General features: G+C 46.5%; 16 protein-coding genes and 2 long non-coding RNA genes across 37 annotated transcripts in view; 7 read left to right on the top strand and 11 right to left on the bottom strand.

Moving 5' to 3' along the window:
- Nucleotides 1-10,851: 10,851 nt before the first annotated feature.
- Nucleotides 10,852-13,457, bottom strand: CAMK2N1 (calcium/calmodulin dependent protein kinase II inhibitor 1). Its single transcript, XM_052793383.1, has 2 exons — nt 13,172-13,457; nt 10,852-12,283 (listed from the first exon to the last, which is right to left on the bottom strand). The coding sequence occupies exons 1-2, from the start codon at nt 13,329-13,331 to the stop codon at nt 12,213-12,215; spliced, it is 231 nt and encodes a 76-aa protein (XP_052649343.1). The 5' UTR covers nt 13,332-13,457; the 3' UTR covers nt 10,852-12,212.
- A 3,123-nt stretch (nt 13,458-16,580) lies between these two features.
- MUL1 (mitochondrial E3 ubiquitin protein ligase 1) lies at nt 16,581-19,444 on the bottom strand. The gene is made up of 4 exons (XM_052793380.1): nt 19,296-19,444; nt 19,092-19,179; nt 18,729-18,849; nt 16,581-17,925 (listed from the first exon to the last, which is right to left on the bottom strand). Exons 1-4 carry the CDS (start codon nt 19,413-19,415, stop codon nt 17,196-17,198), a joined length of 1,059 nt encoding a protein of 352 aa, XP_052649340.1. The 5' UTR covers nt 19,416-19,444; the 3' UTR covers nt 16,581-17,195.
- Nucleotides 19,445-20,740: 1,296 nt separating this feature from the next.
- FAM43B (family with sequence similarity 43 member B) lies at nt 20,741-22,390 on the bottom strand. Its single transcript, XM_052793312.1, has one exon. The coding sequence runs from the start codon at nt 21,880-21,882 to the stop codon at nt 20,983-20,985; it is 900 nt and encodes a 299-aa protein (XP_052649272.1). The 5' UTR covers nt 21,883-22,390; the 3' UTR covers nt 20,741-20,982.
- A 2,393-nt stretch (nt 22,391-24,783) lies between these two features.
- CDA (cytidine deaminase) lies at nt 24,784-27,350 on the top strand. The gene is made up of 4 exons (XM_052793313.1): nt 24,784-25,052; nt 25,402-25,513; nt 25,781-25,838; nt 26,508-27,350. Exons 1-4 carry the CDS (start codon nt 24,878-24,880, stop codon nt 26,619-26,621), a joined length of 459 nt encoding a protein of 152 aa, XP_052649273.1. The 5' UTR covers nt 24,784-24,877; the 3' UTR covers nt 26,622-27,350.
- Nucleotides 27,351-27,989: 639 nt separating this feature from the next.
- On the top strand, nt 27,990-38,887 carry PINK1 (PTEN induced kinase 1). Its single transcript, XM_052791102.1, has 8 exons — nt 27,990-28,325; nt 29,791-30,102; nt 31,095-31,198; nt 33,213-33,395; nt 34,303-34,466; nt 35,725-35,852; nt 36,966-37,202; nt 37,618-38,887. Exons 1-8 carry the CDS (start codon nt 28,020-28,022, stop codon nt 37,876-37,878), a joined length of 1,695 nt encoding a protein of 564 aa, XP_052647062.1. The 5' UTR covers nt 27,990-28,019; the 3' UTR covers nt 37,879-38,887.
- Nucleotides 38,888-40,532: 1,645 nt separating this feature from the next.
- AGMAT (agmatinase) lies at nt 40,533-43,717 on the top strand. The gene is made up of 7 exons (XM_052791104.1): nt 40,533-40,988; nt 41,136-41,338; nt 42,130-42,178; nt 42,315-42,510; nt 42,857-43,036; nt 43,301-43,385; nt 43,510-43,717. Exons 1-7 carry the CDS (start codon nt 40,627-40,629, stop codon nt 43,581-43,583), a joined length of 1,149 nt encoding a protein of 382 aa, XP_052647064.1. The 5' UTR covers nt 40,533-40,626; the 3' UTR covers nt 43,584-43,717.
- Nucleotides 43,718-44,131: 414 nt separating this feature from the next.
- DNAJC16 (DnaJ heat shock protein family (Hsp40) member C16) lies at nt 44,132-57,341 on the bottom strand. Its single transcript, XM_052791101.1, has 14 exons — nt 57,049-57,341; nt 56,034-56,100; nt 54,741-55,071; nt 53,656-53,840; nt 52,193-52,297; nt 51,432-51,590; nt 50,921-51,051; nt 50,373-50,556; nt 50,008-50,190; nt 49,682-49,758; nt 49,117-49,197; nt 48,918-49,013; nt 48,279-48,446; nt 44,132-47,845 (listed from the first exon to the last, which is right to left on the bottom strand). Exons 1-14 carry the CDS (start codon nt 57,216-57,218, stop codon nt 47,449-47,451), a joined length of 2,334 nt encoding a protein of 777 aa, XP_052647061.1. The 5' UTR covers nt 57,219-57,341; the 3' UTR covers nt 44,132-47,448.
- Nucleotides 57,342-57,390: 49 nt separating this feature from the next.
- CASP9 (caspase 9) lies at nt 57,391-65,144 on the top strand. Its single transcript, XM_052791103.1, has 10 exons — nt 57,391-57,549; nt 58,429-58,648; nt 59,184-59,264; nt 59,477-59,508; nt 60,473-60,649; nt 61,417-61,506; nt 62,237-62,384; nt 62,926-63,105; nt 63,300-63,409; nt 64,565-65,144. Exons 1-10 carry the CDS (start codon nt 57,418-57,420, stop codon nt 64,655-64,657), a joined length of 1,263 nt encoding a protein of 420 aa, XP_052647063.1. The 5' UTR covers nt 57,391-57,417; the 3' UTR covers nt 64,658-65,144.
- Nucleotides 65,145-92,451: 27,307 nt separating this feature from the next.
- CTRC (chymotrypsin C) lies at nt 92,452-94,807 on the bottom strand. The gene is made up of 8 exons (XM_052793087.1): nt 94,042-94,807; nt 93,831-93,922; nt 93,660-93,757; nt 93,439-93,564; nt 93,193-93,329; nt 92,970-93,115; nt 92,635-92,784; nt 92,452-92,528 (listed from the first exon to the last, which is right to left on the bottom strand). The coding sequence occupies exons 1-8, from the start codon at nt 94,199-94,201 to the stop codon at nt 92,511-92,513; spliced, it is 927 nt and encodes a 308-aa protein (XP_052649047.1). The 5' UTR covers nt 94,202-94,807; the 3' UTR covers nt 92,452-92,510.
- A 54-nt stretch (nt 94,808-94,861) lies between these two features.
- EFHD2 (EF-hand domain family member D2) lies at nt 94,862-99,785 on the bottom strand. The gene is made up of 4 exons (XM_052793088.1): nt 99,579-99,785; nt 96,353-96,500; nt 96,087-96,221; nt 94,862-95,907 (listed from the first exon to the last, which is right to left on the bottom strand). The coding sequence occupies exons 1-4, from the start codon at nt 99,773-99,775 to the stop codon at nt 95,773-95,775; spliced, it is 615 nt and encodes a 204-aa protein (XP_052649048.1). The 5' UTR covers nt 99,776-99,785; the 3' UTR covers nt 94,862-95,772.
- Nucleotides 99,786-101,149: 1,364 nt separating this feature from the next.
- Nucleotides 101,150-121,764, bottom strand: FHAD1 (forkhead associated phosphopeptide binding domain 1). The gene is made up of 24 exons (XM_052793085.1): nt 121,541-121,764; nt 119,952-120,075; nt 118,983-119,113; nt 117,459-117,524; nt 116,955-117,059; nt 116,389-116,496; nt 115,036-115,122; nt 114,510-114,662; nt 113,927-114,122; nt 112,415-112,485; nt 111,952-112,089; nt 110,937-111,044; nt 110,617-110,706; nt 110,153-110,378; nt 109,553-109,634; nt 109,023-109,138; nt 108,211-108,370; nt 107,764-107,872; nt 106,287-106,422; nt 105,261-105,388; nt 104,796-104,891; nt 103,762-103,982; nt 102,585-102,750; nt 101,150-101,479 (listed from the first exon to the last, which is right to left on the bottom strand). Exons 1-24 carry the CDS (start codon nt 121,658-121,660, stop codon nt 101,396-101,398), a joined length of 3,021 nt encoding a protein of 1,006 aa, XP_052649045.1. The 5' UTR covers nt 121,661-121,764; the 3' UTR covers nt 101,150-101,395.
- A 7,533-nt stretch (nt 121,765-129,297) lies between these two features.
- Nucleotides 129,298-144,301, bottom strand: TMEM51 (transmembrane protein 51). 4 transcript variants are annotated; one of them, XM_052793284.1, is made up of 4 exons: nt 143,724-144,301; nt 143,473-143,567; nt 131,897-132,354; nt 129,298-130,534 (listed from the first exon to the last, which is right to left on the bottom strand). In XM_052793284.1, exons 3-4 carry the CDS (start codon nt 132,235-132,237, stop codon nt 130,123-130,125), a joined length of 753 nt encoding a protein of 250 aa, XP_052649244.1. In that variant the 5' UTR covers nt 132,238-132,354; nt 143,473-143,567; nt 143,724-144,301; the 3' UTR covers nt 129,298-130,122. The 4 variants fall into 4 exon arrangements, with proteins under 4 accessions (XP_052649244.1, XP_052649247.1, XP_052649248.1 ...); XM_052793287.1 differs by lacking the exons at nt 143,473-143,567; nt 143,724-144,301 and adding an exon at nt 141,535-141,594; XM_052793288.1 differs by lacking the exons at nt 143,473-143,567; nt 143,724-144,301 and adding an exon at nt 141,531-141,575 and having other exon boundaries at nt 131,897-132,352.
- A 5,195-nt stretch (nt 144,302-149,496) lies between these two features.
- KAZN (kazrin, periplakin interacting protein) lies at nt 149,497-380,456 on the bottom strand. 4 transcript variants are annotated; one of them, XM_052792731.1, is made up of 10 exons: nt 379,677-380,456; nt 321,067-321,224; nt 242,563-242,740; nt 162,422-162,613; nt 154,058-154,194; nt 153,458-153,628; nt 152,876-153,065; nt 152,552-152,682; nt 152,208-152,258; nt 149,497-151,599 (listed from the first exon to the last, which is right to left on the bottom strand). In XM_052792731.1, the coding sequence occupies exons 1-10, from the start codon at nt 379,795-379,797 to the stop codon at nt 151,432-151,434; spliced, it is 1,497 nt and encodes a 498-aa protein (XP_052648691.1). In that variant the 5' UTR covers nt 379,798-380,456; the 3' UTR covers nt 149,497-151,431. The 4 variants fall into 4 exon arrangements, with proteins under 4 accessions (XP_052648691.1, XP_052648692.1, XP_052648694.1 ...); XM_052792732.1 differs by lacking the exons at nt 321,067-321,224; nt 379,677-380,456 and adding an exon at nt 243,051-243,156; XM_052792734.1 differs by lacking the exons at nt 242,563-242,740; nt 379,677-380,456 and having other exon boundaries at nt 321,067-321,143.
- Nucleotides 250,890-254,019, top strand: LOC128144236 (uncharacterized). Its single transcript, XR_008236012.1, has 3 exons — nt 250,890-252,032; nt 252,751-252,870; nt 253,394-254,019. It is a non-coding gene; the product is annotated as an uncharacterized LOC128144236 (long non-coding RNA).
- Nucleotides 380,457-388,797: 8,341 nt separating the features above from the next.
- PRDM2 (PR/SET domain 2) lies at nt 388,798-463,463 on the bottom strand. Of its 6 annotated transcripts, XM_052791475.1 has the most exons (11): nt 463,187-463,306; nt 455,383-455,456; nt 453,506-453,548; nt 446,392-446,509; nt 445,011-445,114; nt 441,308-441,460; nt 434,957-435,083; nt 412,767-412,877; nt 406,961-411,335; nt 393,418-393,553; nt 388,798-392,198 (listed from the first exon to the last, which is right to left on the bottom strand). In XM_052791475.1, the coding sequence occupies exons 5-10, from the start codon at nt 445,017-445,019 to the stop codon at nt 393,445-393,447; spliced, it is 4,884 nt and encodes a 1,627-aa protein (XP_052647435.1). In that variant the 5' UTR covers nt 445,020-445,114; nt 446,392-446,509; nt 453,506-453,548; nt 455,383-455,456; nt 463,187-463,306; the 3' UTR covers nt 388,798-392,198; nt 393,418-393,444. The 6 variants fall into 6 exon arrangements, with proteins under 6 accessions (XP_052647435.1, XP_052647432.1, XP_052647431.1 ...); XM_052791472.1 differs by lacking the exons at nt 453,506-453,548; nt 463,187-463,306 and adding an exon at nt 463,445-463,463; XM_052791471.1 differs by lacking the exon at nt 453,506-453,548.
- LOC128143798 (uncharacterized) lies at nt 463,397-501,869 on the top strand. The gene is made up of 4 exons (XR_008235877.1): nt 463,397-463,520; nt 465,765-465,825; nt 470,392-470,486; nt 500,114-501,869. It is a non-coding gene; the product is annotated as an uncharacterized LOC128143798 (long non-coding RNA).
- Nucleotides 478,330-496,240, bottom strand: PDPN (podoplanin). Of its 6 annotated transcripts, none has more exons than XM_052791494.1 (6): nt 495,898-496,240; nt 483,548-483,633; nt 482,786-482,879; nt 480,627-480,662; nt 480,130-480,241; nt 478,330-479,518 (listed from the first exon to the last, which is right to left on the bottom strand). In XM_052791494.1, the coding sequence occupies exons 1-6, from the start codon at nt 495,965-495,967 to the stop codon at nt 479,512-479,514; spliced, it is 405 nt and encodes a 134-aa protein (XP_052647454.1). In that variant the 5' UTR covers nt 495,968-496,240; the 3' UTR covers nt 478,330-479,511. The 6 variants fall into 6 exon arrangements, with proteins under 6 accessions (XP_052647454.1, XP_052647450.1, XP_052647449.1 ...); XM_052791490.1 differs by having other exon boundaries at nt 480,140-480,241; nt 482,786-482,918; nt 495,898-496,236; XM_052791489.1 differs by having other exon boundaries at nt 482,786-482,918; nt 495,898-496,233.
- A 14,299-nt stretch (nt 501,870-516,168) lies between the features above and the next one.
- LRRC38 (leucine rich repeat containing 38) overlaps nt 516,169-525,103 on the top strand; it is a 20,625-nt gene continuing 11,690 nt past the window's right edge. For 3 of the 4 annotated variants that reach the window (XR_008235875.1, XR_008235874.1, XM_052791488.1), the window contains exon 1: nt 516,169-516,974. Coding sequence is in view for 2 of the 4 variants with exons in the window: in XM_052791488.1 (XP_052647448.1) it covers nt 516,347-516,974 (628 nt within the window). In the remaining 2 variants the exon portion in view is untranslated. The remainder of the gene's footprint in view (nt 516,975-525,103) is intronic. The other variant, XM_052791487.1, reaches the window with a different exon arrangement.

Raw genomic sequence — 525,103 nt, 5'->3', positions numbered from 1 at the left:
TTGGCAAAGCCGCGTAGATGGAAAACGCTTCTTTCCCCATCATCTCGCCCCGGACTGAGCCCAGGGATCAGCTGTGTGCTAAAAAAGTGCCCAGCCATGCTTGCCCGCTGTGCTGCAGCAACCCTTGATTTATTAGCTGGCCTTCGGTTGGCTAATTGGGCCACTAATGAGAGCAGGGCTGGCTTCTGGGAGAGGCTGGGAACTGCCATATTCTCTGGGGATGGAGCAGGTCTCCCCAGGGGTGGGGACGGGTGTCTTCGGCCACAGCGTCTCCGGAGGGTCCCCCTCAGCATCCCCCTTTGCATCCAAGGGGATTTTCACCCCATTAAGTCATCCTCTTAAGGAAGGGTGCTCCGATGCTGTTGCCAGGGTGACTGCAAGTGCCTCATTAAGAGAAATTAGTTTGGATACAGTTGTCAGCCGTAGCTTAATAAATAAGCCCCTTTACACTGCGTAAATAAATATTTGCATGCAGCATCCACGCGGGGAGGGAGGAAAAGGCTTCCCAGCCCCGAGCGGCATCGTGCTGCCATCAGTGCCAAGGGGTGTTTTGGGGAGAGAACCGGCCAAATTGGGGCAGCCCTGGTGCAAAACTTCACCCCTGGGGCTGCCGGTGGGGGTCCCAAGGAGTTACGGCAGATGGTGGGGTCCCACAGAGACCCCTCCGTGTCCCCCCTGCCCCGACACGTGCCGCGGTGGGGAGATTTTGCTGCCAAACATCCCTGCCTGCCAGGGCCATGGCTTTTCCTCCGCAGGGGCTCGTTAGCCGGCAACCGAAGGAGCCTTTCCTTGCTTTGAAGGGTTATGAAACCTGCGGGAGAGGGGGAGGACAGGAGAGCTTAAAAAAGAGCCGTGGTGTTGTGTGTCCCCCCCCCGCAACCCAGCCATCGCCTGCCGAAAAGGGCTGGCAATGTGCCGGCAGCCATTCAAGCACAGATTGCGCCTCTGCCCCCGTCCGCCTGCCAACCCGCCGCCGACGGGCGATGCCGCGGGGTGGAGAACTTTGCTGGAAAATGAGCTTTTTAACAGCATTTGCTGTGCTTTGTGTGTGTCTGTGTCCCACTGGGGCTGAGAAGAGCAGGGCGCAGAGGCTGTGCTGCAGCCGCAGCCCCCCGAGAGCATCCACAAAGTGGTCCAGGGCTGCTCCGGATGCTTTCTGCTCCTGATCTCTCCAAATAAATGTAGCAGAGCAACATCTACCTGCGATGCCGGCGAGGGGGTCAGCAGCCACCCAAACAAGCCCTCACCCCCAAAACCTGGGCCAGGGAGGAGTGTGGGGTTGTCTTACATTAAGTACAAAATTGTTTTGCTTTGGGGGCTGTTTGTCCCTTTGATTCTCCCCATCCCAGGGCCCCGGCACATCGGCGGGGGATGCAGCCGGTTGGTGCCGTGGGCTTCATCGCTCCCGAAATAGAGCTCAGGGGCAGCTTTTGGGTGTCAGAGGCATCTGAGCGAAGTCATGTGGATGTTATGCAAGACTTGATGATAGGTTGTAAACAGCTATTAAAGTGATTGACAGGCTCAGGACGAAGTTTTAAGGGGGGGAAGAAGGGGAAAGATGAGTAATAATGATTAAAATAATTAGCAAATCGAGACGTTCCATAAATTACGGGAGAGCTTTGTGAGGACGGAGGAAGGTGCGGTGAAGAAATCGTGTTCAAGCACTCCCCCGAGCAGGGGGCTGGGTGGACAGGGAGGATGCTCGGGCAGATAAAGTTTGGAAAAGGGGTTTTTTCCAAGCCTCCGGGAGCCAGGAGGGCTTTGCTCCCTCAAAAACAACTAAAAAGTAATTCCAGCTGAAATTTGGCAGATTTGGGTTCACCGAGCGCTGCTGGGTCCCAGCACCCCCAAAACCCAGGGGCTGAGAAGCCTGATGAGAGCAGCCCCGAGTTAATTAGGAGAAACAAGAAGATTATGGGGAAGACAGCTTCTATTTATATATAAATACTCCCGTAATCAGCAGCGAAGGGCAAGGGAAATCCAATAGAAATATGTGGCTGTTTAAGAAGCTTTTTGAGCAAAATGTTACACAATCGGTTGCATTCGCTTGGCTCTATCTCCAAGCCCAGAAACTGAGGAAAAAAAGACTGACCCTGAGCACAAGGAAGGAGAAGGGATTTCCAGAGGCTTCTGCCCATCGGATAAGGGGAAATGAGGAGTCCCGGGAGTCCCTAAATGCAGACCCCACGGCTGCAGCCCAGGACCTGCCAGCAGCTCGCTTGGACCCCAAAGTCCCAAGCTTTGCACCCCAAATCAGCTCCACGCCTTGCAATCCCGCCGAGCACACTGCAGGGATAACGTAGAAATACATACAAATACACGTGGATTTCATATATAAAAATAGGCCTATAGCTTTGTCGTGTTCTCAGGGGCGCTCACGCCGATGCGTCGTAGAAGCAAACAGCGGCTGCTGTCAGTGGGTGCTGACATGGCGCAGAAATAGCTGCCGGCCGCCCCGCGTTTTCGCACGCCGCCTTCTCTGCCTCCCGCGGCTCTGTTTTGCCCTGGCCCTGCTCCTCTTTGCAGGAAAATGGAGGGTTCGGTGGGGTTTCGGGGGCCCCGCACATGCACTTTGCTGGGCATCACCTTAATAATGTTATTTTAGTGGCCATCATCTGGTCCAGTGCTCACCTTGGGGCTGGGTGCTCTTTAAGCACCTGGGGTTTGGGCCCTGTTGGGTTGGTTTTTCTCCCCCTGCGCTCACACCCAGGACAGCTGCACCGAGTTTTTGTAATTTATTTATCATGAAGGCAACAGAAGGCCTGAGGCTGAGGTTTGGGGGGGCTTCAGAGGAGGGATGTGTGCATGCCTAGGGCTCTGGGGAGCCTGATCTTGCCAGCAAGCTATGGTTGTCCCTGTCTCAGGGCTCTGCTTTTGGGGTGGCTGCTGTCCCCACAGTGCCGTTCCCCAGCCTACGTGAGGAAGGAGGATGGAAATTTGTTCCCTTGTGCTGCAAGGGGCTGGCATCGCTGCCCGAGGGCCACTGGTAAGCGTTTATTTGGGGGCTGGGGATGCCTATGGCTTTGCAGCGTTGGTTTTGGGGGTTGCATTTAAATCAGGAGAACTGGTCCCCCTGTGCAATGGCCTTTTCTGGTTTTCTGTTGTTCATACCACCTGTGAAGTCACCTTTGCCAGGGGAAGCGTGCACTGGGCTGGGGTGTCACACGTGAGTGTGGGTCCTGCAAGCGCTTGTCTCCTCTGTGCGCAGCCTCTCAGGAGGTCCCTTTAATTGTTAAAATCATTAAGTCTCCTGAACCCACAGATACTATATTGCAGAGGTTCAAAAAGCTAAGCTAGAGGTCTGTGAGCTTCCCCTCCCTCCCTGCTGTTAAATTAGGGCCTTTCTTGGGTCTTTTGTTGTTGCTGTTAACCCTTTCTGTGTACAAGGCAGGAAAGCAAGGGATGCAGGTAGCGTGGCGAGGTTACGTGGGTTTGCGGGGTGGGAAGGTGTTGGGGTAAAAATGCACATCACCCGCGATGCGGGGGGCCACAGCCCCTGGAAAGTGTGATCACCTGGGCTGTGGGGTGTAAATCCTTTGGAAGAGGTGGTCTGGTTGGGGTTGCAGGTCCTTACAACCTTCTCTTGCCATGGGCTTGTGCAAGCCGATGAGATGAGCCGATGCCAAAGCGCCACGACGGGTAGAAACAACATATTTTGATGCAAAAAGAGGGTGAGCCTCCCTGTGCAAAATTACCGGGGCTTTTAGCCAAATGCATCCCTGGGTTGGCGATGTTACGCTGGTTTAAAGGCCGTGCTTATTCCTCCTGGGGTGAGGACTGGGAGCCGAAAGCAGATGCCCGCCCACAAGCGTGCTGCTCTGTAAAGGCTCCCCGGGAGCGGCTGATGCTGCTCCCAGCCTGCCCGAGCCCTGCAAAGTGTTTCCCCGTCACACACCCCTTTCTGCTTGGTTAAAAGTCTTTAAAAAATGGTCTTCCCTTGGGGATACCCCTAGTCCCAGGGCTGGAAGCGGAGGCAAGTGAGTGTTGGGTGCTGTAGGGCTGCTGTGCGTGCTGCTCTCTGGCTTTGGGCTTTTTGGCAGCCTTTCTCCTGGGCTTGAGCTGTGGCGAGTTGAATTCCTTCTTTTTTTGGGGGGGGGGATTTCTCCAGCAAGGATGGTGAAGGGATGGGGTCGGTCACGCTGCAGGGGGTCACGCCACTGCATTTAGGGATGGCTCCGGCTGCGTGATGTCCTTGCCGTGAGACCCACGGGGACACACCCCCCCACGGGAGATGGGCTCAGGCCAGGGGTCCCATCCCACGGCACAGCTTCGGGGCCGTGGTCCCTCCTCGCTTTTCCTCTCTTCTTGGGGCTGCGCACACCGCTGCGGCTTATGCAAGCGCCGGGAGCCTTGTGTAACAGTGCCGCAGCCGGCGGGCACCGCCGTGGGGGTGGGCGGCTGCGGGGGCCCGCAGGCATCCGTGCACCCGGCAGCATCCGTGCACCTGCCTAGGCTCTCCCTCCTGCCTGCACCTTCTCTGGATGCATTTTGTTTTTTTTTTTTTTCTGGCGTTCAGGGCTGTAAAATTAGTGCTTTGGTGTCTTGTGGCTGTTTGCTCCTGGCTAGAGCCAGGAAAGGCTATAGCAGGGCTCCGGACTTCCCAGTCAGGCTGTGAATTAAACTGGGAAGGCTGATACACCTGAAATGGGCTGAGGGGGATCTGTGCTGAGCAGCGGTCACTTGCAGGGGTGATGGGATGGGGGGCAGCTCCCCAAAACCCCCCAACGGGCCTGGCCTGGGGGGGATTTGCATTTGGGTCACAGCCCCGACAGCCCGACCTCAGCCTCCCCTCACACCTGCTCCCGGTGCACCGAGGTGCAAAATGATTTTTTTTTTTTCTTATTAAACACTGCTGTTTTGGTGTGCTAGGTGTCCTCCTGAGCCCCCTCCTTGCCCCTGCTTCCCCGGCACCCGTGGCCAATTTGGGGCCGAACCCGTTGCTGTGGCAACCCGTTGAGGATGCTGAGGATGCTGCCGGGGTCTCATCCTGCTCCTGGTGCGGGGCGACTTGCCTTCTGCCTTTCCTTAACCTGTGGCATGGGGACGGTGCATTAACTTGGGCAACGAGGCTGGGGGTCAACCCGGCTGGGAGAATCCCGGGAGGTTAAATCCACCGCCAGGCTCGGCTTTGCACCGCACTGGGTCCTGCATGCTGCTCGACCTAGCACGCATTTTTTTGCTGTAAGGGTTTTCCCCCTCCATGTATTTGTCCAGGTCAGGTGAAAATAACCCCAGGGCAGCTTTCCAAAGCACCTCCTCCAAAATAAACCCTGACTCTTGCTGGTTTCCATCCCGCTGGGGATGTTATAGGATGCTGTGGCTTGGGAAGGGCTGGGACTGGATTGCACACAGCTGGGAGCTGAGCCTCATCCCAGCTCCACCAGCACCCACCACCCCTCGCAGTGTGGGTGTCCCAGGTGTGGAGTTTCATCCCATCATCTCAGCCGGCCCTGGGCAGGGTCTGTGCTCTGAATCTGCTTCCTCTGCTCATGACTGAGGGGAATTAGTTGGTGCTTCAGGTTTAAAATGATGCTAAGCAAGGAAATGCTCATTAATTAGAGCTCGTTGGAAAATCCTAAGTGCTTCCTTGCAGTGGCATCTGAGAACCTCCTCTGTGTGTGTGTGTGCCCTCCAAAAATATAATTTTTTTTTTTTTAAAGCCCCTTTAAATACTTCAACAATTCCCAGGCCTGGCTTTTGCAAGATGCTGGTGTGTCTGGCCCTGTTGTTGTGGGGATCACCATCGGGGATTTGGGGAGCCTGGAGGGGGGGCTAAGATGGGGTGCTGCGGGTTAAGCCCCACTGTGTGCCTCTGAGTCACGGCCTATTTGTTTGTATTTGTGTGGGTTTGGAGCAAAAATGGGAAACGGGGAGCTGCAGGGGGTGGGGGTGGGTGGGGGGGCAAACACAGCCCGCCGGGCTGACTCAGAGCTGGATCAGCCCCATCTCAGCACCCAGCACCGTGACTCACCGCCGGGTATTCTGGAGTGTTACATCACATGGCCTGCTTGGGGGTTTATTTTTGTGGTTTGGTTATTTTCCTTTATTTTCTTTTAGCCCCCACCCCAGGAAGGGGCTGATACTCCAAGCCGTGCACACAAAGCTCCGGGCACCCCAGGAGATGCTCCCGGCAGCCGCTTTGCTCCCTTTTTTCCCCTGTGCTTGCTCATCAACAGCAACTCCATGGGAAAGGGCGAGCGGGGTGGGAGATGCCTAAAAGCCACCGGGAGGACCGAAGCCTGCAAAGCAAAGGGCTCATATGGGTGTCACGCATGCACCTCTGCAAAAATAATATATATTAATATTTGCAATGCCGTGGAGGGGAGTCCTAATTCCTCTGGTTTCCTTCATATCCCCCCTGCTGCATCCCTGGCAGGAGGTTGGGCGATCGCTATCGCGGGCACATCCCGCCGAAACCCACGGGAGAAACCGGTGTGGAAGATCTCCGGTAGGAAATCTTCTGCTGAGGCCAATGAGGCTGGGAACTGGGGCAGGCCCAAGAAGGCAGTGGTGATCCTCGTCTGCCCGCGGAGAGTGTGAAAATGCTCCTGGGTTGCACAAATGCGAGGCTGTGCAGGCATCTCCACCCACCCTCCCCCCAAAAAATCCCCCCCAAACCTTGAATATTTAACTGGGAAAACATTGGGAGGGTTGCAGAGCCTGGTGCTTTGCTCGGGCTTGGGTTTTATTTCAGCATCTGCTTCTGCATTTAGCTCCGAGTGAAACTTTTCTCATTTTTTGGTGAGGTGTCTTCCGCTTGTTATTGTAATGCAACAGTTTGACACCTTGAGCAACATATAAATTAAGATGTCTGATGTTTCTCTTAGTTCTCATTAGTGGGAACAGCTGTTTATAATATCCTAGAAAATTTAACTCCAGGCAAAAAGAAACGAAAATAAGGAGCCTGGGGAGGCAGGCAGCTCTGCTTTCAGGCTCCCCGAGGCAGGCATCCGGAGGCATTTGGGAGTTTTTTTGCAGGATATTCCCAAGGGGTGGGAAATACCATGTCCTGGGAGCAGCTGCCTGACCCCTCCAAAAAATTCCTGGTGCGCCCGGCACCTCCGAGTGCTGGCCTGGGAGGGAAGCCACACGTGGGGCAGCATTTCCCTGTCCTCTGGAGATGTTTAGCTTGGGGAGGAGCAGGGGAATGCCCGGAAAATCCTGGTAGGGGCTCAGTGTGGGCCTGGGCAGCTGAGTGGCTTGTCCAGATTTGGGGTGAGAAAAGTGCTTTCCCCGTCACCTGTGGGGTCCCGGGGAGGGGGTGCCCCTGGGGGATACCGAGGGAGCTTGGGGATGAGCCCTTCTCTGCCCTGTTTTCCCCAAATTTTGCTGCCTCCGTGCGTTCCCCCTCCCCCCCCCCCCCCCCCCCCCAGTTTCAGCCTTTTGAGTGCTAATGTCAGCATCTGAATGTCCCACTCGAATAAATCAGGCGGGATGACAGAGCCTCAGTGGCCTCTAGTGGCTGTGGGACAAAGAGCCCAGGGATGGGGGACCCGCATCCCCCCCAAATCCCCCAAACAAGCAATGGTTTGGGTCCACACCACGAGAAGCCCTTCTCCCAGGGTGAAACCCAAAGGCACAGGGGAAACTAAGCACAAAAAAAAAAAAAAAAAAAAGCCCCAAGGCCACATTTGAGGGGGGGAGCACCCAGCAGGAGGGTGCTGCACCCAAAATCACCCTTGGCCAGCCCCATTGCCCGTGGTTCCATCGGCTGGTAGGGATGGGCCAAGAGATCTCAAGCGTGGGAGTGGGCAGCCACTGGGTTTTTCTCCTTCCTGTGTTAAAAAGCAGGGAGGGGAAAAAATAATGGAGTTTTTCTGCAGGGCAAAATTTCCTTCATGTTTTTATCCATTTTCCGTTTTGCTAAAGGATGTTTTATGTTGGTAATGCCGCAATATAAAACATTAATCACACGCAGTTGAAAACAGTAGCGGTCTCGAGCGAATGGATCAAAAGGGGTTTGATAACATTAAAATGACCAGTTTCATATCTTCCCCGCTGAAGGTCACTAAAACTGCCCCCTTCTGAGTAATTGTGATTTTTCAACAAGAAAAGAGGAAAAAACTGACCCTATTTTCTTCCCTGAAACCACGGCGTTTGGAGCAGGATGGAGCATCCCTGCCCTGGACATGCTGTTCTGCAGCCCCCAGTCCCACGTTGTCCCTCCTCGCTCCCCCCATGATAAATAAATCATTTTGCAGGGGGAGTGCTGGCCTAGTTTAACATGCCCTAGTTCTGGTGGAGAGGAGGGAAAAAAAAAAAAAAAAAAGAAGACTATTTATTTTGGGTGGTTGCTACATGGGCGTCCTTTCGGGGGAATTGTTTTAGGGGGTTCACCTGCTCCCCCCCCCACCCCGTGCTCTGCTTTGCCCCGACTGCAGCCCACTGTCCTCAATTTTTGGGATGTTTTTCTGTGGGTTATTGCAAACTGCTCTGGTGATGTGGGAAATGAGTGGTGGGGGGCACTGATGCAGCCCCAAAATGCCCTGGGACCCCCAGGGCTGGTATCATCCCCCGGGGGGGGGGTGGGTGGGTTGCGCGGTGCAAAGAGCTGATGCTGCAATCACCGCAGGGATTTCAAGCCTGCGGAAAATGAGCAGCTTTAGAGATGGATAAAAATACCCCACCCCCAGCTCCTGGGCGTAAGGGGTTGGGGCTGGATTTGCTGGGGGAGCAAGTATTTTAGCACCTTCCCCCAGTGCCGAAATCCCTGGGGAAATGGGATTAAAGCACCTCTGGGAGCGGGATTTTGCAAGTGCTCTGGGTGCTGCCGGGACCTTTGCACCTCGCTCATCCCTCCAGCACCCTGCTCCTTCCAAAGGTGCCGAGTTTCCTTTGGTAAATAAACCTGCAAATGGCTCTTCTATATTTATTTTTATTTTTTTTCCCCCACCACTGCCAAAACAAGCAGCCCATATGGGCCAGGGTTGGGTGGGTTTTTTTGCAGTTTCCATGGGGATTTGGCGCTGGAGCTGCTGGGTGCTGGCTCCCGGCGGGGGGGGGGATTGGTTTTTTGTTTTCTTTTTTCCTCCGGTCCCCGTAACCGGAGCCCAGCGGTGGCACCAGGCTCCCTGCCCAGCCTGGCATCTCCCGGCCAAGGTCACCGGGGAGACCGTAGGCAGCCGGCCGCCTGCGTTGGGCCATCTGTTAAATAATGTATGCAATAAACTCCTGCCCCGTGGTCAGCTTAATCCTTAAATCCTCCTTCAGAATATCATCTCCCGGCAATGCACGGCCAGGGGATCCCCGGCTCGGCCTCTTGGGCACATCTTTCCCCGCCATCCATCCCGCAACCCTCTCTTCTCGCCCCTCCATCCCGCATCCTCCCCGTAAGCGAGCTTGCCGGCGTGCCGGGCTCTCCTGCTACATTATTTATGCGCCACGCATATAAAAGAGCGGTTTATAATTTAGCAGAATCTCCTCTTCTTTCAGCCTCCCTTCCCCCTCGGGCTTCAGGTTTTCTCCGGTTCATCCCCGGCTTCTCTCGGGTGTCGAGGGGTTTTGGGGGGGCTCCTGGGGCTGTGCATGGACCCCATCCCCAGAGGACCCGGTCTGGTGCATCTGGGTTTCAGGGGGTTTTGGGTGCTCGGAGGGTTTTTTTGGTGCATGGGAGAAAGTGGGCAATTGGGTCTGGACCCATAGATGAGGTTTTCAAGTAAAACGGGTGCTTTTTGGTAAACTTAATTAACCAAGTGTCAATGGCCGCATCCAGCCCATGGTTATGTGTCTTATGAGCTGCCCAGCGCTGCCTCGTCTGCTCTCCCCAAAGCCATGGGCTTGCACCCAGATGCTGGTTGAGGCAAAACCCATTAGACTGGGGGGGGGACACCCCAAACCCAAACAACCTTCCATGGGCCCATCCTGTCCTTTGCAGATGCATCGGGTCACCCGGAATAGAAAATCCCGGGGCCAAAGGGTTGGTGGTGTCCACTGAGTCCAACCCATATGGCTGCGACCTCAGAGCTGAACCCGCTGGGGAAAAAATTAAAATAATTGGGGATTTTTTTTTCAAGGGAGCACTTTAGCAAATCTCCCCATCCCATCCTGGACCCTTGAGAGGCTGCAGGGGGGGGTTAAAAATGGAGAAATAAATAGCAAAGCTGGTGGAGAGGGGGAGCGCAGCGCTGCGCAGATTCTTGTGGCCTTAGCACCCCAAAAATGGGGGTGTTTGGGCAGCACCGGCACCCTGTCACACCTCAAATTAATCGGGTTGTCCCCCTACCCCCCCTGACCCCCCCGGCCATCACCATACAAAGCAGCGCCAGCCCTGCTCGGCGGCATGCTGCTTTTATTGCAATATATTATTTTCTTTGCAATAAAACCCCGTCCTGGGGACCCATTTCCCCTGAAGCGATTGTATTTTTATTCCCCCTGCACAAAGGTTTGCTCGTGCCCTCGGTCGCGCAGGCAGGAGCGATAACGGCTCTTATTAATGCCGCCCCGCTCCTAGGCAATGATTAATGACAGCAGTCGCAGGGAATCGGCCAGGATTTGGGTTTGGGGGGGGGGGAAGCGACACTGGGATGAAAACCCCCATTTTCCACAGGCTTTCCCAGCAGCGAAGGGGACGGACGCCTTTTTGTTCCCTGTTCCCAGTAGCTGCTTTCAGGACCTCATGCTGAATTTTTTCCATGAAATTTGTGCCCCAGAGGAGTTTTCCCATCACACAAACAAACAAACAAAAATCCCATAAATAAATATTAATTATAATTAATTATTCAGGGCATGACCCCGGTCGCCAGGGGGGTCCATGCCAGAGAACAGCGAGGTTTTCCTTGGTTATTTTCGGCATTTTTTAGGTGGATGGGGAGGGATGCTCGCGGCGCTGGGCCCCGGCAGCACACGGGAAAGCACGGCAGATCCGCATTTATTATTATTTTTTTTTTCCATTTTGTTTCATTTTCCTTTTTATTTGGACATTGCAGAAATAGCCCTGTGTAGTGGATAAAAGTGCAACATACACAATATTTAAGAAAAGGAGGAAAGAAAACCTGCCTTGAGGTCTGTCAGTCAGAGGCGCAAACAGAAACAAGAAACCAAGCCCTCGCGCAAGAGGTGCTTTTTTTTTTTTCCCTTTTTTTTTCTATGCACGTCATGCAAAATAGTTAAAAAGAAAGATTAGAAAAGAGAAGTCAAAGAAAACCCCACGAGAGATTGACCGAGCCCTAGAAAGAGCGGAAAGCCCCGAGTGCCACTTGACTCGGGGAGGGAATTGCTGCCCTCCGGCATCTCCAAGTGTTTGGCACTCTTGTGATTACATTAGAGATTTTTTTTTTTTATATATATATTTTTAATACAGTCTATTAAAGAGAGGAAACTGCCACAATATAAGAAAAAAAAAAAAAAACAAGATCACCCACACTACAGACTGCATGGTAGTTAGAAAAGCCGAGCGTCCCCCCGCCCCCCTGTACATATAAAATCTGTCCCTTTGCTCACAGCAACCAAGAAGTACAAGCTTTAAAAAATAAACCAGCAATTCCTCCTCTAGGCCCTTCCTTTATAAAAGTTTTGGTTTTCCCCTCGAGAACCTTAAAACGTGACTAAAATGAAATATATATATATATATTTTATATCATTTTCCAACATCCAAAGACATCAACATAAAAAATCATAAGGAAGGGGATAGCGTGGTACATCCAAGTGCACGGATTCATTTTTGCAAGATTAAATAATGTAAACAAGGTGCCCACTGGGAACAACCCTGGCCGGGGGGAGACCCCGGGGGCCGGCCCCCCCCCCCCCCCAATCTTTTGCTGCCCCCTTTCCTCTTACCCCCCGATCTAGCGTGGTGCAAGGTTCATTGGACCGAGAAAAGAAATCACCAGTAATTCAGAGCCGCGGCGCGACGCCTCCGTTCATCCCTCGCGCCGGCGGGTTGGGGTGGGGGTTTTGGAGCAGGTGATTATTTTTCCAATTATTATTTTTTATTTATTTATTTTTAATTTTTTTTTTTTTTTTATTTGCCGTTGGGCTTTGTCTCGCTCGCCGCCCTCCCCTCTGCTTGTCTGTCGGAAGGCAGGATGTGCTGCTGTGCGGTGGGGATTGCAGGCTGGTGAGGACGGCTCTCCAAGTGCTTGCTCGGCGCGGTTGCTGCGGTCTTGGCGGCGGGGTGGGGGGGGGATTATTTTTTGCCGATAACCTGTGCCGTTGTAAACCGACCCCCCCGGTCCCCCCGCCTCCGGCTTCAGCCGAGCGTCCCCGGGGAGGCTTTAAACGCCAGGAGGGGCCTTTTCCGAGAGATTTTGCAGCACATCATCAATTCTATCATCTTCAATAACCACTGGAAAGCAGAAAAAAACATAACCGTGGTGAATACCCTGCCGCCGTGCTCCCCTCGCCCAAGGTCACCCCGGGGTGGTGGGCACCCTGGGCTGGCGTTGGGGAGGGGGGTCCCGCGTCCCTGGCGCGGCCGTCGGCAAAGGCGGCACGGCGCCCGGTGCCCGACACCCCGCGGGGTACCCGGTGCACCGTGCCCTGTCCCTGGGGAGGGTCCCCGGTACCCTGTACCCCGGCACGGTGCCTGGTGCCCCGTCCCTGGGGAAGGTACCTACGCCCGGGCAAAGGGCCTGGGGCACGGGGCCTTGTCCCCAAGGAAGGTCCCTTCACCTCTACGCCCTGGGGATGGTCCCCAGGGCACCATGCCCTGTCCCCAAGGAAGGTTCCCACTACCCAGCACCCCAGGGAAGGTCCCTGGGACGCGATGCCCGGCAGCCCGCAGGGAGCCTGGTCCATCGCGCCCTGTCCCTGGGGATGGTCCTCGGTGTCCTGCGGCCCAGGGGAAGGTCCCCGGGACGTGATGCCCGACAACCCCCAGGGTGCCCTGGGTCCTAGGGATGCTTCCCCGTGCCCTGCATCCCGGGAAGGCCCCGGTGCCCTGCATCTCGGGGATGCTTCCCACTGCCCTGCATCCCGGGAAGGTCTCGCTGCCCTGGGTCCTAGGGATGCTTCCCAGTGCCCTGCATCCCAGGGGTGCTTCCCGGTGTACCCTGGGTCCTAGGAACGCTTCCCAGTGCCCTGCATCCCGGGGATGCTTCCCGCTGCCCTGCGTCCTAGGGACGCCTCCCAGCGCCCTGCACCCCGGGAAGGTCCCGCTGCCCTGCGTCCCGGGCACGCTTCCCGGCGCCCGCCGCCGGCACCCACCCACCCACGCACCCACCCACGCACCTACCTCTCTTGCTGCGGCCGATCTGCCCCAGCTTGGGCGGCCGCTTGCCTTGCCCGCCGGCGAGGAGGCCGTCGGGGCCGCGGAGGCGGACGGGGAAGGGCAGCTGCCCCACGGCCGCGTCCCCCGCCAGCTGCCCCTCGCCGTAGGGCGGCCCCTCCGACATGGGGGCGGCGGGGGGGGGACCCGCCGCCGCCGCCGCCCCCCGACAGCCTCCCGGGGCGCGGGGCCCGCGGGCCCGGGGCAGCGGCGCAGCGGGGCGCGGGGCGGCCGCCCCGTCACATCCCGGCCCGGCCCGGCGCTGCTGGCGGCTCCGCGGCTGCGGCGGCGGCTCCGGCGGCGGCGGCGATAGAGGAGCGGGGGGCGGGACCGGGCGGGACGGGGCGGGAGCGGCACGGCCCCCCCCACCCCCACCCCCCCCGCCCCCCCGGGCCCCGCCGGCGGCACCGCCCCCGGCGGGCTGCCCCACGCGCCGCGGGGATCCCCGGGGCTGCCCCACCGGCGTGTGCCCCGGCTGCGTCCCCGGGGAGCCCGGAGCTGCCCCGCAGCGCTTCTGGGGAGCCTGGAGCCGCCCCGCAGCATCCCTGGGGGGCCCGGAGCTGCCCCGCAGCATCCCCTCGGCGAGCCTAGGCTGCCCCACAGCACTTCTGGGGAGCCCGGAGCTGCCCCGCAGCATCCCCAGAGTGCCCCAAGCCGCCCCGCAGCATCCCTGGGGGGCCCGGAGCTGCCCCGCAGCCTCCCTCGGCGAGCCTAGGCTGCCCCACAGCACTTCTGGGGAGCCCGGAGCTGCCCCGCAGCATCCCCAGAGTGCCCCAAGCTGCCCCGCAGCATCCCTGGGGAGCCCGGGGCTGCCCTATAGCAACCCCCGGGGAGCCCAGAGCTGCCCCACAGCACTTCTGGAGAGCCTGGAGCTGCCCTGCAGCCACCTCTGGGGAGCCCCAAGCTGCCCCAGAGCACCCCCAAGGAGCCCGGAGCTGCCCCACAGCATCTCTGGGGTGCCCTGCAGTATCCCTAGGGAGCCCAAAGCTGCCCCACAGCATCCCTGGGGAGCCCAGAGCTGCACCACAGCATCCCCGGGGAGCCCTGCAGTATCCCTGGGGAGCTCAGAGCTGCCCCACAGCATCCCTGTAGAGCCTGGAGCTGCCCCACGGCATCCCTGGGGAGCCTAGGCTGCCCCACAGCCACATCTGGGGAGCTCAGAGCTGCTCCGCAGCATTCCTGCTGAGCCTGGAGCTGCCCCACAGCATCCCTGGGAAGTCCAGGCTGCCCCACAGCAGCCCTGGAGAGCTCAGCGGCTGTCCCCAGGGAGCGTGGGCTCAGCCCCACGCCCGCCCTGCAGATCCCAGCAGGAATGAGCCGTCACGGGGCCTCTGGCACTTTGTGGGGGGCTGCAAGGCGGGGAGTCAGTCTGGGTGCGCTTGGCTGTTGGTGCCCAGGACGTGTCCCTGCACAAGCCTTTCCCCGGGGGACTGTGGGAGGGCTTTTGGGTCGCTGCGAGCTTTCCACTGGGTTTTCCCCACAGTGTTGCCGCAGTGGCGTGGGTCATCGGAGTTATTGCCTGGCAAAGGGAGCCAGCCCGGCCAAGGGGTGATGGGAAGGTTGGGGCTACCACTTCGGGGAAGACTGCAGCTATGTGGGCGGGTTCAGGCATCCCTGGTGCATCCCCTGCCAAGCAAAGTGGGGGGACAGTGGGGAACAGCAGCAAAAAAACCCATTTGTGCAAGGCTGGGTTACAACACCTGTGCCAGCGGATTTGTCCAGAAGCGGGAGCCCGGCTCGTTTTGGGGCCAAGCAGGACAGAGGCACGGGAAGGACAGGGTGCCCTGCGACAGCAGGGCCAGGGCACGCTGCCCCAGGGCTTCTCTTATCTCCAAAATCCCTCATTTGCTGAAATCCTCAGCTCCCGGAGCCGAGCGAGCCCCTCTCCCGCGCACCCCCGCACACCCCCGAGCTGTCAGCTCCTTACATAAGGTTGCGTCTACGCCCGAGATATCACGGGGGAAAGCTTGAAAACAGGAGGCGAAAGGTAACGGGGAAAGCTCAGCCCCCCCAAAAGTGTATTTTTAGGCTTCACGTGATGGCTTCGTTCCCCGGGCAAGACACCGAGGCTCAAGGCCGCATCCTGCACCTGGCTGCCCGAGGGGAGGTGACATCCCCGCTGTCCCCGTCAAGGGGACGAGGCTTTTTGGGGTGCTTGGTCCCCAGGAAACCGCAGCTGGGGAGGGAAAGGCAAAGCCTTGTTAGGGTACAGGGAGTGATGGGCAGTAACACCCCCCCCTCAAAAAAAGCCTCTAAATATGATTTTTACAGCAGAAGATTGCTTTTAAGGAAAGGAGTCGGGGTCTCAGCTGGTCCGGATCTTAAATCCACTCTTGGGAAGACGGCGGCGTTTGGTGTGGGATTTGGCAGCGCCGATCCCTTGGGGAAAGTCTTGGGGGTTTCTTGGGGTTTCTTTTTTTCCCCATGGTGCCGATAAAAGGAGATTTTACTTTCTGGCAGCAGCAGAAGGGCGTGAAGGGCAAGGCAGGGCGATAACGGCGGGGAGAGGAAGGACGCCTCTGCCAGCAAGCTGGATTCTGGCTTTTCCCGCTGGGATTCTGGCTTTTCCCGCTGGCAGGCAAGCAGGCAGGCTCCCTGCGGCAGGCAGCCACTGCCATCTACAGCCGGCGGGTGGGCTGGATGCGGCCCTTCCCGGCGCTGGGGCTGCCGAAGCCCCCGCTCCTGGGGCCAGCGGGGAAATTAAACCAGTGCCACACAACCAAAGCGGCCTTCGGACGCTGCCAGGCCCAGGCTAGTTAACGTTTAACGAGGAAACAACTGGTTTCCTTGTTAAATTCACCATTTTTCCTGGCAGTCGATGGAAAACTATTTCTTTTTAAATGTGCTGGGGCAGGGGGAGTTCTCGGAGGGGGGGACGCGAGCGGCTCTGCCTGCCCGCAGGCATTGGAGAGAGCACGGGGTCTTCCCCCATATCCCATTCCAGGCTCCCAAACCAGGGGCTCCCCCGCCCCACCCCTGTGTTTCTCTAATTGAAAACTCGATGCCCTCCACAGCAAACATTAATTGAAGTTCGTTAATTGGGTTCGTTAACCCTCTCGGGTGCAGTTACCGTACGTGATTTATGGCAAAACGGGGGAGGTGGGGAAGGGAATTTTCCTCTTCTGTGTGGAAGTTTGGGGGTTTGGTACCACTCTGCATTACAGAGGAGGGGACAGCAGTGTCTGTCCCGACTGGTGTCAGATTCAGTGCAGAGGGATGGGATCCCATCCCCCCCTTACGCCCCCCCTTGACCACCGCTCAGGGTGATTCACGTTCCTCCAGCGTTCACCAGCGCAGCATGTACGCCCCAGGGAGCGCAGAAGGGCAGCAGACCCCGTCACCCCCCTCAGGGTCACGTAACGATGCGAGACAAATGCACTTTTCAATCTATTTTATTACTTGATGTCCCATTTTCTATCCCAGCTCAAGCCAAGCGCAGAAATCGGCCGCAGCATTTTCACCTCCCTGTTTTCACGTCCTGGCGTGATACGGTCAAAAACTGATTTCACGGATAACCCCAAAATCAGGTGTGTTCACACAAACCCCCCTACAAGCTCTCTGAAAGCCCACCCTGCTCCGTCGGTCCCCAGAGCCAGGTGACAGCATCGTCTAAATCCTGCAGCCTCTGAGAAGCCGTAATCTTTTTTTTTCCCCCACAGCGTTTTATAAGCCGGGTATTTCAGTAAACCATGACACAAACCCCGAGAGTCCAACTCTTTACAGAAGAGCTTGAAACTGCGTGTCCCAGCTGAGCGCCACACCCTTTGCGAGGACTCCTCTCGTCTCCCACCCTGAAAACCTCCGGAATGCGACATGAGCCCTGATCAGCTGGACCGTCACCTTCTAAACCCGGCTCTGTGCCCCAGTCAAAGCACCCCGCTCACTCAAGCTCCCTCCCCTTCCCCCAAATCAACCACCCAAGCAGCGAGGTGAGAAAACCCCTTTGCGAGAGGCAGCTTTAACACCAAAAGCTCCCCCCGGCCACAGAAATTTAACTGTTGTATAAGGGAACCACCCTGGAGACGGCCTGCCTGCAGATCGGGCACCGTTTGGGCTCAGGGAGAGCCTGGTAGCACTCGCTGCAAGAGCAAACGTGCCCGCACTCCAGGAAGACGCAGGATTTGGTGTTGCTCAAGCAGACGACGCAGGCGTTTTTGAGCGTCTCTCCACCCTCCGCGTTCATTTCGTGCGCCAGGCGCTCCTGGGCCTGCCGGAATTCATCCTGCATTTGCTTGAGGTGCCGCCTCTCTCGGTGATGCCGGTATTGCTTCCGTAAGACAAAGAAGAGGACAGCGCAGGTGGCGAAGCCGAAAATGACGGTCAGGATTTTCCAAAACCGGACGTTCGATTCTTGTTTCTGCAGCAAGGTGTGGAAATCCACGCCGCTCAGGTAGTAGGGCATGCCTTGCTTGGGGGGCTGCAGCTTGATGGTGGTGTTATCCAGGACCAGCTCTCCCACCCCTGTCAGCGCCGTGCCCACCTTCAGCATCTGCTCCGTCTCCTGAATGCCTTTCGGGCGCTCTCCGCTGATGTAGTGGCCGATGACGTCGGTGAAGGACTGGACGGAGGGATGAAATTTTTCGTACACTGTCTCCAGGCTGAGCTCGGCAGCGTCCAGTGGCTTCATCACCCTGACGGTGACACCGGTGCCTTCCTCCTGAGGGACCAGGTCAAAGGGGGTGGTGTTGGTTCTCTGGTGGATGATCTTCTCATAGTCGTTCCTGGGGAAGGAGAAGGGGATAAAGCAAACGCAAGCGTTAGCGCTTCCCCCGAGGCTGGCAGGGAAACACCGCATGGGCTGATCTGCCGATTTTGGGGACTGCCAGATGTCCCCTGCCCTGAGCGAAGTTTATTTGGATGGGAATCTCTGGAGAGCGGCGCCTTTCCCCTCAGGGAGGCTCGCCGCCCTCATCTCAACGCTTCCGTAGTTCCCGCGGAAGTAGCGCGGGCTTCCACCGTCACCAGGAGAGCGCTTTGGCCCACCTAATTCCCCCTCCTCTCCCTGTGGTGTTCCCGGCTGCCAGAAACCGCCCTGCGAGGAGAAGCGCTGCCTGTCACACGTGCAAATTTGATAAGCGTTATCTGCTTAGGCGAGGCTCAAAGAGCGTCACCGTGTTCTTGTTTCAGCAGCTCTTGTGGGCCAGGCTGCTCTCGGGACCATCCTCAGGTCCCCTGGGTGTGGGTATCGCCCAAATCCAACTGAATTTCTGTTTTGAAGGTGTTGTTTTGCTCAGGAAGTATTGTCCCGTGGCCACCTCCATAGCAACAACGTGGGGCTGCTGATAAATGTTCTGCCCACCTTGGGTTACTCTATGTGCTCGTCCCCTACAGCCTCTATATGAACTCTGACAGGCTACGGCCCTGAAAAGAGCCAAACGTGCCCCGTTCCAGCAGCTGTAACGGGGCCACTGTGGGGTCTGCGTCTGGGGCATTTCTGGGCCTGAAGTCGTTTCGGCATCTCAGGGCCTCCAAGGGCACCTCAGCCGGTCTGAAAGCCGGACGTTCGTGCGCGCCGGGCACGTACCAGAGGTGGGTTGTTCGGTTCCACACCATTTTATGCTCCTGCAGCGTCAGCCTCTGAACAACGCCCTTGCAGTTCTCCACAAACTGGCTGCTCAGGGTCTCCTTAACGGACCGCACCACGCCTGAAAGACAAATCCGAAGCACGTGCGTGAGGTGCTCGTTAATTTTCTGCTCCATTTCTTATGGCGTACAGCGGGTACGGGCAGTATCTGAACGAGATGGGGGGCTGAAGAGGCTGCCTGACAGGGAGGAGATGAGCTGCTGGGAGCAGAACCGCGGGGCTGGGGATGAAACCCAGCCGGCGAGGGGGCAGCCGGGGTGAGGATACACCCCCACCGCCCCGGCTTTTAGGCCTTGCCCCTACCTTCGATGACCGCGTAGGGGACGCAGCGTCCCGGCGCCTCCAGCAGCACCGCCCGCAGGTCTCCATCCAGCCGGACCCTCCTGGCGCCCTGTGGGGAAGAAACGGAGGCCGCGGTTCAACCGACGGCACCAGGCCGCGGTGCGAGCCGGGGCCCCTGCGCGACACCCACACCCCCTCCCTGCCCCGGGGGCCCGTCGCACCCACCTCGAGGCCGCGGGCGACGCGGGCCTTCTGCCGGTAGACGGAGTAGACCAGGGCGGTGAGGGCGGTGCTGGCGGCCAGCAGCACGGCCTGCGCGGCCGAGGGCCGCCCGCCGCCCTCCATCGCCGCCGCGTCGTTACCGCGGCAACCGCCCGCCGGCGCCGAGTGATGACGTAACCCGCGACGCTCTGGCAGCCGGCACCGCCGTACCATAGAGACGCGGTCCGCCAGGGCCGCCGCTCCGGGAAGGGGCGGGGGGGGCCAACGAGGGACGAGGGGCGCAGAGGCCCCCCCCACACCCCCGAGGCTTTGCTGGGGGGGGCGGGGGAGCCCAAATCCAGCCCCACAGGGCCTGGGAGCGGGGAGGTGGGTCAGATCCCGGCTCCACGGGGCCTTAGCGAGGGTAAATTCCAGCCCCGGGGCTTTGGGGGGGGGCAGGACAGATCCCAGGCCCCCCCCGCCCCGGGTCTTGGAGGGGAGACTAAGCTCCAGCCCCACAAGGCCTTTGGGGGGGGGATTAGCCCAAATCCTCCTCAGGATCTTGGTAGCGGGGCCCAGATCCTAATACCCCCAGTGCCCTCCCTTCTTCCCAAGGGCCTTGGGGGGGGGGGGGGGAGGAGGGGGGGCGGCAGCCCAAATCCCAGCCCCCTGCAGAGCTTGGGGATGCCAAGCCAAAGCCTATCCCCCCTAGGCCTTGGGGGGGGGGGTATCTGCCCAAACCCCAGCCCTATAGCAGCTGGGGGGAAGGTGTTTGCACCCCCTCACGGCGGTGGGGGGCAGCAGCACCCCACGGCCCCGAAGGGCCCCCCCCCGCCACTGCGAGGACACGGCTCAGCACCGGGCCTGCGGGGACGCAGCCCCCAGCCCCGTTTTGTTGGGTCTTTCTCCCACACCCCATACAGGGCCACGGCCCAGGCTGGCAGGTCCCTGTGCTGGGGGGTGACACACAAGACCCTGCCCCCCCCCCCCCCCCCCCCAGCTTATCCCCTTGCTGTTGTTTATTCTGGGAAAGCAGCAAAAGTGGAGGGGAAAAAATAGTAATTTTTTGATAATTAGTGATCTTCAGGGCCTTGGCGCTGCTTATGGGGTGGGTAGTGGGGGCTGCAGGCAAAAGCCCCGCTCTTTGCTGGGGGGCTGAGGGACCAAACCCCCATCACAGCCTCCCTGGCGCAGGCGGCCTTGTGCCACCCCCCCCAGCTCTATATTTAAAAAACCAAGTTGCCATGACTACACAGAGCGGCTCTCGCCAGCCCTTGGTGCCGCAGGGAGGGTGCAGAAAGCGCAGGGGACCCCGCAGCCCCCCTCCGCCGCCCCCCCCCCCTCCCCCCGGTTTGGCTTCCCTTGCGAGGGGTAAATTTGGTATAAATCCCCCCAAACTGCCTCGGTGCTGAGCTTAACTCTTCCTCTCCCATTTGCCAGGGCTCGGTCCAGGTGAGACACACGCACCGTTACACCGCAGAAAACACACATTAACTTTATTATGGCTGCCGCGGAGGAGGCACGAGAACAGGTTCAGGGGTGGGGGCCGGGGCGGGGGGGGTCCCCGGGGTGCAAACCCACCCCCCCAGGGGTCTTCCTTGCAAACGAAGCCACTGTCTTGTCCAGATTTGTCCCCGAGGCGGGTCCGACTTCGGCTAGGGGCACGGGGAGGGCACCTCGTCCCCAAAACGGGGTGACCCACCGCTGCCGCTCAGCACGCCGGGGGCCGGGGGCCGCGCAGGCTGCATCCCCGCATCTCCCTGGCCAGCCGCAGCACGGCGGCTCGCTCGCCGGGGCCGCCGTCCCCTCGGGGTGCCCCGGTGCCGAAGGCCTCCTCCTCCTCCTCCTCCAGGATGGAGCTGAGTCGGGGGGCACAGCGGGCCCTCTCGGCGGGCGGGCGGTAGGGACACTTGGCGTTGAGCAGCCGGCGGAGGGGCACCAAGGGGACGATGGCGTCGCCCAGGAGCTGCTGCTGGACGTGGCGGAAATCGTTCTGCCTTTTGAGGCGCTTGAACTCGTTGAAGGCGGAGGCAGAGGTCTGGTAGAGGAGCAGGGCCATGGCGCGAGCCTTGTCGGCTTTGGAGACCAGGACGGCGTGGCAGCGCAGCACCACCGCCTTGTTCTTCACCTGGTGCCGGTAAACCCAGGCGAAGACTTTGGGGTGCCGGCGGTCGGCGGCGCAGTAAGTGATGCGGTGCAGGAGGTACGCGTGGCCCGGCCGGCGGGCTCCCTTCTCGCAGGGGGTCATACGGATGCCTTGGGGTCCCAACGTCAGCTTCATCTTGGCCCCGCCGGCCCCCGCGTCGCTCTTAGCCCAGATCTTGCCCACCGCCTCCTCCGTGCAGCCCTCGCCCTTGGCGTGCAGGGTGACGGCGTTGCCCAGGTACCGCACCGTGTACGTCGGGTCCTCCTTATTCAGCTCCACTTTCTGGCGTTTGCCGCGGAAGACGCTGCCCAGCCGTTCGAGCGGGCAGTCGGGCAGGAGGTCCGGGCAGGAGCGCAGGAAGCCGGCCAGCAACGCGGCGTAGCTCAGCCCCGGCCCCAGGCTCTTGCCTTTGCACTTACGTTCATTTTCCACCAGCACGAACTTGCTCCGGCGCCAGGGCAGCATCTCCACTCTGCCGAGGGGCCCCCCGGGCCACCCCGCACGCCTCCGCTAATCCCAGCCCTGCCGCGACGGTTCCCCACCGACCCACTTGCGAGCAGAAAGACACCCCCCCACCACCACCACCACCTACACCACCAACCCCCGGACCCCAAAGCTAGCTGGGGGGTGTCCCCACACCCCCCCACCCGGGGGGGGGTGGTGGGGAGGGAAAAGCCCCTACCCCAGCACAGCGGGATGCAGCTGCCGTACGCGACGCCGTCTGCCCGGGGAGGATGCGGAACCGCTTGGCCGAGGAGCCGCCGTGCTCCGGCTGCCGCTTGCGCTTGCTGCGGGAACGGTGGCTGCGGGGATGCAGCTAGCTCTCCGTGGGCTGCTCCACCTCCCCGCGACGCCGCGTCGCCCCGGCCTCGAGCACGCGGGGAGCCGCCGGCGGACACCCCCCGCCGCCGTGCACGCCGCCGGATGCGCGTTCGCTTCGTGCTCGGGCAGGGAAAGAAAGATGCTGGGAAAATCAAGGATTCCTCCCCCCCACACCCCCCCCCATCACCACCAGCCATGCAGCGACCAGATCCACCGCCCCACCCCAGGACCAAAGCCCACCTGCGTGGCGGGAAATTAGGGCAGGATGCAGGGGGGATGATTTTTGGGAGGGTCGGATGTTGGCTCCTGACTCTGGCATGAGAAAAATGGGGGGGGTCCCCCCAAACCTGAGTGTTGCATGAGGGAGTGCACCGGGGTTCGCAGATCCTGCGGGTTTGCTGGTGGTTTTTGCTCCAGAAACCCTATTTTTTCCCCATTATTTCCAAGCCAGCCAGACCTCCCTGCTGCTCCCCTTGGGCTGAGCTTTTGGCTTTTAACCTGTTGCTTTTAGCTCCGGCCAAGGCCCCGGGCTGGCTTCTTTCCAGGGAAAATGAAATGGGGGGGACTTTTGGGCAGCATGCGGGATCCCTGTGAGATTTCAGCTTCACAGTGGAGTCTGAGCTTGTTCAGGATTCAGTTCCTTTGGCTCAAACCCTAATTTCCACCTTTTTTTTTATCACCTGGGGCTTCTTGCGGATGCAGCAGAGGGACCCCCCGGGCTCAGGGACCCACAAAGATGCTCCCGCTGCCTTGGGATTGAAAAATGGGGAGGAAAAAGGGGTAAAATAACAGCACGTGCCCCCAGTTTTAGTCCATTTGGGGAGGAAAACGTGAGCGTGGTGTTGCAGGGAGTGGGAAGCCATTTCCCAGCAGCTTCCCAGCTTTTCTACGGTTTGAGCAAAGCAACTGCAACCTTAAAATAGCTGCTTCGCAGGCAGGCAGCACCGTCCCCGCTCCTCTCGCTGCCATGGCCTCGGCAGCCTCGTAGGTTTTTGCAGCCAAAATAATAAAAAATGCATGAGTTTGTGTGGTTTTCGGCTTTTCTGCTGCAGCTTGGGGTGTGTGGTTTGCTCCCGGTGCAAGAATGGTTTCGGGGAGGTGGCAATTAATGAATTAGTGCAAATGCGGAAGGTTTCTATCCACGCCAGCCTCTGTCTGTCATTATTTCTGTCCTCACCCTCATCGGCAGAGGTAAGGACTCTATTTAATTGCTTGCTGTTCATATTGATGAGGCAGGTTTAAACCCTCCTTGAAAGCTCATTTATTTATAGATCCCACATTATTTAGGAGGGGGGTCCCCTTGCTCTGGTCTGCTCCCGCGGTGCCTCCCACCAGCTGCCCTGGGGCTGGTTTTCCTTTTCTCTCCCAGGTTTTGGGGGGATCGTGCCACGTAACAGGGTGGGGGCCACAGGAGCATCTGCGGCTCATTTTAGATGGGAAAATAACCGGGGTTTGCGCTTTGAAAGCTGAACAAAGGGCTCTGAGCTGATTCAGTGCTGCTATTCCTTCCTCCAGCTGCTTGTTGCCTTGACTGACTGCCCTTGCATGTAGCTGTCATCATTAGGTTCCAGGGTGAACGAACACCCGCCCAGTGCAAAGAAGGTGGGTTGCCCAGTTATCCCCTGGGACAATACTGATCTCAGTGTCCCGGCTTTGATTTCTTGGGGTGCCTGTGGTCCTCTCGCTGCCCCACGCTCCATTCTCAGCTCCAGGCATTTACACCACACATTGGCTGCTGCCAATTCGGGTGCTGCGTCCCAGCCTGTCGTGGCTTGTCAGCAGCGACCCAGTGGCAAGATTTGCTGGCAAGACCGGTGGGTAAGGTCAAAATCCTCCCAAAATCCAGCAAACTGGGCAAAAAATCCCAGTGATAAATCAATGGGGGCCGTGACGCCCATCCTTGCAGCCATTAAATGGGGCATTAAGCTCTTCCAGCGAGGGGAGAAAAAGAGATATCTTTAATTCAAGAGCAATTTGCTGATCAGCCTGGCATCCTGGGAGCCCTTTACCCCACGTGGGCTGATTCCCATGGAATCACCAGCTGAACTGAATTTGGGCTCGGGTGGCACGAGGGCATCCCAAAATGGGCTTTTACCGCTTCTGACTTCAACCAGCTTTCCTGGCTGCTTGGCAGCTGGTAGTTAGACAGCCTGGGAAAATGTGAGATAGAGAAAGAGAGAGATATATGTATATATATTATTTTTTCTGTTTTCAATCAAATTAATTTATTTCTTTTGATCTCACTGATCAGGAGCTGTTGTTCCCCGCCTCCCCCCCTGCCCCCCGCCAGGAGTGATTTAATGACATTTTCCTGTGGAGCCGCGCAACCAGTTTTCAACCGGGGAGGAAAAAAACCACCGAGGCGGTGGCGGAAAAACGCTCTGCCGGGACAGAAAAAGGAGGAGGTAAAAGAAAACAATCAAAAAAAAGGAGAAATTGGAAAAAATGAGACAGCAGGCAGGGAGGGGATGCGGGCCCCCTGAGCCCCATGCTTTGGGGGTCAGGGCTGTCCCCCAGGGATGCTTCCTGGCATTCGGCTGCACGCCAGGGCGTTATCCCGGCGGGGCCGGCCAGCCTATTTTCCAGGCGAGGAAATATTTAACTGCAGCGTCAGCAAGCAGGGCAGGCGGGTGCAGGCATGGAGGGCAACGGCCAGCACCCGGCCCCCACTGCCCCCCCAGACCGACCCCACGGCGAGCGCCTGCAGCTCCTGCTGCGCCGCAGCCGGGAGGCCAAAAACTGTGCCTATTGCCCCTACAGCCGCTTCCCAGTGGGCGCCGCGCTGCTCACCGCCGGCGGGGAGATCTTCTCTGGTAAGCTGGGGCCGTGCGACCCCCCTCTTGGGTTTTGGGCGTCCCCCCTGCAACCCTTTGGCCATGCATGGGGGTGCAGCGGGGTCAGCATGGGGTGCTGGGGTCCCCCTCGTCCCCTCCCAGCTGCTTCTTGGCAGCCGTCACCCCTGAGTGAGCCAAAGATCGCGGCGGATGGGAAAATACGGGAAATAAATAGGAGAAGCGGGGAACGCGTCGGTGAGAGCCTGGGATCAGGCGGTGCACACCGAAAAATGGCTTTTCTTTGCAAATCACCTAAAAAAAAATATCGCCTGGAGGGAAGCCGGCGGGGTTCGGGGTGGCTGAGCGGGTGCCGGGGTCTTCCCCGCAGGGTGCAACGTGGAGAATGCCTGCTACAGCCTGGGGGTGTGCGCTGAGCGCACGGCCATCCAGAAGGCCATCTCGGAGGGACACACCAGCTTCAGGGCCATGGCCATTGCCAGGTAAGGGTACGCTGAGAGCCGGCCTGGCGAGGGATGGGCAGAGGGGGGGGCAGTGGGAAAACCCTTGGTGCGCCCAAGGGGCAGCTTCTGCTGCAGCAGCCCGAGTGTTTTTTGGGGGGGAGGCAGGTTTTTGCATGTTTTTTTGGAGGAAATGGGGGGAAAATCTGCCATGGCTCCGTATTTATTGGTGCGTGAAGGTCTTCTGCAGATGTTCCCCCCCTCTCCTCTGACCGCAAGACTGAACTCTGTGCCCTTCTCCTTTGGCAGTGACATGGGGGACCACTTCATCACGCCCTGCGGCGCCTGCAGACAAGTGATGAGAGAGGTGATGGCTCGCGCGGGGGCCCCGCGTCTCCTGACCCCAGGCATCTCCCCCTGAAACACCCAGAGGTGCAAAGAGGGGTGGGGGGGTTGCAGCCTCCTGACCCCAGCCCCAGGGCTGGCTCCGGGTTCCTCAAATTGCACTATCTGCTGGGAAAGGGGTATCACTCCCTGTCCCATGAAAGCTGGTGCCCGGTGGTAATCCATTAACTCGCCCTCCCCAGGGGGTTTTATTCCTCCCGGGAGCTGCTGGGTGCAGAGTTTGGCCCCAGGACCGCCGCCACAGCTCTGGCAAGCCTGAAAACGGGGGTTTTTCCTGCAAAATCCAAGCTCTGTGCAGAGCCCATCCCGTTCTCACTTCCCTCCTCCCCACAGGCACCCTGGCACCCGCAGCCCATTTTTGGGTGGTTAATATTTAACAGGTCGCGGGACTCGGCTTGAAGGTTGGATTCGGCAGGTTCGGAGGTACCAGGGCTCACCCTGGGGGGGCAAAACCACAGGATCTGAGCCCAAAATCCCCGCTGGGGGAGGTGATGCTGAAAAGCCGCCCCAAAATACATGTAATAGAGGGGGATGCTCCCCATGAACCCGGGCAAAAAAAGGACTATTTGAGTAATTTGAGGAAGAAGCACAGGTTTTGCATCGGGCACTTCTCCCCCCTCTTCTCCTCCAGTTCGGCACGGACTGGGACATCTACCTGACAAAAGCAGATGGCACCTATATCGTCAAGAGGCTGGAGGAGCTGCTGCCGCTCTCCTTCGGACCTGAGGACCTGAAGAAGGTGTGAGCAGCGTGGCCGCCGCCGGCCTTTGCCCTTTGGCAGCAGGGGAGAGGACGGTTTTCCCCAATTTTCCCAGCGTGTAAGCGGCTTTTTGGGGACGATGCAATGGGAAATGTGTTTATAGTGTTAAGTTACCCACTCCTCTCGCTCATCTTCTGATTCAGCGCTTATTTGCAGATGCTGGCCCCACCTTACCCCAGGGAAATGGAGAAATTAAATCACAGAAATTCCTTCTTACTAGAAAAAAAGTGTCCAGATATCGCTGTAGGCGAGAGGGGACTTCACAGATGAAGGGTTTGATGCACGGCTCAAGCTCAGGCTTGTTGGTACAGAAACCACTCTGGAATAATGCAAAATTATTGCTTGGGAAAATGCTGAATTCTTCAGCTCTAAATCTGAAGCAAAAAGGAAAGGCTCCATCAACCCCAGCAGCTATTTATAAGCCAATTCAGATTAGGCGATTTACTGGAACTGGACAGTTATCACGCTGAGCGTGTCCTTTGCTCGTTTCTCTCTGGCTTGTTTTCTTTGCTTTTATTCCGTTTATGGGGATGAAGAGGGAGAGGAGTTTTTGAGGGTTTCTGGAGAGTTTTCCGTCTCCAGAGTAGTGCCGTTTGCTGATTGTAATATTAATTTAATGATGCACAATGAAAAACAACTGCGCTCCATTTCCCAACCGGCGCTGGGTTGGGCATTACTGCCTATGCCCAAGCAAAATAAAAGCAGTCCTGGTTTCTTTCCTGTAGGTGCAGCAAATGATGAATCACAGGGAACGGGAAGCGGGGCCCTAGGGCTGCCCTGCTGCCAGGTACGGCAGGAGGGTGCTGGCCGTGCAGGCAGACCACGACCAGGATGCTGCGTGGCCCACGGCGTGGCCGGGCAGTGCTGCCCGCGCAGCCAGCACCCTCCTGCCCCGCCTGACCCTGCAGAGGCCGCATCCAGCTGCGTCCCGGGCTGTCCCCTGCGTTGCACTGGGCTGTGCCCTGCTCCGTGCCCTGCGGTGCGCTGGGCCGTGCACAAGCCATGCCCAGGGCAGGGCTCTGCTCCACGTCGTGCCGTGCACCGGGCTGTGCCCCGGCTGCACGCAAGCCATGCCCAGGGCAGTGCCCCGCTCCGCGCTGTGCTATGCACTGGCTATGCCCCACCGTGCACCCGTTCGTTGCCCTGCCGCGCCCTGGCCGTGCCCAAGCCGTGCTCCGCGTTGTACCGGGCCGTGCTTTTTGCTCCCCGCCCGCCTCGCGCCCTGCCCGCCGCGCGCCACCGGCAGGGACGGAGCCGGGGCGGCGGGGCGGGGGAGGGGGGGCGGGCAGAGAGAGGGGGCGTGGCGTCCCGCCGCGCGCCGGTGACGCCGCGCCGCGCGGCCCCGCCCCCGGAGCCCGTTGCGCTGAGGAGAAGGCGGCCGCCATGGCGGTGCGGCTGCTGCTGGCCCGGGCCCTGCGCCTGCTGCCGCGTTGCCGCCTGCCCCGCGCCCCCCGGCCCGAGCCCCGGCCCGAGCCTCGGCCCGAGCCGCCGCCCTCGCCACGGCGGCCCTGGCTCTCCTGGCTGCCGGCCGCCCGCCGCCTCCTCTTGCGCGGGCCGGCCGGCGGGCTGGCGACCGTGGCGCGGCGGGGCCGCGGCGGGGTCTGCCTGGCGCTGGCCGTGGCGCTGGGGCTGGTGGAGCCGCGCCTGGAGGAGCAGCGACGGGCCGAGGCGGCGTGCCGCCACATCCAGGTGCGGCGTCCCCTCGGGGCCGGGAGGCTGCTGCGGGACCCCCTCTGGGGAGCCCCTCGGGCACCCTCCGTGAAGGGGAGGGGGGGGGCCCCTTGCTGTGGGGGGCCCATCAAGACACCTTCCGTAAAGGGGAAAGGGGGGCCCTTGCTGTGGGGAGCCCCTCAGACAGCCCCCAGAATGGCACAGGGGGTTCTTGCTGTGGGGAGCCCCTCAGGTGCACCTCCCCATCTGCCCCCAAGGAAGGTTGAGCAGCCCCACAGACACCTCTTCCTCCCCAAAAATAGGTACTGGGAAAGCCTCTCGGTCGGCAGCCCCTCACCACCTTAAAGCAGGTACCGGGGGGTGTCCTCACTGTGGGGAGGCCCCCGCTCCCTGTCCCCACACAAAGGGAGGGGTCACGGCCCTGGTGATGGGGATCTTGTGTCCCAGGAGGCTGGTGTTGAGCCCCCGGGTCTGTCCCCTCTCCCCAAGGCAGATGGGGGCCCGTGAGGCTGGGCCAGGCCACCCTGGCAGGGCACTGGGGATGGACGGTGCTGAACATATCTCGTGGGTAAAAATAGACCTTTGGTGTTCAGAGCCAGCTGCCACCTGTCCCGCTAACCGGCAGACAAACACGTTCCCACGGAGGTTCTGCCTTTCCCTGAAGTTTCTCAGGATGCTTTCTGTCCCCTGCCCTGGCTGGGTAGTTAAATTTGCTGTCTTCCCCCTTCCACCATCCCTGAATCAGTGTCCCTTTGCCATGGGGCACATCCCTTGGGGGGCCACTGGCACGTTGGGGTTGTAGCTCACGGAGAAGTGCACTTGGTTGTATTGGTCCAGGTGACAGCTGTGGCACCACCAGACCTGCAGGATCGTGAGCGCTGTGGTTAAACTCCAGAACAATTCTCCTGTGCTTTGTTTTCTCTTGTCTCTTTTGATTTCCTCCCCCAGCTTTCTTCCATCACCTGTTCACTCCTCCTCGAACTAACCAACCCTCGTACTCGGCTGCCACAAAAGCTCAGGGCCTTGTTTTTCCATCTATTGTTGCTCTTAATTGGATTTTCTTTTAAATGCTATTTGCCTGATTTATTTGTGGACGGGGAGAAAAGTGTAATAGTGCATCTCTTTCTAGAAGTATTTAGTTAGACTTGTCTTTACAAAACATATTTATGTTCTAGATTAGCGAATGACTCCCCCCTCCCCATTCCTCTTCTTCCTGTGCATCTACAGCGCCCTCGGAAAGGACACCTTTAGTAAAGACTGTTTTAGGGGCAATTTGTTTCAGACAAAAAGATATGGTATGCAAATTATTTTCCCTATGCTTACAGTGATTTGAGCCTAATGGTTAGAGCCCGATTGTGGCTTTCAGGTTGGACCAACCCAATGGGATGCGTAATACCGCTTAAACAGTAAGGGAGTTCTCCATTGGGAAGTCTTGAATAACTGAGTGGGTTTTTTTATCTTTGTCTTTTCTTACTCCTTTCAGACAGTGTTTGCTGGAAAGAACAAGCCGCAGAAAGATCCCCTGAGTTCCTTCCGCTGGCAGGGCTTCAAGCTGGAAGAATATCTCATTGGCCAACCCATCGGGAAGGGCTGCAGTGCTGCTGTGTACGAAGCAGCTATTCCTTTCTCTCGCGATCGTCAGGGTCGTGCGGAGAGCAACCGTTTCGCAGGGCAGGGGCCAGCCGTGCAGCGGGATTGTGGCTCGCCTTCACAGGTGGCTGAAGAGGAGCCTGTAGAGGAACACCAACCGAAAGAGGCTTTTCCGTTAGCTATCAAAATGATGTGGAACATTTCGGTAAGGAGTCGGCTCTTGATCTCCTTGTCTGTCACTGGGAAAGTCCGTCTGAAATGTTTAACGCTTAAGTGTTGAAAGCGCTAATTATGTAGCACATGATAAGCGTGTCAAAACAAAGCTGTTGATATGTGACATTGGAGATGTTGATTGTTAGCGAACAGTCCCAGAGCAAGGTAATTAGCATTCATCATTCTTCCAGAATCAGCATTGAGAGCTGCTGGTGGTGGTGGAGTTGTTGGTTTTGGAGGTGATGCTTTTGGAAGACAAGCTTTTCTGAAGCTGGCTGTAATGCTAAGGTATAAGAATGGGAAAGCCACTGCTGCCAGTGCTTTAGGAATGGGTGTCCTTGTCCGTGTCAGGACAGAGATAGATTTTCTTCTGCAAAGTGCGGCCGAGGTGCGAGTCAGTGGTCACAGGGGGTGGGGCAGTAACCTGCATGCTGGGTCCCCTTGCCGTGAAGTGAACGTGCGAGATCTGCGGTCGTGTTTCCCAGCCCAGGTGACTCTCTGATGATCCAAGCCCTCAATGTGGCTATTCCACACTTAAAAAAATCCACGTGGCTTTTGACATTGAAGAGGTTTTGTGGCACTTGATGCAACAAGTGGGTGTTCTAAGAGAGTCTTCCAAAACGCTAACATCTGAAATCCCTTGGGCTCCCGAAACACTCTGGTGTTCAGCTGTGGGCTTTGCCAGTCCAGGTTTTAAGGTTGAAAATGAGTGTTAACATACAGCTCAGCGTGCTAGCAGTTGAGGGTGCATTTGAAGAGAAAAACGGATTTCTTTCTGCAAGCAAAGGCCTTGCCACGTCCCTTGGTAAATTCTTTAAGTAGTTAATTGCCTTCCCCGATTTTGAAAGGAGAGAAGGGAGTCCCTTCAATCTAGTCTCAGTTGATCTAACTCCAGATACAGTGCCAGCGTCAGGATTATCTGCTTTCGGTCTGTATTGAGGCTGGATGATCTTAAACCAACGTGGTATGTAATTGCTGTTGCAGGCTGGTTCATCAAGTGAAGCCATCCTCGATGCTATGGGCCGAGAGCTCGTTCCAGCCACGGGGCTTGCCTTAGCCGGAGAATATGGAGCTGTCTCTGGCCGCAGGTACGGTCGCCATGGAAATGGCGGCAGTTCTCAAATGGTGACGCGCTAATTTTATCCATCAATTAATTTTGCAGCAGATCTGTACTGTTAAGAAGATGGCCAGAGGTTTCTATAATAGATCCTGAAAGTAGATAAAAACAAATCCTTGGGATTATTAATGGCTCAGGAAGCGTGTGCGTATGTTTTGTCTAAATGACAGTGCCTTCGGAAGTGCTGCATGCCTTGAATGTCACGCAGGGATGGGCTGCTGGCTGCCTTGGGGATTTTTCTCCAGCATGCTTTTCTCCGGCACAGTTAGGAAACCGCGTAGCGATACCGCTGTTCAAATAGCGATTTAACACAGTCTTGTTTACTCTGAGGAGCAGATTGTGGCGTGGCTTGTTGGCGTGCAGGGAATACCTACAGCTAAACCATAGTGGTTTGGATGGCATAGTCAGAAGGGTGTCGGAAGGGTACGCCAATAACTGGGGACCAGTTGGGGTCCTGCCAGCGGTCTGATGGGTGACTGTGGCCAGGCACTTCCGTGCCCCATGCCTTAGTTTCCCCATGTGTAAAATGTGTTGATAACTGCAGAGTTGAAGGCTGGAAGGAGCTACTTCTGAGTAAACATCATTTAAATGTGCATCGTGGTGCTTTTTAATTACAGAAATACATGCCTACAATCGGTAACAGTTTGACCGTATTAAACATCAAACAATTTGACTGTAATACAGTTTGACTGTACTATTTTAGAACTGGTTTGGTTGTAAAGTGGGTGCGGGGCAGGGAGGTGGAAAGTGTTCTTTCTGGTGCAGGGAAACTGGCAAGAAAGAAAATGGAAAAGGGTTCGGTTCCCACTCTTTCACCCGAGTGAGAAGTGAGCAAACAGCATAAAGGTGGAAAATCGCACGGAAACTTTTAAATGATCTCGAGTTAGCTATCTTTTTGTTAAAAAATAAAAGACTCTTTTTGTTCGATTTGAAACAATGGAGTCTGCAGTCCAGATTGTCAGATTTAAATTTCAAATACATCTCAGCTGCTAATACAAATGAATAATGAATGCTGTGTGGTACTTCTAGCTGAGAATGCAACAGAGCAGCCAAAGGGGTATTTGACATTCAGGGGATGAGAGGGGAGAGATCTGTTTTGCAGATAGAGATTGGTAATGTGCCTTTCATTGTAGTGAGTGCTTCCTGCTCGTGCCATAAAAGAGAGGGTCTAAACTGATATGCCTAGTGTGAAGTTGACCTTTATTTTATGTCTAACAAAGTAGCTGTGCATTTTTTTTTTTCTCTAAAGCTGTTGCAGTCCTTTGCGAACCAAGAAGCAGCCTGTGACTAGTTCTGCCTTTGTTAGCAGCATGGAAGGGCTAGCAGGGTTTGAATAAACTGAAAGGCTGCATGTTACATGTAAGGGTTTGCAGCAAAGCTTCGTTTGCAGCGCAGGTCAAGTGCCTGTATTTTGTGTTTGGCTATCGTGTGTAGGGAAATCCAGTTACAACAGAGTCCTTCTGACAGCCACAGATGAAGTCTTGGTCTGTGTAGCCTCTGCTGGTGTGTCAGCAGCCGGCACTGCCTTGATGACGGTTCACTTTGCTGCGGGAAGCCCCAGAGTAGATTCTGAACTCTGGAGAAAGTGCTGGGACCTGCCCGCTGCTGTGGTGGACCCGCTCAGGCTGTGGGTGCTCTGCATCAATGTGGGAAACGCCAGGCTGAGGCGTGGGTTCAGAAATTGGCCGTGAGGGCGGGGAGGTTGCTGTCGGTGTTCTTTCTAACCAAATGGTTTCCAGGATGTGAACATTTGAATATTTGCTTAATGTGGAGTCCTGTAATCTGTACTGGGTGGCCTCAATGCTGTCTCGAATAAGGTTTTCACTGCAGAATAAACGTGTTTGCACACTGCTTTGGAACCCTTTGGTGGGGAGGACGGGCCATATTCATGAGAAGTAATTCCAGAAATGAGAGAGATGTGTCTGTGATGAATCAGACCTGACCAGGAGACTGCTGTAATCTGTGTTACCTATACTTTTGCACAGAAAACCTGTCCTTGGGAGGAAGAAGTTGCAGCCTCATCCGAATATAATCCAGGTGATCCGAGCATTCACGTCCTCTGTCCCTTTGCTGCCCGGAGCCTTCACAGACTATCCCGATGTTCTTCCATTAAGCCTGAATCCCAGAGGGATCGGTCACAGCCGCACACTCTTCTTGGTGATGAAGAAGTAGGTAGAGAAAAGCTTATTATGCGACTCGGGCTTTTTGTGACACTGCCCGGTGGGGCTGCATATTCTGCTGCGACACAGGTCCTTTCAAGGATTTGGCCTCAGCTGCTGCCAAAAAGCAGAGTATGCTTTTGGAAACGCCTCCTAAGACCCGTTCCAAGTCCTTGAGATTTTACCTCTTGTTTGACAATGAAGACAAGCTGTTCTTTTTAGTAATTACCCCAAATTAAAGTAAGAAATGTGGAGCTTGTCCCCATTTGTCTGCCCTTCTAAGGCTGAACTTCAACCCTAGTCTGAACGCACTGCTACAGACAGAGTAGAATCGGTAACAAGATTTATTAGTGCTCGGCATCTCTGGCTTTCTCAGTTGGGTTTTGGTTTTGAATGGGTATTGCTGTGGCACTGACATAAAAGCACCTTCTGTTTCCCAACCTTTTGTTCTGCCTGCATCTGGAGAAGTGCTCTGTCCTCTCTGTATTTCAAGAATATGTTCTTTCTCCTGATGAGCACATCTCCTCATTTTGCTCGTACAATCTGCATTATTAATCTGCTTCCTCTTTCATGCAAAATACAACACTGGTACCTAAAACCACGGAAGAATGACCGCTGTATAGCTGGAGCCCCTCGCCGTGCTGTTTAAGAGGCTCAATTTATTTGCAGTTGTTGAACTCGGGCGAGGGCGCCGAAAATTCGGTGGTGGGTGTTGTTGCAAAACGGAGGATTTGAGAACAGCAGACAGGGGAGCGGTGTCAGGTTGAGGTTGGGAGGTGGGAAGGCATTGCGGAGGTCAGGAAGAATTTGGTACATACAAGTGTGCCAAACATCCCCAGCCAGCCAGCGCTGAGGTTGAACAGCGAGCAATAAGCTTCCAGGATGCTAATTCAGAGGTTTTCCTTGTTCTGACTAGTTATCCATGCACGCTGCGCCAGTATCTGAGGGAGAGCAGTCCAGATGTTTGTCTCTCCACGATGATGATTTTACAGCTCTTGGAAGGCGTGGACCATCTTGTTCGACATGGAATAGCGCACAGAGACCTGAAGTCTGACAACATACTGGTTGAATTTGATTCTGGTATGTAGATCGCTGAGTATAAATGCCAATTAAGTGACACACAGAAGTGTGGGGAAGTCCTACCCAGGCGTGCGTTTGGGGGAGAAACGAGCATTGAACCCTTTGAAGAATCTCAGGTTTAGTTTTTAGGTTATCGCTTGCTGTCACTGCAGCACCGGGGAAGCAATTTATCCTGTCTGTGCCTCAGGTTGTGGATCATTAAAATGGACTCGAAAGGAGCATTGTGCTGTAATCAGATGGAGAGGCGCAGCATATTGCTAACGTGATGCATTGCACAAGCACAGCAAACGTTGGCTGGAGCAGATGGGCGTAGATTAACGCCACATTTGTGATGCTGGAGGTGCCTTTGCTTTAGGCTCTTGGGTCTTGTTGTCTCTCAGTAGCCAAATAGCATGGGGCGGTTCTTAAAATCCCACCTCTTGGTCAGGTTAATAGTGGGATTAGCACCCTGGGATGATGAAGCATTGGCTGGAAGGCAAGGGAACCAACAGTGTTAAAGCCAAAAGCAGCGTTTTCGTTGGCTTGTTCTCCTGTCAGCCTCTCTAACTGAGATTTTAATTACCTGGGTTCTTTTTTGGCGTGATTGCGATTCAAATGGGCAGGAAACAATAGCAGGCAGCCAGATCTGTGTAATTAAAGGTCTTGGTACAGCAGCCAAGGAAGGTTTTCAGCAATACTAATGCCATCCTTTTTTTCTTGAAGGAAAAGCTTCTCTGGAGTTATCCTGAATGCAGTTAGGAATGATCTTAAGCATTGATTTTTCTGTATCAGAGTCTGGAGAAGTAATGATTCTAGTTTGCAACACTTGACTTGTCATCAGGACAAGGACTGTTAACTAATGCAAAGTTTCTCCAGCCTTTTGCTATAGCTAAGTATATATCTGTATGTCGACAGCTTTTGCTAAAGGTAAAAACAAAGGGGAAAAAAATGAATATATTCCTTCACTGTGGATGAGTCCCTAACCTTAAGTGTCCTCATTTTTACGGTATCTGTGACATTTTGTCAGACGCACGTCCCATGGGGAGAAGTAACGTCCTCTAAAGAGGAAATAGAAGAATGAGTTTTGCTTTAATAAAACTGGTATTTCACCTAAGAATACAGAGGCAAAGCAGGAAAACAGCGTGCAGTTGTGCTGATTCCTGGGGGGTATTGAGATTGATCCAGAAGACTGTCTCTGGTGTTCATGTGATGTGGTGGCTAACAGAGCCAGCTCCTCTTGAACTGAACGCTAACTCTCCTAGCCCCGTGTTGTTTGCAGCTGGCTGCCCCTGGTTGGTGATCACGGACTTCGGTTGCTGTTTGGCAGATGAAAACATCGGCTTGAGGCTGCCTTTGACCAGCTCTTACGTGGATCGGGGCGGCAACGGCTGTCTTATGGCACCCGAGGTAAATCCCCCTGTAGTAATGGTTTGTGTTGCTGGCTGGCTGCTTGTCCTGCTGTCAGGACTAAAAAGTTTCAGCCCCAGCTGTGGTGCACGCTATGATAGGAACTTGAAAAAGAGTGGGATTAGGTCTAGAAGCAGTGGAGGGCATGCGTGCACGTCACTTTGCTGTCATTCAGCGCTGAACCTTCCCCCATGTGCACACGCCAATACTTGCTTATGTGGTCTCTGCTGGTGTGTGTACACAGTAATACCTGCTGAAAGCCTCTGCAATCAGATTGATCATTTTCTACCTCTTTCCGCTCATTGACGTAACTCGGTCGTGCGAGACAGTAACCGTAGCTGATTAGTGCCTAACTAATCTCGGCCTATGCTCCGTCCTGGAGACCTGTGTCCCGTAAAGCGGCGTCAGAGGTCCGTGTCCTAACTTGAGTTACGCTTGCTAAACATCTCTGCGTTAATACAAAAAGTCCTCTTTGGACCTGTGCTGAGCACTTGTCAAGCAGACACCTTGAGCTCTCAAAAGTGAAATGTAATCAGTCAGTGTTATGAGGCAGAATTGACCTTTCCTGCAAAAAGTTTGCTCTTCAGTCTTTTTTCAGGCCCCTTTCTGTGTAGCTATTAAAGAAGTTTACGCAGCAGTCCTTGTGTTGCGACAGTAGTTTTTGGATGAAGTTCAGGGTGGTTGTGAAGTTATTGACAGTTCCTTTCTATTTCTCTGATGATAACCATAATAAAAGCAAAGACACCCTTAACTGTCTGCTTGACCTGGAGCACCTTGCCTTGCATTGCTTAAGTGCCGGTGCAGCATTGGTTGTTCATCCGCCTGTCTCCTGCCTGTCTAAAATCCCAGTGTGAAATCTGTGAATGCTGGTTGGGGCAACGACTAAAGCCTAGGCGCAATGACCGGACTCCTCCCAGTGTCCTGGTGAGCTGAGCAGTGTCTAGAGCATGCCAATAGGGAATATTTACACCAGAGGTTTAGATGAAACCTAGCTTTGGTTTCAGCCTCTCTCCATTTATGATGGCGGAAATGCTGACTTGACCCCTGAAAATGAGTTTTAGCACAGAGCCCACGCTAGAGGTGTTTATTTGAACATCCCCGTCTCTGTGACAGGTGATCACAGCGTCGCCTGGTCCGGGCATGGTGATCAATTACAGCAAAGCCGATGCTTGGGCTGTTGGAGCGATCGCCTATGAAATCCTTGGCTTGGCCAATCCTTTCTATGGCCACGGGGAGTCGACTTTGGAAAGCAGAAGTTACCGGGAAGACCAGCTGCCAAGCCTGCCCGATCATGTGCCCCTTGAGGTGAAGCAGGTGATAAAGATGCTACTTCAGAGGGATCCCGACAAGGTAAGAAACTGTTGACTTGAAGAAGTCATCTGACCGGTCTTTGGGAGTATTGTTTATAGATCATTTTGCCCTGGAGGGCTACGGGTGCAGGACTGTAATCCAGATACCACTGCAGTCTAGATAACGGTCAAAGACAACCAAGAAGTCTTTGCTGAAGTACAGTGCTGCCTCTCACATGCAGCACTGAATAGTTTCAGGGATTTCAGTGGATGTTTGTGTCGAGGACTGGACCTTGAATTGGGAGGGGTTGCGTGCAGTTGCCTGGTGTTAATTGTCACAAAGAGCTTTTTAATTCATGGGGACTGTGCGGTGCCTTAGAGGAGGCCTGGGGGACTTTTGGCAGCATAGATGCTACATGCTAGTGATGTGATCCGAGTGCAGCAGGATCGGCTAATCTCTCTCCTTCCTTTTGCAGAGATTGTCTGCTAGAGTTGCTGCTAACGTGCTTCACCTAAGCCTCTGGGGTGAAAGTGTTCTGGTGTCCAAGACCCTGAAACCCGACCAGATGATCGCCTGGCTTCTCTGCCAGTCTGCGGCTGCTTTGCTTACGGAGAGACTGGTGGATAAAAGCCGCGTAGAAACCAAAATGAAGATGTGCTTTTTGGCCAACCTTGAGTATGAAGACCTCTGGGCAGCAATATTCCTGTTGCTGGCCTGGAGGAGCCGGTCTGGGTGAAAAGCACCATCATTTGGGACACGACCGTGCGATAGATAAATGGCACTTTCTAAAGGCACATAGGAATCTGTCTTTCTGCCTGCAGTCCTGTAGTGCTTTAGGGAACAAACCTCCAGGCCTGTGTTTAAGAGGTTGAGTTTATCTCTAGCAAGCGTTAGTACACACTGCTTTTGTCTCTCTGCTAGAGGAAATGCCCTTGCTTCATTAGTCTCTTGGTGTGAGGGTGCGCGGACCTTGCAGGTGTCCTGAGGTACGTGCTTGGTTTTGTTCACATTTGGGAATGCTTAATCGACTTCTAAGTCGTGTGTTGAATGAAGCAAGTTCCCTTTCAGAAGAGGGTGTGTGTGGGAGGAGGCACTGTCTAGCTGCTCTTTACGCGGAAGTGTCATGAATTCAAACAATATGCTGAGAAAGCCGAGCTGACGAAGGGACGGGCGATCTTTCTTTTCTTAGGGGAAAAAAACCAGCAGTGGTCTTAAGATGATATCCTCTGCAGCCACAGACAGATCTTGCTATAAAATGACAGCATAAAAGCCTCCTAGTGAGGTGCTGCCTGGTAACGTGAGCGTCAGGAGCTGCTTGCTTCTTACGATAATGCACCGTTAAATGCCTCACTAGTTGTACGCAAAATAGCGGAAGTGCAGTCAGCTCGAAACCTGCTTATGTTTGTTTCTTGACTGTAGTAGTTGTGCAGTGACTGCTGCCATGGGGTCCGAGGCAGAGTCAAACTGCGTCCGGTTAGGGATAATACTGCAAAAGAAATAGGGCTGAGCAGCAGTGCCCGCTTAAAGAGTTTGGTGTGATGCTCTTCTGTTTTACCTACCTGTTTTCTCCGTTGAACAATGAAGTAATATCCTTTGGTCGGGGAGGATAGGAGACATCGATGTTTGCACAGCAACAGTCGTGTTTATGAAAACATCATATGATTTCTTGTCTGTAATTGTGTTTAGAGGAACTTGGGGAGAAAGTTGTTTATGCCTGTTGCACAATAAATTGAAGATTAAGCTCTGCTGCTGAGTGGGTTCTCTCAATCTAGTTCATCGCTGTTTGTCAGATCCAGGCTTTAGGCTGTGGAGGCCTAGGCGGCAACGTAGCCCTGGTTCGGTGGCGTCTTAAAAGATCATTCGGCTCTTTCCAGAGCCGTCTGAGGAACGCGTTATTTTATTCCACCAAGTGGAGTTTCCCGAAGAGGAGTGGACCTTGCCTCATGAATGTCCCCGTTTTCGTACTCTCCTGAACGGTAAATTGCTGGCTGCTCCTGCAGTTTCCAGGTCGATGACATCATGTGTCAACTGGCTGATATCCCTAATTGTCACGCAGTAACGTGTCATCAAGGTCTTGTGGGCTGAAACAGCGTCTAGTTCAGCAACGGTGCAAGACTACCTACAAGGGGATGGCCCTGCTTGTTTTGCCTGTGAACACAGGACACTGCTGGGGCTGTAAAGAAGGCTCAGCCAAGAGCACAGAGCCTGGGAAATCACGGAAAATGAGCTCTTTGGGGAAAAAGTTGCAGAAAAAGAACTTTTTAATATTGACCTGACCCTGACCAAAGCTGCTGCTGCTTTTTCTTAGATACTGAGTTCTTGCAGCACATTTTTAGCTGGGATGGCTGCCTTGGGTTTGTGCATGCGCTCTCGTGTGAGCTCTGTGCCCGTGTCTAGCAGCAAGGCCTGTTCCCCGGACTCTGTCTCTGGAGCTTTTTGAAGAGTAAATACTGTCGCTTTTCTGATAGATCTCTGCTCCGACCTCTCTTGCTGCTGTTCTGCTGTTTCTCTGAGCCAGCAAGAGCTGGTTAGGTCAGCAAGGTGCAGCTCGGCTTATTGACGTGCCGAGACTTACCTTGTCCCTGCGGTACCGGGTGTGGAATACGCACATATTCCTTATCCAAACCAACTGTGTGGAGTAGGCTTTCTGCTGTGAACATACTCTGGTTTTTTTTCCCCTTGATTTTCCTCCCAGGTCCAATTGCTACATGAGTAGGAAGCAGAATTAGGAGCCGGAGCCATCGGATTTCACGTGCGGTGTTATTAGGCCAAGCAGGGTTTGATCTGTGCTGGTTAACTCCAGACATTTGAAATTTGCTTCCCCTTGAAATCATCTAATTTCATCTCTCTGTCCTTAAAAATGGCCTAAAATGCTTGTCCCGCAGCACTGCCTCTGGTTCTTAAATCCCTACTATCGCTTCTCCTTTGCTTGCATTTTGTCTGTCTACGGTTCTGCTGAGGGTAGACTTTTTTTTGTTCTCTCTCACTGCCTGCCTTTCGTTAATGAAGCATTTTTATGATTCTTCAGCATTCCGGGTGCTTTTGTAAAGTGCAGTTTAAAAGTATAACACAAGAAATGCTGCCTTACTTTCTGCTAACGCCCGAGGGGAGCGAAACTGGAACATTTCCCAGCGTGTCCCTCTTGCCCTGTTGTGCTAATCCCTAGGCAGGGTCTTGTTGGAGACGCTCGAGCCAAAGCCCCTTGCTGCCGCGTTTGTTCCCGGTGTTTGCCGGGAAGCAGACTGTGCCGTGGGGAAAGGGGGTGGCCGGGAGGGGGAACGCGAGGCCTGAGCTGAATCTCTGCCCTTTTCTGAGCAGCGGGGTGTCCGGCCGCACTTTGAACCCTGGGGAGGGCAGAGGGGAGGGATGGTGGAGGCAGCTGGCTCTCTGCCTGGCTGCGGCACTCCAGCCGAGACGGAACATTCTCCGCAGCACCCCTCGCTCCACTCCGTGTGGGGTGGAGGGTCGGAGCCCGTGGGGCAGGATGAGGCGCCTGCTCTGGGCTGGCTGCAGCCAGCTGCTGTCCTGGGAAGCCGGGCTCTGTGCTCGCAAGCTGTCTGCGGCTGCTGCGGCGGCCACCCCATGCTGCAGCCCATGGTCCCCGGCTGCCTCTGGCTCCTCACCCGGTGCATCCATGGGGCTCCTCTGGCCGCCGGCCCTGGGGCACGGGGCCCCTTGCCGCTGGGGCTCACAGTTCAACGTGCCCCCCAGTGCCCAGTTCGTGGCCCGGCCCGTGGGGGTCTGCTCCATGATGAAGCTGCCCATTCAGGCATCGGCAGAGGGACTCGATGCAGCTTTCGTTGGCGTCCCTCTAGACACGGGCACGTCCAACCGGCCGGGAGCCAGGTAAGGGCTAACTGTGGTGCCAGGGAAGCCGGTGCTTTGCTCCGGCCGGCCACCATGGCTCTCCTCCCACGAGAGGAGCGCTGGCTGCGCGGTGCTGGCATCAGGAACTCTGCCCAGCAGCTTTTCCCGGCTGTGCTGTCTCCCCAGGTTCGGTCCGCGCCAGATCCGGGCCGAGTCGGTGATGGTGAGGAGGTACAACGCCAGCACCGGGGCAGCGCCTTTCGACTCCCTGCAGGTGGCTGACATCGGGGATGTGAACGTGAACCTCTATAACCTGCCCGACAGCTGCCGCCTCATCCGAGAGTCCTACCAGAAGATAGTGGCCTCTGGCTGTGTGCCCCTCACCTTGGGTAAGGACCCCACATCTCCCTGCCGTGCCACCGCCTCCCCACTCATCCAAACTCCCTCTCCTCCAGCCCTCGTTCAGTCTGAACATGGTGGAAGGTGAGCAATGAATCTCTCCCCTGCAGGGGGTGTTCTGCTAAATCATGGGCTAGATGGGTAAATAGTGGGTAAATTTACACGCTCTCTGTTGAAATTACTGCCATCCATGATGCCTCTTGTGTCAAAAATGTCGAGAATGGGTCAGCCGAGAGACTGTTCCAGTGCACAGCCTGAAGCTCAACCGCAAATCCAGTCAGTGGCATGCTTTCAGTGTCCTGTTGAGCAGGACCTGAAGCAAGAGCAGTTTGTGTCCCTCTGAAAAGCTTCAAGCTTGAGCGAGTGCCTAGCAGCACGCTGCTTTGCATGAGGCATGATTTGGATGCGTATTCAAGTGTCCAGCTGTCGCAGCTTGGCATCGCTAAATGAAGCGAGTGTATATAGTAGCATGGGGCAAATTATCAGTTACAACGTCCTCGGAAGTGAATCAAGCACCTATTTATAAACCCGGTCAAGGGTCCTGCTCCAGGGGCTGCCCCTGCAAGCAGTTGTGCATCTCTGGTCCTCCCGAGGAGGGAAGAGGAGAGAGGAAGAAACCTGCACCTGGGAGCCTCAGGTTTTCCTTTGGGAATGAAGCCCTGGGCTGTATAAACAAAGGCAGGATAAATGCAAGGAGGGGAAAAAATCACCTGGGAACAAACATAGTGAGCGGTGAGCACCTCTTGCAGTGTGTTACACCCTCTTCCCTGGCCTTTTGCAGGTGGAGATCACACCATAACATACCCCATCCTGCAGGCGGTGGCAGAAAAGTAAGTTTCTGACCTGGAGATGTAGAATAAGGACCTGGGAAGGAGCCTTGGGAAGGGTCCTGCTTTGCCGTCCCCGGTGTAGGCAGGGCCATCGCGCACGGGACGGCGACTAATGTGGCTGCCCTGTCTCTGCTAGGCACGGTCCTGTGGGACTTGTGCACGTGGATGCTCACACTGACACCGGAGACAGAGCCCTGGGGGAGAAGATCTACCACGGGACTCCGTTCCGGCGCTGCGTGGAGGAAGGGCTGCTGGACTGCAGCCGTGTGGTCCAGATCGGCATCCGAGGCTCCTCCTATGACCCCGATCCTTACAAGTACTGTTGGGACCAGGTAAGCTCAGCTGCAGGCATGCACAGAGCGCCGCTTTCTTTCCCTGCCATTAATATTGCCAGGTTGTTAATACTCCCTTAGCTTCAGCAGGAAAAGAAATGTCTCTTTTGCATCTTGTCCCACACCGGTGGCTTGGCCCGCAGGACAAACGCTCCCGGTGCACTGAGCCATTAGCTGAGGGGAGAATAAGACAGTGGGGGTGAGCGGAGGGTGCTTCGAGGTGCACCTCTGCATCTTGGCCATGGGATGAGGATTTATCCCGGCAGAAATCCCTGGTGGGGCAGGAGGATGCTCCGCTTTGCCCGCCTTTCACTGAGTGGGCGCCTGCGTGTCTGTGTGCCCGCAGGGTTTCCGGGTGGTCCCGGCTGAAGAGTGCTGGAGGAAGTCCCTGGTGCCGCTGATGGGGGAGGTGAGGACGCAGATGGGGGACAAGCCGGTGTACATCAGTTTCGATATTGACGGACTAGACCCCGCGTATGCGCCAGGCACTGGGACACCGGAGATAGCCGGGCTCACGCCTGTGCAGGTAAGGGGGATGCAGCTTTGTTTCCCAGTGGGAAGGGGACATTTTTGCTCCCGTTAAAGGAGGCCGTGCTGCCAGGGCAGCAAAGGGAAGGGTGAGGTTGGCCAGGGAGCATTTCGCAGTGGTAATGAGGAAAGGAAATGTTGAACTGATGTGATTTGGCCTGCGTAGGTTGGGTTTCCTTAGCTGCATGTGGGGAAAGCAGAGCCCCGACCAGTCCGCTAGGTCAGATGTGTTTCTTGATCCCAAATCTGTTTTTTTTCCTAGGCTTTGGAGATCATTCGTGGCTGCAAAGGACTGAACATAGTGGGATGTGACCTTGTAGAAGTTGCACCGATGTACGACCTCTCTGGTGAGTCTAAAGATGGTTGAGAGTAAGAAAGATGTGTGTGCCTGGCAGAGGCGGCTGACTGCTGTGGGCAAAAGCAGTTGGGCATTCATGGCTTGGTTGTTTCCCCCTTTTTGTCTTGTCTTAGGTAACACAGCCCTCCTGGGGGCAAACCTGCTGTTCGAGATGCTCTGCATTCTCCCCGGAGTGAAGACAAGATGAGGGCAGCTCCCACCTGCCCCGGCGGCAACGCAGCCCTGACCTCAGCCCAGGCTTTCCCTGTCCTGTTCCCCTCCACCGGTCACAGTGAACACAGGCTTTGCAGTGAGAAATAAATGCTGTTTACCGCTAGAAAAGGTAATTTTTAAGCTGATAAACTGTAGGTAGCAGATGGGTTGGAACAGCCCATTTGACTGGTGTCTGTAGCTTTTGAGTTTGCCTGGGAAAGGAAAAGATGAGGCTAATGGCGTTTTGCCTCTGCTTTCCCAGCTGGAATTACTCAACCCGGCTTGTAGGGGCTCCTGGCAAAACTGTCACTGGCGAAAGGTTTCTCCCGTTAAGGCGCAGCAGCAGGACAATGAATACAGAGGAAGGGAGGGCAGCCAAAGGTGGCCTGGGTCCTGTTCTGAGAGTAGGGGCATATGTGACTACATTGCCTGCTGGGGATAACCAGGCATCTCCTACAGCAGGAGCAGTTTAATCGCTCCTGGAATTTCTGAGCCGACATGGAGATGAGGGTAGTTTGTACATGGAAACACAGAGCCACCTCATCACACATTAAAATAGTTTATTTTGGTTGCGAATCTGTAATCATCTTAGAACAAAATGACATCAGTGCCTGTTCACAAATACAAAAAAAAAACCAAAACAAAACCGAAAATAAAAAAGACAAGTTTGCCAAATAAGTTAATTCCCGCCCCCCCTGCCCAGTATCAAAAGTGCAAAATAGGTACCTAGTTTTCAGTCCTACTTCTCAGGCTGCGCTAGTGTACTAGTTCCTGGCAGGCTTTCGGTGAATGGCAGAGCGGAGGCTGGCAGCCGCAGACGGCCGCTGCCCACTGCACTCGGTCCAGGGAGGAGTTTTGGTACAACCTTTAGACTGGGGGCCTGTATCCCTTTGCTTCAGCTTCTGAGCGGCGTGCGATCGCTCAGAGTTCACTAGAATAGTGCGCTAGGACTGACTTTTCTCAATCTTTGGATTACCAACCACCACGTGCATAACAATCGCAAGTGCGTTTCGCTGATGATACGTTACGATATGGGTTGAGCGCCACTGGAAGGCGGCAGGTTAGGAAATGATCTGGGGGTGAGGGCTCACAACTGCTGGGAGAGGGCAGACAGACCTCCGGCGTAAGCAGCCTCTGACCATGCTCTTCTACGAGAAAGCGAGCGCCCAGCGCTCCACGAAGGACACCAAAGCTAACTAAACGAGGGGTTCAGCACAGTTTGGTGTTTGCTTTGGCCCATGAAAGAAGATTTTCCATAGAACAGCGACACAAGCCGAGTTCGTCTGACCTGGTTAAAAGCGGTGAAGGGCAGAGTTACAGCTAAACAGGAGCTGTGCTCCCATCCAGCCACAGCTGGCAAGGGTGGACTGCTGCAAGTGCTCCTTAAGCAAAACTCAGCCTAAAAGGGGAGGTTACTGGTGGTAAAAAGAAAATTAAAAAAAGGATTTCCGCAGGTGTGTAGCACGTGAACTGTATTTATTTTGAAGGCCAGAAGGCCTTCTCGTCTCACTTGGGGCAGGGCTGAATTCCCTTGCTGTAGCACAACTAGGCACTTTTTTTCATGTGTCAAGGGTTTTCTCCTGGTTTCTGACTAGCTGAAGAGACAGCAGAGACCCAGAGAGTATTTTTTTGCTTTTGCAACTGTTTAAAAAGTTATGCGGAGCCTTCCGCTGGGCTAAAGCCCATTCTGGCCACATCCTGCAGAGCAAGCTGCAGGAGAAGCATGAGTGCACTACAGCAATTGAAAACAAAGTCTAGCAGCGTCAGGCCAGCATTTCGTTTCCCCTCCCGCTCTATTTCAGCAGTACGTGTGTGCCTTGGAGATCTTTGGCGGGGAGAAGACTTCGCCTTCCTTCCTTCCTTCCCTCTACTTGAGTGCCTCATCCGTGCAGCAACGCAAGCTGTGGCCCAGAGTCCGCTGAGCTAAAATTAAGTAACCTCACATAGGGTCGGTTGGTAGCATCGTAGCCTTTATTTGGAAGTACATTATACACGGCCTTTGAGATACCTGTGGTGGTCGAAGCATGCCAATCTACTCCCAGGGCAGGGAGGAATGCAGCAAGCCAAGGGTTTGTGAGCAACTGGGTCACGTAGGCAGTGAAACGACTTGAGCATTCCCGGATTTCATATGGGATCGGCAGCTAGCTCAGAGATTGGCATGGTTATTCCTACACGCTGGCTGCTCCGCTAAGATGGTAGCTAAGGTGGCAAGGGCCGAGCAAGCTTTGCATTAACACCACATGCTCGACCAAGCGCTCTACCGTCAGAGCCCTGCAGCAAAGGCCACCCCGTTCGGATCCCTGTGCTTTGGCAGTGCCATAGCCTAACGGCGACTTGGGACCGCGGGGGCCTGGGTCCTGTGCAGAGCGGCCAGAAGAGGCACGGCACGGACCAGCCCGGGCGACAGTGTCTGCCCCGGTGCAGTGAAAAGGAAGAACCAGCCCCACAGGATTTCAGTCCTGGCTGTGAAGAGAAACCCTGCTGCTTTGCTTTATCACTTGAGGAGTGGGAAGCGGCCACGAGTCTGCTTGCCTTCCCTCTGCCTTACAAAGGGCCACCCTTTCCCCCCATGGTGTTGAAAATGGCTGTTGGAGCACTGCTAGAGCAAAGCGTAAACCAAACCTGCGCTTTACGACTGCTCTAGCTTCACGCAGACCTATGAGTTCAAAAAGACAAAAAAAACCCCAAACCCCAACGCAAACAAACAAAAAAACCAAGGCAGCAGCCTGCACATTGAGAAACAAAGGTTTGCAGCAAGAAGGTAATGGGCGAGAGGCTGAAACTGAGCATCCTGAACCCATGCCTAAACCAAAAAGGAATTTCACACATAAGCGATGGTCTGATGATACAGCACTTCTGGGGCAACGTTTCAAGAATACAATCATCAGAGAATTGGGTTCCTTGATACAAAGAAAGGTTGGTTTGTACTACAGATGTAAGGGTGTTTGAAAGGAGCCCACACCGACTCCCTAGCAGCTAGGTAGAGTTTCTTTTACACATCTACTGGCTCATAGCAGCTCACGCCTACAATCTGAGGACACAGTTAAAGTTATGGCTCTAGGATAGATCGTCTAAAAATTGACAGAAGCAGAAAGGCATCTGAAAAATCAATGTAACATTTAGATGGCTCAACACCTTTACAGTATTTACGGCCGTGCAAAACCCCTTCCCTCCATGGTTATGGTTTGGCCGGTGAAGCTGCGCGTGGAACTATGACACGAGGAGCATGAAACATGCAGATCGCCTACTAGCCCCCACCACAGGCGAGTCCCAGCTACAGGTTTGCTACGAGGGAGATGTTCCCGACCATACTCTAGATCACTTACCACAGGGAAAGCCAATAAAGTACGACTGCCTGGTGGGAGGAGGCCTTTCAGAAGGGCAGGGCCTGGGAGGTCTGCAGGGTCTTGCCGGTGTTACACCATGCACCACAGGCTAAGCGCACAGGGAATGGGAGAGAGAACCACGACCCCACCCGCATCGCCGGCTGCCTTCGGTCCGGACCGAGTCACCGCGGCAGAGAAGTCACGGGTTTTTCTTCAACCGAGGTAAAATGAGAGACGGAACAGGGGCGACTCGGGAAGCACATGTGGCAGGACAAGAAAGGAAAAACGGACTTCTCGGCTCTTCAGCAGTACAGCATCCAAACGCACGACGAGTCAGTGGAGGGGATTTTGGTGCGCTTGGCTGCACTCCTGGGCTCCGGACGTGGGGAGATATTTTCTATCTGGTCGCCGGCCCTAGGAGAGTTCATCTAAAACCTAAGGTCCATTCGTCACGCTTGTTTGCGTATTCCTGGAAAGAGCTGTCCCTTGTCATCTTCATAAAAAGTTTGTCCGTTAGAATCTCTTTAAAATCCCTCAGTCTAGCGCAGGCCACGAGGGGATATAGAACCTCTGTAAGGAACCCTCTAGGAGGCGTTCCATCCAAAAGGACAATTTGTGTAATTTGTTTTTAATGGATCTAGATCCTGGGCTGCAGGAGGATTTCCCTCTGGCTTCCGCGTGTAGCGAGGAATCGTAATCCTCGCAGGATCCCGGGGTTCCCCCCTCATCCCCTGATCTGTGAGGCTTAAAGAGGCAGAAGTATTTCTTGTGGCCGTTCAGAGCCAGGACGTAGCCCGTGTAGTCACGCTCCAGGAAATGCTTGTCGTACTGGTTTGGGATGGGGGCCGCGTCCTGCGCGAACTCTAACAGGTACTCCAGCCATTCTCGGTGCTTGTCCAGGCTGAGGAAGGAGAAATGAAGAGAGCTACTCCTGGGGGAAGAGCAGAGGAGAAGCGGGATTAGCATGTCTTCCGAGTCAGGCCGGATTCCTACCAGACAGGTAAGTGTTTGTAAACAAGGGCAGGTGCAGAGCTGTGTTGCCACAGCTCCTTTTTTAAGCCAGTTCGGCACAGGAGACAATTACCTAGCGCGCCGTACTGTCGTGCTCTCTGTTTGTCAAAATGTGGGTATGGCCAAAGCAGTGGCACCGCCAGACCCGCCTGGCCACCTTCACCGAGTACGGCCAGGAAAGGCTGCTCGGTTTTTGGTGGCTCATTGCCACTGACGAGCACAGAGGCCGCTTGGCTTGCCCGAAGCGTTCCCTCCTGGCAATCGAGCCGATACCGCTCCTAACTTGTCGTCAGAGCAGCATTACACAAGCTGTTAAAACAGTAACAGAAACCCGGCAGAAGGCCCCAGCCTACCCTGTGAACGTGTAGACTTCCAGGGCAAACTTCTGGAGGAGTATGGTTTTGGTCGAGTTGGACAGGATCAAGACCACATTCATGTGACCCGGCCTCAGGCGTACCAAGTTACTGTTGTAGTTGATGTCTGTTAGCTCAGTCACCTCGACAAAGCCCTTTTTGGGAATCCTGTGGCAACAAAACGGTGACCGAGTGAAAGGGGAATGAGGGGCCGGGCGCGACCAAGGACGGAGAACCCGTGCACTTGTTCCCCGCCCCCTTACACTGAGCTGTCCCTGTGCCCTCTAGCTAAAGTCGGTTTAACTGGTGCAGTGGCCAGACTTGGATCTTTCTTCCTCGACAGGTCAGGCAGACCTTTACCTTTCCTCCAGGGATGTTGTCTGGGGCAAACGCAGTGGGACTCACTTAATAGCTCTGTTTGTGCACCCCTGTCCTTGCTGATCTGGGTCCTGGCTGAACGCTATTCCTACCTGCCTCGCTGTGCCCACACTGCCCCGTGCGATGACTGTGCTATGTCCGCACGGCTCTAGCACGTCTCTGCTGTCCACCTAATGCTCTCTACGTGCTCTCTCTGCACAGAGGCTCCCCAAGCAATGCTTTGGCAGAAAACATTTCTGGAGAAATTATTAGAGAGGGAACCTGTTGCTCTCTTTGCCGAAGCTCGCGTCGTTCTTAGTCTTTGCGGTGGTCTCTTCCTTCTCGGAGGGAGGAGAGTCCCTGGGATCACTCGAATCACTGCAAAGGAAGATTATCTTGTGTGCGTTTAAGGCACCAGACTGGACTGAGGTGCTAACGGCTGGCCCGTAAGATCCCCTAGGACGTTTTGGTGTGCACTCACCTGAAAGCCTGAACAATGACGGTGCCAAAGAGAATGAAGAGCGCAGAGAAGAGCAAGGACAGCAGTGGCATCATTTCTCGCCTGAGGGGAAGATTTGCAAAGAGCAATCAGGTCTGCGAGCTGTGCTGTTTCTGCTCGAATTGCAGTTCCTGCCTGCCTTGTGTAATACCATGTGGTTTCCCCAGAAACTTGGCTTGTTTCCTGGGGTCTTAAAGACGATCAAGATTTTGAGCACTGTCCCGCTCCCACCCAAAGGGAGGAGGATAAAAACAGATCCTTTTTAAAATAAGGTGACAGGGAAGTGGCAAAAACCAACAGTGGATGTGTGTTTTCAGGAGCGTAATGTCCACGCTCAGCCTCAAGGCCAAAGTACCCAGTACTTGAGGCAGAAGCTGACGTCACTGTGGTGTCAGCGCTCTTTGCCTCAATCTCGAGAGAGTACAGGCACCTATGTGTGTCAATACAGTCTCAATTCCTGGTAATGAGAACCTGGTTCTGCTATGCCTCTGAACCAGAAAACAGCAATCCTGCTCCCTATTGCGACTTGTCAACACCCAATCCGTACCAGTTACTGTGAAACAAACTGTCCCAGCAGTCTGAGATATAGTCCAGCGTGGAGTAGAGCCATCGGATAAGGAACATCTGTTAAAAAAGAAAAAAGCAAATGACTGACCCGCTACCCAGAGCCCCGATAGGACTCCCACCACTTAAACAGAACCCTGGGCTGAATCGGCTTCGGAGCATGCCATGAGCTTCCTTCCACAAGTGAGAAGACTTCTAAGAGTCTTGCCTTGGTGTTTTAAAATATAAATAATGCCCGTGAATCACCCTAATGGGACTGTCCTAAAAGGTAACGCGGTTGTTAGGCAGCTGGAAAGGCCGTGCGCTTACAGGAGCGAGTTCGTCATTCAAGTCTGCCAGGACAGTCTCTGAAGAGAGAAGGCTGGGGTCTGTCCTCAGCTGGTCCAGAAGATCCAGGAGGATGAAGTTGTCCTCTTTGCTGCCTTGCCAGGGCTCCTTCAAGGTTTTATAGGTGATCTTCCCCGCGTTATTGTGTCTCTCCAAAATGACCACCTGGATGAGCCAATAACATCGCAGATGTCAGAGAGGAAGGTACTCTTTACTACGGGGATGTTACGCTTCAAATCACCCCCCAGATTTAGGTGTCAGATCGAGTTACGGCACCCTACGACACGAGGTAGAATGACAGATGAAAAGGAGGAAGGGGGGAAAAAAAAAAAAAAGGAAACCCTCACAGCCGATTTTCCCCGATACTTCTCCTCATCCATCAGCAAGGCGTCCGCAAACTCCGGCTGCCGATCACGATAGATGTGCACAAACTTCAGCGTGTCTTTTGTGTTGGCCGCAGCAAAAGTCAAAAACGCCTCATAAGCCTCAGCAAACTTATCGCCTTCTCCGGTAAGTAAGACCACACAGTGCCTAGGCAACACAACGAGATGGACGATTAAGAGCCAGTCTGGACGCGAGAGGAAACAGCCATCCCCTTTCTGCTGGCTAGAATGATCCTGAAGAGCCAGAAACGCAATTTGTTGCTTCCAGGCAGCCCACTCCCGCCTTCCATGTACTTGGCTCTCCAGCCTGTCACCCTGTTCCTCCTCCCTTCCACCTGCACTCTGTCCCAGGATATGCCTAGTAAAGGCAGGAAAACTATCAAATGGTGCAGATACCCAGCACGATCCAATGCAGTCATTTCCCTTCTCCCTCGGAATCAAACAAAAGGCGGCTTTAGGAGCAGCCTCCGGGAACAAAAAGAGGGGAGGACACATCACCCATGGAGCCGTACTTTCGCTGACGGTGAGACTTCTTCACGGGACACAGCTCCTGGAACAGCTTCTGGTTGGTGAGTCTGGCCACCATGAGGAACTTATTCTGGGAAAGGAAGTCGTCAATGAGCTGCTTCTTCATATCTCGTGCCTGGTGAGGACAAAGAAAGCAGAGGTCAGAACTCGGCAGGATGAGGAGAGTCAAGCTGCCATGACGTCCTTGTCGGAAGCCTGGGGATGGCTGCCAGCCATCAATCACAGTCCTTGCTAAAATTGCCCGAGATGTTTTGAGGCCCCAAGACTGAGAAGCTACCTGCAGCCACCCTCCTCCAAAGGTCACACACCATAGCTGAAGCCTGCTGAGCTCCCTCCCAATGGTCACGCTCTGCCTCTGCTGGAGCCCGAGTTTAGGCCGAGAATGAATGCTCTTTACTCTGAAATCCTCCACCAACTGACCCCTCATCACAAGCTCGGTCGGAAAACCTCAGCATCCGTTTCACGTGAGCTCTTGGACAGGGCTCTGAGCAATACCTGCACAACATCAGCAGGCCTGTCGACATGCTCCTTGAAGATCATCATGGTGGGAGTGTAGACGTTGATGTTGTACTGACTGGACAACTCTTCGGTGCCTCGGAGTCCGACGTACACATAACCAAAGGACAAGTAATCGCGGTATGCAAAGGCAGTCAGCTGGACGGGAAGAAAGCACCAGCACATGTTTATGTTAGAGAGTAAACAACATTTTCTGCCCCGAGTGCCTGTGGTGACTTTGCTTCGAGAACACCTCCTGCTGTTTCAATGTTGTTGGGCGTGCGCTGCAAGAGGTAAAAGCCCTTCCTCTCCCTTGCCGAACTGCAGTTCTCATTCTCTTTAGTCATCGTACAGGGAGCCTCAATGGATCCATAGCTTTATTCTACAAACTGATGTTTTGCGCGGTAGCAGGGGTTTCTTAGGAAATGGGCTTTCTGGCAACCCAAATTAGATGTGCCGCAAAAATCTCGTTACCAATAAAGGTTAGTACGTGCCTCTGTTGCCGCTACCTCCAAAACCCACCCGCACCTTCGCATCCACCAAGGGTACATCTGCGGCAGGGCAGAGAAGCAATCTCCCAATGAAGTCGCTCACCTGGCTGTGCCGTTGTCAGCCGACGCAAATCAGCTTGCTCTCCCCTAGAGCCCGTCAATAGTATTTAGAGGCATTGGTCCGCCTCTGCTCACAGCCGTATCGCACTTTGTTTTGGAATGGCTGGATTTATTAGCAAGTCAACAATGCAGTGATAGAAATCACATTACCTTGTATAATAATGGCACAACTGGCATGTGATCAAATAGAAGGACGTGGGGCTTGTTTTCTTTCTTCCAGTTGGAGAGAAAGCGGATGTAGTTTTTATCTGTAATCTTGAAACAGAATCAGCATGTTAGTTTAACCTCTGAGCCGTCAGACACATGCAATGCTGTACGATTAGGTGTCTGAATGAGAACTGAGTCTGGAAAAGCTGTCCCGGTGTTACAGGAAGCAGACCGTGGGTTTGTCTTTCCAACAGGTATGCCTGATCTGGGCTTGTTTGATACAGCAAATGAATTAAAACTATCAGTCTCAACCCCCCACCAATGCTCCAAGTTATTGCCCCCTCTTGTCGATGCCGTCTCAAGTCAGTGCTGATGCTGCTTTCTTTCTCGTAACTGTTCACTGGGGCCATATGCTTTATATATATAGTGGGAAGCCAAGGGTTAACAGGCACCTGTGAGCTCCATCAAACCTGCTCCCTTTCAGCTGCGGTACCTCTTTGACCTAGAGGAAGGAGATAAAAGGGAGGTCACAGCTCATTTAGGGGCCCATGGGGAGAGGAGTGGACTGCCGGCTCTGTTTTTGATGAGTGCCTGGCTGCGGGAGGTGAAATGGCTGCTTTAGCTGTGCAAGAGGGCAGCAGGCCCTGCTTCTGGGGTGAAAACTCAAATACCCGGAGGACAGCAGGTCAAGGGTCTGTTGGGAAGGGTGGCCTTTACTGAAGACCCCAAGGGAAAACAAGGTGAGGTGAACAAGACTCCAGGCAGAGGACAGGCAGGTGAGAGCACTACGGGGCCTGAGCCAGCTATGTTGCACTGAAAGGGGGTGGGGGGTGCTTAGGACTCTGCCCAAAAACAACCGAGCAAGGCTGAAATGCAGGAATTTTTTATCTAGTTGGAGGTTTTACCTATAACTCGGAAAGGGCTCTCACTGCCGGCTCCAGTTTCAGAGGTCTGAATCAAAACTGGACGAAATAAACAATGGGTCTCTGTGCGGGTGAGTTTTAGCAGATGGTGCCTACGAGTTAGCGAGCAGTCCTTAATTTGCTGGATGAAACTCCGAAAAAAGGAGAAGGGAAGTGAAATCCAGCAGGCAGGTAGAGCCCAATCACAGATTCCTAACCTGGGGGTAGCTTTTGTAGAGCTCTGGCAGCCATAGGGTATTACAACTCGGGGGACAGCAGGCACACAAAGTTGCTGGCGTAACCACATAGTAGAGGGATTGGCCCTGTCGCAAGAAGCATTACGGAGCCACCTTGCGCGATCGCTTCTGACAGCTCTGGGCTTTGTAGCTGTAATTACAGCTCTCAAAACGCCTCATTTCACCAGCCTCGGTCGGATTGTCTCGCGTTCGTGACACGGTGCAGTTCGTGGGCTGAATTAACAGATTAGCCACTGAAACAGCTAAGGAGAGGTGAATATCCAGACAGACGCAAGAAGCAGCAAGTGACGTTCTCACTAGAGCATACCCTTTCTACGAGATTCCCCGGCAGAAGGTTCTCCACGAACTGCCGCAGGTTTTCTCGAACAACAGCGTTGTGGAAGAAGGTTATTTTCCCATTAATGAGCCCTAGTAGAGACGGCGTGCTGTGTGCACCTAGGTGATGGGCGAGGCGCCTTTCGTACCCGGCGTGAACGACTCCTATTCCCACTCCTGAAAAAGGAGAGCAGGCTCAAGTGAAACGTCATCAATGTTCCAAAAGGCATAGTACAAAACTGAGGTTGAAGACCCGTTGCCTTGCCCAGCGCCCTGCGTAACTTGGGATTTATTTGTGGGACTGTCCCTCCCAACTCTGTACTTTCCTCCTCTTGCAATCCTTGAACATTCTATTTAAAACTCCTAGCTTTATCTGGCAGGGGGAGATGGGGAGAGAGAGAGAGAGAGAGAGAGAGAGAGAGAACGTGCTGTCCTCTTTTGTTCTGTCCACTGGTATTTCATGTGCTACATTAAAACCTCAAGCAGAAGAATCTTAGTAAGGGGGAGCTATGCTGCCTGTGTCTCCAGCTGCCTGTTGAGTTTGTGTTTTTCTGGAAGCGTGAGCAGACAACATCTGCAGGGAAAATGAGGAAGCTGGGGGCGGAGGGGCAAGTACAAAATACCTCCTTGTCATCCAAACATGTTCACTAAGTCTCAAAACTTCACTGTATGGTAGCGGCCCTAAAGTTGAGGACGTATTCTGCAGGGATCTTTGCTTATCAAAGGCAGCCAAGCACAGGACAAAGAGCAATGCGGCATTTATGCTGGCGGCCTAAAATCGCAGTGGTGTGATCGGTTCTCAGCCGCGCCATTGTTTATTATCATCAGCGTCCGACTAAGCCGCTTGCTGTGCGGACAGGAGAAGAGGCATCTTGCCCTTGTGATCTACAGAACTAGTTTTTCCTCATTTCTAACGTATAGCCTCATCCATTATGAGGTTAGTAACATTCGGGAAAGCGTTAGGATAAATCCCTGAGGAAATCTACAGGTTAAACTCAGTGCTCTGAAGCTGAAGGTGACCGCCACAGCCTCGCTGGGCGAGCAACACGTGCCCAGCCTAAACGGCCTCGTCCTTACCCAGTGCCTCCAATTCCTGAGCGACTTCCTTCCACACGGGCTCGATGTGGATGCAGCTGAAACACCAGTCCGAGGTTATTTTAATGAGGTAAGGTTTCTTGAAACTATCTGGCACGATTTCGTTGATGTAGTGGGAAAAATGGAGCAAATACTTCTCGTCGGAGGTGTCGCGCCTCTCCGAATTAAAGGGAAAATGGAAGAAGGACTCGTCAAAATAGAAGCCTTCGTGGAAGTGGTGGAACTGGCGATGCTGGTGCTGAGAGTAGCCCTGGCTTTCCCCGGCATCTCCGTAGCGATCAAAGTTTGCCCTCTTTTCCTCATTGGAGAGAATCTGGGAAGCAGATGATAGAAGGGACGGTTGCCTGAAACCGTGAGGGGGAACCGCCCTGATGATAATCCCTTAGCAAATAACTGCAGCGGCATAAGGACGCGCTACGAGGGAACGTGCAGCCTTTGCTGCGCATCGGAGGGATAAATATTCCAGAAAAGGGAACTATCGTGTAGCCTCCGGGCTCGCTGCAGTAAATAAGGGTAAAAAAAGCCAAAGCCCAAAGAAAAGGAGCCTGTGAATCAAGACCGCCGTACCCATTTCTGACGCCAGTCGCTCCTCAAGCCTGAGCGTCGCACTGTCCGAACATTAACGCTCTTTGCTGGAGCGGCTTTTGCCTGGCGTCTGCTTGAACATTTGAGGGTTTTCTCAGGGCATCAGAAAGTGCCAAAAGTTTTACCGAGCAGCCAGAAGCCCCCCCAGACAAACTGCATTTTTCGGCTGGGAGCTGACGATCCACTTTCATTTCTGTGGGCTCAGCTCGCTTGCCATGGAAGCGTCGGGTCAGCCGCTGCAAACTGGGGCAGCCGATTTTGAGAGCCGCACGGGAGCAATGTGCAAATAACTACTTACGCAAAGAATAATTTGAAGTGACTAAAGCCCTGTGGTGATTAACATTGCTTACGTCACCCCCAAAATGCTTATATGTACATGTGACGTGGGCAAGACGGCCGCCCAGCTGCATGGGGCTCGGTGTGTACCCGTTCCTCCCTCGTTTGAGGCTTTTTAGCGAGAATGGGGCAGAGCTGTAGCAAAATATTTGCAACAGAGGCCACGCTGGTGACATCCAGCGGCGCTCTGTTGAGAAAGTAGAGGAAACTTCTCGGGTCAGTAGCGTCCGCCTCCACGGGGTCGAGCACCTTTCCCGTGTAGACGTATGCAGAAAAAGCGCAGAGCCCCAGATGGAAAAATAAGGTCGCTTAACTTTTAACAACAGCAGGAGTTTAGCAAGAAGAGCGTGTTACCTCGTAGGCCTTGCTGATCTGGATGAATTTGTCTTCTGCTCCCGGGTCCTTGTTTTTGTCAGGATGCCTACGAGGCGGAATCGGAGGAAAAAGGGGTCAGCACTTCCCCGGTGGGGGCGCAGGGAGCTGTCGGCCTCTGTTCAGAGGTGAGCGGGACGTGGACAGTTAGGGTGTGCGGCGGCGTCCCCCGAGGCCGAGATCAGATTTTATACCCAGCACGCGCTCTCCCTACCCAAACCCCATCCCAAAATGCCGCACCGGGATGCTGGCCATGCACCTGCAGACCTGTCCCTCCACCTGATGCGTTGCCGACGGCCTGAGCCCAGGACGAGGGAGCGCGTATCTTTCCTGCCCACTACAGCAATGCATCCCTCAGCTCCTGCCCTACATATCCACTGAGTTCTTCCTGTAAAACACCTCCTGCCGCAGCCCTTGGGGATGTCTTGGGCAAAACGACGCAGGCTCTAAAAGCTCTGGGTGAGGCTATTTTCCAAGGCAATGCCTCGCGCCTGCTCCTCCGTGCATGCCATCGAAGCGAGGAGCACAACATTTGTGGGGCCAACCCCTTCCACGGCATGGGGGTTGAGTTGCCCTCGGACACCGAGGTATCAAACCGGGACTTAGACCCTGGCGTATTAAACGTTCCCGGTTGAGTCGAGGAGAAGTTTTTTCCCCACAGCCAGACTCCAGGGGGGTTTTACAGTACGGATCTCTAGGGTGAAGGTGTCCGCTTGGTTTCAGGATGACTCTCGGCCTGCGAGGAAGACCCGGGGCTCGCCTCTGACCGCCTGCCCGGCCTCGTCTGGCGCGGACAGCCAGGTAAGGTGGCTAATGCCACCCCCCAGCAGCGTTACCCGCCGCTCAAAGCGCAGCTGCCTAGCTCTCTCGAGCGAGAGGACGCGAAACGACACCGTGTGTCCGTCCCCGTGTCCGTCTGTCCGTCCCGCCGGGGTGCTGCGGCGGGGGGAGCGGTTGGGAGCCCGGGGGCAGGCCGGGGCGGAGGGGAGGTACGTACCATTCCCGGGCGAGCCGCTTGTAGGCCTTCTTGATGTCGGCCTGGCTGGAGCTCCGGCCGACTCCCAGGACGCGGTACGGGTCGAAATCCGCCGCCGCCGCGGCCTGCGCTCCCAGGGCCGCCAGCAGCAGGGCGGCGGCCCAGGCCAGGCCCGCCCGCCCCAGCTCCATGGCTCCGGCGGGCGGAGGGTCGGCGGGGCCGGTGGCCGGAGGACGGACACCGGCGCTGAGGGAACCGGCGACCGGCGAGGGCCGCGGACGGGCCGCCCTCACCCACCCTGCGCCGCCGCTTCCGGCGCGCCCGCCCCGCCGTCACCATAGAGACGGGCGCCGCTTCCGGTCACCGAGGCGAAACGGCCAGAGCGGCGCCATGGAGGAGGCGCAGCGGCGGGCCCTGCGGCGCGGGCGGGCGCGGCTGGTGGCGGCGCTGCGGGTGGCGCCGCTCTGGGACCCGCTGGAGGACCGCGGCCTCTTCACCCGGCCCATGGTCGAGGAGCTGCAGGTGGGCCCGGGGGAGGGCCCCGCGTCCCCTCAGGACCGGGGACGGGCCCGGGGGAGGGCCCCTCACCCCGGCGACGGGCCTGAGGGAGGGCCCCCTGTCCCCTCAGCCCTGGTGACAGGCCGGTGCGGGTGGCCCCTGCGTCCTCTTAGGCCCGGTGACAGGCCCAGGGAGATGGCCCCCGTGTCCCCTCACCCCGGTGACGGGCCCAGGGGGCTGGAACCGTGTCCTCTCGGGCCCGAGGGAGGCCCCTGTGTCCCCTCGCCCCGGAGACAGGCCTGTGGGGGCTGGCCCCCGTGTCCAGTCACCCCGGTGACAGGCCTAGGGGTTGGCCCTTGTGCCTCCCCACCATGGACCCTGCAGGTGTGAGATGTAAGACCCACCCCCATCTTGTCTCTTCTTGTTCTGTGCCCCAGCCGGTGCCAGGCGTAGGGGTTTCTCCTCGGGTCCCCATTCCAAGCTGGTGACAGGCTTAAGGGGCTCTTGTTTCCCTTCTCTGTTACTGGTGACAGAGCCTGGGGGTGTCTTACCTCATCCTGCGCACTGGTGACAGGCAGGGGGGTGCCTGTTCATCCTCTGGGGATGAGCTGGGGGTGCTGCCTCCTCCCTCTCCCTCCAGGCCCTGCGGTGGGCTGCAGCTGCGTGTCCCAGCGGAGGCAGCAGGGCTTGGTGGTTGAAGGGGGATCGGGGCTGGGGTTCGGGTGGCTGCTGGGGGTCTCTGTGACTGCGTCTGCTAGGTCTTGGTGTCCTTCGGCCCGCATAGATGCGCTCGGTGTGGATCCCTACATTTCCCCTATCTGGGTGCCAGTTGGAGGGGCTGGCCGGCCGGTGCGCCTCGGCTTGGGGTGAAGGTGTGTTGTCCTGAGCTTTCCTCCTCTGCAGAGCGCCGGCAGCCGAGGAGAGCAAGCCCGGCAGCTGGTCATCGACCTGGAGACTCGAGGGAAACGGGCTTTTCCTGTGTTCCTCTCCATCCTGCGGGACACCGGGCAGGGCGACCTCGCGGACATGCTGATCGAGGAGTGCGAATGCCCACCGGCACCACCGCAGCTGGTAGACCCAAGGCCTGTCGAGCTGGACTTATGTGGGGAAAAGCATCGTAAAAGTAAGTATTGAGGGCGCAGTTGTTTTCTGGGCAAATGGCAGCATGGGGGTGGTGGCGGCTGGGATCCCTCTCGCCATGGGTAAGAGTCTGTGACGTCCTGATTTTTATTATCCTGGAGCATGGTTTGTGGAGGCGAGTACGCAGACTTGAGCTGTTGGGAGAACGTTGCGCTTTCCAGTAGCGGAAGCTTTTAAGCTCAGGCTATGTGCTTGTGGCGTTAGGAGCTTCCTTCTCTGTATTTTTGCCGACAACCTCTGCGGTACCTTGGTGAAAATGGATATTGCCGCGTCCTTGCCATCTTGTGCGCTGTTGAATCTACCTGCAGATCCAGCTTGTGCGGTTGTAAGCAGAAACTTTGGTCTGTTGAACCCTGAAAAGGGGAAAATGGACGCGATGTCGTATCGCAGCCTCGCAGCCGGGTCGCTGCGAGAAGTGGCTGTTGGCTCGGGTACTTCCAGGCACCCTGGATTGGTTACTTGTAGCGTGAACTCGGAAGGGGGAGAAGGTGAGACCCGGCTGTCCTGTCTCATTACAGATGTGAGCTTTCCTGAACGTTTGTCTATCCCAGTCCAAGCCGAGAGTGAAAGACCTCAAACGCCTCCCGCGCCAGCCCGGGGTAAGCCACGTCCCAGGCTCTTTCAGAGAGATGGCGTGCCAAACGTTTGCTTCTGGCGCGTGGCGGGGCGGGAAGGGGGAACTCGTACGTGTCGCCGATGCGTTGCGGGTGATGGGGAAGGATCGACATGAATTCTAGGAGAAAGGTGTATAACCAACATCTTGTTTTGGAGCGCGGAGAGCTAAATACCGTGTCTCTGTTGTGTGTTGTAGGTTTGGCTGTTGACAAGAGGAACCGCGATCTGGTTGGTATTTGGTTAGGCTGAAAGTGTTCCCTGTTAAGTCAAAGCTACGTGCCTTGCAGGTGGCTACCAGAAGATAGCCCCGGGACAGCCGATTCTTGCTTTGCGTTACTGGAGCGATCGCTCTGAGGCTGCTGCTGCTGTAACGGGGCCGATCGGCTCAAAGCGGGTCAATTGTTAGCCAGCTCCTCCTTGAGATTACCGCATCTCTAATGTAAATAACGTAACATAGAGCTAAAGCTTGCCCTGAAATGGTTCCCATCAGGGCAGCTGGTAATTTTGGAAGGCACTGAGCGGTGTGTCATCTGCAAAGCAGTGTTTAGACTTTGTAATCCTAGCATGAAGAGGCAGACGCCAGGAAAACAACAGTGCACACGTGCAGGATGCTCTGGCACGTTGGGAAACGGGCAGGGAAGCAGTGAGTATTGCGGATACGTCTGGAGTGGCCTTCTGATAGCCTGCAGCCTATGGGTATCTGTCTTATCCGGAGCGAATAGTTTGGCTGTGTATGTGCCAGGCTTGCAGCCATATTGGTGCAGGTGTTTGGGTAGCCCTCGTAAAACTCTGTGGTGCTGTTCATCAATGGTAAAGCTGAGTCTCCGGGAGGTTTTACCTGCCCGTTTCCTTGGCTCCTTGCATGGGCTCTCGTGGCAAGGTTTGACAATGATGCCTAAAAAAACTCCCAGAAACTTCACCTTGCCATCAGAGACGCTGCAGCTAAAGAAGTGGCCGGTTTTCCGCAAAAGTGGTCCCTGGTTTGGCAGGTGGTTTTGTGTTCCCTGGCTGCTGATAACAACACTCGTGCGGAGAACCGATACTCTTATCTGTTCCTAGGCCTGGAGAAATGAAAAAGCTGTGAAATGTGCTCCTTTAAGGAATCCAGTTCCTCACTGGTGTTGCGTCCCGCTGGGTTAGCCAGCAAGCACTCCGAGTAAGAGGGTGTTTAATTGCCACGTGTGCCTGCCAGGTTTATGAGCTGAAAGCGGACCCGTGCGGACACTGCCTGATCATCAACAACGTCAACTTCCATAGAGACTCGGATCTGTTGACTCGAGGCGGCTCCGATGTGGACTGCAGGAAGCTGGAGAAGCGCTTCAAGGCCTTGCGCTTCGATGTCCTGACTCGGCGGGATCTGGAAGCTAAGGTGAGGCCGGCTGTGTCCAGCTAGCGCAAGGGACGAGAGGCGAGCCCCCAGAAGCGATGGGAGCGCGTCACGGGACATACCCCCGTGTTGGCAGCATGCCGAAAGCCCCAGCCTGCGCTGCCCAAAGAAATAATCGACCGCTCGCATCCTCTTACTTTATCGTGTTGCCACGATTGCGGAAGGAGAAAGGACCTTGCACGTTTTCACCCTTCTGCCTGAACTTTGATTCCCGGTTGTGATTTGTAGGCAAATCGGTGAGGCTGTATTTCTGTGAGAGCTGACAGCCTCTGTGTCGTGTGCAGCCAGGGGTGTGATTTGCCCGTCTGTACGGTCCTCGGCTGTTACTTGAAGCGGCGCAGGGAGCTCAATCATCTGGAGCGGCCGCTGAAAGTAAAACGAGGTTCTTGGCTCGCCCACAGGCCCCTAATCAGAAGAAGTGCATTTCAGTGGATCGGTCGCCTGGAAGCGGGTTATGTTTTACGTTGCCGTGTCGTAAAGACCACGGCAAGGAGAGGAATCTGTGGTATTAAAGCAACCGACGTTAACAAAGGGCAGAACCACAGAAATACTTGCTCTCCGCTGCTGGCTTTTGCTGCCTGTAGGTGGGGTCTGTGTTATCCCACTTGTGCCGGACAGAAAGCGGCAGAGAGATCAACTGGATTCTTCTGAGTGGCACGCCCGTGATAGACTGATAAGAGCAGGGCCCAGCCATGATCTGTGGCTGAGGTACGGTTCGAAAAACTCTTACCGTGACGTTTTCCACATAGGCAATGGTTTCTGAGCTGCGGAAGCTGGCGCGGCAGGACCACAGGGCCTTGGACTGCTGCGTCGTGGTCATCCTTTCCCATGGTTGTCAGGTGGGTTCGTTGCATCTCTTCCTTTGTTCGTTAGGCAGGCTGCCTGCATGGGAAGGGGTTGATTCCCTGCGCCGTGGTCTCACGCAGGGTGGGAGGGAAACGGTCTGTCGTGACTGATCCGATGGCCATTCTGCCATCGCAAGATATTGCAAGGAGTTGCACTCTCCTATCTGGGTTAAAGAAAACGGGAGCTTCTCTGGCGTAGTCTGATCCAGTGTCGCCTGTGGACGAGCGTTCTCCATTTTGGATGTTGGGGCGTATAATTCGGAACTGAACGATGGCCAGAGAGCAATGGGAGGTAGCGCTAACCCGCATACCATGGTTGTTTAGTCCTTCCCATTCCTCCAGCTCTGGTGGGGGAGATGCCATTAGTAGTAAAGCCTATGTATTTATCACGAGTCTGGAGCCTCGAAGGACGAGGAGAGGAGAGCAACTGTTAGGAAAATGGTGTATGTTACGTGCCCGTTGTCCCAGAGGATGAAGCACCCCTTCTCCGGAGGAGGTGGGAGAGGAGTTGGACAGTAGGAGGAGTTGAATTGCTGGGTTTTAGCGTGTTTTGAATGACCCCCGGGCGCCCTCTCACCCTGATGTGGTGCTCGCGTTTGCATGGGCATGAGGTAGTGGGATTTGTTCCAGTCGCTTTAGGCTACGGAGCACCCGATGGGAAATGGGCTCCCTCAGAACCGGCCTCACCTTCCGCGTTACTAGCTCCTGGATTTTCCTCTTGCAGATGAGCCATATTCAGTTTCCCGGAGGCATTTATGGCACAGATGGAAAACCCGTTCCAGTGGAGGAGATTGTGAACTATTTCAATGGGTCCAATTGCCCGAGTTTGAGAGGAAAACCCAAACTCTTCTTCATCCAGGCCTGTGGTGGAGGTGAATCTTTGTTTTGGCTCCTGAAGCGAATCGGCTGTCGGGCGTAAGCAGGCTTTGGAGATGTGGTTAGGTTTTGGCTTCTTGTTCCTTTTGGGTTCATCGCCCGTTTCTCCGGCTGTCTTCTCTCGCTCTCGGCCACGCATTCTTACCGCTAGCGCGGGCTGAGCATAAGGGCACAGGCACGAGCCTCTTGTCAGAGGGCAGTATCGATTTGTGCGCGCTGGCACGGTTTTACTGCACTGTAGGGAGATGCGGGATGGAACGAGGGGAGCGATCGCAGCACACGGCCAGGCAGCGCACGCTGAGTGGCTGCGCCGGGTCTTCAGCTACAAGGTTAGAAAGGAAGCACGGACCGAGGGCTTTTGTGTGAATCGCCAACGGCTTCGACTTGGCCAGTGCAGCTGAAGGGCCCAAAAGCTTGGTTTTGTTGGAGGACCCTTATTTTTTATTTTTTCCATCTTTTCGTAATGGAGGGTGTACGATTGTCAGAACGCATGGGTGAGATGAACGTCAGGGACTGTCTCATTGCTGCTTCTTGCAGAACAAAGAGATCGAGGCTTTGTAGTGGATTGCGATTCGCCTGGAGACGATGCTCCCAGAGGTTCTCTGGAGTCGGACGCGACTCCTTTTCAAGCTCTGTCGGGTAATATGGATGAGCCGGACGCTGTAGCCAGTTTGCCCACGCCCAGCGACATCTTGGTCTCCTACTCGACTTTTCCAGGTGAGGTAGCCCGTGCCCATCCTTCGCTGGGAACGGGGGAATTGGCAAAAAAGTGGGAGCTTTGTGGCCAAAGGTGGGGGTGGGTAGGGGCAACCAGCTCCGTTGGAGGTGGTGCCCGGGGAGCGGCAGTCATTTGGCGAGGTGAGAACAGAAGACTGGCTTTAGCAGTCAACGTTCTTGTTCTTTCTCTGAAGGTTTTGTCTCCTGGAGGGAGACGTCGAGAGGCTCGTGGTATGTGGAAATGCTGGACAGCGTGCTGGAGCAATACGCCCATTCGGAACACCTGCTCAACATGTTACTGCGGGTAGGTGTCTTTTTTCCCTGCTTTTTGAAGTCACTATGAAGGAAACGGTTAGAGCTGCAATCGGTCAGGGCGTGGAGGCCTACCCTTAAAAAGGAATGACGATACTGAGCATTCAGTTTATGGATCAGCTGATTGGAGGTACTGTGGAGAGGTCTAATTATGAAGAAAGCGTCTGGCCTTGGTCTGCGACAAATCACCTCGAGGTTTCTCTCGTGAGAAGTAATCCCGAAAGTACGGGCGCTAATCTGTTCCATGGGAACTGCTAAAAAACTGTGTAGCTCGTCCCACCCTCAAAAGTCCAGGCCGATGGGACTCAGGGCACCATTGTAAGCGTGCAGCCACACGTCCGGGCAGATCACACCCTCGGGGAAGACCCGCTGGGTCTCTCGTGCCCAGAGATCTCCGTGGGCACGTGCTCTCTTGCTGGTGCTCCTGTGATGCTGTGGTAAGTCTCAAGAAGCATTTCACCCTCATGAAGGTGATGCCACACGCCTGTGTTGGCATGTCCTGGCAAGCGAGGAGCGCAGTGCGCAGGGAATGCAGAACCAGCATGGCTACTGCACGTTTTTCCTTTGCATGCCCTCTTGACTGGAGGAGGGTGCCACAGTTGGGGACGAGCATAGGGACTTCTAGACGCTTGTACTGTTCTCCGTGGGTAGGAGAAAAGTCTTACATGGAGGCAGCAGGGGAGGGAGGACCTGCTTTTTTGTTGTTTTCCTGACATCGTGGCGCTTTTCCAGCATGCGGTGGCTTGGCAGCCCTCGATTTCCAGGGAGTAGCGCGAGACCCTCTCTCTGCCGCTTGGCATTCGGTGCAAGGAAAGCGGCCTCAGGGAAATGACAGGCATGTCGGGAAGAAAATGGGCAGAAAGGGAATTTGCTTTTAAGCACCTGAAGGGAAAGAGGGAGCTGCGGCTCATGCTGAGATGCACCTGCTGAAGGCGGTGGTGGCTGCTACGGCCGGGGTTTCTCGAAAGGCCGTTTTCCCTCGAGTCCCCTTTGGTTGTGCTGGTGAAAATGTCTCATTTTAGGACACCTGCCGGCTCTCATGTCCCACAATGCTGTTCCCTGTCTTTGTCACTGTGCTTCCTGCGAGAGGTTGTGCCCCAACGCACAAGCTGGAAAAGCTCCTTGACTGCTCTCCTTCTGTTCTCAGGTGGCAGATGCCGTCTCTGCCAAGGGGCAGTACAAGCAGATGCCGGGCTGTTTCAACTTCCTCCGTAAAAAATTCTTCTTCGCCTGCAAATGACGTGCAGGCTCCAAGGTCCCCACCAAGCGCGAGAGTTACTTCACTGCTGCCAGACGACATCCGTGCCCGCCATGACTCGGCGCCGATGCTCCCAGTGGCCTTTGTCCATCTGTCTGTCGAGATGTTTGTCTTGAGAAACATAATCGGTGAATGCTTTCCTTGCTGTGCAATAGAGAGAAGTTGGAGACTGGTGCTGTGCTGATGGGAAATGTTAGGGACAGGTAAAGGAAGCCCCTTTGCTGGGGCATGTGCCAGCCTGAAGCCTCCGCACTCACTGAGCACGCCTCTAGCTCACTGCGACGTGGCTGCGCTCAGCCTCTGAGTGGCTTTTTTCGGTGATCACGATGTTTGTGTCCTTGGCTGCCTGGATAACTGATTGATGGAATCCAGGTCTGGCGCTTAAGTGGAATGGAATGATTTTTGCAATCGGTATTTCTCGTTTCCAATAAAATGCAATGAAAAAGGCAAAAAATCTTTTGTGTTGTATTCCCTTGTCCGTTCTGTCTCGTGAATGCCATTTCAGCATCTCCTGAAGGCTTCTCTGAAACGGGAAGAGCAAGAATAAACTTGCTCGAGTGATTTTTTTTTTTCTTTTTTTTTTTTTTTTAGCCTGCTGGTGTTACTGGTAGCGTTTCCGATGCGGCTGTGCCAGTGCAGCAGCTCTTGCATCCTTTTGAGGAGTTGATCAGACGCTAGATGGGAGTTACAGCAGGCAACCGATGAGGATTCCTTTGGATATCAGAGCTGAGTGAAAGCACTCGCCCTGAGGAGCTGCTGGAGGCAGTTGCGCTGACGGTTTTGGGTCAGAAACCCTGGATGTATGGGGGATTTTGAGGGGAAAGCATCCTCGGCAACGGAGGAGCAGCATTCGGGTACACAGGGAATGGAAGCGTCGGCGAGCTGCCGCGCTCGCTGCGCAGAGCTGGGACAGGGCCGAGAGCCGCACGAGCAGCTGCCTGGCCCGGCCCGTCTTCGGCATGCAGGGCTTTTTATGCTCTCGGGAAACCGTGCGAGGGCTTCGGCGCTGCCGAGGCAGATTGCGCCATGCCCCTTCGCCTCTCTGCTGCTGGGGGGGCAAGGGACACTTGCGAGTGGGCAGGGAACCTGTGGATCTCCAGTCTGCCTTTGTGGTCACTAGGAATTTCCATGCTCCTTTTTTTGGGAGCATTTCTGGTGCTTTGAGGCGGTTCAGCACTGCTGGCGGAGCGATTCTCAGCCTGGGGTTTGGGTTTAACTGTTTTTTGAAGAGTGCTGGGGCTTGAGAGATGGCAAAAGGAGCTGAAAACTGGAAAGAAGTAATTAAAAGTAGGTTGGGGGGGGGGGGGGGGGGCTCCTTCCCCCAGAGGGTGTTAACTCTCGCCTTCAGTTGCTTCCAGTCCCTACCGATCAGGGAGCTGCGTCCCGCAGGGGTGCACGCCTGGCCGTCCCCCACGTGCACCCGAAGCATCTGTGCTGGAAAGAAAAGCCCCTCAGTTACTCGATGAGCATGGGGTCCCTCTGGTCGTGCTTTGTCCCCATCGGCTCTAAAAGGTGAGCCGCACGAAGGGTGCCACCCTGTGCTGGGGGGGCCCGTTTTGCGCAGCCGTGGCTCTTGCCCCGGCGGGACACCCCCAAATCGGGCTCCCCGCTTTGCGAAAGGACCCACTGGGGCTGCTGTGAGGGTCAGGGGCTGGGTGGTGTGAAGCCAGATGGGGGGATGTTGCCAGGAGATCCTAAAGCCGTGCAGCCTCGAGGCAGGTTGTGCTTTGCCCCAGAAATGGGGAACGGGGATGAGCAGGACGTTCCCCAGCTGGTGCAGGGGACTGGGACGTGTGGCTCCCCTGCCTGTAAAATACGGGAGCTTGGGATCGGGGCGAAGGGATGGCTGGAAGCGAGGAGCAGTTGGCAGGGAGCAGGGCGGGGAGGGAACCACCCATCCCCAGGTGGGGGCAATTGGGAAGGGGCTCGGGTTGAGCCAATTAGGGCGGTGCTGGGGGCTGAAATGCCAGGGCCAGGGTCAGGGCCAGGGCTAGGGCCAGGGCTAGGGCGAGCAGGGCAGGATCTGGGGGGATCTGGTTTCCCCTCGGGGCTTGCAAATGCCCCTGAGTTGATGATAGTGCTGGAGCAGGAGCAGCAAATCCTTCCTGGTGAAGCTGGAAGGCTTGGCTGGGAGCTGCTGATGCCCATCACTGGCACTGCTGGGGTAAGTGAAGCTCTGGTTTTAGGTACCACTTGATAGCAGCGACCTGTACGAGATCTGTACCATTATGAGATCCTGCAATGGAAGGAGGAGAAAGCTGGGAAGAAAAGATGCGAGTTATGGGCTTTATTTAAAAACAAAAAAAGCAAGGTACTTGAAAACTGGTTTTTGAGATGACATGGTGGAAATGCAGCAAAGAGGAACAGAGGAACATGGAAACAAAATGGATCCTAGGTACCGTTGGACTCCATTCTCTCCTTGTCCCCGGAGCTGGTGCTTGGCCAGCAGAGGACCGTTCCCGAGGTCCTGTAGCCCCATCCGTCGCAGGTGGGTGAGGGTGGTACTTCATGTGTACGTCATCCCCATCCTTGTGCCCCCCCACTGTGGCACTGAGCTCTCTGTCCCCTGGCAGGAGGGCTTGTGGTGCCAGGAGCAGCCTAGGGCAGCTGCGGGTCCCTACTGGTGGGGGTCCACCTGGGGTGCCTGCCCTTGGTGCCATGGGGACCAGGGCCATGGCCACGGCATTCCTTCTGATGCCGGTGGTGCCTGCTGTACCCGGGAAAGCCTGGGTGCGTGGCTGTGGGGACTTTTTGCACCCCCCAAGTCTTCTTCCCCTTGCTTTTCCCTCTGCTCCCTGATTTGTGTCCTGCTCCCCCCTGCCCCCATTTGCCTACTCCCTGTTCTCCACTGTCTTCCTTCTCCTTCCCTTTTTCTTGGTGTCCCCCTGCTTTGTCTTTGTCCCCGTCTTCCTCTCTGTCTTCATCCCCCTCCCCCCCTCCTCTCTGTCATCGTCCTGCCTCCCCATCTTTCCCCCATCTTCCTTTTCTCTGTTCCCCTTTTTCCTTCTCTTCCTCATCCTTTCTTTTCTGCTGGCATCCCCCTGCACTGTCTTTGATCTGTCCCTGTCTTTCTCCTTCTCTTCTTTTTTTGTCTTCTAGCTCCCTTGTCATCCTTCTATCTCTCCCCATTTTCTTCTTCTTCCCCCAGCCTTGTTTCCTTTTTTCTCTGGTCTGTCTTTCCCTTTTTCTTGCTTCCCTCCCTTTTTATTGTTATCTCTGTTTCTCCTTCCTCCCCCCGTTTTAAATCCTCTCCCCCAGGGTTATGGGTTTGGGCTTTTTATTTTTTTACAAGTTTTCTCTCTCTCTCTGTCCCCCAGCCCATTTTCCCTGGCTGGGGTTGGTTAAAAAAATAAAAGGAAAGGGGGAGAAAAGTCACCGTGTGACCCTGTGGGCCCTGGTATTTTCTGGTTAATTCTCCCTGCCCCAACCCCCCATTTCCCCTCTGTCCTGGGGGTTTGGGATGTTGGGGCTCAGCCCAGGGAAGGGCCAGCGGGCACTGAGTGCCCCAGAACTCGCTGGATTGATGGGCTGGTGGGTGATTTAGGGGGCTGGTGGGTGGCTGGGTTGGGGTGCAGAGGGCTGGCAGGGGCACATGGGGGCAAGAGAGGCCCCGGTGCAGCAACTCACAGCCTGTCCCCTTCTCTCCTCCCGCTGGTGGCTGAGCATCATCCCGTCCTTTGCTTGGAGTGACCATCCCTTGCCTGGAGTGGCCCTTGCCTGGTGAGTGCCGGCCTGGGGGGTTTGTCCCTGTTTCCTGGGGTGTCCCTGAGCTCTCGTTCCCTGGGGAGGGTCCCCAGGTCCCTGGGGTGGGGGTGCTGGTCCCCAGCTGGGAGCAGGTCTCCGGTCCCTTGTCTGCTTTCGGCCACCTCCAGTGCTCGCTGTGCCTGGGTTAGCATGTGTGTGTGTTTTTGGGGTGTGAGTGGGGGGGTGTGCCTGGGGTTTGGGGGGGGTCTGTTGTTTTCTGTCAGGTGGTTGTTTTAGTTTGTTATGTTTATGGTTTGTTGCTGCAGCCGTTTTAATTTGGTTTTGGTTTTTTCTGTTGTGGTTGAGTGGAGCTCTCCTGGACACAGTGGGCGAGGGGCCGGGGGCTTGTCCCCATTTGCTGGGGATGGGGCATCCCCATGGCTGGGGCATAGTGGCCAGTCATGGCCAGCACCGTGCATGCCAGCGCCAGGTCTGGTCGTGGCCACGGCAGCCCCGCTTGCACCAAGGCAGGGGAACAAGAGCTCAGTGCCCTGCGGTGGGTGGCCCTTTGCCCCCTCCGTCCTGGGCATTTTCTCCTCCCTCCATGTGCCTTTCTCCTGTTGTTCCCCTCTGTGTCTTTGTCTTCCTCTTCCTCCTGATATTCCCCTTTGTTTTCCTCCTGCCTTCTTCCTTGCCCCCTCCTCCCTGCTTTTTTTCCCTGTATGTGTTGTCTTCCTCCTGCCTTCCCCCTTGTCTTCCTCCTCTTTTTTTCTTTTCTCCTAGTGTTCCCCTGCTTTGTCTTTGTCGTGTCCGTCATCTTCCTCCTCCTCTTTCTTTTTTTTCTTTATTAGCTCCCCTGTCTTTCTGCTTTCTCTGCCCATTTTCTTCCTCCTGCCCCCTGTCCTTGGTTCCTGGTTGCTCTGCTCTCTTTCCCTTTTTCTTGTCTTCCCCCTGTTTCCTCTTCCTTCCCCCTGGTGTTACTTACTCTCCTGCAAGGCTGATGGTTTTTGGTTCTGGGTTTGGTTTTTTGTTTTTTTTTTTTTTTATTTTCCCAAGTTCTCCCCCTCTGTGTTCCACAATCCATTTAAACCCAGTTGAGGTCTGGTAAAAAAAGTAAGAGAAAAGAGGTAGAAAACCGACGTGGTGGTCATGGGGGTCCAGGTATGTTTTGGGGAAATCTCACCCCACATTCCCCCCCCCTTTCCCCTCTGTTCCAGGGGTTTGGGGCGCTGGGGCTTGGCCCACAGAAGGGTCAGTGTGCACCGGGCGCCCTGGGGCTGACGGGAGGGTTTGGGGGCCGGTGGGGGTGTCGGTGCCGATGCCCCGGTGCAGTGACTCGGAGCCTGTCCCCTTCTTTCCTCCTGCTGGTGGCTGAGCATCTTCCTGTCCTGGAGCGTCGTCCTGTCTGTGGTGGAGTGGCCGTCCCTCACCCGGTGAGTGCTGGCCCCAGGACATTTGTCCCTATCACTCAGGGGCATCCCAGGGTCCCACAGGGAGGGGACCTCCGTGGCCTCGGGGCTCTGGGTTGCTCTCGGCCGCTTCCAGCGCCCACTGTGCCCAGGAAAGTAGGGTGCGAGTGTGGCGGTGTGCCTGGGCTTTGGGGGGTTTTGTTTTCTCGAAGGTAGTTGTTTTAGTTTGTTGCGTTCATGGTTTAGTGCTGCAGCCATTGTTTTTTGTTTGGTTTGGTTGAGTGGGGCTCTCCTGGGCACAGTGGGTGCTTGGGGGCATTAGCCAAGGTCCCACGGTCCAGGGGCAGGGGGTCCCCAGGTCTGGCCGCGGCCACAGCAGCCCCGCCTGCACCAAGGTGGGTGCGAGAGCTCGGTGCCCGTGTGGTGGGTGGCCCTTTGTCCCCATGTCCTGGGCATTTTCTCCTTCCTGTCAAGTGCCTTCCTCCTTCTTTGCCCCCCTTTCCTTCTTCTTTGCCCCCCTTCCCCCTTTCTTCTTTCCTGTCAACTGTCTTCCTCCTTTTTTTGACCCCCTCCTCTCCTTTTTTGTTTTTTGACACAATCCCCCCCCCCCCCCATTCTTGGTCCCTCTCTGTCTTTGACACCCCCCCCCCTTTTTTCACCCCTCCTTGGTGGTTGTTGTGTGTGTCCCCCCCCGCCTTGTTTGTCTTCCTGCCCCCTGTTGTCTTCTTTCTGCCCTGTGTCTTTGTCCCCTTCCCCCACTGTCCTTTTCCCTGTTCTTCTTTCTCCTCCTCCTGCTCATTGCTTTCCTCCTGGCATCCCCCTGCATGTCTTTGTCCTGTCCCCTGTCTTCCTCCTTTTCCTCTTCTTTTTTTTTTCTCTTTTAGCTGTCTTGTCATCCTTCTATGTCCCTCTGTCCTTGGTTGCTCTTGTGTCTGCTCTGTCTTTCCCTTTTTTTTTTTGCCTGCTCCCCCCTCCCTTTTTATACCTTTCATTCCTTTCTGTGGTTCTCCTTCCTTCCCACTGGTGTTACTTCCTCCCCCCCAGGTTGATGGTTTGGGGTTATTTTTCCCCAAGTTCTCCACCTCTCTGTCCCCCAACCCATTGTGGCCTGGTTGGGGTTGGGTAAAAAAAGAAAAGTGGAGGGGATGATAATACATAGACAACACAACTGCCTGTGTGGCCCTGGGGGTCCCAAGACTTTTTTTGGTGAATTCTCCCCCCTGCATCCCCCACCTTTCCCCTCTGTCCTGGGAGTTTGGGGTGTTAGGGCTCAGCCCAGGGAAGGATCTGGGGTTGCTTTGGGGCCAGCGGGTGTGGGTGGGTGCAGGGGGCCGGTGGGGGTGTTGGCACCCATGCCCTGGTGTGGGACTTACAGCCTGTCCCCTCCTCTCCTCCCGTCCCCCTTCTCTCCTCCCGTCCCCCTGCCAGTGGCTGAGCATTGTCCTGTCCTGGAGCATTGTTCCATCCTTTGCCTGGAGTGGTGAGTGCCGGCCGGGGGGGTTTGTCCCTGTTTCCCGGGGTGTCCCTGAGCTCTCGTTCCCTGGGGAGGGTCCCTGGGGTGGGGGTGCCGGTCCCCAGGTGGGAGCGGGACCCCGGTCCCTTGTCTGCTCTTGGCCGCCTTCAGCGCTCGCTGTGCCCGGGCCAGCCTGGGGCCAGTGTGTGTGTGTGGTTGGGGGTGTGTGTGTGTCTGAGTGAGGGGGTGTGCCTGGGATTTGGGGGGGGTCTCTTGTTGTCTGTGAGGTGGTTGTTTTAGTTTGTTGTGTTTATGGTTTGGTGCTGCAGCCGTTTTGTTTTTTCTGTTGTGGTTGAGAGGCGCTTTCCTGGGCACAGCGGGCGCCAGGGGGCAAGGGGCCGGGGGCTTGTCCCCGTTTGCCGGAGAGGGGGTGTCCCCATGGCTGGGGCGCAGTGGCCGGTCGTGGCCGGCACTGTGTGTGCCAGGTCTGGCCGCAGCCATGGCAGGCCTGAACATGCTGAGGTCAGGGACGAGAGCTCGGTGCCCTCTGGGGTGGGCGGCCCTTTGCCCTCCCTGCCCTGGGCGTTTTTTCCTCCCCTCCTAGTGTCTATTATTTCCTGCATTCTTTCCATGTTTATGTTGCTCTTCCCTCCTCTGGCTTCCTCCCGTCTGTTCCACTGTCTTCTTCCTCCTTCCCTTTTTCCTGCTGTCCCCCCATCTTATCCTGCTTTCTAGCTCTCTTTTTCTAAAAATTTTTTTCCTCCTAAGTCTCTTCCTCCTGCTTGTCCCCATCTTCTTCCTGGTGTCCCCCTGCTTTGTGGTTTTCCTCTTTCCCTTCTTTCTCCTTGTCTTCTGCCCATTTTCTCTTTTAGTTCCCTCTACCCCTCTCCATTCTCCTCCTGCCCCCTGGTCTTTTTCTTTTTCCTCTCTTTCCACCTTCCTCCCCCTTATGTAATTTTCCTCTTTCCCCTCTTTACTGCCACTGTCTTTTTGGTCTTTGTCTCCTTCCTTCCCTCTCCCCCTCGTTGTTGTTTGCTTCTTCCCTGCCTTGTGTCTTTTTGCTATTTCTGTATTCTCCTGCTTTGTCTTTTCTCTCCCCCTGCCATGGTGTTCATCCTTTGTCCCCTCAGGTTTTCTGTGTTCTCTGTTCTGTGTTTCCCTTTTTCATGCCCATCCCTAACCCTCCCCACCTTTTTTTATCTTTTTTTTCCCCCCTTTCCTTCCCCCAGCTTTACCTCCTTCCTATCTGCCTCACGGTGTGGGCCTGCACCCCCTGGTTTGATGGTTTTGGGTTACTTTTCCATGTTCTCCCCGCTCTCTGGACCCCAGGTCGTGGCTCCTCAGCTGGAGTTGGATGGACAGCAACAGGGAGAAGCGGGAGAAAATGGCATGGCCCTGGGTTGTTTGTTTGGTTTTTATTTTGTTGGTTTTTGATTCAATCTCCTCCTAGTGCCTCTGTAACCCCTGCATTGCCCCCCTGCTCCTTTCCTCTCTGTCTTGGGGGAGTGGGTGCAGGGACTTATGGCCCGTTCCCTTCTCTCCTCCTGTCGGCGGCCGAGAATTATCCAGTCCTGGAGCATCGGTCCGTCCCTTGCCTGGTGAGTGCTGGCCCTGGGGGTGTTTGTCCTTGTCGCCCAGGGTGGTCCCGAGCTCAGGGTCCTGCTGGGAGGAGACCCCGTGGCCTCAGGGCTGTGGGTCTTGCTCTCTCATCTGCCTGCAGTGCCAGCTGTGCCCAGGGAAGCAGGGTGTGCTGGGCTTTGGGTTTGGGGTCTTTTTTGTTTTCCTCTCAGGCTGTTGGTTTAGTGTGGTGTCTAAATGGTTTGGTGCTGCAGCGGCATAGTTGTTTGGGTGGTTTTTGGTTTTGTGCTGAGCGGGGCTCTCCTGGGCACAGCAGGCACTGACAGCTGAGCTGGGGGGGCAGGGGGAGGTCTGTGCCTGAGTGGGTTATGGCCGTGAGAGCCCTGGGGAGCTGTGGGGGCTCAGGGAGAGCTTGGTGACGCTGTGGCGTGGGTCCTGCCCCTCTGTTCTGGGGTGCTTGTTTATTGGGAGGGATGGAGAGGGGGGAGCATCCTTCGCTTGCCAGGGGTTCTTTCTTTGTCAGGTGGGCTGTGGCTCTGTGCTGACATTCCCCCATGTCCCTATCAGCCTGGACACCCAGCTCTGGTGCAGCTGTGGCTGGTGTTGGGGACAGGGTCCCTGCTCTGCTGCGTTGGCTGCTCGCCACCTGCTCCGGCCAGGGACGCTTTACCCATGTTGGGCAACGCACCGCAGGGCCGAGCCCTCAGCCCACCCCTGGGTTGTCTCTGGTGGCGTGAGCTGGGGCTTTGGGACTCCGCGAGCAATCCTGTGTTGGGGGGCAGGTTCTCTGGGGGCCCTGTTCAGGGGTGCCCCAGAGCCCCCCCTCTTCTTGTAAGCACCCCCCTTGTGCTTGAAGCTTGGTGCCCCTAGGGCGGCAGAGGGAGGAGAGGCTCTGCCGAGTGCTGTGGCCATCCCCGGCCATGCTGTGTGGTGTTGGGGAGGGGGTGGAGATGGCCGGTGGGGTTTTAAGGAGTGGGTTGTTTGTTTTGAGGCACAGCTCCTAATGTGTGTCTCTGTCTCTGCAGGTGGAGTGTGCAGACCCCCCCCCCGGGACCGGCAGACCCTGGAGCCAGGGTGACGGCAAGCGTCCTGGCTGAGATGGCATATGGGCTGGTGCCAGAGGACAGGCTCTGTCTTGTCCTCCTCAGCAGTCCCAGGAATGTCTGGTAAGACGGGGCCATGGGGGATGTCCCCTGGTCAGTGGTTTGCCGGTCACGCTGCATTGGAGGGCCGGAGCGCTGGTAGCAGGGGGGGCATCAACAGGAGGGCAGCGGTGCCACAGTGTGTGTCCTGGCCTCAGGTGGTGGCACCCCTTGTTGGCAGGGATGGAGAGCGTTCCGGGCTGTTGGCATTTTGGTGGCAGGGGTGCCCTGGGTTGCATGTCTGTGATTTGGAGGGTTGGGGGTGTGAGAGTGATGAAGAGGAGGATGATATTTGGGCTGGAGGTGGCGAGGTGAGGCGAGGCGATGGATCCCTACCTCCTGGGGCGGTTGCCTGGCCGTGCCCACGATTGCCTGGCCAGCGCCAGCGGGTCGGTGCAGGCAAGGGACAGTGTCCCCTGCGGTGCGTTCCCTGCAGTTCGGTTGGGGAACGCTCCCCAACCCTGTTCTGGAAAGCTGCACCCTGGCGATGCCTGCAGGAACCGGGCCACCGCTTTTTGGAGGTGGCAGTGGCTGCCTTCTGTCAGGCGGGGCTGGGCCAGGGAGATGCTAGTCCGTATCAGTGGTAACTCAGGGAAGGACATGTCTGGTGCCTGGAGCTGTCGGACAGGGCAGGAGCTGCGTGTCAGTGACATTGTAAAATGCAAGGTGGGTGGTTGTGGAGGAGGTGGGAATGGCTATTGTCAGCCTTTAAAAGTTTTTACGATGCTTAAACATTATTAATCAGAGGTAGATTGGAGGTGGATAAGATTTTAGAAGTCATTTTGCTGCAGAGAAAATAAATAAAAATTTTTTCATCTTTTTTTTTATTTTGCAGCATAAATAACAACAAAGAGCACTGTAGGTTTTATTTAAAAATTTTTTTAATAAGAAAAGAGAAGATTAGGCTTCAGAACCTGCCTTTTTTTTTTTCCTTAAATTTAAAAGGAGTTTTTTTTTTAAGAAGCCCAAAATTTATACTTCTTTTTTTTTATACTTCGATATCTGTCTATGTCTGCCTATGCCTAAGTTATATATAAGCTAGTAGTGTAATATGGAGTGAGTTGTCTTTACTTACAGTATAAGTTTATTTAAAAGAAAACTTTTTAGTATACTACTTTTAAACTTTAACTATAATTTCGGTAATAGGTATTTAAGTGTATCTTCTGTCTACCTTTATATGTAGTTTTCCTTTAAGTAAACTATTTATTAAGTACTATAAATATATTGTACATTATAATAGATATATATAGTTACTAAAAGTAAAAAGTATACTTTATGATACATGCTTTTTTTTCTAGAAAGTTTACTCTCCCTAGTTTATCTACACATAAACTAAGTTATATAGACCTAACTTAAAAATAAAAACTATATAAAAGAAAACTATACTTAAATTTTCATACTTGTGTATATATACACAAGTATGAAAAATTAAGTAAATAAAACTTTGATAGATTAAAAGTACTATAAGTACTAAGTTATTACTTAATTTACTGTATACAGTTTACTTCATCTAGACCCAAGTATGTAAAGTTTACAGTTTAGAAAATTTTCTAAACTAAAAATTTATAAGGTATAAGTATACAAAGTATATCTCTTACAGTTTTAATATTTTACAATATATCTATCAAATATACAGTATTAGTGTAGTAAGATGATCTGTAACATTTTATATCCTAAAGAAGTATCAGATAGTATAAACTTTACAGATTATATACTAAGCTGCTATTATATAACTTATATACTACTCTATCAATATCTTAGTATAGTATGCTACAAACTGTATAAACTTTAAAGTTAGAGTGTATCATAAGTCTATAGGATCATAGATTAGAGTATTAGGTAGAGTATACTATAATTTTAGTACACTAATATTAACTGTTAGTATAGTATAATTATCTAAGATAAGATATATATCATAAGGATATGGTAACATATCCTTAGTATTAGATTATAAAAGAAGATATATAAGTATACTTAAAAGGTAAAGTATACATTTTAAATATTTTATATCCTATACTATGATATAATCTATAGATAGATACCTTATACTCTTAGATAGATAGTGTATATATCGCTCATAGTAGATTATAAATCTAAGATAGATAAGAGTATGACTTAGAATTAGATTGTGTATATATCTGATAGTATTAGATTATATATATGTGATACTCTTATCTATCAGTTTATAAATCTATATATTTTCATAGAATCTATCAAATACTGTCAGATATACACACAATCTATCAAATGCTATCACATATATACACAATCAAATACTATCAGACATATACAATCTATCTAATATTAAGTTAGTCTTATACTTAGTAGATAGATAGATTTATAATCTGATATATTTTCATAGCATCTAACACTATCAGATATATATACACAATCTATCTAATACTGTCAGATATATGTACATAGTATCTAATACTGTCAGATGTACACACAATCTATCAAATACTATAAGATATATAATCGATCACATTAAGTTAGTCTTATACTTAGTGGATAGATTTATAACTTAAGATGGATATATTTTTGTAGAATCTATCTAATACTATCAGATATATACACAATCTATCTAATATTAAGTTAGTCTTATCTATCTTAGATTATAAATCTATCCACTAAGTATATATTTTCATAGAATCTATCTAATACTGTCAGCTATATACACACTCTATCAAATACTATCATCAGATATATACACAATCTATGTAATACTGTCAGCTATATACGCACAATCTATCTAATACTAAGTTACAGTCTTATCTATCTGTTGTGGGTTAACCCTGGCTGAATGCCAGGTCCCCACTAAAGCTGTTCTATCACTTCCCCATCCAACCCTCAGTGGGACAGGGGAGAGAAAATACAACAAAAGGCTCATAAGTCAAGCTAAAGACAGGGAGAGATCACTCAACCAATTACCACCACGGGGAAAACAGACTCAACTTGGGGAAAATTAACTTAATTTATTGCCAATCAACCAGAGTAGTATAATGAGGAATAAAAACAAATCTCAAAACACCTTCCCCTCTACCCCTCCCTTCTTCCCAGGCACAACTTCACTCCTGGATTCTCTACCTGGCCCCCCAGCAGCACGGGGGACAGGGATGGGGGTTATTGTCAATTCATCACATGTTGTCTCTGCCACTTCATCCTCTTCAGGGGCAGGACTCATCATGCTCTTTCCCTGCTCCAGCGTGGGGTCCTTCCCACGGGCTGCAGTTCTTCACAAACTGCTTCAGCATGGGTCCTTTCCACGGCGTGCAGTCCTTCAGGCACAGACTGCTCCAGCGTGGGTCCCCCATGGGGTCACAAGTCCTGCCAGAAAACCTGCTCTGTGGGCTCCTCTCTCCACAGATCCACAGGTCCTGCCAGGAGCCTGCTCCAGCATGGGCTTCCCACAGGGTCACAGCCTCCTTTGGGCACCCACCTGCTCCGGCGTGGGGTCCTCCATGGGCTGCAGGTGGAGATCTGCTCCACCGTGGACCTCCATGGGCCGCAGGGGGACAGCCTGCCTCACCATGGTCTTCCTCACGGGCTGCAGGGGAATCTCTGCTCCGGCGCCTGGAGCATCTCCTCCCCCTCCTTCTTCACTGACCTTGGTGTCTGCAGGGTTGTTTCTCTCACATGTTCTCACTCCTCTCTCTGGCTGCCTTTTCTGTGCCTGCTGCAACTTTTTTTCCTTCTTAAATCTGTTCTCCCAGAGGCGTTACCACTATCGCTGATGGGCTCGGCCTTGGCCGGCGGCGGGTCCATCTTAGAGCCGGCTGGCATTGGCTCTGTCGGACATGGGGGAAGCTTCCAGCAGCTTCTTACAGAAGCCGCCCCTGTAACTACCCCGCTACCAAAACCTTGCCACACAAAGCCAATAAACTGTCTTAGATTATAAATCTATCTACTAAGTATATTTTTTCGTAGAATCTAATACTATCAGATATATACCTTCTTATAAGTATATATCTATCTACTAATCTAATATCTATCTGACTATATAACTTGTACTTTTTTTAGATATATACTTATATAAATCTAAGAGTATACCTTAGATATCTAAGTACATATCTCTATATAAGTGATAGATTTATACTTTATACTCTTATATAATCTAAGGTATCTTACTTAATATCTTAGAGAGTATATAAAACTTTTAATAGATATCTAAGTTAGTTAGTAGTATATAAAAGATATACTCTTATCTAAAACTTTTATAATCTAAAATATACTATCTAATTAGATTCACTTTTATAATCTATCACTCTTATCTAAGTATTATAACTTTACAAGAGTATAATTTAAATTCTGATAGGTATATACTAACTTACTTTATACTAAGTATATACTAAGATAATCTAATTAGGTTGATATACTATCAGATATAATCAAAATTACATTATCTGATAGATTATCTAATACTTTGTATATAAGATCTACTAAGTTACACTAATTTTTATATATACACTTAATGTACATTAATAGTAGTATACAACTTTAATAGGTATATAACTATTAAGAAATTATACTTGTTTAATAATGTACTTATATACTACCAACTTATGATGATTTAGTAGTATATACTAACTTAAGTGTTAGTATAACTTAGGTATATACTAAAATAAAGATTTAGTATCTATCTATATATACTAAGATCTAAGTATATATACATTACTTATTAAACTTATAAGTTAGTATATACTAAAAGTACATTTTATAACATAGATACAAAGAACATTACTTAATAGATTAAACTTCTATCTTAGGTATATACTAGTTATGATATACACTAACTTTTAGTGTGTACTAAAAGGTCTTATGTTATATCTTTGTATAATGATATACTAACATACACCTAGATACATAGTAGTATATAAGTATATATACACTACTTATCATATCTAAGTATAACTTAGTAGGTATATACCTATCTAAGTTATAACTTGGACACTATATAACATAAGAATTTAGATATAAGTTCTTAGTATATTTTCATAAGAATGTTACTTAGTATAAACTAACTTAGATATGTACTTTACCTATCTTAGCTATATTACATAGATAGGTACAAGTATATTGTACTTATATAAGATAATAACTTATTATAAAGATATAAGATATATATATAAGATACAAGATATATGATAAGGTATACACTTAAGTGTATACCTTATCATATAAGATGTATATAAAGACTTATATCATCTTATATGATATCTTACTTGTAATAGATATCTATCATAGTAAGATAGTTGTAACTATCTTAAGTATACAAGTGTATACTTAGTAATAAAATATTAAATAATAAAAATAAAATATCATATAAAATGCATCTTTTAAATTATAATAAAAGATAATATCTTGTACCTATATATACTTATCTACTTATAAGCAGATATTATATTATTATGATACCTTATTTGTGTTAGGATATAAGATGATATATGATATATCCTGTTACATGTTATTATACACTATGTATAATCTTATCTTATAATAGTATATATACCCTAGGATATAAATACTAAGATGATATCTTTACTTATTAAGATTTCTTAATAAGATATGATGTACATTAGTTATAAATCATATCTTATATAAAGATTACTATATCTGATACTTAGTATGAAATAAGATACATAGATATATCATATTAATGTTATACTTTTATTGTTTACATACTTATACTCTGTTACTATAACAACAAAGATAAGATATAATACTTTATGCTATATAAGAAAAGATATATAATTAATAATAAGATATATCTTATGATATATACCTAATAAAATAAGATATTATGGTGACTGATATACTTATATAATATACTTATTAGTTATAAGATTATATATAGTTAATAAAATATAAGATTATAAGATACCATAAGTGTCTAACTTTATATATAAAGATTATATAGTTGAAACTCACATAATAAGAAGATATTAAGACAGTACATAAATATCTTTTATATAAATGTTATATAAAAGATATTATAAGGTAATATCTTATGATATATTGAGTTATAAGATATATACTTATATAAATATCTTTATATGATATAAAAGATAATATAACTTAAGAAGTTAAGATAGTACAAAAGATGTATAACATAATATTAAGATATCACATAAGATACACTTGAACAAGTATATGTAAAATATCTATATACTTAATATCTTATACTTAATATATAGTCTTATACTTTAATTATAGATATATTTTATATATCTATATATATAGATATATACTAAGATAAGATATACACTTACATACTTAAGTATAATGCTTCTTTAAATACTTTAGTTACTTGAAACTTAAGTTTAAAAAGTAGTTATATATAATATATACTTTACTGTAAAATTATAAAACTTATTATCAAATATACTTAAGTGCAGTACTGCACTTTATACTTAAAGTACTCAAAGTATGCAAAGTTATATAAATTTATAAACGTTAAAGTGTATAAGTATACTTATCTTACAAGTAATTTAAGGTTAAGTATATACTTAATTTGTATAAAGTATAACTTAATATATAAGTATTATATACTAATTTTAAGTGTATAATTATACACTTACACATTTTACTGTAAAGTGTATAAACTTGTATATACAAGTAATCTTTATTACTTATAATACTTTACACTTATACTTACTTACAAGTACTTTACACTTTAAAAATATTAATACTTTGTATATACATGAAATATATTTTTTACTAAAATACCTATATATTATTTATACAAGCACCGCATACTTTTAAAACTTAGATCTAAGTTTTAAGTATTATATACTAACTTAAAGTTCTTTATACACAAAGCATATACAGTGTAGTCTAGTATATGTAAAGTATTACACTTTTTAGTGTATATAATTTATATACACTAAAAAGTTTACTACAAAACTTTCTTTAATTTGAGGTGTTAAATTTATACATAAACAGTATTAGTTAAGTGTATAGTGTAAATATATGCTTTAAACTAAAAAGTAAGTTAAAGTGTAAATAAGAAGTCAGTTCCTTTATTATTAAAAAGTACTTTACAAGTGAAAGTTAAGCACTTGTTAGTTTCACCAAAAAAAAAATTTCCATTCCCTGAAGAAAGTTGAAGGTAAACTGGTACTAAGTGAAGCCTCAAAGATCTGAAGCTTCAAAGCTACAGCTCTCTACTCCTAAGGACCTTCTTAAAGAAGTTGTCAGAAGAATAGTAACAAGACTCAAATTGGTTGCTGCCTCCTTCCCCTTAAAAAAACACCCCTACGCCTTTTTTATGAAAAAAGTGTACCTTAAGGAGGAAGGAGGAAACCTTAAGCACTTTCAGTAGTGAAAGGTTCAAAACTAGTAAAAGGTTCTCTACCATTTTCAAGACCTTTTTTTCTTTCCAGTTTTTTTTCTTCAAAAAGCGGCAGCTGTTTCTGGGGTTTTTTTGAAGTTCCTTTACAACACAGTTTAAAACTTTGTGTTAAAGAACTGAGCCTACAGAAAAAGTTCAAGGTGCCTTAAGAACTTACTACTTAGACTACAGTAGTCTAAGTTCTTTGTTTAGAATTTAGAACATGAAAGTTTTCAACAAGTTAATAATGGATTTTAGGCCCCTTGTTAGGAAGCTTCTTACCTCAAGTACATTTTTTGTCTCCAACAGTTCTTGAAAAGTTCTTGTCATTATTCTTCTAAAAGGTTTTGAACTTTTTTCTTCTACCTCATCTTTAAGTTTTTTGAAGCAGTTTTCCCGCAAAAAGTTCTTCTTAACTGCAAGTAAGTTCTACCAAAAAGTTCTTCTGAAAAAAGATTAGTTTTTAAAAGTTTTTTAAAAAAAACGAATCTCTTTTCAGAAGAGCTTTTTGGTAGAACTTACTTGCAGTTACCCACAACACCTTTTCTTTTTGACAGACTTCTTAGGAGAGGGTAAGAAGTACTTTTTACTTTTCTAACTGTAAGTTTTCTTTACAGTAAAAGTTCCTTTAGTACCTTGAACTTCATTAGACAGTTTTCTTCTTTTTAAGATAAACCTTTTCTCCTAAAGCTTTGTCAGACTTTTTTTAAGTAAGAAGAAAAGTTACACAAAATACTTACACTTGAAAATGCCGAAAGGTTTAGTCTCTCTCTCAGCAAAACAGACACTTGAAAATATCGCAAAGTTTTTAAACCACTACATGAACTTGCATGACTTGAAACCTACCTTGAAAATTTACCTTGGCAAAATTTAATTCTCCTCTAAAACCCACTCCTGAAGAGGTGTGTTGTTCTTCTTTTCTGCTAAAAAACAAGCAGCAGAACAAACAAAAAATTTAGGTTTGAATTTTTTCTTTTCTACTAGAAAACAAGAAAGATCTTGTAAGAACTCAGGAAACTTTTTTTTTTAGTTTTTCTGCTTTCCTAAAATGTTACTGGGTTTATAAAAATTGGAAAACTCCAGTAGTTGAAAGGAAAAAAAAAAACAAACCACCCCACTTTTTTCTGGATTCTTTAACCCAGCACAGAGGTTCGTGAACCTCTAACAACTAACTTCTTCAATCAGGACTGAGGAAGTTCTTTAAAAAAAAAAAATTAAAACCAAACAAAAACCCCACACCTTGTTTCTGTTTTCTAAACTGTTTCTTTTACCATACCCAGTTCAAGGATTTAGGGTTTTTTCCTTCTAACACTGTACTGTTCTTAAAATCTTCCGAAGTTCATTAGCAGAGATCCTGTTTTTCTTAGGATAGTTTCTTCTTCGGGAGTTTGGAAGAACTGCTTAGACCTCCACAAAGACCTTTGGCCTTGTTCATTAGAAAACTGTGATGTATGTATCTTAGGTTAAACCTGAAAAGTTTCTGTTGAACTTCAAAAACAAGAACTTTGGTTTAGAAGGTTAACCTTCTAAACCAAAAAGGTTTTACCTGTAGGTCAAAGAACTTCTGTATAAAAAAAGTTTCAGGTTTTGCACCTGTTTAAGTTTCTGTGTGTCTTGTTACAACCAAGCTTAAAAGATCTCCTTTGCTTTAAGACATGTAACTGAAACAGAAACAGAATGGGGAAAAAAAAGTAAGAATTTTTGGTTTCTTTGAAAAAAGAAAGACCATGAAAAGTTACAAACTTCAAGACGTCCTGAACCTCTTCACTACAAATTTGACCGGTTCAGTAACTTCACCTTTGTACGCTTTGTAACGTCCTCTAAGGTGCTTTTAAGACCTTAGAAGCACCTGAGTTCGCATGTAGTTAGACCTAAACAAGGTCTATACAAGAGGTAAGTGCATAAGTTTGGTTTTATGCTCCAGACCTCACACTGTTTGGGTTTTTTTGTTTAAACAAAAAAACCAAAGACCCTATAACTCCCAAACCTAAGCTTTTTACCTCATTTGACTCTCAAAATCTAAACCTAAAACCACTTAAGGAACATAAAGCACCAGCTGTGTGTAACAAACCTTTTAGAGTCTCGTTAAGAACAGGTCTGGAAAACTTCAGAGTTTTCTTAGTTACAAGGTAAGACCTTTATTATAAAGACCTTAAAAACCCCACCTTTTTTTAATATACCTTTTTAAATAAAAGAAACCTTTATTATATAGTGTGGCCTGTAATGAACTTAAACACCTTACTAAGAAGTTAGTTCCCTTAGAAAGTCTGGAAGACAAGCTCTTTTACAAGTACTGCTTTTGATTATTAAAGCATAGGCCCTTGTGTTTGTGTTTAGGTTTTGGTTTTGTTGAACTTTCAAAGAAAAAAACAACTAAAACCCAATGGTTTTCATGCTCTCGAACGGTCTTTTGAACTTCCAAGACCTTGGTTTGACTGTAAACAAACTTTGGAAGGTCTCGAAGACCTTCAAAGGTTATGGTTTCTATTACCTTATTTTTTAAAAAGACCTTAAAGGTCTTAGTAAGTTCATTACAGTCTAACAAACAAAATGTAAAACACTGCACTTTATACACCAACAAAGCCAAAAACACTTCAACTGAAGTGGTTTCTGTTTTAGTTGGTGTATAAAGACCTTTAGCTTCTGTAAAACTACATTTAGGTTTTCTCAGGGTCTTTTTAAGAAGTGTATAGAGTTCTTTCTGAGTGTGGAAGACCTGTTAAAAAACCCCACTGGTTTTACACTTTAGTTAAAGACCCACACAAACAGGTCTTTACCCTTTTAACAGTAGTTTAACAACTGTACGCTAGGACGTAAAAAAGCTTTTTAAAGTGCAGTGCCTAGTTTCAGGTTTCTTTTTTACTCTCTAAGGTCTTCAGGCACCAATGTAAACTTACTTCTTCTAAGTAACTTACTTCTAAGGTCTTCCACGTGTTAAGGTCTTGTTAATTGCAATATTACAGGTAGTAACGCGCTGCTGTATATTACTCGAGTGGTGCAGGTGGTTTTTTTTAACCTTACCAATTACCAGGTCAGGGTGTAAGCTTACTTAAGAGTACACTCAAACCGACGGTACCCCTTTTATACCTTTACTGTTTGTATAACCAAAGGTATCTTAGTGCAAGTTCCAGTTCTGTAGAGCTTGCTAGTTTTTGTGTAACAATATACAAAAAAGAACTAAAGACCTCTTGACCATAACAAACTCCACAAAAGGTGCTTGTGATACTGCTGTAAAAAAAAATAAGAGACTTCCACACAAAAAAGGTCTTTGAGCTTTCACATGCTTTTTTTTTTTGTAGTGTAGTGTAGTGTTAGGAAAAAAGCATTACAAAAACCGCCTCTCACGCTTTGAAGGAATACCAAACTCAAAATGCTAAAAACCCAAACTGAGGTTTTGTAAATTCTTTCTTCGTTAAAGTAAAAAACTCATAAAAGTGACACCAGGAACTCTAACAGAACTGCAAAGGTACAAAAGGGCTGATATGGTTGTTGTTAGTCATAAAAAATGCCTTCAAAGAACTCCCCAAAAACTACACAGAGTTTAAGTAAGTGAGCGTAACATCTTCTCACCTTTGAGTGTACCTAGTGCATCTAACTCAAAGTTGTAAGGACACCGAGTTCTGTACTGTAGTATAGGACTCTTCCAAAAAACCACAAACTCTTAACAGTCTTAGCAGTTTTTAAGATCTGTGAGTATTAAGAACTCACCCGAAGAAACTCTTTTTTTTGTGTAACTAAACTCACCTAGCTTAACACAGAGTTCTTAATACTAATACCACACAAAAAAAAATTTAATAATTACAAATTTTATATTTTATCATCGACTACAAATGTAAAAATAGTACTGTAAATATCACCACCTCACCTACACTAAACCTTAGAGAGTTTCTAAAACTTGGTTAAGAATGTGGAACTCTCGGGATTTTTTTGAAGCTTAAAAATGAAGAGAGTTATAATTTTACCAAGAGAAAACTCTCTGAATTCTGTATTTCTTACCCAGCAAAGAACTACCTACCCCAAAAATGTTTTGAGAGGTCAAACAAACTATAGTGTGGGAGCAAATGAGCGAGTGAGTTGTTAGTTAGCAAACACTCTTGTTCAAAACCTCTTCATCACTGACTATCAAACTCCTAGTAAACTCTTGATTCTTTCCTCTCTCTGTAGTGGTATGGCAAGATTTTTTAACAGGAGTTTAAGATTCTAGGAAATCACTGTGAGTTCCTATAGTCTTAGGCATAGAAACTGTCAAAACCCTCCTCCAATAGGAGAGAGAGTTTTAATCGTACAGGGGTTTTTGGAGGGGTTTCTTGTATTTATGACAACTCTGAATCTGGAGAAGTTGTTTAAAAATCCTCTAAACTCTTCAGATCTAAACGCCTTTTAATGAGCTTCAACCATTTGAGAGTTGGAAAGAGTCAAAGCTCTTTAAAACTCTAGGCATAGACAGAGTTACAGTAGAGGTTTTTGGTTGGAGTTGGTTTTTTCTTCTTTTCTTTCTTTTTTTTTTTTTAGTTTAGAGGAGTTGTTTAACCTTAGGAGTTGTATATAAAAAAAAGGAAGAAAAAAACCAACCAAAAAAACTCCACAAACAAACAAAGTTTTGAGATAAAAGAATAAGGTGTTTGTTAATCATACAAGACAAACCTTTAAAAATAACTCTAGACTCTAGTTACATTTTTTTTGTTGTTGGAGTCACATAACTACAGAGTTTTTACATGCAGAGATTTTTATACAAGATTACTGTGTTTGTAGAGTTTTTAGTTGTTTATAAAACTCTCCTTAAAACTAAATGGTTGACCTGCAGCTTTATAAACTCTCCTAACAATTGACCAAAGCTGACCGGAGGTTCACAGAAAGCCTAAACTCCTGTAGAGTTTCCAGTTGAACTCTAGCATCTAAACTCTCGCCAAATCTAAACTCTCTCCCAGAAAACCTTTAACCTAATCAAGGTGGTGTGGTTTAAGCCCAGCCGGTAACAAAGCACCACAAAGCCGCTCGCTCACTCCTCCCCCTCCAACCCCGGCCCCAGTGGGGTGAGGAGGAGAAGATATAAAGAAAAGCTCGCGGGTCGAGACAAGGCCAGGGAGGGATCACTCACCGCTTGTGGTCACGGGCAAAAGACAGGCTCGACTTGGGGAAGAAACAAAATCCATTTATTTTACTCCCAATCCAATCAAACCAAGGATAACGAGAAGTAAAACCAAACCTCAGAACACCTTCCCCCCAACCCTCCCTCCTTCCCGGCACAACTCCACTCCCGGTTGTCTCTACCTCCTCCCCTGCAGCGGTGCAGGGGGATGTGGAATAGGGGTTGGGGTCCGTTCGTCATCACATGTTGTCTCTGCCGCTCCTTCCTCCTCAGGAGGAGGACTCCTCACACTCTTCCACTGCTCCACCGTGGCATCCCTCCCACGGGAGACAGTCATTCACGAACTTCTCCACCATGAGTCCTTTCTGCAGGCTGCAGTTCTTCACAAACTTCCCTGGCGTGGGTCCTTTCCGTGGGCTGCAGTCCTTCAGGCACAGGCTGCTCCAGCACGGGCTTTCCCATGGAGTCACAGGCATCCCCCTGCTCCGGCGTGGGCTCCTGTCTCCCCGGGCTGCAGGTGGGCATCTGCTCCCCCGCTCCCCTCCATGGGCTGGGGGGGGACAGCCTGCCGTCTCACCACGGGCTGCAGGGGCATCCCCCCCCCCACCTCTTTCTTCACTGACCTCGGTATCTGCAGAGGGGTTCCTCTCACATTCCAATCTGCTCCCCTGCTGCAGGTTTCCCCTCTTAAATCTGTTGTCCCAGAGGTGCTACCACCGTCGCTGATGGGCTCGGCCTTGGCCAGCGGCAGGTCCGACTTGGAGCCGGGGAAGTTTCGAGCAGCTTCTCACAGGAGCCACCCCTGCGGCCCCCTCCTCCGCTGCCAAAACCCCTGCCACGCAAACCCAGTACACAAGGTTATAAAAGCAGCAATTACTGTAATCTAATTTAAAGAGCTAGAGTAATCTAAACTTGAAGTTTTTAAATGGCTTTAGGCTTTTTTTTTTACCTTTGGAGGTTTTTAAAAAGAGTTTATACGAGTTTTTTAAAACTAAACTTAGAAACCTACTCTTTAAAGAGACACAGAGAGATTTGGTAGAGTGTTAAAAATTTCTCATTTCTAAAAAACTTTAAATGAAAGAAAGTTTTCTTTCCAATCCTTTAGGTTACTTAGGGTTGTAAACTAGGTTAAGGAAGTTGTAACATTTTTGTAAAGGTTAAAAACCTGTTACAACTTTCACTTCATAAAACTATTTTTATCAAGTAGGTGTATAACACACTATGAGGTTTTCTGTCAACGTGTTTACCAAGTGCTAGTTTTTAAGTTTTAAACGCTTCTTTAAAAAGAAAGAAAAATGTTTAGAAGTCTCAACTGAAAAAAGGGAAACTCCTCAAGTTTATTCACCTTTTTTAGGTAAAAGAGTTGTTGTTAGATGAAACAAAATTGCAGGCTATAAACTGTACAAATCCTTTTGGAAACTCAGACACTTAAAAAACACTTCTTCAACTTTTTTTAAGTAACACTGAAGTTTTGTAACCTTCAAAACATGTTTATAAACTACTTTCAACTATTCTAGAACCTTTGAAGTTACACTATGTTAACATAAACCCTGGCTTTGTAAGTTCAACCAAAACTATGTCTTGCTGAAGTCTACAACAATGACAATCTGCAGTTCAGTTTTAACCCTCTTACCCTTAAACTAAAGCTACCTTTGTACGTAGTTACAAAGTGTGTACATTAAAACAGATTAGATGTAGATGTAAATCTCCAGCGGTGAAAAAAATTCTTTACATTTACATCTATTCTAGATTAGATGACAAACCTCTACTGTTTGCTGGCTAAACCTGAAGTCTTCATAGGAATTACTTAGATACCTATAAAATCTCACTATTCTGGATAACTAAAGGTTAGATGTAGAACCATGCAATCCCAAACTTTTTACATAGATAGTGAAACCTAGTTTCAGATAGATAGATGTTGAAGTGACTTGACATAGGTCAAGTTGAACTACTGGAGATTATTCTTAGAAACTGATTACTAAAACTTTTCAGTTAAAAAAAAAATTAACAGCCAGATTTAGTTAAAACCTAACTGAGTGTAAGTTTAGTTTCTTAAGTCTAAACTAGATGAAAAACCCTTTCTGAGAAGTTTTCCATTTAATCTAAACGTTGGAGGTTTAAGGGTTTTGGTTACCTATAACAGTTATGTCAGTTAATGAGTAAGTTTGGTTACAGTTTTTTGGTTTTTTTGAAGGTTGGTTTATGTTTGTTTCTAGCTACGATTTAAAAAAACCTTTGGTAGATAAAACCTCTAGGTTCACTGTTAAAACAATTCTATTGTAATAGCTTTAAAAAACCACCAAATTATAAATGTATAAATTTAGGTTGGTGTGACCCACAATCTAAAAAACTTCCTTAAACAACTTTCTGGTATGTAAAAGAAACAAACAAGTTTGGAAACCACCTGATGCTGTTGTTTAAGAATTTTAAAAACAAAACAATAGTTACACCTGCTCTTGGTTTTAGTCCGTTCAAAGATCTGGTCCTACTAAGACCCAATACTCAAAACAGTGGTCCTGGAATCCGGTTGAACTAATAAGTAAGTAAGCGACACCCAAACCCCATGAGTTTATTCTTACCCGGTTGTATTTAAACTAACACAACAATGCTTTGCACATTTTTAAAACCTGACAAAAACCTGCTTATTAATACCTAACTAGTCTGACAGGCAATCATGACAAACAGGATATCAATAAGAAAGATTGCAACTTGTAGGAACCCTTTGGGAGGGAAAGAAAAAAATTACAAGCTCAGTTACTAAACAAGGAGGGCTCTTACGCCCTGAAGTTTCGGCCACTGCTTAACCTTGCGCAAGTCCAGTTGCGTCTCGAGCCATACTTACTCACCTACGCCATCCTAACAAACAAGGTCTAAGAGAAAAATGTTACAGCCCGACCTTTTTAGGCATCGCCGACCACCTTCAAACCCGGACCTTCGCACCACATTCGCACCTAACTAACAGTTTCCTTCCGCCCACACCCAGGATCGTGGTAGGGTTCACCGTAAGTTGCGCCCTAGCTACGCCCAAACGCCTACAGCCTCCCAACGGGGACTTCGAGGGGAGCGTCTTCCCAACCAAAAGAACTTCGCACTGTCATCAGTCAAGTGAAGGACGCCAGCCGAGACTCTACGTGCTCCCGCTTTCACCTTTGGCCCTACGCCCGGCTGTGGGAAGCTTGTAGGTCTACGGCACCTCTCCACAGCACTCCTGACAGTGCGGGGTTGACCCTAAGGACCCAAAAGACCTGTTACCGCTTACGTGCCCTGCCAGCCCTTAGGTGCTCCCCCATCATCTACACGGAAGCCCCAACGCCTCTACCCAACGTGTTTTACAGGGGGTCGCCTTCTGTCGGGAGGCTTCTCCTTGCTCCGACAGGACCAGTTCCACCTTCCACACCAGCACCAGCCTCCAACCCCTCGCACCCTGGCTGAGACCTCTCATGTCTTGGCCCCCACCAAGGGCGGCATCAAGAGGCAGGTAACAGAGCTACGCGTTTCCTAATAAACCCAGGTTTCCGATGCTGTGTGTCACCATTCCGCAGATTCCCCAACCAAACAGAAACCACGCAACAGAGCTCTAGCTACTGCAAGTTACAGGCTTCTTTACCAGTGTCCCTACAGACCACTCAGCCTATGCTGCGGCCTCGATGCCCGCCCTCGCTACACCACCCATCCTGCCCCCCCTCAGCCCCCGGCACTCACCTGCGCTCAGTACCCACCTGCCAGCTCCCGGCGTCCAGCTGTTTCCTCGCAGAGGGGACAAGAAACGACACTGAGACCATGGCACTGCCCATGCTGGGCTGCTTTATTCAACACCACTGTCTGCATTAAACCGGCTCCCACCCGATGCCCCCGCTCGGGTGTGCGCTGCTGCCGCAGGCCCCCCACATCGCCCCTGGCACCAGTACACCCCAGTGCCTGTGTACTGGGAGCCCCGCCGCAGCCCCCAGCCACAGCATCGCCCAGAGCTTGTACAGGCATCCCCGCGCTTACAGGTAGTTCCAGCACGTTACAGGCACATAGTCGCAACAGCAACACCACGGCGCTTTGCGTCCCCCTGATGCGGTACAGCCCCAGCACGCCCCGCTTGCCCCTCTGGTTTGCCAGACACTTGTACAGCCAACGCGGGGAATCGCGTGCCCCAAAGCTGTCCGCTCTCACCTGGGAACATCCCCCGTGGGGACCCACTCGGGTCACACGCCGACCTTGTGGCCGCATGCTGCTGCCCACCCACCGCTGTGGGGTCTCATGTGAGCCGCCACGAGGCAGACACGGTGTGACAGGCCACACAGTCGCCACCACACTGTGCCGGCACTAGCCGAGTCTTATGCAGGGACCATGACTCTCTGCCACATCCTCAGGGAGGGGACGTCTTTTTTTGGGGCAACACGCATCACAGGGGGTGGCAGTGCTGGCCATGGTCCCACTCCATCCTGACTGTCGCCAGCAGCGCAGGACACGGCCCGCTGGGTACCACCCCCCAGCGCCGAGGCTTGTGGCACACCGCGGCGATGCCCACGGCTCCCACACCCACCAAACCACCTTCCAGGAGGGGACACGGCGCATGGCTGGACGTGCACACACGATATGATGTCACATCGCAATATGACAGGCCGCGACACTGGCCTGCGCCTCCCACACAGTCGGGGTCCCGCTCCCCAGCCCCGAGAGCCACCCCCGCGGTACACACCACAGGGGAAGGGTGGCCCCCCCTGACAGCTCCAGTTCACATTCACAGCCTGTTGCTTCCCATCCCACGCGAGCACCCCGACTGCCCGGCCCCGCTCCTTCTTCGCATGCAGGCACTGCACACACGGCATCCCTCTCAACGCATCCTACAGACAAGCCTTTAATAGCCCGTGGGGTGACGTGTACAGTCCCTTTGCCGTAGCACCCGACAGCACGTTTCCCAAAAAATTTCCCACCCCGCGCCCCTCTTTGCCTACTAAAGCTCTGGCCGGGCTGCCAAGTGCTGCCCAGCCCCCAGAGACACCCACAACCCGGCCCCAGCCGAGCCACAGCCTGGGCACGCGGCTCGTGCCTGTGCTCCCGACGTCCACCGCCGTCCGGCACAGGTGTCGGCGTCATTCGCCACTCTGCCAACGGTGGCACTCGCCGGTCCGGTGGCAGCGTGACTCCTGAGCTGAGGACCATCTATTGCGTCCCACCGCTGAGCTCGAGGCGCTGCCGTCCATCTCTGCTCGTCCTCTTCTTGTCGCGAGGCTCCCCGCCAGGCTCCGGCAGCCACGATGAGATGACAGCATGGCACTGCCACGGCGGGCGGCTCTGCTCGGGGGGCTCAGGGCACGGCACCCACCCGCACCTCCCGGGCAGCCTCTTGACACCCACTCCCATCAACACGACCGCCTCTTTCCCCAGCAAACCCCACACCTCCCTGACATGGCAGCCCCGGCTCCTCCCGGGGACCCCCGCAGCCAGGATACATGCACCACCCCGCCAGCCCCCCCCCCTTCTTTCTCCTGCCCCCGTGGAACTAAACCCACGGTAAGACACATGGCTTCTGGACCACATTGCAGGTCCTGGAGCCGGCAATGCCATGCAGCTCCCAGGGGCTCCGGCTCCAACTGGGCTCCCTCGAGCTCCCCCAGGACCAGTCAGCCCCCCTCAAGGACCCCCCAGGACCAACCCAGTTCCCTCAAGACCCCCATTAACAACCAGCTGTCCTCGAGTAGGCCAGTGCCAGCAAGGTCCCCCCTGAGACCTCCCAGGGCCAGCCAAGTCCCCCCAAAACATCCTGGGACCTACTGAGTCTCCTAGAGCCCCCAAGGACCACCCAGCCAGCCCCTAGCCCCCAGCCCTTCTCCCCCCAAACCACCAGCCAAGCCTCAAGCCCCTCAGTGCCACGGGTGCGCCTCACCTCCCCGCTCCCCCCCCCCGCCAACTGGGGGCACCTCACAGGATGGCTGCCCACCTCAGCCTTCCCAGGACCCCAGCCAGCCCCGCTGCACAATGTGGGGGACCCTCCTGAGTGCACAGGCTGAACCCCGACATCGCCAGACACGGCCCCAGGTGCCCCCCCCCCCCCCCCCCCCCCCCCCCCCCCAAAAAAAAACCAGCAGGACACGTGAGGCCAGCTCAGCACTTTTGCCTTTATCGCACTTGAGGCTGGTTGCGCCATGTACCGCGTCCTCAGTTCGTGGTCATTTTCTGCCAACGACAAGACATGGGGGGGCTCACGGTGAGACCCTCGGCTGGTTGAGGTCAGGGACAGCGCGGTCAGCCCCTCCATGGGGGCAAAGGGAGGGGCACCCACCTCGTTGATCCAGTCGATGTAGGCAGACACCCGCGTGAAGACCGTCGGTTTCTTGGCCGTGTTGCAGCCCAGCCCGGAGCCGAAGCTGACGATGCCGTCCACCTCCCAGATCCCATTGCGCTGGCAGTTCAGAGGGCCGCCCGAATCCCCCTGCCCCGACGGACGGACGGACAGACAGACGCTCAGTACCCGCTCCCGGGCACCCACCGCCGCGGCTCCATCCCCTCTCCTCCCTCCCGTGTTTCCCATGGGGCCCCCGCTGCCGACCCACCCCCCTCCCCGCACCCCCCGCTTTTGGCCGGGGGCACCCACCGCCCCACGATGCCGGCACTCACGTTGCAGCCGGCGACGACGCCGTCACCGCCGGCGCACACCATGGTGGTCCGGACGGTGCTGCCCCACCAGTCTCTCTGGGAGCAGATCGCGTAGTCCACCACGGGCAGCAGCGCCTGCTGCAGCACGTTGGACACGGGCCCGTTCGCTGCAACGACAGCCGCACCTCGCACCCTGCGCCTGCGCCTGCGCCCCGCGCTCCTCCCCGAGGACCCCCCCGCTTACTCCAGAGGCGTCCCCAGCCGGTGATGTAGCAGGGGTAGTTGTTCTCCAGTATCAAGCCGGCGGGCGGCAGGCAGGCGGCCTGGATGGTCTCACTCTCCACCACGTCCTGCGCCAGCTTGATCAGGGCGATGTCATTGCTGCGAGGAGAGCCGAGCCATGGGGATGGGGGACCCCGAGCCGTGGGGGCAGGGGAGGACCCCGGCCACGATACCCCCCCGCCCACCCCCAATGCGTCCCGTCCCCTACACGATGAAGAAGGAGTTCCACTTCTCATGCACGATGATCTTCTCCACGCCTACGGCCAGCGAGCCCGGCTCGTTCTCCTCCGACAGGACCTGCTTGCCCAGCACCACGCGGTACGTCGTGCCAGAGCTGCCGGCGGGAAGAGCGGGGGTGTCAGTCTCCACAAACGTCTCGCCACCCCCGGTGCGGACCACCGCCACCCCCCCCAGCACCCCAGCACCCACCTGATGCAGTGGGCGGCCGTCAGCACCCAGTTGGGAGCGATGAGGGTCCCGCCGCACGTGTGGGACCAACCTCCGGAGCGGCTGCGCTGCAGCGAGATCTGCGAGGGCAGGGGCGCAGCATCAGAGCAGGGATGTCCCCCTCCCCGTCTCCCTTCTCCACATCCCCCTTACCTGCCACGGCCAGCTGTGGGCTCGAGCGTCTTCGCCGCCTACCACCCGGGTGCCCAGCACCGGCGCGATGGCCGGCTGACCGCATCCGTAGGCTGCACGACACCCGGCAAAGGGACCTCAGCAACCGCCTGCACCCCTAGGCCTGGGGCTACGGTGGATGCCGGGGTCCTGTCCCCCCCGTCCCCATCCCCTCCTTGCCGCCCGCACTCACCATAGCCCAGCAGCACGGCGAGACACACAGCCCCCAGCATGGTCGTGCAGTCCCAAGGTGCTGCGGTGGGGCCGCTCACCCTTCTTATAGCACCCGCCGCCGCCGGGGACCTTGGCATCGCCCCTCCTGCCGCCGACACGTGGTGACTGTCCCACGCCATGGGGGGGGCCAGGGGCCATCTTATCACCCTCACCCATCCCGCCTGGGAACGGCCACATCTGCCCACGGTGCGCCGGCACGGCTGCACCACGGCACGGCACAGCAGGGACGCCCGGCCCCAACCTGGGGACAGGCAGGGTCCCTCGCAGGGGTATGGCTGGCGGGCAGGACCTCCCAGCCGTGCCACTCTCCATGGGGTGCCAGCCAGCCCAACTGCACCCCAACCTCGAGCACCAGCTGCCCCAGGACATGGCCCCCCCAGCCCACTCCCCCACACGGCCAAGGTCCCCTTATCTCACCCTCCGTATGGCCAAGGCCAGCCAAAATCCCACAGGTGCCCACAGGGCTGCAGAGCGCGTCGGCGGGGGAAAGAAGGCCAGCTGCTGGGTGCACAGATGCCAGCAGGGATGCTGGAGACCTTCGACAACACCATATCCACACCCCTGGATCAGGCCCCCGCTGCTTCCCACGCTGATGTGCCGGCACCACCGCGGCTCGCCCCCATTCCCTGCCCAGGGGGGCCGGCTCCAGCAGCGGTGACTGGGTGCCCCATGGCTGGACCCCCCTCCCCGGCAGGCTCCTTCCCCACACCCGAGCCCCCGCCGCAGACACGGTCGCACCGTGGCGGCACCTCAGCCCCCTGCACAAGCACCCAGCGCGCTTACGAAATATAATATTTATTTGGGATTAAAATAAAAACCCAATACACCCCCCACCCCACCCCCGTACCACCGCGCAGGGGATGCCGCGGGATAGACGCGCCGCTTTGCAGCCACCCACAAACACGGGAGCCTCCGACGACCGACGGGAACCGCTCGCAGCTACAACACTCGCCCTCCTGGGCTGAATACAGCACGAAAAAACACGATACAGCTTTGCGAGCCAGCAGCTGCCTTTCCACCCGTCTTTCACCACATTTAAGAGAGAGCACAGGCAAGCGGGTGCGGTGCTGCTCAGCCCCCCGGGGGCTGCACGCCAGCGGGGTGGGCACCCACCCCCCAGCACCGCGCACACAGCCCCTCCGCCGGCACCTGGCCCTCGCCACGCTCCCCCGCAGCACACCCGGCTTTCGGCACAGGCGTCACGGCGTGCGTCGGCAGTGCCAACGGGCACCGAGCTGGCGCGGCTGCCGCGACAGCCACCCGGGCAAGCCCCCGTCCTGCGACCCTCGCAGTGCGTGCACGACACACGACAACCCCGGGGACAGGAGCTCCCCGGCATGGCTCCCCTGGGACTCAGCGGCAGCAACCCCTGGCACGGCTGCAGGCTGGGGACGGGGTGCTGCTGCCCATGGCGCTGCCCTTCGGGGCAGGAGCGGTTCGGCCGGGAGGGCACGCTGGGGACGCAGGGGAGCACGGACAACACCTACAGACACCACAGCAAAGGGGAGGGAGACGGGGCTCTGCCAGCAAGGCGGGCGCTGTGCCGAGCCCGGGCCAGCAGCCAGCCCGGCCTTCGGGGAGTCGTGGGCGGCACACGGCTTAGGCATCGCTCCCGGCACGGTCGGCACACGCAGCGTTTCCAGCCCGGGCACCACAGACCAGTCCTGCCTGGCCCCGCGCCGGCACCCCATCACTGCTTGAAGGTGGACTGCAGCTCCTTGAAGGCCGCCTTCCTCTGCTTCAGCTCCTCCGCCTGCTTCTTCTTCTCCTCCTGCTCCGCCTTGATCTCCTCCTCAAAGCGGCTGGCGTCGTGGATGGCTTGCACCTACGGACAGTGGCATGTCCGGCTGGGTCCCCCGAGCCCCCCCACCAAGGCCTGCCGCCCAGCCCAGCCTCTCCGCCTCCTGCCCCGAGCCCTCGCCAGCAGCCGAGCGCCAGCCCCGAACCACCCTCACGCATCGCCATCCTGCATTGGGACCTCTCGCGCCCCGGCGTTCGCCTTACCTTGGCCTCGAAGAAGCTCTTGGCACCCTTCACTCCCTCCGTGGAGACGTCGATCTCGGAGAGCCGGGCCAGGGCGTGCAGCCCGCTGTCCTCCTGCAGCTCACCCGCCGCTGCCTTGCGGAAAATCAGCAGGAACTGCGAGGGGAGACGTTGGCGTCAGCTTCCCCCCAGACCTCAAAGCTGCCACAACTCCCTCCCCACCTTCTTACCACCAGCCCAGCCCGGCACACCTCCCTGCCAGCGTGGCGGCCCCCCCGGCCCCCCACCTCCCGAAAGCTGAGCTTGCTGTCCAGGTCTTCATCCACTTCCTTGATCATGTTCTTCAGGCCCAAGTGCGTCTGTGGCGCACCCAGCTTCTCCATCATCAGCTTCAGCTCCATCAGGTCGATGAAGCCGTCCTTTCCTGCGTCGTACCTGTGGGACGGAGGCACGGTCCTGTCACATCGCCACGGGGCACGGAGTGGGCACAGCCCCCCCGCAGCGGTCCCTCTGCGTGCGCCCAACACGCGGTGCCTGCGCTGGCGGGGGAGCGAGGCGGCAGGCACGGGCAGGGAACAGCAAGGGCACGGGCACCAACGATCTCGGGCGCCTTGCCAGACCACGGGAAGCTGCCGGTGAACCGCTAACAGCCCCCCGGAGCATCATCCGGGATCGCTTCTGCTTCCGTGTGGCACTTGGCAGGACAACCCCCCGGGATGCTGCCAAACCTGCTGCTGGCTCCCTGGGCCAGGAGCCGGAGCACATGCTCCTCTTGGCCGCTACAAGGGCTAACGGGCCACGGCGCGAAGCCCACCGGGTGCTGCTCCCCCCGTCACCGCTCCCCTGGCCACGACCCACCTTCCTCTCAGCAGACTCAGCAGCTCGCCCAGCTCCCAGGGGTCTGGCACCCTGCAGGTGCTCCTGGCAGCCCCTGCCCATTGGGCTGAGGGGACCATGAGCCCACCTCATGCAGCCACTGCCACCTCCTCCTCCTCCTCCCTACAACACCTCCAAGTGATCGCTCCTGCCTGCCCAGAGCCCCTCAGCGTCCAAGCTCCAGCCCTGGCCAGACACCTAGGCTCGGCCCAGAGATCCGGGCACATCTCTCTTTGCCGAGCCTGCTTACGGACCCTGGCAGGGACACCCCGCCTCAGACCCCTGCCCACAACCACACCACCATCCCAACCGCCCTGCCTGCACGGAGCCGGCAGCTCGCCCTGTCTGCTGCCTGCTGCACCGTGGGCTGTGCCGGTGGCACACCGTCGTCTGCCCCAAAGCCTTTCGGCACAGCACAGTGGGCTCTCGCTGGGGAGCCGGCACGGCTCCGTGGCACGGGCAGCTGCTCTCCCCGCTGTGCCCCTGCAAGGCTCGCTGCTGTCACCTCACCCCACCGCCCTTCCTGGGCACGACCGCAGGCACAAGACCAAGGCCCTGCGGCACGTCCCGGCGCAATGCAGAAGTAGGCAAGCAGCTACCCGGCTGCACACATTGAGACCAGGCGGGTTTGGGTTTGGTGTTTGTTTTTTTTTTTTTTTTTTTGTGTGGCTTGTCTTTTCTGCGCCTGTAGGCACTGCAGCAGCCACGCAAAGCACCAGGCTCACCACGCTTGCCGCTCTGCTGCTGGTCCATGACTCATTTGTACCTTCTCTGCTGTGGTCTGCTCCATCCGTGTCGCAAGCAGTGCCTTCCTGCTCTCCCACGCCATCAGGGGCCCCAAAACAGGGCTGGCCCCGCTCACCTCTGCCTGCTGCCGCCACCGTCACCCCGGGAGCACAGACCCCACGCGCTTTCTGCTTCCGAAACCCCTCTCGGAGCATCACACCGTGAAGTTTCTCTGCAAGGGGCGCGCTGGCTAGCATGGCCCTGCTGCCTCGTCCCCTGCAAGCCATCCCCCACCTGCAGGGCACTTCCTCGCTCTCGCTCCCCTCCTCACTGATTTTCAGCAAAGCGAGCATCCCAGGGAAGCTCCCGAAGGGCAACATCTGCCCCGTAAAGAGCAAAAACCCTTCCATGCCTTGCTTTACCCCATACAGCCGGGTCGTCCCATTGTGAGGACGGCAGCGGTGGCGAGGGCAGCGTGGCAGGGCTTCGTTCAACAGCATCCTTTCCTCGGGGAGACCCCCGAGCGCCGCCTCGCCGGAGAGCGCACAGCCCCGGCGCTGCTCCTTTCGCTGCAGCGAGACGCTGCAGGTGTCAGAGCAAACACGTCTGCTTCGCACGCCCGGCTCCCTCGTCTGCGCAGTGCCGGCCAGACTCCCACCACACGCCGCTTCTCCCCCTCCTCCCCGCACCGCCATCTGCGCCGGTGCCGGGAGCAGCCGCTCCGGATGCGGTTCTGCCCCTGGGGACCCTGAGCCCGGTCCCCCCCCACCGCAAGTTCCCTTTTGCTGCAGTCCGAGAGACCGCTGGCAGCAATCTGCACGTCTCGCTTGCTGCCATGTCCAGGTGGCAGGGCGACAGCCCTCCGGGAAGAAGCGGGGAACGGGTGGGACTCCTCGCACTGCCAGGGATACTGGGAGGGCACGTTAGTACAGCCCCCTCCAACCAAACAGCCCCCCCAGCCTTGTGCTTGGGGGCTCGCTGCCTCCATCCCCTCCGCTTTCTCCAGCACTCGGCCGTGCCCGAGCAAGACCAGGCAGCACGCCGACGCAGATTTCCCCCCAGTGCTGGCCGGGGCGAGGGGCAGCAGCACACCGCAGCCATGCCTTCGCCTGTGCCATCTCCCCGCCGCCGCGGCTCCGTGGGGATGCTCTGGGCCGTCCCGCTCGCCCCTGGCGTGACTGCCGTCGGAGCTGCCCCGGTTTTTGTCTCCCCTTGGAAATTTCCAGGCCTCGGTGCTCGCTGCCAGCTTCCCCCCGCCCCGGGGCCGGGGGCCGAGCTCACAGAGTCACGCTCCACCGCGCGTGGTGGCACGCAGCACGGACAGGGATGCCGAGGACGTGCCGCCGCAGCCCCGGCGGCCACACCGCCGGCAGAGAAGTGGGGGTCCCTCGGCGCTGCCGCAGAGGGAATGCCGGGGGGGCCCTTGTGATATCCTCCAGCCCCCCCTTCCCGGGCCTCGGCACAAGGTGCCAGGGTCCCTCCTCCCAGGGTGGGGAGGCAGGGGGTCCCTTCTGCAACATTTTGGGGGAGGGTGCAGGACTCTTTCCCGCAAGGAGCTGGGGGGCAGGTGTCCCCGGTGTTCCTCCTGCAAAGTGCTGGGGGGGAAAGTCCCCGGAGTCCCTCCTGCAAGGAGCTGGGGGGGTCCCAGGCATCCCTCCTGCAAAGAGCTGGGAGGGGAGGGGGGGGTTCCTCCCGCAAGGAGCCGGGGGGGCCTGGGGGTCCCCTCCTGCGAGGAATGGGGGGGGGTTCCCTCCGGCAAGCACGGGGCAGGGGACGCTGGGGCATCTCTCCTGCCAGGAGCGGTCCCCCACCAGCAGGCGGGATGCCGGGGGTCCCCCGGCCGGGAGAGCCAGTGATCCCACCCGGGGGCGAGGGGGTCCCCTCCCGTCCCCCCCCCCCCCCAGCACTCACTGTCGGAAGAGCCGCTCCATGTCTCGCAGCTGCCGCCGGGAGAACTCGCGAAACTCCCCGGCGGGGCTGAAAACGCGACGACCTCCCCCCCCGGGCGAACCCTCTCCCCCTAGCCGCCCCACCGGGCTACCCGGTCCCGGTCCCGGCTCCGGTCCCCGGCCCCGCCGCCCCACCAGCTCCTCCGCCGCCGCCGCCATGGTGCCCGGATGGCCGCCCCGCCCCGCCCCGCTCCGCCCCACCGCCGGGGCCGGCCCCCCCCCCTCCCCGCTACTCTCCGGCTGCCACCGCCTCCCCGGTCTCCCCCCCCCGGAGACCACCCGGCTGGGGGTGGCTCTCACCGGCTCGGCGGTGGTCCCATCCACCGGCTTGGAGGGCGGGGAAGGGGCTTCTGCAGCCCCCCCGGGCGCACCTACAGGCACCTGCGCTCCTTCCAGCTCCATCCCTGAGCTCCCGGGTGGGATCGAGAGGACCGTAGCCCAGCCCGAACCCATGAGATTAACACCCCCCACCCCCCCCAGATGATGCCCGCAGCGTGGACGGCCAGCCTCGCAGCACAGCGTTCAACCCACGCAGGCACACGAGGTCACGCCTTGCCCCCAAATAAGCCCAGCCCAGCGCACGGATGGAAGAAGCCCACCGCACGTCCAGCGCGAAAAAACAGGCCCCGTCCATAACCAGAGCCCCGCGGCACTGCCTGCGCCAGAACTGAGGCATCGGGCCATCGCCTGGGTGCCCGGCAGCCCCGGGGGGGCTCTGCCTGACAGCACGCCCGCGGACGATGCGGTTCCTGCGTCGGCAAGCCGCAGCCCCTCCGGGCTGCTTTCAGACCTTTTGATCCTACTAAAAAAAAAAAAAAAAAAATTAAAAAAATTAAATAACCCAACCCACCAACAAAAAACCCCACGGGGCCGCGCTCGCGGCCAAATTAGCCTTTGCTGAAAAGATCTGCCGAGGACTCGGCCCAGGCTGCTCCGAGCAATGCAAAGGCGGAACCAGCTGCAGGGGCGGCGCGTGCTGGAGCTCCCCGTTCCCTGCAGAGACCCCTCTTCCCAAAACACCACTGCCCCCAAAAAACCAGGGCCTGCCCTCACCCTCGCTACCAGCCATAGCGGCAGCAGGACCACGTTCAATGGCAATAGCGGGCAGGCAAGCGAGCCCAGGTCCCTGCCCCATCCCAACCGACCAGGACTCGGCTCTCGTCTCCCCAGGCTCCTTCTCACACTGCTGCCATAACGCACCAGCGCAGCCAACGCGGCTCCTCTTCTTCCCTTTCCGTTACTGCGTGGCAGCTCACCGCAGCTCCGGTTGGCACTGTGCTCCAGCGTTCCTAGGGTGCTACGTTTCCATTCGGCATCATGCCTTAGGCTCCAACTCCCCCGTGACACCACGGGAACCGGAGGACACGGGACTCACAAGGGACAATTCCAGCCATGCAGGCTTCACATGCTCGAAGCCACTGCGGCAGGGACAGGACAGAGCCCACGCAATCGACTTCACCCACATACTGTATACACCGGGCCATATTCACGCACATATGCGTATATCTATACACACACACGCGTACGCTGGGCTGTAGCTACACAACCTCTTCTATTGCCGTACACCTCATCATGCGGTACAGGACACGCGCTGCAGAAAAATAAGGTCCTACGCATCGCACAGTCAGGCCGGCGTGCCTGGGAGATGCGGGATACCAACAGGGGCTCCTCGGAACGCACCCAGTGCCTCGTACCATGTCTGACATTACAGAGTCCGCAGGGTGATGACCCATTCCCACCGCGGACCTTCGCCTACCAAAGGCCCACGTGGTGCCTCTCCTACACGCTTCCCGTCGTGACAGCTTCTGCCGTGCTCTCTTTGGCCTTCAGCTTTCCCGAGCAGTGAGGCTTCTCGGCTCCAGGCTGCAGAACAGAGAGACATCGAACACCACGTTCATTCGTGTGAGCTCAGCAGGGCCTTTGCACTGCCTGCGGGATGTGCGCGACCTTCCCTTCTCCCTCACCCTGGGATGTGGCCCGACTCCATCGATACAGCTGCCTAGGCATGCATCACCCTCCAACTTGGGCGGTGGGGATGCTGCCGTGCAGCCCAGCCCGGCTGAGCAGCCAGGCCCTGGGACGCCCAGACAGACGGCAACCTCCCACGTCCCTGACAGATGGAGCTGGCTGTTGCATAAAGCACAGGAGCCGGGTATCGCACGGAGCTCCCAGCTCTTTGCCTGGCGTCTGCCCCGCTACTGCTGCAGAAGGGCACAGCCACCCTCGGTACCCGATGGCCAGAAAACCGCGCCAGGCCCGCCACATGTTCCCAACCAATTGCAAAAGCTAGGTAAGCGCATCAGACGGGGCTCGCGGCTTCTGCCGAGGCTCCGCGCTGGGCTGCTTCGCCTTTCTGGCTGCAGCAAGCATGCCACCGAGGCACCCCATGCGAGAGAAGCGTCCCCAGAGCTGACGACGCTCTTGCAACTTTCAGCCCACTGATACCCCAGGGGTCTCGCCCCACAACCCTCGCTCTTCATTTACCAAACGCCTCCTGAGTGGTCATCTCAGAGAGAGCAAAATCAGGTGTGTCTGCCCGTGCAAAGGGAGACGTTTCCTGCGGCGGCCGACAGCTTGCTCGCTCGCTCCTCCTCGCCTCCACCACATGCGACCAAGCAGCCGGAGGGCATCATGCCTTCCCAACTCTGCCGTCTGGAGAACGGCACAGCCTGGAGGCTCCTTCGCCTTGTCCTCTGCAAGCCTCTGGATAACACCAGGAGTCACCCTCTTTCTGCTTGCAGGACTTGCCTCAGGCATCTTACCGACAGCTGAGCATTCAGGCTGTGCCGCGCATCCCCGCTGCCTTCCGACATTGTCGGGACAGACGCAGCTTGAAGAACCTCGCTGACCTCCGAGGTGCCTGCTGACCACCGCGACCTGCCTTCGAACGCTCGGGGCACGAGGACCTTCGGCTCCTGGGGCTCCAGCTGTCCTCGTGGGCCTCGCTCGCCCGCTCCCGCGTGCTCACCTTGCGCAGTTTGGCTGCTCGCAGCCGCCTCTTCTCCTGGTTCAGCTGGAGCTGCGTCCTCTCCAGAGCCTCTTTCAGCAGAGCCTTCTCTTCTGCCTCCCTGGCGACTTCGTCTTCTAGTTTGGACATCTCCTCCTGGCACCTTCGCAGGGATGCTTGGCTCAGCCTGTGCAAAATGAGGGGGAAGGGGGGCTGGGGGAGCGGTGTGTGATGGTGGTGGTGGGGTGTCTGTCACCCACATTGATCCCCTGGCCCCCAGCTGGGCTCTGCCTGGGAGAGACGCCTTTCGAGCAAAACCATAACGCGCTCGCATCCCTCCTAGGACCTCCCACACCACGGGGTGACACTGAAGGGCATCAGAGCTGCTAACACCTCGTGAAGACCTGCACATGTTTTAGCAAGCGTTTTCCCTGCTCCGATTCCTTACACCCTGGAAAAACCCCTCTCCTCCCACTTTTGCCAAGACCGAGATGCCACCTCTTCAAGGCTTCCCCCCCTCCCTCCCCACCCCAACACGTGCCAATGGCTGCGATCCCTTCTGTTTGGCGTACGAGCTCACCGAGGGACTCTGGGTGGCTGCGTCAGCACTGCTGCCTCACAGATGGCTATCAGACCTCTTGCCTATTTTGAAAACATTGGTGCGTTTGCACCAGCCCAGAAATATCTTTCTACACCGCTTTTTCCGGCGCTGCGGGCCAAGCGACTTCTGCATTTGTGCAGCGAGCAGCAGCGAGGCTCGCACAAGCATGCCCACGGGTGCCTCCCGGCTCCCTAACACGTAAGCTTGTGCGGCAGCTCGTGGAGCGGGAGCGGCACCTTCCATCTGGATGGCCTTTCCCATCGGCTCCCACAGTCCCTCCAGCCCAGCTGATGCCACTGTCATCCCAGGGCCCGGCCACCCCGGACTAGGGAGGCTGCCAAGGTTTCCCCGACTCCGACACCGCTCAACCGCAGAGGACCCTGCAACGCACCGTTGCAGAGACCCAAGAGGCCGTTTCTGGGTTGCTCCTAACACTTCCTTTTTATACGGTGGCCACACCGTGACCGCTCCCAGGCAGGCGTATGGCCTGGCACGGGGCTGCACCCCTCCTTTCCCCGAGTTCCCCGTCACTTTGCATCCCAAGAGTTGGTCTCACTCGGACCCGTGGCCGGTAATGGCCACCTTGCCCTTCGGTACCTGAGCTGCTCCATGCTGGCCTCGTAATCTTTCAACATTTCTTCTTTTCTCTCCAGGCGACTCTTGAGGTTCCTGATCTGATTGTACAGCAGCTCCAGGTCCTTCTGCCTCTGCAGTCCCGCTTTTTCCCTCTCCTCCTGAGGCAGGTGCTTCAGAGGCTGCATTTCTGACAGCTCCTTCACCTTCATCAGGCTTCCCAGAGCACCAATTACGTCAAGGTACTGTGGCAAGAACAGGGAATGCATTATTTACTAGGCCTGCCAACTCCTCCGCCACATAACTTCCCACCACTCAGCCATCTGCTTCCACTCTGCTCTGCCGAGGAGAGCAAAACATCACAAGGGAACTGCTGCCTTCCCCTTCGTTTAATTTCCACGCGTGCTTTCCCTGGGCGAGCTTTTCTGAGCGCTCCTGACAATACGGCTGGCTCTGGCTCATCCGTGCCTTTGGGCTGCGTGCTCGGAGGCACTCGGAGAGGTGCCACACCGCACCGACGCACACCCGAGCTCCAGACCAGACCATGTCACACCTGGCATTCCGTTGCCAGCCGCACAACTCTTTGGGGTCAGATTTTTTACTTTTTCAAGATGACCCGTTTTCCCTGCCGGACAGTTTTCTGCCCTTGTCAGAGGGAGGAGACCCGCTTTCGCAACCTACCCGCTGCGCTACCAATGGACACCTCCTCTGGCAGCCACCTCCATCGCTCCCCGCAGCCTCTCTCACATCATTTAGCAGGCGTGGGAGTGGGCGAAGGTCTCTGTCCTCGCCAACCCGACCTCTCCACGAGGATCGGCCCCTGACTGCCCGAGGGAATGCCCCCAAAGACCTTAGGTGGGAAGGGGGGAAGGAGGCACCCCGTCGCACATTCTGGGGTCCCGAGGCCTCCCGGCAGATGCCCGGCACGCCCCACGTCCTGCAATACGCATGTTCCTGTGGAGCCTGGACACCAATCGCTTCCTTCTGAAATGCGCTTGAAAACAATCTACCCTCTACGAGGGCCAGGTACCGTTGTAACACATCTACCGCTGACGTACCATCTTCTCGCCGAGGTCTGTCGCGTCGGCCATCTCTGAGCTCACCACCCCACCAGTGGCCCCGTGCGAGACCCCGTTAGGAACCTGGCCGGGAACCTGCACAGACAGGGAAAGACCAACGAAGCCCACACACTGCCTGGCTTTGGGTCGAGCTGCCTCGAGCCTCCCTTCTGCCACACGGGAAAACCGCCCCGGCAACGCCGTGCTCCAAAGCCTGCCGCCCCGCTCAGCCTGCAGCATCCTGCCAATGGTGCCGGACAATATGCTGCTCCTGACAGGAGCTGCCACCCTCTCCGTGAGCACTGCTTTCCATTAGGCTGCATCTTACAGACCGCCAGATTTTATATCTCCCCCTCTGCCCCCTGCCTTCTTATTTGGCACACCCACGAGCCTAATTCTCCCTGCTGCAGGGAATACTTTTGCAACAGAGCCACAATCACCACCAACCACAAGCTGCCTTCTTACCTTGCCGGCCTTCCATTTTGTTCCCGTCGCAGGTGCAGGTTCCTTCTCAAGAACTGTTTTCTGGACTATTTTCTCCGGTAAGTCTTTCAGCAGGACCGCCAGCGTCTCCGAACCCTTCTTCGTGGCAGCTGGAGGCACACACACCCCCACCGAGTTGCGCCGCTCTCCATGCGACATGCTGTGCCTTTGTACCTCCGCCACTTGGAGGTTTGCCAGGCTTCCCCTTAGGGAGACCACGCACGGAGAGAAGCACAGGCTATGGAGCAAAGCCTGCACCAGCCTTCCCTGCAGACATCGTTATCCCAGCATTTGGGCATCGCTTCCCCTACCTAAGTAGGATGCAAACCTGTCGTTCAGGTGGCCGTTCAGACATCGCGCCACAAACTGCTACCCTACTTGTAGCTTCTCACAGAGACGGCGCTGCTTTTCCCTACTGCTCTCGCTACAGGGCTATACCCGATGGACAGGGACCGAAAGAACGAGTTAGGGCAAGTGGAAGACTCTCACAACATACAGTACTTGCAAGGCTCGGCAAGACCGCAACAGCCAAGGCTCAGTTCCTGGAGGCAACCGCTGCTCTCTCTCGCCTTGAGGAGAGCGGCACCCGAGTGTGGGGAGCGATCGTGCGCGGAGCCGGGCGCCTGCTCGCTCCTGGCTCCGACTGCATGGCAGCTACCACTGCAAAACCCTTCGCCAGCCGCCTCTCCTTGCTGACTCCTGCAAGTGCTACCTTCTCACGCGTATATGCTCGATGCCTGCAAATGACGCCAAGTGCCTTTCTAAAGCCTATAGCCGCACCGCACGTTCTTCAGACAGGTTTGCCTATCACCTGCGCGCATTAATGAGCGCGCACGGGAGAGCCGACTTGGCGAGGGAAAAGCCCGAGCCCATAGCGAGCAAAGAGCCTGAGCCCCTGGCACAGCCCATCACGCCTTCCCTGGCATTACATGCTCCACCGGCGCAGACCCCGGGGTCTGCCAGAGGCAAACGGACGCAGCTTCCCTTTATAGGGACGGCCACGCTTACCTGAGGACTGCCCCTTCTCCAGCAACTTTATTCTCTCCCGGAGCTCGGCCAAGCCTTCTTTTTGGCGCCGGATAGTTTCCTCATGCCTGAGGCCTCGGCATTTTGCGCCGAGGTCGGCCAAGTCCCACGCCGGCTCCTGGAAGAAGCAGCCGGTCTGGTTCTCGCCCAGACTGCAGCTGGCTCAACACGAGCTCAGCTTAAACCTGCCTTAACCACAGCCTTGCTGCCAGACCCCGGTCACTTGGCGTGCGCCGAGAGCAAAGCCCATGGAGCATCTCGCCCTACACCCTCCCCGTGGATTTGTGGGGTAGAAGAGCAGCATCAGAGACCCGTTTCGTGCTCCGCTGTGCCAGCCGCACCCCCGTGAGACCGTAAGCCCCGCAAACGCTCCAGAGAGCCAGGAGAGGGATGGTGCGCGGCTCTGAACGGCCACGTCCCCCTCTCGTGCTTGGTGCTGCCGCGGAGCACTTACCGTCTTCCGCGCACAAATACCGCTATGCTTTGTGGCCTGCGTTTATACATGACCTCACGCATTGCTCCCTTTTAAACTACGCCCGTGCACACAGATGCGTGCGTTTCCCTGTTCAAGCCCCATCCAGCCTGCTGCTGCATTAGGACGAACATCCAAAAATCTGGGACGGGACTGGCCCATCATCACACCTTGCACACGGCAAAGGACGGCAGCAAACCGCCCGCTTGGGTCTGGCCGCCGTCGCCCCACGGTGCTGCTCGGCGAGACACCGTTTGCTCCCGAAGCGGGGCGATGGCTGGGCTGCACCCTCCAGCGGTCTGCGCTCCCCCTCCGTCGCTACAGGACGGGCGATACCTCCTGCTCGTCAGCTGGCTGTGAGTCACCGCTCACCCCCCACACATCCAGCCTCGCGCACCGGCACGCTGTCTGCCACCGCTGCGGTACAAGACGTACGATTTCTACACTCCCTCCATCTGCTGCTGCAACCAGCTTTGAGTTCTTCCCATTTCTAGCGCCAGGGAAGTCAGGCGGGGGATTCGGCATGGGAGAAAAAAAAGCACTTTTCTTCCTGTCCTGTGCAACAAGCTCCCCCTGCTTCTGCACGTTCGACCCTGTAACTGCTTTTGTGTCACCAGTACAGCCAGCAAGGTTTTGCAGATCTTTCCGCTGCTCTACCCTCTAATTGGCAATTACTGCAGCCATTAGCACACACAACACTTTACGATTCCAAAGTGCGGTACAAACATCAGCTCGTTAGCCAGCAGCGATGCCTGCGCAGGAGCTCTACCAGCACGGCTACCCCAGCTCGCTGGCAGCACAGGCAGCAGCCCTCAGCTAGGAAAAAGGCAGCTGGCGATCCGGTGCTCCTGCCTTCAGCCAGCTCCCAAGCAGGCTCGAGGCTTGGCTGGCCACGGCCAGGTCACGCCACAATGCTGAGAAGCACCGTGTGTGTGTGATCGATACTCTTGGCAGACCTGGAGTTCGGCGGCCTCTGTGCGGACTTACCCTCTGGAAGGCTTCGCCCGCTTGCACTGGCGTCCCAGGAGCATCCTCCGACTTTTCCACCGTTTCTCTGCAGGCATCCTTCAGCTCCTGGCACTGGGCTCGGGCTTGCCTGCGGCAAGAGGCCAGACCGTTTTGGGACACCGTGACGGGTGAAGGCTGCCCAAACAGCTTGTGGAGAGCAGCACCCTGGGCACCCACCGGTGACTACGGCGGCGTGGGTGGGAACATTCCCTTCACGACAAGTGACTTAGCTACACATCTGCTGGCATGAGCTCTGCTAAACCCCCGTTTCAGTTCACGTGGCGTTTCCACAGAGACAACGTGGCCGAGCTCAATTCTGATGCTCTCACATATGCCTTTTGCTCCCAGGGAGATACCTACCTGCCACCAGCTGCTGGGAATCTACAGAGCAGCTTTTGCAAATCATCGGGTCATGGCAGCACATACCTTAACTCTTCAGCTGCTGCTTTCAGGGCTCGATCCTTCTTATCCACCAGGGTTGACATCTGGGAGAGCTTCTCTCTGAGCAGGTTCGCTTCCCGCTCTTGGCATTCCAGCCGGCTCAGGTTCTGCTCCAGTTCCACCTTCTGCTCCTCGCTCAGCTCTCCTAGGCACGCAACAGCTTCGTGGGTTTCTGGCCGTCTCAGCACCCAGACCCGGGGGAACGTGCAGTTCTCGGTGAAATGATGCTCACGGATGCGTCCCCCCTTCTCCCAGCGTGCCCTCGCAGGGGCTCTCAGCAACAACGGACCTTGTCCCCGCAGACCCTCGTCCTGCCCTCGACAGCAGCCCTCGGATCCTGGGCCGGGCCAGCAGACCTTGCTCTACTAAATCACAGTGCGAGGTCTGGCTCGCTTTCTGCCCACTCCACTGGGTACTCCCATAAAGCCTCCCCCAAAGCACAACCATGCCCACTGAGGAGTCCCAGGCAACGCTCTCCCTGCCTACTGGATTATGATCCCTTAGGCTCAAAGGAGCTCACCAGCGGGATTTGGAGAAAGACGGCCTCGGCTTTGTCCGCCCGTTCTCCACCTGGTTACCCTTGCTCATCATCACTGCTATCGCTTAGCCAAGGACAGGGAGGAATTCACCCATGCAAAGGGAACGGACTGCCTGCTTTGCCCCGAGCAGGGCAACAGCATCGCTTTAGGATGGTGACATCTATTTCCCATTACCTGCGTGGGCCCACTAGCACCTACCCTTGCTAATGTTTGGAAGAGGGATGGTAAGATGGAAACCACGCAGCACGTGTCACCCACCTCTCATGTCCGACATCCTGGCTCTGGTTTCTGCTAGCTCTTTGGTTAGTCTGGCAACGACGGCCTCCTTGGACAGAAGCATGCTCTGCGCCACTGCCAGCTCTTCCCTCAGTTTCCTGAGAAAGATAATTGCCAATCTCACCGTTCATTTGAAAGGCTCATTTCACGGAGCCTGCGCACACCTTCCTGACCTGCATCTCACAATTAATACACGCACGTTACTTTTTTTAACTGCCTTTCAGTCCCCTAGGTTCATGCCTGCGGCACTGGGACTTGCCAGCTCGCTCGCTCTTACCTGGAGCCGTCTGGATGGGACAGCACATTGTTCACATGCTGTTTGGCATCACTTTGACACTATAAGCCCTTACGGGCGTCTCAGCCTAACAAAAGGACCCTCTTCACTGTCACGGATAAGAAAGGTCTGGGGACCACTTGCAGTCAGCCCCTTGGTCTTACTTAAGCTCTCTTAGCGATAAGTGCTCTTCTCCAAGCCCCTCAGAACCAGACCACCATCAGCAAGCGCTGCTTACCTCAGACAACTGTGCGACCCTGTGGCAGGACAAACCTCCAGCCAAGCTCCCGCTGCTGGCTTGCGGCCATCACCCCGAAATCCTACAGGACACAACGACAAAGGCCAATTACTTCTTTGTAGTGCGTACCTGTTCAGCCTGCTTCCTTCCGCTACATATATCCTTTCCTTCATGACAGCTTTGCAGACCGAGGACCGTTTCTTGGGAAACCCGTGTCTCTTAGGGCCCATTTCCAACAGTGCTTAGACAGTTCCTTACATCCTTCCTCCCTCAGGATCACCTATGTGCCTGGGCACAGCCCAAAGTGCTCCAGTCCCGTCGCTTTAGAGGGCACAGAGCCCTTCTCCAGTGGGAAAGGCCTGTCTATGACTGTGGTGCATGACCAACAGTCCCCAAAGTCACACGGCAATATACTGCAATTCCCTGGGAAATGGCTTCTTTGGGCACTCATGGAGCTCGTCCTGCATGCAGGCAAACCTCAGACCAACATCTTACACAATGCTTTCCATCGCGGCCAATGCACCATTCCATCTCTAGATCCATTTCACATTAACCACGAAGGTTCCCGGTACAGACTCGACCCACGCAACCCTCAGCTACCTTCCATTTTTTCCAGGAGCGCTGCGTTTTCCTCCTCCAGTGTCTTCTGCTGCTGCTTGGCCTCCAGCAACCTGTCCTCTAAAGCCACAATTGTCAGAGAATGCTGCTTGCTTTGCTCTTTATATTCCACTATCGCTTCCTGCAGTTTCTGCCTCTCGAGCTCATTCTCCTCCTGAATGGCCTTGAGCTGTTCCTCTCCTGTGAGCGCCCGCTGCTGTAATGCCACCTAGGAAACAAGACGTACGGTCTCTGTCGGAAGCGTTGCACGTGTTTTCCTTCGGGCTCACGATCGGCATCATCTCTCCCGGCTAGCACTCAGAAGGACAGAGGGAAAGGATAGGTTTCAGGGAGGGGGGAGGCCGCAGTGCCCTGTCCCCTCATCAGCAGGGACCAGGAAAGCCACCTTCACCGAAACCACATCTACGCCGCGTCCTCTGCCTGCACACGAGGGTCGTTGGAACTACCTCTCGCATCGCGGCTTCCTCCAGCTTGTGCACAGCTTCTCTCAGCTTGCAGTCTGCAACCTCCTGCTCCTTTGACTTCCTCGCTATTGCCTACATGAGGAAATTTGCATTATTTGAGAAGTCAACAAGCTTGCGGGAATCCACCTTTCTCTCTGCAGATATGCATCTATGTGTATTTGGGGGGAAACACACGCCATACCCGCCTGCCCCAGTCCACTGATGACCCCTGACCAAACGGAGCACCATGCTACAGAGCGCTTTCAGGTTGATTTATTCCAAGCATGAGCAGTTCCGCTGTACCTCCCATGCGTGCAACTGACCTCAGTCATGCTTCTCAGCTGGCTCTCCAAGTCTCGGACCTTCTTCTGCTCTTCCGCCACAGCTTGCTTGCACTTCTCCTCCTCCTTGGCGACAGCGCTCTCCAGAGCCTGAGAATTGACAGCCCACGGTTTCAGTACAGAAAAAATCATCCTGTTTGGCAAAAGACCTCGGCTCCAACAAAGAAAGCAACCAGGAGGGTCACTGCTCTGGAGCAGGGGCACATTACGGGAGAAAAGCTTGGAAGAACACAAGGCGACTTGATGCGGGGGGGATGCGAGCGCCTGGGGAAAGGTACAGCCGAGAGACCGAGGAGGAGCCGCTTAGCTGCTCCTTGCCTGCCTCCTTCGAAAACGCAATGCCAGGCAACAACTGTTCCCGAAGCAACAGGCACAGAAGTGCACTACAAACTGTCTTACAAGACCACCATGCTATGCTGTCCCTGTCACAACATACAGACACAGCAAGACACCCATTCGCGCCTTGACTAACGCTACATCCTGCACCAGCGCCGTTGACTCGATGACTCGGGCTTCCCTGGGACTGAGGGCGACCCGGTGAGAACCCACTAGGCAGCCGACCCCCCTGCTCCACAGGGGATACGCTTTTGCAGCCAAAAGAGACCTCCAAGGAGTTCAGCATGGGGAAGGGTGAGAGCAAAAGGCTTGCAAGGAAGCCCACTTGCCCTTGCATTCCATTTACTACAGCCCACGCAATGTCTTATTAAGCTCGCCTATCTGGATAACGCTCCTTGCTTTCTGCTTTCTCCCAGGGATTGACCGGCAGCAGTGAGTGCTGCCATTGCCCAGAGACACTTTCCAGTTCCACCGTGGATACTTTGGGGAGGTAAAAATCACCCGCATCTATATAGGAGCATAGCCGATATCCGGGCTCTGGGGACTGCACCTAGGCGGTTCAGGGCTAGAGACTTCTTTCTCTTGCTAGGCAACACTATTATAGACACCTATTTTTCCTGCATAGCAGTTATTTTCCTAACAACCAACGACGCCACCGTACCTCTTTGTTCTCCTCGTCCTTTTCCAATATCGTTTGCTCAATTTTTATCTGTAGGTCTTGCTCGTGTTTCGCTTCCAGCTCCTTCACATGCTCCCGCAGCAACGCTGCCTGTGACTCCTGGACCCTCTCTAATTGGGCCTATGGGGAAATGGCAGATACCGAGGTGTTAAAGGAAGCGTGTCGGCAGCAGGGCAAGAAACAAACATCCTGCGTACATTCACTCACAGACAATTCAAAAAGAGATATACCCTCCACCCTTGCCACATTAGGGGTACGGCAACCGACACACACCGACAGCGGGCTCCGACTTCTCCGTTCCACTGCATTTACCGCAGACCCAGGGACCTCTGCAGCTGTACATTCCCAATTTGGGCCCCACACTGGCTCGCTTGGGACTACCGTCGTGTTTACCGATAGAAAGATCCCCAAGCAACTCACTTTCTGCACGTAGGCATTTCTGTACCTGTAGCAACTGATTCCTCTGTGCGGTTTCCTGATGGTTTTCCAACAAGCTCTCGAGAGCAGCCAACAGCCCTGCAAAAGCCAACCGAGTCTCGCTGTACGGGGGTGCTCGCACAGCCCACGTATACCAGCTGGAGCGTCCACGGGGCCCTGCGGACGCTGCTTGCCTCCTTGCAAAAACTCGCTTTGGCCACTGCTGACCCGCAGCCCTGGCCCTCACCCCCCTTGGGATTGGGGGTGGAGGGGGGGTGTCCCCCCCTTCCTCCATAGGCAGCAGGGAGGAGAAGGGACCACTGCTACCTTCCCACACGGTCGCCCTCCCGCGCTCATTGGGGTACCCAGAAAACCCACTCGCCGTGGGTTTCCCTCCCTGGCTGGGGCAGTGGATGCGCTAGTGTCAGCTGTTGGGGAAGGAGAGACCCATGGGCAACAGTTCTGCCTTGTGCCCAGAGACCCTCACGAGCCTGGAGACCCTCTCTAGCCTCTTGCTACGGGATTCAGGATCAGCGATCCCCTCGGGAAAGGCTCCTAGGGGCCAGCCGAGGGCTTCCCCTCCGCACTTAGTGGAAGCGCGGCACGTTCCCACCCCATGGAGATCGCGGCTATTTCCAAGACATCACTGGAAGGGAGCTTGACTGCACACGCAGCCCAGGTGCCCATTCCCGCCGGGAGACTGGTTTTCCTTGTCACGCACGGTCCCCCGTTTTTGCTGTGTCACCCTGTCTTCTCTAAGCCCAACATTTCTGCAAGAGCTGAGGATGGCTCGTTGCTGCCTGATGCTCCCAGTGCCATAACGACCACTCTGCTAACCCTGACAGCCTCGCAGCTCCTCCTGTGCCCTCACCGACACCGCTCCACCCCGCGGCATGTCCTGCACCCCTGCGCAGCGCTGCCGTGACAGCAACGCTCTCCTTCCCACGCCGCCGCCAGAGCCATTACTCCTTAGCAGTGACGCTCTGCAACACGCGATGCTTTGACACAGACCCGTGCTTCTATAGCTGCTGCCTTTCCCACGCACTGTTCACCTAAGCTTGTTTTCGGCAATTGCCCCTCCGCTCCACATCAGAGGTGGCATCGGAAAGGGAAGGCCAAGTAAACTCGTCACCTCGAGACGAGGGGTTCAGATCTCAGCCAGCACCGCTGCCGAGAAGCATTTCCCATAGGCCACCAAGGCAAAACCCACTTTGACTGAATAACCACGACGTCAGCATATCAGGTCCACCACGTGCAGACGTCACATCCCACAGATAACCCCCCACTCCCTGCCCCCCCCGAGTCCTACAGGTGGCACTGGCTACACAGCGTGACTGGGGCCACAGAGGTAGGGAATAAGAGCACGCACGCTGCCTGAGCCAGTTTCTCAGTTGCCCAAACTGCCCAAGATTTGCACCAGCATGGGTGCTTGGCATCCCCAAGCGGTGGCTCACGCTGGACTTTCTCCTTGACGGCTGGCTAGCTAGGACATCCCACCTGGAACAGGTTTGTTCCCAGGGACACCCAGTGGCACACAGACCTTTGCCGGAGGCGCACGGGTCCATGCCCACGCCGGCCAGGAGCCGCTCCGCACCCTCCAGCCAGGACAAGGGGACGTGCACCATTTCCACCACTGCTGCTGCCATGGCCGAGACGGAGGGATCCAGGCACGCCGCCTCCAGCCTCCCCAGCTCCCCTCGCAGGCTGTCGCTGCTGCAGGAGCTCCGCAGGCAAGCCTGGAAAAAATACAACCGGGGAACAAGCTAGCCTCCCCAGTCAATGGGCTTCTGCGTCTTGGCCAATAACACATCATCTCTGAAAAAGTCCTGGGTACAACTGCGTGAACGCTTTGGTACGACACTTCACTTTGTGGGTTGATATCTTTGGTGGGGACGGCTCCGGGCAGGCCCAGGGGAGGGCACGCTTCTGCAATACCTCCTATTTCTTTCCAGCCAACACTTTTTGGGGCCATGCTCACCTCTCACTGATCTGGAGAGCTGCGCGCTGGCTAGTGCCCAGGCCCAAGCGCATCTTTTCTTGGACCTATCCTCAGGCCAAAAAAATGCCCTCTGCTGCTCTTATCGACTGGCTGCCACTTAGTCATTGCTATTTAAAGGACTGACCTGGAGCTCCTGCAGGGATTTCCTGAACACCTCGACGTTGGCAGAAACCTCCTTTTCCTTCGAGAGCCTGGAGCTCAATTCCTCCTGCAGACACTTCTCTCTCTCTCGACTTTGTTGGTTCTCATCAGAGATCTGCCTGACCTTCTCTATCACCTGGCAAAAGCATGCGAAGGAAGATGAGAATAAGGCACTGTATTAATGTCGTTTTCCAACTGAGGGACAGTAGATTGTCTCAGCGAGCAACAGCTGAGACTTGCTGCAAACCGGTAGCCACGTCAGACTCCTGGGCAGCCCGTTGACTCCATCCAAGCTTTGGGGGACAAAAAGGATTGTGTCTCCTTCACATCACAGAGCGGTGCCATTAACCTGGGATAGCTACGGCACAACTCATGATCTGGAGAAGCTTGGATGCTACCAGCACTACCGTGCATGGAGCAGGCGCCGCGGCCATTCTGCTGCGGCCGACCTGAGCCACACCAGGCTTTGGAGGCACCGAGCATCAACGCGCGCTGGTATCCAAACTCACCTGCTGCTCCATTACAGCTTTCCCTGCAACACCCGCTGCTGCTGCTGGAGAACAGGCTCGCATCACTCGGGTTTTGAAGGACTCCAGCTACAGCAGAGATCGACGCAGGAAAACAAAAATCGCTGATAATTGCTATCAGCTCTGCTGCTCTGCTCTACCCAACCCCGCAGACATCAATGCACGGGACGTGCCGGTGCCTGCCCTCTCCGACACCGAGGCCCCGTGCACGCTCCTGCCGTCCCCTCAGGGCATTGCTTTAGCTCACGCACCTTCTTCATCGTGCAACTTGGCAAGGGTTCCCTCACACCCCTCCTTTGACCCTGCTGGCTCACGCCCCGACGGCAGCAAGGGGCTGCAGTTACTCACATTCGTTACTTTGCCCGCAAGGCGTAATCCTCGGTACCATGTGCAGGGGAGGCTGTCGGCTCCCCGCCACCAAGGACAACGTGACTCCTGAACACCTCCTGCTGCCCTCCTACTGCTGCGGCAGGATTATGCCGATGGAGGGCCAGTATAAATTGCAAAGCGCGGACCGCCTGAGCCAGGCGGTTGCTCTATGCCACGCACCAGTGGGGATTTCCCATGGCAGACTCCTATTTCCTCCTGCAAAAGAGCTGGGGCAGGCTGGGGACAGCCGGGGATGCCGTCCCCAGCCTCTCTGCAGATGATGACAACCCTTCCCACCAAGGTTAGTGCTTTACACTTCTGTATCACAGCTGCTGCTGGCTCCTCGTGGGGCTTCCGCAAATGGCTGTGCCTGTGCTAACCTACATGGCAGACCCAAACATCTCCAGCTGCCTTTAAAAGCTTCAGGTCGCCCTTTGGCTCCGCTCTGCACAAAACCCAGGGTTATGTTCCAAACCTGCGATCAAACAACTCGTAGCTTTTCCTGCCTCTCGTTGACTGGGCTACCTAACAAATTCACGCTAGCAAAATGCTGCCTTGCAGCTTAATGGGGGGGCACGACCTTCTTGGGCAAAGCACGGCTTTATCCTGGTGATGTAGCACGATGCTGTTCTGCAAAGGGCCGTCTCTGCCCAGAGCAGCATTACCTAGCCACGGAGGAGGCTTTGCATGGGTCCCGTGCAGCGTGACTATGATTACAGAGAGCATAGCGTGTTTCTGTATCCTATTAAACTCGCTGCACCTTCTACGACGCCTACACAAATCCTGTGGATAAGCCTATTACACTGCACCCGATGACAAGTTAAGCCCCGTGCCAGGCTTTGGCGCTCAGGCTTCTGCGTTCCCTTTCCTGCGCTCCAGCATGACGTCCTTCCCCACGGGAAAACCCGTACTTGTGCCGCCTACGGCCCAGCCGGCAGGATGCGCTCATCCCTGCCTCCTCCCTACCTGCTCCTTGGCCCGGCTCACGTCGGCTCTCAGCAGGCGTTCCCTGCGCCCCATCTCCTGCAGCTGCAGAGCTTGCCTGGCACAGCCTTCCTTCAGCTCCTCCTCAGCCTGCAACCACGAGAGCATTTGCATATCAAAGCAATACCCAAAAATCGTGCCGTAAGCACTTCTACCCCAACTATCCACACATCAGACAACTCTAAATATAGCTTCGAAATACCAGGAGACAGGCAGCAGTCTGTCCTTTTGCAGGGGTTGGCTTGGCAGCATCGGACCCTTAATGCTGCTTTTTTGCCTGGGTTTGGTCCCCAAGACATCATCCGCCCTTGACTTTCTAACACACCGCTCACACAGGGCGGTCTCTGCTGCACCAGTTACCTTCTTCCCTCGGGGTCCGTGGCAGAGTTCCGCATGTTTTGACCCCCTGCCCATACAGCCTGCGTGCCTGGGGCTTGCCGGCCCTTGTCCCACGCATCTGCCACCCCTGCTAGGCAGCCGAGGTACCTGCCATGCAGTCACCGGGGCACGCCTGCCCTCCGCCGCATACCCCACAGCCGGACGGTTACCTTGGCTTTCTCAGCCAGCTGTTTTCGGATGCTCTCCTGCTCGGCGCAGTACTTCTGGACTTCCCCCTGCAGCCCCTCCAGGTCACGCTCTAGCTGCCTGATGCGCTGCAAGAGTCCCAGGATGGCAGAGGTCTCACCAGAGGTGCTGGGCATCGCCCAGTCCCTGGAGGACTTTAACCAATAAGCAATACATTTTCCCCATCTATCCCATTTCATTTACCCCGGAATTTCCTTCTAGCCTATATTTACTGTGGTTAGATTGGCTTTCTAGTGGAATTTCAATCTTATTTCTGACAGCATTCTCCCGCATTGGAACGCAGTGTTACAATTTTCATAGGAGTTTACGCTTCTCTGGGTTATTATGCACATTAGGTGCCTTCCATTACAGGAGCCGGATTCAAAACAACTCCCCTAAAATGCCCCGTTATTTATTCTCTCGATGATGCATTCCTGCAGTCGCTGCTCTCCCCTGTGCTCCATCACCCCAAACGACTTGAGACTCACGTTTCGACACGCAGTTACTTCTCGCTCTCCGAGTTCATGCTTCAGTTCCTCTTTAATTCTAGAGCACTAAAATGAATGGCAACCAAGGAAAAATAACCATGAGGGCAGGCAGATAGCGTTGTCTTTGCAGCAAATGTCAACACATACTCCAGTGCTGCAGCCCAGCTAAAGTGCTCGGATACCTAATGGGCAGCGGAGTGCCCATGACGGGGCCATCAAGGCACTAAGAGCACGAGAGCATCCGCAACTGGAACTGCTCATATTAAAGCATCGCCTCGCTGAGTGAAGGACAAACATCCGCAGGGAGTACCCGACAGAGAGAAATTCCTCTGCCCTTAGAAACAGTATAACAGGGACAGGGGGAAAGACTGCAGGAAAACAAAGGCTTCTTCAAAGCATCCACACTAAGCTGACCATGACAGTAACAGCCATTCCCAGGCTAATCATCACCATATCGGACCGTGCTTTGCAGCATCACGTTCCAGGGTATCGGTGTTTCAGAGACCGACCCTGTTCTGCCTGCCCCGAGCGGCCGGGTGCCTGTCCCGTGAGCCTGTGTGCACCAGCTCCCGCCTCCCTCCGGGTCTTCCCGCATCCATGGAACGGGGCAAGCCGTAGAGGGATGTTCTGGGACGTGCTCTCTGCCTCCACACGAGCACTGTGGACCACTGAGTGCCACCAGGCACCCAGCAGGATGCTTCGCAGGGACACCCGGTCCCCCTCCCACACAAAGCAGGGCTTGAGCGCTCGTACATATCCCCTTTCCACCGTTTAAAGGGCTGATCCTCGGTTAAAGGGCTGATACTCGGCAAAGCGGGGCACGTCATTCACCTCCAGAGAGCTGCTCAAGGAGGATGCTCGGCCAGGTACAGGCCGGCGGGTGCGGTGGCCCCCGCCTGCACCCCAGGGGCCCCACACGTCTTTGCTGCTACTTTAAAATCATGGTCAATCACTGAAATCTCCTGGAAGAGGGCTTATTCAGCTGGCCAACACGCAGCGCCCACTGCTCTATCCTTATTATGCAGACGATGCAGCCCTGCCACTTGAGAAGGGAGCTGCAAATACAGAGAAGCAACCTGCTGCACAGGCCGCTTTCGTTAAGGAAAAAACCAGGCTGGGCTGCGGGGAGGCACATGAAGCCGGGGTCTCCACGGCTCCTCGGGAGCATCTTGGCACGAGCGCTTTGTGCGTACAAACAGCTACTGTGCTCACAGAAATCCAGGGCGCACAGTACCTGAATGCAGAACGAGGAGCAGGATTCAGCCGGGGAAGGCGACACGGCTCCGTGGGCATCGCACGGCACCGAGGCACCACTGCAGCCCTGTCCCAGCGGTACGGCTCCGCAACTTCTCTTTGCGTGCAGCCAGGACCCTTGCGTTACAACTGCCCCGATAAACAGCCACACAAATACAGCTGCTACACTCCTTAACAGAGAGGAGCACGACCCTTCTCATCCTAGTTTCCCATGCTAACCCGCCGTATGCGAGACCATAAATTACTGAGCCCCTTCTTAGGGATGTTAACCTTGGCAGAAACGACTGCTAGCTGATTGTCCTTTTCTCTGTTTTCCTTCTTCATTTTGTCAACATCTTCCTTGAGCTGCTGGATTTTCTGCTCCTTGCCAGCCACCTCCCTTTGCAGGCTGGTCACCAGACCTGGGAAAAACAGCTCTGGTGAGAGACTACCCAAGCACGTCCCTGCAAAAGCCCTCTAGCCGCTGAGCTGCCATCCTCCCTCTTTGGCAACCGTCAGCCTTGGAAAGCGGATTCAGCTTTTGGCATGCCGCGCTGGCTGTTGCTCCTCGACAGCACCACTAACAAAGTTCCTCGGGGCCTCGCAGCACATGCTCTCCGGAGGATGAGCGGCTCCTACGGTTGCAGTTTTGCTGCCTTGCTAGGTCGGATCCATGGCTCTGTGGGCTCTTTTCCCTGCAAAGCACCGGTACTGCTCCCTTATCTGGGGCAATGAAATCGAGCAGAACACTTCTGCTAATCTGAATGCATTACAAAGGCCAATATTTTGTGCACATGCTATGCTCCTCGGGCCCGATGAAGGCAGGGATAAAGGCCATTGGAAAAGGCTTGTGGTCTGAGGTGGCCCTTTGCAGCCAGGCGCAGCCCTGCCGCGGCTTGGAGGAGGCAGGTCTCCCCCCACGGGGTCCACGGCAGCCCGCTAAACAGCACCGCTTCCGAGCCGCTTGGATCCCACCCTGCAATTGGTGCTTGAGGCTTTTTTCCCCCCTACCAAAGTTATCCATCCCATCACTCCCCGCCTTCGGTGCCCACATTGTCCCTCACTCCAGGGGCACTCGTCATGTCAGACACTGCTGGCAACTCCCGCAGAGCTTCAGGACACAGAAACAGAGGTCAGACGATTTCTACCAGCCGCTACAAATCCTTTGTTGCGTGGCCGGTTTTGCCAACGCTCGCTCGTGATCAAGAGCCGGTCCCAAACCGCTTCGTGCCCCTACATGGAGCTCTGGGGATACGATACCTGCAGCCAAAGCGTGGTCCCTCTTCAACTTCTCGCTTTCTTTCCGCAGCCTTCCAATCTCCAGGTCTCTTTCGGAGAGGGAATGGCTGAAAACCTGGCTCGAGCCTTTCTGCAGGTGGCTGATCTGCAAAACACAGATTCACCCATGTTCCTGGCCGGATTGCTTACTAACTCTATTACAGCCCCCTTTGGAGAGGGAAATCTAGCGCTTCCAGGTCACAGTCTGATGGGGTTCCTCTTTGGCACTTTTGACTAACTCTCAGCAGTCATTGCTTCTGACAGCATCACCTTACATTCGTTTTGGCCGTTCACGCTGAAATCCTAGATAATATATGACTCCTATGTAATATAAAATGCACAGAGAAGCACTGCCTCCTGCTGCCTGCCATGCTGGGAATCCATGGCTGGGGCTGGGTGACACTGCTAATGTGGCAGCAGGCAGAAACACCTGCCGATTTATCGCCTGCTCAGGGCATACATATTTATTGCTCACAAACGCAGATCCAGAGCCGCTAATAACTCATGTTCGCTTTTCTGCTGCAAAGACACTTTTTACGGTCCCTGCAGGAAATCAGGAGTGGGGAATAGCCTGCGCTATCCACTTCAGCTCACATCGCTGCGCAGAAAGCGCAAACACGCTTCCCACGGCTCAAGCGACCAGTTTCACGAAGCAATTAACTGGAAGGTATAAAAGAGCGAATCCGCCGGTGGAGGAGGCTTTTGTCAGAGAAAGGAAAGCTGCCGGGAAGACAGGCACCACACATCGTCTCATCTCGGCACAGGAACAGCAGTGATGCTGACAGCACCCAAAACAACACTGCCTTTTCTCCACCGGGAACCTGCTTATCAAAAGCTCCTCTCCGTGACAGATGGGTGGGACGAGCACAAAGCATTTCACCACCTCCCTCAGAACCAGTATGATATGGGAGGGCAGGATGCGGCCGGAGGGGCTGGCAAAGATGCCCGGCTGCTGACCTACGTGTCTCACCTTGCACCAGCAACTTGGATTGACCCTTTTCCTGTGCTGGAGATACTCAGGATGACTTCGTGTCACTGTGTCTCCAAGACATTTTCTGAGGCCTCGAAAAGCAGGGGGGTGCGTGCTAATAACATATCCCTGGGGAAGACAACTACAAGCCCTCTCTTCTCTACCCAGCCACCTATTTTCACCAGGACGCCAAGGGGTTGCGCTGCCTTTGGGACGGGTATTCCTCCTGCAAACACGACCACGCAGTCCGCTCCTGGGGCGAGGGGGAAGCAAGGGGTCCGGCTGTCTGGCCCGAGGTGGTCGTGCGTGCCTTTCCCCGACCAAAGGCTGCTTAAGCTTCTGTTTTCCTCCCCTCCGCAGCATTACAGATCCTACCGCATACAGGGGAAATTTATTTACCAGCTTCTTCAAGGGAAACTTGCCTGGAAAGTAAGGAAAATGCGCAAACCAAAACAACTGGGAGAAAACCCCGCCCCGTCCCTTGTTTCCCTTGGTTTCAGACATGCGGCCTGCTCCTCCTAAAACCTGGGTGTTACACTAAAAATACATCTGTATCGGGGAGATATTTTCCCCGCTCGGTGGCTGGTGAAGTAGTGGGTACCTGTTCCCTCAAGGCTTTGATCTCCTCTGTTTTGGCTCCAAGCTCTCGGTCAAAGGTGAGCAGCTTCTGGGTCAGCTCTACCTCGTTCCTCGCCGCCGCCCGAGCCAGGGTCTTTGCCATCGCTGCAATCTCATCCTGCAGATCTCTTATGGCTGCATCTTTCTGCTTTGATTCTGTTTCCAAACCAGAGAGGCGACCGATTTCCTTCTCCAGTCGCAGAAGCTTTTCACCCTGCGGGCAGATTATGGGTGCTGTCAGTCACTCTCCAGCTACGGAGATGCCGGGCTGCCTGCTCCAGGGGGTACCAACCCGCGGCCATCGACCGCACGGACCCGCTCGCCCCGACTCCCACGTCCCACCGTGCCCCCAGCCGTCCCCATACATGGGAGCAGACCCCTTTGGTGACAGCCCCCCCCAGCCTGCTGGGACGCGCGGTCGCACCCCCAACCGTCTGGCAGGATTTGCCCGCTCTGCCCAGGAGCGGGACGGGGATGGCGTTCCACACGCCTTTCCCAGCGTCACCTTCTCCTGCGGGAGAAAATCCGCGTCATGAGTCCCCGGGGAAGGGGCTGCCCTCGCACCATCGCCTGAGATGCCGGTCGAGACTGGAAGAAAGCAAACGCGACAGCAGCAAATGTCAGCACGAGAACTGCTTGCAGGCAGCGGTAACCCTTCCTGTGGCATCCCTCTTGCTTGTCTCAAAACTACGCTAAGGCAGCGGCTACTTTACAGTCCACAAGCTCGGTTCGCAACCGGAAAAGAAATCCACGATTTGGCACTAAAAAGACACTTAACCGGTGCAAACAGCCTGCACAACAGAGCGGGCTAATACACCTCTGGGAACCAAGAGAGCCTCGAAGGCAGCAGAGGCACAGCAGAGACAGGCTCCTCTGATTTTTCAGCATTGCCCAGCCCCACAGAAAGAAGCTATGCTTCTGTGGCTTCCCGCATGCAAATAGCAGTGCTTGCTGCGATTAGTGCGTGCGGATCCTTTTGGCTCTATTTCCCCAAAATCAGATGAGCACGTGCTAACCTGGAGCTTGTGCTTCCCTCCCTTTACCTTCCCTGCAATTACAAATTGTGCCCGTTCACATGTCTTTATGCGATGCTGCTGGGACTGCATGGTACTGCCTCTGCTCTGGAGCACCAGCTGAACTTCGGCACTTTGCTATTGACTTATGACTGCTCAAACAACCCAACCCCGGACCAGGAAAACAACCCGATCGCGTATCAGGCCATAACAAGCTATATTCATGGCAAGGGTCTCGTTCTCCCGCCGTGCTATTCTCCCAAACCCCTGCCTCTGCTCCACCGCTATCGCGCACTGTATTTTCAGAAGCATATCAACTACAAACCTAGTTTAAAGTTCCAGCACTCAAGGCAGCCGGTAACTGTGCTTCAAAGGAGGAAAAAACATCCCTTCAAAGAGCAGATGGGAATAGGTGCCTGAGTCACCGGTGCAGATAAAGTTAGTCATCGCCCTTCCCCATCACACACAAGGAAAAACGAAGAGGAAACACCCCTCTCAGCTACAGGGGAAAGGGCATTCCCCTTTGTATGTCACAGCCTGTTTCTTTACTGAACCAAATGCCACCGAGGACAACACACGGTCTCCCATTAGCTCCACCGGACCAGGACTCGCAGCCAGTTGCTGGCAACGCTCGTCACTTAGCTCGTATCGAACTGCCTCTCCTCGGATCAACTCCACTCAACGCTACGTTGCTCAGAGAGGACGCCAGGCTACGAACCACCAGGTTGGGTCGGCATCGAGGAGTACCTGGCCTCACCACGGAGGTCCCGCTGAAAGCGTCCGGCGAGACGGCGGTGGCCACGCTCCTAGCCCTGGCACTCACGGGTCGCTTCCGCAGCGGCGGATGGGGCACGCGGCCGGCTCCTCCGGGAACCCAGCTGCCGGGAGAGCTGGGGGGCTGCTGCCACTGCAGCAAGGGGAGGTGGGGAGGACATGGAGGAGCTGAGGGTTTGGGCTCCGCAACCAGCTGCGGCGGCCCGGTCCACGCTGTGCGACGCTTCACAGGGGGATAGGACATCTGCGGTGGAAAAAGACCACGTCGGCAAGAGCGCAGGAAGGGTTTTAGCCCCCAATGCACGTGCGTTATGTCGTGCAAAACCCAGGCACAGATCTGAGCGGATGCAGAGTTTCAGTCCTTTCCCATTTCCATTGCCCAAGTTATCAGATTTCAGTCGGGAAGCCCAAGTATTTTGCTGGAATGGAAAGAAATTTTGGGGGCTTGCTGCTTTGCGAGCTCTTCCCTCTCTCTCTAGATCTGACCACCCTAATTCTGCACGTTGTGCAGAATTCACACCTCTCCTGGCTCAGGCACAAGCGGTCCTACCCTGTCACCACGCTGAACCAAAGCCTCTCATTGCACTCCTGGCTTGCCATCGCATTTACCGGACCTTACGCGGGGCCTGCCAGACATGTAATTAGGACACTATCTGCTCTTCTCCTAATGAGCAGAGCTTTCCGGTACGGTAGAGACAAGCCACCATTAAGGTCTCGTACGTCACCTTATGTGTAGCCCTCAATTACAAGGGCTGAACTAAACATCTGCCAGCGTGGCTTCGGACCCGGCCGGGCTGCAGACCTCCAACAGCCGGCTGTTATCCTGGCATCTTTCTGCAACAGAGCCAAAGACCCCAGCACACGCTCCCCACTACTCCAGCACCTTGTCTTCTCCCAGAGGACACCTAAGCCTTGTCGCTTTTGCTAATGATGCTACCCTGGGCGCTTGCTTGCGGCTGGATTCCACCATAGCATTATGCCGTCCCTTTCGGGGCACTTGGCCCGTGCCCTGAGGCACTGCAGGGATGTGACTCCTAGCTGGGTGTTGCTCCTCTTTACAACATGTTCCTTTAATACTACTGAAAATGAGAGAGACCTCCCTATATTAGACACCATAAACACTTCACAGGGCACAACGCAGAGGTGATTTACTCTCTGCAGTCAGCAGGGTCACGCTTCAAAGCTATTCCACCAAAGGAGGATCACAGAGCCCAGAGCAATGAAGAAGCGCCCGCAGGGCTTCCTCTGCGTCACGGTGAAAAACTGCTTTTCTGGGCACATCCTACACGGACGCTTTTGGAAATTAAAAAGCTCACTGCTCCAGCAGGAATTAGCTTTACCTAACCAGCACTGGCACCCCAGCTGCTCCGGCTTCATTGTGCAGCTGAGCATTTTTTAAATTTCTCTTGGGCAACGCTTTCGGGATGCCTTTGGATCCAGCAGGTCAGCTTGCTGCACCAGGGTTCTTGCCAAATACCTCCAAACCCGGTGTCTAGGTGCACAAACTGGCTGACTGCAATTCAGTTTTATTCATACACGGGCACTGCTAGACCAGGCTCTGTGACTCCTGCTACCAGGCCCGCAACACACACAGAGTTCTTTGGGTCTCGTGTCTCGGTATTTATTTTTTTGGATTCCCCAAGAGCCAAAATAATAAAAATAATACTGGAACTTATCGATCCTTAACTGTTTTATAACCCAAAGGCTCAATGACCTCCACAGACATCCCTAAACAGTTCTTTTCCTGGAGACAGGAGACTACCACTACGTTCAACCACCCTCTTCCCCAGTTTCCAGCTGCTTTGGCTTTCTCTCGCACTCCAAAGGCAGCTGCGATGCCCTGGCCCTGCTGTGCAGAACCCCTCGGTATCTCCAGCTACACACACCGCTGGCAAGCAAAGCACCGGTCGGGGTTGCACCTTTGAGCTTGCTCCAGGTTTGATCCAAACCCCAACTTCTCTGTTAGTAAGTAGCTTTTGAGGAAACGTAAAAAGCAAAGAGAGAAAAAGGACATTTTCCAGACCTACCTTCGCTCACATCCTGCACTTTTCCTTACTGACTGCCCAAGTTTCTTCAGCAGAGGGAGCTCAAGATTTTCACACCCCCCCCACTGCCCAACCTTGCCCGAGGATCACCCAGATGAGCCTGGGAGCCTGCTCCTGCTCCCGGGGCCTTCCCTGGGCACCAGCACCCCAACCTTACCTGGGCAGCCCCATCCACCACCAGCTCGAAGGATGCTCCCCCTGCGCCAAAGCGCAGGATATCCCCCGGACTCACTCTGACGGCCGCGTTTTGGACCTGGCAGTCATTGACGAAGGTGCCGTGGGGGGAGTTGAAGTCCTGAAGGACGAAGCTGTTGTCCGAGGCAGCAAATTCAAGGGCTGCGTGATGATCTGCTACACCTGCGGACTGGCAGCGGGCAATCAACAGGCAAGCAGGGAAACCTGCCGGAAAGCAGCTCAGGTTTTGTTACTGATTTGCCAATCCCCCCTCTCCTTGCTGTACATCTCAGCACAAGCAAGCCAGTAGCCCCTATGCTTTGCATGGAGGATCCCTGTGCATCCTACTCCATCCAAACCACCATCCGTTTTTATGACGATCGGCTTCCTCGCCCCTACCTGCAGGACGATGTCGGACGCTTCGTGCCTGCCTATCATCATGGTGTGCTGTTTCAGCTGAAAACACCCCTCCGAACTCTTCAAAAAGGCTCGCATCATCCACCCCCTTCACCTGCAAGGCTCGTGTTAAAAAAAAGAACAACAAAACCCACAACTACTCATTTAGCAATCCCCCATCCAACACACACAACTGAGCCAAGAACGTCTCGACCAACTCGTGTGTTAGAAATTGTACAAAATCAACCCAAAGGTGGCTCTGCCCTGGCCGGCAGTGCGGCCGCAGCCTGGCAGTAGCCTTGGAAACCCCGGCTCCGCCGGAGCCCGCTGCCGCCCTCCTGGGTGCATTTTTCTATTTGTTTTGTTTGGTTTTTTTTTTCTTCTCCTTTTTCCAAGCAACTGGCCCAGCAGCACAACACAGCTCCACACCCAGCCACAGCTCTCCTTGCCAGCTGGCGACAGGCGGGGACGTTTCCCCACGCACCAAGAAACTCACAGGGGGCCATGCAAGCTGCCAGTGAACACTTTTTCACCTTTATTACTTATATTTTATTTAAAACCCTGCACGCGTGCACAAACAGGTCTTGCAACCTCAGGCAAGTGGATAAACATTGCCACCTGGTGATGGGGATGCCGTCACCCATTGGCACGCTTCCCTGTCGACATGGGCTGCCATACACCCTTTTTCAGCAGAAAAAGGGAAAATAACACACCTGCCACCAACAACCCCCCCGGCAGCCTCTGGTTTGGCCTCACCTCTGCCAGCAATGCTTGAGCCTCTTTTCCCCCCAACCAAGCACCCGACCCCAACCTCCCACCCCGCTGCCATCCAAACCTGTCTCCCTTTTGCCGCTGGCAAATGGCACCCCAAACGGCAGCCCCTAATTAGCACTCTGCTCATTCCCATGCCTTTCCCACACTGCTTTCCAAATTTCGTTAGTGTGTCTTTCAAGCGTGATTGCGGTGCAATTCACTGGTTGGACGTGGGTAGGCGGGCGAGCTGGGTGCATCTCAAGGACACGTGCCCCCCCTCCATGGGTTTTGGGAAGGAGGGAAGCACGGCAGCCCTATATTGCCCCAAACAACAGCGTTTCCCTCAACCCCAGTGTTGGGCCATCCGCAACATGACTATCATCCATTTGATAAGCAGCCCAGGCCTGCTGGAAATGAGCCTAAACCTCGCATTTTTGTTAACAGCAAACCCGAAGATCGCCTTTTGGCCCAGTCCCGCTCCCGTGGGTGAGAAATTCCCACACCATCCGGCCAAAACGCACATGAAGTGGAGCACAAATTCACCCTTCGGCCAAACTCGCAAGCACACAGACAGCGGGAGCAGGCATCGTGCTGTGAGAGCGGCTATTGCCCCGTCGGGCTGCAAGTCAACAGCAAATCTGTCCGGATGCACGTACGCGAAACCACAGCGCTTCCCCCAGAAAAAAAATTGCCCATCTCCAAATATCCTGCAGACAAAGGTTTCCTGCTATTCCCAGGGCTGCTCCGATGCTTGGCAGGACCCCGACGCCAACCCCGGACAAAGGGGCTGCTCTGTTGACCGGGGGGTACGGTCAGCTGCGCCGTGGCCATTCGGCACCCCCGGCTCACCGGGCACCTGCAAACAACCCTGCGGGTTCTTACAAGAGAACGGCTAGCAAGTCCTGCAAGATTTTATCACGCTTAATTTTGAAGCAGAAGCAGCAGATTTGGCAAAGGAGCGCTCCTCCGCAAACCAGAACGCGGTCCTTCGGCACGGGCCCCAGTGCTGGCCCCCACTGCCAGCGTTTCTGTCCCTTCCTTTCCTTGCAAGGGCTTTACACTGGAACACGGTGGCTGAAGTTTTCCAGCCCCAATCCAGCACTGCGGTGACGTTTTTTAAAACCAACGACCACCAGGCTTCCTCGGTCACGTTAATACCTGCTCTGCACATCTCACGAGTTGCTGTTGAACACGAGTTACCTTCCAGAGACGCTGGGATACACGTGCAATCTTAAACACCGCGTGGGGAAACACATCCTCATTTCTCACCTACCAGCGTGTCTTACCCAGGCACAACAGCCTGAGGCCAGGGTTAGGTGCGTCTGCTGCAGGACGTGCGTGGAGGAGACTGCTGTGCTCTCTCCCCTTTCTTCTCCATCACGCTCGCCTTCACGAATAACTATTCCCTTGCCATATGTTACAGTGCCATGGGGACAAGCCACCCTAGGACAGCGATGGGCACAGCTTTGGGAGTACTCGCACATCTCAGCATCCCACGTCTCCCTCTGCTTTCCAAATACTCTCAAAGGATGAGTACGCAAGCAGCTGGAGATGCTCGCTAGCCATTCAGGCATTTTTGGCATAATTGCCACATTAGTCACGGCCTGTTTCACTGCAGCCACTGCACTTAACGTCATTTTTGCAGCTCTTCCTACGTGAGATATTGGGAAAGACGCTGCTTTTGCCATTAAATGTGACTTTCTGGCAAAGCAGCTGAATGAAACTTCAACTCCCAACTGCTCAGACAAGAAGCTTCACTTTATTAACCCACATTTTCTAAGACAACAGTTAGGGTTGTGTTTCTTCACCAGGGAGAGAGGACTTCATGCCTTGCCTCCTGCTGCAGGCAGGCTCTTAGTGGGACAGGCGTCCGGGAGACAACTTCCAAGGAGCTGCACCACCTTTCCAATCCCTCAACAACGACGAGAACCACATGGGAACCCCCGCCCCAAATCCCTCAATCTGGGGTATATTCTCCTACTATTTTCTTCCTTCTCTTCTATAAGGGAGTCCCTTATTTCACAATGTTGTTTTGCCCATCTGAGGTCGTGCCTTGGGGCACGGCAAAGTGAAATTCCTGTGCTACAACAGAAATTAAGAGCTGCAATATGAAATAATAACTAACAAGAGAAACTGTTGTATGGATTTGGACCAGCATCTCTTCTTTGCCTTTGTTTCGGTCACTTGCGCTCCTCTCACACCTTGTATCAACCACAGTGCCAAGCCAACCTCTGCTGAACGGTCCGTAACTACACCAGTATCAGCATCATACCAACAAAGCCACATCTGTACCGGCAGCCCAGAGGCAGAGGGCAGACTGGCCACGCTGACATCTGCTACAAATTCATGGGAGATTCTCCTCTCTACCCACACCTTCCAAAATCCGACCATCCAAGGGAGCCCGTGGCTGAATGTGCCGATGGCTTTGTCCTCGATGCCTTTGCTGGAAGCCCAGGAGGCGGCGCGTGGCCGGGATGCCCGTGGAGCAGCATCCGCCCTAAAACAGCCGACTGATTTCAGGGCGCTCTGCCTTGCAAATCTTGGGAAGGGCCAACTACGCACGAGTGCACACACACACACAAACACAATGTACAAAATATTTATTTAGAACTGCTCGCACAGCATGCTCAGCCGTCGTTTTACCCTGCACACCTCCTGGCAGCGGCGCACTCGGCTCCCAACCCCCTGGATTTATCCACTTGCCTCGAACGGACCGTTCCTTCTCATCGAAGCACAAAACACAACAGTGGAAGGCAACCGAGGCGAGAAATCCATCCTCTCCCCGAGGACCACGGGGCCCGTTTCGGCCCACTTCCCACCAGCAAGCACAGACCTTGGCAGGAGTCGGGGCTGGCCCTGGGCCACCATCCCAGCCCCAGCCGGGAGCCGGGGGAAAGCCGCAGCGCTACTCTGGCAACGCAGTTTCCCTTACTCGGAAAGAAAAGGCACTGAAAAAACAAGGAACGTTTCCCTTTTCCACTTGGAAAATCCTTGTTCAATATCAGTTTGGTGGCTTGGAAGAGTCTTGCTGGCAGCAAAGGGGAGAGGGGGTAAGAAGATGCATTGGTGGTCCTTATGCAAAACACCACTAACTACGCTTTTGGTACTTCCAGCCTTCATTTACTTCAGAGCAGCAGAGCTATAGGCATTCAGGTTTCTTTCCCCACAGTCTTTTGTAAAGCCCCGTCCCGGGAAAAGATTGTCCCGTCCCCATGCCGCAGCGCTACGCACCCATTGTGTCCTCTGCATGGCAGCTTCCAGGGAGCCCTGACCGCTTCTGCACCCACAGACCGAGCCCCACTTAGTGTGGTTATTTTAAAAGAAAAAAAAAACAAACCAAAAATACCCCAAAAAACAAACCCTCAGCAGCATCACAGATTCTTTTTTTTTTTTTTTTTTTTTTTTTTTTTTTAAGTCATTTGCTGGCTCTCTGGCACTTTCTCCTGGATCTCCTCGTACTTGGGCGGAGGAGTCAGCGGCTCTATCGTGATAGGAGCTGTGCTGTTCCCCTGCGCAAGGTTTAGCCTGATGTCCTTCAAGTGCAGCTTCTCTGACTTGATCCTCCGGACCTTCAGCGGCTTCAGCCGCTTGCTCAGGCGCGAGCTGTGCCGGCTGGGCTGCCGCTCCGTGCCGGGCTCCGCGCCGGCGGCTCCCGGCGGCTGGGTGCTTTCATCGAGCCCCGTCAGCGACTCGTAGGAGGGCAGGGAGACGCTGATCCTGTTGCTCCTGTCTGAGTCTCTCGGCTCAGAGTAGCCCGTGTTCATCACCTCCTCGTAGCTGGGGACGTAGTACTGGGAAGACACGTCTTCGTCCTCTTCTTGACTGGAGGGAAAAAAAAAAAAAATCAGGCTGTCAGTAGGGCATCATTTCAGCTTCACTGTGGGTAGGGGATGGAGAAGAGAGAATAAAACCACCCCCTGCCTCAAAATCTTAACAAATTATTTGCCCTTCTACATTATGTACCAGTTCCTTTTTGTTTGACAGAACAGATCACAACCCCACCTATATTCAGACTTGGTTTTACTTCCTTGTGACATAGGTCCGTCTTTGGTCATCGCTTTCTCTGCCCACAAAACCTCTTTTTCTATTGCGCAGCAGAGGTTTCTTCCCCCAGCAGAACGCTGATTTCTCTCCCCCCCCTCCTGATGATCAGTCAGAACACATTTGGAAGGGGCATCACCCCTCTGTCTTTACCATTTGGAGGTCTTTTGGGTTGGGTATCTACCTTGAGCGTTTCTGCAAAGATTCGGCTCTGCAATACATTACCATCTATGCCACAGATACCTGCGCACATGTACTTGGCACTGCTTCTGCATTACGAAGTTACCTTTACAATCTAATAAGGAAAAACAGTTTTCTGGGTGGATCTGCACACAGAGTAATTCTCTGCAGTCACTGATGGCAGCTCTCCCCCGCAGCATTCCCTAGGCAGCAGCCAGCAGAGCCATCGTCTCCTCCTGCCACCTCACACCCCAGGGTGTCCCAATGCCCCCCACCTCTCTCTGCACAGGCACAGCCCGCACCGGGCACCGTGCCGATTCCCCAGGCTGCCGAGATGGCCGGGGACTTCTCCCGCACCCTGGGTTTGTTCAGACCGTGCCTGCTGCGGCAGCAGCCTTTGCTCCGCTCGTTGCGAGTTCCCCGAGCGAACAGGAGAGCCCTGCAAACTTTCACCGGGTCTAAACTCCATTTGCTGCTGCAGCCGCAGCTGAAAGGCTGCTTGCCACCTCTGGCTGCACCCAGCCAGACAGCACGTCCTACATCTCCTGCTCCTCTCCCTCTGCAGCCCCTTCCTTGCCTGGCTCGCAGCAGCGAGCCCGCTATTCTGCGTTAACCATTAACCACCGCCCCCGGCGTTCCCTCGCAGCACGCTGACCGCAGACTGACGGAGCCAGGAGCGACACGTCTCGGCAGCGCTGGCTGGGCCACGGCTCCATCTCGACCCCGGTTTATACACAAACAACGCTCCCTTTCACCTACGGCACCATAAATACAGCTGGAGTCGTTCCTTCCTGATCTGGGAACGTATTCAAACCCTAAACCCCGAGACGCGCTTGCCTTTATTTTAGCACATGCTGCTATCAGCCTTACTCTTCTTGCTCCTGACCTCGCTGAGGAAGGGTAACAGCCCTCGGTTTCATTCCTACGCTCCTTCCCGCTCCCTTTCTCCCCCAAAAGGCTCACCTGTCCTCCTGGTGCGAGGGCTCTGCAGATGCTTGGTGCTGCACGTGAACGATATCTTCGTTTTGCCTCTTCTTGTCCCGGATATTCAAGCAGATGGAGAGCAGCAGCAGCAGCACGCCTGCCCCTACCAACACGTACGCCACCGAGAAGGTCTTGCTCTTCAAAATGCCCCCGGTGCCGCGGTCGGGCTTGCTGCTGTTCCCGGCGTGGGTGGCGGGTTTGTCGGCGGGGCCGAAGCCGGGGACGAGGTTCCAGACGGCCATGATGATGCCGAGGACGAGCATCCCCAGCCCTATCGCCGTCAGGGCGTAGTGCGAGCCGTTGGCCCGAGACTGGGCCATCGCTCCCGCTGCTGGCTGGCCGGCCGGGCTGCCCTCACCTTACAGCATGGCTCGGGTCGGGAGGGGTACAGGCCTGCTACCATGCGTGCGGTCCCCTCCCACGGCAGGCAGCGAGCTCTGGGAAGAGATGGAAAGTGATGGTTAGGGCACGGCGGGAGGCAAAGGCTACGCAGATACCATTTCGCTGGCCGCGATAACATCGTTTTATCCAACTCATGCTGGAAATCTAATTCCCCCGCGCGTCAGGACACAACACGGCAATTGGCAGCAGGATCGTTGCTGGCCGTTCTCATCGTGACCCTTTGCTACTTCCTCAGCCATAATATCCACCAAACTTAGGAAGGAACTGAATTACTAACGTTTGCTAAGGACTTACATTAACCATCCTAGGAGCAGGATAACTGACCTCTTCACAGCACCAGCAAAAATGCCACCCAAAAAAAGTTCACTGCTTATACAAATACTCCCTGCTTTATGGAGCTGCGCTGCCTTAGGCAAACAGCCGCTGACGATGCAAACTAACCAGAAACCGCTCAGAAACAAATCTCTAGCTGTGCAACTTCTCTTTTTTCCCCTGCCCGAGACAGAGCAGGGCTGCCTGCACTGCAATGCCTCCCTGCCTGGAGAAGAGAAAGCAAAACTGCCGCTCTCCCAGCCAAGCCAACCCTGTGCCTTCCCCCGACCGCTGCCGGGGCAAGGGCTGCTGCGAAAGCGAGCCTTCGGTACAGCCCCTGTCTCGCTTCTGGCCAGCGTTCGCCCACCCCGGAGTAACACACGCTGGCAGCGAGTCCCCTGGCTGTGTCCCGCTGACCGCAGCGGGCTCGGGTCCGTCCGAGCACCACCGTTCCCGACCAGCCGGGCCACAGATGGGAACTCCTCCTCTGCCGTCACCTCGAACGTCTGCGTTTTCTGAGTCGCCAGGACCACATGCGCTCGCTTTCCAAAAATAAACACGTGGAACTGCATCTCCTGGCCGCTCACCTCCCTGACCTCGGCTTGCGAAGATGGCAACTGCGAGTGCAACTCCTTCCTGCAAACCGTGGGTGAGTAACTCCGACCCCCGCAACAAAGATCCCCCATCTCCACCCGAACGAGCCTTGCAGCAGCCTCCCAGTTTTACGCATGTGCCAAAACCAGCATGCAGCTGCGCAAACGTGCCAGGGTTTTCTCCTTTCCTCCCCGGCTTCTCGACGTTTGTTTGTGCTAGAAATCGCCCTTGGGTACGCTGCTGCTGCGTGCTGTCTCCATACGCGTCCTCAGCCTTCAGCGCGGCCGTCCTGTTCGATGGTCCCAAGCTTCACAGTTGCTTGTTTAGCTCGAGCGCAAGCCTAGTTCACAGGGTCAAGGGCCAGAATAAACCAGCATTCCCAGAAAACAGACCAGCTCCAGCCGCTTACAGGAAAAGACACGCACGCAAGCCCGGAGAGGAGAGGAGAAAGCCGCAGAGCAACTTCTCCCTCGCAGCCCGCTCGCCGCCTGTGCCCCAGCACCACTTTGGAGGCTGAGGGATGTCCCAGCTCCGGCCCCGCATCGGGGTTGTCGGCATTCGCACGGATCCGGGCAGGGCAAAGTCTTCGCTTCCGCGGTCTGTCCAGGGTTATTGGGCAAACACAAGCTGCCGAGCCCTGCCCTACGGAAGCCGCTGGCAGGCAGGCAGGCAGGGGCAAGCCCGTCATGCCCAGCCCCGCTGGCAGAGCCAGCACCGTCTGCCCCTCGGGGAAGGCATCCCCTGCCCCGCTAACCTGCCCCCGGCTTTAATTCGGTCCTAGCAAGCAGCTGCCGAGGTTGCGGCAAACGCTACACCCAAAAGGTCCTCACCGACATCCCGAGAGCCATCACAGCGCGGCAGCACGTCCTACCCGAGCGCTTCTGAACCTGAGACTGCGGGTCCCAGCAGCGGCCTCTGCCCTCCTACACAAAGTCTTTGCTCCCTGCCTGCCCCTGAGCGCGCTGGGGCAAGCGATGCCTATGTGGAGCACCGTCTACATCCCACACTTCCCAAACAGCCCCCTCTGCTCCGGAGAGCACCTGCAATGCAAACTTGCCACACGCTCGCCACACTGCGTGAGCCCATAAAACCACGCACAAGGCAAACTGCACCATACGTCCTCGTCTTTCGTCCACCCTCTGCTGCATCGGGCCCCGCTCCCAGCCGCACCGGTGATGCCTGAGCCTGCGGCGAGGACCACTGAGGCTCTGATTTATCAGCACCCCCCCTGCTTCTCATTTTCAGTCTGCCAAGCTTTGCTGCATGGGCAGCTGTGGGGTTTTGTCCTTACCTATTTATTCAGATGAGCTCCCATCCCTATGCTATTTGGGAAGGCACTACACAATCGGACATCGGCCAGCCGAGATTTCCCTTGCAAACTGCTGCGACGGCTTTGGGGCAGAAAAATTGCACTGCACACACGGTGGCCACAGAAAACATGCAGGGCTGGTAACATTTACCTGTGGTGCCTAAACCTCCGTGCCTGTTCCCGATCTTTCTGGCTTCCCTTGGGCACCTTGTCCCTGGAAGCAGGCGGGATTTCAGCTGCTACATCATCTCTATGCCTGAAACTTTTACGCAGATCCCTCGCTGTGCTACCCTGCAGCCCTGGCAATCAGATTAAAGCAGGAGACTTGACATACAAGTCTGTCTCTCCATTGAATTAGCTCTTCTTTTGGCTTCCCAGAGCGCACTCCTATCGCTGCTTTAGCAATAACCCCGGTGTCCTGACGTCAGCGGCCAGAGAAGAGAGCTGCTGCTATCTCTGTCTCACATCCAGCATTCCTGGTGCTGTCTGGAGCAGCAGGGGCAGCCCCGGCGAGATGGCCACCGCTCAGCACGGCAAAAGGGTGCCGCAACTTGAGGGTTCAGGGAAGCCTCGAACCAACCACCGACTCGCTCCCAAAAATCTTGCTGTGGCCGGTATCTCCAAGGTGGCATCTGCTGCGGCTGTCCCGAGCGGACTGGTTGGAGCAGCGCACGTACAGCGCCGTACTCCCAGGTCCAGCAACGGAGGAATTCCCTGCTCTGTGGCTGTACCAGTTTAATAATCCTCAAGGGATTTTTCTGCCATGATTTCCCTGTTTACCATAACCGCTCCGCTGCGCTCTCCTACGGTGCAAAGCCCCGAGTGCCTGACCCTTACTCACAGTCCTTAAACCATGTCAGGCGACCCCGTTCTCTTCTTCCCCCCCAGCTTGCCAGCGCCACGGAGCCGCGGCTCCCGTTGGCAACCAAACCCCTCCATCAGGTGGGCGAGTGCTAGCCAAGCGCTCCAGCCCCGCTCCGGCCCCCGCCTGCCCACGTCCCCTTCCCTCCAGCCGCGGCATGGGGTCTTCCCTGCAGCCAGACCCACCTTCGTCCCCATCCCACGCACGCCTGCGGCCCTGCGCTGGCAATGATTTACACCAGGATCTCCGAATCATTAAACTCCACCGGCGCGGCTGCAAAGCCGGGGGGCACCCGCACCTCCTCCGCGCTCGGCCGGGCTTCTCGCACCTCTCACCGGCTCCCTGCAGGCTGCCGGAGCCAAGGGACGCTTTGCAACTTCTCTTAGGACGCTTCTGACTGTTAATTCGGCACGGGAGGGCTCGGGATAAGCCCTTTCTTGAGCACCGCACGCCAACACACCTGGCCGTGCCCCAAAAGCTTTTGGCACGGGGCACGCGGGCGGGCCGGCAGCAGAGAGCACCTTCTCCTCTGTGGGAGACACCAGCCCTCCGCAACAACGGTCCCACCGCGGGGACGCAGACCCCCCGACGGAGTCGGCCCCGGATCGCTCTCCACATCTCGGTACTCTTGGTGAAACGCCAAAACCCCGTCAGGGTGACTCATGAGGAAGCACGACACCCATCGCTGCCCACGGCAGCACCCACGCTCCTCTGCCCTCCGCGACCTTTGGATTTTTCCCGTTTCATGACATCACCTTCCCGCTCATGCTCCAGTGGCGATACCTTTGTCACAGGTTCACGAGAGATGAGTCTGCAGTTCGGGGAACGGGTCAAACCCTGGCACAGTCACAGGGCATGGGATGAGCTCGCTCATACTGAACTCCAGGGCTTCCTCGCTCCCAAGGAGGAGTTGGAGCACGATGCACAGCTCGCGACACGTCCCCTTGGAGCCTGCCTCCGAAAGCCAGTGTGCAACTCCGGCGCCAGTCCAAAAACATGAGACTAATTTTCTAGAAATGTTGGGGGTTTTTTTGGGGGGGGGGGGGGGGGGGGGAAATCTATTCTCCCAACATCCAAAGAGCCCACTGCACATTAGCTTACATCGGATGACCAGAGCCACAGCTCTCCCCCCTTCCCAAGCTGCTCCCAGGGCTGGCGGCGGTTCAGTGCCCACCTCTTCCCAAGTCACGGCCACGAGTTCCCCCGGCTCCTTTCAGCAGCAATCCTCAACACACCGGAGATCAGTTGCTCATGCGTGAGCGTTTCCAGAGAGCTTTATGCCTTCTGGAGGTGGGGGCTGGAAGTCCCAGAGGGTTTGGCCCCGGCCCCGGGTCAGGTGAGATGATCAGAGATGGGGGTAACACTGAACCAGGCTGGGCTTCACCTCCCTGCCGGCCCGAGCTCCAGGGGACAGCTACCTTCATCTTCATGCTTACGCCCAGCCAGCCTTCTCATTAACCACCCTCCCTGCTAATTAGCGACTGCAGCACATCCCCATGAGCTCATTCCCGCAGCGGCAGTAACCTTGCGCGGAGCCCTCGTTACGCAAGGGCTCAACCCAGCAGCAACACAGAACTCCACGTGGAGTCAGACAACCAACAGGTCAGGACTCAGGCAATATTTTCTCTGTTTCGCTGCCCACGTTATACCTGCCCCAGCAGCAGGGACGTTTCTGGCCAGATGCAGCCCAGGGGATGCAAGGAATTCCCCTGCCCCAGCAGGGAAAATGGGGAGAGAAATGCCCAGAGATATCCAGCTGAGCTGGGAAAAGCAGCACTGCTGCCCATCTGGCCAATTCCTGGTCATTCGGACAAATACCCAGCCCATTTTAGAGCATCTCACCAGGGAATACAGAGACCCGGAGGGACAGCCCCATGCAGACTACCAGGACTTTTCCACGTTTTGCTGCTTATGCTTCCTGCCAAGAGCGCACAGGAATGCACCCCACATTCATCACTCTTAGCATTCCCTACAGACATTTTAAGAGCTATTTCACCATCTTTTTTATTTTATTTTTATTTTTTAACACCTCCTCCTCACTCGCACTCTTACAGACAGCACCAGGCGAGCAGCAGCGTTTTCTTAAAACTCTACGCGAGGTGCTCCCCCCTCGTCCGGGTCCGGCGCCAGCCCACCCCAGAGGAGAGCCCAGGGCCCCCAGCCCCGGTGCCGCGGCTTCCTGCAAAACAAGGGCGTCCACGGGAAAGCAAAGGCTGCCCAGCCCACTCCCGGGCTTAGGATGCTGCAATCTGCCCGGCCGGCCGCCCGCCGCGGCCACCGCAACGCCGCTGACGGCTGCAGGACAACAGGGGACGGGGCTCGCAAAACGCCCCATTGGCACAACGCGGCGCCCGGCCCTTCTCCAGCTGATGGCATCTGCCGCCACCACTGCATCCTTTCGAACTCTGGACACAGGTGGGCAATCAAGTCGCCACCGGTTTAAAGAGCGGGCACAGATCACACAAGCCACAGCAACCGTATCCCCCGAGCCTTAACTGTCACTACGCGGCAGCCGGCCATTAGCTTGAACTTTGCCGTCCACATATGGGATACTGCCTTCCAGACTCTTCCTCTCCTCGTTATTTCATTACGGCCATCAGAGCAGTGCTTGCTGCAAACCACTAATGGACTCGGACAAAGAGTCCTTTTAAATTTATATTTAAGGGCATCGCCATTTATTCCCGGGGATAATGTTGCCACAGCTACCCGAGACCAGTGCCGGCACAAACTCACAGCAACGCCGGAGGTCGGCGAGCCCGCGCCGTGTCCCCAGCCCGCTGTGTGAGCAGCGTCCCGTGGCTTTTCCCGAGCCCGGCTCACACCTGTAGCTGGTGCCAGGCAAACACCTCCCGGCCAGGCTCTGCTGAGCCAGAGACGGGGCTTTGGGGCATTTGCCTCTCTTCGGGCTAGACAAGGGAGTCGAACTGCCAGCCCAACCCTGTGCGCCCAGGCCTGGGAAAGCACGCCAGCCTGGGAAAATCCCAGCGCTTTGACTTTGTCTCCTTCCTGCTTTCCTTCTGACTCCACTTTGCACGTTTGGGTTTTGTTTGGTTTGGTTTTGTTTTTCCCCCAGTTTTCCAAATCTGCTGTTTCCTGCCGGAGATAAAGCCGTTCCTCCCAGCAGCCTGCGCATGGTTTTTAGTCTGTGACCTCGCGCCGTCCCCCGTGCCGGAAAACGCACTCTCCTCCAGAGCCTTTCAGCGCTTGTAGACATTATCCTTCTGCCCTTCTGATGTCTTCCAAAGCCAAATCTGGCATTCCCACTGCCTCAGAGCACTTCCCAGCCCTCCCAGAGCACTCCAGGCAGCTCCTGTCACACCACGGGAGCCCCCGGAGCCTTATCTTCCCTCCCCAGTGCTCCCCCTCGCTACGAGCCACTAATCCAGCACACTGCACTGCCATCGGCCTCACCAGTGCCACCTTCCTCATCCTCAGCCTGGATTTTCAGCAACATCCTTCATGTCGCTGCCCCCCGACGCAGCATCGCCTCGCCCCCGCACTTTTCAAACACCTTTCTCCCACAAGCGAGACCCACAAACAAAACCCGCTGCAGACGGCAGAGAGGAGCCAACAGGGCAAAAAGGGAGAGACGGGCGATGCAGGGGGAGGGATGGAGCCAGCCAGGCACAAAGCAACAGTGTTCAGCGAGGCCGGCACAGGTATTTTGATAGGGATGGAGGTTTGCCGGGGGATTATGTCGCTGCACGCTACTTGCACAGCTCACGCAGGATAGTCAGCTGCTTCGGCAGAGCCTCGACAGCAGTTTCTGCCTAATAACTACATTGGGAACAAGAAACACATTGAGCGGCGTTCGGGAGACAGACACGTACCTGGGCTGCCGGAGGGATCCCTCCTCCTGGGCTCTGGCTGGGAGGCGGGCAGACAGCTCTGCCTGGCCCTGGCCTCCCAGGATCTCCACGGGAGCGCGGCTGTGGGCAGTGTGTTACGGCACCGCCGCGGCGCTGAGCGTCACCAACACTCGGCTATCTTCAGGGTACAGACGGCCAAACATTCCTCCTTCCCCAGGCGCTTCCCGAGAATTTTCCCACCCGTGTAATTACCCACAGATAAAATCAAAGGCATCTCACATAATTCCGTGTCATTTCGGTGGAGGGCTGGGTTCACCAGCCCCACACCCATGCATTCCTCATTGCCACCTGGGAGGTTGGTTTTCCCTTCTGGCTGTCATGCCAAGACATCCAGGGCCTTGGATGGCTGCAGGACGCTCAGCTACATCGTAGAGGGATGCAATGCTGCTGCATCCCACCAAGCAACGGCCAAGGTCTGCACCAGAGGAGCTTTTAAGGAGCACCAGTAGCTAAAGCCCATTAGCTGAAAGCACATGTCCTGGTGCAGCTTCATCTCACCCAGGCTCCCTCCACCACGCGAAGCCGAGCACAGTCCGTCTCACTCGGGACGTTGCTCACAGAACTGCTGATTTCTGCTCACACGGCCATGCTTCCCAACAAACCCAGCTACGCCGGGCTCAGAGACACTCGTCCCCACCCCATCACCTCCAAAAAGCAAACACCAATGTCTTTGCAGACAACTGCTTTGGGACACGCTGCTGACGGCCGGCGCTGCTCCCCCAGACCCAGGGAGCTTCCGCAGGGCACGGGCGACCCACGACACGGGGGTCCCTCGCACGCAACCTCCGCAGCAGCCGGGCACCTCAACCTACTTCTGTTGCACCCGGCGCTGGGTGCACTGCCATTCCTGAGACAGCCCGTTTTTTAAGTCAACAAGGGGAAGATGCACACTGGGATTGCACCCGACACACACACAAATGGGCAGAGCTGGCTTAGAGGAGAAAAAAACACCCAGGCAAAGCTGTCAGCAATAAAGTCAATAAACCTACCCCCCCCAGCAGTTACGAGTCCCGACACGGGGCTGTGACAGAGACCAAGCTTAGCACTGGTGGAGCGGGGCCGGCAGGCTTCGTTCCCTCCCAGCCGCCGGCACCGGGCTACCGAAACTCGCAGCCACTGAGAAACACCCACCTGACAGGCTTTCCTACCTGACCTTGCCTTCCAACCTAAGGATAATGCTGTCCTTCCCTTGCCCCTTAAGCTAACGCAGAAATTAATCATCGCAGCGAGCGGAGATAGGAGCTTCCTAAAATAATTGCGCCTGTCACAGGCCGTATCCCAAAACCACGGCGCAGGAGGGTGCGTGCCGACCCGGCACACACCTAGAGTGACTAACCGCACACGCCGGGGGCCACGGCCGCACCGGCTGCAAAATCCCCACTGCTGCTGCTTGACTTGCTTTCACGGTGGGATTTCTTTCTTAAACTAACACTTGGGAGACGTTTGCAGATTTGCCGGAGCCCTTCAAAGCCCCAAGCCGCTCTTTTTTTTTTGCGGTAACGGCACGATAAGAAAAACCAAAACCCCACTGACCGGCGTTCAGTTCACAAACCACCCGGCATGGACCTGCCTGGCACAGGTTTCCTTCTCTTTCTCTTTGTTTGCTTTCCAGACAGACTCGCCCACACGCCGTCCCTTGCACCTTTCTGGGGCCTGACCTCTTCGAGCAACGGGCTGGCGATACGCGACTCCCCCCGCCACGCTGCCATCCGTGGGAACCGGCCGCAAAGGCGCTGGTGGGTTTGGCGTGGGGCTCGTCTCGCGCCCTCCCCTCCTCCCCACGCTGATGTTGCTGCAGCTCATCCTTCCCCAAATGACAGCTACTCTTACGAAGGCCGCCCCGATACCCGCGGGGGCTGCCGAGGTGCCCCAAGCCCACGTGTCACCAACGGGTGACCCCCCCCCCCCCGACACCGCCACTCCCCAAACCCCTGACACCCCAACCCACTAGTGCCCGCTGGCCCACGCCCCGCTTTGGGGATGTTTCCCTCCCCACGGCTGCTTTCACCTTTATGAGCTCGCCCGGGGGGTCCCTGGCTCCCACGGGCCAGGCTCAGAGACCCCCGTGGGCCCCCCCACACCAGGCGGATCCCAGCCCTGACAAGCTGCCCCGGTGCTAGGGCGGGGGGGGGGGGGGTGCGAAAACCCCACCGGGGTCCCAACCCAGCCTGGTCCCGGGCCTGCCCCTTGTCCCGGGCACGGAGCCGGTCCCGGTCCCTTCCCGGGGCAGGGGGTCCGCCGCCCCCGGGCCCAGCCCGGCCCCACGTACCTCCTTCCCGGCTGCGGCGGGTCCCTGCCGGCCCGGCCCGGCCCGGCCCTGCCCTCCCGGGGCGGCGCTTGCAGCAGAGCCCGGCCCCGGCGGCGGGGCGGCCCGGCGGGGCAGCGCTGCCCGGCTCCGGCCCACCCGCAGCGGGAAGGGCCGCTGGAAAGCGGGAGGCTGGAGAGGGGCGGGAGCAAGGAGACGCCTCAAAACGGCCGAGAACCCCGGGCCGGGCAGGCAGGCAAGGCTCCGGGGTGCCGGCAGGCTCTCCTTCCCCTCCGCAAGCACTTCCAGCCGCACATCTGCCCCGGCTGCGGGCAATTAACAGAGCACACACCGCCGTGCAGCCCCCGACCCGAGAGGAGGCAGGGGGGGATTTGCTGTCCTGGAGGCTCTTGACATCGTGTTAAGCCTGGCTGGGCTGATCCTGACCATCACTGACACGCTCTCCTCCAGCCCTATTCCGGAGCTGTGGTTTCTTGTGGTATTTTCTAAAAGTTCTCAGAAAGCCTGGGCGGGGGAGGGGGTTAGGGGGGAACTGCACAGGCTGAGTTTGGTTCCCCTTCTCCAGAAGGTCTGCGCTTCCAGCAAGAACGAGCTCAGTCAGGAAAGGGATATGCTATGGTGGCAACCAAGTAAAATCTGTTCCTTTTCCCACCCTAGTTGTGCACCCAAGCGTGAAGGGGATGGAGTGCCAGCTTCCCGGGGGTCCCTGCAGCCCGGAGGCTGGTCCTGCAGCACCTATTTCCTGCAGTTCTACAGTCCATCACCCAATAGATAAAAATCATATGTTTTCCCACGCCTGGTCCCAGGCGGAATAGGGACCAGGCTGGGGCTGCGGGTTGTGTCACACCCACTCCAAGCAGGGTCCGCACAGTGCTCCAAGCATCACAGCCCCCACCTCTAGTTTAAAAACCAGCTTGTGAGGGAAAACCAGCTCGTACCGATGAGGAGAGCCTTTCCTCAAACGAGCGGTTCCGAGCACTGTTTGCAGAAAGCCCCGTTTTGAGGAACCACAACCGCTCGGGCTCATCGCTCCGTTCAACAAGGCAGAGCCAACATCCCCACAAAGCCAGGCTTGTGTTCACAACAAGCCCTGGAAAGCGCTTTTACCATGCTGCCCTCTGTAAACGCTCCCAGTTAACCATCCGCTCACCGGGAAGAGCCATTCCCGGGTATGGCCCTCAGCCAGGCTGCTGGCCACATGCCTTGGCCTCATAGCCAGACGGTCCCGTGGTTTCCAGGCTGAACCGCAGGGACCGACCCACCAGGCTCCTGCCCCCAATTTGGTAGGAGGTTACTAACGAACAATTAACAGCTGCAGTTACGCACGGGGTCATGGGCTGCTCCGGGGTGTGGAAGCGGGGAACCTCTGCATGTTGCTGTGCCTATCTATGAAGATGCGACTAAACAATCTTTCCGCGCAATATATATACAATAATTACAAAGTTTGGAGCATGCTCCCTAAGCAGTGGCACAGTGGGGGCAGCTAGAGGCTGGGCATCGGTTTTGGCAAACCCCATCACAATTAATGCCGTGTCCCACGACACCTCTCCCCGGCTGCCATCCCAGCGGCAACCGGGACGTGTTTGTCCAGGCCTTTCTCCCACCCAGCCTTAATACTAAACACCCCCAAAGACTCAAATTCTGTTGGAGACGACACTCAGGGTGGGTTTTTCCCAACCACGAGTGAAAAAGCAGCATTGCTACACTTGCTGGACCAGCCACTGTAGTTTTCTGTCCCTTAAGCCCTGCAAGTCCTTGCGAAGGGAAAAGCCATCACGAACCCAACATAGCTTGTCACGTCCCCTCTTGTGAATCAGCGTGCCGCAGCCCTGTCTCGGGGGCACTGGTGCTCAGGATGCCAGGTGGAACCCCCCATTTCCCTGCATCTCTCCATACCAGCACAATCCCGCACGGTGCCCGTGGTATTTTCCACTGACTCACCTGCGCCGGCTCCTCCTCCCAGTGCACAGCAGCGCTGCCCTTTCCCGCTCACGATAGCTTTCTTCTCTAATCAAAGGCCAATTTCGAGAGCCATACTATAAAAAAAAAAAAAATTATTAAATATATCTGCGTACGGATTTTTTTCCCTTGTACGGATTATTTAATGCATTTTCAGGCTTTGCCACCCTGCTGAGGCAAATTGCCCCCGCTCCCTCCCCTCCCCGCAGCACCTTCCTGCATCAAACACAAACCTGTCGTCGTCTCCAGCAGCTCTGGTAGTTGGTAGCTATAGCAGGGAATTGTTTTCTCTGCAGGTTAGCTGCGAGAAAGCAGGGGGAAAATGCACTTTACGCGGTGACTGTCACTGATCCTGCGCGGGGAGAGCCCAGCCCGAACCGGAGCCAGGTCACCCCCCCCGCAGAGGGGCCCTAGAGACCACGAGCACAGAGGGCACATTCATAAAGCGGCTCCTCGTGTTCCCACTGTCCCGCTCCGCAGAGCTGAGTATCGGCCAGAAACCGCCTTTTCTGTAGCAGCGGGGCCAGGCGAGCCGGAGGTGGCTGCACATGTCCGTGTTGGCACGCTCGAGCCATTTCAGCTCTTCCTTCGCTCAGTTGTTGCCTTTGGAGCAGATTTCTTTCTCCTCTCCCCTCGCGATGCTGACTCAGACTGGTTTGCCCATCCTTAAATTAAGGGGCCTTGCTCACATCCCTTGAAGGGCAGAGCCTGGATGGCTGCTAATGGGCCTGCCTTCTCTGCCGTGCCCTTTGCTGCGGGCTAATGCATTTGCATCCATTTCTTAGCGTCATTTGCCTTCCTAGCTGTAACAGCTGTCCTGGCGTGGGTATTTATCTACGGGCAGCTCAAATCCTCCCCTTGCAAACACTTGCTGCCCAATTTGGGGCAGGCTGGTACCTCTCTGGGGTGTTTATCCAGCCAAGTATGTGGGATAAAGCCTTTACTTGTACAGAACACCAAGGAGAAACAGAAACCCCAACGGGAGGCATCAGCAGGCAACAAAAGGGCCTTTCAGAGAGGCATTTGATGCTCTGGTACTTGCAGAGATGCCAGGGACTCATGTTACCCTACGTTAGTGGCAGAAATTGCTCACCAGCAGTTTTCCCCTGATTTTTTCCTGCTCAAAGGAAGCTGCTCAACACGTACGTTAAAATCGCCACTGCAATGCCCAGCCGCATGCCAGGATTCCTCCAAACCTTTCCAACAGCGAGCCAAAACCACTGCTCCGGGTGACACGCCATCCCCAGATACCTGCAGCCGGATGGCTTGTCCTGAAAGAGGAAAAGCCCAACCATTTGAGTCAAATCATCAGAACCACCAGACTGCATATCTATGAGAACAGAGAATTATTCTTTACAGTTAACTAACACCAGAAGTATAACACATCTGGGGCTGGGGAGGATGCTCAGGTTTCTACTCCCTCCATCTCCCTGCTCCTACAGCCCCCAAGCTGCCCCTTCCCTTGACAGCACAGCCTTTCAGGAGGGGGGAGGTTTGATTTCCCCCTCCCGGGCTGGGGGACAGTCTTGTCCCGGGCACTTGCACCCCCTCCAGGAGAGGCAGATCGCCAGCAGCTGGCAGCGGGGAAGGTGAATTTCTGCCCACGGCCCGCAAAGCTACACCAGCAACCAGCCCAGGAAAGCAAAATAGGAGATCCTGGGGCAGCCTGAGCACTAATTAAATGATCCTTCCCTGGCTGTGCTAATTAACCACTGCCCCATTGCCCAGCGCGGCAGCAAAAGCCCCCGATGTGCAGCACACAAACCTGCCCTCGGGAGCCGCATCCAGCCCCTTCCCCAGCACCGCCAACCAAAGCGCCCGGCTCCTCGCTCGCCACGGCTGCCAGCGCGTGGGGAAACATGAGCGCAATATTTGCCAGGCACACCATCTGCCTGGGGGAGCAGCCATGCCGCAGCCATCTGCACCGGCAAGCCGGCTTCGGCGGCCGTGCCGCGGCCACCCGCTCCCAGCCGGAGTCTGGTCCCGAATTCCTGGTCCCCTGCTCCAGCCTGGGCTAGTTTTCTCAACATTAACTGCAGGGATATGGAGCACGGCAGAGGCCTGGCTTTGCCCCTGGGATGAAAGTCCATCCCAGCCTGCTCCTTGATGGACTCCCTCAGATCCCAGTTCCCAGCCCACATGCACTGGTCTATAACTGGTATCTCTCTCCCCCGTGCTTTGGTATCTATACCCCGATTTAGAGAGCCCCTGCCAAGGCTGCGAGCTGGGAACCTGCCATGCAAGCGGAAAAACTGAGGAAAAGCAGCAGCCTGGGAGGCTTTTCCGCATGCTCCTTCTTGGCGCAATCCTCGGTGGCAGGATGCGACCTGCCGGCATCTCCCCGGCGAGGCGAGGAGCCTGCGCTGCCCTTCACGCCGGGACTGCGCTTCCGAGGCGGTGCGGGCAGCCGGTGTCCCCGGGGGCTGCCGGGACGTGGCGTAGAGGACGGCGGTTCCAGTACAACCAGTCTAACCGCCGCGCCACGTCGCTGTCTGCCATTTCAAGCACACGCACGTCTGCAACCTGGAAAACTGCATAAGTAAAGCTGCTGTTATTAATAATAAGTAACCTGCAGCTTCCTCCCGGCGCGGTTTGGGGGCTGCTGCATCTCACCGGTGATGCTCTGGCTTAGCCGTGCCTTGCCGAAGCGCAGCTTGGCTGGGCAGGAGAACCCCGCCGTCGCTGCCGGTGTGACATGATAGAGAGGGTTGAGGAAATTCTTCATTTTCCTTGGGGCTTCTGTGTCCTGGGTTGCACCATCGGGAAGCGAGTGGCTTGATCAGGACAAGGGAGGGCTTGGGAATATGAGATCCAGGGATTGAGGATAACAGGGCTGGAAGAGGAGAGCTATGGTGGTGTCGTGCGGCTAGATATTTAAAAGAGCTGAGCAGAGGTTGAACGTAGCTTTGCAGAATTAGGAACAGATGGCGAGTGATGGCTTGTGCTGAGAATGGGAAAATGCTGGGAAATCACTCACCAGCGGTGATAAAACTCCAAGGAAATCTTATTACCTGGATACGGAGCCCGATAGCAGCTCCAGTATCCCAGTCGGATGGAGCGGAGCAACTCAGTCTGTGCCGCTGCCAGTGCTTGTGGCTGCATCAGGTTGGGGCAGCGGGAAGCCGAGGACCGGGGCTGATGTGGGGGACAGTTGCAGGGACAACACTCGCTCGACAGAGCGGGATGTCCCAAAGGCCCCACGGGATGCCAGCAGCGAGGGATGCTTTCGGGCACTGCCACATCCCCTGGGCTGCGCAGGCGAGGACTCGGAAAGGCGTTTCCAACATTGGCTTCGTACACACAAAGCAGCAAAAGTAAAAGACACCTTCAAGGGAAACGCTGAAAATGGGTGCATAAACGACAGGGATGTTTCCAAATTTTCAGCGATCCCAAGCAATAAACCAGCAGCCTCCACGGCGGCCCTTGACACCAGCATTAGGGGAGATGCCACCATTCACGGCCCCCATCACCCACAGTCTGCAATCTACCATGTCTCAAAACCCACCACCCAACCCGATGATTTATTCAGCTATTTAGTGTATACAGGTTTAGCTCTTTAATGCAAAAAATACAGTCCAGGGAGGTGAGAGCACGCACCTAAAGCGATGGGGTGAGTCAGCACCCGAGCTGGAAACCTCCCCAGGACTCAGCCCTGCTTCCCTGCTGCAACCACTGAGACCCGCTCCCCATCTACAGGTTATTAGTGCACAGCTGCAGAGCGATGGGTAAACACGGCTTTGGTTGTAACGTCGCCCAAAACCAAAGCCGGGACGAGCACTGTTTGCTTACGTGCCGGTAAAGGCGTGCAGCAGTCCCTGCGTGCCCCCCCGCCTCTGCAGGGTACCCCGGCCGTCCCGGCACAACACCTCGTGCCCCGCCACGGAGCTGCGATATTTTCCTTTCTCGGTCTAAAGTCCTCGCCGCAGAAACGCGCTTGCGACTCCATCTGCACAACAACGTTGTCGGTGCAAAGTGCACCGACGCCGCGAGTCGGACCCAAAATAATACACGCCTCGGGCAAGGCCTAAAAACTACCTCGTGTTGCATTTGTTGGGCTGCTTTCTGCATCTCTGAGGCACGGATGAGTCCTATTTTCAGCCAGGAGCGCTGCGGGGGGGTGGTTCGTTGACTTTGGACATCAAAAGTCAACTGGCCACGCAAACCTTGGGCCATGCGGCAGCAGGGACGCAGCGCAGGCGTGGGGATTCGCGGCAGGCACAAGGGTCACGGAGGCGGCTGCCGCGTCCCCTGCGTTCCCCGTGGCGGCTGCAGCGCTCCCGGCCGGAGGCCTGGATGGATGCGGCTCGGGGACCGCTCACACGATGGCAGCATCGCAGCGTGCCGCAGCAGGGACGAAGCCGACGTGCAAGGGGGATGCAGCAGCCATGCAGCAGCCATGCAGCAGGGACAGGCTCCTGCAGCCCTGGCATGCCTGCCCTCCACGGCCAAGGAGATGCAGGTTGAGGGAGGGATGAAGCCACCAAGGAGACAGCCCTCGGCCCAGGACATCACCCACGGATTGCAGGGAACAAGCTCCCTCTGCTCGCTTTGGCCACAACTGGCTCTGGTGCAGACAATGACACCCGTTTTCCCCCCTCTCCAGGGCCAGGCGATGGCCCAGGACACCCGGCATGGTCCCCACGGCGCAGGGACAGGCGTCTGCTACAACCGGACAGCAGCAGAAATGACACCGGGACCCGTGTTGCACCCACAGCTCTGCCACGTTCCCAGCTGCCGATGGGCACCCGGAGCTTTTAAAACGATGGGTGGGGTGGGTGAGCACCTGCACCCCGTCCCTTGCACACTGCAAGCAAAAGACAAAACCAAATATTTGGAGGGAACCGCTCCAAGTGTGGCAAACCCTGCCACGGTCTGCGCCCGGCTCACCTCTGCCACTCTCAACAGTTACACTTTAATGCAATGTTTAATTCCCATTAATACCGTATTACAGCTTCAGGTGACAGAGCTGGAGAGCCAGCTGGCTTCTGGTTATTTTTTTCCTTCCCCCCCCCCCCCCCCCCCCTCATTCTCCCCATTTCAGACTGTGGTGGCTCTTACCTGCTCTGCAGCTGCTCTCAAACCCAGCAGGATGTTTCTGTTAAAAAAAAAAAAAAAAAAAAAAAAAAAAGAGGTACATCTCTTCATCTATACCCTCATTATGGTTTTAAAAAACACAAAATCATTGCAGGTCTTATCCAAAATGGTCGTCCCCCCGCCGGTCAATTGTAGCTAGAGTACCTCAAGCAGCTCCGACTGTGGAGCGTGGGTCTGGGGGACACCTTCCCTGCAGGACACCCTGACCCCCCGTACGACCTCCCTGGGCACACCACCACCATCAACCACAGCACCAGCCACGCAGCTCTGCTGCACCCGCAGCCCTCGCCTCCGACACGGCTGTCCTCTGCTTCACTCCAGCCTGCAAACACAGCCATCAACCCCAAAACACTGACAGGCCCCGCTGGAAGCGCTGGCACGACCCTACAAAGTGACCAACGCCATCTGCATATTAATAATTTATCCATGTGTAAATTAGTAGCAATAACTTATCCACTAACAAGCGTTACGAGCACAAAACCTCATTTCTCTGTCCCACCTGCTTTTCTTGGCCCTTAGCATTACACCTTCCATATCCGACGAGGACATCTCCTGGCTGTTCCACCACATTCCCAAATCTTTACTTACCTTAAATCCCCGTTTTATACAGATGCACCGACAGCCCCAGCCTCTCGCCAGCATCGCCGCATCCAGGTGCAAGCGCTCGGCCAGCAGCCGGTCCTGGGAAAGAGCGGGTCCAGGGATGCAGCCGCCTCCTGCATCCCCCCTGCATCCCCCATCGCCCCAGGGACCCCCCGATTCACACGGCAGCCAGGGCAGGGGGGACATCCACTCTGCCCAACACCCTCATGGCTTGGGCCCGGTGCCACGACGGAGATGCCCGCGTGCTGCCACCAGCGTCAGCCCAGGATCTCCATCTGACAAGCAATTAAATGACATGGAGTTCATCCGTACTTTAAAATAAGCTTTATTTAGATCTTTTATAATTTTATATTTGCATCCATGCCTTCAAGGATTCTCCCCCACTCACGTGGGGAAAAGTTAAATCTAATGTTACCCATAATTCATATGCTATTTATCGAAGTTCTCTTTTAAATAAATCATCCTCTTAGTAATTTTTAGAATTATTTCCTAATTTACAAAAAAGCTGAAATGCAAAGGAAACTACTCGATAACAAGGAGATTGCTCATCTGTTCCGGTGGTTTATAGTTTAAATTATAAAAACACAAGGAGGACAAAAAAAAAAAAACCACCCCACCCCCCCCCCAACCAACAAAACATATAAAAATGCTTCTCTGCAGAGAAAGATGCCACAGGGCAAACCCTGCCCTACCACCCCAGGCCCTCCCCTCGGCAGAGCCCGGGGGGGGGGGCCGGACCCTCTGCTCACCCCCCCCATGGCCTCTCCGCATCATCCCATTAGCAGGAATTACACCGCGTGAGGGCATCGGCGGTTTAGTTCGGTGATTTAAGACAAAATACCCCTTTTTCAATCAGGGCGTGCGTATCGGAATTAAGAAAAATAATACACTATGATAGCATCATTAAATAAATCTTAATACATTTTTTTTAAGAGCTTAAAATTATATCGTAAGCATTAAAGCATAAGGTACTTATCTTGGCATAAGCAGAGCGCGGTGCGTGTTAGTGGAGAAGGGGAGTCATCGCCGCGCCGGGGGGGTGGTTTTGGGGCATTTCCAGGGGATTTGGAAGCACAAGCTGCACCTGCGCTTAAAAATCACCCCGGCACCAGAAAAACCTCCCCCAGTGGGGACTCGTACCGATTTCCCCAGCCCCCGACAGCGAGGACGCCCCAAGTGGGAGTGGGGTGGCCAGCCCCGGCCGGGCGACGTCTCGGGATACGGGGATATCTCGGGATATCGCCTTTCCCCTCCTCCCAGCTCATGCCGGATCTCCCCAAACTTTACTCGAAGCAAAGGGCGAGCCCCCCAAATGTAGGGAAAAACAGCGGGCGAAGCTCCCACCAGCTTCCCCCCCCCCCCCCCCACTCCGCCCCGTCCGATTTCCCGGCATGTATTTTTAGGTTTGTGTTTTCCAAGGCGTTAAGTGCTCCTGGGGCATCTGCAGCCGTGGGGCCGAGGGAGCCCGGGGTGGGGGTCCACGGCTCTGGCCCCCCCACCACCGGCAGCAGCTTCCCAGGACAGTACAGTACAAACACACCCTTCTTCCTCCCCGCCCCATCCCAACCGACATGGAAAAATATAAAAATCCCCAAACTTCTGCAATAATTTAGTTAGAATAGCTCCTCTGGGTTTGTGCAAATAAATTAAAACAACTAAAAAGGAACGTTAAAACACTTATTTCCAGACTGGCAGGCGTTACAACCAGCCCGTGTCGCCTCCGCGGGGTTCGGCCAGGAAGACGTCACAGCAAATGAGATTTTTGTTTTTTTTTCCTCTGTGTGTGTGTGTGTGTGTTTTCTCTCTAAGGTCCCTCAGCTGGGCAGGTCCTTCGTCCCCGAGCGAGGACATCCCGCGGGCTGGGCTCCAGAAAACAGCGGGTTTCGGACAAGAGACGTCACAAGCACAAAGTGCACAATATTTCTGGTATTTACAGAGACACAGCAGTCCTTCAAGTTTCAAGTTTCGTCAAAAGAAGAAGGAAAAAACAACCAAAAAAAAAAAAACAACCAACAAAAAAAACCAACCCAAACCGACAAACTGAAGCGACAACAAAGGAGTCACCGGTATGGAAAAAAAAAAAACAAACCCACAAAAAAAGGGAAAAAACTGAAGTTACGACACAGCTGCATCGCTCCCAAGACAACAGGTAACACGTCCACAGGCGGGATTGGGCTGGGGGTATGTACATCGGCGATGGCGAGGCCAGGGAGAGGTTCCCGGCGCTCACCCGGCGCGGGGGGGTCACCAGTCCGCATCCTCCTCAATGTAGTAGTCGGGGGCTGTACCGTCGAAGAGGCCAGGGTCGAGGGACTTGCGTTGCTTCCCCCGGGCGAACACCCTGGAGATGGAGCCGAAGCCCATCTTCTCTTTCTTCTTTTTCCGTTTTTGGTCTTCAAGGTCCTCTAGAGACTGCAGGGGTGGGGAGAGAGGACACGGGTTTGGCCACCGAGCGTTTAATTTGCGCCCCCCCCCCCCCAATGCCTTGCATCAGGGATGACGGACCACAGGGTCCAGGTCCCCGAAAATATTCGGGTCCAGGTCAAAAGCAGTGTTAAGGTCCTGGACCAAAAAAAAAAAAATTCCTGAAATATGTGTGGTGGAATTGGCAGTGAAATTGGGCCCCCTCCCCACATTTCTGCGATTTTGGCTTCTTAATTCAACTGGTTCAGGAGTTCTGCTCCAGGAACCTATGGTCAGAGGCAAGGGTCTGTCCACGGCTTGCAAAAATACCCCAATGTTTTAGGGTCAAATACAGAAGAATAACCTGATCTAGGCTGTGCCTTACAGAAATCGAGACCATGATGGGCCCCGAGCACAGCAACAGCCTACGGCAGTACCTGGATTTTGGGGCAAATCACGGAAATCTGACACATGCCAGACTTATAATTCAGGACAGCTTCTTTTCTTTTTCTTAAAAACCCAAATTGGTGCCTCTGAGCACCACCCCCACCCCCGAGTACTGGCTAGCACGGGACTGGGTCTCACGAGCGGGATTTAAAGAGGGCTTTGTGCCCTACCTGTACAATTGGGTTGTGCAAGTTCTTCTGTACCGGTCCAGGACTGTCCCCCTGCAGCAGAAGGAGACAGATCCCATTGAATCAACCCCAACACAGCCACGGACCCCCCACCTCCGCAACAAAAACCGGCTTGTTCCGGCAGCCGAATTGCTGTGGGGCTGGGATAAACCCCCAGGAAAGCAACTCTAGGTCAGCAAACCTCCGACCCGTACCCCACCCCAAAACCAACATCATTTTGGGAAGCAGAGGACCTGCAGCATCCCCAGAGCCCGTCTCCCCAGCAAGACCCACACAGCAGGGAAGCAAGCCCCCACGTAGCACCCCCCCATCACGTAGCGCCTTACGTTGCAGAGCGAGTGCGTTCGATGCCGGGGCGAGTTGATGTCGCTCGGCGTGGACGACCGGTCGCCCTCGGCCGCGGAAGCGTCGGAGATGATGGACGGCTGCCGGGAATGACAGGGGCTCACTCTGACCGCTGGAAGGCGAGGGGGGGCAATCGGGGAGTTAACATCACGCCAGCAAACCTGACCCCACGCAAAGCCTCTGATACGCTTCCAAAAAACCTATTTTGGGGGGGTTTTGCCCTGGTTTTTTACCTCTATGGGGGAATAAGGCAGCTCCCCAAAATGGGTTTGGCCCCACACCCTGACCCGCGCAGGGGGGCTCACCTTGCCGGTCCGCCGAGTGCTGGGGGTGCGAGTGGTAGAGGGTCTGCTGGCTCTGCCGGATGGCGGCCGTCAGCGGGAGGTCGGCCTGCATCACCCACTCCTGGTTGCCGTTCAGCACCGTCTCGCCCGGCATGGCCAAGGAGTGACGCTTGGGGACGTCCTTGGTCAGGGTGGCGAGGGACTGCTTGGCCTGGGGAAGGACACCGAGGTGGTGGTGGTGGTGGTTGGAGGCGGGGGGGAACCATATGAACATCTCCCAGAGCAGCAGAACCAGCAGCAACACACTGCAGCAAACCCACCCTCCTCTTTGCAAGTAAATGCTCCCTGCACTGAGGATAATCCAGCTCCTTTTTAGCTATGGATTTTTTTTTTTTTTCTGCTAGTAGCGCAATAATGCGACAACAGCAGCAAACGCACGCATGCCGCCACGGCAGCAAACACTTAAATGCAATATTGCAATAAATATTTCACTTCAGCAAAACTCACTGGGGCGTTTCAAGCACTCGAGCTGCCGAGCCGAGCGCCCGCAGCAGCGGCGCAGGGCTGACCCTCGAGTCGTGCCCTCTGCGTTATCGAGCTCACCATGGCCAGCTCAGCCTCCAGCTCCTTCATGCGGTTGTCTTTCAGGTCGAGCTGGGAGCGGAGGGCGCTGGCGTGGTCCGTCGCCTCCTTGGCTTGCCGCCGCAGCTCCCACTTCTCCCGCTCCAGAAGGTCCTTCTCTTTTGCCAGGGCTTTCACTGCATCCTCGCTCTCCTGGCGGGGAACAAGAGGTGCCCATCAGGAAGGGGAAATCCATGCGCTACTACAAACCCCTCTCCCACCCTCTGCCACGACCCCCTCGGGGCCACCCAACTGATGACAGCCAAAGGTATCGCAAAAGAGCCCTGTGCCAGCAGGGATGGCAGCAGGCAGGAGCGGGGAGCTGCGGGATGTGGCCAGTCCCCTGAAGAGGGATGCCTGCCGTGCACCTGGCTAAAATTACATCGAATTTCCCAGGTCTGGCTTGGTGGCCCAGTTTTCTCCGGTTCTATTTATCCTTAGCCTGCTGCGAGTCTGCCTGCTCACAAGAGGCCGGCTGGAGCTTTGGTGGGTTTTTGCCCGATGGCAAACTGGGTTTCGCGGTCACGCTGCCACCAGCCCCCCCGTGCCACGAGACCACGGTGCTGGCCTCCCGCAACTCACTTTCCTGTGCTGCTCGTAGTTCCTGATGAAGTCGCGGAGCTGCTCCTCGCGGCTCTCCAGCGTGGCGTACAGCTGCTGCATCTGGCTCACCAGGTCCGTCTTCTCTGCCTTCAAGCGTTTGCGGTCGGCTTTCATGGCTGCAGGAGAGACAACGGCTCGAGCGTGGGGGGCACGGCAACCCCCTTGCCTCCATCTCTTTTATTTTTCGAGGAAAAAGTACCAAATTATGACCCCAAGGGCTGGGCTGGGAGCAGACGCCTAATTCACCCCTACTGCTGCACCCCCCACATGCACCCAGCAGCCCCCCAAAACGCCCATCACATTGCCGCTGTGGCTCCTAATCATCACCCACCCTCCAAGAGGCAGCTTGGCCCCTGGAAAAGGAGATCCGGGAGCAAAACCGCTGCCGCAGCCTCAGGGCCCAGCACAGGAAAACCTGCTGCTCCCTTTCCAGGATAAATAAACCACAACCGGTTTATTTTTAGCAGCAAGGCGGATTCCTGCAGCGCTCCCACGAGCCCTGGGCACGGCTCCCCGCAAGTCCCCTTCCAGCTCAACGATGCTGCAAGAGGACAGAGCGGGAGGCTGGGGGAGCGGGGACACCACGGGATGCGATGGGGGCATTTCGTCAGTCCCGAGATGAAACCAAGACCCACACGCCAGCGAGAGAGATGGTCGCTGACCACCGACACAGGGACAGCTTTTGCTGGAAGTCTGGTAAAACCAGGGAGAATTACAGAAATACCACATAGGACAAGGGACTTGAGTAATTTCTGCACATTAAGTGCTTTGCTCAGCCTTGAACCCGGTCCTTGGCAGCGCTGCAGAAATGCCCTGCGGCTCCCTGCTCCAGATACACCCCACCCACCAAAATAATACCCAATTTAGGAATCGGAATACAAATATTGCTTTTCATTATAGGCAAGACTTTGCATGCTTTTCCACCCTGAAGAAGTGCTGCTCTTGAGGCAGTGGGATGGTACAAAACACCCTCTGTCCCTCCAATGCTCCCTGCACTCACTGTGTTGCAAGGAGAGGAGCCTTGCAAGTCGTCCCTCTAAATTAAAAAAAATCCTAAACTCCCCAAAACCCACCAGAGAAAAACAACCCCGAAGCCACCAAGAGCTGTCTGTATTACAAAAGCCGCTAGAAGATGATAGCACCATCACGAGTGGGACCCATCTCCACGCACACGTCCAACCTGTCACTTCTTTTGGGGGCTTAAACTGCACCACGACGTGCCTTTGAGCTCCTCCTGGTGAGGCGCATGTGGGATAAAGACTGGACTGAGGAATACAAAAAAATCATTACTGTGGCACTCTTAAAAGGAAATACTAGTGCAATTAGCACCTTTGGTACCCTTGGCTTCATGTCTCTGCCTTCTCCCAGCACATGAAAGCTCATGCTGGGGAGCTCCGCTCCCACCTTCCTACAGCTGGGGACCCTCATCCCCCCCCAGCTGCTTTCTCTTAAATAATAAAAGCATTTCCACCTGCATATAAGCAGGGGCAGCACTGTTATTAGATATGCACTGCAGATATCAGGCAGAATAATCTAATAATGGGGTCTCTCCCAGCACCATATATAACGTGCCCCCGTAATGCGCTGCAATAGCCCCTAAATAAGAGCAGCAGCACCCTGCTCAGCCAGCTCTATGTAACACGTTTCAACTACCTCCCGCATCCCATCCAAGCTCATTACAACCGCCGGCTTGAGATTTACTCAGGTAGGAACTTATTTCTGAGTACAGGTATTACTGTTAAGTGTGTGCTGGGAAGATGCATAATAAAACAAGTGCTTGGGGTAGAGCCAGTAAAGAGGGGAGAGAGCCTGCAGGTTAGCAGAGAAAAAGGTGTGTGTGTGTGGGGGGAAATCAGACCAAATAGTGGAAGAAGAGGGAGATGTTTGGGACAACAGAGATTTTTATCTGTTAAAAACCAGGAGATTAAACTCTTCGGACCAACTACTCTGCCATTAAGCATCGGAGGTAAATCAAAACCCAGAAAACAACAAACCAGCTAAGAAATGCTGCAACAATTCGCACTGTCCCATGATAGGGAGCGCCTGGGATTCTTCCTTGCCCACTTCAATGACCATGACTCCTGCTGGGACAACTCAGCCCCTTCCAACACTGGGACTTTCCTTACTTTTTTTCCAGCTTGGGAAATAACTACAGAAACCCTCTAAAAATAATCACAACCAGACCACATCTAAGTTTTTAAAAAAGCACTTTCCTGCCGCCTGTGCGTATTTAACAACATCCTTGCCCCTGCCCAGTTATTTCACATGAACTAAAAACTTGCTGGAAAAGAAAAATTAATGATAAGTTGACTGAGCCATACTGGGGTGAGATCCAGACCCCACAGAAGCAGGTACCCAGAGTTACTGACCACTACTGGCCGTAACTCAAGGACACGTTAAGTGCTTTGGGCTCCAGAGGGGGAATTTCTGCTCTTCGTAACCCTTCCCGGGCAGGGTCGGTCTCAGCCCCATCCCCGTAGGATAACACACTGCTGAAAACCCCTCTATTTTCAAGCCCTTGAACACTTTGCGACACACACATACATATATATATTTATTTTTTTAAATTGCCTCGAGGATACCAAGAGGCTCTTATAAAAGTTTAAGTCACATTTGCACTCTCTGATGCTGGAGGCGACAAAGAACTCCTAAAGAATTTAATTAAATATTGGGTCCCCTATAGCACACAACCTGCTTTAATTAGTGGCAGCATTCAGGGTCCTTCAAGACTTATGGAAAACATTTTGTTGCTTGCCAGGAAAAAAAAAAAAACAACTTAGAAGTACAGGAGAAGAGTGCGTACCATCTCCCAAGGTTGAATATTTACTAATATTCACACCAACCAGTAACGCAAGGCGGTGATGGGGACTCGGGGTATTGCAAGAGCACATTTTTTCCTATTAACCTAACAGGACAATTTACCATTTGTTTCAGTTCGTATCTGAGAGATTTGGTAAAATTACTGTACTTTTTTTCCCCCTCTATTACCACCGCTCTCCCTCCTCCAAAACCGATTAGCTCCTAAGCTTAAAGAAGATTTATCAGTCATTTGAGAACTTCACTCCAAACCCAATTAATAGGAAATTAATTGAAAGAGGCAGGAGAAAAATAAAAAAGTTAGGCAGAAGTGAGCAGTTAGGGCTGCCAGCGGCTCCAGGACTGAGCACCGCTTGGTGCAGCAGCTTAATACGTTCTTAGCAAACAAGCCCTGCTAATTACTTGGCCGGGGAAAATGAGCCATTGCAATCCATGGCACGACAGCAGGGGCAGCCAAGGAGGAATAAAGCGGGTTTTCACTGGCCATCGGGGCCATCCAAGGAAGTGAAACGGCTTTTCTTTAATCTGATGACCCAGGGCCAGGTTTCTGTATCCCAGCCCCCACAGGAATATCTAAAGAAACTCTCCCACAGCCCGTCTGCACGGCAGGCTCTGGCAAAACCTCTGACCTGTTCATAAACCCAAGACAACAAGAGAAGCAAGAAATCCTAAACCCATCCCGTGAGCGGGAAGTGTTTCTCTCACGCAGCTTATTTGCATTATTTATTTCCCCCTCCCACCCAAAGCACGTGGCAGAAGTAGAGGGGGGGACCCACCAGCCCCCCCCTCCGGACTCGGCAGCTTGGCACCAGCCCCAGCAGCAAGCGATGGGAGAGATGGGTCGGGAACGGTGCTGTGAACCCCCCCAGCTCTCGCCACCGCCCCCCGCACCATTAATCCCGCGCGAGGTCAACCCGCGCTCCTGTTACCTGAGCTTCTGCCTCCTGCCACACGATCCGTCCCCCGAGCATCGCTCCTTTGGGAGGATGATGGATGCAGAGCAGTAACAGGACCTGCTCCGTGTTGGGGTCCTCCCGCAGCCAAAACAATTAAAAATACCCCCCCGTACCCCCCCAGTGCCTTCTGTTTCCAACTTTACCTACAAGCCGAAATCTAATTGCTCCGATACACCAACCTTGCCCGAGGCAGCAGCACAGCTCTAGCTGCCGTGATGCCACCACCAGAAGTGCCACCACCCCACGGCCCCTGTCCAGCTTCAACACCTAACAACTTCTGCATCGGAATTAGCTACTGCATGCTAAAACCAGGCATCTCCCTCTCTAAGATGGGGGCTGCTATAAACACCATTCCCCCACACTTCAAAATTAATAATAGCAAATTAAGGGAAAATGATGGGGTGGTGGTCACACCATCTAGCCCAGGTTTGCTTAGAGGACGTAATTAGTTTATTACTTATTACTATTAGTAATTAGTTACCTTGGTAATGTGGTATTAGATGAAAAACGACCAAGTTTGGACCGTAAGAACAGCATCTCTACCTGGCTTCCCACTCCCAGGATGAAGCAGCAGAGCCCAAACACAAGTCAGGGCACTGGCAGCCTATGCAGCCTGCCTCCGACCCTCCTGAAGGGCAGCTCCCTGTGACTCCCATCGGCTTCAGAGTACTTCTCTCACCCTGTGCAATGTGGATTTTCATACCAGGAATGGAACTGGAGCTGACTTATCACTTACTGAATCATACACTTATTTTCTAACACTGGGAACGGCGTCCTCAGGGGCCACCGCTCAAGCCTCGGCGATGCCCTGTGCAAGAGGAACGTGCAAATCCATCCTGTCCCATTAACATTCACTTAATTTCTCCTGTTTCTCCATCCCAACTATGAAATTCAATATTGTCACCATGACTAACCCATAAAATCGGCCAGCCCCGCGCAGGAATTGCAGCGCCGCTCCTCGCTTTGTAATTAAATCAGTGCACGCACTCCCCGGGTGCAGCCATCACCGTCTGCAGAGAACATCTTGCTGTTGAAGACGTCAATGTTACGCCGTGTTGGGCAGAGCCAGCGCTCGCTCCTGGGCATGCGGAGGTTCAGCACAGGCAGGAAATTCAAGTGCAACATCAAATTTCAGGAAAAGATTAGGTGAGACATTTGCCTTGGGGGAACTTACCTGGAAACACCCTGCTGTGAGGCCAAGGGCTTTTCAAACCCAACCCCCAAGGGTCAACAAGGTGGTCAATGACTTCTGCTGCAAACTTAAGGTGGGTCTTCAAAAGGAGAAGAATAGGTTTTCTGTACAGAGCCCCACGTCCTTTTGGTGGAGAGAGGCTTCCTCAGCTGGGTCCACGGCTGGGACACCCATCTGCCCATTCCTTTGCTATCCCCCCCTTGCTGTGGCCAGCCGGAGGTGCTGAGGGTTTCTGCAGGAGGCTTGCTCCAGCCCAAACGCCATCTCCTGAGGGGGTCACAGCTCCGAGTTGTGGGTTTGGGAGGGAGGGGACCGGACTACAACCCATTTGCAGAGCAGACGTGAAGTCAGTTCACGCCTTCCCGAGCAACGGGGAAAGCGAGCCCAAGGTCTCCACCTTGGCACTCGAAAAGGAAACAGAAACCAGGTTTGCTCTCTGCGTGATAATCCTGCAGGCGAGCTCCAGCATATTCGATAATCCTTCCCAGAAACGGGGTTTCTGCCATTAGCCCACACGCTCAGAGATGTCACCCGGCCAAGAGGCTCCTCAAGTCCTCCAGGCGCTCGGGCACGGTCCCTTCCCGCAGCAGGACCCAGCAGTAATAAAGCTGTCTGCAACTTTTCCCGTCGGAGATTTCCACTTCAGGAATCCAGACCACATCCATCCCTTCCCAGCCGGGGCCGGGGCAAAAAATAACTCTGTTAAAACTGTAAGCACGACACCGAGTCCCAGACCCAGCAAAGGATGAGAGGACGATAGGATGTAGCGCTGCAGGATTTTTATTTGGAAGTTAATTGATTAAAAAAAAAGTGCAAGAGATGGAACTAGCCCAGAAAAAGGAGCAATAAAGACGCATAAAGCACATGCTGCCAGGGATACAGAAACCTCTCGGGTTACTCCCGCAGAGCATCCTGTGCTGCTCCAGATCCCCGCTCCCTCCCTCCGCAGCAAAGGCTTGTTAGCACTGCACGGGGAAGACACTGCACAGGCTTATTGCCAGCGCTACCCTGTGCTAAATGCTGTCGGAAAGGGCTGGAAACGCATTGCCAAGGAGCAACGATGAACCCACCCTCCTCCATCCAGACCATCACAAACCAAACCCTGTGCAGCCGTGCAAAATGAAGGCTCTTAAAACTGCTGGAGCCCCTGAAAGCAAACCCCGCCAGCAAACCCTCTCCACTTCCCTCTGCGTTAAGGTCCCGGCGAGCCAGCATCTAGCTGAACCGGCTGCGTCGTACTTCCAGGCTCAGAGCCAACGACGACGACAGATTTCCATATAACTTATCTGCTAATGACATTACACACAACCCAACGTGGGTCGCGCATCACTGCAGGCACAGGGATGCTGCAGCCGATGCTGCCGGGCACGGGGCATCCTTCAGCAAAGACTGCGGGGTTTTGCGGTGATGCATGCTGTGAGGAGGGAGGTGCTCTTGGGAGATGCTCTTTGGCTGCAGGACACGACTGACACAAACCCCTGAGCTATGGGACAGCACAGCCAGGTTTCCCTAAGCTCCTTGCACTGCCTTATCCTGCAGCTCCTTACGCTAGAGCCATTACTTCCCCAAATACCTCTGTCAGCAGATAGATTTCTCCTTGGCAGAACCATTCACTAGGCACAGTTACTGCCATTTTTCCTCCCCTTTTGGCTACGGTTTCTCTGGACAATTTTTCACGGAAAAGAAAAAGGATGCCGCCCCCCCCCCCCCCGCCGCCCCTCCAGCTGCTGATCCTGTTTCCACATTACCCATCTCCGTTCCCGCCACCGTGCTAAGCCTGCTCTGCTGCCCAGCACCTCCAGCCCAGCTCACGGGGCCGGATCCAGCATGGCAAGCTTTTCCAAATTATGCAAAAGCTTTCCAATATTGCAGAGGGAGGGAAGGAGCATTGATTTAAAAAGGCTTCTTGTTACGGGCCTTTCCAAGTGCAAGCTGAGATTCCCTCTTCCAACCATCACACCTGCAGAGAAGTCCTGGAAAACCAATCCCAGCAGCTCATATGGCAGCCAATAAAAGCCCAATAAAAACCCAACATTATATTCCTTAAATACTCACGATTCTCAAGCCAAACTCACTTTTCCTCTGTACTATCCTCCACAGAAGTGCATATGACCTCACTGCAGCCTCTTAGATGACTTATTCTTTTTTTTTTTTTTTTTTTTGCAAATAGTCTTAAAATAGTTCTGCTTTTCTGTATTTTGCATTTATCAGCACTTCCTCCTCCCTGTCCGCACAGAGCAAATATTCTCTCTCTACTTAAGGTTTTTCTTCTCCAATTACGGTTTTATAAACCCAGAGCATTTCCTGCTGCCGGAGGCTGCACCAGTGGTGGGGAAGCAGGGGGGGCCCAAGATTTTGAAGATATTTTGGCTGTTACTAATTTATAGGGATGCTTTTGCAAATCAGAGAGTAATAAAATAAAATTTTCCCAACTTCCCCGCTGCCAAATCCAGACTCAGCCCAATTCCCTGCCCGCCCCGTGCATCTCAGCATCCCAGACCAGGGGAATGCAGCGGGCTGGGGCTCTCCCGCCCCATAGCTCCTCATGTGCCGCTCAACCTCTGAGCTTGAAAACTTTTGACAGCCTCTCTTCATAATCCGCAAACACAAGCTGACAAGTGGAAGTTATACTCGGCATGTTGGGGATTTGAGATGATATTTAGAGCCGCAGCGCCGCCAGGGTTTGACGCATGAGAGCTTTCCCCTGCTCAGGATCATCCCCCCGACTCTGGCTAACAAACCGTCCCGCCCGGACTTATTGTCAGCTTGGTTTTGGGGAGAAAAAGCTGCAATGTTGTGTTTTCCTTCTCCGAAGGAGGGAGAGCACGGCCCCGACCACTGCGGGAAAACACCCAAATCAATGCATGAAGAAAGGAGGAGACCCTGCATATCACCTGGAGACCCAGCCTCTGCTTTCCACAGCGCTCGAGAACTCCACGCAGGATAAGGAAAATTGCACTCACCAGGAAACTCGCTGCTTCCCTCCTAAAAAAGTCCGAGGGGCTCAAATCCAACCCGCCCCCACCTTGCAAACATCTCCAGCTGCATTTCAGCTGCTCTCTTGGCTCTACTCTACAGCTAGCCATGGAGGAATTACTTTGCAACGCCGCAAACACCCCCCCACATCCCATTTCCCAGCCCGTCACTGCACCCTGGTCCATCCCGGCTCCGCATCACCCCTCGCCGGGGCAGGACAGCAGGACGGTGGGTCCCGGGGAGCACTGCCCTGCAATTCAAACCCCCCGCCCATGCACACGGTGAACGCACGCTTCAGAGTCCAAATGGAAAGGACGGCTTTTCCTTTCCTTGTTAATGAACTTCTTGCAACTTTAGGGTCCCGGGGAGAGATGCCCGAGAAGAGGGACGCGCAGCCCTTACCCTGCAGAGCCTCCTTGGCCCGCGCCAGCTCCTGCTCCTTCTGCGCCAGCTGCACCTTCAGCTCGGTGGCCGAGAGCACCTCCGGCGACTTGCTGCCGTGCGTCTCCTCCAAGTCTTTTGTCAGCATTTCCTTCATTTGCCGGAGCAGGTGAACCTCCTCCTGCAGCTGGGCCACCTCCTCCCGCAGCAGCGCTGGAGGAAGAGGAGACACAATGCGAGGAAGTGACCGACAGCTCCCGGCACGGCCCCGCTGCAAACTCAAACCCCGGGGCAAATGCTGCTGGGGTGCCCACCCCACCCTGCGTGCAAACCCGCTTTGCCCAGCCCAAAACCCGCAGCGGTGCTCGCAGCACCCCGGGAATGGAGGAGGAAGAGGAGGAGGAGCAGAAGGCAGGAACGTGCTGGGGAGGGCCCTCCACTGGGTGTTAGTTTCTGGTTTTTGCATTAAGAAATTAAAAATAAATAATAATATATAATGATAATAATAAACCAAGAATCACCTCCCCACCCAAACCACTCGCCGACAGGGTGCTCATATGGCCAGTGTCCAACAGAGGCTGCTGAGCTCCACCGTGCCCCATATGAGATGCTTCAGCTCTGCCTCCAGCCGTTCATACGGGCATACCCAACAAAATTCAACAAAATCCCTGTGAGACTGGAAAGGGGAAGATGACGCTTTCACCTGCAGAGCTGAATCTTGAATTTTTCAGATTTACGCCCAGCAACCGCTATACCCCTCAAAGTGGCTAGGTCACAGGATCACCCCAGCACACCCCAGCCGGGGTCCCCTCTGCACCGGGGAAGCTCTGGAAACCTCATTTCCTATAGCTGTGCCCACTGCTTAGTGTAATAAAGTGCTTTTCTGCTATTTCCACATTGCACCCATCGCCCTCATCTCCCCTCGCTATCCTCTTCTTGCAAAACACTTCTCGGCCATGCATGCGCCGCTGCAACCCTGAATACGAGCCAGACATCGTGATCCAAAATGACTCACGCGAGCATGTGAACGGTTCGACTTGGCTTCCCACCCCCTTTGAGAACATGCGGGAGAAAACCCATTACTCATCCAAAGGTGCTTACTAATTTCCCAGGTCTGCACCATGCCCCTGGCCACGGGGAGAAAAAAAAAAAACACAAAACAACAAATCCCTCAGCATGCGTGTTACAGTTACTGGAAAAATAAAATAGAAATAAAATATAAATGCCCCCTCTCCAAGTTACCGTGGTGGGATCCCTTCCCCAGTGCCACCAAGTACCAGACAGCCTGGGGAACAGCAGCTGAGCAGGAAACATAGTGGCTTTTCCCTTTATTTTTGCTAAGGTCCCCCCGGCACACGCGCGGGGCCGTTTCCTTTCCGGCACCGTTTGCGAAGCGAGGAGGTGACGCCGGCGGCAGGACAGGGCGAGGGGAGAGGCGGCTCCCCCCGGCCCGGCCAGCAGCTGCGCCAGGAAGGCATAAAATCTGGTTTGCATACTTGAAATGCTTCCCGTATGAAAACTGGCAAGGCCCCATTCTGTAAATTATTTAGCAATAAAGTCACTAACGAGGAACAGTCGAGCTCCGGGCTGGGGATTTCGGTGCAGTCCAAAGTGCTTTCCTGAAATCCGTACGAAAAGCAGGAACCGAGAGGCGGCCAAGGCCAAAGTCATCTTCCCCAGGGACTGCAGAAATGCAGTGTTTCCCTTCCAGCCTCTGGGAACCCGGGGGGGGACAACACGAGGGACTCGTACCCAGTGTAACATTTACTGTGGAAAACCCACCCAGCACCTTCCCCGGCCACAGAAAGCCCTGTGCAACCCCCCAAAACACCAGTGGCTGCCACTAAGTGCTCACTTTTTTTTTTTTTTCCCCCACCAATAATTCACTTTCACCTTTCATTACAAACTGCTTTGCCCAGGAGATACAGCAGGCTATTCCCTGGCAAATGATTAACTGGCGGAGGAGGATTGAGGCAGGGCAGTCTGTGCAAGGGTGACCGATCCCGACAGATTTCTGCAAATTGCAGCATTTCGGTGGGAACCCAAAAAATCCCCACCCGGCGGGGACCCCTCCGGGGAGGGGAGAGGGGAAACAAGCCCGAGGAAGGGCAGCCCAGCGGGGATCACTGCAGCAGAGAATCCCGGAGAAGTCCTTTGGCAGGGCCCAAAAGCAGATTTGCAGCTGATTTTTACAAAGCTCCTTTCTATAAAGTGCTGCGCAACACAGCTTCCCCAAAACTGCGCTATGCCCCTCTGGTCCTGGTTAGAAAATGGTGAAAAAACTCAAAAGCATTCCTCCTCCTCCAAAGCATGCAGCAAGGCAATTTAATCCCCAACTTAGTACTCGGCTCCCAATACAGGCAGAAACTACTGAAAGATTAAAATCCAAGATGTATAAGAAGCTACAGGTGCAATCTGGAAAGGAGCGTGCAGCACCACGCTCCCCACACCACCGGCTGCTGGACGCGTAGCTTCGGCTGCAAGCCAAAGCCTACAGAGAAACCTGAATTATTGAACTCGGGATCAGCCAGATACTCAAGATACTTACTTTTACATATATATATAATTTAAGATATATATATATATACACACACAAAAAAAACGGATTGTGCTTTGCAGTATGTATTTATTTTTGCAATATATATCTCTTTTACAATAGATATGTATTGCAAAGCACAATCCATTTTTTGTATAGAGAGATAGATAAAGATAGATAGATATAAAAATTGCAAAGCACAATCCATGCGGCCAAGGTTTGAGGGGAACAACCCTACACCTCTTGCTAGGCTCAAACAGCGAAAGACACGCTGTCAGCTCTTGTAACACATCACAAAGCGTTGTAGTCCTTGCTCTCTTCCCGACTCCCTCCTGGGGCTGCTGCCGACGCTTTCGCTGTAGAAACCAGGAACGGGCTTCAAGGCAAGTCAAACCCTCCGCACTCTTCCCAGCAAGTTTTTAAAGGGTTTTCTGGGAAAGAAGCTGGCACTTCAGGAAAGCGATGGGGGCTACAGCATCTCCTGCTCTCCTCAGTTCTCTTTGGAAACCACTTAGTGCAATTATATATTACATTATATCAAGCTTCGTCATAGTACCTGCTGCCAGGAGAACTGACGCTGGACCGAAGCAGTGATCCCATATGCTGCCTTACACCTGTAATTACCCTCATTTGCATAGAGGATTTTCACCCTGCTCTGGTATTTCCCCAGCCCGTCAGCGCTCATCCACCAAAACCACACCAACACAATCATCCCCCCCCAAAAGCAGTTCCCCCAGCCCCAACACCCAGCATCTGCTCGCCATCGCTCTCCTCCAAGTTTCCATCCCGTCTTAACCGGCATCTCTGGCTCAAGAAGGTCCTAAGGAGAAAGCCCATTTTATCTCCATAAATTGCATTAAGAGAATGACTCGGCTTGAAAGGGAAATTTTCACTTCATTTTAAAACAGGGAGGGGTAAAAATCCCTGCTGCTATGCCAAGTTTAAGCACCTAAATAAACAACCCAAAAAGTGTGATTTACAGGCAGCTCTTCACAATTGTTACAGAAAAGTTCCAATAACCAGGAAAACAGGGCCAATTATTCAGACACCTCATTTCAGCCTCTATTTCTTCCACATACAGATGGCTCGGCAGGGATTCCCATACGCTTCCCTGCGAGCTGGCTGGGTCTGTGCCTCTATTTGAAGCCATGAAGGAGCTGTATGTGGCTTGAAGCAAGCATCAGCCCTCTAGAACGGGGACCCGGGCTCAGGGCCCCGCACGAGGGAGTCCACGTGCATTCAAAACACGATCCAGAGAACAGAATAATTTTTAAAAATTTTTTTTTTGCAGTTCAGCCTTGCAAGCATTGCTACATTGGGGCGCAAAGTTACATTTGCTATTCGGAATTGCCTCTGAAATGCAATAGCCCTGATGCAAAAAGCTTCCCCAGCACATTTTCCCCAGCATTTTTGCCCCTTTTTATTTTTACCTCCTCTTTTTAACCTTTTTGGGGGGGTGTTGTCCGTGCACTGTAACTCCTGACCCCCCAGGGGGAAGGAGGCATCGCCCCACGCGGACGAGCCCCATCGCACGCTGGCTCGCTCCAGCCCCTGCCGAATCTGCCGCAAGTGGGCAGTGATGAAATTAATGCAATTTAAACACTTCCCAGACTAATTGACGAAAACTACCATTCAACACCAAAATAATTGGCTCTTAATTATATTTCAGTTGATAGCATCAAAATTCCATGGCACTGTCAAATTCTGCATCCTTTATGCTTTAAGTACTGATTAGTGTTAACAGACAAAGTAAATAAGATTTTTTTTTTTTTTTTTTTAAATTGCGGTGAACACCTCCAGACAGCATTTGGGGCTGAAGTTTCCACTCCCGCTCCTGCAAATCCCATCTTGGACTCCCCTCAGCAGCAGATCCACCAGCCATGCAGCAGCAAAGCCTTTTACTGGTCTTGGAGCAGGCATCCATTTAAAAACATCCATTTAAAAGCCCTTTTTTTCCCATGTAACTCAGCTGACACAATTGCTGTACACGTGCTTCTGTCTTTGGAGGGTACATATTAAAAATGAATGCAGTATAAACGACAAGCTTTATGTTGGTGAAATTAGTATCTTAGGTGAAAGCTGCATTTTGTGCCGCTTTTGCAAGTTTACCGGCAAGATGGTTTTTGCTTTGCTGGGCACAAGGCGAGGTTTTTTTTTCATCCAGGACATCAGCAGGAAAATGGCCAGAAGACGCAAGCGTGCGTGCCCTGGGTCGGAGCAGCGGTGTATCAGCAACGGTGGCCAACAGTGTGGAGAGAGAAAAGCCTCGCTGGTGGACCAAGAGCTTAAAATCAGCAGTGGATCACCCCAAAGGGTGATGTCACAGGCCCTGCACAGAGATGCAAATGGGGGGAAAAAGGGGCAAAATGGGAAAATGCAAAATCTCTGTGCTAACGGCATCACCTAAGAGATCCTCAACCATCAAAAGCACGGTGCGACCCTTCGTCCCTCCTCCCTCCTGCAGAGCTTTGGCCCAGGATAGACAGACCAAAAGATATATACACACGCACATATAAATACACATATGTACATATACCTCTGTCCTGGGATGGGAAACAGAAGGGTCACAAGATAAAGACCATTACTAGAAGAAAATAATGATTCAAGCCCTAGGGATGAGTCAAGCTAGTATTTTAAAAAGCATCTCATCACCTTTGATCGTTAAGTAGCTCCCCAGCTTGGGACCCGAGTCTCTTGCAGCAAGGTTCAACCAAACACTCCCCCCCAAACAGCCCGCACGACGTACGGTTTTCCCCTCTCAGCACATCTTTGCAAGGAGTAATTTGGAGGAAAAGCACAAATCGCCGGGCACAAGGCTGGGTGACAGCCTGGGGCAGAGCAGGGAGAACCACCACTGCCACCCCCCCCCGGCGTGCAAACAGCCAGCTTCTCTGCGGAGCACGGGTCATGCTCAAGAAAGCATTTCGGTTAGCTCAAAATACACTTGGATTTGCAGAAAGACCCAGTTACTGCCACTGCCTGGGACCTGCTGGTGCAAAGCCAACACATTCAACCTCTCCCATTGCCACCTGGACACCCCGATGGACTTGCAACTGCTCCAAACCAAACCCCATCATCTCCTCAAGGGGATAAGCACAAGGGCCCGTAATTTCCCCATTGCACCCCTTCAGCTGAGTCCCACTGCTGCGCATCCCGGCTACATCCCCGGGCACAGCGTCTCCCGCAGCACCGCAGTGCTCCGTGACCTCGGAGGAGCTGTCGGCCACCACCGCTCCCTCCTGGGTGGGCACCGGGGTGCTCAGCCACGCGCTGCAGAGCCTCTCGGGCTAATAAAGTCAATTTTGGCTCCAGACATCCATCTTTTAAAGAAGAAAGCTTTAGATTTCATCCCTTGCTACTGCTGTGATGCTGCAAGCGAGTGAGCTGTCATGCCTGGACACAGGTACGGACACTCCTGAGCAAATTTGGGTTAAAGCTTTTACCCAACGTGCATAAATCCTTACAAACACCATTTTTGAGCGTTTCCCGAGTTAGACCCCAGCTCAGCCTTGGCACTTCCATATGGTCGCAGCCCCGGGACAGGACCCCCAGCCATACGCCCCGACCGCACACCATTAACCCGCACTCGCACCCGTCTCGCTCGCAGCCATCAGGTAGAGACCGCTTGCCTGCAAAGTTCCCCCTGTGTCCTGGCACCCCCCAACACCCAAAAAAAAAAAAAACCAAAGGACTGTCCCCAGCAAGCTGAAGCCCACTTGCTCGGCTGCCCTGGTCACACACTGGCGGGTGTCTCACAACGGATGTAAAGAAATAAAACCTGATCTAAACCTCCTGTGCACACTGGTCGGGGGGGGGAGGCAGAGGGATTCAAGGAGGCAGACTGGAGGTTGCAAAGGCTTTCAAAAGCACACAGGGTTTAAAAGCAGCCGGCCGGTGGGCTGCGACCTCCGTGCCGGCCCCCAAAGCCGGCCGCCGAGCCCTCCGCGAGCTCCCGGCGCGCTCCAACTTCTCCGCCAGACAAAATGGACTACGGGGCGCGGGGAGCCGCCCGCCCGCCCTCCCCACCGCCGCGGGGGAGCCGAAGCCCCTCGCCCCTGCCCTGAGCTTCGCCCTCGGCACGGGGTGGCGGGGGGGGACACGCAGCACAGCCACCCGCAGCCACCCTCCTGCGTGGCCCCGGCGAGCTTCGAGGCGCGCTCAGCCAGCTGCCCGGCGTTGTTTTGTTTCTCCCAGGAGGAAGCGAGCTACAACAGCACAAAGCGAGCAAGGGAAAAGAAATGCACGCCGGGCTGCGTTCCCTGCCAGTGCCGCCCTGCGAGGCGGCGGGACCCCCCCCCACCCCCGGGACCCCCTTACCTGCGTGGGCTACGCAGGGGCACAGCACCCTGCCGCGAGCCTCGTCCCCCGTCGCCCCTCGCCGTCCCCAAGGACCCGAACAATAGGCCGGGCGCGGAGGAAAGCCGTGCTCGCAGCGGCACGTCCCCGGCTTGCTCTCCTCCTGCTCCGACTTCATGGCGGGGGAACGGCAGCGTTGGGGGTCCCCGGGGTCGGGGGGTCCCCGGGTGGGCAGGCTCCTCCCCGGCACAGCACGGAAGTACGGCGGGTGTTACCTGCGCCGGGAATTTGACCTCTCGCCGGTCGCCGAGTTTCCCCTGGCCCGACGTGACGCCGGCAGAGGAGTGGCTTTGCCCGCCGCCGAGCCAAGGTGCGTGGGACAGGGGCCTGGAACGGGTGAGCGTTCTCCTCGCCGCCCCGGGAGCAAAGGGCTGCGCAGGAACCGGGAGCCCGGCCGGCGGCGGAAATGATTCCCGGCTCGCCGGCCATCGCTCCTGCCGCCACCCACCGAGCAGGCGGCAACGGATAACGCCCGCGACGTCCCAGCTGCACCGGCTCGGCCGCCGCTCCGTTCGCAATGTTCAGCCGTCGCCGGCAGCACGGCGGGGAAACTGAGGCGCGAGGAAGGTAGCGCGCCGTGAAGCGGCCCCGGCTCTGGCACGCAGCTCATGATAGCTGCTCCTTGCGAGGGGAACAGATGCAGTATTTTTTCTTGCAATGCAGTTGTTGTTTATTTTGTCCAGGCAGGTTGCAACTGCATGACAGCCGCGGCTGCGGGAGCACCGTGGCAGACCCCCTCCGCCGGCCCTGCAAACCACCGGGGCTGGACCCACAGCGAGGAAGGGCACAGAGGGGGAGCTGGTGGGATGCGGTAAGCAGGGACACGGCAAAACCCAGCGAGAAAGTAGGGGCCACTTGCTTTTCTATAATAAAAGCCGCATAAACGTACACCAGAAAAACCAAACTCTCTGAATCCCAAGCAGACTCGTGTTGCTTTTTTGCTCCCTATGGCACACGCTGCACCGTTACCTGCCTTCATCCAGCTGCCTGGGCCGCGTGTTTCCAAGCCCTCCACAGCAGCCCCGCTTTTAAAATTTCTTCACCCCACCAAAGAGATGAAGAACTGGGCAGAAGCACTTTGGGTTTACAAATTTGCACCTGTCTCTTTGCTGCTATCCTCACTAGATGAACACTGCCTGGCCATGCGTTGCTCAGGGCTGGGTGGCCACCGGCCCCGGGGATGCTTTGCAGGCAGCTCCCAGCACGCTGCCTGCACGCACCTCTCGCTCTGCCCCGGAGGGCAACACTTGCACAAACTTCAGAAAACACAGTCCACCACAGAAAATCACCATATTCTGCTTTCCAACAGCGCCCAGCATGCAAAGCCTCTGCCAGCCACCGCCAACCCAGCTCCCCCGCCCTACAGCAGCAGCATCTTAGGCATGGGGAAACTGAGGCACACCCTGCGTGCATGGGCTTTTTTGGGAAGTGGGTGACAGAGTGTAACCGTGGGAGGAGCGAGCCATCCCTGGCTAGGAAAAGATACAGCCACAGCCATCTCATACACCAAGCGAGCCTGGGTCAATAAACCAGGTCCTTACCCACCTTGTGACCCTCCCCGGCCCCAGGCCCCGCTGCCGGGCATTGCTCCCCTCCCTCCCCTGCCCTGCCGCTTCCTCGCCAGCGGCTTGGGAAGGGGGAGGGAGTTGGTTTTGTTTTGCAACAAGCCCTGGTTCTCATTGCAACAAACTCCGGTGCACGCAACGGGACGGCACTGACATGGCTCGCGCTGCCGGCAGCCTCGGTGCATGCCGTGGCACCGCCCGCAGCATCGCTGCCAGGGTGTGCGATGCCCCCGTTGCCCCAACTCCTGCCATCGCCAACCTCGGCTCCTTGAAGCCCACAAAAGCTCCGCTCTTGGCCGCCGCGCCACCTCCCATCGCTCCCTGTTTGCACAACTCCCCTCCCTGGGGATCAAGTCGGAGCGCGCCCGCCCGTGCCGACTCAGCTCCCGATGCGGTGGGGACGCCACGGCAGCCGGAGCAACCCCAACGCAAGCAAGGAAAACACCGCTGGGTTTAGGAGCACCTGCCCATCGAGTTCTGCTCTACAAACGAGCACGGCGCAGAAGTAACCGTGCACCTCTTGGCGTGATCTGCCACGGCACGGGAAGGTGCAGAGCAGCAACGTCCCCGAAGCAAAGCAAAGGGAGGAGGTTCTCTGCGTCACAGGCGTTGCACAAGCCCCAAGCTCCCCGAGAGCAGCTCCTCGGAGCCTCGTCCGACCCCGCTGCGCTCCTCCCTGGCAGAGGAAGCCGGCGAGGGAGCGGGAAGGCCAGGCTGGGTTCGTGTCTTTGCTCCTGCTGACTAATGGTGGACCAAGCAGCATTACTCACACCCACAGCACCCGTCCTCATCCCCATCGCACGCATGCGGCGGGAGTTGCGGCGACAGTGCAGCACCGCTGCTTTTAACCCAGCGATGCCGCCTGCAGGGAATTCCCCTGCCCCTTCCTACTTGATGAAAAAACCCTTTGGAAGGTGCACGGAAAAACGGGTGCTGGTTAATTAAAAGGCGGCGCGTGCCTTGGCTGGGTTTGCACGGTGCAGCCAGGCTGCGAGCACATCCCTGCGTCGCGCAGCAGGCGCGCTTTCGGCTGTGGTTAAATTGGGGTTGGGGTCTGGGTTTGCTTTCCCTGCTTTAGAGCACCCTGCTACTGCGTGCCGGTGGTGGCTGCTGCCAGGAGGGAGGTGACACGACAGGGAGCTTTGCTCGTGCAGCGTCCCCTCCGGAGACGGCATCGGCCCTAAGGAGAGCTGGCTTTCCCCAGGGTCACAGTGCACCTAATTGGGAGGCTGCGGAGGGAAGAGGTCAGTATTGGAGCCAGCACCTGAAATTTGGATTTCCATACAACCCCAAGATGATTTGTAACCTCTAGGGAAAAGTCATCGGCACAAAACCCAGCAAAATCTAGCTGTTTGAGCTCAGTTCTTCTTGGAGATGAGTTGCTTAAAGTTTAAGCTCAATGCTTGATTCAGGAGGACGACACGGCGGAGGCTGCGGTACACCCGAAGGGACGGCATCCCCCCGAAACGTCCTTCGGCGAGGCCTCTTGCGCCTCTGTGAGCCCCGCAGCTGGAAGCGCAAGGAGGAAATAAATAAAATAAAAACCCAAATCCAAAATATTGCCATCCTGCAACTGCAAAAATAAACGGCTACTGCAAAGATTTATTGCTGTCCATGGGTGTGGGCGTGGGGTGCTGCCATTTGGGGCTGAGTAAGGGTGGGAGCGGGGTGGGGAGGGGACACCAGCCAGGAGGAAGCCGAGACCGGGGGGGGGGAGACGTTTTTGTCCATCAAGTCCTCCTCCGGAGGACAAACCTGCATCTCCGGCTTCCCGGGCTCAGAGGTCCCACCAGGGTTACGGCTCTGGAGCAAGCCAGCTATGGGTGGTCACCACCAAAACCTCCTAACTCCTTCATGGCCGGGCTGAAAATCCCCAACCATCACCTGCAAGGGCAGGGTCCACCAGAGACTTGCACTGGAGAGTCAAGTTGGGGTTAAGAAGCACTTCGACTTCAGCATCGCCACTCAAAAACATACGGCTCTCACCGAAACACTTCATGGCAGTTGGTGGTTGATTAAATACAGTTTGACCATATGGATGTCGATGTATGTTATTGCGCTGAAGGCACAGACACCTGCAGTGATTGCTGAATAACCTAAGCCCTGTGAGAAGTATCTCAGCAGAAGGTCAGCGACACATTTATGCACTTCTGGACAGGAGCTGGTCCTTGCAGAGCTACATTTGACCCGGAGAACAGAGCTGTCCATAAAAACCACACACCCATTGACTGGAATAGAAAAATCAGGAGACCTTGTACGACGTCTCCTGCGCCAAAACGCCACCTACTTCCAGGAAAATTTGCTAAAGCATTTCCCCGCACCCATGGAAACTCCCTTCCCCATCCCCATCTCTCGCAGAAAAAAGATAATGAAGCAAGGAGATGCTTCGAAACAGAGCCAATTTCTTTTTTTCCCCCTGGTTTTTCTTTCAGGGAAAACTTTTCTCTAAAATGACACATTTTTGTCAAACATTTCACTTGTGACAAATTGGCATTGTCACCGAGGAGAGCGCTCGGCTGGGAATTTCAGAGGCACTTCAGGAAGCCTCCGTCTGCTTTTACAGAGTTAAAAATCGAAGGCGGCGAGGTTGCAAAATGTAACGTGTGAGGCGAAGGATTAATTAACATAGATCTGGCTCCAGAAACAGAGGCGGTAAGAGTAATTTTCATTCAGGAACTTGGCACCGCTTGGCACCTCCTCCTCCTCCAGCACTGCCGGAGTATTTTAAGCTCCCAACAATTGCACATGCATCGCCCAGAGTTTTTGCCGTGATTAAAGCAAGCCTCGACAGCGAGAAAAATCCAAAGTTTGGTTTTTTTATGTCCCTACCCTGGCCATAAAAAGTGACTTGCCCCTTCTTTAAAATAGCATTGCAAAAGCTGTTTGCAACACGAGGAGGCAAAAAAGTAACGAGTAAAGGGCAAACATCATGGTGCTGTTCCTGTGCTCCCAGTTGCAATCTCATTTGGTACAGCTTCCTGAACTCATCACAGTTATTTCTATTGTGTTTTTTATTTTATCATGAGAATGATGGTTATCATCACAGACATTTGATGCCTAACAACTTCTGGGTTCCTTATGATATTTTCATTCAAATGCTAAAAGGCTGCAAGGAGACTAAGATAATAGACCACAAAAATAAATGATACAGATCAGAATAGGAGGAATTTGGTTAAAAAAAAGAAAAAAAAATAGAAATTATCCATCCTAATTAGCATTCAAAGAGAGTAACTGGGGGAAAAAAAAAAAAAAAGTATTCTGGGGAGGGTTGTTTTACCTGGTACCTAAACCCCAAAAAGGCCTGCCCTGCTCCATCCCAGGCAATGAGCACCTCTGCTTCAGAGAGCGGTTAGAAGGGAAGGAAAGCCCCAAATCGTCATTTCCGAGCTCGTTGCCAGTTTAAATTCACATCACTTATGGGCCACGCACCCAAAACCTCAGCTGCGCCCTTTGGAGCTCCCTGCCCGGGGTGGCACCAGCTCCTGCCGCATCTGGATCCAGCAGCAAATGTCACCGACTCCTTCCTGCCCTCCCCAGCTTCGTCAGCGCTAACGAGTGCACGGGGAGGTGAGGGACGGCACCGACAGCCGGACATTTGTGGCCGCGGAGGGGACTGGGCACGGCCAGCCACTCGGCTTGGGTATTGATCAGCGAAACGTGGGCTCTCCAAGAGCTTTGAACCGCTGAAGCCCACAAGAATCAATATTTTCCTTTTTAAAATAACACTGGGGGGAAAAGCACATCTAATATAGATTCAGTGTTATTCTGGGTTTTACATTATTCATTGAACCTCATCCTATGTCACGCTGCAGCGAATATATTACCATATGTGATGACAAAGAAATTACACAACTCCTGCGAAACAGAGGATAAAGCGGCAGCCTGGGCTGCTAAAACAGCCCGCTCGATCGGCAGTCTCTCATTAGCAACATGTAATTAGGTTGCTATACATTGAGGTTGTGCCTGTGCCACCAGCTACTTTACGGTGAAAGAGGACAATAATAATAAACCAAAATAATAATAAATCAAACGGCAACAAAACCCAGAGCTGCATGGCAGGTCTCAAACTTTGGGAAACATTTTCTTGTCAAAGTTTGCGAAACCTCATCTCACCCGCTGCACAGCCAGAACGTCACCGCGAGGCCACCAAGGGCCACTGTGTCCCCAGAGCCATCCAGCTCAGCCCACCGGAGCAGGGACCATGGAGACACTGGCAGGGAATGGGCTGCATGCACAGAAATAACAGTGGGGAAAAAAAAAAAAAACCAAGCCAGCCTACCAGAAAAGGTTAATAATTTATCCATACGTAAAAATGTGCTCCCATTTCTAAAAATCACATGCATCCTCAATGACATGCATGATTTTAATGGGGTTGAAGTAGGCAACTCAACTCCAAATTTGGACACTATCTTTACTAACCAGATGTTACTGCCTTTTTATTATTTTTTTGAAGCTGCCCTTTAGCTTCCAGAGAGTTTCAAATAAGCAATTCTAATGATCCCTCTTCATTAACCACTGCAGCAATACATATATATGCATATTAGGGAGTTCGGTGTAGAAAACATCTTTTTACGACACCTGCTGCCAGCTAAGCTGCTGCCCACGCAACCTGCTGCATTTATCGATATGGACAGACCTTACCCAAACCCCGTTTCTTCACTCCCCAAACCTGCTGCTCCCTGAGCAAGAGGCACGGGAGCAGGCTTTGCACGGAGGGGAGGTCGAGCAGAGACCACCCAACACCCCGCTCGCCTCCCCAGCTGCACCTCCCGCAGCCCCAAAGCTGCAAGATAAAAGCGTTTCACCCGCTCACATTTTTGGGGCCAGGCGCAGCGGTCAGATACAGATTTGGGAGTGGATGTGATGCACCTATGGAATTGGAAACCTGCATCATGCCAGCACCTCCTTTCCCACTAGCGAACCTGGCAAAGCACAAAACCCACCTTAGCATGCCCTTGATTGTGCCCAGCGTCCCAATGGCTATTCAACTGGGACCACGAAAAGCAACAGGGCTCGTTCACGGGCACAGGCTCAAAGTGATGCTACAGCGCAATTTTGGGTTGCTTGCAGGAATTGAAAAAAAAAAAAAGGGAAAAAAAAAAAAAGGGAATAAAGCCTGGCTGAAATTGCTGGGCTTTGCACTGCAGGTTAGGAAAGCCCGGGGGGGGCTGTGTGGATCAATGACCCCATGTGCCCGGACACATTCCGTTCCCCTCCTGTCCGCTGCGTGTATCAACAGAATATTTATAAATCAATTGAAAGCAATTAATCAGCTAGAGGAAGATAAGGGATAATGAAGAAAAGAGATTAGCTGGCGATGCACAAACAGAGCTCCTCCAGGGAGGAACCACTGTGGTTGGAAGCCTCCTCTGCAAAGCCTATTAGCTCCACTTAAAAAAGAAATTTAAAAGAGGCAACCTGAATAATTAAAAGGAAGAGTTAATGGCTATGCTAACAGCTTCTAAAAACCTGCGGCAGTCGTGTTTGTTAACCAACACGGCCCACCGCCAAAAGGACCCGCAGAGGAAACATCGCCCCGTGCCGCGGAGGGATGCTCGGCCGGGGCCGGATCCCCGCATCCCCCGCTGCCACCCGGCGCGATGGAGCGATGGGGCTGGAGCCAGGGAGGTTTGCGCAGACACCGTGAGCTGGATGGGGCCGACGCTGCCGTCCTGCTGGGTTCATTTAAGTGAGCAACCCCTTCTAGCTGAGTTATAAATAATAACGGAGAAATAACTACAGGACTTGAGGGAAAGCCTCCAGGGATGCAAGTCCTAATATTACCCATCCGACGTATCCCACGGCAGCCTTCCAGTCGCCAACCCGCTCCTTGTCAGCAAAGCCAGTACTAAATACACTCTCATTTCGCTTGCCAACTGAAAAATTAACCTCTGGGCAGAGCAGCTGGCAGTCAAGCTTTCTGTATGTTTTCCTACGGACTTCTCCATCCTCATCCTTCCACACCAAGCTTTGGGAAGGAGAGTCTCAGGACAAGATCGGCAGCCGTATCACTGCCATTAGTTATGAATTTCACACCCACAGAAGATGCCAACACCAGGGCCAGGCTTAATCCAGCCTGCAGGACCAGCATCACCATGACAGTGCTACCAAGAACCAGGCACTTTTTGCCAAATTGCTGCTCCGAGGCGGGGTTACGAGCTGCCACCTCATTTTTGAGGAGAACCCAAAAATGCCACGTCCCCTGGCTGTGACCTGCATCCTACGGGACTGCTCTCGGGGATGCCTACAAGCAGCTTTCCCAAATTTGTGACTTAAAATCCCTGCACCGCCACCTCCGATCCCACCTGGGAGCTGACACCCAGGTGGGCACCTTAGTAAGAAAGGGCTCAGGAAGAGCTGCCAATGCAGAGGACTAAATGCAGCATTTCAGTACAATACTCACCTTTTTCAAGTAACACTCGACAAAATTGCCAGGTCAGGGCTGAAGCCCACGTGTTTTGCAGAGGGGAAGGAAAGAAAGCATCTCCTCGCCTTACTCACCAACTTGCAAGGCAGCAATTTAACCTTCAAGGAAGAGCTCAAATTCATTTAGTAACAGCCCTTATCTACAGGCTGGGGGCAGAATAATTCTACCGAGAACAATATATAATAGATAAAAATAACTGCACTGCAGCAAGGAGACGGATGGCACGGTGCAGGGCAGTACCGAGCAGCTTTCTCCCTGCTAAAACAGCCCATCAATTTAACGGCAAGTTAGGGGCTGACAGCAGGAAAACTGCCCCCAATTCTGACATTTAAAGGGGCTAGCATCGATTTAAAAGGCTAGTGCTCGTCTTGGCAAATTCGCAGGCTGAGCCCACACCATGCTTAACCGGGATGCTCCCCAGCAGCCCCACCGCATCTCTGCTCCTGCTCTGCAGCCCCTCTCTGTGAGTGACTCGGAGCCCTGTTCCCAAAAGCTTTCCCCCCTGCCCTTTTTTTTTAAATAAAAAACCCCCAAACCTGAAGGTCTTTCCAAGTGCCTAAGCAGCAAGGGAGATATATTTTATTTGTGTGTCACTTATTGAACTTCCAAACTATGTTTATTAAAACTTCTTTCGCAGCAAAGTTTGTCTTTCCCTGCCAGGAAGTGTAGAACAAAAATCAAGGGCCTGAAGGTTTTCAACCATTTTTTCACCAAAACTTTACCACCACACTAAACATCACGGCATACCTGCCTGCAATGAAACGAATATACCGCTGCCCCATAAAAAGACCAAACTGACCCCAAATTGGTACTGGCAGGCTGAACATGGGGAGGCAAACGCCAACCGCTACCAAAAATGTGCTTTCTTCTGAAATACCTGCAGTATTACTCGACGGGAGTGTTGCGATGGGTGGTGCAACGCTGCCCGCTGCGCATCTATTTTATACGCATGCACAAAGGCAGAAAAAGCCATTTAAAGCTTGGAGGGCTGCACTTGGTGCCTGCCTGGAATTAAATAATGCACTAGGTTGCAAAGTTAATAAAAGTGACAGCCTTTTATTAATCTTAGCTCGCACCGCAGTGCTCGGAGCCGGCAGGCAGCCGCCCTCACAAAGTTATCAGTGTGTCACACCAGGCAAACCTAGGGCTGAGAAAATAAAATAAAATCAAAATTTTAAAAAAGTAAAATTTAAAAAAATACTTTTAAAAACCCCAAAGGGAGCAGGAGAAGCCACAGAAGATGCATGCCAAAGCCAGTAGCAAAAGGCCAGGCTCTGGCACCATCAGGCTGAGGACACATGGGTTGGAGTCTGGGGCTGGACCCCCACGGAATGAGCTCAGCATCGGTACCACTGGGGAGGGTGGAAAACTGCACCCCAGGCACACGAGGAAGCGCAGCAACCCAGCTAAGCAGAGAAAAAAACCCTTGTATTTTTTTATTTCCAACCAGATGAAGCAAACTAGTGATGCTTTCTGGAAGAAGCCACGCTCTGAAATGTTTTATCTGGACATGCAGAAAGCCTGGGGAGGTCAAGCATTACAATTCCTCCAGCAACAAAGCGCCAGGTGAGCAGAGTGGCCGAGAACATCAAGCTCCAAGAAAACACAGCATTTACCCCTGGCTCCTGATGGACCCAAACTCTGCACAATGGCTGGAAACAGGCAGCTGAAGGATCAGTTTGATTTTTAAATTGCATTAAATGCCTTTCAAAGCTCCCCAGGAGGCATCCCAGTGCTTAGTTAAGGTTATAGGGTGAATGTGCAAAACCCTCGATACCCTTTCTATTTTAATGGGTCCTGCTGCCCTTGCATGGGATGGTGGTTGAGGACGGCGACACTGCCATGGGGAGGGATCCTGGCTCCGACGTGACATCCTTGATATTCCTGGCATCAGCGCTGGGGCACAGCATGCACCAGGGAAGGACAAGGGGCACCAGGGAAGAAAGGTGGAACAGGAGTTTATGCAGGGAGCAAAGAGGAAAAGAGGAGAGAGAGATTCTTGGAGCAAGATGTGCAGCAACCGGAGCTTCCAATTTTCACTACTTCGTCACAAGTCTCAATAGTATTTATTGGGTTTGGATTCTTCCTTTTCTCCCCCCCCCCCCCCCCCCCCCCCTTCAGTTTCTTAACTCAAATGAACTCATGAAAATCTCAGCTTTCAGCTTATAAATAAAAGTTCATGACCCTCCCCCAGTATAGAAGACTGCTGCATTTTTCCCCGTGTACTCCTCAGAAAGCAAAGCAAATAAAAGGAACCCTTATCTCTTCCAAATATACTTTATAACCTGAACCACGGTTTTAAAACAGCTAGAGTTAGAAAATGAAAATAGTAATAAATGATCCTAGGAGATAGGTACCCAAGAAGCAATCATATTAACTCAAAACTAAATGCGATCAAGAATAATAATTCAAGCATGGGTTTTCAAGGAGTTACTTGAGCAAGACAAAAAAAGATGTTCTTTCCTGCTATTTACTCACATAAAGGCTTCGATTTCATGCACCTTTTCTACCCTGCCCTCACAGGACCTCTCCTGAGCTGTGCCCGGCACCGGGCACTGCCCCAGAAAAAATATTTTTGAACTGAAAAGATCAGGCCAATAATAACAAAAACATAACCAAAGCAACTTGGGGATTTGGAGGGGAAAAATAAGCCATGAAGGAGCAAATGCAATACATCTAACTTTGTGTATGTGGGAAAAGGATGCCCGGCTCTGTCTGCAAGATGCCTTGGGCACAGGGTGTTTGGAAGGGGGGCACAAAATAAAGAGGCATTTTGGGGAAAGCCAGGCTGCGTGCAGTGACAGGCACCAAAGTCCAGAGTGACCGGCACAACTGCCTCCACAAGCGGGGATTCAACCTGGTTAGACCCAGGGATTTGGTCACCGTACCCTAAACCCTCGGCATGGTAAATAAAGAGTTTCTAAGGATGACTCAGAGCAGTCCTCTGGAGCCAGAGACATGCTTGCCACCCAGTAATGACCCTGGGATTAGGTTTAAAACTGGAAAAATTAAAGAAATAACTGGTCATTCACACACCAGACACGCAACACCCCACACAGAGTGCACTCAGAAAGACTCAAAATTGTTCAAAGCTATTTTTTCCTTTAGCAAGACAGGGAGGTTTTTAAAATTTCAGCTCTTTTGTGTCTTATGTGTGCTGGGACAGGATGCTAGCCAAGTCCTCTCTCCCTGGGGACCGCCTGCGAGAGCAGAAGAAAAAAAAAAAAAAAAATCTAAAAATCAGGCTGGCTGAAAGGGTCTCCATCTGACAGCTCAGTATTTCTAAATATAAAAGTCTCAGGCAATGCTTCAAATACCCAATTGAAGAGGCGTGAGGAGAGGCACCGCAGAGCACGGCCCCAACCTTCGCCAAGTTGAGCTGCGTTTGGTAACTGCTCTTTTCACCAATTTTCCCCCAGCTATGCTGCAGAAAGGATAAAAAAAATCCCTTTATTTTTTTGAGCGAGATTCACCCTCGCACTACAGTCCCCGCAGGATTACAAATATTTGATGCAATCGGAAAGAAAACAAAACCGTCCCAAAATGACAACTGAGAGGGAAACAATCTGGGAAGTTTTAACCTTCAAAATCTGTCTCTTAATTCCGGTTGTGATTTCTGCAGGCGAGGGAGGAGAAAAGCACAACCCAAGCAGTGTCTGCTTCTGCGTTACAAAGGCAACTTTAGACGGGATTTTAAAATAACATGACTATGCTATAGTTAATGCTATTAAAATTCAAAGTGCAAAGACAACTGATAATCCCAGCCGGTTCCTGGGACAAGAATCAAATCATGCAACACACAGCTATTCGGTGTCGCTCGCTGCTATCGATTTCCTTTTATTGGAGGGGAAAGAAAAAAAAAAAAAAAAAAAAAGAGCGAACAGTCAACAAGGAAACCAAAACCTCTTTAGTAACCCAGCCTGCCCACTTGCATTCAATACCAGCAGCTCAGCAAGCAACAAGGAAACCGCTGGCAAACTCTGCACTGAGTTTCCAAAGTTAAAAAAACAAACAAAAAAGAGATTTGGAAACAAAACCATCCCCTGGGCTGCCGAACCTGCCCAGGCACGAATACATCTGCCCAGGAGAGCTGCAGACCAGCAGCATGGCACATCCTGGAGCACAGCACGGACCGGGCTCATCCCAGGGGCTGGGGAGCAGTGATGCAGATGAAGAACAGCCCCAGAGCATCCGCAGCAAGACATGGCCTATAAATACAAAAATATCTCCCTCTAAAAAACGCACACCTGCAGCACTGCCCCAAGAGCAAACACTTTGGACACCTGAAGTCCCAAATTTGCATGCTTTCATATACCTCCAATTTGCTGCACCCACAAATCAGGCTCCACGTGTATAGGAGCTGCTGAGGGATCATTTAAGAGGAAACAAGCTGAAATACAGTCACTTGTATTTATACACAGACAGTAGTTGTGTTTTGTTGGTGGGTTGGTTTTTTTTTTTTTTTTCAAACACATGGTCAAATACAAGCTTGACCTTATACCAATTAATCCTATAGTCAGAGATTTTACTCTGTTCTTCACCCACTTGCAAAATCCTCCTGGAAGATTGCTGGGGGTTATACAGGGATTATATTGTTTAGTGAGCCAGTTATAATCCCTCTGATAAGAAAAGCTGATCCGAGCGGAGAGGCATTGGCTCAACGCTATTTGCAAATAAAAATTAAAACAGAGATAGCAGCAGGTTTGCTCAGCCTCCTGCCTTATCTCCAAAGCGTGGCAGAGAGACATTATTTGATCCAACTCCAGCCAGGGAGGGCTCCAGGAGAAGACAGTTTCTTCCAGGCGTTTACAGCCCTAAGCATTCTGAAGAAAATCAAAATACAGCAACAGAAATGCACAGCGGGACCTGCACACTGGCGGTTTTGGGAACAGACACCTGGAAATCGGGTGTCCTATGACTCTGGTTTCTTATACGGCAAAAAGCACCTATAAGCCGTACCAGACCAACACATGTGCAAAGTTAAAATGTCATAAAATCCCTTCCTTATTGCAAATAACTGAGCCAGCTGGCCAGAAAGCAGCCCGTCCCTGCTGGTAGCATCCCAGGGGTGGAGGCTGTGGTCCCAAGGAGGGCTGGAAACACAGGCTGCCCTCCCAGAAATCCCCAGAGAGCCCAGTTCAGCTTTACAGCATCACAAGCAGCATCTCCAGAGATAACCAGTCCAAAAGAAACTCTCCCCTGCCTTTGCAGCTATAAATAGGGTAGGACTGGATGTTATCTGCGATGCTTAACGCAGTTATTTCAGTTAAGTCGCCCTGGGAAATTGCAACCATGACTATTCTGCTGCTGGAAAATGATCTGCAATTGATAAAAGTTGGGGGGTTTTAAAAATATTTTTTTCTTTTTAGATCTAGGGTCAACAAATAAAGCTACCTGGAGCAACATGTCTCCTTAAGCCTGGCTGTGAAAGGACCAGTACCACACAAAGCACTCCTCAACTTTAAAAGAGATAAAGACCGGGTGCAGGAGAACGGGGTTTGCCCCAAAGCCAGCTTTTCCCTGGAAATCGCATCTGTTTGGGAGCAGGTTCCTTTCCGCCCTCTTTAGCAGCTGTTGTTACTTGGGCTCGATCAATGCCACCAGGTCCCAGTTATACCTTCGAGGGGATTTGTAAGCCTTCAATACCCCGTAACAGTAACACGAACAGATTTACACGCAGGAGTCTCTCTCCAAATGCCTGGAGGAATTGTGTTTCAGGGAGGAAAAGGGGAGCCCTTGGGGGGATACCCATATTTTAAGGGCTGCCATGACTTAAGGACCAGACAACCAGCATTGGCTCCAGCCACTTCTCACGGTCTCTGCTCCATCACCGCTGCAGAGGAAGGGAGGAAAAACAGCTCAAGAGCCACCTGGGGAAAATCGTGAGTTTTGATTGTGCCAGCGGCACAAGGTACAATCCAGAGCAAACAAGGGCCAGAGAAATCCATAGGCAGTACAGGGGGGATATAACGCACGCTGTACAATTACACAGGTACCCGAGGCGATGCCGTGCACTGACCACGCTGGTGTCGTGCAGCCCCACGTTCACCGATGCAATGCTCCTGTTGGCACCCCCAGCCCCAGCTGAGACTCCTCTAGCCAAGGGAAGGGTTTTTCCTTGCACTTAGGCCGGCTTCACCTCTGCTCAGCTGCTGCCGGCAAGGTGCTCACTGGTTTATACCCATGGGAAGGAAAAGGGCACCCACTAATAAAGCGCTTGGAGGAGATCCTGCTACACCCCCTCCTGCAGAAAAAAAGCATCACAGCCCAGGCTGCAACCCTACCGGGTCACCAGCTCTGGGCTCGTCACCTCCTATTCATCCTACCTCCCTGCTCGCCTGCCGCAGGCTCGCATTTTGGGGCTGTCACCCGCAGAAGTGCACCCTGCCGTACAACCATTAAATGTACGGTCAGCAGCTAACAACCCTAACCCAGACCCTGCCCTGCAAAACCATGAAACCAGCTTAAAAAAAAAAAAATCACAAGAGTAAAAAAACCGCACACACTGAGTCTCTTTTACCTGCTACCTGACTTTTTAAGTACGCTGGGTTTTTCAGGAAAGATGCAGGGAAAACACAGAGGAACTGCAAACCTGTTGCAAACAGCAAAGGACCACATTCCCAGGCACTCACGGGCACGCACACACAACATGCTTTCAGAAAGAAAACAGCTTTTCAGCAGGGACTGCAACCATGCTTTGCAAGGATATTATCCCAACGCACACACAGTCCTCCTATTTTTTTGGTAAAAAAGGTAAGTACGTAATGATGCCATGGCCCTGAATATTCCAAACAGCCTCAGTGAATGGCAGGGGACATTGGCATGCAAATGTGAATTAAAAGCCTAGTTTTTAGACATCCAAAGGGTTTTTTTGGGAAACAAATAACAGTGCCTGCTCTGAAGAAGCAATAGTGGGGCATAAAGATAACCCAAACACTGAACCCTCAGCGCCCAGTACATCCACTTTGGCACAGGTATCGCTCCCAGTGAGCACACGATGCGGGATGAGGGGTGACGGAAGAAGCCAGCAGCAAACCCCATGAGGGGAAGCAGACCGGCTGAGATGGACAGCTCTGCAAGTCTTGCCAAAATATTTTACAAAGCAGCTGTGCGTTAACAAAAACGCAGAAAATCACCCCGGCTTCCAGCCTGAATCCCAACCATTCACGTACGGCATTTCCCTGGCTATGTAATTGCCACAAAGCCTATTATCTTCCACACCAGTTGTTGAAGCGTCATTAGGACAACTCAAATGAGAGGCTAAATTCTCCTATACACACTATGTTAATAATTACAGCCCTTTTATATTCAGCAATATACAACAAGGGAGGGACAAAAGGGAGGGTGCCAGGCTGATGAAGGGGATGCTTAGCCCCGCCAAGGGCTGCAAATTGATTGTTCCCCCCCCACCCCCACCCCGTCACCTTCTACAGAACAATTACTTCTTGCTCCTTTCACAGCTCCTTGAGCAGAACTTCACTCCATTCTGGGAAAAATACAGACAGCCGATACGATGGAGATATACACCTCCGCCACACTGGGGGGAATTTTATAAGCTGGCATAAACCACGTGTAGTATTGACTCAGTTGGGTAGGATTTTACAGCCTGCTTCAGGATGCACATCACTACCCCCAGCTCACACGTGCACGTTTCCAGCAGCTCCCGTGGATCCTGCGATGCCAGCGATGTACCACGGACGCTGCGCTTCCCAGGCCCTCTCCGTCTTCTGGAGGAGTTCCCAAGAATAATATAATGCAGCCTAATATACTCTTTTATACATGGAGGCCTTTTTAATTTGTTTAATTTGAAATCAAAAGCATGTTTTGAATTATCACCCAAAACAAGGCGGGGGAAGCAAGCATACTCCAAAAATACAATATTTGCAAGAGGTAATTCCACACATGAATATTCCCAATCATCTCCCCATCTTTCAGTTCTCCCTCTTATCTATCCCCAAAGCTGCGAACAGTAACTTCAAAGCCAAACCCTGTTTCCAACTGGAAACCCATGGACTGGTCCCCAGCGGATTCAAGGAGCTGCAGGGCACCCGGGATGCTCAGCTCCCTGGGGCTGGGCGAGTCCCCTCTCCGCTCAGGGATCACTAACCCCAAAATGACCACTACGCCTTACTACATCTATAAACCCATATATTGCCTTGACTGCACCTGGCCAAGGAAAATACCCAGGGCCAAAACCCACCCCCGGCCAGGCAGCATCGCTCCTCCTCGGCAAAAACTACGCAAGGACGGGGAATTTTGCGATCCTCAGTACAAGAAGACATGCGACACCCCAGAAACAACAAGCCCAAGAAGGATGCGGGGAGCCGGGGAACATGCCGTCTAACCAGATTAAGCTCCAAAATCATCTTTCAAGATGCAGCTAAGCAGCAGTTCTCCCCAGAGCGGCTGGGGCACTAAAGACGCAAGCACAGACCTCATCTCTATCCATGCAACAGACCCCTGGCATTTATCTTTGCTGCCTAAAGACCTGCTGAAGTCCAGAGGATCTCACCATGAATCAGCGTCAGCGAGGGCTTGGCTGACTCGGGTCCTCCTGCAGCACAGCAGCGTTAACTGCCCCCCCCCCCCCCGAAGACACGCACCAAAACGCAGACCAAGAAATGGCATTTCGGAAAAGCTGCGATCCTGTGCTTTTCAGCTCCAACATCTCACATGAAAGAGAGGAATTTCCCTCCCAGCGAATAGCGGTTTATACATTCTTTGGCAACCGCATTACCATTAGCAAACACAATCTGTATTTCTGCCTCGCTCATTTGTTTGCCAAGCGCATTTGAAAAGAATATTTTATCCGCCGCGAGATAAATCCCATAAGCAACCGTGCACAAAGTTTTGCTGCAGGTAAGAGGCTTGTTCCCGCAGAAGGCCACCTCAGTAAGCCTCACCTGAATAAATCCCATCTGCAAAGGGCGTCTGAACAGCTTAACACAAGGACGGGGGGGTCCCAGCCACCCCCTCTGCCGACAGCATCCCAGCCCCTCTTCCAATCTGGGATAAAACATGGTGGGAATAAGAAGGGGGAAATTGAGCTGCAACCAGGGCACGGATAAAAAGCACATGTTGGATCAGGGACAGAAAAGATAAAAAGCCCTCCAGCCCCAAACCCAGGGCTGCCACCTGCAAGGCTGCTTCAGCAAATGCCGGGCCCCCCGCCAGCAGTTTCCCCCATTTTTGCTTTTCTACAGATTTGGCCTAAGCTCAACCCTGCTTCCTGGAAGCAATACCACTGGGTTTAAACCAAGCCGTTTTCAGCTTATGGCCCAGTTCATTTGCCTAGGATATCATTTAAACAAAACCCCCTCAAAATGCCAAAACCAGGCATTTGTGGTTCCACAAGTGGTTTTTTTTCCTCCCCTTGGCGATCTGCATATCAAATACGCTTCCTTCATGAAACAAGAGAGAGGGGAAAGGGCTTGTTTGCCTTATTTTCTTTTTCCTCTGACCCAGCAAGCTCCTGCAGGCCAGCCAAGCCTTTCCAGCCTCACCAGCACAGTGGGAGCGGTGCTCCCAGCCCTCGGGCAGAGCAGCTCCCCGCTGCAGCCCGCCTGGGAATCACTGAAGGATTGTGGCACCCGCCTAAGAACCGGCTTATATTCTCCTCTTTGCTGGGTCTACGGGAGCCAAACAAATCAAGACCCATCCCTAACCTGAAAGCAGAGGCTGCTCTGAATACACACGGGAAGAGATCTGCTAGGAAAGGAGCAGCCGACTTGCAAAGCACTATCCCCTAGTCCCAGCACACTTACAAGGCCTCCCCCCTTGTAGATGTTTAATTGTAATTTTTTTTCCTGCTTCCTGGCTGTATTCTGCTCCTGCAGCTGAAACAGCATACGCTCCCATGCAAAAGCTCCTCCAAACCTGCATGAAGGACTATTGCTATGGGGAACAGCAGCTCCAGTGGAGTCCCAGCAAGGGAAAAAACACCCCCAAGGCAATGCTGACACCCAACATGAGCTCTCCAACCCCCTTTTTGGGAGAAACTCCCAAGCAGCCCCATACCCAGGGCTGGGGGGCCAGGTAGGAACCGCTGACCTGCACCTGGGAGGCTCCCAAATCCCACCGGCAATTCCCACAGCCATCCGGTCCCACCCTTCATTTCCAGCTCAACCTTTACCCTCTTTACTTAGCTTCCAAGTTCAGTTGAAGATATTACCCTAATTACAATTATCTCTGGCACCGCTCTGACGACCCGGAGCGCTTCGCTCACATCTCCCGCTCGCTCCCCCCGCATTCGGGCAATCCTGGTTTTGCAACTCGTCCCAAGAGTTCCTCCTTGTTTGGGGCTTTTTTGCAACAGCTCCACTTCAGCCAAAAAGCACGAGAAAGGGAGATGCTGTAGGGGACTGAGAAAAAAAAATGGAAAAAAACTGTGCCAAGGGTGGTAGGAGGGGAAAAAAAAAATCAATTTTTAAATTAAGAATCATTTGAAATTAAGAATATGTCTGCTTCCCCGGATGCTGTTTGAGCTAAGGACAGGGTGATTCAGGAAAAGGCTCATAGGCACGGAGCAGACGGCTCAGTTTTATTCCTTACTGGCAGCCTGGGGCTAATTTGGGGAGCAAGGAGGATTTCCCCCATTTGCACCCCCGCAAGCCATGCGCCTGGGGATGCCTGGAAGGCTGGGATCCCTCACTTCAGGGTACGTTTTCAGCAGCTATTTAAGAGCTTAGCAGGATTTTCAGAAGCACCTAAGCCGGTTAGGTGCCTAAATCCCACTGAAAGTCCCTTTGAATACTGCTACCTTCCTAAATCCCAGCCCGTGTTTATTAGTGTCATTAGATGCTTAAATACCTCCCTCCATCCACACGTCCTAATCCCGCGGCTGGGAAGCTGCTGACCACCACGAGCCACAGCTGCCACCTCACCAGCTCTGCAATATGGGGGCAGGGGACCCCCAGTTTGGGGCAGACCAGGCAGGCACCCGCTTGTGCCACCTCCCACCCCTCCCCTGCTGACCCAGGAACACAGTGTGGCGAAGGCTGTTTGGGTTTCTCTTTTTTTTTTTTTCCCCCCACCTTCTTGCTCTATCTCTGCGAGCATCGTGATGAAGGGAAGATCGCTATCTACAAAGTCTCTTTGAAACGGGCGTACAACAAAAACTATTATTTCCTCCTGCTTCGCACAGGCCCCCCACCCCGGTCCCAGTGTGGGATAAACCTTTAAAGCAAGGGGCAACCCGAGAGGGAGATGCAGTAGAGCTGACCGCTCGGCATGCCAGCGGCACTCCGGATGCACGGATGCAGCTGTGGTTTTTGGAAGCACCCGGTGCTCCAGCTGCAGGTGCTGCAAAATCCGACCCCGGCCACTGCACATCCGTCCCGGCAAATACACCACCGCTCCAAATCTGGGGTGATTTTTACCTTTCTGAGGTTGCAAGGACAGGGGAGGCAGCTGCAAGGTGTGCTTTGGTGGGTGCGGACCCTCCCAGCTCTCTTTCCCCCACCCTTGAGCCAATTTAATTCTCCTGCGAACCTCTCCGATAGCACAGGGAAAGAACATGCCCAAGCATGTTTGGCTCGTATCATGTTAAATACACTTTAATTGGTGATAATTTCTGCATGCCTGCTATATCCAAGCAAAAACAAAACGTATGCGCTCCTCTGCTTAGCACTCCTCAGCAAGTCGGTATTAAAAACAAGGGGCTGCAGCAATGGGAAGAAAACGATCAGCTTTTAAAGGGCAGCTCTTCCAAAAGCATCACGAGATGTTTCAAGTTAGCTACGACCTAGGAACAGGCAGCAAACTCCAATTTTAATAACTGTAAGGGATTTGGAGAGATTCTCCCTTTCCTCCACTAAATGGAGGAGAGATGCGTGGCATTCAGAGAGCATCCCGGGGGGGGGCACATTCCCCTTCCATTTTATGTACAGGCACAGCAGACCAGCCCCCCCGGACGCTTGATGTTCAGGGGAGGATTCACCGGCTCTCCATCATCACCACTCGGCTCTAATATTTTCATCAATAGCCTTATTCACATCCACGGGCAGATGACGGCACCTGCTGTTTGCTTCTCCATCCCTTCGATCGGGGGACAGAAACATGATAAGCCCAGGACAGACAGAGCCCCCACAGCAAATAAACGCCAACACGGACGGTTTGTGAATTATCCACTGGGCAAGGAATTATCGACCCGGGCTACATGATGAGCAGCCAACGCCAGCGCAGAAACCTGAATGGGGTCGTGATTAATTCACACACACACACAAAAAAAAGAGCTAAATTCACGGGATAATTTTATTTCCCGTGTTTAATTTGGCCAGCTCTAATTACACCATAAACCAGATTGATGCTCCGTGTCTGTCTGAGGTCTCTGCCTTCTCCCCCCAAGCTGGCTCTCACTATCATTCGGGCTTCTGCAAGGGACAATATGAGGCGGTTTCTGGTTTTGGGGGGCTCTAGGGCAGGGCAAGCTGTGGGACCATTCAGAACGCAAAAGGCATGCGATAAAACCGTGAAGCCACGGCAGCTCCTCCTGCACCAAGCAAGCGGGGGCAAATTTTAAGCAACATTTTGCACAGGTAGTCACCATCCTTGGGAAACAAGATTTCTAGCCCCCCACACCGTGTTTTCTCCGGCATGCTCAGCACTGGGGCCACCTTTGCAGGATCCTACCTCGCAGCCGTAATGGAGCTGGCAGGTGGGAACAGCAGCCACAGCGTAGTAATTCAAATATTCCTCGGGGAGCACCAGCAAGAAAAGCACAAATCTTTCCTTTGAGCCACATGTGAAAGGCAGTCTTTGTGCTCGGGAGCATCGCGTGCTTTTTGAATCCGTGCTGGAAATCTGAATCTAATCTGATTGGCACTTTCATTTTATTTTTTAAAAAACAAGCCCAACAACTCTATATAAACAAAATCTGCTGAAGCTCTTGTTTTCCCTCACCTGCCTGATTGTTTCTTTCTCCCTTGCTTTGCTGTATCAAAATAAACAAACACCATCTATTGATTCCAGCTGTTCTCAGAAGATTTGTGGCAGAAATCTGATGTTCACTGAGTTATTGCAGAGCGATAACTGCATGCCCACTGGTTGGAAAAGCTTCCTTGGAACAAAAAAAGGAGATAAAGCCGCTATATCATAGTGAGGGACATGCTTTGCTTTCTCAGACTGGAAGGAAATGTGAAGTATGACTTCTTTAACAATTCATTTTGACAGACCTCCATCCTTCCTGCCTTTTTTTTTTTTTTTTTAAATCCAGGCTACACTAGCAAAATCAATACAAGAAATACAGAGGTTTGCTTTTATTTTGGCTTCCAGAAAGCAGTGGAGCTCACAGACCCTGCATCTCCTTGGATCCAGCACACCCAACCATTTTCACCAACCATCCCTGCAAAAATACATTTTTCTGTTGCATCTACACAACAGCACCAAATTAGAGGCTTCGCACTCCCTGGTACCTTCTGCAACCCACAAAAATTCAAATTAACCTTTTGCTTTCAGAGTAATTAATGCTGCAACAACACTAACAACCTGGTTCAACCCCAATATACCAGAGAACTGCCACAACCTGGACTGGGATGCCCTTGCAGAAAGGCTGTCCGTACTCAAGGCAGAACTACAATCTTCTTAAAGAATGCTGTTTAGCACTGTAATTGCCTTACACTGTAAAATCCTGCAGAAAGAAACTTGCTCTGCAGCACATTTGATATGTGCTGGTCCTCAGCCAAGCTCTGCACAAGTCCAATGGACCCTCTTGGCTTTATTCCCCCTTAAATTTTACTTTTTTTGAGTTTTCTATATGGTTACCACTGTGGGATTTTGCATGTTTCATGAACAGGGACCAAAACCACCAGTGAAAACGGCAAGAGACCACAATATAGACTAAAAGTCACACAAAAGAAATCTAGATTAAATCAACTGCAATAGTTTAGATTGAGCTACCTTCACCCTAAAACCAGAATCCAGCCCAAACTAACACCAGTCTCAGATTTCTGAGGTTTACTCAACACCACATACCTCATCCCCATAACCCAGATTGATGGTCATGCTCCACAGGGTCACCACCCCTGCATTTCATTTACCTTCACTGGCAACTCTATTAAAAATCTCACGTGCTTCGCTCATAAAAGGACGGGATTTTGTCACAAACCTACCTTGAGGTGACTGCTGGCCATCAGTAACAGAGCATTTCTGCACCATGGCCAGCCCAGGGAGGTAAGGAGCACTCAACCAGCTCTGCTCGCCTCAATAGCTGTGGGCAGCATCCTCTGCCATCCAGGTCTTCCAAGACCCACCCTTCCTTTCAGATGTTCCCACTTTCTCTCTAACTTTCCTGCTAACGAACAAAGAGGAAAAGACCCAAAGGCAAGCATTCAAGGCAGGTGATAGAAATCAGGAGCTTCATCCAAGCCCAACCAGGGTAGATATCACCACCAGCTATGCAAATCCAGCCCACAGTTGGTTTATAAAGCAAGTCTCTTTATTCACAAAGCCCTGAAGTTCACCTGTGCGAAACTGCTGCCCCCCAAAACTGGGATTTGCCCAAAAGACCTAGGATTGTTGGTGGGGCACGACCACCCCCCAGGTGGTTCTCCTCCAGGAGAACTTCATGCCTGCAGCTGCATTGCCTGAGGCTGGAAACAAGCTCGCTGCTGCCTATCAGGCTGCTTGCTTTTTTCTATTTTAAAGACTCATGATCGCTGCTTTAAAGAGGGAATTAAACTGATGGATTGTGGATGATGCAAAACCTTGATGTTCTAGAAAGTCGCACAAATAAACGCTATCAGAGTAACTAAAAGGGGAGACAAGCTAATTTTGACACTAAGTGGTATTGAGAGGATCTGAATTTTCTCCATCTTCCCTAAATCACACATATTGCTGCTGCGCAGTCCTGGTATCGCCCACGTACAAAACCATCTGCAAATCAGTCACCCTGCAGGAAAGGTATTGATCAGAGCAACTTCGGCACAAAGAATTCACCTTGCGCTTCCGTCAAGAAGAGCTGTCGCAGACCAAGCAATGGTCGCCCACCTCCTGCTACCGCTGTCAGCCTCTGACCAGGAGGACCGAGACCAGAAGCAACCTCAGAACCCAAAAGGAAGGGTTTGGTTTTTTTTTTTTTTGCAGAAATGCAAAATTAGCACTAGTCACATTGTTGAGGTATCAGCTCACACTTGCTGCCAACAAATTAGGGCAGTTGTGCATCTGCAGTTGCTCATTTAGCCACTAACCCGCTTTAGCAATTACAGATAATTAAAACATCGCCCTGCAGTCATTACGATTCAAATCACTCCCCATAAGAGGAGTGCCATGAGGTCTGATTTCTGGTATGCCCATCTCCCACTGCTGCTCTGGACCTCAGCTGGAAGATGAAGGAAGGGGGAAACCTTCCACAGGTGTAAATCAATGCATTTACATCTATCCTCTGCAGCAGTGCGACAATTCACACCAACGGGAGAGGTGACCAGTGTCAGAAGGCAAGGAGGACCAAGACAACCCCCTCTGCTCTGTGCAGCGGTGCTATTTTCTGTTTACAGGCCAAAAATAACCCCAGTCAGATGCAAGAACGGAACACAGTGCCAAAGCCACCACATACCATGAGCCATGGAGAAGAGCTGGAACTTTGCTAACCACCACAGCAGACCAGATTAACAACCACCCCATTTCACTGCATGCCAGGGAGACCATTTCGATGCCCAGATGCCTGCAAGGACCATCGGAGCTTTGTTCCGCTCACACAAGTATACCGAAGCCAGCTCATTTTCCTCTTTCCAATGTCATTTCTTCTGTCCCTATGGTTTACAGGCTCAACACCTCTCTTGACTGCGTAGTTCACGATGGCTTCAGCAGGGCTGACCCGGACCGCACCGCTCTGCGATTTTACGCTAAACGGCCCCAAAGGAGAAGGGGGGAGCCAGCAAGAGGCAAGGCGGTGGGGAAGCTGGTGATGCCAAGGGAGCCGTGTCTGCAGGGAGCATCTTCAGAGAAGATACCAGAGCCTCCAACTCCTCTTCAACAGACGGGGCTCTGGGCAACCTGATCTAGCTGAAGATGTCCCTGCTCATTGCAGGGGGGGTTGGACTAGATGAGCTTTAAAGGTGCCTGCCAACCCAAACCGTTCTATGATTCAACCGAGCAAATACAGGTCTGGGGAAGGTCTCAATAGCCCCTTAAATACAGGGGCTTTGCTGAGCCCCCAGCTGAGGTGGTGCCACCCTGGTACTAGGAAGATGTGCAGGGGAAGGACACACATTTCTATCAAGTATTATTGAATACCAAGTATTATTTGAAGAGGGGTTTATTCTCCCCCACCCCAAACCTGTGCCGAGAATGCACGTGCAAGGGAACTGTGCATGCTGACTTCCAGTGCCAGATCCTGCTACAGGAAACTTTTTTAAGGGGGGGGGAAAAAAAAAAAAAAAAAAATCTAAAAAACTGTCAAGCTTTTGCTCCTAGGTGCATTTTGGGGATGTGCCCTCAAGGTTTACCTGCAGATCTGACCATGCCACCCAAAGCTCTTGCTCTCCTTTCTGAAGAGGCAGAGCCACTGCAACCCTGCCCACATGCACCATCCTCCTGTTTCAGGGATAAAAGGGGTGGAATAATTTCATGACTACGTGGCATGGGGGGAACTGCACGGGCAACAAGTTAAATGCAAGTATCTGTAACTTGTCTTTGATAAATGCCAGAAATTACACAGTACCATGTACAATGCACAGAAAAAATATGGAGAGAGACTTTTGAAGCGCTCTTAAAAACTTTGGGCACATTCCTCCCACTTACCTCAATCACGTTCCCTAGACACCACTTGTAAATGAGGCCTTTTTGCTTCCAAACCTGCATGCTCTTCCCTGGTTAGAGGATCCCTTGAACGACAGGAGGAAAATGCCCACTTGCAGTCCACATGTCCCCAGACTGCTGTCCGTCTGTCCCAACCAGACCGCTGTCACAGCACTACCCTGTGCAAGAGCAACCCACCTGCACACGGGTGCTAGATGGCTTTGCTGCTATGAGAAGACCTTATGCAAGGTACTAATTACAAAAAAGACATCAAATACCGTACGTGTGTACGTCAACAGAGGACCTTTGGGGATGGCCATGAGCCAGCTTCATCCAACGCATTCTTGTCATCTTAGTGTCCCTTTGTGTTTGAAATCAAAATAAAGTCCCTTTGCAGGCTTTGCTTCTGCAGGGATAGCGGCTGCGCAGCCTTGCAGCTCAAAATTAAAGAAATAATTAAATACCTGTAATTACTTAGCCAAAAGAGAGTTCTCTCAGTAAAAACAGGAGAGCGAACATCCTCGGGCTGGTAAAGGTTATCAAAATACCAGGGTTCGGAGGAAGGGGGCTGTTACAGCATCGCTCCCTAATAACAAACAGCAAAGCAATCCCTTCCAGAGAAGGAGATAAAGAATTTCTTCCTCCACGGGCAATAAATTAAAGGGCACTGTTCAGCTGATGGGAATTGATTTTTCTCCCTTCCTTTGCACTTAGAGCAAAGTGGGACCGCGGCAAGAGCCTCCAGATGCGACAGAGCCGAATCGATGGCAGGGAGGGGACACGGTGGGGAGGGGACATGGTGGGGACATTCGGCACCAGCACAAGGCACCCCCTTCCCTCCTGCAGCATCGCTTGGGGTGCGCGCCACACTCCCGCGCAACAGCGAGATTCAGTATAGCCCTTCCCAAAAGCAGAGGGCACGGGTGAACTTGGGGTTGGCAATGAATGAGATTTGATCAGAATAAAAATAGGGGGAATAAATTCCCATTAGCACAAGCGGAGCAAATGCCGTAAGGCGTGAGTCCGGTGCCGGAAAGGGACAGGGTGGAGGACAAACCCCACTGCACCCTCCTGCCCTCACAAACAATAATTAACAGCCGCCTGCCTGCCCAGCAAAACAAGGTGCAATCTTCCGCTGTGCCAGCTAAAGCACAGCTCCAGCGCTAATCCACTGTTAATTAAAAAGATTTTCACTATAGGCTCCCTCAAACCCAAACCTCTTTTGCTTTTTCATGTGCACAGAGAGAAAGGAGACAGAAAAAAAAAAAAAAAGCTGTCTGTAACACAGATCACCCAGAGATCGATCCCTCTCCCACTCGCCAAACTCTTTAGTGAGAGTCACTGAAATGCAACGATTTTTCCCCTTCTTTTGTATTAAGCATCACGCACTCGCATGGTGGGGGGAATGCTGGATTGATTCGGTTTCACTCTAAACCCCAATGACAGCCTAAGGCGTCCGTATGTATAAGCAGAGGCCTGATTTAACAGGTTATAAAGCTCCACTGTTTTCTCACTATTGACTTTTATTGCAGCGCATAAAATATTTAATGAGAAATAAATTGATAGAGATACATTACCACGGAGGAACCATGATCTGCTCATTTGTGAGCTATAATCTCAAAGACCACATTTTTGACATCCAGAGAGAAAAATGCACCCAAGGTGTATTTATGTCGCTATTCAGCTGGAATTGTCACTTAAAGTGCCACCTGGATGGTGATGGTCCCCTGCAACGGGACAGTGTGATGTTGGGCAAGACACTGGTGACAGGACCGACGCAGGCATCACCCAAAGGTTACACCCAGCAAGTGGCTTTGCATCTACTGACCTATGGTGCGTGCTGCCACGGAAAGCAGAGCCTGGAAAAGCTGGAAGGAGTTCAGCTACCCCAAACCATGGGGCTTCTCACCTTTTTCACCCACCCTTTGGTTTCCACCGTGACTCCGTGCCTTGGCAGCAGCCGAAGTGCATCCCATGGTGGAGATATCTCTGTGCTGTCAAGATTTTTATCAGCCAAACCCAGCAGGGAGCCCTTTATATATCACCTGCTGTGCCCCGAGAAAGACAAGGAGGGTAAAAAAATAGAAAATACACATATTCCAGCAAAGAGAACCAAAAAAAGAAAGAAAAATTGGAACAGTGGGGAAGCGCTGCCCTGTCCCAACCTGAGCATCATATCTTCATCCCCACGTCACCTTCTGCAAACCTCCTGTCCCATTCAACCACTGCTTCAGCACGGACTCTCCCACCTTTCCTCCAGCTCCACTGTGCTCAAGGCAGCTTTTCATTTGCTGTCCAAAATGCCAGGCCACACGTGCCAGGGTGACGGCCTCGGGAGGAGAACGATGGCAGAGCCCACGCAACCGCAAAGGGGACCTCGTGGCCACCCAACACGGGGGGGACCAGAGATGACCTCCATGCTCTGCATTAACCCCTGCCCCCAGATGTGCTGCCAGGGGAGATGGCCGCTGCACATCTGGATAAAACTCTTCCTTTTTTGCTCCCCTTATCGCGGGTGGCTTGTCAAAGCACATGCATTTCAAAAATGACATCCAGGAGTGCCCTTTCCACAGTCCTGCCACAGACAAAGACTGGATTTATTTCTCTTTCTCCCTCCCACGCTCCCATCCGTACGCACCAAGCGCTGGCATTCCTACATCCATGCACTGTCACTTTCCTATGCCAGAGATAAGTCTGTGCAGATTTACCTGGAAATTACTATTTCTAATACAGATTCAGATTTACGTGGATATTATTATTATTATTATTTTTAGTATGGAAAACAACTCCTTGCTTTTTGCCAGCTCCTACCTATTGCTTTGCAGCCAGGCTTGGATCAATGACTTTGTCATTTGTCCATCATCTTCCGTCGGAAATCTCCCCCCTCCAAGAGGGGCACACAAATTGCATGGGAAGAGCGTACCAGCGGTATGACGGGCTTGCACACAACAGCCTAAACCCAGCACAGCGAAGACAAACCCCTCATGTTTTCCCATGTCTGACAGCACCTCTCACCAAGGCAGAGGGGTACAGGTTCCTTCTGCAACACCCGACAGCGCGGTCCCCCACCACAGACCTCTGCCCCAAGCCATCGCCGAGTGATGATGGGCTGTCTTCTTCCAGATAGTGAAGTGGAGGGGTCCTTCAGTACAACATCAATTAACAAGTGCTGGAGCAAATCAATCCAAATCTCTTCTTCTGTCCCTTCTTCAGCTTTTGCATTGAAAATTAGGGGAGAAAAAAACCGGTTTAAACAGCTCTTCAGAGGTGATGCTTTGATATTCAGTGTGCTGGGAGAAATCCCAGTTTCTGCAGACAATATTCGAGCAACTGAGGACAAACGTGTATATCCTCTACATCCAAAGGACCAGCAGAGCACTTAAGCCATAGGAAAACATCTCTACCTAGTAATTATTGTGCTTGTAAAATAATAAAGATCGGTATCAGCTTCCAAGTTGCCACCGATAGTTAATAATAAGTATCCTAGTGCTGCTGGACAACAGTATCTGGAGAGCGGGGTGCTCTGTGCTGCAGCTTAGGGCTGGAGGAATCAGTGTGGTGGGCCAAGGGATGCAGCCCCATTCCTATCCGAAGGGCTTTAAAAACCCAAACAAAGCAAAACCCAGCGACTGACTTGACTTTGAAAGGTGTTTATTTTTGATCAGAGAAAAAGAAGGTTAAAAAAGGGTATTTTGCAGTAAAAAAAGCATCCAGGCTTCCCTCCGCTGTGGGGTAGAGGGGTTATGTGAGTACCTGCCTTTAGTTTGAATATAGCCCACAGCTGCCAAGTGCTCCCAAAACTAAAGTTAATGAGTTTGCAAATAATGGCTGGTACATTCCTCTACATTTTTTTTTCATTCTTGCTTTATTTTCCAAGCAAGCAAGAACCAGCTCCCTCCCCCTCAGCAGTCCTGGCACTTTGTACAACACAATTTCCTCACTAGGATTTCCAAGAAACATGCACAGCCGTTGGCTCAAGACACAGGAGTGGCTGCGAGATACTTCCAAAATTTTTATTCAAACAACATCAGTCTGCCAGGTGCTAACACGGAGCAGAGCACACGCGTAGCCACGGGAATACCTTTCCCATTACCCAGGCTGTGCTTTCAGCACGGCCCCAAACTCCAGTAGTGCCTGGCTGTTTACTTAGCTAATACCCTTGGTTTTTTTCCCTGGAAAGGACCCAAGGGCTGTGAGGCAAGCTGATATCTCAGGGAACAGAGTAAAACAGCTCGTCTTGTCTGGAAAAGGCACGCAACATACTGAAACTGGCATTTTTATAGCCTTTAAAAATGTTAACTTCTGAAACAGCATCTTATGAATGGAGAATAACCAAGAGAAATGGCTCAGCCATTGCAGGAGGGAAAAAAAACAACCAACCAACCACCACCAACAAAAAGGCTCAAAACCTCACTCTCCCTCCCCAAAGTACCCTGCCTTAGTCTTTAATAACTCATTATCGTATTACAAAGCAAAGGCTCACAGGATTATGGCATTTAGTAATATTATAATGGATGCGAGCCAGCCTTCCAGAACGCTTTTTGTATTCCTGCTTTAGTGACCTGGCCTTGGACCTGTGCTTTGCGTCCCAGCGTGCTATCGAAGACAAATACCCCTTGCTCAACATCAGTAAATACACACGCATTTACTAAAATGTATGCTTAGTTAATTTTATATATATATTAAAAATATATATGTATCTCTAACACAGGTAGGAGAGAATTTCAGACAATGATGTTCTCTGGCTGCTTCCACTCAGCCAAATAGATTATAAAATCCTTCAGCAGCAAAATAAACAGCTTAAAGCAAACAAGAGGCTTAGCGTGCTGGTACTTTATATTTTCTGGCTGGGGCTGGCCGTCACCGAGGCCACCGAGCCCTTCCCTGCGGTCCTCTCCTGCTCCTTCTGCACAGCCCAGAGACCTGCCCTGCTTTTAGTCCTTTGGATCGACCAGCACTGAGCGCAGACTGTATTTTGCTTTCTTTTGCTTCGGTGCTGCTCTGCCGGCTCTACGGACTTGGGCAGTTTCTTCTGGCACAGATCAAAGCAGAAAGGGGAAAGCTTCAGAGAATAAATGGGATGCTCCTATGCTCTATGATACGCTACAGAGCCATCCTCAGTTTCTACGATAAGTTTTAAGCACTCCCAGGTGTTACCCCCCGCCATCTCTCGGTACCCTTACTAATAGAAAACTAAATCCTGAGTGGAAAAATAAGAGTACGTACCCAAAGCTGTCAAATGCACAAGAAGGTATAACAAAAGAAAACATGTTTTCCTCCACCTTTTCTCAATTATAGTAGCAACTGAGTTTTCATGCCAGCAGAATTAGAACTAAGAGCAAAGGCATCATTTTAATGTGAAAATGAGATCCAGTTTGCGTGGTTTGGTTTGTTTTGCTTCAAGTAACTAGATGCATTTTTGCAATTCCTCTTCAATTTCAAACTTTTCTCTGGAGGCGTGGAGAGTCGCATCCCACCACACGCTGCCCAACCCAGCACAACATCAGGGCTGCATTGCTTCTTCCAAAGCCAGGAGGGGTGATTGCTGTCTCGTTAACACCCTCCTCTAGCTCTTCCCACCCCACTGCCACCAGCTCTCACTGATTTCATGGGACCCGAATCCTGCACGAGCCCCCAAGGCTACAGCCTACCTCCCCTAACACGGCATCGCTGGGGAACACCTGCGCCTTTGCTGCCTTTCCTAAGAGTTTGTCAGCATCACAGGAGCACTGAGACAAACGACTATCCACATTACTACTAAACAAAACACAAATTGTGAAATTCCAGCAAGTAATCCTGCGTAAGAGAGAAGGGGATATCGTAGCACAAGTGAGAGGAGGTTGCATTTTGGTCTTTTCTCCAGCATTTTCACACCAGCCCTCTCCCAGCCACGTTATTGAATTAGAAACGTCCAGCTTCATCAAGGCTTACTTTGTCTAAACAGGATTTGGGGTCTCTAAGGGCCACTGCAGAATATCATGTTTAAAGAGAGATGTTAAAGACATCAGGACAATAAGGGATGTGTTAATGCACTGAGAACCAAACTCCTGTGCTGCCACTCTCTTCTTTCACGACAAAATGACACAGATTTAAAAAACACATGAGAACTGGATTACCCCATTCTCTTGCCAAGTGATCAAATTAACTTCCTACAACCCATCCCAAATTCTTACATTTCACACTCACAAACTCTTGCCAGCAAACACAGGAAACTATTTCCTAGCTGGGAATGAAACAAAGTCCCAGCGGCCAAGGACTGAGCCCGTGGCCAATGCCAACACCTAACCCAGAGCACAGGATGGAGAAGAAGGAAGCAATACCATAAAATTCTCCATGCGGACAATTTATATGCTATGGAACTCCTCTCGTCTGTGGAAACGATCCTTTCACAGCTACAGCTTCAGCTTCCTCACAGACAGAAATAATTTTCCACCACAAAAAAGGACTTGCATGGGGTATGGGCAGATTTAAGAAAAACAAGTCCAGGAACAAGGAACTTTTGAGAAATTTGCACTGGAGGAAAACCCCTAAGATGAAACCCAGTGAGGAGGGGTCCGGCCCCACTTCCACATCTCATCACCCCTTGCAAGAGGGGATGGCACCTTCCCCAAAGACATGCTGCAAAGCCAGCAAGACACATCGCTGAGACACGTACTTCTTGTTGACCCCCTTGCCAGTCAGCAAGGAATATTTCAGGCTTCAACGAGGCTGCGAGATGCCTCTAGACCCCAGCCGCTCGCCTGCATGGTGTTTATATACTATAATGGTCCTCCCCTCTGCTTCAAGCCTCCTTATGCAGGAAAACCTCCAGTGAAAGCAGTGGGAGTCTCTTAATTGCCTCAGCTCCAATCTATACAAACAGTGCTCGGCAATGCCAACTGCCACAGCAAACGCTGACTCCCCAATGGCACGATTTCCACGTTTTTCTACCGTTTCCACTGCAAAAGAAAGCTTACAAGAAAGTGGGCTCTATGCAGGTAGGGGCAGGAGGTACCAGAGCTATCGCTTCTAGGATGAGTCCACCAAACCCTGTAGACCTCTGCCAAGGACTTAGTTCCAACCCTGGGTAAAGGTTTACATGGCACCAGCCAGGACATGAGCCATCAGCAACTGCTCTTCTAAAGGCTGGAGAGAGCTGACACCGATCTCTGTACATGCCCAGCTCTCCTCCTCATATTTTGAAGTACAAAAGCCCCCGAGTTCCGCTGCTAAGCGGGATGCAGAGGACGCAAGTCAGCCCTGCCCTTAAATGAACCACTGCCACTGACAAACGAGACCCGAAAGGACTGACCGCAAGTATTTTGATTTAATGCCATCTGCAAAACATCTAAACTTATACTCGGCGGGAGGCGCGGCAGCTGGGATTTCTGAAGATGCCAGGGGAATTTGAGCTCCTGGATCTTCTGGGTTCTTGGGATGTTTCAGAGTCAGCTTTAAGCCTGCTTAACTCAAACAAAGCACAAGAGTCTTCCCTCACGTTACAAAATCCTACTTCAAACCCTGAGAAACCACAGCAACACCAGAAATGTATCTGAAAAGGCCAGAGTTAACCAGTTCTTGAAGAAGCTACCACTGTTCATCTGAAGTGAGCACTAAATAGTCTTTAAAAATGTGTTAATTAACAGGGTTTTACCAAGTTTATTAAACAGTTGTCCTGGTCTCTTTTGCAGACAAGTCCTTAGCCCTGCAAGTTTCTAAAGGTCATCCATTCAGTAAATTACAGCCTCGCCTATGCTATTAGACAGCCTGTTATCCTCATTTGACTCTCCTGTTATAATTACTGAGGTCATTTTTAACAGGTAATTTGGCAGAGCTGTCATCGCTTCCGAGTTTCATATGCCTTCATTCACAAGTGCCACACACGTGCATTTCTCATCTAGTCCCAAGAGCAGCCCAGAGGACTGCGGCGGGGAGGATTTTCCAAAGCATCACAGGACCATGTGCAAGGTATCAGCATTACATGCCTGAGCGGGGCACTAGCAAGACAAACGGATGGCTTCTCTCCAAATGACTCGCAGTCTTCAGGATAAGGTGCAAGATGCCAGCTTAACACAGAGAGACGGGAGAGGAACAGGAGTAGACAAGGCAATTCTGGCCAGCACAGCAGTGGCAGCATATTAGACTTGCAACAGACCAATGAGCATATATATATATATATATATATATATATAAAACCACCACGTACATAGGGTGGGAGGCCAACCTTCATGATTCTGCTCACTCCATGCCAAAACCTTCGCATCAGCAAAAGCCACAAAACAAACCATAAGCCTCGGGGGAGGGAGCCGCTCACCAGCAGTGAAGGACAGCAGGGACCCACTGCTCCACGAGCAGAATGAGTCCCTGGATAACCCCACAAGAATTTTTACTCTGGGCAGTGCTGCTGCAGGATAACCACGAACCTTGGCAAGCTGGAACTCTGCCTGGGACCTCGTTCCCCAGCACTCCTCCTACCTGTGGCTTCAGTAAGTGCTTTGTGGTTTTCCTTCCAAACCAGGACCCTCAGCAAGCACTGCAAGAGGACATGGGATTTCAGCCAGGCTGAAAAGAGCACCAGACTCCTTAATTACTTCACGGCACTTCTTTCCCTTCATTATGTCCATTTGTGCACGACTCTCTCGTGAAGTTTGTCAGTGTTAACAATGTAGTCCCCTTCAGAGACCCGTTCACTCCACAGGGCTGCAAACGGCATTGGTAAGAAATTAATTTAGAGTGCAGCAATACATCAAAAAGGAGATGGAAATTATACAACAGCCCAGCCCTGCTGTAACGGGAATGTCGGCTGGCCAGGGCATGAGCAGCAAGACCAAGGTAACGATAAAAACCAGGGGACCTGCACCACAGTCATCTCTACAAACCACACCCCGGAACAGAAAAAACCCACTCCTGAACGGTAGTCATTGGGTTAAACTGGGATCTGAAGTTTAAAATGCTTCCTTATGATACATTTCTACAGTCTTTCTTCAGGTTATAAATGTATTCATTCTGTTTCCCATAAATCTGGGCTTTCTTTTTAGTCTCCTTATGGTATTGTAGGGAAAGGACTCTAATTTCATAGACAATAACTGATAAAACCCATTAGATTCCCATACAAAGACTTTAGAAGAGCCAATGAGGAGGAGATGCCACGAGCTGAGGAGGCGGAGGACTGCAGAAAAAGCTTTCCAATGCAGAGGAGGTTACACAGCTCACTAAGCCCCAACTTGCTTGAAAAGCAGTTTTCAGATGGGTACGAGAAAAATAACGTGTCCATAGTTAGCTTGGAAATTGCCTCTCATTATAAGCTTGAGAAAGGGGAGAAGAAAGGGAAAAAGAGCTGAGATCCAAACCAGCAGAACATGGGTCCTCCTGAAGGTACCTCCAAGATGTCCATCACTTAAGGGGTCCTGCCTGTTTTGGCAGGGAGTGAGCAGAAATCCCTCAGCCTTGCAGAGAAGCCGTGGAAGGTCCCGAGACAGCAAATCAGGAAGTACCTTTTTTTTGGGGGGGGGGGGGAGGGTGGGGGTGGTTTTTTTTTGTTTTCCAAGAAACTAGACTTTGTGACTGCTTAAAACCCAACCCAACTGTGGGTGCTGCTGAAAGCCACCCACATCAGTGCCAGCCCCCGGCAGCTACATAAACCAGCACAGATCCTGCACTACTTGTTCGTGCCTTCGGTCCTGGCATTTGCAAAGGAAAAAACCATAAACCTGTCCCAGTGATATACATCCCTGCTCTTCCTTCCCTACCCGGCGCACGAGGAACATCTGTAGGGTGTAGGTTGCTCCATCCAACAAGAGTGGAGGCTTGCGGGGGGGGGGGGACACACACACAAACAAAACTCTCTTCGTGTTTTCCAAGAGATGGTGGGTTCTTCTTTCAGAAAAGAAACTGAGAGCCATTCATGGCCGGCTGTGACTCTAAATGCTTGTGAGAAGGCTGCCATATGGGTTCAGATTTATCACTTGTGTTTCCTAACTTGCACATCTGTTTTCTATAAGTAGCTGTCCAAGTCAATGCATCTCCCCTTTCCTCACGAACCGCCCACGGAGCTTTTCAAGGACAAATCGTCATTGCTTTTGGTGTTTATCTGCTTAGTGGTCTCCACTATGTCATCTTAACAACCTAACGTACTATTTGCAAAAACCCAGAGCGGGCATTTTTAGGCACAGTCTCTCTCTCTGTGCTCTTGCAGGGCTGTAAATTTGCCTTTGGAGAACCATGCCAAGGTGCCTCCAAAAGCAGGGTAACACATGCGGCGATTACTGGGGGTGGGTTTAATCAGGCTGCTGAACAAGATGACAGCGGTCTGTTCCCATCAGCAACCCGGGAAAGTCCTGGTCAGCTCCTCTAATTCCATTAAAGTCACCAAAATTATTCCCATTGCCCTGTGCTAGGGCATGTTCTCCTAAACCAAAAGCTGAACACAGGAATCTGAGAGAAAAGGGGAATTCCTCTAAGGACAGAAGCATTGGGAAAATGGCAAAAAGCCAGAGGGATCATGAGGAACTAATGAGACTTCCCAGACCCCAGCTCATCCGGACACAAGGAATGCACGGCATGCAGAGGGCAAAAAGGGCCAACACAGATTCAAGAGAGTTTGGGTCCCTGTGGATGGCCACTGGGGCAACAAAACCTTATTGCTTTGAAATTTTAATGAAAAGCCAATAACTTCTCTTTCTTCCTGAAAAAAAAGGTGGCCCCAAACGTTTCTCTACCAATAATGTTGAGTACGATCCATTATGCCTTCTTTCTTCGGTGTTTATAAGAAACCTACCAACTTTGTACTGAAGTACTAGGATAAATGGAATAAAATAATAGAGAGGACAGACCAAGAAAGAAAACAGAAAGCACTTACTAGGAAATTCATGGTCTGAAAGTCAAAGACACAGCTCTGCATGGCCTACCAGCTTTCAGGGCAGTGGTGCCAGCAGGTTTGCAGTGCCGTGGGGATGGCTAGCGTAAACCACACATGCACACACAACATGGTCCCACTACAGTCACTCTGTCATCCTGACTTGGAAAGGGGTCCAAAGGCAATGGCTGATTTCACATCACTTCAGCAGCTCCAAAGGACTTGGAGAAGGGTAAATGCAAGATCAATGGAAAGAAGTATGAGAAGAGGGCACAGGGTGCCATCTCGCCTCTTCAGGCTGTGAGATGCTCTTGGACAGTACGCATTTTGCTTCAAGACAAGTGCAATTATGCAGTAAGACTGTTTTAAAATAAATTAATATGCTCAACTGCTAATGGTGCCCTTCAGCTGAAGTACGCAGCATGGGCCATTGCCATCCATGAGAGGAACCACAAGCAGACCCTCAAGGGTTAAAGAGCAGGGAAGCACTTGAGGCAACACGTAGATGCAAACTGGGGAGATTATAGGCGAGTGTATAAAAAGTGATAAGAGAATAAGCGGCAGCTGAAACAAAGATTGCAAAGGATATTAAAAAAGAAACGCTCCATCCACTGAAGAAATAAAAGGTCAGTGAAGGGAGACGGTGACTTCTCTAAGAAATTGCACAAGTGCTTTCCTGGCACAAATATTGACAGGAGAGACAGATACATAAAATTAATTCGGCTCCCTGCCCTGAGAGCACAGAGAGACATGGACCATCTGAACAGAGAGAATGCAGAAATGAAAAAAGCAGGGTACCTGAACAGGTAACCACAGCAAAGGGTCACTCAGGGCAGGCAGGAGTCACCTAAACAGAACACCTCTCGTCATTTATAATACATACACTAAAACCCTACCTCTTGCTTCCCCCACCAAAAAAACCAGCAAGGAAAGGGGAAGGGCAGAGAGCGAGAGCACCCAGACCTCAAATGTGTCTCTAAATTCACAAAACTGTACTGTAACAGCTTAAACCGCAACAGCACAGCCCAGAGAGGACAGACAAAATATTAAGCAGAATCAAGCCTTAAAGGTCCTTGGAGAAAAGTGAGCTTGATTTCTTTTATCCTTATGTTTAACAGCAACCTTAAAAAGCCTCCTCTTTAGATGATGCTCCACAGTGACTTCCACACTAGGCTTTTGGCAGCCACCCCCCCCCTTCTCTAACATATGTAATCTAAATCACAGTGATCACGAACGACTTTGCCATTGCGAGACCTTTATTTCAGAACACTGTCCACTGCAACAGTCGCAGAAGAAATTAAAGTCTGTCTTTGCCCCTGAAATTTAGATTTACAGGAAAAGCCATTTACTTTAATTCCAGACTAATGATTCTCTGTTCCCATCAATGCGTTTTTCTTCCTCGAAGAGCCGTTTCCAGAGCTATTTCACAAGACTTCCTCCTACTTCTTGGTTAATTATTACTGACAACACAGCAAAACTTGAAGCTCTCACTTCGCTTCTGAGATGCTGGGGAAGATGTCCCACTGCTGCCAGGACAGGTGAAGACAGATTTGGAGGCATCTGGAGGCACCAGCCAGTTTTTCCTGCAACACAACATGCTTCCCCCTGCATCATCTGCTGGGCTGCAGAATAGGGCAAACCCCCAACTTTTTAATTGAAAAAGAAAGGAAAAATTAATAAAGCAGCTTGTTTTCTCCTGCCGGACCTCAACCACCAAGGGAAAGCAGCCTCTCCGCTTTCTGCTATGTCTAGACATTTCTTTTTTCTAACATCCCAGCCCGACTTGCCCATCAATAGTCTTTAAATATTGAGAAGGGCTCCCGCTGCGATCACTGCTGCTCCTCTCAACCCACGTGCTGCTGCCGGGGACGGCCAAGGCCATCGGGCAGAGGAGGTGGCATCTGCTGGCTTGGGCGCAGTTGCTTAAGTGCACGACGGCAACCCCGGGGAAGCACATCCACACCCAGCTTGAGCCCTTAATTATTAATATTATTTAGATAGCACTGTCGGGGAGCAAAGCGCTTTTCAGAAATGCAAGAGAAAGGCTTTGCCCACCGCTGTGCACCACGTCCAGACTGGGTTTCGAGCGGCTCCCGCTGTTTGCATGATGTTCATGTCCAACAGCTACACCAGGCTGGGACCAAGGGATTAACTTTTTAGCATCAAAAGGCTATTAGAAACATCTCTTGCTTTGCTGATTTAGCTTGGAGGAGGTCAAACAGCTTGCAGGAAAACCTCAGGCAGCGCAAAACACACTGTTGGGGGAAATCGGCGCTGGGGTTTTGATTGCATCGTTTCACTGCAGGCTGAGCTGCAGAACTAAAAGCTGCAACAGGGATGCAAGCAAAGCCCCGCCAGACGGCCCGGCATCAGGCAACATGATTCCAGATCAGCAAACACAGACACACCGAGGGGAAATCCAGGTCTACGCCCTGTTTCTTTCCCTAACAGCCACCCAGGACAGTCTCAAAGGAATTGAGCAATATTCAACCCAAATTGCAGCCGAGCCTGGATGCGGCTCTTCCTTGGTCTTTAGCTGCTGCAGCACATGGCCGGGCACTGTTTGGAGCATTGCCGGATGAATCCAGCCACTATTACAACCATCAAATGAGGTTTTATTTACCACGTTGGGAGGTTTTTCTACCCCTTGAGTCCCAGCAGCTTTGCTGGCGGCTCTTGACTTTGCCTGGGGGATACCATCTCCTTTCCACTGCGATGCTCTTCCTTCCCCCCAGTTTCAGACCATTATCTTTCCTTTGTTCACAGGGGACAGCTTTGTTCTCTGCGTAAGAACAGGTGATTTAGCAGCTGTCATGTTCAGGGGCTGGAGGATTTGAAGGCAACCTCTGTCAAATAAAAATGTGCTCCTGGAGTCCCCCTGGCTGCCACATCCACCAGAGCCAGAAGACGACAGAAGAGAGCAAAACTCACTTTAATGGCAGAAAAGACTCCACTTGTCCACAGACTCGGTTTGCACCGTCGTGCTGCAGCCCTGAACTTGCACTCCCAGCCCTCCGCAGCAAGAGGCTCAGACCAAAGGATGCTTAAAACCACCTGAGCGCACGGTGCAGACTGACACACAGGTCTCAGCCGAGGCTGCCCAGTGCTCACTAACAGCCAATTATTCGGGCTGCTATAATGACATCTCAATTCCTTGCAGAAACGAGATGTTGCAGCCAATATTACCCACCCAGGCCCATGTGCCTTAGTGGACACACTGCTTTTGCAGCTCACTGATGCATCACCATCCTTGGGTTTACCAGCACCTGGCTTCGGAGCAGAACCAGCCACATTTGGCATCGCTTTGATTTTTGCATTAGAAGTAGTTAAGTAGGGAAACAGCCCACAACTAACTCAGTAATAAACCAGCAAGTAACTCTAATCCACCAAGTTATCCCAAGCACCACGCTCCACCCCAGCCAACTGCAAAATCCCTCCCAACCCCAATTTATCCCTCACCCCTCCACATCCAGCCCAACCCTCCCACCCTGCCCCAGGCACAAGCCCCGAAAAAATAAAACATCCAAATATTTCAGTCTCTCCATACTTCATCATGACAAACAATAAAACACAACAAACGAGCACTGGGGAGGGATGAAGGGAAGACACTGCTCCAAAATCAACACAATTCCTTTTCCTTTGGTGCCCAAGACATGGCAGCAGGTGCACCGTGTTATACCGATTTAAGGGTGGTGGTCCCAAGGCTGCGGGCTGGATCCCATAAACGAGGTATGAACTAATACACCATCAGGCCACACTGAGGTGCAATACCTAGCTGCAACGATAAAATTATTTAGCCAGATCTCCCCCCCATCCCTCCCCATACTCCCAGCTCCCCCCCTCCCTGTCTCCATCTCAGCCGTCCCCATGTCTCTGGGCGACTCTTCTTCCCTTTCCCGTCCAGCCAACAAACACGCAGGCATTTAATGGCAATCCATACCGAACGGACAATGAAATTAGAAGGGAACAAAAGAGCAAACCTCGCTGCGCCATGGCCTCGCGCTCAGCAGCTGAGGGGCAGCCGGGCAGACAATGGCCCCAGCTGTTCCCTGGGAAGCACCCAGCCACAATGAGACCCGGCTCCGGCACCGAAGAGGGTCCCGGCTCCCCCGGGGGGGCAGGAGGTTGTCGCTGGAATATGCATCTCATTGGTTACCTGTCAGCCTTCCTGGGCGGTTATAAAGTACAGCCGCTGCCGGAGGGTATAATGGGATGTAATAACAAGACCGCCGGCTCATTTGACGCTGGCCCTTTGACAGAGGAGCTTTAATTAGGTGATGGGAACTGGCAGCATCCGCTGGCTTTTAAAAAAGAAAAACAAAAAACCAAGCTCCAAGCTGTAAAATAAAGGGATCCCCAGGAATGTGGCCACTTTTTCAGGCTGGGAGGAATGGAAGAGAGAAATAAATGACAACTTTCATTTCTTGCCCTAATCTCTCCATTCCTCCTCCCTTTGGAGGTTCCATCATTGCTGGTTCTCCAGGCTTAGACATTATTTACCAGCTCCTCAGGTATGCTAGAAAAATTACATGCTATAATGCCAGGGAATTACAGCCTGCGGAGGAAGAAGGAGGAAAGCTCGCTGCCCCACAAATCACTGCAAGCCTCTCCTGCACAGAGCAGGGTCAGCACCTTGAGCTGCAGCTGCACGGTCATCTGGGGAGGCACCCACAAACTCACCAGGCAGGACCATGCCATGGGTGGGATTTGCCTCCCCTCCCTTTTACGAGTGCAATCTCTCAGTTGGCCCGTGTGCATCAAGCAAACTTGCTGCAAGACACTTAGATAAAAGTATGACTTGAATATTGCTGCTGCTTGGTGCCCTCAGACCTGGTGAGCAGGGACCGTTGGCTCCCGGTTGAAAAATCTGTTTTTCCAGCTAAATGCAATTTTTGTGGCTGGTGACACGACTGACAGTGCAACACCCTCCACCCCCCCTGGTCCCGGCACCACCGTGCCCTGGTTTCCCTGGCACAGATGTCCAAGCTGGCACTGGGACATGGCAGAGACAAGCAGAAAGGTATTTTTGCTCCCCACGGACTAAGGAAAACATGTGCAAGCAAGATGGATGCAAGAAAACCCTGGGGTTTAGGAACGCCAACTGGAAGAAATAAAACCCAACTAATAAAGCACAGGCTGGGGAAGCTGCTACTGAGGCCAGTGCTGCTGGCAAGGACCCGTCCTGCTCCCCTCCCTCCACAGAGCACCCCGAGCCCTGCGGTGCCACTGTCACAGTCCCACGTCGAAGCTGCCCTCGAGAGACGGGTGGTTTCATGGAGCAGCTCCGTCAGTCATGCCTCCATCACTGAGGCGAGAGCAGGGACTGACCAGGGTTACCTCCGGCACATTGCACCATCTGCATGGGTCCCGGCTGATCGGCTCATGACCAGCGCATCCTAAAATCTGCACGGAGAACGATGGGCTGTCACGCTACGTTTCAGCCCACAGCGTGAGGAGGCAGTGCTCACGCTGCCCTCCACTGTCTGGTGGACAGGCCTTCTGATTAGCCTTGGTTAACGAGCTATGTTACAATGAAAGCAAAGGATTTAGCACAGAAGAATACATCAATTCAGGCACTACATTTGGCTGCTTTAATTATTTCTCTCCATGTTTGCCAACACCCTTATGTCTTGTGTTTTTAACCAGATGCAAGCGATGCAAGCAAAGGGAGGAAAGCAGCGTGCAGGTTAATGAACACGCCAACCCACTACCCCGCAAAATTCAAATTCAATCAGTCCCTCTGCAAAGGATGAGCAGCAAGACAATATCCGGGAGAAAGGAGGCAGAGGGGAAGCCGCTGGCTGCATTACCCACTTCTTAGCACAGTAAGGAAGGGGAAACTGAGTTACCCACAGACAAACAGGTATTTCCCTCAAGCAAGCGGATCTGCACAAAGTTGTGATTATTTCCAAGTAGCCGACGATGCTTGACCATGCACAGCTTTGCACGAGGCAAGCATTCAGTGGGGCACGGGGCAGGATCTGGGGCCGGAGGAGGGTTGCTGGCGGCGAGGACGAGCTGCCTGCTCTCGCGGGGACATTACAGAAGTAAAGCGGTATTTTGCACGCTCAGCACAGCTCCTCCTTTCTGCACGAAACCCATAAACAACGGCCCAACGGCTTAACAGGACTGAAATATGTTGGTATTCAAAGGGGATGTCAGGAGGATTAATAGCTCATTTCCTTCCAGCTCGCTGCTGAAGCCGTGTTAGGACCGGAGAGTTAACGCCGCACCGAGCGTGTGAAGTTTTACATCTTCTCCATTAAGCACCAAGCCATCGGCAGCTCAGCTGGGGAGGCTCTCTCCTCTCCACGGCCACAGCAGGGACACGCGTTATGGATCCCACTCAGCATTGCCGACAGCGGGAGAGGTGACGTGCCACCGAGCGGGAGGCTGCAATGACGGGCTTTGCTGCATGCCAGGCAATGGGACGGCCACCGGTGCTCTCCCTTTGGCACCCCATCCCTGGAAAAGCATCACCAAGGGCATTTTTTTGCCATGACCAAGGGAACCAAACAAGTATGATGGTCATTAAAGACAGCGAGAGCTCCTTAACGGGGAACTCCTCTTACTGGGACGTATTTGGTCAGAGGCAAGTGATTACACAGTGTTTGACCAGATGCTAAATCAACATGAGGATCTAATAAGAAAGTCTGCTATGAGGCTTTGTAATATTAAAATACACAAAAAATAAAAGAAACATTAAAAGAGCAAACAAACGCGAAATGTCATTATGTTTCCTCTCTGTTTGCCATGCAGAAATGAGGGCTTCACGGCACCTCGGGAGACTCGCCAGGACTTACACACATAACCATATGCGCACCCACTTCGAATACCAGTGAGCGCCAGCCAGGAGACGTGCAAACCTCAGCACCAAGTAGTCTGCAATTCTGTTTCAGAAACTGCAGGTTTGGAACTTTACACTCTTTTAGTGCGTTAATGCACTTCTTAAAAATAGAAACAAGCCCAGACAACTGTTCCTATTTTTATGGGCTGATCCACCTACACATGTGGTCAAAACTTGAGATTTCAAGACAACTTTTTGAAATTGTGAAGAACTATCCTAGTTCTGCACCACTAATTTCTGCTCATTTACATGACATAAATATTTATACAATTACTGTTACTATCCTTCAACAACCGAAGTTATCGCATTTCAAAGGCTCTATATTTAAAGAACGCAATACCCCGATGGCAACGCAACTTTAAATTTTAAATAGCTGTATTCCTCCTTACACGTTGCACAGACACACGCCGAGCCATCGGAGATGCCCAAGAACTCCCATATTCTCTACAACGCCGCAGCAGCTCTTCCCCGTCCCCCCAGCGCCCCAGCTCAGTGCCCCACATCCCAAACTTGGCATCTGCCACCCCAGGCATCTCTAGTGACAGCAGTATCTGCCCACCATCTCCAGGGAGGGAACATGATTGCTGTACAAAACACGGATTTATAACAGCACTGGATTTACCATCTTCTGGACAAAGCCAGAAGGAAAAGCAGTTTATTATTATTAAAATAAATTGAGAGCATCACTGTCCATGAGAATGGACACACTGATTTACACTGATACTGACTGCTGCTCTTCCCATCCCCTTGGACGAACCTGAGTGCTGCAGGTTCCCCTCTGTGGGCCGTTATTTCTAAGCACCTGATATTTCATAGAAATTCAATATTAGCTCTTCATCCGTGCTTTCTGAACTACCTTACTCACCAAGTGACGATGCAGAGTTAGAAAGAATAATAATAAATCAGGATTAGGAATTAATAAACTGGGATCAAAACACCTTCATAAATCATTTCATGCTCCCTACGTGTGGGTGGGTCTAATTACTAGAGAAGAAAAAAGATAAACCTCATTTAGGTCAGTGCAATCGCCTTTCTTAGTGGGGAAAAAAACCCTTGATGAGTTATTAGCTATAGAAATAAGTGAAGAGATTTTCAGGTTAAACATGGAAGCACCAGCAGAGAGAAATCAGGGTGCAACCCCCGTTGCTGTCCCCATCCAGCCCATCTGCCTCCTCAAGGTCTGGTTTATCACTGTCCCCCTCTTTTTTGCTAAGTAAAGCAAAACAATAAACACATCTTACTACCTGTGGTTTGCAAACTCAGTCCCAACTCACCTACAAGTTCCTCTAATAGAAGTAACACAAATAGAGCAGAGGGGGGGGAAAAAAGGACCAAGTGGAAAAACATATTTACCGAGGAGGGAGGGAACATTTACTTGCTGTCCCCCTAAAGCAGTACCGCACAGCTGCTTCATTCATAAATATTTTACCGATAAGAAATCAGCCTGCCAAATCTGAACAACTGCTTTGATGAAAAATATAAAAAGGCTTTTCCATTAGTGCTTTTGATGTTCTTTGCATACAGAATAATGAATGCGGGAGATTCATCTTCTTCCCCTCCTCTGTCCTCCCGCAGTTCAGTCTTTTTATCTGGCAGAGCCGTGCCTGAGAAAACTCAGGAGTTATGCAGGGAGACGGAGCAGAGCCACTGGCCGGGTCACATTCCCCACAGCGTCTTCCCCCTGCTCCAGCTTTTTCCACCTCAGGACAGAGGCAGGACAGCAAGAAACCTGGGGTACCCACAGGTTTTGCGGATGCTGTTGGCACTCCACACTCCATCTGCACCTGGCCGGACAATAGTGAGCATCACGATTCTACCAGGAGTTGCTCAGCAGAAGGCAACAGTGAGTTTTAAAGCCCTTCAAAAGTACTTTACAGCAGACAGACATACTAACAATGCCAGACTCCCAGTGCTACCCAACCGCTGCCCGAACATCACGACAAGCTCCAGCCCAGTTTCAGGAGCTTTATTCACCCCCACGGGTGGCGAGACGGGGTCCCCACCGCCCCAGGCAGGCACCTGCCATCCCCAGGGGTATTTCAGTCGCTGAGCATTTTGTCCCGCAGGGATTGGGGGAAGCAACCCCCCCCGTGCCTTGAGGCCGGCTGTCCTGAGCTCCCCGGCACTTTTTGGGAGGCTCATTTGGGGGAATGCCAGAGGAGAAAGGGGATCCTCCTTACAGCACCGGAGAGCAAGTGATGCAGCACAGAGGCAAATCCAAAATAGGGGAAACAGTAAGTGACCTTCTTCCAGCCTCTTATTGCTCTCAGGAACTTAACAGCTCAACATTTATCTTAACTCAGCAGAGATGTGCTGGGGATAAAGTATCCCTCTCCCGGCGCACCAGCACCGGCGTTTCCAACCCGCCGCTGCTGAGCTTTAAATTGCATCTTTTATCGTCTTTTTGCACTTCTGCTGTAACAGGGCATCCAAAGCAATTAAATCCAACCTATTTTTTTCCTACTTTTATTCCTTTAAGTGGAGCTTTCTTGCGTGGGGCAGAGATTACAGGGTTTGGACTAGATTTTGATTCACGTTCATTTTCCATTAAGGACTCGACTGCACTCATCTCCTCTTCCTCAAATGAAGCTTGCTACACGTTCCACAAACTTGGCGAACAGAAATTTGAAAGTAGTTTAAAGGAAAACAAACAGAAACTGGTGCCTTGCAGTATTTTTGCAATAAGAGTCCAGGAAACACAGATAGCATTTTAAGGGACTTGAAAGGGAGCGACGTCTTATCAGAGCGAGTGGGATGCTAACATTTGCAGGAGAGTTATCGCTGCTCATTATTCATCCTCCTTTTTTGTATTAGGAACGATTAGGAAACCCATCACCCGCTGAGATGCAGGGCTTCTTGGCAGCGCGAACACAGCAGAAAACTCCCCGCACCCAAGGACCGAGGGCTCCTGCACCTTTGGGGGTGGCGGGGCTTGGTTTGGGGGTCCTGCACCCCAACTTCTGCTCCAGGATCCCAATGCGGGGGGGGGGAAGTACCTCACTATGTTTGGGGGATGCCCCAGTTTCAGGTGGAGGATGTGGAGGTCTTGGGCACTTGGTGGCCTCGTGGCCACAGATGGGCCACCCCAAAAGGATCCACGGGGACACAGGAGAGCTCACGCCTTGCCTGGATTATTAGGGCAAGCCGTGCTCCTCTTTTTGGATCAGAGGGCACTGACACCTCCCAAGCACAGAATATCAACGCATCATTTTTGGTCCTGAAAGCCCAGCAGAACAGATGAAAAAGTTGCCAAGGAAACCCCCGTACGACACACGCACCGCCGAGCTGGGACCAACACAGAGCTCTCCACGCTGCTTTCGCCCTGCTATTCTGCAGGTGCGCTCTCTTCACCTCTTTCACCGAAATCCCCTTCCGAACTGCCCCTTTCACATTAACGTGCCTCTGGGCACGCTGGCAGAAACGCTCCTCTGCTAAGCCTTTCTACCCAAAGAGCCACATGTCCTATTCATAGGTTTGTCCTTGGGGGAGCATCGCTGCAGGAGGGTGACAACGGTGCACTAAATGAACATTTATCCCAAAGGAGCCAAAACTGCTGTCAGGATGGCAACAGGCACAGGGAAAAGCAGAAGGGAGAGCACAAAATGGGCCGAATGTCTTTTTTCTTTTTTATTTTCAGAGGATCTCGGGGAAATACGGGTAGGAAATTAAACCTGCTTGCATGCTTTTTTATTACAGAGCGAAAGACAGCAGCACCCAGAAACCAGGCTGCCTTCCCACCCAGGAGCAAAGACAACCCCCACCCCCAGCAACTTTGCATGAGAAAACAAGGCATGGAGAAATGAAGTTACTTCTACAGCAAATGACCGTCAGGAACTGGAGCAGAGCAGCTTTTTCCAGCACGTTTCCCCCCCCCCATTGCTTGCCCATTGCATCCCCTCCCACCCAGCTACAACACAGAGCAATACGCTGCATTTTCCCCGCTTGCTTCCAAAGCCTCTACAATGCTGCTGTGCTCACAGAGCTGTGCAAGGGCACCATGCAACCACTGGAGAAATTAGCTGAAAAATAACCCGAGTATTTCCCACCCAAACTTCCATTTCCCAGAGGAATTTAAGCTTTTTGAATTATGCCACCTTCTCCCAGAAAACGGGCCCTTCTGAAGGGCAAGGCTCAAGGCACTGCAGGGATGCAGTTTTTAAAACCATTCATTATGCAAATGGCTCATTTATTGCTGCTGAGCTGAAAGCAAGAATCCCAGGCATGCAAATAAAAATAAGCAGGGAGCAACAGCGAGCAAGTGCGTGATGGCATCTGCTGACTTGGGTAATACACAGCACAGACCCGGCAGGCAGCAGCTTGTATTGGAGTTTCAAACTACAGGTTGAATTCGGTCTCCGACCAACACCAGTGACTCCCCGGGCTCTGTGGGACCACACGACTGGAGCATCCCTAGCAAGCAGTGGTGGAAGTCAAACCAGCACAGCAGATCCTGCCGTCACCCTATCTATCCCAAAACCTTACTCATCGCAAGATGCCTGAGCTGAAATTTAATAATTTGGGGTCACTGGGCACTTGCAGAGTGGCACAAGGGGGAGAGGCGAGGCATGAAGGGGTTACGGGAGATTTCATCAGCAGGGTTGCAACGGCACCAGAAGTGCAAAGCTTTCTCAAAAACCTTAATAAACATCCCAGTGCTGGGTGGGAACGAATGCTAATTAGCATCTGATAAAGATTCAGAGTGAGAATCTGGCTGGGAAAGGAGACAAAACTCAAAATTAGCCATGCAGGCGGGAAATTTTAGGCAGGACTATCCTGGGAACAGCCTGCCTCCACATTTCTCTTCTTACAGTGCCTGGAAGCACAAGGAGAGTCGCGTGTACGATGCTCCGTGGCCAAGGATAAGCCTTTGTCCTCCAGGAACTGAATCATGTACAAACATTTCTGAGGCTCGGCGCCTTCCAGCTACCGAATCTAATTCGGGTCCAAGTCCTGGAAATGACCTGGCATGGGGTATCACTGTGCATTACAGCCATGGGAAATAATAAGGAATTGAAAAAGCAAAACAGAAGCATCGAGCTGAGTATTAAAGAACCTTTCAAGTTGAAACATGGGGAAAAAAATGCGATACTGAGCCAGTCCAATGTCAGCACTCAAGGTCAAATGGAAAGAGACATCTCTGCAGATTTGCCCTTAAAAAGCTATTGTTACTACCATTATGTTAATATCATTAACGCAGAACCACTGTGTAAAGTCTAGTTTTTAAGCTCAGTCTTAGCTATGACAAGGTAGTTTTAATGTAGAAGCAAACTAAAAGCAGCTCGTGTACTAACCTGGGCTCAGTGCCCAGGAGGACCCGGCGATGCGGGGATGCACAGAGCCCATCTGGACAGCACACTTAGCGTTCATGTTCTCCCGCTGCATACAGGATTTGCTCGTTTTTATGTACTCCTATTCCCTTAAACAGCATCAGTAAAGTTCTAGTTCAAAATGTGATAAATGTCGCATTGCAATTTTTGCTGCCGAATGACTGAAATGACAAGAGAGATCCCGGCAGGATCTGGTCGAGCTTTCATCAACAAGCAGATTAATTGCTAAGACAGAAAGGTCCTGATACACAACCACCCGACAACAATCAGGTAATCAGTCATTATGTGTCTATTACTCAAAGTCCCGGAGCTGGCATGACACCTACGTCTGGAGCCACATCAACCCACACGATGACAAATATTGCTAAATGTTTCCTGCCCCAAAACAGCCGAGCTCAGCAATTTCAGACCCGAGAATTGAAAAGCATAAATTTACCTGGGCCTGTAATTTCACAGCAATAGCTGCACTACATTTAAAAAAAAAAAAAAAAAAAAAGGTTTCTATAATCGAGAGACTGTTCCTCGCTTCAAACAAGAACATAAGAAATAATGTACGTGCAACAATGCGCCAATTGACTTCGCCTTTCAATAAGCATTCACACGCGTGGTCCTGAACAGATGAAGGACAAGTGCTACAGGCTGAATGGGCTCCATTGAGTAAAGCTAATTAGCTGTATAAGCACATGCAAGATCGGGACCTAAATTTGTTCTCTGCCTCCTGGGACACCGATAACTCCTTTTTCTTGTTGTTGTGCAATGTAGATAGCTAGCACAAGTCTAAGGCAATGCTATAACCCCTGGCTGTCATATAGCATTTTTCTTGCAAAGACGTTGAGGTCGGGAAACAGCAGCTCAGGTGAAAGAAGAGCCTTGTCCACGATCTTATCACAGGTTATTGTCAGATCTGGAAGCAAGACTCGTCTCTCCTGAGCTGCCATTAAACGATGCAAATACCCAGCCACACATAACACCATCAAAATATTTGCTGTGAAAAAACAGCACAACATTCAGATAATGGATCTGATTATCAGAAGCTGCATCCAGCAAGACAAGGCTCGAATTCTGCTCATCTAAAACACATTGCCACACCAGAAGATGAAGTCTGTTATTACAGGCTTGATCCTCTGACTCTTCTTCGCACTGCAGAGCTTTAGCACAACCCGCTCTCATCTGGCTGGTCCCTTCGTGGCGACGATGAAGAATGGGAACAGCAGCTTAGGCTACGTGGGTTGTAGCGCCAAAGGAAAATAAACATGCATCAGAAGACGGGTAACCTCCACCAGATCCCTCCGAAACGTGGCTTTTGCAGAGGACAGAGGTGGACATGGAGGTCTTCTGAAAAAGCTGCCCATGTCTTTCAAAAAACCAGCCCCATCTGTGGCTGCTAGCTTCTCATCCCCAGCCAGAGCATAAAGCAAATATCCCAAGGGAATAAAACTAACCCAGTGACTGAATAACGCCTCTGACCCACCTAATGAGAGCACCTTAGGTTAAGCGGTGTTTGCAAAGAGATCTGGAGATCCTTGTGCGCATAAGGAAAGGAAACGACCATCAAGGTCTCGATCCCATTCTGGCTGGAATTGCTGGCAAAGTTCCCACTGGCTACAGGAACGGGGCTCAAAGGGTTGCAGAGCAGAGAGTCAGTGACAACGAAGCCTAAAAGAGCTTAGGAGACATGAAGATGAGGCATATTGCCCATCATCTCACGTGAGTCAGGTGAAACAACCCAGCCCAGGCGGGTTAGTGCCACGGCACCCGGTGTGCGCACCGCTGCTCCTGCTGCAGAGCCGTGCACGACGCTGCAACGCAGGTCCCAGCTCCTGCCCTAACTGCAGCTCTCCTTTCCTCACCAGCACCCAAAAACCCCAAATCCCAGATGTTTAAACGACAGAAACCGATGCCCAGTTCCGGCCTTTCCTACAGGATTTGTCCCGTTCCTATCTACTTACGCTATTATTTATTAAAGGAAAAAGAAATATGACCAAAACATGCAGCAACCAAACCGAGTTCTTGCTACATTTTATTCCTTCCTTAATCTAAACATACAGTCATAAGAGTAAGATATTTGCTATAAGGAAATGAGCTGTCAAGTGATTTACGGTCTTGCTCTGTCTCCATCTCAACAGCTCCAAGTCTTCTCCAAGACCTATTTTTAGCAAGCTGTAAATTAGAGGTAATAAGGGACAGGTGGGAGCCAGGAGTTGAGAAATGTATAGCACAAACTTACCTCTTTCTCCATTATCCTAATGCACCTATAATTACTGTACCAAGGTACTGTATGGACAATCATGGTCAGCAGTATATTGTCTTTACTGCTTAAAGTTGCCTTCTTGCATGAGATCAGCTTGTGCAGCCACAGGGGAAGGAGAAGCAGTGATGGGGGAAATGTCACTGGTTTGGGGTTTGTTTATCGGAGTTTGGGGGTTGGTTTTTTGTTTGTGGTTTTGTGGGTTTTGTTTGGGTTTTTTTAATAACGGCCAAAATGGCTCATTGCCAATGTGTACAAGGATCCCACATGGTGTATAGATGCTAGACAAGACCAAAATCAGCTGGAGTAAGCAGATGTTTTCTTTTTTTTCCCCAGGGCAGCTCAAATGGAAACATACACCTTCCACTCATGTCTCATATCTTTCAATCATCTAGCTCCCCATCAACTATAAATTCAATAGAAGCGGTTGCCTTATTCACATTTTATTGGTCATTCCTGCCAAAATTATTCTAATAATTCCCTTCAACAAGAACTAAGGTCCTACATTGCAGAAACTTTTATTTCCAGCACCTTCGCTTGCAAACGATTACAGTAATTATTCTAACTCCCATATAGCACTTTCTATACAAGAGCTTTAACAATGGAAAGTTATTACCAGAGCTTTAACAATAGAAAGTTATTACCAGCATCCTTATTTGTGAGAACGAGGCGCAGAAAGATCAAATGAATTGCTGAAGATCATTCAGCAACTCACTGGCAACGCCAGGAACAGAACTGTAATCTCCTGACCCTCCCTCCAGCACCAGTTTGGACAGGGAAAGGGAAAAGAAAAAGCATCCTTGAAGCACATATAAAAAGGGAGAGGTTTGGTTTTAAAAGTGCTGAAAATTAGCTTTTTCAAAAGGAGCGGTAGTGGCAAATGTCCTTATCAGGTTACATGAAGTCTGATAAAATTCTGACAGAGATTAAATGATGCTATTGATCGCTGCATAGCAGAGAAATGGATAAAAGGAGAAAGGATGTGCCTTTTGGCTGCCACGTTTTCTCCATGGGGCATCCCAAAGGGGATACCCCCAGAATCACATAGGACTCTACCCTGTAGTACAAGGGATGTCACATTTAAGGATTGTAACTCTTTCCTCTTCCTCATCTCTCTTCTTCCCTTTGCTTTGGCCCCTGAACTGTCAAAGTTGACATGTCCAAAATCAACAGTGAATTTTGACCATGTGCTCAGAAGCACCAAACATACGCTAAGTCTCCGTGAAGCTCTCCCCTCTCAGAAGTATTTTATGAGACAATTTATTTAGGAGAAAGAACAGACCTTAATCAGCAGAAGAACCATGGAGAAACAGAATATTTATATGAAGCCACATCCTGATACTAAACACAATGAAATCCTCCGAGGCGGCTATTACGGAGATTGCCCAGCAGAAAGGAAATTCAGCAAACCAGATTATCTCTAACAGGCTTATCCACTGGAAAAAATCATCAGAGCAGTGACGAGATGTTTTGAGAGACAATTAATGAAAGGTAGGGGAGAGGGGAGATTGTAACAGGGTGACAAAGAGCGAGAATCCATAAAATACAGATTGTCACGGCTGATGAGATGTAAGGACATTACACTACCCATTGTATGGCTGGAAGAGGAAAGGGGCATCAAGACGTTCACAGTGCCTTGTGTCTACAGCTTTGCCAGGGGCATAAATGCTTTTATCTTTTTTAATACAGCAAGAAGAATTCCCCTGGTAGTTCAGTTGACAGCCATGAACTGGATCAAAAGAGAGTTTCCACCAGCAGCAATGCACTCTTTACAGCCCAGCCCTGCTGCTCATGTCCATAGCTACGTCCCACAGCAACAGGAGCAGTCTTCTCCAAAGAGTGATGGCAAACCTCCAACAAACTAGAAATGGGTGAAGGAATAAAGCTTATGGGATGGTCTTGGACTGGAAACCACAAGAGACAGGTAAGCTCTTCCCACTGCTGCAAGATTTCCTGGAGGAAACCACCGCTCCTTGAGCTGGACCACAATGGCACATGAACAGCACGAAGCTATTGCTCTACACTGCATCGTTGCTGGGCTAACAGGGCTTTCCCTTACAGGATTGTTCTACCAACCCAGACTCCTCTTAAATCTCTGACCTTAAGTCAGAGCTCAAGAGCAGACAAGATAGGTAACCCTAAATCTTTACATCTCCCTCCCTGGCCTTGAATGTACCATGTGCTTCTCAGCAGTGGAGCCAGGCAGAAAAATCAATCCCAATGGGGAAAGGATGAGGGCTCCTGGCACAGGAAAATGTCCATGTCATTAGCTCTGGCTGCAGATGGGACAAGCAGGGACAGACAGATTAACGGATTTGCCTGAGCTAATGACGTGGAGATCTTTCCACTGACTTCACTAGGCTTTGGACCAAATTCCTGTACAAAGAGCTGCACTCAAGAGCTATCAAGGAGCTTAATTCATTAGCATTTTTAAAGTACTTTTAGATCCTTGAATGAAAGGGCCTATCAAAGTGCAAAGTCATTTTATTAATGATAACAGTCTAAGAACTGCAAGTTGAATCCTTCAGTCTAAAGCCTTATGGCACAAATAGTTTTGTAACATGAAGATGCCACAAAGTCCTGAGATATTAAAACCTCCTTTCAAAGACTTCTACTAAACACTAGTTTTCTAAGATTCCCTTTAACTCCACAGATTCCGATGGTCATTTTTAAATTTGTAAGCATTAGCGTGGACCCAAACCCACTTAGGGAAAGCAAGAGGATGTAAAGACTATCGCAGCCCCTGAAAGGCTCTCATCCGTGTCAACAGACTTGACGTGCTTGGTATGCCGTGTCAGGACACAGACTGCAGGGTCTAAGGGCAGGGGACCCATGTGGCCCTGAATTCCTTCCATCATCCTGGGAAGCAGAAAACGAAGCTATCGCAGGCTTTGTGCATGCAGTCCTCCAAAATTATACAAAGGAATGGCACACAGGCAGCGCAAGAGGACACAAGGCAAGAAGTCTGGCACGACTGCAGGTTGGCCTTGCGCGCTGTTACTTTTCTTCTTCAAAATAAAATCTGAAGCCTATAAAAACATTGGCAGCAGGCGCCGGAAGATGCACAGTGTACTCTTCTATCGGTTCGCCGGTGGAATAGACTTCATCCTGTTTCCCCTGGCCCCAGATCAAGCAAGACTCCTCGCAGGAATTTTCCATTATCCCACGGCAAACATACCAGGGCAATCCGGCCACTTAACCGACTTACACTCTGACCCCCCTCTTCAGCAGCGGCGAGATTGTGCATAAAGCACAAGCCATTTCTCTTACAACACGCCGATTCCAATGCCGCAGGCCAAGCGAAGAGGGGCTGGAAATCCCAGGCTGCGTTACAGGACTGCAATGGGGCAATGGAGACATCATTGGTCTTCTCTGCTCCACTTCTGCCCTCCTGGCAGACCCTCCTGTCCCCCGTTCCCAGTTGCTGAACCCCTCATTTATTTCCACAGCCCCACAGACTCGAAACCAGGGGAAGTATGGAAACCCGTGGTATCACTCCTTTGTTTCTACTTTGGTAAATCCTTTTCTTGCACTGCTTTTACACCGGTCTGCAAACTCATCTCCAAAGCCCATGCAACCATCCCATCATCACTCTCAGCTGGATCTCCATGGGAAAGACACAGCAAGTACCAAATTCACCCCCCTCAGTAACTTGAGGGAGAGCACCCCAATGACTTCAACTCCCATCCTCAGGCAGAGGGGCTCTGGAAACACATGCAAACCCTACAACACCTTTGCGGATACACCAGAGACCATTGATTAACACAGGTGCCCTTGAACCACCAAGGAGCAGGAACCCCACTTGCATCGCAGCACGAGGGGTTTGCCCGAGGCGCGCTCACAGCACCGATAAACGCACAGAGCTTACCCCGGCTTTCCCTATGCCACATTTATTTGCTCAAGAAAAATGTTAGGCATCTTCTCATCCCTGCTCATTTCCGATGTGGTTTCTACTTTCCCTGGGGTCACAGGCAACGACAGGCACCCCTGAGGCTTATTTGTGTTTGGAGCCATCTGCTAAACCAGGGAGGGTTGAAACAGTCTACAATAAAAGCAAGCCACTGAAGAGCACTGTGGTTTCCTTGGTAGGGGTGACCAAGTGACAAAATAAATTTGTTTTACTCCCTCCTCCCAGAGATCTGGTCCTGAATAATGCGGTGGCTCAGCTCCAACTACATCATCTCTTCTAGCAGCATGGTTTGTATTATCTTGGAGAAGGCAGAAGGCTGCAACTCCAAAAACACATGCTTAATTACGCTGCAACGTATCAACTGTTTCACTTGGTCTAGCTTGCAGGGGACAGGGAATGCCGGGATGTCTCACCCCATGGATATCTGCACCTGAGTCATAACAGTCTGCAGGTGCCCACTCCCTCCCCTTCGCCACCACACCCTTCATTAAGCAGTCTGCAAATGAACTAAAAAAGCCTTAATCATGCAAACGGCTTCTGTATCATGAATTGAGAACAACTCCGCTGTCAGCACTGCAGGGGAGGAGAGGAGAAACCTTCCCCCTGCGCGGGGACAGGCGCACAAAGCCCACATTGTCCTGCGCTGCAATTAACTCCAGGGGAAAAAAAAAGAATAAAAAAAAAAGGCCAAGGCTTTCTATTTGTGAAGGGGCAAAGCTTTTCTAGGACATACGCAGCAAACAGCAGGTTCGTGCCCTGCAACATGCAAGATATTGCTTGCACACCCCAAAACCCCATTTGGGGTAAGGGCCCCCATAGCACCCAGTGCTGCACGTGCAGAGACGGTGCCTGCCCAGGGAGCTGCAATTTCAATATACCAGCCCCAGCTTACGCTCGATGGCGTTTTTCTAACATAATGAGTTTTACAGGGGAAACGAGATCCGGAGCCTTTCAAACCCTCTTCGCAATTTGTAGGCACCTTCCTCCCACTGTAAGGGATGAAGTTGTTGGGAACACCGTGAAACAAGTGCCACGTCACCTCTTTGAAACCAAAATATCAAGGGACCACATTGCGTCTTCAAATACTAATCTGTACTTACCAACTAATCAGCACTGACAAAAATAACTCATCTAATTATCAGAACACTACCACTTAAATAATGAATTATATGCCTTATTAAAAAGTATAATAGATTAGAGGACGTGAAACAATTGCCATTAGTAAAACAAGAAACGCTAGGAAACAAAAAAACCCTACAAGTGTGATCTGAATTGTATAAATTAATCTTCCAAAATAGCGATTGATCTCTCCCAACACATCAAATGGCAGGAACATTTGAAGCCTACTGCAATTCAATGAATACAATTCACCTTAAAATTGCTGAAAAATCCTTTTAAGACTTTGCTTCTGCTGCTCCCAGCATTGCTCTCTCCCCGACCCCCCCAGCCCGTCTCCACTGCCCACACACCCCTTTGACACGCAAAAATTTCTGGAATACAAAAAATGTTGGTCCAGCCAGGAGCTCCTCGTACCATGCAAGGTGCAAACCCAGCCCTTGCCCGCGGGGGCTTTCTGTGGGAAGACAACTCCTGCCAAACCTGCCAAGGTGCTGCGTGAACCAGTGACTTTCTCCCAGCGTTACTGGGAGCAAGCACACTTCTGTGCATGTCACTGCTTCGTTAGAGGAGACAGGGTGGGGGACAGGGATGCTGCTGCAGATAACAGCCAGGGGAGCGAGGGATGCCTTCAAGCACTCAACGCAGGAAGCGTTCTCACAGTTTTCTTTTAATATCACCCGGTCCCTCTGTGCTGCACATTAACCAGACTCAGCCCCTGCCCTATATAACGGCACGAGGAAGAGAAGAAGCGTGGGGGATGCACAGCTTCAAACCTGCCTCTCACTGCTCTCAGGCCAGCTCTCCATCCCCACACTCTCCCACGCGTACCCCCATGGGCAACACAACGTTTCCCCATTGCATGACTACTTGAGCCTGCACTCTTGGGTGAAACACACCCGGGTACCTGCATTTTACAGCAAAGCTTAGCCCTTTGCTTATCTGCTCAACCATCATTACCGGCACAACCTATGTATCTTTGCAAGGATCCTGTAACCAGGGTTTTTAACCATGTCCTTTCTTCCCGTCCTGATGCAGAACAAGGAACAGTTTAGTCCACAACCAATGCTCAAAGGACACTCAGCAGAAGCAGAGCAAGCAAAGTGGAGGTTTTTTTGAATCGTCCGTCGTCCGTCCCCCCCAGGAAGGGGTGACCCTAGTCCTGCTGGATGAGCTACAGCATTTCACGAGCATTTCAAGAATGCAGAGTAAGGGACCTCTTTGTGCCACCGCAGCAATGCCCAGTGCCGGTGCAAACCCGACAGGCTGCTCTGCCCACGTCCCTGCGAGCGCCCAACCTTACACCTCTGTGGGTGACTGCTCACACAGACCTTTCTCCTCTAATCCCAGATCGGACCTGGTCTTTCCCATCCATGGTCTGCGAGATCCTACAAGCCCTCAATCACCCCCTCTGCAGCCTTCAAACATCAAGGGGTGGATAAATCCCCTAGACGCTGTGGGCTTGTTTTTTTTCCAGGAGTCCTTCTGTTACATCCTTTGCAATATTTACCTTCTGAGGGCTTTAATGCTTGCTGCAGTCCTGGCACTACTCAGATGCAGAATGGCAGCACACACTCCTAATTGTACCCCAGGGTATAGCACAAAAAGAAAATGCAGCACAAAAAGGAAAAAAAAAAAAACTACAGAGAAAAAAGAAAACTATCGATTGCAAAACATTTTAAAAATAAATAAAAGAAATCTTTGAGATGGCATAATAGGACCTGAACAATGGTAACTGATCTTTAAAATAACATCCTTCTTCCGACCAAGAAGAAAGATAGTGAGCTAGAAAAATTCTTCTTCGTTTTAAAACAGTATTTTAATAACCTGAGCACTGTTCATGTGGCCTGGGGGTTATGACAAGGACAAATTAATTCACTTAAGTGTCCAAAGTTAATTTTATTTAGCCCAGCCCGAAATAATTCATGTCATTCCTTGCAAATGGGTCCTCAAATTCCTCCCTCCAATAACGCACACCAAGTTAGATGAAAAGTAAGAGCCTTTTGGTTAAACTTCCCCTTGTAGTGCTCAGTACACTGTAACTGACAGGTGGGTTTGCTGCATTTTTCTCCTTTCAGACAATCCACAGGTACCTTTATTAAAATAAAGCATCTTTGGTTTCTTTCATGAATACACCACCCCTAGCTTACTCCACCCTTTAAAAAAAAAAAAAAAAAAAAAGAGGCTTTCCCCCCCCAAAAACTGTTAACATTTTGCCCAAAAATATTTTCCATCTGAGCTCGCTCTTAAGGGAGAGTTTCAGCTGGAGACAGTTAGGAAGGTGAGGAATACAAACCAAAAGGCAGAGGGGAGGAGGTTATGCACTGGCAGGGGCCAATAGCCCACTATACATGCATTTAGCTTGGAGCATGTGGCTATATACACCAAAGCCTATGGAACTGGCTGGGCACTTAGTATACCATGTAGGAATACTTGTATGTGTAGATCCTTCAAGAGAAACTAGTCAGCCTTGACTTCAGAGATTTTGCACTGTGCTAGAAAACAAACACTTTAAATCCAAACTAAAAATGTACATCCACTTGCCTACTTGCAGCTCAGCTACTAAGTGTGTTAATGCATGGGAACAAGAGAAAATGACTGGAAATGAAGTTAAGTACAACCCAAGGTGAAGCCAAGTTGTTTGTTTTCATTACTAAAACCCACAGAAAAGAAATGCAAAACACGAAACAGCCCAAAGCCAATGGTGAAAATCACATTCAGTTGGAGGATTTTCCGAGGGTAAATGTTTGTTTTTATCCCAGTGCACTTAGGTCAGCTTGAATTTATGTTAATACCATCAACAGAGCAGCGCCAAAATACTCATGCTTGACAACCCGTAGGGGTTTGGTTTTTTTTTAATTTGTCCTCCTGAGCATGAATACCCAGCACTCCCCCTTTCCCACTGCACCAGTATATACCAGTATAAGCCTGCAACACCTACAGCAACACTGATTTTGGCCACAATCAGTGGAGACTGCAGACAGCCCAACAACCCTCACTTATTCTAAGCATTGTCTTCTCACCAAATCCCCATTCTTCACGTTTTTGTCTGCTACTGCGAGCACGGTAGCATTTGCACGCCGGTTTGCCATCCCTTGCCTACACTTCTCTCCATGCTAAATCTCTGTCCTGCCTGGTGCTCGCAACACCAAGTTAATCATCAGTTGTGAATTTAATTAATGTGTTGTTTCTCCCTTCAACCAGATCATTAATAGAGTTGATAAATCAAACGTGCCATTGTACTCTGTAACACTGGATTTGTGATATTCCCCAGAGGACCGGGACATGTAAACCGAGGAATGAAATTCATTGAGACATAAATACAGCATCCTCATCTGTGACAGTCGGATATAATCATACTCCAGTAATGTGAGCATTATGTAAGGGAACGTTGTGCTCTGGCCTGCTCGACAGAAATGCCACAAGACCAATACAGAAAAACATAAAAACTGGCTGGCAATTCATTTCATACTTCGCTTCTCATTCTCCTTTCATTTGTGCTGCCAGATCAGTAACATTTACTTTTGTTTCATAAAAGCGCAGGTAGAAAACAATACTGATGGGGCAGTATTTTTATTTATTTTAAATGGTGGATGGAGACACAAAATGGGGAATGGTCTATTTGTCATACTTGAGACTGTTAGGGGTTTTTTGCCCTCTCTTATGACAATCGAGCTGATCCCTCGTGCACAGTGGGGCTTTCCCATCGCACCTCCCTGCATGCACAACCCCTGGCATTAATAAAACCACAGGAGTTTGTGATGAAAACTGAAAACCGAAGCAAAGCAACATCTATAGCTAGCATCAACTTTGGACCAACCTGTCCAAACCAGCCCCACAACAGCGAGCCTTAGACCCTCAGTCTCCACCGCAGATGTCCAGCACGGCAATACCTACAACCTGACCACCCATCCTGTAGTTCACCAGATCCCTCAGCTACTTGGTGAATAAGGTTTTGCACAGGCATTGGCCAGGAAGGAGCTATCAGAAAGCATCTTAAAAAAAAAATCAAAACAAACCTTGACCCTGTGCAATCATGTGGCTTGGCTTTTATTTCTGCTTTTCTTTCAGGTTTGTGCCGAGCAGCCTGGCTGAGAAGAACTTCCCATCTCTCAGAGCACCAGCAATGCGGAAAGCTCCTATGGTGAGCCTATTTAAATGCTAATGAAAGGGGCAAGGCGAAGCATGAAGAGAAGAGGCAGGGCCTTTTGGGTTCATTCACCTGACAGCACTCACACCTCCTTACCACCTTCACCTGAAGGATCAATCCAAAAACACAGTGGTCCTGGATGTGGGTCACGACCCCAGAAGATCTCAGTGGATGCTCCGGGACACCAAGACTTGGCAGAAGAGATGCCAGCCCGAGTGGGTCATGGAGTCGCGTTGGGCAATGAGCAGCGCTGGGAACACCCTCGAGGAACCAACTCCGCTTGCAGGCACCTCCAGACGTAATTTGACGCAAGCACGACAGCCTTTACCAAACACAACCCTTAATTAAGCTGAAGCGGTGCCTCAGCAGTGATGCAGCCAGCGGGAGAGATCAACGCCATGGGTGGGATCATCTCGCCTCCTGCCTTGGCTCACGCTACAGTCGGTGGGTAGAGACGGGCATCTCCCAAGGACCATTCATCTCCTCCTGGGACATCCAAAATATCTGGAGGTCCCGGTCCCTCCTGTGCAACTGCGCAGAGAGCCCCAGCAACCAGCCCGGACAAGAGCCGTACCTGTTGGAGGGCTCAGCTCAGGCGTGACGAGTCTCGGCATGGGAGCCCTGCCAAGGTTCAAGTGCTTCGCAATTAACTTTCACAACAAACCAAAGCCTCAAGAGCTTTTAATCTCCAAATAAGTAGGAGATGTGGGTCCACGCCAGGGGTTTTGCGCCCTCATTTATCGACGGGGTGCTGATAAGGACCTCGCTGCTTTTCGTCTGTTTGCGAGCACATCCGTGCGACAGGAGCTCCAGTTATCTGCCTTCATTTCCATAGCAGGCTAACAAAGAAAGGCACGGTGTAGCTGTGCAACAGGTTAAAACACGGGGAACATTTGCTTAGCAGTTCAACCTCATGCAAATAAGTTTAAAGGAAACGCTGAAGAGCAGCAAAGACAAAATTCCACCACAGGTACCATCCCCACAAAAATCTCCTGGTTGTGATGCTATTCTCCACCATAAAAATAAACTTAAAAAAATAAAAATATATAAAACAACTCCAGACATTCATGAGTTCATCAGAAAGTAGCTAATCTTCCCTGCTAGCCATCATTTATAATAGGCGAAATAACTAACAAAGCAAGTTCGTGCTTGCCTGAATAAACAGGCAGGAAGGAAACTGCCATGTGCAGATCCCAGCCCGGCAGGATAACGCACCGGCAATGGCTCCCCATTAGGATTCTTTGTTGGCAACGGCACTAGTCACACAGACAGACACCGTACTTGTGTTTACGGAGTTCAGCGCCTGACCAGCACCTCATCGTGATAATACTTTTAATACCACCCAGAACAACTCGCCTGTGAATAACACGACTCTCCTGCACGTCCCTTCTATGTCGTTACGAAATGGAGATGCCTGCAGAGCACGCCAGCATGCACGCCGTCTGCTGCTTTACCCAGCAAAGTTTTGGCTAAAATTCAGAAAGAATTGGCTGTATATCGCCCAGGACAATATTCACCCTGCTTGAGCGGGAGCGCATTGATAAAATAGGGTGTTTTGCATAGCACTTGTATTGGGATCTATGGGATCTTTTCTGCTCTGGACAGGCTCCCGTAACTCCCCAACGTTAATGGGAGCTGTGCAGGCGTACAGAGGCAGAAATGGACTTTTCGTCGTGGCATACATGTTGAAAAGGGCCCTGGCCCAGTGCTGCAGGGTGCCTGCAAAAGGCACAGCATGGGGGGGGATGAGTTACAGGCGGGCAGCTGGCATCCTCCTTGATTTAGTTCAAGCCTCAGCCATAGCATCTGTGGTACCCTATGCCTCCTCCCCCCACCCTTGTTCCCTAATAGACTGGAATAAAGGAAAAACTTTGTGCTTTTATCCTATATTCAAAGTTCTGTGATGGTTTATTCTCCTTACCCTTTTTTACTCATTTTCAACAGAACAAATGATGAAAACTTTTTGGCGATGTTAATTACCAATTTAATACTGCTCTCCTAATGACATATACACAGATTTACGATGAGATCAGAGCAGCTCTGCTAATCAGGAATAAACCTAGTATACTATAGAGGGTTATACTCTTCTATTAGTCTTTCTTGTTGGTCTAATTAATGGTATTACCCTCTGAACTGTGTACACACACTTAAAGAAATTCAAGATACACTAAAAACACACCCCAGAGGAACCAGAGTATGTTTGATAATTTCCTACCGGTTATCTCCAGCACTATGTCCATTCATGCCATCCACTTGTAGCCAGCAATACACAGCTCACCCTTCTTACTCAAGATACTTGGTTTGATAAGTGTCTTTGACCACTGAGATTAAAAAAAAGCATGAACAAAATTATCTTCAGAGCATCACTCCAATTTTTCCGCTTCCCCTCTCCTCACCAGATTGTCACCAAGATATCAACGCTCATTTGCTGATTCAAGTCCAGGAAAGATGCGAAACATTGCTGCAAAATAAGCTTGTACTTGCATCGGCAGTAACGACTAAAAATGAATTGGCAAATGAGAGCTACCTCGCAAAAACTGCAGTTAAGCAAAATATCCCCCAATCTGGAGTCTTTATGTACAGCTGCAACTAAAAGGAACTGGCATAAATCACTGCAAGTCATCAAGGCTCCGATAATTTTCCTTCTCCAAGAGAATGCAAAAGCTCAGCTGCTCCCAGCTCCAAACACGCTGGAGGATCCAACACCAGCATTTTTGAAGGTATCTGGGTGACTTCAAGCAACCAGACCGAGATGACGCTGGGCACGAGTTCCTGCAGCAGGTATCTACCAACCCACTGGCCAAAGCCCCTTACGCACGTCCTGACCAAGGGGCAGGTCCCTGCAACCACAGGGGTGCCAAAATTCCTCGTCGGACCTTTCAGCCCCAGGGGCTCGGCTTACATGGTGGCAAAGAACTAGATCAGGTCACTCAAGTTCTCACAGAGCTGCTAACCACCTCCTGGCATAAGGGTCATACCAAGGGGTGGAAATGACCCTCCAAAATTAAGGCAAATGATCCTTGGCAGCCCCACCAAATCCATGTGTCCAAGAACCAGGTATATCAGCACATTAATAAAGGCCCTGAACTAGGCTGCAGCCCTTCAAATCTATACCCAAATACTGCTCCCAAGGCCATCCACAAAGGGTCTCTTGCCACCAAGGATTTACTTGATTTCTCCATGTGCAATATTCACATCCACTGGAAAACGTGACGGTGCAAAGCCAGGTTTGACTAAACTTCGTGATGAGGTCAAAGGTATGCATGCTGACATCATGGTATCGACAGGCTGTCACCGGCACACCAGCCAGCTCTGCTCATTTGATATTATCTGGATCATTTAATGCTGCCAACAAGCGGAGTTAATGCGCTATCTGCATATGGGTTTTTAATCCTGCAGGGTGGTCATTACCACGTTATTGTTGGACTAATTAACAGGCAGAGCTCTCATGGCTTTTTTATGCATGCTTCCCCCCCCACAAAGTAAAACAAATATAAAATAATCACAACCATATATCCAGCTTTAGCATCGGGCTATTTCCAGGAGCTACAGACACTCTGGCACACAGCAGTCCAACCCCGGCAGTGCAGGGAGCACTACAGTCCGCAAACCACAACAGCATCAAACAAACCTCAGCCCAAGATAATATGGCTCCATTTAAATGAAAAAGAAAAGAATCCTTAAGGAACGTATAAGGTATTCAAACCTATTTAGTAAAGTGCTTTCCATTAATCTTGCCATACGTGTAATGCTGAATCAAAGACCTTCTGCCGCCGCAGAGCAAATGCGCCCATCAGAGGAATTATGCCCAAAATCAAACTGGTCCCTAACGAATGCACTCAGAAACCACAGTGATAAGCAGGGTGTAGATGAGTTAAACTCGATCATTTACCAAAATACCCTGGAAATGATGCATGTTCAAGGAGAAACAGCACATAAAAAGGTTCTCCGCAAAGGTGGCAAAAATGCAAAGTGCTTTTCGAAGCTTTTGCTCTGCCTGAAAGCGACAATAAATTGTACTCACTGCTGCACTGGGAGCAACCTCAGCAGCTGCCGGCGACCTGCCCGGGGGCCACACGCCTTGCCCCGGGGACAACGGCTGCTGCAGACCTTTACACCGCTGCAGCAAACCTTTAGCAGCTCGCAAGCAACTTCTGGAAGCTCAAGTCCCAGAGCCGGACCAAAGCCACACAGTGACATGGGCATGAGAACACAGGCAAGGAGGGCAAGGTGGCAGCTCACAGCCCCTGCTCCAGTATGCCCCGTTAACCCCTTTCTCTCCCTTTGAAGACTGCTCATTCAGCAGCTCCTAAACTGGGGCAGGCAGCGCTGGGCACCAAGCAGGGGACATCCCCAGGAGGAGATGCTGGGGGCCGGCCAGCAGAGAGCCGCTCGGCTCCCCTCCGCTCCCAGGAGCTCCAACAACTGACCAAAAGCATCCATGCACAAAAGCAGCAGGACTCCAGGGCCTCGCAGGAATCTATCCCGAAGCCAACGCAACTGTCCGGATACCTTGTAATTAATAAATCCTGCAGCATTTTTGCAGATATTACAACACGCTACTCCAAAATATACCTTCGTGGCACTAAATACAGCTTTTTTGCTAAACAGGTGGCCTTTCGATGGTTTCTCAGACCCGTGCTGCTAGGATCTTTTTCCTTTGATGGCTTTTCCCCCAGGAGCTGCACAGCTTCAGCCCCACCAACTCTCCCTGCTTTTCATGGAAATTTAGGAACTCCATTAATCAGCCCTCTCACCCCAAACTGTCAGTTTTGGACCTCTCTCAACCGCAAAGGGAGATCATGCAGGAAACCAAAGCTCATTTGAACAAAACCCTGCGCGGCTTTAAAACGAGCTCTGTTCCCAAGGATGACAACAACAATCTTTGCAGATTCAATTATGTGATGCAAATGTGGTGGGGAGCAAGCCGCATCTCCACCTGGAGTGGTCCCCCCTCTCCTGCCTGAACCATCGCTTTGGCAGCAAAGAAATAATGACAAATTTGGGCAAAGTCATTTAACAACTCCAGATACATTACGGGGGATGTAGAAGTTCAAGGAATTAACATTAAGAATCTGCAGGTGGATAAAATGACATGTTTTGCCTGAGCAGATAATGCAATAACTGACAAACATAAAAGCAAATAATTGGGTGCGTTTAAGGCTAGAAAAAACAATGCCAAACACACAGAGGGAGAGAATATTTTGCCATTACAGGATGAGGAATCTATTTTCTGAACGTGCTGCTGTCACACGAAATCACAAAACAATGTTGTTCTGCTCCGAGGAAGCACCTGATGCCCAACAAGTAACTCCAAGCTGGGCTCTGCTCTTCCTTGCACCCTCAGTGAGGATTCACTCCAGAGAAGCACTGCAGATGTACACAGCTCTGAGCTGAAAACCAAGCCCCCAAGGTCTTCTCCAGCAGCACCCTTGTGCCCAGACCCCAGGCAGCAGGCTGTGACAGCCGTGCCAAAAAAATGCTGCGCCCTCCTGGCTTTCACAGAGGGCAGCTGCTATTCAAAATTCAAAATGCAGCTGCATTTGGAGATTTTCCGACTGAAAATCTCAGTATAGTCCACTAAAACCTTTACAGCAGTCCTTTAGGTTTCTTCCAAGATGTTCTTTTTCCCCTCCTGCAACTTAAGAGGGCATCTAGACCGTCTAAATCTAGACATCAAAGGTAAGTTCCTCAAATCTATTCCTCAAATCAATTCACTTTGCTTTCCACCCCTAAGACAGCATATCTCCCTGGAAAACAGGCAAACGCTTTCCATGCTTGTGAGCCTACAGCAAATTTTGACCCGCAACGGTATCTTACAGCCATCGGAAATATCCTGGAAAAAAAAAAATACCGCTTTATGATGGGAGGGCAGAGACTGCTCAAACCCGCCCAAGTACCAAAAGCAGAATCTTACAAAGACCTTTTAACTCATCCCCGAAGGGCATGCAACACTCTTGTGCATACCTACACAAGAACACAACACCAAACTAAGCCTTTTAGGATATTCTGCTGTTCGAAGGGAGCAAGGGAAGCTGTTACTTAGGGCAATTAGCCTGCTGCAGGACCACCACGCAGACCCAGTGCTGGGCTTCCCATTCAGCCCATTGGCAAAGGCCGACAGTGACCCCATGCTATTTTTCACAGTTAATTTCCAGACGAGGATGATGGACAGTTTGCTTCAAAACAACGGGCTGGAGCAGAAGTGTGCGAGTATGCTGCCAGCCTTCATCTATCATCACCTCTGTGCTTAAATGCCATGCATGCTTGTGTGCACTCACTATTGGAAAACCCTCCAGTTGTAAGGTGGCCAAGGGATTTGGCTGGCAAGTTAACGTACTGGCTGGTGCAGGTTGTCACTATCAGAAAGACAGGTCCACTTCTGCAAATCCCATGGTTTTATAAGAACAAAAGGCAAATGAACCAGATACTCAAGACTTAGAGGCTCTTGGTTACAAACCCCAAACATTGTCTAGGTCCTCAATCTGCTGGAACAGAGGCACAAGCTCCGCTTCCCCTTCTCTGCAAAAAACCACCTCTCCACAGCAATGTCAGCTCTCTGGGTTTGACTGCTGTTGCAAAAAGGAGTCAGAGAAAAACCTGAAGATAGGCATCAGCACGGCATTGTGCTCGCTCGCACTCTTGACATCCCACATATCATATGTATTCACACCAAATACTAGTTTTGCCCCCCCTAATGCATGCTATTTTCTGCAGAAAGGCTATTTAACTCCTCAGTGAGGGAGGATGCACGCTCTCACGAGAGAGGTGGTGATGGAGAGGTCTGAGATTCTCCCCTGGATGCCACCCAGCAAAGCAGGACAATAAAGCAGAGATTGCACAGGAGAGGAGCACGTCCCCTGGGATGGCAGCAGCAAAGGCAGTGACACGCCAGCTCCCCGTCAGATAACCCCGACAGTTCAGCTCCCAGATGCAGCCCGTAAAACCTGTGAAATTTTAATTTAGAGGGAGAAGTGGCATGAAAAGATGTGAGGCAGAATGACTCTGTAAGGACCAAGAAGGGTGAGAAACGGATTTACAGATGCCTTCAGAAGAGATGGTCCTTCCAGAAAAAAAGTTTGCAGAAGCAGCAAGAGACACGGGTGATTCTCCAAGACCAGGATGCAGCCCAGCCCTGGACCACGCTGCAGCAGATCATCACTCAGTCCCTTTTCCTTCTTCAACGATAAGGTTGATCCTCTCCCAAATGCTGGGTCTCCTGGGTGCCCGCAGGAGATCCACGATGAATTCATGACAGCACCACACTCCCCTTCATTTTTCTGTGGGCATCTTTGCTCCTTTGCCATCATCCCAGACATCCAAAAGCAAACTCTAGCCGTGGTGTCGCATGTACTTAAAATCTGCAGCTGACCACACATCTGAAAAGCAAAACTCACGGCAAACACGGCCCTGCCCGCCACGGTGCTCGCACCACGCAGGTGTCAGAAATCCTAATGACAAAAGCCCATTTCTCATCAGGTGCTCTATGCAAAAACAGCTCTCTGCTGCAGCTTGTCTTCTGCACTCAAAAGCAGAGGTCTTTGCAATTTAGCAATTTTTGGACACAGACACATCACTTCATCAGGCATGGCCAAAAACCAGAAACGTGCCCCAAAAGCCACCCACACCAAGTCTAGCTGGGAGCAGCCAGCCTGCATCACACACGGCCAGCTCTGTCCCCATCCCGGCGGCTCCTTACAGGGATCCGGGGAAGGAAAGGACTAACAAGATTAGAGAAATAAGCAATTTATCAGATTACTGAAGCCACGCAGCCAAAGCCGGGCTGAGGGGCACTGGGGTATCGGGATGTTCCTGGGAGCCGCTGCCTCCAGCCAGTGTCACACTGAATCATAATCAATACCTCTGCAAAGTTATTCTTGCCCGGCGACGCATTGTCCCTCTATAAAGCCTCTGTTATCTTAGGTCCCCCCCGGTTCACAGCCTGTCACCATCGCTCAACCTCAGCCTCTCGCCCGGGGGAGGCACCCCCAAACCCTCACCCTTGCACCCCCAATTAACCCCCTTGGCCAGGGGTGCACGAGCAAAACCTCGGGAAGGGCTTTTCCTCCCTTTTGCAACTCCTGCAAACAAACTGACTACAAAAAGGACTTCAGCCAATGCTTTCAAAAGCAGTTATTCAATGTCTGTATTCTGGTGAGACAGCTCAGGCCCACTGCTTCTTTTTCCTCAAAAGAAGCTAAACCCATTCCACCTCCTGCTAACACAGTACACATCTCCAAACATCAAAACATGCATTTCTCTAGGTTGAGGTGTCCAGACCTGTTGCTTCCACAAAATCCATCTCAATACCTGAAAGCATCAGCCATAAAGACTCAGGCAAAATTATACAGCAAGGGAAAGCAGGAATAGATGGCAAAGCAGGGAGGAGCAGCTCCCTGAGCCTTCAGCATACCATGGGTGAGGACGTATCCTGAAACACAAGGCCTCTGGTTGTCCGATTCCCCAGGGTTTCGCACGCAGAGGTAACCACAGCCTGGCCCCGCACGCCGCGCTACCAGCACACCAGTTCTGCAAGCTGCTGCATCAGTACCGCGAGCTCTTATCTCACGCTTCACTGTCAACAAGAAATTATGAGAATTGAATTTTAATAAGCTGGAGACTGAAGCTTTGCTACATATCGTGCTAACGCTGAAGTTTAGTGCCTAATTTATAGCAATGTACTTTGGCCCTGTTTGGTGCAAGGAGGGGAGTAGGGACCACTCGAGGGAAGACACTTGCCCCCAAAGGCTGGGCAATGAGCATCCCCGGCTGCAAAGCCTCTTCTGGCAGCTCAGAGAGTTTCACACTAAGGATGCAGATTTTTTCTGCATCACCTGGCCCCAGTCCCAGAGAACACCAAGTTTACTAACGTATCTGTAGTAACGGAGAATAAGTAATGGGGGGAAAGGCTGTCCTTTTGGAGGATGCCCAGCCCCACCAGTGATTATCTGAGAGTGCCTGAATCCAACAGGCAAAATTGCCCTTAATCTTCCCCAAGTTTAAGACCAGGACCTGTTTATACCTCCCTCTCCCCATCTGCAAGTCTAACACCAAACATCTTCATGGTTATGCTACAAATCAGCGAGTCAGAAACTCTGGATTAAGTCCTCCTTCAACTTCAGAGTTTACTTGAGCTTACTCATCCTCAGGAGCTTCACTGAAAGTCCCTCGGACAGGCCCTAAAAGAAGGATAATCTAAATATTATGCTAACCATGGCAGATGAGGCTTTTGAATAGGAAAACTCCGGAAAGGGTATTTCAAGTTAATATCTTCAAAGACTAAGATGTAACGGGGACCTGAAGTGCTATCTGCAGCCAGTTCCTTGCATCTAAACCAACCATGTGAATATTGCTACGCACAAATTTATCTCCCAGCACGTGCAGTTGTTCCAGAGCATGAAACTAGTTGCTCCCTTACCCCATAAACTATGCAGGATAGAGGTAAATAAAGTGGGAAATTATTAGAAAGAGTAATAGTAGAGCAAGACCTTGATCTTGCGATAAGCGTGGTGCAAAAATGCTCCCGATACACAACTGGACTGAGGTATCCAAATTCCTCAGGTTCCTTTACACTATCAGCTCTCAAGCTCTGGAAGAACAAATAGCAGAGAAGATATCTGAAAAGATGAAAATGGTACATTTTCAACAGCTCGAGATGATTACTTGCAAAATAGCAACAGCACAGAGGTAACTGATTGCCTCCTGGGCAAAAGTCAAAGTCTTTGCATTGTAGCTATGAAAGTGTACAGAGATCAAAGAGAAAAAGAGAAAACTCTATTTTAGGCTGTCATGAGCATAAAGGTCCTCCTGGCCCTTTGGCATCACCAACTACCAAGACACAACTGAAATCTTTCTTATGCTGCATATGCTCGAGATCACTGCACAAGCAAGGAGGAGAAATCCTTTATTCCAGGAGCAGGGTGCAGCTCCTGCTCCCTTCCCAGCTGAATTTTGGCAGCGTCCCTGCAACCACCACCATCCCCACCATCGCACCCCAGCTCCACGCAACGCTGGATACAGTGACCACCCCGTGCCACCAATGTTCTGAAATAGGAAGCGAGATAAGCCAAATGCTGAGGGAGGCATTATTAATAACACTTAGCTATTGATTGCGCATCACATCTTCAAGCACTTTACCAGTGTTAATTAATTAAGGTGTTTTCCATTTAATGCTGGGAGGAGACTAAAGCAAAAACACGAGGCTAAACGGACCAACCGCCTGATTCAGCACGGCAAGCCCTTGCACCCAAACTTTGGATTTCCCCACAGATACTGCTTTTACTCAAATTACCGAAAATACAGACGTAGATTCAGCAAAGACCCTAAGCCAAAAGCCCAGAGGTGCACCCAGAAATGAACGGGGGCCACAGCTGACCCCTACGCTGCAACAGCCCTTGCTGCGATGCTCTGCCTGCCTACCTGCATCCCCTCCGTCGGCACCAGCATCCTGCCCTGGACCACAGGGCACAGGCACGCCTTTTGCTTGCAATTAATTCAACCAATATTAATTCAAACACGAGGGTGCTGACACATGGCTCCAGTGATGTTACTGAGAGCTGCCTGTAATTGCTGTGCTAAGCGCCGGGGACATGCAGTATTGATTTCCACCCTCATCTGCATCCAGGTTTACACAGAGGCTGCAGCCAAAATACTTCTTCCAGCAAACTCACCGTTTAAAAAAGACTGTCAGGACTGAGAGGTTCGAGTGATTAACACTCGCGCTAAGGACTGTAACAACACAGAAGTTTCATTCCTACCTACCTACGCACACCCACCCTCCAGTGCCGCTCTCCCTCTCTGCTGAATTCTTCCAGTTTTGTTTTAAATTACGTAAAACAGGCCCTTGAAGCATACCTCACCGCCGCAAAAATAGCGCATTATAGCGGAAAGAAGTCTCAGTGTGCACAAAAGGGGCAGAGTTATTACCTCGAGCTGTCTCAAGCTGCACCATAATTATACAAATAACACATTTCACAAACTCGGTATTAATTACTGACTGAGCCTAGCACGGAGGCACACATTTACCTCCTTTCGCGTGACTTGGGACTGACCTGGAGCACCTGCCTGCAGTGATGAGATCACCGAGCTCCTTCCCATGACGAGCAAAGGGACCTGCCGCTTCTGCCACGTGCTTCTCCACCAGGACCAAAGCAGATCCCCACCACAAACCCATCAGCCACCCGAGCACCACCAGCATATCCCACATTTGCGCTTGCAGGTAAGCGGCTGCCCACCCAATTCACCAGCCTCCTGCTGCCTTTAACGCATTTGCCTAAATCAAACAGCTTGGCAACCCTCCTACTTCCGAGACACACGACAGCAGAGCTATTCAGAGATACTTGTTTTCACCCCATCCTTCTGAATGTCGTCTCAAAATCCTTGAGAAAAAGCATAAGGCTCCCTACAGATACCTTGGGCCTCCTGCCTATACAAACAGAGTGATGTAGGAGAGCATTTATGGCAGTATATAAACAATAGTACCAAACTTAGGGAGGAAACCCAAACAGAGAGTGAATCCAATCAGCGGGTTTTGCAGAGACCAAGCACTCTGCCCCTTCTCCTCAATAAGCACCACGAACACAATGCAATTCAGATGCAATTTTACACTTAACTGATTGGCTTCTGTTACAACACCAGTGGTACACGGCTGGATATATCACATTTTAAATAATAGCCTCTTAAACTTGTAGGGAAGGAAAAAAAACGCATCTACAGCTACAAGGCCACGGAGTCACGCCTCGTTAGGGAAGCGTCCTCTTTCCTAGCTCTTAGAAACCAGCACGCTGAGCCAAATCTGCCAGCTTAAGGAGTGGGAAGATGGAGTGACCCCTCCAGCAACTTCAGCAGCTGCCGAAGCGCTCTCAAAACCAGCCGAAGATGGGACCACTCCTCGCCACCGGTCACAGGGACCCCACAACTCCAAAACACACGTAATTACAGTTATTAAGCAGAAATACGTGCGCTTTGGGGAACAGAGCACATTTCTTCAGCACCATTACAGCATACCAGACTGTTTTCCAACATGCCAACAGTAAAGGAACCCAAAGAGGAGTTCTTCCATCACTCAGATTAGAAAACCTCTGAGGAAAACAAAAAAGAAGCCCCAACCCTTGAAGAACCACACACACACACGCCTCCCTTGCCGGGCACGCTGTGTGAACAAAGGCACTGCCCGTCTGCAAAAACACACGCATCTCTCTCCAAGAGTTTCCTTGCGAGGAACCGAAACAAAGCACGGAGCACACTCACAGAAATAGGTGTGTGCATGAGCAGCCGAAGGATTTTACCTGCTTCTCTAGCTGGAAGGCTGCATTTCCACGCTCACGCTGATGCCCTCTACAGCGTGTCACCAGCTGCATTCCTGATCCCCTCGCTCCGGCGGGGGAGGACGAAGGCATCCTCCTTCTGCCCTTTCAGCAGATTTTTTTATAAAAGAAAGCGCCTCCGTAGCCTGGATGCGGTATATGGCAGGGTCTGGTTCAGGTTATACCAACAGGCACTTATACATGTATCAGTTCTGAAAATACCTGACCGCACACAGAACTTTATTCCCTGCATACCCGCAGCTACCGGGAAGCTCTGCTGGGTCCAGCTCCTGCCACACAGCAAATCCACCTGATGATGGATTAACTTTGTTTAACAGGTAGAATTCGCACACCACGCCCCTGCTACCGGAACACCAAAACACAACAAGGTGGATGGAAGAAATCCACAAATTAAATCCCTCTAAATCAATCTGCATTAACGCCACAGACAACAAAACACCAGCGGTGCAATAGCAGCCTGCCAGGAGCAGCGATGCCCACCAAGACCTACACTACCTTTAAAAAGCTACAGCTTAACCAAAACGCAACTGTTAAATAATACCTAACCACCCTACCAAGAGATACTCACAGAAAATAAGGAACAAGTAAATAACAGCTACTGACATTTTTATCACGCGGGTGTAAATTCAGTTATCGGAAAAGGGGAGCGCTTCCACTATTTTTGCTCTGACACCAGGGCTGCTCCAGGGTGAACTGTCACGCAAGCCTGCAAGTATTTGGTAAAAATATATATATATTTGTATTTAAATGTTTCTAAGTGATGGCAGCCCTACTTTGATTAGCAGAAAACAGCGGATTCCAGCCAGGCGAGAGCCGGACTCCGTCAAGAGCGCTGCAGCAACAATTCGGACCCCGTTTGCTAACCTTCATGCAAAGCCAAGAGCGCAAATCACTCCCCACTCCCCCCGCGCCCCATTTTTCCACCCTCGGCCTCCCCTGCTCCAGCTCCGCGGCCTGCTGACAACTTTTGGGGGGTTCAGGGGCAGAGGAAGGGGGGATGTACGCATGGCACGGGGGGTGTCTGCAAAGCCAGACTTAGGAACTAAGGCGGCATTGCGTCGGGGACCGGTCGTTTCGGGGGGTGGGCCCCCCGCAGCCACGCACGGTACCGAGAGCTCTCTCTCCTGCAGCCGAGGCGGGCGGCTCGCCTCCCCCGCACCGCCGGGGTCTGCCCTCCGCCCCGGGACGGGACGGGACGAGCTCCGGGGCCCCGGACCAGCCCGGCAACCCGGGGAGAGCGGCGGGGCCGGAGTGCCCGGCTCTCGGTTGTAACATGGCTGCTTTCCTCACGAATTACGAAACCGGTGACGGGAGCCGGGGTGCAGGGGGGAGCCGGGGTGCAGGGGGGAGCCGGGGTGCAGGGGGGAGCCGGGGTGCAGGGGGGAGCCGGGGTGCAGGGGGGAGCAGAGTTCGGCAACGTGCTGGGGGAGTGGGGGGGGGAGGAAGGGGGGGGGTGTCCCTCCTTGGGCTGGCGGTGTTGAGGCGAAAGAGGTGGAAGAAGTAGCAGGGAATCAGGAGGCAGCTGGAAATGAAAGCGGGAAACCCGCCACCGGCGGGTGGAGCCGGGTCCCGACGGGACGCACCGACCCCCGGCGGCTTCGTTCCAGCCCCCCCCACCCCCCATCCCCCGCGCCGGAGAACGCAACTAAACAAACGATAAAAAATAATAATGAATGAAGGCGGTTTCCAGGCGGCACCCGCGGAGAGACACCCCACACACACCCCCCAACCCCCCCAAATCACCTCCACCCCCGCCGGGGGGGTGGTCGCGGGCGGCGGCACCCACCTTGCGCGCTGTGGGGGCCGTGCTCCATGGCCGGGTCGCTGCCCAGCTCGGCCAGTCGGCGGCCGGTGGCGGCCAGCTCGGCGCGCAGCGCCGTCACCTCCTGGCCCGCCGCCTGCAGCGCCCCGTCGATGCGCAGCGCCAGCTGCTTGTTGTCGTCCATCATGTGCAGGATTTTGGCCTGGGGGGAGGGAGGAAGAGGAGGAGAGAGGTGAGAGAGCGGGAGCGGCATGCGCCGCCGCGGGGGGGGGGGGGGAAGGGGCGGGAAGGGGGCTGTGCCGGTGGAGGAGGGGGGGGCGGGGGAAGGGGCTGCCTGAGGGGGAGCCGCGCGAGTGGGAGTGGGCTGTGTGAGGGGAGTGGGGCTGTGGCAGGGGGGCTCTGCCAGCGGCGTGGGGGGGGAAGGGGGGTGCAAGGGGGAGGCGTGCGCAAAGGGGAGCGGGGCTGTGCGAGGGGGAACAGGTTTGGGGGTGGGGGGGGTGTTTGCCCCCTACCTGTTGCCCCCTCCGGCAGCCCGGGCAGGGCCGCGACGGAGGCGATCGCGGCTCGGCCGAGGGCATCCGCGGCGCTGCGCGGCGTTACGCGGCGCTGAGCGTCTGCTGCGGAGGCGGGTCCCGCCTGCGTGGGGCGGGCAAGGAACGGGGGGGGGGGGGGGGGGGGGGGGCCCTGCGGCGGCCGCGGTAGCGCTGCATTTATAGCGAGACACACACACCCACACCGCCCCCCCCCCACCTGGGAAGTTTAGGGGTGCTGCGCGGGTGCGGTGAGTGCTGCAGTGGGCTGAACATCCCGCTTAATGAGGTGCCTTTCTGCTAATTGGGCTCAGGTTGACCCCGGTGGGTGGCCGTAGCCAAAAGCTGCGTGCAGCAGGTGGAGGTAAAACGGGCTCCAAAAAATTCCCCCTGGAAGGATTTGGGGGGGGGGGGGCAGAAGAGCAAGCAGTACGCTGACACCACTGTAGCAGCGGTTAATGTGAGAGTCCTTACGCTGGCGGTTCATGTGGCACGAACCCGGGGTGAAAAATCGAGAATTATTTGGTATCATCGCTGGCGACTGCTAGAGGGAGCGCTGATGTTTCCCTGTGCCTTATCAATGCCTCGGAGGGATCCGCAGGCATGTTTGCCAGGGCCTGGGCTGCAGCGAGCCTGCGGAGCTGCGATCCTCGCCAAGGCAGCCGCGCTCATCCTCACCCCCGTGAAATGATGCTGCTCTGGAAACCACGGCCTGCATCTCCCCGAACCATCCCTGCTTCCGAAAGCTGCGGGCAGCTGCGTTGCCTGTTTTCATCTGAGCCACGTGCGCCTCGAAAAGTTGACGGATGGGTTTAGGAGCCCCCCACGGCAGCGGGGTGGGAGCCTGCGGGGCCCTGCGGAAACATGGAGTGGGTGCGGGAAGCGGGGTGGGGAGACAGGGCCGGCAAGGAAGGGCTCTCGCTGAGGGAAAAGCCAGAGAAAATCACAGTCCCTAAGGAAAGAGGGGGAAACGGTCCTGCCCGCGTCTGTACGATTTGCTAAACTCTCTGATATTTGCCTAAACTCAGGCTTTTGGCTGAACAACCTGAGAATTGGGGGCATTTCCTTGAACTTCAGGATGCTCCTCCTGTGTCACCGCTGGCATTGCAGAGACCTTAGGCAAAACGCAGTGAAAACGATAGAAAAGGGCTTCCCTTCTCTGAGAGCTGCAAAGAAGACTCTGGGAAAGGCTTGACATGAGATGAAGCAGAAGCACGTCACTGTCCCACGCAGTGACGGTCCCCAGGGAGCGCTGGGATGCAGCTCTGCAGAAGCAGAGGGGTCCCCAGGCAGCTTTTAGGAACAGAAATCAGGTAAATCTGTCATGTCAGTCTGCTGAAAAACAACACTAAAATCGGCCTGGGTCCCCCAAAACCTCAGACCTGGTCTGGATCGGGCGTACAGCCAGCTCTCCAAGAGTGGAAAGGACCGAGTCCTTGTCAAGTGGCATCTAGACCTTGTAATCTGTAACAGGATTTTGTAAAACAAAGAAAATCTAGTATTCAGATAAATGGTGCAGTGGCTTTTTCGAGGGAAAGTTATTTTTGACTGAGAGTTTCCAGCAGTGTCTGCAACCCAACCACTAGCGCTCGGCCAGGGTACTCGGACTACCGGTGGCAAGGTCTGCTTTCCTTAATGAATTCCCAAAGGGCGGACAAACAACCCGCAAGGAGAATAAATGCAATTTTTGAAATTCTTTCTTCATCGTCTATGCAGCCATCCCTGAATGAGATAAAGTTCTTTAAGTATATGTAGAAACTGAATTCTAATCAAGATAAATACCCGGTTTCATGCCTAATTTGCATGAGTATTTGCTGCAAACTGTGCTTGCAAATGAGAGAATTATGTATGTAACCAGATAACCTGCATGTGCAATCGCAGTACCATATATGCAAAACTTAGTCATTGCGCTTGAATAAAATGTAAACTTCAGCAGAAAAGAACTCAGCTTTAAAGTACCGGCACATTATTTTTATCATAAAAAATCAGGTTAAAACTGATTTGAGCCTTCCAAGAACACATTCAGCTACTGAAGCAAAGTCCAAATTATGCTTCTTACTCAATCTAACCTTAATAATAGACTAGTTGAGTTGCTATACTGGCAGCGCTGGAATCTTTTTAATTTACCGATGCAAGAGAATTTCTACATTAGCGTGTGTGCTATTTAAAAAATACGTTTCTTAAAGTTGCCTGTGGACTCATCCGTAAATTAATAACCTCGCTTTAAAAAATCTTCCTTATTACTCTAAGTCCTTTTGAGATTCCCCTGAAGATATCTTGAAAGATTTTCTCCCCTTCCCCATACCTCTTCCTGTCCTTACTAGGGAACAGCAGGGTCCATTTAAAATTGATTTCCATCTCTCAAAGCAGGATTTGATTTCTCCGAGTATCCGCCTGGAAAGAGCGCGCAATGTCGCAGCAGTCCCGAGATATCGGCTGGCCGAGCTCGAGCCTGGCAGAAAACGAGCGGTGCCAGCACGAGCACGGGGCAGCAAAGGGACTTCCAGCGTGAGAGCGGCCGGGGTTTGCTGGCTGCCTGCAATTAAAGCGGTGGGATGTACCCCGCGGCGTTGCTGCCCCGGGTTTGCAGCGATGCTGATTCTCCATCCCACGCCCTGTCACGTGTGCGCACCCCTGCGCGTTCCCAACCCCAAATCTGCCTTCGCCGTCACCCCGGTTCTGAGATACGGGTAACCCACAAAGCCGCGGAAAGGTCCCAGTCGTTGCTCAGGCAGCAAAACTGCCTTCAGGAAGGAAGGACTAAAAATCTCGCCAGGGTGTGCGAGATTTTCAAAGTGCGATACCTGAGGATTGTTTTGGACTGTGCTGATTCCCATTCGGAAGGCCAAGCCTTTGCGGAAATCCTCAAAATTGGGATGAAATGAAGCATTAGGAAACGAATTAGGCCTCGTTCCCTTTCTCGTGTTAGTTTTGAATTAACAAAAAATTAAAAGCTAATTAAATAGCCAAAATTAGAAACATATTATTTCCCAAAATTGCTTTGCGTTTTTTTCTTTTAATGCCAGCTTTTACCAGGAGCTTGACAGCTCTGCAGCAAGTGCCTGTCCCTAAGGGATGAGAGTCCCTGGCAGCACAGATGAGGCACAGAGAGGTCAGGAATATTCCTAAGGACACACGGGAAACCTGAGTCTACGCCAACAAGTCTTGAGTCGCGATTCAGCCTTAGCTACACTCAGCATCTTTTCAGGCGGTGCAAGGGTAGCCTTGAAAACCTGAAAAAACCCTTCAGTTTTGGGCAACGTGTTCTGGTAGTAGCATCACATCCAGGCAGGCTATTTCTCAAGAATATATAGATGGCATAAACGTGGATGGAGGAAGATTTGAGACTATTACCCATCGTCTTTGTTCTTGTTTCAACCTAAGGAGCGCAGTAAAGGGAATATGAGAAGGTTTAGGGGATGAAAAAGGGCTGAGTAGCACGTGGGTACCATTCAGGCCTTCCAAACACTTCAATTTGCTATTCAGATTACCACTTTTTGTAGTTTAATATGTACAATATGCAAAGGAACCAGTTTAACTAAATGGGAAAAGCCTTTTGTGTTAAGGTTGAACGTAATCTAATACAGCCCTTTGACTTGATTCAATTAAATCCTTTCTTTTCCAATTAAATAATCAACCAGAATTTAATAAAAATGAATTTTAGTGTGTCACCCTGCAGAATGATGACCTCTGAGATGGTGAAGACTTATGTAAATTCTGCTGATCGCTTTTTATCTGCTTGTGTCTCACTTCCACAAGAAAAATTACCTTCTGTCGGTATATTTACATTATTTTCTCATCTGCTCCATGTATCTCTGCTTACAGTAACAATTCCCTGCTGAAAGGGCTGTGAGTATCACCAGCTTCTTTCAGCACATCCTCTAAAACTGACCTTCTGTGATTGGAAAAAAGATCGCCAAAGACGGGATTTTTGATCTGCGCCTCTATTTTGTTACGCCCTGGCACGCTGCAGTGCAAACAGCGGCAATTTGGCCCTTTCCAAATGTCACCAGAGGCATCTGCGTGGCCATTCACCAGCAAAGAAAAGCTCACCAAGAAAATCCGGTCCGAGAGACGAGCAAACTTTAGCAGCAATCACCAGAAAAAGCAACAGCATGCCCCGAGTTCAATAGTCTCTTGTAGCACATCTCCACTAAGTCATTTCCATCCAAGTTACAATAGTTGCTAATGTCTACAATTTTTTTTTTTTCCCTCCTCAAAGGTCACATTTCTATTTGTGTATTTACAACTGCATTTGACCCCCCTTCTCGCCCTTAAAATACTCAGCACCAACTCTTTCCTTCCTCGGTTGGAGTATATATAGCAGCATCTTAACGCAAACCTTGCTGATGTGTTACTGCTGCGCTGTAGCTGTAATGCTAGTGCTTAAGTTATTAAAACAGGATTAAACAGACCTAAGGATGGACAGGTTAAAAAATCTGGGTGAATATTCTGCTTTTCCCCATGATGCTGCAGTGACACATTTCCCCACCTCCATTTCTGTGCGGGTGAAAGGGTCCCGGTGACCTTCCTGCGCTGCGCATCCCTTGGGACCGCAAAAACAAACCCATTAATGTTTATAAAGTGTCTCGGACTGGGGGAATTACATCACCGCAGCGAGATACAAGCTTAATGGATCAAAACAAACCCCAGATCCAACCTCCCCCCAGCTTAGACACATCTCGGTTACCCAGCGCGAACCTCAAGGAATCCCACTGAGAAGGGATGATTGAGAGAAAAATGTGATCCCAGAGATTTTTCTCCAGTAAACCCATTTTACATTAATAGGAAGCAGATTTCTCGACCCCTTGCAAACAAATGACTTCCACAGCATATTTCACAGCTGAGCGCATCTATGGCACCAGCCTTTATACGCAGCTCTATTAAACCCAACATTTGTTTAATGAATTACAGCAATCCAATGAATCTGTGTACATTCCGCCTATATTTAAACGTTTATGGGGACAACGTCAGCAGCCAGCTTTTCACAAGCAGGTATCGGTGTCAGTGATGAGCTCCTGCTGCAATGTACCCAAAACTTTTAATGGTTTCTGCTTTCTTGACTGTTGAGGGCAGTTGATTGCTGTTTAGGTTTATAGAACTGTAAGTGCAATTACCCAGGAGTTTCAGGGTCTCTGCTTAACATAAAACTGGACTCGGTGTGAATTTGGGGGGTTTTCTTCCCATTGAGGAACGAAGTCTGTCATCTGAGACATATAAACTGTCAGACGTCTCCCACCTGGTTCGGGTTGGTCCATGCAACTGAAAAGTGAATGAAGCCGTTAAAACTCACACAGTCAATCATGGTTGACACGTTGCAGCTATTTCCAAGATGACCTCATCTTCATCTCATGGGTCATATTGACCTGGACAAAAATCTAACTCTGATCCACCCTCCTGTTTTAACATACCTCCTGCTGCAAACTATGCGTGAAGTGCTCCCTTTCACGGCATATAGAAGCAGTAACGATGATGGTGCTGCGATAATTTAGCTTTCTTGCATGGATACCTCTGATCTGTGGTGGGCTCCAGCCCAGCTCTCCCCACCCAGGAGCAGGTTTGCCAGGTTGTTCCTACATAGGTGCTGTAGGTCTGGCTAAAAGAAGGGGTGAGCCCCAGAGCTGCATCCACGTCAGCTGAGCCACCTGGTTGTACTTTGCTGCAAAAACTGTTTTCACTGTGGTTAGGCCTGAAATATCCCTAAGGAGCTGGTTTTAGCATCGACCAAGTGCAAGGTCCCACTTGATCTGAACTGGTCCACAGCCGTTGCCCTCCACCAGCCGCTTCCCAGCAGAAGCTCCAGTGCTGGTCCCCCCCCCGGGTGGTTTCAGGGCTGAGCTGCCTGGCAGGGGCTGTGCTCGCTGCGTGGGTGCTTGGGGTGGCTCTGCAAAGCACGGGACCTCTGGCAGCGATGGGTGGGGTGAGCGGGTGGAACGCCAGCAAGTCACGGAGACCCACGAGTGCGGCTGGGAATTACCAAATAGCTCAGCAGCACCCAGCGGGAATACACTCGCAGGAGCAAGGAGAGCGAGCGTGGACCCAAACGTGGACACGTGGGTACCGATGCGCTTGGCAGCAGCGGTGAAGTCTACGTGCCAGTTCTGTGAAACTGCTTGGATTTCACAAATAGCTTTCCATAAAGGAAGAGAGAAATAGGGAGGAAAGAGAAAGAACTTCAGGCAAAGTCTGTATGAAATGCCATTTCCCCATCCCTTCCCTGTCACAAATCAGGGGGGAAAACGTGGTTGGGTTTTTCAAAACTGCAGGGGTGATTTGGGAGAGCAGGTCCTACTGACTTACTACAAGAAATCATCCATCCTCTTGGAAGAATGGGAAGCAGAGACATTTGCTTTGCAGACCCAATTTACCAGCTGTTCAGACACTATTATAAGGATCATATAAAAACTTAAATCAATAGGGAGATTCTGAAGTGCTTAGATAGCAGGATAATAGGTGCCGTGAAAAAAATCCTGTGATCAATCAGCAGACAAATATGTACTTAAATTAGGTGTTAGTGGGACAGATGCAGGAAAGGTGATTATGGGTTGCCTCTGTGTTTCCTTCGCAACAATGATGACACACCGGGGTGGGTCAATGCACCCTATCATTAATACAGCATCAGCATTCAGCTGACAGTTTCTTTGTCCTGTGAAGTCAATTCCTATGAAGATCTGACATTAGCAAGAGGCACGGTGAAATTCAGATGCCTTTGAATTTTCATGACCCTCTAGATGCCTTAGCCTGGCAGATTACAGGCAAGACCACTGTCCTAAATTGGGCAAGAGGCAGGAATAAACATTTGTACCCATCCATTTCAACTGTGGCAATAAATACCATCGACAAAAACAGTGGAAGAACAGCCCTTACCTCCCTCCCTCCCCAGCAAACAAAACTAGAAACGGTGTCTGCAGGGCAGTGCACATGGGTAGAGTCAGCTAGAGCATCCTGGAAGAGGAAGATGCTAGAGAGAAATGTAATTTTTTACTATAATATTTGTGAAGTAAGTAAAAGATAAGATCTTGAGTGTGGTTCAGGCCTCTAAAATAATCCTAAGATTAATGCAGAACTGGGGAGCTCCATAGAGTAAAGGAGAGGGGATTTAGCATGCGCAGCGCACCTTCGCCATTGCCACCTGCCATCCAGGGTGCATGCTGGCATCCACAAAATTCCCACAGGTGTTTCGGGGACCGTACAGCGCAATCTAGACAAGAGTGAAACTTAATTTATTCTTACAAGGCTACCCAAGGCAAAGCATCCTTCCTTTTCATTTCAAGTGAGAGAAAGCACACTCTGGTGTAAGTGTCGTCGTCCTCCCTTGTTTTGTCGGCGGCACCGACGCTGGGGGCACGCCTGGTTTGGGGATCGCCCCGCTGGCAAACCAGCCACTTTTGCAACAAAAGAGTGTGGCTGGGGAGTGCGGAACAGTAAAACTAGCTTCTTTTTTTTTTTTCTTTTTTTTTCTCTTTTTTTCTTTTTTTTTGTTTTTTTTCAAGATGCTACCAGCAGGGTGGACTAATCCTGTATTGCCTAAGATTACAAACATACAATTATATTCCCCACTAAATTATGAAAGCTCTAAAAATATACATAGATAAAGTTTCAGCATTGAGAAGACAGCTGAAAAACTGGAGCAATATTCATACATACACACATTATATAATTTATAGTCATGTTTTAAGGCTTCAGTATGTATTCATTGATTCTATGCATTTGGGACTTGTTGGTGTCCATCTCCTTAACTGTTCATAATGCAGATTGGCTAGAGTCGTCTACTCCGTGAAAAAAAACACTTCTCCAGGACTGAGAGAAACCCCTTTACATGAGATAATTCACAAGTACTTTTATTTCTTTTGTTAGGTAGGAAAATACGGCAGACCTCGTTTCACAGGATAGGGAAACCGAGGCACAGATGGGCTGAAACTGAGTGTGAAGGGCTGCTGTGACCCGGTGGAAAAGGGCACCTACTGCAACCCATAGAACACAGCAAGCCTTGCCAGTTAAATAAGGAACAATTCCTTCATCTCTTGCCTAAAGAATTGTAGTGTGTTATCGGTACTCTCATACAGTGCCGCACTTGGGAGGAGCGCTAGTTCTCATGTGATGGGCAAGTTTTGTGGTGCTCCAACACTAATGAGGCAGAGGGGGAGAAATTAGGATTAAAAACCAGGGAATGCAAAGCTGTAAGCACGGGGGCATGGCTGCTCGGGCTATCTTGACTCAAAATGGCTCAGCATATATTCTACTTTAGAGCAGTGTACAAAACCAAAAAATGGTAGCAAATCCCCCCGTTTTTTAGGTATTGCACAAGCACACGTGTTTTGTGTAAACTGGAGTTTTTAATGAAATCTGTTGGAGGTTGATTTACCCTAATGTAACACCCAGGCATGGAAGGGTGGCAGGTATGCTGCTTCTAATAAAGTCCATTTAGCTTCTGACGTAGATTACTTTAAAAAAAATTTAAAAAACCCACTTCTCCCTCCCAACCCACAGCAAACACACAAGTGTGATAAAGTATCTTGGTATAAAATCAATACCGAGGTGATTAGCAGCCTTTGAAAAATTCTGGCTCTAAGTCAGTTCATGGCAGAGATCAAATGGAGGTGCTGTCAACTCTTACTTTGCTTCTGATATACAACAGGTAAAATCATCTGCAATGATTCCTGTTATTCCTGCATTTTCTTCTTTTTCCCTGGCCCGTGTCCGGGGGGAGGCAGGACGGCGCGCGTCCAGAGGGCATGCCCCAGGCTGTCAAGGTTTTCGTACAGGTGCCTACACTTTGGGGGATAACTGGAGATAAGGCTGACCAGCTGGACCCAGGTCCCTCTGTCTGATTCCCGGCTGCCACTGGGAGCAATCTGGGGTCCCAGATGGATAGCGCTGGTCATCAGCTGGCACGCCAAAAGGAGCTCAGTCCTCTATCGCAGAGAAGGATTGAAGCATTATCTAGCCCTTTGGCTAACTCAGGTGAGGCTTATTAATATTAATATTATTGATATTAATAGCTTTTCGTGAAAGCGGGGAAGTTTTCCCCAAGCCTGGTGCACCAGAGAAGAGGGAGGTGCCTTTGGATGAAGGCTTGGTGGAACAAGAGGGATCCATCCAAGGGAAAGCTGATGTTCTCATCAGAGAGGGAACACTGCGGGTGGTCTCAGAGAAAGCCTGGGCAGATATATAGGACAGGCGAAAAAAATGAGGATGCAAAATGCTAAATTAATAATAATTTTTAAAAAGCACAGCTGGATGGATTCCTTAGAAAAATCTAAACGTGCTGTTAAGCTCCAGTGCACGCAGGAGGTTCTGTGGGTACCAGCACGTTCATCACCCCAAAGGTCTTCAGGACAAGACTCAAATCACTAAGCTGGCAGGACTGTTGGCAGAGGGATTTTAAGAAGGTGATATGTATAAAACTCATCGATGGCAATTAAACAGAGCAGGACAACTGCCAAGCTCTTGTGTTTGCTCACTGTCAGTAGGTTTTATAGATACAGAGATATATATCTACAAAGCTATTCAAGTGCATTTAATTTTTCCGACACCCATGTACTGCAGCTTGTGTGAGGGTAATATGTTTATCTTATAAAGTTAGTGACTTCATAACGCAGTACTTGGCTCTAGGGCAGTTTTCGTATTATTAACTTCCAGTGCTTACAGAAAAAATAAAAAGTCTCAAAACTTTTTTCAGGCATCGAGTGCAGTTTGTCATAGTGCCAGAGGCCCAAGGACGGATACTAAGCTTGAAAATATTTGGGACCTCAAACCTGATGGAGAAGATGTGAGCTGAGGCGCAGGGAATGCAGGGCTGGTAGGTGGGGAGCTCGCTCTGTCATGGCGCAGGACAAAGGGACAAGGAACAAAAAAAACCATGGTACCTTTTGTAACTTCCACATTTATGTTCCTAGCCTAATGTTAGGCCAGACCTGCAGCGAGAGGGGGTGATGCTCCATCCCTCAGGCCCCTCGCTATCCAAAAGGTCCGGACAAGCACGAGAAATGACTTAGGACTGTTTGGCTGATTTTCTTGCCTTCTGATGACACCCCATTAGAACTAACGGTTCATAATCTGCACCAGACCAGCTCGCCTCAAGATAAAGATCTGCCTCATTTGCAGTTACATAATTAGCAATTACCCTAATTTCACTTACATTAAATTACATTTTTTTAAAAATAAACGTTATCTTTTCTGATGAAAAAAATAAAGTGGCCTGGGTCTACTTCAGACTATTTTATAGAAAGCAGCAGCATCATTATCCTGTTCTCAGATATAATGTCTAGACACTTTTAATGAAAATATTCATTATTGCTAATTTGCATCTCTTTCAATTCCAGGATGAAAATCAAATGAAGATGTCAAAACAGTGCTACCTCTGCCTCAGGCAAAAAGGAGACACGGTGACCCCCCAAGTCCTTCCAAACGTGAGCTTAGCTTGCGTGAAGAGAAAGCAGCTCCAGCATCCTCATAATTGAGGGCAGTGCTAGATGAAAGATGAGCAAAGAAAATCAGAGGAAAATCATGGTGTAAGAATCTGGATCTGAAATCTGCGGCTTTAAAGAGGGGAAAAAAACCAGGGAGGTTGGCAACAAGCCACCGAAATAGCACAGAAGCCCTGCTCGGATGGGTTTAGTTTTGTGAGGACACTGAGCCAGACTGAGCTGTAAGGGGGGTTAGAAAGGAGAGTAATGGAATTTGCTTCTGACCCACCCTTTATTTCAGCAGGAGCAGTGGCTCTTACATCCCTTAGGCTTATTGGAAGAATCCCAGCCTTAAACGGCAAGATGTGTTGAAATACAGATGTTAATCAAGATGGTGATAACTCATGTGGGTTTACTTTTCCTGAAGATAAAGTCCATTTTAAATGTACTCATTACTTGCTAGTAACAAAACTTTCCGTTAGTACAAGGAAATGTATATTATACCTCAGAAATACATGCTTCACTGAGCTTGGAGAGTAAAGATAAAATAGTCCTTTTATAGCAAATAGGGATGAATACTTAAAAATAATAAAAAGTTGGTGAATATTCATTTGAAAACCTAAGCAAATTTGCCCTTGTTGTATTTGCATCTCTCTTGTGTTCTCTTCCTGTGCAATGGAGTTTTATTAGCATGAACATTCACAGAAAGTGAATTTGAAGCCTCAATACCCATGGGAAATGAATTTTAAATTCACTTGCTGTGTGCAGTCACCCAAGAAACTTGATCATAATTGTTTATTATACTTAAATATTTATGTTGTGGAAGCACTTGTTAGGTAAAAAGGCCGAGATGCTCCGGTGCTGGGTGCTGTACAAACACTCTTCCAGGCTTACAGAAATTACCTCCATCCCCAGCAAACGCAAATGCTGACGTGTCACAAGTTTGACCAAGCTCGGTCACATAAGAGGTGAGATGGCAGGTGACAAATTTCAAGGTCAAGATCAAGCATTGGGGTGGAGGGTTGAAAGATCAAAACGTTTCTGTGATTTTCCAAGAAAAACTGAGAAAGTTGCAGTGTATCCACTACATGGCATGACCTCGCATGGGCTGTGTTCGTATGGGATATTTGAAGCAGAGTCAGGGATTTAAAGTTCATCAGAAACATCCTCATTGAAGCTTTTTTACTGCCTGAAATCCATTGCCACAGACAGCAGCTTTCACTCGGGAGCTCAGATTTCAGCGCTCGCCGTGGCTTTAGGGTTTACAATGGATTCTTACATTTTCCATTCCCCTCCCCTGCTCCCCATTTGCATCTATAAATGCTCTGGAAAGCGGCACCCACTGCTGCGCACAACGGTGCTGCCTTCCCCAGCAGATTCCTGGCGGGACAGTGGCAGCTCCAGAGCAGGAATTGCATCCCTGGTCATCAGACCAGTTAATACCTTCCCATCCCTCGAAGGCAACAGCAGGAGCTTGCTGTGCAGGGCTCACCCCTCTGCTCTGAAGATACCTCTGGGGTTTTTTTGGGGAGAGGTGGGCGGCACTTTCTGCAATAGGGGACCTCGGTTTTGCTGGGTCACACAGCACCCTACAAATCATCTGTGCCCCACAGACCTCGTAGCAAGGCGCAGGCTGCCCCTGCTTGAGCTAGCACTGACTTTGGAGAGGGTTTTGCTGCAAGATGCCAGATAAACTGTATTTTTCAGGGGGGCGGAAGGAGGCAGAGGATGGTTTCCAGCCTGTTCTCCCAACCCTCGGGTGCAGCAGAGTTGCGGTCATCTCCCGGCTACCATCCACCCGAGCGAGCGAGCACGGTGACGCAGGAATCGGCTGCTCGGGTCCCTCGACCGCGCTGGGAACAGACCGAGGGGATGCCCTGAAAACTGGCACAGCCCGGTGCTTTGGCCGTGTCTGGCACCCAGGAGCAGGTCCCTGCAAACAGCACTGCTGCACTCCCAGTCTTCGGAGGAAGGGGAGTGGGCACGTCGAGAGCACGCTTTCAGACCAATTTTCACTAAATTATTTTTCTCTCTTGCCCGCCTCTGTCTAGAATGCAACAAGGGAGCAGATTTTTTATGATTACGGAGGGATAACTGCAAGGTCAAATCCCTGCTGGAAGTGGGGCAGGGCTCTACACATTGCACCCACCGACTGGAGCACTAGCAAATTACCAACTATTAAGGGCTGATGAACAAAAAAACCCCCTGAAATTGAAGCTCTAGTTACAGTAATAAGGATGCACAAGAGAGAAAATTGCATTAGGACATGCACTGCCCTTACGCATTCCCCTAAAACTGGATTCACTGCCAGGAGGAGGGGATTCAGGGCCACCCGTCGGAGCAGTGTCAGGTCTCCATCAGCTTCCTTAGCCCTTGCATACAACAATGTCTTTTAATTATCGCCCACTGTAGCCAGATTAGGGTTGCCTGTGTCAATTTGCATTTGCAACACACCACGGTGCAACAGTTCCCTACTCCTCTATAGAAATAGCAGGTGTTACTGGCAACATAATTACATGCCATCAATAATTATAAAAAATTTAAATTGCCCCAATGTTGCTTGCAAGCAAATCGGATACGGTATTTCACGGCATTTCCTTCAAACGCAGGCCACCGAGGTGATGCCGGTATCGAAGTGAAAAGCTGTAATTAGGCGAACGTGAGAAGCAGGAGAGGAACCTGATGAGGCAAACCAGGAGAAACCGGCACTGGGGACCCTGTCACTGAAATCGCCGCGTGAAGGGTCAGTGGCCTCGGGCCAGGGGCACCCGCTCAAACAAAATTGTGTCTGAGTAAGCTTGAGCTGCCTTTGAACGACATTTGGGATCCAGAGGGACAGAAAGGGGAAGAGCAAGAAATGGGCACTGCGGAGGGGGACAGTCTCGTGCAAGGAGGGTAATGGAGCTGGATGGAGCATCCTTGCAGCACTGCAATACCCACATACCTCCATTTATATCTTCTTTTATCAAACAAATAAATAAATAAGATAAACTAAATGCTATGAGCAGGGTGTATCTGCTGCCCGAGCCAGACAGCGTGGCTCACTCTTCTTTGCTTTCCACCACCATGGCAGATGCCACATGTCACGGGAGCGAGATGGATGATATCAGGGAAAGGAGATGAAGGTCATAGGCTCAGTACGTGGTGCAACTCCACGGTAGCTACCATAAGAAAATATAAGTGCCAAATGGGCTAAAAACATTTTCTCTGGGACAATATTCTCTTGGTTGCAAAGGAAGTCAAAGTTGTCTTTTACTACTTGAAGCAGTTAACTATACGGCTTCTTTAAACGAGAGAATTAATGACACTGAACTTCACAACAACAACAAAAAATTAAAGGCACCCCAAAAAATGTTCTCTTAATTGTAGCAGCCTGCTACATTAAAGCTGCTATAGGAAAATTCATTTACAATTCAGCTATTAAATTGCAAACCATTACCACTGCTTTTATGGCTTTATATTCCTCTAACAAATTTATGATGTAATTACTCTGTGCAACAGCATCGTTTCTAGCAAGCCAAGTTGAAATAAGGCACCTATTTCAAAATCCTAACAATTCTGTGCTTTCCAGATGTAATTTATACAAAAGAGGAAAAACATTACGGTGCAGTTTTCTGCCTGGGACTCCGAGACATTTGCATACGGAGCCGGAGTCTTGACTGTTACCTGGCTTTAGTTATGTTTAGTAAATACCCAAATTTTGGGTGTCGCAGAGCCGGGGCTCAGACCCCAACCGGGACCAGCATCAGCGGCTGTTGCATGTGCCGTTCGGAGCCGGAACGGGCAAAACCAGGCGGTAAAGGCGGGATAGAAGTGCTCAGCTCCGACAACTGCCATTTATTGCTGTAGGAAATGCAATTGCATTGCAGACCTCGGGACTTGCTCCAATGGCTCTCTGCAGCGGCACAGCTGGGGCTCGGGGAGCTGGCGTTTTCCCACCTGCCAGGGGGCTCAGCCAACCCCCAGCCAATCCACTGCTGACAAAATAAAACATAATGAAATAAATAAATAAAAAAAAATTGGAAAGGCATTTTCTGCCTGTCGTTTCCCACCTCTGCAAAATAAATCTGTAAATAAACTCTTGGGCATCATAAAAAAAACTGCATAAAGGGGCATTAAGCAGGACACAAATTTCCCGGGCAGAATGACTGGATTATTGTTGGAAGATGCAAATAAATTCACATCATGTGCCTTTTTTTTTTCCTTTTTCTTTTTGTACCACCCTCATCAAAAGGAGGAGATAGTGTTGGTATCCAGCTCAGGAATCTCTTGAGCAGATTAAAGACCCAATTATGTTGGATTTGAGGAAGCTGCCTGCTGTCCAGCCTGAATCCGTCGTGCTTTATAAGACCCCAAATTAAACACTCAGTAGCTCACAGCCCCTGCAACCTCGCTCCCTCAGCAAGACCACCATATCGCGCCAGTCACTAGCACTTGCATGGCCATTAAACCATCTTCTTGAAAGCAATTCCCTTATCTCATGGGGTTTTCTTCTATCCCAATCTACCAACAGATGTTTCTTACCCCCTTCGCATTACCTGCGGTCGTAGCTTGAAGCCTGCTGTAGGCACGTGCCCTCAGGGATGTACTGAAATAGGTACCGCGATGCTTTGCTGAGCTGGCCTCTGGGGATTTAATACAAACTCAGAGGAAAAGGGAGGTAAATGAACAAGACCCCAGTTTTTTCTAATTATCATTATCATCGATATTATTATTATTATTAATATTAATATTCTACTTATTACTATTATCCTCACAGGTTTTGTTTATTTGTTTGTTTTGAAAAGGAGGGTCTTTGGAGGTCCCAAGGGCTGGTAAATGCAAAGAGAAGGCAAAGCAGGGGCTCTTGCAAATTGAGCAAGATTCTCAGCCCATCTCGCCCCGCTGCTGCTGCAGGTCGGAGGGGAGATCAACGGGGTGTCCCCGCTGCGAGGTCCCAGCGACTCCCCGCAGCCTCGTGAATCCTAATGGCACAACGAACCCATTTAGTTATGCAAGAGGCGTCTCCCTCGGCTCGCACATCGTGAATTGCTCCTTAGAAGGGCTGAATGGCACAAACCTCCCCCTCCCGCGCTCTCGATTCACGGCCGCTTGGCTTCTGCTGCCAGTGCTAACAAGGTCTGACTTTGTAAGATTATTTAATATTTATTCAAAATGTTTGCTGTGGGTATAATGACATAATCACCGAGGCCAAACCCGACGTGGTTACTCAAGCACAACACCCCCCTCTCCCCAATAATAATGAGATCCCTGCAAAGAGTCGGGGGGAATGAGCTGACAAGCCAGGATAATTTATTCTACTGAGCCCGGTGCCTGCCAAGACTGCTCAGTCTGGCGTGGGATAGACTTACTGGGAGCAACTGGGCTGGGATTTGCAAAGAGGAGGAGGAGTCTAAGTGAATTGGATACCCTAAATCTCACCGGATTCAGCAGGAACTGGCTATTCAGACAGCCCGGGATTATTTTCCTTCTCGGGTTTGTCTGTTAGCTCAAGTGCCAGTAGCTAGTGTGGGTGATCAATTGATTTCCATCAAGTGTGTGGGGAGGAGGGATTAAGTTAAAAAGGGGGGTTTAGATAAAACAATTAAGAAGAAAGACACAGGGGGAGAAAAAACAATGCTTAAATTTCCTGAAAAAAAAAAAATTGCATTTTTGCACACTGTAAAAAAAACCCCACCCTTAATGCATGCTTTTCTCAATGTCGTCCCAAATTTTCCCTAACCACAGTTAATTTTCTTAACCCTCGGTACCTGTGACACTGAACTTGGGTGGCAAGTTTCTCTAAGCTTCAGCATCCACCTGTGCCAGGTGGGTCAATGAGACCTCTGGTACCCAGGGCTTCCCGGGCAGATAAAAGTCAGCCCATCACCATTTTCAAAACGATCTGGAATTGCTGCAGAGATGGGAGCAGCCAGACTTCAAAGGGAGCCTGCCATCTAGGTTTCTGCTCTTTTCTTTTTCTTCTCTGTTCCTTTAAAATAGATCTTTATGATAACTAGGAGCAAGATTTCTATGGAAAGAAGCCATTAAAAAAAAATAATTGGATTCTACCTTTTTTTGATTGACAAACTAACGCACCCAGTGGCTCACTCAATTATACGTCAGTATTTTCTGAAGTAGGGCAGTGCGACTTTGAAAAGGAAAAGCCCCCAACCAAATGCACTTTGCCAGCAGCTGTCAATCACTGGAGAGACAAGACCTTCACACACAGACCTGTGCCCGACCCGTTCCTCTGCTATGACACATTCCCAGCTTGGCCAGGCATCGCCACGAGGAATTCGGCGAAAGTTTGCAAAATGCTCAGGCGCTGCGTTGACGGAAACTGTGCAAAAGCCCAGGACAAACCCGCCTGCCTTGTTCAGCGATGCTGCCGGGCGAGTCGGGCCATGAAACACCTTTGGAAAGGCTGCGTAAAAAGAAAGTCCGTGGCCGCGGCGGCAGGGACTGTCTGACTGCGGAAGCAGCACGGAAAGGCAGAAGGTGGCCTTTTAATGGTCCGCATCACGAGATCAGGATGCACAGGCATCCCCCAGAGCGGATGCTAAAACAATTAATAATGATTTCCCCGCCTCGCCCAAGACAGCCAAACGGGGAAGGATTGCAACAGCACGAGGACAGGGATTTGGTGCGTAAAGGGCATTAACAGGGAGAACTTGCATCTCAGCTCCCTGTGGGCACCCAAACCTTCACCGCATCGACAATCGAAGGCAGAAAACGTACCAGTTGAGTGCATCCCCTCCGGCTGGTCTGGTCAGTTTGCCAGGCTCGGGCGGGGGGGGGGAGGTGAGAGCAGGCAGTGCTTTGGTCGTTATTAGGGTGCCGAGCCCCGCACCCCTGGCTGAAGGCACCCAGCCCTCGCGTGTGCCGCAGGAAGCCGCACGTGCCACGGAGCTGGCAGTTGCTATGGTGACTGTGGATTTTCTTAAAACTCCTGCAAAAAGGAGACCGAAGGCCCAGGAAAGCACAGGAGCAGCAGCTCCTTTGACAGGAGGTTTCAGGGCCGTGTACAGATGCCGCAAAACACCCCAAGCCATGATACCACCTCTGGCTGAGCAAGTTGGTCCCTTCAAACAGACCCACGTTTGCCCCGCGGTGGTTATTTCTATATGCTGGCCAATATCACCGATGAGTCTTTGCTGGCTCGTCTCTGCAAGATGCCAGTCTTCGTCCAGCGATTATATTTATTTCAGCAGTCTCCAAGGGTTATATAAAGATGCAGCTCCTCTGCCAATAGAGAAACTGGTTTTGAATTGCAGCCCTTCTTCCTTCATCGATGTATTTTTTAAAGAGCACGGAGAAATCGCAGAACCGGCAGATGGAGGAGCAAAGCCCCCTGGATTATCCAGATTACAGCCCAGCATGTGGGCAGAGCAGCCCAGACCCTTCACACCGCGCTCGCAGCCATACCTGCTGCGGTGGGATTTAGAGCATCCCAGGCTGGAACTGGGTTAAACCGGCAGCCTGAAGCAGAAGCGCTCTCCTCTGCAAGTACCTAAATTCAACTTTGCCCTTTGGTATTTTAAAATGGTGGTTTGTCCCTCCCCAGCCTCCGGCAGTCGGAGTAAATCAAGAAGCCCATTGATTTTAAGAGCGGAGTTACATGGTACCCAAATCTGGAGGTGCCGCTCCCGAGTGATCGATATGCATGCAAGCAGAACATTTCCTAGATGGCTTTAAATGAAGTGGCTGGCAAAATCCCATGGGAATATTTAGTTAGGATAAGAAACATGTAGAAGCACAGCTTTTGGAGCCATCTCGCAGTAACTTTTGTTTCCATGGTGACTAATGTTTGTGTTTATATCTACTCCCAGTGTTTCTATCAGATTTTGCTTCACGGAACAGCTGTTACAAGTCATTTCACCAAGACAGATGATCCTGATAAGGAGCAAAGTTTCCATTCTACACAAATGCACATTTATTTAATAAAATCCAAATAATTCAAACCCGGAAAAGATCTGTACTTCAAAAAATTGATTATCAATGCAGCCGCCTGATAGAAAGAGATTGAAAGTGGCCACAGAATAGCTGCTGCCTAATAAGAGGGTGATAAAAAACATAATAGAAGACAAATAAAACAACTCTGAAAATGCTAGTAGCTTTATTAAATTTGGCCATGATCTTTCTATCCTTGGGCTTTATGCACAAGTGTTATGCCTAAAAATGACCTCCTGCTGAGTTTGATGGAGCCATCAATAAAGAGGTTTGAGGGGGGCTGTTGGCCGCCCCGGCCCCCCGCCCGCTTTCAGCCCCTCGCACCATCTCATCCCGCTGAAAAGCTGCTGAGAGCGGCCAGAGGAACCGAGCGCAGACTAACCTGGGCTTTCAGATCTAATAATCCACATTCCTCAAATATCCCGTCACTGTAGCTTTTATATAATAGCCCCATTTCCATTTCAACTTAAATACCGATTTTTTTTTTTTTCTCTTTCTTAAATAGGATGGCTCATGTTTAGCTTCTTGGAACAATATTTGAGGCTTATTTTAGCCTCTTTATTAAGGTAGTCACAGGCCAAAAACTCACAATATGAGCTCCCTGGTTGGATCTAGGCTTGGATCAAGCCTCCACAGAGGCTCTATGGGATCAGCAGCTTTCCCTGGGCTGAGCTTGTACTAATGAAAAAAGGTCGGTGCTGCAGACACCTCTGACATCTTATGCCTTTGGTTTTTTCCTGGAAAGATCAAAGTGTCCGAGACGTCCAGGCAAGGCCAGGAGGTTCTGGAGGTGCCGGCACATTTGGAGATGGCATCTCCTCGCAGCGCTGAGAGGGCATTAGGCTGTTGGCTGCTTCCCTCCTGTGGCTGGGGCATGCCACAGGCAGAGGTGGGTCCTTAGGTCCAGTGGTACAAAAAAAAAAAAAAAAAGTAAATAAATCTGCTTTTAGCCACACAGCTGGAGGTAAGTACCCTGCTTCTCTCGCAGGAGACCTTGGCTCAAACTGTGCCACCCACTTGCACCACTGTACTTAAGGAAAACTGTAAGGAAATTGGGACGACCCAGAGCAGAGCATCAGGAACGATGAGAGGTCTGAAAGAATGAAAATATGCTATAGAAAAAATAAAAAATAACCCCTGTATTATCCTGCCTCTAGGCTTCTTGCATTTGCCTCCCCACAGTCCCATTCCCAACACAAACCCGCCTCGGCAGCCCCGTGGCCGCTCCATCCATCCGCCCGTGCAGAGCAGTGGGTTTACAGGAGGTAAGACCCATTTCACAGGCTGATGTTTTACTCCTGCAGTCTTTTTCTTGACAATTTCTCTCTGCTTGCATAGGGCCTCACTGAAATCCTAACAAGGACCAACAATTCATTCACACAACGCAAGGCACCAAACCAGTAGCAGTCGGCTGCTGGGAGAGGATGGCGTCCTGCTCCCCCAGCACCGGTTGCCATAACTAGCTGGAGTGCACGGGCATTGGCAAGGACTACGGAGTTGCTTATCATTTTAATCACTTCTAAATCTTGGCTCATCACATTGCAGAACTCGAAACCTAAGGAAATGATTTTCATTGTTAGCCTCCTCCTCCTTAATTTGAAAACTTCCTGCGAGTAATTGAAATTCCTGCTCTGCAAAAGCAAAAGCCTTATCTACCGCCTTGTTTAGTCAAATTAAGAGAGACGGGACTTGACTCTAGTTTAGATTTGCTAAATATTTTTCCCTGCCTTCAGAAACATTTATTACATTTCGCATTGCACAAACTGCTTCAACCTCCCGCCGGCTGCAGAAACACATTGAATTATTTTAATCAGAAACAAGAATCGTGTTGAAAGTAACTGTAACGTGGCACAACAGGAAACCTGGTCTTGCAGACTCCTTCGGAACAAAGATTCAAGCTTTCCTCTTCCCTCCTTGTGACTATCAATCAAACTCTAAAAATAAAGTCAGATATACAAAATTATCCTGCCATCAGGGCCTGAAAATATTTCAGTTAAGCATCTGTCAGTGCTTCCATTATGCATCTCAATTTCCCAGGTTCTCTATCTTCACTTTTCAGATTGCACCAGGCTGAAACTTGGCACGCACCCTGAAGATGACACTGTAACAGTTTGCTTAACAGCAGCCCCTTAATATTCCTGGAAGCCAGGCAGCACGGGGAGGCTGCATTTCTTACTCTGTCAGACCCAGTGGTGCAAACACCTGCACCGCCCACGGATTTCGGTTGAAGCTAGAGTTACCTTGAGCACTTCCCAAAAATCAGGCCATGTGCTCCGCCAGTTTCGTTCGAGCATCGATCCTCCCTTGAAGCATTAGGGATGCCAAGTCTGCTCTTTGTTGAAGCCAGCAAAGCTCCTCCTGATTTACAAGAGGATAAGGGAGGGCAAGACAGGGGCAACCCCTGAGTGCAACTACTTTTTCCCCTACGCGAGGCTTCAGCCCTGGGCTGCCTTTTACACCTCCTTCTGCATCCAGCCTGATACCCAAAGAGGTCAGTCCCTGCTCCTTCGCTCTGCTCCTGCCACCCATGCACCAATTCCTCTCCTCCCTGTATGAGTCCTGGCTCGGCACCGTTGGAAAATCTTCCTTTATTCCCAATTCTGGAGAAAGTATTGGGTGAAAGGAATGCAAATATCCGGCATTCCAGACTCACCTCCCGCTACTGCCCAAGGGCTGTGAGGACACCACCACTGCGTCCTCTGCCACTGCTGGGGTTGGTCTCTTCAAGCCCCACACCAAATATTTAATCACAGACGTCTACTCCAGCAACACAGCCAACAGTAATCAAAATCCTCCCAACAGTTGTTGCAGCCCCAGGGAAGAGCACTTCATTTATTTGTTTCTTCCTCTTGGAAAAGAGAAATATTTAAAAGCTAATCTAGGAAGGACTAGGCATGAACATGCATAATCTCTTTATTATGGTCCTATTCTGTACAGTCAGGACCGGCAATATACAGCTGGTATATACGACCTGTAAGATTTCTCCTTGTTTGTAAAGCAGTAGATGAGGCAATGAGATTCAAGACAGTTTTGCTTTGCAGACTATTTGTTTTTTAATACTGGGGAAAGTGGGAACATATGCGAGGGGGGATGGGCGGTGGCAGCATTTGTAACACTTAATTTACTAAAACCACACATTGCACAGATCTCCCATCTTGCTCCATTCAGAGAAATCAGTGTTTCGTTAAACCAGCCAGCCTGGATAGAGATCCATCACAGGCGTTTTAAATGCACCGCCGGCATGGGGGATCCTTTCCGAGAGATGTCTGAGGCCAAAAGCATCGTCCTCATCACTGCCTGGCCTGGGTAAAACATTGATTTGCTTCCCTCCCCCACCATTAAAACATCAGGTTTTTGATGGAGCAGAGCTGGTCACTTCCCATGTGCATGGACCCTACCAAATACCAAGGAAGATGCTTGGATTTTAATGTTATTTCAGAAATTACATCCAAGCTTTCCCTCCCAGTATTACAACCTAGGAAATAAGTGAGACTGAAACAGGTACAAAATGAGGACAAGAGCAGGATCTGGTCCTGTGTTTGAAAACTGTTTAATTTATAGTCTCTCCGTATACGAATTATTAAGAAAGAAAAATACCTATTGCCTCCCAAATGTCACCATATCCATCCAACTTCCTTGAATCTTTGAATGGATTTACCAGTGCCGGGGGCAATCTCGTTTTCTCAAAAACCTGTTTTATTGCCTAATATTCCAACCAAGTCTATGGCTGATCACTTAAATAGGCTTTTACCAGGCAGGACAGGCTGTATGTCTCATTTCCCTCAGACACCCTGCAGCAGGCTCCGTGCGTGGGTGGGGAGAGGAGAAATCACAGCGAGCGGAGCGGGATCGCTTTCTGTCAAATTAAAATTGTGATTAATTCCAAATCAGTGCTGTTTGCCGAGATATTTTAAAGTTGTTTCATTTCAATAATTGCAGCGTGCCTGGGATTCGATGGAATGAGAGAAACACCGCACCCTCGGCGCAGACGATGCTCAAGGGATGAGCCATTTTGTAAGAGCGATAAAAACCCTTGGTCCTGCGACACTGATAAGAGATGCTCCTGGCTGGAGTGCCCCTGGCAGCCCCAGTGCAGTTCAGAGAGGCTTAAGCAGCTGAAGACCTGATAATCAAAAGCCGTCCCAAACATTTCACTGTCTAATCGATCATTTGCAATGTTTACTGATGAAAGAGCGATAAAACCTCTGCTCTATCCCTGCAGTCCTCGGGTACCTCCAGCAACTCCAGAGGAATTGAATACATTGATTTACTGTAATATACCTAATCCGTATGTACAAGCACACAGAGGAAGAGGGTTTTCCTTCGACATGTATACAGTACATTGATTCCTTTATTTTAACTTGCCACCCTGTTAACCCACCCAGAATACCGCGTGCACATATTGTCCCAGTACGAATATATTGGAAAGGAAGAGAGAGGATATTTGAGGCCTGATCCTGCAAATCTTACTCAAGAGTCACTCAGACATAAATAATTTAGTCTGTTCGGTTTATGCCAAGACGACTAAGTGGTGACTGGAATATAAGGACTTCCACAGGAAAAAGGAGATACCAAAAACCAACGGCCGGATGCTGAAGCCACACTGGCTATAAGGAACAAAATGTCGCTCCTGGGTGCCTCCAAGAGGGACATCCACCCCAGGGTGGATCATCTTTAATATCATTCATTAACATTCTTAGACATCTAAGCAGCAGCCAAGCTTATTACTGCATAGTGGAAATAATTTTGCTGGGGGACTGACATTCTGGGAGTCAACAGCTTGCAGGCAGCAAAACCAGGGTTGTTTTGGCTATTCAGTTTTGCGTGTAGCTCTGTGCTCTTGAAAAATATTTAATTGATTGAAGGTTCACCTCAGATCTCATCGAGGCTTAGATATGACATCCAGTAAATCATCTCTTACTACTCAGAGAGGAAAATCGTGCTGTTCCAAACAAAGAGATGCTTAAAGTTAGCCTCAAAACCAAGAAGAAATTGCAAACTTCTGTTGGCAACCAGGAACTATTCCTGCTACACCCAAACAACTTGGAGTCAGAGCACTAACAGTCTGCTGTCTTCAGTGGCATTTTAACAGTTTCTGAACAAGAGTGGGATTTTCGTGATGAAAACTCTTCTTCAACTGTGTGAGCCTACTGTAATCAGCAATCTTCACACATGCTTTCTGTGCAAGTGCAGTGCAGACCTAGAAACGTGTAATTGGCCAAATTACTTACTTGGGAGAACAGTAACAACTCCGGAGGTGAGATCTAACACACACACCTTTAGGGACATTTTTTGAGCTTTGTTTTGCCCCATTAGATTAAGTCTCCCGTGATCCACAGAGTCAATAAGTGCTAAGACACAATTAGGTCATAGCAGTTAAACAGCATAGGAGGGGTTTTGTTTGTTTTTTAAAAAAAAGATTATTATGAACTGATGTCCTAAAAAGTTTCATTACAAAACAATCTTAAACTATAGGAACAACTAAAAGGAGAAAACTTGACGTAGAAGAGATTTACAAGTCATTTTCTGGGGAGAAAGCAGGTTGTTCATCTTGAGGAAAAAGGCAACAAGTTGTTTTGACCTAGGTTGCCTACTACAAGGACAGAAGGAATCACAAACCTACACCAAGAGAAAACAGCTTTACTGGAAGGCGATGCTGAGAAACAACCTGCTTGCTGCAACGGGCTAGTTAAAGGCCGCACTTTCATGAGCTGCATCATACCTTGGGCTAAAGCGGATAAGATATTATGGTGGTGGACACTCTGGATGTAGGCTAAAGAATGATTATCAAAACCAAACGCCACAAAGTAGGCTTTGAAAGTTCCTTTTCTCAGGAAAACTATATCCAATACCCCTATCTGTTACCCATCAAGGTGGCATTAGGGGCAGTGAACTCTGCACAGATTAATCTCCCCCTTCTCCTGTTTTTCCCCTCCACTCCAAAACCAGGGCTCCATAAAGAGAAATTTTGAACTGTTCCCATGCCTCGCTTGGCTCCCAGATACCATTGCCTTTATTATAGCAATATAGTCCTGGGGTATATCCTGCAAAATAAAACTCCTGCAGAAGGGAATGATCACAAACATCTACACATGCCGCACCACTGAGATACCCAACCATGCCCAAGTTACAGCTTTCTGGTCAGAACAGCTTTGCAGTGGAAACTAAAAGCAACATCAAATAGCAGCTCTACATTTTACCTTGTCTCCCAATACCTTCTCCAAAGGTCAAAATATAGCTCCAGCCTGGAGGGACAGTCGGGAATGATCTGATCAGAGAGAGAGGGGGGAATCTCTGGCAGCACTCTGTATGGCTGGTCCTTGTTCGCACTACCTGTTTCCCATTAATTAAACTGATAGCTTGTGTGTGCCGAGTTGATACAGAACAAGGGCAAACAAAGCATTAGGCAGAACACATGAAGCCTTCAATAGGCATATTATTAAAAAGCATCTCTCCCCACCTCCCCCAAACTGCCTCCGCATCTCCTTCAGCAGAAGATTTCAGTTAGGGAAGGGGAGAGCAGGAGGAGGTGGAGATAAAGGGAAAACAAAATTGCTTTCCAGTTTCCTCCTCGGTTGTACACCCAGCACGTGCAGAAGCACTTTGCACACAGGCACTGCATTAACACCTTGCTCTTGTCTGGCTTCAGCCACGTGTGTTCATTCCTATCCATCAAAAAAAAAAAAAAAAAAAAAAAAGAGAGAAGTGGGGGGCTTTGCCAGTGGGCACCCAAGCCCAGAAAGAGGAGATTACCCCAGTGCGAGCTGACCTCCCGGGCTATGGAGAAGCAGATTTGTTCCCTCATCTTCTACGGGCTGAACTGGAGGGCTGAGAAAGCAAAAGTAGGATTTGCAGAGCCAGCTCTTCTGTTATTAATTGTTGTGATTTCCTTAATAACTCCACTTGGTGAATCTACGAGGCTACCTTCTGCAGCACAGACAGGACAGTCACTGGTGTCCATGAGATCCATGAACTACTCCACAAAGCTACTGTTAAATGTACCAGACATCATGCTTGCTTGCCCAGAATATCTTACTTTAATGCTAATTTTCTAAGCAGAGGTGTGTAAATCTCTCCCCTCCATTTTACTGTTTTTAATTTTGCTCCTCTGCTGGTGGTTTTTTAATGTGCTTTTTGAATCCAGGTGAGCATGTGAATCTCTATTGGCCTCTGTGGGTTTCTCTCTCCATGCAGCTTGTCTCAATTACCAGTGATGCATTTTCCTCCTCTCCCTTTTACATGACGCGTGTTGCCCAATAAAGGTGAATAACAGCGAGATCTTTTATAGCTTCCTTCCTCACCTGCTTTAAATTCCATCCGCACTTTCAACCCAAGGAAAAAAAGTCCGTCTTCGTGCTCATGAGTCTCCCAAGTCAAATCTCAGCCTAATAAAAATGACCGATCAGAAGGATCAGCTACTCTGGAAGGCAGAGCTCAGCTTTTGGGCAGTTGCTAATGGACTACAGCTGTCCAACTTAAAGACAGAGTTGCTGTGAGGTTCTCTTGCCTGATAAAAGCAGGATGTTGCAAGCAGTTTAAGTCAGGGAAGGATGAAGCACTGCGGAGTGGTTAGATGCCATGACTGCTCTCATGTAGATAGGAGGGCAGCCGGAACGGTGCTTTTCAAGTCATTACAGTGTCACAGCTGCATATTAGAAAATAGGTGCAATTGGCCTGGTAGAAAATTAGGTGTTTAGAGAAAACTGCACTCCGACAGATTCTCCTAAAGCATGGTGAGGTGTTTTTTTCATGCAGTAGGATACAGGGGAACTGAGGATGGGAACGTCGACATGAGCTGCGTGCTGCTGTGATGCAGCCACCAGCACTACAGGGGTGGGTGGTACAGAGCAGAGAGCACCCCTGGCATTCAGGCTTGTCATGAAGCTATGTGATATTTGAGTCACTCCTTCCTAACCACCTCATTCACTCACCAATTAAATAGAAGTCACATTGCACCCTCGCACGTTAATCACGTTTATTATGGTTGTGCCTAGGAAGCACCTCCAAGAGCCAGTTCCTGCCACATGGTGTATACCAAAGGAGACGACAGACTCAGCCCCAAACATTTTACAATCTAACGGGTCGTGAAGAGCCCAGCAGACAAAAGGAATTAGCAGCATCGCAGTGGCAAAGACTCGGCATGCCCACAAGAGACAAAAGCACCCCCAACCACGTTGGGGTTCAAGATGCGCGCTCCCAGGAACAGCAAGGTCACCCTAACCCCACCAACCCTCAGGGCTAAACAGATCCCCATTTATTAAAAATTTTTGCAATTTCTGGGGCCCTTTGAAGGAGGGGTTTAGGGCAGGGGTGCCCAAAGACTATCAGGTTATAGCCTGAATTCAACCCCCATTTTCCCCATGAGCTTTTTAGATCCTTTGATAATAAGTGGATGACCTTGTGTTTTGCACGGACAGGCAGGTAGTCACGCTTGCTGTCATCTCCCCCGGTCCTCAAGGTCCTCAGCTCCCACACGTCTTTAATTTCAAGCATGAGTTTCATCCACCAGCTTTGCCATGATGATTCCCAAAAAGCTCAGCCCAAAGTTCATCAAAGGAGGAGAGCTTCTCCTGCTTGGGCACAGCTGATGGATGGAGAAGGATGCCTTTCTCTGCCATGCTCAAAAGGAGTGCAGGCAGGTGAGCAGCTGAACGCTGCTGCCATGAACAGATTTAGGTGGATAAATAACAATGCCATGTCAGTAGCTTTATGAAAAATATTAAAGGGGATGAGTCATTTTGAGGATTAGAGCCTGGAATGGAGGAACACAAGAATATCTCTGCATGGCAATGACATCCCGCTGTATTTTTTTTTTTCAGCTAATTCTATAATCACCCTTAATCAGTGCATTGGAGAATAGGGCAGCCCATACAGCTTTAGGAGCAATTAAAAAAAGATCCAAAGCCTTCACTATGCCTCAGACACAAACCAGTCCATTTCCACTTTAAATGGGCTGGATGATACCCGATTTCAAATCAAACCAACCTCATGCCTCTACCTCAAGATGTTTCACATTAATTTGTTATTTCATAGAAGAACTTTAACCCAGGAAGACGGATTAATAGCCAGAACTTAATTAGGAAGCATCTGAAGAAGCAAGGGCTACTTTGGCTGCTAGCCATGTTATCCTGCAGCCCAGAATTTCCCCAAGGAGCTGCTACTTTCAGCATCAGGAACCCAGCCTGGAGGAATGGTATTTCTTGTTGTCTGTTCACCATTAGCCATCTTTGCTCTTCTCATGCCTTGCACTTGAGTTTAGCATTGCCAATAAGGGAACTTTCCAGATTTTTAAACCGGTTCATTCTTCACCAAGTTACGTGTGTGTTTATTTACCTACGCATTCATCCTTCACCGTAAAGCAGACAGTTTGCTTTGGTTAAAAAGTGTAATCCATGATGATATCCAAATGCAATTGGAATAATCAGACTTCCCTTCAGAAGGTGACAGTCACTCCACATAGTAACCCTATTCAAAACACACACAACACTGAGCCTGCTGAAGTTGTCAGGATAGGGAGCGAGAGGGGGTCCCTGTCCCTCTGGCTGATTGCAGCAGTAATTCCCAGCCAGCACGGTAGTAATTCAACAAGACACAGGTTTCTGACGTGCTCCACGAATATACTGAGTAGGATGCCAGTTGGCTGCGACACAAACAGGATTGCACGCAGATCTTGCTGCTCGCAGAGCAGCTGGCATGAAACACCAAAACCTTGGAGCAAGAGGAGGGTTTCCCTTTGGGGGAGCTAATCCTGCAGCTCTTATCTACAGCAGACCAGGACGGCTGGTGCCTTCAGAGAAAGAGCTCATCACTGCGGTGTTTGAGATGGTAAATAAAATCTTCGTGGAGGAGCTCTTTCTCCCTGTTGCACTCCTACGTGTATTTGTGTGCACTGGGGAGCCCTGAACCTGCTGCAAACCTTGGCATCGGACGATGCTCTGGAGTGCAAATGCCCCAACGCAGCCCTTGCGGGTTGGCTCGGCATGGCTGGAGAGGTGCTTGAGACCTCACCTAAGGGAATTTGAGGGCATTTTCTCGCAAAAATTTATTGTCCGGAAGATGTTGCTTTTGGTCCTGCAGAGCAGCAGGCAGCGTAGGATCAGAAGGAAGGGGAATAGAGACTTTTTGTCTTGCCTGCCTGCCTTCATCCAAAAAAACAGTTAATGAAATGCGTGATTTTCTATGTATTATCCGCACTACAACCAGAATCCCACTTGTGATTAAATCTATATGCTTGACAATTCTCAGCAGATCCCTGAGGAATCAATGCTTGTTACCCAAAGAGCCACAGCCTCTCTAAAATTAGCGTTAAAGGAAGTGCAAGTTTCTTCCTGCGCAACATAACTTGGTAGGTGTTACTTCTGTGAGGGCCTTTAAAAACCATTAATGGCTCCCAGGAGAGCACTAATCATTTTCTACGTGTCCTTATCCGCTTAATCCCATTATAAAGATTTGTAGCGTGAAAGCCGACCACTCATAATCCCAAGCTCTGATGGAAAGCTGGAATAACAGGCAAATGACATTTGGGAGGAGAAAGAGGTACATTTTGCTTGCCGTGCCTGGACACTTGCTACCGCCTTTCAGAAATGACACAAATGAGGGAATAAGACTGGGTATATCCAGAAATACAGTTAAGGGAAGTTTTAAAGAAGTTACATAGAGATGTTACCCAAAAAGTTTATACTCAAGGTCACCCCACTTCCCATACCAAACAGTAAACCTGGAACTTTCAGCTCATAGGGACAGAAATGCTTGTCCTCAACAGTCATGTCATCGCACCCAATAAAACATTTTGACGACTTTGGGGGAATTTCCAAGCCCCACCTGAGCTTGGGTGCGGAGGCGAGGGTATCCCCATCCTGCAGACACGGCGAGGACAGACCTCCGGCTTCTCGCCCAGTGACACTGCCGGAGACCAAACTGGAGAGTCCCGGCTCCCAGGGCTCCTCTCTGACTATCTGAATTGAGTTAAAAGGTGCTCTGCTAACAGCTTATTCAATGGAAATCTCATTACCCAGAGCTCTGCCAAGAATTTATTCGAAAGAGAGCCTTCACAAGGATCTTTGCCAGTAGTTCATTGAAAGGGAATCTGTTATGGGGTCAGATACTATTTTATTCCAGTGGAAACCTAACAAAGATGGACTTTGCTAATAATAGGGTCAGTCCTGCCATGATTAAATGAGACCTCCTCTAACAGGCTAAAGCTAAGAAACACATTAAAAGCTGTCTTACTCCGAGAGAAGCATTAGTCTGCTGCCCACCTCATGAAAATACTGTCTTCATATGCCAGCAATGCAGTTAAATAAATAAATTTAAAAAGCTGAATATATATATTTAGAGTATAAAACAAAAGCTTGCAACCATTTTTTTTGGTTTACGGACCTTCACAATTTTCCACTGCATGCTTCTTAATCAAGTCCTAAAGACCCTGCAAAGGAGCTCCAAGGCTCCCAGGGGACCGCAACCATGACTTGAAACCCCCAGTCAAGATCTACTTAGCTCTGCCTGCATGCTCAGCCTTAGCACGAGCAGGACAAGCCTTCATACCACGTGTCTGAGTGATGCGGCCAGGATGTCCAGGAAGGTGCAAGCATTAGGCCAAGGACTAAGAGAGATTTAGTTTTGAAAAACCTAGATTACTTGAGTCTGAGTTTAATAAAAATGTATGGGACCTGGCCAGGCTATCCATCTCTGCAGAAATTTGGAGGAAGCTTTGATTTCGTTTTATCACTAACAAATACAAGCTTGTTCTGATTGTGATAGCAGGGGAAAAAAGTCAGGGCTTAGCTTTGCCAAAGCAAAGCTCAAACTTGTTTACCTTAAAGATGCTTTTTCTTAGGGCAGCAAAACTCAAACACTCTGGAGCAATTTAGGACCTTGTTTACCTCAGACAAAAAGAGTTCCAAAGAGATTCAGGTTTATTTTCTAAAGAAAACATTTAAAGGCTTGAAAATGCCAAACCTTCCTTCTTTACTGGCAACTAGAAGCAGTTGCACAGATAAAGATCTTAGTTTACTGCAAGTATATAAATACCTGCTTTTATCTAGACACAAGACTGTAAATACTAACAGCACAAATGTGTTTCTTGCTGAGCTGTGAGCCGGGTGCCTCGGTAGCACAGTGACACCAGAAGCAGGTAATCATGAAAGCCGGAGCAGGGAGGTCTCAGGAGTCTACCCAGTCCCACCTCCTGCCCCGGAGCTGGGGGATGCACCCCCAGACCAGCCTCGACAAACCCATTCGGAGACCCTACAGCATCCGTAGGTAGCACATCCCTGTGTCCCACTGACCTGACAGGCACGGCATTTCCCCCCAAGCCTGGCCTTGATGTATCCCGTGATGAACCAAATGGAGAAATGACTTTCCATACAATGCTCTTCTTGCCCTCTGAAAATGGTATTTGCTTTTTCTCCTAGCAACTGCATTGCATTGCTGAACCATGTTTTTACTGTGATCCGTGATGGACCCCAAATACTTTTAGCACACACTTCTGCCAAGGTCGCTACTCCCCATTTTGCAGAGTTGATTTTGCCCTACTAAGAGAAAGGCTTTGCTACCCTTCACACTGAATTTCATCTTGTGCAGAGCAGCAATGCAATGAGCCAAGGTCAATCTGAGTCACAATCCTGCCTTCCAGATCATCTGCAAGTTTTCTAACTCTATCATCTGTTATATCATCCAAACCACTAATGAAAATAAACAGTGAATAGAAGAGGATCCTGGAGAGACCCATCACAACCCAGGCTAGGCATGAGTAATAATAACCTGCTTGTATTTCTGGTAATAACATCTCCTGTGAATAGAGTGATATCCAGCACACTGCCAAATAGCCCAGGATCAGAGAAACAGGGCTTCATTTTTTGTTTCATTGAAAGAAATTAAGCTTTTCAGCTGCAGAAAAACTGCAGTCATTTTGCTTAACATAGCCACTGTAAAATGAAAAACTAGGGCTGGTCCTCAAAAATGTAAAGATGATTCCAACATACCTTAAGATGGAGTACGAGCTGTTTAAATACCAGAGTTGGGTCTGGACCTTCAGTAGGTGTTGCCTAGATTTCAGCATAGTCCCAAATGCATGCTGACTCCTCTACTTTTATAGAAAAGCCTTTTTTTACCCATCTCCCAGGGAGCAGCTGCAGCACATTCCTATAGTTTCCAACTGAAAAGAGATCTCACCTGCTGGCTGAGTGGACCTCAGGAAAATTACCATTAAGGGCTTGATGGAAATTCCTTAGGTAGCCTGACTACAAGCCTACAAGTAATAGATGTGGGTTCTAGGTTTTACAGTCTCAAAATGATGCATTATTAGCTAGAACATCAGGCGTGTCACCGATGCCAATATTTTCCAAGTTGAGGATTGAAGGGAGACCCCTGTTTGGGGTTCAGGCTTGGCTTTTTAATGGAGCTGTGCATCATTGCTCCAATGGCAAGGCAGTGAAAAAATACTCCAGCAACAACAGTGAAGCAGTTTTCTTGCTTCAGCTCTGGCAACTCATTTTGCTACAGGAAATTCCAGGAGCAGGGGGAATTCAGTGTCAAACTGACTTACATTTTCCCATTAGGAGTCCCTTCGCGTATCTTTTGTTCTCCCCCTCGAGGAGAGCTAAAGACTGCCAGATGATTAAGGGTTGTTATAACAATAATAATAATAAAAAAGCCCGTCAAGTTAAAACAAAATGTATTCACTGGCCTAGTGGTTTTGCCAGCAGCAGCTCTGTGGGCAGTGGGGATTTAGGGGCACATAGATCAGCCTCTTGTTTTCTGTACCCTGCAGAGAAAGCAGAGCGCCTGCAGCAATGTGGACAGGAGAGGAAGCTTCTGCACCTCGTTTTGCAATGACTCCTCGGTGGCTGGTGCAGCTGAACGGCCGCTGGGCTGGGGGTGCTCTATGAGGCCAAGCAGACTCCTCAGTGCTTGCACTGGGGGGTGCAATCCCAAATACATCCCTGCTCTGAGTGTGCATGTGATAGGGATGGGTAAGACCATCTTATTCCTGGCTTTTGTCTTTGTGGTGGGCTGACCAGCTTCATGAGGAGCCAAATGGAAATCGAAGAAGATGCACTCTGTCCTTTGCTGTCTCCAGACTGAGTTTCAGCTCCAGCAGCAACCTGACCTTCACCAAAGATTTGCATAAGCCTGTGCCAGTGCAGAAATGTAAGTGGGTATAGGGACATGCCTAACAGCCTCAGGACCTGCAGCCACGCAGCACGGCTCTGCTGTCACGCCTCAGACGACATCGTGTCGTTGTGCAATAGATCCAGGCGTGATGAAAAGCAGAAGAGTAAATTGCTTCATTGAATCTGCAGCAGGAGTTTGGCCACCAGCCACGAAGTCTTTAAATAGTTGATTAAAAGTAACTGTGATGCTGCCAAAATTACTGACAGACAAATCGACACTTGTCTCCTCCAAACTCGGTGTCACGAGCTGCCCGACAGAAACGTGCAAGCGAGCAGCATGAGCACTGTGCGCTGCCCACAGCTCACCCAACTTCGTGCAGACGGAGCTCCTTGCAAAGAATTTCCTATTAGCAGCTCAGCTACACCTGCGACAGCAAGAGAGCCTAAAAATAGTTTTTTTCTCCCTGGCTGGATGGAAATATTCATGGAAGAATAAGAAGATGAACAAATTATTTGAACTGCATAAACCGAAGACCTATCAGCGCTGCCAGAGATACTCCTCGAAGCCCAGATAACTGCAGAGCATTCTGCTGTTGCACATGACATCAGGACTTTCATACCCCATTCACGATCTGCTACCAAAGAGATGACACTGTATTTGATGTAAAATGACGAAAGCAGAAAAAAAGCACCATTTTAAGACTACTTAGCATCATAATAGAGCCATACAGGCCGAAAATATCTTGTGCTGCAAAGAGGGGGAATTAAAAATTCTCATCACGACTCTCTGTGAAGTGGCTCTTAGCGATTTCTGACGCTACTGGAAACGGATTAGGAAACACTGTGTGTCCTCTTTGGCCAATGCAATGCCACATATTTAGTATGTAGCACACAGCAAGGAGTTAAAAGGGCAGGTATTGCACAAAAGCAGACTAGCTGTGGCAGCAGCCAGCATCTGGAAGAACTGCGGCTCTGGCCATGGTTTTTCATCCAGCCAGGATTATCCATGGTTGTTTCAGACATGGAAAGCCAGTCTGTGATCCCAGTGGATGGCTCTCCACAGCACTCCACTTCAAGGGAAAATATGAAGGACTCAATGGGTTCTGGGCCAGCTGCTTTCTCTCTCTGTGGCGGGGTGCCTGTCCAAACACCTCGCTCGGCCGGCATGAGGAAATGCACAATTCTGCTGCTTCAGATTAAAAAAAACCCCACCAGTTTTAATAGCTACCAACCTGGACTCTTCCACGAACTTCAAGGAAGCTCTAGAGAGGTTGCTTGATTACACAGAAAAGGGCAAAATGCTGAAAGAGAGACTATTAACGCAGAGCTGGGTAAAGAAAAACAGCTTTGGGCTCCCTTGCTGCTGGGAACGGCTGCCACATGCCACGTTGCACTTCAAGCTGTGATCAAACACATCCCGGGCAGTAAGTCAAGTGCAAATTCTGTTTTGAGGACAAAGCACCAACATTCAGATACATTCCTGGAACGTATCGGGAAATAGCTGGTTTTTCAAGCACTACTTCTTGAACTCCTGCTGCCCGTGCAGTACATTCAGGTGAAAAGTGAATATCCCCCTCCTAATGCATGGCTCCCAGCCAACACCAACCTGTTACCCCAGGAATGAAAATTAAAGGAATTACATCCTGGCAGCTGCAAGGCTATATGTTCAAGTCAAATAACAATGAATGGGTTTTATCCTTAATAACAAACTGCTTTGAAGTTTTCCAGACTTCAGTCTCCATCACAAGGTCCTTTGTATGACCTAGTTGCCCCACAGCTCCTTGTTCTTGTCCTACAACCCCTCTCCTTTCTAGCTTTTTCAAAATATGAAGTACCTTGAGCAGAAACAGATGAAACCCAGGAGCCACAGATTCACCCTGACCAAGCACCATAACAATTTGAATCTTTATCAAGAGCTTGTTAGAGTAGATGAACTTTTCCTGCCTGTTAAGTTGGTAAATTCAGGAAACTTCAGGAGAGGTTGAGTTTATCCCATGATTTCAAGGTCCCCACCAGAACAAGAACAGTGTTTCAAGGCAACTGCTCCCCTCCACCCAGCAGCACCCAACCTACTTGAAAACAGGTGCTCAAGGAGCTGCAGGCAACCAGATTTCACCTCTCATGAATGAGAACTTGTTGAGCTGCAGCAGGAGAAAAGCACTCAAGCTCTTATGAAAAATCTCAGACAAACCTAATTCTCTGGCCTTTACAAAGACCTTTCGGGCTTTAGGTCATCCTTGAGCCACAGCCGTGAGTCACAGGGGCTTGTCTGCTCTTTTTCTGAGAAAGTTTTGATGGCTTTGGAGAACATTTGCTGTTCTATAAGAGGTGCCATGCCCGGCCGCTGGCACGCAAGTGCTCAGCCCATCACCAGACCTGCTCCTGCAACCCCTCCAAGCCGGGATGACCCAAGCTGGCCAAGCCACTCCTCATTTTCCCCACGCCTAAAAGGAGAATAAATCCACTTCCCTTATTTCTAAAGTGATTTTGCTATCCGAGGCGGCCTTAAAAATGCTGTAATTATTGTTATCATCCACATAGTCAGGCATGAAACAATTAAATTATTAAAAAGGAAGAGAAAAATGACTCGTCCCAGTGTTACAGTGATTTTGCAGATGCCCCCAACTTTTGCTAACAGGACTGATGACAACCCGGCAGCTTTCCTGCCGCTGGCTGATCTGATCCTGGTAGGTGAAATGCTGGAGGAGCACTTAGCCAGTCATAAAAGCCCTGTCTCTCTGATCATATCTGGATTAAGAGGAATGTGGTTTAAGATGTGTTAGCAACCTACTTGTAAACAAAACAGTTAGGGTTTTAACACACGTATTCAGTTTAAAGCAAGACTTAATGGGAAGTCTACTATTTACTTTGATCTACTAACAGAAATAAAAACGTCTCGACCTGTATTGTCTGTGTGGGGATATTATGTTGATTTATTCCATTGAAAAATGTGCCCATTTTCCTAACACAGATGGAGTAAAATTGCAGAGGGCACCCTCTGTGCCATGCACTGTTTAAGTCTTCGGACAAGGACTGCAGAAGTTGAGCATGTCTTATTCAGTGGTAGGAGGAGACATTTTGCTTTATGAATACAAATTTGTGGCTGGATGGAGACCTGCCTGTAAATGCAGCCTGCTGAATAAGTGCATCTCAGGTCTTTCATAACCTTAGACTGGCCAAGTTTTTCTTTTTCTGTGGCTGATCAACCTTATCCATCCATATCCATTTCCGTGCCCAGGTCTGAAATATCCACCTGCCATTGATGTACATTAGTTAACACGCAATGGCACATATTCACGGACCTCTGACCTGATCATTAGCTTGTGTAAAGCAAACCAAACACTGCTATCATTAGTCAGGGTGGCCAATTTGCTCCTGATGAGCAATATACAGCAAGAGCCTCAAGCTGAAGGGAAACAAACAATGGAGCCATAGAAGGGTCGAAAACAGTGCAAAGAAAATGGTTGCATGCCCTGGAGTTCTCTAGCGATAAATAAATGTGTAATGGTACAGGGTGCGTGGACGGGGAGGTGCAGAAATAATCAAGAGGGGGAAGAAGCCCCTGACCCATCCAAGGCAGAAGCAAATGGCGCAGGGTGAAGGGAGTGTGTGTGCGTGGGGTGGAGGTGAGCAGCATGAGAAAGAAAATGGAAATTGCCTTAGAGGTTAAGACAAATACAAATATCTTTTTTTTTTCCTTTTTTTTCCAAGTGTGGAATACAAAAAAGGATCATTGAAAGAGACTCAAGGGGCCTCTGGAAATGTGGTGGGATCAGATTGCTGACAGAGGAAATAGATGTTGCTGAAATACTAAGAATGTGTTGCCTTGGTATTTGCTAAGAAAGATGGGCAAGAGAGAGGCTGCAACTGTGACCCTGCAGGGGAGGGAGGAAGGAATAAATTGCGCCACAAGGAATAAAATGCAGAGTATAATTTAGCATATAAAATCTCTTAATGAAGCTATTGCCCTTGCCGCAGCAGCCATGGCAGTGAGTTGTCCTGAACAGCAAATTATTATTAAATAAGAGTCGCTTATTCCAGAATTGTTATTGAATAAGACAAGGCAGAAGTTAAGCAGTCACGTTCTTAGGGTGCAAATTAAGCGTGGAGGGTTGCAGGGGAAGCAGCGGGCCGGCTGCAGGTCCCCCAGCACCCGTGGCAGCCCCGGACCCCATGCCTCGGCCAGCTGGCCAGGGCCACCAGACCGTCCCACCGCTCTCCTGCAAAGTAACGCTGAAAGAGGTTCGGAGACAGACATCCAAAGTGGAGAGAGTTATCTGAAGCAAGCAGAAATCTCTGCAGCTTTGGAGATTGCACCTGTCACCAGAAATAATTGGAGCTGAAACTTGCTTCCGTTTTTTCCCCTATCTTTTTTCTGTCGAACAGCTGTTTCTATAGGTGATGCTGGCAGTATATGTCTGAAAATAACGGCAGGCTACTGATGTGCTCTTCCTGCTTGGCCCAGCGCTCTGCAGAGCACGAACAAATGCGATCAAGCACATTTTTTCCAAAGGGTGAAAGATTCATTTCAAGGGCTCTCAGATCTCAAGAATATTTACACTGCTCAGAACAAATCTTGCCTGTGTTGACATACCAAGCATATTCACTTTATTTATGATTATTCTTTTATAAAAATCAAAATCGCTAGATTTTACCCAGGCAAACTGAGAAAAGTGCTGGTGTAACAGGAAAAGCATAAATGAGGGAATGGAAAGAGGATGGACAGGGACAGAAAAAGGAAATTAAGATTAGAAATAAAAAGGAAAAGAAACAGCCCTTGTCGAAAGCTCAGGAAATGAGTTGGCTTCTCAGAAATATTAGTACAAGAAAAGAGCTAGGACAGATATGGATGACTAAGGAAATCACAAAACCTATCAAGGGAAATAAGAAGGTTTCTGACATTTGAGGCATCGTGAAACATGAAGAGTAACAAAGGGAGCATGAATCAAGCCAGAAAGGGTAGAGAAAACAGACTGCAGTTCACATGCAGAATGTGATTTTCTATTATCTGAAAATAAAATATTAAAGCGGAGGCAGTGGCCGAGCACCGGGCTGTGAATTCACCCCTCCCTCCCCAGGCACCACTGTGGCTGGGGTACCGCATCCTGTATCACAAGGTGGAAAGAAACGTACAAAAAATGGCATAATTTAGGAAAAAGTGATTCATCCCCTTCTGGAAGAAGGGCTGCTCAGCAAAGCAAAATAACCACGTGGACCTGTGTATTATGCTTGGATAACTAGAGAAGAAAAACCTTCTACTGCTCTCCCATGATTTATCTGCCAGTTCATGGGGCGAAGATCTTTGGGGGGGGGGGTTCTGACCCCGAGGGCCCAGCATCAATGTTTCGGTGCTGGTGCAGGTTATTTTCCATGCTGTAAAATGCACCCCCGGCAGCTCTCTGTTCTGGTGTGACAGGTTTGTTAAGGGAGCCAGCTGAGCAAGCTGGAATGCAGTTTTGAGCATCCTTGTGCAAACTCATGCTGTCTTGCAACGCAGGTTTTCCGCGTTAGACGTTGTTTTCAAAACCGGCACTTCGGCATTGCAGAAATGTTCCCCAAAATACCCCCGCTCCACTGCCCCTTCTCTCCCTTCGCATTTCGCTTGGCACTTCGCTCACCTCAGCACTCGCAAAGTGAGCCGAGAGGTGGAAAGAGCAGAGAGAGACATCGCTCCTGAAAATTGGCTGTTGAGTTCGAATGCAATTCCCCAACTCTTGGTGCTTGTTAAGAGACCTGCAGGATCAAAAGAGAAAGCGCCAGAAATTGCATTCCTTGAAGCGATGTTTGCTCTGCTGTGGTGGCCCAACCACCTGAGCGAGGAGGACCGGTGGGGATGGCAGCCTGGGATGCCCCATGGCAATGGGGATTTCTCCTGGAGGACCTGGTGACTGAGCCACGCATGTGCCGACCCACAGTAAAAATGCTTTTTTTCCCCAGGGAGGGTTTGCTCGTGAGCACCCTGTAAGTTTGCAATGGCAGGAGAGAAGGGGCACAGCTCCAGGTGGGCTTTCATGGAGGAGATGCAGAGAACATCTGCATGGGGGCTTTGCATGGGTTCAACTGCGATGAGCTGAGCCAGGAGCCAAACCCGATCTACAGCACCGGCGCAAAAGCAGGGTGACGCCAGCACTGTGGCTAATGAAGTGACAGATGCGGGGGAGTAACAGGACTCCTTCCTTGGAAAAAGAAAACACTGGTTTTTAGCAGTAAAAGCTATTTGCAAATAACACAGCAAACTCAATTAATCTGCTCAAAGGGATGAAACACCTGTTTTGAAACAAACACCACTGTAATTTCCATGGGTTTATCAGAGGGTCAGAAGTTCGTGCTTTATCTGCAGTAAAGCAGTTTGTTCCAGAGATCCCAGAGCTTCCCCAGCGGTGACACCGGTCTTACAGGCTGAATTGAAATAGCTGGATAGGCCACCCTATAAACACATATAATTCTTGGTTTCGATGCTTCATAAATCATACTCTTTATCCCTTGGGCATCCTACCAACTTCCGTTATCACATTCTTATTCTAATAGGCGCAATCTCTGTACAGCAAATCCCCCATTTTCCAGAGCTTTCAATCACAACTAAGGAGTAAAGATGAAAAATCTGCATTTCAAATCATTGTTTGTTGTTATGACAACATAGCATGAATTTGGTCCTTGCTGCAGCTCTTGCAGTCTCGGGCTTCAGAGCATTTCCGAAGCTTTTATGAAGAGAGCACGTTTGTAAGACACATATGCCACAAAGCCAAAGAGGTTGGCTTCATGTGATATAAAATATCAGGAGAAGCCTCCTGGAAGATAATTCCAGAGAAAATAATCTCAGCAGCTAAGCAGAAATTTTTCCTCCTTACAAACTTCCCCATAACATGCCAAACTACAGCCTGGTACAAAAAGACCCAAGAAGGGTCTATTGAAAGTACAACAGACAGTGGTGGCCTTTCTTTCCATTGGGGGAAGGTTTTGGTGTACGGGATTAATCAGTAGGTGTATGAGTCTCATCTTCGGCACCATAAAGAACATGGATATACAGGAAAAAAACCAAAAAGATAAAATAAGTATACAATTGGGACCTTTGGATCCAATAAACTGCAATACAGGAACGCACATGATCAGCAGCTTCGCAGCTTTTAGGGCCAAAATTGATCATTACAAGTGCCTGAGACGGAGCACAGGCCAGAGATTTCACCTGATGATTTCTGAGAATCCAGCTCAATATATTACCAAAAAACCCCAGCAACTATTTATATAAAGTCTAGAATTAAAGATTTTCCTCAATGTCAATAAAACACACTAATGGCTCTCTCCTAAAGCATCACCTCCCACCCCAGCCGTGGTGAGCGTGACCATTCTGCACTGCCACGCTACCTCCATCCAACAGATTCACCTGGAGAAAATAGGGATATTATTGGGATATTCTGAACACACAAAGACGCATTTTGACATGTTACTGATTTTTTTTTATTATTATTTTATAGATTATTTAGAATGTTAAAAGTGCTCGGAAATCCCAGTTACCCTTGTTAATCACACAAACTTCAGCCCTTCGGCAAGTGAATGCGGTGGGTGCTCAAGCCAGTCGCCAGCGGGCTGCCTGCCCGGCGTGCAGCAAGGAGCACAGCCTCGCAGCCATGCCGCTGGAAAAACCACAGGGAAATACATCCAAGTAGCCACAGCTTTCATTTTATAAAAACAAAATAGTAAAAGAGGTCTGTTAGCCTGGCAGGGAGTCAGAGCAGCATCAAGGGACCTCTTCTTGGGGGAATAAGCAGGAATTATCTGCTACGACTAACAGAGACTATTTCCAGCGACCAGCTCCCCGAAGGTGGAAAGACAGTGACACAGGAGGCTGCCCACCATCTCCTCCTGCACTGGTGCAGCTCTCAGAGGTGCTAATCCCACAGCCTTCATCCTTACGGGTGCTGATGTCCCTCAAACGCAACTTAAAGTCAGTAGATAAGGGAGGGTGAAAGGTAAGGAAAGGTGAAGCTGAAGGACAACAACGCAGGTGGAAGGGTTAGCAAGAAGCAAAGGGGGATCTCGGAATAGACGTGACAACGGGGGCTTTTCAGGAGGAGGAGGAGGAGGAGAGATCCATGTGTGCTGGGCTGGTGAGGAAGGCATTCCCAAGGAAGAGTCCTGCAGTCATCCCCAGGGTAACGAGGGACCAAGCTGCAGCAACGTTAAGCATTAGCATCTAACTGAAGTAAAAACCGCAACAAAGTCCATAATGGGTTTAGTGCATTAAAGAAAAAAGAGCATTTGAACTAAACTGTTGCCATCTGTCTTTAGCTGAATGCGTAGCCACACATTGATGGCAATTTATAAATAGATTGAGAGTCTTACTAAAGGTTAGTAAAATTGTCCTGACTCCTTCTCCCTCCTCTCATTGACATGAATAGCTGCCATTCATTCTGGGGAGAGAATTTTGCTTGTACCAAATCAAAAAAAAATCCCAGCACACAATCCGCACTTTTATTATGTGCGCACTGCATTAGTGCAGTTATTCAGCTACAGATGTTTATTTCAGCCGAAGCCCAGACTGGGACTCTACTCAGCCCATGGAGCGAATAAAAGTCACCCAAAGCACAGTGAAGGGGTCATGCAGGGAAAAGCTCTTCTCTTGTTTTTTATTACATACTCCCCTGCACACGAGGAACCCGTGGCAATCCCATGAGTCAAGGTTCGCTGCGTTTGAAGAGCCCGACCGCTTGCCACCTCATGACAGCTCGCTGAGGACCACAGAAGCGATAACCTGGTAACCACCTAACTGCCATAAAACAACCCCAATTACATTTAGTATCTGTAACATGCTGCGATTGCTGCAAACTGTGCTAAGTGGTAGCTCAGGCTCACACAGCAAATGTTACCTCCCTATGCCATCCCAGTAAAGCTGTGCTTGCATTACCAGTATGTCCTGGCAAGAGGAAAAGTAAGGAAATATTTTGCTTTTTAATATGGCCGTGAATATGACCATTTTCCAAGATTTGTTTAAAAATCCTTTGTACTTAGCTTCTTGTAGACCAGCAGGCTACTAAGTCCCCATCTTGCATTATAGCCACTGACCTGCAAGGGAGGCATTAGCTGGCTGTAGGCAGGAGGTACAACATACTGAGCGTCTGCATGCTCAGCTGGCTACTCAAGATTATCACTCTATAAAATGCATAAAATGTCAAGCAACAGCAGCTTTATAAGATTTTACAAATATCCATCTAATATATTTCATATGAGAGTTCATGAAAAGCAGAATAAGGAACTCCAATTTCACGGGAAGCTAAATGTATATGTATTTAGAATATGTATATTTAGAAGAAAGCACTCACAATGATATTTCAATCAGTCTAGCAATAGGATTATCTCAGAAACAGCCACATGCTGAGTTTTCATTAGCATGTAGCATGAGAAAGATTTCATCACCTTAATAATTTTTCAAGCTTCCCTAATATTCATGATTGCCCATTAGTTCCACTGCCTCAAAGTGACCCCTTATGTTTTTTGTTATTAAGCAAAAAGACAGAAAACAAAATGAGATGCAACCTGGCAAATACAAACTAATGACATCTGGGGGAAAATAATTGGAAACAGAGATTCAAGGGGGAAAAGATGCCTTGGAGCCACAGTAAATGTGACTTAATTTAAATGGTGGGCAATAAATAAGATATGAGTTTGCAGCATGAGGTATGTGCATAAACTGCCAGTAGGTTTTCAAGCTGCGTAATAACAGGTTCCCATTGCAAATCAGGGAGGATATCACCCTGTTCTTAAATGACCCTAGAATAATCTCACCTTCACCTCGTGGTGGAGAAAAGCAGCCCAAACGACCTGTTACTGGAACACTCAATTACAACAAAGGTTAAAAAGGATCCCTAATACATGCAGCACAGTGAGATGACATACAAGGCTGAACGTGCTGAAAACATGCCAGTGCCAAAGACATGGAGGAAATTAATAGTTTGAAGAAGGACAGAGCTAGAAACAAAGGAATGAAATAAAATAAAGGGAAATTCAGGCAGGGGCCGGGGAAATACATCCCCAAAGTGACACACACATTTATTATATATATATATATATATGCATATACACTTCTATACTTATAACCGTATATATATGTATGTATGTATATCTTAGCTTCAGGAAGAACAATCTAAGGAAAGGAGTAAAAATCCCCTGGTTTTGACTTCTACAGATCCATGGTGTTCAGTAGGATTTCCACACAATGGTGGTACAGAGCGATCTGCAGATTTTTCTGGATTATGAGGAAGATGCTTTGATTTTCTTTTTCATAATCTCTTGTTATGAATGCGTCAACGGGCCATTCCCAGGCTGAGCCCCCTGGTCACCACCCAATGACATTAACACCCTGAACACTAAGTTTCCCAGTAGGCACATAGTTTAAGACCTCAGATGACTAACACCACTTGTGCACTGCTTTTTAGTAGATTTCCAGCTCTTGCTGGTGGCTTAGACAGAAAAATCACCTGAACAATGCCAAACTGATTTAAATCTTTTCCTTTTCTTCTTGCAGGAAAAAGTCAGCATCAAAAAAAAAACCAAACCCAAAACAGTGATGCATGAGACGCTGAACAATGTGTTGGATTTATTTTAATCAGGGGAGCAGACCGGGAAAGGAAACCATCTCCAGGAGGACAAAGGAATTCAGTAGCTGCTGCTGCATGTTGCAGGTCTCCCTGAGCCTGGAAACAGCTGGAGAACAGCAATGGCTGTGACCACCAAAATGATAAGATCTAAGCCTACCCCTACTGAAGCACTAGAAGAGTTTCTGTTATTTAGGTAAGGTGAGAATTAGAACGCGGTCAAATAAAGACGTGAAGAGAGGAGTTCAGGGATGCCAAATTCTTTCCTTATTATGTTTCCTTGTATAAGTTATGCTAATGTAAACTGTTTAGGGTTTTGGAAACTCTGTATGCATTAGCTACACCTCATTTTCCACTGAATTACAGCCAACTTTTTTCCAGTGTATTTTATGTGAGCTTCTTGCAGACCATAAGGAAACATTAGGACTCGGTTGGAGCAGATAATTCATGTGTTTCTATTTTACAGATAGGTAAATAAGGGAGAGGGGAAGGCAAAAGCAAAAACAGTCTCTCCTTCTGAAGGCCACCGTTACACCTTTGGGATATAACAAAATTGCAGCTTGAAATGCAAATACCCCAAATTAGCAAGTTTTGGTGAACAAAAGCAAGATAATAGGGTTTTTTTCTGACATACACATCTGTTCATTAGAGCTGCTCCCAGACCACTACAGCTGCTCACACTTTAAAAAACAACAAACACTTCACACAGTATTTACAAGAGGAATTAGCAACAGAATGGGCACAAATAAACTTTGCTTAGAAATGTTTTGGCAATACAATGTATTTAGTAAATTTTCATGTAACCTCTTAAGCAACCAGGAAAATACAGGTGGTTAGATTCTGGTGGTGTAGGCAAGGACAAAGTAGCCTGACCTGGGGAAAAATGGAAAATTCTATTACAAATTTGACCTAGTTTTCTGTTTTCAGTTTGATGGTGAATAGGTTATTTTGGTATGTCTCACATTAGTTTTAGCGTTAGGAAATACAGGGGCTCTTTTTGCATGACCTGTTTGTTATAACCAAGCACTGAAAAATTTACCTGATTTTATTAAACCGCCTGTTTCGTACCTTTTGCCCACGTTAACTTCCAATTGCATGGGTTACACATTCATAACGATGTTTAGGTGAGCTTTAAAAATTTAAAATATTTCTATTAAAATATTAGAATAGCTTTGAGGTGATTTTGCAGTATTTAATCAGTTCATGATAGCCTTTTCTTGTTTTTTCTAACCTTGATTTCACCAGATGCAGACTGACCAAGAGACTTGCAACCCCCGGTGCCAGTCTTGGCACTTGTCTTGCAGAGTTTTATGCTTTTTTTTTTTTTTCCTTCAACCAGAGTATTCGCTCCCAAGTGAAGCTGCCGAACTTGTCAGGTAGGTTTTGAGAAATAAGATTTTGAAGTGGAAAGAAGTGCTAAAACATCCCTGTGTCCTCTCCCCTCCCTGGAACCTCGTCCCTCGCCTTGGGGCACATATTCCTCCTCCTCCTCTGCTCTTGTGTCTCTCTGAATTTTACATAGCCCTCCAGCCTCCTCCTTTTTATTTCTTCTCTTTGCCCACTTTGATACTAAGACACTATGGAAAAGTCCTCATTGGAAAAATAAAGTGTCATGGGAATGCACAGAGTCCTCCAAAGCCCGGTGCCGTTAGGATTCGTACGTTGGGATTACCTGGCACTGGGCTTTTATCTGAGCCCTTCATGGCTGGGATGCACCCTGGCAAGAGTCTTTTCCCTGTGCCCCTTTAAATGCCCCCCCGCAAATTTTAACAGCATTTTACAAGAGAAGTGAAAATATAATTTACTAAACATACTATCTGAAATAAAGAAGCGAAGCTCCAAAATAGATACTGCTGGGGGAAAATAGGCTCCTGGAACCCTGAATTTACTTCAAAAAATTATTCATTAGAACCATTGCCACAAGATTCTAAGTGCACAAACGCAGGAGGATTAAGAAAAAGGGATCTGAATGTCATGCAGAGAATGAAAACATCCAGAAATGAAGTAGATAAACAAGTAATTTATAACCTTTCACGGTTCAGGGACTAAGCATAACATTAACTGCTGGTAGGTAGGAAGACACATCTTATTAAGCAAATTATTCCTGCGACCTCTTCATATCTCCCAGTCGTCCTGCCTCTGACCCATACTTATTTGCACTTCCCCACCCGGCCGGCACTTTCCTTAGAGAAAATTGTCGAGGGAACCTGTTCCTCACACAAACACATCTGAAACTCGCAGGCAGAGCGTGAGCCCAGGTACACCAGAGGCATTAAAAGTAGATGAAAAGCTTTAGGAAAAAAAAAAAAGTCTCCTTCTGTGCTAGCACCATTAGCGAAGAAAATAAATAAAGGACAAGAAATAAACAGCTATATAAAGTTAGAGAGAACTGTTTCTAAATTAAACACTTTCCAGAGTTCTCACTGTCCCACAAGTGAGTCCTTACAGCAGCAAGCAAGTGGCAAATGTCAGAAAAGTGCATGGAGATGGCTTTCTTCTGGAGAGGTTCATAGCCAAATTAGCGCTGGAAACATGACTGCAAAGCCCCAAGTGCTGGCACAAAGCATTCATTAATAAGAAATCTGTTGCTTTTAATGACTTATAATCACTGATTCTGGAATATACGATTATAACAGGAGGAAAACAGAGCCCTGGCACCTGCCACTTACCATTCCTGGCAGCCATCGAGGACCCAATAAAGCCTGCCCGGGGATCAATGCAATTTGAAACAAATGCAGCATTTGCAGTTCACCATGATCATCTTCTGACCAGATAGATGAAATGCCTATAGTGGCAGAGCTGAAGACAGCCAGTATAAAACCAAACGTATCAGAGCATCTTAGGAGAAATAACATCCCTGCTGCTGGCGAAACCCACTCTGGGGTTAAGTAGCATGGCTCTGATTTGCTATGGCCACAGACCCGCAATCTTGAATTCAATCAACAGAGCTGGACCACTACACGCAAGCTAACAGGCGATACCCAGCCCTGCTTATCCACACGGGTGTTCATGCATGGCATGAACACGCATGGACATGGAGCACAGAGTTGGTGCAAAGCCCCTGAAGTCAGCGAGCATCCTGCCATCCACCTCAATGCACTTCAGTGCGAGTTAGGGGCGACGGGCACGTGGCAGCTCACTAATTAAAACTGTGCCAGCGTAACTCTCTTCTCTACCACGGTCGCTTAGATTTGTGTCCAGGTGAGGTTTGGAAAACAGCTTCTTAGACTAGGGGGAGGAAGGTAAGGAAGGAGGGGACCAAAGCATAATTATTCTCAAATCATTTCTCTACCTACTATTTTAAAAGTGCAGAGTCCAGCAGGAGCTTTGGTTTTCAAAATCAGCTTTGAAAAGCGGCCCAAGCAATGAAGCCAGTTAATTTTCTGAGTTATGGTTCTGCATTTACCTAATGAGCTTCCAGTCCCTACAGTCTTGAATCTGCAATCTGGACTCAGAAGGACTTTTCCACCCCAAAGCATCGCATGAAGCCCAGAGGGATGCCTCATCCACCATCTAGAAGCACAAAGGAATCCGGGTTTAGGTGCCCACATTGCTGCAGGATGCTATGGCATCCAAGTCTCATCCTGCAATGTTTCTACAACACTGACATCTCTTTGAACATAAACTTTCCCTCACCACCACCTGAGCAGGCTTTGAGAAATTTTCTAGACAAGCTGTGATCTCCGGGGCTAACCCTGCCTGACTTCACTGGTGATGAGCTACACCGAGGCCTGTGGCCAGCCTCCTCCCTTTTAAAAAATGTCAGTTTATCTTCTCAAAGGCTTCAACATCTGCAGGTGAATTACATGACTGGTATCTGTGAGGGGCACTAAGCACATCTCGTTCTTGTTAGGCCAGAAAATTCTCATTTGCCTCCCAAATAGTTTAGATTATTTTTAAGCACATGCCCTTCTGTTGTGTTGTATTCCCTTACTAAATTTTTGTTTGTAAATTAAACAGAATCTACATAGTAATTAAATAAGAGGTGATAAAATCCAGTCCACACTGAAAGGTACACTAAAAAAACATTGAGGTTGAGAAGTCTGTAATTAAATAGGGGATGAGAATACCCCACCACACACTCACACATACCTCCAGTACTACTACAGCTCCTGGTTGCTGGCCTCCACTTTGATTAAATCACAGCACATCACCCCCTGTGCCTGGGTGCGCTGCGTTAGGAGGTGCCAGAGTGACAAATTCTCCCGTTGCAGCCAAATGCACTTTCGGAGCCGCACGTAATGCAGGCAGCAATTCAAAGGCAGAGCTCAGCCAGTCCTAATGGAAACCTTGCAGCACTCCAGTTCATCCACCCAGTTTGCAGGGTTCAATCTTGGGCAGCTAAAGCTGCCTTGCCTAGCTATACCTGCTTTGACGGGAAGTGAAAACTTCCCCTTCATTTCTGCTGCCGTGCTGTTTGCAATGTTATACTGAGGAGTAGCTGCACACTGGGGACCTGTGCAACCACAATAGCAACAAAAAGGGGTTTATTGCACCTATTCTACCCCTTACAGGCTTGGACGGGACATTTTCCCTCATGCCATCTGGGTGTCCCCTTGTCAGACAGCATGGCTACCACACACGGTATTTTTTCCAAGAAGTGCTGTGATGCAAGATGTTGTATTCACTATTATCTGCAAGAAAGCAGGCAAATACAATGGAGGAGAAAGGGCAATTCCACAGGGCATCCATGGCTGGCAAAAGATATCCTAAAGCAGGCTGGAATTAGAGAATGACTTAGTAACATAAGAATTATGACGTTGGGGAGGCGAAACAAAAAAAAAAAACCTAACAAAACAAGCTGCTCTTTTGTCCTCATATTTCTTTCCTTGGCTTACGGGCCCGAGATAACAATGACTGTGCCTCCCTGGGTGTGTGAAAGTTAGGATTTGTGGAGCCTGGGGAATGCTGGGGTGGAGAGGGAGGGAAGAAGAAATATTCCCAACTATTCACTCTGGCGCTGGAAGCCCAAGGCTGGCGTTTCTCCCAGGAACGGCCCTGCCTGCAGTGGTCCCGCATTGGGATGGCCAAGCGCAGCGCTGCAATTACATGTCTGTAATTAGAACCATCTGCCCAAAGCAGCAGTCATAGCTGTGGACAAAAGGGCAGCCGTCCATGTGGGAAACCTCCCCAACTCCGCGTGTTTAAAGGAAATTTTCCTTCTTGCATGCTGCGGAATGCACGGCATTAATGTGCGGGGACCCAGTGTGGGCTGCAGCCCGGTACAGGGGATCAGAGAGCCATGGGCAAGGAGCTGTCTTTTCCCTTCCATCCATCTGGGGACGTAAGAAATGACGCTGGGTGTGCAGAGAGAGAAAGAAAAAAAACCTAAAAATGGGAAAGGCAGCTTTGGTCAAACATTTATCAGCTGTCTGGTTCTCACAAACAGAGCTGGGGGAGCTGCGGGTACAGCAGCCTCGAGAGCTTCATGCAAGATTAATGCTTACGGTGATACCTCAGCCAAAGTGCACATTTCGATTTTGCATGTCGGGCTGGCAAATATGCAAAACAAACGATGCACTGCTCAGGCGGCGGCCGATCAGGACGTGCCTCGGGTGCCACGCTGAGCCTGGCCGCAGCCCCGGCTCCCGCTCCCTGCACCAAATGGCTCGGAGCCCCCCCGTTCAGTTATCCCCTCTGACGGGAAAAAACGCATGGCTCAAAAAGAGCATCTCTCTCGCTCACACCCAGCCTGTCCTGTGTGCCTTCGCGGCGAGTCCCAGGCTGAGGTGGCCGCTCTGTGCCTGAAGTGAAAAATACTTAAGCTTGTTCAGATGTTCTACATTTCTTCATTTTAAGGCTTTTGCTACAGGGACTTGCCAAAGGAGCAATGCACACAAACACACCGCACATGGAAGAAGCATCACCCGGTAGGGCTGAACCAGCAGAGCTCTTCCCCCATTTGCTATGGACTGCGCAACCGGAGTCGCTCTCCCGCTTTCTCCCTGCTTTGGTAAAACATCATTTACCTTTTAAAAACCCAATGTTTTTATCATTTACCTGTGATAAAGCCAGGCAGAGCTGGGCAGCCTGCCTTTCCAAATTACACATCCAGAAACCCCTCCACTACCCCATGTTGCTTGCTCTCCTGCAGCATTACCAAACCCAGACCTCCCCAAAACCTCTGCTTTTTGTGCAGGGGAACCCTTGCAAGATGTCCACAACAGAAAGTTCTAGTTTCTTGCAATTTGTCTTCTCTTTTTCTTGCAGCTTCTACGTTTTCCCGACTGCCACTCAACGTTTCAGGGGACACGGGCTTTTATTTTTAACTGAATGATTCAGTTCTGACATGATCAATTGACAGTCAAAGCTGGAACAGTTAAGAAAAAAACACACCAAATACCATGAGACTTTCTGATAAAATCACAGACGTCGGTGAGCCTGGATGAAATAAGACACTTCCCAGAGTTTGCCCTAGATACCAGATGCAAATCAAAGCTAAATCAGCTCTGAAACTTGAAGTGCATGCAGCTCCCCACTGATTTCATCTGGAGCGGTGGGTGCTCAAAAATCTGATGCAAGATATTTAGCTCCTTCAGTAAAAACGAGGGCCCGAGTGTCTCCCATTACACAGAAACCCTGTGCAACAAATCCCCCAGCTCTCACAGCATATGCCCAGCCAAATGGAGAAAAGCAGCAAAGCAGGAAACCACTCCAAAACTGGGTTTATGAGCAAAATTGGCCAAGGACGGCAGGAGAGGAACCTTGCCCCCCATGACGAGCCAGCTGCACGCCGGTCCCACCGGGCCGAGCAGAGGAGCCCCACGAGGAGATGCTGCCCAAGCAGGCTCCTCACAGCTAACGTTTCTCATCACACTCATTTCTCGCATGGGTCTTTAGATGGATAACGAGGCGACGCTTTTTTTTTTTCCTGGCAAAGCTGGGCTTTTTTGTCCCTTTGCAGGGCTCTCGTTTGCTCCAGCACAACAGAAACCAGGATGATTTGTGCGTGCAGCACTGTGACCAAGGGCAGGTTGAGCACAGCATGAAATACCAGAAAAAGGGGCTGCCTAACCCTAACCCTGCTATGAGTAGCTAATCGTCTACCCATTCAAATCAAGTAGTTAACACACGCATAGGGGCCACGCTCAAAATACTTGGTTTTACTTAACAGCTGATATTTGATTACCTGAAGGCTGAAAAAAAGGTTTATTGTGGAGATAACTCTGCACAGACGAACATAAGGGAGATGGTATCTACCTCCTGAATTGAAGCAGCTCTCTAATCTAACCAGCCAACTCAGGTGAGTTTTCTGCAGCACTGGCATTGTTTCTTCCTCCCAGCTGATTTTCTAGTAGGAGAGGTGATTAGAAGAGCTGATAATGTGGAAATAAAAGCTCTTCTGGAAATTTTTGTAGTGCAGGAGTGTCGGAGTCCATTTGCTCAGCCTCTATATCCTGTATCTCTTACGGGAGAGTAGTATCACTAAAGGCATCCTCTCCCATACTCTGACAGCCACATCTCTTTTATCGCTGCATGGGTTTGGGTACCGGCTGCCCTGCCCATTCGCCCTGCCCACACCACCTGCAGCCAGTACAGAGCAAGTGCATGTGGGCACAGCTCAGCTCTCCTGGGCAGGAGCTGGGTTATTTAAAGCCCGCGAAGAACAGTTTCCCGGCACGTTGCAATCTAATGGGTGCTAGTACCCGAAGGTGCCAAGATGCAAAGACTTAGTTTCCCAGGGTGGAAGCTGCTGTAAGCATCTGACATGAATTTTCATAAATAATCCCCTTTCTTTGCTTTTTTGCTCTCACCAGGAGAAGCCTGTGGTATAACAAGAATATCCCGATAACCCGGCCGAACGGGAGCACCCAAAAGCTTTGCACGGTGTGGGCTTTGCAATTAGCTGCTCATTTCCTGGGAAACAGAGAGTGACTTGAGGGTTGTTTAATCCTTCTGCCAGACTTAACGCGATGGCCTGCAGATACATCAGAGGCGCCTAGCCTGAGGCGCACGCCGCTAAGATAACAGCGACGTACCAATTATACTTAATAATATTCATATTTATAAAAAGCGAACCATCCATTTTGGGCATTAGGTGTCTTTGACATTGTTTAAAGAGATGAAGGTTATAAAATAAACCCGGCGAGAAGTAATAATCAAGTGCAAACCACCGAGGAACCAGAGCTTTCTCCTGCGGATGGACCTGGTACCAAGGAAGAGGTGTCTGTCTTGCTTTATCTTCCTTCGTTAGCTCCCCTCGCCCTGCTCTCAGCCACCCTCCCATCACCCAGCTGAAAACAAAGACCTTTAAGTTCCCAACGCTCTTTTATTTAGGCTCTCCAAGCACGAGGGATGAACCCGTGCTAGCTAATACGCAGCAGATGAGGATGAGGGTCAGCTCCTGCTTGTAGGGCTGCACAGGTTGGGTAGAGAGACTTTCTGACCCTGAACAGAGGTTTGGTAGGGAAAAACACTCCTGGAACTGAATGGCCCCAAACAAGCTCTCGCCTTGGTTGCCAGTCCTGGAGGGACTGCACTGCTCACGCCCTGCAGTCCCCTTCACATTACCCCATTTATCATGCTTATCTATGAAAAATTATGGGAAGTACTTTTTAAAAATGAAGGTAGCAAAATCCATTGATAAATTAAACAAGGCAGTTACTCTCCAAACACTGAATTGCACCACCAGCCTTAATTAGATCTTGCAGCCTGACTGTGAAAATTAGGGCCTTTAATTTGTGAGTTATGGTAACTTGCTGGCATTTATTAACCTAGCTTGTTCAAATTCTAGGTTCTGCAGTACCATACATCATCATTCAATTCCTACTGGAGAGCTTTACCAAAGCGGTGGTTTCCAAAAATTCCTGCATCCTCAGGGAGAAATCAGAAACAGCTAACGATATCTGTCTGTTGCAAATGCATATTGTCAGTGGTGCTCAAGATCATCCGACACATAATCTATAATGACGGGGGTCCCAATACATCAAGTACAAATGCTTCGTTAACACCCCTGATGCCCTCACGCCATGAAAGCTATGTCCAAGCCATGGGCTTTCCTGGGATGGACTCTAACGCATGCCCTTTGCAGTAGGGGCAAAGGCCATGCTTGTTTTTCAGCCCCATGGTTTGTGTTTGCATTTATACTTTGCATGAAAATCACTGGAGCTGCCTGCGCTAACGTGACGTTGGCAAAGGCTGCGGAGAAAGGGAAGCGCTGGCGGGCGAACGAGCTCTGCTCCAAAAGAAGGAGAGGGCATCTGACAGCGGGCATGCCTTCGTTTGTAAGCGGGCATGGAGGGGACAAGGGGGCACGGCGGGGACAGCAAGCTGCCTTGGCACAGGCGGGACGGAGCCATTGCATCAGCCAAAGGTTGCTCAGGACCTGCCAGGTTCATCATCCCTCCTGCACTTGACATCCAAGGGAAGATCTCATCAGCTCCGCCTGACTTCCTATACAGAGGAGAATAAAAGTCCTATAGCAGAGGGAAAGCTCGTGGCTGAGCAACAGGGACAAGCATAACTCGCTTGCTGCCAATAAATCCCAGCTAAACCCCTGTTGGGGTCCTCCTCTGTCACCTGAGCTACAGCGCTGGGGTTTTCCCAGGACCACGGGCTGTATTTCCATGTTAATTCTCCCCAGCGGGGCTGTCCCTCCGGTGCCTCGCTTGCATGGGCCTCCCCTGTGGCCAGGCAGCCCCAGGTCTGTGCGGGGAAGGCATGCCATCCCGTCCTTCTGCTTGTTTTATTGGCTGCGTTGAGTTTCTGTAAATGGTTCCGACTGTATTTATGAAGCAGCAGACTGCCTTCGTGTCCATTAACTGAACAGAATGGTGCACGGCAGACAAAAAGCCACCTTTAAGCACATCTTAAAAAGCCACAAATTTTCTATTCGTGTGCTTTTCTCTCTGAACTTGATAATTATCCAAGAGCTTCCTGTACATGAAACATGAAGGAATAGTGCAGTAATTACCTTAAATGCTAAATCTTGAGGGAATTCAGGCTCGTACCAATACATCATCCTTCCCCTCATTGGTGGCTGTTCCTATGCGGTGCTTAAATCGCAGTAACAAACCTGCTACGATGCTACACACTGTTGTTTGATTAACTCAGGAGCTCATGGCTATGGGAAATAACTCTTTTCTACCTTCAGCTGTAACATAAAAACCATATGTTTATGTTACTTCATTAAAAAGGACCCCAGACAATCTTACTCCTGATGCCGCAAATCAGGTCTGAGAAGAGCCTGTGCTGAAGGCGTCAATAAGCATCAATAATCAATAAGCGTCAATAACCGAGATCCCTGCAGGTTGCATGGCACAAGGCAGCAGCAATGCAGATCTAGGTAATGGCCTACTGACATAAGAAACAAAGTTTTATCCTGAATTAATAACTTTCATTACACCCGCTGGTGTAACTGGAAAAAAGCAGGAAAGCTTTTGGGTTCACAACCCGTTCATCAAACCCGACAGAGATTAGAAGTTAAACACGCGCTTGAGTGCTTTGCTGAATTAGGGCCCTACATCAGTTCAAGGCCATTGCTCTTCAATTTCTCCCTTAAATTTTTTGCTATTTGCTCCCTTCTCCAGACGCTGAATGTGCTAAAGAAGGGTCCTGTTGGATGCAATATATTGTTATCTAGAAGAGTCTTTCCACTTTAAACCATAAAGAAACAATTTCCTCTGAATATAGCCAGCTGATTACTACCACAAGACTTCATACACATGGTGAATAGAAAGCTTGGATAGCCTAAATCACATGTGCTGCCTTACTTTAGTTTAACAAAACTGTCAGTACACCATTTAATACTTTATCATTGAGTATTGAAGCGTGTTTTTAATTCGGTGGTAATAATTCTAAACCTACCTGTTACAGATTTACTTTCGCTTTTCTCCTGTATAGACTATGACTATTTCAGACTCAACACTTGAAATATGCCAGCTATTGAAAATGATAGCATATATAAAGTCATGGACAATGTGCAAGGTATACAAACAATTGGAGGGACAGTTAAACATGCAGAAGGCAGCACCCCAAACTCGTGCCCCAGTCTCCATGGGTTCCTGTTGCTTGTGACCCTGTTTAAGACATCTAGATGTCTTTCATAATCTTTCTTAGAAAAAAAAAAAAATAGAAGCAGAGCTCAGGTTTCCTAATTCTAATCCATTTTTGCTGTTTACACTCCAATGGGATTTTTGTAAAGTGTTGATTAAATTAAGAGATATTACTGGGCTTATATTTACAACTGCCCCTGCCATTTCAGTTATTGAACCCTCCTCAATCAACACGTGAAGCAAAGCAAGCATAGGATACTGTTTCTCCTGCAAGCTGAGCCTGGGACATTCAGAAAGCAGGTTGGATGTGTATTCCCGTTAAAATTTCTTGCTTTGATCTTAAATCCAGACTCATTTTTGCAGCTTACACCCACCCCCGATGACAGTGCAGTGCTATCAAAGCTAATGAAGGAAAGTTAATACATTTTTCAGCCCTCAGTAAAAACTTACTTTGCCCAATTATCTTGTCTAATTGCATTACACATTGACAGATGAATACATGACCCCCTGACATTTTAGTTTGCCACCTATAAACCCACGGAAAAGATCCCATTCTTATTTAGTTCATTTGATTGAGATTTTCTTTAAGTTGCTCTGCTGAACGATGCCTTTAAAAATTAACTGTTGGAGTGCTAAAGAAAATTTATTTTCCCTTTGCCAAGTGGGAAAAAATAAGAAAAGCTTCACTACCTAACTACTCCATAGGAGACAAAGACAGGAGTTACTTGAGTAAAGAAACGATGGAAGAGAAGGAAATGGGAGATGCATGCTGGAATCACTGGAAGCCAAGAGCAGAAACCTTTAGCCAGCTCTGATGGGAGGCAAAGCCATCTGTGGCGGCTGTGTAGTGACAGTGACCCCTTTAGTACTGGAAAGAAAAAGACGAAGAAGCTCAAGTTGAACAATGTTCATCAGGGCATTGTAGAAACAATGACACTTTCCATGTGTTTTCCACTCAGAAATTATCCCCCATTATAACCAGCATCAAAAGCTTAAGTAGAAATTCCCTGTTTCTTGCCAGACATCAGTGTTCACAGCTTACCCTGCCTCAGACGTGCACCTACAGGTTGCACACTTGTCCAACTCCTTAGGTGATTAACAATGACATTGGGAAGTTTACCTCTATTTTGTCCATATTTTTAGCTCAGAAAATTACCCAGAAGCACACTTCGCTTTTATGTCCCTTTCTCTGAGTGTTACTGGACTACCCATATTGGCTTTTAGCACTAATGTTCCCTGCTTTTCTGCCCGTGTGAAGGTGCATGGCCTGGGAGTGCCGTCACCAGCTTCGCTCTGCTTTATGGCCTTAAAAAACCCACAGCTGGTTTTATCTGGGGTTTTGGGGGGTTTTGGTTTTTTTCCCCAAAAGTTCCTCTAGGTTTCTTGCTTAATGTCTTCCTCCTTTTGTCCTGGAATTACCAAAACTGACAGATTTCCAGTAATAAAACTCCACTGCGTGCCCTTTCCCTCTCCTTTCTTTATTTCAGAGATGCTGTTTGGATGGTCATTTAACACAGCAAACAATCTCTTTTCTCATTGCCCATTAGTTCTCTCAACGCGCTCATGAACAGGCTCTGAAAATAAACCTCAAAAGGAGTTTTACCCATTATACAATATAAATAATACCCATTACATATAACACCCATTATCTTCCCTGTTTGCTACATCTACCGATACGTTCTGCTCATACAAGCAATCTTAGGCAAATCTTGCTTATTGGGGTTTGCATAAGGTGGTAACGGCAGGATCCACTGCCTGGTCCCAGGTCGTTTTCGGTCGCGTCATGCCTCCTTACTGAGTCCCAGCAGCCTTCATGGGCTTACTGGCTATGAGTTTGGGAGCAGAGCAAACCTTTGACGCATTGCCAATAAGGCGACCCACCCAAGGACCCTCTCTATAAACGTGCTGGGGAAAAGGAACCAACCACCTCCAACACACGGCAGGAGGGAAAGCATCTTGTTAGCACAACGCAGTAAGTATAGCCAAGTATGCCCATTTATTCAATAATGAGCTGTTCATTGCTCTTAGCCATCTAAAAGGAGAAGTAAAACTGAAATTCAAGCATGTCTTTTTGACTAATTATCACAATTAAACTTTCTTTTCCTAATTAGAAGTCCTATGGCTTTTTTAACATTTGAATTAGAAGCTGAACTCTAACTCTGTTCAGTACAGCACACCTCGCTTTGATCACAGTGTAATGAATAACACGGAGTGGAGGTGGGGATGATGAACACGTCAAATTATGCCTTTGATTTTTGACTGTCCCAGGACCAACAAATCCATCACCCACATTGCCAGGCTTAGATTTGCAGGAGCGTATCCCACAGTTTGCCTTGCAAAAGCCTTCATCCCCCTCTCATTTCTGTCTCTTCTCATATTGGTGTCACACCACTGTCCTCCACGCAACTCCTCCTGCCTGCGGCAGAGGAATGGAGACCAGGTCCATGAACTTGAGACTCAATTATTTCTTTATCCATATCCCCAAAGAACAGAGCTGCAAAGGAGGCAGTGATTTTCACAGGTGCTTGGTGATAAGCAATTAAAGTAGTTCATGGGAATTGGGGATACCAAGGTGTACCCAACCTGTATCTCCAGACTGAAGCCACTGGGACGCCAGGAAGCAAACATCTCCACTGCTGGCAGCAGCCTCTCTGATCTGTGAAGACAGAGATCTGCAGGGAAGATATCATTTTCATTTGGCTAAAGGAGATTAATGTTGCCACTTGCTGCATTTTATCCTGTCAAATCAGGCCGTCTACAGTGCTTATCAGGCAAAGCAATATACCTGCTAGATGAAAAGGAGACTTTCCAACCGTACCAAGAATTGCTTAGTACAACTTCACCCACCCGCCTTCCCTCCACCCTGTGAGCATTTTTTGGAACTGAAAAATGGAATGACATGATAGGTTTTTAGTCAGCACAGAAGTACTCTTCTCCATGCATTTTGAGAGGTCTGGCACAATTTGATGCTCACTGATATTTGGCCAGATGTGTCAAGTTATTTAAGCCATTACCTTCTGCCATTATTGTTTTAAAGTAATAAAAGATAGATTGGAGCAGCCCTTCAAATCATGAAATCGCTGTATAAATAACCACCCTACTCATCCCAAGGCAAACACTTGCATGGCCAAGGGCAGTAATCTTTCTGTGCTTTACAGATGGAAAAACAGACGGTAAGAGGTTAAGCAGTTGGTCCAAGACCTTTCTGCAAGATGGTAGCAAAGCAGGGAAGAAGAGTCAAAAGCGTTCCCAGCTTTTGCTTGGATGCTCCACCCTACCAGATAATGCACATTTGGTCAAGCATCGTTCTGAAGGGAAGGGCATCGGGGGTTGCAGCGTGCAAGAGGAAGCTGGAGAAAAAAGGAACATAAAAAATAATTTTAAAATTTTAAAAAAGCCCTTCTCAATTCATTTACAGCAAAAGGCAGGTGCTGAGTCCAAAAGTCCTTGCCCCACTCCGCTGGCAGAAAGGCTCCGGGGCTGCGTGCTCAGCAAGAACCACAGGTAGCCTTCCTGCAGATTGCACAGAGAAGGAGGGGACATGCTCCCTATTAGGGTATAATCAACTGTTTGATTATATTATTGATTATACTGTTTCATTGTTGTGATTATATTATTTGATATTACCCATTACATTCCCTGTTTGCTATATCACCACACAATAATGAGAGAGGCACAGTGTCATTATTAATATTCCCTCTTCTTGAAAACAAAAGAAGGATTTCCCTTTCGGTCAGCAGGTCCATGAATCATTCAGAGAAGTAATAAAGTGACCTCCAAGGTTTTTCCCAGGTAAACCAGTCTACCCCATAGCAGATATGTCCTCTGAGCACCAGGACAGCAGCGGCCGTGATGAGCTTTCCCGCAGAGATCGGAGTAGTCTCCAATCTAACCGGGGAGTTGCATCACGAAACCTGCTGCGTGAAGCTTGTATAAGTTCCCTCGGACTTCCCACCTTGTGGGGCTTTGCTGCTCCAGCAGGTTTTAAAACACCGCAATTACAACCAGACTCCGTAGATACATCTAATAGACAAACGCAGTTTGGAGTTTGTAAGCAGGAAGATATTCAGGCTGATGTTGCTTTTAAACTAATGGGATTTGTAGCTCTCACAGGTTAGGGAAGAGCCAACCGCTGCGATGAAGAGACAGAAGAAGCCACATTAGCCAATGCACTGCAGGGCTTTCCATATTACAGCATTAGAATAAAAATAATGCACTAGAAAATGCTGGTTTGCAGCAGATTGGATAGCACAGCATTTCCTGGCATGGCGCTGGATCAAAGCCGAATTCTATAGCATTAATTATTCAAACACCAACGAGATACACTTTGTCAGTTAAGCAAAGAAAAATAATCAGATCAGTGTCATTACAGCATGAAGAAGCAAAACAGATTTTGTGCAAACGATTAAATTCATTTGTGCAGTCAACCTGCATGTACATTTCCTCCAGATTTGCAAGTTATTGCGCCAGTTTTCTCAAATGTGAGAAAACGTGGAGCTCACACACAATACCATGTCAGACTTAGTGACAGTCCTTAAGTGGCTGTTTTGGGATTTTTTAATTTCATAGCTTATCTGATTGGTGGGTCTCAGCCACAGAGAAAAAGTAGGCAGGCACATATGTGTATGTTGTTCTTGTCACATCTGAGAGACGAGCAAAATAGAGCCATTTTTCTTCAACAAGGCTTAGTTAAAATAGTAACAAATGGCAAAATTCAGTTAGAATAGACCAAATATCCACCTTCACATAGTAATGACATTTATATAAAGCCATTTCTTTAAAATAACTCAGCAGCACACCTGGCTGAGTAACTACACACACAGCCTTTCTCTGCAGACCTTCAAATGCTCAAAAGCTATCAGCCCTAGGCAGTGAAGGTGTTCAAGGATGATGGCTTTTCTGTTCTTCTCCTGTCCCAAAGCACAAGCAAGACCACAGTACTGGGGCGGGGGGGGGGGGGCGGGGATTAAAAAGATCAGTCTTTAGCTAAATCAGTTTGGAGCATTGGAGAACCTAGAAGGGAAAATCACAAGTCCCTAGTGAAAGACATAGGCAGGAGGCAATTCCTTATTTGTCTGGGTATTTGAGGAGTTAAGCGTCGCTCCATGGAGTATAACTCTCACACTGAATGTTACCCAGGTTTCTGCCTTGGGTACTTTTTCCCCCCGTGGTATTTTGGATTCACTATGAAACTCACATTTGGAGCCCCGTCCACCTCCATAAGCTCCATTCTGCTGCCCGAGACTGCCTTTGCTTGTCAAATTTTAATTGCTTTGTCAGAAGATAATTACAGCTCTTTCACAGCTCGCTCTGCTCTCTGGGCTATTTTATCCCAGATCCAGCTCTCGGTTCAGTTTCTTACCAGAGCCTCAGAAACCCACAAAAAAAGTTCCAGCTAGCTCCTCAGACTGGGACCATTCACAAATACCTCCAGCTGTTCTCTTGTTTGGGGATTTTGTTTAAAAACGCATTACTCAGATCTCTCATTTTTATAAGGAGCACAAGGCTAAGGTTTCTATCCTAGGATTCGCAGCTAACCTCCTTTGCCCGAGGCAGCTGAACGCTCTAATACCACCAAGTGCTTCGCAACCAGCCTGTGCCAGAAATCAGGCTGCCTTCTGGCTGCCCTCCTTTTTGTAACACCTACGGAGCAAAGCGTTGTTTAAAACCTCCGTTATTGTCCCTGATGTATCCAGGAAGTTTCTTTCTAATGCAGCTTTTTACCCATCTATTCTTCTGCTCAGGGACTTTGCTGTTTACTCCCAGTTAGAAACACTGTTCAGCAATCACAGAAAGCCGAGGAGCTGGACAAATGCAGCTTTTTTCAGTGCCCACACTCTGTTCACCTTTAATAGCTTGAGTGGTTATATGATGATAATGAGCCCAAGATTCCACACATTTTAGAGAGTCACCCAAAGCTTCAGAGGCTTGCTTTTACTTCAGAAATCCTGCTGTCTTCCTTGCAAGTTTGGGTACAGCTTATAACACAACAACCTGCCCTCACTGAATTGTCTCTGTCAGCCTTTAATGTCTGGAATAGCAAGTGGGATCGGGGTCTTGAACATCTGCATGTTTGTATGTAAATACTACTACAAAAAAATGTTTCTGTAAAAATAATGATATCTACATATGGTAACTATTCCATCTCACACCTCTTATAAATACTATAACCATTTCAAAATTATTGACTTCAGCTTTGATCCTGTGACGTGCCAGGAAACTGCTATTTCTATATTGCAACCATATTTGACCACCAATCCTACTTTTTCGTAGTTACAAGTGACCATGTTTTAAAACTGGCAAGAAAAAGTACTATCGATACACTTGCAGCAATTAATGAGGTCTCAAGAGCTTTGCTGTCTTGGAAGAAGCTTGCCTTTGCAGAACCAAGGGATTTTCTTTACCGCACCATAAAGCGGGGTTGCAGCAAACCCGATGGGTGAGCGCAGCGCACAAGCGATAGCAAATGGTTCAGGCAGCAGAGACACTCCCAAATGTTTAGCACTGCCGCCTCACTAACCAGAACCAGGGCTTGAATGCCCCAAAATACACCTCAGCAAAATTATTTCCCTCCTTCGCTTTTTATTGTTCCTGAAGTAATTGGAAACAGATGCTCGGATCCTGTTTAGCCCTGACTCGGTTTGCCATCCGTTGCGGAGTGCGCACAGCTGGAGCTGAGCCAAGCATTCAGGATCCTTATTTTCCCCAAATTTCCCCTCAACTCTACCAGCGCCGTGCACAGCCCCTGCTTGCCTTTCCACCTCTTCCCTGCGGCAAAGACTTCCAGGCTCTAAACTGTGACTAAGACAAACTAATCACCACTTTGTAGCTCCATGAAGGTCCCTCCTTCGCTTTCCAGGACAGGTTGCTGGTGAATACTGCAAAATCTGGTCTTCCCCCAGGAGATGGGCACCGTGCCCTCCCAGTGCTGGCTGGGTCTTTCGCTCCCAGTACTCTGCCGATAAAGACCATCTGTTTTGCAGCCAGGAAAAGACACACACGGCTCAGATCAAGCGAGAGCTACATCCAGACGAGCGAAAGGATTTCTATTTTAGCCTCTTCTCCAGTGCTAACCCATAGGTTTGTTCTCGGCTGTTCATTTTCCTATATTTTAAGTAGGAATGTACGGCCATATTTCTATTATTCCGTTCAAAGCCAAAACCTTTATTCCATTTTATTCCTTGCATCCCAAAGCAATATCATACAGACGCAAGCTATCGCCGTCTCCCTATTCCCCACCATTCAAAAAACCACATAGGACATATCACCTTCTCTTTATGACTTTCACAATGAACATGCATAATTGCTCAGCTCTGAAAATTCAGGTTTTATTGAGTTTTAACACTGCCTTATGGGTCTTTTGTTCATTGAGAAACAAGCTACCATCAAGTCTTACCTCTTTTTATCCTCTGCTTCTGTAATTAACCAAACTTTGTGGCCAAAGCCCTCGTTGTATATAAAGCACCTGCATTTCATCTAATAGGAAGCAGCAGTTTCCTAGCTGGAATGCAAGCACCTGCCTCTTGAAGCTCAGTAATCCCACTAATTGGCTCCTCCTCTCCATTTCGCCTCTAAATATGTATTCTGTAGGGTGAAAAGAAGTGCTGCCACCTGCTACCACTTTTTTTGCATGATTCCCAGTGGATTACTTCTACATGTTTATCCTGGGCAGAGAAGCTCTTCCCCCTCCAGGTCTATTCTCCTCAAGTGTCACGTAATGGGTTTCCATCCTTGCAGGAGGGACACATGTGGGTCCCAGAGCCGCTTCCTGAACGGACCCGCAGCTGCTGGCACATTTGGGATTTGAGAAGCCTTTAATTATCCCCCTTTCATTGTATCAGTCGAACGCTGCCTCTGAGCACGTAATATATTATTTTAGTAGGCTCCTGCAAGAGATCTCTTGGAAATATAATTTAATTCATGAGCTGACATAGGTGTATGCTATTTATATTATAACTTACAGCTTTCATAATATTGGACTGGTCCCTAGTATTTGGGAGTTGATCTTCTGCTTGCTTTCTGTGAATGTTTGCCATCCCCAGGAGTGTTTGTGTTACTGATTACACAAACAAAAAATGTATAAGCATATTCTTTAGAAATTTCAAACACCTCATGGAAGCTTTTAAATGAAAAGGGACAGACTCACCAGATGTGTCCATGGGACAAGAAGAACAGGGAATAGAAAATAAACCTCAACCACAAAACATTCAGTTTTAAATAAAATTTCTAAGGGACTTAGTGTCCCTTCATTGTTGCTAAGGTCACACATCATGTTATCCAAGTGAAATACACAGTTCTCAACTCAGTTTCTTAACAACAAATGCTAGTGGCAAGAGAGCTATTGATAATTCTGGCACCAAAATGCTAATTGATATTGTCTACAGGCACTGGCAGTCCTCGCTCTTTTGGGCAATCGCTTTTGGTTGAATTTAGATACTGCTCTCTTACTTCTAGACAGAATGCAGATAACATTTTAGCTATAGAAGTGAGTTTCAAGGCAAAACATGGAACTTAAGAGCCATTAGCATAAGCATTTTGAAGGTTTCTTGGGCTTCTGCCTGTTCAGCTTCGCCTTATTTGGGGCTCAGCCATCAGCAAACTGCTGAATAAGGTGTCTACCGACGTCCTCCTCGGTGGGACGCTGTATGGGCTAGCATGAGGAACGTAACAATGAGACACTGCACCACCAAAACACAAGGAAAGACGCTTACCTAAATAGAAACGGACTTAGACATGAGATAGAAATCTCAATTATGCACAAGAGAGAAATTTCTCAGAAGTGTCAGTGGCTTAGTCTCCTGAAGCTTACCCAGAAAATGTGGTTTGGCACCCACAGACCTGTATCACTTCTCAACTCCTGCATATCTTATCCAAATCTTTACTTCCCTCCCTGCCTCCAGGAGAATACCAAATGCTTTTCAATACAGTACCTCTTGCTACTAAAAGCAGTCAGGAAATCATCCCTTCATGCATACTTAAGAACATCACATCTGTGAATCTGCTGTAGATACAAACCTTACTTTTTAAAAAAATCCGTTTTAAAAATAATCAGCCCTTGTAAAAATCTGTTTCCCCTCTAGAATGGGCTTCCTAATAAACTCCAACCACTAAACACCCCAGGCCAGTTTATCATCTCTTTTCCATGACCTTCATCTAACTTCAGCTTTCATACACAGAGTAGGAGTGAGCTATTTTGATTAACGATGATTGCTTCTTTGTCAGACCAGTAAATCAACTAAAATAAGAAACTCATACCTTGAAAGATTTAGAGGAGTTGCCGCCAAGTATTTTTATAAGGTTTTTATTCACTCTCCATCGTATGCTCTACTCTCAAATGTGCCACAATAAAATCCCTTGCACTATCAATTCCCCTCCCCCCTTTTGCAAACATTGCATTTTTCCATGTTTTCAGTGGAGCCGATACAGTCGTACAGCTGTAGGACTGGTTGATTATCTTGTTTGTGCAGAGTCATCACTGATCATCTGAGCAATGTAAGCGCGGCAGGAAGATTCAGGTCGGCTAATAATTCTGGATATGACAGGAAGAGTTACGTTAACAAGATGAGTGGGGAGTGCATAGTTATTCTATGCAACTTTTCACTGTAAACGCTATTTTAAATACCCTTCAAAAAAAAAAAAAAGCCCTCATTCAGTTTTCATTTCAGAGGTGCCCACATATGAAGCCCCAGCTACAGTACCTGCTCCCAAAGTGCACTTGTTTTTACTGCACTAGACAGTAACCTGTGATGTTTTTCCACCCACGTTTGGGTAGTAACAGCTTAATCCTCCTCTGAAGTCCATATAAAAGATAATGAAGTCTTCGGATGGTTTGCCAAGGAACCATCCACGGGGGACTGATAGCAGAGCAGGTCCACGCTTTGGCTGCGAGGACAATGGCTAATGATTGCAATGAGCAGCTTTGAAGCTTCCCCTTTATTTCCAGGTTTACACCAAGAAATAAGGAAGAATTTGGCTTCTTTTGCTGCACCAGCTTTATCAGGATGTCAATGTGGTAGAAAAGGAACCCAGTGGAAGTAAATGCCTACACAGAGCAACACTTAATTTGATCTAGTACCCCTTCGCCAAGTCAGAGAATTAAGGGAAGGAGATACCAGTAGCATTTTCCCTTCGAGGATTAACCAAGAAAGGGCTCTGACGAACCCCGTGCAGGCAGCAGAGTGCCCAGAGCTGGCAGAGCCTCTGGTCCCCCTCAGCCCCACCACTGTCACAGCTGTGGAAGTGGCAACCGGCCGCGTGGAAGAATTGTAATTATGCCTACAGTTCCATGCATTCATGGGAGTTACAGCATCGCTGCTGCACCTTTTTAAGAGAAACTCAAGTGCATTATTCATAGGGGGGGGTTAAGCAGTCTGTAATCATGGGAACCGCTTCCTTTATATTTTTAACCGCATGGGAAGGATCTCTGAGTACCACTTCAGCTCCCATTTCAGACTGGATGCCATTTGTGTTAATGCAACTTTGCGTGCTGAAAGAATTACATTGTGAAAATTCAAAGAAGCCAAGTTTTAAAAGTTTGGCCCAAGTTGGGCCTCCATTTGAAGAATTTAATCCAAAATAGTTCAGAACGACTCTGAAGCGGTTTGCTTTGGAATAGCAGCCCTTGCCAAAGATGCCGAGGCTGACACACCTGCCCTGGGAAATGTCCCTCTTCTTCAAAAGATCCCTTTTGGGTCCCCTGCCAGCAGCTTGAACCTGTCGAAGAGGGAGGGATGGGGCATGTCGGACACGGCTAGCTCTGCGGCAGCGATGTCCTTGCAGTACTCGCTGCACGTGCATTAAGGGTAAGATCTCCTGCCACCGTCCTGGGAACAAGTCGTAACGGAGACACCTTTGATGCTGCTGGTTCAAGAGATCTGACATGTCACAGGTCACTCCTCGGAACTGCACAGGCAGAGGATCAAACCATGGGCTTACGCTGATGAAAGAGTGGAAAAGCACCTTGTTGCTTCCTGGCCTCCTTGCAGGCAGCTGTATTTGAGCAAGGGGATGGGGATCGCGGGGGGTTGCCATGGGAAAGAGGACTGCAAGCGGCAGAAGAGAAGCAGCACCTCAGAGAGGAGTTTCTGCCCACCGCATCCCCTCAGCTCAACGACCAAGGACGCAAGAGAAAAAAGTTTTCAGCAAAGCAACAACGACACTGAGACGAGGATCTGCACCTTAAATACGCCTGAAATAGAGCTGAGCATTCATTGCTATGAATTTCATGCTTTCTTTTAATGGGTGGCTAGTAAAAAATGAAGCCACTGTATTCTGTAAAAGCAATGCTAGACACAGATACTGCTTTCATGTAAAATCTTGGTGGCTTGTGCCAATGTAAGACAAGCATCAGCCACAGATGTTAGTTAAGGACATCTTAATGTTGTGTTCACTGTGCATTCTGCAGCCTAATTACACTGCCTTCATTATTAATAATGTACAAACTGAGTAGTAATAGATTAAGACAGTTTTCATTATTTTATTTTAGGTCTTTTGCAATGTGAGACAAAGCCAGATGGATAAAAAGAAAAAGAAAAATGCTGAGATGAGTAGGACTGTTGCGAATGCAAAAATGAGAGATAAAATATTTCAGAAAAACAGACATTCCTCCTACTACCATTATGCCAAAAATAATGGAGACTGACATCATTTGGAAGGGAAATGGAAACAATTGGGGAATATTAATTGGGGCACACATCATGCGGTGATTTTGAATTCCTCTATGTAGAAAGACAGAGAGGAAAAAAAGTTGCTATATTTGTATTGGCTTTGTGTGGCAAGGTTTTGGTAGCGGGGGGGTTACAGGGGTGGCTTCTGTAAGAAGCTTCTGGAAGCTTCCCCTGTGTTCAAGAGAGCCTATACCAGCCGGCTCTAAGACGGACCCGCCGCTGGCCAAGTCCGAGCCCATCAGCGATAGTGGTAACGCCTCTGTGATAACATTTTTAAGAAGGAAAAAAGTTGGCATGGAGAAAAACGGCAGCCGGAGAGAGGAGTAAGAACATGTGAGAGAAACAACCCTGCGGACACCCAGGTCAGTGAAGAAGGAGGGGGAGGAGATGCTCCAGGCGCCGGAGCAGAGATTCCCCTGCAGCCCGTGAGGAAGACCATGGTGAGGCAGGCTGTCCCCCTGCAGCCCAGGGAGGTCCACGGTGGAGCAGATCTCCACCTGCAGCCCGGGGAGGACCCCACGCCGGAGCAGGTGGGTGCCCGAAGGAGGCTGTGACCCTGTGGGAACCCCGTACTGGAGCAGGCTCCTGGCAGGACCTGTGGATCTGTGGAGAGAGGAGCCCACAGAGCAGGTTTTCTGGCAGGACTTGTGACCCCGTGGGGCCCACGCTGGAGCAGTCTGTGCCTGAAGGACTGCAGCCCATCAAAAGGACCCACACTGGAGCAGTTTGTGAAGAACTGCAGCCCGTGGGAAGGACCCACGTTGGAGAAGTTCGTGGAGGACTGTCTCCCGTGGGAGGGACCCCACGCTGGAGCAGGGGAAGAGTGTGATGAGTCCTCCCCCTGAGGAGGATGAAGCGGCAGAAAATAACGTGTGATGAACTGACCGTAAACCCCATCTCCGTCCCCCTGTGCCGCTGGGCACAATATTCTTTCAGCCTCTGGCAGTCTGTGGCCAGAAAGCAAAGGTTGTGCTTGAACGAGGAGCCGAAGCTCCCCTGAAGTCAGCTGAAGCACATTTTCAAAGGGGGCAGCACTCCCTGCTTTTGGGGGATGTGCTGTGTATTTGCAGCTTTTTCTTTTTCTTTTTTTTTTTTTAAGCTGAAAAATTAGGGTATCTTGACTTCCCCCAGGTCACCTACCCCTGTGTTCACAACTCACTCCCTTTACAAATGTACTTGCTTCTACCTGTTAACCTAGCTGCTAGAGTATTATAAAATATATCAGAGGCCTAGAGCAAATGTCTTTTTAAGCCATTGCAGAAAAAATTGGGTATTGGAAAGGTATTTCAAAAAGAAAACCTTACTTTTTTGGCTTTCACGTAGTACATATATTCTCTTTCCCTATAGCCATTTCTATGGAGATTTCTCATGCATAAATAAGCATTAACCACTAAGTCACAGGCGGCATGAAAAGTATTATTTTAAGCAGAAACAAGGAAGATGGCCAGTGGGCCTGAGTAAATCACAAGCCACTTGTATGGGCCTATTGTTACTTTTTGCATATTAGGAAACAGCAGCAAGGAATCCTGCTAAGTGCTCCGCACGCCAGCCAGCCTCCCTGTGCTCCTCCAAACCCTCCCTTCCGAACCACAGCTTGCCAGAGAGGACTGCAAGAGATGCAATGCTGCTAAAACAAGGCACTGCGTCAGCATGAAGAGATTCAGCACTCTGACTGCATCACTCATTATCTTACCTTCCTTGATTACTTCATGGTCTTGCTTACAGAAGCACCTTCAGCAACTGGAAGATGTTGCGTGCACTCTCAGACCAAGTGGGATAATTTTTCAGATGGCTTGCCACAGACCCCCCTTTTCTATAGGATATTTAAATGCTTATGATCTGGGGGGGGGGGGGGGGAAATCAAAGGATTTAGGTTCCTAAACACGTCGGGCTGCTCTGCCCTGGGAAGTCAGCGTGCTGGAGTGGAGCGATCCAGCTCTTCTTCAACATCTCCCCCATGTGGCACCAGTAATGTTCACAATGTGCTTTGTGCGGTGCAATTCATCCTCAGCAATGAATAAGAGGGCTTGCCAGGGTTACTGATAAGAGGGAAACACTTTACCGTAAATTTGCACCTTACGGGGCACCAACCTTCTTATGCATTAATTGGGTTTTCATTCACGTGGTCCTTTGTCCTGGCTCCATCCCACGGGTCATTCCAGGGTTCGGTGCTTTCCCCTTCCATAGAAATAATGCTGATATCTTCGAAAGATCGGGTAATTTCTTTATGTGAGCTCTTTATTTACATGGGCTAAATATTCAGAGCCTCCACATTTAGGAGAGTACATGCTGCGTGCTTGAAATCTAATAAAAGTTTGAGTTGGGTGACCGAGCAGCAGATTATTGGATTTTCCATAAGTGCCAGCCTCCACACTCAGGAGCGGAGGTTAAGCACAGAGAGCAGGTCAAAAACTATGAGCATTTCAACAAAATAGTTAATTAAATTCAAATATCAAAAGAAAAAAAATCATGGTTTCCTTATAATGAAAATTTTCGTGTAACATTTAACTCACAGAAAGAGTGGCTAATTGCATTTACGTTAATATTAAACTAGCATAGTTTTGCTTTTAGCTTAATCACTAAGCAACCAAGTTACCAGAAGAACGCAGGCTATCCGGCAATTATCACACAAACACGTCTGGGGCTGAATTCTGACATTGCACCATTAAAATCCATGGAGATTTTCCCGAGAGTCCCATGACAGGAGAGTCAAGGATATAAAAAATGACATATGATTACAAGTTAATTGGTCCCAATCCCATTCGTGGTTCCAGTCCCACTCAAAGCCTTTTAATTCATGGAAGAGTTGGGCAGAAATGATAGCACCAATTATTGCTAAGAGGTACCAAGGTGCATTACTTGATATTTATTATTAACAGCATCTTTTAAAGCAATTTTCATCCTAAGGATCTCAAAGCTTTTACACATTAATTAATGAAGAGCCTCACACGATCACTGTGAAGTAGGCAAATATTATTCCCAACTCACAGATAAATGAGGAAGATGGGAATTAAATTACACCCTTAAATTTACACAACAGATAAAAGACACCTTTTCCCAACAGGGAGAGCAGATCTTAAGCGATGACAGGGTCTTGCAACCAGTGAATCCATCTCCTTGCTCGGAAAATTTGAGTCCAGAGAAAATCTAGTTTGCCAAAGCTCTGTGCAAATGAAATCAGACAGAGCCTATTTAACATGGATGCTTTCACTAGAAAGCAGCTTAGCCTATGGCCTAGAAGGAGTTAAAGTATAAAGGATTACAACATCTGGACAAGATCTGCTGCCAGGGTTAACTCGCATGGCTGTTTTGAATATTTTTGCCTCTTTTCAGTGGGAATAGCAGACCAGCATTCTCTTTCAAAAACTGGGCCTTCCATTTGAATTTGCTTTCAAAAACAAGACAGCTTTTGCTTGCAAAATTAGCTCCCTATCCAGCATCTGAGGCATGAATTCAGAGAAATAGCTTAATTTTTATCAAGCAAGCACTTAAAGCAACTGTTGAAATATGGAGAAAGAACGCCAACGCTTGCTCTATCTCGTGGAGCCATTAAATATTTATTAGTCTTTCCGAGACAAAAATACAAATGTAAAGCTTGGCTGGCTCTCACCTCCCAGCTGGGCTCAACTTTGATGACCCCTGAGCTTACAGGTTGGAAGGAAAGTTTGCGGCTAACTCAGGAGAAGTAATTGCTTCGTGATGGAGCTCTCGGGCTTCCCGGTGGCTTATTACGGCGGCACAGTACTGATGCAGCTTGCTTTGGGGGCTTAGCGGGGTTTTTTTGCTTGTTTGTTAACTAGAAATGGAGCAAGAGACTCTCCAGGCAGAAGAAAACATATTGAGCATTTGGAGGGAATAGAACACGTTTTCCTGTGTCTTCATGTCCTCGACTCGTGCAGAAAATGCTTCCCAAGCACAGAGTGAAGCTAACTGGGATTTTCTGTTTCATTTGTTGGCTGCACAATTGGGGTTTTCTTTTCTTATTAACTGAAAATCTGCATTGCTGATAAACTGCTGTGATAGCAGATACACTCTGGTCTCCCCTAATTGCTTCTTCTACATTTATGAAGATACTTTTCTTTTATCTCTCATGAACTCTAATTAAAGCTTGCAGAGCTTTTACACACACACACACCCCACTCATGAATATACATCATGTTTTAAGTGACACAAAATTGTCATCTTCTTTTCTTCAGAGTTCAGCAGGACTCTGTGTTTGAAATGCTCTGTCCTGGACCACCTGCTCAGAGGTGCGAGAGCATTTTGCGAGTGAAGGAGTCAGAGAAATTGGAATTTTAGAATTATCTGGATATAAGCTCAATTTGCAATATCTACTTTAGCTGCAGAGATCTGCCTGCAGAGATCTCGGCTTCTTTATGCCTTTTCTCTTTTAATGAGTCTCGGTTCCCCTCTGACTTAAAGAAAGGTGTCTATCTTGTTTTCTCAAGTGCTAAACCCTTTATATATACACACGTATATATATTTCTCCCACTCACAGTGCTGAGTTCCTGCTATACAACATCCAGCTTCGACCTCTCCGCTGGCATGACCATTCCCTCTTGCTGACCTCCACAGGGTAATGAAAACATAAAAGTCAATGCTAATTTATAAGCAATTAAATGAACAACAGACCTGTTGAGAATCTCACTCCTGCACCCTTTAAACATGAGGTTGTGCTCTCCTGCTTGTACAAGTGATTTTTTTTTTTTTTTTTGAGTCTTTTACTCTTGCGGGGTTGCAGATATTGAAAGCATTTCTGAGCTTTCAACCGCGGTATCAAACTTAACTCAAAATAATGAGCATTTTCCAGTACCAAAGGAGAGCAAAATAAGAAAGAGGGAGAACGAAACCAGAACCAACCCGATGTTGCTGTGCTGAACCATCTTGTATCCAATGCATTACCATCAGCTCCGGTCTTACAGGACTTGGGTGGTAGCAAATGTAATGCTTTTTTTCAGTACTGTTACTTAGTGATATAAATATTTTGTTGCAGCGATGGTAGGCAAGAGAATCCACCCTTTGCGTGGTCCCAGCTCAGGTTTGTCCCCCACTACGACAGAGTTTTCTAACCCCTCCTAAGCCCTGCTTCACTTCCCAAATCAGATCATTTAGGCTGACGTCCCCCCTCATCCCAACACTCAGCCCTGCAGTACAGGGACGGTCTCCTCCCTGCCTTGGAAATTGCTTTTTTCCATCGCCCCCAGCACAACTCCGCAGCAACAGAGCAAAGCGTATCGAGAACTGCAGCACACACTGCACCGCGCGGGCAAGGACCAAATTGAGACGCAGCACCGCGATGGAGGGATGGCAGGAGCCTCAGCAACAGCAAGCATCCGCGCACGAGGAACCAGCTGAATTTAGATTCTCTTCATGAGGCAGCCAGTCATGTTTTGTATGGATAAGGATTTAACACGTTCAAGATGTCTTTTTCTTTCCAGTCCCAGGGGACGATAGGAGTGGAGGCTGGCCAGGGTACAGCTGTAGCTAAATGACCACGGTGACCCTCAGATGACAACCCTGCCAAGCAGTAACACTGGAAAATGTACAGTGACAACTATTCTTACTCGGCATCCAAGCACCAGGCTGATCACACGTATTGGTGTCAGACAGAGGAAAACGTTGGACAAACCTGCTCCTCCTGTGCCAGCTAAATGCTGAGAGCCCCATTGGTGCCATGGGGCCACGCCAGTGTGGGGCGAAGGACGGACGGGTCAAGAGTTGGAATTACAACAAGAACAGGCTAAAGCAGACCCTGAATCGGCCATGGCCACCTTGCCTAAAATATCAGGTCAGCATGGATTTGTTGCAAGGCAAATTTTCCAGATTTAAATATCTGGAAATAAATTAATTTTAAATACTCAGAGAAAAACTATCTTCAAATCTGGATTAGCTTTTCCTTTACTGGCAGTAGACGCCTGAGATAGATTGGTTTGAACCATACAGGGCTTTTGGCCTCTTCAGTCATGCATCAGAGGTTGTGCAAACCCCATCTTTTCCTCCATTTATACACAGTAAGGAAATTTTCTCTGTAACTTAACTCAATACTAACTAAATGGCATCACACATTTCAGAAAATCTCTCTCTTACACTAAAACTGAAGGACAGAGAACATCAGCCTAACCCCCCCCCCCCCATGAATCAATAAATTACAGGTAGCTAAAACCAAGTGATGAATAATCAGTGAGCCCGAGGTATAACATTCAAGAGGATCACAGCTCCTACCAAGCCCCACCGTTTGTGGGTGACTAATGATGCACAGAGCTGTGCTGGTAAAGACAGCGACATGCACATTACACCACACCTATTTTAAGGGTATCTTTGATCTCCCCTCATTATACGGCACGTCATTCTCCAAATAAATTGAACTAATAGAGGCAGTCCGCAAATCAATTTTTCCTCTCCCGGACCACGAAGAAAGGCAGCGGGTTGTCAGGTACACGTCTAGGGACAGGCACCGCAAACCGGGCTCATGTAACACATGCTAATGATGTTACTCGACACAACACGGCCCTTGAAGAAGCTTGCTAGGTTCTGCGTTTTATCTTCTCCTCCTTCAACAGAAAGGAGAGTCTTTTGTGCTCACTTTCAGACTAGACCTAGAGGGATCATTAGAAGATGTGCTGCTGGCTTGGAAGTGGCTAAGAAGATTTCTTCTTATGGAAATGGGATGGCAAGATTAATGTAAAAAAATACAACATGTGGAGCAGCAGGTTTGTTTTTCAGGCTTTCCCCTAAATATATCCTGATTTTAGCTGAAGCTTTTTTCCAAGCCAAACCAGCTTACAAAATGTGAACACTGACATACATGAACGCCAGTTTACAATTGCATTTTGATAGTATTCCGTAACAGAGAACTAGCATCATACCTATTTCTGCATCCTCCGAAACACGTCAGTGTGGTGAGGATGCTTTCAGAACTCAAATAATGTAAGTTTATTGAAACAAAGATCAAATCCTCCCTTCCCTTTTCTTCCTGTTGATACTAATATGACCCACTCGTGTAAAAATAAAGGTCCTGGAGTTTTGCTCCTGAAGCTCAGTCTGCTAAAAGTCTGAGGAGCAGATGGTGGTAAGTGTTTAACTAGCAAGCAAAATATTGCAACAACATGGTCGGTTTTGTACAACAGAGCTCCGTAGAAAATAAGAATTACACTAAAGGTCAGTTGATGAAATAGCACTACGCTGCTACTAGTTCTGCGGCTATTATCACAGCCGTCTCAGTAACAGCCTGCCTCAGAAAGACCATAGAGGCTACTGAAGAAAAGATTATAATGTGAAAGACCTCAAGAAATTTTTTTTTCTTTTCTGGGTGAGAAAAAGAGTGGAGGTTAATATAAAAAAAACAAAGCTAAACAGCTGGTGGGGTGTTGAATGGCTAAAAGTCAGTCATGCCAAGTAGGCTTTCCCTTTTTTCAAAAACCGAAAGACTCTCACCTTAGATGATTTATTTACAGGATCCAGTGTCAAACTTAAAGGGCTTATGGCGGTGCCAACTCAAACACTCAAATAGTTTCCAAAGAAAAACAGGGCAAAGTCTTCTACCCCAACTGGTATCAACTTCCAGCAATCTCTACAGACCTGTCTTGGTACACACTTGGTAAAGGTTCGTCCCACTAGTTAATGAGAGCTGGAGCCATTTTGTTCAGAGTAAAGTGCTAGAACATCAGATTTTAAAGAAAAAAAAAACTTCTAAATGTAAATGAAAGGGTTCTTCTCCCTCTGATTTCTGGGCAACGACCACACTGTTTTGTTAGCAACTTAGGCCAGAAGTATCACCAGGTTTATTTTCTGTCTTTAACTAAGAAAGAAATTAACTCCTCAGCAGAGAAACAATTTAGTGTCTCTACATCCTCACACTCTCATGCCTAGCCAACACCTGAAATCCAATTAAATTTAAGCTGGATGCCCCACAAGGTGACTAAGCCAATCTTGCTCTTAAGTCATCATTTGTGGTATGATTGCATCTGAAAAGTCCAGTCCAAACCAAAAGATTGTCTCTATGTCTATGCCTTCCTTCTATAACACCACCTAAGAGGGCCCTGACAATAATCACAACACTGTTGGGGAAGGAACTGAATGAAAAGATGGTATTTCTCCCAAAGAACTTAAAATCCACTTGAAGGCAATTAAACACTTTATGGAAGTAACTAAATGTACTGAACTTCCTGAAAGCTTGGCTTTTAAGGTCAGGCATCCAGAAAAATTGCATGTGTTCTTTCATATAAGAGAGAATATTACCCTACGTCTAAGGCTGATGCTAGTGCCTGGATGCACCTTTTCAATTCATTAGACAAATTGCTTTGGCAAACTGCTAGATTAGAGCTGATGCATATGACTCAGCCCTTAGATGTTATGTACCTTCTGCTCCATGCCAGTTAAGTCGCTCACAACAGCCATTAGAAACAGAAAGTCAAGTAAAACAAAACAAAACAAAAAGTAATTTAGGCAAAGCTGGGGGGAGATTTAAAGTTTGAAGGTATAATGGATTCATGTCACGTGTATCTCAGAAGCAATAAATCCTGCTTAGGGAAACGTCTGAGGAAAAAACACTGCTAGGCTATAAAATTCCACCTCTGAGGATTATAAAACAACATGCACAGAGCAAACATCCTTTCCAAGCATAATAGGACTGTCAGAAATGATTGACAACAATGACAATCTATCATAGGCTGCCGTATCCCTGTGATAGCATCTTGCACGGGGCTGTCTGGCAGAAATGAAATTGTTTATTCATTCCTATACCATGCGGAGGATGGAACATGTCATATAGAATAAATGTACCTTTTCTTTCCGTCTGCTTTTATGCACCCACATTATCTAAGTACACCTTTTAGTTCGTATAACACTATTTCAATTTCCTCTCGGATTTCTCCCCCCTTTCAGGTCGGCTATGCAGATGATGACTTTCTAAGCGCTGTTTAGGGGAACGTGATGCCTTTATACCTCCAGACTGATGTCAGGAAGCTGCTGCAAACCTGAAACAAATATGAGAAAAGAGCAATCTGGATGCAAAGCTCCAACCCTCTCTTGGAGGGAGGGTAAGGCTCCCTCTCCAGAGCTCTGCCAGCCCGGCAGCAAGCATGCGGGTCAGCGAGCAATCGCTCCGACGGGGTATTTTCATGATGAGGAAATCCTATCCGGGGTGTGTAATGGATGGAGACCACCGGGGTCAAGAGATCCCTGCAGATTGTAATGACTTTCATTAAATCACTGTCTTCCCTGGGCAGAATTTGAGCTGACAGCCTATTGCTGAGAGACTCCACACAGCTTATTACCTATCCCTGCATGCAGTTTAATACCGCTGACGGGGCTGACAGATCAGCAGCCGACTCTCGGCCAGCCCGCACTGCAGCTCCCGGCACCATGCTCACGCTCATCCTGCCAATGCTACTTCAGTTGACATCAATGACATTTCTGTAGGCAGGAGGAGGGCAAAATATGCAAGGTAATGCCCCGTTCTCCATGGAGAAAGCCCTATTGCTTATGGGAGATGAGGTGATCCCCCCCCCCCCATTCAACAGCTGTTTCTCTATTCTGTGTTTACCAACAAGTGACCTCCAGGCCTCTGTGTTGTGGTTCCTCTTCCCCACGCTGGTAAGCATCCTCGTTATTTTGTCCTTTCAGTGATACATTGCTGAGAATGGGGACATGCAGATGTGCATGGTTCCCAGTGCAGCCTGGTCTAAAAATGCTCACGGCATTTTCCAAAGTGGAAAACTAGGTTTGATTGGTTTCATGATTCATCTTAAGCCAAAAAAAAAAAATTATTTGAGATCAAAGTTAGATCCATGGTGGATCCGAAGCCTTTGCTTCGGCCACATCTCCTGGCCTGCTGGTGTCCAGGCGGAGTTACTAAAATTTGTACAATTTCTCTCCACACCAGAAAGACAGCAGGCAGGAGGCATCGTCCCCACAGGCTGTGTTTTCAAAGCAGATTAATAGCGTCAGAGCAGTGAGAAATGCCCATTAACCATCCCCTTTGATCAGTCACTTCTGGTGGGTTAGCAGTCCAGCTAATTTCTACCCAAAATTTCAAGCTGGATGTTCTCTCCAATTATCTACCAGCCAATATCAGGCCCACGCCAAGAGAGGAGGAAAGGGAGTAAAAGGGCCAAGCGCTGGATTTCAGCTTATCTTTGTACAGAGCCTTGCACAATCAATCTTGTTTAGAGCTGCAGGGCTCCATCTTCCCATAAAAAACACTAGCTGGAAAGAAATGAGATCAGGTAAGGAAAGGGAAATAACGGCATTGGTGATATTTTTCCCTCCTGTGTAATTAGAGTCATAGGGCACTCTGCATCAGGGTTAGTACGTACTTTATATGCACACACTGGCGGTGATATTCCTGTGTAGGTAGCTTGCTGCCAGCCTCATGTTTCTTTCATTCCTCAGAGGATTTATTTTATTGGGGTTTTTTGTACTTGATGTTGTCACCTGTTTAGTTCCATCCTTTTACTCAGCACTACCACTGCCCACCTTGTCATCCTTCCAACCTGAAAATCCCAGGCAAAAAACTGTCCTGTCCTTTCTGGGAAGAGATCCAGGCACATCATGAGGATGCAGGAGCACTTGACATTTCCCCATTGTTATTAGCATTTCCTTAATCAGTCACTCTATCACAGGCACCACTTAATATGCATTCAGGACAACTGATAAGTGGCAAAGCAATTCTCAGGTGCTAAAAAAAGAATTCCTGCAAAAGGGGATTACCAATAGGTACCTTTTTGCCTCATATTTATTTTAATCTGCAACATGCAGATGCCTGTAAGCATCTGCTTACTCTCATGCCTGACTCCCAGAGGTATTCCCACCTGCAGCACAGCTATGGGAGCAAATCCAAATGCACAATCTAACCCTTCATGCTCCCCATGACATTGCAGCAGTGTTCCATCCCTTGCTTTGGGGTAAATAGCGGTGGCTTGGCTAAAGGCATACAGAAGCGACATGAACACCGTACTCAGAAACAAAATCCTGAGCACAGCTGTAATGGTTTGCTCACTGTGCACTCCACAGCCTCCAAAGCCTGGAAGGTCTCCCTGTGCAAAAATATCCAACATTAAAATATGTACGTCACTAATAGCAGGGATTCCCAGGCCACTTCTCCTATGCAACAAGATCCCTACTAGCCAAAGTAATTAGGACCAAAGGCTTTGAAAGTGAGAGGAGCAGATAAGATAACCACCAGACTCCACACGAGAGAATATGGGAATAAAACATGAAAATGTGTAGCTTTCTCTGTTTACATTTTCCATTTAGGCACTTGTAAACTGCTGGCAGCAAGTCACGGGAACCCGGGCCCTGGGGGCCAGTTGGTTAACGGAGCGCTGGGTAATTGCAGTAACACTATCGGCACCGACCCATGTTGGTACTTGCGATGGCAACCCGGGCTTAGCATGGGAGAGCAATCAGGAAAAGCCCTGAAGAAGATTATTTTGCTAATCCTTACAGGAATAATTTCCTCCTCTTTTATTTTCTTGTTAGGCTTCTAACAAGAGGCAATGGGCACAAGCTGCAATATGATACCAATAAGATGTTCAGAAAAACAAAAAGTCCCCTGTGAGAGCGGTCAAAGTGTGGAGCAGGGGCTGTGGGATCCCCATCCCTGGAGAGCTTCGAAGTGCTCAGGACAGTCTCAGACCTGCTTTGCCAGATTTTAGGGCTTACCGGAGGAGAAGGGACTGGAGACCACCCTGTTTTCAAAACAACCTTCCCATACAAGCTGGCATTTTCCATCCAGGCTTTACAAATAAAGACCAAAAGGGAATATAAAAAAATAAATATCCTGAATATTTCAAAGGGGCTTTTTATAGAATAAAGGAAGTACACTGTAACACAGTAAACCTACAGAGTGAAAGATTTTATGTCGAGGCAGCAAAGGCAGAAAGAAACATCTGCACATCATTTCATGACTTCTAACTGGCATTTTAGAGCCTGGCTAAACCAACAGCTCAGTTACGTGTCTGGCAGTTCTAAAACTGGCATTCAGCACAGATGCTTGGTGGCAAGATGATTTTCTTTTGCTAGGATTGATGCTGGGTATGTTGCTCCATTTTCTCCTGAAACTTCAGAGCAATTTTCATCCTTAAATGTGAGATCCAAGCCCATCACAAGCTGCATGCTCTGTGCACCGAGATGTCCTTCCCGCAGCTGCAGATTTCAGGAGCCAAAGTCAGTTTTAAACAAGTGTCAGGGACTAATGTTTTCCACTGCTAAAACCGCCTGTAAAAATGCCTCTGGATCTGTGCAATGTGCCTTCCTCATGTCCTAACAGATGGGATTTTATTGATTTCCTACCTGTGCATCCATTAGGAGGTGCCTCATCAGCATCATGGCATTTTTCAGAGACTCCTTCTCGCTGGGCAAAAAGGCATCTTCATCTTCATCCAGCGTTTTTGACTTGTTGACGATAAAATGGGAGATCTGGTCATTCAAGGAATGCAGCGACTCCACAGCTGCAGAGACAGAGAGGGAAAACAAAACAGGGATGAAACCATGTTGGAGGGAGCTGACACCATTTTTGCAGTTTGAGATGAGCTACGGAGCGCACCCTTCTTTTGAAAAGTGTAGCTGGAAATTGGTCCCCATTACTTCCCTTGGCCTCTCAGCTGAGAGGACCAGAAAAGACACAATACAGACTAGCAACAACTGTAAAATCAAATACGGATGGAGAACCACAGCAATAACAACAGGATGATGTGGTCTAAATTAACACGATAGTGTTAATTTTTGGTTACTTCCAGATGTCAACCAGATTCAATCAGAATCTAAACACCGCAATCTCACTGCTCCCCTGATCAATCCACGCGCAGTCAGTTTGCCCTATGTGATAAGGTTTTGCAGCACAAAAGTTGTATTTTTAATAGTAAATGCGTGCTGCAGTGGACATGAGGGTAACGAAAGTACTGAGCTATTGCTATAAGGATCAATAATTCTAAGTAACCTATAGATATACATGCATCTATAGGCAACTCATCTAAGGTTTAAGGTTACATCCCAGCAGTAGCTAGGGCAATATAAGGGTGGGAACAAGATGCACTGAAACATTCTGAAACAGAAGAGTAGTTGGTTACAAATATTACTTTTCATAAATTTGTCTGATATTAGCATTTACAAAACCCAGTTGAAACTGAAGATCCTTTCTGTTAAGAAACAAGCCATAAGCCTTATCCCCTAGGATACGGCAAATCTAAACAGCAGTACTGTATAGCTGCAAAGAAAGCAAATTGCCCAAGGTCAAATAACAGGTTAGTGCTAGAGTAAAAACAAGAAAAAATTAGTCTCCTGACTCCCAGCTCAGAGACCTGCTCCCTGCGATACGCTGGGACCCAGAACTTCAGACAACATGAAAGGCAGAGGCTGGAAAAATTGGCTTTTTTATTAGCTAGGCTAGGAGAGACCAAGACCAACAACTAAAATATTGCTCATTTTCTTTCTTCATGATTATTGGTATTTGAAACACTGTTAATCTTTTAAATTCTCCTTCATAGGGTCAAAACCCAAGTATTATATATGGGATTCTGCTCCCAGCCATGCACATCAGAAATCACCACCTCCATGGCTCACAGAAGTCCCCCAGCAATTTCACACACTTTATGATGCTGCAATTTATTCAGGCTGTAATACACAAACTAATGGCAAAATTTATTTCCGCCCAATGAAAAGCTTTGCATTTCTACAGATTTGAAAAGTCTGTGATGCAATTTGCTTTTAAACCATTGCAAGTTTGGAGTTTTCATTTTTACTGTAGACTCATTAAATAAATGAGGCTCAAATAATTCTTCAGTGTATTTCTTTCTGCCAGTGGTTCGTGCAGTGAAACCCTTTGATAAGCTTGTGGCTCAGAGTAACACATCACTGTCACATGCTGAACTGTGCTTCAGCAGTACATACTGCAAATCCTGATTTGCTCAGGCTGTTTATGAATAAAGCAATGTGTTATTTAGGACTCTCTGACAAACTGATTTTAAGAACACGAGGCAATTGAAATATACTCAACCCAGTTCTGTCCAAAGCAGATCTTACCACAAAATTCAAAGTAGCAAAGATTAACCAGGAAACATACTCATTAAGCAAATCTTCCCCAGACAAAAGGTCCGTAACAAATAACAGGTATGTTTCCAAAATGCAGGCGTGAAAGAACAGAATCCTCCTTACTAAGAGTGTTTATTTTTTATTTAAAAAAATAAAATAAAATCTGAACCTTACAAAGCCTTGGGGAAGTCTGAGGAGATTGGGAGGATTCCCCAGGCTCGGGGTATTCATGTCCCTCACCACTAACAGAAAAGGTATTTGAGGCTCACAACGATGGGTGGGTCCATTTTAAACCATACCATAAATCATATTCAAGATAAGGGCTTTGGAATAACTAATTGAACCAGTTCCACCTTTCCCAAGCGTGCGACAGCGCAGGCTTGGGACGTCAGTGGATCACGCACGTGCACCGTGCTCGCTGGCAAAGCCCGGAGGCTGCAGCCCGGCAGCCTGGAGAGCAGGGCAGCCGCTCAGCTCGTTTGCCTGAGCCACTCAAATATAAGGATTTGGGCTTTGCAGATCGCTCCACCGAGCAAAACGGAGGCTTGCTTCCTCCGTATCAAAGCAACCGAGTCATGCATCCTTGGCACCTTCAAGGTAGAGCAAATCAGCACGGTGACAAGTATTTCACTGGGGTGGATAGCATACCAAGCTGGTCACGCAATGGACCAGCGGCACCTCTCGTGATTAAGTAATATACGACCACCAACACACGTGGGAACTTTTTCCAGCACCACGGTTTCTCTCTGCACAACACAGTTTATCATATTGATTATGTGAAATCTGGGCCTTCTTCCATAGCACTCTGTCCTGGTCATTGCCAGAAGAGATTTGAGGGCTTGGATGCATCCCATGCCGCCCTCCCTCTGCACTGCAGCAATTGCAGACCGCATGCCTAAAAGCTGCATTTTCCTCCCACATTTTCTCCCCACAATTTACAAATTGCTTTCTTGCTTTGCTAGTCTGAGGTTAAACTGGACAAGATCAAGAGCTGTTACCGATAATTCTGTAAGGTCTGCTTTTGTTTAGTTCAGTACATCAATACCTCATTTACAGCAGAACGGAATAAGATGACTAAGGAGCCTCAACAAACACTCCCCCCCGGCCAAAACATTTCAGTGCTTCGCTCCAGAGCAAAGCGTGCTGATAACACGTAGACAAAAGTCACCTGCACAACAAATCCTCCCTCGCCTTTTAGCTGGCAAGACCCAACCACAGCGGGCTGAGCCACCCCGGCAGCAGACCCACCATCAAAGCCCGCTTTGACTGCAGATGCATGGACCGTCGGCAGAGAGGGAGGCAGGAGCGCGTTTGGGGGGTGTCCACATATGGCAAATAAATGCCTAAGACTGCAATGTGGGCGTGCAAATTGTGAGGTCCGTGAGTTACCCGTTGATTCTGGTCTCCTCCCACGTGTATTTTGACAACGCGCATGTCCTGCACCAGTGCCAGGGACAACATTTTTAGTTTTCTGCCCACAGTCCTCTGGCAAGTCTCTGTATGCATTTCCCATACTCGGCCATCTGAAAGTTTAAGCGCTTTCTCTTTTCCGAGGCCCATTACCATGGCTTTGTTCATGCCATTATAAATAAGGGTCTGTCAGCATTTCTATTATAAATCTCTGCAAGTCAGGCAGAAGGATTCATTCCAGCAAAGAGTGTGGTGCTGATGTGATTTTTTTTATTTTTTTTTCCCCCCTCTAATGAAAATGGAAGCGAGGAACTAAAAGCCACACAGAGCTTTTGCCGCCTTAGAGAAGTTTTATTTCCTGAAAGGAAGAAAATCAGCATTCCTCCCATTCACAGGCACACAAGGATTTCTCCAGCACCATATCACTTTCCAAAAACAGTTTTACCAAAAATGTGATGGCCTGCAAGCAAAAGCTCATCTATCCTGACTATGTAATAATTTTACTGATGGGAGGGACTTATGTACATCACACGCTACTGTACGTCACAACCCAAGCCAGCGTCACGCTTGTAAACCAAACATCTCCTCCTCATGGGTCAATGCACATGAAGCCGGAGGTATGTCAGAGCGACGCTCTGCTGTGGACACAGTGTTCTGGGGAGCAGCATGGCACATAGGTGCAATGGAAACCACGTGTAGCTAAGTTTCTCCAAGACACCGTGAAGCAATCATTTTATAATCATACGTCCTCACACCAACCAACACGCAAAAGCCCCAGGAAGCTGTAGGTTTTTCACACAGAATAGCAGCAGCTATATGGCTGCACGCAGGCAGCAGCGGGTTTGATTTTCTTATCACTCCCAGGCTGCCCTAGCACCTCTTGTCAGACACATCAGTCCTGAAAGCCATCTTCCTAGCGCTAATGCATGAGGATTGATTCATCCCGTCCTTTCTGACCGATGAAGAATTGAGGACAGATCATTTTCTTTATACTCCAAAATTTTGTCTTGAGCCAGAAGCCCACATCTGCTTTCAGTAATATGAATGTATATCAGAGTTATCTTCCTCGAGCTAATGGCTTCCTTCCAGATTTACACCGACTGTGACCAGAAACTGGTATGTGGAGCAATTCTCCCAGGCTTTATGATCTTAAAGTAATTCAAAACAAACGAAGTTACTCTAACCTCCTTATCTGAAGCAATAGCTCTATATTCTCTGATATTTCTTCTCTTACCTTTTGGGAAGTTTAGTGTTGTTTGAGCAATATGTGGCACATTAAGCTCTGGGGGCAAATGCTTCTCTCATTTGTAATTCTCTAGGTTTAGAAAGATGCCAGAGAAATCAGAAGACATATTTTCCAGTAAGAATGCGGAAAAAGCAGATCAGTATTTGACTCGCACTGATTTTTATAAGCATCTGCCTTAGCACTATGTTTAAACCCTGCTTAGCAAACCAAACCTTTTTCCATACAGAAAATGGAAACTGTACTCAAAAATAAAATCGTCTGAGTCTTCCTCATGAAAGTAAACCATGCATTTCTGAACCTCCGGCCTACACACAAAGTAAAAACAAAGGAAGCCTAAAAACCCAGACAATTTCTGACACTGGTTTTCTGGATGTCCTGTGTCAGTCTGCAACACAACTTCCAAAGGGCCCTTCTCATAAGCAGAAGAAATTTGATATTTCTCATTTAAACCAAGAGGAACTTCCTGCCTTGTGCCAGCTAAGAATCTAAGTGAGAAGGATAATGAGGCAAACCCTCCATCCCTCTCAACATGAAGCCTTAAACATTTTTGCTGAGCAACACTTCAACTAAACCCAGTAATTTCCCTGCAAATATATGAGACTTTTTTAAAAAAAAAAGATTATGGACCTCAGATATAAACACAGGTATGTTCAGCTCAGATTAAAAGATACTTCTTGATCCCCTAAAAAAAAAAAGGAAGAAAAAACAAAGAAAAAATAAAGATGACAATTCTCCCTTGCTGTATCAGTCCTCTTGGCTTCAGGTTGATAACACATCAGTAACGCTGCAAGCGAGACAATCAGCTAAGTAAAAGTTACAGCTATTAAAGCCCCATTGGCTTCCCAGCTTTTCCCGTTCCAATTTCACCATTTCCTTACTGCGAGGAACAATTTCAAGAGGCGAAGAAACCATAACAATCCTCCATTAGTGCTTTGACATCACCTACAAGAAGAGAGAAAATGGTATCTTTCAGAAGCGGTGTTTTTCTCTGCTGCTATCAGAGATGATGCGCCGTGCGGGGCTTTTTCAGGTGAGGACCATTTGCCACCCCCAGAAGCAAGAACAGGTCAACAACACTGGTTTTTTTGCAGGGCTCTTCGGGGTGCGAATCACTGGAGCCTGAAGGACGTGCAGGGAAGAAAGGAAATTGCTTTCTGTCAGAGATGAGGGAAAAAATATACTTGCGCCAAAGACTACTTCAAGGAAGAGGCCGAAGCAATAAAGTTGTTCCAGGAGACCCCATTTTATACACTCCAGCTACTGCCCAGATGAGTACAAAATAAAATAAACTGTAAATAATATATCCTGATATCTACTTACAAAAGCCAGCAGAGTCTAAAATTAATTCTCACTAGCAAGAGTGACTAAATGAAAGAAGACGGACACTATCATAATTTTATCAAGGGACATGGTATAAGGATTCCTGGGCTCATCAGCTGACTCTGCTGCAAAAAATTTGAGAAGACATTTAAGCCAGACTTCTCTGTAAGCAGTCAGCACTTGCCACCGCGACTGGAGATTTGCTCCCATGGAGAGAAAAGCCAAAAAGCCATGCTGCGTGCACAGATCCTTTGAAAATCCACCCCAGCTGAGCACAGAGCAGTCTTTAGAGCTACGGGCTGCCAGGGAAAGCTTACCTGCTAATGAGTCTTTCTGACTATCCAGCAAAAGGCAATGATGTGTGTGGGCAAACTGTGCAATTCATTATCACTTTATATTACCAAACAGCTTCTCGAATAACATCTACGGGTGTTGTGTTTGCAGAGAGGGGGAAAAAAGATAGATATATATTCAAAGCACTTCAGGCCTTTCCTTTACAAGCTCTCCCCATTTTATCTGCATTACCACACCAGAGTTAGTCACAGGTTTCTGTAACACGTGGGCTCCGAAGCACCCGGCTGCATTTCGGCAGAGGATTTCAGTATCTCCCGCATCACTGTTATCGGCAATGAGCCAGGTGATACCACCAGACACACCAGAGACCACTAAGTACAAGGCTTCCCCTTCTAATGGCTGGGCAACCCGCAGATTTGGGGCATTAAAGGCACGGAGACACTGACTGCACGCAGATCAGCAGCGTATTTTCTCCTTCATCTAAATCACAGCCAGTTCTCAAATACTGCCTCATCGCCCCGGCAACAACTGCTCCTCTCTGCACAGGTTTTGGGAGAAATTAAGAGTGTTCTTGCGAAAGCTCCAAATCCTGACTTTGGGACCAATATACAGCCAACCCTGTGGGTGTAAGCTTGGAAATTCAAGGCATTTCTGGGTTACGGCATGTAGATATGTACAGCGTCCAAAAAGATGATCTTTATAGAGCTCAATTATAAATAGCGCCCGTCCTTATGTATGTTACTGAGGTTGGCTGATAGGTCTTTTGCTGGGTCCAAAAAAGGACATGCAAGACATGCAACAGTTCATTTTTGCCTGATTAATGATTCTGATTAGGAAGCCTTTCCCACTGTAGCATTTGCTAATTGCATTTGGACACATCAATTAATTTATTCACTTAGCAGTAGAAGAAATCTCCCTTTATAAAAACCAACCTCATGAAAATCGTTCCCCCCTCTCTCATACCGGTATTGCACCAGTTTAACATCTCTCACTTCCAACGAGATGAGAAGCTGATCTGCAAAGCCCACAGCCATCGGGATCACAGGGCAGTAGTTCTGAGCAAACGAAGCCCATTTTCCTTTACCCAAACTGTGTCACATCTTTGCAGCTGGAAAAATACACCTTGGAGCACCTGCCCCATCCATTTGCTTATGCCACTTGCTGTTTACAGGACACAACCTCGCACTCGTACCTGCCTACAGAAATATTGGGAAGATCTAGATCTGAAACACTCCATAAATATTTTCTCCTGTTACTGGTAAGAAGAGACCTACTGCTTTTTCTTTCCTTTGTGGTCTTTAACTTGTTTCAAAGGAGGCATTCAATGAGCCCCCTCGCAGGAATAATTTACCACACCATTAACCGAAGAAAAAATATCTGGTGTCTGCATTAGGGGCTCAATCACCTTTCAGAGAAACACTGTGAAGAACTCATTACAGTAATTACTAATGAGCTGGCCTCTTTGGGCTGTAAATGTTTTGTGTGTAACTGGCAAAGAGCTGCCTTCAGAGCTTCCCAGATGCAAAAGAAAGCCATCAGACCAATAAATGCTCCTATAGTTCCGGAGAAAAACATGCTCGGAAATGAAGCTGGTCATTTTTTCAGCTTATTAGTTTCTCCTTACAAATCTGACCTTTTTGGAAATGAAAAATGACATCAAGAAGTGGAGCTCTGTGGAGTCGTGGCACCTCTTTAATATTCAAAGTTTTTCATTGACAGGTTTTTTTTTAATGCTGTAGGAGCTTCTTTCAAAGCTGGATTTTTAACTATTTCAATTAAAATATCAATTTTAAACTGTCCTTAAAAACATGGATATGTTTCAAATCCAGCAACATGGAAACAAATTTTGTAGTTTCTCATGACATTCCCCTTCCATGGACAAGCACGTATTTCAGCAGACAGTAGAAAAAGGGTGGGAGTTTCTGAACCATGCTGCAAGGGCAGATGTCCGTATTCTCCTTGGAGAAACCACCTGTTGCTCAAAAAATCCAGAGATTATGTATCCAAGATAGGCCTGCGCTGACTAGGGAAAGAAGAGCTGTTATATTTTGCTGTGTCTTTCTGGGTTTTTATTTATCAGCCCTTTGGAAAAGACTTTTCTTCTTTGCCTCAGTTTCTTCATCTCTAAATCATAGCTAATGCCTCACAGTAGTGAGCTGAAGTTAACTAGAGCTTAGCCAAAATTTTAAAAATTAAAAGGCTCGGTGTTGACTCTAGCCAAAATACTGCCAGAGGTCATTTAGAAAATAAACAATACATTTCTTTTGGGGTAATAGTCTCACTAGAGCTACAAGAATATCAGCAAGCTGAAGAAGTGATCCCATGCCTAAAATACTTGCCTACTTCCCCCCCTAGCTGTATTAGTTAGACTAATAAATAATAATACCACTTACCCTAAAAGAAAAACCCCAAATGAAGATAAATTCCTCTGCTATGTTTATGCTTACGAAGGGGAGACCGAGTGAGAGCACAGAACAAAGCAGCCAGCGATGGGGTCCTGCTGCTTTCGGTAGTGCTTTGAGCCGAAAGAGCCCGTGACTCCTCTAGCAAACTGGACTCCAACCTTTATGGCTGGACTATTGTTGTTTGCAAAATATTTGAGATGTTTAATTCCCCAGAGAGCTACAAACTGCCAGACCAGGAACAATGTCAAACTTTGAGAAATACGGAAGGCATGATGCCAAAGCAGTAAATCTAACTTCTGCAGGAGAAACTCCATTTAAATTTGCCAAGAACCAAAAAACCCTTTCCAAAGACAGACAAGGCATGGTGGCACCCAGCTTTACAGCTGCTGCTTTCTTGTTTCTCTTGGGTAATCGTTTATTTGTCGACTCTTTAGCTAATTGTGCAACTATTATATTTCATAAACAATAGCTACTTTATTTAGACAAAAAGGAAGTGAACAACAGAAATTACATGTGCCAACACGAAGACAGCATGGGCCAGATATCCAGCTGCTATGAGCTGACTTCAGAGGAGCGATGCCCATCTGTGCTTGCATATGGGCAGTGCTATGGTGTTGCTGGGCTTTGGATGGGGTACAGGAGGACTGGTTCCTACATTGCCCAAAATTGGCTCCAGGATCTTGGATGGGTCATCTAAACCCTTAGCGCTTCAGCCTCCCAGCTGTAAATCCAAGCTCTGTAGTCCACGGAAACATCATAAACCACAAATGCAAGATGCCACTACTGGTGAGGGACTCGTTTGGCTTTTCCCTGCTATTCAGCTACAAATTGGGAATTGTTTCGGTTTAACAAGCAGCTCCTGGTGCAAACAGGATGCTCCGTCCCCTCGGTGTCAAAGGTGGAAGAAAAAACTTCCTGAAGGGAATTTAACAAAGCACAGGCTTTTCTGGGTTCTGAATGAACTGAAATTGTTAGAAGGCAACTGGACTTGATTTGTTTCCCACCAAACATCTGGAAGAGGTGAAGCAGAGTTACGTGTTGTTGTGAGTGTTGAGAGACTAATGAATATTGTCTTGCCAATCTGTTGGGGAAGCAATAATCAGAGAGGGTCACCAGAAATCCTGAACCCGGCTTAAAAAACAAGATGTAAAAATTAAACAATCTGGGTTTATTCACATCAACTCTTGAGATCTTTCTTTCACCCTTAAGATTGCACTTCTCTTCACTAGAAATGTTAGAAACTTTAAAAAAAACAAAACCAAAACCAAAACAAAACGGATTTGTCACGTAAGAAAAATGTCAACGATTATGAGACTTGCAGAAAAGTCATGAAAACTGGCAACCTGCAAATCTCTCCTGGGATGTGTCTGTATTTGCTGTTCGTAGCTGAAAGAAGGGATGGAGGATACTGTTAAAGCAAGTGTTTAACTTTCCTTGGGAGCCACCTTCTTGAGCAGCTCTGCTGCTTAAAGCCATAAGATGTGACACTAACAAAATGCTGGACTTAGCAATTCTACCTTAAAAAAAACTTTATTGGCGGAGCATTATAAAAAGCTAAAATTCAAACACTGGAAACGTACAGGTTGATAAACCTCGGCTGAGTACAGCGGATCAGAGGGTCAAGTTTTATCAAGCACTCGCACAAAACCAGCTGTCTCAGAGAGCCTGGGAGAGGGATTTGGTTCCCGCTGCAGATAAAGGTGACACTGAGGACCACACCAGATGCTACCTCTGCACTGATACTGCCAGCGGAGCCACACACTGTCGGTTCCTGCCTGTTAATTGTTTTACTACTGCATTTCCTTCTCATCCAAGACCCATAATCCACAATGTGCAGAAGTAGTATTACCTCATTTTGCAGACTGAGAAATCCAGACCTTTTTTTATTCATTTAAACTATTCAGCTCATGGGAGAATGTCATCTGTGGATATACAATGCCATGGATATTTTGGCTTATTTGTAATTTATGCAATTTTGACATTACTGTATCAATTACTGCCCAATTCTGACTTGTACCCGTTAAGTCATTACATTCAATATCACCAACCCTATATATGTGGAATAAAAATAGGCATCTAGAACTATATTCATGCAATCGAAGTTAAAATGAGACTATATTCAGCATTTAATAACCCCGACACGATTATATCTTTGGAGCAAAAGCTTCACATTCAAGACACTTCTTCAGTGTGTCATTTATTTTTATGGGCACAGAACTGAAAAAACTCCTCCTAAAATAAAGCAGATTTTTCAGACCAGTATTTAAACTTGTTATTTCTGCTAACTATGTCTATAAAATGCAGCAAGAGAGCATTCTTTGTAAAGAATATTATCCTGTGATCAACTATGTCTGTATCCACAGCTTTAAACTTAGCTTTCCCTCTAAGAGCAAGTAACTCAAGCAGCAGTTTTAGAAAATCTTTCATGTTTCTATTTCTTCAGTATAACAGTGCACCAGCCTTTTTCCCAAGCAGTCAGAAACACTGACAGACTTAACTTTCCAGAAAATGGGATTTCAGTGTCTTTAAAAATAATAAATTTCATTGTCTTTAAAATTAATAAATGGCATATACAAACTGCAGTGAAGGAAACTGCTCTTTCTACACTCCTTTGCAACAAGTACGATAACCCAAGTCTTGCTTTAGGTTCACAAGAGGCTCGTGCTTCACAGCCAAAATAAAGGTACCTGAAGCTCCCGTGTGCTTCAGAGTAGATGAGGGCTGACTCTGGAGCAGCTGCCCAGATCACGGGCAAATTGCTATGCCTTTTCTCATCTTACCTAACAAGAAATTTTGGAATAGTTCCTGACACAGTCAGAGGTAAAAAAGGATGGCAGGAAATGTGTCAAACTGTTCTTGGTTTTGTTGGGTTTTTTCCTTCCTACAGAAATGCTTCTTTCACTGAAAAAAAAAATAATTTTGAAAGGCATGTCAATTGTGAGGTTTCATTTAGAAAACACACAAGTCTTAATGATGTTTAAGCATATCCTCCTATGTGTTCAGGATGGCATTTTAGCAGAATTTCATGGGCACTTTCCATTTCTTTTCAGTAATGTTGTTTTCGTTCTACCTGAGCATGATCATTTGTCAAATTTATGACAACTCCAGCAAAAAAGAGCAAGTAGAGCATTCAATACTAATTACATAGTATTCAAAAGTTTGTCTCAGTTGGAATCATTATTTTTTATTTATTAGGTTTTCTAGATGCTCCTGCTAAGGTGCTTTTACCTCTGTTGCAATCAATGGGATTTTCAGTAGGGAGGGAGCACCTCCTGACTTTTTTCATGTGGTAAAGCCTGATGGAAGAGTTTAAGTGCATTTTTCTTGTTGATGACCAGTGGGAAAATCAGTTGTTTCTAAATGACCCTAACTGCAGAAGACAATGCCTTCTTTGTTTTGACTTTCCTAGGTTTTGTAATTTAGCTTTGAACCTTGACTTCACGGCCGACCTCACATTTTATATCTAAATTACTCGCGCTGCATTTGTAAACATTTGCTGGTGGCATTTATTTCAGCAATTGGAAAGCAGGAAAAAAACAAATATCCTTGCAGACAGGGATAACATATATTGCATTAACCTCCTTTCCTCACTTTCATCTGTAGCCTTTGCAGCAAGATTGTTTGGCGAGGCAATGAAATTAAACTTTAATAAAGGACAAGAGGAGTAACTGTCACCAGTATGAAACTGAGGAAGCAGAATTTTGCAAGCAACGCTTGGAAGGACTGGGATTTTCCATCAGTCGTGTTCCTGTGCCAAGTCCAAGCGAGGAGCTCAGACTGCAGCCAGGCACTTGGAGAGATGAGATCATTGCAATACCCCAGCAGCGTGTGAAGCAGGTAAAACCAGAAAAGCAGCAGAGCAGGAGAGAAATAAAAATGCCTTCCTCTCCACCGGAACACAGAATATTAGGTAAATAGAAAAGGTTTTGATTAAAATGTTCAAAACCCTTGAAGTGACTCAGAGACTCATTTCATTTTCAAACACGCCCACGGTTCTTTGGCTCCTGAGTCTTGGAGCAACTGTGGCATTTTGGCATCTGACTTGCTTTTGAGGATGGAGTTTAAATACCTCTGAAGGTGCAGGTCAAGGAGGGGAGTGATTCTGGGTGCCCAGCCCCCGATGGGTGGGAGACACCTCAAAGTGAGACACATTTACTTGCTGCCATGACCCCTCTGCCCTGATAGCCCATCTACTCTGCAAAACCCCTGGAGCTGATCGACACATCCTACAGTCTCACTTTTCAGACGTTGGGCAGCTCTCGCTCCAACTGCCTTTCCCTGCATGAGAGTCTCTTTCAGCTGGCAGAGAGAATGACTTAGAGCTTCTGAGAGCCTTTCATCTTCCTGAGGCTCCCAAACATGCTTAAACAACAACATTAACATTAAAAGTTAATTCGCCCTGTTAATAACCCAGCCCATCACTCTGTTCTCCCCTGGCAGCTGCCTAAGGGAACAACCATTCTCTTCGGCACAAGCGTTTTGGCGGATGAAGGGAAAGCATTTCATTTTGACGCTTGATTGACAGAAAGTGTCCCTGTTAATTACGACCAAAAAGACAAAAAGAGAGGAAAATTATAATACAGCTCCATAAACTAATTTTGGTGTCATATTTAGGGGGTTCTTAGAAGATGCAGCGGGTGAGCTAAGACCGCACAGTGCAAGAGGTTTCTTTATTTCTTACAAAGTCAGGGTGAGATCAGCACCAGACCTGCTAGAGTTCAATAGCAACACAAAATATTATATGCTTGGACTTGTGCAAATAAGAAACAACCTCCCGAATAGCTCCAGCTGCATAGAGGCCACCTCTACTCTCACCAGAGTAACTTCAAGGTCTTTAGTAGACTTCATCCTTATCTATGCCAGTGTAATGCAGAATGACATGTCTTCCCTCTGCATTGCTTTTTCTCAACGTCTCGCAGTGATTTCAGGCTCACAGAAGGCCAACCTGACCAGGGTTGAGTCAGCAATGGCTGGGCGAAGCGCTGGGCTCCAGGTACCTGAGGGGCTGCTCTGCCTGCTTGGGGAAGGGAAAAGTGCTGGGGAACCCCAGCATAAAAAGGACACGTGGTCTTTTGAAAACCCCTCTTCTCCTCCAGCTTCCAGCATTTCCCTTCCACCCACATATCAGAAATCACGGAGGGAAAGGGAGAGCCAGAGGAACTGCGTTGCGTGCCCGGTGTCAAACAGCACACTCAGAGCAGAGACTGGGACCAAACCCATCCCTTCAAATGAAGTCTTATGAAGCCTGTAAGGACTCAGTCCAGGTTTCCCGGGCTCTCCCATACAAATCTCAGACCAACAGACAGTGGCGGCTCAAGGAAACTCCTGCAGCACAGGCCTCCTGTTTCATTCCCATGGATTTCTGCACCCCGTTAAAAAGAAACCGACCCCAACCCTATTTTCTGCTTCCCCACCGAGGCAGTGTTCCCTCACCTGAACGGCGCTCCCTGCTCTTCTTTCCAGATTTGCCATGGTAACAAGAAAACTGTGTATTACCAGTGTAAAACGGATGGGTTATGCTTTTAAATTGTCCTTCTGTCTCTAGCCGGGTTACGACATCTCCTAGCTACAAGACGTGCAAGACCGGCAATATGCTCACCACCGTGAAAAGCTGCAGCACAGCAAATCCCAGACAGTAAATACATCATTGGCTGCAGGCACGTGCAAAGGGCAGGCAGGAGTTTCGTGACTTTGGAAACCAAGAGGTAACATGGTTGGAAAATAGGGGACGTTGGCTTCCCATTTCATTTTGTTGTGGGCACTGCGGGGCTGAGCTGGGCAAGCTGCGAGCAAAGCACACCCTCCTCTGGACAAGTCGGAGAGGCTGAAACACAAGTGTTTCCATCAGGGAGGCACTTGCCAAACTGCAAAAGGACATTACAGAGGCAAGCCAGGGTTTCTTAGCAACAGCATCGCATACAGGTCCATTAACTCCAAATTCCTCTGTGAGTAAATCCTGAGCTAGGAAAATCTTCAGACGCTTATTGATAGCCTGAGCTAAAGCATGTGTTCTGTTCAGTCTGACAAAGGGGAAAATAAAAGGTAGCCATTGAAAAGCAAAGACCAGAAATTACTTGCATTTTGGGGAGAACTCTTTGGACCTCTTAGAGATGTTGGACTTGCAGCTGGCTCGCAATTAGGTTATGGTGAGCTGCTGTGGTGGGTCTCTACAAAAGCCTCAGCTGTAGAAATTGTTCTTGCAATTCTGCGAGAGGATTGCTTTGGCCAAGAAGGCAACTGAAAAGCAGCTCATAAAACACAACAAAAAACCACAGAGAGAGAATCAGAGGGCAAGAAGTGATTCACATATTATAGCAGTTTGATTTTCCCCTTGCAAAGTGCTTTGTATTTGTGGGGCTCCATTGACTCATTTCAGTGGCGTTGCTCCTGATTTACTGGTGGCACAGCAGACCGAACAACAGCGAGACCAGACAAGGTGGCCAGGAGGCTCCTCCCCTTCCTTTTTAACCACTATTTGCAATATTTCTATTGTGATTGTAGCTGACAGCAACTGTGACTTTATTTCACCCCTAAGTAGCTCTTTATTTTCTCAGAGCCCATCTCTTGGAAACATGCAATGGTTTGAACAGCTCCGCTTCGGTTTTGGAAAGCTGCATCTTAAATGCAGCCGAGGGCAGACTGAAAATGCCATAGCGAGAATCAAAGTGTGTATTTTAAACACATTTCAAAGATGATTTTAAGACACTCTCAGAGAGGTGGGAGACGAATACTGTTTGAACCATCACAACTCCAGGGCATGGTTTAGGGGGCATGGTTAATGGTTGGACTCGATGATCTTGAAGGTCCTTTCCAACCGAAATGATTCTAGGATTGTATGATTCTATAATGTTTGAATGTGTGGAGCTGGCGATACTGCGCTTGCACACAGAGCACAAACACACCCAGGTTATCCGTATGCACTGTTTTAAACATTACATTTTCATAGTCTATTCAGACTACACATATTCTTTACGTTTCTCATTAAAAGGGCCCTTTTTCAGATGATCATTGAGTTATCATCAGAGATTATGAAGTCAACCTGAGAAAAAGGCAAGATAAGTACATTTATAGGCTGTATCAGTGCACTGGGATGTTCGCTCGCTTGAAAAGGTCAGTTCATTTTAGATCGTCTATTTGCATAAATTTTCAGCAGTCAGCCCTTGCTCTTCCTCTGATACAAATGGAAAACCTGTATCAGATAGAGTTCTCAGACTGAGTTACAAACAGATACTGCTTTTATACTGAGACAAACAAAAACACCTTATAAATTTATGACTACTGTGATTTTGATTCATTTTACTGTATTAATACCTTTAGAAGTAAATAGCTTAAAATTACACTTTAAAATACTTCCATTGGTATCCAGACAAGAATAAAGGATAGATTTAAATCAATGAAATAATACACAGAAGAGAAGTAGCTGTGGCCAAGAAGTAATTTGCTTGCACAATCTACAGCACCATCTGTCTAAAGCATATTTAGGTGCCAATTACGGTGCACGGGTCCACTGGATTTACCTAATAAGTTCTTCAGCTGTGGATCAAATCCTTCTAACCTCTTTGTGATTTGCATGAGGAGTCAAAATGATAAACTCTTTAATAATGCCAGCAGATAGCACGCACTGAACTAGAGGAGAATAGATACAGGTTTCTTTAATGAAAAGAACATGAGGTTTATCATGTTTTTGCTATTAAACTCGGACGAGATTAGGCTAATGAAAAGCAAAAGCAACCTCCCTCCCCCCAGAATTGCTCCTCAGCCTTAGAAATGTTTGCAGCAAGGAAAATATCAGGGACCTTCTCGCAGTTTTTCCTCCTCGTGTGACATGTCACAGCGCTCCCACTGCCACCAAAAAATAACATTTATGTGTAAGACCTCAATTTTTTGCCTTTTTCCACAGCCTCCTCTTGTTGCTCTTTCTAATGGCTTTTATTTATATGTTAAAGGAAATAAAGGAGCAGCTATACACATAAGGCTTTTTTTGCCACATCTTAAACCCTCAGATAACTCCTGTCCTGAAAAGAGCCTTCATTAGCGTGCATTTCCATACCAAGATGAAAGAAGTATGTGAGGCTGAAGTTTTCCCTGGAAAAGGAGAGGATCTTAAGCTGTTAATATGTCATTATGTTTCTGTTCATTAGCATCTCTGGAAGCTGACAAATATGTTTTTAATGACTTTTTTTTTTTTCCTTAATGCTCTTTAAAGGATTTGCCCCTTCCTGCAGTGCTAATAAGGTGTAAAAGTCTTGTCCTGAAACTATACACCATACCACAGCTCACGCTGTGCTGCAGTTTTAATAGGAAAATTTTCTCACAAATGCAAATTATACAAAGTATTTACTGGTATGAAGAGTCAACTTGTTAACACATTAAAACTTTCCCCGACCTATTTAGTCAAGATTCAATTCCCAGTGTGGCTTAAATAAAAATGTATAGGAGATTTTTAGGAATAACATAAGAACTTTGCTTGGACCTGGGTAGAATTTTTCACTGTCACAACTCAGCTGGTGAAGGCTTTTATATATATATATATATATATGTGTGTGTGTGTGTGTATACATACAAAAAACACAACTGTACTGGCTGCAGCACTGTCCCCATGTGGAGCAGCATTCAGATTGAAGCAATTCTACTTAATATTTCTTCTGCATTTGGTTGCAAAAGAAACAAATAAATAAAGAGTGCTTAAAGCTATCCACCAAATGCCATGGTTCCCTCTGTCATTCTCTAGCAAATTAATGATCTTTGAATTGAAATAGATCATTTTGTGTGGCTTGGACAGTTTTATAATTTAGAGCCGGATTCCAGCTGGAAAGACTTGCGTCAATGCAACAGAGTTTCTGGAAGATAGATGTTAGCACAATATCAGATCTAATCAGGAATGACACGCTGCTGTTATTTGATTCTGCTTATCGAATTTATTTACCTCCAATTGTTACTTTTTGCAAAATGCTGTAAGGTGGGAACATTTGTCAGTAACATTAGCAAGCGAAAAGTATGATTAGCACACAACTTTCCCCACCTCCAGACCATTCAAGCAAGTGCTTATTTTAATTCTTCACAAGTACAGCATTTTAAAGCACATTTAAGTGTTTTGCTGAAGTGGGTTCTGGATAGTGATAAATGAATCATTATGAGGACAAATTACCCAAACTGGGTCATAATCGACCGTGCTAGGCAAACTCTGAAAGTGAAGTGGGGAAGCAGTGAGTGACTCATCCAGTGATAACAGGGGAGAGACTGATTAGTGCAGATGAATACAAGGGCAATGTGAAGTTATTCAGAACGTAATTTGAAGAGTTCACAGCTCTCACTGACCTCATATGAGGTCTTAAAATGGTTTGAGGAAAACTAGGAAAAGCAAAGATTAGTGATCCCCATTTTGCAAAGTCTGTGTGTGCTTAGCATGTAATGGGCAGTGCAATTTGGACACAGCAGTTAAGCTGGGAAATGTACCATAAACCATGGTGTGGTTTGTTTTTATTTGGGGGAGAAAGGTGTGGGCAGGTTGGAACAGGGGCATTTGTAGGAATAATGCTGATTATAATAAAACCAAACACTCCTCACTTAGCAGGTGTGCTCCTGGGGGCATGCCCTGTCCTGTACAACTTTGAGGTACCCAAGACTTTGGAAACAAAAGGTAAGAATACAAATCAGAAGTGCAGTTGCTCATTATGCCAGTTATTTCCATAGTCTAAATTATCATAAGAAAAAGAAAAGAATATTCAAATGAGGTCATTCATGAAAAAAAATGACTAAAGCTTTTATACAACACGCAGATAGACCATACTGCTTCTTCCTCTAATGCACATGGGTTTGGCCATCCCATATGGATAATACCCCATTATCCATAGATGCATAATACCAAACAAGAAAAACCACTGCTCTGCTCCTGCACTGAAATCTCCTTGCCTGCTGGCAAACCCTGCTTTTGGCCAGTGCTCGGCAAAGGAAGACTACAAAAGCACATGAGCATCCACTCCCTCCCTGCTCAGTTCCCGGGCCAAGGTAGTTCTTCTTGACTTTGAAAGGGAAACAAAGAGGAAAAACATCATCCCATCCACGCAACTTAGTTCAGACCCATGAGTCTGACACCTGCCTGATGGGCAAGGGGCTTTTTTTGGCTTCGCATGAAGCACAGATGTGCCAAAACCCACATCTGACTGTCCCTGATGGAAAGCAAGCTTTGGAAGAGCTTTACAACAGCCCTGAGCATACACAGGAGGAGGATGTTGTCACAATAACCTTAAGAAACAACAGAGAAGCAGCTCAAGAGACAAACCCTTTCATCCCTGCCCTCCCTTAATCACATGCAGAGATGACACAGAGTTTCAGACAGAGGAATTAATTATTCGGTTAACCCAGCTTCATTTAATGTGGCCATTGCTTTCTGTTGATAAGGAGCGAACAATGAGATTTCTCCTTTCTTGAAAAAGCCTCCAGCCTGCTTTCCTTTGGTTACTCCTACACATTGCTTTTCCTGTAACAGAAGTATCTGACGTTTTTTCTTTGATGGAGTAAAATAATAAACATGAGATGAAAAAGGAGAGGGGCACCCTTTTGGCTGGAAATCTGAGAATGTGGCTTCCTTCTGCTTCCAACTACATCTCCTGAAGCTGCCTCAAATGAGGGGAAAAAATAAAGCAGGAGGAGTCATGAATTCATAAGAAGACTACAATGGGCTTAGCCAAAATCAGATTGCTTTTATACTCAGTATAACCGATTTCTGGTATTTTCAGTAAATTGGTTTCATTGTAGATACATCAATTCTCATATGGCTTAACTAATCATACCACTCCCAAGCAGTATTAGGATGGGAAAACACAATAGGTGAAATTCTCCTCCCGGCTAAACTGGTGTAAACCCAGAGATTGAGTATTTCTCAGTCAGTGGGTTACGATTTTCCAGAATGCGCAGCAGGGTCGTAAGGTGTGGAATATTATATTATAATTTCAGGCAAATAAAACTCAAACTAACTCCTACACCTTTCAAGGTCAAACAAGCTCAAGTAGCATAAAATTGCCTTATCATTAACGCATTTTTATGCATAAGAAATGGAAGAGAATTAGAGGCATTTTCATTTTAAATAAAGGGCTGCCAACCTTGGGGGGGGGTGAAGGGGGAAAGAGAAATTCAGCTCTGAATTAACATTTGGATAGGCCAAGGGACGACCCTCTTCATCTGCCAAGTCCCAAACGTAGGATGCTGTATGTGACAATGACTGTTGCATACACACACGCACACACATATGAATTATTTAAGGCGGGAGGTGCCTTTTTATAACTTTATGCCTTGGTCAATAAGGTTCAACAACAATGAATAAATGAGTGCAGGTGGAACTGAGCACCAGTTCTGGGAGGAAACTGAAAGGCAGGACACAATTTTGCATGCTGAAAGAAGAGAAGTGGAGAGGACCCATTTAGACTAAAGGTCAGCAAACCTTCAGTGGTAGCACACCAGACTGTATTGCTGTTTTCCAAACACGAGGGCAAGGTTTCTACCAGAAATTCAGCCGGGGAACAGGGTGCTGTGGAGGGGTTTATCAGATGGTCCCTGGCTCAAGCTGAATTTGGGACGCTTGATAGCGCAGGTCTTGAGACCTGCTGACACACCTGATTCACTAGCAAAAGTACATCACCCTGTATATAACATTAATATATTGTCGTGGTTTAACCCCAGCCAGCAACTAAACACCACGCAGCCGCTCACTCACTCCCCCCCACTCAGTGGGATGGGGGAGAAAATCGGGAAAAGAAGCAAAACCCGTGGGTTGAGATAAGAACGGTTTAATAGAACAGAAAAGAAGAAACTAATAATGATAATGATAACACTAATAAAATGACAACAGCAATAATGAAAGGATTGGAATGTACAAATGATGCGCAGTGCAATTGCTCACCACCCGCCGACCGACACCCAGCCAGTCCCCGAGCGGTGAATCCCTGCCCCCCCCCACTTCCCCGTTCCTAAACTGGATGGGACGTCACATGGTATGGAATACACCGTTGGCCAGTTTGGGTCAGGTGCCCTGGCTGTGTCCTGTGCCAACTTCTTGTACCCCTCCAGCTTTCTCGCTGGCTGGGCATGAGAAGCTGAAAAATCCTTGACATTAGTCTAAACACTACTGAGCAACAACTGAAAACATCAGTGTTATCAACATTCTTCGCATACTGAACTCAAAACATAGCACTGTACCAGCTACTAGGAAGACAGTTAACTCTATCCCAGCTGAAACCAGGACATATATCCAGAGCAAATATTAAGTTAATGCATGTAAACTGTCTGCACCACTGTTCTCTTGAATCACAATCTTTGGTGTCTGGGGATCAGTTCACTAATGTTCACCATCATTCCGGAGTCAATAGGACTAAATCATCCCATGTTTAACTACATAAGCTGTCCCCAGCACAAAGGAAAGTAGCTCAAAAGTATGTGTTTCTCCTTTAAATTATTTGTGCAGCACTTGGTGCTTGTGGAGATATTTATGTCTGAGCCTGTGGTAGATTGAAGCTGCTCTGAAGGTCAGAGCCTGTCGGGTTCCCTTTCTGCAGAGGATGCTCTGGCCTTTGGAGTGATAGATGGGGAAAAGTCTCCTCCATCTCCCTGCCATTTGCGAATAATTCCTTTACTGGAAGGTAAGAAGCACTGACAGTCACAGGCAACGTCACTTCTTTCTTTCTACATTGTTGGGTTTTGGGGGTTGGGTGTTTTTTTCCCTTCTCTTTGATTTATCCCCTTGTAGGCACTCAACCCCTCAGGAATAGAAGAAACAAAACCGTCAAATTCTGGCGAATACTTCAGGCACAGAGAAAATGCTGGAGCTCAGAGGAGATGGTGAAACCACAGGAATCCACACAGAGATGAGCATCTTCTCAAAGAAGCAACCAGCTTCATAACAATTTATGGATGGAGTCAAAGAAAAAGCAAGGGCAGGTCCCCCCCAACCCAAATTGCCCAGCAGGTCCTGTGGGGAGTCTCCCCCGCATTCAGGACAGGTTCAGCTAGGGATCACCCCCACAAGAGGAGCAGTGAAACTCAGCTGTGAATTGTCTCAAAATTCAGAGAAATCAACATGTCCTACTCCAGACAGCCCCCTCCCCATTTATTTTGTCCTAATGGTGGGTTAGGTAGCATATGTTAAGGATAAAAGTAAAGAGCAATCAGAGAAAGATTCAAGTTTAGGGAAATTTTGTGCTGCTGCTTTGCAACATTCTTGTGTTATTTTTTGTGGAAATTGTGAATCTGGCCTTGTGTGTGGCTATAAACATCCATTTCTACTCAGAAGGGTGTTTTTTCTTGACCGTGCTGCTTGACTATAGGGATTTTTTAGTGCCCAAGCACATTGTTGAGCTAATGTTTTCCTTGCAAAATTTAGTGAGGTTGCTCTGAGCTTTGTCCCAAGTCATGCTTTCTGTTAATTTTTCTCACAAACATTTCTGCTAACAGCATTTCTCAGTCTCCTGCCATAAATTACATTTATTAAAGAGCAGCAAGAAAGAAACCCACTTTAAATTCCTAAATACCTCCTCTAAAAGTGAGACCAAACAGATGCCCAAGAAACTTGTTTCTTTTATTTTTGCAAACAACGTACCAAAGGCCTGACACCTTTTTATAGCTTCAGCGCGACCTCCCTCGCTTCCCTCCAAGAGGGACTTCATTTCTAAGCTGTGGTGGGGGCTCGGCTGCAGTGCGATACACACAGCATGAGGGTTAGGCAGTGCATTAAAATGAAATATTCCACAGGCTGTGATTTATGGTCTGTCACTTAGAGCAAAGCATCGTGCATCTTAATTGTCTGCTCCTTTCCAGCTACTCGGTTTGGGTGGGAGATTAGAAATTTTTCACCCACCATGAATTTTCATGGAAATACGGATCTTTGAAAGGCACAGGAGTTAAAGATGCAAAACGAAAACAGTCGGAGCTACATACCTAACAGTATCTCTGTGCAATGCATGAAAATGTATCATAGGAAATAATTATGCATTTTTCTTTGCCCGACTTACAAGTCTCAGGGATTTCCCCAATGGGATCAGCTCTACGAGCCCATAGAAAAAAACCAACACCTTTGCAGCCAACCCCAGGGAGCTCACAGTCAGCAGAAGATCTCCAAAATCTTCACGTTCACAGAGGTTATTAGCTAATTACGAGAATCCATACAGACCCACTGAAAACTGAAACAGCTTCAACTTTTGATTTGGCTCCCAGCTGACATGCAACATGCCACTTTCAGGGTATAAGATCCTGTAAATTTTAAATCAGACAGAAATATTGTGTGCGCTGGCAGTGTCCTACTTGAAGAAACTTTGATCTTCTTCAGCCGCATAGATTTTCAGTTAAAAACTATAGATTTGAAATTACAAACACTGTACAGATCAAAGAAATGCATGTCCAACATCAGCGGAAAGGAGCTAATTGTACAGATGATAGTTCCATGAGTCAATTATAGGGCTGTTAGCTACAGATTTGTACCCAAACCCCATTTCTGGCCCATCTTGTGGATGTCTGTGTTAAATTATGTAGGTCATGTTCTCCATGACATTTTCAGCTCCCTTCCTTCTCAAGACATTTTACTGTCTTCCGAATTTTTCTATATCCGCATAATTACAACCATATAGCATTAATTCACCTGGTGTGAAAGCAAATCTCATACTTCGCTGAGACAGTCTCTTCTCAGGGCAGAAAAACGTTAACAAGTTGGCAAAACACCAGAAAAGAGAGGGTCAGACAGTTGCCCTATCGCCAAAACTCGCACGCCCGCCTCACTGCTGCAGACTGTCCATTCGTTCTTTCGAGCCTTGCAGAACCGCAGCTGAGATGAAAAAGGTGTTTCCAAATGCCCATCCTGCTCCAGCGTGCCTTTGGCACATTGATTTCTCCAGAGCTGTGCTTCTCTGCCTTGTCCAATGAGTCTACGCAACCCAAACATTTCTTTTGTATTGATTTAGTCTCTCTGTTAGATTATTTGGTTTTTTGTTTGTTTGTTTAATCCTTACAATATTGGTATTTTTCAGGCTGGCAGCCAACTAAAACCTTTGGAGACATATGAAATACATATTAAGATTCTCATTGCCCAATAAATTAAGGGCACAAACTATACAGCCAAATCTGATGAGCACCTCATTACACATGGCATGTTTTGGCATCACAGCACTTTGCAAAAGAGACTTATATTCATATATTCTTGCGTGGAATTTAAAATTCCAATCAGCAGAACCGCAGAGGGGGATTATGTTACCTTGGTCTTGAATTCACTTGCATTTTTAATTCTATTAAAACTCCAAGCTTGCAAAATAAAATAATTGTACGTATTTGATTAGGATCTTAATTACATGTTTGCATATTACTCTATGTGTTTAAAAACTTAAATAAGCTTTGTATCCCTTGGAAAATTTTGGGAAATGAGGTACTTATTATCATAGCGGTGCATTTGTACTGAGCAGAAGTTTAAATACATGAAACACTAAAGTGAATAGAGTGATTCTGAGACCAAGAAAACACTTTCTCAGCATTTTGACAGAGTCCTACTGAAAAATAGAATTAACTGATACCAGCCGAAACTACACTTGACCTCTGAGGTTTTGCACTGGTCAGTTTAATTAGCCCATTAAAAGTTAAATATTAATATCAGTTTGAGTAAGCTCACACTTCACTGTGTCTAGAAGACAGTACGGAGAGGAGATGCATCTGAAAGCATGCTGTAATGCCACAGTTTCTGACAATAAATAGCTTTTGAGCTGGCAGACCGATCCATGCTATTACTTAGAGACTGTTATTAGCCTTAGAGGGTATCTTGGGGCCAGTTAACTGGCAATCATTGACCCAGTAGAGTATCGCTCTTCAGTGTGGAGCTGACTCAATGCTCATGCTGCTTCGTATGCAAACCTAATTGGAAACAAGGGGTAAATGAACTCATTTCTTCCATTACTTTGTGCCCACTTGAATGCTGCAAGTTTAAAAGTGCATAAAAAAAGTTTTGGGGGCTGTGTCCTGAGATATCAAGGAGGAATAATTACTACAGGAAATAGAAGAGGAACTGCTCTGAGACCTGGGATGCTGCAAACCTAGCACACAGCATCCCTGAACAAAGCCAAGTCAATCAGGTTTTTTTACTGGCTGAAGACTAAAATGGGTGGCTGTAGAAGGTCTATTCTCTCTTATGTCTTTAAAACCCAAAACCTTGGGCAAATTTGAGAGCTTACGACACCTCAGGAAGCAAGTCCATCACTATTCAAAGTCTTATCTCCCCTAGGCTCTCAGCATTGGGAAAAACAGCAATGCTGCAGGTAATGCACAGCTCATTAACACTGTACCTTGTATATTCAAAGGATCTCTTACAGCAACAGTTCCTATTCAGAAAATATTTAGCTTATGCATCATCAATTTAAGATGAAATATTGAGTAGCAATTACCAAAACACAAGGTGTGGAGCAGTCAGATAAGCATCCAAAATGGCAGATGAACGTACAAAGCTCCGTCTCTAGTTCTAGCAGATTTCCAGAAAATGTAGGCGCCAGTTAAGCCTTACTTGTAGAAACGTTATGTTCACAACAACTCTATCAACTCTGAGGGCTCCTGCTCTTCAGTGACCTTCTCAGGTGACCCCTAAACTCCTTTTTTCCATTCTAGTTTTAGAGACAGAGAAAGAAAATCTAAATAAATGAACCTAGGGTTTTCAAAGCTTAGCAAAGGTTCAGGGTCACTCCTTGGTCTGTATAGGTACATCAGTCATCTAGCTTTAATAACTCAGATTCTATGGTAGACAGTATACAAAGACAGAGAAACCCAACAGACATAAATCCTCATCAAGTTAACTATCCTATTTTCTTTCTGCCAGACGCAGTTTTGCCCAAAGTGTAGAAGGCTTTGTTTATAGCGCAACCTCGGCTAAGAAAATAGCTTCCTCCATCCCACTGTCCCCACTATATCTCCAGACTCGTAATTTTTAATTATCCCTTCTGTCAAACATGCAATGAGAAATGTATGAAAGCAGGTTCAAGAGCAGGCAATTCACAGAGCCAAGAACAAGTCTCTAGCACAACAACTCAAAAACGAGCTTAAAACCAAAAACAAAACCCAACCGAAACCCAACAGCTACATCTCGGACATAGCAGCCAGTGTTCTGTTGTATTACATCTGAAAAAAGGTGATTTTGTGGCCCGGGCATTAGAATTAGTGTGTAGAAATTTGACTGTAAGCCTTTGCTTTCCCAGTAACCCAAGAAGCATCAGAGAGCTGTCCCATACCCTTCTGGCCAAGAAGCACATTGGACAAGCACTGGTGCTTACATGGGGCACCCTGTGATACCAGAGTTGGTTTATAACCAACACCACAGCGATTCAGAATAATGCAGTATACTGGCAGAAAACCCAACCATCTCCCCCATCTGCAGAGCAGCAAGTGAAGACCCAAGGACAAACAGGGCTCTAATGACAGAACGACCTGGAGCACTCGCACCAATTTTAAGAGGATTAAGCAAAGCTCTCTCCTCCAGAGACTTGAACAGAAACTTCCCCAGGTTGGAGGGATACAGTATGAAAAGCAATTTCATTTCTTCCCTGGCATTTATAAGTAATAAAAGCAGCACTGGGCAGTTTCCAAAACCAATTTTCAGGTTTTGCAAGGATATTTCTGGATATATAAGACAGGCACCCCCCCTTTTACAATTTATTTGCAAGCAGGGCTCTGCTCCGCTAGCTCCCAGCCTGTGGTTTTCATAACCCATCTCAGGTGCTGGGGGTAGTGTGAAAAAACCAAAACATAAAAAAACCTAAACAACCACTACAAGTATTTTAAAGCATTATGGCAAAAGCGGTCCATTGCAAGAAAACTTTTAATTCGAGTCTGTACAGGACTCCTCACACGGAGCACAACCAGAAACCATTCCCACCACCTGAACTAACAGCAATAAATGCATCTGTAATATATATACGTATTTTTTTTTCCCCAGTGCATTTTTAATGCAGCCGTCACTACAAAATCTGGTCACTACGATTACTGAAAATATGCTCCCAAGATGAGTACTGTTTCATTAACCCTCCCACTTCTCACAGAGCTAATGAAAGCAGCAGGACAGACCTAATCTCTTAACACACAGATGTCTGACAGCTTTAACTGGCTAATTACAGTTACAGTGAGCAATAGTTGAGAAGCTCTATGGTTGGCAGTTGCATTTATTCAGCTATTACTATTAAATTTTAAATCTGTTTCATTCCACAGATGACTGTGATGTTTGAAAGAATTAAGCATCCAATTAATAGCATCCAATAATAGGAGGAATACTGAAATTCCTCCGTTAACAAGGACAGCTGCATCTACAATTACAATACAAGTAGTCCAGGATAAAAAAAAAACAGAAAACTTCTTACAGACTACCAAGATGAAATTCTGCCATTTGTTTCCCTGGTTCCTGACTGTACGCTTTTGTAGTTGTTTGTGAGAACACGGCCCTGGTTTGCTGTGTGAAATACAGAAGATGTTTCCTCTTCCAGAGTGCTTCTGTTACAAGGAAACAAAAGCCAAGAGAGCGGGAGCTGAACTGCAAAAAGGAATCTGAATGTGGGAGAGAACAAGCGATTTGCTCAACAGCACACAGGGACTCCTTGGCAGGATGAGTTATGGAAAGTCAGCCCGAGGAAACCATCTGCCTTCGATTGGGGCAAGTGGGAGACCTGGAAGTCTGTCCCCGCGGGCAGCTCATGCACATCTTAGCCCAGGTCTTCACCCGCCGGACAATTCCTCTTTTTACTGCGTTCAGACAGAAATCTGACCGCGCCACTTATTTAATTTCGGATGTGCTTATTCCAGCTTTGCTGCTGGGTGAGATTTTCCGAGGCACTGCGAATCTGCTTAGCTTTGCTCCTGCTGAAGAGCTCAGCCAGCACGGCCCGCTTCCGAAATACTGCCCGAGGCAAGATAGCTGATGCCGGGACTGTCATTTATTATTTTCCTCTGGCAGCCATCACCAGGCAGTGCCACTACCCAGGGCTTTGTTCAACTCTTTTCTGGAAGCAAAGTGCGATTTGAAAAATTGCCGTGCTGTCATTCTGAAATTAAAGTTTCTTCCAGAGTTTCCTGTAACAAATAGCAAAGGGGATTTCCTTGGTATCAGTAAGGACAGCCAGTTCCTGAAGAACATGTGAGGATTTAGGAAGGATAACCTCTGCGGGAAGGGTTACTTTCAGGCACCTTCAACAACTTGCGTCTAGTAAGACTAGGTTCTCTCAACTCCTCTATTCTTGATAGCCAGCAACAGAGTCATCCAAAGAGCAATTCAGAGCAGAAATCCAATTCAGCCCAAGTGCCCCCTGTTCAGGAGGAGCCTGGGAAGACGAGCTTCACCAGACCAGTCACCTTTAGTGACCATCCAGCTCTGATCACCTGCCTTCTAGAAGAGTCATGAGGCACATGCCAAGACACTGAATCACTGTTTTTCTCCCCTCTTTCAGATTTTGAATTCATGCTGCCGCTGGGCCCAAGGCTGACCAGGCCTGTGCATCACAGCTGGCACGGCGCAGCTCTAGACTGCCAGCACATTGATGCTGCCGCAGCGCAAATACTAAAATAGTATTTCTGGGATATAGAAGATAAGTACCCCCAGTTTATAATTTATTACATGCCAACAAGAGCCTGTTGTTGGGAAAAAAACATTTGCAAGCATCTAGATGCTTAAACAAGCACCAGAGAAAGTTCATTAAAATAGAAATTGAAGTTAATTAACTAACTGATGGACTCCTCTGTTCCATTCGCTTTAAAGCCATCCGCATCCTTCCCTTGGTCTACTGACTAGCTTTATTCAGTTCCAGTTAGTATATCAAAGTGATGTATTCTGCTTACAAATTCAAGGCAAAGCACATTTATCTATTACAGAAGGAGAATGGATTTACATTTAAATGGGTGTTCTTCATGTATCTAATAACTCAGTTGAGTAATCAAAGAAGTACAATCTAAGCAGGAGCGTCTTTGTGTTTGGCATTAATATAGTCCCCAAGATTCACTCCACACGTTTCTCCCAATTTATTTATTTCATGGGTGGCGAGGAACAAAATGGGAAAGTTGTCATTCTCCAGCTACAATCAGCCAGCAAGAAGGTTACCTAGGAATTAACAGGCTGCTTGCTTAGGCTTATGTTTCAGTTAAAAATTCAGACTCAACAGGAGAGCAAGAAATCACCATGGTGCATGGACTTTCATTCCTTTAAAAAAGTAAATAAACAAATAACGCTTCAAAGGTGCCAAGGAAAGTTTGGCAACGAAACTGTTGCCACTAAGAGCAGCAGGATATCTTAGGTTCGCTGCATTCAGTGAAAAATTGCAAGGATTGCACTAGCCTGAACCAAGCAAAACAATTTGCAAAGTGAAACACACTTGGAATAGGAAAAACCAGATAGGAAATAAAATTCTAAATTATGGTAATCAACTTCTTAACTCCTTTTCATCAGGCTATACTTGATTTACCTAAACATATGCAGAAAAATGTGTGCATGCATTAAAAAACAAGTAACTAGCTTAATCCAAAACCACTAGTAACCTTCCTAATGAATGGTTTTGAAAGTGTAGAATTTGCTATTTGATTTTGGGTTATAGTGATTTCGATGGCAAGTCGACCCCAAAAGCCTATCAAAATCCAAGTCAAAGATATGTAATAAGAAAGAAAATGCATCTGTTTCAATCAGACAAGAACAAAGCAAGTTTACATGTAATATGTGGCTGTAGATGATACCCTCCACCAAAGCAATTACCCTATCTCCTAGTGACGTGTGAGGCACAGCTATGTCATTTTGCAGGTGCAGGACAGCATTTCCTAACTCTGATAGGGGTTATCTTGGAACATGCAACAAAAAAGCCCCATAAATATGACATGTCCCAGGTTGCACCATAGCTCTTGTTATTCTGGGGGGAGATCTCAGGGGACAGGGCAGCTAGAAGTCATCTCTAAGTGAGAGGAAACAGAAACACCTCCCTATGTTCTTCCTCACAAAAGCTTACAAACTCCAGTTTGTGCACCCCCCATCCTCTATAAAATCACCATTCGCTCCTGCTATACTCTCCATAATTTCATTACCCAATGAAACCCTGGAGGAGACAAAGAAAACTCCACTTTCCCTCGCTTGTTGATTATCAGCCTACTTTTCACTGCAGCAAAAAGTTACAGCAGCTGAAGAGGTCTCAGAAAGCCTGCAAATTAGAAGAGTTTGTAACTCAGCATGTACCCACTGCTGTTTTACTGCAGGGACTGTGCAGTTTCCCACCATGTAGAAAGCATATGGTCTAAATAAGGCTAATAAAGATACATTAATGTTTCTGTTGCCTTCCTTGTAAATAAGATTTCCCTGTGGGCTACTAATTTATCAGCCAGTTTCTCTACAGCTTATGACCACAGATCAGAAAGATGTGTATAAAATGTTTAAGTCTGCTACATCCATTCACCATCTTTTCCTCTTTGTCTTTGCTTAGGCTAATGCTGGGCACGTATACCCACGGCAAATATTCTGCTCCAAGAATACTGAATTTTAGGAGGAAGCCTACTACTCTATGGTGCAAATCTAAGCAATGGATTCATTTGCTGCTGAGCTCTCAAATTTTAGATTCAGAAACAACTCTTGGATAATCTGATTTATAGACTTCTTAAGTGACCAGATCAAATTAAGTATTTTCACAAGTCCCTACGGCTGGCTGAATGTACACAAGCAAAGGACAGAGCGATCCTGTATCATTTGTCTGCCTCTGTGCCAAAGGATGCTCTTCATCGCCTCTGCACTACACATGAATTCTTCTCCACCTTTTCTTCCCTTAATGCAAACCAGCAATACTGGGAGGAACCCAAACCTCCGGCTCCCACAGCAGAAAGGCTAAGAGGAGAGCATGATGGTGCCAGCGCTGGAGGAAATGCCTCCAAAGATGGCCAACAAATGAAAACATGATGTGCTAAACAAACACAGTTCCGTTATCAGCTTCGCTTTCCACCTGCAATTACAGTACATTTCAGCTGAATATTTTTTCCCGGAAACTGAAACAGTTTCATTACAGCTTAAATATCTGACAAGACAGCTGACTACAGGCTTGTGAAAAGCAATTATTTTGGACACTGATTACTTCCCATGCAGTCAATGAGTACTGTAACTGCAGAGAGCTAGGAAAGACCGGAGCTTTATGTGATGGACTACAGTATCTGGAGGAGTTAATTAATGTTGTGGGGTGAGTAGGAAGAGAGAAACTCTGCAAATACCCAGCTTAACATTCAAATTAATTGACATGAAATAACTTCATATGTTTAATTTAAATGCAGTTAATTTATTAGGAAAAAAAAACCCAACAGTCTAGGGACAGATAGCTGGTGCATCTGGCACAACAGCTAGAGCAACATCAAGTTCCCATAGCAACATATTTGTTAGAAACAAGGCAAACGTACTTAGGATGATGTGATTTTGTTTTTAATCCACCAGAGTGATGATGACTGCGTCAACAAGATTCAAAATAGTGAGATAAAATTGAAGAAATTAAGAACAGATATGAAGACTTATTTTCTTCCTCTGAGCTGGGAGGGCATTGCAGTGAAATCTGAACTAAATCTGGAAATGCAGGTGCTAATGTGGGTAATTCCAAAAACGACTCAGCACTGCATTGCATCAGTACTTGTATCTCTACCATAGCCCACATGTGGGCTCTGTGCAGCTCAGCCATAGCAGATTTTAGCATCCCACCCCCGTGGACAGAGGTGATTGCATTCATGGCTGCTCCAAGGCCAGCTGATGTCTTGTGTTGAGGTTCAAAGGCCCTCCTTAAAATGACTTCATTAACGAGAAGGAGAAAAAAGGCACCAAAAAAACCAAAAACGTGTCAGTCCTTGCTATAATTGTTTATGGATTTCAGTGAGCCGTGTCTAACGCTGTTGCAAAAAGATGCGGAATCCTGGTACATATGAGCTCACATATTACTACTATCATTTTTCAAAGAAGGCTGCATGTAGATTTTGTTTCCTAAAGCCTTTGGCAGATGCTATGTTCTTTGTATGTCATGTTATAGGTTGGGCACTGAGCCACAGGATGACTTAAAAAGTTTGCCCAAGTGAAACAGGAGGTGCAAGATAAAGGGGGGATGCTAAAATAGATCCAGGAGTCCCATGACGTACCTGAGCCACTGCCTTGTTCTTCCTGACGTGAGCTTTCAAACCAGTTCAAGTCAGAACTGGGACAAAGAGGAAACCTAAAATACAGCAATATATAAGAATCAGGTAGACCTTCGACTTCTGGTAACTTTGAGATTTAGGTGTGGGGAGTTTTTGAACCCATTATATGTATTTGGGCTTCTGAAACAGAACAGCACTGAGGAATGAAGGTCAGAAAACAAACAGGCTGCTTGTAATGATGGTCAAGAAAGGAGAAGAAATTTTGACACCAGAGTGATGGGAAGCACCTTTGAGTCTTTAAACACCCAGGCTGCATTTGCCAAGTTGTCTTTTAAAGGTCTCCCCTGAATGGCCTCTGTTTATCTCCATAGAATAATAGTAGACTGAGGCCAATGGGCAGGATTTGACCTCTCGATCCAAAGAGTATTTACCTAAACTTAATGCTTAGTTGCAATTCATTCATTTACCTTTTCCTGAGGAGAAGTTACAATGCAACCTTTGGATATTTTATTTCCAAGCCTTCAGCAGGGCACAAATCTGCATCCCTCCGGACTGATGCTTTTCTGCTAAGAGGATACCCTGAGTTGCTGGCAGCAAATTTCTGCTTACTGGGAGATGAACATAAACAAGCAAAGCTCTTATTCTCAATAAGCAGCAAATTGGGATGCCAGCGAGCAACTAAACTCAGTCCCCTCCTTAGATTTTCCCTTTGCATTAATATAAATGGTAAGATATGAGCCTGAATGTGGCCAAACTGCTTTCCCAAGCGACTTCTAGTTTGCCGTGTTTTGGCTGCGATTGAAACTCTCTTGCCTCCCTGGCTTGCTGTTGATGCATTAATTTCACGCAGGTAGTAACAGGAGCCTTTTGCCTTTCTAAAGAAAGTCCTAAGTATAGGGAAATTTAGTTTAGTTTGCTGATCCGAACCAGACAAATTGTAGATTTTTCTCTCTTTTTCTCTCATGCCCCGCAGGTCCCCCAGCCACTGGGCTACCAGCCAGTTTGTGTGTGCTACTCTCAGCCATTCCTCCTCTTTGTATAAATAATGTAAGATTTACTGCAGCCATGATTTGAACATAGGTTTTTCTCCAATTAAGACGGGGAAAGAAGTTTCTTCTTCTTCCCTAAAGGACCACCCTCTAACCACGTCCACGCTTTGCCACAGAGAGTGACGATCGGGCAGTGTGCTGCCTGCTCTCCTGAACACCACTTATTTTCACATAATCTGTGAAACAAAATGTATTTCTTTGGTACTGTGTTCATACTCAACATGCATTATTTTATTCCTCTTCCTTCTTATTTCAGTAGGGTCCAACCATTCATCTTCTTGACTTCTATTCCCCAAACTCAGCTATGTTTTAACTAGATATGTGGGCTTTAAAACTATGAATAAGGAATTCATTCACTACTTCTCACTGGCAGGCAGGTATTTTGTCATTGTAATTATTCATGCATCATTATCATCTCATTCTGCCCTTGCCTCTCATGTGCAAGGCAGAAGGGAGATGGACAATCATTAACCCTAATCTATTTTTCTTTTTTCTCCTGTCTACATTTGAGTCTGCAGTGCTGCTTAAACCGTTCCCATTTGTCCCCCTGGGACTGCCAAACAAGCCCCTTCTCCCTCCCATCTCCCTCACTCTCTGCCTTTTTATAACCCATTTTCACTCCTTCTAGAGAGATGACCCCAATCTTCCTTTCACCCTCAGTAGGTGGCTGTATCTATTCTGGGACCTCTCCAGGACTTCCCCCAGCTCATCTTATTTTAAATGCTTTGTGCAGATAAAGCAGTAGAAATTGTTTGATGAATTTATTTCTCCTGAACTCCGCCACCCCTAGGGAGATGCTTAGGGAATGGTTTCTAAAAATATTAATTTGGGTGATTCTTGCTACCACATCCAAATTTCATAGTCCACAGAGTTTTTTCTAACATTGCACTTGTTCTGCCTAGTCTGATTTTTCACATTATGCATAAAGTATATAGCAGGATTAGGAATTACAATAGCTCAACTACTTTTCTGAGAAAAGTTAGGCCTGAATTAAGCATCTCTAGGAGAAATTTCACTAGAAGTGGGAGGAAATATAAAAAAGCACTGGAAGGCATGTACTAGCCTCAAATCCTTCAAACATACTGAAATTACCTTATACCAAAGACTTGAAGTGTGCTCGCAACTTTTATTTGTTTTTTGACTGTCCCTTTATACTGGCTCCCCAGCTGCAGAAAGTATTTTTCTGTGTAATACACACATTAGCTTCCAGCAGGGAAATGTAATTACCATAATAACATTTCTTAAAACTTGGCTTTTATGTTGTCAACTGCATTAAAATTTAAAACTTGTGTCAAGTTCAGAAAATGGCTCTAAAAACCTAAGAAAAATATACAGTAAAATCAGTATTATTAAGAGTGAAATGGACTAAACTGGAGGCAATCAAGCCTTTCATTCCGTATGAAAAAAAAAACCTGTAAAATTATAATAAATTACTTCCATTTTATCACTTGGTAAATTGCTACAATATCGGTGTCACTGGAGCAGCATTGCTCTCGCCAAAGGAGCACTTCATCACTTCGAGTATTGCACAAATCTGATAATATTTGCATTTCCTGATGATGCATCTCAGGCGTAACTTATTCTACAGATGTTTTGAAACCTCTCCTATGATGTTTTCCCTGGTATCACTTATTATTTAGACACTCACCCACTTCTTCCTAAATCTTTAGGCCACTTCATCTCAGAACACGTAAAATCTTATTGTCTTGGCACTTTCATATACCAGTTCAAAAGCAAATCTAGAAAAACATGAGGGGACCCGTCTTCTTTTTTAATGGCTTCACTTATGCTCGATTACAGATCACCCTGATGGTACCAGCTTGATTTGTCAACAGTTTATCAGGATGCATTTTAGGAATGATGATAATTAAAGACAAGTGATCAGACTACCAAGCTTTAAAGATGGCATTTGGTGTGGCGTTGATGTCAGCCCCGTGCTCTGTTGCACCAAAGCAACACAGAGAGCAATGCCCACATATTTAGGTCCAAAACTTCCTCCGCTCCCATTGCAAAACCACGCAAAAGTTTACATTCTTGTTCTCCTTATACACTCATCACAGCAGCATTTGTGCACGCACTGGTAGCTGTTTTCTGCCACAGATTAAACTGGAATTTAATAGTATTGCATTTTATGCATTCTGGACAAAATTTTGTCAGCCACATTGAACAGTAAGCTGGAGTGACAGCAAGGAATTAAGCTCAAGAGGGATGTGCTACTTCCACCCAGGGACAAGCCTCTTCTTGCACAGATACCTCTTCTCTCTTCGCAAATACAGCACCTTTGCAGCCGTCCCAGGTTTAAGACAATTTATTCCTTCCGAAATCTGAGCCGGTTCTGCTATAAAATTAAGGTGGTAAGATGTTTTTGTTAACCCCTAAAGTGTTCCTTCTGCCACCTTTGCTGACTATTTCCAAATACCGATGGGTCAGCTGCATAGCACTCAATCCTGAAAGAAAATTGCAATAGTTTTGCCTTGAGGTCAAGACAAGAAAAGGGCAGCTGTTGCTAGTGAAACAGCAAAATGTCCTGCCCAGGGGTGTGCAAACAGCCCATGGGATCAGGATCACACCACCGTCTCCCAAAACCTCTCAGGCAGTTGCTGGGTTTTAGCCATCGACCCTACGGCCAGGGGATGGCACTGGGCGGTGGAGCAGGATGCATTTTTGAGAAAGATTTCTTTTCATTTATCCACAATAAGTAGACAAAAAGGGATTGACCACAAGATGAGAGAGACTAAATGATTTTTTTTTTACTCCTGCAAAAAAGATACCAGGAGTTAGCGACCACCTGGAAAAGCTTTTTCGCACCGTTTAAGGGACCAGGCAGAGAGAGGGGTTTTCTTTAAGTTACAACTTGTTGCATTTACTCCTTTCTCAAGCGACAGTAGCATAACATTAATTAACGGGAGAGCAAAGCAAACTGACGCGGTGCAAACACTGCGGGTTTAGAGGGATCAGAGCTGCTGTGTTACCTACTGCTCCTCCGAAGGCAAACCTCGGGAGGGCATGCCACAATCCCTCTGCAAACCCAGCAAAGCTCACGGCAGGTTTAGGCTCAAAACCCTGTCAAACGAGAACCCCCAGAGCAAACCTAAGCCCGGACCAGCCAGCTCTGGGCAGACCATGACAGTACATAGCTGCTGCCTTCCAGGCACGCTGGCCCCAAAGAGGGGAACGTAAATGCAGATTTTCAAAATTCTCACACTGGGGAGGAAGATGCGGTAGTCAAAACATTTGTGCAACAAAAAGGTTCCCTATGTATCACAGATAAGATATATAGTGTTACTGCCACATTGTTCTTTCCCTTTATATGTCTCGAAGTTGTATACAAGAAAATTAAATAAATACAAAAACATTAAACTTTATCACCAATCTGTAAGATGGGACGATATAATCATCCCTATTTTGCCTACAGGGCAGGGAGGTACTTCAAGACAGAGGTAAAACAAAAAATAACCATAGTTTTCCAAATATTTCAGAAAATATTTCGCTTGTCTGAGACTATCAGGACCAGCGTTTTCTAAGGATTTTGCATTATACTGAACATTAACTGATTTCCAGGGCACAACCGCAAGTAACCTCAAGTGTCACTGCAAATTTCTCAGCACTTCTGCAAATAAGCTGCACTAAAGACACTGACTTGTTCTTGGATGGTACGGTAGGTTCGGTTAAATCTGACATAATACAAGGACATACAAGTTTTCTAGACAGATCTCCCTGTTTTACCCACAAAATGATAGCCAAGAGATAACGCAAAAAGCATCCCCATTGAACTCTCCACTAAAACTCTCACTGAACACAGCCACACCTGGATTTTAATCCCATAGGCTTTTGGAAAATAAAGCGATGGCACAAGAATTCAGAGCTACTAGCATTTTGTCCCCTAACAAACCCATTTTAAAATAAAATAAAAAAATCCTTAAGTGACAAACTTGCATCGTACTTTCAATTGGTTTCAGACAAACAGAGATAAATTGGCGTTCTGACCTTTCTCAAGGGTGCAAGACAGAGTGATTTCCTTTCTCCTTTAAATACCATTAAGTGGATGTGACATTCAGTCAAGATCTTATTGACGCGCAAATATTCCCCACGCAATTACAGGTCCCACTCGCTCAGCGGTTGCTCCTGGATCAGCGATAATGACAAACTGGAGCGGGTGAAACACTTTGTGTGCATTTAACTACTGAATAAAACCGCTACTTTACTTTTTAAATTCCAGTTGTATTATAAATCTGGTCCTTTTCTTCCCCACTTCTAAAAAGGGCCAGCACTAGCATTCACTCAAGATAGTTTTAAAAGGAAATTTTCACCCTTGTGCTGCACTCACTCATTAATTATTTACCAACACATTCAAAATACAGCAGCATTGATCGCAAATTTGTAATTAAGGCTGACTTGTATTTTGCACTTAAAGCAGACATCCATATTCTTTGTGTCCCGTGCCATCCCCTGTCCTCCCCATTTGATAATACCAATCCTTTGAGTATTTTAAGAATTTACTAGAGTATTCAGTAATCAGTTTTATGTGTGGGCCCTACCATGAGTGTGGCTGTTTCTTGGCTGCATGATTTCAATAACAGATCAACACAGACTCCAATATCAACATTTTACTGAGAAAAATGCAGTTGATGTTAAGTTAACGTTATTTCCTCTAATGGCTATGATTATCTGCTGTGCAAAGGCTTCTCTACCCCATTGTTGCATTCTCTAGAGATGATACCATAGAAAGATAAAAGGCCAGAGGGTAATTATACTGCTTTTCATTTCCACTGATCTCAAAGCATTGTGTAAAATACATAAATGTCTCCTACTCACAAGTGTCAGATCTAAAGGATTACCTGGTAAATACAGAAAGGAATATGTTTGGTTATTTTTCAAGGATTAATATCAGAAAAACTCCTTTTATCTTATTCTAAAATATTTTTCCTTTTGCAGCTAACCTATTAGCTTGGATGTAGAAGGATTTGATAACAGATAGAAGTACCTCTAGTAGTACAGCTACTTCTACTACAGTAGTAGAAGTATTGCTGTATTGTTGTACAGATGCTTCTACTACAGTAGAAGTACACGTAAATTTGGAAATACAACCAGAATTATGATGGCCATTTTTGCATATATTGTCCCCAACCTTCAGATAAAACTTGCTAAGCTAAAATAATTTATCCCAGAAATACCTTATTCTGACTTCCAAATTGGAAAGAAAGGTCTTAATGCTCGAAGCGCCTCAGGCAAGGGTGGGGTTTGGGGTTTTTTTTAACTTATGTGATGGATAAACAAGAAAAGAGTCCCAGCTTGCTTCTCCACAGCTGTACGCCTGTGTTGCACCAACAGTGAAAAACCAGCTTTTGTTGGTAAACCAAGCAGATCAAATCTCTATCTAAGCTTACCCACTTTTGAATAAGGAGGTGCCTTTTTACATAGTTGTTTTGTGATTTACAGCTCCGCTCCAAGAAGACAACACACAACACTGCAATTCCCAGGCCAGCTGTCAAAATGAAAAAGGGGAATGTATGCACTGGCACATACGCGGGGAGATCCATGTCCACGGTTTTAGCACACCAACCAAAAGATATTATTGTCTATTATACCATAATGGTCATAATGTTTTCATCTGTAGTCACGCAGATGTTATTCAGACTTCTTACACCTGCTCCTCTGCAATTACTGAACAGCCCCTAAAAATAAAGTGCTTTTACAGAGGGGGAAAAAAAGAGAATATTGCATCTTCCAAAGAAACAATGGTCAATCAGATTTGCAACAAAGAATCGTAAAACTCTTGGTTTTTATATAACGATTCTTTTACTGGGATATCTGGAGGGTATAATCAATAGAATAGAATTTCTCTTTTGTGGTTACATTACCATATGGAGAAATTTTTCCTTGACATGAAGGGGATTTCTTATGATAAGCTTTTGAGCAGAGTAACAGGCATTTGCATCTTTGACAGCAAAGGACAAACCAAATTATTTAAAATGTTACGTTACTGATATTTATTGATTGGTTTCTTATTTGTTTCTTTCTAAAACCAAGGCATGAGCACATCTGTCAAGTCTCTCCAGGAAGACTAGAAGGTTACATTAAAGAGCATTTATTTTGGATTGGAAAGTAAGTCACAGATAATTAATCCAGATCTTTCTTATTCCCTTTAATAACCAATGTCTGTTACAAGGCTATTACTGTCAGCGTTGGTGATACACAGAACTGAAAGAAAAAAAAAAAAATCCACATTTGGGGTCAGGTAAAAAAAAAAAAACCAAACAGGAAGAAAATTCCAAATTAGCAAAACTATCTGTAGTTCTTCAGCTGGCAAAATACACTGAAATTTGCATTTCTTGCTTGCAACATTTCAATTTTTTTTCACCCCTGGAGCAACAAGGAACACTGAAAACATGGGGTTGGATTTTCCCTTTCCTTCATGGGTCTTTCCCAAACATGCTAGAGACCTGTGGTATTATCAAATTGAAGATGAACAGCAGCTTCGAACCTCTGGTGAGGTAAGAGCAAGGAAGAGGAGAATGAAAAAGTTAAAAGTAGCAACCATGGAACAATGATATTTAAGAAAAAAAGGAGAGGGCTAGTTGATTCATTGATTTTTCTTGTAGTTACATGAAATGATCTAGTGAATCAAGTAAAGATAACCCTGGAAGGCAAAATATGTGTCTTGGGGGGGGAAGTACTGTGGTGGTTTGACCCTGGATGGACACCAGGTGCCCACCAAAGCCGCTCTGTCACTCCCCCCTCAGCTGGAAGGGGGAGACAAAATATAACGAAAGGCTCATGAGTCGAGATAAAGACAGGGAGGGATCACCTAACCAATTACTGTCACAGGCAAAACAGACTCGACTTGGGGAAAATTTACTTAATTTATTACCAATCCAATCAGAGTACGGTAATGAGAAATAAAGCCAAATCTTCAAACACCTTCCCCCCACCCCTCCACCCTTCCCGTGCTCTTCAGAACCTTCACTCCCAGATTCTCTACCTATCCCCCCGCAGCGGTGCAGGGGGATGGGGATGGGGGTTGGGGTCAGTTCACCACACGTTGTCTCTGCCGCTCCTTCCTCCTCCTCCTCCTCACTCTTCCCCTGCTCCAGGGTGGGGTCCCTCCCACGGGAGACAGTCCTTCACGAACTTCTCCAGCATGAGTCCTTCCCGTGGGCTGCAGTTCTTCATGAACTGCTCCAGTGTGGGTCCCTTCCACAGGCTGCAATCCTTCAGGAACCGACTGCTCCAGCGTGGGCTCCTCTCTCCACAGATCCACAGGTCCTGCCAGGAGCCTGCTCCAGTACGGGGTTCCCACAGGGTCACAGCCTCCTTCGGGCACCCACCTGCTCTGGCGTGGGGTCCTCCCCGGGCTGCAGGTGGATATCTGCTCCACCGTGGACCTCCATGGGCTGCAGGGGGACAGCCTGCCTCACCATGGTCTTCCTCACGGGCTGCAGGGGAATCTCTGCTCCGGCGCCTGGAGCACCTCCTCCCCCTCCTTCTTCACCGACCTGGGGGTCTGCAGGGTTGTTTCTCTCACATGTTCTCAATCCTCTCTCCAGCTGCAGTTCCCGTGCCCCAGCAACTTCTTTTTCCCCTCTTAAATCTGTTCTCCCAGAGGCGCTACCACTGTCGCTGATGGGCTCGGACTTGGCCAGCGGCAGGTCCGTCTTGGAGCCGGCTGGTATTGGCTCCATCGGACATTGGGGAAGGTTCTAGCAGCTCACAGAAGCCACCTCTGTAGCCCCCCCCCGCTACTAAAACCTTGCCATGCAAACCCCAAGTACGCAATAGCATAAAACTCCTTGCTCAGCATAATCTCTCTTGGGAGGGGGCACAGGGGACATAGCGGCTCTGTGGGCCCCAAAAAGGATACACACCTTCTCCAGCTGCTGCCGGGGAGCTTTTCCATGGACTTAATGGACCAGTGAGGTCCAGGTGCTACAACTGGAGTGCCTGCAGTAGTAGGCAAGCGAGTAGAAGCAAGTAATTTCCGGAAGCATTAGAAAGAGTTTAGGATTCTTAGTGCTTCTGAAAATAAACCACAGTAACTAGAAGCAACTCACTTTTTTCAGAAGAGAAAAAAAAGAAAACATCTTCAATTTTCCTGGTTCTATTCGTTAAAACATGAGCTTTGATACTGTTTAGAAACCTCCATGCTGCAAATCATGTATGCAAATTATTACATAAATGCTAACTTCTAGTAACATCATCCCCACCTTTTTTCATGTGTAGTACGTTGAAAGACAGATTTAGATTCACACTAGCAAACTCCATTTGAATTTCCAATCAGATACAGTGCCAAAGTTTCTACAGTTTTACTGTTACGCATTCAAGCATTTCTAATGTTATGTGTGGTTTAGACATTTTTAGGAAGAAAGATGGAATGAAAAGTAATGAAATGAAATACTTCATTGCAGCTCAGAACTTCATGCTTGAATGGGCTCCAAAATGTAGAAGGCTTCGCCTTGTCTTAAAGTAGGAAAAAGCACTTTAAATAAACTTCTGAACTATCCAGCTTGCATATCCTCCCCCCAAAGCAGCCTCCAAAAGTTACAAGACTCAGAGCTGCATGGTCACTGCCAGGAAGCTTTACAACCACATATATTTTTCCCATATATATTTCCTGTGCAGCGTGTGGACTGGGTGCACGGCTATGGCGAAGGACAAGCAGCATCTGCCAGGCCAGATTTGTTGGGTCAAGAGGGAAGTGCTGTGGTTTATGCAGATCCAAAATAGAGTGCCCCTCCACCCATGGGTGAGGATTTTTACCCACCGGTCTCTGAATATTTATGGCTGCAAAGCGCAGCTGCACTGGAGCCGGCTTGTCTGCACTGTCTCACCCTGAAAAATCCCTCAAGACTTCACCTCATCTTTTTTATTCATGCTTCAAAGACGACATGCTACTCAAATTGCAAGTTGGTTTGTATTAAACACTTGTACAGCCTCTGTTATTGCAGCGTGAAATAGATGTAGCTTAGCGCTGCAGACCCTATTTTGAACCTCAGGACCTGCAGCACACAATAATTCAATAAACTGCAAAAAGGCATTCGGGAGAGCTGCGAACGTGCACTTCCCACATCTCGAGCGGCTATGACTGAGTTATTGCAGTAGCACAGGAAAGGATGGAGATGCACATCCACAGGTAACAGTATGCAGATGGCTGCATAGCAATACCGCATGGACGTAAAGCATATTTTTTTAACGAGCATGGATTACACCTCCAAAACCCGCTCTATTTCCAGGCAGCTTGTTTTCAGAGCATCGTTGCAAAAGCAAGAGTGTAAATTTCTCTAAAGAGGAAAGAGCCGTCCTTTCCAGAGCTCTGATTTTACGTGTCATTCAACAACTAAGATCTGCTGCCTTCCCTGGCACCCCACCGTTGGTGTTCCCATAACAACAGAGGAGATGGCTCCACCGACACTTGCTCCGCTCGCTGCTCATTTACAGCCTAAGCAGCAAAGGGGAACCAGAGCTGCTAAAATACTTTCAGGATCTTCAAGGACCAGATCCTTACCCAATAACTCAGTCTCACAGAGAGTGAAATACATCTGCAATAACTCTTCTATTCACCCAATATCCGTTTAAGTTTTTTTTATATATATATGAATGAAAACATAAGCTTATAAAAGCCTGGAAAAAAAAAATATCTAAGAGAACCTCAAGTTTTGTCACCCTTAATTTCCTCTGAATCACAGTGAGCTTTACATATTTAATTCCATCAATATATTTAATTCCATCAACAAGTTTTGCAACTCTACATCATTTTCTATGTGGAATAATACTGTATACAGTAACACAGTGAAGCTTAAAGCATTGTACAGAAAGACAGAAATCATGCCATACATGATGAGCTGTAGGGGTGAGACATAAGCAGTAAAACAGAAATGGATGTTTGTAAAATAAATACAAAATCTAGTAAAGTTAACTGGAAATTCAGCAAGGAAAACAGCTAATACTTGCTCAAAGAATCTTGCTTTTCCATAAAGATTTGAGATTTCTCCCAATGGCTAATAATATATGTGCCTTGACAAAAGGTCTGTCCAATTTGGTCATACGCCCACAGACTGCAGAGTTAATTATGTATAAGTTTACTTAATTATTCATCCATTTATTAATGACATCAGCCCTAGAAAACATGGCAAGCACTCTTCTTCAAACACTTTACTCTTTACCATAATGCAACAACCCTAGCGACTTCTTTCTCATCGTATGCTTACTTCTGTTTACTAAAGGAAATAACGGCACCACAGCAGATACTTGAAAAACATTTCACAACACATGCAAAAATATGCCCTGAAGGGAAGTATCTTACAGTGGACACACTTATTTCCATGCAGTAAAACAAATGAAAGGAGTCATTCATCAGCCTAACAACCCCCCTTCAGCACCCAAGGAAGTCCAGGACATTATGGGTTTGAGGTTGTAACAAGAGTGACTTCCAATAAACGCCTCTCGTTCCTCATTTTTGCTCTAGTCTGTCACTAGGTCAGGTTCATACTGTGCCGTGTTCCCTCCCCACAGCAGGCTTTGATACGGGAACGTGGGTACCTAAGGGGAACACAGGCTGTGTGTTGCTCCTTATTGCATTGACCTTTCAGTCGCTCGGCGCTCTGATTAGCTGTTCTTAGCAAGAGAGCCATAAAAACAGTCACATCTCAGTTACAAAACTAGAGAGGTCTGAGTAGACCATCAAGCCAGGAGAAATCATCGTCTAGATGATGCATTAGAGTGCTACCGGTTTAGACTTGTAAAGGGGAAAAAAACTGGTAACATAAGCAGAAAACGGTACATGGAGTTCACTTCCTAACAAGAAATGTCATAACTAATTCTCAGGCTGCTTATGGAGAAAGGTTAGCCCAGCCTCAGGTGCACTTGCTGACAAAAAAAGATCAGCAGGTCAAAGAAGCACCAGCTGACCAGCTTGCTTCCCTCAGCCTGATCCCACCATGATCCCTCATGTTGCCACCCAGGACTTCCAACGTGTGCCACATGAACACCCACACTGCAGCTGGCGCAGCAGGAGTCTCCCAATGCTCGGGTTTGGAGTCAGGTTGCTGTGATTTTAAGGAATACACCAGCTAGTTGGAAGAGTCCTTTCTTTCGAGGTGTTCGATACCACTCCTCGCTGGTCCAGACCCAGAAGATACCAAGGCCTCCTAACACATAAAATTCACATTTTCCCTAATACTTTTAAAAAAAAAAAAAAGTCAAGGTGCTATCACAGCTGGCTAAATGCCTGAGTGTCTCTTGTATAGATGGACAGAGTACAATGTTGGATGAGAAACTGCAAGAGATGCCATGCTTTGTGCTGGCAAACGAGGGATGAGGGAAGGTTTCCAGATGAGCTATCAGTGTGAAAAACCCTCAGGTTGAGAGCTGGCAGCTGTGTCTGAGAAGTGAAACGGTACCTTGGTACCTACCACAAACGAGAAAAAACCTTCATTCTTCAGGTATGCCACGTGTAAAATGCGAATAAACAAATAACTTTTCATCAAGAGTGTTGCAGTATTTATTAAACCCTTGCGTTAGTTGAGCTAATTAATAATATAAGAGTTACCGAGAGGAATTCCCCAACAGGATTATCACTGAATTATGAGAGTAATTATTCACCAGAACTTTATTTAGCTAAAACCTCTTCTCTGGCAAGAAATTCTGTGTGCAGCTTGCCCTAAGCTTCCATCACGTAATTATTTTAGGGTGAGTTATTTCTGACCTGAGCAACTCCATGCTTCCTGGGGGTACTGCAAGCAACACCTAGCAGTAATTTCATTTTCCTTGCACTTACCCATGACACAAAGACTTTTGTCATTTCCTTGGTCAGACTGTCCTAGCATCGATCCTAAATATGCACCAGGCAAAGTCCTGTAATAAGCACAGTGCATGTGCTCCAGGCCAATTTGAGATCGTCTACTCTAATACGAAGCTGAAATAAATCAAATTGATGCAGTCTAGAAGAATTTTCAAGGTTGCCTGAGACCTCAAATAAAACTTTTATACAGGGCACAATTATATAAAACCTCATTGATGAATTTGGACTGATCCCCAGAAGTAGAGGCCCTTGCTGTGACTCTCATAAGAGTTACAGTTTCCCAAAATATTTTTTATTTCCTTGAAACTCCTTTTTTAAAGCAAAATGGCAGATAGCAGACCTATTGCCAAGAGAAGACTAATTTTTCTTTTTGGATTTAGCTATTCAGTTTGGGAGGCTTCGACACATGAAACTAAGTAAATTCTCACAGTAGAAAAAGCCATAGACACAAAAGCTCTGATTTTCAAATTTTTATTTCCTTTTTTTTTTTTTTAATTTTTTTTTTACTGCAGGTGAGATCAACCCCACATGATTCATACAGCTGCACATTTCTTGGGCTTAAATTCTCAGGACACATTTAATTTATACCAGATGTGGCCTATTTGATAAACCAAATGCTGCCGCTTGTCATCATCAAATTACATTACATTAGCCTAAATACCCTGAAATGAACCTAAATCTGTACAGATTAACTAACCTGAAACAGCTATCGTCCCTTGGAATTAGATTTCAACCTAGGATCTGCCAGACTCCTCTGCACACCGCCATGAGCCCCCACCCATCTTTGGGACAATCACGAGCTACCAGCAAAGGAGAATTTGACTGCAAGGGCTGTGCAGTTGGTATTACTGCAGGCTGAAGGAATGGATGAGAGGTTACCTGGAGCACCGAACAGCTTCACTTGATACTGTAAATTCTGGAGAACCACCACCAAGCAGCTTGTATCGCAAGAGTCTTGCCACCAGCAAGACACCAGCAATGGTCTGGAGATTGCGGGCAGCAGAGGAAAGCGCCAGAGCTGCTCCCTATTGTGGGTTTGTGGTTTTGATGCAGTACAAATATTTTTGTATCCATAAACTCAGACAAATTTGAATCCCAGTCAAAAGGAGCTCTGCTTTGTAGCGTACTCTGCCTCCCTCTCCTGGCCTGTTCCCAGGCATTGTATAAATCAAAAACTTTGGTGCAAAGTTAAATGAGAGCAGCATTAGCCAGATTAGGATGTTTGTCCATTTAAAATGCCCAACGCCTATAGATGAAAACAGTGGAGCCCTGAGGAAATCCTTTCTGTCGTTAATCTACCGACCCTGCGCTGAGACTTAGAAAAACAGATTTTGCCATGGACTGGCAGCTGTAACAAGTGCCCAACAAAAGGAAAGATAACAGACAAGCCAACACACCAATAATCCCTGTTTAAGATCACAAGCGCGGGTATCAAAGCCTAACAATTTCTACTCAGCCTTTCTTAAAAGAAACGATTACAATCACACTCTCTCATTAATAATTTTAAACTTATTACAAAATGTACTCCCCAAGGAATGGGTGGAGGTGGGAAGCATCAATCTTAAGCCATGGTTCCCTAATTCAATCAACAAGAATGAAAGCAGCAAACCTCAAGTGAAACATTATCAAGCTCAATGAAAGCTAGGCGAAACAAAATCCCTCTTTCCACAGGGAAACTGGGACTTTCCTGGAGTGCAGTCAAGAAGCACTGGGGCATTCCCAGGTAACTGGGGCCAGCTGGGTTATAAAAGCTAAAAGGCAAGGGGAAAAAAAACTAAGAACAGCTAAAAAAAACCCTGTTCTACTTACAAGGCAAAGCAGCAGTTCCACCCTTTGTGTTTTTATGTGGATAAACATAAATGTATGCTTAATTGTTGGCAACATTTGAAGTATCAGACTTCTAGGTGTATCTGGAATACAGTAAAATGCTCAAGATCAATAAGATAATTAGCATTAGATGCAGTTAGATTCTTGGAATCTCATTTGTATTTTAAACTTTCCTCTGTGTACTTTTCCATGAAAGCTGGAGATGATGTTGTCTTTGGTTTTTTCCACATGGCAAACAATAGATATTAACATATTAATAGATATTAAATGAAACAATGGCGCTTATTTTGGCCACCTCTGATTCTAAGGAATACCAGTTTTTAAATAAAAATGCAGAACTTCATGGAAAAATCTCACCTCTGAAACGCCTTTCCTGGGGTTGCTACACGTTTATGAATCTTTACAGGAGTTAATCCAATTTAACAATTGTGAGTGTTAAATTACCCTTCTAGTTCATTTACAGTTTTTGCCTTGAAGATGAAAGCTTTTTTGCATCTGCAAAAGCAGCATTTCACTGTTCACAGAAAACAAAACCGAGCTTATCAGTTCAGGTAGCTGACATTTATAACTCTTGATGTATTTGCTGTACTTACCGCATTATTTACTAAAGCCCTGCTTCTTGGGGGCAGGGAGCAAGAAAATCTCAGCTTTCCGTTAAGAAATTGCATCTATTTATAGAGAACATTTAGGAACACAAATCCAATCCCAAAAAGTCTTTTTCCTACATTTTTTTAAGCAATCAACTCAGCTGGGGCTGCCCATACCAGTAGCCTGACTCAAATCCATAGGAATTTGTGATGATGGCTCATCGGTTTTCAAGTCAGTATGTTATCAGCATACTAACAAACACACAGCAAATTGAAAGATAAGCTCATGAAAAACAAACTGCTCTCAGTTCTTCAATAGGCCACTGGAAAAATATTCCCCAAGCTGAAAATAAAATAAAATAATAATAATTTTTAAAAAAGAGAGAGAGAAAAGGCAAGCTTTATGTTTCTTTGAGAACATTTGTGCTGCCTCTCAGACTACATTCCAAGAAACAGACTTTTTTGCCTAAAACTTAAAAACTTTACTTAAAAACAGGAGCTTGATAGGAAACTGGGATCCACACAGCAGCTGCTCAAGGAGCTCTTTTCCCCCAGCACCGCAGAAGGGGACACCAGCACAGCGGCCACCGGGGGTCAGCACCACAGCAGAAAGGACATCTATTTTAAAAATACCAGCTTTTCTAGAAAAACAGAATTATTCAAGTTGTGGGTACCGGCCATAGCCACTTGCAGATGGATGAAGAGCCACGGCTGAGAGAGGGGCTGGATTATCTAGTGAGATTTTTTTTAAAGTCAAGGTAGAGCTATTTTTTAAAAAGTCCTTTGCCATCGTCACCAGCCCGTAGGTGAAAGAAAGAGGAGGAAGTCCAATTCCTTTGCAATCATAAAAATGACATCTTGATTTAACCTGGTGTTTGACACGTAACTGGAATCTTCCCAGACTAAACCGAGCCCTTCAAGCACACTGTGCTGGAGATATTTAACACAGCAGGGAAAATAAGACAACTCTCATGGCAACCTGCTAATGCAATACCCAGTGAAGCTGAAAACCTTTTTAACAGCTACTGGGAGGAATATCCCCAGGAAATGCCTGGAAAGACTTTGCTACCTCCAAATTAGGAGGTAACTTTGCAGACAGACTGCAATTCCCTTGGAGTGCAAACCTGCCTGCCAGGGGCAGGGTAAATACCTGAGCTAGCATGGGTGCTCAGAGCTCCACCTGCAGCAGCTGGAAAATAAGGATTAGATGACTAAATTAACCTACCCAGAGCTCTGTTATGCCACAGCCAGGTCACTCTTAATATTTCTAATTCACTGAAGGGAACTGAAGTATCTCTGCACCACACTGCACCTGCCCCACACAGCTTACAGTCCGTTCAGAAAGCATTAAACCCTTATTTAAAGCCTATAGAAATTACACGGACACTCCTAGTTAAGCACACGAGTACTGTTTACCACGGAAACACAAGGTCTTTGTGTTAGACATTTATCATGGCAGCCTTGAACACTGAACACAAACCAATAAAACCGAGGGATCCTCCACGTATCAGAGCAAGCCTGGCAGCCACCGCTTTGGAAGGTTTAAGCAGTCTTGGAGGGGTATGCAGGATTTGTCCTGCCTTCCTCTGCTCGGGCTGAACAGAGCTGGAACAGAGAGCTGTTACCTGGAATTCCCAGCCCCTCCAGATATAGCTGTGTTCGGATCAAGCGTTACAGAAAATTCCATGTAACTGGGTTCTGGAGTGGCAGCATGCAAAAATGAATTGCATCCACTGGAGGTGTGGAACAGCTAGAGAACAGTGTATGAACAGCGAATCTTTCCTAGGAATTCCACAGGCTTACTTTCCCTGCTGTGCACAACTCAGGCCAGGCTCATGCTCAGAAGAAGGGCAGAGCTGACCCCTTTTCCTCTCCCCTCGCTGGCTGCACAGAACAGAATATCCCATTGCTCTGGGATGCCCTGATGCTTCGCGAGCTTTTGCGTTGCCCACCGTCGCTGCTGCACCTTTCCCAGAGGTGTTGCAGAGTCACCGCGCCATCCGTCAGCAATCCGCAGGGCTATTTCTGGCAAATCTGAGGCTGAGCTGTTTAATTTTGCAGCCACTGAAGCACACTGTACCTTTGTTTCGGCGTCTGCAAAATCAAGCTAAGAATAGGCATCTCTAAGATAACCTGAACAGCTCAAATGAGGGGCAGAAACTATTTTTATCCATGCGGAAAGACGCTGCAGGGAGAATGAAGTTTCATTTTGCTGCAAGCTCTGAGTACACTCAGAGCATCAGACGTCTTTTGTTTTGCCAAGCCTTTACAGACACACTCTGAATTTCCTGAAATTTAACTTATTTACTTTTTTAACCATTTAGTTGAGGGCACCAGTTTCAGCCTCCTCGGCAAATGACAGTCGGTACTGTGCACACAGAATATAACACACTGCGCTGCAGACAGCGGCAACAAGGGCGCTTGGTCCCTGTAACCTGGATGCAGCAGTGGATCGCAGCACCCAAAGCTACTGGTGATCGTTACACACGCGGACAGGAGATCATGTAGCATAATTGCATCGCTCAAGTAATTGGGTGATCAGGAAGAAAGGAATAGTAGAAATAAAAATAAATTTAATTACCTGGCACTTACTCTCGACACAAGAGGCAGCGAAGCCCAATTGGCAGAGCGGCACTACTGCAGAGCTTGTACCCAGGTGAATGGCCTGGGTAACTAACCAGGCTGTCGGCTATTTGCTCCAAGGTCACCATCTCTAGCTGCTTTACTGGGATTCGTTAAAAAGTGCTTTCCGGATCAAGTTTTACAGAGTGATATCGCAAAAGTGCAATATTCCTCATTTGCAACCCCTCTGCCACCACCCTTGGGACACAGCAATATTTTCTTTCTCTTCTGCAGAAAACCCCTCAGTTTCTCAATCCTGACCTGTTTCCTCTTTACACAGAGGTTTGATGACACTACACTTTCATTACAAAAACTAATGGAATTCAAACATAGTTTCCCCAGCTCATACGACTTCCTATATTTTATTTCATACAAAGCCGGGACAATGTATACATATTTCAAGAGTATTGTATTTTGGCTCTGTAAGAACATTTTGTTTTGGAAAGGCTCAAATGTTTTTAATTTCGTCATCGCAGCCATTGCATTAGCCAGGATGATAAAGTACAAAGGCAGTACCTCAGTTGATTCCCCGGTTAAAATGTTGATGGCCTGGATATGTTCTAGTAAAATACTTTCATTATTTCATATCAGAATTTAGGCAAAATACCCATTTACACGATTCTCAAAAATCCCCACCTACCATAAAATAGGATAAAGCCATAGTAAAGGCAAACATCTTGCTTAATGTCTGTCTTTTCGCTTTCCTTTTAACAATGCATGGCCATTAAAATTGCCTCAGAGACCTCCAAAGAAAGACAGGATAACTAATTCATGTTTGTAGCTGCAAATCTGATCATACGCATGTTTTCAGTTCATTATTTTGATGTCATAAAAATATGATGGTTGCTTTCAATTTGAACAATTATTATATCCGTATACTTTACTATTCATGAGCATTCATTGACAAAACCAAATTTGTCCGTCAGGAGTGCAGATGAATGCTACCCATAATTTAATCAGGAGTAAATCAGCTGGCAAGTGGTTAGTATACAGATGCTGTAATAACTGAGTCTCTTGATTGAGATGACAGGGAACAATTTATATTTAATTTATGCAAAGAAAAATATTTTCAATATTTTCTTTCTCTTTTCGTGGGGTTTTTTGTCAGATACTTAATGGCATACAGCAGTCTTAACATTTTGGAAAAGCTTTTCCTCGCAGTTTGAAGAATAAATCCCTCCTGCTGTGTATTTTATATATAGAGATGTAGGTATGTATATGTAATTTCATACTTATGAGTATGCCCACAGTCACTGCCCCCTCCTCCCTCCAATGGCTACTCTGTGCTGGTCTGGTTTTAAGCAAATTCACCCCGTCTGTGTGGATTCGCCCAGCACAAGGGACTCTGCCACGGGGCAGAAGTGACAGGGGAGTCACTTGGCCATGGTGAGGGTGGGAGGCAGACCCACAGCACGGTGCATCTTGCTCAGCTCCCGGCTGCTGCCACCTGTTTATTCAGAGCCCAGAAGTCCAGAGTACTACTTTGGGGGGTATAGCACCAGATCCACCATTGAAAATGTGGATTTAGCTGCAGTCTAAGTCCAGCTTTCCCCACTTCTTCAATACCCAGACACCCTACATTCCCGTTTTTGGAAAATACTGTTTTTCTCCCCTCTTCCAAGCAGGTACAACCTGTCACCCTCAGGACACTATCTATGATTTGGCCATTAGAAACAGCTAAGCTCTGCTGGAAGAGACCCCTGAGCCATCATCTCAGCCATGCACTGCAGTTCCCATGAGCTTTTCAAGTCTGGAAAAAAAAAAAAAAAAGACCAGGAAAACCAGTCACAGAAGATAACAAACCCTCCGATCCGTTATACCCCATTTTGCTCACCAAAATGCGGTCTCCATTGATTTCTCATGCACTTCACATTAATATTTCTAGAGTATTAGCTAGTCATTGTCTTTTGTCCCCTTGTCCTTTGGAGCCCTGTACAGCACCCCTGGGTCACCTGCGGCTTCCCAAGCAAGTAGCAATGGCACAATATTTGTGTGATTAAAAGGAGAATATTGTAAAGCAATAAAAGGTATAAACAGCACATGAACTCCATCCACATGGCACCGATGGCTGTTTTCCTCCTGGGGAGCACAGCACTACCTAACAAAGCGAAGAGAGATAAATGTCACTTTTTTTTTTTTACCCCTAGTAACAGCTCTTTCCACTGGGTGGAAAAGAAAAATATTAGCTATCTTCCCATTTCATTTCTGTGACCCCTTAATCTATTCAGCTCAGGCAGGAGCACATAATCTGTTAAAAAGGATTTTTACTTACTGCTTTTCTGGGGAGAGGTAAATGACTTTTCCTCCTACTGCTGGAGCTAGCCCCAGAGAGAATCAGGTTATCCTATTTTCCCCTAAAACACAAAACTCAAAGGGCTTTTGGAGTAGTTTGTTTCTGATACATCTCTTGTCATCTCAGAAAAAACAGGTTTTCATTTCAATAAAAATGACACCTCTTTCTACACCAACGCACACAAGGTTATTTAGCATGACAATATCATGCATGGGAAGTTGGCAGGGATTTCGTCTACATGTTCTCAAGCACCATAGCGATGAGCGCAGAGATTTATGCCCGTTGCTTGCAAGCTGCTGAAGCCTGCCATAATACCAGGATGTAAACTCGGATGATAGCTCCACCCCAAGGGAACAGAAATCTTCAACAGCAGGCAGATTTAGTAAAAGGAAAAAAAGCAACATTCCCACCTCTGCCATGAAATGTCAACAAAATAACAGTCAGGCCTTAATTTTGTAATGCTGGAGTAAACAATTTTCTATTGCAGGTGTCCGCAGGGCTGGGCAGCAGCCTGACAGCTTCTGGTACCTGCATTGAGCATCACAAGTCCGTCGCCCACGGACCTAACCTGCAGCACGCTAATTAAACAAGGCTGTTACAATCATCTTTGGAAATAAAGTCTCTTTGCTATATACACACATACCTCTTCTCTTGGGAGAGCAAATGAAACAACTTGTTACCATGAAAAATTTATTACTGACTAATGCATGTAGGAAACCTAATGCGCTAAGTACCAAGGAACACGTTTCCAGCCCTGATTCCGCGTGGTCTCAAACCAACCGATCCAAGCAAATTTTATGCTGACTGTTTTCTCTTGTTGTCCACAGGAGGAAAGAAGAGCTGTCACAAAAGGTTTGCTCAAATATTCTTGTAGCTGGAGCCTGAGCTCACTGAATATTGTACTCAAGGAAGCCCAGGACCAGAAAGGATCACAGCTTTGATGTGAACCCATTAAATCGTCTTTCACTGTATATATGTGGCAGAAAATAAGAGAGGGACATGGCTCCCTAAGTGCATGATGGGCACCACTAACCTCAGCTTTTGGGAAGAAGGTGAAACCATATCACCTGTGCTCCACTTCAGATCCAGGTAAAAGGTTTGAAACCAGATCCTGTTTGGTTGGTGTTTAATTAAATCATGGAAAAATGCACAAGGGACTAAAGGACAAAAAATATGAGAGCGCAGACGGTAAATATTCATCTCCTCAGCCTCATTTTGAAAGGTCAGAGATTTCCTTCAACATCTTACAAGGGGCTGAGATTTTCCCATAAATTCTTCCCCTATTGCCTGATACATGCTTTAGATCAGCAATGACATTAGTAAAGTTTTCTTAACAAAGGACTTAGCCATAAAGGAGTTATTGGGCAGAGAAATGTCCAACATGGAAATGCAGTAAGGTACAGCCAAGCAATCATCTGTGGTTTTATTTTAAAAAAAAACCCTCCCTGCTCTGCTGTGACTCTGCTCCTTTACCAAGCTGTCAGAGCTGGGTTTCCCTCAGACCTGACTTGTGCACTAGAAAATTCGTCCGCTCTGTGACTCTCTGCTTCTTTTCTCATCAGGCAGCACATTGCTGTCAACTCAACACCTTATAATCACTTAAAAGCAAGTCAGTGCACCTACAGTGTCCAATGCAACAAACAGAGGTATTTCCTTGAGGAAACATTCAATGTTCCAATTTGTTCACGGAAAATTTGCTGCCTTCCCCAGAAAAAAAAAAAAAGAACACAAACAGCATCAAGGGCCAAATTACTCCTTGGCTAGAGCATCAATAGGAACAGCGGTACCTTTGCTACCTCCCAAGGTGCTTCGCTTTTGACTCAGAACCCTGCTCGCAGTTTCCCTGTTCATTGGTGACACTGTTGAAAATTCCTTTTGCTACTGGCATTTTCCTGGTGCAAAGCAGCAAGGAGGGGGGTGGGATTGGTTTGCCCAAGGGGAGGTGAAAACATTGCATCTGCAAGGAAAGGAAAACTTGGAAGTGGCTTGGGAGAGCAGCAAGGTTCGAGCAAGGTTCAGGCCCCCAGGAAGCTGTTTGCTCCCTATGCTCATTGCAGCTTGAGGTGGGAGACGTCTTGTGCAGCACGTTCTGCCGTGAGAGAGCCACTACTTCGTATCACAGCCGTAAGTTTTGTCCGAGTACTGCTCAATGTCAAGTACGCTTCTTTCCCCTCCCATTTACCTACACAGAGAAGCACCTTGCTGTTGCAGAGAAGGTGCTAAAGGAAACATCCCTGTATTTTGAAGTCTTAAGGTAAAGTTTTGCTCAGATTGTGCTTCACAGAAAAAAAAAAAAAAAAAACCAACAACTTAGAGCTAGAGCATATCTCCGTAAAACAGATACACAAATGCAACCTAGAATTCATCAGAGCTCTAGGCTTGGCTCACAGTTCAAGGCACATCTTTATTCAGATTCAACACACATCAGATTTGCACTCCGCTTCAAGGACCCCAGATCCCAAGGAAAACTTCACCCAAATCAGAGGGTACATAGCAGATTTTTTTTTAAATGCTGTTTTGTTTGTTTAAAAACCATATTTGGGCACCAGACAAAGGAATGCTATGTTGCATATTCAACGTTTTGTTTGCAATAAGATGCCGGACCAGATGAGATTCCAGGGATTTCATGCTGCAGGACAAATACATTGCATAGGTAATGGCGCATCTCTCTTACCTCGCATTCCTCGAGAGGAACTGGATCAAGAACTAAACCACAAATCCAGGGGAAAAAGGCAAAAGCTTTGAGCCACATTACATTAATTTCCATAGAAGAACTCCTAAGAACGTAGCATCATGTCTGTAATTTTCTACTTGGTAGCCAAATCAAACTCACATCCATTTGTGGAGCAACCATCAGAGTGGGACACAAAATGCACATACTGGATAATATATACATAATTGAAAGATAATATGTAAAAGTTTCAGTGCAACATCTTTAAGTCTGGATGATTTCCAAATTACTTGAGATTTCTTGTGCATTCTGGCCACATCTTGAACCAAGCTCCCTTTTCCATAACCAATGGAAAAGTAACTGGCAAGATATGAAAAAAAAAAAAAGGGGGGGGGGGAGGGAGCCTAACAAATCATCAGCATCTGTAAGCCAAAGAATTAATGGAAAATGACAATTAATCTATCAGAGCAGCGAGTCAGAGAATAGTACATGGCAGTAAGTCCAGAAAACTGCATTATGCTGAACAAGTTGCTTGGAATTTGCCCGCGTATAAAGTAAGTGGTTTCTCTGCTAAGCCTAATTCTTCAAGAGAGCCCTCAACTGTCCTTGAGATCAGGTCTTGCTCCATATATTCAATACTTCATGGGAGGGCAGAGAGGAAACACCCTTCAAAAAAAATCTTAGTCTCGCCCATTTTTAAGTTTGGTAGTGCCAATCATAAATCTTTCAGACAACTTTTTTTTTTTTTAAATTCAGAAACTGTCAAATGGAAAAAAACTATAGCCTTTCATTTTGGTATTAGCAAAATTTATAGCATAAATCTGTGCCAGACTCGTTTATGCTTCAAACAAGAAAGATCCTCCACCATTGCCTGGCAGACAGGACTTTCAGCCAAGATTGGGAAGATTTAGGACTGGGTTATGAAGACAACCTCTTTCCCAGTTCCTCTTTTTGGAAATCACCAGCCTTGTAGTTAAGTTGGACCAGGTGAAAAACCAATCAACCTGCACAGCCTGCCCATTAAATGAAAACCTTATTCTCTGAGCAATTCTAGATAGGAATTACAGTCCCTCTTTTGAAATTACACTCTCTTGAAAGGTGACCGTGTCCCCAGGCAACACTGACAGATCTTTCAGGCGTCAGGTAAATTTAATGCCTGCAACAGCAAGGATTTACTGCCTTGGGAAACTGGAGCTTTGTTTGTCAATGAGCTCCCAAACCGGGGAGTTAAGCCAGTTGCAGTCTTCCAATCTGCACTATTCCCTGTGCTCAGTGCAAATAAAAAACCCCAGGTGATTGCAAGGAACGCATCCCAACAAACAAATTTACTGAGGCATAGTAAACTTGGTAAGGTAAGCAGCAACAGTACAGTAGGGTAGAATAGAAAGATAGAAAGCTAATTTTCAAAAGAGCATCCTATGTAATGTACAAGTAAACAGTGCTTCAGAGGTTAAATAAAGATCAAGCACTTGTGCAAAGGGCAAAACAGCTTTGGAGTGGGACTCCCATATGACAACATACTCTTTAGATTAATATTCTGATTACCATAGTACATCCTAGGGTATTATGCAAATCTACAAAAACTATGCATGAATAATCAGCCAATTATGCAGAATCAGCTGCACAAAAAACTTTTCAAGTCTTCCATCAAACAGGAAGATGTGCAGCTGGCAGGAGAAAAGTTAACTTTCAAGACATTCAGTATTCATTTTTCAGAGCCAGTTATCGAAGAGCAGCATTAGGTGAGAGGGGACACCCATTTGCAACGGGCTGCCACGCACCCTCCGCTCTCTCTCCTGAGGACAGATAGTGCTGCACAAAACCTAAGGCATGTTCTGCAAGCAGACCCCAGCTCTTCTTGCAGGTGCTTTGGAGGAAAAGAGTCCTTGTAACAAAGGCAGAAGCTATAGAAAACCTATCTTTCCAGGTGGTACCTGAAAGTTGTGCTGTCAAGTCTGTGATTTATTTAGAGTTCAGCATTTCTCCATGCACATAGTCTGACATTTAATTAAGGCCAGGACCTTTATCATTCAAGCACATCGCAGTGTTATTAAAAAAGCCCTAATGTCATCAGTGACAGTGATGTGGTACTGAAGTCTTGCTCGTGAAATTTGGACTGTACAGGTCAGAACTTGACTCAGCATAGCTCCTCAGAAATTGTTGTTGCAAAAGAATCACAGAGGGCAAGATCTGGTTTTATGGTTTATAAAGGCACTTGCACAGCCCTACATGATGTCGGGCCCTTTTATGGCTCTATCCCAAATGTCATTTGTTCGGTGGCATAGGACACGACTAAGTAACGGGAGCTTGGTGTCCCAAACCTGTGTCCACTCCCATTTCCTTAGGGCATCCTTCCTGCCCACATTAAAACCCCAGAGAACAGCGACAGCTTGGGCAGCCAAGTTTTGCAAGACCCTATAAACACAGCCATATCCACAAACACATCAACTGAAGTTCTGTTCTCGGGTATGCTAAATATATATTGTTGTTGCCATAAGAATAGAAAGCTCACATAGATGTAAATCACGCACACACGCAATCTACTCATCTGCTTGGAATGTCAGTGCCGTTCATGGCAGCCATCCTTACACCGCACCTTGTACCTGAAGGCTGCGCGTGCCTGAGAAGACATCTAGAAAGTCCTACCAAAATGATCCACCAGAAGGAAAAAAATCTTATGGTTGAGTTACTGAGGTGGGATTCAAAAGCCCTAGATTCGCAGGTTTCCTTGCTGGCGTTTCCCTGTAAGAAAGGGAAGGGAAAAGCAAGCAAAACTAAAATTACAACCTGTGTTTTCCCACCTGGTTGGTCTTACTAATTTGGAAAACAAAATGCTCACCCAGGACTGGGGCTCTCTCACACATCTCTTCTTTGTGTAACATCTGACATAATGGATCCACAGACTTTGGACTGATCCCAGGCCATATAAGATGAAAGATTAATACCAAACCCTCTTGAAAAACTGCCTGACATTTCCTTGGAGGTAGCAGCATGATCACAGTCTTGATTAACTGAGTAGTTGTCAGCTAACGAGTCGTTCTCCTAGCTCAACCTATGTGAAAGCACTATGAGAGGCACAACAGAAGTCGCAGCGAAACCCTAATACATAATATTTTGGATCTCACCATGTAAATAGAAACACTACAATCCAAACATCATTAGTTACAGAATTGGTTGGGGAGAAGAGAGAGAAAAGAGGAGAGAGAAAGAGGGGATGGGACACTTTGGAGAACATATTTGCTAAGATATATGCACCATCACAAACAGAAATAAGAAAGCACCAGTAGGCCCGAGTAAAACAAGCCCTAGAAATTCAGTGGAAGTGTTGTTATGGTATCATTACAAAAACCCAGGCTTTCTCCACACCCGCAAGTAAACAAATACATCCATTCTCAGAGCTACCTGTAAGCAGGAAAAAGAGAGCAAGTCTTGTAAAATTCATTATGCCAATCTATTAGCCTTGGGAACTCAGGTATGAAGGAGGATGCTAGCGCAAAGCTCCGGGGCACTTAATGGAGCAGTGCTTCAGGGCACCTGTGCTGAGCAAGTAAGAAAAGCAAGAGGCAAAAATGGAAAATGTGGGATTAGTCATGTTACACGCTCCCTCCTTAATATCCAAAAGGCACAGACAACAGATAATCAGGCCCATCTGTAGGGATGTTACAAACGTATGAAAACAACTGTGAAAAGGAACAGAGCTTCTAGGTGTTACAGTAACACGAACAGCCAGAAAAAGCAAAGGAAAAAACCCAAACAGTTTGTCCTTCATAGAATTAACTACCAAAGCAGAGATCTGCACACCTAGAGATGCTCTGTGCTGCAACAGTCACCCTCCAAAACAGCAAATCAACCTCCAGTTTGAATGTCATTATTTTGAAACTGGAAAAGTTGCTATACACGTTGCGTACACTTCTAAACGTAATGGTAGCTTCCACTATCTGGCGAAGAGCAGCTAGTTCCAGTCCACATTAACCCGAAACGCACAAACATCCCAACCCTTGCCTCAAATTTGTAACTGTTTGAACACAAAGCTTTTAAGTGGGTTTGGGAGAAGTTGAGGCAGGCGTGCAAATTCAACAGGGGTCACTCCAACTTTCCCTTTGGAAAACACCAAGTTTGGGGAAGAACTTGGGAAACAGGACAGGGGAGGGAAGAGATTAGCGACACTGCAAACCAGAAGGTGAGATGTAGGACGATAAGGTTGTACCCGCGCGCGCTCCTCTCTTACCTGCTTCCATCAGCTGGCACTGCTGCCCGAAAACTTGCGAGAAGGTAACGGGGCCTGCCGCAGAGCTGGAGGTCACGGGAGAGGAGTCCATAGCTCTCTTCGGGTCCTTTGTGTTAGTCATGGGGCAGAGCCCAGCAGCTGTGAGAAGCCTCCTGTCCCCCTCAGATCCTCAGCGGGCAGGATGCGACCCCCACTGAGCAACGATGCCTCTTCCCAAGCCCGGAGGATGCTCCTTTCTCGCTTTTCAAGGGAAAGTAACGACACGCACGTTTTCACTCGAGCGTCATCAGTATTTTCATTGAGACCTGTCTCTGCCTCTTCCAGGAGTTTTGCGGGGTGTCCTAGGCAGGTCTGCTGGCCTCAGGCTCAAATTAGCCTTAGGCGGTGGGGGCTGACCCCTTCGGGGGTATCTGCCATAGTCAAAGCGGAGATACGAGTCTCTTTTCTTCGCCTCCTGGAACCGAGGTGTCCAAACCCAGCAGCTACCTTGTCCGGGAGCTGGGGCACTTCTCCTCCGGAGGAAAAACAGGGAGTTTTCCCCCTCGCAGGGTCCCGGGTACCGCCGGGATGCCGACCCCCCCGGCTGACCGGGGCCGCTCCGAGATGCTGGGCTGCCAGAAAGATCTCTGCTCCTCGCCGGCGTTTGGAGCCCAAGCTCTCACCTCAGGAGGTTAGAGGAGGCTTCCAGCTGCCGAAGCCGGCGGCACAGGAGCGGGGCCGGGGGCTGCGCGACCCCCCCCGTCCCCGCCGCCAGCAAACGGCAGCAGCAGCCCGCAGCCTCCGCTCCCGGGGGCTCTGCCAGCCCTCGGCATTAGCCTCCACCCCGAGGTTTATTCCTTCCTTAGAGCCCTCTCTCTCCCCTTCCCCCAGCAAAACAGGCGAGGGGGAGGAGACTGGAGCCACCGTTAAATAACATTTCCTCTGCCCTGCTGCAGTGTCCCTCCCTCTCCCCTTGCCCTGATGCAGCCGCTGTTCCCGGGAGCTCTTCTGGAGGCAACATGGAAGTGCTAACTCAGCCAGGCAGCAGAGAGCAGCTTGCCTTAACCCCCTCCCGCCTGCTCGCTGGGATGCTCCAGGGAAAGGCGGTGGGGACTGGGACCCAAACCGGCCCGGGGGACCGGGACCCAAATTAGCCCGGGGGCTGGGACCCAAACCGGCCCGGGGGCTGCCCAGCACTTTGCCTCCCACGGGGCTGCGGTCACTGCGTTGCTGGAACTCTTTTAGTGTAAATACCAGTCGGGGTTGTTTGCATGGAAGAGGGGCCAAGAGTTAACTCCCAGGAAAGTCTGACACAGCTGATTCATCTTCATTTTAAAAACTCCCTCTGCCAATGCAAAGGAGGCTGACTCCAGGAGCTCTGCAGGATTTTGTCCTCCGTGAGTCATCAGGGCTTTCTTTGGGAAGAAAGCTTACCACACGGCTAGGAAAACACACACCGAGGTGGAAATACGAAACTGCCAGATTATAGCAACAGAAAGCCCAGGGTAGAGCATGCGACTCACCTGCAGGTAGCTCAAACCCCGGGTGAGGCAGGGTGGTGTTCTTAGCCCCTTTCTGCAGGCAGCTGAGGCAGAAAGGGGCAAAGGCACTTGCCCAGGGACACCTGGAGAAATTTTAGTAGCTGGGAATTGAAGTCACATCTCCTGGTCTCTGCTGCAGGCAGCACAGCTCCTCTGGCAATGTCGCTGCTCAGGGTGGACACTCAGCTGGGAATCAGTGTTGCCCAGAAAATCCCAGCTTTATCACTTTGTTGTATCTACTCCCTCTTCCTGCAAGTCCAAAGAAACTGGCAGATTTAGCACTTTAACAGCTGCTAGACTGGTTCTGTGAAAGCTATTGGCTCCCATGAGATTGCTCCTTCCTATAATGAATATCTTCATCAATGACACAGACAGTGGGATCTAGTATACCCTCAGCAAGTTTGCAGATGACACCAAGCCGAGTGGTGCAGTTGACAGGCCTGAGGGACGGGATGCCATCCCATCCCGAGGGACCCAGACAAGCTCGAGAAGTGGGCCACTGTGAGTCTTATAAGGGTCAACAAGGCCAAGTGCAAGGTCCTGCACCTGGGTTGGGACAACCCCCGGTATCAACACAGGGTGGGGGATGAAGGGATTGAGAGCAGCCCTGTGGAGAAGGACTCAGAGGTACCAGTGGATGAAAAGCTGGACATGAGCCAGCAATGTGCACTTGCAGCCCAAAAAGCCAAGCATATCGTGGGCTGCATCCAGAGCAGCATGGCCAGCAAGTCGAGGGAGGGGATGCTCCCCCTCTACTCCACTCCGGTGACACCCCCCTGGAATCCTGCACCCAGCTCTGGGGTCCTCAGCACAGGAGAGACACGGACCTGTTGGAGCAGGTCCAGAGGAGGGACACAAAAATGATCGGAGGGATGGAACTCCTCTGCTGTGGGGAAAGGCTGAGAGAGTCGGGGTTGTTCAGCCTGGAGGAGAGAAGGCTCCGGGGAGACCTTCTTGCAGCCTTTCAGTACTTAAAGGGGGCTTATAAGAAAGATGGGGACAGACATTTTAGCAGGGCCTGTTGCAATAGGACAAGGGGTAATGGTTTTAAACTAAAAGAGGGCAGACTTAGACCAGATATAAGGAAGAAATTTTTTACAATGAGGGTGGTGAAACCCTGGCGCAGGTTGCCCAGAGAGGTGGTCAATGCCCCATCCGTGGAAACATTCAAGGTCAGGTTGGACGGGGCTCTGAGCAACCTGACCTAGTTGAAATATGTCCCTGCTCCCTGCAGGGGGGTTGGACTAGATGACCTTTAAAGGTGCCTTCCAACTCAAGCTATTCTATGATTCTATGAGTTAAATGGTTTTATGCTCAGATCAGCTATGGCAGAGTACAGCCCAAACAAACAAGAGACATCTTTGCATGTTTATTTTGCTAAAGACACAGGAACAATTTCTGTCCTCACAAGAAGACAGAGATGTAACTTGACCTTCTCATCTATTACACGGAAGAAAGCAAAAATTGGGCCATTCGGTCCGCATGTCTTCAATATTCAGGTATGTATTCCCGTGGCTGTTTTCTTCCTTCCTTACTCTGTTGCTTGTTGCGCTCTCTGACCATGCCCAGCTGCCCAGAGCAAACTGTTATTTGAGCAAAACCTGCTGATATTTGAAGCCTACAAGAGCATGTTCTAAAATTATTTGGAATGTCAGAAAAAAGCTGATATAGAGTGGCATTTAGTTGGGTGGGAAGGTGTTAGTGAAGAGCAAAGGGGCTAGACTCAGTTCTACCTCCAGTATCACATTGTGCAACATGTACTCCTGATCACATATCAGGAAACCCTCCCAGAGCTGTTTGGCAATTTCTCTGCAAAATCCACCGCATAGCTGCATCTAGCTCTGAAATATTAAAGCATAATTAAAAAACTTTAAAAAATTACACAAGAGGCTACCTGAAAGTCCCTTTCCCCTATTTCCTTAACAAAACTTTTCCAGCTCTTCAAGATTTCAGGGGGTTTAGTGTTGCAGAGCAATTCACAGATATATTTTTCCTTCTCCCCAATTCCATTATGCATTAGGAGAGGGCACTGAAGGTTCTTGAAAAGCAAAAAAAACCCACCCAAAAGTCTTAGAAAATCTGTATTCTGCAGGTGCCAAGGTCTCTCTCACTGGTAGGATGGGCACCCTGGGTGTAAGAAATCTTCCCAGACAGGGAACAGAGAAAGTGGGAAAGCGTTAAAGCCTGTTTGCTGTTTGATTTCCAGAACGTGCCTTGTAGCTACGGTGCTGGGGGGACAGCAGGCTCACCACCACCTCCTGCTCTCTGCAGGGTTTGATGGTTCTATATGGGGCACTGTGTAGAGCACAACGCGCAGCAACGGTTACACAACACGCTGAGCAGCCACGCTTCATTTAACACCATTGTTCACAGCTTGCAGCCATTAGATCAAGTCAGTACGTGTCCCTAAAAAACAGAAAGCAAAAAACAAGCCCTCTCGTTCGGGGTGGGTTGGGAGCCGTGTACCTGCTCAGCATCGATTACCTTCTCGCCCAGCAAGCCGCTGAGAGATCAGCAGTGCAGGAGCACACCACCGCCTGATCCTTACTCTGAACAGCAGGCCAAGGGATGCTCCAGTTTAGCTCAGTACATTTTGCTCCTAAGAAATGACCCTCTGTGAGGTACAGAAGTTTTCCTATGACATTTTCCACTTCACTGCAGCTCAGCTGAATTTTACTCACACAGCTGACAACTGCATTGCTGTGCCCAGTCTCATGCAGGATCCAATGCCAGGTTTCCTCCTCTGGGCTTCTGTCCTTACCACAACACTCTGAGGTTTATTTAACATATACAAGGTTCCTCAAGGTCCCCCCCATTCTGCAGGTGTCATTGCTAACTCCATCAGCTACAGCAATTGACCCCACATAGAAAATAACTACCAATAAAACAGATAAATAACCTGACTCAAAGCTTACCTTTTTAGGTGAAAAGGAAAAATACTAGGGTTAGGAATAATGTGACCCTTGTTAAGACACTGGAGCTCAATTTAAGAGGTGCTGTGCTCGCACGCAGTGAATGAAACATGTGCATGTGCTGCACTGGCAGCACGGGAGGAAGGTGAAGTAGAGAGGGTTGATCCCTACCCATAAGTAAGTGGGAGCTTATTCTGCCCTTCTGCTTCCTAACACAAGCTCCCTGCTAAACCGGGAAGTTTCAGCTTCCTTTAAGGTTAATGAGACATAAACCAAATGGCAGCGTTCTCAAATATGTATGAAAAGACTTCTGTTGGCAAAAAAACCCCAACCAGGTAACTTGATTACCTCTGCCAGCCCTTCTCAAAACACCCAGCGTCTCCTTACGGTGCACTCTGCCAGTGCCTGCAGGGCTTGCCAGACCCGAGTCATCTGTCTGGCAGCCTGGTTAATGGGAAATCCCATACACAGCAAAGAGCATCTATCGCTGTGGGGCTCCGATAGCTGCCCTGTGGGCCCCAAAAGGGAACACAAAAGATGTCCAGTGACTGTGACCACCTCGGACCGAGCTCTCACGGGCGGTTCTGCTCTGATGGACCTTCACTTTCTCCATGGGAGTTCTGTGCAGTCATTAAGGCTTTCGGGTGATCACTGGCTCTGAAAGCCTGTGTTTCTGACAGCCATCTCTAGAAATGAAAATTCACTCTCTTTATCTGCGCTTGCTTCCTGCGAGCTTTGTCACAGATAAAGCCTTAGCCAGCTACGGGGCAGATTTGGTCTCGTGCGCCTTTTGATTACCAAGAAGAAGAGAGATGCAATCTCAGCTGGGCACTTGCTTCCTTTTCAAAGGAAAAATTCACACAAATAACACTGCAGGAGACTTTAAGCAGTCTAGTCCCTTCATCTGGGATCTACCAGATCGCTGCGTGGCATCCCTTCTTTGAAGAGCCTTGTTCTACCCCAGGTTGACGTCAGCTTCCCGGTCAGAGACAATACGGTTATAACATTTCTGCTTAGCAGAGGAATTCATTGATGGAGCCAGACTGACTTGTTTATCAGGAAATTTCCTCTGATGCAGTAACACAAGCAGCTTAGTAACACCGCAGTTGAGTTACCATCAAATCACCAAGTGCAATGAAAAGTCCATCTAACACACCTTTATTAGCACTCCGTCTGGAACGACTAACATCTTTGCTGACAAGTCTCCCCATGTAATTTTATGAGGTTGTAGCAACTCATTTTCTCCACACTGATGATCAGTCGATCTGACAGGGAGTTCAGAAGTCCCGAAATGCGAAGGGAGCAGCTCTGTGCACCTCCAGCACCCGGCCCACAGTGACAGCAGCACAGAAGCAGTTCACATCAGGACAGAAGAGCCTTGGCAAATGCCAGCTTAATGAAGATCTGCTTCTCTTCCATATCTAATTATCTCATTGAACAGACAACAATGTGCCACATGAAGATGTACGAAAGGGAAAGAAACTCAGTTAAACTCATTACATCAATAGAATAGGCGTTTCATTACAGTGATACTTAACATCTTTAGAAATACCCTGTACAAGAAATGGGGGTTATTCACAACAATGTTCTTAGTAGCAAAGGATTCTGGAATGGAGGACGACTCAGGAAATACCATAGAAAATTTCAGATATTATGCTTAATGAGATGTCATTGGCAAGGAATGGTAAAGAGGGAGAACTCATTTCTTGTGTGTCAGAAGTCAGTGTTTCACTGTTACAAGGCAGAGACTCTGAAAAAAAGTAACAGATAAGGATTTTTGCATTTGCTTCCAGCACACCACTGTCACAAGGAGGGCTGGCAAAATCATTGGCTGCATGCATGGGGAAGTATGGACGCAATTATTCCTCCACAGACAACACTACTGAGATCAGTTCTGGAACATTTATGCAATTCTGATGCCTGTGTCATGCAAGGAAAATGGAGTATTTTGTAGCATGTTGAAGCAATGCACTTAAGATTTGGTATCAGAGACAGCAATGAAACATATTTCTCCCTTCCTTCAGATTATACCTCCATCAATTCTTGGCTGAAAGAGAATTGTATTTGGTCGGGGTTTATCCTGTCCAAAAAATAAAAGTTTGAATGCCGCAGAAGAAAATTATCTAAGTGGTGCAGAGAGAGGAAGTCCTACTCTGAAAGACTTAAAGAATTCGTCAGATAGTTTGTCAAAAGTAAGAGTGAAGTATGGACTGAAGTATGGCTTGCTTAATGTATAAATATCTTTGTAGAAAAGAAATACCAACTATGAAGGGACTCTAATCAGTTGGTGCTAGGCGCAAAGAGAAGCTGAACTCAGATACAGACATTATCTACCAGGACAGAGTGCTAAAGGAAATAGTCTGGGTATTTCACTGCTCAAGGTTAAATTAAGATGCATTCCTAAGTCGATACACCCTAGGTAAGCCTTAGCACTACACTTAATAGAGAAACCGAAGAATGAAGTGCAGGGAGTCCATCAGTTAAAGCACCCTGGCTATAGGAAGATTCAATGTATAAGAGAGTAAATATATTGTGTAGAGGACAGGATGCGAATATAATAACAAGCAATATGTTTTATAGTACAAATTTTCTGATGTAATGCTGGTCCCCAAACAGTCTGTTCCACAGAGCTTCAGCTGGAGGGGTGAGGAGAAGATGAGCCTGGCGATAACACCCTCTCGCCTAGTTCTCTGCACAGCCATTGACACCAGCAAAGCAAGGGAAAAAAAAAATTAGTAAGAAGAACACCAACCCTGCTAAGCCCTGCTAAAGTCCAGGGGACCCAAAACTTAGCAGAGCAGTAAAAGGGGGGGTACTTGTATTAGTATCTCATATCTAAGATAATATTTCCAGAGCAGTCTAATCTTCAACAACTGCCTCTTCTTCTTCCAAGGCAGCTGCAAAGCAAGTCGTAAAACAAATGCAGCACAGCTTGAAATTCTCTCCTACCCCCAAGCACCTGTCTGTCCCCCTCCTCTTCTTCGCTGGAGAATAAATGTCGATTGTTCACAATCAGCAGGCCAGAACGTGCTTCTGTCAACTTCCCAGGCTAGCTCATCCCTAAACCGAGAGAAATGTCTCTTGCACCGAAAGGCACATTGCTATTTCTGTATGCCCTCTGGTACCCTTGCGCGAGCCAGCTGGGAGCATCCGCTGCTCATGTCACCCAGGCTGCTAGTCATCAGCCACAACGATTTCCGAGCAGTGACTCTGGCTTGATGCAGGCAACGACCCCAAGGTGAAAGGCTCCATCATTCATAATCCAGGGAAAGGTTACTCAGCAGCGCTTGACGTGCATTTCTATTTCTCCCATTCTTCCACAGCTGACCCATCTCGCATACGAGATGACAAGCTGTTGGGGAGCTCAGGTGTGATGTACTTGTGTCCTCCATGTCCACTAAGGGTCTTTTTCCTGAGCATACACAATACTCTGCATGTCCTATAGCCCTGAAGGACTACTAGAATTGGCACTGCCACCAAAGACTGAAACAGCCTAATCAGTTTTCCTAACTGAGATTTTGTGAGGGGATTCTGTCGCTGGCAGTGCCACGTTGTCTGCATCCTCCTGCCTCCTGGCAGCTGCAAGCAGCCTGATACATACAGTGGTACAGTAAACAGTATTAAGGCAGTAGCTTCATTATGAGAAAGTTTTTCTCCTTACCTGTTTTTGAAGGTAGTCTTCTCCCAAAAAAGCCACAGCTCTTATAAAAAGGAGTAATTAGTGCTGCTTCACCTGACAGCTTAGACAGATGAATGAAAGTATGTAGCTATTTAGTTAAAGAATATTTCAGAAGATTCTCAGGCAGGGAGGGAATGACAGCTCAGCAAAATCTGATCACTCAAAACTTAACTGAAACTGAATGCCATTTAATAAAAATCAGGTAGGCTGCAACGCTGCAAGAGGAGGTTGATTGACTGTTAGGCTGCTGCAGGCAAGGCAATGACATGCAGTGGTGACAACAGTGATTTTTTACTAACAGGTCAGATTTGTAATGCATAAGGAATCTTCAGATTTTCTGGGGTGAAAGAGCCATTTTTAGCCTATGTGAAATTAATATTAATACCTATACTTCAGCTGTTCCCAAACCTATTTGTTGTATCTGATAGTTTTTAAGGAATGTGGCTGAATTAATGCACCACTGATGAATGGCTGCCCACCGACCCTCAGCGATTCCCTTACAGAAGTGCCAAGTCCCATGGCCCTGGACAAGGTATAAAACTCCCCCCGAAGGTGGTGTGACGGAGCATATCCTTTAACAGAGACGAATGAAACAGGGACCATTTCTAGGAAGCAAAAAACCCTCCCATTTCATGCCCTGCTCAAACTTTCACCCTCCGATAGAGGACAGCAACCCTTGAAATTTACTGTATTGCGTTGCTTCCACAACGCTGCAATGCTTCAACAAGAGGGTTGGCTTTGAATGGAGAGTCCAAAGTACAAAGAGCTTGCGTGCTGCTTATCCAAGCGTGTAGACCCAGAGTCTGAAGCTGTCAGGAGAGCTCAGTCTGCAGTAATTACTGTTCGCATGCATGGAGCTTGATAGACCAAGGTGACATTTCTATCCCCTTCCTTCTCTCCTGCCACCCACCAGAAAAACCCCAAACCATTCAGCCATTTCAGAGCCAGAAAACATTGGATCTCCGTTTTGAAGACTTCCTTTGCTGAACTAATAATAAATATTGCCATGATGCGGTTTGTCACATTAATTTATTGTTGTTCTTTTTCTTTACATGGCGGACAGACAACAGAGCTTTCAGTCTTCCAGAGCAATGTTCAGAACCCAAGCATCAACCAGGTAATACCACATCTCCACACAGTTTATTTTTAATAAACTTCTCAGTATCAGCATTGTCATGAGAGCACTGCAGAGCTACCGGTGTCAGCCTCACAAATTCCTACATGCAAAACCTGAGCTTTTTTCCCCCACCCTCTCCTTGAATCTTCACAAGAACTTGTGGTATTAGTCAAGGGCAAAATTTCACGTTTCATCAGCAGGCACGGGGGAGGTTAAAAGTTTGCTGCAAAACTGTGAAATTTTGCCTTGGGAGAAAAAAAAATGGCATACTTTCCTGAATTTGCTGTGAATAAAACATCCTCGTCGTTCTAGAGAAATGACACCATTTTGAACTGATTCTTTTTTCTGCAAGAAAAATCAACCCCCCACACCCTCCCCCCCAAAACTGCGTTTGTTATCTGAGGGAAAATGATGAAAAGTCTGGTGCAACCATCGGTTATTTCTTGTCAGTGGCGTGGATATTCTTCTGCCACAGCTTAGACCGTAATGGATCCTTCAAATAGACCAGTACAATATAAAGCTGTGTGCTGTGGTCTCTTGGTTGAGTAACACATGTTATAAAACTTTAAAAACGGAGCATTTACAACCAGGGACATAAAGACGTGCTTTTAAAATTGTAAATACATATTTACAAGCTTGTGTGATAAACCAGAATTTCTCTGGGAAAACTGTTCATATATCACAACAATTTACATCTCTCCTTGAGTTTGTCTGTTATTATAGTTAATACCACTCTAAAAAAAGCAGCAAAAATAAATTGCACAAAAGTGACCTCTAATAACCTCATTGGTATGCCTTAAAGGCACTAAACTCAGCAGCATCCGTGCCAGAAACTCCGTACTTAATTTAACTTACTGTTGCTGGAAGTTGAGTGGGTTTCAGAAGAACTGATTGTTTACAGCAGGATTTGGGCTGCATGGCAAGAAAGCTCTTCCTTAGCAACAATCCTCAAGTGACCAGTGAAAATTTATACAGTTAAGTGTCATCTTCCACAAAATGCCTAACAAAGCTGCACTGGGAAAATCAAGGGCATATCATACTGGTGCTTTAAGACAGAGTATATTGGAGCTGGGTTTTATCAGCACTGTATATTCATTTTTCAAATGATCTAGATGCTGTCCAGACACACAGGAAGATAATTCCTGTTTGAAAAAACAGGGTTTACCATACTAATACTAGATGATGAAAGGAAGAAGAAAATGTGGAAAGAAAATAAAAAGAAAGATAATGTGCAAAACAAAAATGAGCTGAACTGATTAGAGAGCTGTATGTGCACACCAGCTTCTTTGAGATATACATAAGGCCAGGAAACTTAATTTCTGTGCTATCTGACCAAGATTTACCAAGCTGCCTAGCAGATTTGGATACTCACTTCCAGCTAGTTTTAATGAAGAATGAGAATCTCAGTCTTCTGAGGCTGCTGTGAAAAATGTCAGCCTGTTTGGAATTAGTACATCACATATTTCAAGAGGAAATTATTGCTAGCAAAAAGCTCAAGGGGGGACAAATCCTAGAGACTCTCCACTCTAGGAAAGAGACAGAGCAGCCAGCAATGGCACAAGCTCTCCCCGCAAAGCCTGCATCTCAACGGTCTCACAGTCTTGAACTGGAAGCATCACTTCCAACATGGGAGGGGATGTAGCTTTTTATGGCTCATCTAGTTCTCAGCATCTCAGCCTTCCCCCAAACCACAATTGCACTTAGAAAGCCTCCAACAGGGGTTTATCCAAAAAACGTGTAGCTAGGTAATACAACATCCCGAAGACCTTTTCTTTCCAACTCAAACGACACGCAGCTAAAACATTTTTACGGTGAACAAAACCAGTGTTTCTTGTTTAAAGCTTTTGTATTCATTTTGAACAATTTGATTTTCATCAAAACTATAAAAAATTAACTGTTTTCAGCAATTTCATACATATATATTAATATAGATGTCATATATATATATGAAGAGATATATATAAAATTGATGCTTTTTTTGACTTTTTCAGGGTGGCAGGAAGGAGTATCAACCGGGCACTTATTTTTTTCTTAACTAACGTGTGCATACACAGATGTCTGCTTATCTGTGTGGAGTGCAAAGACAAGGAGAGGAATAAATTGACTGAAATAAGGGGGAAATAGGGCAATCAACCCCCTTGACCTTCTTGAAAAATCCCAAACCTGGACGCTGCATTAGCAGGGATCCTGCAAAAACTTGTCTTGACAGAAGGAACCCTTCATCTCAGAGGCGAGATCTGCAGGGGCATGGAGAAGCACCCCTGCCAGATGATGCACCTGTGTGTGATTGTCACCATTTTGGAGCAAGAGGTAAGAGACCTTTTTGCACTGCATTTTACCAACTGACCTGTATGTTTCTGCAACTTGTCTTTACCGGCTGCCAGCTACCTTCATGGATGCCCTGTCTACAGGACCACCGAAACTAAATATGTCTGTACTGAGGGTCGCAAACACAAGCTCCGTATTTAAGGAAAAGTGTTGCTTGATACTGCTTGATACTGTGTTTGATATTCTCATTAAATAAATAAAGCCTGACTATAACAAGAGTACCAGACTGGCAACAAATGTAATGGCAGCTTTTAAGGAATGGATGCTTGTCCCTTTATGAAACTGGGCTATCAGTGCATTTCACAGAGATCACTTAACAGGTGGTCTTCCAAAAAAAACGTGGGTCCTGACGCACTTCGAAAGCAATGGCATCATGCCCATTAAAGCTAATGGTACAAAGTCAAGAGACTGGGGTACCCACAGACTTCAGATGTGGAAACCTCAGCAAAACCTACCACTCCCTTCAGTGGATTTTTGTGGGGTGCCCAGTTCTTTACCCGTTAGGATGTAAAGTAGAAACTAAAATGATGTAACAGTCTTTTCAGAATTTAATTGCATAGTATGTTAAACCCCTCTGTGTTCTACCAGAAAGAGGAGACTCATCCAGACCCAACAACCCTCTGAACACAGTTAATCTGCCTGCAAATGTCTGAACATTTCTCCACGCTATCCCACTGGCTGTTGATGCATGGGCTCCACGCGGCAGGGGACCCTGAGATCACCCTCTCACCAGCATCCACAGTTCATCACTCTCTGGAGAAGGCAGAAGCCCTGCTCTGCGCTCTCTCCCTCTCCCTCTAGAAGGAAGGACAATATGACAGAAGCGTGCCATTGCTTCCAGCAGAAGAAACCGCTGTCCCTGTTATCTACTGAGGAACCGGTCTCACCTCATCCGAGAAAAAGCAGGAGAGGATAATGCTGGAGGATTACTTCACCTCACCTTTTCCAGTCAAAAGTTCCTAGTACCTGAAAATACACAGAGAGTTGCATTTAATCAGAGTCAGCTTTAAGATGAAGTAGTCAGAGTAACTGCCCCGTTACACTGAGCTGGAAGCAGGACAAGTTATTCAGCGAGTGCTGCGCACGGAAGAGATGCCCATGATTTAACTTTTGCTTGGGTTTCCCACAACTAAATGGTCTATGCCACAGTTAGGGATGTTAACATTTCATTAGCAACCACTCCCTAATGGGAGGTAGGAGACTTCAGAATTTTACTAACTTTTTCCCCCAGTGTTATTTTTTGGAACATATTTAACAAAGAATAAAATCTCAGGCTGCAGCATCTTGATTTTTCTGGCACTCATTCTCACCTTTAGCTTTACCCATATAAGTATAATGTTCCTTAGCTGTTACATCAGTATAAAGGAGGTGATTACCTGCATGTTACAGGTGGGGAAATGAAGGAGTAGAAGACAGTGTCTTGTTTCAAGTCAACCAACAGGAAATCAGTTCAGCTTCACCAGTAACACTGGACCAGGCCATTAATTTGTCCAAGCCCATACAGCTCCACTTCACCAGCTGATCTCACCACAACCCCAAGTAATGTTTTTGTATGTTACCATGGCACTGCAATTTGCATTCTGATACTGGTCTTTGAGCTTCTGGCATTCAACCAAAGCAGCCAGCCATAATACACATTCTCAGGCATACTTTTTCTGGTCAGAGTTAATATTTGTTCAGCGTTTACCCATTCAGCCTAAAATATCTCAGAGGACTTTGCCCACTACTATGACAAGATACAAATACCACTCCTTCCCAGACGTGGACAAACCCCATCCTCACAAACCTACCACCATCTTCAAGCTCCCCACAGGATCCAGAGGAGCAACGCCTCAGCTCTTAAAAGCTCATAAACAGAAGAAAACTCTCCTTCCATCTTCCATGAGGCTGAAGAGCTGACTCTGCCCCAAGAGATCCTCTTGATCCAGAGTATATAAGTACACATCACTAGAGAAGACCTTGTCCCTTGTGCTTGATTTAACTGAGAGACCCTATTTTTCTGACATAGCTCTCCCCCTTCACGCCTGCTTTCTTATCAGTGACCAGTTACAAGAGCACCGACACCGCGGGTTTTCTGAGGCTCAGATAGTATCTGTAAAGCGCTTTGCACTCCTTGCCCACAGAACCACAACCTAGGTAAGTTCTGCGCATCCTCCCGTGGCAGCGCCTGGCTGCATTGCTGTACCTGGTTTGGTTGGACATGCAGAAGAGTCTATTCCTTGAAGAAGTGGGATGCGGTGCAGTTGGATTTCTTGCATTGCCTGGTGCTGGTGTTATGCGAAGAAGAGGAGGGACATCTAGAGGCCATGCGGAGTCTGTAACTGTACAAAGAGGCAGAAGAAACTCACACACATGCATTAGGGTACCGGGAGAAAAAAAGCAGAGACATGCTTTAGGGCCCTATAGGGGCTTTAGTAAGCTATGAGGAAAAAAAAGCCCTACACTGCAAGTACTGAGGAGAGTCACTTCTGAAGGCAAGAGGTTTTGGGTTTTTTTTTTCCTCTGTTCTGAACTTACCCTGTTAGTTTATTTAAGTAGGAAACAGACAATGTCAGCTGGAAGCAGCATCCAGCCTCCCACCCAATGTCCCAGGCCCTCCAACTGGGACCGACAGACAAATCCACAGTCATGTAAAGAACCCGGTCTGTTTTCTCAGGACAGTCCATACCAGGTTTTAAAATACATACTTACGGAAAAGGAATTTTACTTTACAGAAGCATGGTACCACACCTGGTCATTCTTCCCGAGGTCAAAGCCTGCAGTACGCTTTTGCCACTATAGCGCTGGCAGACTTGACAATGATGCACACAGGTCACTACAGTGAGCCCTGCTACAGTGCCTTCATTGTAGAGGATATGTTATATCCCTTCCAATTTTAAACTAACTCCAAGAATCCCAAAGTGAAAGTGAAAATCAGAGATTTTTAACTGACAGCATTCGATCTCTGTCAATTGTGATTTCAAGAAGAAAGCCCGAAAACATGAGTCAAAGCAGGGGAAGTAGAAAGGCTCATACCCTATTCTAAACGTACAATCTCAGTGCAAATGTAAACCCAAGCTAAACTTCCTTACACTAAAAGGTTAGAAAAAAAACCCCTATTTGTTTTTAAATTCTGCATCTTTTGCTATCTTGCACATACTTGTTCCTCCTTGGTACATGCAGGTGCATGTCTGCTCCCCCTCGCACCTGTGTACCCCCATACTTGCATACCTGCCTTGTATATGCAAATTCTTCAAAAGTCTAACCAAAACCAACTACTTACGTTCTTCCAAGGGAACATCTTTTGAAATGTAATTTTATTACATCACAACATGTCTAAGAAAAGTTAAAAGTTAGGTTTTTCTCCAGGTTATTTTTAGAGTTCAATATACACCCTTTGAAGGAGACTTCAATTGTTATTTGTCCTTACACACAGATTTTTGTAGTGCAGTGTGACTGCAAGTTAGACATAAAGAAGTGCAAAATTTTCCATTACAACACAAAAACAAAACCACAGAAATTTTGAAAAGAAGGAATTCAATTATTTCCAAATTAAAATTTGTGGTTAAAACAGTCTGCCAAAGTTTTGTTATTGTTATATGTAAATCATACTCTCCAGCTTTTGTGAATTTAATACTGAAGCATTCATCTAGTGTCTTAGAATCAGAAAGTGATGAGGAAGTCAACAAAAGCCAGATTTTGTTGTCCCATATAAGGACTGTTACCAAGGGAAACAGCAGAATATCCAAAATAAGTTTAGTTTGTCTGGCTTCAGTTCTTTACTAAAACTAGAAGAGAGCAATTTTAGTTTCTTTTTATTTAGAACATTTCCATTTAAGTAATGCTTAATTTCAAAAAATTAATTATGACTTGTAATACAATCAATAACATCTGTGTGTTATTGCATGCAATGAGCCAATGCCTAGATCCTGAGACAAAGTATCCGAGAAAATCTGACCTGCGTTTGCAAATGCATATCCCTCACCCTCCCCCAAAGCCAATATGCTAAAGGGATCCCTCACCCCCTAATTCCATCTAGCTTTAAAGCTAATAGATCACTGGCTTATTATTTGGAAGTTGAGGATTGAAGGAACAGGATAAAAAAGGATTGTTTTTCTAGATAGAAGTTGAAATGGAGTTCTCAATGGAGTTCTCACTGTTGCCTTTGCATTCTGCTCTCAGTTAGCTGCGAAACCATACAGCAAAGCACCGACAGTGGCCAAGCAGCGCTGTTTGCTCTACCAAAGCAGTTCGGAAATCGGTGCCCTCCTCTGTGCCAATATTAAACTGAAGTGGATTGATAACTCTATCTTTAAAAAGCCTCTTTAAAGAAATACAGGGATGTCTGAATGTTTTAGGAGTAACTCCCTGGGTCTGCAAGGCAAGCTAATCTCCGAGGGGGAGGGGAGCTGAAATACCCCCATCGCATGTAGGAACAGTTATTGTGATCGCTATTTTTAGCACTGTCACTTTGCACCTGCTTTCACCATCACCCGTGCTGGGGTAACCGGAGACAGGCAAAAGAAAAGGAATTCTTAGACACCCTGTGCCGATGCAGCCAAGCAATACGGACTTTACTGGGAAGGGGTGAGGGGGCTGTAACCCAGCCCCTTCGCACCACCGCGCACCGTCCGCATCCTGGACCGAACGTCAGCGGACAGACAGCACACCCTGTGCTACGTCCAGCCCTCTCAAGTCCATTGTTTAGGAGCAGTCCTACCCAGAAAAATTAAAAAAAAAAAAAAAAAAAAAAAAAAAAAAGGAATAGCATCAGAAAACATACTATGCTTGCAAGGAAAAGGGCACAGAAACCAAATATTAGGCAGCAGGAAGGATTTGTCTACACTGAGTTTTCTCTGTCATCTAGGACTTTTAAATCAGGATAAACAGTTTTGGTAAAGTACTAGCTATACCATAAATTAAAGCTAAACCAAAAGTTAAATGATGCTATTTTTTTTTTACACACAGACAGGGCCTAAACCTCTCTCTCTCAACTGAAAGCACACCCTAACTAGAGAGAGACAAATCACTGAATTTGGTGAGATTCGCTACAATAAAAACACACTAAATCCCAGGTCTTACAGTCTTCCATCCTTGGATCTGAGAGTGTTTTGCAGTATGAGTCAGTATCATAATCTCCATTTTTCATATGCAGAACTGAGTCAGAAGGAAAGTGATTTGCCAAGACCCAGAACATCTGCAGTCTTAAAGCAGAGGTAGGCACAAAGGCAAAGGTTCCCCCCCATCACACTGCATTACTATTCCCCAAGTTAAATTCTCTCCTGAACGCTTAAGAAGTTTCACCTTATTTGTCTAAACCAAATTCCTACTTCCATGTATCTTCCTAGGCCACTGCGCCTTGAAATAAACAGCACACACGAACTAGGCAGCTAGTAAAAATGCCAGACCCTGGCACACACCCTTCCCTCAGACATTCTCAAAATACATTTGGTATTTTTAATGCAAATTACCTTGTCTTCTACCGCACTTGTGCAATTAACGTTCTTCTAAGTTGCTAGTTTAGCTCACTAGAAATGTCCCAGAAAAATAAGCCACTTTACTAGTGGGAATGAAGGCTGGCGTGATCTGATATTGCTGTTGGTCACACCAGTGAAATTCAGTGAACGGAGTAAAAGTCATCGTACTATGTGATAAAACAGTCAGGTAATACAGATTCACGTTTTAACCTCAATTAAAGTGTATTTTTCTTGCAGGGCTTATACTTCTATGCTCCCAATATAAAAAAACCCATGCATTTGGTCCAAAATTTCAGAGACACACACACACACACACCCCCCCCAACATACCTCCTAACAATAAACGTGTCAGGGACATGTTCTATTAAAAATATTTCCTACTCTTAAATAAAACAATTTCTACACTGACACAGACTGCCTTCTAAAATAACTGACTGCCTGGGAAAAAAAAAGATAAAGAGGTATGGATGTTTAAGCCTAAGTTCTTGGCTTTGCAGAATTAGGCTAGGCAATTTTACAGGCCAGAAGGCAAGCAAGGGGGGTTTGGGGCATGGATAAATGAGATTTCTGGGCTTTCTGCACTCAGTGAGAACTAAAACATCGTGTTGCTAACCTAACTGGCATGTACTCTCTTGCACTAGCATATTGCTTAACGGGAAAGTAAATACACAAAAGGACTTGGAAAAACATCAACTGCCAATTACATGAACAATTTTTAATTTTTTTTTTTTTTTAAGTGAAACAAAATATTTAGCAGGACAAAAAGGTTTGTGGATAGAATTTTGTTGAGGAGGATGTCTCTCTCTTCTCCAGGGGAGTCCTACCTTTGTGCACAAAAAATGGGGGGGCAGCAGAAAGCAAAAAGGATCTTCATGTGCTGTACTGCAGCTATTTCGAGACTTACATGCGTTTGTTTATGAAAGGGGTGAAAAAGCTGGAACACATCAGGATTTTATCTTGCAATCACGTGACGCTAAAGGACATAACATGAGTATTATGATTTTATGGTCAGGCCTTTCATGAATCTAAACTGGAAAAACCTGTTACTGAGTTCCTCTGCATTCTCAACTTTCAAGAAGATACCTAACAGCACTCTCTAACCACAGCAGTTCAAAGAACTTAATACCTTTAAAGTAGCATTGCTCCCCCACAATAACTCAAAAATTGTTTTGCTTCACACATGTGCTCTAGAGTTCAAGTTTCTTCATTGATGACTTAGTTCCACTCCCAGTGAAATCCCACTTCAGACCACCACTAACTTCAGTGATGAACACCAAACCAACACAGAGACCTGTTGAAAGAAATCTCACACCATGCCTACAACTCACCTGGGGGACTACCTAAAATTAATATATCAATACCATTTTACTTAAATATAACTAGATTTTCAAAAGCAACTAGTGATCTAAAGTAGCCACTTTAAAGGGATTCAGCACTGAGGATGGCTACTGAGCTCTTTCAGAAAATCAGTACTTCAAATTGAGTTCAAAGAAATTAATAATCACTTTAAGAAACCTTGGTCTAGGTATATAAATGCAGACGAACAGTATCACGTCAGCAGTGTATCTTCCTGCCCTTTTAAAGAAGCACAGAGCATTGCGCGAGCCAAAACGTGAAGAATGTTGGATTAAAAATAGCAGTACTCAGATATATCTTCTACACTGTCAAGTAATCTAATCTGATAATTTGATAAAAAATTTGCATCTACTGAATAACATTCATGACAGAGGAAAAGAATGAGAAAACTTTATCACACACAGGGAAGACTATAGCTGATTTTATTTTGCTTTATGCAGACACGGTCACTCCAAATGAGTTCAAAACGATTACTGAAGGCTAGCAGAACTAGTATGACCCCTCAGTCCTGCACATCTCTACGTAAAAAAGAAACCACAGAACAAGATGTGCTTTCGATTTAAAAAGACAGATGAGTGAAAGCATTTGCCATAATGAAAGGGAATACAACTTCAGTCTAACTCCAGTGACAGCAGAGTTGGGAGTGTGCAACTCTTCAAAGCAGCTCGTGATGGAAGAATTCATGATTTCTCATCTTCCTACCTCCTTCCACACTGCAGTGTTTAGCAGAAATCACAGTACCTAAATGAAACGCTAACTAAATTCTACCATCAAGTCACAGTTGGAACACGACTAACTGCTACGCACACACAATCTGCACAAGAGAGTGAGTTTGCTCAGTCTGCCTGAGCACTTCCAACGCAAACTCCCTCCAAGAGCAGCACTGGGGCAGCATCAGTGCTCACGGTTCAACCCCGACCTGCAGCAAGGACAACAGGCTGAGCTCCCTTCTGTTTCCACTTGCTGCCAGGCCTTCAAACACCCTTAGCAAGTAGCACATCCTCTGCATTCTCAACAAAATCGCTTCCCTGAAAAGAAGTCCTTGCGTTTACTTTACCATAGGCATTTAACTTTGCTGAGTAGCGTTGCCTAAACTGCAGGAGGAATTGAGGCAGGCTCTGCTAAAACAGGCCCAGATATGAGATTATTATTCTTTTTTGACTGACACGGGGCATTACGAGTAGTGTAAGTCTCAATTTTGCTGTTCATCTGGAAGGCAGCACACCTCCAGCATGTAATACCACCTTGCACCATACAGACTGAACGCTGAGCTTGTATTTCTGAAAAATGGAACATCACCTGCTGAATAATCAAAGCTGTTTCTCACAGCCCTTTGGCAGTTTCTGGGAGTACTGTCATCCAAAACATGACTCAGAGACCCTGTTTGGCTTGTGAAACATAAAAAGTCTTACAAAAGAATAAGCAGAGAGATATATACAAAGTGCATGTTGCTGATTACTATACTATGTTCCATAAACCACTCGAGCTTTGAATAAATTAGGAAAATGAAGCAGCTACCTATCTCTTAAGAAAAAGCCTCCCTCCAACTTGATGCCTGCTCAAGCTTCCCTTTTGAGTTTCAGTGTTTTACTGCCTTGTATCTGGAAAAAAAAAAAAAGCAGTATTTCAATGCTCTTTTTCAAATGCATGCTTTCAAAAGTACACTCTACCAAAAGCATTTTTAAAGACTAAGGGAAGTAAATGTGCAGGATCAGCAAAATGAGAATGAAAAGCAATGAAGTGTGCATGGGAAGCAGTAGTCAGAGACAACTCAATAGCAATAAGGCTTCCTCTTAACTAACGAAGAGGTTTAAAAGCAGTGAGCGGCTGAAGAGACTGTGGTCCAGAGACAGAACAGGAAGGACTCTAGTACCTCCTGCTCCTTTCCGAGTTCTGCCAGTCATCTCCTATTAGACACTGGATGCTTTACACCAACAGCTTCCTTTCCCACTCTTGGTCTAATAACCTATTTGCATTTTAAACGTTTGGGTGGGCACCCTTACCTGACTGTAAGCGACGAGCACAAAGCAGCACTGACTGCAGCTACAGTCTGAGTGTTACCTTGGTATTAGTTTCACTCAAAAGATACCTGTAAGACATTACTTAAATTACAAAGTCAAGACCCCAAAGAAAGCTTAGGAAATGACATCAAGTCATTCATGTGTATGAAATAAAGACCCACCTTTAATAACATTAACATTTTCCATTGTCTCACTTGGTGTGTAAACTAGACCATTAACCGTACACTTAATATATCATGCCTTTTTTATAGTTTTATTTGCATCTTGCTCTGAAATAGAATTCTTTTCCTCACCTTCCCACTCTTCCAAGAAATACTGGTAGGTCCTACACATACCCTCTTCCATTAGAGAGCTGCTATTCACTTTTAGAGCAGCTCTACCCTATGAACTAAGTGACATGATTTCTACCAAAAAAATGCAGTACACAATTATAGAATTAAAATGCATCACATGGCATACATAAACAGGAAACTATGGGGTTTTACTACAATCTGAATATAAGCTTTTTTGAAATATCTTGAGCATATGCATTTGTACTTTATTCCCATGTTTTCTAAGACATCTCTTTTGAGTAGCCTTTAGCACTCAGTTCTCTAGATATTGGACAACTGCCTGTCCACAAAGTTCAGATGAAGCAACCCACTTCAAAAAGTAATTCAGATTATTGTGGTTGTGTAGGTGAAGCTTTACAGAGTTCCCATTAAACTTCTGTAAGATTTGTGCATCCAGCTGTTGAGTGCTTTTCAAAACTCCAGCTATGGCTTAAAAACACCAAACACGATAGGGTATTAATTCTAAAACAAGTATTAATATTCTATTTTTAAATATTGGAGTGACCCAAAATCAGCTTTGCTCTCTATTGGTATGAGAGTATCTTCAGTTACTACTATGAAATTTCATGCTAGTCCGAAGAGCTTCTTTGTAATTCTTTACCAGTTTAATTAAATAGAAGATGTGGAAGTTTACCTCTTTTTCATAATTCACTTACCACAAAAGCTCAGATCCAAACCAGCATGGAGTTGTTGTTCAGAATCTATCCTTTAGCTCAGTTTCATCATGAGCAGAACATCATGTGACTCATGCAGATCACACGTTCAGTAAGTAAAAGCTAGAATTAGTATGTAAGGTCTTCTAAGTTCTCTTTTTAAGGTCATTCACAAAGTCTTTGTCTGTCACAGGTTATCACTTGCAACTCAGCTTCTTAGCTGAACTTGACTCCAGTAAAAGCTGGAACTGGCCCCGTAATTTTGGAAATGAAGTCACAAACCTCAGTAAGTAAAGGAAGCGCTATTAATTTCTACACTTGAAATTGAAAATTTACGTATCAAATTGCCAGGGTCTAGTTTTCTATGACATCTCCCTAAAGAAAATCATCAGAAACTAAACTAGAACTTTAAATAAAAGGCTTACAATACAAAATGCCGACAAACAGTACCAGAAATACACTAGCCTAAATCAACTACAGGTAGCTTACAGAAAGGGTCAGGAGCTTGCAGAGCAAGGCAGGAAAAATTACATGCAGGGGGCCTGGCTGCATCACCCGGACTGTCTTGTAATGCGTAAGATTGAACATATCTAAGACATTCTCCGATACAAGCTGGTTTTAACTCCTTCTAGCAAACCGTATAATGGGGGGAAAAAAGGTAAATGCAATGTGCTAGATCTCCCATCTCCATACATGCTTCAGCATTACTGTTTTTATTAAACTGACACTGCATTTGATCTTGACCAGCATGTCAGTTAGTCTCTGTAAACAGGACAAGTTTAATTGTTTTCATTGCCTGTTTGGATGCATTTCAAGAAATGTCAGCACTTTGTAGGCAGCATTACAGCTTTATTGTTGCATTCAGATCATAAAGAGGCAGTTATAAAAGCCATAGAAATTCAATTATGCAGATGAGATGCAATAGTATTAGTAACTATAAAAGCTGTACATATCCTATCTGTGATGAGGCGTATTTAGGAATGAAACTTCTTCCTTGATGATTATCTCTTATTTTGAATACAGATCTCCATCACACAGCACTTGAGAACTGGTGTGTACGAACGTGTGTGAACATCTCGGTGTGACAACATCCTTGGGACACAACAGGATTTAATATCACAGCAGAGAAACAGTAAAGACAATTGCAACAGGATTTCTGCCATAATATTAAGAAATGAGGAAGGAAGCTGGTTTATTTATGATCAGTTCACTGCTAGACATTTCTAATAAATCCTTACAAGGCGATCAAAATACTGAGACTGCAGTAAGACCAAACACCAACTGGTATTTCATTTGTCAATAACAGAAAAAAAGATGTGAGACAACTAATTAAGGACAAGTTTATATCCCACTCTCGGTACTTCAAAACCATGGGAGTTTTTACTTTTTTTTCATGTTTCCTAATTCTTATAAAATATTCAAATACAACTGAGGGTATGCAAAAAAAGTGTTGTCACTTCAGTAAACATAGTAAAACCTAATCAACACTGAAAACCTTCACTGTGGCTGTCCCACCACCTCATTGATAAAACTGCTGCTGTAAACTAGACTAAGAATTCACCCTTTAATTGTGGTGCAACTATCAAACTGCAGTGTATATTATCACAATGCAGATGTGCCTGCAAAAATACTCAATGAACAATGTTAGAACTTCTGCATCATAGTACCAGATTTTCCCTATCAGTTAAAATGCAGGGAAAACTTTGTTATGGAGAGGATAACATGTTCAAGGAATGACGTATAACATAAGAAAATAAACAGGGAGTTGCCAAAGAATCTTACTCAGAGATATTAATTTGAATAGACAACTACATAAAATATTAACTTACTACTGGATTAGTAGTGAATATGCTAAGAAATTGGCTACTGTAACACCGTTAGTCTTAACAGTGTTACATTATTCCATCCAACTGCCACACTAATATGGACACAGATGCTTCAGCTCCACTGCAGGAGGGAGAACGCCTATCTTGATGGTGGAATACAACATTCCAAAATTCTCAAAGCCAAAACTCTTTTCATGTATTTTCTAAGTTAAGCTATTTCACAAGTTTAAAGCATATAAAATTAGAACATTATAGTATCAGAAAAAGTTGAAATGGTGTGTGTAATTTTAATTAAAACAGTTTAAATTTATTAACTGTGTCCACAATTAAAAAAATCTAAGACTAACTCAGAAGTCTTAAATTTGGTATAAATTTGTTTCAGTGAACTGGTTGTAGACAACTAAAGGATGCAAGCACACTTAATTCCTTCTAGATGTACAAGGAAAAATGAAACAATGTACATCTGGTTTCCATACAAAAGGCAAGTTTCCCACAAGTTTTTAAAAAGTTTACTTTATTGGTTACAGTTATATAAAATATGTCATGATGGTTCCATCTAGTTGGTCATTAAGTGCTTGCAACACCACAAAGACTCTTTAATACATCTGCAACTCACATGATGTATTGCATGTTGGAGGAGAAAAATCCCTCTTCAGTTGCTTACCTGCATTTACAGTATCTTCAGCAAGGCTACAATGTTCAAAAGCAATGACAACCCCACTTTTATGTCAAATTGCAATTTTTAATGTTTTCATTAGAATAGTCTTTATATCACTCTCCAATAGAAGAAACAATATAACTAACAGCAAACTTTAATACAGGAACATGCTCCAAGATTAACAACCCAAAATGAAAACAAAATGAAATTAATGTAAAATGTAAATCACATATAGTACAATTGAAGTGTCCAAAACAATTTAAATAATTTTAAATATTTTATTTTTTAAACTTGCTACAAATGCTTTATACAATATTTCAACATAAAGTCCCCATAACAGAAATGTAACAAAATGGGAATGATAGTGAAAGTGAAAGTTAAAGTGGCACAAATTCACCAAACAAGTATTAAACTACAAATTTTAAGAGGTAGATTACTTTTTAAGTCAAGAACAAAAAAAATAAAGGGGGTGGCTGTATAAAGAAAACTAGTCACTTTCCATCAATTCTGTCATTAATCTTGAAAGCTATATGAACACATGACAAACGATATTTCCATAAAAAGCTGTTATGAACAACAGACCAATTTGTTGTCTTAAGTTATTAGATAGAGGTGTACGACCTTTTAGAGTAATTATATATTTCACTTTCAAAATATACAAGTATGTAGTCCTGGTCTAGCCTTCTTATTGATAAAAAGATACACTGCATTCATTATATATATGGTATTTAGAAACTGATACTGGTATTTCATTGCTATATAAAGTTTCATTTGCATGTATAAATAGGAATTTGGAAAATCCATAAAACATCCAAATCAGGCTTTTTCCCATTGTATGCTGGACATCTAAAAGACTCAGAAAGCGAGGAGAAGGTGAGAAGAAAAGGAAATTCTGTCGTGCTAGGATGGCCTCTACTGATTCATTTAGACAAAAGGCTTTAAAAGACTTAATACATGACAAAAATACTTTGAGTGCAGCAACATTTGTTGTCCCTGAATCTACACTGAATTACTGACAAAATTAAGGAACTTGCTTTGCCAAGTATACAACTGAACTGCCTGTATGCCATTCACGAAGGTACGGACAAAACCAGGATCTAAGCAAACACAAGAGCAAAAGATTTGGTTTCGTTAATCCCCCTATTTCTTTGATGGTTTCGTGTGGGTTTCGTTTTGTTTTTAATAGTACCCTTCTCTTTTATCTGAATCATCCCGTAGCCCAGCATGTGTGTCAGGCACGAAATAAGAAAATCTATGCCTGACACTGAATATTAGCAAGAAGCCTGCAGGCAATTTTATGATTGTGAGTCAGCTTCAGCTGGTTTCGCAACCTTGGTGGATTTCACATCCATTGTCGTAGTGCTTATCCTAAGTTGAGCATGCAACAGCTCTACCATGTCATTAAGGGATTTTTTTGTTTGTTTTGTTTTTACAGGAGATTCCTAGAAAATAAAAAACAAAAACTGAAGATAAATGACAAAACAAACTATTTGTGAACGGAGTATGTTTACACAGAAAAACTGAAAGGTGAAAAACAAATTTGGAGACAAATATTACATGAAGCAAGTCTTGAAAAAATACAAAGAATTAATATTTACTGGAAAAAAAAAAAAACAAACACCAACAGTGCCTACATAGAGTAGAATCGAAGTTAGCCTGTGCTGACATTAGTGTATGAAGGCAAAAAAATTCTTCATACTATGTACTTGGTATGAAAAAAAATTGACTAGACAATCTAGATTTATGAACATTATTTCAGAAACAAAAAGCAAGAATTCTTCTAGAATAACTATTCATTAAACCAGTAAAGACTGCAAGCTGCCAGAGTAAACTAACAGTATTTAAGACAGTGAAGGAAATCTTACCCCTAGGTACACTGTTATTTACCCCCAATACTACTAAACAATTTCCAAATGCACAGATTTCCAAGTACTCGGTTATTTTGCTTAAGTTCAAATGATTAATTTAGATGGAAAGATGTGTCATTCTGGCTTCAAATACTACTGATCTGTTCTGGCATCATGTAAAATACAGTTTCACACTTAAGACTAAGACAGCAGCTGATTAGAATTAAGTAACATGAAGATGTTTATGTCCCAAGAGAACAGGCCTGGTAGACATTTCTCGTTCCTTAAAGGCATTTTTTACACTATTAGTCTCCAAATTCCAGTAACATTTTTCTCGTTCAACACGTCCTAATTTGGGTATTGACTATTTTAAGTCAAATTCCCCTCTAGCACTTTGAAATAATTCTATTATATTGAACCTTTACTTTACAAAAGTATTTCCACAAGATTTTCACCTAGGAGGTCTTCACCGTAAGACACGCAAGCTGCAAACAGTTTGGATTTTGACATTTCTTGACAAATTCAGCTAGGGGACACTTGTTCTGAAGGAGGCTGCCAGTTCCTCCCCCTCCTCCATTATCCATTACTTTGATAAAAAAAATACTACCTTCAGCCATAAATCTGGTGTTAATCAGAGCCAGGCACTGCAATTACCAAAACCAAAAGAACTCTTCATTACCAGTGAGCTTTCCGAGTTACTCGGCAAATCAGATACCTGTTTCCAAGAATAACACGGCAGGAGCACGCTAATAAAAGTTATAAACACTTTGCAAAATATCCTACTGATTTGAGAGACTACATGAAGACGTAAGTCGGGACTCAGGCACGTAGATTAAGATTTTATTTATTTATTGAAGTATTACCCTTTCATGTGATTAAAATGCTTCTTCTCAAAAAGAAATAGAACTTTAATTATAAAATTTGTTTATACTGAAACATAAGAGCGTGATACTTCTAACAAATTTACACGTTCATGTAACTTTTCTTACACGTCTATTTCCCTTATTTACACGTCTATTTCCCTTATATTAAGCATTTCATGATCTGACTCAATTAGTATGCACATACATTTTTGAAGTATTTGGTCATGGTTTTTTTTATATGATATGCAGAGAATGCTTTTTATTAAAAAACCAACAATGCAGGTTATTTTAGTGAGTAAAAAATGCAGTCATTATTTTTAGCTTAGTGGACTGCCATAAACTAAATCTAAAATGATTTCGGGCCACCATGTATGTTAGATATCAAATACAAGGTCAGTGTCTCCAATAACATTAAGTTCAATGACGTTAAGTTTATTTGCACTCAGGTACTGACATTTTTTTTTCCAGAGTTTTCAATTCAGTTTATAATTAAAGACATTCTCTATACAAACTATGTATTATTTCATGACAACATGACAAAATGCATCAAGTATGTACATCATACCTCAGCATGACTGAGCTACTTAACCACGTTTTAGGAAAAATAACCTTTTTTTTTTTATTTAAGCATGAGAAACTCAAAAAAGACCAAGAAAACTGGCAAAACAGCAAGCAATAAGTTCCTGTGTTGTTTCAACTTCAAATTAAATGCTTACCTGAAATCTTTTAGTTCTTGCTTTGTACTGCTTTCATCTCTTTTGTTTTCTGCTGCCTCTGCATTTGCCGCCTGTTGTAGGCTTCGTGTAATAGGTCCTCCAATCCTCTCTCTAGATTTTACAGTGAATCTGTCTGCCTTTTTCTTACTTGCCACAGCAGACTTACTTGGCAAAACAGCTTTATTATTCCTTTGTATTCTGACATGCAATTTCCGGGACGCTTTGCCTGAGATTCCAGACGAGCTGTTCTTAGCGACCACCTTAGTTTTTTTCCCATCAACATGGGACATTTTGGACACTCTTACGGGACTAGAGTTCCTCAATGAAGAAGATGAATTTGGCTTTTTGGATCGAATGGGAGGTACAAATTTAACATTTTGTTTTGATCTGAAGGATGCGGAGGGAAGCTGGATTTGTGCAGGTCCTGAGGTTCGTGCTCTTGTCTTGCCCAAGTGAGGCTGCATGCTTTGCATTTTGATTTCTGCATCTGCTGTTCGCCTACGCTGGTTGTTGCCTTTTTCACTGCTTGCAGGTGAAGAAGAACTTGCACTTTTTTTTGAAGAATTCTTTTTAGAGGAGGGAGAGATAGGTTTTTTGGGACAGCTGTATGATGCATGTTTGTTCAAACTTCCAACATAAGTAAACTCTCTATTACAGTAGGGGCAGATGTGAGAGTCTGACTCGGATGGATTATTTTTCAATTCTGCCTTCTGCTGGGCAGATTTCTTTTTCTGCAAGATAGCTTTCTGGACAAGCTGGTTTTTCTTTTTCAATGCACTTATTTTTAGTTTATTTGAGGACATTTTGCTAATCTCAACATTGAAATTAAGTCTTTTAGGCTGACCCATTCGTCGGAAGGCATTCTTTCCAGGGCCAGCTATAACAACCATGCCATTCTTGGGCTGCACTGTCTGTTTCAGTGGTACTGGATTTTTTTTAGGCGTATATCTCTTTTTATCACTGGCAGATGCACAGGCCAGTATGTGTTTGTGTAACTCAGGCATGTTATCGACACTCTTGCCACATTTTGTGCATCGAATGGCAGTAGTAAATGTCTGTGGAATATTGTGGGTAGTGAAGTTTGTTGCCGTAACTCCAATACCCATAGGATTACGATGGTGATACTGAAATGGAGGTGGCTTAAAGCTTGGGTAGTGTTGATTGAGGCCCATACGAACATCTGGATCTTTAGATTTTACTCCAGAAGCCATTATTTTTATAGTAGTATAAAGCTCTTCGGAGGAATCATTTAGATCTTCATCTTCCTCCTCTTTAGAAGGTTCCAAAGAATCTTCTGGCAGGCTCTGCATGTGCTCCACGTTCGCCTTACTGGGGTCAGTAAAATTCTGGGGTCTCAAAGTCCCACTTTCAAACTCATGATGTGTGCACTCTTTGTCTGGATGGAGATCCCGCTGATGCTGTTGCAAATTGCACAAAAAAGCAAATTCCTTTTTACAGACTGAGCAAACAAAGATATTTCCTACTCCATGAAGCAGAAAGCGATGTTCTGACAAGTCTGTTTTATCCCTAAAAAGCTGTACACAGAATTCACATTTGAAGGGCCATTCTTCAGCATGAACGGATAAATGCTTTGTTAGGTCTTTAATGGAAAGAAAAGGTGATTCACAGACATTGCACACAAAGCTTTTATTGAATGTTTCCTGCACTACTGCCGATTCACTTGAAGTATGAGGATCTTCTCTGGCTTTCTGTTGTTCATTTTCAGCTTCTTCCTGTTTTATTATTGGGAGAGTATTTTCAAGATTATCAGCAGAGGAAACAACAGAAGAAACTACAGAGAGAGGAGGTGGAGATGGAGATGATGACGATGAAGAGGAGGAGAAAGAAGAGGAAGAAGAGGAAGAAGATGAGGAAGAGAGTGTAGGAGGACCAGGTGAAGCAGCAGAAATAAGAGGTTCAACAGAAGGAACAGGAGATGGAGAAGGAGAAACTGTAGGTGAAAGAACTGGTAGTGGAGACTGGGTAGTAGTGTTAGAAAGTGGCGAAGGACAAGAAGAAGTGTTAGTGGCACTGGCAGAGACATCTGGAATCGATAACGGCATTGTCGGAAGAAGGGGAGGAGGTGATGTAGCAACCGTTAACACAGGCGGGCAGGGCGGTGGGGAAGGAGGATTGGTTGGTGTTAACAAAGGAGGCAGCTGGCACATGGAAGGTACAGCAGATGCCTGTGGCACAGGGGAAACAGAGGAACTAAGGGGCTGAGTGTCAACAGAAGACGATGCAGATAGACTGGGATCCATGTCAGGTTCTGCCTGAGGCTCCAGGGATTTGCTCGGGCTCGCGCTCCTGTTTACACCGAGTGTGCTGTCCATGGCTGCATCTGTTCCATTATACTCATTCAGCAGAACCTTCTGTAACATGCAAGTGGTTGGTTTCTTCTTTTTAATGCCACTACAGGTTGGCTGCATGGAATTTTCTTTACATTCCCTAATTTCAGCATCGCTGCAAGGCTTCTTATGCACACTTAAATCCAGAACAGATTCCCAGGGAACCTGATTCTTATTTTTGACACCAGACCTTTGTTTCACACCGCTAGATAAATCCAGCGGCTGCTGGTTGCACACATTGCCAAAAGTCGGAGTTGCTGTCCAGTCTTTTGATATTTTATAGTCTTCAAAGCAAAGAGGGCTCAAAGTCTCTTTTTCCTCCCTTCCAGTCAAGCTCCAAGCAGGTGAGTTGCTGTGGCTTTCTAACTTTGGCATTTTTGAACTCCGAATATTATCATTCCACACAGTTTTGCCCTCACCTGATTTGACAAAGTCTCGAAGTACTGGACTGTGCTGTGGAGAACTGGGAGGAGAGCTGGTCCTTCTTTTAAATCTACTGGATACTGGAGGCAAAATAGATGATGATGTAACAGAAGGTCCTATTTTAGGGATTTCACTTGATGGAGTTATCTTCTTACTGTCCTGTGTCTGAAGAAGCTGTTTTAATTTTGATGACAAATAAACACCTTTTTCTTTATGAAAAGGTAAGCTTTCTGTTGAAATGCTAAGAGGAAGATTTAAAGAACTAGTAGGAGTTATAGGTTCTGGGTCTATTTCAGTTTTTATTTTTGGTACAAGAGGAGGGCTGGCAGTTCTCCTCTTTTTGGATTCATTGCTCCCACTGCTAGATGGTTCCTTAGGAGGTTCATTCACATGTGTTTGTGTAACCTTTAAATTTGGGGAAATTTCCACTGTGACTGGACTGATTATACAATTTAGTCCATATAAGTCTGCAGAGTTGGACTCCATCTGAATCACATCACAATTGCTAGTGCTGCTGTTGGACTGAATTTTACCATCAATGTAATAATTTAAATTTTCAGATATATTGCTGGAAATATCCATAATATAGACGTCATCTACTTCACCTTCCTCTTCTATTTCTGTACTTGCTATATATACGCTCTGGACTGGTGGGGCCTGCTCTGTCTGAAGCGGTGGCTCTTCAGTAAAGAATCCTTTTCTTCTGACCCCTTTGGGAATAAGATGACGCTCATGAACCCTACGCTGATGCCTCCGCATGTTGGTATGAGTTCCAAAAACCTTTTTGCAGTATTTGCACGGATGCAGTTCTTTGGGCTCCTTATTTTCCTCAGCAAAAGTGGAGTTTGACATTTCTTGGGAAACTTTCTCAGAATCCAAGACAACAGAGTCTTGCACAAGACTGGAAACATTCATGTCATCTTTAAGACCATCATCCACAATTACTTGGTTATCAGCAACATTATCCAAGTGTTGTGATGATGTTAGTGTTAAGAACGGTTTCCTTTTTGGCCCTGCCTCATGACGTCGCTCATGTCTTCGCCTGTTAATTTGAGTTCCAAAGGCTTTCCCACAATATCGACACTTGAAAGCATGGTTAACAGTAGATATATGGATGTGCATGTGGCGTTCAAGTCCTTGCTTTGTTGTAAACTTCCTCTCACAATGCTGACAGGGAAACATGAATGTTTCCTGAACATCACCATTTGATTCACCTCTTGCTTTTGGAATTTTCACAACAAGTTTTTTCTTTGGAGAGCTTTCTGGAGATTCTTCTGACGTACTCTTTTGCTCTTCCATAGAGTCTAACTTTTCTTCACAAATCAAAGGCATTTCAGCATTTTCTTTAGGCATGTTGGCATCTTCTAGCTCCTCTTCATCTTCCTCTTCATCATCATCATCCTCGTCATCATCATCTAAATCATCTGAAACACAGTTTATTGCTTCTCCTTGTTTGTCTTCAGTTACCATTTGTGGTTCACTGGTAGGACTGGGGATCATTAGCTTTGGAAGTACATCTTGATTCACCATTTCCTGAATCACAGCTGTTTGTTCCAGGGACAGTACAGCAGAAACAGAAGGCATTTCATCTTCCTCTTTATGACCTGATACACAAAGCATGAAAAGAAAAGCATGAGACATTTTTACCAAACACTTCAAATTATGCTACACCTTTCTTCTACCTTTTCCTCTAACACAACATATCCAACACTTATGACCCAACACAATACCACTACTTCTCACTATTGTGATTCAGTACTGAGAGTAAAACTGTAGTCAGAAATTTCCTTTCTGGAACTTCAGCAAAATGTAGGCAACCGCCTAGACTTAACAGAGAATCTTTGGACTGAATATTGTGGCCAAGAAACCCAGAAGTGCCTGAAGAGTACCAGAACATTTCAAGGTAGACTTCAGAACATTTCAAGAAACCTCCAAAAAACTTTCACTGACTTTCCTTATGGCAAATAAGTGTCAGGGAAGTACTGCAATAGATATACATAAAGTATACAGGAAGGCTGTCAAGCAATTTTGACCATTTTCCCAAAATTATTAACAAAAAAACAATCTGGATTTGTACTGTAATGCACAGCAAGGTGTACCTTGTATCTGGCATAGTACTTTCCATTCTTTATAACAGATTTTCTATTGGCCGTTGCCTGAATGGCTATTTCCTACACTTCTGAATCAGAGCCTGCATGCATCTCATTGGTGTGGACAAATTCTTTATTCACACCTCTGCACGCTAGTCTTACCTATCTGCTGTCAGATATCCATTGCTGAAGAAAATAACTTTGCTGCTAACTCACACAAGGTTGCATAAGTGGTTACATGTACAGAGCAAGAAGTTTCTCTCCATTCCCTGGCTGGGGCATAAGATGCCTGGAACAGTGGTACACATGTTGTACAAGCAGAAAGGACAACAGAGCGAAAGAATGGAAGAGTTATGGGTCAAAAGAAGTTCAAGCAAAGAAGCTTGAAAGAAATCAGTACCTCTACAGAGCTTTAAACATTATCAGTTACACAGCAGTGGCAATTTTTACATTCTTGTAAAACAGACAGAAAAATATATATTTAAAGTATCTTTCAGGCATTTTAACATACATACTATGTGAAAAAAGCCAAGCCAATTTATAAACAACCTTTGCAGATAATCTTCAGGACAAACAGCATGCTCAGCGAGCCGGTGCACTAATACTGTATTTTTTTCCCCTTGACACTGACTTCCATTAAATAGCAATAAATAATGACTGTATAACTAAGCTCCAAAGACATTATTTTAGAATAAGGACTATTCTCTGCTCTTCTGTTCTAAAGTTTTTGGATTTATGTCTACATTTTACAGTACATTAGTTTTTCCTGATACTTTTACTTCTGATATCCAAGCTCCTTATGAATAAAAAAGTTTGGGCAAACAACATAAACATGTTCACTTTGCTACACTAACATAACATGCTAACATACTGAATGTGACAAAAAGTGTCCTTTGATTCAAAAAGATAGAAGGAAAAAAAAAAAAAAGATACTCAAGAACTCACCTTCTTTAGAATCCCTCATATCTGCAGAAGTAGAATCCAAAACAGCCTTTTTCTGTTTTGTATCTGCTACCTTCTTTCCCTTGTTTTTACCTTCCTGAGTCTTTTTCTTTCCTGGGGAGAAAAAACCCAACATTTATTATCCTTTTCAACAATTTTTATTTTTCATATTTGAGTGGCAGAATTAAAACACCCAGCTTTGGAATATAACATTCTGTAGAAACCCTGTTTTCCTGAGGAATATAAATGACAGATCAGTAAAAAGGACAGCATCCAGATAAAGTAGTAAGTCCCTAGAGCCCAGAAGAAATTAAAAGTAAAGATGAGTTTCTAAAAACCTAAGACTCCAAAATACTTTACTCACTTTCAAAGCAAGAATAGACTATAACAGAAATGTTATCGTCCAGAGTTAACCAGCGCACATCATACAGTTACCCAATACCTTCATATGACTACTAAATTACTGTATCTCATACAAGTATATGGAAAATATGAAATTTCTTCATATACTATTAATCCTTAATGTTAATTGGAAGACCTCATGAAACAGAAACCCACTGAGGCTTCTCTACTTTTATGAACATTCTGAATAATGACTTGGAGAGTTACATTAAAAGCAAGGAAGTAACAATATTATGAGAAGACTAAAAGCAGCACGATCTTGACCAACAAGGCAAAGACAGTAAAACCAAATTAGATGGAACTGGGTAACAGCAAAATATAAAGATATTTCATCACGTCCACTGACACAAACAAGTTTGCTTTCTGTAAGCAAAATTAAGAAGCATGTATTAGTTGTACAGGATGATGAACACAACGAAGATTAGGCCAAAACGGCATTATGCGAAACCCTAATCAGTGACACAAGATGTAAAGACATCGAAAACTTCATTTACCAATGCACTACAAAGTTATACTGCTAATTTTTTCCATTAATCTTAAAGATTCAGTCCTATAAGATACCGCGATTATGATAAGGACTGCGTAATAACAAATTAAACTCTTAAGGTCTTCCAATTCAATTCACTGCAAAGACATAGTCTCCATACAGAATAGTTATTTTACATACAACACTGTAGTTGAGACACCAGTCTCCCGAAACTTCACACTTCTACACACCACCTCTTAGGAATGAGAATTGTCCAGAAGCAGCAATCCAAATTCTTCCACTACTCCCTCTCACACACAAAATGCTACTTTTTAATGCACTGACCCTTCCCTTCTAATCAGAAGTGTGCATCATAGCCCTAAGCCCATTTCTTATTTGGAAGCTCATTCCTCCAACTCACAATCCTGTCAGCAAGTTCCTCCTTTTTTTCCCCTTGAAATTTTTTTTCACATCTTGAGCCAAGAAACTGAAATGTCTTTTAAAAAAATGTTCCTCTTTTCAAACTGAAAATTTCCAAGTACGCACCCCCTCCAATAGAAGAGATCAGAGACAGGTCAGCTTTAAAAGGAAACGCTTGTTTTTATTTGAACATTCTATTCTATCTAAACAATTATCTGTATTTCCTCTCAAGGAGCTCAGATTTCACAGCCTCTCCCCAAATTCCACTGTCTTTCAGTTTCATGTATATAATTATCCTTTTTTTACTTCCTTATTCCAATTTTACAGTTTTCTGTCCAAGAAACTGACAATAGTCACTCAGAATGAGGTTTTGTCACCTTTGGGAAATACACATGCACCCTTCCTAAAGTGAACTAGCGATTATCTCATAATATCCTCAAATATTGTAACAATCCCTGTGTCTAAACCTACCATCACGAACCAACACTGGTTTATTTGACAATACAATATTCAATTGTATTTTGTACCAAACACTTGCAAGTTGTCAGAAGATTTAGCGTCTGTTTTAGCATTCACACAGGCATAAGGAGTTTAAGTGCGTCTTTACCTGATAGGCTACTGAATGTCCAATTTTAACATAATTTTTTATTATCAGCACCTCTAATGTTTGTAATTACAACTGGTAATACCAAGATCTGAGTATGAAGGATTTCAAATAAGTTTCCAAAATATCTGCCAAGTCACCTGAAATCACTCTTGAAACGTACAGTAACACAATCAACAAACAGTTCCATTTCTAAAGGTCTAAATGTACAATTTCAATACATTCCTAGGGAATCAAACATGCATCACAATACACCTTAGGAGTGCCGTAACAAAATGTACTTAATTGCTAGAACCCTTTAAGAGCTACCAACTTTTTTGCAGACTGCTTATCACCTGAAGACCAACATCAGTATCTTGACTTAAATGACCAAATTCTAGATTCATCTCCCATCTCTGCAGGTGAGACTGGAAACAAGAAGGAAAAGACTGGTCCACAGGCCCCTCTCGTCTATGCCAAACCTGGACACAGTTAGAGACAGTATTTTACTAGGTGGTGCAGCATATGATGGTATTGCAGATGAAGTCACTGGGCAATTCTACATCTAATTCTACAGCAGCACTGAATTTCAGCATAATGACAGGTTACCGTAAAAGGCTTTAAACCAAGACCCAATTCATCCTTCCTTATAACAAGGTAAGAAACACACTGTGCTCTTTAAAGTATGAGGTAAAGTGTGTAAAAGCAACAACGAAAATCACTCATACTGCTAAAGCGTGCATAGGTTTTCCAAAGTGTCATCCATTTAGATAATATAAAATTTGTAGTACCTCAAATCCAATTATAATCTGGGAAATCACTAGAATATCAGGATTTGTACACAAAATAGAGTAACTCAAAGTCACATACTTCCTTATGCTACTGATGGAAAGAAGATCATTTGTAAGCTCTCCTGCCACACTCCTTTAAAAAAAAGAAAAAAGAAAAAAGAAAAAAAGAAAAAAAAGCAACTTGCTCACTGATACAGCTGGAAATGTTTCAAGTTCTTGGCCTTTAAGCATAAATGCATTTGAAGAGAAGATTCACCCAGCACCTACTTGCTCTTACTCAGGATAGCGAGCAAAATTGCTTACCTACATCCATAATTTTAGATGCATCAGATGAATTTCTAACTCATACCAACTAGAGACACCAACTGATTTTTGATGTTTTCCTTTTACCAGCTTCAGTTTGTTCATTTTCTAGGCTGCAGCTTTCTTTGTAAAGGTTAAAAGAATCTACTATACTCAAGCATGGCAATGACTGTCCCAGATGCATCCATTTCATGGCCCTGAATGCTCAATAGCAGATGCCCAGGGAGAGAATTTAAGAATAGAGTAATAGTAAAGTGATACTTCATTGGTATGCTCTCTCAGCTTGCACATATCTAGAGTTCAGGAACTTTTGAAGATATTTAATAGCTTTTGATAGACTTTCCTCCATGAGTTCTCAAAGTGCTTTTTAAATCCATGTAAACCTCAAAGATTTGCATAATTTTCTTCCCGCAAATTTTCAATGAAAAACGCAACCTACTATTCTGATATAAAGGATATCAATGAGTAGCCCAAGCTCTGTCCCTTAATTTTCTTACAGTTTAAGGTGTCAAGAACTAACAGAAGTCTGCAGGAGGGGGAAAATGCCTCTGAATACAGAACCTGGTGGAAGCCTGAGTATAAGTACACACGTGCACTTACCATCAGGTTCCTGAAGGGTCCTACATGGCTGCTACTGCCAGCTGGATCCACCACTTGGTCTAAACAAGAAAGATACAGGAATGAAACACAGGGAAAGTGAAATGGAAACAATGACAAAAGAATAAATGAAGGGCAGAACTTAATATATGTGTATGTATATTAAAAGAATTGCAAAAGAAAGATGCAAAGGAAAATGAAAGAAATAGATGGAAAGTAGCTACTTGTCTATAGTGACAAAGATCAAAAGAGGAATGCATCAACTTGTCTTGCAACTTAATTTTTAAATATGGTTCCTTTTTCTCCCCTTCCTCCACTTATGTTGTAGATAGGTCAGCACGAGCATTATCTGTCTTTACATCTTTACAATACCTTTATAACATTTAGCACACACATTGCAATAGGCACAGGAGATCTCATGCTACTGCCAATGTCCAGATAATCAGCTGATACTTATGCTGTAGTCCCACTTATTCCAGAGGAGTTCAGATGGCAACAGAGTAAGAATTTAAAAGAGAGAACTCATCTTTATTTGCCCATACATCATTTTATTGATCAAACCAAGACAGCTCAAAACAACCTACAGTTATCTGTGCTCGTATTTTTGCTGTTAACCAAAATACTAATGGAACTGTAAAACCACTGAGTTATTTCTGGTGGGATGGGATAAGCATACTCAGATGCCAGGAGGGAAGAAGTTAAACACAGTCTTTCCATACACTTGGAGCTAAATTCTGTAATTAAATATTGCCAAATTGTACAAGATGCTATTATGTTTAATAACCTTTAAATGCAGCACCAAACATGTTCACAGTTAAGATCATGAAGTAAGGACACTCACATCTGATCTCAAACACTGTTTTGATCACTTACAAGAAATACGAAAGGTAGACATTTGCCTCTCCAAAAATCTTGGGTTAATAAGGGAAGAGAATTACTGGTATGAGTTTCCAGTATTCCTTTGAAATCTCTAGTCAACAACTAACAGCAGCCGAGTAACATATCCACCCCCATACCCCATCTGTGCTGTTGCTTAAAAGTACCACAAATACCTGCCCAAATCTCAAGCTTCCTGGAAAACAGTGGAGAAGCTACCTCAGAGACCCCTTGAAAAGTATTCTTAGAGCACAGACGACAAGTGTAGCCACCTTGAAAGGGTATGGCTAAAGTGAAATTTGCATGTTATACCTTGACAGCGACCACCACGCAGTTTCATGATGTGAATTACAGTATAATAATATAAACTCACTAGTCAAATCCCTCTGGGACTGGTTCAGATTAGTGAGAGTTTACATCAATCCCATGCAGTAGTTGCTACTATTCTATAAATCAACTTTTTTTTTTTTCTCCTATTGAAAAAAATCAGTATTTTGGCATTGGATAGAATAAAATAAAGATTAAGTGGTATATACAAGCTAAAAAATCCTTATGGCAAATTCAGCAGAAGACAACTGCATGACCATTTCCACATTATTTTGATTAATGAATTTTAAAATACAGATGCAACTTGATTTTTCATTTGAGAAACAGTTTGCTGTGCACCGGAATTCCTCTGTTCCTGTATCCAGAATACTGGTAGATGTCATGCTTTTCAAAGTAAATTCCTTAAACCTTCAGGCATCTGTGAAAATCTGACTAGTTGTTTGTTCTAGAAGACAGGGTAGAAAAACACATGAATGCCTTGTACACATAAAAAAAGCCACATCCAAAATAACAGCATAAATTGCTCCAAAAAATTAAATCCAAGTTGTGTTGGCTGGAGGAACATGAAAAAAAGCAGAAACATGTTGCAGTGACTTCTTAGAATCTTGTCCAACTGTGAATGTCACAGCATATAAATGTTAAAGACCTTACCTATTTAATAAATGGAACTGATTAAACAGTGAAGTAACTAAGCACCAAAAAAAAAGTATTGAATTCAAAATGCCCATTATGAATATGTGAATACTAAGGCTGTTCTTTTAACACATTTTCCTCTGTTAGCATTTAAGTGTTTTCATTTTGCTTTTTGATTTATTTATTTTTTTATTCCACCATTAGCTACGGTTCATTACATAGTGAAATCTTGTTTACAAAGCCTTTCATTATTATCTACCAGCACCTGCTCAGACAGTAATGCCAAATCATAAACCACTTGACTAAAACGGCAACATTCCTGCGTGTTAAGAGCTGCTTACAGTCACTGAGAACAGCTAAGAACTCTTAACGTTTAGGGAAAGCTGGTAGGTACGACATGCCTCATACATATAAATATATGTATATAAGAATTATTCATATAATCATAGGGATTACAGAAATTTGCTGAAAACATGACCTCAAACCCACAAGGTTCTGCAAATATTTTATTTAAAGATCTAAACCAAGAGCCACATTTCAAAGTATATACTACAGGTTCATTGCATAGTTATTCATTCCTTTTTGATGAGGGGCTGCATGTTAAGCACTGCAGACTTAAAACCTCCATCATACTACTGCAACAAAGAATATCTGACTTACTGCATCCACCATCTCACAGCCTATGCTAATTAAATCATTTTTAAATTGCTGTCCAAAGTTTTAAGTGATCTAGGATAGGTGAGGTTATTCCACTACGTCATTCAAAAAGTCACACTGCAAATTATTAGAGAAAGAGGAAGAGAGAGTAAAAATAGTAGGGATAAGTCACAAAGCTAGTAAATATTATGCTAGAAATAGAAAAGATTACAACCTTGAAAGAAAAAACCTCAACAATTCTGCTTTATTAAAACAAAGTTACTTAAATATTATCACATCAACTTCCAATATTTCTTACATAATATTAGTGTTAATACAACAATATAGCAAAGTTCCTTTTAACTACTTGCATTTAAATATTGCTTTGAAATTTGTTTAGAGCAAGCTTAGCTGAAAAACTCTGAACCGTACATTATCACCTGGGGGGGAGGGGGGGGGAGAAGTCTTTTGAACTCAAAAGCTTGCATCTTAACTGAAACAAAACATGAGACCACTGCCTACCAAATGCTTTGGGGAAAAATGCTCTTGTACCAGCAAGAAAAATTACTACAAAACCCAAGAGGAAGCCTCCCAAGACCCCAAGGCTCAGATATTCAAGTGCTGCCATAGAACAGAGATTTTTTTCACAGACTGAACTGGTACAAGTCAAGCCAGAAAAAGCTTTTATTTTATTGTTAGTGTAAGATATGCTATACTAGGAGCATTTTCCAGTTTGGCTATAGAAATGCATCCCACTTGTTGGTGGGTATGCACACATAAAACCCTTTCTAACACCCTTTGAGAAAACTCCTCCCCTAGGTAGGAAGGTACCTATCCTTCCAATTCAAAAATACAGGCTGAGTATGACAACATTAACTGACTTTTCCATTTTCAAGACTAAATCTTGCTACAACTGAACATTAAAAAAAGATGTAAAAAAGATGCAAAAGCAGCACATTTTTATTCATATCCCAGAAATTCTGAGGGTGAAATTCAAGCCATACAAGGCACAGCTCAATTTTTGAAACAAACATCTAATTAAAGGGGACGTCAATTAAATCAGAATGGCTACATACACAGCATCATTAAGAGGCCTGTTTCAACAATGCTGTCAAGTATACATGACAATGGGCAGAAAAAGACAACATTTAAATGCCTTTATTACCCTGTTTCCCTCAATCCATCATTATTATAAATAATTGGTGGGGCATTTTTCTTGCAATACCATTATGAAGTTATCAGATACAACTAGTTTATGTAGGCATAATTTTAGGTACCGTTAAGCAAATAAAACACTAAAATTGATGTGAGCTGTTTCAGTGTACAAAAATTATCACAACGTAATTTTAACTTCTGACTCCTGAGAATCATGAGAATAATTTAGAGCTACAGAAGACCTTAGTTCTGTATTGTCAGTCTGCCCAAACGTAATACATCAAATAATTTTAAAGGTGGAGAGAAATAATACCTATAGCTATATAGTTGGGAAAAAATTGGAAAAAACCTTGAGATTTATCTATAGCCAAAGTCCCATCCCTGTACTAAAAAACTGGACATTCAGCCTATGCCGGCCTCACCACTCTCTGCTGGACTGCTTCCTCCCACAGCTGGAGGCTCATATTCTCTGTCAAGCCTTGTGCTCAGCACAACCCTGCCACTGTTCTTACAACAAAGACTCGGCAGGGCACTACACTTGAACTGCTTGCGATCCCCGTGTAATTGAAATGCCAGGGACTGACCGCTCATCTTAGTTCAACTCTCCACATCCTTTCGTTACAGGCTGGTAGGAGAGGCAAAAGCGGTGCATGCACAGTCTGTCCTGCAACAGGGTCACACATCACCTGATACTGAAGGTCTCCAGGAGGGATCTTTCAAAAGCAAAAGTCAGGGAAGCAAGGTCTCTGAAGAGAAACTTATCTAGATAATGTATTTTCCCTCGCTATAATTTGAAACTCAATGAGCAGTACTACTACTGCTGCTTGAATACCACAAACAACAGCAGCAGAGATAAACGGCTGGTTGACATCAAGAATAAAAGCAAATGCAGTGAGTAAAGGTTCTTCTGTAATTTTTTCCAGCAGAACTTGGATCTCCTCCTCCTTAAAAAGACACTTTCAAGCTTACACAGTAGAAGCAGGAGAACAGGGAACAGAATAAGCATGGAAGATAAACTTCACAGTGATTCTATTAATATCGAACTGCCTGTTGTATAAACATATTGCTACACATTAACTATCACTTCACATACAAATAGTAGCATTTGAATCACTGCATTTTCCAACCAGATTATAACTGTTGCAACAAAGTCTCGCCTTGGGAAGATACTTCAATAACACCTGAAGACAGATGCACATACACCTAACTATGTTAACATAACGTTTGTACCAAGCACTAAATATCCATTTTGCAGAAAAGAAACAGAGCAATGCATTTACAGAGACTGTTAACATGACATTTGCATAACAGATGAACCTGTTGCCATGGAAAGTGTAAGAAAATTCTGAGCTGGGCTATTTAAAACACCAATTTCTGCAAGTGTTTGGCAAAGTCTCTGCTTTAATGACAGCGCTGAAGATCATGTTACTATATCTGACCACAAACTTCTTAAATTATACAATAATCAGTACAAGAAATGTTAGCATGGCATCACAGGGTATGCCATGCCAACATAAAGAAATGATGCAACAGTTTGCAAGAAGCAAAAGGGAGTATATTGCCATTATAGGGAGTTCTTCATGAGTCCAGAAAATCTTAGCCCAAGCTATTCACAAAATGCAGATAAACAGATAAAACCCAAACATTTAGGCTGAAAAATCCTACAAGCGGGAAGCCTATCTTCAATGTGTAGTACATTATACCCGTCCACAAAAACTGAAATAGGAATTGTCTCCAGTCTTCTTCATACACTTCATGTTTTATAAATTATGTACCATCACCCTCCACAACAGAAAGAGGAGCAAAAAGTAGTTTATGTTATCTGTTTGCAATAGTATGCCATCCACATTTGCAGCATCTCATTCAAATCCTATATGTTATGCCTTCTGACTAACCTGAGTATAAATCATAGGAAGTCTCAAATTTATAAGACTAGAAGACTTACTCATCCTTAATAACTTAAGTAGTCCAGAATGTCACCTAACAATTACAAAGTATGGCAAACATCCACAAGGTTTAATTCTATGCAATTTTAACCCACACAAGAGCTGTGATGAAACAATTAAATGTAAATAATTAAACATAGAGCTTTTATCTCAGCGAGATTTAAAAATGTTACTTCTGCCCCTGTGCCAGTATTTCTAAAACTAAAATAGCAGATACAGAGTACACAAATGCGCAATCCGACTTGCTCTAGAATTTCTCAATCACTCAACGTAGTTGTGTATTTCTACCTCCTACCCTCCCTAATAACACAACCTCCCACCATTCACTACAAATTCCTAGCAAGTTACTTGATAGCTAACCACAGCTACCATTGACACAGCCAACTCATTACAGAAAATATGATAAACATTCTTCTCTGTAGTTATACTGCATTAGCTTTTATTTTGCTAAGTATTAAAACAAAAGAAGCAGCAAGAGAAGTGACAGCTGGCATACAGATTTTCCAGAAATAACTGGTGTTGTCTATATTTAGCCAGTTTTTATGTACAATTCAGTTAAAAATAGAGCATCCAATTTTTGTATTTAAATACAGAAAATTAGTCAAAATTTAAATCTCTGCTTTAACGAGTATGAGCTTTTACTTGAATCCAGAAAACGCTGCTTCTACATTCACTATAGCTCTCCCTGAAATGTAGCTGCACTCAGATAATTAAGAAACAGCATGCATTTTGACAGCATCATTTGCAAGATAATGCAAATGACAGACCTCACGTGACTACTCGTACCACAAAGTTTAAAATGATCACTATTAGATCAGTCTGCCTTTATCCGTAATAAATAACCCAAATATTTATCATGGCCCTATTTGATTACTAAACATTTGAGAGGGTTAGATCAAAAATATCTGGTTTTTAGCTAAGTTATCTTTAAAGGTTAACCGCTTAGGACTTTACCTGCCATTTTATTCTGCTGTTTGACAAACTGGGTATGTTCAAATTCAGTAGTGGTCATATCAATAAGTGACATTTAAAAAAAGGAAAGAAAAAAAAAAAAGCAACAGGACTGCTGAGTCCACATGCAGACCCAGAAGCTAATGCCCTTCGTACACTGCTGATAAAGGTGGTGTTCTGCTATCAAGAGCAATTTTGCTCCACCATGCCAAACAGAACTCTTGAAAGGTTACTGAAAACCTGCAATTGCATGGAAGACCAAAAACGCACAGTTTATCCAAACGTTCGTCCAGACATGGGCATGGCTTGGCTTGGAGAATGCAGCTGTACAAGGGCTACAATTCCCAGGAAACAGGACTGCCTTTGTATCTAACCAGAGCACTGGGATTACTGTAACAGGAGTCTCTAACACTGAGGAAACAAGAGCAAAGCCTCTCACAGATGTAGGATCCAGACAGTGCTGCTACCACCAGATTAAATCTCCCGTGTATAAAATTAAACCCCTCAGAATTGCTACAAGGTCACACTCAACATTTTTTATTTACATTCACTCAGATTTGTCCTCTGTTACTCATTTTTACCCAGCTGAATCCTTTTGCTTACTGCAACTACATGTCATTTGTCAGAAATTTTTCTCCAACAAAACAGTATTCTCAGTAATATCACCCTCTTCTGTTTTACAGTGTATTTCATCCCCCTCCTTGACATACATTTCCAGTTTTCTTTCCTTTAGCCTTCTTATTCTCTTATTTTTCTTCAGTACAACTTGCAGAGGTAATCTTTACCTTAGGGGATTCAACAGAGAAAACCACATAGATAGAGCACACATTTTTGTTGATGAAAATCTTTTTTTAATGTTATCTGCAGCAATCCAATAGATTTGCAATAGATTCATACCTTGCATTTCAAAAAGGGAAAATTACTTTGGAAAACACATTCAGTAGTATTTCCCATAGCACACACTCGCTTATTGCCCTCCTTTTACCAGTGCATTCCAAAGTGCCATGGTATCAGTTCTGGCATGCAGCGTAAGCTTGCTTTAAACAGTATTTCTTTTTTCTGTACAGTTTTAAAGGCTATTATTTACTCAAGCATAGCATTATTAATTTCCCGAGCTTTTTGCTCAGACACTAAAAACAGAGATGTAAAAACAATATATGGCAAATAACATGCACTCTTGTTTGTACAAGGTAAGGAAAACAATATGATTAACAACTTAAGCAGGAAATGGAATTACAACTTGGAATTACAACAGTGGAATTACAAAAATGGAATTACCAACTACCTACTATAGTAAATACACAGTGGTTTCCATTAGTCCCCATTAAAAATATTATCGCATTTTATGAACTGGGTCTCCAACCTAACAATGAACATCTTTAATTATCAATAAGCAGCTACTGTCATGACACATTCGCAGGCATGAAAACTTTGCTTCTCTGCATCTGTTAAATTTGGAAAGACTCATCTCCTTCCAACTTCAGTGACAATCCAAGGGTCATATGGCAGAACATCACCGCAGGTCCTTTCTAGTATATAAAAGTAGATAAAGGAGGAGGGTAAACATTATGTAAACTCATTATTTTAATGTACAGTGTAGTCCCCGAATCATTTTTATCTGCTGAGAAATTGTGAAAGATTTGCTTAGCTTTCTCTGTGAAATCAAGTGCTTCATTCATTTCAGCTGCAGCCCATTGATATTTTCTTAGAGAAACACTTTTCAGTCTTCTCTGACAACAGAAGATATACTGAATTATATCTCCAAAGGAACTCTAAACTGTAATGCTCCAGTTGCCTGATCAGTGCATTTCTCAAGATGTAGAAGAGTGTACTACAGGACAACAGCAACAGTTGGTGCTTTTGTTAAAAGAACCAATAACAGAAGTTACTAAATTCATAGTTTGCCCCAAACCAGATGACAGCAAACTGGTATCTGCTTAATTTATGAAATGAAGAAAGGTCAATAGGCTCATAAAGTCACCACAGGGAATGGCAACTTCCTCCATTTTTCAAATAAAGTGAAAACAAGCCCCAGTCAGAGCACAAATGTATTTGTCTTTTGCTCAGTTAACTGCTACATTCCAGATTAACCTGTTTAGATCAAACTAGACTTTAAAGGCGTAGAAGTTTTTTGCACACATCTTTTCATAGCATAAAATGTCAATTAAAACAGAAATGTCAACTAAAACAGAATTTAAAAAAAAGTCACTGAAAAGTAACTTGGACATTTTCATTTGCAGGCAAGGAACCAGAAAAAAAAACATAGCTCTGGTATATGAGAGTGGAGAGACTGGAGGCTGACACTTAACAGTTAAGGATTCAGTAGCTATGAGTGAAGTTTCAGCACAAAGTCCGCTTTGCTTTTGCAATCCCTCACAAGGGTCCGTAAGATCTGAAACACTGGACTCTTTGCTCTTTACCTGCAACTTGAAATAGAACACTTTGCAGGAAAGTCAATTTTTTACTCAACTCACTGAAACTTAGTATGACCTGCTCCTTGGTAAAAGCCCAAGACAACTCTAATATTTGGCAGCAGTATCACACACGTTTCCTTTTAAGAGTATGACTCTACCTCAAAAGGTGTGTGTTTTAACATTCTGATACAAACTTACTGCTAAAGAGAGGTCAGCCATCATTGCAGTTGAGCTGCTTTACACTACCTAGACACTTAGTTTCCAACTTTACTGGCAGCAACATAAGGAAGTTTGCACTGGCCTTGGCTCTGAATGAAGGTAATGCAGGAGAAAATTTACCAAAATTTATATGAATCAGGTCACTTTCAGAAACACTAGGTCTTTCCCATTCAACAATCAAACTGTTTCTTATGGACTGCCAAATAAAACAAAATTCATATTCGACTAGATTCAAAGTGAGGCATCTGGCTCTCAATGCAAGTTAAAATAGATGTATAGCTGACTACCCATTCCCATGGCATTTTGCAGTAATAATAATCAAGATGATAGATTTTCAGCTATTATAATACTCTCACTAGAGTAACTTTATGTCAATCATCGCATTAATAATACTGCCTCTTTGAAGTTCTAAAGCATTAATCATAGTCTATCAAATACTCTTGCAGAACTCTGATAGAAAGTGTGACAACAAAATTAACTCTTAACAGCAACCCTGGTAAGCTCGTAAGTGCTTCTGAAAGTTTCATCTTAAATAACTTACATGCCCTGGTGATCCAAATAAGTAATGTGCTTGCTTAGTCCGGGGGAAAAAGTGTATAAAGGTAAGTAAATATTTGCTGCTGAATATCTGATGGTCAGACATTATCTAATTTCTTAGCTACAAAAGTTGAAATACCAGTGAGTCTTATTTCAATCACTGTTAAACCCAAATAAAAACTTAGACTGCTATAACATTTCCTTGAGGAACCTGACACAGCAAGTGCAGGCCAGTGAGAATTCTTCAGAACAAAGTCATTCCCGCCAATCTGTGTAAGGCTCTTGGCAGGAATAACAAAATAAATTTGAAGGTTTGACACATTTAAAAAAAAAAATAAATACACTCTGGTCTGACAACTGTTTTTCCTTTTTGTTCACTCAGAAAATGTACTAAATACTTAATAAGTGGAATATAAAATTACTTTGATATTTTGCAGTTTTGTAATCCAGTGACTTGAGAATGTTCAGAGAGACTTTACAAACACCTCTTGCCTTACAAAGGAGATCTCACTATTAAAGAAAACAGCTCTCACACACACACACACAAATGGAGTCTGCTTCTCTTCCCATAAATAAACCAGCTATCAAAACTTCGTATGCACACACTTGAACTTAAATGTGCTTGTTTATCACTGCATAATAAATTACACAGGACATCTGTAGATAGGCCCTCAGTGTAAGATGTTCCCCGTAAACAATTCCAGTAAAATAAATGGTCGATGCAAAATTACGGTAAATTGTAATAAAAACAAGCACTGAAAAAGTTTAGTGCCATTAATGATACAGAATCAGTATGAGTAATACTGTTCAAATGGTTTTGAAAAGATGAAGCATAAAAAGAAAACACCTAGAGAAAGGCAGTAAAAATTATTAAAAGGTATGGAAGATTCTCGTTACAAGGAGAACTTAGAGCCTTCACTAAATTAAGATGTGATTCAAGCTAGAGGTAAATAAAATAAGAATACACTGAAACTCAATCGTTGACTTTACCTTGTGTTCGCTATAAAAGCCAGAGTCTCCTATTATAAAACAAAAAACGAAGTAGGAGATTGCACAGGAGGGAAGGAAACCATAGAAAGAACAACAGTGTCTGGTCAACCCTTGACTTAACATGAGGTAACGCAAAGGAATTCAAGAAACGATTATTCATGTGAATAAAAGTCATCCAGATTTAAGTGAGACAGCAAACCCAAACACTTTAATATAGGTAAGGCAGTCAGTAACTCATTGAGTTTGCTCTCTTGTATGCTATAAGCAACAGGACAATTCTAAATCATAAAATAGGTCACTTAAGGGAATTAAAAAAAAAAAAAAGGCAGTCATTTCACTCAGAAAACAGTGTCTATTCTTCTGTTCTGCAGGAATTCACCCCCCTCCTATTTTGGAACATAACCTCCAAATCTATCTATCTATCTCAAAGCTCTTCCCTAAAACAGCAATCACCAAATATTCTCCGCATTTTCTACGCAGAAGCATTTAAAGACTTCTGTGATTCAGAAGAGAATATTCTAAGAAAGTTTTGGAAAATCCTAATACAATAAAATATTTCTGCAAGGAAAGTAATATTTCAATAGAAACTTAGTAACTTCTAACTTATTTTCAGGAAGATTAGAAAAGTCTTTTCCTAAGAAAGGAGAAGAATAATTTCAAAATGCACTGGCTTAATTAAAAAAAAAAAAATTAGCTGTGGAATACCAAGCTGCTTTTCTTCCAGGTCACTCATTGTTTCAAAGCTAACCCTGATCAACAGAAAAAAAATTGATTAATACTAGAAAGCTGTCTGGTGCCTTATTTCACTTCCCACTGTAGGTTATGTAACCAAAGATAGCATTAGCAAATTTGCTAGTAAATGCTGCAACTGTGGTCTAGATTTATTTTATTTTTTTAACTTGGAAAAAATAGTGTAAAGAAGGGTGGCTGAAAAAGCCAAAGAAAAATATGAAACACTTTAGAATCTGAATAACCAAATAACCCAAGAAAAATATTTTTATTATGTTAGATAAATATATACATTTGCCCTAACCAGAAATAAGTTAGTAGCTAGAAACATGCCAACTTGCTACAATCATGAAGGCCAGATTATTATTTGTTAAGGGCAAAAAAAACACAGAGATAAAGTAACTGAGACAGTATGCAAGATGCTTGTAGTACTTGTTTTAACAAAGATCTGATAATCAGCACTGAGTCCTTACACTGCATTCCTGACCACCTTCAAGCCCTTTGCTAAATAAATTCTGCTTATACGTTGATGATGCTTTCTTAGTGGCATCACCAGCCAGATGCTTGCGTAGACAAAGCCGGGGGGCCCCCGAACTACAAACATCAGGATGTCCGATCCCACTTCTAGTACAAATACATACCATGATACACTGATAACAGTGACAGTCCCACACTGCCAAGAGAGCACACTGATAGCACCTGTGGATTTCCATTACCAGCTGCACATGTGGAAACTTTTAAAGGGAGTGTATACACAATAGTACATCTGAGACTTCTGAAGTAGCAGCAAACCTTACAGCCTTCCCTAACCTTATAATTACAGTACATAAGTAAACAAGTTTCCTAATGTTCACATAAATATGATACAACCTGATAAAGCAAAAACACTTATGTTTTTTAATAACTGAATGTGCTAAGGCCTCATATTTCCAAAAGTTTATACTTAGAAATATGGAGTTTAAGGGGTCAATACATGCAAATTAGTGGTGAATTTTTAATTTTTTTCTTACCTCTGAAATGAAGGCTTATCTTCTCCTATTCTTAAACCCGTAGGCAGGAGCAAGGCTGGAATGAATCATACCAATTTCACTGTGCTGTTCGGGAAAGCTCAGAGCAGCAGCTAGCATAGGAACTGGGGGCGTTGCTGAACAAGTGAAGATGGGAATTTAAAGTAATATGAGTCTCCTATTCAAAGGGCCCCATTTGTGACGGATAAAAGAAAATTTCTGCTGGTTAGACGACCTCAAATATATTAGATATTCACGAGATAGAAGCTGCCACAGAAATACAGTTTCCCCGACATCCCAAATGCAGCTTTTTAACTGGGGTTACAGAATTCTTCTCGTAAATCAGTGTGATTTTGGGAAATCAAAGTAAACTTCGTTTTAAGGTTTTGTTCCAGGTGATCTTGTTGACCTTCTCCTTCCTCCCTTGTTTTTTCCCAGTCATTGCCTAGGAAATTTTGAAGCCTTGAGTTCCTAAGTTTTTCATTAAATCTATTGGAGACAGAGCTTAGGTAAGAATATCATTTCATGTTATCCTTGCTACAAATGTACAACTTACAGAACTTTAACATCCTTCTATAAGCTACATTCCAATTAATACACAATCATTTTTCTCACAAGCTCTTTTCTGTTTGGAAGTAAACTTTTAAACTTATTCCAAATGCAAGCCTAATAAATTCATTTAACTTAGAAAACAGACATCAGGGCATCATTTGGCCGTGATTTCCATTTGTGATGACATCCAGATGGCAATCCAAGCCCTACCTTTTGTAAACAGGATGCATATTTATGTGACTCTCAAGTACAGCTAATTATTTAGAACTAAGTGAGAATGCCTATAAAACTATTAACAAAAAAAAAAGCAAGGATTTCTACTATCACAGAATTTAACCTGCTCATTTCATCTTTACATTTCCCTTTTCTGCAGCAATTTGACAGTTTCAGCAAGTCACACTTATAGACAAAAGAAAATCCCATATAACTTTTATTATGACAGCATTTATTTAGAATCTGTGAAGCAGAAGCCTAAAGTTGCACTTTGCATTCAGACTGATATAAAACAAGTCATAATAATTATTTATAACAGATGATAATTGATTCATAATTCACCCATCTTAATCTCACACTATCTCTGGGACAGTATTATTTACTAAAAGTTACCCTATAGTTCATGCTCTCCCTGAAATCTGATAAGAACTATGGGAAGTAGCAACATTATGATAGCAGTAGAGCCATTTAAGGTAGTAAAGTTTTAAAAGATTTATTAGCAATGGTTTGAGACTTTAAAACTGTACTACAATAAATAATCACCAGGGGCTGTCCAAGATAAAGGTGAACCCAATTCAGGGGTTTTGCTTACACTACAATAGAGGACTCTATTTTAAGAGGTGACACAACTGGGTTTTTTAAGAGGTCATTTGGTTTCATGACAGACTCCCACTCAAGTTGCCTTATGCAGCATGTGCTTTTGGTAAAATGAAATTACAGACTTCCCCCCCCCCCCCCCTTGACAGCCTGACTTTGTACAGACAGAAGACATGAAAGAGGCACATGCAGTATTCATTCCAGACAATAGTACGAATTATGCCACTGGGGTTTGTTGCCTAGATAAAGTGCTAAGTGGAACACAGCTAAGACACAAATACAGCTGAGCAGCACAGCATGGAACCACTACCACAGAGATATAAGCAAGCACAGGAGAAGTAAAACATTGCCCTCTTCTCCCCCCCCCCCCCCAAAAAAAAGGTTTTTTAGAAGGTATTATTCACAAGCATGTAGCAGAGCAAACTTTTATCCTGTGTAACATCAGTATCTTTCTTCCTCCAAGAACAGACTTTTGTTCTGCCACATAATCCATAACAGAAACTGCCTAGATTATTTCAGCATTGTTTGGTTACACTTTGGAGCCTACTTAGCACCTTAAAGCAGATTATAGCCTGATAAAACCACTGGGTATTTTTATGTATGACCATTTTTTTTTTTAATGTTTTTATTCAGTTAGTGAAAAGTTATTTTTGAAAGGAAGACAGAGTCTGAAGCCAGAGACTCCGAAAGTGTTCTTCATGAGGGAAACGCTCATCTTCGATATTACTGCTTTCTACTACTACATATTACTACTGTCATATATAAAGGAAGAAATGTCCTGATGAGAGAAAAAAAGTGTCCACACTATTCCTCTAATGGACACATGAATTCAACTGTAAAGTGAAAGCCAAGCTGTTCTCTTTTACTCCTTAAAAAGGGAATTAATGAAAAATCTTGTGCTAATGCATGTGATTTGAACAAATTTTCCTACAAGCTTGGCAGGCAGGACAGAAGCATATTAACTACAACTTGGGAGAAGCAGATGCTGAACGCTTAACAAATAAATGAAATTTCAGAAAATGCAAAAGCAACAAAAAAACTAGATCATTTTTCTGCTAGTTGTTGACCATGCAATGGCAGCTGCTAGCTCTTAACCATGTAGTAATCATGTCAAAGATAACCGGGGTTGGGTCTGATAAAAATCTTAGATGCTACCCAAGTTCACCAAGTTGTTTTCCTTCTTTTGGGTTGTATTCCCTCCCTCAATATCCTTTTATCCTACTAAATTTCTTTCTAAATCTCAAATGCACTCATCACCTTAGCAACAACATGCAATGTTTCAGTGCATAAAAATAAATTAGTAAGAACTGCCTCTTTTCCTCAAGGACTCTTAAGCTGTTGTGCACAGTTGAAGAAAGATGTAAAGGATTTACTCCAGCTATGAAAACCCACAACCAAGCCAGGCAGTAACTATTGAACATTAACACCTGGGAGGTATAAAGTATTTTGAATGCAGACTACAAGAACAAAAATATGCAAGACATTGAACTGCTGAAGAAGTTGTGCAAGTAAACAGCAGGCGAGTTTTGAGAAACACGACTGAGGCATAACCAAGATCCCACCTTCTGCAAACACGTTAGAGCAAAATGGTACATGGAGAAGAATGCCAGGTGCCATCCTAAATATGGTCTAAAGGAGATTATGAACCTTGTGTCAGTAATCACTTGCAAACAGAGGTCAGATCAAGGTCAAGGAAAACATTTGAATCTGTACTTTGTGTCTACCCTAGACTTGGTCAGCTGCTGATTCTTAAATGCCATCTCAACTTTACAAATTTAGTAAGGCCTACCTCTTATGGTAAAACAGTCTGAATTGACAGCATGTGAGTGTTCAGAAATAACAAGTATTCCTACTGCAATAAGAAAAGTTTTACAATAATGAAAGCCTTGATTGATTGATTGGGCAAAAGACATCACATTTTTAATACCTGTGAAATGGTCACCTTTTCTGATATGAGTTCATTAAATAAATTGCAGAAACAGGACTATTTGTCAAACGATAGCTATCTTAACTGTTGAAGGACAAGGCCTAAGATGCATTAAAAATTCAAAAGGATATTTGTTTTACTGAATAGAGAATAATTATGAGCTATTTAATAACTGCATGTTTTGAGTAACTAAATTATAATACACTTTTCAAATAATGTCTTGCCTATTAAACTGTCAGTTTACTTTTCTGGAAAATGTGTTTCTAAAGGACACACTCATTCACAGTTGTTTAAACTTGGCAGTTCTTTCTTAGTTCTATTTTCTCCTCAGTGTCTAAGACGACAACCTGCAACACAGGCCAAAATAAAGTTTATAAAAAAAGAATTAATTGATCTGTTTAGGTAGCTAATAAATTCAAGTATCACAACCCCCTGGAAGAGCCACTCTCTAGCAAGTTTCTTAAATTGGTATTTAATCTAAAAGATTACCTTGTACTGACTCCCAGTTTTTCACATGTATAAAGTTAAGTCACAACAACTTTTTCTTCCCACCACCCTTTCATCATATAGTTAGAATTATTCTTTTAAAAAATTACTTTCTAATCCTGCTTATCAGAATTTCTTTTTTTTTTTTTCCCATAAAACCTCAACCCCAGGACTAAGAAACTTCCATATCCAAGAGATATAGCTGAATCCGCAAAAGAAGGCACATCAGTAGAAACCATTTTAGAATCCTAACTGCAGCTAGTGCTATCAAATCAGCAGAAAAACATTGTGTTTCTTATAAGAAAATTGCTGTGAATTGCAAATATTAGCAGATGTTACTACAAATACTAAAATAACTGAGAGTAAATGTAGAGGAGTAAACATAATTCCAATGGAACCTACTAAAAATAGAACTATACAATTTCAAAATATGCAAGTATTAGAAAAGAATTAAGCACATACTATGAATTGCCTTATCTTTTACAGCATGGATTCTGAAACCTTAATCATAACAATTCAAAGCAACTAAATACTAAGAACTTGGTCTTTTTGCTTCATGATACAGAAGTATAATTCCATAAATAAATTATTCTTGGTTATTCTCAAATGCCTCACCTATATGGTGTTTGGGGTTGTTTGTTGGTTTGGGGTTTTTTTTGTTTGGTTGGGTTTTTTTTTAATGTTTGTGAGCCTTGATAAGGAGCTTATGTTTACAAAATGGGGGAAAAGATCAACTGTTCCTAATTATGACAGTCTGAAATCTGTAAAACCCATAACAGTTAAAACTTTAAACCTACAAAATAGCACAAAACCAAAACCCAGGAACCACCAAATTAGTTTACTGACATTTTTATCTATAACTTCACGAATGCAAATAAAACTCCTGTGCCATGGAAAATTACTTTAGAAATTATTCTGTCTGGCTTTTCTGATTTATAATATAACCAAATTCTTTCAAGTTGTTTTTCTAGCCTTTCAGGTAAATCACAGGCACACAAATTCTATTTACTAAGATAATGTACGTTTAGGAAAAACCATAATACAGCCTCTAATTTACCAGGCATTACTTACATATGTGCTAAATATGCTTTTCATTACAGGCAGCAAAATAAAAATCAGTGCTTGAACTTCAGTTTGTATTAGCTCAACCTACGAATTACTGTTCAAAAGAATAACCAATTGTCTTGCACCACTTCTTTCTCCCAGCCCCCTCCTCAATCTTTAAAATAAAAAAAAATTATATAATAACTGTTCTCCTAAATATTTGAGCTTGTTCCCAGTGTGAGTTCCACAGTCAACTGCACCACAAGTAAGATCAGGCCCTATGTTTTAAGTTTAAAAATTTTACAATGATGCCATTTAAAATATTATCCCCTTTCCTTCTTTGGTTCGGTTGTAACCTTCAGAGAATTCCAAAATATACATATTCACCTACAAGAGGAATAGATGCCCTTGTGCTACAACTGTAAATACTTTCTTCTTCTATTTACTCCCTGTAAGTGATAGCTTCTATTGTGATTTTGGCCTAAAACGGTAGCCAAAATGTCAGTTATATAAGGCCATGCGTGGAGGCACATGCACTCTAAAAGATATCGCTACTGAATTAATCACGGAAAAAATAATGGATTTCTGGTTTGACATACATATTTACGTAAAGACTAACGTGCCTACCCCCCTGAAATTGTTCTCCCATCCTTCCTCTGCTGCCGAAGTCGGCCAAAAGTAGTCACTCACGCTGCCTGCAAAATTTCATAACCAACAAGATCACCACTACCCTAACAATAACAAGAAGTTAAAACCCACGGAAAATAGCAAAGCCTTACTTTTTCACCTGCACCAGCGCTCGACCGAAGTAAAAAAAATAATCCTTGCCCGTAACAGAAACCCATTCCTCGGCGACACTTCACTTGTTAACGCTGCCTGCAAATAATTTTAGCAGCAACCCCACCCACACAAAAAAAGTTTATAGTTTGAAGAAGGCTGACACAACCTGGCGTGCTGTTGCGCAAAGGGCATTCCCACACTCACGGCGAGCCCCCCCAAACCAAGCCCTCGGCGCAGCCCGGCTCTGCTCGGAGACATTTTCCCTCCCCGCGCAGCACCCGCTCGTCGAAAACAGACCCGCGCCTCTCACACCGCCCCGGCCAACTTTTCCAGCCGGGCCGGGAGACGACGCAACTTCCATGTTTCGCCCCGCGGCCCCCCCCCCTCCACCGCGGCCCTTCCTCCCTTCCCTCCCCTCCCTCCCTCCGGCTCGGGAGGCGGCGGCGGCGGAAGGTCACGGCGGCCGCCGCCGCCCCCCCCCGGCAAAAGTTTGCGGGTCGTCGTCGTCCCCCCCCCCTTCCTCCGCCGCCATGGCCGGCCGCAGCGGGCCGCGGGCGCGGCGCGGCAGGGAGGGCCGGGGGCCGCGTCGCGTCGCGGCGGGGAGGGCCCTACCTTTCTTGGCTTTCGGGGAGTGCCGCCGGCTCCGGGCGCTGGCTCGCTCTTCCTCAATAGCGGCGGCTATCTCCGGGTCGTCCTCCCCATTGTACCACACCAACAGCTCCTCGCCGGGCGCGATTGGCTGCCGGGAGAGAAGAGAGAGGCGCGGCGCCAATCAGGCGGCGGCTTGTTGGCGGCGGGCCGCGGGGCGGGGGAGCGGCGGCGGCGGCGCCGACGGCGGTGCCCCGCGCAGCCCGCGGCGCCCCGCGCGCCAAGGGTGCCGCCGCCCGCGCCCCCTGCCGGCCGGAGGGCGCGCAGCGCCGAGCTCCCCCCCGCCTCCCGCCGGGACCGAAGGAAACCCGCGCAGAAACGGGGCCGGTCCCCGCGGAAAGGCTGCACCGGAGCAACATCCCCCCCCTCCGCCCCCTCCCCGACCTCTTTCCGACCGTAACGAGGGCGCCTTGCCCCCGAGAGACCGGCCTTCTCCGCCAGCGCTGTTGGTTAATTACACAGTAACACACAATTATTAAATAGACTGGCAACTTCAACCCCAATTCTGGTTTGTCTCAAATCCTGCCGTTGATTTAAATCCGCGCAGGCCGAACTCACGGCAGTGAAATCCCCGGTGTTTACCACTATTGCTATTTACAGCTGAATTCTTCTCAGGGAGCTAGCAGCATTACTCCAGCTAAACACACCTACCTTACACACAGCATTAAATAGTGAGTAAAAACTGTTCAGTCATCCACTAAAGTTGGAATTTGGAACAAAATCTAAAGGTACAGGAAAAGACTGTCGCAGTGAGTAAAGGGAATACAGAGAAACAGAGAGAACTATTACAAATCAGAGAGATCCACTTAATCGCAATAATGAAAGATTTGTTTGCTGTTCCAAATTTATTATTTCAAATTTTTTAATCCAATTAGAAAATGCACAGGAAAGACCAAACTAGTCAAGTAGGTATCACTGCAATTACTACTCACATTCCCAGCACTGTCACCGAACTGATCAATACTAGTTTCTCTGGTTATTTCACACGCTCCTTACATTATCAGACTCAAACTAGTAAGTCCCCAAGTTTGCAGACTAAAGATGCATTTCCACCTATTTTTTAAATCTTCGCAATTATCTCTCCGATTCCTGAAGCGTTCTATCCAAAACCAAGAAAAATCAACTTAAATGCCTGCCTTTACCTTAGCTACAATCCCCCTTTTTCCAGGGCTTAATGAACATTGGGCTTGTGGAGATAAGACTCTATTTTTAGAGTCATTACATTAGAGCAAAGGGTATCCTTACACTATTATTTCGAGGCTGAAACCAAAGGGAATTTTTGTATCAAGAACAATAGTAATATTTGTTTCCTCTAGAGCACTTTTTTTTTTTTTAGAAGGTCTCACAGCACTTGATAAAGGTGATAGTTATCTTTATACCCCCCCACACTGGAACAACAAGAGATGCAAGATCTCAACAACTATGTTAAGTGTTTAAGTTGTAATACAAGCAAAGCCTATGGTTTGGCTTCCTTAACAGTTCTGGAGACCTGACAGGATAAATAGTGGTAAACCTACTTGCATGGTCCCATTTTGCAGCTGTTTAGCAGCAAGGAATGAAGAAGAGTTGTCTGATGCAAACAACTTATCATCTAAACAATATACAAACTCAGAGAAAAGAGCTGGCAAAAATTTTAGGCAATGCAAACACACAATGATAACAAGCGCGTAATTTGTTAGCTGCATGGCTGGAACTAACATTCAACTTTATGAATTTAGTTTTGGTGTAACTACTCTAGAATCTAAATTAAGCCCTCTAACCTTGTACTTCTAAAATGAGATGCAGCAGCAGCTTCAAAACCAGACAATTAAAACGGCTCCCTCACCAGCAATACGAGCGAGAAAAGGACTACACTGATCAAGTGCCACTTCCACCGCTACTCTGACACTAGAGAACATATGGCCATCTGTTACTGATGACACCCTCTAATAACAATGCCAAAACCCTACCTCCTCCAAACTATTACCTACAGATTGTTTGTGTAGTAGTGTCAGGTTGGGATAGCTTGGTTAAAAAAGTTATGAATTTTGGAAAGGCTCCTTAGGTTAGTAACTCCCACATACTTTTTGGTGCTTTATGTTTTACCTGCAACATTTAGCATTCCTTAATCTGAGTATTTTCTGTTCAGAAGGTTTAAAAGAATTTCAGAATTTGTTATTTTCAAGAGTAATATCCTAACCAGTTATATCCTAAGAAGTTCTAGCACAGATTGTCTAACATTCATTGTACACATACAAGCACTGCAGTGTCTTGCACAGACTGAGATAGCCATTTGCCTGTCTGACCTTATTGGAGTATATATTTTTCACCACAGACACTGCATTTTACTGCGATATTGTGCTTTTGCACCTGGATATGGCCTTATCTCCCCAAACGTAACCAAAGAGGACAGTTTGTGGCATTAGTACTTGTGTGCCTTTTTCATATTGTATGTAACAGGGAGGCTCCTGAGTTATTATAAACCTGTTTGACAGAACATTCTTCCATAAACAAATTAATTTCACCTTAATCAAGGACAGTTTCACAGCCAAGCTTATGTAGAAGGCTTATTGAAACTGAGTTTTCACTGCAATTTTACTTCTTCAAGAATTACAAAGTCCTGTACTATGTGCAGAATAACACCATTCGACTAGCTCATTTCATTAGGAGAGGCAGGAAAAACTTCTGAAACCCCATAATGAGTTTAAGCTGTTTCATCAAAATATCACAACTCTCATATATGCATCCTGGGGAAAGCGTATGCAAAGCAGCCTACAAATATCCTCAGTCCTTCAGTAAAGATAAAGAGAAGATGGAAGAGAAGAATATTCGCTTGTACTCACTTAAAAGTTCTATCCTACTCCTATTCATTTACAGCAGAGAACAGGGAAGTTAAAGCTCTGTGCAGTTTTGAGGTTCTTTTACACCAAGCAAATTTGGACTTTGCTTATCTTAGCAATGAAACTTGGAAATCAGCCTGTTTAACTAACAAATTAGAAACCCACAAAAAGCTGAAGAAAACCTTGGGAAAAAAATAAATACCTATGACAATATTTTAAATGCTTTGAGGTCAAGCAGAACAAAATGACATACAAGCCACTCTAATTCTCCTTTGGGGGTAAATAAAAACTGTGCTCTTTATTTATCACCAAATGAAATTCCCCTAAATTTATGAATTATCATAAAGACCAGGAAGGAACCATGTGTACCTACCTGACTGGTAAATGTACAATAGTTTTGAAATGGCAGTGTATATACACCATAACACATTATATGCAGAAAGAGAAGGACGTGTAAGATTATTTATTACATGCTTTCTTTTGTCTCAGTTATCAGTAAGGTGTGATGTGAATCTAAGACTGATACGGACTCTACAAGAACATCATCATCTCTGATACAGGTGAGACAAAAACAAACTTTAAATAAAAAGCAGACGTATAAGCAACCGTATTTTGTAAAGAAAGGAGAAAGCAGCACAATTTTTTTCCCAAGGTATGAATCTTCCCTGCAGTTTCTAAGGTATAGGATAGTAAAAACTGATACAACAGACAGTATTCAAATGCTTTAATGTAGTAACTTGCTCTTGAGACCACACATTCAAAATCTCCTCCTCTACATTATACTTCTCCTACACTGTCAGTCACTTGCAGCTTAACTTCCAATTTCTTCACACTAACTTTATTTAAAAAGCATAGTAACTATAAATTTGTCACTTTAAATAATGAAAAATAAGTTTACAAAACACTAGACAAAACAAGCTTTCTTAATGACTTCCTTCGGTTTTCATATTCTTGGAATGGATAAAAAATTAAACAGAATATTGTAGTTAAAATATTCCTATTAAACTACAAGAATAGTCCACTTGTGCAATTAAAAACCACAAAATGTGACTTTCTAAATCTTGACCTGATTTATCAGTATGCTGACTGAATGCTGAATGTTTAATGGTAGTGAAAACTGTCCAATGTCATGTCAAGCTTTCACTTCAAAAATCATCACAGATCAGCAAGATCAGAATTTTCCTTACGTATCACTTCTCCAAAAGGTGGGAGAAGAGAATAAAATATATTGAAATAGATGGTTCAAAAATAATTAGAATATCAATATGCACTTTTAACAACATTCATTATTACAGATTTGTGAGCTTTTTTCCCCAATATGGAGCAAAGTTAAACTTTACATGATAACCTAGTTTTGCAAAGTGAAGCAACTCGGACATTTCTACAGCCACTTCTTAAACTGCCTTCCAAGTTACCTCTGTCTTAGATGTAGTGACAATCAAGGAACAGCAGGAGCACATGATTGCAATGCTGCTTGGACTAACTTGGTCCTGGAAACAGTTTGGTTACTTTTGAGCAGTGTGAAGCTGGGATTATTAATACAAGCCATCCCAACCTAGCTCATGCAGAACTAGTTTGAGCATGTCCGCACTGTGTTCCTGGAACTAAGTCTACAGGGCAGAAACAACTCCGTGGTTCTATACCAGCTCAGGTCCCAGCACCCCACTTTGTGCGACATCCAAGCCCAAGACTACTCAGAGCTGCTGCTTCTACGCTGGCCTCGAAGAGGTACAGCAGCAAGCCTCTGCGCAGAGGCAGCCTGGAGGTAATGCCATTTCTGATGTAACACTCCCTCCAACTAGCATACAGTGCAGACACCAATATGAATTTCCAGAAGCTTGACTGGGACTGGTATTGCCAACACTGAACTGAAGCTAATAAACAATCCCACAGCACACAGGGAAAGGCACAGCACACACATATCTAAGTGGCTGCTGCAGGGGCAAATAAAGCCTGCTGAAGACAGCTCTTTGAAGAACCCCTTCGCAACCCAAATTCAAAATCTCACACTGCAACAAAACCCAGACAGTTTTTAAAACCAATAAAACTGATCTTTATAGGTTGCTCTAACAGTCTTCAGAAAGAGCTGCTTGGCAGCATGATCTTGTTGGCAAGACCTACTAGGATAAAATTCATCAGGTCGCAAGAGAAGACAGTCAAAGGAACAAAAAGATATTTCAAATGCTGAGGCAAGGTATCTGTTATTCCGTTAGCAGTGCTCAGACTCTTTTAGCGGTACAATTATTTTCCAAAGTACTATATTATCCATCAGAAACCAAATTTGAAATATGTGAATGCTTGTCTTTATCAGGACTAAAACCTCTGCAGAAAAGATTCCATGAGAAAGAAATTTAAAATGTCAAAGTGACTCCAAAAGCACACTTACATTAATGAACTAATGTAACTATGGGCAAAGGCAGAGGCAACCCAAGATAAAGTGTCTAGAGAAAACTAAGCTGGCTACAGGTGCACATTGGGAGCTTGCCCTCAGTGAATAAACACTGAAGAGAAGTCAATAGTCTGGCTGGCAATAGCAAACCTCTACTTGAATGCTATCTCAAAGCTATTAGAAAGTTCAGAAAATGTTTAGAAGTTTGGGTTTTTTCAATCTAGTTTGAGTGACCTAAAATATAACAGTTTTACATATTGCTATACTGCCCTATAAACTTCAAAACTGCATGGTATCAACTCATTCTTTTATTAAGTGAAGATCAGTTACTTACAGATGTTGTCGGCCCTACAAGGAAATGTAAGAGCAAGCAACAGCATAACAGCAAGGCTGCATATACCGAGAAACCACAAAAGCATTTTAAATAAAAACTAAGTCAAGCTATATATATACTCACTGCTAGTAGGTTCTTGATCAGAGGTTCAAATAATACTTTGTAGCCACAATATTCTAACACTAACATACTCTACCACTACTTATAGTTAAACCATTTTTTTCTTGGTTTGGGAGATACAATGCCCCAGAATTACACCCTTTTTCCTGCCCCCCACTCCCTGAATAAAATCGGAATGGTATAAAACCAGGAAAACTTGTTTCATGAAGCTACCTATAAAAGTGTCTTGACAACCAATCTTTGTCATACGATGCAAAGACCATAAAAATAACCAATTTCTGCAAAAAATCCTCAGTAGGAAGTGTCTCAGTATCTACAGAAATAGAAAAGCATTTATTTTATGTAATCTGCTATAGTTCTGCATTCTAGTTTGTATCAAATTTGGCGCTACAGCAAATTATTAACCAACAAGATAGATTTAAGTGTTCATACATATCCTACATTTTAACAGTAGATCTTAATGTTAACTGTATTGGCACAGAAGAATTTAGACCAATGCAATGTAGCATTTGCAGCATTTTAATTATATTTCATAAAATGTTTCAAAACATTTTTAATACAAATAGCAAAAAATTGGATTTGAATAAAGGGGGAAAGAAAGTATTAATAATAAAAGGTAACAGACCAGTAACCGATTCTTCAGACACTGATACCTTTAAACTTTTGTAGTATATGGTCCTGTTGATCTCCAGAGGAAAAAGATTTTGCTCCTTTCCTGAACGTGCCCAGTTTATATACCGTAGCCAGTTCCCTTTCTCTGGATCAGTTGCATCAACACACATCCATCCTAAGTTTGGGTAATACACCTATGAGACAAAAATGGCATTAAGCAAGTGGACAACTGTTAACACCGAAGTGTACTTGCACCAAAACACTACACATTTTAAAGCTATACAACGTAGTAGTTATCATCTCAGGACAGAGATAACGCAAAGGATATGAGCAGAGGTAGGGGTTGTACTCGGGGAGTATCGCTGGTCTTCCGCAGTCTTTTTAATGGAACTGGTACAACTGGAAAAAAAAGTAACTTTTGGCCTGCAAGCCCTTCTCTGAAGGTTTTGGGCTCAAAAGCCAAAATACTTTTCAGTTTGGCAAGCCTGAAATTATTGTCTAGATTTTGCATTTAGTAAAATGACTGATTTTAAGGTATAAAGGCAATAGAGCTTTATTTTTACTATCTGATGAATTGGGAAAAGTAACTACGTAGAAGTTAGAAGCATTTGCTTTATTTAGAAAGGGAAAGCATAATTTATATTTAATCTTTTTTTCAGGCTGTTAAAGAAAATCTTAACCTTTCAGTAATCTTGCGATCACCTTAAAAATTGACCATGTCAATAAACTTCTGCATGTTCCAAGATCCTGGGTAAATTCTTTGGTTTCTGTTCTTGGAGAAAAATTTTTAACACCTACTCCTGTTTTACATTTCAAGACAGCTTGCAATAAAGCAAGGTTACTGACATCTTCAGTATTTTCTGATGACAGGCAACTCTGCTTCTCTTTCAAGACATGTTACGCATCTCCCACTCTTCTTACTATAATCCAAGTTAGATGCCTATAAGAAGAGCTATCTGTGGATGCTATACATCTTTTTCCAAACCAAAGAACACACCACTGTTCAGCAACCGGAACTATCACTCTCCCATTGCTTTGTCTCAGAACACAGGCATACTAACAGGTACACAATGTCTCAGAAGTACTGGGCAGCTCACAGATTTTTATTAAAAAAAAAAAAAAAAAATACATGCAATTTAATTATATCTTATTATTTGCTTTTTTCCTTTTGGTCAAGTCTATAAATATCAGTCTCTGCCTGGAAGAGCTCTTTTCAAAGCCCAGCCTCCCTAGCTCATTACCTCCTGCAACATTCACTGAGCACCACTGCAGATAAGGAACAAACTAGAATTGCAGTTTCACCATAACTTTCCCATCCTGTCACACAATATTGTAGTTTTTTATTGTTTCTGATACGTACTTTACAAGTAATTCTAAGTCTTTTCAAACTGTTTTACATTTTCAATTTCAAATACATTTCTACAACAGCTTAAAACAAGAACCATTTAATACATTTTATTTCTTTTGTGTTGATATACTGTTGGTTTAATAAAATAGAATTTTATCCATAAAGGTAAAGTTTCAATAAATATACCAAAATCATCTTAGTTTCTTTCCAAGCAAACAGAAAACATCCTCCTTACTTAAACTATTCCAGCATGGATTTCATCAGCTGACTTTTGAAAGAACGTTCATCAGCACACCCAGCCCTTGCAATATGAAAGCATAAACAGCTTCACAGACCAAGACTGTAAAAAGCAATCCTTTTGGTTAAAATGGAAGCAAAGAGCCAAACAATGCTGTGGAAGAGTTAGCAGGTATGGAATATATGGCAAAACATTATACTTGATTACTTTTTTAATATATTAATTTATTATGTTTTTATATTACTTAATATTACGTTTTTTGCACAAAACAAAATACTTTATTACTTTTCAGTTAAAACTTCTAATTTACAGAATATTGTTTAAAAGCCTCATGCACTGTGAGAAAGGAAATAGCTCCAACTCCTCTATATAACATTGTGACTTTAAGTGATTCCTGTGAATCACAATAAAGATCATTCGGCACAGTTGTGCCAGTCATTCTGAATCGGCAGACAGCATTTCGCTCAGTTTTCAGTCACTTGCCGTCATTTTCCTATCCGTGGCTTTTCTCCAACAGAAAATGAAAATGTGTTCAAGTCGCTATTTCTCTCCTCAGACATGGCAAGCATACACTGACACGCAAAACTCTCATTTTTCAGAATGATCCTCTAGCATGACAGTTCAAGATTATTAAAATTTACTGGAGATGCCAGCTTTTAGAAGCCTTGCTTTTTCTTCAGATTAACTTCACTAAAGAAACAAATGGGATTCTTGCGGAAAAGGTTGTTCTCCTAGTTGGAGGTCCATAACCTAACTACTCCCACACACCACCACCCTTTTACAAACTGTATTTTCTAACAGTTAAGATTCTGGAGCAGTTTCAGGTATCAGCATATGGGGCCAACTGTTGCGGTCTCATTTTAACTGCTTTTTTCTAATTCCAAAATCAATATTAAAGCAACACACAATTACTTTCAAATCTAGCAAGGGTACCCATTATCGCCTGGATTGCAAACTATGAAACTTCGTAACAGCTTGTTTGCAACTATCATTTCTCAACACAAATTTAAAAAATATTAAGACATATCCACTGAGAACATTCAAAATCCAGCACCGAGAAAAACAATTGCAAGGTCAATAATTTACTTGACTGATTCAATCTCATTAAGTGTTCTTGTACCAGATCAAAATTGGAGATACCTTATGCAGTGGAGTTTGTGATAATATTAGCTCAATGCAACAAACACTATACTTGAACACTTTATTACTTTCCTAATATGAATTTGCATTTATGGGAAATTGTTCTAGACCAATTCCTCTGATAGGGATTAACCTTAAGTTTTGCATGTGTATCCAGTGTTTTATGCAGCTCCATTTTTGCAGGCCAGAGGCCAGGATGACTACTATCAGTATCTTTAGCCTAAAAATCTGTAAACTAGCAAGTTCTGATCCAGAACATGCTATGCCACAGTTCCTCCATCCCTGCCCCTCCTTAACCATTCACTTTGCTAAAGCCATTTGCTGTATATGTCTTCAGAAAGACTGAAGAAGTCTTCGGAAGTAGTTATGAACTGCCTTAAAGACACCGCAGATGGGATTCAACTCCAGATTAAGGCACCTACATTTTGAAATCTACATAATATCCAAGGTCTTATGACTATCAGTGGAGCTTAAAGAGCTATCCAGCTGTCCAGACAGCATTTGCTTTAAGGCAAGCCCAAACACAAGCAGCACAAGAAATACTGCAACAGTTGAGAACTTCTATAAAAACTCCAAAAGCAAACCCAATTCCCATAACAAAGCTGGCTTTCAAAGAGCTAAATGAGGAGTGCTGTGGCTTCCTTAAGACATTCCATAGCCTCCTAATTTCATAAGCAGTTGACAGTACTCAGTTCCAGAAAGAATATCAGTTAGGGTTCAAGCCGACATAGCAAAGCTTTATCAGCAATAGACTCCTAGGAGGAGGTGCGATCCAGAGACAGTATGAAAGAAAATTAATACAGCAATTTCAAACAATGCCAATAGTTTAAAGCTTTGTAATTCAAAATGGTTGCTCAATCCAAGTGTCTATAAATAACTGTTTGTAATTGTAGACATAGATAGATGGCAATTATTTCCCATCATGTCTGTTTTTACATTCTCTGGAAAAATTAAAGGCTAAATACAAAATATTGACCTAGTGACAGACATCTTTTTCCATTTACAAGCTGTTTCTTACCTCCCACATGTATACATTGCTCTTAACTTGAGATCTTTTTTTCTTGTCACCAACAAATGGTCCAAACTTCTTGCCTTTTAAAATTGATTTTGTTGCCCAGACACCTGAAGAGACACATATCAGTAGTTAAAACTAATCTAACTTATCTCAAGCAAACCTTCTACTCACAATTCTTATTTCTTAAGATCATTACATGTGTCTGTCTCAGACTGGGGAGCATTCTACAATATTAAGATCACAATAAGGAAATTGAAGTTTACTAAAATGAATTCAAGCAATCTTCTCCCCAAAACTCACTACAATCATGAAACGTTTAAGCATTTACCTGGTTTCATTCTTTGCTCACAGGCTACTGTAGCTCTGAAGACAAAAAACAACCTCGATTTTTCTTGTACTCCAGGTGATATTCAAAATACCATAAAAGCATTACAGGTTTTACATTGTAAAGTCCCAGATTTCAGCTGTTTCGCTGAGTGAACATGTTATTAAAACAAAAATCCTACTTGCTTTCTCTGAAACAATGCCAGGCAAATGAAGCCCTCACAAAAGTTGTGAAACTAATCAATAGTATATTTTGAAGGAAAAAACATTTAGGACTGGTTAAAATATGTGCATCTGCCCACAAATTAATTGACAAGATTTAACCGAACTGAAAATGGACAGCTGCATTTCACATTTTACAGCACAAAAACTAAGAACAGATTGACAAATAATTGCTAATTAAACATAACATTCTCATTCAGACCATGCTAGATCAGCTTCATACTAGAAAAGATTAACCTTGCTCCAAGGCTGTTACTAACAGTAATGCATCTATTGTCAGGCTTATTCCTCAAACTACCAGCTTTCGACATCAAGCATCCAGTCTGCAATTCTGACTTCCACCAAAGTTCTCCCATGTTAAACTCTGTTAAAAAAGCAGCCAAGCATTCTGGACATATTACAGAAACAACACTTTACTCCATAAAGCAGCTTTCACGTCTGCACTGAATCTGTTCTTACAAACTTTTTATATTGATTGGACAGTGAGATGCAGCATTCTAAAGAGAGACAACAGTAAGATAGTTGCAAAACTCAAAACTGGTAAGAAAGTGCTATAGGTGAAAATGCGCCAGTGAAGTAACTTGTCCGTATTTTCATAACCTAATCTATTTGCATTTTGGTCCACCTTTGACCCCAATTCTGGTGCTCTAGGAACATCATCTTGGGACGCTGGAGAAACTTAGAAGCTGTCCACTCTTTCCAAGAGAAATTATTTCAGATAAATCCACCAGACGTGATCTCTACTCAGCACAGGAGGGCACGAAACTTTCACAGCAACTGTAATTTATATGAGCTAGCGTAAAAATCTTAATTCTCTTTTCACAGTTGTAGCACTCACCGAGACGTGTCTTGTCAACAGCAGATGGGAAGAGCCTCACGTCCTCAGGAAGCCCCCTAAGCACATGCTCAGGTACATCATCTAAGGTCTCCACAGTGACAGTTGATTCAGTTGTGTTCTACAAGTCAAAAAGCCAGAAGGGCCACAACCATTAACAGATAAAAACAATAGCACAACAGATGATCCACCCATATGAGCTACAAAAACTCCTGACTTGAAATTAAAGTAAAATTTCCAAGCTGCCATTTCAGCTAGGGTCCCCTCCATCAACATGCTAATGTAGAAGTATCTTTTTATCAAAACATTCAAGTTTTCATTATTATTTTCACTACACTTGTATATGCTTTAATGCAGAGTTCCAAGACCACATTAGAGATATACATAAAACACTGGTAACTAAAGTTGCTGTAAATATTCTTTTGCTTTAGTTAATGGAAGTGTTTTGATTACAAGCAGTATACAGTGAGTAAATCTGAAAGGGTTTTCATGTATCTCTTAGGCCATTTGCCATTTCATTCATTTTCCTTGGCCTCTCCTTAAAAACAAATTCATCTCCCTTAAGTTACTTGGAGAATAGAGCTAAAGGTATTTTTATGTTTCCTGTCTGAATATGACTTACCTGACAGCACTACTATATTATACCTAAAGATGAATGAACAGAAATCCATATTTTTCAGAATATACTTCCATATGTGTTCAGGCTTAGTGTTAAGTCTTTGAAACCACTCATTAATATGGTAATCTAAAACTCATCCATGGAACAGTTTTCAGTTGCATTATTTTTACTGATCGGTTATGCCATGAGAAACTACATTTAACAAGTAATTAGGTCAGTAATAGCATTGTTACATGCTACATTATGTTGAGACAACATTCCTTTGTGCTGTTTCTGATTAAAGTTCTTCCAAATTTCAGATAAAATCATTGTAAAGTTGATCTACCTGCCTAGTCTATTATGCTGAGGCTTCCTCAAAAAAGTATCACATAAGTGTTCGTAGAAACAGTCCTAAAGTTTTAGTATCTATGAGTTATCACTATAAAAATCTCCAGTTCCTTTAACACTCTATCGAAGCACTAGAATTACTCTGATTACACAACGTTTTTGTAAACAATATGTTTAATTCTATTTTTAAAATCGACAACTCAAATTTTTCAAAAAAGTATGTAGCAGGAAAACTTTCTAGCTCTTACATAACCTGTCTGGGAAGTCTAACTCAATTAAAAAAGTAAAGGAGATAGATTAATTTTCCCTTTAAATTACAGACAGCTACAACAGACCTAATCTAACGTTCAGTCCTAATCTTTTCTGAAAATAAGCCACAAAAAGTTTTCATTATTTTAAGTTTCAGCTGTACATTAGATCTTAAATACGATCTCTTCTGCTAGAAAATGTTTCTGACTGCTTCTGAAAGACTAGTATATTTAAGAGCAACACATGTTGCTTTTAGTAGAAATCTTTGTAAGCTGCGTACTTTTTGAATACTGAATAGTCAGAAGATCAGAGATGTTGTTAGATGCGTTTCAGGACACACACATCATTTGTCCAAATTACACTGTTGAAACATGTTACTGGCAATTAAAGTAACAAGAGGCAAGTGAACTGCCATGCTAAAATACACTTATTTGATTAAAACAGTATGCAGCAAAACAGCCAGATCACAGGAAGGAGGTTTTTTTCCATTTTACTTCATAACCATGCTATTGACAGTTTTTTAAAATCCTGGGTTTCCTACAAAGAATATAACAGTAAAAGTCCCTCAAAATAGAAGTGTAATGCAGGTTGATTCTGCACTAAAGCATCAGCAACTGCATTCCATTATCTTTTCTTAACACCTAGACACTCATCTTCTGCAAATTCCATTTCAAAATGTAGAACAAATGTGGATCAAATAAACCTGTTTGAGCCAGCAAAGCAGTTTCTCCATTATGACCCTCAGCAAGTAAATTTTAGTAAAGGTTAGTAAAATCATGTAGGCTTGATTGGATCCGCTTCAGAGGTGTGGCAGGTAGCTTATCTTTATTATAACTGACAGCATTAATGAAAAGGATGACCAGAAAAACATTTATGTTTTATCAACCATCCGTTTCATTTTCTGCTTGACTTAACATAAATATCTGTCCATAAAAAGTAACAGTAACCAACAGCAAGGAAAAAAAAAATTAACTATTAACGGCATGTCTATTAATAGATAAGTAGGAAATTAAATGCTAAAAGTTGTTAAGTTCTAAAAATATTTATTTTTACTCAATACACAATTCTAAGCATCTTCCATTTTCTATGTATTATTTAAAGAATCCTCCAATTCTTTTAACTGAAAACTGAGATATACTGCAATTTTCCTGAGTATACCCTAGTTTTGTACTATTTCATAGTTGTTCATTATTCATAATGAAAGCTAACTGGTATTTCAGCTTAGAGTATAAGGACAAGTCAAATCTGTCCCTCCTCATGGCAGGGTGTTGGAACTAGATGATCTTTAAGGTCCCTTCCAACCCAAACCATTCTATGATTCAAAACAAAGGGCAATTCCAGGTCCAGAGCACTTATGGTCTGAGGGTCCAGACCTGCTCGTGCAACCTTCCATTTTAATTTTGTCAATCATTTCCTAAACATGCACATAAAAGTTCCAAACGAAACAACTGTGTATGCCTCTGTGCATAAGGGAAAGAATGATGTAAAGCTTCAGTAACAGGAACAACTTGCCTAGAAACATGCAAGTGATGACTTTCAAAATACAGCACAAAGCCAGAACATCACCTACCTACCACATTGAGGATAATTTCAAATATATTAGCAACTCTTTATTTCCCCTTTTCAAATGATGACTTCCAGGCATACTCAATCTAATCAGTCTCAAAAAAACAATCTAAAATAGTTTCTGGTATTGCCTTACATGAAAACGTATCACTTGTGAGAAAGACTAAACAGAATCTTAAGGAAAAAAACATACTCAAAGTTCTGAGAAGCACATACAGTTCACAAAAATGAGAAGTTGTTTTACCTATTGAATCGAGGATGTTGTGGTTAACTACTCCAATGTATATATTGGAACATGCAATTGGGATACACCATCTACTCTGTCATAAACACAGCTATATCCTGTACTACCCAGTACTCAATGTTAGGTGGGCAGAGGCAAGCTACCCTGCACATACTGGAGACTAGTAATGCACATAATACCCTTACAGTAGAGTAGCTGACATGATGAAGCTTGTATTTTAATGTACTTCGCAGAGCTACTGCTGGGTCTATTGTTGTCTTTCTACCGCTCTGTATACAACCTACAAGCATGCCATTTCACTCCAAAGACTGACATTAAAGTATCTGCATGTCAAGTTTACTGGTCTGCAACAAATAGAATAAGCTAAAAGCAGCTTTTAGAGAGAATAAAGGGTTTTAAATAATGTCATTAAAGTTGTTATTTCAGTCTCCTACACGCTAATCATAATTTCCAAATAAATCAACAGCTCAGAATCCTTAGCCAGCAGGTTATAATTAATACAAAAAGTTTTAAGGTATTTCTATATTAAAGTTTGAAAGGCCACAGAAAGCCAATAAATGATTTATGAATGTCTAGAAAGTGATTAGTTCCATTTTAAAGAGCCTACAAGGTTCAACAGGCTGCTTATAATATTATTTATACTATTATTTGTGTAACACAACAGTAAATGCTACTCACACTTGTCATTAAACAACTAGCTCTTTATTACCTAATTATAATCAACAGAACACTATTCCTGATAAAACTGACCGGAATTTCAAAGTTACAAGCATGTACAGTTTCCCATAAAATCTGCCCACATTATGAAAGAATTGTGCTTGGTGAGAAATAGGCATGTATTGAATCACATGCAACAGCCCTGAAAAAAGGTACCTGCCCTCTGACATCGAACTTTGATCATTCTGGTCAGAAACGAATACTGGTGGTGATGGCAGTAACTACTCTAATATTCAGGATGTTATACTTAAGCTCTGAACGAGCTTTAGGAGGTGCTAAACGGAGAAATAACAACAACTTGGGCAACACTGCAGTTGTCCAAGTAAACCCCGACTTTCTGGAAATGATTCTTGCTTTTACATATAACCATAAAGCAGAGATATGATAGTAGTTTTCATATACTGAGTAATACTGAGAGCATTTTCCACTGAGCACTTATAAAATATGTTATGCTGAAAGTTTAATGGAAATATATTTTTAAATGTATCTCTATATGCTATCAAATTTAAGGTTTTTATCTCTAAAGCAAAACAGATAAAGCTTCTCAACCTGTTCTACTTAGTACCCACTCTTTGTGGGGGTGCGGCGTATGGCAATTATTCTCTACATTTATGAATGTGACTTGCTGCCTTAAGTTACAACAACATGTCTTCTGCCAGCTTCAACAGTAACAATGAGAAAAATTATAAAACTGGAGTCATAGCAATGTTATTCTATTGCTGCCTTGGTAAGCCCTAACAGCTGCACAGACACATCCTAGGGAGCTATATTTGTAGGGCAGAAAGACCTCCAAAATGGAAACCATGGAAGGAATAGAATGCCAGAAATCCCTTCCCATCCAAGAGAGTGAAGAGATCAAGGGGGTGGGGGGGGGGGGGGATCCTTATTATTTAGTTATAATAGCTGAAGTCTATTCAAAGCACAGCAAAGTTTTATTTTGCTCTTCCAACAATCCAAAGGGAAAAATAGTAATGAAAGGAGTCTGGTTTTCAGACATCTGTTAGCCTTCAACTGATACAGAAGAAGCTGTGTCTCATCAGACAAAAAAGAAACATGCTCTTCTCAGCATATCAAAGAAACCTAAATACCTTTCCAGTACATTATCCCATGATTTCATTAGGAGAGAACCAAGTCTATTTTTCACAGTGGTTTCTAACAAATTATATATACGCATAGATGAGGGGGACCAGAAAGAATGAACAAGACAGCTATCAGAACGATGTACTTCAAGTTTCAAGCTAAAAAAAACTGTGGTGCTTTTTTCGTTGGGTTTCACTTTGGGGTTTGGTTTGTTTGGGAGTTTTTTGTTTTGGTTTGGTTTTGTGTTTGGTTTTTTGTTTCTTTACAACCATAGCTAGATGAGCAGTTAAAAATCTCAAGCCTGCAAATAAATTTTCACCTACCAAAACTTTAAAAATCAGACTCAACTGATTTAGACAGAAGTGTACAGCACTGTGCCATATCCTCTGATGTGTCTGACATATTCCTTAATAGTCACACCTCCTTTTAGCCATAAATATCCCAAAACCATCATTCTATCACTTAAGCAGTTTATTCCCGTGGAGTAATATACAATCAGAACTTTACTTTGCATCTACCTACATAAATCAAAGATTAACAGCTAAATTCAGAGAACACAGTACTCAGACTCATTCGACACCTGTCATATTAATGGATTTCACAAATACAAGAAAATTGGATATGGCCTAGTAAGTAACAATACATTTCACACCTCAAACGAATGGTAATAAGTAACCAAATACTAGACAGTAAAATAAACAACAATTTAGTTCAGTCAAATCAGTGCAATCTCATTTTATTTGCAATTTAAATATAGCTACTTAAAACATTTTCCAGATCACAACTTGTCCCCAAGGAATGTCTGTCTACCAAATGAAAAAACACTGTACTTTAATCATTTTTCCACCAACACTTAACAATCACATTTAAATTGATTTTTCTATTTAAAATATTCACCTCTTGGTAAGGATAGTGTACTGGTGCATGTCCTAAGCCAACTTTTGCATTTAACTGAAGTCCTAATACGGTATTTTTCAGTCACTCCAAGACTGCAATTTTGAATACAAAAGCACTTGAAGCTTATTCCACTTCTAAGCTTCATACTCTGAAGTTCATCAGAAATATCACATTGCTAGCATTCAAATTAGCAGGGGTGAAGTGACTTAAGAACAATGCAAAAAAATCATCTGAGGGCTGAAGGGGTGCCTTAACTGAAAGTATCTTTTCCTGTTTGCATCGAATTCAGAGTCCAATCATTTTGACAGTACCTTTCAACACACTAAGCAATTTTTCACACCACTTTAGATATAATTGCACCTATGGACCAACCACAAATGAAGACTATAATGTTACAAGCAGTATTTAAGCAGAGTAGAAACAGTACCTGCAACAAGATGTTTACACATGATCAGAGATTAGAATGGAAAGGAAAAAAAAAAATCATCCTGAACAATGTGATGAATGACAAACATTCAGTTAGTGTCATGTTTAGGTGGAAATAGGATTAAGACAAATGAAAGGATGCCACTGCAGAGAGAGGGACATGGCAGAGGAGTTAGAAGAGGTAGTTGTGAAAAGGAGATGAAGTGACTAGGGAAGATTGCTGACGCAAACAGCCAGCTAGCACAAGGAAGGTAAGTCAGAAGCAGAAAGGTCCCTGCTTGTCCAAGAACTGTCTGGCTAACCCTCTTTGCAACAATTTCACCATGTGTGCTTGAAAATTAAAGATGTATCAGAAATATTTGAAATAATAATTGAAAAATTCAGAGGGAATGTGGGGAGGGAGTTTTAGTACAAGTGCAGGTGTAATTTGTTAACGTACGCCTTCACCATTTTTTAAATAACTGCCCATGCAGTTTTCCAGGTAGCACACAACCTTCTTCCTACTCTATCTTAATACAGTCTGAGACGCAGTACATGCTACCAATCAAAACCCCATGTCTGCTTGGTTTTTTTAAAATAAATTATTCAGCATATTCTGAAGTAGATTACATGAAGTAGTTTACATATTAAAGGAAGATCTCTTTTTAAAACAGATAGAGAATGCATTCTGTCTATCCTGAGACAACAATCTTCCAAGAAACCCAAAAATATTATTTCCAACAACACCTGTTTTTTTTAATCCTTCTTCTCCTTAATACAAAAAGGCCATATCAAAGCATTTATGAAAAGGTTTTCCTTCACTACTTCAAGATTTCTATGGGATAAACAACAAAACTAGCAGTCTTTTCATAAAAGCCAAATTAACAATAGCCCAATTAGTTTCAGGGTCACTGAAGTCACACCAAAAGCAAAGATAAGCAGAATGAAAGAAATACGACAAGAGAACACTTGAAAGATGTTTGGCATCAGGCAAAAACATTTCTTATACAGACCTGGCACTACAACTTGTCAACAGTGAATGAAATGACAAGGGCACTGCAAGAAAAAACACCACAGGGTTGATGCTAAATACACACTTAATATGAATGGTAATTGAACAATAAAAAGCCATATGAGCTCTGTACACTTTGGAAACTAAATATGAAAGCCAGAAACACCAAGAAGGACTCTAAGCTACTGTAACTATTCCCAGAGGCAGGGTCATCCCATTATTTAATTGTAAGATGACATACATCACAGCACTGCATAAACAATATTAGCAGTCCCAATAAGAAAGATTAAGACTTTGTTTAATACAGCACAGAAATCTTAATTCTAGAAACAGATCAGGGGTGGGGGAACACAACACAGACAGGACACGAGGGGACATGGAGACACAAATGGGAAGGAAACAGCCAATGATAACAATTAAAGATTAGGATCTACAGCTTTCAGAATTATAGCAGAATCCAAAGCTTATCGGAACGACTAATAAAGCAGGATTATTACTCAAGCAGGCAGAGCAATAGGCTGTTTGCTTCATGCCACTGAGTGTATTAAAAATAAGACTTACAGGTGAAAAAATTCCAAGTCTCAGTAGAAATAAATTGTGAAGCAATAGTTAACCTAGCTACCCCAAACTAGACTACTAATGCTTAAAAGTATGTTAATGCAAATGTTATTTGTTTTATATATATGATAATTTATATTTGTGTATAGATATAATACAAGTATGTACTTTTACAATACATATTTCAAGGCTCTGATAGAGATTATATTTTCCTTTTCACTTTTTAAATACGCACATATATATATTGAAGATTTTTTACTTTAAATCAGAGGAAAAAAAGCCACAGGAAACATCCTACCAACACATTTCACACTGTAATTACTTATATTGGGTATATACTTCTTTAACTTCAGTGAGAACATACTTCAGCAAAGCGCTAACTGTATTCAATGCTGCTGATGATAAAATAAGGGCGTAAAGGGCAATAAAAACACGCATTAGATACAGGCATCAATGAAAAAGTATACAAAGCATTTTACATGACTGTGTACCGTGGTTGTTTCTGGCTAAGAAAGCTTCTGTTCATAGCTGACTTTTTTAGCAAATTAAAAATGGCATTCCTTCGGTTTAATATCTTAAGTTCACATTCCCATGCCAAAAGGACTTTGTACGATCATCCAAAGAGAGAAGTACTTATGAGAAAAATTTAAGGCAACATGTACTTTTTCTGTAAGTATCTTTAAGTAATTGTGCATGATAGACAAACAGATGTATAATTCCTACTTGGATAGACAAATGCAAAATAAAATCATGTACACTTGGCACCGATTCAAACAACACCCTCCAGTCAGGATATTCTTGCATCCACGTAGTGGAGTACTACATCACAAAAGAAACGTGCTTTCCCCGTCTTTTCACTTCATTATAGGGGAAACGCTTAGGGTCCAAGAAAAGTGTGAAACTTCCTGATCAATCAATTTCTGTGACAGATTGTTCACCGCACATTCGAAATGGTAAAGTGGTTAAAAAAGGTTAAAAAAAAAACTGAATCCTTCAATTTTCAAGCCACTTTTATAAGGAGCTGAATTATTACCAAAAGCCTCAGGATGAAATAGATTTTCCTGGAGAGGTGTTCTTATAAGAAGTGCCAGCAGTAATAACTTACATGCCGCTAAAGGGAATTCACACACAAAAAACTTAAATCCATGAAATAAAATAAATCTCACAAGCATACACGTTGTGGAAAGGAGGATTATGAAATTTAATGACACTGAAGATTTTAAAGAACATTTCTTTTTTAGTGGATGATTTACTTTTCTTATTAATAATTAACTGTTCTAACATCTAAGTATTTTGATAAAGTCTTACATTTATACTCACCTGATTCATTTTGAATTCCTGTTGTGTTCTGAAAAGATACACACAACAAAGAAACTCCTTTGATTACATGAGCCCTAAAAAGAAAAACAGACAATTGTAACACGTACCTACCTACAAATTTACATTGAATTGAAAGTACACACAGACCTGTGGTTTCTCTTCCTAAAGCATTTGTTACAAAGGAGCATATCGCTTTATAAAAAAAATCTGCTCCAAGCTGTATTTTTGTTATTATAGCTCAAATGTATATGAATAATCTCAGGACAGATATCTACCATTAATCTTTCTGACAGTTTTAAATGATGATGCAACAGAAACGTGCTCAAGTGGAATTGTTTCATTTGTTTTTAAAAACAAGTTAGCTTGTTCAAGATTGAGCACTTTTAAGAACTTTAGGAGTGAGATCTCTTTAGAATTTAGTATCAAAGCATTATGGAAGACCTTAAGTGGTTTTCAAATTCACAACATGCATGCGTCTGAGTCTCTACTCTCCCATATTAGAAACGGGAAATTCTTCCTTAAAATTGATCCTTTTATTAAGGTACTTTATTACACTAACACATTTGGCATTCTTGTTTAACAGAAGCCTAAGTTTTCAAAAGGTTTCCAACAAAAATTCCTAGTTCAGGTAGACATCAAATTTGGAAACTCATGACAAAACTAATCAGAATGATGCCGAATCTAAGAGCCTAGTACATCAACTCACTTCCTTTTTTTTTTTAAATATATACAAAAAAGCATTATTGCAAGTTATGCTGGAAACACTATCCTTCCTGGTATCATACAGAATTTTCAATAAATGAACACTGCCCTTTTTCAGAGGTTAACTGGTACCTGATCACTTAAAGCACTTTAATCAAGTACTGTTATTTCTTCCCTGTCTTTAGTTTTCTTATTATAACAATGATTAACTGATTTTTTACTAAGTAGTTTGTATAAATACTAACATTTAATTTAAAATACATTCAAGCAAAATACACTCCAAACAAATACTCCAAATAAATTTCATATAATCCTTCACATCTTTGCACTGTAAGAAATCTTAATGCTGCATAACGGTGAAAATACTGCCAAGCATCATACAAAAGTTGCATTGCTTAAGAAATTCATAAGAAAAGGAAAAACTTCCTTGAAAAGGATATTTCTGTTATACAGCTCTTCCAGGATTACCTCCTTTTGTCCTGATATTTCTATACTACATGAGCATTTAGACAAAGAGCTGAAACATCTGTATTTCAGTTCCAGTTCTGCAGCTGGTTCTGTGGGATTTACAGTTTGCCAGCAAAGACCAGTTACGCGATAAGGAGCTTCATCTGAACAGCTTTTAAACGTCTGAAGAAAAGCACTCCTTCTGGAATGTACTGTTACAACTTTAACTTATTTCAGTATATCTGTCAAATACAAATCAATTCCTATGAATGATACATCCCAAGCTTTTGATTTTCTAAAATTTTCCCTAGCACTGACAGAGAACATAGCCAACACCAAGAAACTACTGAACAAGTAGGGAATGCTCCACAGGTTTCATTACTAGTTACAGTCACTCCTGAGATTGTTAAATCTTGCCATGACAATAACGTCCCTTCGGCGCTAAGTTTCTCATGTATTAGCACGCAGTTGTTTCTCACACAGATTCCACCTACCCTTTACGTCCCTCAGCCTTGATATCTTAACTCATTTTCCCTCCTGACAAATATGATTTCTACTTCACACATTTTTACACAAATGCTTTAGGCAAATGGTTTCTGAAATTTGATCCATAGACTTCTGCTGAAAGTCGCTCAGCACATGGATATGCTGATTAAAGAAAAAGCAAAAATTGGAGTCAGTATAAACTGTACTTGAGATGAGGCCTGAATAACACAGAAAAATCCAGTGCTCTTATTCATTGTTCATTGGGACAATACCCACACAATGTCAATTTATAAATGAAACATTTTGGATAGCAAGAGAGGCATCAAAACATTTCCTAGTGTGAAAAACAACTTATTTTTAGTAACAAATGTCATGTTTTTCTATACTTGGCTACAAAACAAAAAACGATTACTCACGTAAAGACAACAAAAGCAAGAACCTTTTATTGACAGGATTTTAGAGCACAGACTGATGAGCTACTATAGCTGTAGGACAGGAGTTTAAGTGGTTATTGTCTCCAGCTGCCTATTTCTACCTTTTCTCCTCCCTCCCGCTGAAGATTATCAGTCCCTCAATGGCAAGGGCATAACTGTTCACATACCCATTTTCTATCATGGTTCTGGAAAGTCACTTAGAAAACCTACTGCAAGAAGTGCACATATGTTACACTGTGGTAAATGACAGTCATCTGAAGCACATACATCATTTTCAACACTGAATAAAAGAGGAAGGCATTTAACCCAGAACTCTAGATATGTAAAGACAACAAGGATTTAAAGCACTTACAGAAGCAAACATTCAACATCATCACTACTCAGCCACTAAAGGTAAAGAATTCGAGACAAGTAAATACCCATTAAGTGATGGGTTGAAGGGCTCAATGCTAAAGGAAAGTCCTATCAAGCTGAACATTTCCTCTAAGCTAAGCTTTCTTACCTGAGTTGTTAAATAGATTAGTCAAAAATTTGAAAAGCAGTCAAAAACTTTACTTTGTTTCATTTGAGCAGTAAAAATACACTTTTCTTGTATTTCATATACTAATTCAAAACTATTTTGCTTAGAATTAATATTGTTTTCAAAGAATTTTCAAAACAAAAAATAAGCTTGGTATTTTTACAAATTTTATAAATGCTTTATTCAGCTTTTATAGAACTGGTTATATCCAGACCTCTCAGTGGTATTTCTTGGGAGAAGCTGACAGATCTTAACATACTGATGTATCTAAACGTCCGCATAACACAATTTTGGTAGATTCCTAACAGACTGCGCTACTCTCTACTCTTTCAGCTACAAGTTACCCAAGGAACCAGTTGATCATAAAATACAGTTAGATGAGAAATTAAGCTACAGTAAACCAAAAGCTTCAAGAAGTGTTTATAAAGCTATTAATTTAAAACACATACTTCACCTTAAAATTTTATACCTCCAGTTCTGGCAAGTTACACGTATGAGCTTTCTAACTGAAAAAATGCCTGAAAATATTTCCCCACTTTTTCCTCCATGTTACCTATTTTGTTAACAATTAACTCAACTATGTGGAAAGCAAGATTAATTGCACTAAACAAAAAAAAAAAACCTAAGAGTGTATACAGACTTACGTACAGTCACTAGTTTTCTTTCTACCTAAATGAAACATGACATGAGAACAGAAGACAAAGTATCTGGTAACACTAAATTTGGGGTTTAACTTCTAGTACACAAAGTTCAACAAAAACGAGAAAATATGAAACAATTCTACAACTGCTGCAAAAATATTAGTTCCCCATATGATCAACGGCTACCAACAACATATTTACCCGACACTGCAAGCAGAAACAAGCTTTCACTTCATACACTAATGACTTCTTAGCTACCCATACAGTCAAGTCCAATGCAAGATTTTTCCAGGAAAGCCCCAAAGAAAATGATACTGCTCTGACTTTTCATCAGGGGAATTGTGATATATTAAGTTTAAAGAAGGCATGATGACCATATTAAATCAGGTTTAAAGTTAGCAATAGTCTACAACTGTGTTAGTACTTTGAAAAAGTCACGTCAGCAACTCCATCAAATAGAGGTGGTAACTATTTCAATTCAACCTTTCCTCCAAACTCAATGGCAATGTATACCTGTATCTATCAAAGACTTGAATATTGTTAATAACACCCACCACAGTAAACTTTGAAGATTCACTGAAGACCCTAAGAAAAGATAAGTAAAGGTTCTATGCCAAAAATGAAGCACACTCACCAGTACAGTAAGCTGAATTTTTAAAATTAATTTCCAGAAAACATTGCCAAGTCATATTTCTTTCAAAACACTACCTACTACTGTATCTCATGAGTACAAAAATACTATGCACTTTCTCAAGACATTATATTTATTTAGATAAGAATATACGAGGCATTTGTATTTAAGGAATATTGTGGTCACTCTCAAACAAAACACTTGAAACAAAAAACATTTTAGCCTTATTTCTGAATTCTACACTTAAGAATTTTAAATATTCCCTTACAAAAAAAATAAATTGCTGGGAATAAAGTTTGCAAACAAGAGCAAGTAATTTTATACAAAACCAACATTACAGATCGTCTTTTTCAAACTAAATCAGATAGTACTTCTAGTAAGCATTCCTAGGTTTTACTAAATAGCTATCTTCTAATTTTATAAGCCATATTTATCATTTCTGTATGTGGGTTTTTTTTTTTTAAAAATCCCAGAATCAAAAAGCACTTTGAAAGAGAATGTTGCTTCCAATTCAGAGAAAGGAAAAACCAGGCATAAGAGTATCAATCCTATTTTGGAAGCTGAAAATGGAACATGCATTACATCACTGCTCCAGTAAAAACATGTTCATTACAGAACCAGGAACAAAACTTGAAAGTCTCAACACTCTGCTTTCCTAATGACCAGGGGTTTAGGCTGGGATACGCAGGGCTCTTTTTCTTTGTTTCAGTTTTTAGTTACAGCATGTGATTTTTTTGAATTTTTTTTTTTTTAAGTTTTTTTTAACATCAGGACATTTACATTTTTTGAGTTCAATACTGAAATACTCTAATCCACAAATTTTCAATGTATTAAGTGAAACAAGGCTTGCAAAAAAAAAAAAAAAGTTCATGTTAACTCTGAAAGATTAAAACATGTATTTGATAGAAACAAGAAGCGCTACCTATGGGCACTTAATTGCAAAGACATTTTCAGTTACTCAAGACTGCCAGAATAAGAATGGAGAAAAAATGGGCAAACAACAAACACTAAAATCTATTACCTATTGTCCATTAAGAAAAAAGGCTTTGCTTACTGCCGTGTAACCAAATAAACTTATACCTTAGAAAGGTTTATTCAGATAACCAAGAAAATAAGCCAAGAAATCACCAACACAAAAATAAAACCCATGTTTATTAATTAAACAGCAACTAGTCAAGAGAAGTCAACAGAAAATAACAAGTCTCTAACAACTGCAAATATACAGAAATACCATTCCAATCTTCAGACATAAGTACACTTTTTATTCTACTTGCAAAGACAGTAAATTCAAATGAAAATTTTCTCAGACAAGTACATTGCTGATTTACTACTACGTGAAGAAGTCCATTTCAGTCATTTCTTTTTGCAATACAGGACTCAGCCTCCCACTTTTGTCTACAGGCATATTTTATGTAGAGGCAGAGAAGAAATATTTTTCATCTAAGAATACAATCAGAGAAAAAACACACTGGTAAAAGAAATTATTTCATTGAGGGGAGTCATTAAGTATCAGGATCATAGCTGCCCTTTCACATGCTAACAAGTTCAACATCAAATATATTGCAGTCCTTTAAAAAGGTATGCCAATGCAGATACTCAACACACATGAGTTTATGAACCCCAGCTGTTTATAAACCCCTGCTAAAAAACATACAAGTAGCAGTCTCCAATCTCCACCAGTAAGCAAATAACTCATGATGATCAAGGTACTGTGATATTGCTATAAGCCATAGACTATTTTTCTTTTTCTGGCCGAGATCTTCATTCAAAGGTCTTGCAAGCACACTGCAAATAAACTATCAACTGGATACCAATGATACAGAAATACATTACCACACTAGTCATCTCTAAATCTCTCTGAAGTTCTATTTTCAACAGACAGCCACCTAGTAAGCAACAATATTCAGATCTCCTTTTTATATACCATCACTGTTTACCCCTCAGGATCAAGGCTTTTATGTAAAACAGTGAAGTGGGGACATTACTGCACTGGAGGATGGACTTCAAGAGCTATTTTAGTTTTTATGAAAAATAGTAGTTTGCTCTGACCTTCTGTTTTACTTCCATTTTCAAGTAAACATTCATGTAGAAAAATAAGGATGGGTTATACAAACGTACATAAGTACTTCAGCATCCTTCCCCATCTTCCATGCTACTCTGGAAGAAGGCTGTTCTTCAGATCCCCATACCTACACTAAAGAGGCATCAATTCAGGAATCTCCAAACACCATACTCATCATGGCATTTCTACCTAAGATATTTTATCCAAAGTGATAACTTGCCTTTTATTTAATGTAACTAGGGTTCCGCTATAAGTGAAACTTGGCCTTATTTTATGGTCTATGCTGGGGCAGACAGGCTGTTGAGACACTTCCACCCTAACAAATCCTGGGAGCTATATGCTTGAAAACCAACAGGTACTAGTACAGGGTTCTCACTGTTGTCTCTACAAGTCCAATAGTTCTTTTGTGTCTTAAAAGTCACTCCGCCACATCTATCAACGATGGGGTTCTCTAACTGAAGAGTGCCAATGCTATCACTGATTCACCATCGTGCGTTTCAACAGTTCGAAGAGCTGGAGGCCTCTTTGTCTATACCAAGGAAAGCATACTTGAATTCTTAACATGCAGATCATTTTTATTAAAATGTGGCAAGTGTCAAAAGACAACAACAAAACAATTATATACCACACTGCTATGCATCTCCAGTTCTCCTCATCAACTTAGTATGTGTGAATAAACTTAAAAAAAGACTTTGCATCCAAATAGCATGCCCGAAGTCAAGAGCATAGACTGGGAACAGCAAACTGGAGTGGCATCAGAAATGCAAGCAGTCCTGTTGTTTTCAAGAGCTGTCCACTGTTGATTACTCAAATGTAAAATAAGAAAAATATTTCTCTTGCCACTGAGCGATCAGATAGCAGGTGCACCCACATAACCTTGCCTTTCTTCTTCAACAGTTGCAAACAATTTAAAGTTTTCTTTACTATTTCAAAATGGAAATTTGGCAGCTTCATATGAATTTGAAACCACTAGAAACTCTACTGAAGACTTCAGCTACCTGCTCATGAGATTGTTATCAGCAATGCTCCACATGCTGCTCTGGCTTCAAATATAAAATGTACTCGAAGATACTACTCTTGATCTGTCTTAAATGTCTTACATGAAAATTTTCTCTCTCACCCCAAACATTCTTCCCCACGGCACCACTGCACCATTGTAAAGAAATCTCTGATTTATGTGACATGTCCTAGGAAGAACATTTCCAGTGAGGAAACCAAGTCTGAAATTAATTTCTCCAAGGCCCCACTCACTCAACTTGGCAGACACTTCATCCGCAGCGAGCTTTAAGGCGTGTGAATTGCCAAAACTTTCAAAGACTGTGTACTATGAACTATTTGGAAGACAACAGTTGTCTCGCAACGTCAGGCTGGCAGCGGTTATAGAGTACCGCTTTGCCAGCTCACACCTCCGAGGCAGCATTTTCAAGAAAAAAAACACGAAAAAGCAGCCCAGGGGATGGAGCAACCTTCTTCCAAAACGGCCCCTGCCGCCATCCTCCTCCCTCACCCTTGCTTTCACTCCCTGGACCCCCTCTCTCCATGAAGCTCTCCCGCATCCAGCTCCCACAAGGCACCAAGTCCCACAGTCGCTCCTCGCACCTGCAGCCGCTGCCCGCACGCCCACCCTGCTGCCTCGCCCCCGGCCGCCACCTTCCTCCGGGCCCCCCCCCGGGGCGGCTCCACCTCCCCGAAGGAGGCTCCTCGGCGGGCCGGGCCGTCGCCGCCGCCGCCGCCGTCCCCTCCTCCCGCGCCGGGCCCCCTCCCAGCCGCGCCCCCGGCGCCGCGCCGCTGGCTCTGCCCACCACCCCCACGCCCCGTCCCGCCCTCCGGCGCGGCGGCGCCCGCGGGCATCGCGACGGGCCCCCGCCGCCTCCCTCTCACCTGCGCCGCTGCCGCCGCCTGCGGCCCGGCTCGAAGCGGCGCGGAGCGGCCTCAGCTCCGGCACCATCCGGGCGCCATTTTGTCTCCAGCCTCGGAAGTGACGTTGGGGGGAGGCCAGCGGGCAGGTCCCCCCGCCGCGGGACCCCCTCCGGAGCGGGGCCGGCCCCCGCTGCCCCCCGCCTCCCCTCTGCCCCCCCCCAGCTCCCCGCCGCCGTTTCCCCCCCAGTATTTCCCCGAAACCGCCTCAGCTCATCCCACCTGCCGGAGCCGGCCTCCGCACCGCGGCCTCCAGCCACCACCCTCATCCCAGACAATGAGCTGTGGAGAAGAGCAGGTTCTCTTTCCCTATTTTTTTTTTTTTTTGGTCTGTTTTTCTTCCTTTCGTAGTAATGCAGCTCTGCAGGGAGGTGGTTTTCTCGCCTCTGACTGAAAACGAAAATAAAACAAAAAAACCCTCAGTGGCTGAGGGGGAAGTTATTTGAGTAACTGGAGGTGATGTGTGGAAAGATCCTCACCCCTGAGGCGGCGCGGGCGGTTTCTTTGGGCTAGCGCTCTGACAGGCTGAGACCCATTTTTGCTGCACATATATTGTGCTGTCCCGAGTAAAAGAATTTTTTCTCACTGTAATTTCTGAGGAAGTACGCGAGAGGAAAAAAAAAAAGCCATAGTCACCTCCTGGGAGATGCTCGTATTCGTATTGCAGGGCATAAGAGTGTCTCCCTTTCTTTAACTGGAAAAGTAAAATAATTCTCTCTCTCACTTCAATTTTGTATTCATAATATTGTCAAAAGAGATGTAATCCTCCTGGGCTAGGACTGTTTTTTTACATGGAAAAGTTAAGATTTTGCCATTTTTCCAGAGTAAAACCCCCTGACTTAAACCCATGGAGATGGGAGGCATTAATACAGTTATAGATTAGAGGTCTAAAGTTCAAAAAATATTTTACATTTTTTTTATTATTTTGTTTTCACATTCATTTTGCATGTACATCAAGGAGTAACATTAGAACTGTCCATAAGCCTGGACACAGGAAGTGCTCGTTCAGTACCAGGACAGAGGAGTCCCATTCCGTGAAGCTGGAAGGTTTCCTTAGCAAGTAGCCAAGCAAATCACCCAGCTACCCACTCTTGTCAAACTGAAGCTTTTTAAAACAATCCCATGTATTTCCAACGAACACAGCTACAAAGATAACCTTTCAAGCATAAAGACGACGCATACTCTGAAGCCAGAGAATTTGAATGCCTCTGTAGTAACGCTTAACTTTACCAAGCGACAGCAGACTGAAAAATAATAGGACACAGTGATCTTCCCACCTGGAATATGCAGGATATGTTTATATTTTAAAATGTTGCTTAAGTATACCAAAATCAGCTTTGAAACCTCTAATTTTAGTAGTAACAAATCCTTATATAAATATGTTTAAACTAACAACTTATTAGGCTAAATTAATTTAGTTCTAATTTGGCTGTATTAACATTTCATTTTGTAAGTAAGCTAGACTAATTACACCTCTGTAAGTTTTGGTGTTACTTTAAGAAAAGCCAAGGCTCCCATTTGACATGTTAGAGCCTTATACCTATAACAGAGGAAAAAAAAAAACATAGAACAAAATACACACCATATCAGCTAGAGTACAAACCTTTCTACCTTTAATGTTAAGTAAAAGCATCATAAATAATACAAATTATGACTTTCCTCAACATACTTATAGGTCTAGAAAAAGTTCCAAAAAAGCTCAAAACACACCCCTTTCAAGAAATAAGTTAGGCTATTTCTTTCTTTCTTCTTTTTTTCCACTGTATTCTAGAAGTGTTGAGATTGTAAACCAGGCAGGGTAGGTATCAACAAGCCAACGCACAAACTTACAGTGCTAACTACAAAATATTGATATTATAAACACTTTCTTTGAGTTTATTAATTTTATTTGGTTTTTATAACTTAATTACTATAGAACTAATGCTTACTCACTTGTTCAAGGCTGAAAGGAGTAAAGGCTTTTGATCAAATATTGATACTACTTCTCTATTCCTTCCTGGTCAAGGCTGTGTTGGTTCTTCAGAGGCTTAATTGAAGACTCACCCTGCTACTGATTGGTAGATGTCACTTTAAAAGTCATGTTGGAAGACTAGTAATTTTAGGTTGAGGGCTGGAGTGTGAAGATGAGTTTATTTTCAGTGAGGCTGGTTGTCTTCCTTTTCTTGTATTTTTTATTTTCTTACAGATTTTGCTTGGCCTTGGCTTTTTGTAGTGAAAGAATGGGAATGTTGTATAGCAGAGATTATTTTCTTGGTTTGTACTTGACTTAATTGAAGATTTTAAAAATATTTTTTATATATTTTAGTATTAAATGTTTATTCTTGAACAGCTTTTTTTAATGGATGGCTTTTAAACCTTAAATTGTTTTTATTTGGTCAAAGACATCATTTTATTTCTTTTCATGTAGAAATATAATGCTAAACCAATATGAAATTCTTTATAGCTGTATAATCACTTATGAAGACTATCTAACTCTGTGTTGCTTTTAACATTTACTACTTATTCTATTAACTATTTTTTGTTGTACTCTATTATACTTTAGGTGAAGGAGGGACTCTTGAAAAGCTGGAGCTCCGAACTAAGTAGAAGCAGTCTTTTCTCAGGTAGCTAGTTCTAACTACTTACTTTTCTGTATGTAATTGCTACTAATACAAGGTTATAGTTTTATAATAACAAAAGCTAATACTTTCCAAAAAGTTTGTGTTAAAGTTCATAGTTTCTTAGAAGGTTTATGTTATAAATGTTAGAAGAATTTTGAATGTGAAGACAAACTGTATTATTCCAATTTTTATTTTGAAGTCTGACACTTTAACTATAAGAGTAAGTAAAAACAAAGACTCTAAGTGTTGAAAAGTTTGCTAATTATTCTCTAAGACACGATAGGCTTTTAGATTGATTTGCATTTATTATTTTATCTACCAGTTAAGGAACTCGCACTTGTAGGTGTTTTAAAGAAGTGCTAGTTCGTTTTTTTCAAAGTCCTCAGAGTAGAGAACAGTAATATTCTGTAGATATCTGTATGAAATGTAGCTGTCATAAGCGTATTACGTGTATGACTGTAAAAAGTGGAAAAAAAAAAACAAACTTGTCTGGTGCTCTCAGTTTATCAGTCATTTTGGTAACTAACAGTTGCAACATTATTATTGGAATGAGCTCTGTGTAGTCCTGGTCTTTCCATAGGTATTCCTAAACCATTTACTCAACTGTGTCAGCTATTTGGTAGTAAACATGCTGTTGTACCTGTATCCTATTTATTTCCATTATTATACAAATGGGTGCACAGTCTCTTCTAGGCTTGATATTTGTAATTTTTAGTTTGAAACATTCCCCCAAGACCTCTCAAAGAATAAAAGGATACTCAGTGCATTAAAGAAATCATTTCTGACCAAGAAACTTTCTTTTAAACTGTAAGCATCACTACTGTGTGTATATATATAGTAAAAGGTTCTCATTTAGTATTGCATAGTATAGCATTTCTATTTGTCCTACAGTAGATTCTTTTTCTTTCCAAAATTCAGGATGACAGAAGTAATATGGAGAAAAGATAAAAGCATGAAAGAAAAGTGAGAGTAAAGAGTAGGGTACTTCTGCCTGCTAGAAATCTTATCAAAAACTTCCTAAATACTGCACTGAGTCTGTCTGCCCACAACTCAGCCTCTGCATCACAATAATGAATTAGTAATAAAAATATCTATGACAACAAGCCAATTGTCTATGCTCTAGATCTCCTTAGGATAAAGATGGGAATGCCTGTGATGAATGCTTGCTTGTGGGTGTAATAGTAACTACTAACTTGACAAAGTTAGTACAGGAACTTCTACTGTACAAAATAGAATAAACAAACACACAAGGGGTGCAAATAAGCAATTCTGTAAATATAACAGTGTCTACGTCAAATGATTGGTGAATCTGTTATAAGGGTATCCTTGAATAATGACATGTTAGTTTTGTGTGATAAGCAATCACTTTAAAAATATACACTTTGCTTTGGAATTGCTTGAAATAACTTGTGTGGTGTTGTTAAGCTGTCCAATAGTAATACTGATCTCTTTAGGTGTCAGTGGGACTCATTAAACCAAAAGAGGGTAGACAAGAGGCAGTAAAATTGCTTTGTAGAATCCTTGTATTGTTCATACAGTGACTTGTAATGGATTAAATTCTACATCATCTTCACAAATGTCTGCTGCCTTTTGAGACACAAAATTATGGAGTAATGTGGTATCCACAAACACAAACTTTCACTTTCTCTGTGAAAGTAGACTTGAAGATTTGGAGAAACTTGAGGCATAAGGCATGATTTCTCAGCTCAGTATTACATATATGGAACTACAGGCATTCCAATTATTCTACCTTAGGGGCCTCACTGGTAGTTTCCCAGCCTGTGTATTTTTGGTTTACCCTATCATTCTTACTCTTAAGCAGCTGTGCTTTGCTCGAGTAGACACTGTTGTTTTCCAACTAGCTGTCACTTAACCAGGTTTTATATATTTAGTCTGCATGCTTTGAGTGTGAGTAAAATAACCTCCGTACCTTCAGTACAATTTTTTTCCATATGCTGCTAATGTAGTGAGACCCATAATCTTGTAATCAAGTACGTTTTTCCCCTGTTTTCTTGTTGATTATCCAAGTTCCAAATAATTTACACTTTTCTGTGCTCCTGCTGTGATTCAGTTAATATATAGCTTTTAAAAGTGAAAGGTGGACCAGGAAGACACTGGTATTTAATACCCTTTCTTTTAAAGAAATGTAAGAGCTGTGTGAGGTAGTTGAATCTGACATATGTCCTTCTGAATCAAATGTATTCATTTCTTTCATTAATAACTGCTGCTTTTCCCAGATAGAATGTTAGGTGTTATTTCAGTACTTCAAACAAAACACCACCAAAGGGAAAACTTGGATGAGACTTGCTCCTGTTTTGCTGTAAGGCCTTACTAACATTTGAGAGGAAACTGAGGATCTGGGTAGTTTGGACAGTATGTTTTTAAAGCTATGGTAGGCTCCAACAGGACAGAATCTTTGTCAAAGTTCAAAGCTACATTTCTTTCTGGAAATAATTAGTGTTTATCTCAACTGTGATGACCAAAGTACTGACACAAATGGAGTTTCTTATGCAGATAAAGGGATTTGTAGTTTAGGAATGTCATTGTATGCTTATTTGCAAAAGGTGAAAAAGGATGTAGAGAAGCAAAATTCTGTTTTATCTCTGGCCTGGGATTAATATTGCTAGCTTGGAGTCATTAAATAGCAGAAACTCACATTATTTATAAATATTTTAGCATGTCATTCTTGATGTAGAAGTCTTCCATGTATGAATCTTAGGGCTCTCAAGCTGCTCATTTAAATTATAAATGTCTCTATGAAGCTTACTGCAACATGCAACCTTCTCGGAGTGAGAAATGCTATAGCAGGCCCATCACTCCTTGTTTTCAGAGGTATCCAAAACCAGTGAGGCTAACAGACTGGCAGCGTTAAAAAGGCAGGTGACAGATTTTGGAAAATACAGCTTCCAATATCAACCTTGTCTCCAACACTCTTATTCTATAACTCAGTCACTTCCTTGTAGTGTTCTTCACTTGTATTGGGGCACACTGTGACTGTTAATACTGTTTTTCCAGAACCCATAATTCAATAACACTGAACAGGAACAAGCTGTCTAGTTTTAGCATAGTCTGTGCTGGTCTTTGTTCCTCTCTTGCCCTCGTTTACTGCCAGATAGAATTCTCAATTTTCTTTGCCTGGAAGTTTTTGCTTTTGTTGGTTATGTCGTGTAGTCACTTATTAGATAGGTAGATCTGGCTATGTGTGTACAAGTCATCTTTATTTTCCCTACATTTACATTGAGAATATATACCACCTGGTGGTGGTCTAGCAGACTTGCACTTAATTTACACTATTTCTGGTGGTCAGAGAAGCCTACAAATCTTTAGTTGATTAAAATTCTGAGCACTCAAATTTTTTTTTGGTATTCTGAAAATATTAATGTTGCTGCTATTGTGCTCTCTAAAGTAATGAACTAGTGTTTTAGGTTACCTGGGTGTGCTTAAGCACGCATAGGCACATAATACCAGCACACAGCAGAGACAAATACTAGCAAACCCTTTTTTTGTAAATCTGGATGTCTGACTGAAAAGGTGACTCTTATGTGGTTAGAGACAGGGAACTTCTTTTGTGTAGAAGTCTTAGGGAGCCATGGCATGGCAGGAAAAAATATTTCTAGAAAAGGTTTTTCTCATCAGAGGGTCTGAAGTAGCATTGAAACTAGCTAGAGCCAAGTGATACCAATATGGCCAATTCTTCTCTTGTTAATTGGAACAAGGTGTCTATTGTCAAAACTTTCTGTGCTATTCAAGTTTGTTCTTACAAACATAGGAGACAATGTGCTGCATGGTATGGCTTAAACTAATAATTTCTCTGGGAAAGACTGATAGAGTTGAATGGCTAGGGTTACTGGTTACTTAATAGCTGTGAATTTAAGTAATATTACCCATTTTTCTCTAAAAGCGCATTTTTGACAGATAAAACAAAGAAAACAAAGAATTGGCTGAGCTGCTAAGATAACTTGTACTTTAAATGTCCTGGGGAATGAGACTCTTGGAACTCAAGCACTTAAGCATTCCTGCTTCTTTCACTTCCTTCTGGTTTAGGTGATCCTTTCTAACTTAGCCTCAAGGTCCTTTACAGTTCTTATTTTTATTTCTGTTTTCTACGGCCTGAGTCATCTTTGCACTGTAGCAGGTTTTGTTATAAAAATCTAATTTTTCACAACTTAAAGCAGTATCCAAGCTTATTAATGGAGTTTTACACTACTCATAATGTCTCACGGTTTGCTTGTCATTCTTGTCTGAATTTGTTGCTTGCCTGTTATACTGTGCATAAGTTCCTCATCTGCTGGCCAGTAAGTGCTTCTTTTCCTATAACTATGGAGAGGTTCTCTTTCAGGACCACTTTATGGAGTTGATGGTATGGTCATAACTAGTTAGTCTTAGCTATTTGGCTTCCATATGCGTGCTCCAAGTGGCCTTCCCACAATTCCCACATGACTAACTTCAGCAAAAAGATAATCAGGGTATCTGATAAGGCAGGGTAATGGTGTCAGCTCAGTGAAGTCAGTTCACTACCTCTTGATCGCAGGCTGTGGAACCAGAGACTTTATTTTCTCCATTTTATAGAACAGATGACTTCTGTCCAAGACTGAATAGACATGCTTCACTTGAACATTGCCCTCTCCAGAACTTGACAGCTGCTGAGAGCTTCAGTCCATCACGTAAGTTATGTAGGACTTTCGTAGCCATTACCTGAGTACTACTCCTACTAACTGGCTAAAATTCATCTGTGTCAATTACACCGACAGTGACACAAGGATAAAGATAAGGTCCATTTAAATTTAGATAAGTTTATCAACTGACATTGGATGGTATCCATTGCAAACTAAGAGTAGATGTTTCAGGACTGCCTCTGTAAACTGGTTCAAACACTACAGGATTCAGTCCAGAAAATGGATGACCATGAGTTTCTTAGCTGAATTAATCACTTAAATATTTCTTGTGTTTAAGTAAGTTTATGTTGGGAGAAGATGTTGGCAATAGTCTGGAAGGGAAAGCATTGTAAGAATAATGTTTAACTGTTGTTTTGGCTACCTACTACTTGTGTAGTGACAAGCTGCCTCTGAGGATGAAGTAGCACTGAGTATGGAGAAGGCATCTGGTTGTTGTCTGTACTACTGTTTCTTCCAACTTACAGCAATTAGATCAATCAAAAACACTTGAGGTGCTGTATAGATGGTGTAGGCATATTCTGTGAAACCAATACGTAACTTTGGTTTTTTTGGAAGCATTTTAAAAACAAAATCAGGCTTGATGGCTAGGAGGCGATATATAATAATCCAAAGCTTTTCTATTATGAACATGTTCATTGTTCTTGTAAAAATGCCTTCAGTAATTCTTACCACTAGCTGGTGCTAGGATACAATTTACTGAGAGTGCAGTCTTGGTGCATCTGCATTATTAGCCTGCAGTGAGGAGTCTTTTGCTTTAGTATTCTGCTTGTGTACTTCTTTATATATTTCTTCTTGTCAGGTGTATCAAATCTTAAGTCATTCTTGTGGTTCTTGCTCAGTTTTCTGCATGAAATGCAAGCATACTTTACCTCCTCAGATACTTCTATTACTTTCTGCTCAGTCAATCAAGCATACTTAATGTGGAAGTAAGCTAATTATTAATCATGACAAAATGAGCTAGAAAAATCCATCAGGAAAACTGTTTTCAAGGAGTAACTTCATAATTGTGAGTTAAATATTTCTGAAGTTTAGCACTTCTAGGTTTAAATGAACAGATGGCAGGGTTTGCCTCCCTGTGGGTTGTGGTTAATAGCAATGTGTGTTTTCATAATCTCATTAATATTTTGTCTCTTACAAAGAGCTAGATCTTGGTGCTAGGAGTATCTTCCTCAGGCTCAGTCCAGCTCTGGATCACAGAGGTAACTTTATGCAGCAACTTATACTATGTAAATTCTTTCACTACTTTACTAATAAAGCAAAGGCTGACTGTTAAAAAAGTAAACTGTGTTTTATTATACAACTTACCTTCAAGGGCTGGGGTTTGGGTCTATCTCTGTTACCACCAATTTCTAAAGCTACGTCTGAGTTGTGAGAAGTGGACTTTTCTTAATTCTCTTTGTATAAACAGCTTGCATGGATGTAGGCAGGAAAACACTGACAGTTCTGCAAATGGCTGTCCCTTATTTCTCAGCAAATTGCATCAGTCCTAAGTGCACAGGAGAGAATGTTCCTTCAAGAAAGAAGCTAGCATCTGTTATGCTATGCTCAGCTATTACTGATTATTCAACTCGTGTTTTTTTGCAAAATGGTAGATAGGAAATGAGGCAATGTCAGCTCTTCCATCTCTTTTCCCTTGAGTACACCTGCTGAACCTGCTAATTCCTTCCCTGTTTCCTGCACAGGATGAATCAAAAATGTCATGAGGCAAAATATCCACAGGACTCTAAAGGAATGTGTTATTTGAGGATAATATGGTTGATAAAAGCAGGAAATGGAGTTGCTTCCCACCTCACAGGAGGCATACAATACTGATTTCCTAAGACAAACATCAGTACATTTAAATTTGCCTTGTTAGAAAATGTTGACTCCTTCCAGAGGGAAGGAGGAAGTGTTTTAATAAGGATTTAGGTTCATCCACTTCTAGTCGATGATTTCACTCAGTTGCTAGTCAGTATTGCCTTTAAGTTTTTACCAGGTGGCAGTCTTATTGTAGGAAAAATCAGTTAAAGGGCTTATGTAGTACAGAGAAATCCATTTTCTTAAAACATCAGTAGCTTCCTATCCTGCATAGGAGAAAGAAGAAAGAGGGGTTCTCTGAAGAATAGGACAGATTCTTTCTACCATTTTTCCCCTCATGAAACAGAGGGAGCTTCTATTTTTACTCAGGGCTTATTGGAATTGTTGCTGCATTTCATCAATATCACTCTTACTGTGCTCACTTTCCCATTGGAAGATAAGGTTGCAATTGCTTTCTGCTAGTGCATCCTCTTTCTAGATTACTTTTTGTTGGAAAACTAAACCTGGTTTATACCAGTGTTGCTCTACCATTTCAGAAGAAAAATAGTCCAGTTCTAAATTAGATGCAGAGCACAAAAGATTCAAGTTTACTTGATAGAATTGCATTATAATTTATGATGCTTTCAGAAAGATGAGCCATGAAAAAATCCTTCTTTCCCTTTTAATCTTCCTAAGGCAGATTTAGCAATGGGGAGGGGAGAGGTGCAAAAATATTTGCTGCGAACTCAATCTTTATTGACTAAAAAGCAGTTTTTCATTTGTAGAGGAGTGCATTCTGGGGTTTTATGTACTATAAGCACAGAGAAGCTATGTTGCTGATATGCATCATGAGGCATATTACAGGAAGAATACATTTGATTGTGGTCTACACTTCATGTCAAAATCCAGAAAATACTCAGCAGAAATCATCAAAGCCATCTGACTTCCTAATGGAGTATAGTTACTATATTGGGGGAAGTTTGCTAATGAACACAGCTCTAGTCTAACAGAACCAGCACACAGCTCAGTAACTCATATACAGAGAAGCTGAACCTTTCTGACAGTATAGTTAAGTATTGGTATATTTTGCTAGAAGGTGTGGTGGACTCTGTAGAAATCTTTCAAAAGCCTATTTTTTTGAAAGCTGTGTTCTCATTAAACCAAATTAATGAGCTTGATTTGAGGCATGTCTTTTGAATTTCTAGACTGTTAAGGAAAAAGTAAGCTTAAAATCAAATTATTATTTTTGGGAGAATCTGTATGTGTACACTTACTGATTCAACAGATTTGCTGTAGAGGGAGGATCTGACACTGACTGCTTTGAAGAGCAACTCTTTTCTACCCTTCTGTCCCCATCAGTATTCCTTTTTCAGTAAAACTTGTTTCTTTATTTCAACTTGGATAAAACTTGGAATGGTTTAATGTAAGGAGGTCCCTTCTTTATCCTTTGAAGAACCTATTTCAGAAGGTTTTAAGGGCAATTGGGGAAAAGAACAGCTCATCTATATCCAAGTACATTTAAGTGAACTTCAAGGTTTAATGTGTGGTGATTCATGGGGTCCTGATTGCACATAAAAGTAAGGATGTTGCATTCTATGTAGTAGAATAATACTGCAAGAGCAGCCCAGGATGGATTGAGTGGTTCCTTATCCTTGTATTTGTGCTGTGAGATCCCAGAGAACACTTTAGAACTCTGATTCTACAATAAACTGAAGTGTAGACCAGGAAAAGATTGGATTGATGACCTAGAGCCCCTGTATGCCTGACCCTGGACAAATGGGTTTTTGAGACAAACTTGTAATCTGTCAGAACAAAACATTTTTAATAATTTTTTTCCCCTGATGCAAGTTTATCTGAATACTGATGTGGCTTACCATCTGAAATAGTCCCCACAGGTGGGCAAGTCCATTGTTCTGTTTTAGCTCAATCTGGAAATGTGAATTAAAATTAAATTTTAGTGAAGACTATGTGTTGCAGTTCTCAACTTTGCCTACTCCTTCCATTTTCCACTTTTTTTGTGGATGGCACTGGTTTTGGTTTTGAACTCTCAAAATCAATCATCCTTGCCAACTGCTTTCTGGAAACAGAACACAACCTTGAAAATGCATGGAATGTGCAGCACTCCTTGTCTGCTAAGACACTTGCCAATTTAGCATTTACCAGAGTCTGAAAATCTGACTTCTCCAGCCTGGAAGAGCCTAACAAGCTACATGATTGAATGGGGATCTTTGTGTTGCAGTCCAACTGTTTGTTGCAGAGCAGGGGGAGCTGTGGGTTTGGTCCGATGCCTAAATCCACAAGGCCTGGACAAAGACACATGACTAGTGTGATGCTGGGTTTATTTATACGTAAATGCCTCCACACTGCAGCTGTGAAAAATGTACAAAGCACTAATTCAAACTTCTCATTATGGCACCTAGTGTCAAGTTACATATCCGCTATTACCTTCTGTATCTGTCAGTAGTTGTCTAACAAAACTAAATGCTGAGAACTTCGGTATGTTTAATACTTCAGGTTAAAAACTGTCTGGAAAAGGATGGGTATGGTTAATCTGATACTTCATCAAGTAGATTCATATAAATAGCCATAACGATGTCTTCAGGCATGGTGTAGGGCAGTTGTGACGTAAGCTTTAAATTGCAGTGGTTCAGTAGCATCTACACTGCAAAACTTCAGATGGTGGAGGAGGAATTATTTTTAGATAGAATGGTTTCTCGTCAAAAACAATCAGAGCATACTTCTGACCTAAGGGTTTTCGGTAGATTCAGTAAGTTGCCTTTTTCACCTGTGTCCTTTGTTGCCATCTTACATTAAAGAATCTTAAGGATCATGTTACCATAAAACATAGAACATCATTTCATTTGAACTAATATGAAGCTGCAACAGGACCAATGTTTAAAGATTCCTGGGTTTTCCATTACCTGTGGTTATTACCCTTGGCAAGTCACTTACTTAATCTGTTTATCATACTCTCCTGAACTGGAGGTGGTACTTGCCATCCTTATGTGAATGACACATCAGTGCTTTTGAGTTTGAGAACTTTACGGAAGGTGTTAATGTGCAGGTTGTACTTACTTTTTAATGAAATAATACATGGTTAAGATACTTGCAATAGTACCTGCATACTGCAGGTGCTCTTAAAATAGTAATTGCATTTAAAAGCAATTGTTGCATGTTTTGATTGGTATTTAACTATAAATGAACACTTTTTAAAATAGGAGTAACTTGAGATCTCCATAATTCTTCTGGTTCATACTTAATTGTTGCTATTTTTATTGAATTCATTCTTCTGACATTTTCCTTCTTATAGTAAAAACATGCCCTAGATGAACTCTTATAAGAATGGCTGTACTGATGCTTAGAAGTATTATAAATATTGATGCATCAAGTCATTGCTTTCATAGTATACTACTGCTGTATATCTTCCCCACAGACACAAATAGAAGGGAACAAGTATGTTTATGATATTTTTTTAGTGACATTTTAGTGACATTTTTTTAGGCATTCTCACAGGAAGCCTGGTGCCTGCTTGTCTGTTAGGGGGAGCCACATTCATGACTCAAAAGACAAGCTGCAAAAGGGAACAGTACTGTTACTAACTATAAAGGAATGAATGTGATCAGGAGTAAGGACTTCAAGTCAAAAGCAAGTGCTGATATATTGAATGTTGTTCCCTGTGAGTAAAAATCAAACCTGGCCAACTGGTGAAAGTTTGGAGCTGTTGTTTCCTGATGTGTTCTCATGCATAGGAAGTCTCCTGACCTTGGGCCTTGATTCTGCAAGCATGTATACTGATCATTCATTTCAGCTTACAGAAGTATTTGCCCTAGGACAATGTGCTGTTTGACTTCTTGCAAAGCAGAAAAGACCCCATCTTCCACATAAATTCTACCAAAAAACATGTAGGTTGTGTTCAACCTACCTTTGAAGTCCTGAACTAGTAATGGGAAGCTAGGTAGTACAAGTCAATGAAAGCTCAGTCACAGAACATTGCAGTAGTTTGCATATGGAATATAGACCTCTGCATGGATTTTTAGTCTATATTTCTAGAACATCTGTATCATGAAGTTACAAAAGGGAATTGAATTAAGAATTCTTCAGTAGCATATAAATAGATAACAAATATGACAAAGATTTTCATGAAGAAGCCATTGTTTCTTGAGGTTTGCTTGATGCTGAATGGAATGTTCTACACTTGCAGCAAGGTGGTATGAATCATCAGAATATTAAATGTATCACTGTAGCAGCAGTTGCTGTTTCCTCATGTTGACAGACTAATGGAGGTCGTCTCATTCTTCAGAGCCCTTGCTTTCTTTAGCCATATACTGAGTATCCTGTACTCCAGCTGATAATCAGAAGGAAATTAATGTCTTCACATTTTTGCAGGTTCAGATTTAGTACAGCACAATACTTAATACTGAGTCTCCAGTGCTAGAAGGCCCCCCAAATTGTTTTGGGGGACCATGGGCCATTTGGTTAGGGGTTGATTTCACCTAAGATTAATAAAACCCTCTTTAAACTAGAGGGCAGAATATAAGGGCACCGTTAAGACCAGAAAACTTAGATAGCTGATACATGAAGTTAAAATGGCTCTGAGTGAAAGATTCTGGAGTAGGAGCAGAGCACAGTTTACTTTAGCAGAATGCAGGCTGTTCAGCTGGTGTTCTCTACATGATCTAGGAAAAATCAGAACTTCCTAAAAAGGCTGTCTGCTCTAATGCTATGCATTTTTCAAATGGGGTCTTGCTACTTCTGGTTTAACCAATATTCAGAACAGGCATAAGAATGGTGTTCTCATTTTGTGGTATTTGCAAGTTAGCAGCAACTGAGCTGGTGCAGAAGAAACTGGTGACATCTGTGCTATTCCCTACAATGGCTGAATAATTCATAATTCCATATGGCATGCATTTGGTCAGACATCAAGTGCATCTTACAGGGTATTTTCCAGTACAGACAAGAAATTGTTACATCTAGAGTAACAAATTACTATTCTTTTACGTTGCCACAATAAGAAAAAGCTGTAATCTTCCTGCTTTCATGTGATTTTTACATGCATTTTCAGCTAATTCATATAAGTCACACAAGCAAACAGAACAGTCATGCATGAAACTTGGTAATAATTCTTCAAAAACAAGTGGGATGTATGGACACTTAGAAACAAAATACCTGAAGTCATCTGGCCCCCTTTAAGTACTGTAACTGAAAAGTACAGGGGCAAAGGATGCTTGTGTAAAAAGTTAAACTCTTTCTTGCCAAGATAAATGTCTTCAAGTGAACTGAGTCACAGGGACTGGGGAGTGTATTAAGGTGTGTGTGAATTGTATTTCAGGGATGGGACTTTATGTGCTTATCAGTAAGAGACTGCAGACTTGCTTTCTTGAAAGATAACTGATTTAATATACCAAAACTTTCAGAAATGAAAGTTTACCGTAACTGCATGACTTTGTTACAAGAGTAATGCTGCAGAATACAATGAGTCATAGGTAAAAAAAATTTACTGACACTTAAGTTAAATAAAGATGCCTTTAAAAAAATAAGTTAAATTGAGATCCCATGGCTTTAATAAAGGTAGTGAAAATTTTGCAGCCTACTTCAAGCCCACTCTTGGGCCTTGGATTTTGTACTTTAAAAATGTCCAATACCAACTTAGCTTTAGTAAAGAACTGACTTAAGATACACAGTAGGCTTAATCTTGTTACAGATTTTTATATAGTGCATATGTGACTTTGTACAGTGGTATCATTAATTTTTCCCTTTAGTTTTATGCAGATTTTGAGTGTAAACAGAAATAAACCAAATGAGATTATGCTGGAAGTGACACATGAATGTATTATTCCATGGTATTGTACTACTGTGGACAAATTCTGGGATGCATATGCTCTGCATGTTTACATGTTTAATTTTGATGATAGTTTCATTTATCAGTGTTAAATGAGTTGGTTGTAGACACTGCACTGACAAGTAGCAAAATAATTTAGGAGAATTGAGGAAAGTTTAAAACATGTTATAGGGTGGGTTTTTTTAAAGAAAATAAAGAACAATTATTGTAAAATAAGACAATTTACATTATAATTTTTATTTCCAAAGCTCAGATTGATATGATAGTTAATGGCACATGAAAGAAACAGAAAAGCAAGTCTATATAAGTTGACATATTTAGCAATTATTGACCATATGGATTATCATGATTTTTACACCAAACATTTAAGTGACTTAAAGGTTAGAAAACATGATGCATTGCAGCCACTTGACATACAAAGCCTTTGCTCTGAACTCTGTGTGTTCAGGTACTGCTGCACTAAATATGCCACAGAAAAGCTGTAGACTCCAAAGGTGCTTTATACCTCATTAACATATTCCGATCTAGTGTTGCACACACGTTATCAAACAAGCCAACTATACAGTTAGAAATGAGACAGTTAAAAAGTAAAAAAATTGTATACACTAATTCAAAAGCTTCTACATGTTGCCTCTAAAGCATGCTGAGTAACTGGTTAAAGTGACCCATCAAAATTGGGTATTTTCCAAGCACCCTTTAATTCAGGATGTGTATTTCAATCCCTGTATGTCTCTGCAACAAGAGAAGACAGGAAATTGCTGGTGCAACAGTCAGATGAGCAAGCTTTGAGTTGGTAGGTCAGTTCCAGCTGGGCCTACCATATTTTGTCACATAATAACATAAGCATCAAGAGCAGAAAATCTGTATCAATAGTGGAAGGATTTTAGCTTCCAATATCTAGTATTTTCTAAATTTGTAAATAATCGGTTCTCTGAAGCAAATCTTTCCTTTTTGATACATCATTTGGTAGATAAACATGCCACAAGCACTTAACAAGCCAAAAACACTTAAGAGATTCTGGATGTGTTTTTTAAAGAAATGCATAAAATGCAATGTGAAATAATCTTTGGTAGCATTTAAAAATATTACCTGCAAATCACATTTCAGATGTAAATCTCATTGCTGCTGGGTTTTTTCTTACTGTGTAATCTTTTTCTTTCTTCTAGTAAACTCCTGGCTAGTAAAAATCCTATTAAATGTTCTGTACTCTGTAGTTGGGGGGGTGGGGGAGGGAGTCCTTAGAGTTGTGTGGGATCCCCATAGATCTGGAATTCTTTGACCATATTTTCCATGGATCATCTTCTCACACCAATACAGGAATAGTCTTTAGTTCTTATAAAACAAGAAGCACTTGTATCTTCTGGCATAGAATGGCATGGCTGCTTGCTTCAACTGTTTTCAGGGCCTATAAAAAAACCCACAGACATTTTATTGTTGTTCATAGTTACCCAAATGTTAGTTAAATGATCTTTTCCTCCCTCTCCTTCTTTCCTGTCACTGATTTATTTCTCTTTCCAGTTCATATTTTGCTTTCTCCTAACGCTGTGTGAATAGTATTTGTTAAATGTAGCGTGGTTTTCTTATTATGTGGGAGGTTTTAAAGCACTTTAGATTTGCATGGCACCAGTGAATCCTGTCGGTACCAGAACAGCTTCCAAAAATGTCCAGAGTAATAAGATAAAGGTCATTTGTCAGCATTCACATGTTACCCAGCACTTTCAGAAGTTGGTCCCGTAATACTTCATAGTGAATTTTACCTCTGTGCAGTAGAGTAATTAAAAACCCATGCACCTGACAAGTACTGTAACAGCATGCATGCAGTATCTGGCAAATTTTTCTGAAGCACATGAGGGGGTTTAGATCACCCACATTACATTGCTGAATCAATAGGCACTGTATAACATGAAAATAGGTTATTTTGTCAAAATAGAAGCATTAGAAATTTCCAAAGTGATTCCTGTGACCTTGCTCAGAGGATAATGCTTGTTTAAAAAGCCTGATTAGCAATTTACTTACGAGTACCTGCCTGACATCTTCCTTACAACAGCGATTATTATTCCTGCAAGGATTCCAACTGCAACTATGATTCCAATAATTATTCCAACTAGTGCAATTGTTTCCAGACCACCTGAAAGAGGAAATTGGGAATGTTAGCATGTTTCTCATGGAGACCATTGATAAGAGGCTACTGGTAGAACTGACACTGTTCTGCTGCATCCCATTCCTTGGGGAACATTTCCTTATATCTTGTGAACTCTGAAGCAGGTTTGGTAAGTTCAGCAGGCTTATTTGTAGCCTGCAGGCCTGCAGATGTGCCTTTGGGCTGGAGGGCTCCATATAGATGTGGTATGGAGACAGTAATCAGGTGAACCAGAGAAGGCAGATCAGGGAGCACGTTGTGGCTCCTCCTGAAACTTTAAGAATAGCATGGGCATAGCTAGTGGCTTCTAGAAGTGTATTGCCTGGCAGTTAAGTTCTCCCTTGTCTCTTTAAGCATTTATTCTGTTTAATACCTTTTTCAGTTTTCTCTGGTTCCCCACTCAGTCCACCTGTAAAGCCAGAAAGAGAATAATTACTTAATTACTCTGTACAGTTTTGCATCCCAATTTATAATGCCATATCCAAGGAAAACTTTTATCAACTATATCACAATGGTTTGAGGGCTGTGTAATAGGTTGTTCTTTTGATAGGGAATGAGTGAATGAAAAGCTTGAGAGAATGAGTGCAAAGAGCTCTCTAAAGTAATAGAAATTAAAATCTAAGGGACTGTCATCTGATATATACTAGTGAAACTTAAGTGTGATCTAGTTAAGATCAATAAAGATATACTTGGTATAAAAAAATTATAATTAAGACAGAAATCAGATTTTAGTTGTCTGAGTGATTTATGCTGATAAAATTTTGCCCTGCTCTCAGTGTATCTGCTGAACTATTTTTCTATTTATAAAGGCTTTTTGTCAGTTTAAAAGTTCCTTAAATTCCTTAGGGGTGTTTTTGTGTGTGTGTGTGTGTGTGTAGGATTATACAAAATCTGTTTAGTATACTTCTCTATTTCTGGAATTGAATTTGTAGCTGAGTCCCCATCAGAAGCAGATGAAACACAAATGCTATTTTTAATTCATTAGAAGTATGTCATCCTGAATGTTTACCATATCCTTTAGGAAAAGTCTGAAAATTCTATCTAAAATTCAAATCTGCTGAACACTGCTTCTATTATTTAATGGTAAGCCAAGACAAGACATCTACACTCTTAGCAGAGACAAGCAGGCTGGGAAAAGCAGATAAAAGCACATACAATTTTTAAACAAACGTGTCTGATTTATTGAGGGATATGAAACTGCTGTAGAACACGGAAGCTTCAGAAAGAAGCTTGCCAAAGCAAGTGTTTGCTCATAGCTGTTGTCTAGAGGTAATTGGCTTAGGCTACTTAGGGGAGAAGTAGTAAATAATATACATACTACAGGGCTTTGTAGAAATACAGCTGCCACAGGATTTGATTTGACTATCTGTTTCAAAGCAAAACCTATATGCTAAAAACAAACTGACTTGAAATGTGATTGACAGACTGCCATTCATGTGAATTACGTTTATCGTTTATGTATTCTGACAGGTGAATCTGATATATTTGTGATCCTCACAGACTTCCACTATTTGTGGTGTAAGTTTTGAGTTTGTACTTCAGGTAAAGTGCATTCTGAGCATCTGTTGGCAACAGCTACTACTGTTCGCATAAATCGGAGAAACCATTCTTCGTTTATTTAGACACTGTGCTAAATTTGCATTTAGTTATCAAAAAGTTGGTCTGGAAACAAAAAGACCTTTTTTCTCATAATGGCTCATCTGACCATTTTAAAGTGAGATTTGTTAAACTTATGACCAGTCATTGATACTGTAACAGGACTGGAATATCAGAACAGAAAGTACAATGCTTGTGTTCTCTTACTTTTTACTGGTATGCACAAGACTGAACAGCTAAGAGCAATCCTGGTCCAAAAGCCACATAGAGTATGTGCCCGTTTATTTGTGCCCATACATTCTTCTGTACACAATCATCAGACACAAAAGCATAGGTACTCAGCAAGCTCTCTGGAAGACAGCTAAGCAGGCATAAGGTAAACAGGTCAGAATGCACTTTATCAACCTTTTGTACTAATCTGTTGCTCATTGACTACTGTATGAACATGGGTGCAATTTGCTTTGTATGTGCATGACAGTAATTTGTGTCCCTCCAGGGAAGCAAAGGCAGACAACTCGGCAAAAATCAAGAGGGCAGCCAGGTTGTAACAGTTATGTTTTCTGCATTTGATGACCTTTGAGTTGGTCCAGAAAAAAAAAAAATTCTTTTTCTGGAGAGCTGTTTGATTTTCATACTAATCTGAAAAGAAAGTGAAGGCTTCAGAGAGTTATTGCCTGCCTTGGGGTAGAACTGGCAGTGCACTGGTGAACAAGATCGTATAGGAACTCATTCCTTTTGTCAGCGCACAGCTGTTATGAAGTTAGGATGCAGAGTGATTATTAAGGAGTAATTTTAGAAATCTTACTTTTCCCTTTCCAAAATCAGCAATGCTACCTTTGGCAGCACCTTAAACTTGGTATTTGAATTTTCCAGATATTGTTTAGTAGATGGCAGTAGAACTTTGATATAATAAAATAGAAATTAAATATTTTTTACCATCAACACTTTCTGTGTTAACTTCGTAACCAGTAGAATTATCACTGTCTTCAGCTGGGGCAAATGCACTTTGTGTGGTCATCAGTTGTCCAAACTGCAAGAGATTTGTTACATTGTGTAGTCTTGTGGGCAACTACAAGAATTGGGGGGAAAAAGAGGGAAAAGAAAACCTCAGTACATTCAGTCTATGTGTATGAAATAAGCATTTAAATTTCTTGATCTGTCAGGTGCCCTGTGGATGCTTTTAAGCTATTGCTTGTCATCTTTGACTTGTGTACAGTGACCAAAAAAAAAAAAAAAAAAAAAAATAGTAGTAAGCTGATTTGTATGCCCAGCTAGAGGCTTTCTAGATCAGATAACCTCTCAGTAGGACTACAAAAGGTGTAGGAGAGAACTGCAGAATATTGCAGACCTGCCTCTTTTCATTGTGGGGTGGTTTTTTGTTTTGGTTTTTTTTACACTAGTTTGTCAGTTAGGTTTCACCGAAGCTAATGGAGAGATACTGAATTAGAAGAGGCAAATGGCAGTGAATAAGCAGGTTACGAATGCTTTTTGCAGCACATAAGAACTGCCAAAAACGTTTTCAACTTTGTCACCTTCAACCTGATTGCTTGCAAAGCAAAAGCATTGGCATTAGATCTTTTTATGTTAGAACTCAAGGTTATTCTTTATAATGATTATTCAAAATCTAAGCCACGAGACAATACCGGGAATATGAAATCAGGGTAACCTAAAGGAACCTTTATTTAGAATGATACTCACCAGGGTTGGTAATTCTTCAAATTCTGTATCATTTCTGTCTCTGAAATCAATTGTTGTACTTTCTTCTCCTTCTAGAACTGAGCTTGCTGAATAAAATTTTAGAAAATGAGTTAAGATTTTACTTTGTAGTCACATGTTCTAGCTACTTTGACATGTAAATTTTTTTAAACATGAGATCTATGTAGTGTTCCGTCTCTCTGCCCCTGCACACTTACATTTGCAAAATTATTTGGATTAACTTTGAATTCTGCTATACTCTTGTACAAAGCTGTAGGACAGAGAGCTTAAGTACACATCACTTAGCCCTGGCACAACCTTGAAACATATTGGTTACTAAATACTTTGTCCAAGAAAATATTTCTTTCTTTTTTTTTTTTTTATTTTAAGAAAAGATTCCCCCCTCCCTCCCTGGGTGGATGTGACCACTCCAGATTTCAAGTTAAGCATTACCTTCTGTATTTGGATAAATTACTTCAAGCATCTTCCATTTTCTAAAATAGTAAGAGCTTTCTCCCATCTTTCAGCTCGATCCCAGGTGCAACCTTTATTTTTAGAACTATCATTAATACTTATGGGTGTAGCTATAGTTTAGAAAATATTCCTACACAAATCTATTCAGAGATTTTTCTAAAGTTGCAAACCTTACTTGCCATAATTTGAATTTTTTAGGTAACAATGTAAGGTCTTCCTTTTTATTCTAGACCTATATATGTCATCTGTGCTCTTTCGTGTAACGGACATTTAAATTTCGGCCCGCACAATGCTCTTTCTTTACCAATACAGCCACACTTCATCAGTAGGAAAAATGAGATGGAACAAGGTAGAATGTGAAAGATATGGATATGTGAAGATAACTGGCAGTATCAAGAAAATGTCGAAAACATAAGTATCATTTGATTAAGTTTCTTGTGATTCATAAAACTGTGACCATACACAGTATGATGTTAATGTAGTGTGATATCTCTTGGGAGTTTCTAATTCACCATGATTATAAAGCTAGGTGAGGCTGCTTGTTATGCTGTTGCCTGCGGCATAAGAGTTCTGCTAACTCCAGATACCAGTGTTTTAGCAAAGAGCTAATAATAGACATTGTCCTGAGCAAAAACTTAAGGCAAAAACCCCAAACTTCTGAAAAACTCTTTCCTGCATCTAACTTTTATTTCAGCAATCAGAGCAAAATTTTGTCCAAATGTTTTCAAATCCAATTTATACTTTTTCAGCATAATACTGAGTTATTGCTAGGAAATATTGCAATGATAGCTGAAGGTTATGTGAATGAGAGCCACGTTCATTCTCTTTAAAAAGCAGAGAATTTTTAGGGGGGTTGGAGAAAACCCTGGATGCTCACACATCATTTGCCTATGATGTACGTAAGGTAACAACTATCAGCTGCTAATAGGTTAATTATGAACAAAGAATACCTAATCCTTTATTCCTTTGCAAGATAGTTTGATACCTCTGTAATTTGGTAAATAGTAAGTAGTAGATTGGTAGTGCTGTGTAGTGATCTCTTCAGGGAGGAGGACAGCTATTCACATGAGTTATTTAAAATCAGGGATTTATTGTACCATTTGAATATTTTATGTAAGAGAAATATTCATGACCTGTTTTATTAAATCTTAACACTGTTTCTACTAATTTCACCTAGTTTTTAGTGACCTAAAAACATTCTCATCTCCTCTGCATTTGAAGTTAGACTATTTCTGAATTGTTAGACTAGTTCCAAATAGTAAGACTATTTCTTATGAGAGACTTTAATACTCCTAAATGCACCCTACTTGTGTCGTATATGATATAGAGGCAGTAAACAGAATTTTTGTTCTGTGACTGAAATTAGAAAGAATGGGCATTTTGCTCGATATTAGTCAAAATTGGAAAAAGGATAGAATCATTTTGGATCAGCTGTGCATATATCACTTGGAAATTACTTTTCTTTAACTGTGAGTTCCGTTTAACTTTTGTTCCTTTTTCATCTGCCTCTTTTTAAAAGAAAAATGTTATTTCAAATGAAAAAGCCAATATTTCATTTTGAAACGAGTAGGGAAAAAAAAAAAGCACTGGCACTTTAAAGGAAATTTTTCATACAGGGGATGAATGATTTTATATTAGATAAAAATAATCTCTGTTTTTGCTTGAAACTCTCATCTGAATTCTACTGGAAACTTGCAAATATTTTTCCTTGTTCCCAAAACTCATTTTAGAACCAAACTAAGAATTTTTCATCCATCTCTAGCAATGCAAGACTGAGAGCTTTGTCCCATCACCAAGAGAATAAACACTGATCTAAACTTAGATTTCTAATTCCATGTTTACTCAAGTAAATAGAATTTTATATTTTTATACCTTTAAAAGCCTCAATACAGATACACTTTCTATTTAAGAGCCAAAAGGGTGTGCAAGTAGTACTTTAGGCACTAACAGATGAAAAAAGTATATTCATGTTATGCCAACGTGCTCCCTAATATAGTGGCTAATTAAGCCAGCCAGTCACCTTATAATCCATGGAAAGACTAGAACAGGCCAGGGTAAATCATATTTCTAAGTTAGATGGTAAAAATAATGTTTTGGTCATTTTTGATTGCAATACTCCAGGTAAGCAGCCTTGAAAATTTTCTGTTGAGATAGCATAAAAGGGGCTTGACATCACTCAAGGTGTCTTGATTTAGCCACTTTATAAATATCAGGGCATTTTAAGATATGGCATGACTTTATAATACTTATTTTTTTGCTTATAAATTAATGTCTTTGAAGTACAATATTGGGATTATGCTATGTAAATGTTAAGTGTAAAGAAAGAAATAGCAATAGAGCTCAACAACATGAATTGTGGATGGACCAGTGTACCTCGTAACCCCAGTTGGAACTGAAAAAACATCCTTTATTCACTAGTTGCAAAATAAGCACAGATGGAGAAAACCAACTACCAGAGGAAAAACCCCAAGTAGAAAGTGAAATAAGTTGGGTTTGGTTTTTTTTTTTTTTTATGTTAACAACAAGCAGCTTATTCAGAGAAGCTACTTATAGTCTTGGCATGGCAGTAGCTTTCAGCCCTGAAGAATTACCTGACAGTGAAGGCAGGAAAGGAAACAGTGTCACAGAACAAAGATGTAGAGAATTACTGAATGTCACAAAGAAACATGAAATAATTATTCTTTGTGTGATAAAGTTATTGCAGATTCTTGGCAATGAGTGACATGTAGAAAATCTATTTCAGTGCATTTGGCCTCTGTGTACAGTGATTGACAAAAGGAGGTGGCCCAGATTAATCTTGCCTAATTTTAGGTTCTTAATAGAGATGCCTAAATAAGGCGTCTGCTTGCCCTTATCTTCTTTTATAGTCTGTAGGGAAAGATAAATACTTCTAGAAGGTAATTCAGCTCACCTGAGATTTGGGTTGTCCTTGGTCGTGCTGCCTTTCCGTAATTGTAAAGGGAAACTAGAATAATATGGCTCCCCTATTAACTTCCTAAGGCTCACAGGTAGAACTGATTTCTATCAGTGTGAAGGTCTTGTTTAGCCCTATCCAATCTGCATAATACTGCATTCAAGCTGAGGTCCTGTATTTGTTGGAGAATAGAGCCTGGACTACATTTCCAGGTTTGTTTTTGTGGGACAGACACTGGAGGTGGTCTGGGTGGTACTTAAGCAGACACTACTGAACTATTAGCAAAAGAAAGACTGGGAGGTAATTTGTTATCAGCATATAGCATTTGTAGGAAGGAATATCTGATACTAGACAACTCTATGTCAGAGAAAGTCATAATAAAGTAAAAAATATTTAAATGAAATTGAGAGAAACTATTGGTCTTGACACTTCTTTCCCTGTACCCAGTACAAGGCATATATACCACTGACATCAAAGAGAATGTAAACGGGATGTAAGGGTGTATGTGCTTTAGTCATTTGTTGGTTTCATCTGATGGGGGCCAAACGTAGCAAGAGCCATAGGGTTAAGTAGTGCTTCTGCATATGTTCTTAATATTATCTTAGAGGAGGCTGTAAATAAAAACAGTGCCTCATAGTGCTGTGATTGTCTCCAACTAGCACTATGGCCTCTTCTGTTCGCAGCTATACATTGCTGCAGATGTGAATTAATCATTGCATTTCTTTCTGCCAAAGTTCCAGCTGGGTGCGTTTCAGTTCAAAGTCCCCAGCTGCTATAAGGCTGTAACTTCTCACACCAGGAGAAAATTTGATGTCTTTAAAAGTTTAATGCTGCTTTGAAAGCATCCCATGGTTAAGCATCCCATGACCCACTTAGGGGAAGATGAGCTCACTAGTCATTGTTATGCATGGAGCAACAGTTTACTAGAAAAACCTCTGAGGGTTGCTTTCAAAGCACCGTGGTTGTGTTGGAATGGAGAATGAGTTGTAAAATTGTTGTTCATTAGCATTTCTTTCAGGTATTTCCAAACCCAACAAAGATACTTTTGAAGATGAAAAATGTTGTCGGATCTTGTTTCTTTCCCAGCAGTCTGAATAAACCCAGACACCAGTGGGCAAAGACAGTTTTAAGCCTGTATTTTAGCTTAGTCCTTGAAATAGGAAGCCCTCAAAATAGAATGAATTTCCATCTCTGTGATAAGAGACCAGCAGGTAAAAATTGCTAACCCTAAAGGATTCCCTTTTAGGAAGAGCTGAAATAATCTTTACTGGTCATTGCCCCTTTGCTCCTATTTAAAAAAAGAAAGGCAGCTTCAGTTACTTATAACAGCTAAAAAAATTAACGAGCAGGTTAAGTGTCAAACAAAAGCTTGGCTCTTAAAATTCAAGTTTATTTTTATCTGTATCTTACTGATACCATATTTTATCCTGTCCAGCTGTGCTAGATAGGTGCTTTGTGGAATGCTTCTCTAGAAAAGCAAGGGACAGAATTCAGTGGGACTAATTGCTTGGGGTAATACTGAGCTACCTATCTAGAGCTGACTGATGTTTTTTGGTATCTGCTTCCTGAACTGTTACAGACCAAGTGGTGGTGTTTGAAGGGCTGTGTATGTACGTGTGTGTTGGTCATCCTGTTCTGGGCATATTTTACTCAGCATTTATGTCCTGATACAGGAATTCTCTGAGGAAGCATTCTTTGCTCACAGACCTTAATTTGATTGTGAGCAAAATGAGTCTTAAAGTTCATATCTCATTACTGGAATCAGTTCAGTTGTAGTTCAGTGGAAACTTTTATTCATGGTGGTGGAAGTTTAACAAAAATATGTTATTTGATAAGGTATCTGCCTTTTGAATACATAATGTCTCAGCAGCAGCTCTGTAGTTTTCAAATACAATTTTGTCTGTTATTTGGCTTCATCCTCAATTTAAATGTATTCCATAGTCGAGTCCAAAATCTACCTCATCGGCTTAGTTTTCTCTAAAAGTAGTTTTCTATTTTTCTATAATTGCTTAAGCATTTTGGGGTGTTTTAAAAAAGTATATAGGTGTCTCTTGTGAAATGGTTTAACAGTGGTAAAGCTAGGCTACAAAATATTTTGGACTTTGAAAATTTGAGGTTTTGAAGAATATAGTAGAGTGGATTCTGGGTTTTGCCTTCTGGATTTTGAGCCTTTGGACAGTTAAAATTTTCAGACTGTAGAAAGGTAAGGAAGTTTCTTAATGAAAACTGAAACTCTCGTTTGTACCTGTGGCTCCTGCAAAATTCATGACATCTGCAGTATCCTTAGCCCGTTTGGGGCCACAGCATTGGCATTTTCTCTTTTTCTGTTAATTCTTTCTGGAAGTTGCAGTAATATATCATGCCATGATAAAGAAATGCTCTGGCATATGTGTGTCTAGACTTTTTGTTGTTCAGGAAAAAGTAGGTACTGTCTGTCTAAATCCTGAAGTGCTTACTGTACTTTCCTTATACAAAGACTGGCAGCTTTGCTTTATATAATGAAGGAAGCTGGATGACAAAATACCATGCAGTTTGGAAAGTATCTGCCAGTTGAAAAATGGTCATGATGCACAAGGAAGGATTTAGCTCAGCCTCATTTAGAGTATGACTGACTTTGTTCAGGTATTCCATGTAGCTCATGATGACAATGTTTTGCTGAATTGTCAGAAACATTTCCTTTGGTCACCACACCCTACTACAGATGGTTTCTATTGCTGTGGCTGGCTTAGCCAAAGGAACAAAGCCAGAGTTAAAAATGTACAGTGCCAAGTGGCAAAGAACCACTCAGCTGCTTCTGAAGCAAATCACATGTCTTCTGAATGTTACAATATTCTACATTGTCCATATATAGGATACCCACAGAAAAGCAAAACAAAATATATTTTAACTGGGCAGATACAGAGGAAAAAAAACTGCTCCTCAAGTGCTTGCTATATGTATATGACCCACAAGCAAAGTTACGAAACAAAGGCACAAGAGGAAAAGGTGGTAACTTACTAAGCTTTCTCTTATGCATGATAAAATTGGCCACAGAGCTGTGGGCACTAAGAAGGAAAAGACTATTTAACTCCATTATGGGATATTCCTTTAAAATATTCCTTGCAGAACTAGTGATGAGATTTCTAAGGTTTATGCTTTTAATAATGTTGCTGTGTCAGTCTCTGATTTCTTGTCTGGTAAGTACACTGACCTCAGAGTTGCTATCCCATGAATGTGGGATAAAGCCACTTTCTTACTGATCTTTGCTGCCCCATGACCCTGTGGCAACTGCAGTCTTACTAGCAATTTCTTTGTTTTCTTTGAGCAGTAAGGGTTTGACTGGGGCAACAAGATTGGAGTTGTGATCAAGGTGTAAGTCTCTTTTGCTTCATTCTGTAAGTGGCACCTAAAACTGAAGCGTTACAGTACTGTTTATCACTCCATGGCTGACAAGGAATGAGCATTGGAGCTAAGACAAGGAGAAAAGTACAAAATTTCGTGTAATGGATCAGCAGATTCTATGGGGTGTGCAGCAGAAAGCAGACAATCTGTGTACAGATATTGGGATAAGTAAATGCAGATTAAAGGAATTAAGAAATGATCTCTAATACAGTAATAAACTAATCTTTTTCCCTGAATCACTTCCTTCCCAAAACTCTGAGGCTGTAGCCATATGCCCTTTCACAGCTGCCTTGATGAAGGTTACTAACCCCTTGTATCTGCCAGCAGAACTGTTTGCATCATAATTTCTTAACTAATTTGTTTGAAATATGTATGCTAAACACTATAACTAGAACCTGGTTAGGCTTTAATTTTGTTCACACAATGATTTTTGGCTAGCTGCTTTACATTGCCACACAGCAAGCAAGATCCATTCAAATATGTTTAGTCTGACTTTCATAGTAACTAATAACATGCTAGCTAATATTTGGATGGGTTTCATAGTCTTAAAAACATTTTAATATACGTTTGGAATTAAGTGTGTCCCCTTTACAAATTCATCAGTAGCTCATATACTACTTAAGCCCTCCTAACAGAGTACGTGTTTGCCTGAAATGGTGTACACAGTGGAATTGTGCCCTCACAAAGGATTATTCTGATGCAATTTATGCTGGATGTTGTAGTGTTTGTAACCAACAAATACAAAGATGGAAAAACACAAGGAAGTCATAAAGCAACATGAGAATGTGCACAGCATCACAGTTTCTATTTCCTTTGAGAGTCTTTGGCCAGGCTTCTGAGACAGTGAGATGAAAATCAATAGCAAATTGCTGTCTTATTTTTTCTCATTTGTTTCTCTTTAGAACATCCCAACATACCTATATTCCCAATCCTACATCTTATTCTGAAATGCTGCGTAGCAAGTTGTGCACCACACAGCTATGTGAGCTTTGCTGCAGCGTTATTTCAAACTGAGGGTATGGGATGTGCACACACAAATTGCAGGAGGCCCTTTTAGAGGCTGCCTGTCTGCAGCATAGATCTGGGATGCAGTGAATAGTAGGACCTGGCAGCATTTGGGTTCCATCCCGTAGTCCCTGACCACATCCAGACAAAAAGCAAACAAACCAACAAAACAAACGTGCAACTGAGACAGACCATATGTTAGAGCTGGGCAAACAGTAGTCATGTCTGTGGTGTGCATGTATGGCTTGCCTCAAATGACGCAAGGAAGAAACACTGCATGCTTCTGTCAGAGCCCAACAGCCTGCATGCTGTGGGTTAGCCTTCCTTTGCTGTTTTCTTTTTATTATCTATTAAAATTCTCTTTTATCTCTCTAGGTTCTCAGCTGCTTATTTTTGCAGATGATTTACAAGTACTAGATCTGGGGTAAATGCATGGGTTCAGGGGTAACTGTTGAATTACAGGAGCTGAGAATCTGGCCTCTCTCTTTCCAGTTTTCACTGTGCAGCCTGAGCTAATGAAAGGTCCACTTGTGAGCTTTTAAATATGACTATTTCCTTTGCTTTTAAAGTTACACAGATTAAAAAACTAACTTTTGAGATACAGATGGGCAAGCTTCTGCTTTCCCAATGAAGAGGAGAAAGCAAATTTTATCTGTTCTCTGCTGGTCTTTCACTATGACACTGCAAAATACAGACTCACTAATTTGCAGACGTACTCACTGAGACCCAGTAAGATGTTTTTCTACTTTTTGTGGTAATTAAGTTTCAGGTATTGGACATGTAGAGCTACATTCATATCACACTGATGTAGTTTACAAGAGGCATATATGGGGACACACGTGGAAGTGCACTCATCATTCATGATGCAGCCAGATGCAGGGTGAAAGGTTTTGTCATGCTTATTTAGTAGAAGACTGGCTCCCTTTTGGAGTCAGGTGTGACTGTTCATTTTGGTTGTTCATTTTATTTAGTACCAGCAGTTACAGAACTTGATTTTCAGATAAGTTTAGAGTTGCTGGACTTTGTTGCTTAGTTTTGCTACTGAACTGGCAACAGAATTTGGGTAAATCAAGACACTTTTGAAAAAAATCATCTCTTGTAACTTTGTCCATTTTCTTTTTTATGATTTTGAAAAACATAGAAAACTTCTTAGACTTTCATGGTTGACTGTAAACTTCAATTTCCTTTCTTACCATATAAACACTTTTCATCTGAATTATCCTGTCCATGTGCTTAGTTTTAGTCCAAAACAAATGTAAAGTAATATGACCTAGTATAAACCTGTTTGAGACTTGCATAAGGAGTTATAACCTAGTATTTGCCTCTAGGTAAGATCAGGCACATGGACAGCTGATACAGCTCAAGTGACATGTGGTAACTTGTTTAACAATCATGTTAATTTTTGTTCATGTTATGTGACAACCAACAGAGTAACTTCCTTCTCTGCAATGATACTTGCACCATGGGAAAGGTTTCAAATTAGGAAATGTGTTGTCTCTGTAAAGCACTCATTTGAATGCTGGAGCTTTTAATTGTTTGATTAATGCTGTGCCCAGAAAAAAATTAGGCCAACTTCCATTTCAACTCATTTGGTCTGATCCTGTGTGTGAAGATTTGCCTGAGTTTTTATATGCCTAACAGGATCACAGAAGGACAAAAATGTATCTGCTAATCATTCAATAGGAAATGCTTTAGTCTAAATATTCATCAGCTTGTATAGTGCTCAAGGCTGTCCTTGGTTGTAAGAAAGACAAGATACTCTCTGTTTCAGTCAGGATTTAAACCATGAATGGATAACACAAATAAGAGTATGTGTGAGTGTGGTTTTTAAGTAGACAGTGGTGTAAGATTTGTTACTAGGTTTTCTTCCTGTGTTTTTGCTAATTTCTGCCATTAATTTTATTTGGAAGCTCACATATGAAGAGTGAAGTGAATTAGTAAGTTAATTCTCCTTCTCCTCCACATCAGTATAGTATTTTATGCTTTTACAGCTTTATGTCTTGCTTTATGTGACCCAGTTAAAGGAGCCTTTATCCTTTCGTTTGGAAAGCAACTTACTTTGGGACCAAATATTCCTGTTAAGAGTAGCACAAACCCAGGAAATTTTAACAGAAATCTTCACTCATTTTTAACTTACTAATGTTAGATGTCATTTGCATGTTCTCTATGAGCAAAGAATGTTTAAACATTTCTGACGTCTCCTTTAAGATTCAGAGGTTCCAACTGAAATTTTGTTCATAGGTTGGCTGATAGTCCTGTTATTGGATCAGTGGTAACTGCTATTTTTCAATCATGTTTCTGGTTCACAGTGGTCCTGAAATGGTATCCATGCCTGTGGCTTTTTTGTAAAGTTGCAGTAACTCAAAGACAACGGATACTAATGAAACTACTCAATTTGTGGGTCACTATCTGGAAGGGGAAAAATGCTATGCTTACCCCTAGGATCAACAGCTGAATTCAAATTACTTAGCAATTCAAGGAGTAATTTGGAACCATTAATAACAATTTTGAAAATATGCTTCCTGATCGAAACAAACCTGCTTGTCTTGATTCAGTCTCAATCCAGAAAATGGAATGCCCAAATATAACAAAAGGGTAGCTGTAGATTTATTTATGGCCTGATCAGGGTTAAGAGGTGTCAGAATCTGATAAGGAAACTTTTTTCTCTAAAACCCTCAGGCCAAATTACCCCAGAAGTTCAGGTATCTGAATATACCCACTCCACCTAGTATTATACAAGCCCAAAAAATTCTCCATCTTCACTGTCAGTGCAGGCACAGATTGCAGAATGTGGCATTGTCATTTTAAGTCTGTTCTAACTTGTAATTGTTGATGGTTATCAGTAAACAGCAGTGATATCCATGCTAAATATTTGGGACTTCCTTATTTTATATCTGGAGTCTATTTTCCTGGTGTATCCTTAGGAGGTTCCCCTAAATGACTGACCCCATGTGAGGAAAAAGTCATAAAAGCTGAACAGACACAGAAAGCCTTAAATACTGTAAACCATATTCTAGATCCAACTGTGGAGTTCCATGCAGGCTATACTGGTAATAAAACAGAGAATCTTGCAAGCAGGAAATATTTTAACATTTTTCTGGCTAATAGGGTTTCAACGTGATCATTCCTGGACTCCTCCTTTCAGACTTGAGAGAAAATACGCTTAAAAATTCCCCAAAAGCCTTAAGACAAAAGACGTTTTTGCCTGTAATTCTAGTATCCTAGAAACTGCTTAAGGTAATTCTAGAAAATTGTGGTGGGTTTTGCATCATTTTTAGTGTCTTTAAACTTTGGTGCTTTTAATATTGGTGCTTTTAAGGGTAAGCTAGCTGGGTAAGCCATAAAGTGCATATCCCAGAGAAAGCCTAGAAGGCAGTATTTGGGACTTGCCTAATATCTGTAGCTTTTAGACTTTCTGTGAAATGTTGGAGTGTAACTCCAAACTTTCAGCCTCATAATCTGACATACAGAATACCTGGAATTCCCATTAGAAGGTTCAAGCCAACACCCACACATACTGTATATTGATATAGCTCCATTATTTCCAGCAGAATGATACTGACTGTCACCAAGCCAAAATCAGGTCATGTGTTTCAGTTAGGGTCCTCAAATCCAAATCAGACAAGTAGATTTATGCTTTGGAAGACTAGTGAGTTGAGTTTCAGGTTATTGTTTTTGGAGCACTAGTACTTGGAACATGTTCCATAGCAACGGTAGCTGTATTTCATTGCCACAGGCACACTTTCTGTTTGCATGTACATCATACATCAGGCACATTGCCTGATGGCCAATTCATTCATAATGAGTCAAATACTATGCAGAAAGACTGAATTTGAATGTGATGTTCCTGGAATCAAGTACTGCTCAGGGTAATTCTGATTTACTGTTAATAAATCAGACTCTTCTCCTTTAGCTGTAAAAAAGACTTAAACGTCTGTTTTACCTAAAAGTGTACAATCTGGTTTTTTTAGAAAATTCAAAAGAAATAGTTTGCCAAATAAACTTTTTCTGAGTAGATACATAACACTTCAAATCTGTCTTAGGTAATACTTCTTCCTGTTTTAGTTTCCTTCACTTGTATATGTTGCTTATGGCTAAGTTAGTATTAGCAAAACCCTGCATAAGGCTCAAATTCTAAGCTGTTGTAAGGCTTCTAAGTACAGAAGCTAAACACTTGAATGGAAAGATTTACAAGTTACTTTCATAGAGAGATTCACCACCTAAATGTCAGTTACAACTAAATTACTTCTTGCAGTCTCCTTTGCATATATTACAGTGAAACTGAAGACATTTCCAAGGGATCTTGATGTAATGCCTTCCCTGACTGCTTGTACCGTTCTCCTTCCCTCAGAGACACACAGAAAATTCTGTTCTAATAGAGCATAACTCAGCCCATCTGAAAACTTTTGATGTGTTTCTTTCCTGATTACAGCCATAGTAGATGCCCAGTAGTAGCTTAAGAATTCAAAAGAAAGTTTTATAAGCAGGACAGAACAACGATATTGCCTATGAGTAAGCACACAAACTGTTAAATTACAGGAAATGACTGGAAATAATTTTAACCGAAGTTTCTTCTTACCTTCTTCAGCAAGTGCTATGAAGGGCATGCTCCCTAGAACGAAGATGAAGAATTGAACTTTAATAAACATCTTTGATCTGCTTCGAGAATAGCTTTCCAATCCTGAGACCAGATGGATTCAAATTCTGATTAACGTTTTTAGAGGCAGGGGAGAATTGACATCACAAAAAGGAATCACTGCAAAAAATACTTTGGTATTCCAAATATTCCGTTAACTGCTGCAGTCTAAAGGGGGAAGGTTTTCCCAGATGATAACTATACAGCTAAAGAAAACTGAACGGAGTTGGCATTACTTTCTTTAGCCAAGGGGTGGGAGCATGCCTAAGGTGGTCCTCAAAGAAGAGCCAGGCCCGCCCTCTGCACTCTGTTTGGTCAGTACTAAAATTATGATCTCAGCCCAGGTTTAAAGTTACAGGAGCTGTTGTGGCTTTCAGAAGACTTTTATTTAGCAAAGGGGGAAAGGGTATTTAGGCAGAGTGAGGTGTTCAGGGAGTTCCCTCCCTTCTGCAAACTGTCCTTACAAAATATTTAAGGAACAACACTAAGGACATTTTTGCTGTTATTTCCAGCAGTGAACTGATGTTTTTTTCATTTCAAAGTGAGCCCCCATGTTTATCTGAGCAAGTGTGGTAGTGAATGTGCATTTAGGGATACTGAAATAGTTTTAGGACGGGTTATTTAATTCTGCAGTAAATACCGTCTGAATTTTTCTGCATGTCTAAGTCTCTCTCAGCTTGTGTCCTCAAGTGACATCCTAGCCTTACTCTAGCATTTACCTCTGCCCACAGGCTTGCTGGCTTCAGTGTGCTACTATCACCCTGCAGAGACGGAGGGTTTTTGCTTTTCGTATGTAACTATTAGTAGTACAGCTATACAATGGTCTGTACAAGACTAGTTACTTTTTTCTTCTGTATGTTTCTGTGCATCAGCATTGCATGGCACGTATGCAAGACTAGATTAACATTCTACCAACACCTGTAACAGATACTTTTTCTCACAAATAATGGTGGTTAGACAGCAACTGGGGCTGAAGCAGGACTTGGGGACCAATGATTTATATTAATCCTTTTCTGAACCCTCCCTTGTCTTGGACAAGTAATCTACTGATTCACATCTATTTAGGAATGCAGTGAGTTTTAATCAGTGCTCACATGTGAACTAACTGTATCACTATGTGTGCCACATAGCTGAGTGGAGGAAGTATTTGACCTTCTCCCTCAGTTTCTGTACCTTGAAGTCCTGAAGTGCTAGGACATCAGACTCTGAAGCATAGCAGCAGAAGCATAAATTTGTTTCCTTTCTGCTGACAGTTGTGGAGGAGGTAACCTCTGCAGAAGATTGGGGCAGGCTTGTGGGAGAGGTTTTATCTTTTTTTTAAAAAAAAAACAACAAAACAAAACAAAAACCCAACCAAAAAAACCCCCTAAAACATGGCTAGGTTGTTTTGCTCAGTGAATGTGAGTCAGACCTGTCATTAAGACCCCACAACACTTTGCGCTATGAAGGACCAAAGCAAGTCTAAACATAAGCAATGATACAGTGATGTGAAGAGGGCTGCAAATGGGAAATGCAACACCTTCCATAGGGGTTTACTTTTGAAAGTGATAGGTGCCAAAAGAATTTGTTAGCTATAGATATAAGTTATGGTGCTATAACTGTGTTCTTTGTATTGAAGATCACTAGGAGAGTAGGATGAAAACAGTCAATGCTAATCTAAAGAAACAACAAGCAATATTGGCTTATTGTCTTTAGAAAAACAGTGAAATAAATATTCCCATATACTAACTTTCAGCATGTCTTGAATCTTAAAATCTGGGGTTAGTTATTCCTTGATAATGCTGGTCTGAATTTATTTAAAATAATGTTTGCTTACTGGGAAATGCCACTCACATGAAACGGAAATTTGGTAGGGCAGTATGTCAGTTTTGTTAAAACTTACTTTGAAAAATCAAAATGATTCATTTTCACCTTATCGGAATGGAACGTTTGGAATTCTGTATGTATTTTCAGAACAAAAAATGAATGTAGCACACTGTGAAAGACAAACTGGAACAAACAGTGACTTTTTAATGTTAACAAATTTTCATCAGGTACAAAAAGAAGGTATTTTTAGGATTTCATTCAACTTTCTTTGAAGGTACTCTGAAGACCTTTCATTTTTATGATTATTCATATAAGCAAATTTGTCTCAGGTTTAGGAATAAGCCCTTCTAAAGAAGGATAAGCTATTTGGTTAATTAAATCAGTTCTTCCTTTAAACTATACTCTATTCTGGGTATAGAACTGGAGCTTTTGAGCTTTCAGGAAGTGGAGATGTCCAAGTTCCAGTGGCTACTTAAACACTTTTTAACATTTCTATTATTCTTCCCAATAAGCCTATTTCTCCTGCTCCAGCCTGTTCCTCAAAGAAAAACTTTAGATAAAATTATTGAACTATGAAGAATTTAATAAAATCAGCTTCTATCACAGTATCAAAGTGCAACAAAGGGAAAGAAATTTGCCTACAGATGCAAAACAAATTAGTGAAAAAGCCAGGAATGTCTTACTAATTGTCATCTTGGGATGAAATTGTTACTTAATGACAACCATGACAGGAACTTGCCTTCTAGTGAGCATGTTGCTGAGTAAGGAGATTAAGGCTCGTAGCCATTGCTGAGCCCTCTGATTTAAAATATCAACAAAATTCTTTCAGAAGAGCCAATATACCCTTGGGAGAGGGTATGGAACCAGAGAGCGATGAGGGAGCAGTTTTCCTCTGAACTGTACCAAATTAAGGGGTTTTTAATTAAACTATAGTTCACTGTATTATAATTCTGTTAAGCCAATAGGTTTTGTGAAAATAAAGGAGTTATTCTAAGGTTCTGATTTAACAATTCATCTGCATTTAAATCAGCACTTAATTACGTGGTCTATTTGTTTCAAAATAGAAGGTAAGTGTGTACCTATATGTAAGTGTATGTCTTTGCTGATTGATAATGGACTTGCACATGTGCTCAAATGCTGTAATGAAATGAGGTTTAGGTCTATGCAGAGATGTTGTAATTTGGTCTTTTTTGTTCTGGGCGTGTTATGACAATAGCCACAAATTGCCAGGATATGAGTGCATGGGTCACTTTTTTTTTTTTTTTTTTTTTTTTTTTTTTTTTTTTGCCAGGCAGCTCTATGTGTTTTTAATCACAGTGGCCTAAGGGAGGAGGTGGAAAGGGTCTAGAGTACAAGCAGCCCTTATGTTTTCATTTCATAATCTGTTCTTTCCGTCTGACCATATCAGTCATTTGCACAGCCTTGTGAGAGGCTTAGGCTGTCTCTAGCTTAGTAAGAGCAAAGAATGAAATATAGCTGGGGGAGTAGGAAAATAGTGGCTGTATCCTGCAAAGTAGAAGGCTGTATCCTTCTGCCACCTCAGTGGCAGAAGTTGTGTGGGATGGTATGTTTTTCCCTGAATCAGTCAATGTTGCAGTATGAACCCAGGAGCACTGAAGGGAATGGAATACTCCCTGTTGTCATAAATGGGTTTTGAACCAGGCCTTTAAACGGCAACTCCAGTATCAGCAAGGGCAGCCTTGCCACTGATTCTGTATAACTCTGCTGATAAGAGAGATGTCATGCAGGGGGTAAATGTAGGCAGCTTGAGTTCTATGACTGTGCATGCCTATGTATGGTTGCTTGCAGTAATAGGGTTGGTCAGTCCGCCTAAGTACACTCTGCTGAAAGCATAGTGCTTTGTGATGCTCTCTTCTCTGGTATTGGTTTGGCTTTATAATTGGCAATTTGTTTGGCCATTTATCCTGGAACTGATTGCATTTCTGAATGAAATAATGTGTATGTGTAGTTTTAATTCATTTACACCGCATAAAACCTAGCTCCAGATTTCTTTTCCCTACAACTATCATCCAAAAAGTAAGGAATACTATGTAGGGCAAAGTGTGACAATGAACTCTGGGGACATTGCTGGTTCAGCTTCTGGGGTAAATGGGCTGGAGAGAAGAAGGGACTGTTACAGAGCTCCACGTGTGGCATGAATCTGTTAATTGTACCTGGATGACAACACAATTATAACCATTTTCCTGCAATATCTCAGGAATGATTCCCCTTTTCACTACAGCTATCTCTAAAACACAAGGAATTATATGTATCAAGGTCTAAACTTTTTAGGGCTGTATTACCAGAATTGATTTTGTGTGTGTGTGACTTTTTTTTTGGTTTTTTTTTTTAGAAACCCTTTGAGGACACCTGCATCTTCTAGGACTGATGTTCAGAAGTGCAAAGCATGCAGAGCTCCTGTAAATTGTCTAAGCCTGTGCATGGTTGTCACTTCTGCAAACTGAGGCTCTAGTGTCTCAAACTGGACAGAAGGTTCTACAGTTTTGGGTTACATATCAAAAGAAGCTGCCTAAACATCAGTTTTGAAAAATGCAACCTATGAATAGAATTTGCTTTCTATTCCCACTTCCAGAAGAATTTGTTCTGTGGATACTCTCTCCTTGTGATTTATACAATGTTTTCTAAGACTAAATCTATTATGTGAAGGATTCAAAAATTGAGATGGGCAATTCTATACAGCATGATTTGCTGAAAGATTACCTCACAGTAAAGCAAAGTTGCCTTGTTGAAAGCAGGTGATGAAAACTTGTACCTATCATTCTGGATCTCCTCTTTCAAGTAATAGAACATTTCCTCAAACTGAATCGGGTGTTTTTATATTTCAGTACCTGCCAAAAGGGGTGGGTTTGGCTGCAAAGGGAAAACAGGAAATGGCTTGAAAATTAATAAAGCTTGCAGAAAACAGTTTTTATGCTTCTGATCAAATATTGCAGGGCCCACAGCTGCCCCCAGGGTACAGCAACAAGAAATCTGGCAACAGAAGGAGACAGTATCTTTTTAGTTACAGTGCAGATTTGCAAAAGATATCATCAAATTGAATGCTTAATTTACACTTTTTGAAAAGTGAAAGAGTAGGAAGGGAAAATATGGGTTTATTTTCTATGTACTGGAGATGTTGTAAGCTAAGATTTCACTTGTACTGGAGATGGTTTTGTGGAAAGAGAAATTCTAGCAGCACATGGAGCTGCACATTCATGGAAAATTCTGTACTGAGTCAGGCAGAAGCCAGGACATTTGAATCTGTCACCATGCTACAATCTCTGACAACTTGTGAGACTTTGTGGGATGGTAGAGGGGTAATTTGGATGTTCCTCTCTCAAGAGATGAGACATTTATTTGTGTGGCCTTTTTGTATGTGTGTATATAGAGAGAAGTCATCTGTATATGTACATGCACATACTTAGATGTACATAGTAGAATTTAAACTGAGAGTATGGATGACTGTGTTCCCATTTTATGGGGTTATTTACATGGAAGTCATTCTTAGAAGGCTTTTGCAGAAATACAGACCCTTGCCCTCAGAAATGGCTTTTACCTTCCCTTATTCACATATTCTTGAAGTTCATTCTATCTCTTTCATTGATTTGCGTAGGCCTTAAATAAATAGCCGTGGCTTTGTGGTAGCTTTTGGGTTTGAGTCACTGTGCTTTTAGTTTCTCATTTCTGGAAATGCATTTGGTATATATTCTCATATCTTGCATTTTAGCCTCTAGCTTTTAAAATGGCAATCCAGAAGCTTTTCATTGGGCAGGTGTCAGGGAATGGGAGAACTGGAGGATGCTGCTTTCACCCTATTTGTGTTTCAGGAAAGCTTTCCTGACTGACAGGGACACTACTTTTGATGTGAAGCCAGACTTCCAGCTGATATAAGACAGAAGAAGAATTCACTGTTTGAAAAGTAAAATGTGTCCTATGGGAAGGGATTGGTATTAGTGCTGACAAATACTAATATTCATATATGCAGCTATTTCTAAGATAAGCAGCTATAAATCAAATCCTGTTCCTTGACCATCTGTGCTCCTGACTGTAAAATATTATATGCACAGATGTGTGAGCAACCCTAGCTGTCAGATGCAGAGAAGAGATAATTGAATCGGAAAATTGCAACAGTGCTTGAAGTTAGAGATCTTAAGCTAGAGTAGTAATGATATTTATCAGCCAGTTTTAGAGATGGGGCTAGATTTTCAGCTGATATAACTCAGTTTCACCAAAATCAATATATACCAGTGTTCACAAACCAGTGCTCCAATCTATGGGGCATAGAGGCAACCTAAAATATTTTATGATCTGACAAACGGGCACACACTGAGCCAGTGCCTCAGGGCTATACAACAGGCTGATGGAGAGAGCAATTCTGAAGCAGGCAGGTCCCATCCTAGCAAGGAAATCCAGATGTATTGAGTTGACTCTCAAAATAAACTAGTATTCAAGGGAAAAGAAGTAAGCATCTACACTTGCAATAGTTTAATTTGATATTTATGGGCGATTGTTCTTTGTACAAGTTGCTTTTCTCCATGATGCCATTTCAGTCAGTCCTGAAAAGACTTGATTAAGATGGGCTGGGAGAGGGAAAGGGTGGAGAGGGCTACACAGTAGTTTTATGTAAGAGCAAGTTGGTCTATGTAAAATGTCAAGATTTCTCTATGATGTTTCAAAGTCTGTGGTTTGATGGTGAAGTGACTTTTATTTCCTGCTTTTATCATTTCAAAATTGAAAATATTTTTGTTCGTACTGTAAAGCTCTTCATTAGAAGCAGATTAATTAGAGCTCTTTAACACAAAAGCATGAATTAAAATCTTTGAGTAACACCATTGCCTACCTGAAGCAAAATACCTATGTGAAGGGAGTAAGACAGATTTGGTAGACAGTCTATACAGCCTTTCCCAAGAGGATATGTGTGTTGGTTTTTTATAAAAGACCTCTGGAGCAGAGCTTCTCAGCTGCTTTCTCAATAAAGCTTTCTCCTGAGAGAGTGAAGTTCTCTGGGTTTTCAGTCCTGAAAACATAAATTTCATGGAATGCAACAGGTTACATACGGTGTAAGAGCTGGTGTAGGGAGTGGGCATGCTCCTGAGGACATGAGTTGGGATTTCTGTCATTAAGTACCTTATCCAGAAAAAGTCTTTCCAAAGTCTGCCAGCAGTTGTCTCTACGTGACATACAATGGAGTGACTCAGAGTTAAATATGGAATGCCCACTCTTTACTACTTTTAAACCTGTGGATGACCACCATGTATTTAACAAAAAATTATAAGGTTGACGTAGGTTTTCTTAGGTCAGTAGTGTTCTTTTAACTAGAACAGTTATATAAGGAAAGCAACACAGCAATGGAGCCAAAAGGGGGGAAAAACACACACATACTGTGTACTCAGTCTCTCATTTATTACAGAATGGTTCTATGAGTTTGTTTCTTAATACTTTCAAAGACTTTCACTGCTTTTATAGTGAGTTTATACAGATAAAGCAAACACCTGTCATTAGGATTTTACGCGTCCTATTTTTTTTGAATACACATTGTGTTAGTGTGCTGAAACTGCACCAAGAAATGTTGCAATCCTGACAATGTGGCTGAGATCACACCTGCTTGGAATTCAAGCAGAACCCAGCACAATCCCTGTACTATTTGAAGCCATACTGTGTCCTAGCAGCCAGGCCATCAATTGTCTGGGCATCTTCAGCGTGGGGCAGGATTCGCCTGGGTTTACAAGGAGATGGACGGACTAAGGCACACACAGCGTATGGGTGCAGCCAGTTTTTCTGTAAATGAATAATTGTCTCTTTGAATAAGCTTGTGTGTCTTTTAGAATAAATGAAATGCACATGGATGAATAAATGAGAAATATTACCCCCATTAAGTTCCATGACAGAATTCCTGTTTCAACTTTGATTTTAGGGAGGAATCACATATAAAAGAATGTGGTTTCTTTTCCTTTCTGTATACAAAGCATGTTCCCAAGAATAAGCAGCTTCATGAAGGAATTGCGAAGATGAACAAAAGCTGGTGGAAAGAATAGTTTGTGTTTCAAATGGGGGGAGGGCAGGTGGGGACAGAAAAGCAGGCTGATTGTGGGGATGGATACTTATGAATGTGGGGAAGGAGTGAGTGCAAAGTGATGTTCTCCAGTGGCCATTCCTGACTGTGCCATATTTCGTATAACTGGGATTTATCTGCAAATAATATAAGTGAATAAACAGAAAGAAACCATCCACATAGTACTCCGCAGCCACCAGAGGGAGTGATACGTTCACAGGTACTGTTTTGTTTAAAATTCACTCACTGCAGGGCTGGATTTCACCACTTCCCTAGTCCCAGTGAGGAAATTGAGTAGAGAAATATGCTCCAGACAAGTAAGGTTTTGGGCTACAGTTTTTTTGCCACATCTTCAAGCAGCAGCATGTTTTTCCACCCTGGCTACATGTCCAAATGGGTATGAAAATACATGCTTCAGTGAAGAGTTTGGTGAGAGAAATAAGGCATAGTGATCTTTCAACAGTAGAAACCATGCGTTTTCTTGAAGTGACAGCCCTTGTGGTAACCCCAGCTCACCTTCTGACTGGCAACCAAATTCAACAGATAGCAGCAATTTGAAGAATTTTATTAAGGCACAAAGGGTACCTCAAATTAAAATGCAACCAAGCACTGAAATCAGGGCAGGAATCATGGATGTTTCAGCTGTTGCAAAATCTGAATTAATTCACATATTATTCCACTGACACGTAACTGAATCGGGTACTGTAATCTCTTAAAATGAAATGCTATACCACTGAATTTAATAAAGGGTCTCAGCTGTAACTGCTAGTGCTTTGTCTAGCAGAAATACTAGACTAATAGCATGGCTTTACAAATATTTTTGCCAAATGTTTATAATATTGGATTGTTTTCCTGAAAAATAAAGTGAATAACTATCATAGCAAGGGAAACAAGAACAATAGAGGACACCAAAAAAAATCTAATGAACATTCATCATAATTAAAACAGTTATTAGATTCAGGGCTCGATTATTCTCTGAACGATACTATAAATCATTCATGTCTGGATAAAATGAAATGATGACTTGAGAATGTGTAGAGGGGTGGAGTCCCAGTCTGAGTTTAGAAGGTGGACGTAGAGGAATTTGATTAAACTGGAATTCACAAAGATAGACCTTATCTTTGCATTACTCAAACCATTGCATGAGATCACTTTTTGTGATATTAGCTTGTCAGGGGAGAGGGAGAGAAGGGAAGGCAGTCCAAATGCAGGATTTTCCTATCTAAGGGGTAAGTTAATTCATGCTTTAAATTAGGAAATAAATGTTTTATGCTTTGCTCTGTATTTGCAAGACCTGTCTTGCATAAACTAATTCTAGGACACAAAGGAGAATGAGATAGTTGCTCTCTTGGAGGCCTGCTCACCACTTTAATAGCCCCAAGCCATCTACATGTGTCTTTGGATCAAGGCACTATTGTATTGTTAAAATATAAACATTTAAAAGCCCATGCCTTTTAAAATGGTAATGCTGAAAGTTTTTGAGGTGAATATCATCTGACTTTCAAGCTGCATCCTGTTGCTGCTTCTAGTTATTTCCATATGAAACAGTGGGGAAACTGAGGCACTGAGCGCTGTAGTGGCTTTTCCAAGGTTACACAGAAGATCAGGAGTGGAAAGAAGTATTGCAGATTCTTCCTCCAGTGCCAACACTGTCTCTATTCCATAAATTATTTCATTAAATGTAAGTAGCGAATTAAGAGGGTTTTTTCTTTATTGGAATGTTAGTATCTTTTTGGTTTCACTTCAGGAAACTGAATTAGAGGACCATGATTCATGTATTTGTAGGTGTAGGCAGCTGTACACCAAGTACAATACAAAGAATATTAACAATTTTAATCGCCTGCAGGCGCTATTGATAATATAGCATCTTTAGTAGCAAAGAAGATTACTCCTAAAATAAGGGATTTAGAGCCATATATCTTATACCCTGTATAGCTTGTAAGTCTTATAGCAGTTTTATCCTTTCCCCTGTTTAAAAAAGGAAAACTGAGGCCCTAAGGTATTACATTGTATGTGTGGGTTAAGGTAAAATGCTGGGTTTTAGATGGCTTTTTTTGCCTTAGAACACGTATCCAGGGAGTCTGACCTGTACTTTGTTAACGTACATAATATTTATGTTGCATAAAACTGTGTGCACATAAATCTTCCAGAAAGATCATCAAGAATTATGGAGCTCTATCCTTGGCTCAGCATTTGTGACCCTGCATCCTTCTGCTTTTACCCTGTGTCACTTAAGGTAATAATGATGTGCCACAAGGCAGTGGACAGACCAGACAGTACTTTTTAAAAGTAACAATAAGGTGTCTGCTCTACTGAGTGATGCCCAGTAGCTGTGTTATCAGTGACAATATTTCAGCATACTATATTTTCTGAAAACTGACAAGTCTAAAAGCAAGCTAAAAATCATTAGGGCTTTCCCAAACACTTGCATTAACTAATCCTTTATGGGACGTTTTGGGGTTTTTTTAGCGTCAAAAGTGCATCTAGAATGATTCATCTTATTCTAAAACTAGTCATTAAAATCCTTCTCAGTGGTACAACTTGTAACTAGATTCCTTTGGCCATCCCACGGAATAGTGTGTAATACCTGGTTGGACTAGTAGCCAGAGGACATGCTCTTCTGGATAACATGTGACGACTTATGTCATTTTGGTGAAAAGAAAGGTCCCACTTTTAGGGATCCAACAATAGCAATATAACAAAAAGTGATTTTAAACTAAGTGCCCCTCCCACCACCATCAAAATCTTTCATTGTCAGTAACTCCAAACACTCCAGAGTTGTTTCTTGGTGGGTAACTTTTATGGAGGATTGCACAGGTGCCATATCGATTCCTTGACAGCTGTTCCATGCCTGTGTCCACGATAGTCACATAAATGCTTTGACGCAGATATAGTACTGTCTGTGGTAGCTTTGAATAATTGGACTGCTTCTGCACCTACTAAGAAGTTAACTTCAAACCATCTTCCTTAAAACAAATAAAACCTTCTTGTTTAAGGAAAAGCAAGAAGATAGACTTGTATTTGCAAGAAAAGCAAATAAAGTGTTTGTAAGGTAAAATCTGTTTCAGAAGAAGCCACACATACAATTTTAGCAAGTGTTTGCCTAGCATTGGTAGAAGGAACTAAGTAATTTGTATAAGTGTCTGTGTCAAGAAATAAATGGAAGCCTTGCATTATATGTTTAGATAAGACATTTCTGACCATAAGTTGCAGGAGGTGACTTTTTGGAAAACTCGGAAGATTATAACCTACTGAGGAATATCATAGAGAAAATGTGAGAATTAACAAATTAAATCCCTGGTTAAAAACTGAAAACACTTTCTAAGAAGAAAACAGAAATTAGCGGTTAAAATTAATTTCCAATTTTAGGGGTTTTTTGATAGTGTTTTGTTGGACATTTTTGGCTTCTCTATTTTTAGTCTGCAGCCATTCCATGATCCCTAAAAATGTCTTTTTGCTTACAGCACAGCCTGAGAAAATGGAGAGTATAGTACATTCCACGTGTTACCATGTGAACAATATTTTTACCATATTCATCTCCTGTGCCATTAACTCACTGAAAAATTTACAAAAGCCTGAAGCGAACATACTTTTTCTTCTGGGTTCCCTTCAAATTTGAGATTTAAGAGACTTCACTTATTCTATTTTTTGTGAGATTGCTTTATTTTTTATATTACTGAATTAAAAAAAAAAAAAAAGATGTAGAACCATCCCAGAGATTGTGATGACTGTGAACTACACTGTGCATACTGCCAGCACTAATGCCCATTAACTTCACTAACATTCCCCAGGGAGGAAATTCTGCATTTTACCTTCTTTTGGTGATGTTTCTCAGCTTTAATATCTCTGAAATGAGGCAGCCCCCAACATTGTAGAAGACTGTATAAGCAGATGTATGAAGGAGTTCATCCAAACATTAATTATATATGCAAAACAGATATACCTCCTGACAAAGGGCAGTGAGTTCCCCTTGTACAATAGCACTGTGTAGTAGTGTGCGACAACTCCTGGATGCTGGAACTGTGCAACCAAGTACTAAGACAGCTCCACCTCCCAGTACTAAGGGTCCCACTGGAGTTCTAGTATTTAAAACTACTACATACCATTGCAGTATCAGCATGTAGGCTGAAAGAAGTTGTGTTAAAGAGAGCAGCTGTGCTAGTGATTACTAATGCACCATTCAAAGTGTGATTGTAATAAAATTCTGGAGGTTATGTTTGGTATCACTGAGTACCAGAGAAGTACCCCTAATTCATTGTCGGTGAGGTAAGTAATTTCTGAAACAATTATGAAAGCTAGTCATTGTAATAATTAGCATTGGTTATCACCATGTTTTTGAAAAGCATATCCAGAGGCAGTATTACAAGGCTCCAAACATCTCCCTTTTGGAGATTGCTGCACTCACTGATATAATTTCACCTGACATTTCACCCATCGTATTAACAACGCGAGTGAAATGTCAGAAGGCATTAAGTCAAAATATGCTGCATTCCCTAAGGGACACTATACTTCTGTATAGCCAGAGAAACTTGTAAGAGGATAGAAAAGAGTGAAGACAAGTGAATGACCAGGATCATCTACCATGTACAGGACTGTAGATACTTCAGTTATGCCAAGAGATTGGTAACTATAATGAGTTTCTGTCATCTTGCAAACTTTTTTTGCATACAGTAAAGCGTATGGGCCTTTTCAACATTTACTTTATACTTTAAAGGTAAAAACAAGTCCTTTGCATCAGGGGATTTCATCCTGTTGGTTCAAGGATCTTTGTCACCATTTTGTTTGGTTTTGTTCTTCATGTGGGTATAAAAGAACCAGGTATTTCTTGACTGTAGAAGGGGAATTTGATTTATTTAACATAGGATTAAAAAGGATGACAGCTCTGTCCACAGAAAGAGCTCTACAGATAAATTTTCAGTTGTTTCCACTAGATTGCCCTCTCTGCACTCTCTGTATTTGATTTTTTTCTTTCTTTTTTTTTTTTTTTAAAAGAAGGAACTGTACATACATTCATTCAGATATGGGCACATACACACAAACATACATTTGCACACACTTATTCTGTCAGTTTACTTCCATTTGAACACAGTGCAAGATTCTAGTGTTCCTTGTCTTGCCTTAAATCCTAATCTATTGTTTGTTGTCCCTTTGTGCTCCTTAATGCTGTATGGTTCCAGTGCAGAGATGGATGCATTTTTGTGGAGTAATTATTTTGCAGAAAACTAGTTGTTCAAAATTAACCTGTAAAATATGGAATTGCACACTTGTGGGAATGGTGCATGTGATTTAGAGTGTGTGATGCGCTTCAAAGGGCAGTTTTCAAGCCCTATCTGGAAATTACAGTCTGATCTTTTAAGCACTTAGTTATATTTTTCATTAACTATTTTTATGGTAAATGGCAACAGAGAAGGGTGTAATAATTATTTCCATTATTTCTACCACTCAGCTGATGCTTAGAATTCCCACTGACACAAACATGCTTTCTGCATATTTAAATCCATGAAGTGTATGCAGCAATAGTCAGTATGGTAGATGGGAGAAGGGAAATAAGCACAAATTATTGTCTTGGGTTTTTTTTTCTCTGCATTAGAAAAAAGATCTAGAAGATCTAGCCTGTTTTTTTTTCCCTGTTGTGACTAGCTTGTACCACATTAAATAAATTAAATTAATACAGCCAAGGAAGGTAGCTTGTAATATCTTTGTGAAATCCCCTTATCAAAGCAAACTGAAGAGTCATTAAAAGACCTTGACCTCCAATTAAATTAGCTGTGCCTTTGTAAATGGAACTGTTTTCTTGCTGGGTGTATATTTGGTATAAATTTGCATAAAATCCTCACAAGTGCAGCATCTTCTTTGGTCTGGAAAAGACATTCAGCCCATTAATGTTACAATGTTAATAGGAAAATTAATTCAAGTCCTTTTTTTGTGTGTTTGGGGTTTTTTTGGTTGTTGGGGGTTTTTTGTTTTGTTGGGTTTTTTTATACTCTCTGCTGTACCATGCAGACCTAATGATCTGGAGGGGTTTTATACTCAAAGAATATATATGTGGTGTTTTTATAAACATTAGCTGTCAGCTGTTTTAATTGCTGTAATTCTGTTTGCTGTTCATGAGAACAAAGAGGACTCTCCAAAGGGTTTTCTAGGTGGCACAGAGTGCAAATTAAAACTGTATACTTCCTACTGAGAGAATACAAATTTGCTTCCCAGTTATTTCAGAATAATTTTGGTTTTCCTTCCTTACAGGAAAGGAAAACTTGCCTCCTTCTCACTAGAACATACACCATTTGTCATACTTTACCCTCTGCTCAGCCAGATTGCACAGTGGTACGTTCAGCCTCTGAATGCTTTGATAAAGTGTTTAGCAGTTGTTCTCTATAGAAGGGCTAGAAAGAATGAGTGTGGAGTGCACGATTTGGAGGAAATCAGTTCCCAAGAGTTATTAGTTTCCTGTCTTTTGAAGCAAATATGCCATGTTTATAATGGCAATCATGGGTTAAAAATAACAACCTACTTAGCTTTACATCAGAGCTGGGTTAAATTTTGTGATATGTTGGGGCTTTGAGAATTTGCTCAAACTTCCTTCTCTGTTTAGCTTCACTGCTTGAAACTTAGGTGCAGGTTGAAACAAGTTTCAGATATGAAAGTTATGTTCGACTCCAACTGCTACTTTAAAGTCACCTTTCATAAATTTTCTTTTACAAATCCTATGTTGGATTTCTTATATGTATTTTTATTCAGAAACTCTGAGCTTCTAAAGAATCTCAGATCTCTGATCTCCCCAAGGTTTTTTCAGATCTTGACAGACCCATTGGTAAATCTGACCAGATAAATAGTGTTTGAGAAGAAATCTGAGACCAGCTTTATTTGTGACTTCATTACGTACAAGAGTAGCAGTGGATATGCCTGAGCGTATCTCCGTTCAACATCTTAGGAGAACTTTCCCTTTTAGTCACCTTTAATTTGCTTTAAAGCTGTGGTAATTCTGGACCAGTATATGAACTATGTAGAGGGCAAGCGGTTGACTACACTGTAGTGGCTGGATACAAACTCCTTCCTGAGGGAAAAAGGAAATATAATTTACACTGTTCCATCTCTTGTGAATGCTTTTAGTGATTGTAAATGGTTTACAATATGATAGTGACCACATGTCTGCGTAAGCCACATTGTCTAGAGGAGATGATGGAAGTCTTTTGATGGGTTTAGGCTGGTCTCATTTGGCTGCTGAACCGCAATGTCTAAAGTTTTCAAATTCAATCATTGCTGCTGCCACGTTGATTAATTTTGATATAATTTCACTCCCAGTGGCATGGCAGCAGCAGTGACAGCAGCAGTGACAGCAGCAGTGAAGGACTGGGTAGGTGTAATAATACAAGCTTCAGTTCCCTTCACAGTTTCTATCATCCCATAAATGGTAAGACAAAGTAATATACCCTTTTTCTCTTTTGCTTTTTTGGTTCTTCTTAGATGTAAGATCAGAGGGAAAACTGTCCAAAGGTGCCCCTTGGCTGCATTCATAAAAACATGCCTGATCATAGCAGGAGAAGATTTTTCTCAAAAGAAAAAAGCACTGAAGCCAAAATGGTAAATATCTGAATAAAAATGGGACTTCTGTCCAGAGATGTTGTTTAGCACTTGATTTCAGTGTTTGATTAATTGATTAACATACTGTTAGTTGTTCAAGTTTGAACATTGGTTCCCATGACACATTGCTAATGTATGGTAATGAGGAGGAAAAACCTTTGCAATCATTATGTGCACCTGGTACAGCAGCCTCGGACATGACATGTACCTTAACTCAATGAAGCATAAGCCTGGAATAATAACTTCCTTCACGGAAAAATATGCTCAATTAGCTGTTCAAAAATATGAATAAGGATGGATGGTTTTCAATTTCAGTCTCCTGTAAGTAAGGATTTATTGGCTGAGATCTGAATCCTTCATGTGTGTCTGTACTATGATTGCTCTTTCTTTTTTCTTCCATTACTCAAAGTATTTTGGGAAGTTTTGAGCACTTCTAAGGAGAGGGCTGGAGGTTTCTAAGAGAAAGGTGAAACCCCTGTCGTTTTTCCGCAACGCTATTTCTTACTTCACTAGGCAAGGAAGTGAATGGTTTTTCTGTTAGTTTCCTGCTGCTTGCCATGATATAGTACTGCAAGCACACTGAAGATCCAGGACCAGTGTGGCTTGTCACTCCCTGTTTTGTTTTAGAGGTTTCTCTTAGTAGTATCCTGAATAGAAAATTAAAGGAATGGAAAGCCAGATCTTTGTTGTTTTAGTCCAAAGCCTGCCTACTGTTGTGCTTATTCAACTCCAACACCTGGGAGGTATGGAGAGAAATTGTCTTTGCTTCCTCATTCTCCACAAAAGGATTTGACGCAAACTCCTCCATAGTTCTTTGATTATGAAATTGTTACCCTGTTTGTTTTACAAGCATGTTTTTCAAACCCGCTCTGTCCCTCTTGCCTTAGGGGACCCTGGAAGCCAGGATCATAGATAAAAGAGTTGATAGTTAAGGTTTGGTCTATGTGGGTCCCATCTGTGTGGAGAGAAGAATATTCGGGGTTTGTTTGACATCAATTTCTAATTGGGAAGCTTGTGCTTTTTCAAAACTATATGAACTAAAATTTAGTACTGGAAGTATTTTTGGATAACAAACAGATGAGAAAGCTATGAGGGCTTTGCTTGGGAGTACTGAAGAAGCGTATCTTTATTTCTGAGACTACTCACTGGAGCAATTTTGTATTTTACCGTAGTGTCAGTTGAAGACAAAGTCCTGATATGCATTATCTATTGCTATGTACTTTAAAATTCCTTCAAAAAAAAAAAATCCAGCTCCAATAGGTGATTGGCAATCTATGATCTTGTGTCCCTGTTACTGTAACAAATAGCCAAAAGGTATGACAGGCTGTGCAGGTATCATGTGATTCAAATGCCAGGAGTGGCAGCATACAATAGGTTTGTAATTTGGCTCCTCTGACTTAGTGCAATCAGGGAATTAGAAGCTTGCTTTGCTGCTTGCATTTGCTTCCCTTCTCAGGTCTATGCATTAGTTAGGCTTGTTCTGTGACACCTCTGCTGTCTTACTGTATGCCTCTCTAAAAATAGCACATAAGAACACCACCTGGATTATATCTTTTATTTTCTTGCATGGAGTGATTGGGTTTTCTTTAATAAGCCACTGGAAGAGGAAGAAGTGAAGCTCAGAGCATAGGTAAACTGTAGGAGTATGGTAAAACTTGGTAATAGCTTACTGGGAGAGACCAGAGTGGTTGTGGAATGACCGCTGTCCTGTAGGGCACAAGAGGGTGCTGTGCACTTAGCAGATAGCAGGCTAAACCCCTTATTTAGTAGTACAGGTTACTGTAACTGACTGATGCAAATAAAAGATTAAAGAAGTAAAGCTTTAATATCTTATTAGATAGAAAGCTTTGCAGAATCTCCTTCCTGCTATCAAAAATTGCCTGAAATGTCTGGCAAGTGAATGAAGCTTGAAAAAGATTCAAGAGAATTTCTATGCTGTTAGGGAAACAGGTAAGGTACAGAAATAAGCAGTAGCTAAGGAATTAATAAAACTGAACAGAAAAAATGAAACAGGAAATGCTACACAGAGAAAAACAGGTCAGGAAGAAACTCTCTGAAATCAAAGACAGCAGGAGAAAGGTGTCAGACCATGGCAGGTGGCCTGTGATGGCAGGCACTGCAGCTGGTCTTGTGTAGCTGAAGATCAGGGCTGTTACATGTTGGCAGTGAAACTCTGTTTGCCTGGATGCTGTGGGAGCAGGGCCAATGTTTGACAAACCTATGGGATACCTATCCCAAAATATCCAGAGCCTGATAGTAATCCCTAGTCTCCTGCCAACCCCTTCACAAACGTCTCAGGAAAGCTCCACAGATTCTGCGGAGAAATTGCAAACTGCATATGAGTATACAGAATAAGCTGTGAAGATAGTGTTGCTTACAGTGCCTCCCCTACAGAGGGCAATATGTAAAGAATACACATGAGCAGCTGAGCAAAAGGCAGGTCTGTTTCTTACAGAAAGGAGTGGTAGTTTTAGCAAGGGCTGGTGGAATTTTTAGTGAAGCTGAGTCCTGTTCCTACCCCTGCCACTAACGTGTTCTTGGATGTTTCACAAATTGTGCCTGATTGTCTGTAGTCTCCCATCTGTGAAATAGGCATAACGACACTGAGGCATCACTGAAAAGAAAATGACAGAGTCTGAGTCTGTACATTTGATAGAGAAAGGGTGGGTCTGCATAGGAGGAGCCATAGGGACCCTTAAGTCCTGTGTATTGATAACTTCATTAGATAGAGAGCTAGATCTTTCTATATAAAGTTATTATTACTACAAGGTCAGTTCTGCTTTCCTGTGTGACCTGAAGCCTTAATTGAATTAGGGGCAGAAAAAGAGTAAATTACAGCAGGAGCAAGTGTTTGCAAGATGTAGCCTTAAAAGTTTAAAAAGCATCAATTCTGCATGAGAAGTACCAGTTGCAGTTATTTGTTGATGATGATTCATTGAATCCTGACCACAAGAGTTATTCAGAGGTAGCCTATCAAACTTCCACTTCCTCTGTAATTTAAAGGTAAATATTTTAAATAATCACCTCAGGAATTTAATTGGGCTTTGCCCTAGTGATTTATAGAGGTGGCTGTGCCCATTTCTTTCTGAGTGGTGTTTTAAAAGTAATTCAAGACACGAAAGACACCTGGAGCAGGCTGTGTGTTTATGGGAAGGATCTAGAGGCCGGCTCAAGGTGGTTTAGCTAAAAGACCTATGAATTGGAAACAAGGTGTGTTGCAAAATATGAGAGAGGTATTTAAAGGTATAACCCTTCCTGGCATGTTCGTTTCCTAACAGCAGTTCACAGAATTGCTGAGGTTGGAATGGACCTGTGGAAATCACCTAGTCCAATCCCGCTGCTCAAGCAGAGTCAGAGCAAGTTTCCCAATGCTGTCTGCAGTTGGGTTTTGAATCTCTCTGCCACAGCCTTTCTGGGCAACCTGTTCCAGGGTCTGACCACACTCACAGTAAGAAAAGAGGTGTTTTCTTGTGTTCAGATGTTTTTTAATCTGTGCCCAGAGCCTCTTTTTCTGTCAGTGGGTGCTATTGAGAACAGTCTGGCTCCCTCTTCGTTCCCTCCCAGCAGTTCAGTGTTTCTACAGGCTTACTGACAGAGAGGTTGATAATACTGCTTCCATTATTTGAGTTTAAGTGCAGGTATCTTGGGAGGATAGGCTATCTTAGAAGGAAATTTTTGTACCCTGTCCTGGATGAAAGATACTCTGAATTCAGTTATGAAATATGACCTTAAATCGAGATTACTGGCCTCTCTTTGACCTAGGAATGAGCTTTCCAAAGATGTTTGAGTTTGTGCTTTAATATTCACATGCACCCAAATACAATCTGTCTCTTTAGAAAAATCTTCCCTCATAGCACAAAGGTGTGGCCCGAGCACTGGAGTCCCATTTCTGTCTGCTTACACAATGTGCATAAAGAGGGAGAGCTGGAGTTAAAAGTTAAGCTTGCAGCTGGCAGAGGACTTGCCTTTCTGGGTGTGGATTTGGGGATGTCAGAAAAACACAGATGCCTTATTGCAAAATCATCTCTGCTGTCCCATGGGAGACAGGCAGATTGATTGTCAAATATTTCAACCCCCTGAAAATGAAGAAAATCTGTTCAGTTTTAACAAGCTGAAGATTTGATCCACAATTTGCACTTTCATGTGGCCCAACCAACATTACCAGTGCCATATTAGAAGGTAGCTGTTTTGGTCATTAAAACAGGAGGGGAAAAAAACCCTCAATTTTGAGACCATATTCCTTCTTGCCACAGGAGGTTATACTTCTTGGTTAAAAGACAATGGCTCATATTTACATAACATTAACATGCTTGCTCTAAAAGCTGAGAAGGCATCCAGAAATGGCAAAAGTCAGTGTTCCTTGTCTTTGGGCTCCCCACCCTTCTTGCTGCTCTTCTGCTCCCTGTTCTAGAAATGAAAGAGAAAACAGTCCTTAGCAGTCAACCAGGATACTACCCTCACTTGCATTTCTAGAGGGTATTGGTCACCTTGATGTAGTCATATGGGAAGAAACAAAACAATTGATTTCATCAGGGTTTATTACCTGAAGGGCTTTTTAAGCATAAGCTGTTGCTGTCAGAGTCACAGGATCAGGTGTGATTTCCCATTTGCTGGAATATACAGCAAGTATGCAAACAGGCTCTGAGCTTTTTTTAGCTCACAAAAGCAAGGGAGTCCTTTGAAAGATCCTCCGTTTACCCAATCATAGCTTTCCCTTACACTGTACAGCATTATAATATTCTGACAGTGTAAATCCTCACATTTGCCTCCCTCCCTCTTTCCTTCAGTCACTCTCCCTCCCCCCTCCCAAGACTGCTGCTATCGGATCTGTGATGATATGTGATCTCCTGGATACAATCACACACACACACAAGTACCAGGCACTGCTGCTCAGCTGAGCAAAATGTCTTTCTCTTAGAAGTGGTGCTCATCACAGCTTTCAAATCCTTGACGATGTTGCCATGCTTTCCTTTCTGCCTTCTGCCTTTTTCTGTCTTTGTCTGCCTGCTTTTCTTACCCGTGGGTCATTTTTGCCCTGCTGTCTGTAGCTGTATGGACTACCACACCATAGATTGCCGGGATCAAGGACTCCCAAGTGTTCCTAATCCATTTCCATTGGATGTACGGAAACTTCTTATAGCTGATAACAACATTCAGGCGATACCAGCTGATTTCTTTATATTTTATGGAGATCTAGTCTATTTGGACTTCAGGAATAACTCCCTGACCTCTTTAGAAGAGGGTACTTTTAGCAGTTCTACCAAACTGGTGTATTTAGACTTAAGCTACAATAATTTAACACAGCTTGATGCTGGGATATTCAAATCAGCAGAAAAACTGATAAAATTGAGCCTTGGAAACAATAACCTGGTGGATGTGGATGAGGCTGCTTTTGAGAACCTGGAACAGCTCCAAGTGTTAGAATTGAATGACAATAACTTACAAAGCCTAAATGTGGCAGCCCTAGAAGCGCTTCCCTCCCTGCGGACTATACGCTTAGAGGGCAACCCTTGGGTCTGTGACTGTGACTTTGCCAATCTTTTCAGCTGGATACAGGACAATGCATCTAAGCTCCAGAAAGGTAAAGCTCGGTGGCTTACAGTGCAGTATGTACGTTTGTCTTGGAGTATGTATGTGTGCCTTGGAGGGAAGGAGGGTTCTTGGTCAAATTGTCTGTGTGCTGCCTGCAGTGACCCAAACTGCATTTTGGTCAAACTGTAATTGCATGCTTTCAATAAATGTGTCCATTAAAATGATGTTGGCTTCATTTTAGCATCAGGTCCTCTTCCCAGTTAAGAAATAAAATTTAAAAATTAAGCCCTAATAATTTTGATTTATAGCCTAAACTTACATAGGCAGTGAAAGAGCCTTTTCAAATTCATTCAGCCCAGAGCTGGTTCTCTTCCAGACTTCATTTTCTCTCTGGTAAACATATTTCCTACAATAAGCCCTTTGAGCAGCTGTGCCAGCTCCTTAGGAAAACTGATTTTTCTCTCATTTTACTGATCAGCTATAAAGCTGCTATAGAAGAGTTAAATCCTCATTTTATGCAACGGCGATTGTCAGCCCTTTCCTGGAAGTATTTTGTTGTGATACTCTGTATTTGAACTCTCTTCAGTAGCTTGATTTTGGCTCTTTTCATTAAAATAGCACTGCTTCCAATACTAGAATAAATTGAAATGGCTCTGGAACACCCCAAAATGCAGGATATATAATTGTGGTATTTGGGCCAGTAATTTTCAGAAAAGCATGGAGGGGAAAAAAAAAGTATTAAGACTGCCATGTGTAGGGAATCCAGACTCTTGCTCCACATTTCCCACCCGACCCCAAAGCCTCTCTTAATCCAGCTTTAGCAGGAGATCATCTCACAGTTCATGCCTTCCAACAAGCACTAGGGCATAAACTCCTGCCACTGAGCCGCCCAGCTGCTCACAGAAGGCTAACTGCTTGGAGAATAAAAACTTTGTAAGGGCTACAGAGGGTATACAGGTATTACCGGACATGAAATCACTGGTATTTGGGCTGTGTCTGAGGGGGGATGTCTGTGCAGAAGATGGCGAGAGCTAGAAGGCTGGGGGAGAACAGCTCAGGAGAATGGGTTGAGATCAAGTAACTGTTTCTTTGAATTCAGACAAAAAAGGAGAAAAACATAGTGAGCCTACAAATTCATAGGTCTTTTCTCTCCTTTCTTGATCATCAGAGTCTGTAGTCAGTTATTTGAGTTCTTTCTATGTTCATGACCTTGGGTAGCTTTTTTTTAATATACTCATCTAGGTTGCCCTAAATATTCTTAGCTGTAAAACAACTGTTTTAAGGAAGAAGTCATTTGAGGAAAAAGTGTTAGTTTTTTTCCTGTCTGCCTCAGTGAAACTTTCATCTTGATTCTTTCTAAACCAAACCTGGGCCTGTTTTCCCACCTTCCCTCATGCTTTAGCTAAAGATTGCTCTATTCAAACCAAGTATTTGCCTATCTCTCATGCTAAACATCAGTCCACTTTTCCCATGCTTTCCATCACTTTTAATGAACTTGTAGCTCCTTCCCCTTTATCCAGGCTGACTCTGTTCAGTTTGAGAGTCTGTCCCAGCCCATCTCTCTTTTCTCTTCCACCCTATCAGTGTTTTAAAACGTATCTAAACTTATGTCTGGAAATCTCAAGTGATTGAGCTTTCCCATAGTATTGCCAGTGTTCCCCAGTGTCTTGCAAGCTTAGAGATGCTTTCTCACAGCATTTTCTCTCATCCACAGTTGTGTTTTCAGCCAAATAGCTAAAAAAATTACTAGCTCATACAGATCTTCCAAACTTTCAGTTAGATTTGATTTGGGAAGACGAGGAAAAGAGCAAATATGCAAATGGTTGGTTTTATCAGAGCTGTCCCCCCGACATGGCCTAAGCAAATAATTTGCATTTGTTCCCAGGAGCAATATTCCGTGATATCTTTGCAGCCAGTCATATCAGTGAAATCTAGTGCATGTATGCAGAAAAGTGTGCAAAGTCAGCATTTTCATTGCTTGTTGTGAACTGCTGACACAAAAATACTGGCTGTCTCCTTCAATATACTAGCAAAACTTTATTCAGGAAGGTGAGGGCAAAACTAAACTCGAAAGGGAAAAACTGTCTCAATGACATTTTAAAACCATATGGCCACACTTGAGTGCCTTTCAAAACAACTTTTGGAAAGTCAGTGTAAAACTAATTCTGAGATTTATGATTTGATTGCATTTTATATCCAGTTTTCAGTTTTTAATGATGTTGCAACATTACACCCATTAGGAGCTAATCACATTAGCATTACTTGTCTGGTTATAGTTGTCCAAAGCCACATTCGCCTGGCTTTTCCTGGGAGGAGTGGGAAGAGCAACTCACTGAAAGATTCAGCATTCAGACTCCCTGGCTTCCTCATGATACTGCTGTAAGGCTGGAGACAGAAGTACTCTTGCAGCAAACACATCAAGATAAGTAGGGCACCAGGCATTATGTCTGGAAATACAGCAAAAGAAAAAGATAGGGATACATTTTTAGGGCCCAAGAGCTTAGTTATCTTGGCTGCATGGTTTTCCTTTATAGTTCTGCAGCAGCTCAAGTATTTGTATTGCATGGCCTACACAAATTGGAAAGGGCAAAGGAGTTGGCTGGTGTTTTTCTTCTCTTGGTTCTCTTTAAAAATAAACTGTGATTAGCAGTACAGAATGGTTCCGTGACAGATTGGAGTTCCCCAGCCTTTAAATGGCAGGCTTTGTAACCTGGGTTTACTGAGAAGGGAAAACAGTGTGGAAGGGTGAATGACAGTAAACTTGCATAGGTGATCCCCGGTTCTTTTATGAAAAGTACAAAGCACTGCAAAGAAACTAAAGGCTCTGTACACTGTTGTGTGTCTTGTGCTGGCTTGGGATGCTTCAGAATGGGTTAGACAAGAAAGGATATGCCAAAGCAGAAAAGAAGCACGCTCCAACCAGTCTGTGGATGAACTAGGATCCAGGGCTGCCATCTGCAAGTGTCACTGTAGCATAGCAGTCCCTCAAGATTCAGAACTGGTAGCAAGAAACGGGAGATAAATGGCTGGGAGAAATGCATTGACAGATAGATTTAGGTTCTGGGCAGTCATTTTGATTCCTCACTTTGAATGGCATTTAAAACCGTTTAATGTGCCCTGTCTGCATGTCTGAGAGAAATCACTGAAACTGTTAACTATTTACTAAGTACAGCTGCTGCTCCACCTTTTAATTTTAGCACTGCAGTACAACGCCATGTTAGTCAAAGCCACCCTTGTTTTTTGCAAAAGAAATACCAAGTTGATTTAAGAATTGGAGTTTTGTCAATGTGAACTGAAATCTCAATAATTGATCCTGAAGCTCTCCACCTCTGTAATTAAGGCCTCTGGAGAACTCGGTGATCTGAACAAAAGCCATACTTCAACTCATTAGTTTTGCAAAAGCCGGGTCCATTTTCCTTCTAGCATGCAATCAGAAATAGCTTGTAAAGTTATAACTTATGCTGACCTGTCTGACTAGCTGACTGTAAAGCCTCTTCCCAGCTGAGCTGCCTTTGCACATCTAACTTGTCGCTTCACACAAACAGCTGGGATTTGAATCATTTTACACATCCCAGCATTTATTCATCTAACCTAAATTTCTAAATAAAGGCTTAATTGGCAGTAAGTGAATACTGTCGCATGCCAGATTTGCAGGCAGACTTATTAAAGAAACTGCACTAGAAGCTTTGCAATCAACGTCAGCACTTTAAAACAGCAAACATATTTTTATACTCGTAAAAAGTCATTGAAACAAGCACTTCCATCATACTCCAAAACCAAGCCACATTTTTTCCCTCAGATTTGCTTATTAATTGATTAAAAATAAATCAGTGTGTATCGCGCAAAGTAGACGAAGCAACTCTGAAGATCAGTGGAATGGTGATAAGTGGAGCATATATATCAGTTGTTCTTTTTCCTAGAGAAGGCAAAGTGTTCACTGTGGGTCAAAATGGTTAAGTTATAAAACCTACAAAGATTTTCTGTAGAAGGACGTTTGATTTTATAGGCATTTGTTAAGCCTGAATGGCAGCATGGTGGCCAATGATTCATATTAAAGGCTTCCCATTAGGAGGAGCATGGAGATTAAGAATACTGGATAATTATTTGGAAATAGAAAAGTTATTGTAAGATCTCTGTCTCTTCAAAGAGCTGTAAAAATTTTCATGGAAGGTTTTGCTCCATGGGGGGCATGCAAACTCTCAGAACAAAAAATATCTTGAAAGAATAAAGGTCTAAGTTGGTCTTAAACATATTATTCAAAAAATTTGAGGAAATCATATGTCTGAGGTACATGCTATTATGTTCTATCGTCTCCTTGCCTATATTTGATCCATCTTCTTGAGTTTTACAAAAAGCAATTGACAAGGCTGAAGTTCTCTAAAGTGAGAATTGAAGAAAGCAGAGAAAGAAAAGTGTTTGGACTCTGGCAGAAGAAATTAAGAAAAATATGAATAAAAGCAAGAGAGGTACTGAATAAAGGGAAGGATGTTTACAGGTTGAGAAATCATTTGGGGACATAATGTTTTGAAATTTTGAATTCAGTGAAGTCTAAGGAGATTTGGCATTCCTTTGTTTGAGATCAAGAGTTACCTTTGAGATTTCTTGCATTTTCTGCTTCAATGGGAGCTGGAAATCCTACAAAAATGCATTCAGTAATTTCTCATATTTGGAAGGGCTTTCTTCTGCTTTCAGAGTTTGTCCTGTATCGCATTTTATTTTAGCTAAAAATGCACTTTTCCTTTCTCGCCTCATCTCTCCACCTAACTTTTTTAGTAGTACTGTTTGAAACTCAGGGCTCATCCAGCAAAAGGTTGTCGCTGGTGTACGTGACCTACAGAACTAAGGGTTGTGAACACTTCCATTTCAGTGTTTAAATACAAATGGCTTTGATAGAATAAATTTTTGGTGAAAGGTGCTGTTTAAAAGTAATGCATAGCACTGCAGAAGACATTTCTTGAAGCCCTCTGAGGATCTCATCTCAATTGGATTCAGATAAAATGCATGTAACAGAAACAAGTAGTCTGCAGTGGCTGCATTGAAGCGCTTTGTAAAGATCTCTGTTGCTGTTTTTCACTTTCTGTGAACATGCTTTGGGCAGCTGCGCCCGTGACCTTGTTTACTAATGACTAATGCATTTTTAACATTACTTTTAATTAGAGTCTATTCCTTGGAGTGTGACTGTAGTGTCTCCTTTCTGTCATCTTGCCCTCATTTTGCTTTTTACTTATTTTCTTCTCAATATCTTTGGGAAAACCTTTTTGGGAAGTTGTGTAGAGATTCTGGGATTACAAGAAATAGTCGGTGTCTATGCTTTTGGTGCAAGATGCAATGGTGTTTTCTCAACCTTTTGTGTTTAATACATACTCTATTCCCCACTATCTGTTGCAAGAATGAAAAATTTTTCTGCCCTCTATTAAAACAGTATTAGAAAGACTTTTAGCAATTTGATGAGAAGGTTTAGACTGAGCATTTTTAGGGGTAGCCTATGTACACTGATATTTCCAGAAAGACTTGAAAAATTAATTCAGAATTGGCCAGCGACAGAATTCCAAATATAATTGTGCTGCCTGTGTGATAAATAAAGGAAATAGATGTTATGAATGTTTGAAATTGAAGAAGCACAAGTTTAAGTGAGGATCGGTGCTCAGTGTTAGACTTCCCTGTTACAGACGCGATTAGCTGGCACAGTGTCAGTGCACCATCCTCTTGAATGCTAACATTTACGTTCACACCACTAGAAACAGAACTGGTAAAAGAAGCCTGAAGAAGACAGAACTGGGTCCACTTGCAGAACTGTATCCCAAACTAAGGTAATCGCCGAACTTTACTGGAAGAAAGTTCATTAGTGGCAGCAAATCCCATGTCACAACACAAAGGCCATAGCTAGGACCGTGTTTCGCTCTTCATTTGGTCAAATGTTGCTCCACTTTGGAAAGTTGTGTGCACAAGACTACAAATTTTTAAGATACTCAAAGGAGTTTTTAGTGCCAATACTGATACAGATGCTGTTTAGCTACTTTCAAGACTTCTGTAGCTAGTACCTCCTTAATGTGGATGGATAGGTAAATTCTGGTAAAGTGGCATATTTCCAGGTAAAGTTTGGCTATGCAAAAGGATAGGAGAGAAGGATGGCAGTGAGAGGAGGTAGGAAAAAAGCAAAAGCGGGTGACAATGAGACTGTAAGCAGCCTTCTGGAACAGGAAACTCAAGACTGAATTGAGTACTAAAAGAAAGCAGTTAAGAGATTCAGAAGTGAATTGGTGTAGCGAGAAAAATGGAATGATTTTTGTAAGCCTGTTTAGAAAGACTGTGCCATGAGGCGATCATCTCTTGCTTCTTGGGCTCTTTCTATAATCCCATTCCAATCTAAGATCTATTGCTAAACTTATTCTGTAAATAAAATATCATCTTAGTTCACTAGTCCAGGCCTTTATAGTAGCCCTGGGCTCACGGAAAATGTTAAACATTGTCTTCAAAACAAAGCATCATAATTATGTGAGAGTACAGGTTTCATTTGACCTTCTAACCTAACTAAAAGCCAGTGAAACAACTGAGCATTTTGTAAGTCCTCTTGACTTATCATTCTTTATCAGTACCTATTTATTTATCTGCTATGTAGAGAAGGCTGCCTTAACTTCATGTACTAATATAGAAACAGAGCAAGCTTCAGCTAAAAAGGACAGGCTGTTCCATCCATTACAGCCATTCAGTTCTTTCCCGAGTATCATGCACATGCTAGCACATCACTAGTACAGAACATAATATCCATTTTTTTGGAAAGGAATTAAAAGCCTTAAGACATTTCACACATTCAGCAGCTTTTATTTTGTTCAAGCAGAAACTCCTAACAGAAATTAGATTCCCTAACAAGCGCATCAAATCTGTTTCTATATATATACACATATATAAATACATAATTTGATATCCTAGTCATTTTCAGTAAAATGATCTGACTGCCACTGGCTTTTCACTCTGTTTCTTCCATCTTAAGGTTTTTTGGAGTACTTCCATCTTTCACGGATTTGAAGATGTGAGGACAGCATTTGCAGGTGTGAACACCTAATGTTAAACTTTATATTTAGGCATTGAGACAAACTGTTAAGTACCCTCTAATGCTGATATGTAGGGCACTTGGCCATAAAAAAATTTATTTAGGGACCTAAATCTAGGCTTCAGTTTTTTTCAGGCTTTACTGTTCTGATAGCTTGAGGCTATTTCCAATGAAATTTCATATCTCTTCAGAGGCAATGCCTTTCTCACTGCTTATTAATACATTAGTGGCAGTGTTTAAGTACACTAAAGAGAACTATAGCTGGAAGCAAAATACCAAACAAGAAATAAAATGCCACATTTAAGCATTTCAAGTCTGTGTCTACTACATTCAGCAACGTGAGAGAACAGCTAAATTGCACCTAAAAGGGCAAATATCAATTTTACTTTAAAAAGAAATAGCATATTATAGTGCTTTTACATTTATTGTATAGATAGTAATGAACACATGTGCATGAAGCTCACTTAAATGTTTATGGCTTCAGATTTTTTCTGGATGTATTTTCTATACATACTGGTGTATGTTAGGAGTGGGCATTTTTGTTATCTCATAGTATTATACTTTGCTAAATGTTAGGAAACAACTATTTCTCTTGATACCTGTTTTTTGTGAACTCTAAAAAAGACCAACAGAATTGAGGCCTCTCTCTTTTTTTTTAAACTCAGCATCCAAAATTATAGCTGGGAAATCTCATTCTGAGGGTTAACAGACAGACCATGATATTGAAGTAATAATGAATTTCAGAAGTTCGTCGATAAAAGATACAGTTAGCATAGGTATTAGAAATAAGCAAAGTCAGAATTACACAAGGAGTCCTTCAAAAGAGAGTCAAGTAGACCTGGAGTAAGTGATACCTCTTGCTGCTTGTCTTTAGCTGGAGGAATATAAAATGAAACTCACAATACAATACATCATTAGTCAACGTATGTAGGGAAAAGCCATGTCAGATCCAAGAGCAAGCAATTTGAATGCACTTGATGGTCCAGCCAATGTAGTGTTTGAAAATTCCAGATCAAACAGTACTTATGAGAAACATGGTTGAATTATGGCTACAAAGTACCAGCAGAATGCTAATGAAATTTAGTATCTAGGTTTTTGTGGGGTTTTTGAGATGGGAAGATCAGTAC

The sequence above is a fragment of the Harpia harpyja genome, chromosome 7 (assembly GCF_026419915.1).
Source record: "Harpia harpyja isolate bHarHar1 chromosome 7, bHarHar1 primary haplotype, whole genome shotgun sequence".
Taxonomy (NCBI): domain Eukaryota; kingdom Metazoa; phylum Chordata; class Aves; order Accipitriformes; family Accipitridae; genus Harpia; species Harpia harpyja.
The sequence above is the reverse complement of the archived record's forward strand: the minus strand, read 5'-3'. Positions and strand labels throughout refer to the sequence as shown.

What these genes read in the sequence shown, in the direction of transcription:
- CAMK2N1 (XM_052793383.1), bottom strand. Translation starts at nt 13,331, where the DNA reads ATGTCGGAGGGGCCGCCCTACGGCGAGGGGCAGCTGGCGGGGGACGCG. An exon ending in GATCGGCCGCAGCAAGAGAG is followed by an intron (nt 12,284 to 13,171) that starts GTAGGTGCGTGG and finishes TCTGCTTTCCAG; the next exon opens with TGGTTATTGAAGATGATAGA.
- MUL1 (XM_052793380.1), bottom strand. Translation starts at nt 19,415, where the DNA reads ATGGAGGGCGGCGGGCGGCCCTCGGCCGCGCAGGCCGTGCTGCTGGCC. An exon ending in GCGTCGCCCGCGGCCTCGAG is followed by an intron (nt 19,180 to 19,295) that starts GTGGGTGCGACG and finishes TCTTCCCCACAG; the next exon opens with GGCGCCAGGAGGGTCCGGCT. An exon ending in AACCGAACAACCCACCTCTG is followed by an intron (nt 17,926 to 18,728) that starts GTACGTGCCCGG and finishes CTCCTTCCCCAG; the next exon opens with GAACGACTATGAGAAGATCA.
- FAM43B (XM_052793312.1), bottom strand. Translation starts at nt 21,882, where the DNA reads ATGCTGCCCTGGCGCCGGAGCAAGTTCGTGCTGGTGGAAAATGAACGT.
- CDA (XM_052793313.1), top strand. Translation starts at nt 24,878, where the DNA reads ATGGAGGGCAACGGCCAGCACCCGGCCCCCACTGCCCCCCCAGACCGA. An exon ending in CGGCGGGGAGATCTTCTCTG is followed by an intron (nt 25,053 to 25,401) that starts GTAAGCTGGGGC and finishes TCTTCCCCGCAG; the next exon opens with GGTGCAACGTGGAGAATGCC. An exon ending in GCAGACAAGTGATGAGAGAG is followed by an intron (nt 25,839 to 26,507) that starts GTGATGGCTCGC and finishes CTTCTCCTCCAG; the next exon opens with TTCGGCACGGACTGGGACAT.
- PINK1 (XM_052791102.1), top strand. Translation starts at nt 28,020, where the DNA reads ATGGCGGTGCGGCTGCTGCTGGCCCGGGCCCTGCGCCTGCTGCCGCGT. An exon ending in GCTGTCTTATGGCACCCGAG is followed by an intron (nt 35,853 to 36,965) that starts GTAAATCCCCCT and finishes TCTCTGTGACAG; the next exon opens with GTGATCACAGCGTCGCCTGG. An exon ending in TTCAGAGGGATCCCGACAAG is followed by an intron (nt 37,203 to 37,617) that starts GTAAGAAACTGT and finishes TTCCTTTTGCAG; the next exon opens with AGATTGTCTGCTAGAGTTGC.
- AGMAT (XM_052791104.1), top strand. Translation starts at nt 40,627, where the DNA reads ATGAGGCGCCTGCTCTGGGCTGGCTGCAGCCAGCTGCTGTCCTGGGAA. An exon ending in CTGTGTGCCCCTCACCTTGG is followed by an intron (nt 41,339 to 42,129) that starts GTAAGGACCCCA and finishes GGCCTTTTGCAG; the next exon opens with GTGGAGATCACACCATAACA. An exon ending in ACCGATGTACGACCTCTCTG is followed by an intron (nt 43,386 to 43,509) that starts GTGAGTCTAAAG and finishes GTCTTGTCTTAG; the next exon opens with GTAACACAGCCCTCCTGGGG.
- DNAJC16 (XM_052791101.1), bottom strand. Translation starts at nt 57,218, where the DNA reads ATGGAGCTGGGGCGGGCGGGCCTGGCCTGGGCCGCCGCCCTGCTGCTG. An exon ending in AGTATCGGGGAAAATCGGCT is followed by an intron (nt 50,191 to 50,372) that starts GTGAGGGTTTCC and finishes TGGCTCATCCAG; the next exon opens with GTGGTCATTTTGGAGAGACA. An exon ending in TTCGGCAAAGAGAGCAACAG is followed by an intron (nt 48,447 to 48,917) that starts GTTCCCTCTCTA and finishes TTGTTGCCACAG; the next exon opens with GATTCCCAAAAAGGGCTTTG.
- CASP9 (XM_052791103.1), top strand. Translation starts at nt 57,418, where the DNA reads ATGGAGGAGGCGCAGCGGCGGGCCCTGCGGCGCGGGCGGGCGCGGCTG. An exon ending in CCATGGTCGAGGAGCTGCAG is followed by an intron (nt 57,550 to 58,428) that starts GTGGGCCCGGGG and finishes CCTCCTCTGCAG; the next exon opens with AGCGCCGGCAGCCGAGGAGA. An exon ending in GGCGGGATCTGGAAGCTAAG is followed by an intron (nt 60,650 to 61,416) that starts GTGAGGCCGGCT and finishes TTTTCCACATAG; the next exon opens with GCAATGGTTTCTGAGCTGCG.
- CTRC (XM_052793087.1), bottom strand. Translation starts at nt 94,201, where the DNA reads ATGGCGTGGGACAGTCACCACGTGTCGGCGGCAGGAGGGGCGATGCCA. An exon ending in ACGGCCGCCCACTGCATCAG is followed by an intron (nt 93,565 to 93,659) that starts GTGGGTGCTGGG and finishes TCCCGCCGGCAG; the next exon opens with CTCTGGCACGACGTACCGCG. An exon ending in CGGCTGGGGACGCCTCTGGA is followed by an intron (nt 93,116 to 93,192) that starts GTAAGCGGGGGG and finishes CTGTCGTTGCAG; the next exon opens with CGAACGGGCCCGTGTCCAAC.
- EFHD2 (XM_052793088.1), bottom strand. Translation starts at nt 99,775, where the DNA reads ATGGCGGCGGCGGCGGAGGAGCTGGTGGGGCGGCGGGGCCGGGGACCG. An exon ending in ATGGAGCGGCTCTTCCGACA is followed by an intron (nt 96,501 to 99,578) that starts GTGAGTGCTGGG and finishes TCCGTCCCACAG; the next exon opens with GTACGACGCAGGAAAGGACG. An exon ending in AGAGCTTCTTCGAGGCCAAG is followed by an intron (nt 95,908 to 96,086) that starts GTAAGGCGAACG and finishes CACTGTCCGTAG; the next exon opens with GTGCAAGCCATCCACGACGC.
- FHAD1 (XM_052793085.1), bottom strand. Translation starts at nt 121,660, where the DNA reads ATGGCAAAGACCCTGGCTCGGGCGGCGGCGAGGAACGAGGTAGAGCTG. An exon ending in CAGGATGTCGGACATGAGAG is followed by an intron (nt 108,371 to 109,022) that starts GTGGGTGACACG and finishes TTGCGTGCCTAG; the next exon opens with GAGAGCTGAGCGAGGAGCAG. An exon ending in CGGGCGAAGCCTTCCAGAGG is followed by an intron (nt 106,423 to 107,763) that starts GTAAGTCCGCAC and finishes TGCTTCTTCCAG; the next exon opens with GAGCCGGCGTGGGACTTGGC.
- TMEM51 (XM_052793284.1), bottom strand. Translation starts at nt 132,237, where the DNA reads ATGGCCCAGTCTCGGGCCAACGGCTCGCACTACGCCCTGACGGCGATA. An exon ending in CCCTCGCACCAGGAGGACAG is followed by an intron (nt 130,535 to 131,896) that starts GTGAGCCTTTTG and finishes TTTTCCCTCCAG; the next exon opens with TCAAGAAGAGGACGAAGACG.
- KAZN (XM_052792731.1), bottom strand. Translation starts at nt 379,797, where the DNA reads ATGACTAACACAAAGGACCCGAAGAGAGCTATGGACTCCTCTCCCGTG. An exon ending in ACCTCCTAATGGATGCACAG is followed by an intron (nt 242,741 to 321,066) that starts GTAGGAAATCAA and finishes CCCTCCCCCCAG; the next exon opens with GCCAAAATCCTGCACATGAT. An exon ending in CGGCCCCCACAGCGCGCAAG is followed by an intron (nt 162,614 to 242,562) that starts GTGGGTGCCGCC and finishes CTCTTCCTCCAG; the next exon opens with CGCTGCTGCGGGAGGAGGTG.
- PRDM2 (XM_052791472.1), bottom strand. An exon ending in TATGAGGGATTCTAAAGAAG is followed by an intron (nt 411,336 to 412,766) that starts GTGAGTTCTTGA and finishes TTTGTGTATCAG; the next exon opens with GTCATAAAGAGGAAGATGAA. An exon ending in CAAGAACTAAAAGATTTCAG is followed by an intron (nt 393,554 to 406,960) that starts GTAAGCATTTAA and finishes CTCTTTGTACAG; the next exon opens with TTACAGACTCCGCATGGCCT.
- PDPN (XM_052791490.1), bottom strand. Translation starts at nt 495,967, where the DNA reads ATGTTTATTAAAGTTCAATTCTTCATCTTCGTTCTAGGGAGCATGCCC. An exon ending in CATAGCACTTGCTGAAGAAG is followed by an intron (nt 483,634 to 495,897) that starts GTAAGAAGAAAC and finishes AATTTTATTCAG; the next exon opens with CAAGCTCAGTTCTAGAAGGA. An exon ending in ACCAGAGAAAACTGAAAAAG is followed by an intron (nt 480,242 to 480,626) that starts GTATTAAACAGA and finishes TTCCTCTTTCAG; the next exon opens with GTGGTCTGGAAACAATTGCA.